This window comes from Colius striatus, chromosome 8 (assembly GCF_028858725.1).
Source record: "Colius striatus isolate bColStr4 chromosome 8, bColStr4.1.hap1, whole genome shotgun sequence".
Lineage (NCBI taxonomy): Eukaryota > Metazoa > Chordata > Aves > Coliiformes > Coliidae > Colius > Colius striatus.
Window position 1 is genome coordinate 24,468,955 of NC_084766.1, and position 437,246 is coordinate 24,906,200.

General features: G+C 51.1%; 12 protein-coding genes across 26 annotated transcripts; 9 read left to right on the plus strand and 3 right to left on the minus strand.

Moving 5' to 3' along the window:
* Positions 1-3,952: 3,952 nt before the first annotated feature.
* Positions 3,953-18,106, minus strand: PPRC1 (PPARG related coactivator 1). The gene is given in 16 exon segments (XM_062000723.1): positions 3,953-4,291; positions 4,564-4,715; positions 5,287-5,408; positions 5,585-5,648; positions 5,816-5,983; positions 7,418-8,210; positions 8,357-8,424; positions 8,778-8,838; positions 9,157-9,210; positions 9,574-12,235; positions 12,604-12,714; positions 13,100-13,255; positions 13,381-13,521; positions 17,149-17,312; positions 17,315-17,500; positions 18,049-18,106. Coding segments are annotated over 16 exon segments (5,064 nt in total). The 3' UTR covers positions 3,953-4,187.
* A 2,610-nt stretch (positions 18,107-20,716) lies between these two features.
* LDB1 (LIM domain binding 1) lies at positions 20,717-46,338 on the plus strand. 2 transcript variants are annotated; one of them, XM_062001317.1, is made up of 11 exons: positions 20,717-20,846; positions 40,171-40,273; positions 40,878-40,922; positions 41,145-41,220; positions 41,539-41,641; positions 41,853-42,025; positions 42,317-42,439; positions 42,607-42,690; positions 42,873-42,996; positions 43,366-43,514; positions 43,875-46,338. In XM_062001317.1, the coding sequence occupies exons 1-11, from the start codon at positions 20,822-20,824 to the stop codon at positions 44,103-44,105; spliced, it is 1,236 nt and encodes a 411-aa protein (XP_061857301.1). In that variant the 5' UTR covers positions 20,717-20,821; the 3' UTR covers positions 44,106-46,338. The 2 variants fall into 2 exon arrangements, with proteins under 2 accessions (XP_061857301.1, XP_061857302.1); XM_062001318.1 differs by having other exon boundaries at positions 43,366-43,508.
* A 1,641-nt stretch (positions 46,339-47,979) lies between these two features.
* LOC104563266 (prominin-1-A) lies at positions 47,980-58,796 on the plus strand. 3 transcript variants are annotated; one of them, XM_062001500.1, is made up of 25 exons: positions 47,980-48,038; positions 48,784-48,934; positions 50,068-50,129; positions 50,352-50,557; positions 50,966-51,086; positions 51,212-51,275; positions 51,661-51,750; positions 51,957-52,147; positions 52,227-52,301; positions 52,585-52,648; positions 52,880-53,039; positions 53,241-53,393; positions 53,864-53,987; positions 54,146-54,237; positions 54,441-54,546; positions 54,658-54,801; positions 54,995-55,066; positions 55,265-55,354; positions 55,493-55,546; positions 55,900-55,980; positions 56,299-56,367; positions 56,457-56,546; positions 56,798-56,910; positions 58,044-58,061; positions 58,438-58,796. In XM_062001500.1, the coding sequence occupies exons 2-25, from the start codon at positions 48,805-48,807 to the stop codon at positions 58,487-58,489; spliced, it is 2,421 nt and encodes an 806-aa protein (XP_061857484.1). In that variant the 5' UTR covers positions 47,980-48,038; positions 48,784-48,804; the 3' UTR covers positions 58,490-58,796. The 3 variants fall into 3 exon arrangements, with proteins under 3 accessions (XP_061857484.1, XP_061857487.1, XP_061857485.1); XM_062001503.1 differs by having other exon boundaries at positions 54,462-54,546; XM_062001501.1 differs by lacking the exon at positions 47,980-48,038 and adding an exon at positions 48,635-48,686.
* A 2,058-nt stretch (positions 58,797-60,854) lies between these two features.
* HPS6 (HPS6 biogenesis of lysosomal organelles complex 2 subunit 3) lies at positions 60,855-64,811 on the minus strand. Its single transcript, XM_062001499.1, has 2 exons — positions 64,705-64,811; positions 60,855-64,429 (listed from the first exon to the last, which is right to left on the minus strand). The coding sequence occupies exon 2, from the start codon at positions 64,412-64,414 to the stop codon at positions 61,955-61,957; it is 2,460 nt and encodes an 819-aa protein (XP_061857483.1). The 5' UTR covers positions 64,415-64,429; positions 64,705-64,811; the 3' UTR covers positions 60,855-61,954.
* A 27-nt stretch (positions 64,812-64,838) lies between these two features.
* Positions 64,839-195,884, plus strand: ARMH3 (armadillo like helical domain containing 3). 7 transcript variants are annotated; one of them, XM_062001505.1, is made up of 27 exons: positions 64,840-65,200; positions 68,970-69,198; positions 72,505-72,616; positions 73,638-73,694; positions 73,831-73,977; positions 76,107-76,214; positions 77,266-77,358; positions 78,222-78,296; positions 78,989-79,075; positions 85,234-85,290; positions 86,317-86,360; positions 87,534-87,594; positions 88,578-88,624; positions 89,289-89,364; positions 91,986-92,079; positions 96,855-96,956; positions 100,848-100,906; positions 102,235-102,300; positions 103,100-103,169; positions 104,650-104,710; positions 107,579-107,667; positions 122,622-122,704; positions 123,210-123,336; positions 125,965-126,040; positions 162,768-162,846; positions 187,228-187,344; positions 193,595-195,884. In XM_062001505.1, exons 3-27 carry the CDS (start codon positions 72,515-72,517, stop codon positions 193,685-193,687), a joined length of 2,070 nt encoding a protein of 689 aa, XP_061857489.1. In that variant the 5' UTR covers positions 64,840-65,200; positions 68,970-69,198; positions 72,505-72,514; the 3' UTR covers positions 193,688-195,884. The 7 variants fall into 7 exon arrangements, with proteins under 7 accessions (XP_061857492.1, XP_061857491.1, XP_061857493.1 ...); XM_062001504.1 differs by lacking the exon at positions 68,970-69,198 and having other exon boundaries at positions 64,841-65,200; XM_062001506.1 differs by lacking the exons at positions 64,840-65,200; positions 68,970-69,198 and adding an exon at positions 66,263-66,428.
* A 9,714-nt stretch (positions 195,885-205,598) lies between these two features.
* Positions 205,599-249,732, plus strand: KCNIP2 (potassium voltage-gated channel interacting protein 2). 4 transcript variants are annotated; one of them, XM_062001022.1, is made up of 9 exons: positions 205,599-205,736; positions 245,077-245,176; positions 246,715-246,886; positions 247,277-247,346; positions 247,443-247,513; positions 248,033-248,140; positions 248,536-248,640; positions 248,887-248,949; positions 249,252-249,732. In XM_062001022.1, exons 1-9 carry the CDS (start codon positions 205,664-205,666, stop codon positions 249,297-249,299), a joined length of 810 nt encoding a protein of 269 aa, XP_061857006.1. In that variant the 5' UTR covers positions 205,599-205,663; the 3' UTR covers positions 249,300-249,732. The 4 variants fall into 4 exon arrangements, with proteins under 4 accessions (XP_061857006.1, XP_061857004.1, XP_061857003.1 ...); XM_010203255.2 differs by lacking the exon at positions 205,599-205,736 and adding an exon at positions 239,202-239,322 and having other exon boundaries at positions 245,077-245,172; positions 246,762-246,886; XM_062001020.1 differs by lacking the exon at positions 245,077-245,176 and having other exon boundaries at positions 246,762-246,886.
* Positions 249,733-254,113: 4,381 nt separating this feature from the next.
* On the plus strand, positions 254,114-278,296 carry OGA (O-GlcNAcase). Its single transcript, XM_062000947.1, has 16 exons — positions 254,114-254,707; positions 258,321-258,372; positions 258,686-258,783; positions 260,472-260,602; positions 261,592-261,763; positions 262,768-262,866; positions 263,055-263,339; positions 263,826-263,984; positions 265,170-265,780; positions 266,176-266,350; positions 269,930-270,015; positions 270,871-270,975; positions 272,593-272,678; positions 273,541-273,733; positions 275,073-275,232; positions 276,004-278,296. Exons 1-16 carry the CDS (start codon positions 254,521-254,523, stop codon positions 276,138-276,140), a joined length of 2,736 nt encoding a protein of 911 aa, XP_061856931.1. The 5' UTR covers positions 254,114-254,520; the 3' UTR covers positions 276,141-278,296.
* A 3,820-nt stretch (positions 278,297-282,116) lies between these two features.
* On the plus strand, positions 282,117-286,970 carry NPM3 (nucleophosmin/nucleoplasmin 3). The gene is made up of 6 exons (XM_062001527.1): positions 282,117-282,234; positions 283,916-284,001; positions 285,256-285,375; positions 285,633-285,726; positions 286,114-286,239; positions 286,360-286,970. Exons 1-5 carry the CDS (start codon positions 282,192-282,194, stop codon positions 286,206-286,208), a joined length of 438 nt encoding a protein of 145 aa, XP_061857511.1. The 5' UTR covers positions 282,117-282,191; the 3' UTR covers positions 286,209-286,239; positions 286,360-286,970.
* A 12,917-nt stretch (positions 286,971-299,887) lies between these two features.
* Positions 299,888-307,957, plus strand: FGF8 (fibroblast growth factor 8). Its single transcript, XM_062001533.1, has 5 exons — positions 299,888-299,919; positions 300,024-300,060; positions 302,150-302,330; positions 306,490-306,596; positions 307,670-307,957. Exons 1-5 carry the CDS (start codon positions 299,888-299,890, stop codon positions 307,955-307,957), a joined length of 645 nt encoding a protein of 214 aa, XP_061857517.1.
* Positions 307,958-334,422: 26,465 nt separating this feature from the next.
* FBXW4 (F-box and WD repeat domain containing 4) lies at positions 334,423-359,749 on the plus strand. The gene is made up of 6 exons (XM_062000922.1): positions 334,423-334,771; positions 345,133-345,228; positions 347,879-348,064; positions 349,226-349,358; positions 351,924-352,018; positions 359,601-359,749. Exons 1-6 carry the CDS (start codon positions 334,506-334,508, stop codon positions 359,602-359,604), a joined length of 780 nt encoding a protein of 259 aa, XP_061856906.1. The 5' UTR covers positions 334,423-334,505; the 3' UTR covers positions 359,605-359,749.
* A 21,861-nt stretch (positions 359,750-381,610) lies between these two features.
* On the plus strand, positions 381,611-419,333 carry POLL (DNA polymerase lambda). Of its 3 annotated transcripts, none has more exons than XM_062000919.1 (12): positions 381,611-381,676; positions 394,723-394,863; positions 394,995-395,136; positions 395,366-395,559; positions 407,259-407,405; positions 407,595-407,892; positions 408,534-408,696; positions 411,495-411,818; positions 412,384-412,557; positions 413,466-413,594; positions 417,082-417,250; positions 417,710-419,333. In XM_062000919.1, exons 2-12 carry the CDS (start codon positions 394,779-394,781, stop codon positions 418,072-418,074), a joined length of 2,190 nt encoding a protein of 729 aa, XP_061856903.1. In that variant the 5' UTR covers positions 381,611-381,676; positions 394,723-394,778; the 3' UTR covers positions 418,075-419,333. The 3 variants fall into 3 exon arrangements, with proteins under 3 accessions (XP_061856903.1, XP_061856904.1, XP_061856905.1); XM_062000920.1 differs by having other exon boundaries at positions 407,598-407,892; XM_062000921.1 differs by lacking the exons at positions 381,611-381,676; positions 394,723-394,863; positions 394,995-395,136; positions 395,366-395,559 and adding an exon at positions 405,877-405,905.
* Positions 398,631-405,809, minus strand: DPCD (deleted in primary ciliary dyskinesia homolog (mouse)). Its single transcript, XM_062000923.1, has 6 exons — positions 405,731-405,809; positions 405,459-405,539; positions 404,764-404,888; positions 403,853-403,986; positions 399,838-399,940; positions 398,631-398,817 (listed from the first exon to the last, which is right to left on the minus strand). The coding sequence occupies exons 1-6, from the start codon at positions 405,792-405,794 to the stop codon at positions 398,713-398,715; spliced, it is 612 nt and encodes a 203-aa protein (XP_061856907.1). The 5' UTR covers positions 405,795-405,809; the 3' UTR covers positions 398,631-398,712.
* Positions 419,334-437,246: the final 17,913 nt, after the last annotated feature.

The window sequence follows — 437,246 nt, forward strand, 5'->3', positions numbered from 1 at the left end:
GTGGAATGTGTGTTAATCTCAAAGACTGTTGGTCCCATGGAAGGGAATGAGTGCAAACAGCCAGAAGCATTGCACCCCCAGGGTGCCTGTTCCTCTCCTCCTGATGGTCCCCAGCAGCTTTCAGCAGGAGCCCACTCGACACCTTAAGCTGGATCTTAAGTGTGAACTTCCTAAGGGTGGAAAAGCACACTCACTTGATGGCAATGCAGGTGCTCTGCACCCAGCAGCATCCAACTTCAAGGTCCCAGAATAACCTTTCCTGAGGATCTGGGGCTCTGCTATTGCTGGGTTAATGTTGAGCTCTGCAAAGCAATGGGAACAAAAGCTGTGCAGCCTCCAGCCACAGGCAGAGGTGTGCAAGGAGTGCTGCTGCCAGACTCCCTGTGGGCAGACTCTCTCTGTAGCTACCAGACTCTCAGTGGGAAGCCCCCACTGCCTTTTGCACATGGGGACCAAACCAGCTTATGCACTGAGTACAAGTCTCTCATCTTTCAGGTTCTACCCACGAAGAAATATGTTTCTGGACGCCCTTCCAGCTGCTTTCTAGCTTGGAGATCACATTCAGGACTTACTAATGCAAGAGGGAATGAGAGGGAAAGGGAAGAGGAAGATGTCAAATCAGCATCAGTCCTTTTGTTCTAGCAGAAGGTCACTGAGAGCAGAGCCTGCTGCAGGGAGGGTTAGGGAGGACAGGAGAGTAGAGTCTTCAGCAGGAACAGAAAGAGAAAGGTTGAAAGTGGCTTGAAAAGAGCGAGCCTGGAAAGTCCATCTCCACTTAAGTGACCTCTCAGAAAATACCTTGTGTAGCCCCCAGCCTTGAGCTGCAGAGCCACTCAGGCCAGCAGCAAAGGTTGCCCAGGGATGCTGTGACTTGTTGGAGGCAGGCTGGCTGTGCTACATGCACCATGTGTCTTGGTTGAAGTGGATTTGCTTCCAGGAGCTGGGGTCTGTACAAAGCCCCATTGCTGTCCCTCACCTCTGGCAGGGGAAATCCCCACAGGTAACACTGATGCCAGTGGGGCAAAGGCTGTTCATGAGTTGCACCTCAGCCTTCCCAAGGGCACCTGCGGGGCAAGGGGGACTGTTCTGGGCCAGAGATGTGGCCACCAGCAGCACTTACCCATCGATGTGTGCAGAGGAGAGCTGAAGTACAGCTCTGGTTTGGCAGCTCTGAGTCCAAACTCCCCAGCTGGCTGTTGGCAGTGCAGCAGGGTGGTCAGCTGGCACACAGGGGGCACCCAGCGCTGCCTGTGCCCAGCACAGGGCCATCCATGCACGTAACAACCTCCAGAGCCTAAAGCCAGGCATGTGCTGCTTGTGCTGGAGGTGAGGGGATGCATCCAGGCTCCCCCGCTGCCCCAACAGCTGCCATCACCCTTACACTTCAGGCTGTGCCCGCTGGCTGCGGGGCTGAGCGAGGGACATGCTCCAAGTGCTGCTCCTCACTGTCCCCAAATCCCCCCCATTACAGCCCCCACCAGTGCCCACACTTGCAAGCCGGCTGTGCCCCTCGTCCCACTCTCCTGCTACCGGAGGGGAGGCAGGAAAACACCTTTCTGCAGCTCCTCAGCCTCTGCAACAGACCCTAAATCAGTAACACCACAACACAGGGGCAGGTTATTGCCAACGGAAACCATTAAGCTGTAACACAGGGGGATAAAGCCAGCCTCTAACACTTGAAAGATTTATAGGGCACGACACTGGGGTGTTAATTCTTTTGGCAACACAAATGCTTTCACACTCCCTGCCTTTCCTCACCTGCAGGGGCAAGGAGAGGGGGCCACGTGCAGCCCAGCCCCAGGAGAGCAGGGACGCAGCCTTGTTGGTGCTGTGGCCAGTGGCATGTGCATTTGGGGTGACATCGTGCCCATGGGGCTGCCCAAACACACATGCCTCAGCTCTACAGCCCATCCCCAGAGGTTGTTCCCCATGCCCAGCTCCAGCTTCCCTAAGACACTCTCAGCTCCCGTCTGCCTCCACAGCTGCAGCACAGGTACAAGGAAAGGCTGTGAAGAAACTTTCAGACCACCTAAAGCAGCTGGAGAACCCAGCCCGGCTTTTGGGCACACGAGCCCTTAGTCAGCTCTCGGCTCTGGGGGTGCTTTGGCAGTCGGTGGCACAGGAGCCATCCCTGCAGACCTCTGTTTTGGATCCCTCCTGCTGCGACAGCTGAGATGGGAAGATGCTTGTCAGCATGGCCCAGCTTGATGATCAGCATGATGCTTGTCGGCATGGCCCAGCTGCCATGGGCAGGAAGGCGGCTGCATGTGTGCTGCAGCAAAAGGGGTTTGCATCGACTCCCACAAAGGGACACTTGCATCCTCCCACTGAGTCCCTGCCGGGGCCTGGCTTCCCCCATTTCCTGCCAGCCAACACCCCTGGGAAGTGCTGCATTACTGATTAACAGCCCCCTGCCCACCTGCCCCTCGCCCCACTCGTACCTTTGCCTGCAGCCACCTCCTTGGACCCTCCCTTGTGCAAAGTCCACAGCCAGGCAGGGGAGGACAGGGTGGGAGCTTACCCAGGGCTCATCCCACAACAGCCTCACCACACCCCACATTCCTGGGGGGCTGAAGAGGCTGAGCTACAGAGCAGCAGGAGTCACCCTGGGTGCAGGGAGCATCCCTCTCCATCCAGAGCAGCAGGAAGGGCACAAGTGAGCTCCAAACCCTCTGCCAGCTCACAGGATAGCTGCAGCACACCCCAGACACATCATATGACCAAAGGGCCTGTGACCGAGGGGCAGCATCAGCCCAGCTGAACCCCAACCCTGCATCACACCCACTGGACACCCCGAGCTTCATTGCAGCTGCCCCTCCCTGCTCTCCTACTAGAGGAGTGGGCACTGCTTCCACCAAGCAAGGGGTATGGAGGGCTCTTGCCCAGCCTCCTCCTGCCCCAGCCTGTCAGGAACCCTGGAGGTCCATCCCCTGCTTGTCCCTTCCCACCATGCTCTCCTGGCTCCGCAGAGCCCAGCTGGATGGCTGCAGCCTCTCCCATCCCAGGGGGTGCTGAGAGGGGACGAGCCAGGCACTGCTGCACCCTGAAGCTGGGGTGCTCAATGCCACCTTGGGGTTGCCAGCCAGCACTGCCAGCTCAGCCCTGCTCTGGTGCTGGGGATCCCTGGCCTGTCCCACAGGAGCCCAAGGCAGGGCTTTTCTCTGGCTGCCAGCACAGAGCAGGGTGCAGGGTCCCAGTGCTGCTGGTTCTGGTGAGGTGCAAGGGAGGTGGTCAGCAGCAAGCCCAGGCACGTTTTTTCTCCTTCCTGAACTGCAGCAAGCTGAGGGGGCTGGTGAGGCATCCTGCAGCCCCTGTCCCTGACCACCCTCCCTCTGGCAAGCAGCATCCCACTGTGCTCTGCCCACTGCAGGTGCCTGGAGCCTCTCTGCAGTCACACCGACACCTCTCCCTCGGGGGACACCTGGAGATGAGATGTCAGACATCCCTCTCCTCCTGGCCAGCGAGCAGGCTCAGAGGGGACAGGCAGCCATTGTAGTTGCACACGCTGCCCTCAGAGCCGGCAGACCCCTCCAAGGGCTTGAGCTCCTCGTAGCCCAGCCCAGAGCCGTGGCAGAGGATCCCGCACTGCCCCTCCGTGGCCACCACGGGAGGTGCAGGCGCCCTCGAAACCTCCCCGGAGGGTGCCTCGGGGCCGGGATGCCGAGTCCTCTCTGCAGCACAGCCGAAGAGATGGTCCGAGGGGTCTGCACCGCCTGTTCACAGAGACAGTCACTCTATGCCAAGCCATTGAAGGCTGCCACACACCTCTCAGAGCAGCTCGGTGACTCCAGTCCCACCCCATTTCCCCCAGACAACCCACTACTGAACCCACTTCCCAACCTGTGCTGCCTCCTGGGGCCAGACCCCCGCTCAGAGCCCCGAGATCCCAGGGGGGCACAGCCCGGGCCCACGTCGGGGGAGGCCCCACACAAAGGAGAGACGAGGCAGCTGCTGTTTGGGCATCCACATTTATTACCCGGCGGGGGCGAGCCTGGGGCTGCCACTCGCCTGGGCCCCTGTGCTCCGAGGCAAACGGCTCGTCCTCCTTAAATACTGGTTATAAAACAAATCTTTTTTTCCTTTTTCTTTTTCTTAAAAACCCCATCTCTCTCTCTCTCTCTCTCTCCCTCCATACTTTTTTGTCTTTTGTATCTGAGTATAAAAGGGGGGCAGCACCGTGCCCGCCGCTACCTGCGCAGGCTGCGCTGGGCCTGCCGCAGCAGCGTGTCGAAGTCCAGCGAGTCGAACTTGCTCTTGACAGGGGCCGGGTCGAAATCCTCCCGGTTGGAGTCTGGAAGACACAGGGAGAGGCTTCCCTGAGCCACAGGGACACTGGCAAGAGTTCCAGCCATCCCCATGGCAACTCCTTCCCATCTTGCTTCGCCTCTAGAGCGGGAGCTGGGCTGATGGAGGACCAGACCTGGCCTCCACCACAGCACTGCAGGGACAGGGGGCCCCATCCAGCCTCAGGGCAGGGTTAGCCCTGGACGTGGCTCCTATAGCTCCGGGAAGCAGAGAGGAGCAAGGCTGCCACCCCTCCAGCCTGGGGGCTGCGCGACTCACCCAAGTCGGCGTAGTTCCTGCGGCAGAACTGCCGGCGGCCGCCGAAGCACAGGTCAAAGGGCTGTTCATCCGGGCGCCGCAGCTTGTGCCCGCTCTCGATGGCAGCAAAGGCCTCCTCGGCGTAGCGGTAGGTGACAAAGCCATAGTTGTCCCTGGAGCACGAGAAGGGGCAGAAGGGAGATGAGCAGTCAGGGAGCATGTTTGTCCCCTCTCAGCCCACACCACCCTATCAGGAGCCATCCCTGGAAAGGGACCGTGCCAAGAGGAGCCGTCCCCAGGCAGAGGCCATGCCCAGAGGACAGGAGTCATCCCATCCCCATGAAGGGACTGTGCCAAGAGGAGCCATCCCCAGGCAGGGGCCGTGCCCAGAGGAGCCATCCCCGGGAAGGGGCAATGCCGAGGGGAGCCATCCCATCCCCGGGCAGGGGCCGTGCCCAGAGGAGCCATCCCCAGGAAGGGGCAATGCCGAGGGGAGCCATCCCATCCCCAGGCAGGGGCCGTGCCAGAGGAGCCATCCCCAGGCAGGGGCCGTGCCCAGAGGAGCCATCCCCAGGCAGGGGCAATGCCGAGGGGAGCCATCCCATCCCCGGGCAGGGGCTGTGCCAGAGGAGCCATCCCCAGGCAGGGGCCGTGCCCAGAGGAGCCATCCCCAGGAAGGGGCAATGCCGAGGGGAGCCATCCCATCCCCGGGCAGGGGCTGCGCCACGCGCCCGCAGCTCTCACCCCTCGGAGCGGAAGTGCAGGGTGCACTCCTCGATGTCCCCAAAGACAGAGAAGCGGTGCCGCAGCTCCGAGCGCGTCATCCTGCTGGGGATCTTGCCAATGAACACGACCCGGCGCTCCTCCTGCGGGCAGGGATGCAGCGGCCCGTCAGACAGCAACGCGGCCCCAGCACCTCACAGCCTGCCCTGCCCAGCACTGCCACCCCCGAGCCTGCGGCCCCACGGCTTTCTGAAGTGCCACAGGGGCTGGGGACCCCCGGACATCTAGAGCCCCAGCTTCCCAGCCCTCCAGCACTCACTATTGCACGTTCCTTCTGGAGGATCCTCTGCCTTTGGTAGTGGTCCTGTGCGTCGTAACTGTATCTGGCGGGGCAGAAACCAGACACGTGAGGTCACGGGGGTGCCAGGAGAGAGAGATCCCAGGCAGAAAGGAAGATTTTTCAAGGAGTGGGTCCATCCCTGCCTGGGACAGCAGTGGTTGGGTGACGGGCTGTGGGGAGCTCACACCCCTGCACAGGGGCCACGCTCACCTTCTCCGCCTGTTACTCCTCCTGTGTGGCGAGGGGGAGTGGGACTGGCTGCGGGACGTGGACCTGGACGAGTAGGAGGATGCTGAGGATGAGGATCTGTCCCGGGACCTGCCACATGACCCACAGCTGGAGCGGGAGGAGGAGCTGTTGGAACATCTTGAGCGGTACCTGGCGGAAGGAGAGACACAGCTCAGTGCCAAGCCCCTCATGCCCAGCACCACGAAGCTCTGGAGGAGATCTCCATCCTCCCCAGGATACCAACACCCAACTCAGGACAGGATCCATGCTCAGGGTGGGCTGGAGCTATGCAAACCTCTGCCCTAAGTTGCCAGGGCAGTAACGACACTACAAAGTTGTCACTCCTCTCGGCTCCAAACACGGCAGTGAAAGGGAGCAGGCTCACAACGGGCACAGCCTCCGAAGAGTGAGAAACAGCCACGGGGGAGCCACGCAGCGCAGACCAGGCATGGGCCCAGGAGGGGCCAGGGCTGCCCTGTTGAGCCACACACAGTACAAAGGGTGGCACTGGAGCCATCACACCCACGTGGCACTCAGCAGCCACACCAATGGAGACTACACGTGCCTCCAGCCACCTCGAGGGCTGCAGCACGCACTGGGACAGGGCTGAGCTGCTGTGCGCACAGCCTCCTGCCCACAAGAGCTTCTCTGGCAGGGCCAGGCAAAGCATAAGGGCAGCAGGACTGAAACTCCTCTGGGATCCAGCAGTGCTGCCTCCAGGCAGCAGCAGGGTCTGTCTCTAAACACGCTGCCCACGGTGGCCCTCGCAACAGGCAAGCCCAGGCTGCGAGCAGGGTGTGCTGCCTGGTACTGCCCAGGGTGCTCCTGGAGGACAGTAAGTCAGGATGGCAGTCTGTGGGGACATTTCCCAGCATTTGCTGGAAAAGTCAAGCCAGGCAGGGCAAGGCCTTGAGCTCCACATCCCTGGGACTATATTTGTACCCTTACCAGCTCCAGCCCCCACACTATTGGCCAGTAACAGAGGGATCTCAGCTGGACAAGCCATTCATGCCCGGTGACCTGGCGTGTCTCCAGAAGTGGCTGAGCATGCAGGGAAGGGGAGATGACGGATCTCTGGCCAGCTCCAGTGCCTCCCAGGCCAGCTGGGACAGGCTGTGTCCAGCAGAGGCTGAGCCGCCCCGCTTTCCCACACGGGCACCTCTGTAAGGAGCACTCAGGCAGCCCAGTCAAACAAGGTTTCCTCTGCTTGCCCCCAGCAGCTCCCTGGAAGGCTCCATTTTATCTCCTCTTGTTTCTACATCTAGAGCTGCACCAGCCCCACAGTACAAACCAACACCCCCAGTAATACATCAGAAAAAGCATCCAAAAGCCAAGGACTTGTACTGTGACGCAGCAGGAGGCAGCGTGGCTCGGCGGTGGCTCTGCAGGCACGCCTGCCCAGGCCCGGGCTGCAGCCACACACCCGTTGCAGGCCGGCGCAGCAGCCCCCCCAGCCCCTGCCAGCCTGGCGCCCCCTCAGAAGGGCCACGGGGACAAAAAGATCAGTTACAGCCATCAAGCAGGTCCTCAGGGAGCTGTCTGGGCACCCAACCAAGGAGCAAGCAGACCTGCCCCACCGCTTACCTTCGCCACCGCTTGTGTGGTGGGGAGAACGAGCGGGAGCGGGAGCGGGAGGACGAGGATGAAGAGGAAGATGAGGAGTCGCTAGCTCCATCCGAACTGGAGCTGAAGGAGCGGCTGGCCCGGCTCCGGCCGGCCCTCCAGCTGCTGGCAGAGGGGCTGGGCGAGTCCCGGGCTCTGCGGTAGCAGCGCAGCGACCTCTTGTCGGCAGCACGGCCGGGCTGGGCACTGGGAGTCCGCATCTCCTGGTCCCGGCAGGGAGACGCAGCTGGAGACAGGAGCACCGAGGTGGGGGGGCTGCTGCAGCCGGCGGCCGCCGGGACAGGGATGCTAGTCCGATAATCCAGGGGGGCTGGGCAGGCCGGGCCCGGGGGCTCCTGGCTGGGCCCCGCGCCGGGGGCCGGCGGGGTGGGCTGGGGCTGGTCCAGCGTCCGTTTGGTTAAGGAGGAGATGGGTTTGATGGTGATGTCCCAGTGGTGTTTGACGTTCCAGCGGGAGCCGCCCGGGGCGGGGGGCTGCGTGCCGGGGCTGCCGCCGCTCTCCGCCCGCGCCGTGCCCGGGATGCAGTAGTCGTGGTCTCCCGAGCAGACATGGCTGGGGGCCGAGGCGGCGGGTGCCGGCACCGGACCCTTCCCCTGGGGCTTGCCGGGGGGCAGCGGCTTGGCTTTTGTCTGCTTGGCTGTCTTCTGAGGCCCTTCCTGGGGCGCGGACCCGGGCGACTGGGCCTTGGCCAGCAGCGAGACGGCAGGCAACGGCTTCCAGAGCTGGTGGGGAGGCGTCGCTGGCGGGGTCAGGCCTGCGAGAGCACCAGAGGGCTTTCAGGAGCAGCCCCTTGCTGCAACCCACACGGCTGCGGCTCCCCTCAAGCCCAAGGGCCTCCCCCAGCTCCATGACAGCCCGTCAGAACACACCAGTCTTCCCCCACCTCACCCTGGGGATTACCTGCCACGTTGGCCAGCTCAGAGGCCTGCAGGCTGTCCGGAGGCTTCCTGTCCTGCTGGGTCTCAGGCCTGAGAGGGGAAAGGAGCTTCGTCAAATGCAGCAGACAAAGCCCAGCCCCAGCCCCCACACCTGGGACACCCATCTGAGCTGCCCCACCAGCCAGCCTGGGGACACAGAGGCTCTGAGAGAGGAAGGACAGAACCCGCACAGCCTAGTCGTGCCCACCACAGTGTCTCTCAACTTTTCCCTCAGTGCCAGGACTGGTCCCTAGCCCAGCAAGAAGCTCAGCGCCTCGTGGGCCAGTGGACACAGTCCTGGTGCAGTTCAGACCTTCCCAGGTCTAAGAGCTGCCCCATGCCCCTGTCCAAGGCTCTGCCCGACTCCAGGTCAGGCCACTGGCTGCAAAGGTCTGGGTACTCACGCAGAGCTCCCTGCCGGCCGCTTGTCCTCAGGGGGCTGCACAGGAGCCTCCTCCTTCTTGGCTGGAAAGAGAGAGGGTGGGTGAGGCTGGGGCTGGAGGGCAGAGGACAGACTCTGCACACAGTGGGGACACAGAGCACCCCAAGCACAGATGGGGAGGGATTTCACAGCACCCCAAATCCAGTACCCTGAAGAGAGGACGTGCACATCCCTTTTCCTTCCGGGGCTCTCCACCACCCCCTCAGCTGCCTTGGAGACTCCCAGCTGCTTTCACAGGCAACAACCCCCGCAGGCAGCAGCCCCCCAGCCCCTGGGCAGCCCAGGGGGACAGCGTGGCACAAGGGGAGCCCCACGGGGCGCGCGGCAGACTGTATTCTCACCTTCAGACTTCTCAAACTGCTCCAGCAGGCTGGACAGGTCGGTGGCTTCAATCCCTGCGCCAGAGAGAGAGAGCACGGCAAGTCAGGTCAGCCAAAACCCTCCCAGCACCATCCTTCCCCCCACATCAGCCTCCCTGGGTGACAGGGCGAGCGCTCGAGTGCTGGGGAGGAGAAGCAGCAGCAGAACCTGCAGCAGCTCTGCATCTCCCGCAGCAAGAACAGGAGCACCCAGCTCTGCAGCCCTAGGACCAGTTTGGGCACAGCCAGCCTAGACCATCCACTCAAGGCAATGTCCTGGCAGAGTGCTGGGAAGAGACTGCAAGCCCACAGGCACAGCTTTGCCACCCTCACCCCTAGAAGTGTCAGGAACCGGTCCCGCCACCCCAGCAGCCCTGCAGCCTACAGCCCCCCGCTCACCGATCTCGCTGATGAAGGCCTGCACGATGTCCTTGCTGCGGTCGCTGGGCTGCGCCGGGGCCTGCAGCGGCTGGTGCCTGCCAGGCCGTGCGGCGGGTGCCTTGCTGGGCATGCTGCTCTCTCTGTCTGTCTTCGGGGCTGCTGCTGCAGCTGGGGAGCTGCATTTCTGGCTGGGTGGCTCCCGCCCAGCGGCTACCTCGGTCTCCAGTGTGGCTTTCTCCTCTGTACCCCTGCCTGGCCCTGCAGCCTCCTTTGTGGGCTGGGTGCTAGAGGACTCCCCAACAGGCCCAGCAGCAGAAGACACCTCAGTGGGGCAACGGAGGGCAGCTGGGGGGGCCTTTGGGAGCTGGGGAAGGGTTGTAGCCTGCGGCTCCTCCAGAGGCTGGGTGGTGGCAGCCGTGAGGGCCGCTGTGTGCTGGGCTGGTGCTGCAGGAGTGACTCTGCTTGGTGGGGCAGCTGCAGGGGCTGGCACCGGAGGGGCCTTGGGGAGAGAGCTCTCCTCCGCCAGCCGTGCCTGCCTCCTGGGGTCTGACACCCTGCTGGCCACGGGCCTGGCTGGGCCACCTGCAGCCCCCATCTCAGTGGCCGGGGCAGTGAGTGGCTGGGCAGGGAAGGCCGGTGGCTCAGGGCAGCTGAGGGCAGGGGTGGCAGGAGGCTGCCCGTGCAGGATGGCCGCCCCGGGGTCCCCGTATGCCAGGGGAGGCACCGGAGGGGGCATGGGGATGCCAGGCCAGTAAGGTGGTGGTGCCCACCCGACGGGGGCATAGGGGCCAGCGGGGCCAAACGGAGGTGGGGGCGGCACAGCTGGTGGGGGCCAGGCCATGGCTGGGGGTGGGAGGCCAGGCACCATGGCTGGCGGCGCGGGCAAACTGTGGCAGCCCATGGGCTGTGGGCCAAAGCAGGGCCAGGAAGGCACTGGTGGGTAAAGGGCATAAGCACCGGCAGAGGCTGGCAGCATCCCGGGGGGGGCCACCCCAGCAGCTGGGGGCACGTTTGGTGCAACAAAAGGCATTGGTGTTGATGGCGGTGCTGGAGCCGTGGTGGGTGCTGGAGCCGTGGCAGGTGCCGGAGCCGTGGCCACAGTGGCAGGAGCTTTGCCAGCAGGAGAAGGGACAGCAGCAGGGCTGGTGGGTTTCTCCGGGCTCTTCTGAGTGCTGGCTGCCTCGGTGGCAGGGCGCAGGGGTGACACCAGGCAAGGGATCTCGGCCAGCTCCGTCGGAGGCTCGGGGACGCTGGGCCACTTGCCGGCCACTTGCTTGTCGCTGTCCCTCCTGGCGCCTGGGCTGGGCTGGCGGTGCAGCATGCGGATGCGGTATTCCCGCAGGCTCAGGGCCTTGGGCTTGGCTTCCCTGGGCAGACCCTCACTCGGCTCCGCTGCCGGCAGGCTCTGGGGGGGATCTGGCCCCACACTTGGCTCTGGGAGCGGAGAGGCAGCCTCCGGGACCCGACTGCCCTGTCCGACAGGCGCCTCTGCATCTGCCCCATCCTCAGCCTGGTCTGCTGGGCTGGGACAAGCAGCTGCTGGCTGCTCCTCCGTGCTCGGTGCGATCTTCTGCAGAGGCTCCGCAGGCTCAGCCTTCTCCGGGAGGTCCACGCTCACCGTTTCTGGCACCGGCTCCTTCTGCGCTCTCTGGGGCAGGGAGGCCCCCGCCGTGCTGCGGGGCCTGCCCCGGGGCTGCGCTGCCCGCTCGGCCTGCAGCTCCATCTGCCCCTCCTTCCGGGCTCGCTCCAGCTGCCGCGCCAGGAAGTCCGAGACCTGTACGGAGGGACAGGCCGCGCGTCGCCGGCCGGGCAGCGGCTGCGCCGGGGGCTGCCCCGGCACGGCCGAGCGGAGCCGGTGCGCCACGCAGTCCCTGCCCGGCCTGGCCTGCTCGCTTTGGTCCTCCCCTGCTTTCTTTTTGCGGCTCTTCCTCGCTCTCTCACGGCCACGGCCCTTCTCAGAGCCCTGGCACTTGCTGCTCACTGCGGCCTCCGCGCTGTGCCGGGAGCTGCAGGCTCTGGGCACTGCTCTCTCCGATGGGGATGTGCTCTCCTGGGCACTTTCTCTTCCCTCCCCGAGCGGTTTCTCTTCCTTCTCCTCCTCCTCCATCCTCTTTTCTTGGGCTGGAGCTCCCAGCAGCTCCTCTTGATCCTCTGGGACTGACTTTCCAGTACCCTCCTCTGCTGCCAGGAGCTGGGGCTCCAGGTCAGGGAAGCTGGGAGCCAAGGGCTGCAGGACCACGGGGATCTCCACACTCTCCCCCTCACCAGGCACAATTTCCAGCAGGACTGGGCCACTCAGGAGCTCCTTGGCCACAGGCTCGGTCTCGGGGTCGAGGCACACGGTGAAGGTGGGCAGGCAGTACGGGTGCATGGACTTGACCAGCTCGCTCAGGGACACGTCACCCGTGTTGATGATACAGGGGTCTTCACGCTCATCCAGCGCCGCCCCAGCCTCGCTAACACAGAACTCCTCAGCCTCCATGCTGTTGTCTAGCTCCGGGCTCAAGGCGACCTCCTCCTCCTCTTCCTCCCCATCGCTGCGCTGCGGCAGGGGCTGCTCTCGGGCCCAGTGCCAGCCCACTTTCCTCTCCACCCTCGGGGTGCTGCAGACTTGCTTCTTGGGCAGCGCCAGGTCCTCGAGGCCGTGAGCAGCACGGTCCCAAGCCAGGTCTGTGTCGGTCTGGGAAAAGGAACCAGAGTGTCTCCTCCTGTGCTTTCACTGGAGCCCCCTAGGCACAGCCAGCTGTGGGTCTGCTGCAATGCTGCAGTGAAGCCCCTGGGCAGACAAAAAGCTGCAACATGTCTGACCCTCCCAGTAAGACACAACAGAGCTGGAAACCCCAACAGGGGCAGCCACGGCATCCCATGTGTCAGAGTAGTCCCATCTCCTGGTACACCCAATGCCAGCAGTGTCCCGCAAAAGTGTCACTGCTGGAAGAGGCCGCTTGTGCTGGGTGTGAAGGCAAGGCCAGGGGCAGCAGCAGGGACACAGTTACCCCAGCACAACCCCATCACCACTCTCTCAGCTTCCCCCATGCAGCTGCTCACCTTCCCAGCCACAGAGATGCTGCTGCCAAGGGGTTTGAGAGCCTTGGGCTGCTCCAAGGCAGGACTTTCACATTCCAGCGATGGGCGAGACAAGCCCAGAAACTTCTGCAACTGGAGAGGAGATGGACAGAGGATGAGGCAGTGATGAGGCTTCTGCTGCTGGAGGGGACAGGCCACCCCCCAGCACCATAGCAGCCACATGTGTCACCCTGCAGACCCCAGGAGCAAACTCAGCCCTGAAGCCTCAGGCACATCTATGGCTCTACACCAAGACCCAAGGCAAAGATATGGACCCCCCTGAGCCCACACCAGAGCCCCAGAGGTGTCCTGGGCTGTCTCAGCCCTTTTCTCACATTGCTGGTCAGAGGGACCACCACAGGGTGCTAGGGACCAGAGTCCTACTGTCTTAAGAGTACTCTCATGCCAGGAATCTGGCACAGCCCTGGGTATCTTCCCACCCACTTTGGGGTCGAGCTGGCTCTGTCCCACAACTCACAGATGGGTTCTCCCGCTCCCGAGTTGAGGTCAGCAGCTCTGCATCCATGATGGTGTCGAAGGGAGACAGGGTCTCATCGTCCGTGCTGTCCAGGATCTCGGTGATGGCAGTCAGCAGGGACAGCTCATTCTGCGCATCCAGGCAGGCCTTGCTCTGCTGCAGGGGCAGGGGCAGGCTCAGAGGGCAGTGGGACACGGCCACACCACGGGAAACGCTGCTGCCATCCCCCCACCCCACGGCACTGCCAGCACCAGCCCCGGCGCCCGCATGTGGGCTCCCACCTCGCTCAGAGAGAGGTCCTCGATGATGGAGATCACAGAGGAGTCGAAATAGTTCTGCATCGTCCCCAGGATCTCTTCGGCCAGGATGGTTTCTGCATCCAGCGACGTTAAGCTCAGGTCATCCTCCTCGAGGGAAAAGCACTGCGAGGAGCAGGGGGGGCAGGTAAACGCCTGCAAAGCCCAGGAGCAGTGCCGGTGCCCCTCACAGCGCACAGGGCTCCCCAGAGCCTGCCAACGGCGGCTGAGCTCGCTGCCGCAGCCCCAGGCACGTCTGGCAGTGCTGGCACATGCGGACGCGCCGCAGGTCAGATGACGGGGGGGACCTTTCCCTACTGCTTCTCAGATGTCGGGGCCAGTGCACCCCGCTGCACAAAGCCCCGGGCTGCTTCCAGCCTGAGACCCTCCGCATGAGCCAGGGCTGCCTCCACACCCAAACCTCGCGCCCGACTCCCTCTGCAGCTGCGCCGGGGGCAAGTCGAGCGAATAAAGGCCCAGCAGCTCCCAGGTCCTGCCCAGCACGGCGAGGGCAGCAGCAGCTCTCCTCACCCCACCAACTGTCACGCACTCCCCTGACAGCGCCCACGCCTCAGATCAGTCCCAAAACATTACAAAATTCATAACAGAAGCACAGGATGGAACCGGCTGCTGCTGCTAGGCACTGCCCCGGTCCCTCTGCTGCGGGCCAAGCAAGGACACGGGCTGCGCTCGCCATCCAGCACCAACACAGCTTTGCTGCTCTTCCATCTGCCGATCCCCAGTCCTACATCCTTCCCAGTCCCCCACGCAGCGCCAGGGATACTCCAGTAACGAGAGATAACTCAGGAGAGGTCCTCACAGCACACTCCATGGTGCCAGGGAGCCCACCAGGAAAAGGCCCGAGGCCAGGCAGGGCAGTGGCCGCAGCCCCCAGCAGCGCGGGGCCGCCGACACGAAGCCTCGGACGCGAGTTGAGCGGGTCACCGGCACGAGACAGGATGGGAGCTCCTGTTTGCAGATGGGCTTAGGCAGAGATAAGGCGGGCAGGGAAGATAAAAGTCCCAAGGACAGAGGTCTGGGAGAGCACACCTCCCTCCCAAAGCTGGCAGGAAGCAGCACGGGGAGAATCAGGCCAAACCCTGGGGGATGCACATCTGACACGGCTCACCCGCCTTTCACGTGGGCACCGCAGCTCGCATGGGCCTGAGCCCACACAGGACAAAATGCTCCCTGGCCCCGTACAAGACCTGCCTGTACTTTGACACACTGTTCTGGCAGAGGCAAAGCTGCACCAGAGGGAGAGCAGGAGTCCAACCAAACGGAGGTTTCTTAAAACACAACAGCACTAAAGCCACGTGTCCAAAGCCCCAGTCCCTGGGCTCTTCAGAGACTTGACCCCATCAGACCGAGAAGGCACCTGGGGCCGCAGGCAGCCAGGAACCCTGTGACACCTGGAGCATGGGCAACCCAGGACCAGATTGGGAATCAAAGTCAAGACCCCACTGCCCTGCAACCACCCATCTCACATCCCTCCAGTCACCCATCCCACATCTCCCCAGCCTGTCACTGCACGCCGCCGGCACAGCAGCCTCCAGGAGCGGGAGCCCGTGATGGTTCAGGGCTCAGCAGGCGGCTGGGCAGCCCAGGCCACCCTCTGCCAGGGCTCTGACCCGGTGACACCAGGACAGCGCTTCCCCCACTGTGCACATCAGGCTCCGGCGCAGTCGTGCTGCTCAGCAGCATCCCCAGTCCCCTCCCTCGGCCAGCGCTGGCTGCCGGTCAGAGCCGCTGGCAGCCACGGCGCAGTCTGGCTGCCGTCCCCAGCCAATCCTCCCGAAGATACTGGGAGGAGCGGGGAAGCACATCCAGGCTCAGCCACCCGGCGCTGCCCTGACTCAGCGGTGCCCAGGGCTGCCCGAGGAGCCAGCGGGAGGAGGGATGCTGGGGAGCAGGGGGCAGCTCAGCCCTGCCTGCTGACAGCAGGGGTCTGGGAGCTGCCCCTGGGCTTGCACAGCCCTGCCCATCTCACCACAGGGCCAGCTCTTCTCACCACAGCAGCAAAGAAGAGGTTTCCAGCTGTGACCGGCGCTGGACATTTTTAAGGAGAGATCTAAAACCCTCCCACTCAATCAGCCTCTTCCCACAGTCCCTGCCCGCAATGGAGGGAGAGAGGGAGGGAGGGAGATGGCCCAAGCCCTCCTTTGACTCAGCGCCTTGCAATGAGGAGTCCTACAGCCATGAGTCACCAGCAAACGAGGCTTCATTCCCCCAGGACTCCCTTTGATCCACCTGGCACCTCCTTCAGCCCTTGTCCCTTCTGCGTCAGGGCGGGGGTACGAACCTGCCCAGCCTGCTCTCACATCCCTGACCACTCTCCTCCCTGCCACAGCCCCCTGTGCCCCTACCTAAGGGGACACCCCTCCACACCCTCCCAGCTCCTCACACTTGCGTTACGCCCAGCAGCACACCAGAGATGAGGCCGTGGGTCACAGGGACGTTCAAGGACAGGCTTGGGCTCAGGCCATGGTGTGCCCAAGCAGCCAGCCCTGACAGGGAGAAGGGAGGATGCCCACAGCCCCACTACAAGCTTCAGGCACACAGGGAGCCGGGATGCGAGCCAACGGCTTGAGATGGTCGAGCACGGGCACCAGCTCCTGCGGCACCCACCCTCAGCAAGGGATGCTGTGCTGACTGCAGCGGGGCCCAGGAAGCACAGCCAAGGCCCCTGTGGGCAGCTGCCCACCCGAGCCACGCTGGCGACAAGGCACACGTGCACCCCGCGTGTCACACCGCGCTACACCCCAAGCCGAGGCTGGCCACGGGCAGGCTGCCAGGGCAGCGAGCACCTGGCCGGAGCCGCCGGGAAGGACACAGGGCTGCTGCGGGCTGGGGCGGGGCGAGCCCGGCAAGTGTGGGGGCTCCAGCCGGCCGCCGCGGCAGAGGATGCTCCCTGCATTACTCAGCTGCTTTTGGGAAGCATCAGGCGGGAACACACCTCTCTCCCTCAAAGGCAGAACCGCTCCCTCCGTGTTAGGGAGATGCAAGAGGGGCTCCTGAGGTAGCCCCCCGAGGCAGTTTCCCAGCCAGGCAGGAGCATCCAGGAAAGGGCTTAAGCGTGAGGCTCCCGAAAATCCCAACTAGCGCACTGAGCAGGTGCCCCTGGGTCACATCCTGGCGTGCTGCACCGCCGCGTTCCTCATCCGCGCACCCAGCGCCCCAGCCCCGTACCGGCAGGGTCCTCCCCGCGAGGGCTGCGCACGGGCGGCAGCACCGCACCCGCTACCTGCCCCGGAGTGGGAGACGCATCCCCCGCGGGACGAGCCTCCGGCGCGGTCGGAGGGAGCTCCCCCAGCCCGGAGCCGGCCGGCGCAGCCCGCGTCCGCCCCCAGAGAGCCTGCCAACGAAACCGGCGGCCGTCGGTGTCCCAAACGGCAGCCCCTCGCCACCGCAGCCGCAGGTGCCAACGGGGATCAGGGCAGAGGGCGAACACTCCGCCTTGTCCCCACTCCCCGAGGGCTGCACGTCAACCCCGCAGACGGCACCGAGACCTCCGCCCCGCCGGGATCCAGGGCCGTCCCGCGGCCCCCCCCGCTCCGCCGCCGCCGCCCCGTGCAGCTGCGAGAGCCCCGGGCGCCCCCGCCGAGCCTGCCGGGCCGTACGCAGCCCCCCGCCCGGCCGCCGCCGACCCCGCGCCGGGCCCGCTCCCGGCACACGTGGTGCCGCCGCCGCCGCGGGAGCCGCCCCGGCCTCCACGTGTCACGGCGCGGGCCGCCGCGCGCCGCCGCCGCCTACCTGCAGGGGGCTGCCGGCGTGGAAGGGCGGCTCGCGCGGAGCCCCGCCGCCCGCCAGCCCGCGCGGAGCAGCCCCGGCGGCGGCGACGCCGCCGATGCCGATCCCGGTCCCGGCCGCGGCGGGCACCACTCCGCCCCGCAGCGCCGCCATCTTGGCGCCTCCGCTCCCGGCGCGGCACGTGACCGCAGCCCCCCCGGCACTACAGCTCCCGGCGGCCCCCGCGACGCCCCGCCCCATCCCGCGCGGGGCAGGCCGGGAGCGCACCCTTCGCTCGCCGGGCGCTCGCGCGGCGGCGGACGTCGGCCCGCGCCGATGCCCGGCCGCGGGGTGCGGGGGAGGGCCGGGCGGCCATCTTGAGAGCGGGCAGGCCCCGGGCCTTCGCCGCCATCTTAGCGACGGGCGAGGGCGAGGAGAGTCGGCCGCGGGGCGGAGCACGAGCTGCTGGCGGGAAGCGAGCGGGCGGGGCGGACGCGTTTTCCCGCGGCGCCGGCGGGGCCGCCCCGCTGCCGGCTCAGCCGCACACGTGGGCGCCGAGCCACGCGGGTCCCTACGGCTGCTGCTTCTGCTGCAGTAGCGCTTCATGGGGGCGAACCCGGCGCGGGGTGCGTGAGGGGACACGTGTGTGCGCCAGGCAAGGGGCAACCAAAGCTCAGGGCTGAAAGGCTGCATGGGCGCCGTGGGCTGCCCGGCAGCCCCATGTCAGAACCGGGCATCGGGGGCTGGCCTGCGCTCCCGCTCCCGACGCTCTCTGGTGCTGGCACGCAGACAGTCGCCTGAGGATGCCAGGGGGTGGGAGGGAGCCACAGCTGCGGCCCAGCCCAGCTGCCCCGGAGAAGCAGGGTATGTGTAGCTCTGGCTCCCTTCAGGGACCCCTGCCCAGGAAGCCCAGGGTCCCTTTACGTGCTGTCAGCTCTGATGACTCTTTCCCCAGCTCCCGGTGCGAGTGCAGGGCAGACATGCTGGTAGGAGCTCTGTGCTGCAGGCTTGGTGGGGTCTGACTGCCCTGGCCTCTCTGTCAGGCCCTGGGGGCACAGACCTGCTCGGGCCAGATTTCCTGGGCTATCCACAGGACTGAGATCCTTTGTTCATCAGTGCATGCCTGGCTAACTGAGCCAGGGCATGTCTGACACGTGAAGCCTCTTCCTGCTGCTCTTTCCTTCCACCCCTGCCACGAGGGACTTTCATCCGTAATCTCTTGTCCCACATCACCTCCTGCCTTCCAGAGGCTGCTTTTCCCTAGCAACAATCAAGCTTTCATCTAAGAGAGCTTCCCCCTCCACCATAGTACCGTCCAAGCTTCTCACTGACCCGCTGTAAGCCCAAGCCCTGGCTGAGCAGCAGCCAAGCAGTGGGTCCTCCTTCAGGCCACAGACCAACGTGTGAACTCAGGGGAGCACTGTGGGGCCATGCACTGGGGTGCTGAGTGCAGAAGGTTGTGTTGAGTGGCACAACAGCCTCCGTGGGCTGGCTGCTCGCTTCTGGCACAGCAGGGGAAGTAGAGAGTCCTGGGCAAGCTCTACAGGTTCTATCTGCAACCCAGGTATTTGCCCCTCCAACAGACACTTTGCTCCTCCTGAGCATAATGTGTCTGAAGCAAAGAAAAGCCCATGTGCCACATTTTCATATAGGCAAAGCTCACGTCTCTGTACCTGCCCGAGAGGAAGCCAGCCATGACCCAGGGATCTGCTTGCAGGTGTGCCATTGCCCTTTGGAGCCCTGCAGCTTTCCTCCTGCTCCCAGCCCTCCTCTCCCTCCATGTCGTCACTCCATCCCTGCGTGTGGCAGGCCAGCGAGGCACAGAGAGGCTGATCCCTCACAGGGCCAGCCTACCTTAGTCACACGTTTGGGACCGCTCCTGCATGTGGGGGCCCTAGGGCACAACCAGGGGGAAATCCGTGTGCAGGTACCTCCCTCCCCCAGCATGACCCAGGGCAGGGGTACTCTCCTGGCACAGGGGCAGTGCCAGGCATTCCTGATGGTTTACAAGAAAAAAACAAACAACAGGCAGAAATAAGTGTGCTTACTGCCCCTCAGCTGCCCCCCCTCCACTCTTCCTCCATGTGCAGTGACAGTGATGCATCCCAACACTGCCCAGTGGCACCCAGGCTCAGCCTGTGCAGCGCCGACCATGAATGGCTTGCTTGGGGCTAACAGAGACAGGCTGCTGACAGGGCCAGCCTGAAAAGCTGAGCTCAGCCCCCTGTGGTGGATTAAAGGGAGAGGAATGCAAATCCCACCTGGGCAGGAGCAGGTGGACTGGCCCCAGCCTGCAGAGCTGCAGGAGGGTCCCTCGTGGGGCTCCTCTTGGAGTGGTGATGCTTGTGGGGCAGATGCCTCCAGGGAGACTGTCTGGGTAGATGGCACTCTGGCCCTTCTACCCCAGCGTGTCTCTGACCCCGGTCCTGAGAGGGTGGAGGGATGCGGCCATAGCCCTGTGTGGCACAGGGCGCAGCACAGATCCAAACAGCTCCCCTGCCTCCCGCCTGGCAGCCCCCACCATCTCTGCACAGAGTGCAGTAAACGCCAGCTGCGACCTCCCTGAGCCTGCAGCATGCAGCTGCAAACACCCCCTTTCCTTCCTGCCCCCCCGCCTGCGGCTGCCTGGCCCCTTCCCCCCGCCTCTCTCAGGGCTAGCAGCCCCCTCGGTGCCCCAGGCTGGGGAACTAGTGGGGTCACCAGCAGCACCAGCCCCGTGCAGTGCCATGCTGGACAGCCACCTCTTGTTCCCCGAGCCTCCTGGGTGGAAATGGGCACGAGCTGCCCTGGGATGCAAGTCCTGTCCCTGTGCCATCAGCCTCCGAGCTCAGACGTGTGGATTCATCTGCTCCCCAGGGCATGGGTGCCCACTCACTCGTCCCTCCACCTTCTCCCCGAGTCCTCCCCCGCCTCAGCTCAGGGCAGCTGGGGCCAGGAGGCCGCTGCTGGCCTCGTGCCGGGAGCCTCGGCAGCAGGGGCCTCCGCAGGGCTCTGGGGAGAGGCACTCGGCTCCCCAGGGAGAAGCCCAGCCCCGTGCCACCTCCCCGGGGAGGACGAGGCCCCACAAGCTCCGCGGCCCTCACAGCCCCCGCCCGCGCGTTTTGGGGCAGCGCTCCCTCGGGGGGTGCCCTGAGCCGACGCGGGGGAAGCGCCAAGGCCCGGCCGCCTCCTCAGGGCTGAGGGGCCCTCGTCCCCGTTCCCCTCCTCTCGCAGGCGCGGCGCGGCGCGGGGGGGACGGGACGACGCCGCCGGCGCGGGGGCGGGCGCCGGTGCCTGACATGGCGGCGCCCACCCGCCCCGGGGCTGACGCGGGGAAGGAGGGGCGCGCGCGCGCGTGCATGCGCAGCGGCGGCGAGCGGGGGAGCGGGAGCGCGCACGCAGGCGGCACGCACGCGCCCGAGGGAAGGAGGGGAAGGGGGGGACCGAGGCCGTCCCGCACACGCGCAGAGGCGCGCCCGCCCGCCCGCCCGCCGCTGCCGCCGCCGCCCCCGCTCCCGCTCCGCCGCCGCGGCCCCCGCCCCGCCCGCCGCTGCCGCCGGTCCGCGGCGCGCCCGCCCGCTCCTGGCCGTGGCCGTGCCCGCGGCCGTGCGGGGCTGCCCGCCGCCCGCCGCGCCGGAGCCCGTGGCGCGCCGCCCATGCGAGACCCCCGCGGCCCAGGCAGCGCGCAGCGACCCCCGGCCGGGCCAGGCATGTGAAGATGTCAGTGGGCTGTGCATGCCCTGGTGAGTGCCGCGGCGGCGGGGTGCGGGCCGGGGCGTGGGGCTGGGGTCCCCGCGGCACAGGGGCTGGCGGTGGGGCGGGGGACGCAATGGCATTGGTGCTGATATCTGACTATGGGGCTGCGGTCCCCCACGGCAGTGAGGTCTGGTTACGGGACAGGGTCTCCGAAGCGTGGGGATTGGGGTCTGGTTACGGGGCTGGGATCCCCACCGCATTGATCCCGGTGTCTGGTTGTGGGGCTGAGTGCTCACGGCGTTGGTGCTGGGGGCTGGCTGTGGGCGCTGAGACGCTATGGCACGCCGGCCGAATCTAGCCATGGTGCCAGGGTCCCCGTGGCATGGCTGCCAGGAACCAACTGTGAGGCTGTGGGTTGGCTATGGGGCTGGATGCCCAGGGTATGGCTGCTGGGAGACAGCTACAAGGCGAAGGACCCTTCAGTGTGAGTACTGTGGTTTGGCCGTGGGGATGGGGTCTTTGTGGCACTGGTGCTGCAGTCCAGCTATGGAGCAAGGGTCAACAAGGTGCAGAGACTGGGGTTCCTGCGCTATGGCATGACCTTTGGGCCCAGCCGTGGGGATGGGGTCCCCACTGTATGGCTGTTCTAGTCCAGCTGTAGGACTGGAGTCCCCAGGGCAAGAGTGCTGGGGTCTGGTCATGGGGCTGGAACCTCACAGCATGAGTGCTGGTTTCCCCATCGCATGGATACTGAGGTCTGTTGATACGGTTGGCACCTAACAAGTGTGAACGCTGGGGCCCCACATTGTGGGTGCCAGTGACAACTTTGGGGTTAAGAACCCCTGGACAGGGCTCTGCAGAGGTGTTGGGCAGGCATGCAGAGGTGGCACTGCCATGGGGGATCCCAAAGCAACCTCCCTGGCTGCTGGAGCAGTAGCTCTGTGGGGTCTCCCTGCTCCCCACGTGGGTGTGGGGCATAGGATCCCTGGAGGGACTTGGCTATGGTGCTGGTGGCAGCTGGGTGCCCGCCCAGCACAGCCATTGTGGGATGTCTACTGAGGGGCTCCTTCCCTGCCCTGCCCCCCCCGGGCTGGCAGGGCTGCCAGAGGTACCCTGAGGGGTGTGATGAGTTGATGAGGTCTTGGCGTGTGGCAGGGCAGTGATGCTCAGCTGGATGCCTGGGGTCTGGGGCAGCCAGCCTGGCTCATCACCTGCTGCTGTGTGCAAGATGTTGTTATGCCGGGCACAAGACAGGGCAGGAGTCCCCGAGGGCTGCCAGAGCCTCCTCTGGCACCAGGTCCCGTTGGTGCTGGGTGGTGAAAGGGGAGAGCCTTGCCCAGAGGCCCTGGGGACAGCACTTAGAGTCGCTGTGGTTGGACAGCGGGGATGCTTCTCAGCCCAGCTCCCATGACAGCTTTCCAATGCCCCAGCCTCCCGTTGGGCCAGGACTCACATGCTGGGGGGCTGCGGGGGGCAACGGGACCCCGTGACAAGCACACGGTCCCCATGTGTCCCCTGCAGCTGCTTCTGCGGAGAGGTTTGCAGCTGTATCCCCGGGGAGAGGAGGGTGCCCCTGTGCACCGGCCTCCCGCCCCTGCGCCTCTCCGCCGTGTTTCCATGAAGGCAGGCGGCCCCTTCCCCCATCCTCCTCCTCCATCTCCCACTGGAAGCTGCCAGAGCGCTGCTTCCTCAAGCAGAAAGTCACGTGAACCTCCCTGCGAGCCAGGCCGAGCAGCCTCAGCACCCGCCCCGGCAAGCACCCCGCGCCCGGGGGCTCGACACCCGCCCCCGACACCCCCCTCGGCCTTGGCGGGGGTCCCGCCGTGGCGGGGGCCCAGGCAGCACGGCGGCTAACGGCGAGGCCCGGCCGCGTCCCCCGGGAGCTGGCCCCGTGCCACCGGGAATGTCATCGCCATGTTGGTGGGCGCACGGAGTGGAGCGGGGTGTCCCCCCCCCCAGCGCGGCGGTGAGGACGCTGCGTGTCGGCGGGAGCACCCCTGCAGATGGCTCCGTGTGAGGATGTGCGTGTCCTCCCTCCCTGCTGCCGCCGCTGCCCGCTCCCCCGCGGCACGGCGGGGAGGACAGGACGCGGCTGCGGGTGCCCCCTGCCTCTCCCCCCGCCGCCTCCCCGCTGGGGCTGGGTGGCACATCCACAGCCTGCGCCCCCCTCCCCCTTCCCCTCCCGGACTGTTTATCGGAATATAGAAAAAACAAGCTCTGCCGCTGGCCTCCCGCCAGCCAGAAACATTTAATGAGCCGCTCTGCCCAGGCTGCTCTTTGAGGCTGCGTTAACTTGGAGGAGTTTCCTGCCTGGGAGCTGCCGTTGGGGGGGGGGCGGGGGGAGGGTCTTGGCTGTCCCTCTTTAAAACTGTGTCCGCCCAGGGGAGTGATGCGCTCTCCACCATTCCCGGGGGCATGTCCTGTCCCCCCGCAGCTCCTCTTGCACTTCCTCGGGGATGTTTCCCTGCTCCTTGCCCCACTCTCTGAGAGGTTTGCAGCATGCAAGGGGCTGTTCATCTGGGAACCTTGCTAATCTGCCATCCTTGTACCTGAGGATGGTGAGGAGCTGCTGGGGTCGGCAGAGGGCGGGGGGAGCTTTGGCCCTCACCTCAGAAATGTAGATGTGAGCAGGGAGTGTGTGCCAGGCTCAGAGCAGAGCTGGCAGAGCCAGGGGTGGCAGCCGCCTGGCACTGGTGCTGCCGTCCGCGGGGCCACTTGGAGCAGCCCTTTGCACTGGGCAGTTCTTGGCATCGCAGCCAGGTCCTGGCTCCCGGGCACATCTCTCCCAGCATGCTCTGCACTTTCTTTTCAAATTATTTTATTATTGTCATTATTTACCCCCCGTAGCGATGGTGTTGGTGCAGAGAGGGGGAGGAGAGGAGCTCTGGCTCCACGGCAGGGAACCGATGTTGCCGAGGTCAGCACCTTCCCTGGGACACCTCACGGGGAGCCTGCCCTGGCAGGATGGAGGATTTCCCAACCCACCCACTTGGAGCGCAGGGATGGATGTTCCCAGCTGGGGAACAGCCTGTTACCGTTTCCCTCCCTTCTGCTGGGCTGGCACCGCGCGTCCCCCGCCGTCACGAGGCCGAGCTGTGCCACGTGCCTCCTGCGACAGATGCGCTGGGAGAGCAGGGAGCGGGCTGAGCATGGTGGTGGGGGGGGGCAGGCAACCCTGATGTGCTCAGGCTCTGGCTCTGAAACACGTCCCAGGGCTGCCTGGTGATCTGGGGTGCACCTGGCCATGCAGGGAGGAGGGAGCAGAGGGGATCCTGTGTTCTCATCTTGCACATCTGTGTGCTCTTGCCCGGGCTCTCTTCACGTTGCTGACAATGCTTGGATGGAAGATGCCATTCACTCTGTCTCCTTCTATGTAGCAAAGCACCCACCTGGTAGATGCCCCATGCGCCACATTGCCAGCCCACACCTGGCACGTTCTGGCCAAGTCAGGATGAGTTTGTGGCTACCTAGTGCTCAGGAGGTTGTTCCTCAGGGTTTTGGGCACTGGCCTGAGGCTGTACACCTCACAGCACTCTGTGGCACTAGTGCAAGCTCACCCTGCTGCTGGCTCGGCTTCACCCTGAGAAACGGGGATGGGTTGTTACTGTACTGGGGGGCTTAGCACTGCTTGTCTATGCCCAGCTCTGAGTTTACTCCAGAGATGATGGTGTCTGCTCAACACAAAGCTGTCCTGAAAGCTGCTCCCCTGGGGAGTGGGTGTGTGCTGGCCCCAGGGCAGGGAGGACTCTCTTTGGGCTGGGAGTGCTTGTGGCCAGCAATGCCCCCAGGCAAGGCAGGAATGGCAGCAGTACAGACTCTGCCCATCCCCTGTGTGTTCAGCTCACCCGATTTCATGCCACCCTCTCCTCCCCCGCTCTGCTGTGGGATTCCCCAGCCACATCCGTGCTGCTCGTACCCACGAGGCTGCCTGGCGTGCCACGCTTGTGTGCCCACGCACGAGGACGGCCGGGCCGTCCTGGGCCACGCCGCGCTGCCGCACAGCTCGTGAGGGCTCCCAGCTCTGTGTGCAGTGACACGGGTCTTGTAGGGCCACCGTTGTGGGTGGTGTGGGTGCACCCCTTCCTGACCTTGTGCCTGGGGAGCAGCGGGTGTCAGGGTGGCTGGGCCGAGTGCCCCCTTCCTGGGGCAATGGGAGGTGCAGACAGGATAGGGCTCGGTGACCGTTATCGGCCCTCCTGCAGGCTGAGGCTGTGGTTTCCTGCCAGTGCTGGGGCAGGGGGGAAGGAGAGTGCTGGGGTGCCTTGGGGGCTGCCAGGCCCCACCTGGAGCAAGGATGGTGGCAGCCATCTGTCCGGGATACCTGGCCCCCTGTCCTGCTGGCTGTGCTGGGCAGGGATGGGGTGATGCCAGTGGGTTTTTAGGAGGTTTGCTGCAGTGTGCTGATGGAAGTGTAGGAGCCTGGGCTGTACACCAGCATGGCGTGTCTCCTGTGGGCAGGAGGTATTGCTGGGCACCAGGAGGCATATGATACCCCCTCCCCTCTCCTCCGAGCTGTCAGACCAGACCCCACTGCTGCTTCACTCCCTTCCCTCCCAGGCAAGGCGCTGGTTGAGGCGAACGTTAGACCCGGGTGTAATCTCTCCTCCTCAGGCACTGGCCTGTGCCTGGCCCGTCCCCACCCTGCCAGTGGGGCAGCTGATAACGCCATGCCCACACCCCTCTGCGGCTGTTTTCATGGGGAGAGGACCCTGTACAGTGCAACTCCCGACCCCCCCGGGCAGGGTCTTGCTCTGCCCCTGGGTTTGCAGGACCCGCAGGCAGGTCCTGGAGGTACCATGGGCCAGGGTGATCATGGCTGCCCCTGGGACAGCCCTGCAGTGTCAGGACGGCAGGCAGGAGCCCCAGCCCCCCTCCTGCACACTGAGGGGCTGGTGCTGGGAGCACAGCCAGATTTCTGCAGCACAGCCCAGGTGGAGCTGCCGCCTGAGCCAGGCTGGGACGGCGGCCATGCCCCGGGGATGGTGCTGGGCAAGGGCTGGCAGGGGGTCAGACTCTCATGGGACTTCATTCCTTCCCAGCTCTCGTGCCCTTCTATTCTGCAGCAGCTGATTGCACCAACCTTGTCTGCCCTGTGCATCCTCCTCTGACCAGGGTCCTGCTCAGCCTCCAGAGTTTTCCCCTGCCCACTACTCACCCTCCCTCCCCTTCTGCAGGGCGGTGGGTAGGAACTCTTGCCTATCCCGGCTCCTGCCTCCCAGCATGCCACATTGAAGGCATGCAGCTCTGCCAGGCACAGGGCAAGCCTGGGCACTCTGACATGCCTGCACCGACCAGCCTGGGGTGAGCCCGGGGCAGCTGTGGGCAGGAGCAGGCAGGAGCAAGGCAACAGGAGCTCTCTCCCCGCCAGGGACGGCAGCAGCATGGGGTCGGGAGCGTGGGTGCCACCTGGGTATGGGGGTACCAGGGTACCAAAAGTCCTTACAGAGGGGCATTTCCCTGCCAAGGCACAGGAGATGCCATCACGCTCCTTCCAGCTTGGCAGCCACTGCCGAACGCTCTGGGCAGCCACGGTGTGCCAAAGCACCGTGCCCGCCAAAGCACCCAGCCTGCGGCCAGCGCGTGTGCGGCAGGACGCTTAGGTCAGCGGCAGCACAGTGGCCCCCCAGGTGCTGTGGGGGCTGTCCCCACACAGCAGGGACAGGGCTGGGTGTCTCCTGCCCATGGGAATGGGGCCTGGAGCCGTGGGAGCTGCCGTTCCCATGCCGCGGTGGCCATGTCCCTGCGTGGCTTAGCTGGTGGCGAGGAGGCGGCCGCTAACAGGAAGGACACGCATGTTAGCAACGAAAACACGGCAGCGAGAGGAAGCAGAAGCGATGCATTATTGATGGAGCTATTTGATGCTGCTATATTCGGAGAGCTGCTTGGCAGCAGCACGCAGGGGGTGGCAGCGGGGTGGGCTCTGCCGATGGAGTCTTACCTGCTTCAATTCAACCACGTGTGGCTGTGGCCCTGGGAGATGTCCCCTCTCTGCCTTCTGCTGCAGGGCATGTGACGTGTGGGTACCAAGAGGGCATGGCAGCCCCGTGCTTATCCCTGAGGGATGGGAATTTTTAGTAGGTGGCAGATACCAGAGGTCCTGCTGCAGCTCAGGAGCAGAGGGGAGGAGTGGAGGGGGAGCGGCAGGTTGAGGACCGGGCTGCACTTCCAGCTGGGGTGAGAGTCCCTGGAGCTGCGGGGCTGGGCGTTGAGGACTGTGCTCTGGTTTCCCTTTTAAGCAGCAGTACCTGTCCCTTGAAGGGGGTGAAGGTCTTCTGGGGGGACAGTGTGCAGAGGCAGAATGCTGGTGCTGTGCAGCCGTGCTGCATGTCACCATGGGATCCCAGGCCCAGCCAGGCTGTGGGGACCAGCCCTGGGCCTGGAAAGGGGCTATAAAACCAATCATTCTTGTAACATGAGAGTATCCACCTGGAGCCTCCGGAGGAGCCTTAAAGCCGGAGGCTCCGGCAGGCTGGCCTCGGGCTGCTGCCAGAGGGGCCAGGGCTCGCTGCTGCGAGTGGCCACACTGGGGCCAAACTCTGGCAGGACACGTGTGCAATGTCTCAAGGACAGCAGGGGAACACTGCAGGGCATTTCTGTGGTGCTGATGCCATGGGGAAAAGCCCCTTGCCAGCAGGATCTGCCAAAGGCTGCTTGCAGACTGCGCCTTCCTCGTGGAGCCTGCAGCCAGCTGGGCAGCACTGCGGACATCCGCTGAGCCGGAGCGAGGCACACAGCGCGGATGGACACCCTGTATGGACCCCGTGCATTTTTGAGTCCTGCATCTCCCTGTAATCCTTCTCTACCTCCTCTTGTTTTGGAGGATATGGGCGCAGATGCATGTACTTGATTGCTGCTTATCCAGTGCTTACGTGCTCGGGTTGACTTCTGCATCCCCCCAGCTCAAGATGTGACCCTGAAACTTCCCACCCTACCCTGGCAGCCGGCTTTTCCCCCAGGCCCTGGGCGTTCCTCCTACCTCTGTGTGTCTGGAAGTGGTTTTGGTTTTGAAGGGTTAATCCCAGGAGCCCCCAGGATCAGCCGGGCATGACTCACACTTTAGTTTCCAGCCTCCTCCAAGCCTCTCCCCAGGGGAGAGATGGAGCCTTACCTTCTGCAGTCAGAAAAAAAAGGGCTGCTCCTGCCCCAGGCCACTCCTTGATCTGGGTGTGCATAGCTTCAAGGGGGAGAGGAGCCCCTCCTTGAGAAACAGGGAAGCAAAACACATTTCTGTTTGAAAGGTGGTAGGATTTGGGAGGGGTGGCTGTTGTATTCCTGAAAGGGGGGGCTCTGGGGCACGTGGCTGCAGGCTGCATCAGATGTGTGCCATGATGCCCTGGTCTTGCTGCTCTTTGGACAAGTCCAGGAGGTTTGGGAGTGCCAGGCCAGCCAGTCCCCCTGTGCAGGCTGTACTGTTTGCAGAGCCAGCAGGTTGTTATGGTTGTTATTTTTTATGTAAGTGTGCATTAGCATCCCTGCTCCCTGTGCCTGCCGGGCCCCCGGCCAGCCCTCAGTGTGAACGTGCCCTGCCTCTGCTGCCCCGCTCGCCTGGGGTCCCTCATGTGTGCTCTGCAGGCACAGCAAGCCCTGACCAGAGGGATCAGAGAGACCTGGGCATCCCCTGGCTGCTATGATCCCTATTGGGCTCTTCTTGTCTGCCTGTCCAGGATGCGCCCCTGTGCTCACTCCTGCTCCTGAGCTGCTGCCACTTCCCTTGCTGAAACCCACACTGCGTGTTGGAGCAGGGCTTTGGGGAATCCAGGCTGGTGCAGGGCCCTTGCTAAGGGGAGAGTGGAGGTTGGGATCCAAGGGAGGCCATGCCTCATCACAAAAACTCAGGGAGCTGGAGTCACCCTCCAGTCCCCCTGCGCTGCTGGTGCAAGCACATCATGAGGAGGGGTCTCCCCAAACCGCCATCGCTGCCACACACACTTCCCAGCTGCATCCCAGCCCTTCTGCTCTCCATCCAGCATCTATTTAATTATTAACTCGGCTATAACCATAAACAGCTGGGGCTGCTGCAGCCACGTGGACCAGTCCAGCACTGTCGTCAGAGCCGAGCAGGGACACGTGAGCGGTCCCGGAGGGCTGCTGAGCCCTGGGATAAATTGCTCGGGGAATGCTTGCTGTGGATGTGCCAGGCTGTGGGGCCTGAGGCCTGGTGAGGGCTCTTTATGTGCCCCTGGCCATGGCACCAGTGCCAGAAGTTGCTGGTACTGGGGCAAGAGCCCCCCTTTCTGCGGTATTTTGCAGTAATAGCACAGTGTTGAGCACTGATGGCTGGCTGTGCCTCACGCATCCTTCAGCCCTGGAGTGGGAACAGGGCTCGCGCAGGCTGTGTGTAATGGCCTGTCTTGAGCAGGAGGGTAGTGCCACTCTGTAACTGTCACAGGCGTTATGGCCAACGTGGTTTATTGGCCTAATCATGGTGAGTGGCACCTGACAGCCCCATCTTACCTGGTGCCATGCAGATGCAAGCTGGCAGGGGGACCAGTGGCAGTGGAGCACTGGCAGCATCCCCTGTGCCCAGTTCCTTCTGTGCTGGCAGTGTGGGTGCCTCCAGCTGTGTGTGCAGAGCAGAGCAGGCTTTCACCTAGGGTTTTTTGGTTTACAGTGAGTTTTCCTGTTTATCTGGGGTTTATAAAGAGTTTTGTTCTGTTTATCCACGTGCCTCTGGGAAGCGCTGGTCGCTGCAGGGCAGCCTTCAAGGGGAGGGGGAAATGAAGCACGATGGTGTGGTGGGGGCCAGTGTGGGGATAGAGCCTTCCTTGCCTTGGCACAGGGGCACGGGGATGCTGCTGCAGAGCCGCATGTCGGGTTGAGGAGCAGGGGGCTGCCCTCAGTCCTTTGGGCTGGGGAGGTGCAAGGGCCCCCGAAATCCCGTGGCTGAAATACCCGCCACGCGTGGGCTGTCGGGAGGACAAGCGTGCTCGGTGGGACGCGACCGGTTGTGCCTGCGTTACCTCCCAGCTGCTGTTTTGGGGAGGGGACGAGGCGTGGGCCTGGCCGTGTGAGCGAGGAGGTGTGGGAAGGAAGGTGTGCGTGCCCCGGGCGCGGGCGCACACCCGGCCGCGGCTGTGCCGGGAGGCGTCTGGGGAGGCGTGCAAACGCATGCGGGCGCATCGGCGTGTGCGTGCCTGCGACAGCCCCGCGGCCCGAGCCCCGCTCTCCCACCCGCAGCCGGGGGCTCCTGGGAGAACGGGACAGCCAAGCTGGGCTGAGAGGTTCCGGCTCACGTCCCCGGTGCCCGTGGGCTCTCTGGCTGGGTTGGGAGCACAGGGTTGTGCGAGCCTGATTTGCCGGGGCAGGGAGCAGGAGCTCGCAGGGGGCAGGTGTGGGGCAAGGGAGGAACGGAAAACCCGGCATTTCTTTTTCTAAGTGGAAATTTTCATGGTGGATTTTTTTTTCTTATAAAAACATGTTAATTTTCGTAGAAACTCCTAATTGGAAGAGGTTGGAGCTTTGTCAGGGAAAGCATCTGCTGGCAACCGCAGACCAGCGCGTTATGGTTTTGATGCCCCTTCCCAAACGAAACGTTTGGACCTTCATTTTGTTTCTCTCCCCTCCTCCCCTCGCCAGAAGCCGGGGGAAAGGGAAAGAACTTTCAGAAAGAAAAATCCGGTTAAAAAACCAAAAAACAACTTCAAAGAAAACCCCAAACCAGACTCGGGAACAGATCTATTTTTATTGAAACTTTCCCAGGGGGAGGAAACCTTTCCCTCGGCTGGTGCCGAGTTCCTATCCTCGGTGGGACGCGGCTCCCGCATCTCCCATCCCGGGGAGCGCTGGTACCGGAGGAGGGGGAGGGTGGGGGAAGGGCAGCTCTCCGGGGACCCCCCCCCCCTTTCCCGTCACCCCCGCTCCGTGCGCACCCGCGGCGGCTGCGGCGAGGGGCCGGGTGCTGCGTGCGGGGGGAGCGGTCTCCGCCGCCGCCGCCGCAGCCATTGTGGTCCCGGCCGCGGCGCAGACAAAGGAAGCGCCCCCGCCCCGCCCCGCGCCCCGCCCGCCCCGCCCCCGCGGCGGCCCCGCGCCCGCCCGCCGCCCGCCCGCCGCCCGCGCCGCCGCCGGACCCCCGCCCGCCGCCCGCGCCGTGAGTCACCCCGCCCCCCCGACACCCACGGCCTCCCCCCCACCCGCGGAAGTTTCCCGGTCCCGGCTTGCTCCCCCCCTCTCCCCCCCCCCCCCCAGCCCCCCGCTCCTTTCCCCGCTCGGTCGGCGGAGGAGGGGAGGGCCGGGGTCCCGCCCGCGCCGCCCTCCGCGCCTGCGAAGTTGTGCGCGGCCGCACCGCGCCGCCGCTCCCCGCCCGGCCCCCTGTACGGCCCGGCATCCCCGCTGCAGCCCCCCGCCTGCACCCTCTGCCTCCCTCTGGCCGCCCGTCCCTTGTCCCCGCGCTCCGGCTCCGTCCCCGGCTCCCCTCTCCATCCCTTCCCAGCTTACCTCTCCAGCCCTCCCCGGCTCTCCTCTCCCTCCCCCACTCCCCTCTGCGTCCGTGGCCCCCCAGCTTATTCTCACCCCACCAACTCCCCTGCCTATTCACACCCCCCCGCATGACTGTCCACCTGGCTCCCATCTCCATCCCTCTGGTCTGGGCTTTCAGAGAGGTACCCCAAGCCCCGCGGGGTGCTACTGGCAGTCCCCGTGTCCCGCTGTGCCCTGCTCCATCCTAGCCCGCAGCTCTCTTTGTTCTTCCCCGACCCCTTCCCCTGCCCAAGCCTCCTGACAGCTGCCCCGTGTCCTCCCGGTCCCCCCACATGTGCTGTCATGGGGGCTGGCACCCACCTCCCCTCACTGCCTGCTGCAACTTTGTCCCTTCTCGCTGCTCAGAGGGTCCCATGGGTGCTTCAAAGGGGATAAAATATCCAAGGAGTGCAAATGCAGGGGATCCGTGTACTTTCTGGCAGGAGCTGCCCCATGGGGGCTCACGTTTGGAGGGCCATGGGTGCAGGGGGCTCATCCTCCCTGGCAGACAAAGCACCGGCTTGGCCTGGGGCAGCGGGAGTGGGGCATAGGGCTGGGGGTGGGTGCAGCATCCTCAGGCTGGGGGAAACTCAGCACCGCAGCTCCAGCTGAAGAACCAGCGTGGATGACAGGGCTACAGAGGGCTGTCTCATCTGGAAGGAGGTGTTACCCCCAGGAGAGCGTGCTGTGGTGGGCTGCCCTGACCTCGGGTGGCTGGCTGGGCTGTGATCCCCAGCAGTTCACGCCAGCCCATGCACTCGGGGCGAGTGATGAGAGAAGCACCCCAGGGCTTCCTCAGCTGGAGCAGCTCCCGATCTCCTGGCCACAGCCCCAGCTGGCAGGGGCAAGGCATCGTGACATGGGGCTGGGGAGCAGCCACCAGCTTCTGCCAAGGCTGGTGCTGCTGCAGGAGCCCGAACAAGAGGTAGTGGCCGGTGTTGGGGTGAGGTGTGAGCAAAGGCGTCGGAGGCTGCGGGGTCCTGTGAGGAATTGCTTTCTGGGGCACAGAGTGATACACCTGTGCCACATCACATGCCCCTGGCTGCTTCCTTCTCACCCCGAGGGTCTGAGCCGGTGAGTCAGGAAGGTGGGAGCAAACACCCCTTCCTGGGGTCTTTCCAGTTCTTCCTGTGCATTTGAGAGCACCTTCTCTTGGCACTTTTTGCAGGGACGCCTCCACACTGCTGGTCAGGTAGGCACATCTGAATGTCCTCATTTGTAGCCTTGGGTTTGGGAGTGTTCTCGTTGTGGGAGAACAGTAGTTTTTCACTGAAGGAAAAGTGAATATGGTCATTGCTTTCCTGATTTTGTAGAAATCCCAGGTCTGTGATCTGAGTGCGCCGTAATGACTGGACTGAGCAGAATGACACAGGTCGTGTTGCTTCAAAAAGGGAAAGATGGGACCTGAGGTGGGACAGGCTGGCGCTGGAAGGTTTGGTCACGCAGAGTTTTCCCTGTCATTTGGTGGGACTTTCGCTCACCCACATCAGGTCACAGTCTGTGTAAAATAGGAAGAGGCTGGTGAAAAGCTATAGAAGTTCACATGGAGCAGAGGTGCCCGGGGCTAGGGACTGGGAGCCTCTTTCAGCTTCTTTCTGGAAAGCAGTGAGAGCTGGCAGCCGTGAGCCTCTTCCAACCTCTTGAGATACAGGAGTGGAAGCAAGATGGGCCAGCCCAGCCCCAGGGTCTCATTCCCTGTCCCGTGGCTGGCAGGGTGGCAGCAGCGCAGACCCTGAGCGGTCTCTCCAGCGTGCTGACCTTCTGCACACTGGCACCTCTGCATCAGTGTGAGCTTGAGGTCTGTGCAACGAACCCAGGCCCCAGGTGCTGCACGGTAGCAGGGCAGCTGCAGCCACACTTCCGTCCCTCTCCCTCTGAGACCTCCTGCCTTCCAAATGCCACGGGGCTAGGCTCTCCACTGTTGGTGTGCCGCGCGCGTGTGCTGTCCTGGTTTGCTGTGCTGAGGTTTGCTGCCACACCATTGGCTGCTGGCTGCTGTTTTGGGTGGACAGATGTTGGGACTGGGGATGCCCGGCCCAGAGGGTTTCCCTGGGGAAACCGTCTATGATGGTGGAGATGGTTTCTACAGCGCTGTGCTGCTGGGGCTGGGTTACTCGTGGCTCAGGAGCACCAGGCGGGTGTGCTCAGCTGTACCCTGTCCCTTTTCTCCCTGGAGATTTGGCCCCATCCTGCGCCGGTTGTCCAAAGTCCTGACGCCAGTGACAGCATGTGCTGCCAGCACAGCAGCGCAGCGTGAGTCCAGCAGCCGCAAGCATTTGCTCTGTCCCCAGCACTGCCAGCAACCCGCCCTGGCCTTAGCTCAGCCGCTGCCACCTCGCGTCTTAAACCAAGTCCTCAAGAGAGGTTCAGCCTGAGCAGGGGGCGCAGAGGCTCACCCTGACAGCTCAAAGAAGCGATGGAGGTACTTTGCAGGCTGTAGCGAGCAGGTTTGCCCCACGCTCACGCTGTCCCTCCCCTCCGCGGGCATCTGTGAGCACTCGGGACGTTGGGGCGAGCGCTGCACCCCAGCACTGAGGTTTGCCCCCAGGCACACGCCGCCCTGGCACAGCCAGCTGGAAGGCGCCAGCTCCCACCGCATCCTTGAAACAGAAGTTACCCAGGTTTTTTTTCCCCCTGGAGCGGGAGCAGAGCGGAGCAGAGCAGGCGGCTGGCCGGCTGCCAGGCCTGCGGGACTCCACCTAGGACGCAACATGGAGCGAGGCGGCTGGCGGCGGTGGGGCCGCCGTCTCCGGAGACTACGCGTCCCAGCGTGCAGCACTCGGCACCGTCGGCAGCGGCCGGGAGCAAGGTGGAGCGTTGCATCCCGGGATCACAAATCTCCATGCGCCACATGGTTGCTGACAGCCTCCCACCCTCCAAGGCAGCGGTGCTCGGGGGTCCTGTGGGCCTGGGGGATCAGCCCAGAGTTCTCCCCCCTCACAACCAGAGGGTCAGACCTCAGCCTCTCGTCAATGCTTCCCTGTCTGACAGCTCTCAGCTCCAGCCCTCCTGGGTGTATCCTGTCCCCACAGAGGGCTGCCCTGAGCAGCAGCCCCACAACACCCGTGTGAAGCTGTGTGCTGTTGCTCCACCACATGCGTGGTAGGCGCAGAGCCGGGAGCGGGAGCAGCGGTGCTGGCTGCAGGCTCTGCAGGGCCATCACCACGGTTGGCTATAGCTGTGAATTTTTCCTTGCTGCTGCAGAGCCTGAAAAACCTTTGAAGATGAAAATCCTAGTTTGTCAGGAGTCTGTTTCTTCATGGGATGCTGACAAGGGCTTATTTTCCAGCCCCATGGGTCCCGCATCGCGGCGTTTGTGTGCTGCCCCAGCATGTGCTGCAGGAGGGACGGGACCCGGTCACTGTGGGAGCCTCGCAGGGGGCCAGGGCCCCAGTGTGCCCTGGGTGAGAGGGAAAGTGGCTGAAAATGTGAAAGGTGCGTTCCTGAGGCTGAAACCGGCAGTGCTTGATGATGGATCGCCTCTGAGATGGTGAGCTGAAAGGAGTAATTAGGGACAGTGGGATATTTCCCCGAGAGTTGCAGGAAATGACTGCCTCGTGGTAAGTTGATAGTAGTGCAGCTGAAACTAGGTTATCTGTGGGATTGCATCTGGGGCTCACGGCCTTGGACGTGATTCAATTTGCAGGCTGTTTTGCAATTGCCAGAGTGTGCTCTTCTCCCGTTTTCCCTCCTGAGAAATCCCTGTCCACGTGTCTGATTCATCTAGGGGCCTGAACAGGAAAGGAGAGACTCCTGCCATCCCTAGGAGTGACGCAGGGCAGTGAGGTCCCCCCTCACCCCGCTGAGTACCCAGGATGCGCTCGTCTGGCAGAGCTGAGGCTGCGGGACTGCTCTGAGCCTCGACCCCCAAATCCATGTTCCGGCCTGGGCGCTCCTCAGTGGGTGCTTTTTGGATAGCACTACCTCACAGCCTGCATCGAGTTAGTCACTTTGTAATAACTAACTGCAGCTAATTATGACTTCTCTGGCCATTCCCCTGAGTTTGCAGGGTGGTCCATAGAGGAGTACCCGCTGGTCCACAGTGCCACGTGTTGCTGCACTCAGGGGCTTTTGCACTAACGTTGCAGGATGTGACCCTGAGCTGGGGCACACCTGGTACACAGCGTGTGGGCAAGGAGGCAGCCAGTCCTCAAGACAAGCTCCGTGGCTGGCTCTGATGTGTGGCTTGAGAGCATCGAGAGGGCAATCCCTGCATGCAGCATGGCAGGCAGTGCTGCAGGTTTCGCCTCCATACGCATTGGGTTCAGACTCTGGATACGGCTGGGTCCCCAGAATCATCCTGTGGTCTCCTCCAGGAGTGGCAGCTCCTCTTGCCTCAACAGCCTGGTCTCCTGGGAGCTTCTGCTGGTTCAATTCTGCGTTTTCAAAGCAAATGGAGTCTCTGCAAGTCAAGATTGTCAATGTCTCTATCAGTTTAATAACAACATTGGGGTTTGCAACTGGCCTCACTCCATCCCCTCCACTCTGAAGAGGAGAAAGAAGTGGTCGAGGCAGACCACAGACTGCTTCATGTGCTTCTGCCCGTCCCAGTTGCTCTGGATATTTCCCTGTGTTTTCTCCCCAGCCCTACCAGCTCTTCCGATACCAGGTATCATCACCGAGAGCAAAGCCTGTTCAATTGTTTCATGCCCCGCACCCAGCTCTGGATAGCACCCTCCCGGGTAGCACCCTCCCAGCAGCCCTGCCAGCGGGGCTGGGCTGGGAAGATGGATTTCCTGGTGCTATCACGGCCTCCACACCCCTGCGAGGCCGCCCTGGGAAACAATGCTGCTATTTACACTTTAAAGCCTCGTTAGGCAGGCAGGAAGCAGCAGGCACAGTGCATGCCGGGAAGCAGCCACAGCCTTTAGGAAGGCTCGCGCCCCTCTTCTTCATCAGCCACCAGGCTGCTGGGAGGAGCGAGATGCTCCCTGGCTGACACGTAACCCCGTGGCCTCTTTCAGGCCTCATTTCTTCATTTATTTTTATGGGGTTTTTTAGCCACTGGAGCCGCTGGCTGGTTGCTGAGCTTTGCTGCTTGCACAGGAGGTGTGCTGGCTGCCCAGCCGGGGACAGCTCCTCTCTGGGATGGGGAGCACCGATGGCTGCTGATGGCTGTGGGTGTGGGAGCGAGCTACTGGAGCTGTGTTGCCTTTGTCCTTGGCACCTCTTTCCTCTTTGCTGGTGAGATGGAGCAAGGGGTGTGCAGGCAGGAGCTGTTTGCCCTGCCAGACACCAGGGAAGGCTCTGCATGTCCCCTGCCTGTGCAGGCAGCTCCCTGGCCAGTGCTGGGCTCAGCTAACAGTGCCTGCCTTACTCTCAGGAAACCCATCATTCCCCAGCTTTAGGGGCTTGGTTCAGGTTTTAACCATTCTTGCACCAGCAAACCCTCTGGGCAGTGCCCCAGAGCAGCTTTCCCCACAGGGCTGGCAGCTCGCGGGCAGGGAAGGCACAGGAGAAGGCAGGCAGAGGGTTGGGCAGTGCCGGGCCGTATGTGAGCTGGTGGCAGAGCACCTGCCTGCCTGGAGCCGCTTCCTTGGCCGAGCTCTCGCAGCAGCTCCCTGTGGTGCCAGCCAGCTCTGTGCAGGGACCCGGCCTTCTCAGAGGATGCTGAGCTGGGGCAACCCTCCACAGAGTTCCCATGTCTCCCTGCCGAGGAGAAGCTGTGGGGCCACCTCCCTGGCTGTGGGCACTGTGCTGTTTGCCAGGACCTGCCTGGGCTGGTAGCTCTCCCGCTGCAGCGTCAGCCTGATTTTTTTCCCTTGCCTGCCACGCAGGTGTTTTTGCTTGGGGATGGCCATGAGAAGCCTCTCCTGTTGTCTTGGGGTCTGCAGGCGCATCTTACACCCAGCTGCCAAGCGGCATCCCTGCTTCCATCGAACCTGCCTGGATCCTGCCCGGATCCTCTGTGCTCAAAGCAGGAGACAGAGCACAGGAGCGTGGGGACACATCCTCTGTGGCCAGGCACCAGGCTTGGCTCAGGAAGGGCTCCATCCTGCAGGTCTGGATCGCTGTAGCCAGTGAGAAAGGGCTCCTAGGAAGCCGGGGCAGCGTGGAGAGGCGGTGATGGAGTTGGGGCTGTCCCGGACTGGGCGGCAGCACCCTTGTGTGGGTAAAAGTTGGTGCTGATGCTGCTGTAAAATACGGTGGTGCTTTGTGAAGCACATGTAGTGAGAGCATCTGCAGTGAATGTAGGATTCAGACAGCCTCTATCAAATGCTAAGGCTATCGTTAGCATTCTTTAAAACCACTAAATCTAGTGACATATTTCATGCTGCATTAAAGATAATATTTGGTCGGGATTCTGGCAGTGCTGAGGTCACATAACAGGCTCCTCTCCACTCCTCTCGTTCCTGAGATAGGTCACTCAATGAAGCCCCCATAGCAGGTCATGTCCATATTACCCTGCTTGGGAAGGCCTAGGATGGAAGCGGAGGCTTGGGTTGGAGTGATGGGCTGGCTTGTCCGCTGTCCCAACTCCAGGAGCAAGGGGTCAAGGAAGATCATGAGAAGCAGAGCAGACAGATGGTGATGTGTCCCCCCGTGATCTCACCAGCCCAGGAGACTTTCCTGCACCACTCTGAGAAGTGAGACTGGCACTGAGGACAGCAAGAAACCTTGGGGGCTTTTTTCCCCCCATCTCTCATTGGTGAATGAAAACAAAGCATCAGGGATGAGATCTCTTGGGTCTGATTTTTTTTCTGCTCCCGTGAGGACGTGGTGACCAGAGTCAAGCAGCGCAGCTCCCCGTCTTCAGCCACCTACATCTCTGCCTAATGAACCGGTTTGTTTTCAACAGAAGACACGTGCTTTTGGGAAGTTTCCTATGCATCAAGCACACTTTGACAGCGTGTCATTTAACAGCAGCATGGAGGAAATGGAAATACTGTGTTTCCAGTGCAATTCCCGTTGATTTATCATTTGTATTAGGCACAAGTTGACAAGGATTAAAGCAGAAAGCAAAAATTCCCTCACACTGGCACCAATCTCCCTGTTAAAAAAACTTTTGTCTCTAAAAATGTTGGGTCAGAGCAAGGGGCCGACGTTGTTAGCAGCTGTGTGAGAAACTGTGCCGTGCCCCACTTAGCCTCGCTGCAGGTGGGCCAGAGCGAGCAGTGGAGAGGCTGGGCTAGCGCCGGGGCTACTGTGTCCTGGGGGTGCTGGGGACAGGCTGCGTTTGCCTACCACGGGGAAGCAAAGTGGAAAGGCACCGGGATCCAAGGAAGATGGGAATCGAGTGAAATGCAGATTTCCACTTTTGCCAGTTGGATTTAGGGCCAGGGAGGTGACTCCCTGGTTTTGGCCAGCCCTTGCTTGCTCAGTTGCGTGTGTGATCCCTGTGGGCTTGGCAGGGTGATGGGGATGCCTTGGTCACTCAGGCTCCTGTGTTGGCTAACAGATGAACTGAACAGTGAACTGAACATCTTGGGTGCCGGCACTGGTAGCACTGCTTTCCATAACCCCAATGCTCTTTGCTGCACTCCTACATCCCTCGGGGCTGAGTGGTTGCTCTGACGCTGTCCCTGGAGCCTGGCTGCGCGGCAGTGCCCAGACAGGCAGCAGCGTGCCCAGTGCCTCCCGGCCGCTTCCCTCTGCTGCTGGGCTCTCTTTCTGCAGGCCTGGGCAGCCATCCTGGCAGCCATCCTGGCAGCTCGTGGGCGTGGGGAAGCGCCCAGCCTGGGGCTGCAGGCAGGTGGGCAGCTGATGGGGATCCCGCCTCGGCTGCGGCTGGCAGCGCAGCCTGGCTGACTTTGGGGCTCGGGCGTGTGGCATGGCGATGGGAGCCATCCCTGTGTGCGGCAGGGCCGGCTGAGCCGGTGGAGCCGGAGCTGCCTGGCATCCCGCCCGCCGCTGCACCCCATCCAGGTCAGCCTGTCTGCTCGGCTGCCCGCCGGGGAGCGGGGAGCCGCGTGCCTCGGCAGCGCCTGGGCACAGCAGCATGCCGGATCCTGCCAGCCGCAGGACGTGCTGGGGCTCCCGCCGGGCTTGGGGAGGGCTATTGGCAGCCAGGAGCCTGCCCCGGCGGTGGGAGGGGGCCGGAGAGCGTGGGAGCCCCCAGCTGCCCCGCAGGAGCCCGGTGGGGCCTGCCGTGCCGGCACGGCTGCATCCCGCGGGCATCCCTGTCTGCCGTTGGCAGGCCCGGCGGGGTCCCCGGGGTGCTTGCAGGGGCGGGTGCTGTGCTGGCTTGCACCCGTTGCACACCCGTCACACGCCCCGTCACACCCGGGGGCTCCTGGCCCTTTGCCCCGGCGCACAGCGAGGCGCGGGGGTGGTTTGATGGCGGCCAGGGGCTGGTGTGTGGGGGGAGCTCTCGGTCCACCTGGAGCCGGGCGGCCGCTGGCCTGCCTGAGCGGCAGATGGTGGCTGCCTGGGGACCCGCCAGCCCGGCCCATCCCGTCCCTCCGGGTGATTATTCACCCGTCGCCATGGCGATAGAAAGGTCAGCGAAAAGAACCCGTGTGATTGCCGGGTTGAGTCGGTGGGATTAGGAGCAGCGAAGGAGGGAGGGCTAGTGGGAGGATAGGGCCCAGCCAACCCCTCCTGCCCCTTGCTCACCAGCTGCACTGTGCCCCTCGGGCACCATTCCCAGAGTCTGGCCACCTGAGAGTGTCAAAGTGCGCACCAGGGGGAAATCCCTGCGATGAGGCCAGGCCTCTCCAGCTGCTGATGCTGAGGGTCCAGCCTTGACCCCGTGGGTCCCATCCTGCACGGGGAAGGCCTGGAGCTGCGTGTGGGGTGAAGAGACTGGAGTAGCATCATGGGGGGGACCCGAGGAGGGATGGGGCTGTGCTGATGGGGATTCAACTGGTCCTGCATCCTTCCTCCTCCTCCTCCTTCTCCTCCTTCTCCTTGAGGCAGGATGTTACTCCTTGCGGGGTGACCCTGGCTGACCCTTTGCCCCACCTCTCTCTCCAGGCTGTTCCTCTAAGTCATTCAAGCTGTACTCGCCAAAGGAGCCCCCGAACGGCAACGCCTTTCCCCCATTCCACCCAGGCACCATGCTGGATCGAGATGTGGGGTGAGCTGGGGCCTGGGGTGGGCTCTGTCAGGTTGGGGATTCCCTGGGCTCTCTACGTGGGCTCTCTCTATTGGGCTGCCCAGCAGCTTACAGGGACTGCAGCACGTGGAGTTGAGATAGCACAAGGGGAGAGAGCAGCTTGGAGCAGGCACGGGTAGGACTGGGTAGAGAAAGGGAAATATTTGGGATGAATGCCGTCTCCAGGTCCCTGATCTCTGTGGGGCCAAACCTCTTGCCAGGCCAATCCCCTGGGATGCCCCAGTGCTCCCAGCTCCTGCCAAAACAGCCCCTTCTCCAGCCTCCATCCTACCTGGCACCAGCCCCAGCTGCAGAGGAGCCGGGCATATTCCCAGAGAGCCGCAGGCTGGGTTGCAGGGGTGGTGGAGCAGCCACTGATGCCAGAGCAGAGCTCAATTTAAGGGGTACTGGTCACCTTCGAGGCCATCGAGCATCGACATCCAGGGTGCAGCCTGCGCCTTGCATGGGATCTCGACCCCGATGACCCCAACTGCTGCTACTGCAGGCAGGGAAGGGAGAGCTGTGGCAGGCAGGGAGGGAGATCTCTACCAGCACTGACCTGCCTGCATCTCTTTGCTCCCTCCAGACCTACTCCCATGTATCCACCAACGTACCTGGAGCCTGGAATCGGGTAAGCATGGGAGGCTGGTGGAGACCCCGCTGAGAGGGGAGCTGATGCTACAGTGGGGATGGCTCAGCAGGGCTGGCATGCTGCCAGCCACAGGGGTTTGCACGGGGGTTGGTCGAATTCTGCCCAGCTCTGGAGGGCCTGTGTATCCCCACACCACGGGCCCAAGACCCCTCCCTGTCCTGTGGCTGTCCCCCTCTGACTGCTTGCTCTGCTCCTGGGCAGGAGGCACACGCCGTACGGGAACCAGACCGACTACAGGATATTTGAGCTCAACAAGCGGCTGCAGAACTGGACAGAGGTGGGGAGTTGGGGGAGAGGGAAGTGGCCAGGGGTGGGGGGATGTTCCCATCTGTGCAATTGTTGGATGGAGTCCTCTGTGTTGCCTGCCCTCACGAGCTGCCTTGGCTCTAGGAGGCATACCCTTGGCAGCAGGGCCCTGCCCCACTGTTCAGGTCCCCAAGTGCCTTGTCCCTCACTTAGTCACAGGACAGGACTCATCATCCTTGTCTCTGGGCGCTCAGATGAGAACCTGGCTGCTGTGCCTGGCAGCCAGCATCTGTCTGTCTGTCTGTCTGTCTCCTCTCCCTGTAACCTGGCATCTCTCCACCGTCCCCAGGAATGTGACAATCTGTGGTGGGATGCCTTCACCACAGAGTTCTTCGAGGATGACGCCATGTTAACAATCACTTTCTGCTTGGAGGATGGACCAAAGAGATACAGTGAGTAGCAACTTGAGCTCTTCTTCCACAGGGCATCACCTCACTGGCAGCAGAGGCAGTGGTTGTGCTGCAGGGAGGGATGTGGACAGGGTGTTTGAGCTCACCTGCCTCAGGCTGTGGGCACCAGGGCCTCTCCCTGCCCGTGCAGCCCCGAGGCACATCTGGATGAAGCAGGTTTACTGACATTATCTTCGTCCTTCTCCCTCTCCAGCCATCGGCCGGACTCTGATTCCCCGTTACTTCCGCAGCATCTTTGAAGGGGGAGCCACGGAGCTCTACTATGTGCTCAAGCACCCCAAGGAGTCCTTCCACAACAACTTTGTCTCGCTGGACTGCGACCAGTGCACCATGGTTACCCAGCACGGCAAGCCCATGTTCACCCAGGTACCTGTGGCACCCTCTGCTTCTCCTGCCCCTCGTGCCTTGGTCTGACGTGCCCTCGCAGCGGCTGCAGTCCCACGGGACTCAGGACACTGATCCCTGTGGCTGTTGAGTGGATACTCTAGTTCCATGTACCTCAGCTCCCCTGGGAACTGTGGGTTTGGCATGTGCCAGCCTCGTGGCAGGCAGGGGGAAGGCGCCAGGAAGGTGTCCCAATGAGCAGCAGAGGGTTCCTGGGGAATGTGGGCGGGGGGAAGGGGCAGCAGGCTGTGCCTGACCCCTCGCCCTGCCCAGGTGTGTGTGGAGGGGCGGCTGTACCTGGAGTTCATGTTTGACGACATGATGAGGATAAAGACGTGGCATTTCAGCATCCGCCAGCATCGAGAGCTCATCCCCCGCAGCATCCTTGCCATGCATGTGAGTACTGCTCCGGGACCCCTCACGGCACGAGCAGCAGGGGGCTGCTGAGCATCTCTCTCAGTCCGGGGGGACCTCGATCCTGTCCCCCCCATTGCAGGGCAAAGCACGGGAGGACTGTCCCCAGGCCCGGATGTGCCTGAGCCCTCTATCCCTCTTGCTCCTAGGCACAGGACCCCCAGATGCTGGACCAGTTATCCAAGAACATCACTCGCTGTGGGCTCTCAAACTCCACACTCAACTACCTCCGAGTAAGTGTGTGGGGAGAGGGAGGGACCCAGCTCCGATCCCGGGGTGGGAAAACCTCAGCCGCCCAGTGCCTGTCTGGGAGGAGGCAACATGGCAGGCTCTGCAAGAGGGGCTGCAGAGAGCTGTGGGGCTGCTGGGGCCTGCAGCATCAGAATCTAACCTCACGTCCCTCTGCTCCCTGCAGCTCTGTGTAATCCTAGAACCAATGCAGGAGCTCATGTCACGGCACAAGACCTACAGCCTCAGTCCCCGGGACTGCCTCAAGACTTGCCTCTTCCAGAAGTGGCAGCGGATGGTGGCTCCGCCTGGTGAGGCTCGCGCTGCTGCTGCCCTGCCCGCGCCTACCCCGGGGCTGCCCGCTCAGGCCCTGCCCTCAGCACCACCGTCTCCTGGCCCCAGAGCCTGTCCCTACCCTTGTGAGGCTGGGGCAAAGTGGGGCTGCAGGCAGGGAGTGCTCCCTGCCCAGGGGCTGCCAGCTGCCTGCAGAACGCAGAGCAGAGATGAAAATCATCCCTACACCCTCTCCTGTCCCTGTGCTGGGGACACGGTGAAGCTGTGGAGGGAAGGAGGGTGGCGGTGCTGCCCTGGGAAGGGTATATAATGGTCCTTGTGGGGAAGGGGCTGGGGGGCACTGGCTCCTCCTTGTCGGGACTGACTATGTCTCCCTCCTCCGGCAGCGGAGCCGGCACGGCAGCAGCCCAGCAAGCGCCGGAAAAGGAAGATGTCAGGGGGCAGCACCATGAGCTCTGGCGGGGGAAACACCAACAACAGCAACAGCAAGAAGAAGAGCCCGGCCAGCACCTTTGCCCTGTCCAGTCAGGTACCTGTAAGCATCCCGTTTCCGTTCTCTCTTCCTCCCCCGGGGTGGAGGGGAGGGCTCCCTGCCCTGGCCCCCGGGAGCGGCTATGGGGAAACCCCTGGGGATTGCCCGTCCGAGTCACCCCAGGCTCTCTCTGGGTGATAGGGAGAAGGAGGGAGAGCTCCAGCTGCCTTCCCTGAGCTGCTTTGCTGCCCTGCGAAGCGATAAGGGTGCGGTGCCCCACGCACTGCCCGAGCCTGGGGTGCTGCGATGCGGAGCAGCAGCTGGCGGTGCGGCTGGAAACGGGCGCTGCAGTGTTGGCGAGGGGATCTGGCGGCCGGGGTTCCCCCCACCTCGATTATGTTTCGGGACCGTCTCCCCTTTCAGGATGTGATGGTGGTAGGCGAGCCCACGCTGATGGGGGGGGAGTTTGGGGACGAAGACGAGCGGCTCATCACCCGGCTGGAGAACACGCAGTTTGACGCCGCCAACGGCATCGACGACGAGGACAGCTTCAACAACTCGCCAGCGCTGGGGGCCAACAGCCCCTGGAACAGCAAACCGCCCTCCAGCCAGGAGAGCAAGTCAGAGAACCCCACGTCGCAGGCGTCGCAGTAACGGCCCCCCCGCCGCCCCGTGGACTCAGTCCCAACCGATCTACCTGTACATTTGCAACGGAGAGTGACCGGGGAGTGGCGAGGGGCCGGGGCCGGACTGCCGGGGCCCAGGGCACGCCGGGTGGGCAGCCCCCAGCCCTCTCCCCGCCGCCTCCCCTCTCCCCCTGCGCCTGCCTCCCTGCTGGAACCCGGGGCAGGGCTGGGTTTCCAGGGCCGTAGCTTCATCGTTCCCTTTTCTCCCTCTTCCTCCCTGCTTCTTCCCCGGAGAGCTTCTCCTCCGGGCCCTGATGTGCCAGGCCCCTGCCTGCTGAGCAGGGGGAGTTAGGAGGGAGGTGTTGGCAGTGGCTGGCGCGGCTGGGGAGCCGGTGGCACGCGTGTGCCGTGTGTTGGGGTCTGGCACAGCCCAGAGATCCTCCTGCTCCTCCTCTACCCTGGGTCCTAGGGCTGGGTTTTGCTGAGCAACCGACTGCAGCAGGGTTGCGCATCCCCTGCCCAACCTGGGGCTGGCCAGGGGCGGGGGGACAGCAGTGGAAAGCCTTCCCCATGCTGCCCACTCTGCCACGGCTCCTCTTTCAGCCAGGGTCGGATCCTGCTGCGCTGGGGCGGTGTCGAGGACAGGGCCCCGTCGCATTTCCCCGCTCTCCTGCACCCTCCTCTCCCAGTTGCTGCCCAGGGGCGAGAGCTCAGGGGCCGTGGGGGGACTGTGTATATAGGATGGGAGGAAGGAGGGGGCCGGGGGGCGTGGACGAGCCGCAACTCTGCCAGTACAGCCGGTGCCCTGGCTCCCTGCCCACAGTCCCCGCGTTCCCCCCGCCCCGCGTGGGTCCACCTGGGGCCCCTTTGCAACCCCCGGCTCCCGGTACCTCCTACTTTTGTCTTTTTTTAAGAAAAAAAATTAATATTATTAAAATATTAAAAAAAAAATGGGACAAGCCCCTTCCCCCCTCCCCACAGCCCCCCCTCGCCGGTTCTCCCCTCCCCACCCCGAGCCCTCCCACCCTGTCCTGACTTTTGTACAGGCTTCTTCTCTTGGGAGTCTCGTTTTATATCCAGTTCGGAGAGCTTCAAACCAAGGAGAGACTTTGCAGACTTCCTTTCTAATCCCTCCAGGGGCCGGGGAGGCAGCCCCCTGCCCCCCTCCTCCATGTAAATCTTGTGTGCTGTTGTCCCCGCTCCCCCCGCCTCGGGTTCGTGTACCTCGTGCTTGTACATTTCCGCGCTGTAGACAGTGTGTACGATACTGTTCTTTCAATGTGTTATCACTAGAGCAGGTGCCTCCATTGATGTTAGGGGAAACCAGAAGAGAAATAATAATTTTTGGGGGTTTTTTTGGTTTTAAAAAAAAAAAGAGAAAAAGAAAAAAAAAAAAACCCTGATAATCCCTTCCAAGGCTTCTTCCGAGGAGAAGAGGGGAGGTGCCAGGGAGGGCGTCTGCGCTCACCAGCTCAGCCCTGCAGCCTCGGAGAGAGCCAGGGGTGGGGGCAGCCCGTGGGCACCCCCCGGTGCAGCCCCAGGTGAGGTGCAGCAGGGGTGGCCCGGGAGGGGGGCATCGCCCTGGGGTGTGGGGGGAGTGTGCGAGAGTGAGTGTGTGAGAGGTTTGTGTCTGTCTGCGTGTGTGTGTAAGGGAGCCCCGGGCAGGGAGCAGCCCTGCGGTTTGGGGCAGGGAGGGACCCCCCACTCTGCACCAGCCTCCCCAGGCAGGGATCCCGCAGCACGTGTCCCGCCGCCCCGTGGGGTGGGGGGCTGCCAGGTGTCTGTCGCCAAGGGACTGCCTCACTCATGGCTGAGACTGCAGTGGGTGGCCAGGCTGGGGGGAGGAGGACACCCTGCGTCCCCCCTCCCGCTGCCCCTGGGGTCGGGTGGGGAGACGGGGGCCTCATGACTCAGTCCTGGCCTCATCTCAAGCCCAGAACTCCCTGGAGCGACCCCTGCGTCAGCTCCTGGGCCCCAGAGGACTCATCCCCACAGGCACGGGGGGCCCACGGCCCCGTTGCAGGTGGGGGGTGGGTGCTGCCCGGGTGGGAGCAGCGAGGGGGGTCTCTGCAGTTAAGGTACGATAGTGGCTGCGCTGCAGGGCTCCCGGGGAGGGTGCGAGCCCCCCTGCCCCTCCCCCAGGCACACTGAAATGCCTTTTGATTTCTTTTTTTTTGTTTCTTTTTTCCCCCCTTCCTCCCCTCCATAGTTTGTGCCATTTATGAGTCATGTATGGTACCAATAAAATGACTTTTCGGTTTGAGGCTGTCCTGAGCGCTTATTTCCAAGGCAAGGGAGAGCTGGGGGGGATCCCCTCGTGCCCCCGGTGCCCAGGCAGCGGGCACAGGGCTCTCTGCTCTGGGGATGCTGCCGGCTCACCTTGGGCTGCTGGTTCCCAGCCAGGCTCCTTGGCAGCGAGGACACAGGGTGCTGAGAAATGGCCCAGTCCCCCAGCCAGAGCAATCAGGAGGCTCAGGGCCCACCTGGACACCATGGCGATGGGCACAGCCCCTGGGAAGCAGCATGATGAGAGAGTGCTGCTGTAGGAGCAGGTGGCAGCAGCTGAGCAGTGTGGAGGTGAGCAGTGTGACCCCTCCAGAGCGGGAGGCACAGCACAAGCCTCCACGGGGGCCCCTCGAATCTTCCAGAAGCTGGCAAGTCCTGTGCCAGTACAGAGGGCAAGATGCTGTTTCCTCTAGAGCAAGGCAGCTCACTGACCTCCAGACAGGGCATTTTGCCACAGTTACTGGCAATGATGGGGAGGAAAAACTGATACGGGAAATCAAGCTTGTAAAATAGGGCTGATGTAGCAGAGGGTGGGGATGGGATGGGCACCTGTCCCCTGAGCAGGGGCAGAGCTTGGGATGTCACCTTGCCATCCTTCCCTCCGACTAGGGGAGACCAGGGGGGCACATGCTACCTGTGCCACAGTGGGAACTCGTGGCTGGGCAGGTGGGCACAGGGTGGCCCTGGTGAGCCCATGGCCAGGTGTCACCCCTGGCTGAAGTGTCAGCACCTGCATTCCTGATGTGCAGAGAGCTCTTGCAGCCTCAGGGAGACGTGCTGGGCTGAAGGGGAGCAGTGCCCTACAGAAGCAGGTCCTTCCTGCAGATGCCCAGACAGATCTTGCCCACACACAGCGCGGGGAGCTGGGGTACACGCTGACTGGGGGAGTGCAGCACCCAGGGCAGCCGGCCACGTCCCAAGCGAGGCCCTGATGCCTGGCCCCATGTGTACCCCTCACCCTGAGAGCTGGTGAAAGGCCTAGAGGTGACACTTTGTGGGTGGGGGCTGAGCTGGAAAGCCCATGGATGCCCATGAAACCCCCAAACCTCCCTCCCCACATCAGCCTCAGTGCTGGGAGAAGCTTCCTAGCTCCTGCTCTATTATTTGTCCTTTTTTTTTTGGGGGGAAAGGGTATATCCGTGTGGTCTACTGCCCTGAGCCAGTCCTGAGCACCGGGGGCGGTGGGCTCTCCCGGGCGGGCCGGGCGGGAGCGGGGATGTCCGAGGCGGGATGGGGCAGGGGCCGAGGAGCCCGGGGGCGGCAGCGCAGCGCTCCCTCCGCGCTCCGGGCAGCGGCGGGGCCGGGGCAGCCGCAGGCTCCGGGCAGACCCCGGGGGGCCGCGGCGGAAGGGGCGGCCCCGCCCGGCCCTGGCCTCCCCCTCCCGGGCCGCCCGCCCCGCCGCGTCGGCGCCGGCCGAGCCCCACGGGCCCGGGACCCTCCGCGCCACCGGCCCCGCGCCCAGCGGGAGCGGCCGCGGCGCGACCGGGACCGACCCCCGCGCCTCCATCGCCACCGGCTGCGGCTCCCGGAGCCCCGGCGGGGTCAGGCGTCGCGGGGCAGAGCCGCGCGTGGGTCCGCGGCCAGGGCAGAGCGCGGCGGGCGGGGAGCGGGCATGGAGCCCCGACCTCGGCAGGCCCCGAAGCTGAACAGAAGCTCTCCCGGCTGCGAGGTCGGGGTGCGTGTGGGAAATGCGGGTTTGCTGCGCTGCCCCGTTGGGGAAGGGTTTTTAAGTGCACAGCCTGTCTTTGTGGCTAGAGCTGGTTTGTGGCCAGCACGGCCCATGCTGCAGGGATGCAGGCGCTGGGGTGGAGCGGGCGGGATGGCTGCCCTCCGCATCATCCTAGGGTCACCCAGCTCCGGGGCTGGGACGGAAGGAACCGGGAAAGGGCACGGGAGCGCTGCGGCAGGCGAGGAGAGGGGCTTGTCGCCGGTGGCTGGGCTGCGGCGGGCTGGCGGTGACCCTGACCCGGGTGGGGAGAGGCAGGCCGGGGTGGCTGGGTGCCAGGAGGTGCTGGGCGGGCTGGGGCGATGCCGCTGCCGACCCCGGTGAGGAGCTTCCCGGTGATCGCAGTGAAACTCAAACGGTAAAGCCTGGGCGCGGGCACCGCAGGGCTGGGCCCTGGGGCATTGCAGGCACACTGAGGCCACAGAGCACAGGGTAAGTGCTTTGTCTCTGCTTCATCCCCCACAGCTCCTCCAGCCTCTCGTGGGCACCTCCTGCCTGGCCCCCACCCTGCCTGGCCCCCACCCTGCTGCTCTTGGGACTCCCCATCACTCCTCGCTATTCTCTCGCAGCTCTTTCCTTCCGGGCAGGAGCTGGCAGGTGCCTTATTTTTTCTCCCTGCATTTCCTGCTTGGAGGCAGGGCAGAGCAGGTGGCTCTGCACCCCAGCAACACCGACAGGCCCTCTCTGTGCCCAGGCGCCTGCCGGAGCTGCCGCGATGGAGCTGGGGAACATCTCACAGCCCGTGTACGGCCCCGGCCTCGAGGCGCCGAGGAGCAGCACGCCGGGCCTGGTGGGGATGGTGCACGGCTTCCTGCGGCTGGTGCAGCCCAACGCCCTGCCCGCAGGTGGGTGCATGGCGGCGGGGAGGGGGCAATGGGGTGGGAGGACCACTTGGAGCCGCGGGGTACCAGTCGAGCCTGAGCCCTCCTGCACTGGTGACTGTCCATAACGGTGTTTAAATGCTGGGGTTTTGGCTTAGGAGGGATATGGGGTGGGGAGGACTGCCAGCTGTGTCCTACCCGTCTTGTCACAACTGTGAGGCAGTGTCAGGCGGGCTTTGGTGGCAGTGCCACGCTGCAGAGTCCCGTCCCCTCCTCCCTCCTGTCCCCAATGAATGGTGCCGAGCAAACCCCACACTGTCTGTGAGTTTGTGGGATCCTTGCTGGGCTTGCAGCCCTCTATGCTTGCAAGGGACAAGGTGTGCTTACGCTTGAGGCCTCTGAGAGCAGCGTGTCCTGCACGGCAAAGCTGCAGGAACCCCCTGTGCACTGTCCTGCATGCCAGCACTTGCCCTCCCTCCTGCACACCCGAGGGAAGTGTCACTGGCACAGCTCTGCCCTGAAGTTGCTGCAGGTCCCCATGGGTGATGCCATGGGCTGGCAGGACCCTGTGCATCCCTGCGCTGATGGCCGTAGGATGACTGCAGCACACCTTGCAGGGAGTTGGGGGATTGCCACTCTGACTGCTCGCATTTGTGCTTCCTCCTTCACTGGGCTCAGCCCCTGCTCGTCATTATCTCGCAGGCAAATGCAATGGCTTTATGGCTTTGTTGGTGTTGCACAGATACCAGGGTACAATCACACAGCACCTTGTGCCGGCACAGCCTGTAATGAGACCGTGGGGCACGGGCAGGGCAAGCCCTGGGTATGAAAGAGGCAGCATGGCAGGGGGACTTTACCCCAATGCTCCATGCTGACAGTGCTGACTAGGCATCTGCCTGGGGCTGGACTGCAGGAGGGCAGCCCAAGGGCAACCCAAGTGGTGGCTGCTGGGGCGAGGACCCCCTTGCTCTGTTTAGAGTGGGACAGCTGGAAGGGAGAAACATGCCATGCACTCACAGCTGCTGTGGGCTGTGGCTCTGGAGGTGATGCACGGGGCTGGGAGCCCCTCTCTGGGATGAGCAGGGTTTGGAGCCCTCCTGCAGAGCCTACCAGGGCCCAGCACCCACTCACAGCCCTCTCTGCTCCTTGTCCCCCAGAGCTGATCACAGGTTTTTGGCAGAACCAGAGTGAGCAGGATGACAAGGAGAAAATCCAGCAGGTGAGCAGGCAGTCAGGTCAGGGAGCCAGCAGCCCCAGACCACCACGGGCCCGGGGATACTGGTACCTGCTGCTCCGAGGCTCAGCCTCAGGTGCTGGGCAGCAGCAAGGGCAGGTGTGCAGCCCTGCCTGGGGACACCCATCGTGCCCCATGGGACCCTCAGAGCTGGGGGAGCCTTCATAGGCAGCAGTGTTACACTCCCTCTCACTCTTCCCCTCCCAGCTGCTGCTCTACGAACTGGGTTTCCTGGTGTGTGTGGCCATCGGGCTCCTCTTCATCATCCTGGTGCCGCTGGTGGGATGCTGCTTCTGCTGCTGCCGCTGCTGCGGGAACTGCGGGGGCCGCATGTACCAGAAGCAGAGCCGGCGGACGGGCTGCCGGCGCCGCGCGCTCTGGGCCTCCGTCCTGCTGCTCTCAGGCCTCCTCCTGTGAGTGCAGCAGCCCCCGGGCTGGGTGGAAACGCCGGCGCTTGGCGGCCGTGCCAGGAAGCTGCCATTGTTCACAGAGCGGAGCCCGGCACGGCGGGACAAAGGAGAGGAAGCAGAGGTGGCGGTGGGGGGCTGGCCCCGGGGGGCTGCGCCTTAGCACGGCACGGGCCCTTCCGCACAGCCCCACGGTGGGGAGAGCGGGCGCAGCGCGCAGTGGGCTGCCCCGCGCCTCATGTGCCCCTGTCCCTCCTCTCCGGTCCCTTGGCTGTGTGCAGGGCCCCGGCTGGAGGCTCCGCGGTGTGCCCCAGTCCCCACAGCCCGGGGCCGCTGCGGGTGGGTCTGTAGGGATCCGGGGCAGTGCTGGGACCGAGCCTCCCATGTGCTGACCCCGCTGTCCTTCCCTCGCAGGGCTGGTGATGTCTGTGCCTTCATCAGCAACACCCGCTTGTCCCAGGCCGTGTGCGGCACCTTCCCCAATGTCAACACCACCCTGCAAAACTTCCAAACCTACGCGGCCTCCATCCCCCAGGCACGCCGGGCTGGGGGGCTGATGCGGGGCAAGGGGCCAAATAGCCCCCTGAGGAAGGGTAATGGCGGGGCTGGGGGCGGGGAAGGGTCCCCACTCACCCTGACCCTCCGTCTCTATCCCTGCAGCAAGTCAATTTCATCATCAGCAGCAGCGACGTCCCGTTGGGCCTCGCCAACCGCAGCCTCCAGGGTGAGGGCGTGTGGCAGCGGGGCAGGAGCACCCCGCGCACCCGTGGCAGGGCATGCCTGGGGAAGGGGGCCGGCTGGGGGGCTGCAGGGGTGCTGCTCGCCTTGGCAGACACTGGGCTGGTTCTCACGGGGGTATCTAAAGGGAGTGGGTTTCAGGGCTCCCCAGGGCTCCCGCTCTGCTCCAGCTGCTCTGCTTTTCACTATTGAGGCCCTTCTCTGGGGGGGGCTGATGCAGGTGGTGGGAGAGTGGGGGTGTCTGCTCTGCCCCCCGCCTGGGAGGTGGGTGTGGAATGGGGTCCTGGGGAGAGTCTGTTTTTGGCAGCTGCCCTGTAAGCCCTGGGACCCCAGAGGTCCCGTCATTGACACTGTTTGTCTCGTTTCTGCAGACATTGGGCCCAATCTGGGCGGCATGATCATCTTGGGCATCAGGAGCAGCGCGGACAAGGCTCTGGGATCCATCAAGAGCCTCCTGCAAGGTAGCAGCCCCTTCCCTGGGGGGCTGGCAGGGTCTCAGAGGGGATTTGAGAGGGGTTACCAGGGCTGAGAGCTGGGGTCATTGTATGGGTAAGGCTCCCAGGGAGAGGGATCTGTCTGGCCTCCCAGACACAACCTGGGGCAAATGCAGGCACTTTGGGGGGTGCCCCTACATTGCATCTTTTGATGGATCCCGTTACCTGCCCAGGGATGGACGTGCTGGCAGCCGCCTTCAGCAGCGTGGCCCAAACTCGCTCACACCTCGAGGAGCTACAGAGCAACTACAGCGAGCGGCTGCAGAGCCTGCGGGACAGCCTCAACCAGAGCCTGCAGGACTGCGGCAGCTCCTGCGCCCACGTCACCCTGGACGGCCTCACCTTCAGCACCAACTTCAGCACGGTGAGGAGGGCAGGGGGTGGGGCCAGGGCCCCCCTGTAGCCCCTTCCCCAGCCCCCTCACCCCTGGTGCTTCCCCACAGATCCCTGGTGTGGAGCAGCAGCTGGAGGCGCTGAGGGAGGTGTCTGGCTCCAACATAACAGCGGATTTAGAGAAGGTAGGTAAGGGGTGCCCTGGGGCTGTGCTGCAAGGGGGTGGCTTGGGGAGAGCCCTGCCAGCAGTTCATTGCTGTTGGGTGGAGGGATGTGCTGGTCCGTCTGCCTCGATTGGAGCCTACCCGCTGTCCCCACTGACCCCAGGCACTGACACGGTCAGGGCTGGGTCCTGGGGGCAGCCCTGCTCTCCTGTGCCACAGGGCTCAGGGGACCAAGGGGATGTGCTGCTCAGCCCTGGGCTGTGGGCAGGGACATGAGCTGTATGCTCTGCCTTCCTGGATGCAGGTTAACACGGCACTGGACTCCATCCCTGACAAAGTGCAAGAGCAGTCCCAGGACGTGGTGACAAGTAAGCAGGGCTTTATTCTCCTTTCCCGGGGCTCCGTATTCCCTTTTTGTCCCATCCCTGCCTGGAGATCCCCCTGCTCCCGCTCCACTGCCTGCAGCCCCATCTGTCCCCAGGTGTTATCATGCTGATCCCATCCTTGACTGAAGCCACCCCCTTCCTATCCTTTCCCAGACTCTGCTGCCCCAGGGAAGCAGGGCCTGGGCAGCACCAACCTGTCCCTGTTCCCTGCAGAGACCCAGAACCAACTGGACCACATCAGGCAGAATATCACGACCTTGCAGATGCAGTTGCCATTCCTGGATGTGGAGGAGAACATTGGGGCTTTTGTGAGCAACGTGATGTCGGGGGTGGAGAGTGGCAGGGGGCTGACCATCAGCTTGGACATGCTCAGGTAGATGAGGGGCTGCAGCTCCCTTGTCTGGAGAGTCTCAGACTCTCGATCTTCCAGTTGCTGGGGCTGGGGGCTTGCTTGGGGTAGCAAGTGCCTTGCAGCCACCCATGCCCCTTCTCTGCCAGGGGTCTGATGGGATGCCGGGCGCAGCTCAGAGCGCCAGGTCCTGCTGCCTGACTTCTGCCCCTCCTCTTGCCCCAGGTGGAGTGTGTGCGTCCTCCTGTGCTGCATGGTGCTGCTGGTGGTCTGCTGCAACGTCTTTGGGCTGTTGCTGGGCCCCCTGGGGCTGAAGGAAAACGTGTTGCCCACGAAACGCAGCGGCCTCTCCAATGCCGGCGGGAACTTCTTCATGGCGTGAGGCTGCCTGGGTTGCCCAGGACATGTGTGGGAGCAGTGGGATGGGTGGGCAGGGCTGGCCTGGGGATGTTCAAGCTCCTAAATAATCAAATCACTGTGCTTTAACGACCTGCCCCATGGCGACTCACTGTGCACATGGTAAATGTGAGGTTAAAACATGGTGCTGGTGAAAGGCATTTGAGCAGAGCCTGTTGCCCTTTGCTGGCAGGAGCCTGGCAGTGGGAGTGTGGTGCCACAGCTCTGTGGGTGGCCTGACAACATGGGGGAGGCTGTGCCAGGCTCCGAGCCCCAGGGTACAGCCCAGCTGTGGCCCAGAGGTGAAGGCAGAGCAAAGACATGCTTGTGGGAATAGTGGCGCCTCCTGGCACTTGTGAGGCAGCAAGGGGTGTGCAGGTTCTGGGCTCTGTGAGCTGGCGTTGATGCCAGGGCACAGGGTTCTGGGTACTGAGGAGTCTCTGTTCCGGCAGAGGGGTTGGCTTCAGCTTCATCTTCTCCTGGCTGCTGATGCTGGTGGTGCTGGTCACCTTCGTGCTCGGGGGCAACGTGTACATGCTCATCTGCGAGCCCTGGCACAGCCAGCAACTCTTCCAGGTGAGCTCCCTGTGTGGGGACACCGCTGTGTGGAGCCACTGCCGCCTTTCTGAGGGCTGCTGATGGAGCAGAGGCAGTGCTGGCTGTTTTGGGATGCTCTTCCCAGATGTCCTGCCCTGCACTGTGTCCAGTTCCTTCATCTCTTCCCTTTCTTTCAGCTCCTGGATACCCCTGGCCTGATCCCTGGCTTCAACCTGTCAGAGCTGTTGGGCCAGGAGGATGGCACAACAAACTTCTCAGAGATATACAGGTGGGTCCCAGCCCTGGCACTGCATCTTTGGGGCAGGATGCAAGTGCTCAGTGCCCTCGGGTGCTCCCCGGGGTGGGGCAGCTTGCCCTCCTTGCCCTGGCTGTGAGCAGGTGCTGATGCCAGGGAAGGAGTGAGGGGCGAGTCGCCTCTGTGGGTAATGACATGCTCCTGGAGGGGGATGGCCTTCACCTGTCCTTTTTCAGCCCTATGCTCCCCTCCTGCAGGCAGTGCCAACAAGATGCTCCCCTATGGCAAACGCTGCACCTGGACCAGAGCCTGTCCCTGGATGAGCTCTTGAACATCAGCCAGGTGAGTATGGGGACACAGGGGCTGGGGGCAGGGCTGGGGGACAGGACTAGCGCTGGGGGGATGGTGAGAGGCCAGCACCATGCCCCATCACGGCTCCCCTTGCTCCGGCAGTACACAGGACAGATCTCCACGGCCTTCAAGACGATGAACATCACCCTGAGCCCCATCTCCCTGCTCAGCCAGAGCCAGAGCAAATTGCTGCTGAACACCAGCCGGGCCGTGCATCCCCCCAACTTCACCCTCACCCTGCAGCAGGTGGGGGCAGTCTGGTATTGGAATGGGGGGTCCAGATGTGCATGGAGGGCGTCCTTTTGCTGCTGTGGGAGTCCCACCACAAGCTCCCAGTGTGTCGCCTGCCACCTCTGTCACCTCTTGGGGCGACCGGGCACCTCTTCCTCCCTGTGAGCCCCCTTCCCCATTCTCATGGCTTCATCTCTGCCTTCTCCAGCTGGATCAGAATGTGACCCAGGGAAGCCTCCTGGATCTGGCTGTAGAGCTGGAGCAGCTGGCAGACAAAGCGGTGAGAGGCCACGGTACCCCAGAGCCACCCTGTCCCCAAAGCCACTGATTGCAGGGGCTCCTGCCTGCGTGCCGAGGGGAGGCGAGGCGAGGCCCTCCAGCCTTGCCCCGCTCCTTTCTCCAGCCCGGCCCCCTGTCAGATGGCTGTGGTGGGGCAAGGCCCCTGTGCTGTGGGCACTACTGACTGCAGCTCCTCCAGGACATAAGTGTGAAAGGGAAGCTGGAGGATGGTGCTCGCAAGCTGAGGGAGCTGGACAAGGAGATGCAGATGAGCTTCTCTGGGCCGCTGGTGAGCGATGCCGGGGTGGGGAAGGTCCTGGGGGTGCTGATCTTGGGCTCCTCCAGAGCTCAGAGCCTGCTGGTGGGGTCTCAGCTGAGCTAGGTGGGGGGATCCTTGCCTCTAACTCCCGCTTCTCTCCATCCCCAGCAAAGCCTGAAGGAGAACATCATCTTGGTGCAGGACGGGGCTGTCCACCTCGAGGTGAGCAGCACAAGACGCCTCCTGAGTGCACCCCAGTTCAGGGCACCCTGCAAAGCACCCTTGCAGTCCTGCAGTGTAGATAGTGGGGGCTGTTCTGCAGTCTAGGGGGCTGCTGGCTGCTGTGGGACTCCCCAGGAACACGCTGTAGGGGCTGGTGATGGGGCAGAGGAAGGGGTCCCACACCACAGGCCCTTCCAGGCACAGGCTCCCTCCACCCGAGATCCTGGGGCACTGCCAGCATGAGGGGGCTGGCACTGCTCAAAAACACTGCACCCCAGGGGCTGCTGCTGGGCTGGGGGGACATGGGCCCCCTGCTTCTCCCATCACACTGCTGACAGCACCTTTTACCCCAGGAAAGGACAGAAGCTGTGCTGGACCAAGCCAACAAAACCCAGGAGTTCCTGGATAGCGAGATGACAAAAATCATCAAGAACGTGAGCTCACCTCACCCTGGTGCTGGGCCACTCGGGGGGATGCAGGGGACACCCCACACCAAGACCTCCCTCTGCACTGGGAAGCCAAGCAATGTCTGGCTGCTTGTCCTGCCCTGTCATCTTCCCTAGGGGGCCTCTGCACTCCTGGGTACCCCCTCCCCTTACAGCATCCCAGGCAAGGGGCTGGGGTGGTCTTGCAGCCCCTTTGCTGCTGGGTTGAGGTGGTCTGACAGCCCTGAGCCTGACACACAGGAGACACGGGGCATGGAGTGGTCCGGGGGACGCAGCATTTTCGCTCTCTGTTTGCCCCCTTCCCAGGAGACATGGGCCTACCTAGAGAAGCTGTTGGACTTGTTTGAGACCTACATCTCCTGGGCCAAAAGCAGGGTGAGTTCAACCTTCATCTGGGGTGGAGGGAAGGATGGCCTGCAGGGTTCTGGGGACACTGATTTATCCTGTCCCCTCTGTGTCCCCAGCTGAGGGGAGAAGTGGCACGTTGCAAACCCATAGCTCAGACCCTGGATAACATGGAGGCCATCACCTGTGACTACACCCTGGACTCTCTGGTGAGTGGGGCAGTAGTGTGTGGGGTGACGTGTGTGCAGTGGCAATGAGGTCCCCTTATCCCTCTTATGCATGAAATGAGAGGTACCCATCTCTGTCCTGAGCAAGCAGGGCTCTGCATCCTCCCAGTAGATTGCCGGAGCAAAGGCCAGGCTGTGAGGAGGGATAGTTGGGTGGCCTTTAGGGGTGCCTAGGAGAGGAAGAGGCTCTCCCAGTCACAATCTGGGCCCTGATGGCTCTCCCCTGCACCCAGAATGCCTTCTGGTTCAGCCTGGGCTGGTGCACCATCTTCCTGCTGCCCAGCATCATCCTGTCTGTCAGGCTCGCCAAGTTCTACCGCCGCATGGACATCGCCGATGAATACAGGTGAGGAGCCACCCGGCCCTGCCACCACGCTGGGTCTAGGGTCCCCTCATGCCCTGCAAACTGCCCCTTCAGGTGCCCTGTGCAACTGCACCTTCAGCCTCTGCAGGGGGAGATGTTTTGAAGAGCCTGGTGCTGCCTGCTCTGCAGCTCTCCTGCCCACAGCTGGAGGTGCCTGTTCCCCCTTGGCAGAGCAGGAAAGGGCAAGGCTGCACCCAAAGCCTAGCATGGGGCTGCACTCCCAGCCTGCCATGGGGCTGTACCCCCAGCCTGGCACAGAACTGTACCCCCAGCCTGGCATGGGACCGTACCCCTAGCCTAACACGGGACTGCAGCCCCACCCTGACACAAAGCTGCACCCCAGCCTGGCATGGAACTGTACCCCCAGCCTGGCACAGGGCTGTGCCCCCAGCTTGGCACAGGGCTGCATCCCCAGCCTGGCACGGGGCTGCGCCACCGACTCGCTCTGCTCAGCCATGTTTTGTGTGGGGCCCTGCCGGGAGCAGAGCGGGCCGCGGTGCGGGGGAAGGCGCTGCCGGGAGGGAGCAGTGCTTGCTCACGCACCCGTGGCCACCGGCACTTCGGGCCCTTTCCCCGTCCCTCCATGGCCCATGGGTCACCTCACCAGCGGTGCAGCTGCTGACCTCTGAGGGTGCTGAGCGTTTTCCAGATGGATTTCCAAGTGCTGAGGGCTCCCTCTTGGCCCTGTGGAGCACAAGCTTTGCTGGGGGTTCCTCAGCCCCAGGCCCCTGCCTGCCACTCCTCTGCTTCAGGGCCTCAGCTGCCTGTGGAGCTGGGGTTTGCACCCCCATGCCCGGTGCAGCCCCTGCCAGCCCTCCTCCCTATCTTTCCCATGAAGAGAAGCCATGGCACTGGGCCAGGCCATGCCTTGCCTGCAGTGTGCCCAGGCTCCACAACAGTGGCCACTGTGCCTTTCACTTCCCCATGCAGCTGCTGAGGCTCTGCTCCAGGGAAACCGGGGGGAACTGAAATTGCAGGGACCATAGCACCCTGCAGCCACCCCCTACGTCCCCCTTGTGTGCCCCAGACCCTGTCCCACTGGGAGATGCTGGGCTGATCCACAAGGCATCTTCTTGCCCCACTGACACTGTCCTCTCTCTTTTTGTCCCCTCCAGGAATGCAGCCTTCGAGATGTAAGTATCAGTGCCAGTCCCTGGTGTAGGGTTGGGGGGCAGCACCTGTGGCATGAGGGGGTGCAGGGCAAGGAGATGGGTGGAACACGGCAAGTGCAGGCCAAGGAGGGTGCTGGTACCAGAGGAGGACTGGGAAAGTGGGATCTGTGCACCACAGACTGTTCTGGGGTCCCCCTGTCATCTTCCCCTACTCCTGAGTTCAGGGATGTTGCTGCTCCCAGCCTCGCCTGAGCTGGTGAGGTGTGTGTGGGTGTCTCCATACCCTCTGCTGGGGAACTGGGCAAGAGGGGTGGGATGACATTTGGCTACCCCAGTGCATCCTGGGCTGTCCCTTGCTGGGACAACCTGGGTGACATAGGTGACCTTGGTTTTGCAGGCCACCCACATTCAACTTGTACAAACTCCCCCGGCCATCTACAAGGCATTAGCCCCTGCTGCTCACAGCACAGGCACGGACACGGCTGCTCTGTCTGCTGCACCTTCTCCCTGGGTGCTGGGGAGCAGGTTGAGACCCCCCCAGCTGAAATCCCCTCCCCAGTTCCCATTATGTGGCAATGCCCTGGTATGTGTGTGTGTGTGGGGTGCCCCTTGCACTGTCCCAGCTGGGATTTTACCCCCCTCCCCCGGACCTCATGGGCTCAGGGCCTGCTGCCCCAGGTCTCTTACTCAAAAAAATGTGACTATTTTTGAAGGAACCTGACTCTTTCCAAGGCTGTGATTTTTGGTGTCAATAAACAGGGTGGTGGTGTGCACTACAGACATGTGGCTGTGGCAGCCATGGAAGGCCATGGGGGCAGGGAGGGTTCCCCATGGCTGGCACAAGCTGGGGCTGTGCCTGTGGCTCTTCCTGGGGTCCCCAAGCATGCCCTGCCCAGGGGCTGATGTAGGACCACTGCTCAGTGTCACCAGCCCCGGTGACACTCTCCTCCCTGGGCAGCTCTTGGTGCTTGTGGCTGACTGGGTGCCAGGGAAAGGCTGCAGCAAGAGCCCCTGTCCAAGAGGTGCCATGCCACACTGTCCCCAGCACAGGCACTGCCCTGCGCTCTCCAGTGACCCCTGTGTGAGTTTCCAATTAGTTTATGAGCTGTCTGCAGCGCCCACCTCCCTCCTTCTACTGGGTATGGTGGCATGGAGACAGTGTCCACTCCTGCATGTCCCATGCTGCTGTGTGGCACAGATGGGCACACGGAGAGCTGCTGCAGATAAAGCAAGGGCAACGCGGAGTGCACGCGTAGTGGCGTGAGCACAGGCGTTGCTTTGTGCTGCTCCTGGGTGCAATCACAGAGACCATCCTGGAAACCGGGTCAGGCAGGGCTGTGTACGTGAGCAGCGTGACTCATTTCCTTTGTTGCAAAGTCCAAGTCTCTCTGGAGCGAGGACGGGCCGAGCAGGCCAGCTCGCCCTCTGCCATGTGCAGCTGCTTTAGCGCTGTCTCCATTTGCCTTCAGCGCTCTTTCCCCCTTCAGGCGTTATCTGAAGCTGCACCGGCCTTACCTCCCGCTATCTGCCCGCAACACCCGTGGTCCTGACTGCAGAGCCCCGGTGCTTGCCTATCGCCCCGCTGAATCTGTCGGGTGCTGGCTCAGCCCCTGCTGCCCCCAGGGATGCCGACCCTCTCTGCTCCCGGCACATACATGTAGCTCGGTTTAGTCTCCCCTTGCCCGGCCTTTGCTTCCCCCCCACCCTAAACCCTGAATCTGCCGAGCTGTGACAGTTCAGTGCGTGGCTGGGGAGCGGGTGTGGAGGTTTCCATCCTGCTTCCTCTTCCCTTGTAGGCGCTGGTGTGCCCGAGGTGCGGCAGGACTGCTGCTGGCTTCAGCTTCCGCTTGCGGGCTCTGTGGGCGCTGCTCCCTCCCTTTCTCTCCTCTGCAGAGCTAGTGCTGGAAGGCAGGGACCCTCCTTGTTTGCTGTGTCACTCTGGCCACCTCCATCCAGATCTGGCCCGGGCAATGCAAATCTCCCCCAAATTATTGCCCGGCGTTTGCCAAGGCGTGGGGGTTGCTCTCAGCAGCTCCCCGGGGCAGCATCCCGGTTCCTGGAGCCCTGTCTGAGAAGGCCCATGGTCCCTCCTGCTCCTCCTCCTGCTGAGCAGCTCTAGGGGGCCAGCGAGAGCAGCGTCAGGGCAGCTGCTGCCAGCAGCCCTTTCAGCCTGGGCGCCCTCTGCTCACGTGAGTGGCAGCTGCCAGAGCCCGTGTCCCTTGTGCGGGAGAGAAGCTCGCAGCACCCCACGGCCACAGCACAAAGCCCACCCTAGGGAAGGTCTCCTCCACAGCCAGCCAGCCCCTAGGGAACCGTTGCAGCAGTTCCTCTTCCCCTGTGGCCAGGCTTTTTTTTCCTCCCCACCGCAGGGACTTTCTGCAGCCGAGCCCTCGTCTGGGAGAGGCACTGCTGCATCTTGACAGTGGTGTGACAAACCAGGATCCCTCCAACAGCAGCTCTGGGGCTCCAGGCTCCTGCCAGGTTTTCCAAGCCAGGGACAAAGAGAAAGGCTGCAGCTCTTGAGAAAAAAAAATACCCTCCCTTCCCTAACTCTTACCTCAGTTTCAGCCACAACCGTGCACTGCCTGGATGGCCCCTGTCTGCCCACGGGTCCCTCCTGCCTCCAGGGCTCCATCAGCATGAGGAGTGCCACAGAGGCACCCAGGCACAGCTCCTTCTCTAAGCCCAGCACCCACTGGCAGTGAGCCGTGCTGGCTGGGTGAGCTGAGCTTCGCCACTTTGCACCAGAAACAAAATGAAAGTGCCCTCCTCCCCTGGGTGTGCATCCTCACAACATCACTGCCACCGCAGCACTGCTTTAGGAACCTTTATTTTTAAAAGGAGTCTGTCTTCCACACTTCAGTCTCAAGAGGCCTAAGTCAGGTGAATCTCCCCTGTCCCAGCCCAGCAAAGCAAGAGACAGCTCCTTCACACCACAGCCCTGAAGGCAAAGCCCCAGCCCAGGTCTCTCTCGGAAGAGAGGGACATGCGGGGAGCACTGGAGAGAGGCTGGAACCTGGATCTTCCTGCATGACTGCTCTCAAGTTACACTGACTTTGCAAACAGAGGCACAATATGAGCCAGACAACCCTGACAAAGCCCCTTTGTGTGCAAAGGGCAAAGGTAGAGGAGATGGGAACAGAGGGCCTGAGTGTCCTGAAGCATAATCTAAGCTTCCACAAAGGCAAGGGAGAAGCAGGGCCAGCCCCAGGCTCACACAGGCAGCTGCCAGCTTCTCAGCTCAGAACAGAGTGGGATACAGAGATAAGGGAACCTGACTGCTCTCTTCAGCTATGGAGCTGCAATCAGTCACAGCTACAGGCCCGGTCCCAGGGGAATCACAGCAAGACAGGGTGCGGCGCTGCAGCTGCCGGCGCGTGTGCGGGGACCCCGGTGCCACGGAGCTGTGCCACACTGGCGCCTGGCAGGGGGCATGGCACAGCACTCGCTGGCCCCACTGCAAGAAACATGCCCAGCTCCTCACAGGCACAGCGTGGAGGCACCACCCAGCCCCCTGAGCACAGAGCCGGGGGAAAGCCTGTGTGTGTGTCCCTGCCCACCGCTCCACCACTGCTGGGGGCTCGGGGAAGCAGAAGGGAAGTTATAGAGGAGCCAAACAAACCAAAACCAAAGTGCTTAAGGCAAAGAGCAGGTCTATAGTCCTGTAGTGCAGCCAGCGCCTTCCATCTGCAAACACACCCTGCGTCTGGACCTCCACTGGGGCACACACAATTGCACTTGTCAGCAACAGCCAGAAAGCCTGCCCTGGCATCAGCCCAGACCCCCAGCCCACCCCATCAGCTTCTCCAGGGGCTGCCCCAGGAAGGCTTCAGCAGGGAGCAGGCTTTGGGGAGTGTACACAGCTTTTCCCTCCCTGTGCTCCCAAGGCTTGGGATCCTGTTGTTTTTCCCCATTCAGGCCGTGTCAACCTGAACCACTGTGGAGGGGGAGGAAGTCCTTGCCGTGAGGGGCTGAGGGGGATCGTCAGCTGCTGCTTTTGAGGGGATCCTGTGCTCTCGGGGAGGGGTGGGAGGGGGGAAAGTGGGGCTCTGTAAGGCATCCGAGTACATCTCGTCCTGGACGCAGGGCCGCTGCACCACCCTTTGCAGCAGCGGCTTGAGCAAGCCTACAGTCAGCTGGCTGGCCTCACTGGAGAAGGGCACTGGGTCCTCCTGGGAGCGAGGCAGGTGCTGCAGGACCATGGTGAGGATGTCAGAGGCGGTCAGCTCAGCGGGGCACAGCGGCCACAGCACGGCCAGGTAAGGGTCCAGTTCCCGGTGCTGAGCAAACTCTGCCAGCAGCATGGTGAAGATCTCCTTGTTAAGCAAGGGGCTGAGCTTGGAGAACTTCTCCGCCACCTCCACCACCCGCTGCCAGCGTTTCAGGCGGATGAGAAGGTGCAGAGCTTGCAGCACGGCCTTAGGCCTCTTGCTGCAGAGCAGCAGCTCAAGTTCCATCTCATCATCTGCCTCGCTGTGCTTGTTCTTCCTGGCCAGTACTCCCAGTGCTCTCTTGTACAGCGGCACCCGGCCCTCTGGGCCCTCTTTGCTGCTGTATGCCCAAGAGATGCTAACATACTGCTGGGTCAGCTCCACGAAACTGGGCAGCCACTTGGGTTTAAACCTCAGGAAGGAGGCACAAATGAGCTCAAAGAGAGGGACCACTCCATTCTGACCCATCTCATCCTGCTGCAGCCCTCCCAGGACCTTCTTCCACACCTCTGGGGTGGCCCTGGCTACCAAGAGGCCATCCCCATTCTGCTGCAGCTGGAGGCAGCTTCTCGTGGCCTTCCAGGCAGCCTTGGGGAAGGAGGCAAAGATAGAATTCAGGTAGGCCAAGCTGTCCTTGTCCATGTCAGAGTGCAGAACGCGGCTGACCTCCTGCTCCACCAGTTCCTCGCAGTAGCTTTCCACCTCACTCTCTGGGGCACACACCACACAGGTCTTGAGAACCTCCAGGCTCACGTAGCTCTGCAGCTCCAGGCTCATTGTGCTTAACAGCTTGGCATAAGTGTCTTGAAGGCCTTGGGCTGGCTTCTGCTTCTGGCAGAGACTGTGCTGCAGAATGGCAGCGAGGGCCACAGGAGCCTGGAACACACCACCTTTCTTCAGCTTCTCCACTGTCAGCTTGGAGCTGCTGAGGCTTCTCCTCTGGTAGTATCTGCAGGCCTCCTCAAACACCATGTCCACCAGGCATGGCTCAGGTCTGCTGCTGTCCTCAGGTTTGGAGAAGCTAAAGCTGTAGATGCCAGTTTGTGTGATGAGCTGGATGCTGTCCTCCTCTCTGGGGGACTCCAGGAAATGCATCTCTTTCATGCTCAGGATTTTCTTTTCTATGAGCCTTCCACTGTTCAGGTTGACAAGGTACAGGACCCCAGCCAGCACACAGGCCAGGATGCTGCCGAAGGTCTTCAGCTGGACAGGACTTCCTCGGGCCAAAGCCGCCTCTTCTAGGTCAAAGATATGCCTCTGTGTCCCATCTGGCTCCACCATGCTCACAGCACCCTTTGTGCTCACCAGCAGCAGACCCCCACTGCTGGACATGGCTGAGGTGTGAATGTCCAGAGGTGCCAAACCTGAGAGAAGACCCACAGAGCCAAGCAGGAGCTTCCTGAAGTCTGACTCACTGCTGGAGCGCAGCACCTTGCTGTGCACGAAGCCTGCAGAGGGGGCTGCGATGGTGAGCTTTGCCTTCTCGGGATGCCAGATGAGGAGGAATTTGGAAGTGGTGGCAAAGCTGGCAGCAGCAGGCACTAGGAAGACATGCTGTGGGGAGGCCAGGACCTGGTACTCAGGGCTGTTGTGCAAGACTATCCTTACAGTGCCCAGCTGCACACCTTGCTCCCCCACCTCCAGAGCCCGGGAGCAGACACAGAACCTGAAGGCACACTTGCTCATGTCCGAGTGGGCATCCAGGGGAGGCCTCTCCTCACACCACACCAGGCTGGCTCCCTGGCTGCACACAGACACGATCCGTGCCCGAGCACCCTGGCAGAGCTCCAGCGTCTGCAGCAGCTGCCAGCCCACGGCCACCGCAAAGTGCCAGACCTCAGTCCGGCCGTGTTCCCACACGATGGCCAGTACCCAGGAGCCCGATGTCACAGGGCTCTGCAGGAAGAGCAGTCCCACAAGTGCTGGCTGAGGCGGCTCCCAGTTCCTCTCCAGGTCGGCTCCACCGATGCCGTGGCGCTGGAAGGCCACCAGCCGGTGCAGGGGAGGTGGACGGCTCTTCTGCAGGACCAAAAGGTGCTGCCCGTCGGGGCTGGAGTGGACGTGGCTGGGCTGTCCTGCCTGGCACAGCAGCTCCTGCAGCCAGTGGCCTCGGCTGAAGTCGCTGAAGTCGGAGACCCGCCGCAGCGTCCCAGCTGGCTTCATCTTGGGGCGGCCACCCTGGTTACCAAGAGCATGCACCAGGGCGAGCAGGGCACAGAGCTCCCGCTGCCACGGCGTGTGTCGGCCCCCCGGGTACCCCCCTCTGCCCCTGGGGCTCTGGAGACCCTCCGCCCCCTGGGATCCCCTCGCGCATCCTCCTTCCCCCGCCAGCCGGTCCCGCGGGCACCCACCCCTCGCGAAGGTTCCCCGGCCACCCACCTCCGCCCGCGGGGCCCGCCCCCGCCCCAGGCACCCGCGGGGCCGCCCTCCCGCCGGGACCCCGCGCGGCCTACCTGCGGCGGCGGCTGCCTCGCCGGGGCCGGTGTCGGCCGGGCTGCGCCGCGCCGGGCAGGACGCCGCGCTGCGCAATCACGCGGCGGAGCGCTTCCGGGCGGGGCCGCGCCGCGCCGGCCCGGGCCGCCCCGCGCTCACTTCCGCCGCCGCTGCGGGGAGGGCGCCGGGGCCGCGGCCCGGGGGCGGTCGGCGAGCTCTCGGAGCCGGAGGGACCATTTTTCACCGGGGGGGGGCCGGGCGCGTCAGTCCCTCCACGTTGGGCTCAGCTCCGTCCGGCCCGAGGAGAAGCCTCCTCTCCTCTCCTCCCGTCCCGCCCGCAGCTGCCGCCCTGCGCCCGCGGCCCCTGGCCAAGCGGCGGCCGGCGAGGCCCGGCACTGACAGCGCCCTGCACGCGGGCGGGCGGCGCTAGGACCGCGCGGCGCGGGGCCCCTGGGGCGCATGCGCGGCTGGGCCGGCGGCGCCTGCGCGCTGGGGAGGGGAGCGGCTCGCCCGCAGGTAAGTGCCGGGGATGGGGGGGGCTGCGGCCCCGCGCCGCCACGCCCCGCCCCGCCGCCCCTCCGCAGCCCCCGCAGCCCCGGCCCCCGCCAGCACGGGGGGCTCTCCGCGGAGCGGGGCTGTCCTCCGCCGCGAGTGGCCACGCCGCAAAGCCCCGCAGGCCCCGCTCGCGGGGCGCCGGGAGCCTCTCCGCCCGCTGAGTAGCCGGGGCTGGCGGCTGCTTGCTGCGGGCGGCGGGGGCCAAGCCCGCCGTGCCGCATCCCCTTCGCCGGGCTGGTGGCCCCAGGCTGTGTCGGGGTCCGTAACGGGCCGCCCTGCCCTGCTTGGGGCCCGCTGCTTCTCGGAACCTTGGGGCGCGCAGGGGTAGTTGTACGCGAGTGTGTAGGTGAAGCGGTTGCGGCCCCTGTCCCCGCCTGCCCGCACCGCTGCCGGTAACGACGCGTTACCCCAGGCAGTGCCGCTGGGTGCCGAGCAGCGACGGTGCCTTGCCCGACCCGAGGGGGCTGGCAGCGGGCAGGGGTTGCCCAGCCCTCGGGCCGTGCTGATGCAGCTGCTGCTGGGCCGCAGCTCAGCTGGCTGCTGAAGCGCTTTGGGCTTAATACAGCTTTAAAAGCCTCACGGGCCTACAAGCGCTTTTATCGGCAAAGCAAAGGGGAGCAGTACACAGTGATAAAGTAGGGGGAACTTGTGATGTTCATTGTGCTGAAGATACAGGCAACTTGCTACATAAGCAAGCTTACAGCATCAGTCGCAACCCTGTCACGTATGTCACTCTAAAGTTTACTCCTAAGCAGAGACTGTAATCTGAATATATGAAGACAGACAATTTGGACTGAGTAGGTGGGTGGAATATGCAAAGCAATAAGGTAATTTGAGTCATCGTGCTAGGTGGTGAGTGCCAGCTGTTTGAGCTCTGGTAGGAAATGTGACAAAATTTTAGGAGCGATTTCGGGGAAGGTGAGGAGGACATCAGTTTGGTTTTCCAGTAATAGAGTTATCACATCTTTGTCACTTAGGATACTGTTTGCTGTGTGCAGAGACTGCAGGCAGTGTGTATATAGTGTAAAAAGGTTAAACAGTTACTGGCTAGCATGCACAAAAGAAACAGAGAGGCTCTAATGAGCTGCTAGGTTAAGCATTCTTCGTCTCACCACCCCTGCTAACAGGCCAGGCAGCAGCTCCTCGGGAGGAGAAGGGTCAGCCTCTGCTGTTCAGAGTTGCCAAGTTGGTATGTTCTGTCTCCTTGGTGGTTTTTTGTTTGGTTGGTTTAGGACTTACACCTTTTTTTTTTAAAAAAAACCTGTTTATATTTTTCCTCCCAAGTGCTTGTGCTACTAATGGTCCATATCTCAAAAATGTTACCTCTCTGCAGCTCTGCCTTTCTTATCTTGGTGTGGCTCTCCTGAGCAGCTACTTAGAACATAGCAGCTTCCTCAGAAGTCAGATCCAAGGTCATGCAGCTGCACTGTATTCAGCATGGGCCTTGGATCTACCCCAGCGGTTGAAGCCATGGGGAAAGGGCAGGGGAAGGTCACAGGGAGAGTTTTTCTTCAGAAGGAAGACATCTGAAAAGGGTTGTGAGTGGCAGGAGCTTTTAGGTGGGAGTGTAAAGGCAGTGCAGAATGTTTCATGGTGAACTAGGTGGGATGGATTCTGAAGAGCTTGAGCCATGAGAACCAAAAGAAACTTTCTGACATGAGAGAGCTGGGCATTGCAGGTGGGAATACCAAAAGGAAGTGTGATGAAAAAGTTAACTTGGAAAAATGGTGTAAGCGAATGGAGATGGAAGCATGGAGCGCTTGTCAAGGTGGACTTGACAGGAAGAAGCTGAACTAGTTGATGATGTGAAGTTGATGTGTTGGGTGTTATTTTAACTGGACAGAGAGAAATGAAAGACAATTGTGGATGAAGTGTTAAGAATGTAGCTTGGATGTTATTCTTTTATATCACTACTGAAGCAGGTGTAGCGGGGATGTAGTCTGTGGCTGCATCTGCATTAGGAAGCTGCTTTTCCTGTTTTTCCAGGCGGGAAATAGGTCAGTAGTGGTGTAACTTTAGACCATACTATATGGAAGCACATGCACTGCTACTGCTCTGAGTGGGATGGAAAGACTTGCCAGTATAAATGCACATGTACTGGGACTGTACTGGGGATTATTTTGGTTGGTACTGCAGAAAAAGAAGATCCATGTGGGACTATGTCATCAGCACACCCTCAGAATATCTTTCTCTTTACACATTGCACAGAAGCACCTGGAAATTCTGCCAGATGAATCCAAGGCTTGTGTGTTATGATTGTTTGTGCTTCCCCTGTTGATGGGTTGGGCACCTTACAGTTTTAAAGAAAGGCACAGTCTGAGCAGTTTCATTCCAATGGATGATGTACAAATCGGGTTGTAAAGAATGAACAAGATATAAAAGCAGCGTGGATATACTAGCACATGTGCTAGCAGATATTCTGCAGAAGGACTTATAGCAGGAATTTGGTCCTGGTGGTAGCTATAGCCTTGGCAAAATCTTGTCTAGTGTGTTCCTCACTAGAGGTCTGGCAGACTGCTGCTGGGCAGTCCCTGGAGGTTTTCATACTGAAGCTTGAACTTGGTTAAGGAACTGTCTATGCATTGGGATTCATAAATTCATGCTGAGTCCAGATTGACTATTGCTTCCAGTGATGGACAAGTGTTGGAGCCTGTGTTTTAATGGCCTGTTGTTCAGATCCAATATTGACTCTGCAGATTGAGGATTACCTGCAAGCTTCTCCTGGAACATCACTGAAGAGTTCAATGACTGGCTTATAACATATTGCTTTAGAAGCTGTAGGTTAACTTTTAGGCAGATATTTCTCCTCATCCCTTGCATGATTTAAAGGATTTTGGAACAACTTTCCTTTACATTTGAGAGACAGACCTGCAAAGTGCCCTGAAAGGCACAGTGTGATCTCACTGGGTCCCAAGTGTGTGCAGCTGAGGGGTTGGGGGGAGGGGGGTGGCGAGGGGCAATTACTGGCCTTGAAATCCTTAAACAAATGGGTCCAACAAATGGTAGCAGTGGCAAGTCAAGGGATATTGAATTCTAAAAGCAAAAATATCTCAGTTCGTATTCTGAGTCTTTATAAGTATTGATTGAGGTCCAGGGCTTTGGCATTAACAAACTAATATTATAGATCACATCCTGTGCACTACGTTTTTCAGGCAGAGATAAACGGTTGCCAAGTAAGTCAGTATGTGAAAATACCATTCTATGTCATCTGTTTGTTTTCTTTCTATTTAGCCAGGAAGTGTTACAGTATGTTTTTTGAAGGATCCACACTGAGAAATATACACTTATTCATGTTTGGTTGCATGTGGGGGTTGTGTACGTGTATCTGTAATCTTGAATCAGGTTTGTTAGCTGAGGCAATTAAATGCAAAATATGGTGCTTGATGGGCTGCATGCAAGATCACAGGAGTTACAAGTGTTAGGTCCTGATGACATTAGAGTGTAGATGTATGTTAGTGTTATGTTCTCTGCAGCAGTATTTTTGTCATTATAAGGTGATCCATGGAATAATAATAACTCTTCTAGGAGCTGAGTGACAATGTTGAGCAGCCACAGTATGCACAAGTCTGAGTAATCCTCAGACCACAATGCCAGGTGTGTTTTTCCTGTGGATACTCTAACAAAAAAGTGAACAGATATCACGTTTGGTTGGAATCTCTGCTGTGGGCTCTTGAATGAAGTGAGAAAGAGGTGGATGGCTGGATGTACCCATCCCTTTCTTCCCTACTAGATCACTGACTGTATCCCAGGACTGATGATAGGTAAAGCAAGAGGCTGCCCAAACTGCTACCTGCCATGATTTTTATCTCCCTGCCTTTGAGCTGCCAAGGTTCCGGCTCTGCTGAGGCATCACAGAATCATGGAATGGTGGGGGATGGAAGAGACCTCTAGAGATCATCCAGCCTAACCCTCTGCTAAAGCAGGTTCCCCTTGATCAGGTGGAACAGGAATGTGTCCAGGTGGGTTTTGAAAACCTCCAGAGGGGATTCCACACCCTCCCTGGGAAGTCTGTTCAGTATTCCATCACCTTTACAGTAAAGTAGTTTAGTAGTTTCTTTTAGTTTCAGGTGAAGCATCTTGGATCTTCTGCTACACAGCAAAGTATTTTGCTGTACACAAAACCCACGTGCTTGTGCTACTCTTGGCCCCAAGGGCTGGTTCTCCTGTACTGCCAGTGACTACAGCAGGATTCACTTAGCAGCATGTGTTAATGGCACTGACCTATTGACAGAATAAATTAACCATTTGAACTTGAAATGGGGCAAAGGCACTGGTGTTTTTAAAAGGTGGTGTGTTTAAAGGGGAGTTGTTAACTGTGCTCGGGGTCATCGTTTTCATAAGCTGTCACTGGGTCCTGGTAATTTGCCACCTCTGCAACTTATTTATAAATGCTTTGTACATTTCACTGTTGTTTTCTGCTGCTGCCTAGAGGGTCCCCATTAGCAAAATGCAGTTTCCTGTTTCTGTCTTTATGACATCTAGAAAATGTAATTGCATAAAGTGAAAAGAAAATGCCATTTGTTCAGCCTGATGATCACAGGTCATGAAACAGGCACAGCCTGATAAAGCCTTGGCATGAAAGCCGACTTTTGCTTTTCTCCCCTCGCTCCTCCATGTGCTCGTTTGTAGAACAGCAAATTCTAAACAAGAGCATGATTAAATCCTTGCTTCTAGCACTCTTCTTTGTATGTGCCCTGTGTAGCTTTGGTTGAGAGAATATGAATCCCATGTCCTATTTTGACAGACTAGAATTTTCACATGATCATGCGATCCCGCTGGTGCTCACTCAGCATCAAGCCTTTGTGTCTTGTGGGATTTAGATTTTTCCATCTTTCCAGAAATGTAGGAGAAGTGTTAAAATGCATCTCTCAAAGTCCAGGGACTCAGCAGAGCATATTGATCCCCTCCCATTGGCTTATACATTTGATGTGAGAACATTGACCTAGAAGCACTGAGAGTTAGTTTATTAGTTTTGACATTGGGATTCGTTAGCTGTAATTCAATTAGAAGCACGCTGATGGATGTGTTTGTATGCTGGGGCTGGCAGCTGCTTTAAGTTCAGAAACTTACAGTTCTCGTTGGGAAATTGTTTTGTACAATGCTGGGTAAGGTTTGTGTTGCCAGACTAAAAGTGACAGCGTTCTTGATTTGGTTTTTAATAGATTTCTCTCTGTTTCCAATTATGTGTCTAATTAGAATAATGTCTGATTTCCCATGACAGTTCAAAAACAATGCAAAGTCTATTCAAGAGTCACTGTCAAGATGATTGGATAATGTTTTGGTTTTTTGTTTAGTAGACTGAAACCTTCTTCCATCTCAATTGGGTATATAGACCTGCTTGGCTACAGGGATAATTCTGGTAGTTACAGAGGGTGATGGTGCAGCCCTTGCTAAGCTTTCTTCTGTCAATGTGTCTTGGGGCTGTTTCCATTCTTACCCCAGCACGTGCATCAGCCCTGAACCAGCCAGGAAAGGCTAGAGGGAAGGCAGGACACCTCTCTGGTTTTCTGTAGAAATTCCAGCTTTTCAGATGTGAGATCTGCTGCTCTTGGTCCTACCCTCTGCTTTCCCATCCAGGCAACGCTTCTTCCCTTCACACCTGGGGACATTGGGTCTTTTGCAGCAACATTGTTTCTCCAGGCCCAAAGATCTTCTGCTACTTGGAACTGAAGTTTACTGCTCAAGGGATGAATGTCTGAATAACCGCCTCCTGTAGCATGAGAGTCCTCGTTGGGAACATAGTTGTCGTTTAAGGCAATCAAAAGCTATCTGCAATGTTAAGAATGTACAAGTGGTGTGGAGCTGGCATTCAGTAATTACTGAAATGTGCTCTTTGAGGGGAAGATAGGTCTAAACATGCTGTGGTTGTGGAAAGGGTTCAGGTGGTTTAAGATGGAGACTAAATCCAAAGCTATCTCCATGGCTGCCAGCTCAGAAAGCTCTGGGGTCTTAGATGCTGACTGCAGTGAACTTACCTCTTTCTGCATAATTTAGCATGGTTGAGTGCAGCTACCACAAGAGCCTGCCTATGTTTTTCTGGAGCATGACTTAAGTCTCTGCCTGAGGTATGCTGCTGCCATGTGTGTAATTAGCTTTGGAGGTACGGGAGAAAGGTTGGGAGCTCAGTGATGGGAGAAGGGATGACATTCTTCATGTACCTCTGACAGTGAAGCAGTGATAGAGCAGGTTAGAATGGTGCTGAAGCTTTAATGCTTGCAGAAAAAATCTGTGATTGCAGATAAATACATATTTGCAAGGTCAGAGCGGTGGTGTGCTTGGAGCATCAGACATGAGGCTGAGAGTACCTGGCAAGTTGTGCGTTCTGACTTAGCCCCTGGAACGGGTTAACTGTCACTGAAGGTTCAGGACCACAGCCCTGACTGTTGCTTTTTGTAACAGCTCATTTTGTACTAATGATACTTCTTCCTTTTTTTAATGGGATAAGCAGTAAGCATGAGACACCAATTAATTATAGTAAAACCCGTCTATGTTTCTGGAACACCCTTTGCTGTCAAATGGATCAGGAAATTCATCAGGCTTTTAAAAAAAAATCCCTGCAAAGCGTCTCCCCTGTATTGCTCTGTCTTCCTCCCAAATCTGAGCTACATGGAATGCTTTTGAGGCTGAGTTCTTCTCTGGCTTGATGTGCAGAGCAGCTGGCAGTGGTGAGGGATGCTGAGATGCAGAGGAAAGGATGAGCAGGAGTAGCAGGAGTGCTTTAGAGAGGCTTTGCAACCAGATGTTTCCCCAGTGTTGGCCACTGCCTCAGCACAAAAGCAGAATTTGAAGTGCTTTGTTAGGAAGCAAGTGAAACAGATACAGAAGACTTTTCCAAAGAGTTTGAGGAGCTTTTTGTCACAAGCTGTGCTTGAGGCTTGGCTAGTGTTGCACAGGACTGGGTATCCCTTTGATAACAAGTATCCCAGTTCACGCAATGACATTTGAAATTAAAACTGCATTGGTCTGGGTCATGAATGAGCTCTTAGCAGAAAAGAATTGAGAAAATTTATCCATAATGAGCTTATGCTGTATCTGTCCCAAGTCTGGACTTCTGCATCTTTCTTTGAAATGGGATATAGGACTAGATGTGACCTTTGATTTGATTTCTTATCTGGTGTAGTTATTAAAGCCCCTACTTTTCAGCTTGAGAGAGACTATTAGTACGTCATTGCAGTGAAAAAGTCTTTCATGGTTCAGGCAGACCAGATATGCCTTGAAGAAAAGTTCAAGTTTCCTTAGCCTTTTTTGTCTGTTCTTACCTTCAGGTTATACAGCATGGCCCAAACAGAGAAGAAAGGTGGGCTGCTCCGGAAATCTTCAGCCTCCAAGAAACCATTGAAGGAGAAAGTTGTGTTGATGTATGATGAGATTTTCACGGTATGGACTTAAGCATTTCTTCTTCCCAAAGTATTGTGTTAAATTTTCTTGATTTAGTTTGTGCTGAGGGTTCTGCATGATGGATTCTTTTCCCAAGGTAAGCACTGCACAGTGGAGACACACGCTTCAGTATCTCCTGCTGTCATGCAGAGCTCCGTATTCTGCTCTAATCTTTGATGTCACCTTGTCCTGCTGTCTACCAGGACTATTTGTGGTCTATGGGAAGTCATAGCTTTTGAAGTGCCTTTGTACTTGATGCTGGTGAGGCTGCATCTCAAATACTGTGTTCAGTTTTGGGCCTCTCACTATAAGAAGGACATGGAAGTGCTGGAGTGTGTCCAGAGACAGGCAACGAAGCTGGTGAAGAGTCTGGAGAACAAGTCTGATGGGGAGTGGCTGAGGGACCTGGGAATATTTAATCTAGAGGAGGCTGAGGGGAGACATGATCACTCTTTGCAACTCCCTCTGTACAACTACCTGAAAGAGAATTGTAGTGATGTGGGGATTGATCTCCCCAGTAATGAATGATAGATCAGGAGAAAATGGCCTCAAGTTGTGCCAGGGAAGATTGAGACTGGAGATTAGGAAGAACTTTTTCACTGAGAGGATGATCAGATACTGGCACAGGCTGCTCAGGGAGGTGGTGAAGTCCCTGTCTCTGGAGATACTTAAAAGATGCATAGCTGAGGTGCTGAGGGACATGGGTTAGTGATAGGCTTGGCAGTGTGAGGTGAGGGCTTGGACTTGATTACCTTAAAGGTCTTTTCCAACTGAAATGATTCCATGATTGTATTCTGTAAATATTTCTCAAAAAATAACCCAGAAAATAAACTGATGCATCTCAATTGAGAGCTGCTTCTGTTTGTGTTTCAAGGAATCTGGGTAGACAGAGTTCTGTCCTGTGAGACCACTGGTTATCCAGTGGGACGATGCTGGTTCTGAGCTACTTATGAATTTCTTTTAAATTCTGACTGACTGGTTTCTTCATGTTTGCTCTCTTAACTGTTCCTTTTCCTTTCAGACAGAGGACCCCAGTAAATGCAACCCTAGGTTTTGGGAGGAACTGTTTCTCATGAAGGTAACAGGAACTGAACATCCTCTGTTTTGTTGCTGCTGTTCTGTCTCTGATGTGGCAGACCATCAGTGCAAATACTTGCGTTTTCGAAGGTGTCAGTGGTTGTATAACATGTGTGAATTGCTTCTTAACCTGACAGGTCAACTTGGAATATCTAGAAGGCAAGCTGGAGGCTCTGGATGGGGAAGAGTTAATGAAGATAAAAGATAACATCAACTGCTTGTTTCAGCACTGCATCCAGGCGCTGGGTGAGGAGCACCCAATCAGAGTGGTCAATGCATTACAGGTACCACACTGAGAGACAGGGAATGATCTCTTTTGCTTCTGATGAGACAATATATTTGCTGCTGGTATCAAACATCTTGTGCTCCTGAGGAGAAGTGATATCTACAGAGCAGTTGCTACTTATTGTCTGTGGAGGTTACAATCATAGTCTCTTTAGTCTTTGAAGAAAATTTGTGTCAGAATTGAAGAGGATCTGGTGATGCAGGATGAAACATGGCAATGGGAGGACAAGAGGGTCACACTACAGACTGTCAGTCTGGGAGCTCAAGAGTACTCTGTGTAGCTTTATCTGTATGCTGCTTTTTCCTCTTGTCCCTTATTTCAGCCTGGTTTTTGAATTTCTGTATGAGTTCAAAATGAAATAAAGCCCTGGAGAAGTTAGTCTGAAATCTATACAAGGGACTGTCCCTGCTGGACACTTCCTAATTGGAGCTGTGAAGATTTATCATCCAGAATTAACAAATATTTTCCTGCAAGTTGCCCCTTTGTCATCCCATGTCTTGTGCCAGAGGCTCCACTCCTCAGTATTGATGTTATTAGTTCACAGTCTGATTGATTTTTACACTTTGGTGAAAGTGTTTGTCTCAGCTTCTCTTAGCTGTAGAAATACAGGATATGAATTTCAGGTTTGGAGAAGTCACATGAAGGAGATATTGGACACACAGTAAGCTGAGGGAAGTGGATTTAAACCAGAATATTTACACTTCTGACATAAAATCTTTCATTGTTTTATCACCATTATTATTAGTTTGAAAAAATGCTATTAAATTTTGTAGTTAGAGCTACACAGACAGACTAGCCCAGCCCTGGATTCCCCAACTTGTGTTCAGATTCTTGGCAAAAAATTAGGCCAGGGCTTCAGTCTAGAATTCTGCTGTGTGAGTGTAAATAGGAACCAGTTAACACATCCTGAGCTTGAGCTGTGAGAGCCTTCCCTTAATCAGACTGTGTTCATGTGGAAAGTGATCCTGAAGCCAAAACTTACTCCGGCAATCTTGTCTTGAGAGTCACCATGGTGACTGAAGGTTTGTTTAGCCCAATATTCTGTCTCTGACAGTTACGAAAGAAAGGATGTCTACCTTGTCCTTTTGCTTCCGTTTGGTTCTAGAGAATTCCTGGTTCCTTGAGGTCAGTTTGTCTCTAGCTTTTGATCTTCTGAAACTAATTACTTCTCACAAGTGAATTAAAGCTGCGTCTAAAACTGAAGTGGTTGTATTCCTGCTCATTCCCTGCTTCACAGACCTGAAAGGTGCCTAAAGCCAAAAATCATCACAGACATTTCCCTCTCTTGGGGCAAATGAGGCATTTGCTGCCCATAAATTTTCCAGAGCGTCTGCTGGAAGCACAGTGTGCTGCTACCTCTGTGTTGCCAGTGATCTCTGAGAACTCAGCGTGAATCGTTAATCCTGTGCCTGCAACAAGTAACATGAAGGAAGCTATGTTTAGTGGGAAGATTCTTGGAGGTAGTTAGGAAAACTTAAGTTGCCTAATAGCCTTGGAGATTTTTTTCCTTTGGTTTTCCTTTTTTTGACACAGAGACAGTTTATTGCTCAGACTTCATATAGCGATGAGGTAACCAAACGGAAGCTTGTGCTCTGTAGCAAAAGCACTTGCTGTGTGAACAGGCATAATGTGATAAACTAGGTTGTATGGATGTTGTATGGTTTGGCATGCAATGATTCTGAAAAGCTGTAAGGCACATCCTAAGGCATTTCTGTCCACATACTGGACACTACTTCTACCTTACAGTTTCCTGATCAATATCTTTTAACTTAGAGACACACTATTAGCTGTTTTCCAAAGATCATGGTCCTGTCTGGCGCAAACTGGGTCTGGACAGAAGAAGCAGTAGGATTGCTTAGCCTCAGAGAGCTGTGAAATAAAGGAACGAACAAACAGGAAAGGTATGGCCAAAGTTTGGGGATTTTTTTTGAGCTTTCAGCATCCAAGATCCTCCTTAGAAACAACAGAGGTAGAAGAGACGTCAGACAAGATGTACAGCTTTGAGGCTGATGGTGTTCATTTAAATATCTGTGCTTTGCCAGTGCTAGGAGAGGGTCTTAGGGAGGGTTTTGCTGTTGAGTTGTAGATGTTGCCTTACATCTTGCCCTCTGATTTTTCCCTTTGCAGACTTTGTGTGCATTGATTCGGGGTGTCCATCAGAAGAACAAATCCACTTCTGGGTTTGACATCATCAACATGCTTGTGGGTTTCGATAAGGCGGAGCTGTGTATGAAGGTGAGGCTCTGGCAACACAGAGAAACGGTTTGCAGAGCAGCTATTTTGCAGGGGCAGGGACATGTGGACAGATGTATCTACCAAGGTGCAGCTTCTGGTGGAAATATTCCAGCCAAATATTGCAAACAGTTGTCTTGAAGTTCTTTATCTGCTACTGGCACAAATAACCTGGGATCCCCATGTTAGTTATATAACAGAGGACTTTTCTTAACCATAGTGACTGCACAGCATAGAACTCAAGGAAAAGAAAGAAATCTTAAGGCCAGAAAAGGCTGCCACAGGCCATTAGTACTTAGTATTGAACCTTGTACCTTGGCTTAATTTTTAACTGGTGGTCATATCCTGTGTTCTCACTGCTGCTTTTCACTCTAAAGTTGTTGAGTTTTGGGAAGTGGCAAAGTAATCAATGATAAAGCTGGATTCCTGATGTAACTTTCTTCTCTCTATGAAAAGTAGGAATTTTTCATCTCTGCAAATACATTTGGGGAAAATATTAAACAGTAACTTGCTTAGCAGAACTACACTTTTCCTTTAAGAGTAACGGTATTACCTGTAACTTAGTATTTGCAAAACAATTATTTATGAGGATCTGTCAAACACCTATACAGGATCTATTTTTAATCATATCAAATATATGTAGTATTAAATTCAAGGTGTGCTCCTTACAAAAAGTCTCCTGGTGTCTGTAAGTGAAATGGAACATTGAAAAGAGAAAACACTGATATTGCTGCCTTGCCATAAGAAAAGGAAGATCATATTTGTCAAACTTAGAATTACTTTGTGAATAAAATCTGTTGTTACATGTATACAAACATCTCTGGTGCATGCAGAGAAAACTCTTGGAAGATGATGGTAACATTATGTCTGGAGTTGTTTGTAGTCATTCAAATGTAGTTAACACAAAACACTGTTGAGGACCAATGGCGTGGCCGTGGCCTGGGTAACAGTAGTAATGGCTCAGTTACTGGTTCTGGGATAATGTGGATTTATGGATTTATATTGGTTCTCTTGTATTTGGGTCTTATTAAAAAATGTGATTGTTGTTCTTTAGAATCTGATGGAGAGCTTGGACTCTCTCCTCTGTGCAGAAGGTTCCGAAAGCCTCAAGAGCTTGTGTCTGAAGCTACTTCTCTGCTTAGTGACGGTAAATAAGTACCAGCTGTATAATAACTTCAAAGCTTACATGAGCAACACCTTGAGGGATGGAACTGTCTCGGAACTTGAGCAGAATGCTGCGGTGTGAAGCTCAAGAAGGGAAAAGGAATTATGAATGAGAACAAAAGCCAGCTCAGTGTGTGCATCATTGCTCTGACCATGATGCCAGTACAGGCTAGCAGACAGTTTTCACCACATAAGATAGGTGCCAACTGGGGTAGAAGGGGAGAGTTACAAGGGGAAGTGTTGATTGGATTCACAAGGTTTCTTTAGGGACAAAATATTTAAGAAATCTCAGATAAATGGAAAGGGACTTAGAGGAGAGGAATTGAGGGAACATGGGAAGTGTGGAGTAGACAAGAGTGATGAGGATGTGAAGAATGAGGAATGGCCTCCCATAATCTCTTGGAGATGGTCAACTGTGAACTATTTTGTCTTCAATAAGAGATAACTGGGTGTGGAGGAGGTCTTGACTGTCCTGTTTGTGATGGGAAAGAGCTCAGGGAAGCATATGCACCTTGTTTTTTTTATCCTCTGCATCCTGTACAGCAGTGTGCTTCAGCTGATACTGGCTGTTACGCAGTTATGCAAATATCAATCTGCAGAGGAAAGGGGGAGCTCTTAGTACATGGATCACAGTTCTTGCCAGAGAGAAGGGTGGGAGGCAGGACAGATTTCTTTTACTTCATGTCTAGCTTTACTGTTAGTCACACCTTGACTTACTAAGTGTGAGATTCTGGAGAAATGTGTCCATCTGGTAGTAGAACTCTTATGTTCCCAGTGTGTGCCAGAGGTAACCACAGTATCACAAGAGGCTTTGGGTGAGATTTTAAAACTTGTGTTTGCACTCAGGTGACAGATAACATTAGCCAGAACACCATCCTGGAGTATGTGATGATTAACAGCATCTTTGAAGCTATTTTACAGGTAAGGGTTCTTCCTTCTACTGCAGAGGCTCCTCTTTCATAGTGAGAGCTTTCAGTGATCCATTTGGTTCTCAGCTTTTGTAGTGCAGCATAGCTGACTGGCACTCAGTGTTTCTTCCATTCATAGCTCACTCAGATTTAGGTTTTTTAGGTATTTTTTAATGCTGTCTCCTCCTTACTTAATCTGCTGTTTTTAGTCACTAACGAGTATTTAAAGCGTTTCTACTTGAGACATTTGTACATAGATAGAAGCTGAGCAGATTTCTGGGCTAATTTCACAGAGAATTCCTGTGTTGGAGGAACTTTTCCAAAAAGCTGTCTGGATATATTGAGGTTTCTTTCTGCTCTTTGATAAATTGTACTTTTTAGAAGTGGAACTGGGCTTGGGGAAACCCAGAAAGCTTGCACAGATAGTGTTGGTGGTGCACTGAGTCACTGTCCAGTGCTATTGAGAAGTATATTTGCCCTTTATGCCCAGATATGCCCAGAAAGCCTGTGTGCATCCTCTCTGTGATAAATAAGATTCTTTGTGTACAGAACTTGTTGGAAACAGACACCCACTCAACCTTAAATGTCCTCTTTCAGTTAGGACGTAATTTGCTGCTAACGCGTGTGTTTCATGGCCACTCACTGAGAGTCACTACAAGTTTCCTGAAGCACAACTCAACAGAACAGTGTCATTATTTATTCTAGATCCTGTCCAGCCCTCTTAGTCGCAGGGAACATGGTTATGATGCTGTTGTACTTCTTGCCTTGCTGGTCAACTACAGGAAATATGAGGTAAGTGTTCTGGATAACAGAAACATCACTTCTCTCTGCATTGTTCATGTATGCTGGGCTCTGGGTTATTAAGGCAGCTTCCTCTGTAATTTTTTAGTAGCACACACTGGAATATTTATCAGGGTATGAGCACAGAGCTACAGAAGTTTTGCAAGACAGTCACATTATGCCAGCTGTATCTGTCTCTGACATCTGATCAAATGTGTGTGACAGTCACACAGCTCGTTTTGTGCAAGCACTGAAGAAACTACCAAGGGAATTTGCATTTCCTTCATGAGAGTTTTCTGAGAAAGGTCCTTTTGGAAGAGTTAGTGTTGTGTTGAACTTGCATGTTTGCCTCTCTGTGTGTGACTGTGTGGTTATACATAATCTCCAAGGTGAAATGAGCTGTCACTCATCTTGGGCTTCAGACTGAATTTACGATTCAGAACCTGATGAGCAGACTGAAAGAGCACAGATCCCCAGAAGAGATGGTGAAGCTGTGACCAAAGAATGAACTGAATCATCACAGCTAGAATTTCCAAGAGAAGTCTGTCTATCTGACTGATTCCTCTCTGAGAAACTTCTTTCATTTTCCTCCTTCTAAACTGACTGTGCTACTCTGTGATGTATTCCTATCTTTTTTTGTATTATTCATCACCTTGAAAAGGAAACATTTGAAATGTCAAAAACCCACCTGATATAGTCTTTTTTTTGCATGAAGCATGATGCTTTGATGATCAATATTTTTTCTTCCCTATAATTAAGATTATCTTAATATATGGAAAGTTCTGGAATGCCCCCTCCTCAATGGAATTACTGGGAGAGGCAGGCTCCAAAACTTACCTGGTTTTATAATAGATCTTGTTGTGATCTGTTGTTAGACCCAGAGAATAAGCAAAGACAGAAGCTACATTTGGTGTCAAAGTAATCCCTGTTAGATTCTCATTCCCATAAATGTTGTCAGAATCATAGAATGGTAGGGGTTGGAAGGGACCTTTAGAGATCATCTAGTCCAACCCCCTGCAGAAGTAGGGTCACCTGGATAAGGTCGCATAGGAACACGTCCAGGTGGGTCTTGAAGACCTCCAAGGAAGGAGACTCCACCAGGTTCACATTCAGCAATCTGTGCCATGGTATCATAGATCAGGAGCGTGCAGTTTGGTTTCAGTGTGTGGTCATGAGGCAAAACTGTTGGAAATGATGTGGATAGGTTTGCTCATGAGATCAGACTGGAAAGACCAGAGGTCTCTTTGCAACATTTAGATCAAGAGGTGGAGAGCTGTGTAGTTCCATCCCTGAGCTGTGGATCCCTGCATGCTATAGTCTGTGTCCTTACTGAGGTAGAGTGCTGTGAGTGCATGAGATTTACCCTCTGCTCTTTGCAGTCGCTTTCTGTAGATTTGGTTGGGATGTAGTGCTTTGGAAAACATTGTCCTAGATGTGCACCCAGAAAAGAATTGTGATGTTGGTTGAATAGTACAATCCAACCTGAGACAGATGTGTATCAAGGGGAATTTCAGCTTGAGTAGTTCCATCTGGAAAGGTTGAAAGCAACTTGAAGAAAGGTTTTATATGATGGCTGCCTGACACTGCCCTTTGTAAGCAACACTACGAGCAAAGCCTGTAGTATTGCGCTCATCATCTTTTTCCTTGAGTAGCTGCTCTCATTTGCTGTTTTTTGGCCCTTAGAGTCAATTTGATGGTTGTCAGTGTATTGTAGCATACTTTCATTCCTCAAATCCTTTAGAGTTCTCCTTTTAGTTAACTTGCTGCAGTTGATAGGCTCTCTTTTGTTCTGAACTTCAGTGGTTGTTAAATTGTGTGTCCAGCTGCTTTAAAAAAAATCTAATTAGGCTGTAAATTCATTAGTTGACTATGATTTTGTGTCTGTCTTTAATGTGAATACCAGTGTGTTTTGCATCAGAATGTTCTTTCAAGTTTTTGGGATGTGGATTTTGTAGTCTCCTCTCATTCCCTGGGGAATATCTGCCCATGTTTTCATTACCAGGGTAGCTGAGATCTTGGCTTGCTCGTTAACTTATTTTCTAGGAGTAAAAATTAATCGTATGTCTTTTATGCAGAACCTGTAAAGAGGTGTCCATGATCTGAAAACTAATAAAAAAAGTTGATCCAAGTATACAGTTATTCAAGTCTTCATCTGTATTATATTGTTTTAATCCTAGTCCTGATTTCAGAGAAAATATTTTTTGCCTTGATACTATATGAAAGAAATGTAAAAGAGTAACTAAATAATTGACTATATCAGGAAAATGGCATAGCTAAGAGTACATAAAAGGCTGCCAAACAGAGAAAATGCTGTGAGGAAGAGTATTTCTTTGCTCGCTTTCTCAATGTTTTAAGGGATGGTTGCTAGGATAGAGAGTTAAAACATAAAATCAGGTAGTGACTTTTCAGTAGTTAGATTCTGTGGTAATGTCTAGGTGGAAATTTCTTTGCCTCACGTTCAACCTCCTAGAATTGTATATTGTGTCTTTTGCTAGGCAGAGCTGAAAGAGATTAGTCAAAATGTGGGGTTTTTGTCTTTGTGTGTTTGTCTGGTAATACACAGTGTATCCAACTTGCCTCTCCTTGACATAATCAACTACAGGTGTAGAGACATTTATTAACATTGAAGAGTCCGAAAATTCCTATGTATATAAAAACAACCAACCCTCACCAATTGAAATATTTTAAATCAATCTCTCTAACAAAAAGAGTCATTTTTCAAGCTCCAATTCCCTGCCTGCAGAGGAGATGGCCTTGTCAGGGCTGGCAGCAAAGCTGCTGAATCATCCCTGGTGAGTGTTCAGGGAAAAGTCACGCGAGGGGTGATCGAGTGGACTCTGGGCTTCCTTCATGTTACAGATGTGAAGAGAGGTTAAACACCTAACTAGGGATTATATGTGTTCAGCTTGGCTTGTTTTCTGCTTTCTTTTCCTACCCCAAAAAATATTTCCTGTTAGTTTGTGTTGAAGGCAGAAGTACGTTTTGGGGGCATGGAGATCTCACTTGCTTTGCCAACCCTGTGTGCTGCTTCACATAACACTCACTTTGTATGACATGTCTCACCTGGGGATTGCTTTAAAAATTGCTCGGTAACCAGCTCCCCTGCAGTTTCCACCTTCATTTGTATGGGATTGTTGGCATCTAATGGTGGGTAGTTCATGGAATACATTACTGAGCATTCCCAAGTCCCAGAAGACAAGAAGACCTTAATGCTCTAGTGTTTGTTACCTGATGGCATATGATAGGAAAAGGCTTGTGTTCTCTGAAGAGCCAAGAATCACGTTTTTGAGTTCTTTCTGGAGGCAGGTAGAGGCAGAAACTATTTCCAAGTTTGTGTAACCACTTCGTTGACACACTTTGAAGATTTCAGAATGCTTATCAACCACTTCCCAAGGCTGTTGCATGTTTCTGCATGTTGTGGAGTGGCAAGTGGAATTTAGATTTCAAAAACTTTTTTTTTCTGTGATTCTCACTGAGAGGGAAACTGAAACAGCAGGATTACAACAGGGAAGCAGTCGGGGAGTATGGAGTGGGCTCAGAGGTGCTTTTACAACTTGCAGGTTGCTGATGTTCCTCCTTGATGTGCAGGCTAATGCTCCAGAACAATAACTGACACATTTCCAGACTGAAAGACACTAGAAACTGCCTTGTCTCATATAGGTTAATATGATGTGTAGATTACACTGTTTAGTCATCTGTCTAAGGAGTTAGGGAAGCCTAGAGCAGGCATGGACTGTGTCAGGGGAATGAAATATTTCAGACAGGAATTGTTAAGCAGACTTCTGCAGATATGGAAATGGCAGTTGGATAGATAGAGAGCAGAGATCTGTAGCAAACTAGGGCATTTTCCTGACCCTGTAGGCTATGCCCTGATGACATGTTGCTGCCAAGCAGCTGGAGACATGGAGCATGTGTGTTGGAAAGTCAGGCTCATCAGGAGCATGAAGAATTGTTCATAGGCTGGAGATAACAATGAACGCACTCTCCCTCTCTTTCTGTGATGGGACAGGGTGTATGGCTAGGTCTCAGGGCAGCTTGGTGGCATTGGTCAGTGTAGCTTATTCCCAGCATTTGGGAATTTGAGTAACCCTGCAGCCTCTAATCCAGGGTGGCTGTACTGCCGGTTGCCTGGGAAAGCCCCACCACTTTTACTGATTGTGAGTCACAGGCTGCCTTCTCTTCTGTGTGAGCTGCAGTGTGGAGAGTTTGTCCTTGTTGTCTGAGGGGAGCAAGAGAAACACTGAAGTCAGCAAAACTAGCATATATTTACAAGGATGGATTTTAATCTCTATTTAATTACAAATTTGTGAAGCTTGCTTCTGCTTTATTGACACCGAGTAAACAATTTCTGAAGAGGAGTGTGACTGTACAGAGACCATATCTTGTTAATCAATAAGAGTCCTGCTCCAGCCTGAAGGAAATGTCTTTGCATGCTTTGTGCACAGCTGGATTCTGTGTGGGTTTTCTGTCTCAGAAAGAGACAGCAGACAGGGCTGTGTGCTGCTGGAGGCAGGCTGACACACCAGCTGAGCTTTGATTTGTTCTGATTAGTTTCTTTTCTGAACCAAAAAAAAAGTCTGATCCTCCCAAAGCAGCAAATAATTGTGAGAGTGGTGTTTTCTGATCAGCCTGATTTTTAACCTGCTGTCAAGCAAATCAGCTGGATAACCATGTAACTTGTAGGGCCCTATCCAATGCATGCTTTGTGGTTTTTTTTTTCCCCATCCACTTTGGACTTACTACATAGATAAAACTTTTTCTCCTCTATCTTTATTCCAGATCATCTTTGTTCATTTTGCACTGACACATAAACCAGGAAAAACAAATGTAAATTGCTAATAAAAAAATACTTCTTAAATTACTAGGACTTACCTTTATAGATGGAGCCATTGTGCTTTGTTCAGCTAAGTTCAAGGAATTTATATTCTCCAGAGCCTTCTAGCTCTCGGTAGTGTAAACTGTTAAAGTGTTGATCTCTAACCCAGCAGCAGATGAGTCTGTAACATTGTCATGCATTCCTGAGTCCCCCTTCAAGCATCTTTGCAAAGTGTTGCAGAAGGGGGATACTGGAATGGTAATGTTCAGCCCCAGCTTCACTGCTTGTTCCTGCTGTGTAGAATCATAGAATGGTAGGGGTTGGAAGGGACCTTTAGAGATCGTCTATTCCAATCCCCCTGCAGAAGCAGGTTCACCTAGATCAAGTCACATAGGAACATGTCCAGGTGGGTCTTGAAGACCTCCAAGGAAGGAGACTCCACAACCCCTCTGGGCAGCCTGTTCCACTGCTCACTCACCCTCATAGTAAAATAGTTTTTCTTATGTTTAAGTGGAACTTTTTGTGTTCCAGCTTCATCCCATTACCCCTTGTCCTGTTTCTATCTACTATAGAAAAAAGGGATGTCCCAACCTCCTGACACTCACCATTTAGATATTTATAAATGTTAATAAGATCACCCCTCAGTCTCCTCTTCTCCAGACTAAACAGCCCCAGTTTCCGAAGCCTTTCCTCATATGAAAGATGTTCCAATCCCCTGATCATCTTGGTGGCCCTGTGCTGGACTCTCTCCAGCAGTTACCTGTCCCTCTTGAGCTGAGGAGCCAGAACTGGACACAGGACTCCAGATGAGGCCTCACCACGGCAGAGTAGAGGGGGAGAAGAACCTCCTTTACCTCCTGGCCACACTCTTCTTGATGCATTCCAGGATGCCATTGGCCTTCTTGGCCACGAGGGCACATTGCTGGCTCATTTTTAGCTTATTATCAATCAGCACTCCCAGGTCTCTCTCTGCAGAGCTGCTCTCCAGCAGTTTGACCCCCAAGCATGTGTGTGTCACAGGTAACAGACTTTCAGGACAACTGCTCCACTTTCAAGACTGACAGATGAGCTAGTAGAGGATCAGAAACTCCATCTCAATAAAATCAGGAGATGTTGTTTTCTCAAAGAAATCAGGAGACTGCCTGGCTGAACCAGTGAAGAGAAGGTGTCTGAGGCATAGCTGCCTTAGTACGTGTTGTGACTCCTGTTTCTTTGTGTGTATTCTGCTTTGTGGGACAGGACAGAGTTTGCTTCCCAAGTTGCTGGGTAAACTGGAAAAGATAATGCTGCTTTTTTCTTGAAGGCTAAACTTAAAATTGATTTTCTTCCTTCCTTCTCCCCTCACCCTGAGCAGTCTGTGAATCCCTACATTGTGAAGCTCTCCATCGTAGATGATGAGGCCACGCTCAATGTGAGTATTTGACTTCATTCCTCTCCACTGCTGGGGAGGCTCTTTAACCTGGGGTGTTAGTGTGATGAATGCAATCATGGTGTCTGGTAGAAAGAAGATCTAAGAATGCTGTTACTGTAAAGACCACCAGTACAGTGGGTTTCTGCCCAAAGTGCACTCATGCAGTAGGCTAGACAGCTCATGATTTGGATGATTTGATCACCAGCTAAATGGTGGGGGTGGTTAGAAAGCTGGGTAGGAAGTAACATTCTGCAGTTGATCTATTATGCATTTATGAACTATCTATACACTATGCTGTCACATGCCAGAGGCACAAGATAGCTTCTGTCAAAGATCTCTCATCCAGTGCAGTGTCATCTGATTTTACTAGTACACAAGTCAATTTTGCTCAGTGGAAGCTTGTACCAGTGTCAGGAGTCTTGCAACATATTTTGGGTTGTAGCCACTGTCTAAGTTTTGTGTCCAGGCCTGGGTAGAAAGTGACAACACACCAGGAAGTATGTGAGGTCTAGACTTAGAAGCAGTTCTTTAGGCATGAAGTAAAAAACAAGCTCCATGCTAACTATAGGGCAAGAATGAGTTAATTAAACGAGCTCGATAGAAAGGATGATCAGTAGCTGTGGAATGGTGGAGGCTGTTTGCAAGGAGTAAAAAGGTTACTAGTGTTTATGCCCTTTATTTTGAAGTCCTGAATGTCTTTCCTCTGACCCCAGCTCCCTTCTGAAGTTCTTGATGCTTTATTGAGGCTTCTTGAGAGAGTAAGCTCTGTCTGGAAGTCCAAGGAGAGTAAATGTTCTTTGCTGAACCTAGCAATTAGATACTCAACTTCAAATGTTGTTGTCTTGACTTTTTAAATGATATTTGTGTTGTATCATAGCGTGTGTCTTAATAGTTCAAACAGCTTCAGGGGAAATTCTTTATAGCATGCTAGGTTATTGTGGGCTGGGGACAGCACTGATATGTGTGTTCAGTGTATTCCTGCATTGAGATTTGCCATGTAAAAATATTGTAATGCCTTTTTTTCAGGGAATGGGACTTGTAATTGCCCAGGCTTTATCAGAATATAACAGGTAAAACCTATTTGTCTCTTGTTTTCCAGTGCATGACAGTTGCTGTACATTTCCACAAACTTTTTTTTTGTGTCAAAGCACTCATTTATCACCTAACAGCCCCAAGGCACCTGGAGACACAGGGAGTAGTCTTGTGCTTTACAGATACTTTGTCTCACTTGTTGCTGTCATTGCAAGTGTAAATGCATCTGTACTAGCTGTGCTGATACAGTTCAGGAGATATCTTGCTGTAGGGGGAGATATCTGTTCTGTATTTTTACTATTGTAAGTTTTACCTCTGTATGAACATTGTGTGAAGTCTTAGTCCCAAAATGAAAAGGTCAGTGATTTGCTGAGTACTTCTCTTTTAGAAAATTGATTTAGCTAAAACATGATCTAAAACAAATGTATCCAGGACTATCCACATGCTGGATCAGAGATGATTAGGGGATGTATGCTCTTGCAAATGATGGGAAGCATTAACTTAGTATGTTTCTAGCCTCTGCTTTATAAGCAGCAGCACAAAATGTGTTAAGTTTTCCTAAGGTATGGTGTGGGATCAGATTCTTCTGTGAAAGAAACAATAAATGACCCTGTGAGCTTGTCCATTCAAATGCCAAATGAAGCAACTTACTTTAAATCTGAGGTACCCAACCTGTTTGTTGACTTCATTTACTCCAGTTTTACAGTTACACTTCACTTACTCTGGGAATGTGGGATCATGCAGGATCAGGCCATGAACCATAATGATCCTCATAATTCCCGCTGGCCATAAAGTGGTCACTTCTGGTTTAGCCTGTAGCAGATGACGACTGAAAAGAAACTGTTCTGTGGTTAATGACTGTGTGTGCTCATGTATTTAACTGCTGTTTTACCAATTCAGGACAAAATGTTTTTTAAGTCATTTGGTCTCTTTCTTTCAGCCTTAGCCCAGGCTGGATGTGTACTCTCTAACAGCACTGGCATTGTTTAATCTTACATCTTTCAGCAATCCCACTTCAACTCCGCACAATTTACAAATATTTTAATACCCTTTGCATCTCTTTTAGTGTGTTCTTGAAAAGCGCTTGTGGATGTTGAAACTTTCTCTATCCCCTATCCTTATCAAATAAGACTGTCTCATAGGGCTTCAGATAAAATAACCCTAGTTCCATTTCTAACCTTGAAGCTTCATCCTTATTCCTTTTTGTTCAGACAATACAAAGATAAGGAAGAGGAGCACCAGAGTGGTTTCTTCTCAGCCCTAACTAATATGGTAAGCAAGGAAACTGTGTTTTTCTGTTCTTAAAGTAGATGCTTTCATGGAAATTCAGCAGAAGGGTGCCTCCAAAAACTCTGAGTTTGGGATGTGGGTTCTGCAGGAGGAGATGCATTGATCCAATCCAAACGCAATGAAAATGGTTGTATTCTGAGGAGTGTATTGTGTGACTGGGAAATCATTTTCAAAGGATGAAATCTCTCTTCTGGTGTTGATAATTGAAACTGATTTTCTTCATCTTCTTTGTTCTAGTTGACTTTATTTCAATAATCACAATTACTTGTTGGACACTTTTAAAGAGCTACTTATTTTAAGAATAACTTGCTGCATTGCAAGCTGAATATTTCTGTGGCAAAGTCTGTCACTAGCTTTAGAGATCTGTTTCTTTCCTGTCTTGTTTCTCAAGCCTGGATATGCTGTATTTACAAAGTAAGCTTGGCTTGTGCAATAAGTGATGTCTGCATTTTCAGAGGGGTACCCTCCAAAGGCAATTGTGAATTTCTTTCTTGTGAAGAGTGCCCACTGTTTTCCTTGTTCAGTTTGGCTTTGGTTTAGTCTGTGATTGAGTTGTAGCCTGTGATCTAACTGGAGAATCTTCCGTAAGTGAAGGATAATACAGTGTTGATAACTGTCTCTCAGGAGTGACTGGATTAAATTGCTACCACTTTGGGGCAAGCTGATAAGAAGTGATCTCTGTTGTCCTCTTACAGAGTCCTAATCCAGGTTGGGATGTAAGATGCAGTCCTTTTTTTTCCCCTCTTTTGCGATTTGTCAGGTGAAACATTGGTCAGTGACAGTAATGCAAAATAAAGTGTGTTTGTAGACCTTCATCATTTTGTATTTCACTAGTATTAGAAAATTGTGTGTGTGCCTTGGATGAGAACACCTCTCCCAGAGCACTTCTGAGTTAAATCTGTGTCTTTGCTGTTGCTTGATAGCTTTCACAAATTCTTCATATGCAATACTCTTTCTTTCCATAGGTGGGCAGCATGTTCATAGCAGATGCTGACGAGAAGATCTCAGTCCAGTAAGTGCACAGAAGTTAGTTCTGCCATGAATGGCAACTCACCATGCTGGTCAACATGATCTGTTCCACTGTGGAGCTGTCCTAATCTAGCAAAGCATATTAGAGAGACGAGTTCTCCTGTAACTAAACTGATACCACATCCCTGCAAGCCATGGATTCTCACTTAAGTGGGAAGGGTGCAGCAGGAGAAGCCACAGCTGAATTGCTTGTAATGAAGTGAATAAAGAAGCACCCTGTGGTTTTTATAAGGCATATTTAACATATGAGGCCTGTTGGAGGTGGCAGATGGGACATGATGGTTTATGCACTCATCCCCAATCAAATTTTTCTAAATCAAGGGACAAGTGATAAATATGAGATTTTGTGGTTTCTGTAGCCTCTGCCCTTAAAAGAAAAGACTTTAAAGGAAAACCACTGTTTGAACAAGAGGGGAAACCTTCATCAGGTAGGGAACAGGTGCTGTATTTGAGCTCTAAAAATGTTTCTGCGTTGTTAAGTACTACTAATAACTGGAAGAATCAGATTGCAGAGACAGAGTTTTATATCAATGAAAAAAACCACCTTTCTCCTTTCAAATTGGCAATGCTTCTGAAAAACTTTGCTTTTGGGATTTTCATCTGATGTCAGCCCTTAGCTAACTGCTTTTGTCTGGTCCTTTCCTCAGAACAAATGAAGCAATCCTTCTGGCCCTCTATGAAGCTGTTCACTTAAACCGGAACTTCATCACCGTTCTGGCACAAGTGAGTTTCAGTGCAATGTTTGCCCATTTCTTTGCAGTGAATGTTTTTGAGATTAGAGTCAGAAAGGAACTGGTGAAAAGATAAGGTTTCTTTTTCTTTCCCTGCATACTTGCTGGAGGTGTAGCTGAGCATGAAAGTTTACAAGCAAGCTAGGGCCTGGATTCATTATACTTTTAGGAAATGCTTGCTGCCTTACCAGAAGATGGGTGACGTTTTGAGGGTGCATCATGGGTTGGAATGAGGCATTTTTCCCACTGAATGGGAAGGGCTGTGTGAAGTGCCTTCTGCACCCTGTTGATACCACCTTTATGAGGAGGATAGAGCCATTGGACTGGTAGGGACGGTTGCTGCAGCTATCAGAGCAATTCGTGTTCCTTTTAAGTTAGAATTGAAGGAAAGAGGCTAATCTGGCTCCAAAGTTGGATGAATTGTCCTGCCTGGGTACTCACAGACTACATGTTTTCTGTTTGAGTATCCCTTGCTCAGGGACTGGCATGTGACTGCTGTTGTTTCAAATACTATTTTCTGTTCATACTTTCTTGGAGAGCCTGACCCCTTTTGATTGGGAGACTGTTACTGGAGCATACCACTCCTCCTTGTGCTGTTTATGGTAAAACAAACAACTTTGGCAGCCTGCTGAGAAGGAATGGGCTACTCCATGCCTCCCACAATCCTCTGGATGCTCTCTGAATGTGCAAAGGTGGTTATGGCTGGGAGATAGATAACTAGTGTGTCTGATACAGTGATCATGCTGTGGCTGGCTGGAAGGACAGCCTGATGTGTTTAAGAAAACCTTCAGGTTTTAGACTTTTTAATTTTGAGTAGTAAGTACTGCTGGCAATCTGAGGAAAAAATACATTAACAAAACAGTTAACACCTTTTCCCAGTTATTTCAGGTCCTTAGTGCAGCCATACTTCACAGGCTGGACACTTGGCATGATGGAGGAGACCTGTGGGGACTCCTGACAGCAGTGGTGATGGGAGAGGTCTGATAGGCAGATGGACTGCCTCTGAAGAAAGCTTCTGTTTCATGATTGGTTAATTTGCTGAGGTTCTCTGCCTCACTTTTCCCAGGTTATTTATTGCTAGCACTTGTGGGTGATTCTCCTCCAACTCAGGCCTTTCTGTGGTCAAGGTATCCCTGAGGAAAGAGAAGTCTTTAGCAGGGAAAAGAGTAGGGCAGGAAAAGAGCAGCTTGAGTGAAAGTTCTTAGATGAAAAATAAAAGGATAAACTAGTTATTTGTGAAAGTGATAGCTGGACTGCCACTGATCAGTGGGTTTAATTGAAGTGGAGGTTTGATGATCTTGGGTGGATTGTCTGTAATCCTTTATTAAAGAGAGGGTAAGGCAGGTCATGCTATCCTTAGAAAAACCACATCAAAGCTGATGAATGCTCTTGTCTAAGCTGATTTCCCTTTCCAGGGACTGCACGAATGGCTACTTGCTGCTGCACAGGCACATAGGAAGTGCAGGGGTTTAGTTTTGTGTTGATGTCTGAAGTGTTAAATGTTTTGATATAGTTCCCAGCTTGCTGGTCCTCAGTTCTTGCTGCTAGGTGGCACCATTATCTCTCAACTGATGGTTAATGTTTGGGGAAAAGAAAGGTAAACACCACAGCAAAATCCATGTAAGCAAACCTGGTTTACATAAGATTTTAAATGGAAAATTGTATTTTAAAGTTTAAATCAGTACCTGTAATGATGTAAAATTGTCTTTGAATCATAGGATGTGTGTCTGTGCTTCCCATAAAGTACATGCATCTATAGTTGCTCATAAAATGAGATATTTTAAGACAAAGTGGAGGATATCCACTTGTGAAAAGCCAACAGAACTAACACCAGTTATATATCCAGCAGTTCTATATCCCTTTTGATTTTGAAATTATGATGATATATTAAAGTGGATGATACATTTATGTAAAACTTGTCCTACGAAATGGACACTTTACTTTGCAGCCAGACTTAAAATAGCATGGCAGATTGCCTACAGCCTCACCAGTGTGGATAGATCCGGAAGCTTACAAAGAATAAAGTCAAAGCAGTAATTAGGCAGGCAACTATTAGCAGAGATGAAGTGGGGAGAGTAAACGACTGATGGAAGCTGAGAGGATCAATAATGATAGTGTTATTTATGTTATGCACTCTTTTCCCACAGTGCCCGGACTTTATAGTAATAAATTGCCATCATCTTTGACTGTGAACAGGTGGAGGACAGGAGGGAGGAGTATTTACTTTTAGAAGGAGAAATAATCTTGAAGGAAGATTTCAAATACACACCCTTGGATTGTTTTGGAGGGAATCAGAAGCTATAAACAGCAGGCTTCTGCATACCTTTTTCCTTTATACACCAGGAAGGGCATGTTATCTGTCTGCTGGGATCAACCACCACTTTCTGATGTATTTTTATGTTTTGTGGAGTAAAGAAGTTGATGTAATTGTTAGATGGCCAAGGTCAGGAAGCATCGCCTTGTTTTATTGGAGGAGAGACTGAAGTTTCTTGTGACTTCATTAGTCATGTGAGTTGTGTGAGATCCTGCGACAGTACACGTAGCAATCAGTATGGCTCGTGCCTAGGGAAGCTATTGACCTGTGTATGTCTGGGCATTTGTGTTTTCTGTTAGAGCCATCCTGAAATGGGGCTGATGACAACACCAACGAGCCCAATTCCAATGACACCTGTCACTCCACTTGGAACCACCCCCCCTTCTTCAGATGGTAAGAAATGTAATGATCTCCTGGAGAAAACACAATTAAAAACCGTAAAATAACTAGCAAAGCATTTTCCCAAGGTGGCAACTAATGAGGTCTGTCTGAAGCAGATGTAACCTGGTAGTGTCTTCCTGGAGTGACTTGCCTTACATGAGCAAGAGTCTTGGACTCAAATTTATTTCTGTTCTGTCTTGTATATTGTTCAATGAAATTATGCTGCTATTACTTCTGGAAACAGCCCTGTCTCAGTATCTGCACCAAGATACACACAGCCCATCAGTTATTCTAGATAGGCTTTTACTTACGAATATTTTTAGTGTCAGATTCTTTGCCTGGGATTATTTGTCATTGGAACAGATTTACAGAGAATCACGGTGGATTCCTGCTTGTCATTAGTGCACTTGTTAACAGCTTTGAATTAATTGGGATTTGAATCCAGCCTGGGTGTGGAGGAATTCCTCCTTCTTGTTGCCTCTTCTCTGACAGGCTTTGCAAATGACCGCTTGCACAGAGATCTTTCTTCTAAATGAGACGTTATGTATCCATGTAAATATTCTTTCAAATAATCTAAAATAAACCCATTTTCCTTTAAGATATGGAGAGATATAGCCCAGTTTAAGAGAAGAAATCAAATGACTATTGTCACATACTTTAATGGCATCCTCTAGGTTGGAAGAAGATGTTTAATGAATGAACAGAGTTCGAATAGAACGTAGTTTAGAAATATTTCTGGGGAAAAGCAGCCTGGGTTACTCAGTTACATCAGCTGTTCAAGTCATTTGATATCCTGGTTAAGGATGATCCTCCTCGTGGATGAATTCTATCTGGTTACCATGGATATTGAAAGCTTCAGTTAAAAAGTCCCCTATGTCTCCAGTCTCCCTGTGCATATAACATAAAATGTGGAGGGATGGGCATTTTTGTAGGCTTCTGTTCAACGTGTTCATTGCAAATGTATCCGCCCACACAACATATTATACAACTGGCAGAATTTGTGCTTACCTACAGCTACAGCTTGCTTGCACTTGCTTTTTTTAATTTACCAAGAAACCCACAAACAAAACAAAAACTCCATTCTGCTTCCAGCAGAGGCAGTGATCTTGTGGAGCTTTGAGGCATCTTGCTGCTTATGAGGTTACTAAGTTTAAGGAGAGGAGCTGATCTCAGTGTGCAGCAATTACACCAGGAAGCATTCTTTATTTCTCTTTGCTGCCACCTTGCTGATCCCTACTTTTAGTTTGGGTTTTTTTGAGGATATCAGCCTGCTTTAGTCTGATGGTGCTTTAGTATTGCTGTTGTTTTAAAGGTATGTCAGAATTTTTCTCATTTTCTAAGGTCTTGTAACTCAGATGTAAAATTTGCCTATGGCTGAAAGTTAGCAAGAGACTTCTTGGCTTTGGAATGAAGAGATTGTTTTTTTCTTCTCTCTGCATTTAAGAAAAGAATGTTTAACTGAGCTATTTTCAAGTTACAGCAACATGTAGAAATCCATCTATGGGTTTCAGATGCTTTTTTTTTAATGCTGAGTAGGATTAAAAATGGATTCATACTCTGGTTTGAAATGTCTCTGGCTGTTAGCCTGTAATGTGAATTAAGACCTTGTAAAGTTCTAAAATGTGTGTTAAAACAATCAAGATCTGTAACAAGAACCAGGATAAGCAGTGATGTGTTCTTGAGAGTGATTTCTTCTTTTTTAAATGAGACTTTTGCTGGAAACTGTTGATCCATAATATGTAAATCAAGTGTGCCTGTCACCATAGTTATCTAAATGTCAGTTTGCTTACTGTTGTTAAATATTCATTCACTGCATTCATTGTAACAGCTCCAGAAGGACCCACTGGGGATATAAATACATTTTTCAGACTTTTAGCTAAATCTTTGAGCTATTCATAATATTGGGGGTGAAAAAGCTTCCAGTCTCATTGCATAGACTTTGCCAATGGACTGGGCATGTTAGCAATGTGTCAGGAGCCCCAGAGCTTCATGATTGAATGGACTACAACAGCTCACGCTTGGTGATGTGCAGCCTTTAGAAGCTAAAAAGCCTCATTATAATTTCTTTGATGTGATTGGAACAACAAGATTATGTTGATCTATTTGGCTTGTTGTTTCTGAGGGCTACAATTTTGTATTCAAGGTGAATGTATAATCCTGAGCTCCATGAGAACCTCTGCTGTGTTCTGGGTCTCTCAGTGCTCAGTTGCAAGAATCCTGTATTTTACAGTTGGTTTGTCTCCTTCATCCTTATATGGTTGTGCTTGCCCCAGTTCCAGGGGTAAATAAGCCTTACTTGCCTCATTACAGGGTTATGAGGTAGAAGGCTTGAATGAAAGGCGTTGTTTTTTAAAGCAGACTTTTCTTTGAAGCAAAATACACTTGCATACAGGATCAAATTACTTCCCCTCAGAGCCCTAAAGTTAGCCATCCAAAAATCAGATGTGAGCAGATCCTTTCTTCTTGCAAGGTCAAAAAGACATCCATGATGAGATTTCTTTCCTCAAGAGCGAGGAAAGCTATGAACGTTTCTGAGGATAAATGGACAAGAGATAACATGGTTCTTAAGATGTGTGTCTTAGTCATCTGCAGAGCAGTTCCCAGTGCAAAGGGAGCCCTATTTTGGGATATCTTTATAACTTGAAAAGGGAGCCTTCTGGCAATCATATTTCAAGCCACCTATGACCTATGTGAAAACTTGTGTGTTTGTTCTGGCTGTCTAGGACAGACACATAGAGCTGGAAAAGATCCCTTTGACTCCTGGAATCCAGTGCCTTGTGCTTGCAGGCATGTCATTGTAGAATCTCTTAAATTAATCAAACTCTGTCATGATTTGTTAGATTTATTCACAACAATTCCCATTGAGAGGTGATTTCAGCATCACGTTCCTTGCAACATAACATTCCACCCTGCATTTCTTGTCCACGTATAGCCATTTATCATGATGTTATCCCTACTTTGGAACACAAGTAGCTCTTTTTCATATGTTGGATTACTCATCTGTATATCTTGCTGTCTCATAAGAAGGGCACTCTTTTCCTCTGATCAACCTATGAGACTTTCTGTAAACTTGCTCAATTATGAGATGATTCTCTTAGAACATCAAGTCAGCATTATTATGCACAGTGTACAAGTCAAGGTCTCACCAGCACCTTGTGTAGGGCATTATCGTGTTCCTGTCTCTGCTGGAAGTGTGCTTCTGGATGTGTTGTAGGACCACATGCACTCTTCAGTGCTTTGTGTTTGGTAGCTTGTCATCTTGTGATCTGATAATGTACCGTGGTATCACAGCGTTTCATTTGCTGCTGGTGAGCTCTCAGTTCCACACGGAAAATAAGTCTCTGAATTCATGACCTTATGGCTTCATGTTGCATGTATTATCTGGGTCTTGTTTTCATCCCATTCTTTAAGCACAGACTGGTCTTTCTCTGTGCTTACACATCCCAACTTTCTGTGATTAGCAGCTGCTTCTTGTGTCCTGGTCACTCAGAAAAAAAGAAAACCTGTCTAAATTAACACTGAAGGTATTCAAGTATGAACTTCTTCCCAGACTAAGAATTTATTCAGTTGTTTCTCCTTTGCCAGATCTTTGATGTATTTAAAATTTCTATATTCTTCAACTCTTGGTTTTCCACACAGGGCTGTATTAGATACTTTACTGAAGTCCTTCTGGATCAGCTCCATCAGTTGTGCTTTGGGCTTTTTCTTTTTTTTTTCTGAGCTAATTTATCTTAAATGATTTCAGACTTATCTGGCAGGATCTGCAGGTGAAAGCATGCTGCATTTTCCCCACTTATCTTCTCCCTTCAATGTTTCTCGTAAAGCCTTTCTGAATGAGGAGGCTGAGAATGGCCTTTGTGGACAGCTCAGGCTCAGTCATCAGTAAAAATGGGGCTCAGTCATGTGATAGAGGTTTGACAGCTCATAAACTCAGTGCTTCAGATGGTACATGGGAAGTGAGCAGGAGGCACATTGTGCAATTAGCTGAGTAATTGAGGTAGCTTCTTGTACAGACTAAGACAGATGATGTCCAGTCTCAAGGTGTCCAAAGTACAGCTGCTGGTAACGAGGAGTGTAGCCTAGAGAAATGCCAGAGAGCTGCTGTTCTGCTGCAGGTATGGAAGGTACATTTCTGCTCCCTGTGGTGTTGTGATTTCTCTAGCACAAGCTGTGATTGGTTCTGCTGCTTGATTTTTCCAAAGCTACTCTTCCTACCTCTCTTTTCTGCCATTTTGTTTGTGCAGTAACTGTTACATTACACGTTACTCTGTGTTGCTTCTGTAAGAGGGTCTGTTGTTGGGAGGGAAGAATGGAATTGATGTCCATCTTCTGGAGCTGAAACTGCAAAATGACCGAAAATGAGAAGGGTCTTTTCTGGGCATGTTTCCTTATAAACTGTGAATGGTGTGAATGTTAGCTGTGTTGGTTGTAAAAATTAATTGGGCATCAGTGAGAATATCTTGAGCTCCCTAGTTTGAGAATGTTGAGTGTTAAAACAGCAGGCTGATCTCCCTTGAAGGGGAAGTGAGGCTGGGAGCAGGACAGAGGAGGATATCACTTTACTGCATACCACAACCTATACTTAGAGAAGCAGAAATGGTCTCTGAGGGAATGGTACCAGTCTTCAAAACAAAATATTTGCTGGGTGGTCATGAAGGAGTAGTAGGTCAAGTGACTCTGCAAATAAACTGATTCTATCCGAGATCTCTGTGTCTGTGACTTGTTTCTCTGTATACTTATCTCTTGCATTCATGGAGGGTAAACGTGTCTTATCTGCTTTGTTCCAGTCATAAGCTCTGCAGAGCTGCCTTTGGATGCTGATGTGCAAACTAGCAACCTGCTGATAACCTTCTTGAAGTACAGCTCGATTGTGATGCAGGACACAAAAGGTAAATAAATTCTGTTGATGCAGCTGTGGATGCTGCAAGCAGGGCTTCTTGAAGTCAGGAGGACATAAGAACGTGTCTAGTGACTCCGGAACTAGAAGTCAACCGTAGTCCCTGCAGGGGACTGAAGATTCCACCTTTTGAGAAAATGAAATTATTTCTTACTGAGAGATAAGAGTTATGAGACTAGGAGAGACCTAATGCTGTCAGGAGAGAAGTAAAATAGGGAAAGGGTATCATAATAGTACCTATTAACCAAGCCTGTCCCTATGCAGGAGGTGTGAGTATCTGATTCCCAGCTTTCTGTCAGAGAGAAGAAGTCATATATAAAGAACTATGTTTTTAAGGACATTTATAAACTGACTTAGGAGGCAAAGCTTGGCATTAGGAGGAAATATTTCCTTTGGTACTTGCTGGTTACATAGGCAGCCCTTTAAGTATAAAGAAAACAACAGTAACTTAAACTGTACTGGCAGTAATTTGCTTGAGAAGCTACATTTCCATGTTGTGCTTTTTGTTTCTCCTGGTAGTTTTTGGAGGGTTAATTTTAGCTTACTGGAGGTGAAGTATTGCTTCATCTCCTGCTCAAGGTACTCAAGGGTGCTGTTTTGCCCAGTGGTTGTATGTGCAGGACCACAGTGTGAACATAACAAGGGATCTTTGTACCATATTTCAACCTATTACTGACAGTCACTATTAAGTTAGATGTAACAACTGAACAAAAATAGGAAGATAGCTGCAGAGCTGTGATACATCAGGTACTGAGCTTCATGAATGCTTGGCAGTGAATAAGAGAGCAGGCAGGAGAGTTTCCTTGTGTGTACTAGCTTGCAGTAAAATTGTCCCTGGCTGTGTAAGTATGCAAGCTAGCTGAGGAAAAAGTGAATAATTAAAATTAGGCCCAAAAGGAACTTTGTGAAAATATGTAGGGCACTCCTCAAAACCAAGGCAGAACCAGATTTACCTTTGTCTTTTCTCAGAGATATTGCTAACAGGTTGGACAAAGATGCTTTGATACCAGAACATCATTTTTAGGCTATCCATTGCAGTGTTTTATGACCCTTACTGTGAGAGAGCTTCATGTGCTTCCTAGAGTCTTTGTTGTGATTGAAATTAATTACGAGTTATCTTCTCTGAGATAGATATTGAGGGTGGATTGTTTCTTTCTTCTTTGTGTCAGCCTCTAAGTATTTGAAGTCTGCTTTCATGTTTCCTCTTGCTTTTGTCTTTAAGCTAAACCATGTCAGTCTTCTCTCAGTCATTTCTTATAGATTGCACATGTGAGGGGGGCTTACCAGCTCTCTAATCATTCTCATTTGTTTTTCTCAGGGTCTCTCCTGCTGATCTGTGTCTCAGATGGAACAATTTTATGTTTTTCAATATAACTTTGGCACTTATTTGTCACTAATATGGAAAGCCTGTGCAAGGCCTCAGGAACTGACAAATGGGATTAGTTTCAGATGGAGTGATATCTGATAGAGGGGATTCCTCACTAAACAAGCCTGCAAGAGATGAGTTTATTCTGACCTGAGACAGGAGTTGATGTTTCTTTCTTTACTTTTGTCCTAGCTTGTGTAACATTTGTGTGGCTGATAGACTTAATCTCCTTGCTGCCATGGCAGTATGTGGCAATGAGCTCCACTGGCTGATCATTTTTTAAAAGCACGCCTTTCAAACCAGTGCTTATTATTTCTAGGGAGTGTATTCCTATCCCGTATACTTTGATGATAGATAAGGCCTGCCTAACTTTTTTTCTTCTTGTAAGAGACCAAGCATTGAAGCAGGCTGCCCAGGAAAGCAGTTGAGTTGCCATCCCTGGAGTTATTTAAAAGCTGTGTAGCCGTGATGCTGAGGGACATGGGTTAGTGGTGACTGTGGCAGTGCTGGGTTAATGATTGGACTGCATCATCTTAAAGGTCTTTTCCAGCCTAAACGATTCTGTGATTCTGTGACATCAGTATAGCTGCAAGAGAAGAAGAATATAAGATACTCCATGTGTCTTGAGAGAGGTGGGAATACTTAGAGGGGAAACTGATTTGTTCTGCATCCAGGACTAGATAGTTGTTTTGGCCCCATCCCAGAAAGCATAATTTAATAGATTGTGTTTGTTAGATCCTTTCTCTTGTTTTCTCTGTTGTATCAGTCAGAGGCAGCTACCTTGGAGGAAACAAAAACTCTGCATCATTTTCCCTTCTGTAAAATAGGGTTCATAGTGATATGCCTTTCCACAGAAAGTGATCTGCTTTGTTCCTTTAATGAGGGATGCTTTGAAAGTATGAAATGCCTGTGTGATTAACTGCTTGCATAGCTGTCCCATAACTTCTAAAAGTGACATGATGTTCACAACACATTGGCTGAAGACCAAGAACTTGGTGTGAAATAGAAGCCTGTACAGCATGATCTCTAGAGAAACAAGTGGTAGCAGCACCTAGGAAAATGTACAGGGAGGCTTTAGAATAGGAAAATAACGAGGCTCCAGTGTATCAGAGTTCATTGAGGTCATTCCTCCTGCTTTGCAGGAGTAGAAAACTTTCACTTAAACATTTTGGCTGAGATAAGGACACATAGCAGAGACTTAACTCTCCCATTCCAAAATTCCTCTTCGTCTTACTCAGTGCAACAAGATGAAATCAACACACTTGAGGGCACATCTTGTTAGTAAATATCTGTCCCTCAGTAGCACAGAAAAGAACACAAAAGAGGTATCAAGCTAGACAGAGCAGCTAGCTAAGCCCATCCCATCTGTTTTTATAGATTACCATATAAACACTAACTAGCAAAGTGTTTATAAAAGTGACCTGCACAGATGCAAGGAGTTTGGCTGGTTTAGATGAAAGTGGTCTGACTGCTTCAGATTTCCCTCTCCTCCAAGTTGGACTCTGAGGTGGATGTCTGTGATGGCATGTTTAGTAGTCTTATGCTTTAGGGAAGCTGTAGGAGATCTCGGGAATGTGCAGCTTTAAGCTTCCTCAGAATTTAGTTGCAAGTTTGTTGTTGTGTGGGGTCTTTTTTCTTTGTTTGTTTTTGTGGTTTTGGGGATGTGTGGTAGCAGTGGTTTGGTTTTTAAAACAGAGTTTAGAATGAGCTTGATTGGACAGTGCCTGGAACAACCTGATCTTAGCTGACCCTGCAAGGATTGAACCAGTGGTTTCTGTCATCCTAAGTTACTCTGTGACTGTATGTATCTTGCTTTCAGTATTTCAAGGTTAAAATTTAGAGAAGTTTTAAATAATCCAAGTAAAAATTGTATTCTTCTGCCTTAGTCCCTCTCTATTTGTGAGTCTTTTAGCTCTCCAATTGTCATTCAGGATAAAAGCTGCTTGGAGCTGTAAGATGAATAACAAGGTGCAGAACATGATCAGGGCGGAACTCTTTTGCCTTCAAATGCTAAGTCTTTGCAGACTTGATTCTTTCATGGTTTTGTACAGAGCAAAGTAGGTCATGTCTCTCTCAGTATTGGGGTTAAAACTCAGGAATTTGAGTGTAATGTGAGGAGTCATTCAGCTACACTGTGCCAAACGTTGCTGCTTGTTTCATAACCTATGGCAAAGGTGATCTTCTTTCCTTCTTGTCTAAGAGAGGGAAAAGTGCATCTCTGCTGTGACAGAAAGACAGGGTCTAACCACAGCTTTTAGAGTATATGTGGAAGTAAAACTGAATGAGACATAAGCCCTACTGATAGTTACAGTGCTGTTGGAGGTTCAAATCAGAAACTTTGCCATTGTTTCAGAGTGGTGACAAATTGGTGGGATTTAGTGGTCAGGCTGGAGCGCTTAGAGTAGTTAGGCTATTGGCTGTCATGGAGGCTGGACTTTCCTCTTGCTGCAGTAGCTATCTTGCTCTTCAGCATTGCTCAGCTTGTGTGGCTCATGGAGGACTTCTTTTCCTTTGCAGATGAGCACCGGCTTCACAGTGGCAAGCTGTGTCTGATTATCCTGACGTGCATAGCAGAGGTAGGTTTCTTGTAACTATTCAGCAGATGGTGTGTTACGGGGCTGTATCTGCACGCACATCCCCTGCCTTCTGTTGAGCAGGAGCTGAAGAGCTGCAGTGGTACTGAGTAGTGAGGACGTCAGGCACTTAACATTTTGCTAATAAACCTGATGCAGTAGAGTTAAAATAGACTTGAGACATGAAAATTAAATCATCTTATTTGGATTAACCAACTGCCAGGGATGATGAGAGGAAAGAGTCAACCTAAGGCTTTTCGCTCGTAGCTGTCGAGTGACCTTGTGGAGTGGCTTTTAGATGAGTAACGTTAATGACTTTCAGCTCTCTGCTGCTCATTATATGGGCAATGCCATATCCCTTCTGATAGAAGTCTGAAATAAAGCCACATGGTTGTAGGTCCCTACAAGCAAGACAGTCTGGTAGTAAGTTGAAAAAGCAGTATCACAGAGCTGTGTCAGCAGTCCTGGCTGAGTGTGGTCCTGTCTTATGGGAATTATGTGCTAATGTTTTGACTTGAGTGATGATGGAGTTGTGTGGCATTTGCGTTTTGCTTGCTTGCAAGTGAAGACCTTTTGTTCTTAGAATAAAAAGCAGTGGTGTTGGTAGCCAGTGTAAGGATTCTGAAGTAATGTTTCTTCAGGGTTCTGCCTGAAAGCTAATAATCTCCATTTCAAATATTTATAATTACATGTTTTTGAGAACTCTGTTTGAATTCTTCAGGTGGATGCATAGATAACACAAGATAAGAAATTCTGTTGCTACACAACAAGGGCATGTTTTGGTTCTGGTATGAAAGAGAGAGTATATTTATTACCCAGCCTGCCTGTGTATTATCTCGAGGGATGATTTCCGTTTAGAGCTGGTCTTGGAATGAACTTTACTTGAGGAGTGGAGCAGCCGATAAACCTACCTGCTGGTACTGCAGTAACTTCAAAAATGTTAATCAAAAATGCCAATGTAAACCTTCATACACGCCGTGACAGAAACTTGTGCTCTGGAAAAGCACCTTGCGTTATACAGCACTTGCTAAACTCTTGACACTGGGATGTGCAGTCCAGAGTCTGGATGGGCAAAGAAAGAGAATAGAGAAGAAATGCTTAACAAAACAAGCAGTAGTGCAGACTGTAAAGTGAAATTGGGATCAGGAGGGATTTACTTTTGTGTGACTGGAGACATGAGTGGGGACAAGAGGAGGTAACAGGTGGCTTTGTACCCTTGTAGCTGTGTGTTGGGAGTCTTAAACTGAAACACTTGTGATTTGAGAGGCAATTGGAGGGTGTTGGGCAGTTGGTTGGCTTTTCATATCTCCTCCTCTTGCCCTTTTCAATAGGATCAGTATGCTAATGCATTTCTTCATGATGACAACATGAATTTTCGAGTAAACCTACACAGGATGGTGAGTCTTTTCCTCCAGATGGTCTGTTTTCTCTTTGGTAAGAGAGCACAGAGGATTTTAGTCCCTGTATGTTGAAAACTATGTCACAGATATCTAACCTAGATTGCTAAGGCACGTGGAAATACTGTGAGAAATGCAGTAGTTGGGGAATGATGTTGAAAACGCTCTCAGAATGTCTCACTCTGTCAAAGAACAAAGAGCTGGTTGCCCTGCTGGTGAATTCAGAGGCCTGTGTAGCTGGGAGGGAGCTGTGTATTATGAGGTCTCTGAGGAAATTAGTGGCGGAGAGAATGTTCTGCCTTAATCTTGAGCAAGCATTAGCCCTCATAGCCATCTGGAGTTAGACAGAGTGCTCAAATTTGGCTTATGCTTCATCCTGGGTGGGATGATTCAAATTCAAGGAAGAAAGTATTTTTTCCTATAGGTGTCTGTGTAGGACATGTCCTTACCTGGGTCATGAAGCTCTGTAGTTAAAGGTAACTTGAGTAGTTATACTAACTTGATGCATTCTGTCTTTGTGGTACTGTCAAGTTCCCCCTCATCTGAGAGTGATGCAGCACTTGAAAGGGGCATTAGTCCAGGAGAGAAACAGTCATCTTTGTAGTGATTAGATAGGGCTGAAAAGCAGACACCTTTTTGCTCCAGCCATGGCCTTTAGGGATATAGGTGAGAAAGCAGTTGGAGAAAAAGACAGAGGAAAGCCTGTGCTGCTTGTATTAACTGCATGAAAAAAACCAGTAATACACAGGATGTCACTTCAGGCTTCTACTGACTTCTTTTTGTCTTCGTATATTTGAAGCCAATGAGACATAGGAAGAAAGCAGCAGACAAGAACCTGCCCTGTCGCCCACTGGTGTGTGCGGTGCTTGGTGAGTATTGTTAAGAGTACATGTCTGCTTCTTTCTGTGGCATTTTTTTGTTCCACACTAGAAATATGAGATTTGTGGATTAAGGTGAGGGGTGGATGGGCTTAAAAGGGGGACAGTTACATACTGCAGATATTGCCAGTGGTGGACTGTCCATCTCTATGACATGACTGCCTCACAGAGAAGTTAAATCCGAGACTGCTGCTCCGTTGCAAGAAAACCTACATGTATTTACAGTAAGTTTTACAGGAGCCTATTGGCCTTTTAAACTCAAATTAGTAGCAGTAGGGAGGGCAGTTGATTAATAAATTCAGTGTTCTAGGTGAATTAGACACAAGTACTTTGTACACGAGGGCAAACCTATGGAAGGACATGCTTGTGAACATGTTTTCTGGGCATTTAGCCTTTTCCGAGGGGAAAAAAACACAATAGAAATGTCAGTAGCTGGGTTTGGTTTTGCCTGTGGATATGGAGGCACAGTTAAAAGCTTTTCGTGCAGCACATGATGAAGTTGTGACACTCAGTGCTGTGGAGGCCAAAAGCACTAATGGGTGCAGAAATGGGCAGAGCCTGGATCCCTGAATGACTCTTAAACCTTATGATATTGAAACAGCCTCAGACTGCAGCATTTTCAAACAGGTGATTGTTGAAGCCAAGACACGACAGCTGCATGAAGAATCTTTCTAGACTTTGATTTAATGCACTCTTTCCTTAGACTGTGTTTAGTCATTATTGAGTCTTATTGCTGGGCTATTAGTACCCTAGGAGGCTGCATCTCGCACTTATTACCGCTGGCATGGGTTAAGCACTTTGTATTAAAATTGTGTTGGGCAGAGAACACACATTCAGTTAGCATTTATTAGCTGAACCATAGTAACTTATCTCTTTCAATTCTGTTTCTATACTCTTCGCCTCTTATCCTCACACTGGGAGTCCTTAAATGTCAGAGACATTGTCTTCTTTTTCTTTTCCCTGAATGAGTCTTAAGCAGAAGCTTAGCCTATGTTGAGATCAAACTAGGTTTGCTTCAGAATTTATTTTAGGGAAAAACAGGTGTCCCCTACAATGTCTTGTCTTGAAGTAAACATTTGGGTTGTGCAGCATTTCTGGTAAGAATCATTTTCTAAATGCACTTTCCAATAGAATTTTCAATTAGTGACAAGACTTGAAGTATGAGAGCAGTTCTAAGCATCAGGATTCATGATGTATTCTTCTTTAACTAATAGTGAGGGAAAGCATATGGGGAAGCACTACCTCAAAGCAAATTACAGTATGTGCTCTCAGTTTCCAGCAGTTCTTTAATTCCAGAGGATATCTAATGCTCTCTAAAACAAACAGACAAAGTGAAATTTCTCTCATCTAAGCAGGGACTACTGTCTGGTAAAGGTAGGAAAGTGGGGCAGTTTGCCTTCTTCATTGTTGCCTACTTAGAAGTTAACCATGGCTAGCTCAATGCTTACTCTGTCGTTTTCTTTTCTCTCAGATTTGATGGTGGAATTCATTGTAACACACATGATGAAAGAATTTCCTATGGATCTCTATGTGTGAGTATCTGTGGGTGACTCATTGTGATTTCATTTGAAGTTTGAATTTGGGTGAAATTCTAGCCCTACAGCAATCTTCCAGCTGAAATAACACTCTGTGGCTACTGGGGAGCAGGATGACTTTTCGTGAACCCTTCCAGCAACTTTTTCTCCTTCTAAAATGCTCTGTGTGCCAGAAAATTGAAAGCAAAATGAAATTTCCACCTTTCAGACTGATTTCCTAATCTACTTGATCAAATGCAAAGAGCTTTGCAATCTGAAAGAAGTTTCATAATACAGAGTCACTGCAAGAATCTCTACTTCCCAGAGATGAATCTTGGTCTAGAAACTGAAAAGACAGTTTTGAAAAAACAAGGATGACTGACGTGTGGCCTTGAAGGCAACGTGGAGAGTGGGAGGCCTGAAATAGCCTGCTGGGCACCAAGGGGTAAAACTTAGCAATGAGGAAAAGGAGAGAAGAGGACAGGGCTACACATGAACACTCCATGTGTCCCTTGAGGCCACTAGAATGCTTTGTTCTATTTTAGCCTGAAGGGAAGAAATAGGATTTAGGCAGATCATTGGCTTTGCTCTGACTGTTTGTACAGTACTGAATTTCCCCAAGGCTTAAACAGCACTATATTCTGTAGAAGAGATAAAGATACATAGGCAGTTTTCCCTTAAGGTAACTTTTCAGCATGTTCTGATTTTACCCAAATAACCCTGCAACTACAGTGCCTTTGCAAGGCTTGTACAGTTCAATTATGAGTTTGTGAGAAATGCGGGTTTTTTAATGTCAAATTACAGAATTAACTGTATGGGTGCAGTACATTGCAATTTCACAAGAAAGGTGTGAAATGCTTGAGCTCTAATGTAAGGTCATGTCAAGAAACCCTGTGAGAATAATAAGTGGTAGCAACTGTCAGTGAGTAACTGTGTCCAACCATTTTGTCATGTTTGTGCAGTCCTTTCACTACATTCCTGTCTGAAACTACCCCATAGCAGACACAGTTATTGCAGGCAAACGGGGAGTTCTGAATGCACAAGTACTGTCATGCTTCTCTGCAATACATATAAAAGGTGACAATATGAAGCTGCCCAAGGAGAGGGCATGTTTAAAAAAGAAATCCAGGTTGCTTTGACCAAAGGTGGTTTTTATCTGATATGTGTGTTATGAATCCCTAGCACAAAGCTAAAAACCAGACACCCCACCGGGATGGATAACTTTGTAACTAAAGCAGTTTCATAATGTAAAGCAGCCTGGTTTGGGAGTCTTGTAGGCTGGGAGCTGCAACTCTGTCTCTTTCGGCAGGAGTATGAGGACTGTTATGTCTCTCCTCATCTCTTTTCATCCATGCCTTGATTTCACCCAGAAAGCTGTGTACTACTGTATATGACCACAAGGATTCAATGCTGAGACATGTCTGCAGAGTATTTTGCATTAACAGCTTTTGTAATTAGAAAGAAGCATTTTAGCCATTGACAGGTTCTTTCTGGTCAGTGCCTTAAGTAGTTTTTCTACAGAGGCCCATTTTGGTCTTACAGCCAAGCAAACACCTAGCTGGAAAGGTACTGGAAGTTATTTGGTATCAGTAACATCAGAAATAGCCAGTCTTCCCCTAGAGTGATTGGTGTTCCTGACTTGAAGACAACTGCCTGTATCCTAGCTGGTTTGTTTCCTTACTTTAGTTTAATTTGTGAGAATCCAATTTGAAATAGAGCAATTAGTGTGATGTTCAGCTATTATACATGATATAACCTTCATGCATCTACAGTCCTTTTCGGTCCTTAAGTCGTGATGGTATTTTTGGGATCATCTAAGAGTCTGAAAAGAATAATGTATACATTCTGCATTTTATTTCTTGAAGCTTTTTAAAGCCTTACTTTGAATTCTTCAACCCATTTTGAGTAACTTCCATGCAAATTAAAAAAACCCTATCTTTCCGTGCTTGTCTGATGTGCATTGTCTTTCAGTAATGTCTGTGCAGAGGGATGCTGGTATTAATGAGATAATGTGGTTTTGAGAAATAAGGATTTGGGCAAAAAGGGGTTTTTTTCCTTCTGAAATCTTTCTTCTGTTTTCTTTCTAAATGTCAATAACTATAAATAGCTTGGGCTAAGGAATTCAAATGTGTATGTATTTTCTGTCTTGTCCTTCATAATAGCTGGTGCTAGAGAATTTAGTCATTATATTGTCTATTTAGTTCTGATGCTACTTGGGAAGTATGTTTGTGCGCCTAAGAGTTGATATGAACTCTGGATGCTATAGAGACCTACAGAATTTAGAGACTTCACTCGTATGTTAGCTGTATGCCGGGGGATTTCAGAGTTTGCAGGTGTATTGCTTGATCATTCTAAAGCTCATACATAAATGGGAGACCAGAAAATCTGTCAGAAACGGTTCTTTTTTAAAAAGCTGTAATTAAAATGTGTGCCTCAGTCAAACTAAAAGTCCTACAGTTTGTCTGAATCTGTCATTTCCCTTAGTCTTCATCATTTGGGCCAAAGAAACTGAAAAGCCCCATTGTGCCCAGATTTTACAAAGTCAGAGCTCAGTGTCTGCAATGTACAGAGCCTGCAAGTTAAGTAACTCCTTTTGTGGAGCTTACGGGGCCCTTAGGTAAAGGGCAGCAAAGAGTGGATAGTATTAATTAAATATAAACAACAACCTTGCATTTGGAGTCGATCCAATCATGTTGAGCTTATACTGGCATACAGGCCCCTCACTCATGTTGCGTCCCTTTAGCAGCCCAAAACCATGAGCCCCATCCTCCTCCATCAAGCTTTGTTTGTCTGTTTCCTTGCTGCAGATTTCAGAGACGTTTCCAGGTTTGATCTAGAATTTCAGGGAAATGGCAGGTAATTAATCCTTTGCCCTCTCTTTTCCAGACGGTGCATTCAGATTGTGCACAAGCTGCTGTGCTACCAGAAGAAATGCAGAGTGAGGCTTCATTACACCTGGAGGGAGCTCTGGTCAGGTACTTTGCAGCTGCAGAGAGGGACAGATATGAAAAGCCCAGAGTGGGTGGCTGTTTGATGGCTGTGACTGCTTGTTCTGTTGTTACAGGGTTAAGCAGCAAGCAACAATTCTGTTAAAGTATCTTTATTTTGCTTCTTAGTTGCTACATGCAAATTACTTCTTTTGGAAAGCTGGGTTGTTATCATAATGGTAGCTAATTTACTTTCTTGTCTGGCCATGATCACCATGGTACCCAAATGTCTTTGTTTTTCATTACCTGGTCCCTCTTCACCTGATTGGAGAAATGGAGTAATGTTTTATGCAGTAGTGTTTCTTTCAGATATTTATGAGTGGAAAGGAGGCAGGCTCTTTACTAAAGGGAGGCAAACCTTACTTCTTACTCTGAGATGTATACATATAGAATAGCCTGTGTAGCTCCTTCTGAAGAGAAGCAACCTAGAAATGTCAATAGGAGGGAAGAGGCTTTTAACTCTGACCTTTTCATTGATGATAGGTAGTCTGGTTTATGCCATTGGTATCCTGAGATAGATAAATGTTACGGGATTTGACTCATAGCTAGTGGACGTAGTTTTGTAGGACTGTGTTTGATGCAGTTATTGTGTGGGAGGTCTGAGGAAGGGGGTAGCAGAATGGATGATGAGACCTACAAGACTTGTTTTGTGGATATAGTGTGTGCTTCTGTTCCTGTCTTGGAAGCAGTGAAGTAGCTCAGCTAGGAAAGTACAGTTAATTCCTTAGCTGCTGTGGCTTAAACAAGAGGTTTATAGAAACATGGTCCTAATTGTGTATTCCCAGAGCTGTGCTTGAGATTCAGGATCAGCAACTTGGCTAGTGTAATACAACTCCTATCAGAAATTTGAGAGAGGATGACTTTTGAACAAGGCAGTGATGAGTGGTTGGTGAAGCTGTTCTCAATTAACACTGAGTACTTCCCTTCAGCTGAGTGTAGATACAGAGAAACGAACCAACAATCTGAGTCACTTTCAGTTATAACATTTTTGCCTTGTGTGACATGTGGCCCATTCAGACTTTCTAAATTATTCCTGTAGAAGGTGAAGTGGGTACCCCTAATTAAAGGATTAGCGATTCTGTTGTTTTCTTCAGAACAGAGCCCCTAGAGGCACAGCTGCAGTGTAGTGCCTGTTCAGGGGAAGAGCGTGTTCAATGTGGATGTCTATTGAGAATAGAAATTGCATCTGACAGCCTGTGTGGTATCTTCTCAGCAGTCAACCAGATCCAATCCTATTTGGCTAGGCTGAGCTGTGTCTTTCCTATACACTGGCAGTATGGAAGTCTCAAATATCATACCTTTTGCTTGAAGGTACTGTTCCACAGTTCAGACAGCACACTCTTAGATGTCTTTCAGCCTTTAGCTTTCCCTGGTTTAGGGAGCTGAAAAATAAAAATCTTTGCTACACACTGAGATTCAGTATCTTGGGATATTCTTGTTAGCTGTCTGTAATTAGCTGGTATTTGTATAATGCTTCTGGAAACATAAAGTGCCCCAGAAGTACTAAATACTGCACGTGCTTTGCAAGCAAAGTAGTAAAATAAAAAGCACTCAGATTGGTCAGGTTTTGGTGAAGGGCCTGGGAGGTCTGCATGGCTGATATAGCTGAGGAGCCCTACACTTACTATAGATTTCTGCATAAATTACAGTAAGAGCACTTTAAAAGTCTTTTTTTCATATAGTATATTGAGGTGAACAGAGAGATTCTTCAGTAGCTCATTCATACGGGCTGGGAGGCCCTGAGCTGAAGGGTATGTGCACCTGTAAAAGGGCACATCATGGATGCTCCAGGTGTGTACTTCTAGAGTGCTATATGTGGCAGACCAATGGCTAATTTCCAGCCCTACCTTGAGATATATTTCATAGTTACCTCTTATTCTTGTCAAGGCTGCTCTTTGATTACCCAGAATACTGCTGCCTTTGATGTGAAAGGATGGCTATTTTTATAGTCTGGATCCATCTGACAGATGATTCCAAGCCAGAGTACAGGGACATCTGAATTCATTATTGTCCTTTCTATGAGCATATCCCCCTTCAGGCTTTTACTTTGGATTGCTATCACTGCTGGATGAACAGCTAAAAGGGAAGCAGCTCTTCCCTGTAAGGTCTGAGGTCTCAGATTGTCCCATCAGGTGTGTTTTACAAAAGGTCTTCAAGCCCACACTCATCTTCTTGAATGACAAGGTGTGTGACTGAAGCAATGCCTCTGTTGTGCAACATGGAAGTGTCTTAACAGACCTGAGTGGAGCAAGGAAGCTGGAGGGAATAAAGTGTAAGGAAGTATTGAAAGAAGGGGAGAGAATTCCACGTGGCACGTAAAAGGAGGAGAGTTGTCTCAGGCAGAAAATTGAGTGGGAGAAGAAGACAAAGGGAGTGCTGTGGGGTAGGTAGCTGGTTACAGGGTGTGGAGGAACTGAGATAAAGGTTGTAGGTGGAAGCAGCAGCAATATATGGAGCCTTCTGTTCACTTGCTGATGCTAATGTCAGCTAGTTTCTAATTAAGGAAAGCCACTCGTGTGTCATCTGATGGATAGATGCTCTTCCTTTGTGGGCGCTTTGTCTTCAGTATGGAAGGCCAGCAGCACTTTGAGAACGTTTCTGCATTTCCTTTTTGATTTTAAATTGCAATGATTGCAGAGAAAAGCAGAGGAGCCAGGTGCTTGGTATCTCTCAGGACACATATCGGGCTGTTTGTGCAGTCTGTTACACTTCATAGTTTTTTGGATGTGCATGTTGCTTACATGTGATGTACTTCTGTTGAACTTGTGTTTTCAACATCAGGGTTTGAGGAAGAGCAATATTGTTACTGAGTCTTTGGTTGTAACCCAGCCTTGTCTTCCCTATGAGATGAATTCTTTTGTATTAAGTCAAGGGACCAGGACCATGATGCTCACTCAGTACAGTATAAATCTCTAGCTGTGCTGGCCAGATGACCAAGAATGTTTAGCTGACAAAGAATGGTGCAGAGATTTGAGAGCTGGGGGCAGGATTGGCAGAAAGGAGGACCTGTGGGTGGCAGAAGTAGTGTATATATAAGCTGGCTCTAGCTAAAAGTAGTGTGAAAACAAATATCAGATCACTAGTGGAGCTAGATTCTAGAATATCCTAAAAGGGTGCTAGAGGGCAAAAAGCGATTGTAATTTGATTAGCCTGTGAAAATGATTACCCAGTGCAGCAACCGACAGGTGGACCAGACATTCAGATCCACAGATGTCTGTTGATCTTAGTTCATAGAATCATAGAATGGTAGGGGTTGGAAGGGACCTTTAGAGATCATCCAGTCCAACCCCCCTGCAGAAGCAGGTTCACCTAGATCAGGTCGCATAGGAACATGTCCAGGCGGGTCTTGTGGAGGCTCCTTCCTTGGAGGTCTTCAACCCCTCTGGACAGCCTGTGCCAGGGCTCCCTCACCTCGACAGTGAAATAGTTTTTTCTTATGTTTAAGTGGAAATTTTTGGGTTCCAGCTTCATCCCATTGCTCCTTGTCCTGTTGTTAGCTGCTCTAGAAAAAAGGGATGTCCCAACCTCCTGACACCCACCCTTTAGATATTTATAAATGTTAATGCAATCTCCTCTCAGTCTCCTCTTCTCTAGACTAAACCTTTTCAGCAGATTATTTGCTTTAGTTCAATCATCTATGGTTGGTGTGTGGCTCTTCCCTTTGATCACTGACAAAATCTTGAGGTTTTCCTTCTGTAACAGTGTACCATTACTGGTGACTGGCCTGGAAGTTTGGCGAAGGTCAGATAGGATTGTGTTGACCTGTTCCTTTAGAGATGTTTTGGCCCATTGGAAATCTCCTGGACTGTTATGCCAGGAACTTTATACTTATTAAACACTGATTTATTGAATGTCAAGTGTGAGGTTCTTGATAGAGCTGATACGGAAACTTGACTTAGTAACAACCATTTCCAGCCTCTCGGGAACAGCATCTTAATGGACAAGTTCTTCAGTTCTGCCCCTTGTGATGTGACAATGAAGTTTATTTTGTTGGTCATGAAGGCAAAGTTTGGGTTTTAGCTGTTGAACTCTAACATCACTTGAGTGATGGAAGGTGCTATATATGTTGTTGTTGTTCAGGCATGTACAAGCTATGCCAAAAGAGTTTTCATGAGTCATTTAATCTTTTTATATAAAAAGACCTCATTTCTTCAACTCCTCCCACCTCAGAATTAGTAATGCTTGAGCAATTCACTCTGAGCTTAGGGAGTGCAGGTAGCTTTGCAGTTGCTATGGTTTGCTTTAAGCAAGGACCATGTTTAAACAAACAGAAAAGCAATTCTAATACAGACTTACAATACCAAGAGTAGATCATAAAAAGATCTTAAATAGAATAATGAATTATGGTGAAATAGCTATTTATTAGGGCAATTGAATGCAAAATAGGATTCAAGATGAGCTTTGCCATTAGTAAACATTGAAGATCAGTTTCCAAATTATTGTAATGTAAGAGCTACAGTTTCTTATCTTGTAGCTTAGTTAATTCAATAGATGCTGAATGTACTGTTAAAATGAAGATGCTTCAGAAGTGTAGCACTGTCAGGAAGTTAATGTTTCTCTGTTTTTATTTTAGGATTATCAAAGCAGACTTTCTGTAGACTCCTTAGGTTGTTTTTTTTGGTCAGTTTGTGTATTTATCACATGAGGATAATCTTGCTTTCAGAATCTTTTTGGGTGACTACTAAAGAGGTGAAAGGTTCCTCTGTGGAATAATTTAAAACAGAGCAGCAATATGAGGGAGGTGGGGAGAAAAACACCCCACTTTCAGTATGTCTAACACACTCGCCCTTATACAGTGTGTGTTTAAAGTGATATTGTTTAGTCACTTGTACTTTACTATGTTATTTCTGAGGCTGAAATATTGGTTACTGATAATATTTATTACCTACAGCATTTCTGGTTCTTCAACTGTTGATCAAGTCTGCTTCAGCCCTCTGATTTGTGTTGCTGAACAGGTTGGAAATCAGATGATGTTGCATCTCCACTTCATCTCTAATCCTGCTGTCACTGTCGCATTCTGCAGCAGCTACCTGGCAAGGGAAGCTTGTCTTGCAGCTCTTGTGGAGGCAGGATTCATGTATTGTTATACCAGACAGTCCAATTGACTGGTACAATGCCTAATCACCAGGTGCCATGAGAGTTTGAAAGACTACAGAGACCTGCTTGGCCAGTTGGCAAATGACTTAAAGGTTTTAGGGAAAAGACTTAAAGATCTAGAATTTGACTGTCTTACAAACTCAGTAAGTGTCTTATGTGGCTTTAAAAAAAACCTGTATGCTTCTGAAGTCTTAAGAGTTCAGAGGAAGCAATCATGGTTGTAGCTTGATGGCATGGCTATAGCTGCTGAGGTAATTTCTGTGCAATGAAGAATTCTATGATACAGTAACAGAGAAGGAAATGTCTTTAAACAGTGAAGTATGTTGTATGCATGAGAGTGGTCTCTGCAGCACAGTGTCTTCGATGGTAACTAATACAGATCATATGTAGGGATAAGGTAGAAGGAACAGGAGCTTGTGTGTTAAGTGTAAAATGCTTTCATAAAATCTAATCTAGGGTGAGTACAAAGAAGGTCTGTTTGCTAAAGGGTTCTACTTGAACTTGCTGTTTTGGGAAGAAGTCATTATGTGACACTTGACCTTTAAAATACCTTCCAGCAGAAATGCTTTCTGACTTCACTGCATTGCTTGTAAACTGTAGGGAACTATGGAACAAATCCTGAAGGGTTTTGATGCCTCTGTAGGCCAACATATGCTCTAGCTAATGCAGGCTTTACCTGGTGCTTAGCCTGATTTCTCAGTGCCTTTTGATAGTGGGAGGCTGGCCCAGCTTTACAGAGCTGAAGGTCAGAGTTTCCATGTTACTGAGAGCTCTCAGCCGTGTGCCTTTGGGCGTGCTGGAGGTTTGGGATCTCATGACTCGTTTGAGTACCCAGTGATACTGGCTTTCTGAAGAGAGTGTGACCTCACTGAGGAATGAGGCTGGAAGTGGGAAGGATGGGCTCTCTCTGCAGTTCCCAGTGGTAGTTCAGTAGGAGAACCAGGAACTGAGGGAGGAAGAGGCAAGAACAGTGTCATGACTGGTTAAAGTTGAGCTGCTGAACAGCTGCAACAGGAATGGGAATTGGATGGGGTAGGTCTTTGGAGCCAGAGGGGGGAATCTTGACCTGAGAGGGTGAAGAGCCTTAGAGATGATAGTATATTATGAGGAATAGGAGGCTTTGAGTATAGGAGGGACTACGTAGGATGAGGTCTGGAGTTAGATGGTTAGGGAGGCTAGGAGGTGTTACCAGAAACAAACTTAAAGTTAGAAAACATTGCATGATCTGGAAAGGGAGCTATTGAGCATTTTTAACTCTCAGAGATGGAACTAAATAGCCTTTTGCTATTCTCTTAATGGAATGCTTTCCTGGCACCATTCTTCAGTGTGGGTAACTGAGGAATGAGAGCTTGTGTCTAACTTAGGTGTATATCCTGGCTATTTTTTTTGTTCCAGTGGTTCTTAATGTATTGTATGCTTGAAAGAGGAAAAAGTGTTTCCTTCTCAGATTGATGTCTGGACTGTTTCAGCCATGCTGATGACTTCCTTCTGTGTCAAGGACGTGAATGTGACTTCACAGGTCTGGTATTAGCACACTGGGGGCAGGAAAACATAGCTTTATGATCACAAAAACCAGCAGTGTCCTTCAGCATTACAGTGAATTGGGTTGTTAAGTTGAAGTTTTGAAATTACTGTTTATTTCTAGGTGTCTCACTAAATCAATTTTAAAACTGATTAACGTCCATGTTATGCAACATCCTTGTCTGGCAGCCTAGCTCACCTTGCTGACAGTAAGGTCAGACAAGTAAGTCAGATGACTGGCAAACTTTTCCTCTGTTCCTTATCTCTGAAATTGAAAGAAAATCAATCATACTGGAAGCTGTTTAGTAGGAAACCCAATAGGTTCACACGCACTTGTGCTCATTGATTCCAGTGAAATTTCTGAGGAGGTGAAGTAGTTCTGAAAATCTGTTGGAAATAATATAGTTTCTCACACAAACTGAAGGCTGTAACTGCTATGTGCCATAGAATAGGTAGTGGGAGTTGGCAACCCTTTGAGTTGCCTATTTTCTTTGCTCATAGGCATGCTGCTGCCTGGTTGGATATGTGGTACTGCATTGGCACAGGTTTGGTACAGGAGTGCAACTATTAGTGCTGTTGGCTATTTCAGTGAATTTAGAAAGGATCGAAATGGAAGGATAGTTTTGTAAAATAAATTTAGATTGTAGCTGTTATGTGTGTTTTGGGTTGGTATTCATGGATTTATTTAATTTGTACTTTTGGTAGCAATTCCATGTTGTCCCAAAGAAAACTCTGAGGGAGCTCACTTATAGGCAGGAGATGTGTGAAGTTCAGAAGGAAGACTGCAAAGGGCTGCTTGTAGTCTCCTGCTGCCATTCTCAACTGGTGGTCCAATTACACGTTAACCTTTCCATGTTACCTCCTTCAACCAAAGCTAAAACACTTGTGTGGTAAGAGCACACAACCATATGATGAAATGTACTGGTATAAATCTCCTAAAAAACATGTGTAAGAAATGCAAAAACTCAGTGGCTTTCTTGTGAAAGAAGATGTTCTAAATTCCCTGTGTGGGGCAGTTTTAGGAGGCTTCTGCTTTTATTTAAATCCTCATTAGTGTTTTATTACTTAATCCTAGGTACCTTCACTTTATCTTAACATATTTTAATACTAATGATAAAGAGCCCTGATTAATGATAGAAAGAAAAAGAACAATACAAGATTTGTGGCTGTTATTGATCACCTGGTAAGATCAGGATGAGAATTCTTCATCAGATAAGCACAAAGGGAATTTAGTCATTTAAGTGGACAAAAGTCTGGTAACCTTTTGGTCATCCTGCCTCAGCCTGGCAGGTCTCATCTGGATATGTAATGCTCTGTCTTGTAATTTGCTTTTTAAATAAAGCTGGCTAACACTGGAGAATTTGATAGTGAATCCCTAACAGTTTGCAGGTCTTGGTGACCTAGAGGAGATAGTGTGATAATTTCTCCTGGGAAACGCTCCTGTTGATGACAGAAGTGTTACAGCTGGAGCTGTTCACAGCCATTTCTTTATCTACGTGGAGGGGCTGCAGTATTCAGAACACAGTGATTTAAACCCATCCCTTTTTTGTTTGCAAGAAGCAGCACTCCAGGGTCCCTTATTTTGCTATCTTTCCACACAGTATCTCTGCCCTTTCTCCAGATGCTCCTTCTTTTCTATTTTAAAACCCTGTGCAAAAATGTGCAACCTTAACTCCCAAGACTACTATTTAATTAACAGTGTGAACCTGTGTTGTCAGACAATAGAATTGAGCTCGATACTTCCCTTTCCTCTAAAGGGGAGTGAGGCTTGTGGGTGTGTGCTTTTTTTCCCCCTTTATTTTCAAGAAAAAAGCATATTGTTCACCTGAGCTTCATGTGAAGTTGGAAAATTTGGTTTTTTACTGCTTGGTGGATTGCTATCAAGCAGCACTGCTCTGGCATCAGCAATCAACATTTCCATTAAGCTTGCGATTTTCACACCACAGGCTGCAGTTGGGTGGGAGCAGCGAGTACCAGGGATCGGGGACTATATGGTGGAAGTAAAGGGTTGGAAGTGAAGTGACCTATTCGACTGATCCTGGGAGCAGTGGGTTATGCCAGCGTGTGCTCCAGCCCTTTGGCAAGCTGTTGTTTCTCATTAAGAATACTGTCTGCTTTCATGCCTGTACCTTGAGAGTCATGGGGAGAAGAGGCAGCAGCTGTAGGGCGTGGAGATGCTGGTGATGGGGAGCCTGCCAACACAGAGCAGGAACAGGAATTGGGCAGTGTCCTTGGCAGCAAGCTGGGAGGCAGCGGTGGCAGGGCTTAGAGGAGCCCTCCAGCCAGGTGAATTGTTACAGCTATGAGCAGAGTGCTCCCTCCTTATCAGAGCAGAGGGAAAGGGCTGAAGCATGTCAAATAGTGATGTTGACAGAACTTTTATTGCTTCTCCTGCTCCCCTGAGAGGGGATTGCAGCAATGGTGCAGCAGTCTTGTCTTCTGGCGCTTTCACTGATTGACAGGAAGCTGCAAGTGCTGTCCCTGAGTAATTGGTTCACTTGTCCAAGGATGCTGGGTTAGTTTGTGCCTCAGGGGGCTCTGGTGCATTAGTTTGTAATAGCAATGTAGCTATTTCTCTGACATGCTTCCTATTCCTACTGCCCTATCTGGGAACTACCTCTGTTGGTTCTTTTCTGTCAAACCCTATCTGTAGATATTCATCTCCTGCTGAGTTTGTTTTGATCCCTGTTCTGCCGAGTATCTGTCTGCCCAAGCCGAATGTGGCCAGATCTGCACCTTCTTAACACTCAGGTTATCTCAGTGTGTCGTATTTGAACCATTTGCTTCCCTACTTCTGGATTTCCCTTTAGGTATAACATTTGTTGCAGGTAATTACTCTGTTCTAGGGTCTCCTCCTCCTCCTAACAGCACAGTGGGGTATATGGTTATCCTAGCTTAGCCCTTGTGACTTCTGTCAGAAAAAGGAGAGTGGACTGGTCCATGGCTATGGTATTGTCATGTTGTGAGACTGTGCCATTGGAGTGTGCTGCAGTTTCCATCATGTAAGAGCATCATGCTGAATTTTGGAATCTGGAAGAGTGTTATGAGCGAGCTTCATTTGGCCTGTTACTTTTCAACAGGCATTTGATGTTGACTAGTTAGAGACAGAATACTGAGTTTGGATGGGCCTTTGGTCTGAACAGCCAGGGCTGTTCTCATTGCTCTATTTATGTTTTCTAGTGCTGTTGCAGACAGAATGATGCTGTTTTCTCTTTTATGTTGAAGGAATTAAAGCACAGTAAGACAAAAGTGCTGTTTCCTGAAGAACTGAATCCAGTTTCTTCTCAGTTTCGGTCTAGTGCGCTAGTCTTTAAGAGATCTGGCTTACCATGTGCTGCAATGAGTGGTATGGACCTTGCCTTGAGAGGATGTGTATGTGAACAGGCTGGCTATAAGAGGACCACGGTGATTACTGTGCTATTGAAGCACTCATAAGCAGAGGATTTCTCTGCAGCATGGAAGTGTTGCCCAGGTGTTATTATCAGCTGTCGCCTTGTGCCATGTGGTTGGGGATCCTCCTAAGGGGGTTGTGAGTTGAAACACTGAAAAGAGGATGGTGAATATACTGTTGGTACAGTGGTAACTTCCAGAGGAGTGGGAAAATCACTGTTCTTCCTGCTGTGCCTTGAGAGTTGGAGGCTAGCAAGTTGGAGGATTATAGTAGAGTACAGGATCCTGTTAACTGATGTACTGCAGCTGAGCAGCCCTCACATCCCTTTTTCTTCCTTGCTCTTTGTCGAGAGCCATTTTATGCACCATTAGAAGGTTTTTGACCTGCAAGCACAGCAGATGTGGTAACAGAGGCCTCCATACTGTGCTCAACGCATCCAGGCTCTCATTGATGTGTGTCTTAGGGCTGTTCTCTTCTGCTCTGTTGTGCAATAACACATCAGAGCCTTCTGATGCTCTTGGCAGAGTCTGTGCTACATTCTGACTTGCTCAAGGGATGATACTACTTCTTTTTTTTTCCCTCGTTTTTGTTACTTAACCTACCTCCATGCTCCTGTTGCATGACACAGACTCCAAACAGTGAACACTGAGACACAAAACAGAGCAAAAACTTTGTGTGAGTCCCAAATGTGCTGGGGCTGAATTTACTTCTATTTGAAACGAGGCTTACAGGGACAGAAGGTAAGTCTTCTGTGTGAGAAAGAATAGGGGAAGGCAGGAGTGAGGGACATCTGTCCATGATGGGAATTCATCTCCTTTCTGTTAGAAGAGAATTGATGCTGGTTGCCCTTAGTCATCTTAGAGAGGATTGGCTTGTAGAAGGGCAGCAAATAACTGAGCAAGAGTACTGTTACTTCTCAGCACAAACTGGCCACAGGAGCTGATAAAGGAAAGTGCCTGTACTCAAAAGCAGCTGTGTGGCAGAAAAGCCAAGAGCCTCTTTCAGTGCAGTCATTTTGGTTTAAAAAGCAAGGAGGGTGTCTGTAAAAGCTGATGATGTGACTTTTCATCCTTTGGCTATAATAATCTTTGGGAGAGAAAATTGCACCCAACCTGTGTGCTTTACAACACTTTCACATACAGCCAGTCCCAGGGCTTCATGTCCACTCATGATGTTTTTCTGCTTGGTTTTGAGACTGTAAATGTAGGTGTTGAAGGCTGCATTGGCTTCTTTCTGAGTTAAGAAGCATAGCCAGGGCACTCAGCTCAGCTCACAAAATGAGGGGCTTACATGCAAATACTGATGGCTGCTGGTGTAGTTCAGTTACAGCCTCCTGCTTTTGTTGGCAGAGAAGTTCTAGTGACGTTACTGTATAGTTAAATTATGGGTGTTTCAAGACTCACTGGAATGAGTGTGTTGTGTCTTGGTAAGGGGTGCCAAAGACAGGCATCTTTAGAAAACAGAAAAGATTCTAGGGACTATTGTAAAAGTGGTGCTGTTTCCAGTTAATGTTGAAATAGATTTCATCCCACACCATCCATCACTCTTGAATCTGGGAGTACAAATTGAGATACTGTGGCTGAGGCCAAGTGAGGGCTACTGTTCTGTCTGCCTGCACAGCTGAGAGATGGAACTGCTCCTCCTTTGGGAAAAAGCATGGATAATTTCCTGGCTAGTGTGAGAGGGCAGCCTGCAGATGGGATATGAGAGGCGAACAGTTGATTGCAGCAGGGGAAAAAGTGACACATCTGCTTTGGCTTCAGGTTGCTCAGGAGTAGTAGCAGCAGTGCCCTGTTGGAGCTCAGGGGCAGAGGGGCGTTCAGCCAGTTGGACCTTTGCTCTAAGGGTTTATTTTGTGTGTGTAATTGTCACTGAAGGGCACTGAACATCTGAAGCTGGATCTAGAAGTTGTTAATCCTGAACACACCAGGGCATATCTGTCCTCATTTTCAGTACAGGGTCTGCCTTACAAACAAACTACAGAGATACAAGTAGCTATAGATTTAAGGGTTCATTTGCTATAGTGTTCCTGTTTCTTAGAGCCACTTGAGCAGAGCCTGGTGCATAATGTGCCATTGTGGAAGAAGATCAATTGCTCTTTGAGCATTGATGTAGTATATATCCTAATTAGGAGCACTGCAACTCTTTTAGGAATGTGTGGTTTCCAAACATTTGGAGATGTTTGTCTGTTTGCTGCATGCAGTGACTGTAAACCTGGTGGATTAGTTCTTCTGGCCAGCTGTCAGCCCAGCACTAAGTTTCTTCACGTGAAGTGTATGCCTCTCCTTTCTGGTTCTTAGGGAAGGAACAGCATAGATTGGCTGTGAGTGGGCCATGATGCAGTGCAATTCAGGTATAAAGATTGATTTCAAGCAATGGTAATCTCCAGTTTTTAACTGGAGCAGGAAAAGTAAACATCAGCAAATTCATCACAACAACTGGGACAAAGGTAGGACCTGTTGTTGGGGTAGAACAGAGCAGCAGCTCTCCTTCAAGTGTTGTCACCACTATAGAGCAGTGCAAGTGCTTCAGGGTGGTGTCTGAGAAATGCTGCAGTTGGAGGGTGTTTGTTCTTGTCAATCAGTGAGTACTGGTTCTTCTAAAAACAGTGTCCCCTGACCACAGCCAGCTTTCAAGTTCACTGTGTTTGGATGGTCAGTGGCTTCTCATCACGCCATGCGACCACCCGCTGGTAAAGGCCTTTCACCAAGGTTCTGGTGGGAGTGTGAGAGGTGATGGGCTGAACAAGAGGCTTCACAGTGCTTGTTATAGGAAATCCAGAGCTCTGCTAACTTGGCTTTCAGAAGCCTCAGTTGCTAGTAGGTGAACATCTGGTTATGAGATGTGGCTATGTGGATTTGTGTGGCTGGGAAGGAGGTAAAGCCACGCTTAGAACTATTCAAGAGACAGCTGGTGGTACAGTGCCGTGACAGAGATGCAGGGCAGCTCTCTTAGGTCCAAGGCACTGACTGCAGGAGACTGTACATTTGTGCTGTGGAGGCTTGGTTACCTTGGCAACTTGTTTTTAGCTGGATCTCTGCTCTGGTAGAGAGCCCATCTGTACCTGCCACTTCTTTGTTTTGAAACATCTGTTTTAAAGAATAAAAAAAATGCCTGACAGGAGTATTTCCAGAGCTGGATTATTGTGGAATCCAGGCTCTGCTTTTGGTCCCAGGAGTTTCAGTCCGATGATGAGGTGATGATGGTCCAGGATGTTCTGTGGCTAGATTGGAAAGGTGTTAATATATCTGCATCACGAGGTACGCTGCTGTCATGGAAGGGAGAGATGCTACTGCTGATTGTGGTATCTTGGAATAGCTCTGATAGATAAATCACTTGCACGTCTGGAGTTTGCAGAGAACTTTGTTAGTTCTGGTTTGCAGTTCAGCATCAAGCCACCAGCTGGTAGATGAAGCTGAGGCAACTTCTGTCTGTGATGAGTAAATATGTACGTCAGGGCTGTAGGCTTCCCTTTTGGGGGACATATTTAACCATTTGATACTCGTGGTGTACTTAGAGCGTTGAAAGGTGGTGGTTGCAGGACTGTATTCAGAATCTGACCATTTAGTTTCATTCCAGATCTCACCAGTCTCTTCACATCTATCTTCTTTTTTTGTAGGTTTTTGGATCTATCTTTTGTGAATTCTTGTAATCCTGCAGGCAGTGGGTGGTGTGCCTAAGTTTTGCCCTTAACTCATTCCTGTTCCTTGTGCTTTATCTCCATTTGTTTCACAGCCTGTACCTTTGGATTGAGATGAATGGTCTGTTCTTTATTTGCTATGGGTTTCCCTCAATTTGATGTTGGTTTTCTCTCAGGTTACTGGGTAGTGTGTAACACCTGTGTACCAGTGGGGGAAAGAACAGACTAACAAATTCTAGTTGTACCTATAAGAAATTGGAGTAAAGCCTGGTGTTACTCTGCAGTTACTTATTAGTAGGTAATTGAGAACCTTTTTAAAAAAGAAGTCTGTGTAGCATTCCAGCTTGATTTTGCAAGCAATCTCATTCAGATGTTTCCAGTCTTGAAATCTGTTGCCTTCAGAGCAGAGAGTACATGATGAATCAGATCTAGTCAGGCATCAGCCTTCAACCCTGAGCAGCTATAATGCAAGAGAAAAGAGCTTGCTTTTTTGTTGGGTTTTTTTTTCCCCCAGAACTAGAAAAAACCCCAAGATAAAGAACTTTCCATTTCATGCAAATGTATGGAATACAATTTACAATTTATTGTAAAGTCTGTTTGATTAAAGCCCTTTTAGGCAACCTTTTTGTTAATTCCCACTATCACTAACTGGTTTTGGGTAGTTACAGCACAAGCTTTTGTTGTTTCTTTTAAGACAAGTGTGAACCAGATCTGTAGTCTTTACTGCACAGCCCTAGATAACTGACACAAGAAAGTACTATATTCTTCTTTGTACCATTGCAGCAGCACAGACATAGAGCTACAGAAAAGCTGTGTTGTGGGGGTTTTTTGTTCCTTTTTCTTTTTTTTTAACTGCATGTATCAACAAGAGTGACAGTTTGGGGCTGACTGTGCATACATCGTGTTGGTGATGTATGAAGCAGAAACGAGACAGTTGGATTCTTCAGCCCCAAAGCTCGCTTCAGGATCTAGCAGATAGAAAAATCTCCTGTGAACTGACTAAGCTAGCAAGAGACTTACCTTGAGCCTGAGCAGATTTGATTAGGAAGTCAGTGAAGGAAAATAAATGTGTGACAGTAAAATAGCTGAGACTTACCTGTCCAGCACAGTATTTTAGCTACAAAAAACCCTCCATCCCAAACGACATGTAAATCAATAGATTTCTGACAGGTGAGCAGATGACATGTAGGTTAGTTTATGCTAGATTATGCAAATGCATCTGTATTTAAGTCACTTGTTTAGAATGGCTTTGCTTTTACTTCTATTTTAATAATGCATGTTATTTTCTCTTAGCTTTGATCAACTTGTTGAAGTTCCTCATGTCTAATGAGACTGCGTTGCTAGCCAAGCACAATATATTCACTCTTGCTCTTATGGTGAGTACAGACAAAGCAAATCCTCTTATTTTAAACACCTTTATCTTGAATGAATCTTAGGAAAGAATGCAGGATTTCTGGCCTATAAAGGAGGTATCAGAACAAGGCCACAAAACAGAGGAATGTTACTGTGGTTTGTTTCGCTAGGTGCTTGGAAAGGGCAATGCTTGGGCTCAACTGTAGGGTTTGCTCATTGAAGTAAACAAGTCTATGTGACTTAATTCAATTTTCCAGATTTGGTAATGTTTTTTCTTGTTCTGTGGCCCTTTGTATAAACTATAATAGAAAACTCTTTTCATGGCCTCAGATATAATAGTATTTAAGCTTCTCATCTGTCTCTTCTGTACTATAAAGAAAGTAATAGAGAAAGCAGTGATGTAATACTGTGTAATGCATCTGAGAGCTATTTCTTTGAAGGTTCTGGACTTAGCTTGTATTGTTTCTGTTGCAGAACAGATTTTGTGTAAATATTCCTGTTGTAACTTCTTTTTACTTCCTTGTGTAGGTCGTGAACCTGTTCAACATGTTCATCACTTACGGAGACACCTTTCTCCCCACGCCCAGCAGCTATGATGAGCTGTATTATGAAATCATTCGGATGCACCAGAATTTTGACAACCTCTATTCCATGGGTGAGTACCTACTGTTTACTGGAGGGTAAAGGTGATGTTGGGGGTATGTTTGTGTCAAGTGTTTTCTGCCCACCTCCTGCTGATGTTGTCTTGGACATGTGTACTAAGATATTTTTGGTAAATTAAGAATTGAGAGAGATAAACTTATTAAAATAGTTTTTTTAAAGAAAAAAATAGGAACAGACTCATTGCCATTTACTGTGGCTGGAAATACAAATTTGTTGACACAGCTGTGGTATTTCACCTGTCTTCCTGTAGTTTGCATCTGTTACATTGGGCAGTTTTATGTCAGAAGGCAGGTACACGCTGCAGAACCAACCAGCACAGAGAAACATTCAATGCAAACAGCAATTTGGAAAAGAATTTGAGGAACTTATATAACAAGAATCCTGCTGTGCTAGACAAATCACATCTACTACACTCATTGCCAAACCAAACCAAGAAAACAGCCCTCTCAAACCTTCTGCAGTAACAAGCAAAGGACTGGACTGAGGAATGTGCCTACTGGCAAAACAGACAGAAACTGCCATGCTTCAAAGAGAGAGGGGCAGGCTGGAATGCCACCAAGTGACACCCAGCAGAGAAAAGAGGAGCAAAGGAGAGCAAGGAATGCGTGGAGGCATAATCAGGCACTGCATACAGGAGCCTGCAGCCAAGGGTAGCTGCAGCAACACTGGTGTAGCGCCTGCAGGCTTGAAACTGTGAAGAAAAGAATATAGCTGAGTTATTTATTTGCTTTGTTGTAGAAGGACTTTTCTTCCTTTCACTGCCTGCTCCTTTCTCAGTGTGATTGCCCAGTGAACAACAGGAGTTAATATAGGCATATAAGGGGAATTAAAGGGCAGTGAAAGACGGACAATTGGCCACAGCACTTTTCTGACATGGGAGAGAACCTTCCTTACCTAAATAAAAGTATCTGAATACTCCCTGGAACTGCAAGCAAAAATGAACTGTCTCTTTGAACAGACTTCTTTCAGTTTTTGTCCATTATATGAGGGATCACTTGGCCATTTTTGTACTCTCTGAGCGCACAAGAATTTTTTGCTAGCCCTTTTCCTACTCACAAGGATTGCAGCTAGTAAGATGAGCTGCTTTTACTAGCCAGTAATTTTTCAAACCTGTCTCATGTGGAAACTGAAAAAAAGGGGAATGGAAGCATAATGCACTCATATAATTACTCAGCTGGGCTGCAATAGGCTCATCTGACCTATTGAAACAATTCATTTGTCACATGAATGTTTTCCATCCTGCTACACAGAGCAAACCCCTTTGAATTAACATTGTAGATGCCTGAATGGAAACACTTCCTGAATACATTACTTCAGATATTCAAGTACAGTACCTAGTGTTTGACAAATAACGTTACTCAGAGCTAACATCTTTTTTTCTGCAGATGACATGTAGTGGTAGCACTAGGAAGTGAGAAGGTAGCACTGGTTTAACCCATGGTTTAACTAGGTGTCCTGACAGCTTCCCTTTGATGTCAGTCCATGTCACTGGGACTACAGTCACTCCTCTGTCCCCGAGCCTTGGGGCATTTGTTAGCACAGATTAAAAAGCTGCTCACTCCTCCAGTTTTCCTGTTAATGTGGTTGAAACTTTCTATGTTTGGAGTGGAGGTGGAATCTAATTGCCTTGCTTTTGTGTTTTGTTTTGTTTTTTTTCTTGTCCTGAGTCTGAACTTTATCCACATCTGCAGGACTGGAAGCAATGACAGGCAACCACTGCGCTTATGGATTCATTTGTAGCATCTATGTTTCTCTGTGATCCTAAATTTGAATGACATGCTGTTCCTTCACATCTAAGGTGAAGGCGAACCTTCCTTGTGGAATGCAACCTCTAGAAAAGCCTGCATATACAAATTCATAGAAAATTTCCTTCTATTCAGGCAATATGGAAATTATTTCTAAGATTTGCTGCAGGACCTATTACTGTTTTAGTACTTAGCAAAAGATGTGCAGGTAACTGCCACCATAGAAACACTACAGATTTTGACCTAAATAAATATTTTTGGTACTCTGGCAGAAAAGAATTGGATTCCCTAGAAGTTCTTCCTATTGCAGAATGTTTTCAGATCTGCTCCCAAGTCTGTCAGAGACCATCTGTGCAACAGAACAACACCCTCGTTCCTATGGGAAGCATTTTTCCTAGGCTGGTGTATAGTTCCTCTCTTCAATTCCAGATAAATGGGAAGGTAAAGCATCCATAACTGCTGGGGTGGGTTTAAATTGCAGGATGTAGTCCAGCTCAGATGGAATCCTGCATAAATAGGAGGAGAACAGCAGTGTGTGAAATAAAAGGTATCGTAGACCTGGGACTTTGCCCTGTTTCTGGAGGAAATGATCTTTAATACACGGTGATGAAAGCAGACAGCAGGATCTAGGCTCTTCTGTTCCCTCTGCTTCCTGTCTCCCTGGCCATTATTTTTTCTGCTCACCTCTTCTGCATTCCTTATGTTTCTTAGATGGGCTTTGAAGAGAACTTCTGCCCTGGATCACGGATCATCTCAAAAATGACCTTTGTTTTGATGTGGTTCATGGACTCCTGTCTCACCAAAGCAGATTTTTTTAATGCTTTTGATTTGGAAATTGCCAGTTTTGTGTCAGCACTGCTGTCTTTTCCTTTCAGTTCTAAGGCTGTCTACCAATGCTGGTCAATGGAAAGAGCCTGCAAGCAAGGTGACCCACGCATTAGTCAATATTAGGTAAGAAGTAGAAGTTAATAACCATTTAAAAAATTCTTGTGTCCTGTGTGCCTGCATTCTTATCACAACATTTTCACATTTGTTGTATTGAATTTGGTTTTCAATTTGTTCTCTTTGTTAGGCTAAACTGCTGGTCTAAACAGGGCCCACTGGGATAGAGAGAGGATCACCAGGGTTTGATTGTCCTCACTCTAATAATTCTCTCAGCTCTTCTGTAGACTGAGTGCTTTTAAAGCATGGCACAAACTGTAATGAATTAATCCTCAGAGCATTCTTGGGAGAAGTTGTACAGTAGGGAATAATGCTGTGCTGGCAGAGCAATTGTGGACCTAATGGATTTCTGTTGCATGATTCTATTGCAATTCTGTGAAGCTATGGAGGGGACTGTAAGCCAGCTGTAATAAGCAGATTCAAGACTGCTTCTAATGTTGCAAGATTTTTGTGAGTGTTTAAAACTGATTATTTAAGGACATTTCAGTATTCTCTTAAACCTCTTCCTCCTGTTCAAGGGCACAAGTTATACTCGTAAAGCTAAGGACTATCTAGGTGTGCTATTGTGCTGTCTTCCTTCACAACAGCAATAATTTCTTTTCCTGGCTTCTGAGGCAGTTAGTACTGACCAAGCTGGGTACTGGGAAAGAGGTTCATAGATCTGATTGATTGGAAACTGGAAGAATGTTGAGAGAGAAAATTTACTGTTTCTCTCTAGCTTGTAAACAACACAGAAAAGGTACAAGTATTTATACAGGAAAAAAACCCTGTCTCTCGCTTTCCCTGGTCACCCTGGACTCTTGGTGTGTATGCAGTGGCAAGTAACTCAGTACTGTTACCTTACTAGTACTTATCATTTTTCTTTCTGCAAACAATATTGTGTAGGAAAAACTCTCTGAGGGCATCTTTCAAGTCAATATACATCTTATGTGTCTATAAACCACCTTAAAGGTTTCCTTAGTAAGTCTGTAATCTTAATGACATCACATGTGTTTCCAGAAGATTTATTTTGCTACTATCCTTATTTTCTTCTTTTTTTTAGTAACTAGACATAAATGCTGTGAGTGGATAATGCACTCAGGGTGAAGCAGCAGAACAGACAGCTGCTGGCAAATCAGTGTCATTTAATGTGACACAGTGACTGCCCTGGGAATTCTCTGTGTACCCAGGGTGAGAAGTCTAAACTAGGAAGAGATAAAAAAGTCAGTGGTCACAGAAGGTTTGTGCTCACTTCTGGTTTGTCTTTGCAAGATTTTGCATTGCTTCATTTCCTGTTGGTTTAACAGCTGCTTTTGTGTCTGCAACAGAGGCAAGATGAAGCCAAAAAACTGGCACTGTGATACTCTCCCTGAGCAGCCTGTATCAGGCATGCAAAGTGCATGGTGCTGTCTGGAACCAGGGAAGCCTCTAACATGTTTCTCTTCTAGGCCTTTCCCTGCTCCATCCAACTGCTTATATATGTTGAGATTTCATGTGGTCTTTCACTAGCCTTAGGAGTTTTCATGAATGACTACTTTTCATTCAGGGAAATGAGAAAAGGTCTGAATTAGAAATTATTCAAGGCCTGGAGAGGGATAAGAATTCAGATAAGTTAGTCTGTTTGACTTACCCCATCTCTCAAAAAATAAAAGGAGGGAGGGCAGGAATTTTGTCTAATGGTTTTCTTCTCATGATAAAAATATTACTTTTGAAGGGTTCTTTAACTGAATAGATTTCAGAGCAGTTGTTGGAAACTGGAGAAATGCAAAGGTGTTGTGCTTTTGTGAAGGTGATTGACAATGTGATGTTTCAAAGTGGTGACCAGGACCTAGTCCTAGACCTTTTTTCCAGAAAGTTCCAAAAGACTTGTCTCTGTGAAGGGAAAATACATTAAGTTGAAGGGTGTGTGATGATGTAATACTCCATTTTGGCCTAAAGACTGAATTTAGGTGTTTGAAAGTTGCAGATCATGCATCAGAAGAACAAGAAGGTAATTTGAATCACAGAATCTTAAGGGTTGGAAGGGAACTTGAGAAATCATCCAGTCCAGCCCCCTGCCAGAGCAGGAGCACCTAGAGTAGGTCACACAGGAACTCGTCCAGGTGGGTTTAAATGTCTCCAGAGAAGGAGACTCCACAAGCCATCTGGGACAGCCTGTTCCAGTGCTCCCTCACAGTGAAGAAATCCTTGTGTCTCTTTGGAACTCCTTGTGTTCCAGTTTATGCCTTGAGCATTCTAAGGTCTGAAGTTTTCGTCAGTCCGTTTGGAAAGACTGTTTTGTTGTGGCTGCCCCTCTTCTGCAGTGATGTCTGTAGGGAAATCTAATACTAGGGCCACATGCTTTCTTCTGGTGTTGGACCAAGAGTGCGAACTGGAGCCTTGTGCACACACACTTGTGGCTTTGTGTTGCAGAGAGATGTTGCAAGCCCAAATCACCAAAGAGAAAAGGGAGAGGGAATGCTTGAGAAGAAAAAACCTTTTAGGCCTGTCAGTAGCTTTATTAGAGAAACACAGGATGTTAATGAATGCCAATATTATAATAATATATAAATCTTTCATGCATTGATAAAGACATGCTGGTTTGAACCTGACACACCTCGTTATCTGGATTGCTTGTTTACACCCCTTTTCCTATTTGGATGCTTCTATAATGAAGGGAATTAACTTAGAGAAATCTACTTCACATTGCCTTTTTCCCCTCAGGTTGTTTCTTCATTCTGGAAAATTTTGATGAGCAGTTGTTACCTGGTTTGTGCTGTAACAGGGCAGTGCAAAGTCATGCTTTGGTTTGTATCTTCATCTCATTACACCAGCTTATTAAACCCAAACAAATAAAAACTGTCATTTCCTTAACCTAAGGCTTTTGGTGGGAAAGATTACAAATGTAAAAACATCTTGTGTGTGAGCACATATGTGGTGGGCTTTGACAAGTGCTGGGCTTTGACAAGTGCCTTAAATCCTAGTGTACAATCTTCTGTGTAGTTCTGCCAGGTGAAGAGTGACATTTTGTTTACAACTTCTGAAGACTGCAGTGCATTAGTGGTACAGGAGTCACTGCTGGGGAGACACGTACAACACTCCTGCTTGTACCTCACTGTGCTGGGGTGGTGGGGTCATCCAGTTAATTGCTTTAACACAGAGTCAGGATGAGGAATACCTAGAGAATATTTAACACACTTTTGTTTGAACTTAGCTGCAGACAGAGAGCCCACTTTGTATATCCTGTTACAATATGAACCGTGCTTTTTGGTTGGACCCTATTCTCCAGTAGGCAGTCTGACTGGGTTTTGTTGTTACTGTCATCTGATTTTTTCCCTGCTCCTTACTCCAGTGAAAAGAGAAGTCATAAATGTTCTTTTTGAGTATTGAGAGACAGGGAAGCTATTCCTCCCTTTTCTCCATACCTCTCCTATTTACAGACAATTCATAATTTCTGTACAACCCCAAGAAAGCAAAACTTTGAAGAAGGAGGATGGAATACTAATAGCATTATCTAGCTGAAATCTCACTACCACACTGGAATGAGTGATCACTATTGCAATGCGATCCCATAATAGTGATTATAACTTCTATCTGTGGATTTCTCTCAGTGGTTTACATAAAAAATTAAGACATGATGGACTACAAGACATAGCTGTAGTGCTGATGGGGTTGAAATAAGAGGCTGCAGCAGTTAGTGGTGTGAAAACTCACAGGAAATAAGCACATTTTGAGACAAGTAATTTTTTTTAAGCTAACGAGCCTCTTTAAGATAACATTGTGCAGGTTTGTGTTTAATGAGGATTTTATTAATGCAGGGTTCAAAGGGGCATCTTCTGATTGCCTATTCAGTGAGGAAGGTGGCAGCTGAATTCCTGTATTCTTTTAATAGAGTTTCTCCCAATCAGGGGTTTTTCAAGGTGAATAAATAGATTAAGTCAGTGATTAATAGACTGAATTTCCCCATTGTCTGAAATTTGGTCCCATCATAATTTTTAAAGTAATTTTATTTTTCTCACTGAAACACTTTTAACAAGCAGAGAGTAAGTTTGTAGTATGGAACTAGGTAATAGGATATATTTTTTTTGTGAAGCCTGCTTTGTGTGCTGTTGTAGCATATGTTGCAATTCTCGCTTGGGTGCTTTCATTCACTCTTCCATCTTGCAGCTACTTTTGTTCCACATGAGCCACCCTGTGTGATAGTCTTTCTTTGTAGAGGAGGTGCTGCATCTCCCAAAGCTACTTTGGGGATTGTTAGGGAGACATTGGGGATTTGAGAGGAGCATCTGAAGCGTTGCATGGATGTGTGTAAAATGGTTCTGCTTGCTGCCAGTCTGAGCAGGAGCACTCTGAAGGAACATTTACAATTTTATTCAGGTAGAAGAAGGGCAAACTGGGCTGTGCTTGTTTATTATGGGATTCCTGGCATCTGTATGAGCTATAGCTTATATTTAAATTACCAGCACTGCATAGAATTTCACTTACTGAAAACCCTGATGAAAGAGGAGGTTCCATTTGGATATTTATTAGAAAGTGGGTGGCTCCAAGCAGTCCACATAGTACCTTCAGCATTTCTCTGCTTTACTGCAAGGAATTTAGCATCTGTTCATGGGGAGAGAAGAGCTAAATGCTGCTGACCTAGTCATGTTGTAATGGATGACTGTAGCTTTTACGCAGGATACATGAAAGGAGCCCTGCTGATAGATAAATGCTTCTGTATAGAGTGGAGCCCTATGAATTACAGTCAACTGAGACTTGTCTACAGCTATGAATTTGTATCTTTTTTTACACATACTTCCCTCTCTGTACAGGCTTCATGGACACACACCCATGTGTTCCTTGACAGTAAGAGAATGAAAAAGGGAGGGCAAGCTTAAAGCCTGTTTATGAAAATAGATGGTCAAGAGAATCTATGGTGTATACATAAAATATGGACATCTGTATATGTGTTGTATGTATATGCACATATATGAATGTATGTGTATTTATGGGTAACTGTGTATCTATAAATACATATACATTCATACACACATGCATATGCTCAAAAATATATGTACTTATATGTAAAGCACGAATACATACACATCTGCCTTTGACAATGGACTAATCCATAGCCATGGTTTCCAAGCTAAAAAAAACAAGACACTTCTCTAGGATGAACCAGGGGTGTTGACTGGGGATACTGGGCTGTTTCTTCTCTGGGCAGCAGCTGCCAGCAGCAGCCTTGTGCTGGGTGGATGTGGAACCTCTGGGACTGATGGATGGTGTGGAACGTTTGACAGGAATGTGCCCTCATAGCTGGGAAGGCTGATAGCATCCTGGGGTGCAGCAAGAAGAGTGTGGCCAGCAGGTGGATGGAGGTTCTCCTCCTGTCCTACTCTGCCTTGGTAAGGCTGCATCTGGAGTCCTGTGTCCAGTTCTGGGCTCCCCAGCTCCAGAGGGACAGGGAACTGCTGGAGAGAGGCCAATGCAGGGACACCAAGATGATCAGGGGACTGGAAAACTTCCCTTATGAGGAGAGACTGAGAGACCTGGGGCTATTTAGCCTGGAGAAGAGAGGACTGAGATGGGACCTTATTAATGCTTATAGATACCTAAAGTGAGGGTAATAGGAGGAGGGTGATGAGATCTGTTTCCTGTAGCACCCAGTGACAGGACAAAGGGTAACAAACACAAGCTGGAACACAAAAAGTTCCACTTAAACACAAGGAGAAACTCTGTTGCTGTTGAGGTGAGGGAGCCCTGGCACAGGCTGCCCAGGGAGAGTGTGGAGGCTCCTTCTCTGGAGGTTTCCAAACCCACCTGGACACATTCCTGTGTGACCTGATTGAGGTGAACCTGCTTTAGGGGAGAGTTGGACTGGACTCTAGAGTTCTCTTCTAAGCCCCACCATTCTGTAATTCTCTGTAACTGCTCAGCTTAGGCCAGCCAGTGCTGGGAGTGCTTGGGCAGGCAGGTCAGCTTGGCATGGTCTGTGCTTCTCTCCCTAGGATTCCTTAACCCACTTCTGAGGCTACAACTGGTGGTATAACAACTCTGTTGAGCTGTTCACTCAGGTGTGTTTAATGGTAATGACCTCTGACATGTTGTCACTACTAATCAGTCTGACTGAGCTCAGATCGTGGGCTTGTACAACACAGTCAACAATTATGATTTTTTTTCAATTAAAAAAAGAACAAAACCCAAAGAGAAATAGATACATTTCATTGGTACTTGAAAATCTTAACATAATTTTGCCAAGGTTGAAGATCAAACTGTTACTAAAATGCTGTAAGAAAACTTCCAATCTTTATGCACATGAGCTATTTGAAGAATTAGTTCATCACAGTTTTCAGGTGATAGCCTGAAAAAATGATGATGTTAAAAAACTGAACATGGATTCTAGATTCTGGCTTGGTTCTCTATCCTTTATAGTGTTACATAATAATCTCAGAGCTCATTGAAGGAGTAAAGTTAGTAGACCTTTCTTGTCATTTCATGTGTTTATTGTTGCATGTTTTTCATGTTTCATAGGGACCCTGGCACAGCAGAACAGTTTCTGAAATACCACAGTGGTTACAGCAGAGCTGCTCCCACTGCTTGTGTTTCACTTGATCTTGCAGTATTCTGGTAGGGAAAGTTCATTTGCTAGGAGCAACAAATTTTGATGTGAACACATTCTGGCATTAGCTGACACCGGAATAGAGGAGACAGGTGGAATGAAAGGGAAAGACCTCACTTCTAGGCCACTGTGTCCAGCAACATCTTAAATGAAAGTTGAAAGAAAGAAGCATTCCCACCTCAGGATGCATTGTTTTATCTTTTCCATGGCCCTCTACCCATGCTTTCAGTATTTTTATCAACATTTAGGATTCCTCTGTAGTCGTGTAACTTCAGCATTTCATTTCCTTTATATTATTTGATTTCTTCTCAAGACAGAAGTGTTAGCTTTCAGTTATTGCTCTTTATTTACTAGCTGATTCATCTTAGTGTGCCTCTCTTACAGAGCCATAGCCAATTTCATTCTGCTATAATTTTCCTTCATTCTTTTTCATTCATGCAGCAGCTTAATTAAATGTTGTCTCTGCCACTGGCCCAAATCCAGAGCGCAAATCTGTTAGTTGAGTGGCATTGTATGGACCAGTTCCACCAGCACAGTGCCGTGGTTCAACAAGTCAGGTGCATCCCAGGTCACCTTCCTTCTTTCTGCCAGTAACTTCCCTTCGCAGGCAGCCACGACTGGAATCCATTCCAAAAAGCCTGTTTTCTCTTTCTCATTATTTACTTTGCAGTGAGCTTTGGGAGGATTCATTTATTTGTTTTTTTTTTAATGATGATTTCAGTTTTCTAGAGCTGATGCTGATTTTGAGCAAAGCTGTTTGTATGGTAAAAAAATGCCTCTATCTGAGATGCCAAACCATGACTTGCTTCAATGCACTTGAAAGCTTTGCTACAGGCATGACTTTCTCTCTAAAATTACATCCTCATAGTAAGCAGTGAATTTTGGATTGGGATAAGCCTGATGTGGAAGTGATTCATACCCAGTATGGCAGCCTTGCTTAACTGTCTGTGGTAGCTGTTTTCCAATGCCTGCAATTGTATCAGCCACTTTCATCTCTCTTTTTTCATGCCACGAAGTCAGCAGGTTGGTCTCTTAAGAGGGAACTTGAAAAAGGATCCAGTTCTCTGGTTCAGCTGCTCTGTGAGGATTGCCGTAGAGGTGAGGCATCAGTTCAAGGGAGGGTTGTTTGCTGGGCAGAAATGAAACCCTTCTGCAGCACAGCTGCTGCTTGGCAGTCTCTTCCCAAGTTCATGTGATTCTTGCAAGGTGAACATCTCACTGCAGCTTGTGAACTGTTGTCTTCCTGGCTGTTTTGTTGGAAACATTTCTTCCTTGAGATCTATTGAATCCTTTTGGAAGGTTAACCAGGATCTGTAGGCTACTTAGCAAAGTTTGCTGAGAAATGTTACCTCCATTACTCAAGTATTGCAACGCAAATTTCAGCTACTGTGTCATATGTGACTGCCCTGTGAGAAGGGGGATTTGTGTCTGCAGATCTCATTTACTAGGTTCATGGCTACAGATTATGGGATTAGAAAATGGAATTAGTTAAGGTGCTAGCAAATTTTTCTTGAAAGCTCTGCATTCAGCTTTGCAAATCAAATGTTGGGCACAGAGTTTTTGCTTTTCTGGTAGTGAATTCAGGGTCTGGCACTTTGGGAGAACAATCAGTAGAGGAGAAAAGGGAGAGTCTTCTCAGTGTGATTGTGCTCTCCTATTTGATTTATGTGGGTGACTTTGTACTGCTTGGTCTAAAGAAGTGTAGCACCAGGCAAGAAAGTCTGTCATGTTTTGCTTGCCAAATACCTTTGTAGGAACATAAAAATTGTGGAGGATATATGTTATTAGGTGTGGGTTTGCTTTATTTCAAAGGTGGACAGAGTATTTATTGGTCTGAAGATTTTTTCTGAGTTATTTGCAGATGTTTTGTCTCGAATCCCCTTGCTGGGCACAGGCAAGTTATGTATTACCTCAGTAAAGCATGTGCTGCAAAACTAGGTGGTGGTCTTGTAAATATCCCAGGCTTTTTGTGCAGCAGAAATTCCAAAAAGGTCTGCTGCTTTCTCACTTTGAATGGTTGTATTGTTTCATCTTGTTTACAAGAACAGTCTTAATTATTTCTCTGATACTGTGGCTGGCCTGAGTTCAATTCCTAATTGATAGATTTCAACCTTGCAGTCAACATCTTTGTTGGTAGCTCTAATGCAGCCAGGAACCTACCACATTCTCTTGGCCCCTAAAACTGGCCCTACTGGAACATGATTGAAGCACAGTGGGAAACAGCTGTTTAAAGCTTGTCAAAACTTTGTCCATGCTGTTTTTATTCTTTGGGTAAACACAAGGGACTCTGATCTCCACTGGTCTCAAATGTAGCTTTCAAGATTTGGTTTAACGGAGAGAGAACATCAAGCAGCTTTCTTCATAACCCAAACAATGTAAAAATCATTGTGAGCTTAAATAACACCTTTATCCCTTGAAAAAGTATAATGCTGTTTCGTTCTTTCTGTTTAAAAGAAATCTGTTGCTCACAGCAGCAGCCAGAATTATTCTTCCCTCTGAAAGTCTGGGCTGTGGGATGTGCATTTGGAGGAAAAAAAACCCCATAAACCCTTTCAAAATCCAGTAACATGTATTTCTTATCTCACACTAGTGGGGGGCCTAAAATTTGGCTTTGCTTTAGAAATGTAAATGCCCTATTCTCTTAATTCTGCCTTTAGGACTAAATTGACAAAGTACCTGCTCATTAAGTACATATGCTCATTAAGGTAATGAAGTGCCTACCTTATCTTGAACTGAAAGCAAGGATAATACATTGTTAGCATAACTGCAGAACTGCAGTCTGTTTGAAGATTGCACCAGAATCTGGAGCTCAGTTCCCAGGGAGCTGTGAGAGGAAAGTATCTTGTTTGTAAGACTTTATTAAAAGGCCTATGAAAGCTAGGATAAGTGTTTAAGATGCTTGGGTTTTAGATGTTCCTCCCACTGAAGGCAGAGAAGGTTGTCTCACCTTACCAGCACAGGGGCTAGCTTCATAACTGTCAGTAAATGGTGGACCTGCTTCTGCAGGGGGGTTGGACTAGATGATCTCTAAAGGTCCCTTCAAACCCCTACCATTCTATGAAATACCAGTTGGTATAGCCAAGACTAAGGTGAAAGCATAATGCTGCCTGGATAAAAAAAAAAAGGAGCTTGAGAGAGAGAGAGTTGTAGGTTTGTTGTTGTTGTTTTTTAATTCCACAGCCTAAAAATATTTTGTGCTCTAATGTCAGTTTATCCAGACAGAGACCATAAGATACATCAGAGCTTCAGGTGGTCTGAATTAAATTGGCTGTTTGGGAATTCCACAATGCAACTTTTTGTTAGTACCTTTATTAGTCTCCAACTTTTTTCCTAACTCTTGTAGCCAGAAGAATAATTCAGTAACTGATGGCATCTGAAGTAACAATTTATCCCTTAGGACTCAGGTTAGGTTTCTGTTGGCTGTCTCAAGGGATGCTAACTGTGAAGGTTCAGCAGGCAGACATGCCCATGTGCTTGGCTGCTTCTCAGCAATCAAAGCCAACCAGAATGAGGTAACAGTGATCTCATGAAGAATTCATCTGTGACAGGTATTGGATTCTGATATCTCATGAGTTTAGTTGAAGGATGTTACTCTGGCAAAACTGCCCCAGTGTGCTTCCTCAGCCTGTGCTTCACTTGGTGCAGGTACAGACTGACAGTGTTGCTGAGCAGGAGGATTCACCTGCCATTCACTCCTAATGTCTTCTGCAGGGAGCAGCCTGCATTGCACAGCTGCATGTGAAGGAGAAGACTGGGGACCAGCCCTGTTTTAACCTGTGTCAGTTTTAGGGCCTTCATCGCATACAGGTCTGCGAGTGGTTGTGTCAGCCCCGCAGAGGGTATTGTGTGCTACCAGCTTGGCCTTGGGAACAACAGGACAGACTCTCATAGTAGCAATGAGCTGTTACACCAGGTTTAGGCTAATATGCTGCAAAGTGGTTTTTAGGTTTATGTGGTCACTGATGCGACTCTGCAAGATTCTAAGCACGTGTTCCCTTGCTTGTGCTGGTATAGTGCAGAGTGGCTTTTGAAAACTGCTCTTACTGTTAAGAGAAGTATCAATGTAACCATTGCCTAAAGCTTCAGTTTGGGTGCTGGCCTTGAGACAATACTGCCATGAGCACAAGAAGTGACAACTTGGGTGCTACGCTGCAGGGAGCCTTAAGTAGGGGATCACTGATATATTGAAGGCATCTCGCTATGGTGGAGTCCTGTTTGATAGGATATAAAAGTATAGTTTCAAGTGGGACTGATTTTCAGGATGGCCAAAAGTAGAGTAATCTTAAAAGTTCCCTGACAATCCTTTTGCCTGACTTTGCTAGAAGACTTTGAAAGCCCAAAAGTTTTTCATGTTGCTGCTTTGGTGATTAATTAGGCCATCACTTTGTGTGTTAATTACAGTGACATTTTTCTTCTCATTAGTTGGATTATGGGAAGTTTTTGAGTCTGTGTGGGATGGGAAGTAATGCAACCTTTGTGGCCAAGGGAAAGATGATTTCAAGCTTTAGAATGCAGAATTTCAGTGACAGCTTTGGACACTGTGGAAAAAATCCTTCTATCCACTATAGAAAATGTAGCTGGTGAGTGTTTTGAGGGGAGGATAAATGCCTCTTATTCTAAACAAACTCGTGATGTTGCCCACACTTTGGATGAGGAATTTTAAACTGGATCCTTCTTCCAGAAGGTTGTGTGTTGTGTTAATTAATGTAAAGCTCTTGCTGCTGACAGAGGGGTGTGAATATGATATGCTTTATATCAGGTCCTTCATGAATTGTCTGAAAAAGCGTAATAGTCCTGCCTCCCAGGCAGGCCTATGTACATGAACAAAAGCCAATTTTCTTAATAATTATTTAATGTCCTCCTTATTATTTTGCAACACTGCTTTGGGATCCGAGCTTGACATTAGCTTTCTATTTGAGGTGAGCTTACCTGAGGCAGCCATTCCCATCTAAACTCAGAAAGCAATAGGTCTGCCGTATGTTATTCTTGCTTCCTTCCTTCATTTGTGTTTGAAAGCTGTGGTTGCTTTGAGACTAGCCCACGTGTGATATCCTGAGCCTTGCTGAAGGCGCCAACTGTGCAATTCTCACTGGGTGGCACCTGTTTCTCTTGGTGACTTCCACTCTCAGCATAAACTGTCAGAAACAAAGAACCACAGAACAGGACTGCTCCAAGATCTGAAGTTTCTTTACGAAGTCAGATTGCAATAAGGGATGTTATTCCCAAATTTTTCTCAACATGGAGGCTGTGCAATCTCCGTCCTTGGAGTTAGTCAGACCTTTCCTGAATGCAGTTATGAGCAAACTGGCCTAAGTGGACCTAAGCTGAGTAGAAAGTTGAACCATGTAACCTCCAAAGGTGTTTTCCAACCTAACGCATTTGATTTTAGAGAGCAATCTCTTCACTGCGTGGTCAAATGGTTAAATCATAGAACCATGGAATCGTTACGGTTGGAAAAGACCTTTGAGATCATCAAGTTCAACCACTCACCTCACACTGCCAAGCCCATCACTAAACTAAACTGTGTCCCTCAGTACTTCATCTACCTGCCTTTTGAATATCTCTAGGGATGGTGACTCCACCACTGCCCTGGGCAGCCTGTTCCAATGCTTAATAACCCTCTCAGCAAGAAAGCTTGTTTCCTCTGAGTGCACTATGCTATAAGTTAACTCTGAGTCCATGTGGTAAAGATGTTGAGTAGAACATTTATTTAAATCAGTGGAAGCTTGTGGTGCTCAGTGTCTGTTTTGTTTCTCTTAAAGATTAGTAAAAAGTTAAAACCATGAGATCCACAGTACCTATTGCTACAGATGCCCATATTGTCTACTGTCTGTGAACTTACCAGTAAATTGGATCCTGCTGATGAGATCCAACTATACAACTCAGCCATTGGTGAGAAGAAACTATTCTCAGTGTGATTAATGCTGTGGTTGATGATGGGGACAGAAAGCACTTCTTTGAGTAATGCCCATAATGGCATATTCCCCTGCGTGTATGTTTAAAGGAAGAGCCTATGGTTATATGAAATTGAGGGCATTTAAGAGGCAGTTAATGACAAGTGAAAATGATTGCTAGGGTAGATTAATTGTTAAATGAATTGTGCCTGCACTTGCTGTCATTTTAGTATGATATTGGTCTAATTCTAAGTATGATGTTATATATAAGGAAGGCATCAGGAAAAAAAACTGGCCACTTAGTTTCAGGCCAGAGGAGTTGAAAGGCTTAACTCAGGAGGTTTTTTCAAGTGCAGCCATCTTTTTTCTGTGTGGGGTTTTTTTGTTGTTGGGGTTGTGGGATTTTTTTCCCTTGTCACACCAAACCCTGTATTTTGATTAATTTTGCTTTCCTAATGCTTTTTTTCCCCATAGTTCAGTAAAGTAATATGTACTCATCATCATCTTCATATGAATTTTGGTTTTTCCTGAGACAATACAAACTGAACATGCTCTGGAACCTAGCTCATGGATTTCTTTATTAAAAGTTATTTTTCCATTGCCCTTTATCTCCAGGACTACTTATTTAACTTTAATTTACCATGGGGTTACTTTACATTTACGATTCCAATCTGAATGGAGCATAAGGGAAATTATCAGGGTGGAAGAGGACTGAAAGCAGCCAGGCATAGGTTTCATCCTGTCATTCCTATGAAGAATTCTGTAGTTTGAATTGACAGTGAGACAGGAAGGCAATGGCAGAAACTGTATGTTTCTAGCAAGCTTTTCTCACACATGCCCCATAGCCTCATGTGAGTTTTGTGAATTTGGTGTGGTTTCTAGATGAAAGGAAATGTTGCCACATACCTTTTGGTAAAGTGTAGTGGTCCCTCTTAAGACTTAGGTGCACTGAATGGTTCTTGGGGCCCTGGTTTTTGGGTTTGGTTTTTCTTTTGTCTGATAACACTTTTTAAATTTTTAGAGCATTTTCTGTGTTTGAAGGGAAATCAATTTGGGCCCAAGGACACCTAGAGGATGTGAGCTTTGATTGCTTTCAGCCTGCTAATCTTCGTGATCCAAACTGTGCAGTCGAGCAGAAGAACAATAATGCCTTCTACACAGTGAGAAAGGAAAATACTCGACAGAAAACCTTTCCTAGGAAGAAAAGGAGGCCTTCAAATTCATCATATATAAAGATAGACTTGGATGGGAACAGATGCAGACATGAGCAACAAGAATTGTGATTTCCTTCTAAAGGATGCTTGAGTGCATGCTTTACCCAATCCAAGCAAGTCAAAACCAGTGGTTACTACTAATGTAGAGAGAAACAGAAGTGATGTAGAACAGCTTCTGAAGCTAAAGGACAGTTTCTAATATGAACAGAGATATGTTCAATATGGGCAGAGAGTACTATGAGTAAATAGAGGTTAGAAGTGAAAGGATTTCTGACATTAAAAGCACTGAGGTCTGGGGCAGTCTGGTGATCAGTTAGAATGATGCAATCTAAGCTGATCTAATTCCATTTTAAAACTAGTCAGAAAAAAAGGATTATCTTGTAGCTTAGAACATGAGAGATGGAGAGAGACAGAGTCCTGGATTTGCACCAGGAGGAACCCAGGTAAGGGATGCCTGCTGAGGTTATCAGTGAGCAAGGGTTGAGTTTTATGTGTTTCATTTTCAGTATCTCCCCTGCCCCCATCAGTAATATTATCAGCTGCGGGGCATTACAGGTGTGGGTCAGATCAGGTTGGTCACTAGATTAAGACATGATTTCAGTAGTTTGGTAAATACTGTAGAAGTGTTTTCTAAAGTGTAAGGCCTGTAGAAACTCATAGCTGTTTTCTTATATAAGCTGTTCAAATTATTTGCTTCCTGCATCTGTGATTCAGAACCCAGTAGTGGTAATAGGCTAGCTGGTTCAAAAAGACTGATGCCACTCGCTCCTGTCAGTCAGGGATCACTTTTCCACTACAGGAAGAAACTAAATGTCTTCTGTAAAATTCAGGGCTGGGTAACAAATTGCAGTTTAGAATACATTACAGATGATGAATGTGATCTCCTTAAAGGGAAATCTATTCGTTTGACTTAGTGCTCTTACGATTAATTGCTTGCCAGATTAAATTGCTCCATAAAATGCATGCTACTTTATTCCATCCCTTCATGATGAGATTAGCTAGGCCATGCTGGTTCTTTGTATGTTAATTACAATGGTATTTTCTTCTTCAATTTAATTATTAAATTGTTTAGCACAGCATGCTTTCTCCTAATCTCAGTAAAGGACTAGTCTTCATCAGGACTAGATGATCTCTAAAGGTCCCTGCCAATCCCTCCCATTCTGTGAAACATGTCTTTGTTTCACTTTTGACCATGGTTTTATAATCTTACTGTCCTTCTCCCAGACCAGAGATATTCTGGGTTTCCTTTACAGAAGTAACACATACTGTAGAGAATACATTCTGAGATTTTGGTGTGTTTTCTGTGGTGTACTGCTGAAACACTGAAATGGTACTAACCTTGCAGAGGTTCACCATGCAGCCTTCCAGAGCTGCCACCCGAGCAGGAAGTCACCCAGGTACTGAAGCTCATCTTTCTGTTACTGTCAAAATGTGCAAAGCTCACCAAGTGGGCAGGATGTTTGCTTTTAGTCTCACCTGAAAAATCAATGCTACAGTAGTTCAGTATTCCCTATGCTGCTGAAATTTCAGGGCAGGTTTGTGAGGAAGAACCACGTGTGCTTGCCTTGTTCTCAGAGGCTTTCTCTGTACTCCCTGACCATGCCCAAGGCTTTTGTTCCCATTTTGTAGGTTTTCAGAAAAAAAAGAAACTGAAAGCACCAGAATTGTAGTAACAGCCTAAAATTATTGAAGAAGGCCAGCAGTAAATAATTTAAGGAAAACTTAACAAAAAGCTATTTTAAGTTCTCATTATAAAACTTGCCCCAGCCTTTAGGATATTATTAGTTCATTCTCCCTTCATCAGTCAGGGACCTGACTAGTATATGCAGCTACACCCCTCTCACCCTCATGCACAAAATAACCCCTATGCTTTTGCAACGCTGCACCTGGGGTTTGCATATAACCTAATGGTCCCACAGCAACATTCCAGTGGCTCTACTGCAAAGCTGTTGGTTTTCTTTATTTTCCTCCTTCTTTTACTGTTTATGCTCTAGATGAAATATTTAATACCCACCAGCTAAACTGTTAGTTGTGATGTTTAAAATCATTAAGTCTCTGGGTCTAAAGTGGAGGTTCTCTCTCACCCAGCTATAGTGTCTTGGGGTTTATCTGCTTCTCAGCTTCAGCCCTTTCCCTCAGTAAATAGTGTATTATCTTCTATTGGAACTAATTCCCAAAGGCAAGTTTTTATATTAATTAACATAGTCTTTAATTTGCTGCGTATCCAGAGCTTAGAAAATTCAAAAATGTGTAGCAGAGCTAGGAAAGTTTCAGAAAGGGGCAGCAAGAATGACTGAAGGTATGGAACCAGAGGTGTTACTATGAGTGTTTATATCCATGACAAGTCTTTAAGCTGGAAGACAGAATATACGAGGCTTTGTAAAAAATATTAAATGGCATAGGGATGATGGAGAGGAGCTGCAAGAGGAGGGTGCATCAGAAGACCAGATAAACTCAGATGAAAGAGATACTGCTTCAAGTGAAACTTAGTTAAGCTGCAGAATAACAGAAAGATTATGTGAATTTAAAGCAATGATTAGACAAATTAATGGAGGAAAAATCCATCATGGGTCAGTGATCATACAGATATCACCTCTGCCTTGTGTGTCATCTTGACCTGCATGTGGCTGGAAGTGAGAGTCTTTTCTGGGGCAGTATCATTTCCTTCTTGTCTGCTTTTATACCGTTATTTGAGCTCCCATTTCTTGATGCTTTTGAAGTTGGGACACTGAGCTGGCCTTTGCTTCCTGACTCAGTATGGCAATTTAAAAGGTTTGCATAAGTTTTGTCTGTCAGCAGCTTCTCAGGAATCAGCTGTTTGCTTCAAAGCCAAGCAACATGCCAACATGCCCATCTAACTGCTTCTAGGATTGAAGGATTATGTTTTACCTGCAATCACCTGTCTAAGTTATATAGGTGATTTGTTAAATCCATCCCCCCTTAAGTCAAGAAGCTTGAATTCCTATGTTAGGTGTCTGTAAGGATTCACAGTTTTATGGAGTCACTTAACTACGTTTTGGCTCACATCAGCTTTGTATGCAGAAAATGAGGCCTCTGAGCCTTTCTGCGTCTGTTTGTGTGTGCACAGGAAACCTTGCTCTTGATAATTTAGAAGAGGGATGTCTAAGGAAAAGAGCTAGTATCTTGTCTAGCAACCCTTTTGCTCATTTCTGTGAGTGACAGAGAAATATGTAATTCTCTGGAGCTCTGGTGGAGAGAAGTGTAGAATAATTAACCAAGGAAGATTTTTCTTCCCTCACGATTTTACTTCAGAATTTACTTTAGAATTGTTTAGATTTTACTTCAGTCATGATGTTCACTCTTCCATTTTTCTCTGGAAAGAACTCATGAAGCGCTGTCAGGATCATGAACTCACACATCTCATGCAGTAAAACCCATGCCAACTGAGCAAGGCATGATTTTAATTAAGACTAACAGGATTTTTGGTTTTCCCTTCTCGCTAGCCTTGGTTCAAATAAAGGTCTTCTTAAGTTCAGTAGCCTGTTGTTTGTCAGCTAAAGCAAACTGTGTTGGTGGGGACCTTTTGAGACTCATTTGAGTTTTTAAAGTAAAAAGTCAAAGCCCCCAGACTATTTGGTTAAGGGGACAAATCTTTTTCTTACATTTTTTACTGAGCTTTTGTAGAGCAAGGAATTGAACAGGAATGTAATCTGCCTTTTCTGTTGCAGAAAAGGCAGAGGAAGTTCTAGAGGAAGTTCTTGTTGGATTATTTGTCATTCATTCATTTTTCCTTCTGGCTACTGCAGATCCCCATGCATTGCTCTATAAATAGATGTTTAAAAGGTTCTTTTGCTGAAATCTCTGAATACAAACTTTGATTTTGCTAAATAAAAAAAACCCCAAACCCACCTCTCTCATCAGTTCTCAGTGCTCAAGTGAGATGGGTTAGGAAAACAAATGAATCAGGGTGGGAGATCTCTACTTTAAATGCCTCAAGTAATTACCTGTTCTTTGTGAAGAGTGTTTATCTTTGAAGACCATCCAAGGTGAATTAATAAGAGCATCATCTAGAAACAGGCAGATGTGAAGCCGTATATCTTACTGTCATCTGCCATCCCATGTTGACCCAGCTGTGGGCTGTATCTGCATGGAGATGGGGAGGGTCGTTCCCTCGTTGAGGAACTAAGCCTTTGTGACTCCAGCTGGTTCTCCTGCCCAGCACTGCTCCAGTTCTGTCCCTCTCTCTGTGCTTCCTACAGCAGACACCAACACAGTGAAGGCTGAGAAGTGTCTCCTTTGGAGTGTGCTGCTGACCTGACTGAGTGCCAAGCTGAGTTTGCCTCCCATCTGTTTCTTCCCCAGTCCATGGTGCCTCTGACAGGGAAAGCTATCTGAGTTACAGCTTTTTTATCTTAGCTTGGGGAGGGAAGTGAAACAGAGCTATTGTGTTGCTTGCAGTCTGGTGTTGTGAAGCACTTCAAGTGACCTGTGGCATGCAAACCTAGCCCTGACTGTTTAGCCTCTAAATGAGGCAGGCACAGAACTCATTGAAAGGCTGGGTGTCAAGGGTGCCTCTAATTCTTGACTTTCCAAGCAAACCTTTCTCTCTCTGTCACCAGTTATTCAGTTGAAAGAGTTTACTCGGTGTGGAACAGTGCTGTTGTGGAACCCTACTAAGGCTCCATCTGCTAAGAGCTTGTATTGATTTGTGCCTTAGTTTATAAAAGCCTTCAATTCTCCTTGTGTAAATGCCATAAATAATGCAGATGTACTAGATGAAATGTGCTGTAGGAACGTCCCAGAAATCATTTTGGTCTGGGTTGAGCTGAGCTAATCTAATCATGGTTAGGAATTTCTCAGTAGCAGTGAAGCAAAAAGTATATTGTCTTATTCTAGCTTCATGTATTAATCAGTACACAGGGGCAGGAAGATAGGTATTTGAAAGTGGTAATCAACTTCATAGAACAAGAGCTTTCAATGTTTAAGTATTACAAAACTTCCATCTGAAGATAGTTGTAAATCATACACATCTACACACAGTGGAAGTACAGTAAAATCCAGTCCTGCGCCTGTGATTTATCTGCATAATCCTCACATTTGTATGCCTTTCTGTCAGAAGGACTGCAGAGGCTATATGTATATATACTAAATAAATCATTTTTCCCACTTGGAGCAAACAGCCATTTCGTGCTAGCAACATTGCAGAATGCATTTTAGTAGGGGACATTGATGAATAATTTGTCCTTTTGAGATTCCGTGGGCTTTAGGGCACCAAAATGTATTTCAGGTTGGACTAGGTCCAGATCTGTATGAGAACTCCTTGGCAGTCTTGTAGAAAGTATATGGGAGTTTTAGAGGTCACCTGTTTTTAGAAATTTAATGGGATTTTTGCTCCATTTTATGGCAGTTATGTGTAAAGAGAGCAAAAAGGTAGAGGGGTGTGGTCTTTGTTAGATTGCTCCATTAGAAATATCCAGCAGATGAAGGCTGATTTTTTTTCTTCAAAGTGTCTATGGTTGTGGCAGCTTGGGTTCTTCTCTGCACTGGAGAGATCAACTGATGGACAGTGCTTCTTGCAGAGGAGAGAATCTATTTGTATACTCATAAATAAATTTGTATACTCATAAATGTTTCCCTGGCAATTACTTGATGATAGCACAGTTGCAAGATGAGGAGTCTGTTTACATGCTATTAACGTTGTTAATTGAGAGGAAACATGGACACGGCGTATTTTCAGAGCTGAGACTTTTCTTCCCATCACTTTTTTGCACTTGATGGTCCCAAAACTGCTGATGTCATCAAATAACACAGCCTGCAGCTGTAAGACAACTGCAGAACTCACTTGTTCAGCTTCAAATAGTTTACAAGCATTTTGTTGTCACTAAAAGAGACAAACCGTACGAGCCAGGTTGCCCATTGGCAGAGAGTTTTTAGGAATTTGGGATTGTATGTCAGTGTTCATCACCAAAGGAACTCTTAGGTGCCCAGAGGAATTTGGAGAGCTCTTGAATATCAGTGCAGGGAGAGACTTCAGAATTCCTTGGGATTGCTGCTGGTCAGACTTGGCTTTAATTTTTCCCCATTGGTACAATTTGCTGACACGCACACATTAGAGCTCATCTGCACAACCAGAAAACTTGTGGCAGCAGAGAAAAGAGGTATTTAAGAACCTTTATGTGTTAGTTTTATAGCAGAGATTATCAAAGTTCTATGGACATGTGTTTCTTATGGAGCTAGCAGTGTGAATCAGTAGCAATGCTGTAGATTGCACAGTAAATGATGTGACAAGGCGCTTGTGGAGCATCCCCAGAAGGGTATCAAGGGTGCATCTCCTTAGGTGACATGTACAAAAATAGCACTATGTGGTAAGTTTTCAGTGATTGGGAAGGACAGAAGAATTCCAGATAAATTTTGCAAGTTGCTTGGAAGACTGGCAGAAGGTTAAATCACAAAGTAGATGAGGCAGTGTGATCTGAATTGCTTTTTAACCCATCAGGCAGTGCAGTTCATGGAAAAGCAAAAGTGCTGGTCTGCAAAAGGGGGCTGTATCTTGAAAAGCAGTGACTCAAGAAGCATTGATTGGCAGTTTTACTCTAAGTCTCTCATGAAATGTACAGCTAAAGAGATTTATTTGACCCCTGAAATATTAGCAGGAGTGGGAAAGTGATTTTATGACCGTATATATTTTTTAATTTTGTCTGGTGTCTGTTTCAAAAAGTGTATTGCAAAACTGGAGAAAGGACAGAGCAGCCTTAGTTATGACAAGCTAGTAAAAATGCCTGCAAGATTTCTGTATCTTAATCTCTTTTAAAACAAAACCTGAGGTATGCTCTTCAGAGTGTTTGAGCATCTTTGAGAAGACAAAATGCCAGAGCAGAAAAAGGAATGTAAGACTAGCTGTTGAAACCAAATTGAAACTGCAAATTAGGTACTTGTTTTTCAGTAAATGACAGGAGGGATCAGTTTTCTTCCCCTCTTTGTGACTGAACAGAATACCTTTGTTAAAGACGCTTTAGCTAGCTACTGGTGTGAGACTACATAGTGCAAGGGTAACGTTGAAAAATGCAGCGGCCTGTGATATACAGAAGTTGAGATAAGCTGATCTACCAGCTTGTAGTTTCATGAATTAGTTAAAGACTGAATCAAAGATCTCATTTTGCATTTAAAACCTAAAAAACTCACTCTGGATTGCTGTGCTTCAGGCTTGTGTTTTTGCATTGAGGGAGTTTTCCTCCTGTACATCAGCCTTAGACCTACTGACATTTACCCATGCAGCAATTAAACAAAAATGCTGTTCTGAGACTTATTTTGAGGAGCTGCTCTTAAGGCCACAGGACAGAGGCAAGATTCAAGAAGATGTCAGTGGGCTATAAGCTTTTCAATTTTCTGCAGATTGCAGTCACCATGATGTCTAGATCAGTGAGTAGAGGCCAGGATAGAGAACTATGCTGCAAGGAAGTATGGAGAAATCGCTTGCTAGCTTAACATCCTGGTACAAATATCACAGAATCTAAAGGATTGGAAGGGACCTTGAGAGATCATCCAGTCCAAACCCCCTGCTAGAGCAGGACCACCTAGAGTAGGTCACATAGGAACTCATCAAATGGATTTTGAATGTTCCCAGAGAAGGAGACTCCACAACCCATCTGGGCAGCCTGTTCCAGTGCTCCCTCACCCTCCATAGTGAAGAAATTCTTCCTTGTATTTCTTAGGAACCTCTTGTGTTCCAGTTTATACCCATTGCCTCTTGTCTTATCACTGAACATCACTCAGAACAGCCTGGATCCATCCTCCTGACACCCACCCTTTACATATTTATAGTGAGATCACCCCTCAGTCTCCTCCAAGCTGAAGAGCCCCAGCTTCCTCAGCCTTTCATCATAAAGGAGATGCTCCACTCCATCATCTTTGTGGCCCTGTGCTGAACTCTCCAGCAGCTCCCTGTCCTTACAGAACTGAGGGGCCCAGAACTGGACACAATATTCCAGATGTGTTCTCACAAGGGCCATCACCACCTTTGTAACTTTTATTTTTGGCCATATATGTTTCAGTTCTTATAAGGGAGCAGGGATTTTGCCCATTGTGTTTCAGAATGACAAGAGTTTTATACTAAGTTGTAATAGCAACAGAAAGCTGGAATGCTTTAAAGAGTCTAACTTATAAGTCAATTTCTTTAATAAAAATGTATTTACTGAATGAGCTTTGCTCAACCTTCCATGTTCAGTCCTGGAATTAATAGATGAGATCAATAAGTCATGCTGGGAATTGACCTCAGACCCAAAGGAGAGTTAAATATGCTGTTTATTTCAGTTAAGGTTTGTTTTGTTTTGTTTTTTTCCAAAAGTGCATTTGTTAAGAGTGTTACTGTACTGTTGCTGTTCTTAAAACACTGTGATCTTGCTGCTACTTGAGTGTTTAGGTCACTTGTCAAGATACTCTTTGACACAAAAGGTCCTGCTTATCAGCTTCAGGGTCTGCAGCCTGGCACTCCTAAGAGGCCTCTGTCTCCATGCGTGCAATTTGAGCACGACTGGCACTTCCTATAGTAATGCCCAATGTGAAAGGTAAGGCAGGAACTGAAGCTTAATGATGCCCACCATAAGGAGAGAGTAAACTCTGCTGAATTCTGACCTTGTTGAGCAGGCTGTGATGAATCCTAACTCCTGTTAAGGCTGGAGGAGAACATGACCTTTAGCAGCTGACTGACTGCAGTTTTCCTGAAAACCACTTAAAAGTGATGGTATGGTTGGTATGTTAAAACTATTTAAGGAAACAGGAAAGGCAGACAATGCTTGATGCTCTGTTACTTGGTCTGGGGTGGGGGGAAACAGCTCAGTGCAGCCTGTTTTGGAGCTTTCATTAGCTGCCCCAACATGTAACTGCAGAGGATCTGCAGGGAGACAGATCTCTCTGCTTTTTATCATGCTGCCTCTTAATTCTGCCTGTTGAGTAATGGCAGAGGTGTTTTGGGGCAGTAAATCGTTAAGATTTGTTGACACTCAGGTTTGCCATTGAGAGTCAGGAGGTTAAGCACTCTGTTTACTCCTGCTCTCCTGTGCCACTTGCATTGAGGGAGTAAGTTCTTTCTTTTTCTGCTGGCTCTCCCTGCTCATCACTGTGCAGAATGAAGCTTTAGAAGTCACTTGAATATTAATTTTTCAGGCTTTCTGAGACCTTTAGGAAGTAAAAGTCAGGAAAATACATTGGCTGCCATTAAGGCAGAATGGGGAACATGCTGAGCAAGAACAGTGCCAGCCCAATACAATATGCCCCAAACTTTGTTCTGTACTTCTGCCAGGGGCCTGTCGCCACATTTGTCCTGCAGTGACTTTTCATACACAGCAGTTGTATGTCTCCTGCAAATGCAGAGATGCAGCATCTGAAGGCTTAGAGCTACGTGGATCTTGAGCTGAGCTGTGCGCTCGGTGGCAAGAGGAGTTCTGCTAGAAAGGAGAGGGGAACTGTTGGTCTCCAGTGCCTGGTGGATCTGCTATTTGTACACATGCACTGTGCAATGAAATCCTCCGTGCTAGAGTCTGTGGCTTTATTTTAGAGATAACTTGGAAGGAACTTGGATGTGACCATTTTCCAGTGGAAGGCTGAAATCAAACCACTATTCAGTATTTGCCAGTTCTTGTTTTGAAATATCCTCATCTCAGTTTTCTGAAGTTGAGTGCTTTCAACAGGAGAGCTTGATGTGTCACAATTTTTCTACCAAATCTTGTATTTCAAAATTAAACTGAAATCTTGAATTTTGTCCAAAGTTTTTGATGAATTCAAATTAAGGATAAATATGACATCTTAGTGAGGAGGTTAAAGATCATACAGTTTCATTCGTAATTTGAAGCAAAGCCAGGCTTCTAAACTTGGAAATCCTTTATAAGAAAGGGATCTTACCTTGGTTCTAATTATGATTTCTTACTGAGTATCACAATGTGGCTTGTCTGTGAAGCCAAATACAGTTCTGCCCTACAGATAGTGTTCAGCTTTCTCTTTTTTTTCCCCTTTTTTTGCATCTGGTGGTTTTTTTAGTGTGTGGGATTTGGGTTTTTTTTTCCTTCTGAAAAGAGATGTATGCAGTTTTCTCTTTTTCATACAGTAAAGCATTTTGCCAAGCCTTGGTGCTCTGAAACTGCTAAGTGTCATTGCTCATCAGCATCAAATGCCACAGCCCATATCACTTTTACTGTGATGCTCAGCTAGCACATGTTGGCTGTTTTATTTGGTTTGCAAGGCAAGGTTTGCTGTCAGGACTTGTGACCCCACAGGGGACCCACAGTGGTGCAGCCTGTTTCTGAAGGACTGCACTCTGGAAGAGACTACACTGGAGCAATTTGTGAAGAACTGCAGCCCGTGGGAAGGACTCGTGTTGCAGAAGTTCATGGAGAACTGTCTCCCGTGGGAGACACCCCCACACTATAGCAGTGAGGAGTCGTTCTGCTGCAGAGGAAGGAGCAGCAGAGACAACATGTGATGAACTGGCCACAACCACTGTTCCCTGTCCCTCTGTGCTGGGGGAAAGGAGGTAGAGACAATTGGGAGTAAAGTTAGGCCCAAGAAGAAAGGAGAGATGGGGAAGGGAGAAATGTTTGAAGATTAGGTTTTATTTCTCATTACCCTTCTCTGATTTGATTCGTACTAAATCAAATGAATTTCCCCACGTAGAGTTTGGTTTGCTTGTGATAGTAATTGCTGAGTGATCTCCCTGTCCTCATCTTGACCCAGGACCCTTTGGTTATATTTTCTCTCCCCCGTCCAGTCCAGGAGGGGAATGATAGAACAGCTTTGGTGGGTACCTGGTCAAGACAGGGTCCACCCACTACAGCTGTTAAAGCAGCAATTAGTCCCTTTTGACACCTGAATGAGCTCTGTACTCATCTGACTTATTTCCAATAATAAACAAAGTTCTCTAGTGACTTACATGGTTTAGTTCCTTTAGACATCTTACAACAGAGCAGGAAACTCTGCCATGCAGGCTTACTTACACAGCACTGGAGAGTTGGTGGCAAAGGATGGTTTTTAAATATAGTCAGGAAAATGATGACTTAAGCAAGTGCAGTGTGGGTGAAGTGAAAATAAGGTTTGGTAGGTGAACAGTGAGCAGCCTGATTGCTTTTAGCTACAAGTTGGTTTTGGAGCAAGATTTTTCCAGTGTTGTATCTGGCAATAAATGCTGTATCAGTTAGGCTAGAGCAGTGTTTGATCTGGGTTAAACTGTCAGAAACATCTCAAGTGTGTGCCTATCAGTAGTAAGTAACTTTGCATATGCTCAGAATGAAGGCTAGCCAAGGCAATAGAAGCCACACCATATTTTTTTCCTCTTTAAATGTGGGGGAATCTGCAGTATCACTCACAGAAGTGTGTAGCAATTATTGACAGTTTAAAACTTTGCAATAGTGACCTGTGTGTGTGCTGAATGCCTTTTGGTGGTAATATGTGCTTGTTCCTCTGTATTTCCCAGCAGCTTTCCCTTTGTAGCACATGGCAGCACTTTTACCTCAGACGTTTCTAGTGCTGATGTTATTGCTAATGCTGGTTCGTGAGAAACGCCAGGAAAACAATCCTGGCTGCTTGTGTGTAGACAGAAGAGTGCTGAGGTGAGGCAGGAGTAGGAATCAGCCTGCTTCAGCAAGAGGACCAGGAAAAAAGTGTTGCCTTCAGTATTTGAATGGAAAAGCTAAAAGGAACTGAGGAAAAATCAAATATCTAAATCCAAGCAGTCAGCACTGCATTTTTGCCAATCCAAGTGCAATAGTAAGATGAGAATCCAAGATTGTAACAGCTTTTTAATGCTTGGAACATTGTGTCATTCGCTAGAGCAAGTCTGAATCACACAGAGTTTGTTGAAACTAATGCAACCAAGGGTGGTGATTTCTTTTTTGGTATTGGTTATGTTGCAAATAAGAAGAGCACATTTGGCTCTTTACATCAAATTCACTTGTTTTTCCTGAATTTTCATTTGATTATGGGTGACATTTTTAATGTGGTCCCGGTTTTGGTTGCTGAACTCGATGTTGTGTGGTCTTCCCCACACAACAACTGCACACACGGGTGTGTGTGTTTACAAAAGAGAAGAGAGGGAGATGATAGAACACAGTCTGGGTTGCACAACTCGAAGGTTGGCCCAAGATCTGGAAAGTTTAATTGGAGATGCTGGTTTTAGAATTGCACAGCTTAAGCTTCACAAAGAAACCAACTTGAACCATCTGCCTTGTTAGAACTGGTACACCTCTCCCATGGGTAGTTAGGTACTTCAAGGGAAAAAAAAGAGGCAAACCTTTAGCTATCTTCCGATAGAGAAAAGTCCTTTCTGCTTGCAAATCCTCTGCCACCTGTCTTATATCACACTAACTGCTTAAAAAACATGTGCCTTTTCATTGCATTGTGGTTTTGTAAGAGACTTGAAAACCACTTGAAAACTTTTAGAGCATAGAAGACTTATCAGTAACAGAACACTGTAGGATTTGAGCTTTTTCTTTGACTTGCTTGATAGGAAAACATCAGCAATTAACTTTGAAATGTTTGGTGCTTCACTGCTTTTCAGATTGGAGAACCCTACTTTACTTTGAAAGAGAAAACGCCCTTCATTGGCCTTGCTTTCAGTAACACTTAATACAAAGAGCAGGGCAGAAAAAAGAAATGTAGGTATAAATTACAAAACCAAAGCTTTGAGGGAGAAGTGAGCACAAGTATATGTCAGGTATGATGGGAGGTGAGAGGGGATGTGGGTATTTGAAAAGAAAATCATTTCCTCCTCCTCTGTATGACATGGGACAATCTGTCTCCAAAGATTTGTCCTTCAACAGCCAATTCAGCTGAATGGGTTTTGTCAGCATCTGATGGAAATTTGGTGCAGGATAAAGATGTGCAAAATAAAAGCAAAAAAATCCCAACACCATTGAAGTGATTCTGACAACCCACGATGTAAGTAGGGGAGGTAAAAAGTTGTCTCTTGTCACTTGGCTGTGATGAGTTGACCCCCAGTTCTTTTCTCCTCACTGTTGTGTAATGAGCTGTGAGTGTGTGTGCCCAAGCTAGCTTCAAGGATGGCATTTTACTCTGCATTCACAATGGATTTGATACTTACCTATTGTCAGTTTCTAACTTGTTCAGCTCTAATAAATCACTTGCTTCTGATCATCACCCCTTAGATATTAAGAGTTAAGATCTCAATAGAGAGTGGATAATTCTGAGGTCTGCAGATATTGGGATGGAGGGAGCTTGACTTTCAGGGAGACAGGTCTGGTTAAGATAATTAAATAGGAAAGTATGCTAGAAATACTTAAAGCAAAGGAATTAGATACCTAGAACGAGATGAAGCTCTCCACTGGCCCACAAACTAGGCACTCTGCCTCAGGAAAACAGGATCTTAAACAACTACAGGTCCTTCAGCCTTTCAGACATGAAGTAAATATAACAAGAGTAAGTAGCATTCATTCAGCTGGAATACTGTTTGGTTCCACAGCTCTAGGTGGCATTGGAAACTAACTTCCTTTTGTCTCAGATGGTATGTGATGACATCTTTATTGAGGTGGTGGTATTCACTCAGGCTGGCGGAGGGGTGTCATCAGAGTTCGTGCTTTACTATTGCTCCTGCATTTTGGAAGGCAAAGCATTGTTGTAGTTGCTTCCATCAGGCATTTCTCAATAAATGTTATTCTCATTTGCCCCCATCTGATGAGCAAATACTGTGAGGTTTGCAACATCTTGTATTTACAGTGGGTCGAACTGTAAATAATGAGTTTCATCATGGTAGATAGTAATGCCTGAAAGGTTAAGATTGTGAACTCTTTCAGATGTACAGGGTGCTGCAGCAACAGCCACAGCTGACACTTGGTGTAATTAAGTTAATTAAATATCATTGTGGCACTCAGAGGAAGCAACCTCATGTTATGCCAGGAGAGATTTAAATTGGTTATCAGGAAAAATTTCTTCGCTGACAGGGTTATCAAGCACTGGCACAGGCTGCCCAGGGAAGTGGTGGAGTCACCATCCCTGGAGGTATTGAAAAGCCACGTGGAAGTCACTTAGGGACACAGTTTAGTGGCAGATTTGGCAGTGGTGGTTGGCCTTGATTTTGAGGGTCTTTTTCAACCTAAATGATTCTCAGATTCTATGATTCCTATCCATTGTGAAGTAGGTTTGGCTGTAGTTGGTTGTTGCTTAGGCAGTGTTCCTTCCCCCTCTCTTAGTGTCATTTAATATTCAGCTACTTCACAACTAGACTGTATTGTTCTTACCCTTTACTCGCTCAGTCTGGACAAATACCGATGCATCAGTACCTTCTTTTCCCTCTGGGATTTTTGTCATGGGCACAGGTTTTACTGTGAGTCAGTAGAATAAGGTTGTGTTACATGACCTAAAGAGGTTTCTGTCTTGCTGTCACAGTCTGCAAACGAGAAGTTGAAGATGTCATGCAATACCTGCTGGCTCACACCTGACAGTAAGGGGCAACACGAGTCATTTCCACACACTCTAGATAATATGGGGTTGATGGCAAATTTTGACAAAGTTAATCAGACTAGCAGTCATACTCATTGCCTTTCTTGGAGAGCTTTCAAAGGCCTCAGTGGCATGATTTATAAACTTGTAAAATGTCACTCTGCTTGGCATGTTTGGAAGCTGGTGTGTGCAGTCTGTGCAGTAGTGCAGTATGGCATTCTGCACTAAATGCAGCATCCAGTCAGACTTTCTTCTTTCCTTGAAGTTAAACATCCTATGATAAAATTAAGATGATAATGGGCACAAAAGGAATTGAAAATATTTCAGGTTCTGATCCAGTTGGAGATTTTGTAATCTCTTGTGTCTCAGGAGGCTTGGATGGCAGCCTGTAACGTGAATTATTAAGAAATGGGTAGATACTGACCCACTTACAGTGTCTGCAGAAAATAAATATTTGCCAGAAGTCCTTTACTTCAGTTGCTAACCAGAGAGGGTGCCTCTGCAAACCTGTATGGTAAACCAGTGTCAAATGCTTGCTTTATTTCTCCCTGTTTTGTGGTTTCCTCACCTTCTGATTTAGCTGTTTCCTTATACCTCGTTTGTTTTAGAGTGTAGGTTGCCTTGTACATGAGGGAGTTATAAGTAGTTGTAGCTGAAGGGCTTTGTTTGGTGTTAAGGTGGTGTTTTATGACATTTAAATGCTCTAAAGCACCTGGCTCCTAGAGAGTATCATGCTGTTTGCATCACATGGTGCTTAAGTGCTAAAAAACCCACAGCCCGTTTGGTCCATGGACTGTATCCTCTGCTTGTTTGGCACATCTTACCAACTTACTGTCTGGACATACAACAATAGATGAGGTGAGAGGACTGGGAAATGTGCTGCAGAAAAGGTTGTCTAGACTCTGAAAACTTGTCTATTCATATTGTTTGTTATGAGTCTGTGCAGATATTGAGGTAGGACCACAGCCTAGAGCAGTAAGCACCTTCTGAAAACATATATTAAGAAACCTTCTAAGAAGGGCTTTGCCACAGGGCAGGCACTGTATCTCTAATGGTTCCGTGTTCTGTCAAACAGCACCAATTCTGTTTGTAGTTGGAGGTGAACAGCTATTAGCTAAGTGCTGCTCAGTGGAATTGAGGTATAATGCTTCCCATACTCTCACCACTAGTAACCAGGTGTTTCAGGGCAATTAAATGTGCCATAAAGTGTGTCATTTGATCTCCCAGAAGTTGCATGATCAAGACATTTATTGCTTATGGAGCCATAGCTTTGTTGTGGAACAGTCAGTGACAGGTTGGTAGAAGAATGGGAACATAGATCAGGTTGGTGCCCTGTGCTTCAGCTATCTTCACACCAGTGCCTAGGCAGCAGTTTCTACTTTGTCATTCATATCAGTTGCAGTAACAGTGCCATTGGGTTTGCATACTTAGAATTTTGATGCCTACTGACTGAGAAAAGGGAACAGAAATACAGCTAGACTAATTTTCCAGGGATACACTGACAGCATGAAAATATGAATGGATAAATTCCCCAAGTTGTAGTCTCCAGTGAGGTTGTACAACTGTCCCAAAAGAATTAACTGCTCTCCCATGAGGACTTCCTTAGTGAAGAAACCAAATAGAACTCATGGAGGTGTTGAGGGTGGAGGTTTGCTTTGCTTGGTTTAAGTCTATGGACATGAACTGTAAAGAGAAAAAATAATCAGCGTATCCTGAAAGTCCAGCAAACAGCAAAGTGGAAAGATGCACTGCAGGTCTGTGTGGTGGGTCAGCAAGCCCATCCTCTGCTTCTGCCCTTGCAGAATGGGGCTTGGTAAAGCAATGCTGAGAATCGTGAGAAGCTCAGTTAGGGGGTGTGTGTATGTACTCTTTGGTCCCTTCCTTATTAAATAAATAGACTCTCTGCCATGGAGCCTGTCATTGCAGTCAGTAGGTTTCACTATGGCAGACTTGAACAGGTATAGTGAGATTATCTCTTCTGCACCATAGCAGCAGTGCTGACTCGGGTATTTTTGGTGAGCTGTAAAGCAAGTGCTTTTGACTAAAACATCCTTTTGTCTTGGATTCTCCCCTGTAGTTTATTATTGTGTCTGCAAGATGCCACCCCCCAGTGAGTTGTGGACTTTCAGCTTAATGTCACTACTTATTAAAGTGGAGGAGCAGAAGAATTTTAACACACTGGAGTTTAACCACAGTAGAAGGAAGAATTTAGTGCACCATTCCAGGGGGGTTGCTTGCTTTTAATTGATGCTCATAGCTTAGGTATGGCAGATATGTGTACTTTATAGCAATGCCTCGTGAACATATGTTGAAACATTCTAAACCCTCTCACCTCCTGCCAGGTGGGGCTGTGCATACGGAGTAACTCAATCTAATTGTTGCAGGCACTGAACAGATGGGTTTTATTGTCTTGAGTGCTGGCAAGTAAGTAGGTAAGAGAGCAATGCCAACAGGATCCTTGCCCCAAACAGCAGCTTGCTGAGCCACAGCTTGCTACAGGAAGGCGGGCTTGTGGCTGGGAGCTTTGCACAGGTCTCCAGCAACCATGATAGCTATGGCATGAGCAGGGGAAGAGGATAGGTGGTTTGTATTCATTTTAACCTCTTCTATATATGTAATTCACTTGCTGCCGTGTGCTTGAGCAGTTTCTGATGTATCACATACTAAAACCCTCTGAGCTCTTTTCACCTTGTTGGTTTAAAACACTTTGTGGAGGTGATTGTTCTTATTCCCATTTTATAAAGAGAGAAGCTAAGGCATGTGACAGGGAGAGGAGGCTGTTGTAGCAAATGAGAGAGAAACTGGACACTGAGTGATTCTTGTTCCTAAACAATAACCACGGTATCTCAGGTCTCCCTTTTGTAGCAAAGCAGCTTTATAAAGAGGATTGTGATAAAAGACAACTACGTTTTTTCCTGCTTCTGCCTGTTCCTGGCCTTCAGCATGGCACTACAAGCTTAGTGTGTGCTGGAGTATTTATCCATCTCAGATACTGTCAGTTTTTATTGCAGAGGGAAAGGGAGCTGCCTGCCTTTGCCATGTGTTCACCTTTACTCCATGAAGACAGAGATTCACTCCTTGCTGCCCATTCAGCTGAGAACATAAATGTGTGTAGTGGGTATAAAGTCACCCCTGATTTCCTGTAAAGGGGTAAATACCAGGCAAGTGTTACTGCTTCTCCATTCCAGTGTAAGGGAATGTAGCAAGAAGTGAGTTTGCAGTACTGCTCTTATTGTACCAGAGATGTTTGAGTACACAAAGAATGTTTTACACCAGGCACCGCATACCAGACCTGCAAAGACCAGGCTCATGTGGTGAATGATGGCTCAGCATTCCCATCTCTATAATAAGCTTTGCAACCTTTCTGCTCTTCTCTTAGCCTACTTTCAGCACCTCTACAGTGCTTAATTTCATTGCTCAGGACAGGAGGACAGTGTTGTCTTATGGGACTCTGGAAATGTAGCTGCTGTCAAGCAGAAGTAGGTATTAGACAGCTCATCTGCAATAACTTGATGGGGAGAGTTTGGAGGTCAGAGAAAACGTGCTGCAGAAGTGCTGCCTGCCTGAGCAGAGTGATTTTGCTTTCCCTGCACATTGGACCCAGACCAGCTTGGTGTAAGGTTAAGGTGGAAAGGGTGGATTATGTGTGGGCTGGAAGGTGGGGAATTAAGGGACTGGTAGCTTAGTGTTGCTGGTGCATTCCACTTCTCATGTATGATGTTATAACTAGTGGCAAATTAAATTGAGGAATCCATTTAATCTTTTATTTCATGCATGCCATATTGATTTTCACAGGAGTCCCTTCCTGTCAGCAAACTGCATCTTCAGAAGTTGTTTTACTCTTGAGCTTCCAGCCCATGTGTTTTGGAGGGGAAAAGGGACTAGTAACAGTCCTTTCAGGACTACCCAGTTGTTGCAGACTCACAAACAGCTGAAATAGGAACTTTCCACCAGTCAGAGCTTTCCAGTTTTCAGGGCAGAGATAATCAGAGCAACAGCAACTGATCCCTGGGCAATCTGTCCTCTGCTTTCTTTTCACCTTTGTTTTTCTTGATCCTATCTACCTTTCTGTATCTCTTTTCCTGTCTCTGTTCTTCTTCCTTCAGTATTCTTTCTCTGTTTTTTGTATTCTTGGTTTCTCTCTAACTGAAGTCTTTCACGACACTCAGTAAGTAACAGCACTGTTACTTTTCCTGTTGCCACCACACTTTGCTGAGCTTTCCCTGTTCTCTTGCATTTGAGATGTTTAGTCCTCTGGAAGAAACACAGCACAATGGTGGAAAGTCTATGTGTACAATACCAGTTACAGTGGGACCCACTTTGCTGTCCAATAACATGACTAATACAGCTACTACAAATACGTGTTTCATTGGCACTTAGGTTCCTAGGTCAGAGTGCAACTTACATTTTTCCTGCCATCATTCCCTTTTTCCCAAAATAAATAAAGGCAAGAAATGCACTAAATATATAGATAGAAGTGTCTCAAGTTATTGATCAGCAAAATACATGTTTGTTTTTGTGTCTTTCCATGGTGTGTGCCCTTGCAGTGTCTAGATGTCTTGCTCTCTGAAGAGTTACATGAGCAAGTGAAGGGATATATGTGCTTTTCTAAGAGCAGTGGCAGGGCTAATGCGTAAATGACTCTTGCTGAGAGAGTGAGGAATAAAGACTGTGGAGGTGGCTGTGGTCTGCCTTAGAGAATGGGGTAGTTCAGGCCAAGCTGGGAACAGAGAACCACGAGCAGCCACTCGCTCAGTCACAGGGGGCCTTTGGAACCCCCTAGAAACAGGGAGGGCTCACTCACCACTTTTAGTCCCAGGGAAAACAGATGAGACTACTCAACTTAGGGAAGAAAATGGAACTTATTTGAATACGTCACCAACCAAAACCAAAACAAGCTGAAGCCGTACTCAACTGAAAGCAATGCAGATGCTGAAGGGTACAACCAGCCCTTTAAGATCCCCCTCCCCTCACCCTTCCTCTCTTTCCGGGCTCACACTCCCTATCCTGATGTCTTTACCTCTTTCCCCTTGAGCAGTGCAAAGGGGCAGGGAATGGGGGTGCAGTCAGTCTATTTCCAGTCTGTCTGACAAGTGGGCTCCTCACCAGTTCTCTCTGTTCTGACCAGCATTCGTCCCAAGGGCTGCAGCTCCTCTCCATGCCCTCTGGTACAGGGTCTGCAACACTCACCTCCTCAGGCACAGGGTCCTCCCAGAGCTTCTGGTTATTACCAGTCCCACCATTTCCCTCCCTGGGCTGCAGGTGCACAGCTGCTCTCTCGCTGCAGGCTGCAGGGGAGTCTCTGCTCCAGCGCTCCTCCTCTCCCTGCTTCACTGACTGTGGGAGCCATGTGGTCACCTCCATCTTGTCTCACTCTTCCACTCCCTGTTCCACACTATAAATTTCCCTTCTTCAGTAGTGATGGCAGAGGTGCCAGATTATCCCAGCAGGCTGGAGATGGGTCCAACTTGGAGACAGGGAAAGTTTCAAGAACTCTTTATGGGGGCAACACTGCAGCCCCCTCCCCCTGTTATCAAGCAAAAAGCTTCCCCATATAAAACCATCACAGAGCACTAAGCATTAACCTCAAGACAAGCCACAGGGAACCAGGGTTTTTTTTGTTCCTGAATCATTATATCTTCTCTGCTTGTTCAGCATCCTTCCCTTGTCCAGTGACAGTCTTCTCTTGCCACACCTCTTATTGACTGTGATCTCTCAGTCTCTAGGGAACTGTGTCCCAAAAGTGCTCTGAAATGTGGATGACAAATGGCAGCTGGCCCCTCTGAGGGACTTTGCAGTGTGGAAATACTGTTGAGAACTCACTATCAAAGGCTGGTTGGGGAACTGCAGTGTTTGTCTTTTGGTTGTCGCTTTACTATTTCCTTGCTTTACAAATGCACTGGAGATGCTGGTGCTTCATGAATACCAAACACAAGGTTTTTCTTTTCCTTTTTTTGTGATCAATATGAAGAGCTCAGTAAAGCACAGCACATCACAAATCTTTTCCAAGCACTTTAACTGTTCCCTTCCCTCAGTACTGGCTGATATCCCAATAATCAGGGCAATCACAGTGTAAAAATCAAACACTGCCAAGGCCCAGCTGGTGTGTGAACTGATGATGGCAAAGCCACTGTTGTATATTGCGTAAGGGGGAGACTGTCCTTAAAAGCTCTGGTCCCTTGGTATCCTCAGGAACAAATGCCTGTGGAATGGCAGTGTTGCAAAGTGAAATTCCAGCTGTTACTCAGTAGCCCAAGAGGCCAGTTGCCTAAAAGTATGCCCCAGGGACAAGATGGATGTTGAGAGGTGAATAGTGGAGGCATATCAGAGCAGCTGGTGCAGAAAGGTGCTGCTATTGCGCAGCAGCTCGGGCTGGGTAGCACTGGAATTCTGTTCAGCAGGTGTGTGAGGAGGAGCTGTGCCATGTGCAGAGCCTGGCCTTGGTACTGTACGATGGGCAGAACGAACCTGGCTGCACAGAGCCAGGACTGAATCCGAGCTCTTCATGCTCCTCTGCCCCAGGCTGCCTGCAGGCTCAGAACAGCTCTGCAGAAAATAGGGTTGGGAAGGAATTCTTCACAGTGAAATAGCTCTCTTAAATTAAACACCTGATCTTCTTCCTCTGGTTGCTGAGGAGCTGCCCATCCACCTTTAGGGAAATGAGGAAGGAGAACTTGAATTCTTTCTGTTCCTTAATGTCTGTTGCTTCTTAGCACAGCGACAGCTGGCTGCTGGGTTTGCTTTCCCTGGGTGAATCCCAGCTGTGATTGCAGGTGCTGCTCCACTAGCTCAGATCCGAGCAGGGACTTGGGAGCAGGCAGCCCATGCTGAAGTGCTTCACAGCAGTGGATACAAATGAATGCTAAATCTGTTCTCTGATAAATGTTGGAACCATGTGAGTGAACTGAACCTCTCAGAGCTGCCAAACCTTCTGTCAAGCCAGAAGTTAAGTTGTTGTAAGTGTGTGTTCCCTTTTTTTTCAATAGCTTGTAGTGTGTCCTGTAGGAGTGTAAATACAACTCCAGCCAGGCATGAAACATGCAGCTTGAAAGCCACAGTGTTTGAGAGGCTGGGTAATGGAGAGTGTGATCATGACTCAGACGAGCTGGTTCTCTGGTCAAATTGAAATGGAAAGAGTCTGGGCACATCACTATCTGCCTGCTTGCCCTTCTCCAGGGTGAGGAGGGTGTGGGAAGCCTGGCAGGGGCGCTGCCGAATTCACTTGACTGACATAACAGTCAAGGCTGGCGAGACTTGCAGAAGCCCCCCTGTGCTAGTACTTAGTGATGCCCCTGTGCATGGACTGCATCTGGTGTATTGATGAGGGGGCTGGGAATGTTGCAGTGAAACCGCAGACTCTGTCTGGGTTTGGTTGGGATTTCTTTCCTTCCACACTGTTTTTCTTTATCTATGTATTTAAAGAAGTAAAGATGCTTCCATGAGGGTTTTCTTTCCACTGGCTGTGATTGGCACCACTGAATACCTCTTATTCCTAGACTCAGGCACCAGCTCTTAGCTGTGATAAAGTCTGGAGAAAGCAGCCAAAAGCCCTTTTGCAGGGGGAGGTGTGGGGAGGAGGGAACCCATTAGAGTGCAACAGAGAGAGCTGGAGTGAATTTTCATGCTGATAAACATAAGAGTGAAAGCCCTGACTGCTGCTGCGGTGTAATTTGGCCAAGCAAATGTTCTCTAGGCACCATCAGCTTGCATCTGTGCCGAGCACTGACGTGGGCTGTTCCCATGATGAGCATTTACCTCAGCAGTGGGTCTCATGAGCAATATCCCAAGTACACCAGTTGCAAACTCTAGCCCAGGGAGACTTTACTGTCTTGCCATTTGTCTTCTCAGCTGCACTCATCAAGCAGAGAAGAGACTGAGGAAATATTCCAGCTGCAGTTTGATTCCCCCCTCCCCCCCCATTATTGTTTTACTTTCAGTTTTAGATTTCTCACACGTGCCTCTAGATTCACCTAGAAGGGAAGGGTGCAGCCAGTGAGAGAAATGAGGCAAAGAAGTAGGAGAAATCCAAGTTTCTGCTGCTGTGTCTGGGACCCTGACATAAGTTATTTCTAAAGATCTAAATTGGGGTTGATGACTAAAGTCATTATGGGAAGAAGTCAAAGGAGTGGCTGCCTACACAATGACTGCAAGAGAACCAGCTGTACCATTTTAAACATAGTGGAGGTCCAAAGCAATAAACTATCAGCTTCAACACATCGGGCAACACAGTTTGATAGAGCAAAATACTGGGCGATAGCGATTTTGGAAGGGAGGAGGAGATGCAGTTCCTGAGCAGGATGAGGCCGCGATTGCCAGGTTTGCTGTCTCCACTGGACTACTGAGCAGTTTGCAGCCTGTTCCCAGGAGGGCAGCCATTCCCTCTGTCAGAGGGCCGAGCACAGTCCTGTATCTGCTGGGACAGATGTACTGACGTGTAGGGCAGTGCCTGTGCTTGCAATTTCCAGTGAGCCTCTGACTGACTCTGCATTGGCCTCTCAGCACTGACCATGCCTTAGACAGGGCAAGGAATATAGACTAGTGAGGGAGGGAGTCCTACTTCTTGCAGGACTGTGGCTCCGTGTGCACTGACTCAGGCTGGCAGGATATTGCTGCTGCATCACTAAGCTGTTCCTGAGATCTCTGAAAAGTTCCATCCTTTGTTTCAGAGCCATCATCAATCACTTCAACCCGAAGATTGAGTCTTATGCTGCGGTGAATCACATATCACAGCTCTCTGAGGATCAGGTAAGCCAGTTATGCCATGCCCTTTCTTCACATTGACCTCTGGAATATAGGTGTTTCAAAGTAGCTCATGCTCTCTGGGACTGATGATGTGGCAGCAATATAGGTGGTAAAGGAAGGACTCTCATATGCTTCTGGTTCAGATGTGAGTGAGAGGAAGAGGAATAAGGCTTGCTTCAGCCAGTTTTGCCATCTTGGTCCAGCAAATGCAGAAGGATAGGTAGGAATGGTGATAATAAACAGCAATGTCAGCAAGTGTGGTTAGAGATTGGGAGGATGCTGGAGTTTAGAATGGAGCGGGAAGGTTGTGGTAGTGAATTTAGTTGTCAAACTGTTGGCCTTAACGTGATTTTCTGTGATAGCAGGGAGGTAGAACTCAGGCAACAGTTGGTGGAGATTTTTTAGGCTAATGGGATTCAGTTGTTTTAATTTTGAAAATAGAAGGTTTTTTTAATAAAGAGGATGATTGGGTTAGGTTTCCCTTCCTTAATTTGGCCTGGTTTGCTCTTATTGTACCCTGCTTGTATTGCATAAATGTGTAAATGTGGCTTTTTGAAAGTAGACTGCTGTGCATGGTCTCGGGAAGGGAAGAGATGGCCTATTTCCCAAAATAAACTACCAGGATTACATGTTAATCACTCTTGGAGAGGTAAATGACTCTGCAGGAGCCTGTGGTGGACAAAATACAGAGCTGCCATGTGAGCTAGGGGGTTCATCCCAGGCACAGCTACATCATTGCCTCTGGACTTTCCAGAGAAGAGATTGCATATGCACTCTAGGACAGACCTCGTTTGAGTCACCTTGGATTGCTCCTTCTACTGGATGCGATCCCATGCTTGTGCCTGTTAAAAGGTCCTGGCCGTATCTTGCTCTGCAGTTCACTTCTCTTTCTGCCCATCATATTTTTACTCATTACTCAATGATACTCTTCTATGCTTCCCACTAACCTTTTCATTTATTATCCTACTTGATTTGTAACATGTAACACCCCGAAGTCTCAGGCTGAATGCTGTTCTGGTGCAGTAGGGGAAAAATGTGGACCTTACTGCTTTTTGTTCTCTTCCTGATATACCTAGATAGAAGAGCACTGCTTTTAATTTACTCAGTTTTTCTGTATTGCTCTGCCTCTGAGAGTCAGTGTACCCACAGCTATGCTTTGTGATGGTTCATGTTATCAATCCTCATTCACTGACAATACCCTGACTGCATCAACCCAGGCCCCTTAAAATGAAAAGTCTTTGACAGCCCAATTTAAAACTGAGGTCTCGGATAGAGGGGAATTTTGCATAGTCTTTGGATTAGTCTGAGAAAGGAAACGAGCTTTTCACTGTCAGCTCTGTGTAGTATTCAGCCCCCAGCAGTTCAGGGAGGTCAGGTTAAATCCTTTCTTCTTTGTGTGTTATTCTTTAAATAAAATGTCTAGCAGCAGGCAGATAATGAAATCAGTGCTGATGCATGGAGCAGTTTGAGGAAGATGATTAGGAAGTTGAAAGACAGTTAGATTTCTCTTTTTTCTTTTCTCCCTTCATGCTTTCTCTCAACATAGGGAGAACATCAAACAAAGCAGAGCAATAATAGGCCCTGGTGAACTGCAGAGGAATAACGGAGATGTCACTGTGGTGAGGGACTGTGTGGTCTCAGTGAGGGTGTTTAGTCAGCACTCTGCAATTTGCTGCACAAGGAGGAGAGGGATGGAGACTTCTTGCCTCCACTTTCAATTAGCCAGTGAGTTCAGATCTCTGTGTTGGACTGTGTTGAGTAGCTGTCCCACATGGTAAGTACATGTGAGCTAATGGTAGAATGCTGAAGTCAAGGCCAGGGTCTGGTTTTTGTGGGGTAACAGAATTTGCTTTCATTCTGTGTTAGCTGTTCAGTGTGAGGTTAGGAGTCCAGCTCACCTTTTGACTGCTGCAGTCTCTTGTTTTTTCCTTCCAGCTGTACCTTCTGTCTTTACATGTGTGTTCACTTAATTCCTCTTATCTCTTCTCTCCATAAATATTTTCTACACAAGATTCACCCTCCTTTATGGGCCTTTTATAAGTGTATCACATAGAAATGTTTAATACTGGCATTTAACTTCTGTATCCACACACAGGTACTACATTTGGGACTGGTCATTCCCTCTTTTGAGTTATTTCAGTAGTTCCAGGACACTGGAATTTCTTTACTAGGAACGTTTGTTTTTATAGTTTTGAGGATCAAGCTTTTAATGAGGATTTCCTCCCCAGATCCTAGCCATTGGCCAGATTCTCATGTGACTGCTCACACTCCTCTGTGGTATCTGAGAATCTCCTCTTAATTAAGCAGGCATGGCTTTGGTATAGCTCTATCTGAAGAGGAATTTCCAGCTGCTCTGAGTTATTTCCAGTTCTCTTGAACCTAACCAACCTGCAGACTCCTGCTTGAGCCTGTGTCAGACTTAGCGTGCTGCTCCCTGCCTGTCCTGGCACCCTCTTCATGTCTTAGTGATATTTTTTCGTAATTATGGGGGTTTTTATTTTTGTATTTTTAATATCCTTGAAAGGAGCTAAGTAATCATCTGGAAGAGATTTTGCTCTATCTTTTCCTAATCCTATTGAAGTCTTTATTACATTGTTAATCGCTAATGGCCGTTTATTACCATTCTCAGTCTGTCAGTTCAGTGCCTTCTCCTTTTTTATTTACAAGCCTTAATGTTAACGTTATTACATGCTGAGGGGATTTGTAGAGCCTTGAAAATGATGGACACGGGATTGTTTTAAGGATAGACTGTTAATACCACTGTACATCTTCAGCCCTAAAGATCTCTGGGAGCCACAGTTTGAACATACAGATCTGTGCTCTGGGCAGGTATAGTTGCAAGATACTGCTTTGCTGGCTGTTCTGGGGCTTATCCAGTGTTCAGATCAGAAGTACTGGGAAGAGGCCCTTTTCTTTCTGTATTCTCGTAAGCAAAGAGTTGAGAGATTCCTGGGGCAAGCAAATGCAAGAGATTTCATGATGAGCCACCCCATTCGATCAGCCCATGTGATCCTTGCCAGTGCCATTCTGCAGTCTCTTTGCCAAAGCGTGCTCATGAGCCTTCCTAGTTGTTAGCTTGTTTTGACCTCGCTGCAGTTCCTCACCATGAAACAGGGAGTGTCTTAGCCAGCTATTGGAGTCTTCCCTCACTTGCTAATGTGTTAAACCTGACTTCAGGATTAATTTGTGTTTTTGTGGTATTCTCCCTCTCAACACGTTTGGCTCCTGCCTGCATGTTCTTTAAGGAATCTGCACAGTCTGGTTGGCCATTAGCTGCCAATGTAGTTTCAGTTCTTCCATGCAAGTGGTTATTCCCAAATCTTCAAGTCCCTTCTCAAGTCAAAGGGCAAAACAACTTTCTGTGAAATGAATTCCTAGGCTTATCTGTACTCTCCAGATGACTGTATGGCCTTGTACTTAGTACATTGGAGGCAGTAGACTTTCTTTGTGCCATATCTGATCTGAGAAGCTCTCAACATGTTTTCTAGCAGAAGCAGTTGCAGAGACCAGAGTCAAGGCAGTGAGAAACAGCAACACAAGAGTAGCTCCAGAAGGGCAAATGCAGACAGACAGGAAGACTGAAAACACAGGCCACAGTTGATCTGGATAGGGTCTCACATCTGCCTTTTCTGGATGTGAAAGAGCAGTTGTTAGTCTACTTGACGGTGACATAGCACGCTTACTCTAGAGAAGCTAAAGTGAGAGGAAGCCAATACTTTTGGAGGAATCTGCTCTGAGCAGGAATGCCTTGTGATGCCTTGCATGCCAAGCAAGTCTCGAGCAAGTTAGCAAAATTGCTCACCAAGGTGTCTTTTTCTTTTTGGTACTCATTGTCTCTGTGATTTTTCTCTGAAGGTCTTAAAATTGAAATGGCAGATATGGAGGACTGATGATGCTTGCTAGTCAGGAATATCTCTGTGCATTTTCAAAGAGAAGCCCCTCTTTATTCCCAGTCACAGCAGGGACACTAAGAACCTCCAGTTTGGAGGTGGCATAAAGTGTGAAAGGCTGTTGTGAGCACCTGGACTGTGTGTATTAGTCTGGTAACTGCAGATGAGAAGTGCTGGGAGCCAGGGCAGATTGTGATGGAGAAACAGGACAACTGTATCACCTGTGAAATTGTGACAAATGAGCATAGTACTTGGGTTGTTCCATGCCACAATACACTTATAGCTCAAGGAGCTGCAATCTGGTTTGATCAGGTAATCTGACAAAGTCTTTTCCCTTTCCTAGAGGTCACACCTCAAACGTTGAATGCTCCTCCCCATCCCCCTAGTCCACCTGGCTTTCTGTTTCCTGGTGGAGCTTCTAGAGACTAACCCAAAGTGCAGCTCAGGGAGGCTCCACCAGTGACTTGCACAGGTCACAAAAGGGTGCAGTTAGTTTTAGATGAGCAAAAGTATTCTAATTCTGAGCCACTGATGTCACAGATTTTCAACTTGTTCTGGTTTCTGTAACTAGCAGCAAAACCACTGGCAGCTACCAAATGCTTTGCTGTTTCTTAGCACTGCTATCAGTGGTGTTAAGAGTTAAAAGCCTGTTGGCATGTGTATGTTTAATATTTTCAAAGTGCTGAGTACCATCAGTGCTAGGTGCTGCTACAACAAATCCCCCTAATCTTTTACATTAATGTAACGTGTTGTGAGGGCTTCAGAAATACTTTAAAATGCTTTTGGCATAATGCTGCTTCACTTCTGAACTGCAGCGAGCTTTGGGATTAGAAACTAGCAAGTTTGCTAATGCCATGTTGCACACAGGAGGAGGAACATGAAACTCCAGCTAAGGGGTCACCAAGGCAAAGCCCTAATTTCAAGTCATCATGTCTTTGCGAATGAGGCAGGGACGTTGGGTTTCATGGTGTCGTTACGGACACCTACTCATGATTAATGGCTTGAAACAGATTGTATCATTTGGATAGAAAAAGATGAGCTGTACCAGGTGAAATTAGAATCCCAGGTTTGAAATGGTCTATATACAAAGTCTTCTGCAGCTGGCAAATTGTCAGTTTGCTTAGCTGATGGGGAGTTCTCTGGTTTACATATCTTTCTCTCTTATTTCTTTTTCTTTTCTTGGGGGGAGGTGTGTGTGTGGAGTGGCATTTAGCAGAGAAATAGCCCTGCAATTTACTCATGCCTCAGCCTGCATTATGCAGTGTGCCAAGCTGAATGGGTCTGAAGAAACTTCAAGGGCTGATTAGCTTTGCTGCAAGGAGATTTGAAGCTGGAGGTGAGCTTTGGAGCGGTGACTTTGTGCCGCGTAGTGCCTTTTATTAATATGCAGAAGGCAATAAACTGCGTCATTGGAGGGGGGGACAACATGTGGTAGGCCGTTAGAGGGACAAAAGAAGGACTTTGTTTTTGAAAACACCTACTGCTGGAGAGATGTAACCCTATTCATAATTCAGTCCCAGAAATCTCAATAAGAAGTGGAAGAAACCTTTCAATTCCCTTCTTTCAGGCTCAACACAAAGGTGCCCGGGCATCCTGCCCATTCCTGCTAGTGGCATTTAGCTGCTCTGTGCTTCTCAGAGGCAGCGTGACCCTGGATCACCTCAACTGCTCCCAAAGAACAGGAGTCTTTCCACCCTTTGTGTGTTGCAAACGCTAAGGCATGTCTTGCTTCCTACCACTTCTGTGAGCTGTCCTCTTGGGCAGATTAGGAGCTGCCTCAAAGTACAAACTGGCAACAAAGTAAGTCCATTAAACTGCAAAGCAAGGCTTGCCTGCAGTTCTCAGGGCTATTTTCGTATCCTTGCCTGACTGTCACTAGTACTATAGGAATGATAAGGGCCTGGAAACTACCGCAGTGTAGGTGACCACTGAATGTTGGGGGGCTTGTTTTAGAAGAGCAGCCCTCTGGAGCTGCTACTTGCTGCTGGCTGCAACAGGGTAAAGTCTCCTGGAGCTGGGTAAGTTTCTGCTGCAGGGGCTACAGAGGCAACACTTGGGGATGTGAGTTATGAGCCCAGCCTGAATCACGACTGGGAGCATACTGAGCAAGAGCCAGCTCCCAGCCCATGCTGTGGAGACAGCTGATGTTGCGCTAGTTCTAAGCTTGTCCTGTACCCCTGGTGAAAATATACTGCAAGCCACTTTCCAGGTGTCTGGTAGGTTTGTGATACTTAGCTAAGCTTGGAAAAGGAGCTGTGGGTAGCTAGAATGAGCTACAGGCTGGGGTCTGAGCTCCTTAGCTTTCACTGTGCTGCCTTGAGCAAAGCTTGATCCCAGTTTCCTCCTAAGTGAGAGGGCCCTTGGTGTGGAGCCTGTGGAGAGCCAGACAGCGTTTGTAGTGCTCTGTGATCAGCTGGGGAAGGCTGCTGTGGCGGGGCTCGGCACCTGCATAGGTCAGGGAAAGCTCCACAGAGGATTGCAAGGGAACAATCAAAAGAGTCTGCGTTTAGGAAGATGAAATTACAAATTTGCACATCTGCGACTGAAGGAGGAGCTGTCAGCGGCTGGCTCGTGAGAACGCACAATTCCATTTGCATTTGGTAAAGCTGCAGATTGAGAAGGTTTTTTTAATCCCTTGTGATATGGGAACAATAGACACTGGCTGTTGCTAGGTGCATAATGCATATAGATACCGTGCAAACTTCTTTCATGGTCGTCTGTAAAGCTGGATTTATAGCACTAGACTTTGTCGCTCTAGTCCTGAGCTCCACCCTAAGCTTTCTTACACTGGGTCATCTCTCTGCTTGGGAGCCCTAAAGCAGACAGGCTGTAGCCTGCTGTGCCAGTTACACAGGACTGTGACTGTAACAAGTTCCTGGAGTCAAATCATCCCTTTTTAAAAGGGGACAGTGACTACCAGCCGTGCATGCTCTGAGGCTTCTTTAGGATAAACCTCCTGCCTTCAGAGACTGCTACTCTTCTTTCTGTCTGGTAGTATCCTGCTGTAACAGAGGATGTTTTTCTGCCTGCCTCCTCTGGATCCTGGAGCTGGAGCTGCAGCTGTTTCCCTAAAGTGACAAATTGGGTCATCTCTCTGATTTCAAAGTGGAAAGCAAATTGAGCTTTGCAGTCTCCTCGCCTCCCAGAGCAGGAGAGTAAATGCTGCTGGGCCAAAAGGTGCCGCATGTGAGCAGAGCTCCACTCAGCTGGAAGATTCAGGGGTTTTTGGCTAATACTTGGCATTTGGATGTTAAGGTAGTAAGTTCAAATTTCTTGTCCACACTAGGGAGTTTGAAGGCAAACCTTTTAATAAAGGAGAAGACAGCATCTCTGATATGTGTCACTCTTCCTGTCTTCATGGCAGATCTGAGGCAGGCGGCCGGATTGCTCAGGGAGCAGAGAAGTGTCATTCAAAGACAGCAAGCTGGAGGTGGTGGGGAGGAGATCTAGAGAGATGGAACTGAGGAAGGTAGTTCTGCATCAGCCAAGTGCCAGGGGCTACAAATCAATTCCACTGCCTTAGTCAGAGGGCGCTTAGATTCCCCCGTGGCTCAGTTAAGGCACAAATAAGCTCCTGGGGAGCTAAGTATTGCTAGCAGTGCATGCTGTTTCAGCAGTAGCATCTGCCTCATAGCTGGCATGAGTATAGGCCTGTGGAGGGGTGTTAATTCATAGCTGTGTTTGCTTTCACCTGAGCACCCATTCACAGGAGTTCTTATTTCACTTTTTCCAAACCATGGATTTATATTGTCCGTCAATAACCTCTTCACAGTAAGTGTTGCTAACAGGGGAAGTGTATTCCAGCATCCCAGACAAGAAGCTGATGAATTGGCCTGGCCCATTGTCTGAAAGTACCTAGGATTTCTATAATAAGCTGATGTGACCAAGCAACCAGCACTTGCATTAATGTTAACTGGTGTAGCACAGTTAGATAAATGTTAGTTTAAGATAGGAAGCCTTTCTCTTCTATCAAAACACAGATTAGCTAGGATGACCTCTGTCAGTAAGAGAATAAGTATTGAAAAATCTGCTGATATATCCTTAATATTTATAAAACAGGGTAGTTTCTTGCAGACTGACATCTAATAATGCTGTTTCCAGTAGCCCCTGCAATATGCTTTAGTCTCCTAGTTGAAAACTCTGCCACTGAGTCTTACCATGTGCAGAACCTCACTAATGAAATATTGTGCTTAAGGCTTATTTGTGCACATAACCCATCTTGGTTTCCCAAGTGTATTTTCCTTAGCACTTGTAATTCAACAGACTGCAGTTGTTTTTGAGTTAGACATGAAAACACACAGAAGGCTGTTGAAATCTTACTCTTGGACTTCCTGATTTTTCAGAAAATGCTGGATTGGGATCCTAGTTAGAAGCCATAGAGGTGGAGGGGTTCTTGTCAGTGTGTCTTCCACTTGCAATGGCACAAGCAACCTCTTAACCTCACTAATGGACCTATTGCATCTCTTGGACAATGGCAGCTGCTTGCAGTGAAAGGTGATGACAGAGAAGGACACTGCATCTTTCTGGCAGCAAGATTTAGAGTCAGAGAGCTGGCATGATATGGTCAGCTAGCAGTTCTTGAGTTGCTTTGGCTTTGGGAAGGTCAGTGCTCTCTTTGCAGACCAAACTGAGCTGCCCTGGAGACCCATGAGTGTTTAACACAGTGGGAAGCCAGAAATAATGGTATCATGGTGATACTATGAAATTTTGTTTCTCTGGGCACTGCTAGCAACTCCCCTCTGGTCCTTTTTCCTGGGCAACATCTGCAGATTTCCTCTTCCTGCAAGTAAGTCACCAGTCTTTTCACTTAAGCATTGCATTGTCAGTTGCAGTCTTCTCTTAGTTCTGTGGAAATGAACGTTTCAGGATGAATCAATCCGTATGTGGACATGGAGGTCACACAGAGCCTACTCTGAGCTGTCTCCTTCTGCCAGCAGTTCGCCTTCCAAGTGGTTAAGAGTGCACTCAGCTGCCTCATGGCTGGGTCTCCCCTTTCAGTCCTCTTCTGCACTAAAAATACAGGTATTCTTCCCAAATCCAGATGCTGGCCTTCACTCAGCTGGGCCACTGCTGACTGACTGGACTCAGGCATGTGTCCATCTCACATGAAGTGTTAGCTGTTACTGTCACCCCAAGGTTTACCAGTGGTTTTATACGTAACAGGATGTAACACAGCACACTGATCTAGATGGAGCTTCAGGGGACAGTATTTGCAGGGCTTTTTGTCTCTTTCATTTCTTGATTAAGGTAGCTGTGAGCTAAAAGTATAGACTTTTTAAGGCTGTGCTTTGTTTGCAAGAAGTACTCTTTTTGCTGAACATCCTGAAACACACCTGCAGGAACAACCTTCCAGCTGATGGAATCAGACATGGATTTGTGAGGGAGCCAAGGCAGTCATGCTGGAACTAAGGCTTCCCAATGGACTTGGGCTTTTTTTGCTGGGTTGGTTGGTGGCTTTGCTGGGAACTTTCTACCCTGTTGTTAATGCTCTTGGAAACCAACAACTTGATGGAAGCATCTCACTACAGACACTTAGTTCTCACCTCAGCTATAAAGATGTGCTTTTCTATTTTAAGTGATGGACCTATTTAATTACAGTACCACCTACAAGTTGCTTTGTAGGCACAGAAAGGGAACTTAGATCTGTTGCTGGGCTGAACTCCCCTTCTCAGAAGAATAAAAGGAAACCTACTGTAATGCCTCATCTCAGCTTTCTTCACAGATACCTGAGCGTGACACACTTTTTGCAGGGGAGAGTATCGACATGAAACCAGAAACTTGTGATCTTGTCAAATACATTATTAGCTTGAGACATGGCCTGGTTCCTCATCCTCACTCAGGAACCCTTCAGCTGAGTGAACCATAGTTTGAAAGTGGAGGTAACTGTTGTGTTGGGAGGCCTGGATTGTTGCTGCCATGCTTTTCATACATGAGATCATAACTCAGTGTGACCTCAGCTTATGTATGTCAGGGAGAGCTTTTTCTGTGATGGATTTGGAAAGATCAGGTTAAAATGCTCGAAGAAAAATGGCCAGTTGGTTTGATCCTGATCTTTGTTTTAAAAAGAATGGTGCAAAATACCTCAGAAGTCAGAGCAGGTGAGTAGGAGGATTTTATTTTTATAATGTTCCCCTTTAAAAAGGTACCTGTCTGTACTGTTACAAAAACACTTTCTACTGTTCAACTAGGCTGTGATTTAAAGGTGAATCCAGACTTGGGAGTGAATGCTGTCTCCAATAATCTTACATAGGCTTACCAAGGTAATCACAGACTGCTGCAAATTCTTCTGCCCTGCCTCTTGTGACTAAGTCAGGAACAGATGCTGTAGAAATATCTACAAAATAGCTAAGATCACACTTCTCTGTCCCTTGCTCTTGGAAAAGGTGATTGGATTGTTCTGATGCTATATGCCCCTCCCTGGCAGAGCTTTTAAAGCCTGCTAGGGTAATGGCGAGTGGCATTTCAGATAAAAGGCTTCTCTTACTCTGTATAGCTCCCACTGTATATTCCCTTCTCTCTGGGTATTGAATTGTTCTTATGGCACAGTATTAGACACGAGTTTTTCCCTGCCCTTGTTTCTTCCGTGGGAGGCTGTGTTCCATCACACTGCTGATAGCACACAGATTTGAGAGGATTCCTTGACGTGTGCCTCTTCTGGCATTTTACGATCTTGACTCTTTCAACATGTGATAGCAGAATATAAAGTAGGTCACTTTATTTCCTTTCTGCTTTTCTCAGTTCTGCAGCTCTAGTGATCTTTGAATTCTTCCTGAATATCAGACAATTTTGGAGACTCGTAACTGGGAGAGTTCAGCAGGCTCCTGACGCCTCAGTAGTCATCTTGGGATTGGGCCCTATGGGGGCACTAGGGACATCTTTCTTCCTGGACTTTCTGTGCCTTGGATACCCTGGTAATTAGTGCACTTGACATGTTTTAGAGGGATGAGAAGGAAGAAGGATGGCAGGTTTCCTAATGCACAAGCATTGTGTGTTGCTATGATGCATCCTGTGGCTGCTGCCAGCCCTGCCCTCCTATTCCCTCAGAGTTGATTGTTGCTGGCAGTTGCTGTCTAGAAGCAGTAAACCAAGTGACCAGCTCTGCTTGTTACCACTGATAAAATGTACCAAACAAAAGCTCTAGGCACAGTCACAAGTCAGTCCTTAAAAAGGCATATGGAAGAAATCTAGTCTTTCCTGAGTCAGGCCAGTTCAGGGTGCTGTAGATTTACAGCAACCCCCAGAGTTTTGGAGCACCTGGATTTTTCAGTCTGCAGACTTGCTTTTGGGTTTGTTCCTGCAGCCCAAGGTGGTAGAAGCACTGGGGTTAATTTACAGCACCATTTTACTGAAACTTCCTCTTGTGAATGATTCTCATAACTGTAAGGTCAGAGCCTTTGCAGAGTAACACAGACGTGTGGTTTCCTTCAAATTCTGTCACTTGGTTTCTCAGCAGGATAAGTGTGGTACCAAATTCTTCTGTGTTAAGTCAGGGTGAGAACTGACCCCTGTGGTTTATCCCACCTTAAAGATGTGCTACTGTGTGGTCAAACATGTGGAGACTGGATTTTGTAGAAAAGATGAGACTGAATTTGGGATGCAGAGATCCCCAGTCCAAAGCTTCCCCCCACACTGCCTTCTGGTGGTGCTGAATTCCTGAGGGGACTGCTCAACTAATATGCCTGGTTAGTTAGAAGAAGTCAAGTAGAGCTTGAACTTGAATGTATTATTATAAGGTGCAATTTCTTAAGAAATCCTCTTAGCAAGCATGACATCAGAAATTGAGACGTGAGAATAATATGAAGAGAGCAATGCAGCAGCATTTTGGGAAGAGCAGAGTTTAAGATTCCCATTAAAACAAAAATAGTTGTGCAAATAAAACTACCAGCTGATGCAGTACAAATTAGTGGGTTTAAAATCTGGAGGAAAAGCAGATGAGTTATTAATCCCTGAACTGAAGCTCTTAAGTCCTTTTAGTGAATGACTTCTGCTTGTCATCTAATCCCTTTGAATCATGGAAAACATAGACCCAGAGTTGTTCTCTGCTGTGTAGTAAGAGGAAATTTAACCAGTGAGCTATATAAATAAATTGATTAGTTGGCAACAATAAGGAGCTGTGTATGCACTGTATCTAATTGCTTTTTCATATTATCTTCCTCTAACTTCTTGAAAGATACAGGTTTGTGAGTTGTACATGCAAAAATAGGCTTAAAAAATCTCACCTCACCAAGGCTTTAAGCCTTTAGCTTCCAAGATCATTGTGTGGATCACCTTATATTGCTTTGGACAGTCTCTAATGGGGACATTGCTCAGCCAAGCTGAATTTATGCAGTAGAAATTCAAGCTGAAATTGAGCACACCTCAGAATCAAGGAGTAAATCAAATCTCATTTCCTTGCTTGCAGAGAACGTGGGCTGTGTGGGCTTTCTGCCTCCTCCTCCTCTTTCTCAGTAATTTTTATTCTACCAGGTCAGAGCTACCTTTTCCTTACGAGAAATACCGAGCAAGTGATTTCCCTGAGCTTTATTCAAAAACCCATCAGAGCTAATAGGTTTGAAAACGTTTGATGTCCAAGAGGCACTTGGGAGCACTAAATCCTCACACAGGATTTTTTAGGCTATAGAACAATGGTGTCCTCCAAGCACTGCAGAAATTACCGTGGAGATGATACTTCCCTTACAGATCCTGCAGGTACTTATCCGGGAATACAGCAAAGGAGAAATTTAGAGGGAAAACATAAGCCTTGGTGTTCAACTTCTTATCTCCAAAACAGAGGTATCATCTTTGGCTAAGTCTTTAGTAGTGCTGTATGTACAAATACATCCCATCTCTATAGCCAGCAGGTTGTGAGCTGTGACAGCAAAGGGTGCATGTTTCTCATTCAGAGGGCAGGCATTGTGGACAAGTAGTTTTCCAGCTTGCTGCTGTGCATGCTGATTAGCTCAGATTGAGGATTCAACACCTAAAGGTGCTTTGGAAAAGAACCATAAGTTTTGTTCTCCTTATCCTTTGGAGAGAATGGGTCCAGTGCCAGCACAAGTCACCTTCCCCTTGAATGTCAATGGCAGGCATACAGCCAACTCAATAATCTTACCTGGTCCATTAGCAACAAACCTCCACTTTGTGTCACATCCTTTCTGTCTATCCAGCATCTGAACTTTGGTGGTGCAGGCAACACCATCACTGTCAGAAGCAAGATGCCTCTTTTCATACACTTCAGGAACTTGTCTCCTGTGGTGCTTTGAGGTTGTTGCTGGGAGTGTCTGAATTGTGAGGAAACTGGTGCTGCAGAGGTAGTAGGGCTGATGTGCTAAGAATCTAAGCGGGGATAAATAGTAAGTTCCCAGGCACATAAGCCCTTGTTATCCTCCAGGTATCTTTGGATTGCAAGATGCCACTCAACTGTGTGAGAAACCCTTCGTAAGGGACATAGCTATTATCTTCGGCCCTGGCTGCTTTTGTTAAGTATAAAGAGAAACAACCAGAAATAGCTGAGTGACAGCAGCTTTTGGTACCTCTGTGTTTATTTCAGAGAGTGCACACAGACTTCTTTCCCTGAGAAGGGCAGTAACAAGCAGCAGACTATTTGATTTCTCAGAAACCTCTCACCTGTTTTCTGTGTGTTGTCCATGCCCAAGTCTCTGCTCCCTCTCAGATTCACCTTGCTGACTGTCTGTTAGCCAGCTATCCTGCACGTCTCCATTTCAGTCAAGAAGTGTCTCGGCCCACTATGTTTAGCATCTCATCAGGCCTGCCCTTGCTAGTGATTATCTTGGATAGTAGCCACTGTATTTCCAGCTGTCCCAGTAGCCATTTCAATATTCCTTTTGAATTAACTTAGCAGTCATCTTTAAGCAGCTCTGTTTTTACAGGCAAAAGACATTTTCTATGCTGGCCATGAATGCTTCTAAGCATAAACGGTCTCGTTCTGTTTCAGCTCTGGTCATTGTCCAGTTGCAGTTCAAAAAGAGTGACACATTCCAACAGCAAAAAGGAGGATAATTTAACAAATTAAAATGTTAACAAACTTCATTCCCTCAGCACACTCCTGCAACATGTCATATTAGAAATTATTTGGTTCTCTTATTTCTGCCTTCATCACAGACTTTGTGCTTTTGTTTTCCTCCAGCTATACAAATGCAGATTAGAGCAGGATCCAAAACTGTGCTGGGGTTTGTGAGGAGTCACTTAGTTGGGGCAGATTTGATCCCAGTGTCTTGGTAGGAATTTCATCACTGTCATCAGTCTTATAAACTTCACTTGCACAGCTGCATTCTCAGTATCTAGGGACAATCATCTCTGCTCCTTCTTACCTTCTCAGTTATTCCTGATGTCAGTACTGTGCCAGGTTGTCAACACCCTTCGTGCTTGTGTCTAGAATGCAAAAACTTCTGAGCTGCACATTAGAATGTCTTGTCTCTGCAATAAGTGCCTCTGAAGGAGGTACTCCAGACTTTGTATTGCAGTGTAGGTGACCTGCACTTAGATAGATTTAAACCACTTTTGGAACTTCAGCCTTAGAGCAGACATTTTGCAACTGATTTTGCAATCCTGTTCACTACAGGATTTTCTATTTATAAGGATCATCCAGCAACTTACAGCTGTCTGTTCCAGCTCCAAATTTGCAAAAGCCTTAATAGCTACAACTTTTATATGGATTGAGTCACACAAACTTCCAAGCACTGCCCACCTTTCTTTATTAGCTAGCTCCTTTAGCATACTGCTACTATGGTTTTTCTAGCTATTTGTAGCTATAGCTATTTGTAGCTAACTAACTGACTATAATATCTTCTGTTTCTTATTGGCTCTATCTTTAGAAGGTCTTTTGGCAGATTTGATTTGTAAGTCTCTTAGTCTTTAATTTGTTGATGCTGCCATGTGGGAAAGGACTCTTGGAATCACTGTGATAAGCCTGGAAATGGTGGCTCAACAGTGGTCAGAAAGGCGAATAATTATAAATTATTAGAGAGAGAACAAACATAAATCAGGAGTATTGTGTTATTGATGTTCATAATCCATGTTTTAAATCTTGTGTATCATTTCCAGTGCCCTTATTTCATTCACTCACCTGATTTCTTCGCTGTTGAGGCTTATTGCTTGTATTCAAAGGTTTTGCTTTCCTTGTCTTAGAATGAACCTGAGTTCATTTTTCACCTGTGCTCAGTTAAGTGGGTGAGCTCTGGACTTCCTTTTTGTTGGCATTGTTACATCTCCTCATGCTGCTGAATTGTTACCTTTTATCACTTTCATTGTGTAATTAATAGCTAGCCGCCTATTGTCACTATTTAATTACTTAATTGTAAGTAGGAGCTACAGAACAGATCTTTCTAAGCTCTGCACCTCCAAATGCATACATTCCTCCTCCAGTCCTTAGCTGGGTGTTTCTCTGGCATGTCCTATATTGTTTTGACTTACTTTAAATACACAGCATCCACTTGGTTTGTGGCCAGGTTTTTTTAGCAGATTGCTACTTAGTTTTGCTTCTTCCTTTAATTAAATTTATTCATGTTGTGCAAACCAAGTTCAACAAGGTTTCTGATCATGTCAAAAAGAAAAGTCATGAGCTAGATGAGCATCTATTTTTTTTTCAGCAAATGTCAGATGCAGGGCTATACTAGAAGCATTCATAGAGGTTGTTTGCTAGTTGCTGTAGAAGAACACACCAAAAAAACCTCAAACCAAATGTGTGGCAAGCTCTGTAGCTTTTTTGAGTGTTTATGTTCTCCTTTCATTTCTCTTGTTCTTCAAATCAGAAGTGAGTTTTGTGGGTTTTTTTTCTAAGTCCATCATTAATCTTTATATTCTGTAGAAGTCTGTGGTGGCTGTGTGAGGAGCACAAGGTGTCTTGGATCTTCCACTGATTCCTGGGAACCCGACCAGGTGATGTAGCTCCAGAAACCTCCCATGATTGCAGGTGTTTGTTAGACTATAACCAGAATAAACCTCCCTGGTTTTTTTGTTGAGTGCAATTAGGTTTGGGTTTCTTCAGACTGGAACAGGCCACTTGCTTTTGGCAGGATCTGATTGAACTGAAAGGTTTTTGTTGCATACCTTGTCTGAATCTGTTCTCTAGGCAGCCTTATTCCTGAGCCAAGTGTCTTCTGGGAAATTTTAATGTCTTTACTGGGAATGAGTTTCCTCTGGTGCACATCAGGTATCCTGTTGTCACTTGGTCAAAGCACTCTGATCTGAAAGTTGTGTATTTGAGTTTCAGTGTTTGCCAGAATGCTTTCTGGCTGCTGGCCCTGGAAAGATTTTATTTCAGACCTTTTCTTAATATCTCCATCTGCCATTTTTAAAGTTCTTGTAGCTGTCTTTGATTTCTGAAACAGCTTTGCGTGCCCTGGCTTCTCATTTCAACTGGAGCAGCAGTTCTCAACCTCAGCTCTTTTATCTTGCTTTGGGCACCAAGGTTACTGGTCAGTTATCTGGTCCTGGAGAGCTGCCACTGACTGATTGGGTTTTTTTTCTCAGTATTCAGGAGGACAAGGTTTCTGTAAGCAGAGAATTGCACCAAAGGTCGCACACAAATCACAGCATTCATTGGTTTCAATTAGGCTGAACGGGTAATGTGAACAGTGAGCATAAGGATGCTCTCGTCCTCTTGTCTGCTGTTTTAGTGGCAGCAGTTGATTTAATGCTGTGGTGGAATGCAGCTGGTAGATGAAAAGCTTCTCCTGGAACAGCCCATCACATTTCAGCACTTAAGGTAATTGTAAGCGCAATGGGGAAATGAAAGAATTACCGTTGCGGCCCGTAGCTGTCTGCAGCGCGTTTCAGGCCTTGTCAGGAGCGCCTGTGCTCTTACCTACCTAATAAATGCCACCAGCTGGAGGTAAGGGTTCACAACTCCAAAATGGGCTGTAACTCCAAAATAGCAAATCTATCCATCTCAGGGTTTTATGCTCCTGCCATCATTCTGGCCTTCTTTGTGCTGCCTGCCTTCCTCACAACACTTCTAACAGGCAGGCTTATTGGACCTCATTCAGTTTCTGGCAGATCTCTCCCATCCAGATCTAAAAGTCTGCTCTGGAGGGTGCTTATTTTATTAATGGATAATTTAAAAGATAATTTGTTTCAGGATCTTTGATTTCTTTTTTCCTGCCTGAGCTTTAGAAGTGCCAACAGTGTGCAATACATGGATGTTTGTTCTCTTGGCAGAAACCCACTGAACCCATTTTCCTCTCTTGAATGACACAGAATTGCCTCCTGCATTTCCTTTTAAGAGCCTATCCTGGCAGTCTGGGAACAAGTGCCCAGGTCTCACAGACCAGTGCCAGGTTTTTTGTGCTGGGTGGGATATGCAGATTTGCATGAAGCCACTGACCATCTTTGAAACTCAGAAAAGCAGATTGGTCTTCAGAAGAAGCAGGGTGAGGCTAAGTGCGTATTTGCTCTTTGTGATCCAAATGCAAATGGATTAAGCAAAGTGCATTTAACATGTATGGGACTGGTCACATGTGTGTAGACATGACTTCTTGAAATTACCCTCGGTTAAAGGGTTCATGGCATAGGCTTTCTGGTGAGGTGAGGTGAGTAGGCTTTCAGCTACCTGAGTCCTGGAGCTCAGGGGGTGTCATACTCCTAGTACAGGACTCCTTAGCTTTGGGACTGTTTCTGAAAGCTCTGTGATTTCTAGATTGCTTGGATCACTGAGCCTTTTCCCACCATAGAGTTGAACACCTTACCTTTCCAATGGATTGTGGTTTTAAAACATTTCTGGAGCAGGTAACTCTTACCCCAAAACAGGATGTCATTTCTGCTAGCAGAGTTCAGAGAATGACAGTTGTTTTCTGAGTGAGCCTTAGAAGAGGTACCTGTGGACAGAGGAGAAAGGCTGTAACCAAACCCTCTCACTCCATAGGTACAAACCATCAACTTTGTAGGCTTCTTCCTTTAAAGATCACAGATCTCTGTGAGATCATTGAACAAACATTTGAGCTACTGCATATCATCTGAGCCCAACAGAATGGCTCTATGCTGAGGGGAGGAAAGTGGGGTGTGAAATGTCCCTCCTTAGTGTTGCTAAGTAAAATAATAATATTTTAGGAATGATCAAAACCTTTTGTCTTAGGTGCAGAAGTGGCAAGGCCTAGATTTCAGTACCACTCAAGAGCAAATGTATAACAGTAGTCTTCAGGAACTGTTTGGGTTATGGAGAGTTATTTTTTCCTCCTGTTTGGCTAGGCACAGAGTAGTGCAGTGAACACAGCAGGACTGCCAGGAATGGCTGGCAGGGATGAAGGACAAACTGATGGGCAAAGACTGTTCAATCCTGGGCTCCTAGACACAGTATGTTCTGGATAATGCTCAGTGAAGCTGAGCAGAGAAGAACTGGCAAACACAAACTAAGAAGTGTCTGAGTAACCTAGTGGGGACTGTGTGCAAGGGGTCCTTACACTCACCTTGGCAGTGGAAAGCAGGGTGAGGCACTTTCTCCCTTTCACCTTGGCTTACTCATTTTTGCTGCATGCTGCTCAGCCTTGTCCATCTGTCCAGCTCCAGGAACTGAACAAGAGACTCCCCTGAGTCCCATCAGCTTTTGTTTCTCCACAGTCAGGACTGGAGCACGTTTTCATAGCCCAGTGCCATCCAGAGATTGATGGGCAACTGTGCCCAGCTGGGCATCTGTGCCCACCTCTGCAGACCTTTCTGCTCCCTCTGACCTGTAAGACTTCTCCTGTCTTACCTGCCCAGCATTGCTGATGTGTTCTGCATCAGTGCAGTCCTGTTTCATACCTCAGAGGAAAAAATTGCCCTTGGTTGCTTTCCTTTAATATTTTGGGTTAGCTGAGGTTTTTACTAATGGGACAATCCATCTTCCAGGACTTTTTCCTGCCCTCAGGGCAGATGGGCTGCTGCTTCCTAGTTTGAGAGTGGCAGTAGTGTGAGCTGGTGGGGACTGTCTCACAGACTTAGTCTGAGCTGCCTCATAATCTCAGCCCACAGCAGGAGAGGGTCATAGGTCCTTCACTTGCATGTAGTACAAGCAGCAGCTGCTTGGTGCAGGAGATCTGGGGCACTGGAACAGGAAGGGCAATGTGCTGCATACCTTTGCCCATCTGTAGTGTGACTACGCTTGCCTCTCAAGCTCAGGTCTTTGTCTTTCCCACCACATGAACCAGAGCCACTCTGCATCCCCTGGATCCATAGATGTGTGCTGCATGTACAGCTTATTTTGGGAATCTCAGTTGTTAGTCTGTCATAGCAACATCCTCCTCCTCTTCCTCTTAGCATTCATGAGTGTGGAATTAATACTCATGGCTTGATCAGCTTGGAGGTGAGGGATGGTGTTGAAGCATCAGCACTGTCTGTGCCAGCTGCAAGGTAAGCTAGTGTAGGGTCAGACAAAAGCTCTGTGCTGCTACTTGTCCTAAGGTGGGTACTTTTCATGAAGCCAGTTGTGAACAAGCTCCCAGCACACGTGTACAGAACTGGATCCTCTCTCTGAACTTGGCCCCTGCAGATAGTGAAAGAAGAAAGAGAGAAGGAGATGAGTACAGCCAGAGTCTGGCAGAGTCTGTTGGGAAATGTGGCAGCTGTGTGCATGTCTGTGTTTTTATTTAACTTCTAATTATTTAATTATGTGCTTTGTCTTTGGCACTTCTGGGGATTAATTCCGGCAAAGACTCCAGGCTGCATCAGCAACTTTTGAGTTGCTCTGTGAGAAATGTGGATGCCATTTGAAAAAAAAAACTAGAAATCATTTTGCAGATAAATTAGAAGATACTACTGTAAAGTTTGTCAGTTATCTGGCACCTTATTACAGAGAGACAATAGCCTCTTTGCAGTCCAGGTGGCAGCAGCCTTTTCATTACAATAAGAAATATTGCTATTCAGTTGAATTCACTGGGAGAAACACTTGGGGTCTATGAGTTGTTTGGGGAGATGGATGAGAGAGAGAAGGGGAAGATTTGCAGTAAACAAGCCAGTCTGAGGACTAGTGTAAAATGTGCATCGGGTCCTGTGAGGCCTTGCTAGGCCTGATCCAGGGAGCCTACCCCCGGCACAGCCTGTGAGCTGCACAAAGTTGATGTGAGGGGCAAATGCATTTTAACCTATGGGTTGTTGGGGTCTGAGTGGGTTTTTTTTACCTTTTTTTTTGATCTGAGATCATTCCATAAGTTCTCTTCCAACTACTGTGCTGTGGTAGCTAATGGCTGACTGACAGGCACGGAGAGGCTTTAGCAGGGCTGACTGATTGCATTTCTGTCCTTCCCTGCACTGATTAAAAAGCCGGTGTAGAGACTTTACTTTCTTCTTGCTTATGTTTTTCTGGGGTTTTTTTCTTTATTTTTTTGTCACTCCCTGTACATACTTCTGAGAACCTACCACCAGAACCTTTCAGAGCCTTCTCAGAATGTTCCATCAGGTTCTTTGCTGGGTCGTGTGAATTAGTGGCACTCTCTAAATGTTCTATTAAGGCAGAGCCTGCAGTTGCAGGCAATGAAAGATTCTACAAGTTATAAGTTCCTAAGCAGTGAAGTATCTGCCAGATAGATGAGCCCTCGTTCTGCCTGTTGCCTGTTAGATTTCACTGCCAGTGCAGCTCCCTCTTTGGCTTTGCTGCCAGCAGTCTTATCCCCTTGTTTCCCCAGGATGAGCTTTTACAGAAGACCTTGTCTTTTCTCGGGCAGCGCAGCAAATCATCTCTCATTGAGGATCAGAGGGAACAGCTCACGTTCAGTAAGGAAGAAGAGACCGATATGGCAAAACATGCTCTGCTTTTAGTTCTGAGGGAACTGGTTTCAGGTCTACTGGCCTTTCAGAGGTTGTCCATCCAGTTTTCAGTGGAGTAAGTAAGCAAGCAAACTGGTGGATGCAGCAACACGAGGAGCCAAAAACTCTGTGGAATAATCTTGTTCCTCTGGGTGTAGAGGCATGGCATGGGATGCTGTGGAGACCTGAGCCCCACATTAACCCTGCCACTTGAAGCCAGCCCTGCTGCTGTTACCCAGGAGTGCCCCTACTTACAATTTGGCAGTGTTACTGGGGGAGAAGAGTTAACAGGCACAAGCAACTGTGGCTACAAGAGGAAGCTGGAATGTGAGTGCTGCAGAAAGTACTTGTTCAGATCAGCTCCTGAGGGGTTGGTTTGGGGGCACTGCAGGGACCTGAATGGCTAACATTTCTCTGGAACTTCTGGAAGGCAGTGAGTGAGTGGTGGGGCAGGGGGTTAATTTGATGGCAGATTAAAATACAGTGGTGCAGCTTCACTGACTTCTCGTTTCTTGCAGTGGAGTAAATGAGTGAATGCTGCAGGTTTGTTGTATTGGCACCTACAAAAAGTTGTGACTCCTCTCTATTTGTTTTTTTTCTGCTCTAAAGATCCAGTAAGGCATTTAAAAAAGTTTGCCCTGCATGTTTATCCTTGCAAAATGAGGAGTGTGTTACATCAAGCTCCTTGGAAATCATCTACGGTCCGTTTTCCTGATGCTAGAAGTGATGTTCTTCCAACTGCTTGTAAAATTCCAAAGAACTGAATGACTATTTAAAAGCTGTGAAGAGGCCAACTAAACTCTTTTAAGTTTATCTTTCTTCACCTTCATGGAATTAATGTCTTCTAAGCCATCCATTGACAATTCTAGACCAAGTTGGACAAGACATTGAAAGATAAATGCTTTAATCTGAAAATTCAATTCCTCTAGTTCTTTTGTATCTGACAGAAAAGTGTAGGTAAAGATCTCGTGTGTTTAACACAAAGGAGTGTTCTTCCTGAGCAAAAGTCAAAGCAGTATGTAAGAAGGGCAAAGGATGCTAACACCCCATCTTCTGTGACACAGAGGATGTGCGTTTTTGTCATCTGTGTAGAAAGCTGATGCCTTTCAAACCTTCATGTTAGATGCTTTTAATGTCTTTTCCTGTTCTTTAACCTCCCCTCTGTCTAGCAACTGCATCTTAAAGAGCAGATGAAATCGTCTCAAGGATGGCAGGTCCTAATCTCAGTAATGGTTCCTATCCATTATAAGGTATGAAGTGAAATGATCTGTGAGTGGGTTTATCTCAGATCCCACAGAGCATTTTTTGTCAGTAGCAGCAAGAAAAGGAAATTATCAGGCAGTGAGGAGAAGCTGTTTATTTTTAACTTACCCTTTCTTTTTAAGTCCTATTTCATAATTAAAGGAGGTAAGGAGTGGAAGCCAATGAAAATACGTAGCTAAAGGGATAAGCTGAGCTCGAGTTCACTGCAGATATTACGATAAGTAGTGGGTGACACAGTAGAGACTTTGGGGCCTCTTGTTCCTTCTCTGTCCTCCTCCTAGGAGAACTCATTAAACTGAGTTCTTAGCTGTCTTTCAAAGGTGATATAGGAGGGCTGATTTAAAGGCTACTGCTTCCAGGGCTCACTGCTACTCTCAGGGTTACTACTTCTCATTGTGGTTTGAGGATGCCTCTGAGTATCTGAAAAGGTCTCTACTCAGAGCTAGCAAGGAGGAATCCGGATTCTTCATGGAGAAGCATGTACTCCATTGTCTGGGCACATCTGTATGACACTACACATGGCTTTGCATAGAGAGGCACCGGGGAGTGAAGAAGAGCTCAAGGGAAGGTTCCTGGAGAGGTGGGGTAACCCTGCATAAAACACCTCTGTTCTGACTTTCTGCTAGAGAAGCCTGTTCTACTCCTTATCTTTCAAACAAGGTTTTTCCCTGCAACTTGCTCATTTTGGTCAACTTTGCTTCTTCAGATAGACAGGAGGATAGCCCTCTGATTCATTCAAGCTGATAGATTCTTTATTGCTCAGAGGAAGGTGCATTATGCTATTACAGTCCATCCCTAGTGGATAGTTGCATCTCAGAGTAAATGATTCCTGTACCCAGATAACTTTCTTTCATCATTGCTCTTGGCTCTGTGATACTTCTCGCAGCTTCTGCACACAGACTGAAGGCCAGACTGAGTTTGGAGACGACTGTCATCACAGGGGGTTCTTCCTCTCTACCAGTGAAGCTGACAAAGGGCATTAGGAAAGGAAGTACTGAAGCACAGATTGCGTGCTCTTGCAGCAGCGGGACACTGACAGGATGTTCTTAAATAACGTTGCAAAATGCTGGTTCCTACCCCCAACTTACCTCTGCAGTGCTGGAGGGTGGCTGAGCTGCAGAGAGACTCTGCTGTGTGACCATCTCACCTGGAAACTACTTCTGAGACCCCAGCCCTCATTTGGATGATGTTCTGTGGCTTCTGCCACAGGCCCTAGCCCACTCCTAAGCATTTGCATGAGTGTCTTTGCTGTGTGCAAAGTTTGGGGGAAACAAGCTTTTGAAGGAACCATAAGCCAGTCCAAGCTTCCTGAAACAAAGGGTATAAGGACACAGTTCAGTTCTGTAAAGGACAGGAGCAAGGAGAGTTGATGGGAGTTTACAGTGTTGGGAGGGCAAGAGAAGTGGAAGTATTCCTTATTGTTCTGGTCACTGTTGTCTTAAATCCTCTGCAATGCTTTTCTTAGGATCTTTTCTGAGTGGTGGTGCCTTGGGGCAGCATCTTCTTCCTTTGCATCTTACACTGTGTAGTCCTCCAGGCAGAGGCTTTTCAGGAGCAGAGGCTACTGTAAGGCAGACCTCAGGTGTTGATGTTTTGTTTAGCTCTCAAATCAAATGGTAACAGCCTAAGAAGTTCACATCTCTAAGAGAATTGTTTCAAGCATATGTTTTGCCCAGGAGTGCTGAGCTATATGGTTCCTGGTAGGAAGATTATCATTACTTACCGTCTCACAACTGCTTTGAGGAACACATTTGTTCATGGATTGCTTTGAAGCTAAAATGCATTGTGGGAGTCTCTCTTGGTGTTCCCTAGTTAGGAAAATGAATAGTTCAACAGGACAGAGATGTGTGGCCATGACTTTGCAACTATAGCCCAGTGCTGGGAGCAGATTAAGGCAGTAATGCAAGCTGGAATGCTTTGGTTGCAGTGAAGGCAGATAAAATGTCTTCTGGACAGGAAGACCAGTTTCCAAAACTGGAGTCCATACCAGGGTTGGTCCTCTCTTAGTACCTATCAGAAGCTTATTCCTGTCAGGAGGGAAGTGCAATGCTCTGTGTGGAAGCTGAGCAGCTGCAGAGGCTGTCAGTTTAGCAGATTGGGAATGGTGCTGAGCAGTCCAGGAGGAAGATGTGCCTGCAGAACTGGCACTGGGAGGTTTGCATGGTACCTGCTGTGTTACATTTGGGTGTGCACGTGGTAATTAGCTGCTTAATTTAATGAGATCACCTCTCCTTCACCTGGTGATATAACAGTGTTTGGAAGACTCCTACCATAGGCTCATCCACTGCCCTGGTGAATGGAGAAGTTCTGTAAGTTTGGAGGCTGTTCCTTTCTGGCATTAGGAAGACTTTAGTGCCCACCTCTGTGGTGTTAGTCACGACACAGATATTCTCTGTTAAAGCCATGTATGGTGCACAAATAGGTGCCAGAACTTGTGATCTCTCTCAGCCTTGCTCCTCCTATGCTGAGCCATCTGTGGGTGCTGACTTCTCTACTGTCTTTGGCTCTCTGGCAGGTTTTGGAGGTGGTACGGTCCAACTACGATACGCTGACCCTGAAACTGCAGGATGGACTGGACCAATATGAACGCTACTCAGAGCAGCATAAAGAGGCAGCCTTCTTCAAAGAGCTGGTAAGCTGCCTTGCTTCTGCAGAATCAACAATCCTCTCCCAAAGCCTTTGCTTATAGCCTGCCCGGTGGCATTTGGGCTGTAGCTGAGCTGCCCTGTTACTCCACTGGACTGCCTCCAAGGATGGAACAGGAATAGGATCTGAACAGTCACCACATGTCTCAACAGATCTGAAAGCTGCCTGGAGCTCCCTGACCTGCAGTGCATGGCTGGGAGGAACCAGCAGACTGCTCAGACCAGCAACCACTCACCCAGTCTCTGTCCCTTCTGCCACGGGGACCCACTGGGCTTTGTGGTGGTAAATTTGGACAGTGGGCAAGCTGACTGCTCCCACCCTGGGTCTATCACACAGAGCAACTTAACCTGTTAGCTATTGTTAAGGGGACTGCAAAATACAGGACTGCGCAGTATCCTGGTGAAACATGTACCTGCTCATTGCTTTTCTCCATCACTCACAAAATAGGGTTCCAAAGCAAAGGCATTCCCTAAAAATGTCTCCTCCTGCCAGAGAAGATGACTATTGGTAGAAAGCCTCACAAAAATAATAGAGCAAAGATAAAGCCAAGTCCAAATTGTTTGGGTTGGTAGTTCTGTTCTACAGCAAGCCAGCTTTCTCACCCTGCTCTGAGCCCTGATGCAACACTGTCTTGTCCGCCGGCTGCCTCACCAGGGAGGCAATGCTTTTGTAGTGGCTGCCTGTTTTTCCTCACTTTTGAATCATTACAACTTCAGAGAAGGGAGATATCTCTAACTCTGGCAGCTTTCTCCACCGGTTTGGGAGCTGATTCTCTCTCCCAGCTCTGTCCTGGCTGATTGATGAGTAATTGATGCCTGCCCACTCCGTCACGAGTCTGCATGAGTTTGGGAATGTTATGCCTCCCTCTGTCTACTCTGCTCCAGAGCAAGCACTCCTGAGTTGGTTTTTCTTCCTTTTATAGAATGCTTTTTAATGGCTTTTTTGAGTCCTTCCACAATGCCATTGGGTATATACAGGCAAACCCACTTGTGCTCTTTTGTGCCTGTGTTTTATCTCTCTGACCTGCTGTTTGTACCTGGAATACACATAAAAGAATGTGGCCATAGCTTTCCTGTGACATGGGCTTCTCCTCCTACTGTACCCTGGAAATACAGTACCTTTCTGTTTCTGTTGTCATCTGCTCTGTCCCAAGGGCTGCTGACCCCTTTCCCAGCCTCTTGGCCACATGACTGCTCTGCTTCCTGCACGTGCCCTGCTTTCCACTTGGCCTGGCAGAAGCTCAGGCTGATCATGCCAATTGATTAAAATGACATTCTCAGTCCTGAGATCATTACAGCCACAAAATATTTCAGACAAAATTCTTTTTTTTTCCAGCCTTTTTTTCCCCCAAAACCATAAATTTGTATCATTTAAGACTCTATTTAGCATAACCAGTCCCTCCTCAACTCCCTTCCAAAAATTGCCCATCCAGGTACCCCTGGGACCCTCTCCTCAAGAGCACATGAAAGCCTGAATAATTACTGACTAAATGTGCTGGTTTGACCCAGTTGTGAATCTGTTTAATCCACATTTCTCTGGATGCCCTGAGAATTGGGACCCTATTAAATGTTCTTTACTCACAGCTACAGAAAAATCCCCTGCATTCCATTAAGCCATTCCCTCAACACAGCGGGAAATCAACCTGATATGTGATGATTTGTGTTCAGCAAACCCAGCTGGCTTCCCGTTCTCTACGCTGGCTTTTTCCTCTAGGTGCACAGTAACTGATGGCTTTATTAATTGTTCAAACAACTCATCAAAAAGGCCCTAGTCTGCCCTGTCCTCCCAATACCCTCTTCAAACCTTGGATTCCTTTTTGTGAAGCTTCTGAGTCATTGCTTGGGTTGATGTTGGATAATATCCCCCTACCCACGGCATTATGTCCAGCTCCTGAGGTTTGCCTCTTGGAGGGGGCAGAATGAAGTTGCTGCAATTTCCGTCCTGGCCTCTGCCAAAGGAGCAGGGCTGATGGTGAACTACAGGTTTCCAGTATGGTTTCCAAACTCATGCTGGTCCCATCAGGTCTTCCTGAACAGGATCTGTTTGCAACTAATTGTTTCCAGGTTCTGCCTGCTTTTCTTATCTCTGTCTGTGGGATTGCATTAAAGCAAGTCTTTCTTGGTGGGGAATGACACACAGGAGCCATTTTCCTTTTCAGCTGCCTTTTCATCGCTCTGTGCTCCCATTAAGTGGGTGAGCAGAAACTTGCCCAAGCCATTCTCTTGGCTCCTTTATGCTTAGAAATCTTATTCTCACTCCTTTGACGTGCTTTCCTAATGCACTGCTTCACTTCTCTGGCTTTACCTCAGTGCTGCTCTTTCTTGCTAATCCCAAAGAAAAATCTGCTTTCTTCTCCTATTCCCTTTTCAAAGCTGCTTTCAAAGGGCTGTGATACTGCAGCCACATTGTGGTGGAAGGTGATGTGCAGAGGGTTTTATCAACTAGGTTTGCTGGCCTGTTGTGCTGCCTTTGAGGGGCTAAAGGAAGGAAGTTAGGAAGTTTTCTAACACTTTTTTTTCCCCCCCTCTCTTTTCCTTTGAACCCCTCAGGGATGTCATTTGAGGTCTGTGCTGCTTTGATAGAATGAATGGTTTGGATGTGAGCTTTTGGACTCTGGCATTGCAGCTGGAGGAATGTGTGGAAAGAGCTTCAGCATCTTTCTAAAACATTCATGGTCTTTGCAGTTGGATAGGTTTCAGCAGAGTCTCAAAATGCTCTGATTAGGGATTGATTTCTGCAGGGGAAATTACGCTCATTTGGCTTTTAATTAGATGTAGTAGTCAGTGTAAACCTTCCTCCCATTGTACAAATTTCTTAAGAGCTGCTTGTTGATTGGAAACAGGTTTAATAGATGTGACTTGCTGCAAAACAGGAGCATTGGTACAGTGTTGTACACATCCAGCTATAATGACACAAAACTAGAACTGAGTAATGTTTTCCTCTGTGGATGAAGCTGTGGCTTTAACCAGGTCTCTCATTTGCCCATTGTACTCCAGGTGATGTCAGCATTTCATGTCTTTCCCATTTCTTCAGAGTCTCTGAGTTAGATGTGATCCAGGCTGCTAGTAGGGAAAAGACAATTTTAAAAGCTCTTCTGGCCCTAGAGTGCTCCAGCATGCTCTATTCAGAAGCAAGAGGGGGCATATGCTCTGCTTTTACTTTCTTGCAGGATGGATCTTAAAGCTTTGAGCTTGTTCTCTGAGGCTGGTTTTGTTCCCTTGTATAAGCCACTCCAGAGTTCTAGTAGCTTCTAGGCAGGCAGCCAGTCGTGGGCTGCCCCCTGCACCATGAGCTGTAGCCTCACAGATGCAGCACCTTAGCTTCTGAAGTTGCTCCTGTTACAGGCTGACACTTCCCTGTGTCGCTGTCTTTTCTTCCAACCCCAAAGAGAAGGGAGATGAGCTCTGGCTCCCTGTGCTGAGCCTTGGTGCTGGAGATAACTTGATTTCATTCTAATTTGAGCTATTCTTACCTTTTGAGCTGGTTGGCTCAGAGCTGCCTATTCTCCCTGAGCAGAAGTGCTGGGCACAGGCTGTAGAAATGTCAGAGTCATCTTGTGTGTTACTATGCCCACTCCTCTGCCCAACTTGTATTAAAGCAGGACTAAATCTCTCTAGACTGCTGTTGTTAAAAAGTTTTTATTTAAGCTCCTCTTGAAACCTAAATCTAAGTGAAAACAGATCCACACTGGCCCCAGGTGATCTACTCCTCTGCTTCACAACCTGTAGGTTTAAAACTGTTTCCTCTTTTCCAGTGTAAATCATCTTTGTCTTAAATTAAGCTGGGTATTTCTTGCCCGCTCCCTGGGGAACCACTGAAATATTACTCACTGTTCTCTTTCTGTCCTCATTCTACATGTTGGTGACTGTTTGCTCTGTTCCTCCTAAACCTTCTCTTTGCAAACTAAACAGGCTTAATTTCTCAGTGCTGTGCCCCATAGCTACAGTTTTTGCTAAGCCATGTGTTTTCATCATGTGTCACTCCAGCCTCCCTTTCTGGGCATGTAGAGACTGCTGCCCCATCCTTCTCAGAGACCTTGACGTGTGTATGAACTGGGCCTCTGCCGCTGCTGGCGCCTGGCCGCAGTCCTCATGGCCAGGAAACCATTGCTGCTGATTCTTTCTGTTGCTGGGACCCACAGATATGCTTCTAGTGAGAATAAGAATGCTGGCTTACACTACCTGTGGCATCTGTCCCTTCTGCAGGCAGTCCTGTTCCCCAGGACAGAGGACTCTGCCTGCTTGTTTAGCCACGTTGTTCCCCTCTTCTCAGAGCGGGTTGGATTGCTGAGGTGGGGAACCCTCAGAAGGACTGGGACCAAATCCTGTCAGTGAGACTCTGTCTCCTGGCAGGGAGACAGCCTAGTCCAAACCAGTGCTCTGGAGACCACTTGCAGTCATGTTTCACAGAGGCTATAACCTGTGCTGATCTTAGAAGACACGATCTCAAACTATTTCAGTAGGGACTAAGTCAAAAGACACCCAGAGAAGAGAGATGACAGGGTGCTCCAAGGGAACAAAGACACATGGAGTCTCTTCCAGGCATCTTGATGAAGGAGAATTTGTGGTTTCTGCAGACACCATAAAACACAGAATATTGCATCTTTAAGTGCAGACATCTTTGCTGCTTGCTCGGGTTGTTAGGGTCTGTGCAGTGGGGCTCACTGGGGGTTGTTTCACAGCTTTCCTTGTAAACCTTCCATGTTCTGATTTGTTTCCCACTCTTACTTTCTGCTTTTTGGGAGCTTTCTGCCCTTCTTTTTTTTCCTCACTAGGGCAGCAAGTGAGACCCTCAGCAGTATAAACACTGCTGACTTGCTCTTCCAGCCCTCAGTGTTGGATTCCTCATTCTGCTTCTGTAGAATTCATCCCTGGGTGCTTTTAGAAAGCACAAAACACTAACCAGGTCAGCAACAACCTTATTATCACAGGCTCCGAGTCTCTGGGAACTGTAATCCCGTTGTTTGGATGAGCTTGTGTCAGTTTTGCTTTCTGTCACTGCTGCACAGTCACTGACACAGATGATGTTTGACTTTGTTTTCCCGTTGCTGAGCGCAGCTGAGACAGAGCCCAGTCTGGGGCCTGCGTGTTTGGCCAAGGAGTCTGCAGGCAGGAGGGGGAAGGGAAGCTGCTGCACAATAGGGCTGCCCAGCTCTTCCTCACAGACTCTGCAGGGGACAAGAAGTCCTGGCATCATGAAGGGATAAAGGTGTCTCTTCCTCAGAGACAACTAATGAGCCAACTTGAAATGTAAGACACTCAGCACTGAAAACACACGGCTGGCTCTGAACCCATGGTTTTCTGCCAGCTTGGGTGATCATTTGTGTTTACAGCGCAGTAGCACGGCCTCTGTCCTTTCTTTAACTCCCTATCTTTGGCTCTGCAGGTTCTGGAGCAGGAGAGAGGCCATGGCACTGCATTCATCCAGGAGAATGCTGGCTGGCACTCCAGTGGGCACTAGTAGAAGCAGCTTTTCCAGCTGCAGCCTGCAAGTGCTCCCTTTCTCCATCACCTTGCCCCAGAATAGGAAACACATCATAGCACATGCATCCAAACAGAAGCATCCTCTCCCATCCCTGCCTCATTTGGAATGTACTGTAGATGTTCCTGTTATCCCATGAAGCAGCTAACTGGCTTGAGAGCTGGGCAGAAAGGAACCTCATGAGGTTCAACATCGGCAAGTGCAGAGTCCTGCACCTAGGGAGAAACAACCCTATGCACCAGTACAGACTGGGAATTGACCTGGTGGAGAGCAGCTCTGCAGAGAGAGACCTGGGAGTCTTGGTGGACAATAAACTAACCATGGGCCAGCAATGTGCCCTCATGGCCAAGAAGGCCAATGGCATCCTGGGATGCATCAAGAAGAGTGTGACCAGCAGGTCTAGGGGGGTTCTGCTCCCCCTCTACTCTGCCCTGGTGAGGCCTCATCTGGAGTCCTGTGTCCAGTCCTGGGCTCCTCAGCTCGACAGGGACAGGGAACTGCTGGAGAGAGTCCAGCACAGGGCCGCCAAGATGATCAGGGAACTGGACCTCATTAGTACTTACCGGTATCTAAAAGGTGTATGTCAAGAGGATGGGGCAACACTTCTTTCTGTAGTGTGCAATGAAGGACTGGTGGTAATGGACACAAGCTGGAACACAGAAAGTTCCACTTAAGGTCAGCAGTGTCAAAGCTGCCGTGCCCACAGGGGCCAGGAAGAGTCCCTTGGCTAAAATATCTTGTTTTGTCTCTACCAGGTTCGGTCCATCAGCATCAATGTGAGGAAGAACCTTGCCTTCAACACGCTGAGCCAGGAGCTGCTGCTGAAGGAGTTCTCTACCATCTCTTGAAGCGGAGCTGCGGCAGCTGCGCAGGGCTGACCAGAGACGGGCCTGTCTGGGCAGGGACACTGCACATCTGCAGCTGCTTGTCCCTTGCCTTCCACCTGCAGAAGGGACTGCATTTCTTTTAGGGGAGAGTCTTGCTGCTGTGTGTTTGATCCCAAAGGCGTGTGTTTCGACAGGACTGGGGCTGAGGAGAGGTGATTGGCATGTGGAGGAGGAAGCAGTTTTGTAAGGTGCCATGGGAGTGGGCAGCCATTCCTGTGACACAGCAACGGGAGGTGCCCTCCACAGCTTCAGGGAAGATGCACTGGAAACCTTTGTAGCAGAGCTGGGGAGAGCTCACAACCAAAACAATAAAACCAGTCCAGCTGTGTGAGACAGTTCTGGGTTGAGATCACTCGCCTGCTCTACAGGGAAAGCTCTGATCCCAGGTGGGGGCTGTTCTCTTCCATCAGCCTGGATCAACCTGTCCTCCCACAATGTAGGTCAAATCCATCTCTTCAGGTTGGGGTATAAAACAGTTTTCTCAAGGAGCAGGTCCTGCTCACGGCTGGCTCCTGATGTCAGAAGGTGTCATTTGAACCAAGCCTTTGAGTTACTGGAGAAGGAGAAACTTTGCCTCTGAGACTGTTGGCTTACAGAGTCCAATCTGAGCCAGTATGCAGCAATATGGGTCATCAAACAGAGCACTCCAACTGGGGACCAGCTCTGCTCAGGATCACTGTTACTTCCGGTAGCTCAGCTCATCTCTGCTGACTCTAAGGTGGAGGGACATTTTTAGGTATTCCACTTCTGTGGGGCAGAGGACGGGCTGTCTCCCTCCCCCACTCCCCTGTTGCCCATCAGCGACTGCATTGTGACAATCCTGCTCTTCCTCACAGGAACATCCGCCTTGCACATGTTTGCAAGTGCCTGGTGATCTTCCTGAGCTAAGGAGTCCCCATTCCTATTTTTCCTGTGTGTTGCCAGCAGTTAAAATGCAGCTGGAGAAGTAGTTACCTCACCTTCTGCCTTGCCCTCCCATCTTCACCCAGCGACTTGCAGCAACCATCTGCTGAGATCTTCCTCAGGCAGCACTCGGGGCTGCTGCTGCTGTTTCTGCTCCAGAGCCAATGTTCCAGGGGCCCAGGTCTGGCCCTGTTCCATGTGCTATGTCCAGCTGCCAGCTCAGGAATACACAGCATAAACACCCTGCTCCTGTGTTTTCAGCTCCCAGCAGTGATCTTAGGATCTGGCCTGACTCTGGACTGCAGCAGGGAAGTGGTTTATAGCCCACATCCACTTTTGTCTTTCTTTTTTCCCTAGAAAACTTTTTTTTTGACAAGAAAGTGCCTAGTTCCACTCTCATCCTCGTAGGTTAGTGTGTGATGTGAATCCAGGCTCATTTACTACCAGTTTTGGGCAAGGCTCATTTGTGTTAACTTGTGTTATTTGCGTTAATGTTTCACCTTTACCTGCCCTGAGCATGGGAAGCCCAAGCTCAGTCCCTGGCCCCCCACTGCTCACAGCACCTCATGAGGACCCTACATTTTCCCTGGGAGCACCAGCTTCTCCCTCCAGAGCACACTTTGCCTCAGCATGGAACTGTCTGGCTTTTGTCAGCTGAGCCAGACACTTACTTGCTTTGCTGCAGTGGCAGTCTGTGGAACTGTATACGTGTCAGAGGGACGGTGCTTGGGGGAGCAAGCAGGCTCCAGAAAATCCCTCTGCAGAAGGAGGCAGCTTCTCCAGTGGCAAATGAGTACAAATGCATCACGTGGCACTGCCTTCTGCAGTGTGGGGAGCTTGGGCTCGAGGAACTCACCTCTGAAGAGGAGGCTTTTCTAAAGGGGGGTGCAGCCCCCACCTCAATGCTGTCAGAGCACTGGATCACTCGGCTGGCCGTGTGCCTCCTGTCTTCTCATTCCACTTAAGCTGAGAGAAAGGCCAGAGAGCTGGGGATGAGTCTGCCTCTACAGCCTCTGGGATTTGGGGCTTTTCTCCCCGGGCTTGACTGTGAAAGGTCTTGCCTCCCTCAGGTTGCTCCCTTACTGGAATGAACTGAGAAGCCCAGGCTATGACTGAGAGCAGCACCTGAGATCAGCACTCGTCAGGGCTGAGCAGGGAATGGCTGACACACGTCCTCTTGTCATGCTGTCACTGAACCAAGCACTGTAAATGGATGTACATACAAACCTAGAGCTCAATAAATAGCAGAGCCCTGCCTGGCCGGAGTGTGCAGCGTTTGTCCCTCGCAGGGGGAGCGCGGGGTTGTGACTGGGATGGCCCTGTCACTGTTGGTGGCATGTTGGCTGCAGGGCACTCACCAGCCCCCTGCCTATGCAGAGAGACGTTGAGACGCCTGACAGTGGAGCTGTGGAGCCTGTGGAGCTGGTGGTGAGCAGCCCTGTGTACCTCCTACATGGCCCTGGGGCTGCCAGTGAGTGAAAGACAAGCGAGACTGAGAGCCCGTGGATGAGCAAGGGATGCAGGGATCTACCAGTGCACAGTGTGATGCTCTCTGCTGCTGGTGTCAGCAAACTCCTGCTCAAAGATTCTGCTGCAGATTTGCCTGTTTTGTTAAACACCCTACTACTGCTAGTGTTTTGAGGCCAGCTTGAACTGAGCAGAAAGTCATTTAACTCTAACATTCAGCCCCAGGATGCGGCTGAAGGTCCCAAACTTTCCTGTATCTGCTCTGAGCAGTTGTGTGTTTTATTATCTCTAATTCACAACCCAGTCTAATATTGGAAGAGCTGTTTCTGAGGCTTGGGAAGTGTGGGGAGAAATCAGATTGCTGCCTTTAAATTAGGCAGTCACTGCAGGGAGACAAATATTTTACAAGAATAATGACCAAAATCTGGAGGAGAAAAATTGAGTTTGAGCTAAACTTTGGAGGGAGTTATTAAAAATTGATTTGTAAGTGTCACTGTGGCTTTTGGTAACGTCTCTCATGCCTTAGACCTTACACATCCCATTTTTTTATGCAGGCTCAAGAGAGAGGCAGCTCCTCAGGAGGTGAGTCTCCCCTGCCTTGGCTGTGGGTTGTCCAAGGAGGCACAGGGTGCTGAGAGGAGGCTGGCAGGGGCAGCCAGCTGTGCCTGATGGTTTGGCTGCTCCTCAGGGATGCAGTTAGTACCAGACCCCTGCATCTCAGTTACCAGAGAGCAGGTTCTTCTCCCTCTCTACTTTGCCCTGGTGAGGCCTCATCTGGAGTCCTGTGTCCAGTTCTGGGCTCCTCAGCTCAAGAGGGACAGGGAACTGCCTGAGAGAGTCCAGCACAGGGCCACCAAGATGATCAGGGGACTGGAACATCTTTCATATGAGGAAAGGCTGCGGGAACTGGGGTTGTTTAGTCTGGAGGAGACTGAGGGGTGATCTTATTAACATTTATAAATATCTAAAGAGTGGATGTCAGGAGGTTGGGACATCCCTTTTTTCTGTAGTAGATAGTAACAGGACAAGGGGTGATGGGATGAAGCTGGAACACAAAAGGTTCCATTTAAACATAAGAAAAAACTATTTCACTGTTTAGGTGAGGGAGCCCTGGCACAGGCTGCCCAGAGGGGTTGTGGAGTCTCCTTCCTTGGAGGTCTTCAAAACCCACCTGGACATGTTCCTATGTGACTTGATCTAGGTGAACCTGTTTCTGCAGGGGGGTTGGACTAGATGATCTCTAAAGGTCCCTTCCAACCCTTACCATTCTATGATTCTAGGATACACCTTTGCCCACCTGCTCTGATTGGTTTGTGAGCCTCTTGATCCTCTTCCTTGTCATGGCTGTTACCTGCTGTGATCCCATCTGTGTGGTGTGGGGGCTATATCTCAGTAGGATTGAGCTACCCTCCATCCTGATGCCTGTTGGGGTGCTTTTCTCTCCCTCCCTGAAGAACAGCACACTGGGAACGGTGCCCTTGGCACTCACAAGCAGCTCTCTGGCTCAGTGTCAGCATCAGTGCCTCCTGGATATTTATTCTTATTGCCTGTTTGCTGTTTTCTTGTTTGGTACTTGCTGGGATGAGCAGGATGGACAGAATGTTGTACTTGTGAAGGTGAGGTTGTTTTGGGAGGTAGAGCTGTTATAACTGAAAAGTTATAACATTCAGCTGCCATAACCTGAAAGGAAAAGGGTGAAGCACAGCTTTGAGAGCTGCAGACACTCAAAGAGGCCAGGCTAAGATAGGCTTTTCCCCTAGTGGAAACTAATTCATACCTTTACTGATGCTTTCAGGGAGAGAGCAGACAGAAATGTGATAGATGAAAGTCTGGGCCAGGAGGCTGGGGAAGGACTGTTGTAAGGCCTCTGGGACCTGGCATTTCCTGAGGCTTCTGGGAGTCCTTTGTGCCAGTCAGAGCCCTGGTTCTCCCCACTGCAGCAGAGTATGGGTGAGCTCAGGGGTGACCCCAAACCTGTGGGACAGGCAGCACCCTTGGGGGAGCATTGCTGGAGCATCTTTAGGCTGCTCTTGGCACGTGCTCAGGGTGCAGACCTTGGATCTGACCCAGAGTGGCTCTCACCTCTCAGGGTTGTGACTGACAGCACTCCCCCCAGCCTCTGCCCTGCATCTGCCCACACATTAGTCAGGACCAGCAGCTTGGGCACAGACAAGCCCTCGCCTCCCCTTGCCAAAACAGGGCTCCCCTGCAGCCTCCATCATCTCAGCGTGTCCCAGAGGGCTGGGACAAGCGTGGGGTGCCAGCCCTGCAGCCCAGGCCACGCTCCCCAGTCCAGCTCAGCCGCTGCCAGGGCTCGGGCCAGGCCGTGCTCCGTGGCCTCTGCTCTCCCGTGCTGTTCCTCCGGGGCTAATTGAATCGTGGCTGGAAATTGAATCCAATTGAATAGATTAAATGAGGTGGGTTTGCCACTGGCTGCAGCGCAGCTCAGAGCCTTGCCAGGCTGCTGCCTGAGGCTGGGAGCTCCTGGGAGTCCCAGAGGGGCTGGGGAGGCTGCAGGGAGATGGACACTCGCTGACCTGGGCTGGTTCTCCAGCTTTGCTTTGCTTTGACAGATGAACCTTCCAGCGTTTCTCTGTGCCGTGCAGCCTGGCTGAGTCCCAGGGCCCACAGGTCACTGCTGCAGGCATGAACAGGTTGGGTTTTTGCTCATTTCCTCTCTGAAGCAATTAATGACTAATTAGCTGCCCCAGGGTTCAACCAAGGCCCTCCCAGGGGTGAGGATGCTCTAATGCCCCATTAATGAGCCAGTTGCTCTCGAAGCCCATAGCAAGTGCTGCTCCAGCAGCAAGGGCTGAAGTACCCTGGCCCCTGCACCCTGCTGTCAGCCTGGCTGTGCCATGGCCAACCCTGGGGGATGGGACGGGCACTGGCGGGCAGTGTGCTTAGGCTGCACTCCCAGCATGGTCTGCCTGGACTTTACTAGCTTTACTAGCCTTCAACAGTCTCCCACAGCATCCTCCTGGAGAAACTGGCTGCCCACAGCTTGGATGGACTTACTCTGAGATGGGTAAAAAACTGTCTGGATGGCTGGGCCCAGAGAGTCATAGTGAATGGAGTTAAATCCAGTTGGTGGCCAGTCACCAGTGCTGTTCCCCAGGGCTCGGTGCTGGGGAGCATTTAACATACTGATCAATGACCTGGGTGAGGGCATCGAGTGCACCCTCAGTAAGTTTGCTGATGACACGAAGCTGGGCAGGTGTGTAGGTCTGCTTGAGGCTCTCAGAGGGCTTGGACAGGCTGGAGCCGTGGACTGAGGCCAATCACATGAAGTTCAACAAGGCCAAGGGCCAGGTGCTGCACTTGGGCCACAACAACCCCAGGCAATGCTACAGACTGGGGCAGAGTGGCTGGAAAGGTGTCCTGCAGAAAGTTACCTGGGGGTGTTAACAGCCAGCTGAACACGAGCCAGCAGTGTGCCCAGGTGGCCAAGAAGGCCAATGGCATCCTGGCTTGTGTCAGAAATAGTGTGGCCAGCAGGGCCACGGGAGTGATTGTCCCCTGTACTTGGTGCTGGTGAGGTCACACATCAAATCCTGTGTTCAGTTTTAGGCACCTCACTACAAGAAGGACAAGGAGGTGCTGGAGCATGTCCAGAGATGGACAATGAAGCTGGGGAAGGGTCTAGACAAAAAGTCTTGTGAGGAGCAGCTGGGGGAGTTGGGTTTATTTAGCCTAGAGGAGACATGATCATTCTCTACAGCTCCGTGAAAGGATGTTGTGAGGTGGGGCTTGGTCTCTTCTCCCCAGTGATGAAAGACATGACAAGAGGAAATGGCCTCAAGTTGCACCAGGGGAGGTTTAGATTGGAGATTAGTAAGAACTTTTTCACTGAGAGGGTTGTTAAGCACTGGCACAGGCTGCCCAGGGAGGTGGTGGAGTCACCATCCCTGGAGATATTTAGAAGACGGGTAGCTGAGGTGCTGAGGGACGTGGGTTAGTGATGGGCTTGGCAGTGTGAGGTGAGGGGTTGGACTTGATGATCTTAAAGGTCTTTTCCAACTGAAATGATCCTATGATTCTGTGGATGTCTCCTCCTTCAGAGGTAAGCTTGGGCACCACAGAGCAGGACACATGGCCACAGCATGGACTCACTACACAGATAACCACCTGCTTTCAGAGCAGACCTGAGCTTCTGAAAGGGCCTCTAGTGTGGCATCCCACATAGTGTAAGTGCAGGCTTGAAATAGCATCTGGGTCCTCTCTAAATTAAAGCTGAGCCTACAAGCACAAGATGCTGAGAGAGCTCATGAGACCTGGGGCACCTGCTGAGTCTGGGACTGCTCCAGTCCAGTCTCTAAAGCTCTCTAAACCAAGTGCTTTTCTTCACCCAGATTTTGCATCTGTTATGCAGAAGTGGCAGAGAAACGTTCAAGGTGGGCACAGAGCCCCCACAGCCCACCCAGCCGTGAAGTCACATCAGGGAGTCCCTCACTGCTGGAGGCGTGAGCAGAGGCAGGTGACAGCTTTTGAGGACACAGAGTGTGATGCAAAGTCCTTTCTCCCTCCTGCACACGCAGATTTCTCCCACCTGCTGCTTTGCATTTGACAAAGGAGGTTCCCTTTCTCCTGCAGCACTCCTGCTTGCGAGGCTCAGCCAGCAGCTTGCAGGCATCTGTTCCTGATCTTAGCTTTGTAAGATTTTCAGCAGCTGAAATCACACACACACACACACACACACACACACATTCCCCCGGGTCTGGATCTCACCGTGGCTCGCAGCTGCCCGTGTGGCACTGCAGAGGGGCTGGCAGAGACGGGAGCCGTCCTCCCTGTGCATGTCCTGGGGAGGCATCACCTCGGCAGGCCCTGCCCATGCTGTAGCTGCTCCCCCAGCACTCAGGACCTCAGCCCTGCAAAGGCCAAGGAGCTCTTCTATAGCTGGTGCCACCCAGACACATTTCCTCTGTGGATGTGGTAAATGTTGTGGTTTATTCCTGTGTGAGGCCCTTAGCCCTGCCTGGAGTTCAACCCCCAGCCACTCGCGTGGCCATGAGCTCCTCTGGGCTGGGGGCTGTGTGGGCCCTGGGAGGGGAATGGCCCCAAGCTGCTAAAGGGCTACCAAGATGATCAAGAGACTTGGAGCATCTTTCTTATGAGGAGAGGCTGTGGGACCTGGGGCTGTTCAGCCTGGGGAGGAAAAGAGTGAGGGAGGAACTCAGCAGCACTAAAGGGTAGGTGTGAGGAGAACGGGGTGACACTTTGTTCTGCAGTGTCCAGTGACAGGACAAGGGGTGATGGACACAAGCTGGAACACAAAAAGTTCCACTTAAACACAAGGAAAAGCTGTTGAGGTGAGGGAGCCCTGGCACAGGCTGCCCAGGGAGGGTGTGGAGGCTCCTTCTCTGGAGGTGTCCAACCCCACCTGGACACGTTCCTGAGTGACCTGATCGATGGGAACCTGCTTTAGCAGGGAGTGGGCTGGATGATCTCTAGAGGTCACTTCCAACCTCCATCATTCTGTGATTCTGTGAAAGCTGCTGTCTGCTGGCATTTTTGCAAGGGGTTAAGCTGGCTTAAAGAGCTCCTGTTTCTGCTCCTGGAACCAGCCCCCAGGTGCTGTGTCCCACCCTGGGAGCCTCTGCTGGGGGAGCAGATCTGTCCCTTGCTGCTGAGTGTAAATCCGAGCCCAGAGACACCAGGCTACCACAGCCAAAATAAGATGAATGGCACCTGCTGTGAGCACATCCCAAGGACTGCTGTTGATGACCATGGCTTTCAAATGCCGTTAACAGTGGATAAAGCACTGTGATTTAGAGCAATTACATCTCTGTTTGAAATTTCCTACAGGCTCGGGCTCCCCAGTCCTGCTCTCTGCTTTTCCAATGGAATTAGTAAGAATGGAGACATGCAATTAGATAACGTGCAGGCTGCTGGGGCTGATCAATGCCTCCTGCTTACCTAATGAAGTGTTAAATTGTGTCTTTCCCTTCCCCTGTCCCCTATAGCAGCCACACTGGGCTGTTTGCAGAGGACTTGCAGGGTTTGTGCCTGGGAGAGAGCTCCTTGTACCCCTGAACCCCAGCCCGGTGAGGTGAAGACACCAGTGCTCCTGCCTCCTTTCCAGGCTCCCCTTGCGTCTGTGGCTGGGAGCAGTTTGGGATCATCTCGGGCTGGAGGTGTGGATGGGACAAAGGGACGGGCTCCATGCTGCGGGGTGAGTGTCCTGGAGAGGAACAGGGATGGCTGTGGAACCGGGGTGTAGAGGAGGCTGGTGGCAGCCTGGCACAGCTCTGCCTGCAGCAGGGCCCTGCATCCAGTGTTCCAGGGGACACTGGGGGTCCCCAGGCTTGTCCCTTTCCCCATTTACTCCTGCCAAGGCTGTGCTGGCCGCACACTGACCTGGGCACAGACAAGCCCCGGGACGGCGTGGCCCTGTGCCCACCTCCCAGCCCCTCTCAAGCTGCTCAGAGCCGTTCCCGCTGCCCGGGGAGCAGCTTTGGTCCCGCCAGGCGTCATTAGCGGAGCATGGCTGAGCTGACAGGTGATAGATGGGCCACTTAAGGAACGTGCCTCACGCCGGGCCCTGCGAATGGGTGATCGCTGATGCGAGTGAGTGATTTCCAGCGCGGTGAGGATAGATGGGTGGTCCTGAGGACACCCTGCCTCCCTCATCTCCCATCCATCCTCCTCTTCTCCATCCCTATCCCACCGTGGCTTGGCTGTGCCAAGCCCTGGGGCTGGTTTACCTAGTGCCCCGTTTCCCCTGTGGCTCTCTGCTGCCGTCTCAGAGGTGAGCTGGGGGATCTGGGTGCTCCCACAGGACCCCTGCCCGCTCCAGCAGGTTGGATCTGCCCACTTGCCCGTCCTTCATGCCTCCCTGGCCCTGGGCATTGGGATATGGGTTTGGCAGTGAGCTGTGCACCATTTGCTGGGGAGCCTGTGCCACTTCTTTGCCAGTTAGGGCATGGCCCAGCTTCCCAGCTACCCCTCGTAAGGGATCTGGTCTTGCAGGAGCTGCTGGAGCTCTTCCTGTCCTCTGGAAACTGTTAATCCAGCGTTGGCCATGGCGGTGCAGACCAACAGCCCTACCTGCAGACAGCTCCTGCCCACCCTGACCCTGCTGATTGCTTTTGTGGTGGCCATGTCCAGCAGCAGTGGGACTGTGCAAGACACCAGAGCCTTGATTAAGGTCTTGGATACCACTTAGGCGATTGTCCTCGGCCTGGCCCGGCCTTTGTGGATCTGCCACAAGTCCTGGTGAGCTGTACTATGAGGGATGTGCTCTCTGTGACTTTATCTCAGGCCAGATGTGATAACTGAGGTGTCTGCACCCAGCACACCCACAGCAGAGCCTCTGACACGTCCAGGTGGGCAGGGACTGGACTTCTTCCTGCAGCAGAAAGGGCTGCTCCCACGCTGGCATCCTGCAGCCCCCCAGCATCCTGCAGCCCCCCGGCTCCCAGTGCCTGGAGGAACATTTAGGGGAAGATGTTGCAGTTTTTTTCCTGAGCAGTGAAAGATTCAAAGGCTGTGAATCCTGGCAGGATGCCCAGCCCTTGTGTCTGCTAAGGAAAGGAGCTGTGACCAGGGAGCAAGTGAGTTGTCCCCCCTGTTTTCTACACTGCTGGGGGATGGGCTGTGTCAGCCTGGCCCTGGGGCTGCCTCATCTGATCCTGTGATACCCACCAACCCACCCAACTTTCCCCCCCTTTCTCCAGCCTGGCAAAGCAACTCTCGCTTGCCTGCAGGAACAGGAGCACTTAGCTGGGATAAAAATAACCATGTTTGCCTCCCGACGGACCAGGGATGGCAGAAGGTGAAAACTTCCCCCGTGCAGCTCTGCTGTGCCCACCACATCCGCAGCAGGATGGACCCACAGCATGCTGGAAATGGGGCAAGGAGCCTGGCCACTGCTCACACAGCCCTCCTGAGCCAGGCTACCTCCCTGGGACACTGCCCATCCCCAGAGGCTGCCAAGGTGATGTGGATAAAAAGGTGATGGAGAGGATGGAGGAAGGATGGGGAGGGTAAGGATGGACAAGCCCAGCAGCACAGGGGTCCCTGGGCTGGCTGGGCTGTGGCTTTGCAAAGGGGACATGGCCAGGGCTGTCCCGGGAGTTCCTCTCCAGCTGGGCTGCACACATGGGCTCCTCAGTGGTGGTCGGGCCACAGGGAGGGCCAGGGGAATGTGTTTAGTGCTCTGAGCATTTCTCCACTGCGTTTTCCTCGCTAAATGGCTCTTATTTTTAGATGCAGGCAGTTGCTAAGCATCGCTGCCTCGCTAAGGCGGCTTCTTTCATGGCTTGACACCAAAGTACGCTGACAACACGCTGCCGCGTGAGCACGGGGCTCCCTCCGCACTGCCCCGCGTTCCCGTTCTGCCCCGCCACTCCCCCCGGCAGGGACCGCGACGGGAAGCTTCACCTCCCCCCAGCCTCCCGACCCCTCTGCTCAGCTGCATGAACCAGTGAAGGGAGCGGAGGTGGGAAAGGCCGGGAGCTGAGCAGCCCCCGAGGTGTGCCCAGCGCCCCTGGCACCGTGCAAACAGGCAGTGCATGGGCAGTGGAGTGACAAAAGCCCCTGGCTTTGCCCATGTCAGGGACTCTCTCCATCATAGTCCACATCCCCTGGGTGGCACTGTGCACAGATGGCAGCAAATAACCAGGGGCGGCAGTGGGACCTCCAGCCCCCAGTGCCAGATGTAGCAGCGTGGCAGTGAGCTCTTCTGGCAGCACCGTGCCCCTGGAAGCCTCCCAAGGTGTGCTGCTGCTTCACCCCTTCCCTGGGGCTGCAGAGATGGGGGGGAAATCCTGCTAAAGGCTCCAACCCTGCACAGGAAACCTGTGCTCGGGATAGGGAGTGGCTGGCGAGGACCTGCTCCTGTGCTTGGCTACAGGCGGGAGGACCGGGGCCACCTTCCCCACTTCTCTTGGTCTCTGCACATCCACTCTGCCTCTGGCCCATTTCCCACTCAGCTTCCACCCTGGGGGCGTGCAGCCGCTGCCCTGGACTGGGCAGGGCTGGGGTCCTCCTTCCTCTGCGGCTCCTGGGGGTCCCGAGGCACGGCACAGCGTGTCCACAGACACACACGGGACTCGAGACACCCTCACTCCCCTGCAGCGAGGTGTGGGTGTCTGCGCTCCTCCTGCCTCACAGCTCCTCCATCCCCGTCCCCTTCTCCGTCCCTGCGCGGCCCTGACACCCCCGGGCTCTCCCAAACCGCCCCCACGTCGGTGCGTGGCGAAGCCGCTGCCTCTTCCCCAGAGCCCCCGGCCCCGGCCGTGCCTCAGTTTCCCCGCGGCGGCGCGGCGCAGGGCGGCGGGGCTGGGCCGGCGGCTCCCGGGAGGAGGCGGGGAAGGACGGGAGGGAGGGGGCGGCCGTGCCCAGCCCCGGCGGCGGCGGGGAACGGGGCGGCTGCGCGCTCCTGCCCGCCGCACCGAGCCGTGCCGAGCCCAGCTCCCCGGCACCGCCGGCCCCTTCTCGGAGCCGCGGTGAGCGCGGGGGGCGGCGGGGCGGGGGGAGGCGGCGGGCGCGGGCCCCCCCTGCCCGGCGGCGGAGCCCGTGCGCCCCGTCGCGGTTCCCCCCGCCGCTCGGCGGGGCGGGAAGATGCGGAGCAAGGGGAGGAAGGAGAGTCTGTCCGACTCCCGCGACCTGGACGGCTCCTACGACCAGCTCACGGGTGAGTACCGCCCGCCGGGGAAGGTGCAGCAGCCGCTCGGGACCACGGCGCGGGGGCGGCCCCGGGCACCCCGCCCCGGCCTCGGGCACCCCGGGCACCCCGGCCCGCCCGCTTCCAGACCCGGCTGAGCCCCAGCTCCCCGCCCACCCCGCTTCGCCGCACGCCTTGCCCGGGGATGGTGGGGGAGGAGGGCGGTGGGGGGCGCGACCCCGGCGCTGGAGCAGGGGGACGGGCCCGGGGCGGGGGAGATGCTCCGAGGGCGGGTTGGAGTCGGTCCCAGGCGGGCGGAGGTTGTCCCGAGGCAAGTTTGCAGGCAAGGGGTCCTCGCCGGGGAGGTGAGATGCTTGATTCGCTTTCGGCCGCCCCCAAGCTCCCCCCGGCCTCACCGCTGCTTCCAGGCCCCTCGGGACACCAGGGCTTGGCGCTGGGCATGGTCCGTGCCTGGGGCCCCCCTGCACCATGAGGTGGCACGGCAGCACCCCAGCAGCAGGTTCCCCTGGGAACGGAGAGGCTCACCCCGCTCAGCAAACCCCAGCAGCTCGGCAGCCTGGTGTCTTCTCTACCTGTCACCTGGTGTCTCCCAAAGCATCACCAGAGATGCTCTGTCGCTGGGATGGGGTGGCCATGGGGCGGGGATGCCAAATATAACCCAGCTGTGACCCTATTGCATCCCCCTCCATCCTTTCCCCCCCAGGGAATTGTCTGGCATCCCACATCCCACCACAGCATCCTTCAGTCCATTGCCCCGCTGTCCTGTAGCGAAGTGGCTGGGCTGGAGCTGGTGACATCTCTCCTTCCCCACGTGCTCTCCACGGATCAGCCCCAATCCTGTCCCCTTTCAGGGCCTCCATCATAGAAGCTGTGAAATAGGGCAGCAGTTCCCATCTGCCCCCCCAGGACCCACGGCGGGGCTGAAGCTGCCTGTGGCTGGTGGGGTTGGGTGCCCTTGTGCCACAGGCACTGGGATGTGTGCACAGGCAGCTCCTCTGAGTTATGATGATGCTTTTTCCTGGAGTGGATTCCAGGCTTTGCTCTGGAGTTTCGAGGAGAGGTGGTAGCAGGGCAGGACCTCTGCTCTGCTCTCCTGAGCAGCCCCATGTGTAGGAAGCATTGCTTGCTGCGTGCCCAAACGTGCTGCAGGCGAGATATTTGTGAGCTGTGTAGGAACTTGGAACCCAGACACAACTTTTGCTTTCTCCAGTAACTTTAAAATGTCCATATGGGTTTAAACCAAACTGAAGTTAAAAATATATTCCAGTCTCTTAGAGCCTGAGACCTTTTACGCCTGGGCTTACCTGTGTGCAGCAGGACCCTGGGCAGAGGGGAGCCGTGCCACTGTGCCAGCCCCTGCCTGTGGGCATGGGGCCACTGGGGAGCCTCTGGGGACTGAGGATGGAAATATCTGCCCTATTTCCCAGTGTGGGAAACAGAGGCCCTGGGAGGGCACGTCACTCATTTGCCAGCACTGTCAGGTCAGTGATCTACCAGGGCAGAGTTGGTATCACTAGGGAGGAGAGGGAGCTGATCCCAGCAGTGCTGATTTCCCCACCCTGGCTGAACGCACTGAAGCTGTCCCTCTGTGTAGAGAGAAAGTTGGTTTTCTCCCAGAAAGTGTGGAAGTGATGCAGGCAGGAGGAGAGGGGATGTGGCCTTAGCTCTAGCGAGGGTTTAATAGCTCAAGTCCCTGCCTGCTCACCTGGCCTGGGCTCTCCCAGTTCCCCAGGGATGTAACAAGGAGACAGGACCTCTGTGGGGCTGGAGCAAAGCCTCGGGGTAGAGCTGGCAGTGATAGCGTGGGCTCAGTCTCTCCCTGCAGATGGGAGGGTCCCTGCCAGTCCCTGGTACCTGGTAGCTCAGCCTTGCTTGGGGGCAGGCATGAGCAGTTTGAGGTGTTCCTGCAGCCTCGGGGACCCCCATCCACCAGGATCTGTCAGGGCCTGGAGGACATCTGCCATGCAAGAGCTATTGACTGAGTGATGATTTGATGTCAGGTGATGCAGCAGCCCCACAGCAGCCCCAGCAATTGCAGGTGTGCATGGGGACAGCAGCTGCTCCTGCTGCCTCCTCATCACTACCCAAAAATAGGCATAGGGGTAGATGAGATCCCCATCTCTGCATGCCCAGAGAAGAGTTAGGGATCCTCCCTGCCAAAGGAGGGAGAGGAGCTAAGAGGAAGCAGACCCCCAGCCGTGTGCAGGGCAGAAACCCCCAAATCTTCCCTGGCAGCATGCTGACTTTTAAATGTAAAGAACTGTAGAAAAAGGGGGTGCAGTGACAGCCACCTCCTCCCCAGGGCATCTCCAGCAGTGCCTGGCCACCCCGGGCCCCAGGCAGAGCGGCTGTGTGGCACGTGGATGTGTGTGTGAGAGGAGAGAGCACCCGAGTGAGGGCAAGCTCTGCAAGCTGCCAGTGAGCGAATGACGTGAGAGCCAGCACCAGCTCCCTGTGCCGGGGCAACACGGGCACGGAGCCTGCCCACGCCACAGGCCTGCTGCGAGGGCACGGGGCATCACCCTGCCTGGCTGCAGAGCCCGGGGCTGGCGCCCACCTGGGTGTTATGAAGTGATTTAAATCCCACCACTCAGAAATTAAAGTGGCCCATTTTGGGGCTATGTGGATGATGCCAGTGAGCAATAAAAGCCGTCCATAAATGCCATTATTGCCCCAGCTCTAATGACCAGAGCCATTAGTGTGCGGGAGAGCCCAGCGCCGGTGTCCTGGGGCTGCTCAGGACATGGCCCTCCGTGCCACAGAGATGGGAGCCTGGTGCCGATTCGCCCTCAGGAGCGCAGGTACCGTGTCCCTGGCCCCAAATCCCCGCAGCCCCAGCTGGGGAGCAGGGGTGGGTGGCCCAGGACCCCGTCTCACCCCGTGGGACAAAGCCAGTCCGAGCCGTGCTGTGTCCTGCGAGCGGGACAGCACACAGCAGCGAGGGGTCAGTACCTGGGCTGTTTGGGGTGGGTCGATCCCCTTAGCTGCATTTTGGAAGGCTGGATTATTCGTCTTTGGGGCTGTTGGTTCCTCAAAAGGCGTTAGGAGGCTCACTTCTCCCAGCCCCCGCCCCCTTCTCACCCCTGCTTTCTCCCCCCCGTTGTCATGTTGCAGGGTCTCGAGCAACGACTTTGCTCCACCCCAAAGGCAGCCGCAGCGTTTGCAGTGGGTGAAGCAATTGCTATAGAGACCATCCGCAGAGCTTTGGGATCCTCCTGCCTCCCGAGGCACGGCTGATGGATGGGGACTCCCTAACTCTTAGCACTTTGAGCAGCCCACCCAGTGCGATGAAAACCACAGGCACCGGTCAGCACAGCACCTGGCTGAGCTCTGCACCTTGAGGGAGGGTGTTTCAGAGGCATTTCTCTCCCGGGGGCAGTAAGAAAGGAGAGACGAGCTGTCTCCTGCAAACACGCCGAGGGGAGGATGGGTCAGTGGGGCTGTCGGGAGCCGGACCAGTCCCTGCCGCGGGGGTAAAGCCGTGTCCCAGCCACGTGTGGGCTGCAGGCGCATCCCAGGTGATTGGCAGATGTGGGGCTGCACCGGGGGTTCGTTCTGCTGCCGACAAATCCGGCGGCTCCGTGGCGGCTGCCCGCAGGAAAACCTCCACAAGCTTACCTTAGAGTAGGACTCCCACCTGTAAAGGGGATAATTGATTTGTCAGGGTGTGGAGGGGATGTCAGTGCTAGCCTGCCCCAGGTAATAGGGTGTGTAGGCACAGAGCTGGGAGCTGCAGCTGGAGGATGCAGGGAGAGGGCCGGTGGGGTGGGAGCAGGGCAGGAGGGAGGCAGGGGCTGGCAGTGTGCTTGGATGTGAGTGTACGAGGTGGGTTGTGTGCTGTGGCTACCTGCTGGAGTGGGTCCTGGGGATGGGGACTGTGCCCAAGACCATGGCAGTGCCTTGCCATGCCCATGCCCAGAAACAATCTCCTTCACTTGCCCAGTTGCTTCCTCGAGCAGCACAGGAGCAGCTCTGGGTGCATGGCCACCTCGCTTTGCTCTGCCCATGCAGGTCTGGCAGGGCTGGCTGCCTGTGGCCTTGTGGCCAGCAGCAGTCCCCTCCTCCTAGAAGCAGCCCTCAGGAGGGGTGATACACACTGATGTCCTTCTCCCAGGGGACCAAAACATGCTGCCTGTCCCCCTGCTCCCCCACTAACCTGCCTCCCTCACACTACTGCTGACCCACACCTTCCCCTCTCGCTTGTCACTTCTGCTCCCGCTGCCCATGGCACAGCAGTGAGGCCGGGCTGGAAGCTGGGCTGACCTTTGAGCCAGGTCTCCAGCCTCCCCAGGAGGCCCCCAGGGTGGAGAAAGGGGTCCCACGTGTGCAGCGGGGTGGGAGGCTCCCATGGGTCCCCTCTGTGCCAAAGCGCCTTGCCCTCTACGGCTGCTGCACCTTCCCAGGGTGATGGGAGCATTGCCTGACTCTGCCTCGTCTCTGCTGTCTTCCTCTGCCATCTCTACCCCTCTGCCTCTTCCCTCTTTGCTGTCCTGGCTTGTCTGCAGCCCTTGGATGCTGATGAATCCCCTCTCAGGGGGTGCTGCGGCCTCTCCTGAGCAGAGGCTGAGATCCTGCCGGATGCTGGGGGGTGGGATGCTGCTCTGAGCAGAGGCAGAGCCGCATGCAGAGCAGGGGCCACAGGGACCGCGCTGCCGGGTGCCACTGCCCACCGGCTGGTTGGGTTTTGCAGGTGGAGAGGCTGGAGCCGAGGTTCTGGCAGCTGCTGCTGCATCCCCTCAGGCACAGGCAGGTGGGAGCCTGCGGGGAACTGGTGGCACAGGGTGAATTGGTGGGTTCGGCTGGGCGGTGGAACGGCTGGTTTCGGCAGGCACCCGTGGATAATTAACTTGGGCTGAGGTGCACAGCTCCTGCCGCACAGCTCCTGCTGCACAGGGCTGGGGATGCACGGGTAGGGAGCGCTCTGCTCTTTCCCCAGGAGTTTTTTCCCCACGCATGGCCATGTCGCAGTTGGAGGTGTCCGTACTCGGTGGTGCTGCTGTGTTCTGTGCTGGGACCAGTTGTCCCCAGAGTTTTGGGAGCCAGGACAGGAGGAGGTTTGGGAGGGTGAGCAGAGCTGGTCTCTGGAGCAGGCTCTGTTTTTCCCTGGGCTATACTGAGTCCATAGGTCCGGGCTGGAGCTGAGCCTCATGCGTTGCCTTCCAGCTGGGGCATCAGGGGCTTGCGCCAGCCCTGAAGCACAGGAGAGACCCCATTAGTGGAGCTGCCCTCCCCCTCTCTCCTGGCTCTGCTCATTAGGGTGTTTTCATTAGGAGAAGTGGTTTGGTTTTGTTTAAGCCAAATTGCTCTGCTTGGGAGATGATAAATCCATCTGCTGGCAAATCACTCTCCTGCCGCCGGGATGGATCCCAGCCCTGGGCTTTAATCGTGTGGCAGACGAATGAGCCGCTAGTGAAATGAATCTCCCTGCCGTGCCGTGCCGTGCCGTGCCGTGGGGGCTGCGCCGGGCAGGCTGCCGCCTCGACACCGTGGGGAGGGGCTCTGCCTCGGGACGGGACATCAAACCCCTCTGCCAAGGGGTTGCCGAGTCCCAGGGTGGTTATTGGTGAGCAAGTGAATTGCTGGGGCTGGTGAGAGCAGCTTCCCTGAGAGCACAGAGGGAGAGGAGCCCCTTCCCATGGGGCAGGGGTGCAGGGGATGGAGGGGATCTGCTCTCAGTGATATCCTACTGAGGGGCTTTACCAAGGGACTTTGCACAGGAAACGTGGCAACAGGATCATGCTGAGTAAGATGCTCTTAGCAAGGTCCTCCTGTCCCCAGGCTACTGTGGCTCTGGCTGCTTATGGCTTTTAAGTAAATTTGTCTTCTGCTTCAAATGAAAATGTGTGGTGCAGGGCCCTGGTGTGAGTAATTAGCTTGTTTGGAAACAGAGCTCTTTGGGAGGGGAGCTGGGGGCAGGATGGCTGCTGCCTTCACAAGGAGCTGATGGGGATGGGGGCATGGGGGCTTGTCACCTGCACCATGAAGCCTTGGAATGTGAATCTGCTTGAACATTTCCTCTCTGGTCCAGACAGGGTGAGTCACCTATGGGCACTTGTGAGCATCCCTGTGCAGGCTCTGGGGTGCATTGGTGTCCCATCTGTGCTGCTCCAACTCACCCCAGCTGGGAACACTGGGGACCTGGGCCTTTTGGGTTCCAAGGGACACACACCAGGTGCTCTAGCTCTGATCATGGCCACTGCAGTGCCCATCTGAATCCTGTGCCAGCTGCAATCCCAGTGAATGTGTGGGGGGCTGAGCCTTGTGCATTGTGTGCTCCTGATCCATGCTCTACTTTAGAGAGCCCTGGGCTGTACCTGGGACTGGCTGCTGGCTTTGGCCTGGATGGTGGGGAGTGGTGTGGGGTCTTGCAGACCCACAGAGAGGTCCAACAAAGGCCATGCTGGAGCAGCAGCAGTGCCCATGGGCTGGCAGGTGATGCTGGGAGCCCAGAGGGCTGGTGCCAGGCTGGCAGCAGATGGATGGCTTCACCTGCAGCCTTTCTCCTGCAAGCAGGTCAGAGACAACGATGGAGTGACTGACTCTGCAGGTGGGCTGCTGGCATGAATCAGCACAAATCCCCTGGCCCAGCTCTGCCATGTGGAGATGGAGGGACTGACTGGGCAGAATGGGATCGCCGTGGGCTGCCCTGTGAGCCACCTCCCACGGCAGTGATGTCCTGGCGGAAAAAAAAGGCTCAACAGCATAAAGCAGAGGGAGGTGCTACTGTGAGAGACTGGCAGGAGCCTGTCATTGGGTCTCTGTGGGGCAGGAAGTGCTGCTGGCTCCATGCACTGACCCCAGCATCAGGGCTGGGACACACTGACTCCCTCAGCTACCTTTTTCCCATTACCAAACCATTTGGCATTTGGATACCAAAAAAGTACTCTTTAGAAATGGAGTGTTGTCGATAGTCTGGCTGGGATCTGAGTCACAGGGAAGACAGTTTCCAGGGTTTTTCCCATGGGAAGGTGCAGCCCTGTGGAGTGCAGAGATCACTGGCAAGCTGTGACACCCATGGGTCACCCTCAGAGCCAGCAGGAGCCAGGGAAGAGCTGCCCGGCTTCTCTCTTCCAGTTACTGTGGCCCACCCAGCCACAGTGGGGTGAAATGAGAGCCAGGCTGCTTGCTAACGAGGTCAGGCAGGCAAGCCCCTGCTCCTGGCCTCTGTGGTTAAACTCTGCTTCCTAGATTGGATTTTTTAAAATTGCATTTCTTATGGAAAGCCCCAGAATGGGTCTAAAGGCAATAACCCACCCAGCTCTCCATCACCCCAAGGGGCCGCTGGCGCTACCTGGCAGTGGCTTGTTGAAGTCCCTGAAGTCTCCCCATGTCTCTGGTGTCCCCAGGAGGTGACTGGCTGGGCTGGCAGGCCCTTGATGGCTCTTGATTTACTCCAGGAGGAAATCCAGATGAATTTTTAACGGTGTGATTTACTGAAGCTTCACAGAGATGAGGGAGAAGGGCGAGGGTCGGGCGCCAGGCTCTGTGCTGCAGCCCGTGTGATGCGTCCTCTTTGCTCCCCGCTTCTGCCCCGAGGCTGCCCACCCTGCCCATCTGCCGTCCCCCTTGGGCCACGCTGCAGCTGGAGGGGTCTGGTGGTTGGGCACAGCACCCCCAGCTCCGGCTGCCCCTGCACGGGGGCTTCCCCTGGTCTGACCCTGGAGCAGGGAGAGCCGGCCACTGTGCCAGGTGTTGGGGTCACAGCACACATTGGCAAAGGGGTGCGGGGCTCAGGCAGCGCGGCGAGGGATGCTGTGGTACACTGCGGTTACGACTGCTCCCGGCATCCCTCGGAGACATCTCAGCCCTCTCCCGGGCGGTGGGATCTGCCCTTAAGTACCTTTTTCTTTCCCTCTGACCCTCCCTCCATAAGCCGCGTCTCCCGAGGCCGGCCCCTGCCCCGTGCGGCCCCTGCTGACCTGCACAAAGCTCCCCGGCGCCCGCCCGCCCCGCTCCGCTCCCCTCCGCCGTGCAAAGTGAGTCACTCCCAGGCACCGGGAATCATTCATGTCATTTCCCCCTTTGCCGCAAAGTCATTAATGCGAGTGGAATAATTTGTTGCGTAACGGAGAGGCTCGGCGGGAGCACGGCTCTGGCAGGTACCGGCTCCCCGTGCCCTGGCTCCCTCGCTGGGGCTGCTGGCTGCCAGCCTCCCGGCTGCTGCTGGGCTTGTGCTCCCACGGCTGCTGGGTCGCTGTGGCACCCTCTGCCCCTCTCCCGTCCCTGACACGTGCTGCTCCAACTCCTCTGGAGCATCTCAAGCTGTAGCATTGCAACTACACCTTACTGGCAACTGAATCCCTCCAGACTTCTTGCTTCAGAGCCAGGGATCCCCGAGGTGCTCCTGGGGGGCGCTGCAGGCTGTGTGGGACTCTGCACAACTCAGGGCCCTGCAGCCCCAAAGGGCAGCTCTGGAGCTGCTGACAGCGAGGTCCCAGCTGGCTGCAGCTGCTGGTGATAGCAAACCTGCACTTAGGGTGCAAAACCAAGCATGGATGGGGCTCTTGGGACACAGCCTCCCAGGAAGGAGTCTGGCTGGAGGTGGGGACTCGTTGCCCTCACTCACCACAGCTCAGAACTGTGGGCACTGGGAGCCCTTGCTGGAGTGATGCTCACTGTGGTTGTGGCAGACCTGGCCTCTCCCCTGTGTCATGAGGGGGCAGAGGGCAGGCAGAGTGCTTGAGGCATTAGGAGGCTTTGTGGATGCTGTTCCCCTGTCCAGGGTTAATTTGCTTCTATCTCATGCATTAATTTAAAGCTGCTGGAATGGGAGAGAGGAAGCCTAAGAGGACTGGGCTGAGAGCAGGAGGATTTAGGGATGGGGAAGGACAGGACTGAGGCTGGGGGCTGTTCAGGGGACAGTGGCACCCCATAGGCAGGTTGGGCATAAAGGAGGAGGTGGCTGTGCACCCTTTGGGACAGAGCCACCTAATGTGTCCCAGCCAGGAGTGTGGTGGTACCCAGTGGCTCCCACCAGCTTCTGGAAGGGGACATAGGGGTGAAGCTCTGCCTGTCCCCAGGAAAAGCATAGCTGCAAGGTGAGTGGGCAAAGAGCAGACGTGGGCTGCTTGCTCAAAGCATAGCTGTGCCCGTGTCCCACCCCTACCCTTGCTGTACATGGGAAACAGAAGTTCCAAACCCAAGCCTGGAGGAACCCAGAGGATGGGCATTGTGGCCATCTGTGGGGAGCAGGCAGGGCCCCTCTGGGGTACCATATCCCTGTGGGGACTGTGTCTCCTCATCCCAGCTGGTCAGTGAGGCCCCTTGGTGCTGGGAGGGAAGACATGGTGTCTGATACTTCAAAGTGAGTCACTGAAAACCTGCTGCTCCCTGGGGCTGCTCCAGCCCCAGCATCACTGGAAGGGGCTGGCATGGGGGCCACCCCAGCCTGATGTGAGCTGGACGTGGATGCTCTTTTGGGGCCCACATCCACTGGGGCAAAGGAGCCTTTCCCTGCTCTGTTACCTACAGACCTGAGGGTCGCAGCTATGCCCTGGTGCAGTGGCAGGGAGGTGGGTCCCAAGGCAGCCCCATGTCACCCCCATCCTCCCTCAGTGCTGTTTGTTTTCTCAGCCTGCCCTGCTGTAATTACAACCCTCTGTCACTCTTTCCTTTTATCACTGCTTAATTAAATAACTGTAGGGAAGTGAGGGGCTGGTAACCCCTTGTTTGCCAGCACGATGGCACTGGGGAGATCTCTCATGGCTGGCAATGGAGCTGGAGAGGGATGGCTGTGCCCCAGCTCAGGAGGCACAGTTGAACATGGGATACCTGTGTGCCCCTGAGAGGGATGGAATGCTGCTTTGGTTGGTCATGAGCACAGCATCTCTGGTTCAGGTGTTCCCTGAGGAGGTGCCCTGGATGCCACTGCTGTTGCCCCGTCTGTAATTCTGCCCTTGGCTTGGAGCTGTGCCCACTGCCAGGCTGGGAGGGTGTCTGCTGCCAGGCCAGTTGCTTCTTCTGCCTGCAATTAGTTGGTGCTAATGAGTGTCCCTGGCAGCTGCTACTGGGTCAGTGAGCTCTGGCTGAGTACCTGCCAGGTGCTCCCTCCACAAGACTAGGCACACGGGTCCTGCTCTCTGCTTTGTGGAGCACCCTTGGTTGTGCTGCTGCTCCTCAGCGCAGACATGGCCTCCTCTGCTCTCTCTCTCCATTGTTCCTCTCATCCCTCTGCTGTCTCTGCACCTTTGTGCCTTCCTCTGCTGCCAGCCTCTCTGCAGCCCCTGGTACGAGGGATGCTGGGAGCCAGTGTGGACATTGGCAGTGCCACCTCCAGCTGCTGCCTTTGTTTTTCTCCCCAGCCCAACCACCCCACAAGGTGCTGTAGTCCCAGGAACTGTGTATGTCATGGCCTCCTCAGGAGCAGGATGTGGCCCTGTCTAAAACATGTGGGCAGGGGTGGTGGGAGCACTCCCCTAGGCACTGCCTGTCCCACCGTGATGGACTGGGGAAAGGTCTGCTCTGATGGGGTTTCCATCTACCCAAGGCAGAGGCTGCACCAAGCTGTGGCAGGGCAGCCTAGCCTGGGGACTGATGAATGGCCCCAAACTGCTGCCAAGCCCCAAGGTTTGTGTTTGCCTGCAGCAAGGAACCAGCACCCTTGGCAGGTGCCACCCCTTGCCTCACAGTGAGTCCCCATGTGCCAAGCACCTGCTGTTCCTTGTGCAAGCAGCACCACAAGCTACTCTTGATGTTGGTCTCATGGAGGGTGGAGGCAGCTCTTTGCAGTGGCCACAGAACCACAGAATGGTAGGGGTTGGAAGGGACCTCTAAAGATCATCTAGTCCAACTCCCTGGCTCAAGCAGGTAAATGATGTACTATGGTAATGAGATGTATAACACATCTGGCTGGGGTACACTGGAAAATGTCTCTCTTGTAGGGATGGCTGTCCAGAGCTGTGGGAAGCCCTGTGTGTTGGGAGCCTGGGGATGGAGAGGCTTTGGGGGTACTCTGGGGCTTCATGGCAGGATGCTGTGGGGAGAGGAGCTCTGCCTGTGTAGGGCTTGTGCACAGGCAGGGGAGTGTGTGGTGACCTGTAGGCTCAGGATGCCTCTCCTGCCTGCCCTGGATTTACAGCTCAGAGTGCTTTGCACAGATCAAAGCCTGGGGACACCTCTCATCTCAGCTTACCTGTGTCCCACCTGCCCCCCAGCTCAGAGTGTAGGGGGATTTAAAGGTAATCCTTGCAGATGGGATGCTGATGGCTAATTATAGTGGAGCTTCTCACTTCATGGCAACCACAGGGACTTGTCCCTCGAGCCCAGGCAGCGATGGTACAAATCTGCTACTAATTAGACTTGAAAGTCCTCTCGTGAGCTCAGGCACAGGGTGGATATTTGATTATTAACATATTTATTTCTCAGCCTCTCAGCAGGTCTGGCACTGGGAGACTATGCTCTCCCCCTGAGTAATTGTCAGGCACATTTACTCCTGCCAAGAGGGTTTGGGGGGCTCCAAGGAGGGCTGTTCAGCTCTGTGTGCTCATTTTTCAGGATGTCTCAGGAAGATGTGTGGAAAAGACATCTCACTGATGCTGGGAAGGTCCCAGGCAGAAGCACAGCCCCCAGGCTCTGCTCTGTGTGTCTCATCAGAGGTCAGGTGGGATGCTCCTAACCCTTGTGCCCAGGTGAGAACCCAGGGATGTCCCTTCCTGCCTGCTCCTGGACCCATTGACTCCAAGCCCAGGATAGTCAGGGGGGAAGGTGAGGATGACTCTGGTGCAGAGCTGGTGCTGAGCACTGCAGCCCAACACAAAGCTGCCTGCCTTGGCCCTTCTAGGGAGAACATCCCTCCCTCCAGCAGAGACACACAAACCACGGTGGAAATGCTGCCTCTGAAACAACCAAAAATAGCTTTCCTGTCCCCAAAATGTCAGTTTAAAAAGGCAATCTCTGGGGGCCCCCTTGGGCTGGTAGTAGGCTGAGTGGCTGCCCTGGAGATATAGGGTGGGTGGCCCTGCTGCCCTGCAGGACAGGGAGCTGGAGGGCTGAGCCATCACTCAGGGCACAAGTAGAGAGTCAGTGCTGGCACAGGGGCTATTTGCCTGGGCTAATAGCATTGAGGCTGTGGGCTGTTGGAGGAGCAACTCTAACCTTGTGTATCCCCTCTGCCCTAAACCCCCCAGGTCCCCTCCAGCCAGATTGTCACCCCTCTAGGGTTTCAGGCTAGTGCTGAGGCTGTTGGCATAGGGGCAGGTGATGAGCTGTGGGTCAGAACCTCAGCCCCAGCTCCCAAACCGCTTTGCTCCCCCTCCCTGCTTTCTGGTTGCATCTCCCCGTGCCCGGAGGGGCTGAGCAGTTATTAATAGCAGCAAACCCTCTCGGTGCCTTCAAGCCAAGTCCGTTTTGGGGGAGATTCCTGCCATTTAAAGTATGCTTTCCCTCTCCGGGATCCCTCGGGCGCCTTATCTCCCTCTCCCAGCTTGCAGCCTGCGCCTGGATAAGCCCTGGTGCTAATAGCCCATGTGCTGCTCACCCGGCAGCGCCTGTCGGGGTGGCGGTGGGTGCCCCGCAGCCCCACACTGCCCGCACCCGTGGGGCCCGAGTCACATCCTGGCCCGACCCCGCCGCGCTGCTGCCGGCCCCGTGCCGAGCCGGAGCTGTGCCCGCGCCGAGCCGAGCCGAGCCGAGCCGAGCCGAGCCGAGCCAAGCCGAGCCGGAGCTGTCGGAGGCCGAGCGAGGGCTGATTGCAAGGAAATTACCCTAATGCCAGCTCCCGTTTATCGGAGCCCAACCTGCGCGTGATTGCACAGGGCTGGTTAATTTGTCGTTGTCGCGGTGGCTGGGCGTGTGGAGGGGCTGGAGGGATGCCGAGGGCTGTGCCCTTCCCTAGAGCAGATTTGGGAGAAGGATTGGCATTGCTTGTGGCCGGGCTGAGATTCTCCCAGCCTTGTGGTTCAGGAGGTCCCAGCGGGGCTTGGAGTGGGAGCTGGGACAGGCCTGGGGACACAGGGTGCTGTGCTGGTACCCGTGGGGTGCCATGGCCATGGAGCAAAGTGGACAGAGAGGGGGAGAAAAAGATGCTGGTTGATGATAAGAAGATGCAGTGGCTGTGTTCTGCCCCAGCACCAGTGTGTTCTGGCCCCACTTGTAAAGACTGTGCTCTTTGGAGCTCCTGGGGGCTGTGCTATCCCGCTGCCTGATGTGTCCCTGGTGCCTGCAGCATTGCTGTGTCTTGCACACCTGACAAGCTCAGAAATGGCCCTGCATGCTCCAGGCAGGCTGTGGTGGCCTCTCTTACTACTGCATCTCCATGTAGCAATCCTATAACCAGGGCTGGGCTCAGCCTCTGTCTCTTTCCCCGTGCCTCAGTTTCCCTCAGATGTCGGTGCTGATCTTTGCATTGTCTTTGCAGGGTGTGGAGGATCTCGGGGTGCACCTTGGAGCCTGGATGAGGGATGATGGACCCGTCCCCTCCTCCTCACCCTGTGTGTGGAAGTGATGAATTATTCATGCCCCAGCAGGTGGGGGGGTGTCTGCAGCCCCTGAGATGCCAGTGGGGCGGACATGCTGCCAAACACAGAGAGCTTTTCTGTGTAAATTCCTGAAATATTTAGCAGAACCGACTTTAAAAATACAGCTTGGGAGGAGTTAGTGCCTCAGTGCAACCTGGGGGGCTGGGGGCTGTCATGGGGGGTGATGGGTGTGATGGATGCACCAGGGTGGTCCTCAGAGCCTCTGGCCACAGTCTTTGCCTTACAGCACCACCCAGACTGGTGCTGGTGGAGCTCATGTCTGTCCATCCAACCAGCCATCCCTCGGGTGTTTCTGGTTGTCTCTGCTGTCAGATGCAGGGGGTGTCCCCATCTTTTCCCTGCATTGCAGCAGTGTTTCAGAGCCCGGTGCTAGGCTCAGGCCACTGCCTCTGGGGCACATCACGGTCCCCTGGCTGATGCCACCAGAGCCAGGGTGCCATCCCCTTGCCTGCTGTGTGCCAGCTGCTGGCAGCACCAGGGCACAGCGCCGGGCTGGGCTCCTTCCCTGGCAGCGCCTTCCCCAGCAGACGGATCACGTCACATGCATTTTTAACAAGATCCATCAGCTGAGAAGGAGCTGAGCTGTCGGCCCAGGTTTGTGATCAAAGCCAGACGTGACCTGGCAGTCTGGGGAAGGGGTGGGCCATGCACATCATCCCTCTCCATCCCTCGGCCCATTTATGGGGCATTTATCCCAAGCTGGGGATCCAGCGGTGTTGCAGGTTGCAGATGTGTTGCTCCTGCATCCCTGGAGGCTCGTGCCTTCCTGCCTGGCATAGTGCAATGGTTCCTGATCTGAGCATCTAAGGATGGGGGCAGCACAGTGCTGCCATTGGGCTTTGTGCACAGCCATATACCCCAAAGTTGCACCTTCTGCTGGAAGTCGGAGCAATCTGTGTTCATTGGCAGCCAGGGTGAGGTAGGAGAGGGTTTGTGCTTGTCCTGGGATGTGTTTTGGACCATTTACACAGGGGAGAAAGAGGAGGTAAGGGATAGGGGAGCTGTAGCCTGCTCTTGATGGGATGTGCATGGAGCTGTGGTGACAGCTCTCCCTTGACCTCTACAAGCTCGTCCTTCATGGATACCCCCTATGCCTGGGCAATGCATGAGCTGTGTGCTGCCTCATGCTCTGGACCTCACAGGGCCAAGCCCTGGGATCTGTGTCTGAAGCTTGGCCAGCTTGGGCTCATGCTACTCCTCCCAGACTGTCTGCCCCGCTCTGAACCTTCCTCCCACCTCCTTGCATGGTTTGCTCCTGTTCCCCCTCACCTCCCCGGCCCAATGGGGCAGTGAGTGTCTGTGGTGGGCCAATGTAAGCACGGCTGTGCTGTGTGTTTCCCTCTGCAAGTACCAGCAGAGCCCTTAGGCTGTGCTTCGAAATGACAGCACATCCCATGTCAGAGACGCTGCAAATCCTGCCTGCTAATAGCTATGCAAATTACCTCATTAGCTGCCTTATTTATTTTCTCTGGCATCACGTTTTCAGCACTTCCCCTAGTCCCGGGGGCTGTGGATTCCCAGGGCTGGGAGGAGGCACGAGCAGTAGCAGGACCTGTGCAGGGCTGACTGTGTTGAGCCACCTTGTGTGGATGGCAGCCACAGAGCTGCCTGCCCTGACATGGGGTGTCTGGGCCCAGGAGCTTGGAGCTCCCACAGTCCCTGCTGCTGAGATATCCCCTTCCTCATCCTGTGGCATGCCCTGGCTCTAGGGTGAGTTGTGCTGAGTCCTCTCTCCAGCCAGGAGCCACCCTGTCCTCCACAAGCAGCTGTGGGTCTGGCATTGCTGGAATATGTGTGCCCTTCATCCCCTCAAAAAAAGTGACTGCTGCATTTAGGTACAGAGAGAACAGAGCATCTGCCTGTGGACTTAGGTGGTGGCTTGAGGCTTGGCATAGGTTTGCAGGGTGCCCTGCATCCTTCCCACACTGACTTCCATTCCTTGATGGTGGAAATGTGCCTCCTTCCCACCCTGATTGCCTCTCCTTCTTGAGGGAGGTGTTGGCAGATGTTGTCACAGGGGTCTGCCCTCTATCAGCCACAGGATGACTCTGGAGAGCCCCCAGATGCCCTGACTGGGGTGGCCCTGCGCTGGTGCCCTGCTCTGGTCCTGTCTCTGGGGGTGTGTGTCCCAGACTGAAGCCCAGGCAGCATCCAGGGCTGGCACGGCCGCTGAGCACCAGCCCAGAGGGTGCCCCTCGGGATGTCCCAGGCTGTCCCTGCCCATGCTGGATGTGCACACGATCTGCGGCTCCCTGCAAGGGAAGGCTGTTCCCTGGTTGCATTTTCCTGGGGACTTCACACGCCCACAACACCCGTGACAGTGGGAAAGGCTTTGCACAGGCACCAGGACACCCATGTACTGAAGCGCCTGTGCTGAGCCGCCTGCAAGCGTTGTGTCCGCTCCACACCTTCTGTTTATCCTTTCTTTCCCCCTTCTCTTTGCGGCTGTGCTGATGAATACTTCATGGGCGGGACGCAGCGTGAATTCCCGCGGCTGCTCCCTGCCCCCAGCGCTCCCGCGGCACGGACCAGCCCGAGTGCCGGTGGCTCTGCCCAAAGCCGCCTCGGGAGGCGAGGAGCTGGGCAGGGAAGGAAGCGGCGGCTCAAATGTGGACAGCGGTGTCGTGTCCCCCTCCCCGGCGCTGCCGTCGCTGTCCCTTCAGACGAGGGAGCGCCAGCGGACCGTGTGGCCGTGCACAGGCGGCCGTCGCGGCTCCCGCGCCTCCTTGCCCACGCGTGCATGGCCTTGCGCGGGTGGCCACGCTCGCGTGTCCCGTCCTGTCCCCCGTGGGCCGCCAGCCGCCACCGCCGTCTGAAAGAGCCGTGTCCCCGGCTCACCTCCCCGAGTCTCCGCCGCTGCCGTGCCGTGCCGTGCCGTGCTGTGCTGTGCAGCGGCTCCTCTTAGCGTCGGGCAGCAGACACAGCACTGTGATACAGACACCGCAGAGCCGTTGCCTGGGCTGTATTGGCCACCCCGGACTGCTGGGTAGCCAAGATGAGGATGTCCCAGCACAGCCCTTAGGTGGGCAGCAGGGATTGGGGGCAGGGAGATGTTGGTCCCCAGTCTCCCTGAATTTGCCCTTTGTGCCCTCCAGTGGGGAGCCGGGCCAGTGCTTGGTGCAGGCTGGGCTTTGGGAGGTGGGGGGCAGCTGCTGCCCTTGCCAGAGCCAGAGCACGTGGCAGGAGCAGACCTGGAGACAGAGCCCGGAGCCATCCCTTTGGGGGCCCAGCAGATGCTCTAGGGGCACAGCCTGCCTCAAAAGATCCCTTTGAGAGATGGAGTCCTTTGCCCTGCGAGGCACCGGGGCTAGAAGAGCCTGCGGGGAGCAGGTTTGGGAGAAGCAGAAGCTGGCAGTGGTGTGGAAGGCTGGCAGGGTGCACTCAGCAGTGACACCTGTAGTGACTGCAACCCAGGGGATATCTTCAGCAAGGAAGGTTGTGTAGGGATGGGCTCAATGGCACGGCACGGCTTTGTAGCTTGCCTTTGATTTCTGCTGGATTCCTGCTTGTCTTGCTGGGGCAGAGGTGGGTCAGCGTCCAAGTGGCTTTGCTGCCCATCTGTGAGGGCAAGATGTGCCATCCCTGGTGCTAGCCTGGGGAGTGTGTGCCCAGAGAGGGCCCTGGGATGGGAGCAATCGTGTTCACATCTCTGTGGTATGCTCCATCCTTGCAAAATAGCTGCTGGGGATTGCTGGGTGCAGGGTGCAAGGGGGAGAGGACACTCCCTTGGTTCACCTCACATGGTCCCTGCAAGCTTCTGTCTTGGTGTCAGTGCACAGGGGCCTCTCTGGGGAGCCAAGGACCATCCCAGGGCAGTGATGCTCCTTTGGAAATTACTCTCCAGTTCTGGACTGGTTGTAGTACCTGGGCATGCTGGTGGGCAGCCAAGCGTGGAGGTGGAGTGGGTGATGCTGGTGCTGGGCTCTCCTTCCTTCTGTGTCCCTGCAGGCTGGCATGGAGTGGTCTACACATGCTGATGGAGGGGAGTAGGAACTGCCCTGTCCTGCATGGCCATCACGACCAGGGTGCACAGGATGGCACTTCAGTCTCCCGCCTGCACGGGGCACGCTGGGACGGAGTAACTTTCCCGGACAGGTGGAATCTGGCTCCCAAGGAGCTGGATGGTGGGTTTTGGGGTGGATCTGCGAACTTTGCTGTTACGTCCTGTGGGCTCTGGCACCCTCCTGTGGCTGTTCTGCAGCCTCTCGTATCCCGCGGGATTTTGGGATGCTGCGGCCGCCTCGGGCAGGGGGTTGTGCTGACGGGTCCCTGCGGTGATGCTGTGGAGCTGCCTCTCTCTCCCGGCGCTGGGGGAAAGGGAGGAAAAGCTCTGCACTTGTAGGATTTGGCCTTGTTACACACAACTCACGGCGCAAGAAACTGTCCCGCTGTGTTTGTGCTGTAGGTTTGAGCCAGGAGCAGGGCTCCTGGATACTGTAGACAAGAGTGAGGCTCCTAAACCTGTCCTTGAAAAGTGGCAGGAGGGGACTGAACACTGCTGTCAACCCAAATTTCTCAGCTTTCATCTCGGTGGTGGTGGTGGTCCACAGGGGGGTTCAGTCAAGACGTTGCATTCACAGACTATCCTTATATCTATGCCTCTGGTCTGCCTAGTCTGGCCAGGGCTGTCATCTTTCCCTGGGGTCCATGTCCTTTGCAGCCCTTCCCTGGCCCCGGGTTTTGCATGTGTATTATTACAGGGTTGCAAGCCCCATTTGTGCTCTGTATTGTGCTTTGCTGTAGGGTGTCCTCAAACCTGGCTCAGCCCTGCGGCATCCCCTGGTGCCTGTCCCCCACCCCAGGACATTGCCCACCATTGGGTGGGAGCTCTCTGTTGAGGGACTGTCCCACTTTGCAGGGGCATGGCTGTCTTGGTTTGGAGGTTTGGGGAGCAGGGGGTGAATTAACCCCGTACTAACCCCTGGAGGGGCTCCTGCTCCTTGCTTTGGGGCTCTCTGTTAAGGCATTGGTGGGGACCAGGCAGTCTGACTGCTCCTGCATCCCCTCTCCCATCCCCGAGAGAGATGAAGCTATAATTTCCATCAGGTCCCTTTCTGTTCACTTCCTTCCCTATTAATAAGAGATGAAGCTTCTGAGATAATAGAGCCTGGATGGATGCAGAGACAAGATCCTGCTGGTGTGAGGTGTGGATGCAGGGTGGAGAGGGAACTGCAGCTGGGAAAGGGGAAGGGTTGTGGTTGCCAGCCTGCACAGAGCATCTCGGGCTGGCTCTGGGAGCAGGGAAATCCCACCGCCGCCACGCGCCAGACTCTCTCCTGGCTCTGACACACTGTGCAAGCCAGCAGCTCGCTGCCAGGCTGAGCTTTGGAGCGAGCAGCTCTCAGCCTGGGCGGTTTGAGGCTTCTCTCCCTCTCATCCTTACACCGATCCTCATCTCCTCCCCTGCGTGGAGCCAATGGGAGCCTATGGATGCGGGATGCTCACGGTGCTGGGGGACTGGTGCTTGGGGATGCAGGATGCTCATGGTGCCAGGGGACTAATGCCTGGGGATGCAGGATGCTGGCAGCACTCGATGGTTGATGCCCTGGGATGCAGGACACTCGCAGCACAGCTGGCCAGAGCACGTGATTGGTGCCCAGGGATTCAGGATGCACACAGCACTTGGTAGCGGAGGGCTGATGTCCAAGGATGTGGAATTCTCCCGGTGGCCGGCTCCCCTCCGGAAGGAGCATCCTTCCGTGCTCTTGGAGAGAGGCGGCCCTGGGATGCAGCAGTGCCTCATTGGTCAGCGGGACCTGTGGAGTCTGCGGGTTGCCATACCAACCTGCCTCTGGTTCCCGGCCAGCCAGGGCGTGAAGTGCCGGGTCGAGCCGGTGGCAAGGGGCGGACCAGGAGCCAGGGGCAACCAGGGGCTAGTCCAGCCAGGGAGGTGTCCATCCGCCTCTCCCGCAGAGCTGGCTGGTACAGCCGGGCTCTCCGGCCCCGAGCATCCCTCTGCCGTTACTCCGCGTCTCTCCCTGCCAACTTTGCCGCGCGGCGGGGGCTGGCACGGCGCGGGACGGGCGCGGTTCGCCTGGTCACTTCGCTCCCTCGCCGACCTTGCGGTCAGCTTTTGCGAGCCCGAGCCCTGGGAGGACCACTGCCCCCGGCCCCTCGGCGCCGTGGCCAGCCTGCACGGGAGCATCCCAGCACAAAACTTGCCGGCCGGCTGCCTGCCGCCTGCCAGAAGAGCGGGGCCTGGGCGCCGGGGCTGCGCGGGGCCGCTCCGCCGATGCCCGCCGGCTCGCTCCGGGCAGCCAAGGCTCCGTCCTCCGCCGGGCACCGCCTGCTGCTCGGAGGGGCCGGGGGGCTGATTGCCGGCTCGGAGCTGGGGGTGCGACTGGCCGGAGCTGTGAGCTGGAGCCATGAGCCACTGCCAGCAGCGCTGCAAGAGGCAGCTGGGCCGGGTGATCCGCTTCTTCTACCAGTTTGTCACCGGGACCCTCTCCCAAGGTAGGTGCCACCCTGGGGGGCACCGGAATTCTGTTGTGAGGGAGGGAGGCTGTATCTGGCGGGCTCTCTGGGATTTTTTGGGGAGGGAGGGAAATGCTGTTTAGGTGCTGGGCGGTGCTGAGCGGTTCAGCCTCAGGCAGAGGGATTGCACTGGGCTCCCTGTGGAGCAAAGCTGAAGGTGCTTACTGGAGGTGATGAGAGTCCCTGAATGTCCCTTGTGGATCTAGGGGGATGGGAATGCTTTATTTGGGGAGGGGACTGCTGCAGAGTGGAGGGTGAAAAAGCTGCCGTGGGAATGACTCGCAGCTGCTCTGACCCTTCCCTGCAGTGCCCACTGGGACCTGGGCTGTGCCCGCCATCCACCCTGCTGGAGAAGCCCCAGCTGTGCCTGTGGGCTGGGGCAGGGATGGTGCCCACATCACCCATGCTCCCCTAATGGGATGCTACCTGGTCCTGAGGACAGAGCTGTGTGCTGTCTGCTCCTAGTTTGCTGTCCAAGCTGTGGTGAGCCCCATGTCCTGCTGCCAGCTGGCCAGGACCCACCTCTCCTGGGTGTGAGTCCAAAGCCACCTCCTGACCCCAATGGGCACATCTCAGGGAGGCTGTCATGTGCCTGTGTGTGCTCAGACCCTAGGTGTCCAGCTCCTGCCCCATCCCTGTGCCTGGTCCCACTGGGGGCCCCCAGGCTGCCAGCACAGGCCACAGTGGTGCTGGGGATGGACACGCCGTGCCAGGAGCATGGGGAACGCCTCGTTGGGCCAATGCAGCAGCGTCACGCCTTGGAGCGGGGCTGGGTCTTGCGCCACCTTTGCTGGGACCCAGCCTGCCTGGAAAAACCCTCCCAGGCTCTGTCCCCTCCTCACCCAGAGGAGTCCCTGGGCCTCCCCAGCTCGTGCTCGTACCCAGGGCTGGGGGATGGTGGGGGCACCCTGGGAGTGCTCTTGGCACAGCACTGGGGCTGGGACACAGGAGTGGTATCCACCTTGTGAGCCGTGCTCAGCTGCCATGCCACCTCCCTGCCCACAGGGACATGACCCCTGGTCATTTCCCATCATTTTACAGCCCCCTGGGCCTTCACCTGACATGGTGATAGGGGAAGAGATGACAGAGTAAGCATGGGTCTGGCTGAGCAGTATGCCAGGCTCCAGAGGCTGAGTGTGCAGGCAATGCCAGGTCCACCCTTGGCTCCAGTGGGCACTGGCCAGCTAGCCCAGGGCAGAGCAGGCACAGAGTGAGTCAGCTGAGTCCAGTGCTGAATGTGAGGGGCAGGAGCTACAGAGCTAGAGTGGGAGGGAGACCTTGGGTGTGCTCCTGTCCCCACCATCTGCAAGGGTGTTCTGCAGGTCCTTGTCCCAGTGTCCTGGCTTTCCAGCTGGGTGCTATGGGGCTGGGTCCTCGAGGGCTCGGCCCTGTGCTGTCCCTGCAGCTCTGCTGGGTGTGCATGGGGCTGGGCTGGGCACAGAGGGCATGGATGACAATGGGATACCCAGCTACCATTGCTCACCTGCTTCTCTGCACCATCCCAAGCTCTGGGACAAGCCAAAGTGGGGTGAAACCCAGAGCTGGGCAGCTCTGTGTCCCCTACAGCTCAGAGATCAGGAGCAGCATGTGGGGCTTGCACAGCCCCATCCTCTCCTCCCCAGCTGCTGCTCTGGCCCGTGTGGCACAGGGGTCACTAGGAAGCTTTCCCCCCTCCAGCTGCTATCCTCCCTCCTTGGCCCCTTTTGGGGGGGCAATGAGCCCCTCTGCCCAACAAAGGATCAAAGGAGGTCCTGTGAAGCTCACCACAGAGGGCATGTGGTGGGCTGCTGGGTGAGCCTGGGGAGTTGGCCAAGGACAGGTCGCTGATGGGGGGAAGAAGAGAAATGACTCAATCAATTAACCAGATTAAAACTGTGACTTCACCTCCCAAAAATAGCGTTTCGCCAATATTTTAATGTGCTTATTAATAATCTGCTCGCGCTCTGATTAGCAGCGAGGTAATAAGGGATCAGCTGTAACCTAAATTTAACTCTCCCTAATGGATGATGGCCCCGAGAACCAAAAAAAAGGAGAGGCTCCTATCCATCAGGCTGGGCCCTCCGGCGGGTCAGCAGCGCCCGAGGGAGCTGGGCACCTCCCGGAGCCTGTGCCTCTGCTGTGGCCCAGCTGCTCCCATGGCAGTAGCAGCCCTCACGCTGTGGCATCGTGTTAGGAGCACCCTGAGGGTAGCCACAGAGGTGGCTCCCAAGCAGGGCAGAGGCTGGCTATGGTCGTGGTCCCTCAGCGATGGGTGGCTGCCTTGTTCTGTTCCACAGCACAGGACTGTCCCCTGTGCCCAGCTGCTGGTGCTGTTGGGAGGATGGGGACAGGGAGCAGCTGCTTGGCTGCCCGATGACTCCCAAGTGTTGCCCTGTGCATGCCTATGGCATGCTGTGTGCACAGAGCTTGCTTGTCCCAGGCAAGGAATCCCACTCCAAGGCACTTCTGTCTATCCACGGCGGGGTGGGTGGTTTTAGCTGGGTGGCAGGGCTGGAGAGCCATGGCAGTGGATGCTGGGTGAGGACACTTCACAGCTGTTATGGGGCTGTTATCACAGCCCAAAGTGGGACAGGCAGCGTGGGCACTGCTGTGTCTGAGGCAGCATTACGGGGCCTGTGGCCGTCCTCAGCACTGAGCTGTGGGCACATGCTGTGGCCACTTTGCCACCCTGCCCTGTTGTCCCCTGCAGATGCTCAGAGCAACTGGTCTTCAGGAGGGATAAGGGAAGGGTGGTTGGATCCAGAACCCTATGTTCTGTGCTTTCAAAGGGGTGATGCCATGGTCATCATTCCACACCTGGGTGCCCACATCCCCTGGCTGTAGCTGCAGTGGTGAGGATATGGGATGTCATGTATCCAAAGAGGTGTCAGGGTGAAACAATTGGGTCCAGCATCTTACCCAGCCACGTGTCCCACAGGGTGGCCAATGGGACCAGGCACACCGGTGGGACTGGAGGGTTCTCAGGTGTGGGTGCAGCTAATCCCATGGGATTCAGACTCTGTGTCTGAGTTTACCCAAAGCCACAGGGGCACTGCCAAGTGCAGCTGGCAGTGCAGAGAAGAAACCAGGCTGGCTGGCTCTGTGAGCTGAGAAAGGTGGCTGCTGTTCCAGGTATCCCTGGGAACATGCTGCTCTGGGATGCAGGGGATGACATGCCAGTGCCTCTCTGCCAGACACAGCTCTGTGGGTTGGCAGGGCTGCAGAAACACCTTCCTTTGTGACCCAGTGTCTTCAGTAAGGACGGGCACAGGCATCCCAGCGGAGATGCCGGCGTTGCCCGATCCTGGGCTGCAGCATCCTTCCTTGGGGAAGCTGTTTCCAGAACTCCCAGCTCCTCTCGCGGGGTGGCAGCGAGGGGCTGAGTCCTGAGGGTCACCAGGTGGTCAGTGAGCTCAGAGCAGCCGTGGTGCTGTGGCATTGCATTGCTGGCCCCGTGACACACAGAGACACAGCCACACGTGGAGCGAGCCCTGTCTGTTCTCTGCCCCCTGCTTCCTTCTCCTGGCTGATGGTGCCACTCTCCCCCCGGGCCAGGAGGGTTATTTTTAACTGTTTGCCATGTGCTGCCTGAGCACAATTAAGGTAATTGGTTTGGGAGCCTGGTTCTTACACAAGGCTCCCAATTACCTGCCTGCCTGCCCGTGCGGCCCCCCGCCTCCCTGCCCGCCGTGGCCGCTCCTCTGGCGGGGGGACTGCCGGGACGGGGCTGCCCCAGATAGCGCGGTGGGGCACGAGCGGGCACGGGGGATGGAGCCATGGAGAGGACATCCCTGCACAACGACAGCCTGCTCTATGCCTCCCTGATTGCCATCCTCCTCCTCATCTCCTATTGGTTCACCACCCGCTGCTTCAAAATCATCAGTGGCATCGAAGGTACAGGCTCGGGGATGGGGGTGACAAGGTGGCACTGGCACGTCCTCTTCCCTTCTACAGGCCGGCTGGTGAGGCGAGACAGGCGCTTGGTGGGGGAGAAAGGGTTTGGGGACCCTCCTCTCTGCCTCTCTGGGGCACCTCAATCTCCTCAGTCATGTCACTTGTTCCTCCTTGTCCTGTTCCATTGTGTGGGAGATCAGCCAGTGGCAGCCACGGCTGAGCCATGGCTGTGCCCAGGGCTGCTCTGGGGGCATCCAGCTCTGCCATGGGGACCAGGGCTGCTCCAGGGCCATCCAGCTCCGTTGTCAGGACCAGGGCTGCTCCGGGGGCATCCAGCTCCGTTGTCAGGACCAGGGCTGCTCCAGGGGCATCCAGCTCTGCCGTGGGGACCAGGGCTGCTCCAGGGCCATCCAGCTCCGTTGTCAGGACCAGGGCTGCTCCGGGGGCATCCAGCTCCATTGTCAGGACCAGGGCTGCTCCGGGGGCATCCAGCTCCGTTGTCAGGACCAGGGCTGCTCTGGGGGCATCCAGCTCCGTTGTCAGGACCAGGGCTGCTCCAGGGGCATCCAGCTCTGCCGTGGGGACCAGGGCTGCTCCGGGGGCATCCAGCTCCATTGTCAGGACCAGGGCTGCTCCAGGGGCATCCAGCTCCGTTGTCAGGACCTGGGCTGCTCCGGGGCATCCAGCTCTGCCGTGGGGACCAGGGCTGCTCCGGGGGCATCCAGCTCCATTGTCAGGACCAGGGCTGCTCCGGGGGCATCCAGCTCCGTTGTCAGGACCAGGGCTGCTCCGGGGGCATCCAGCTCTGCCGTAGGGACTGGGGCTGCTCTGGGGGCATCCAGCTCCACCACAGGACTTGGGATGCTCTGGGGTTACCACTGCCACTCACTGTGAGATGAGGACATAGACAAGATCCCTGGTGCCTCCTGCTGTGTGTGGGGTGCCTGGTGCTGATGCTGGATACCTCAACCTGCATGTTGGGGTCTCAGTCCCTTTGGGCATGACCTACATCTTTGTTCCTCACCTGGTGTGCTGGGGAGCTCTGGGGTGTGGCGGGTATCCCAGTGTCCCTGGTGAAGGGTCTCTCCAACCCCTGCTGCAGTGGGATGTGTGTGCCAAGAGCTTTGCAGGGCCTCTGGGGATGTGCAGGGCCTCTCCTGCCTGGGAGTGTGTTTCTCCATCTATCCATCCATCTGCCCATCCATGTGACCTCTCCCTGCACAGCTCAGCCAGGGCCTCGTGGCTCTTCCCATGGCATGGCTAAACAGTGGCTGTCTGTGGGGGGTGAGGATCCACCCTGGGAGCAATGCTAGGTTGGGAGCAAAGCTTTGTCTCACTTCTGGCAGTGTGTGTAAGTTTTGGATGGCCCTTCAGGTATCCATTGCTGTGGATCTGGCCCCATGGGTGAAGCTCCACATGTGGGCCTGTATGTCTCCTCCATCCTGGGGCATTTCCAGTGGAGCATCCCTAGGGAGCTGGATAGCTAAGGGGGTGATCCCCTAAAGTACCCTCCAACCCATCTGAAGCTGCTCTTGGTGGGAGAGGATGTGCTCTGGGTGGGTTTGGGGGTGCAGAGAGCTGGGCTCTGGCATGGCGTGTGGCACTGGGACGTGGGACTAGCGCTGGGTGCCTGTGCCAGCCCTGGTGGGATCCTGTGTTGTGCTGACAGGGAACAGGGGAGAGCTTTTCTTAATGGCATTAGTGTGGAAATGAGTAATCCTGGATTCATTGCTGCTCCCTGGGGAGGCTGTCTGGCACGGGGTGGGCACCAGGGCAGGCATGGAGGCTGTTGCTGGGTGGCAGATCTGCCGCTGCACCCGTCGGCCCTGGCATCCAAAATGCCAGCAGAGACACAGAGGGGCCAGTGATGGGCTGTGCCTGTGAGCTGAGCAAGTTCACTCGGTACAGGAGCTGCCCCAAACCCTCTTTGCTAGGACAAGTCCCAGCTCAGGCTGGAAGGGCTCCTCTGCTGTTGTTTCCAGACCAAATTAGGTTGCATAAGTAGCTCCATGGTGTGTGGGACAGGATTTGGTGCTGGGCACAGCAGGAGGCTCAGGGAGAGGAAGGGTGTCAGCCAGAGCTCAGTAAGAGAAATGGCTTTAAAAATGCAGTTGGTGTCAGTGGGAAACTTCCTCAAAGTGCAACAGGCCTGCACCATCCTGTCCCCAAAGGGACTTGCTCAGGGCGGGAGAAAAGCCAGGAGGGAAAAGAGCCCAGCCATGTGAAATTCAGGCTCAGTGCCTAGAAACTCACCTCTTTCCAAGAAAAGGAAATGTCAGGTCTGAAAACTTCCAGTCCATGGGATGTTTCCTCAGGGAGGATTTTCACCTCTCTCCCCACGCTGCCGCTGATGCATCATTGGCATCTTCTGCTGGCATCAGAGCCTCGGGAGCACACGCAGGACGGTGGGAGATGCCAAGCTGGGTGGCACGGAGCTACTAGATAGCCCAGCCATGCCGTGACTTGGGACTGAGCCACCAGCCCTCTCTGTCCTCTACCAGGATACAGGCCTGCAACCTCCTGCGCTGGGAATAGGCAGCCTGGAGTGGAGATCTGGGTCTGGGGGGGTTGGTGTGGGGCAGCCCTGCTGGGAGCCCTTGCCAGCATCAGCCTGTACCTCTGCTCTCTCCTTCCCACTCTGGATGTCAGGGTGATGTTTCTTCCCCTGGTGATATATTCCTCTCTCAACACAAAGACAGTGGGGAGGAAAAGGAGCTTTATGCCTCAGTCCCATCTGCAGGATCCTTTATGGGAGCAGGAGGACTAGAGCTGGGCAGGGGGTCTGCTCCATAGCTTGGGGATGGCCACCCCACCAGTACCTGGGGCAGCTGACCTTGGGGGTCTCCTGGGGGTGACAGGGCAGGGTGAGGAGCAGCAGTGACGTGGGGGCAGCCCTGCTCCCTGCCTGCCACACTGGTGCTGGAGCTGGCACTGCTCTTGCTTCACACCCCACGTGGGGCTCATCCACCCCAGGGCTGGGCAGTGCCAGCAGCATCCCCAGGGGAAGCCATGCACCCCGAGAGGTGCTGGGCCCTGCTGATGGGGCAGGGATGGGCAGGTACCTGGCTCTCTGGTGGTCTCTGTGGCCTGTGATGGAGCAGCCAGGCAAGGGCTGGGATGCTGTTAAAAAAACAAGGCGTAGGAGCTAAATATAGCCGTGTTGGCTGTGTGTGGATGTGTGCTCAAAGCAGACGGGTTCACCCTCTGCCTCCTGCTGCTGGGTGACCTTGGCTGGGTCCCTGGGTCCTACTGCTGGATGACCTTGGCTGGGTCCCTGGGTCCCGCCCCCTGTGCCCCCTCCTCTCCTGCCTATTGCTGTGCTGCCTGTGGGTCTGGTGGCTTCTCAGACCTGCTTTCTGGCTCATTCCCTTAGCCCTGCTCCCCATCTCTCCTCAGCTCTTCCAGTGAGCTGGTGCTCACAATGGGGCTGCTGTACCTGTTGCCCCAGACCCTCCCCAGGAGAGGGTTGTGGGGATCTCAGGGTGCTCAGCCATAGTGGTCCCCACAGGAGAGGCACTCGTATGGGATGGGGATACACTCATGTGGGAAGCAGAGGACAAGTCTGAGTCATCTCTATCCTGGATGTTCAGCTACTGCCCAGCGTCCTGTCCCTCCCCGTGTCCCCCCCCCGGGAACTGAGTGCCTTTTAATATCTGTGGCCCGTTTCCTTAGCAACTGCATTAAGCAAATCGATGGAGGTGGTGTCATTGGAATGGGAGGGCATGCCTCCTTCCCCCCCTGGCCCCCCCATCCCCGCCACCCCCCCACGCCTCCCTCCACTTGGCCTCTCTCTGCTGTTACTCACAGGCACAGCCCTGCTCCGCCTGGCTTCTCAGCTCCTCAGCCTGCTGGCCACAGCCCCCTCCTGCCCCCTTGCTCGCCCATAGCCGATGGCTACAGAGGCCCTGGGCATGTGTGGGCCAGTGGCTGCAGCACTGGGGTGAGAGGGCTCCAGGAGTGAGGTGGGGAGGGGCTGGGGGGGCAGGGCCATGAGAGACCCCCACCATGAACCTGGAAGGCCTCGAGATGATCGCGGTGCTGGTGGTCTTGGTCCTCTTCGTCAAGGTGCTGGAGCAATTTGGCCTCTTCGAGCCCGTGTCCTTGGAAGGTAACGGGTGTGGGTGGTGCTGGTGGCTCTGGGGCACGGTGGGCAGGCGCTGGGTGCCCAGAGCTGCCCCCAAGGATGCTGTGGGGCTGACACATCACTGGCACAGTGCAGTGTCCATCTGCTGCTCGTAGGGGTGAGTGGGGGGGTTCCTGGCACAAGTAGCGGGGTGTCCTGCCTGCTCCCTGCAAGGTCCCAGTGCCTGGGGATGTGGGGAAAGGGCAGGGCTGGCAGGATGGTGAGTTTGATGTGTGCTGGGATGCTGTGGGCTGGGACTGCATGTGAGTGTGCAAGTGGGCACTGGGGTGTTTCCCAGCACCTTTAGAGGAGCACAGCGTCCACGGGGTCTGTGAGGACCTGACCGTGACGTGTCAGACCAGGCACCGGCCTGCAGAGCAGCCAGGCCTGGGCAGGATGGGTGCCTGCTGCACCCCTTGCTCCTGCTCTCCCCTTGGGCTGGGTCGGGGGGTACAGGGGGTGCTGCCCGGCTGGAGTCAGGCTGGGATAGGTGCTGAGCACCGTGTACAGGGCATGCTCAGCAGAGCATGTCTGCCTGAAGGACTCTGAGCAAGGTGGGAGGGAGGACAAGACCACTTGGCAAGGTGTTCTCTGGACTCTCAGGGGTGATGGTTGTGGAAAGGCCTGACTGTGCCCGCGGACAGCCATCTGAGGGGTGCGGCAGCCTGCCTGGCGCCGGGCATCGGGGAACACACAGGGTGAGGAAGTGGCATGCAGTTTGTCTGGGCCACTGGTGCCCTGGGCTGCCCTGCTTTGGTTCTGCAGTGTGGGCTCTCACACGGGCTGCCTGTCGTGGCCAGCACCTGCTCCCCTCCACACACTGTGCCAGGGCACCCCTAGGCATCACCCCGGGCTGGATCCACAGGTTGGCCATGCCTGGGGGTGGGAACTGAGAGGGAAAAAGGCCTTCAAACCTGTTTGCAATGCAGAAAAGCTTGTCTTGCTGCTTAACCACTTGCATTGCCCAATGCTGCAGCAGCAGTGCTCCTAGCTGGGTCATACCAAGAGGGAAACTGAGGCAGGGGCTGAGTTAACTCCCAGACATTCTACATGTGAGCCCTGGGAGGTGGAAGGCTGGCTGTGCCCAGATTGGACACTCCCCACCCAGTTCTGATGGTGATTTAGGGAGTGCCTTCCCCAGACCCTGCTTTTGCCCCTCTCCCTGTGCTTTTGCATCCCCACACAGCTGCTCGAAGCTTGGGACGCAAGTCTGTGGCATCAATTGTGGCTGCTCTGCAGAACAACCAGCTGCAAGCTGCGATGGGAAGGAGGAAGGCAAAGCCCTCAGCCCTGGAAGCAGCCCTGCTGGGAGGCACAGGCCAAGGCTGGGGTCACCCCTTGGCTTGTGTGGCTGCTCCTGTCCTGAGCCCTGCCCCTCTGTCCCCTGGGACAGAGTGCTTGTTCTCCTGCAAGTGTCTTTGCCCTGTCCTGGGCCAGGCCAGGAGGTTGGAGATGAGAGTGCCTTGTATCCAGGCTTGCACCCTTCCAGTGGGGACTGGGATGGAGGGTGGCATGCCTGTCTCCTGTGAGGCACAGTCCTCTGTTGTCCTCAGGAGGATGTGGTGTCACCATGACCATGTGGAGGCACAGCCAGCCCTATCCCCCTCCACTTGCAACCCCACGCTGGAGAGCTGTGGATCCCTGTGCCCTGGCTGGACAGTCACCGCAGCTGTGGTGGTGGGACCCAGGTGCCCTGAATTGGCAGCAATCGCTCCCATCATCAAAAGGTGCTCAGAAGTGAGGGAAAGGTGTTGCCTGAGGGGCATAAATCAGCTGAGGTTTGAGTTGAGCCCTGGGAACCTTCTGGGGAGTCCTGTGGGTGAGCAGCTGTGATTTTGGAAAGGGCTGAGATGTTGTTGTGCGAGTCACCTCTGCCTTGGCTTGGGAGGCAGCAGGTAGATGACTTTCCTCTCTGGGGAAGGTGCTGGGCAGTGTCTGGGGCTGGGAGATGCTGTGTCTCCTCCGGGGGTTGTTTACCAGCTGTGCCTGACAGCCCAGTTACCGCAAAGAGCCTGAAACCCGACACTAATGGCTCAGGGCTGCTAATGGACCTGGGGCAACCACCACCCACTCCAGAGCCATTGATACTGCCTGCTGTGTTCTCCCTGCTCCATCCCTGTCCCTTCCCTGCCTCCCCTGTCCCTCAACCCATGCTGTGCCAGTGGTGTCCTGAGAGGGGTTGTGCCACCATGGTGATGGGCTGGGGATGGAGCATCTCCGGAGGACACCAGGAAACATCCACCAGCCTTGGGGGAGGGTTTGGTGGGAGCAGCTTGCAAAGAGACCTGATCTACCCCTGAGGGGACCATGGAGAAGAGGGGGATGACATGGGGAACTCCAGGCTTGGTGGGTTCCCAAACTCAGCTGGATGAGGCTCTGAGCACCCCATCTTCCACTTAGAGCTCCTTTGCCTCTCTGAGCAAGAGCTTGGACGGTGCTGGTTGTCTGCAGGCCCTCAGCCTGGCCCTGGCCCACCTGCAGGCTGGGTGTCAGGGCTGGAGCTGCTGTCTGGCAGGAGCATCTCCTGTGGGGGTGCTGTGCTCTGGGGTGATCGATGCTGGAGCTAGCCTTGTTTACCAGCTGGTTAATCACTGATGGGCCCTGTCACCCCACTGCTGCCATCCCCAGCTGTCTCCCAGCAGAGCCCCCTGAGCACTGCTGAGCTGCCAGGAGCCCACTTTGGGCGAGTGCAGGGGAGGGGGCAGGTGAAGAGAAACGCTATTGATTTTGGCTGCTGAAGTGCAGCATCAATAATTCAGGGCCGAGCAATCGGGCCTGTCTGAGAGGAAGGATGGGCGGGAGGGAAGAGGCGGGAGAGCCGCCTGTGTAGTCGGGCCTCGAATGAATATTAGATGAAGCTGCAGATTGCTACAGGCGGGATAATCGGTGTGTGCCCAGGGCTGTCCCTGCCCCAGCTGGATCAAGGCCCATGTGTGGGGCAGGCAGGATTGGGGGTGCCTTGGGAAGCCCTTGAGATGGGGTATGCTGGCCCCTGCTTTCCCCAGGGGTTGCTGCTGTTGCCCCAGAGCTGAGGGTGCAGAGGAGGAAGTGGGGCTGAGGAAGGTGCCAAACCCCTCCAGAGGCTGGGGGAGAAATGGAAGGGAGCAGCAGCCTGCCAGGGTGCCACTGGCACCTCAAAGGATGCCAGGCAGGTGGGTGATGGCACTGAGCAGTGTGGCTGTTTCCCAGTGCCTGGCTCAGGGTGAGGGTCCCTCTGGAGAGGTGAGAAAATGAGCCTCTCCCTGGTGCTAGCGAGAGCAGAGCCCTGTGCCAAGCCCTGCTGCTTCCCTCCTGCTTTCTAAGAACCCCTTTGGCAGGAGTGTTGGTGTCTTGGCTGCAGGAGGGACTGGCCCTTTGGGGCATGATGCCAGGGGTCCTGGGGCTCAGGGAACCATCCAGTCTGACAGGTTTAAAAGACCTGAGAGGTCAAGGTGACTTGGCTGCTGGTGGTGCAGATCTTGGAGCATTAAAATCCAGCCTACAAGTACTCTAGGTTGAAGTTTAGGGTTCGCTGGACTGGGCTACAGCAGAGGTTTGCCCATGCACTATGGCTTTTAACCCATGCCTTTCATTTCCAAGGGCTGGCTGGCAGGTTTTTCAGCTGGCTGTAAGTCTGGCAGGGTCTGGTGGCTGAATCAGGAGAGAGCTGCTTGCTCATGGTGAGGGCCTGTGAAGCAGAGATGTGTGGTAGCCATGGCTGGGCTCTGAGTTTGGATCCCACCACAGCTTTACACTCTGAGGCACACTGTAGCTGGGCTGCATCCTGCCAGCACAGGGGGCTTGGAGAGGTAGGTCTCCTGGGGACCCTATCTTCTGTGTGCTCTGCACTCAGGGACATCAGCCATCCATGGGGGCACAGGATGGGCTGAGCTGCCTCACCTTACCTGGAGAGATGAAGATGGGGGAGAGGGAGACTCGGCACTGGTTGCTGTGGCTATGAGTCACTGGGAGCAGGGCAGCTCTGCCAGCACCCAAAGGACCTCAGCACCCAGGGCACACACCCTCCAACTTGCTGTGTGGTGTCACGTCCCCACTCAGCCCAGTCAGACCTAATTAGCTTGTTGAATCTCTTCTCCCTCCGGCCTTGTGTTAATCACTTTTCACATTGCTTCCCTCTCAATTCCCTCTGGCCTGGCTCGCTCTTTGCATGGCTGATGTGCCTGGAGAGGGGAGCAGGGGGACCCAGCTGGACATGGAGCAGGGCCCCCACTCTGCTGCATCCTGTCCTGGGCTCTGAGCCAGCAGATAGAGGGTCAGAGAGATCAGTCAGCCACGGGGAGGTGAGAAAATCGCAGCCTGGAGTAAAAGCAATAAAGCTAAAGAGCAAGAGAATGTGTTGGGAGCCTCTCTGTGCAGCCCTGCTCTGCTGGTGGAGGATGAAACCCCAGAGTCCAGTGGGAGAGGATGGCTTGGAGGTGGCCTGGAGCTCACTAGTGCAGGGTTGTGTTGGGCTGCAAGGTGCTGCAAGAGCTCATCAGAGTCTGCTTCACCTCTTCTCTCCAAGGGACAGGATGAGACCCCAGGACTAGGCATGGAGGAATAGAGGTGCCCTGGCCAGGGCTCTGTGGGGTTGTGGTCCCTGGAGCACAAGCACTGTCTGTACTTGGTTGCAGTAACTGCTCCCAGGAACATGGGGAAAAATCTCCTTCCTGGTAGATATCTGCCATGGGGCTAGCTGGGGCTCGCTGTGCTGCTGGAGCTCGGGGTGGCAGGGAAAAACACAGTTTTTAGGTGATAAGTGTGTAGAAAATGGTCTCAAACTTTCCAATAACCTTGCTGCCCTCAAAGCAGGGCTTTGGTGGGCTGGCTGCCCTGCCATGCTGCCCTCCACCTGGGCAGCACCCCACACGGCACTGGGGCACGTTTCTCTCTGGCAGCAAGTAAGGTACCAGGGGTTGGCAGCCCTCAGCTGTGGCTCCTCCACCTGACACAGGTTTTGCATCTGTCTGTGACTGACTTGCTGGTGTGGAAAGGTGTGAGTGTTGCCACCACTGCTGCTGTTGGGGTGGGAGCTGAGGGCTGCCTGTGCAAGGCTGTGGGGTGGGATTTGGGGGCTGCCTGTGCAGGGCTGTGGGGTGGGAGCTGAGGGCTCCCTGTGCAGGGCTGTGGGGTGGGATTTGGGGGCTCCCTGTGCAGGGCTGTGGGATGGGAGCTGAGGGCTGCCTGTGCAGGGCTGTGGGGTGGGATTTCGGGGCTGCCTGTGCAGAGCTGTGGGGTGGCAGCTGAGGGCTGCCTGTGCAGAGCTGTGGGGTGGGAGTTGAGGGATGATTCTGGAGGGCTGTGGGATGCCTATGCCAGGATGCGTATGTGCAGGGTGACAAAGGTGGGGTGCTCCAGGGCATCTGGAGTGAGAACTGGCCTCTAAGTCCCTTGGGCACAGGCACGGGCTCTCCCCTCCCCTGCAGCCTGAGTGCCCTGTGAGACCCTGGAGGGTGCTGGGGTGGGAAGAGGGAGGGCCAAGGCAGGTCTCTCCTCCCCTCTCCTCCCTTGCTGTGTCTGTTGCTGCCAGACCAGCTTTGTATCTGGGGGATGTCGGTTGCTGGGGCATCCTGGGACCCGCAGGGACTGCAAACAGTGGGCATCATCCTGTTGATCTGCTCCAGCCTCAAGCTACTCCATGCCCTGGGCATCATCGACCTGGCCGGGGAAGGTGGGATGGGGATGGGGTTGAAATGGGATGGGGATGTTGTGGTGGAAGTGCCCCTCACCTCCTGTCCCAGGGGCTGCAGGGTGCTTGGGGGAGGTTTGGAAGGATTAATGTGTCTTGGGGCATTGGAGGGGGAGGGGGCCATTAGGGTGTAGGGGGTTTATGTGGCAGCCTTAGGGTGCTGAGAGCTGGGTGGTGAGGATGTCCGGGGCATTAGGGTGTGAGGCTGTTTGGGAATGTTGTGGTGCTTGGGGAGACACTGGGGTGCAGGGGTATCAGGCATGCTGAGGGGGTGTCTGGGGACATAGGGATGTCAAGTGTTGCAGTACAGGATGATAGAGTGGGGAATCTGGCAGTATTAGGGTGGGGGGTATCTGTGTCTGGAGGCTGTGAGGCGATGGCGCACTGGGACTGTCGGGAGGGATTGGGATGCAGAGGACTGGGCTTTGTCAGCTGATGGGGGGAAAAGGGGCTGGGGATAGGGGTAGGACCTGGGATGCATGTGGGGTGCAGCACTATGCAGGGGAAAGCCTTCCCCACTGCCACAGGCATTGGCAGCTATTCGCAGCCCTCCCTGGGGGGCTGTGCCTGGGAGAAAAGGGGCTGCTGTGGGTGCTGAGCTCCCTGGATCAGCAGGTGGGTGCTGAGGACAGGGCTGGATGTGGCCAGGTGAGAGGACCCAGAATATGTCAGAGTGAGATGCAGGACTTGTTGGTGTGCCTGGTGAGGATGGGAGTGCAGAGCTGCATGGGGCTGCTGGCGTGTGTGCCATGGCTACCTTCCTTAGCTGTGCCACAGGCAGTCTCTGCTCAGACCAGAGCTGCCAACAGATTTGACACGGTGCCGTTTGGGAGTTGTTTGCCCCCATCCCCTAAGCCTCCTGGCTGGTGCTGGGGATGCTGTGAGACAAAGGGGCTACAGATCATGTCCTCCTCAGCAGCCAGATCTCTGAGTGGGAGCTGAGGTGAGAGGATGTGTGGGTAGGAGTGATGGAGGAGTAATTTGTGGCTGAGCATAGGGAAAGCGAGAGAGTGCTATCCCTGGGAGATACTTTCAACCTTCTTGTGTCTGAGCTGCCTGGGGTCTGGCTGAGTTATACCCGGGCTTTGTCCCTGTGCCTTACTGGGGAGGGTACAGATGGCATCTGGGTAAGAGAGCACCAGCTCTCTTACAGGACATGCTGCCTGCAGCCAAGAGGAGCTGCTGCCCTGCTGGAGCATTTATTGGGTAGCTCCTCTGACACCTTGGATGTGCTGGTTCCTGCTACCAGACATGTCCCTGCCATGGAAGTTGTGACAGGAACAGGAGAGGATGTGTACCTGTGGATAGGTTTTGCAGTAGGCAAAGCCCAGGGCTGTCCTGATCCTGCAGACTTACCAGCTCCATTTGAGGAGCCCCTGAGATCCGCTGTTCCCTGGCAGCTGTATTGCATCCCATTCCCTGCTTGCAGTGTTTTGCATGTGATGTGGCCTGGGAAATTATTATTCTGTCAGCATCTCCTTTGGGCACAACCAGACTGCCTGGGAGCAGTGTCACAGGCTGGGGATGGGAATAAGGCCAGCCCTGCTTTGCCCTGTGGCCCTTTGGGGCCCACACTGCTTTCTGCCTTTGGGGCCTCCTTGGCACAAGTGTCGTGTGGCTGCTCTTTCCCTTGCTGGCACTGGGAACATCCTGGCCCCGAGTCTCTGCTGTGCCATGAGCTGCCCTCACAGCTTTGCTGCTCCCAGTGTCCACAGCCCAGCTGGCTCTGGGTGTCTGGGCTGAGCCTGCCCCTGTCCCCTTCTTCCTAGAGCAAGGACTCTCTGTCCATCCCCTGTCCTGGGAGATGCCAGCTCTGACTTCATTCCCTTAATGGATGACTGTCTGGCCCCAAGGGCTGCTGCAGGCACTTTGGCCTTGGTTACATGTGGCTCTGTCACCACTGACTGATGAGGGTCATTTGCAGAGCCGCTGCTGGCAGGACCCATCCTGACCCCCCTCCCTCGGGGTGGCTGGGGGAGCTGGCTCGCTTTTCCTCCTTCTGGCCTTCATTGCAGACCCCAGAGAGCTGTGGTCTCCCTGACTGGGAGCTGGCACTGCCCAAGGCTGGGCACTGTGGCAAGGGAGCAGCTGGGGGCTGAGCCCTGCACAGAGGTGATTGTAAGCCACAGGTTGTAGGTGCAGCTGGGCTTGGCATCTCTGGCCAGATGAACGTTGAGCCATGGTCTAGCAGGGGGAGCTGAGGATGTGCCTCTGGCCTCCGAGGAAAAGGTGACACTCTGGGAGGTGATAGAGGCTCTGCTACTGAAAAAGAAGGCATGTTCTGGGAGCTTCTGAGCACTTCCCCTTGCTCCCCTGGGCATGCCCTGTCCCTTCTTCTGGCTTGTGCCCTTACCTTGGCTGGCATTTCCCCTCCTGCTTCCCAGCCAGGCTGTCAGAAAAGGCAGAGGGTCCCCTTGCCTGGCTGCCTTCCATTGCACAAACCATGCTTCTAGGGCAGGGTGCTTGGGCAGTTTTTCCCTGGGTGACCAGTTCCTCCTGACCTCCTGACTCACATGGTGCTGCCCATGGTGGGCTAAGCAGAGACTGGGAGCTGCATGACCCACTCCAGGGCTGCTGGTACTCTGCTCCCTTCCTGGAACTGTGCTGTGCCCAGGCACTGAGCTGGGGACACTGCAGGGGTTTCACTGCTGTAGGATTCACATCTTTTACCCAGCCTGATGATACGTATTACTGACAGGTTACTGAGAGCGATGGAGGAGCTTTGGCACTGTTTGTTGGTTTGTTCTTGTGAGGCTTTACTGGTAGGAGGGTGCTGTGGAAGGGGTGGGTTGGCCTCCCCAGCCAGTTGTCACTGGGACGGTGCTGGTGGCTGTGGCTTTGTGGGGAGGTCAGGGACATGGTTATGCATTGGGCTGACTCCTCATGGACCAGCCCAGGCTTGGGTGCTCCCTGGGAAGGGGAGGTGTCAGCCCAGCACTGTGTAAACCTCCAAGATGGCAGCACCAGCTGGATCCAGCCCCTAAGGATTTATCAGCTGCTGAGGGCCAGTACAAAGTGGTCCATGGCTGTCCTGTCCTGGTGGCAGTCACTGCTGGGATCAGGGGTCTGCCTGCCGTGGGCCCCTTCAGAGCCCGTGTCCAGCAGCCTCAGAGATTGACTTTAACAGTGAGGGGATGAGAAATCCCTTCCTGTCTCAGTGCTGCCCAAGGAGAGAGGCTGGCTTTGTGTGTGCACTTTGCTTTCCAAGTCGCTGGGCTGGGCAGTGATGTATGAGAAGTGAAAAGCCACTTAACCCAGCAGACCTGCTGCTGCAGATAAAGCACTGCCAGCCTTTCCTCTTGGCTCCTTTCGTGCCACTCACTGGATGGCTCTTGCAGAGGGGTGGAGGGCAAAACAACATCTGGAAGAGGAGCTGTGGCTGGCAGGGACAGGGCTTTGTGCTGTGGACATCCTCTGTGCCCAGCAGGGCAGCTCATGGCCAAGCTCTGCTCTGTCTTTGGGCAGAGCTGTTTCCCAGCAAGGGGAGCCCAGGGAGACCCCAGACCTGCTTTCAGATTGCGTGTTGGGACAGTATGTCCATCAGAGCTCTCGGGTGCAACAAAACCAGGACAGCAAAAACCCAGCCCTGGTCAGCCCTCTCGTGTTGTTGAGCTGCATGTGCTGTCCGTGCTCCCTCCCTGCCCTGGGGCCCTGCCATCGGGCCCCTTCGGTTTCCTCCGTCAGAAAATGCCCGTGTTCTTTATTTTATTTTTTCTTTTTCCTTCTTTATAACAAACTAAAGTGTAACTTGCACCTGACCTGACCTACTGCACGTGCCTATACCTGCTGCCCCTGTGAGTCCAACCACAGTTTACTCTCTGTTGCATCTCTCTCGCTGTGTGGTTTCCCTTCTGCCCTCCTACCTCACCTGGTCCATCACCCTGACCTTGGGTGTTGCTGTGCCTGCCCTGTCCCTCCTCCTTGGGTGAAGGTGCTGCTCCTGCCTCCCACAGCTCAGCTCTACCGGAGGGACCTGGCCCCAGAGCATCCATGGAAGGCTGAAAGGTGCAATTTCCCTTTCCTGCTGCAGATAAAAGCCTTGGAAAAGTATCTGGGCCAAAATAATATTTTAGGCACAACTGATGCCCACTTCTAGGAAGGCAAAAGCTTCTTTCCTCACCTGCCTGCAAACCCTGGAGCAGGTAAGAGCCAAGTTGTGCTCTCTTGCCAGTGTCAAGATCCTGGCCCTTGCTTTTGCCTCATCACCTTGGGACAAATTCCAGGAGGTGCATTTGTGCATCCTTATACTGCACATCACTGATACCCTGCTTTGGATGCCACTTACCTGGGGGCAAGTTTGCCCTCTGAGTGGTTTTGTGTGATGTCCTCCTGGGACAGTGACCTCCTGGAGCTTTCTTCAAGTCCCAGAGTGATGGAGCTGTCTGCCTCAGCCTCCTACCTTGGCATGAGCTCAGAGTCCCAGGTCCTGCCTGTGAGCACTTGGGGACTGACCTGCCTAGCAGAGGCTACTGGATGCAGACCTGAGTCCCTGTCCCAGAGGTGGGTACCACTCAGTGCCATTTCCCCAGCACCTGGGGCTCAGCTCGGCCCCACAAGGCTGTGTGAGCTGCTGGGGAAGACCCCTCTGCTAGCCACCTAAAGAAACAACCCCAAACCCAAGGCTCAGGAGATGTAGACATTGTGACCTGCTGCTTGTGGAAGTCCAGGGCGCTTGGGGCAAATGTGGTGCCAGTGAAGCCCCAAAGGGACTTTGCACCTTTCGCCCCATTGGTGTCCCGTGCTGCTGTCTGCCTCTCTTTAGGGGCTGGAGCCCAGCACAGCCTTCATCCCCTCCTCTTCCTCCCCTCCCTGCCTGTGGCATTAGTCCTATGCTGAGTTTGCTGGCTTGAGGCACTGCGGGGCCCTGCGAGAAGGGAGGGAGGGAGCGGGTCAGCGCTTGCGGGGCAGCACCAGCTGGGAGAGATGGGGCTGAGCAAAGCCTTTAGGGTCCAAGAAAGGGGGAAAAAGAGGTGGTGGTGAGGTCTGTTTAGGGAAAGGACCTGCTGTGAATGCAGGGCCACTTGAAAGCAATGGCCGTGGGCCAGGCTGATGCGGGGAGCCTCTCACCCTGCCCCGTAGCCTGGCTGAGGCAAAGCCCTGAGCCCCATTCCCCTCCTGGCTGTCTCAAAGCAGGTCCCTGGGCTGGGATCCCCGTGCTGCACTGGGTCAGGGGTGCATGCTGCAGTGGGAGCTGCATGGCTGGGTTCAGAGCATGCCTCGCCTTCCTCCCTTGGGTGCCAGCAGGATCAAACCCGGCGCTGAGCTCTGGGGAGGATGCAACAGCCCAGCTGTGCCACAGGCTGTTTCTTGGGTTCCATCCTGCCCTGCCTTCCTGCCCAGCCCTGTGGGGAGTATGAGTCCCCAGGGAGCAGGTATTTGGCCTTGAGGCTAAAGGGCAGAGTCCAGCCCTGCCGTCTCCTGGAACCCTGGGTTGCTGAGTGTCTCCAGTGCACCCCAGCACACTCCAGGGTGCTGGCTGTGGGGAGCCCAGCAGGGTTGCCCCTTTGCCACCTCAGTCCTTCCCAAGGAGGGAAGCTGTAGTGCCGGGTTTGTCCTGGGATGAAGCCGAAAGGCCGAGCAGAGCCTGGGCTGGGCTTTGCCTTCCTGCTCCTCTGGCCTCACGCTGCTGCATGCGCCACTCGCCTCACGCCGGGTGCCCAGCCCCGCTGCCTGCCGGGTCCGGGGCCGCCGCTCTGTTAACTCTTCTTCTGCTTGGTGACTCCTTCTTTCTTCCAGGCAACCCGCCAGGCCAAACTAAAAAAGCGCTGAAGCAGCGATTCCTCAAACTGCTGCCCTGCTGCCGGCCCAAATCCATCCCCTCGCTCAGCGAAAGCAAGTGCTTCTTCTTGCCTTTGTGTGTGTGTGTCCCCAGCGGTGCTGCTGCCTGCCCTTTGCCCTGGCCCTGCCCGTGGGAAGGGGATGCCTCTGCTACTCCCCTGCCCTGGGTTTGGGGCTGTCAGGATCAGTTCTGCCCTGGAGGGGTCCGATCTGATGGGCTCTGCACCCACCTCTGTCCTCACCTGCTTCCAGGCTGTTTTTCCTCCTCTCCAGCTCCCTGGAGTGGTTTTCAAAGGATGCAGAGTGGTGAGACCCGCTTTGGAGCTGGCTCGGGGCAGCTGGACCTTCCCGGTGCTGATCCGAGAGCTGGGAGGTTGTTGCTCAAGGCTTGATGCTGGTTTGGATACAGAGAGGTGTGATGTGGAGGGGTGGAAGGGCTGAGCAGGGAGTGAGTGCAGAGCTGCCCAGAGCCCCCTACTCACCCTTGCATTGGGTGTGCCTGGCCCCTTGATAAGCGTGAGCCCCTGGCCGGGGTCTCCCCCACCCCATCGTGTGAGCTGATGCCCCCTGGGAGAACAGGTGAGTATGGAGGAGCAGGGGCTGATCCGCCCCATGGGAACCTGCTGTGGGGCCACAGCCCCTCTCGGATGCAGTGGGGTCTGGGGGTGCTGGCTGCTGAGGGGAGGGGTCATGCAGCTTGCCAGATGGTGGGGAGAAGCCAGCAACGAGGGGGAGGCATGGTGGGCAGGATGGGGTCTAGGCAAGGCCTGGGGGCCGTTTGGGGCTAAGGGTTCTGGCAGGCAACTCTCCTGCTGGATACGAGCCCCGGTGCAGCACAGGCCTGCGGGATGTTCATGGTCTCAGGTCCGTGAGGCTAATTATAGAGTCACAGAATGGAGGGGGTTGGAAGTGACCTTTAGAGATCATCTAGTCCAACCCCCTGCTAAAGCAGGTTCCCATCAATCAGGTCACTCAGGAACGTGTCCAGGTGGGTTTGGAAACCTCCAGAGAAGGAGCCTCCACACCCTCCCTGGGCAGCCTGTGCCAGGGCTCCCTCACCTCAACAGCAAAGAAGTTTTTCCTGATGTTTAAGTGGAACTTTTTGTGTTCCAGCTTGTGCCTGTTACCCCTTGTCCTGTCGCTGGGCACTACAAAAAAAAAAAGGTGTCACCCCATTCTCCTGACACCCACTCTCTAGGTACTTGTAAATGTTAATGAACTCCCCTTTCTCATCTCCAGGCTGAACAGCCCCAGTTCCCACAGCTTTTCCTCATAAGAAAGATGTGCCAGCCCCCTGATCACTTTGGTAGCCCTAGATACCTGTGCTGGAGGGAGGAGAAGGGCAGGCAGGAGGGATCTCAGCACTAGGGGGGTTCACATCTCGTTTCTGTCCAGCCTGGGCTGTACTGGAGGCTGGGGAGCTATTGGCCTGTGTCAGCAGCTCATCTGCCCCCAGGGTGTCTCTGAGTGTCCCCTGCTGCCACAGACCCAACTCCAGCTGAGCAGGGCACCCCAAGGATGTGTCACCTTGGGCGGGTGTGAGAGGATGGGGTGTGCTGTGCAAGGTGCCTCTCCTGCACAGGCAGGACAGGGCAGGATGGTGCTGGCCTCAGCTGCCCTCTCTTCCCCTGGGTTCCTTGCAGACAGTGTTGAGGATGAGTTTGAGCTATCCACCGTCTGCCACCGCCCTGAGGGGCTGGAGCAGCTCCAGGAGCAGACCAAGTTCACCCGCAAAGAGCTGCAGGTCCTGTACCGAGGCTTCAAGAACGTGAGTACCTCTTGACCAGCTTTGCTAGTCCCTCGTCTCCTGCTGTGGCCACCTCAGATGAGTGCTTTGCACCCAACAATGCCCAGGGTTGGCAAAGGCTTTCAGGACCTTGGGGCTGCGGTTTTGTATCAGGCCGCAGCCTGATCCCACTTCAGCAGGGAGACCTGATCCTATGCTCCATCCTTTGGGTGCAGAGAGCCCCCTCCTTGGGTGCCTGAGATGCAGAGCCCCTCCAGCAAAGGGTGCAGCCCACAAAATCAGGGCGATGTTCCAAGCAGCCTTACCAGGCACCACAGGGCTGGGTGGCAAAGAAAGGGAGCTGGAGGCATTGAGGGGGTTGTTCAGCCCCTCTCTGCAACATGGAGGTGACGCTGCGGCTTGCCCTGGCAGGAGTGTCCGAGTGGCATCGTCAATGAAGAAAACTTCAAGCAGATCTACTCACAGTTCTTCCCACAGGGAGGTGAGTGCCCATCCCTGTCCCCTTGCCCATGGGTGCCTCTGTGTGAAGCGGGGAGTGGAGAGGGTGGCACTCCCTCACACTGTTGCTTCCCCCCAGACTCCAGCACGTACGCCACCTTCCTCTTCAACGCCTTCGACACCGACCACGACGGCTCCGTCAGCTTTGAGGTGAGCTGTGGCCAAGGACGGGGTGGCAGTAAGGCAGGGAGGGCACAACCTTTCAGGGCTGGGCTGAGCAGCATTGCTGCTGCAGATGAATGGAGAGCTTTGCAGGGGCTGGTGCAGTTTGCTCAGTTCCCAGGGGCAGTGGACCAACAGTGAAAAGCAACAAAAAAAGGGGCTTTCTGTATTTTCTGGCTAGTATCTTGTAGGTACCCAGACTGACAGGAACAGCCAAGGCTGAGTCTTGTTCAGGCTTTGGCTAAATAGCAGATCCTGATGCACGTTGTCCTCTTGGGTGCTATGACCCAAGGGACTAGTGTGAGACATATTTAAGTTCAAGAAATTGGATTTCCCCAGGCTTTTTTTGACGTTCAGCGTTTCCCTTGTTAGCCCAGCCCTGGGGGCACATCTGCTTTGGGGCCAAGCTCTTCCTCTGCAGGAGAGACAAGCAGGCCTGTGCCCTCTCTGTCCTCAAGATTCTTTGTGGCCTTGACTCCCATCTCCCTGCCTTGTCCATCCTTGCAGGACTTTGTGTCTGGGCTGTCCATCATCCTGCGGGGCACCATTGATGATCGCCTGAACTGGGCTTTCAACCTCTATGACCTGAACAAAGATGGCTGCATCACCAAAGAGGTGTGATGGGGGGTCCAGGCTAGTCCCCAGGGCCAGCACAGGTCTGCAACTGGCAGGGATGAGGGCAAGACTCGGAGGTGTTGGCTGAGCTCTGGAGAAGGGGAGGGGGGAGGGGGGTCAATATTTACTGACCTTAGCTTTGCAAACAGGTCCCTCCAGGTCTCCTGGCACTGGTGTGTCTCTGGGGATGGAGAGTGGATGAGGAGTGTGCTGCTTTGGGGCTCCTTCACCCACGCAGGCACACACAGAGTCCCACACTGCACACAGAGCCATCAGGATCACATCTGAGCACCACACGGGTCCTTCGGGAGCTTCACAAAAAAGGTGTGGGTTGGGGATCAAGACAGAGGCAGAGCCCCCTGCTGACCCTGTAACCCTCATCCCCTTCCCTCCAGGAAATGCTGGACATCATGAAGTCCATCTACGACATGATGGGCAAATACACCTACCCAGCCATGCGGGAGGAAGCACCCCGAGAGCATGTGGAGAACTTCTTCCAGGTGAGCAGAGCACATCCTGGGGAAGCAGAGCTCCAGCACGGAGCCAGTGGCTGCCCAAAAGCTGGCACGGTGCAGGAGAAAACATCCCACGCTGGGGATGAAACAGGGCTGTGCTGGAGCATGAGCAGAGAGAAAAGACCATTCTGACCCTGATGGGTGCTTGGCGATGATGGGACCTGGGCAGGGTGTGCTGGGCTGTTGCTGAGGCTGTCCCTGCCATGCTCCCTGTGCTCTGCTTGTCTGCAGAAAATGGACCGAAACAAGGATGGCGTGGTGACAATTGAGGAGTTCCTGGAGTCCTGCCAAAAGGTAAAGCCACCAGCAGCTCTGCTCTGTGGTGAGCAACGTCACTGTCCCTCGGGGGCCTCTGTCCCCCTGCATCGTCCTCCTGGCAGAGAAGGGGCTGAAGGCAGGGGTCCCAAGGGCAAGGCTGGGGCTCTGCTTTGGGAACCGTATCTGTGCTGTGTGTGCATCACAGTAGGGCTTGGAAACTGCCTGTGATCCCTGGGGCTCTTATCAGAGCTGCCATGAGGGTTAAGCCAGGCTTGGAGGGATCTGCCTAGATTGCTGTTCCGTGCCCAGCCCACCCGCTTCCTCCCTCCTGCCTGCAGGATGAGAACATCATGCGCTCCATGCAGCTCTTTGACAACGTGATTTAGCTCCCAGACCTGCCTCCAGCCGAGCTCTGCTGCCACCGGGCCCAGAACCTGCTTCTCTCTCGACTTCTCCTCGGAGCCTCCCCTCCGCCGGCTGCGCAGGCCCCGCCGTGGGAAGGAGCCTCCCTTCCCCGCGACACGGCCGCTGCCCCCAGGGCCGGCTCTGCTTGCCTCGGGGGAGCCCAAGCAGGTGCTCCCGGACATCGGAGCGTGGGCACGGCTGGCGTGGGGCAAGTGTATGGCCTGGATGGACTGCCCTGAACCCATTCCTGGCGGGGAAGCCTTGGGCTGTGAGAGAGGCTTCCCCCATGCACAGCTCCCCATGCAGCCACAGCTCCTCCACCCTGATACTCCCCAGACCCGGGAACCCCTCAGCACTGGCTCCAGCCAAACCCTCCAGTGATGCTGTCTAGAAACCAATAAAGTCTTGCAATGGGCACCAGCACCTTGGCTTCCTCCTGTGCCCACGTGTGGCAACAGTGAGAGTGTCCAGCATGTCGGCTGTAAGCCACTGGCCACCCTCCTTGCCCAGCCCCTGGGCTGGTGGGTGGGATGAGGGGCTGTTCTTGGAGAAGGCAGCCCCATGGGCACTAAAGAGTTCATTGCTGCATGAGGTGTGAGGAGCAGCCCCTGACCCTGGGGAGCCTGGTTAGACCTCAGAGGTTCATCCTGACATAGGGAAAGGGGAGGCTAAAGGGACTCCAAGCTGCCTTCTTGTGGCACTGGTCCCCCAGGATCGAGGATGCTGGCCTGGGAGAGCTGCAACCTCTGCCCATGTCCCTTGAGTTTGGGCTACTGTTACAGATAGGACCTCAGGGACTCACTTTGAGGCTTCAAGGGAGAGACCCTTTCCACCCCTCTCTGTGGATGTGACAGCCAGGGTATGGGGACATGTGAAGGAGGGAGGTGTGCTGGGCTCCAGTGGCCACACTAGCCCTTGGTCCTCACAGGCATTCTCCCAGCATCGTTTGCTGTTGACAATCCCCTGCTCCTCTGTCCTGTCCCATCCAAGCCCACTCACTGCCTGGGGAGTGAGCAATGGGGCAGAGAGCTGTTCCCACAGGGCTGAGCTGGAAGTTCCTTGGGAAAGAAGGTGAGGCCAGCCAGGAGTCGTTTCTGTGCTACTGGCAGGGTGCAGGGTCACCCTGGGGCAGGGGGCTCCAGCCTGGGGCTGGAGCCAGCACCCTGAGGCTCCCCCCGTCTGTCACCACAAGCTCCTTGGGGCTGTAAATGTGCAGGGAAGCCAGTCCTGCCCACACACCCCTCTGAGTTGTAGTTGCAACAGTGATGCCCGTAGGCCAATGATCTCCTGTGCAATCCTACAAGCCTCTCTGTGCAATCCTACAAGCACTGGGAACATACCCAGCCCTGGCAGTCCCCAGCTCTGTTGCTCCAGCCTCTGCATCCTAAGGAGATGAGGGCAATTTGGGCTGGCCTGAGCTGTGGTGTCTGGGATGAATGGGGAAGGGGTCAGCAAGGCCAGTACCTGTGCAGGGCTGGGCCCCAGACACAGGCTCAGCACCTGGTCTCAGAGCTGTTAGAAACCATCCCTAAGGCCCTGAGCCAAAGCTATGGGGCTGCTCCCCAGTGGGACCATCCCTGGCCCTGCCCTCACAGACGTGGTGTGGGGTTTTTTTAGGTTAATTCAACACATTGTTCATCTCACAGTCCTGCTCCTGGGTTTGCCGTGGGGCTGAGCTCCCACTTGCAGTCTGCTAAGGGTGGGAGGGCAGGTATCCCAACTCCTACCCCTCCTGTCTCCTTCTCCCTCTCCTCCCTGACTCTCTGGGGTACCCCCCGCCACGCGGAGCAGATGCCACCTCCTCCCTCACGCTGCAGGTCGCATGGTGTGACCCCCTTGCCCTGGGGCATGCTGACCCACAACCCGCTTGGCATCTCCAGTCTGTATATTTTGTATTATAACAATAATATGGGTTTAAAAACAAACCAAACCAACAAGACAAAAAAACCCAATAAAATCTAACCACAGTCGCTATGCACAACACTGGTATGTCTGCATCTGTCAGCCATCGGCGGCGAAATAGGGGTGAGGGTCTCTGCAGAGGGCCAGCAGGCTTTTTGGGGTGCTGCAGCTGCAGGATGCTCTGCATGGGTGCTCTGGGGGCTTGCATGGGGGACAGATTCCCAACCAACCTGGCCATGTCATCAATGGTCCCATAAATACACTCTTTCCGCTGCTCAGAGACTTTGAGCCAGCAAGTGTGGCAGATCTCAGAAGTGTGGCTGTCGGGTGTGTTTTCAGCTTGTCATGAGATGCTGCTGGGTAAACCTGAGCTTGGGACCAGGTGGTTCTTGTTGGGATGTGGCATTTAAGGCTGAGATAAGAGGAAGATGGTCAACTGTCACCGTGAATAGGTGGGTGTGGACTGGAAAGGGGGTTTTCTTAGGGATACGAAGTGATGGAAAAAAATCACTGTTCCTCAGACAAGTGCAGCCTTGAGAACTGGGGGAAAATGACTTAAGGCAAAACAAAGAGGAAAAAAGAAGCAGGTAAGTAAGAAACCAGTAAAACAACAGAAAAAGAGACCTTATGTGGGACAATGATACCCTCAAGCAGTATGCTGTCTGTGGTACAGGAACTGAAAGCTCAATGCAAATAGTTGCTTGGAGAGTCAAACTTCTTAAAAGGATGGGCTAATAGTCTGCTCTTTCCAAAACTTGTCTCCCCAGGGATCTTTTTGATGTGGATGTTGTATTGTGGAAAGCAGAATGAATGAGCCCAAGTTTTCCTCTCTCACTCACCCTTCCCAGTATATCCTATCCCCTGTGAGCTTTGCTTAGGTGGTTGCTGTTTTGGGCGATGCCACCCGTGAGCTTGATGTACCCTCTCATGGCACAGAGATGCTGTGAGCCACTGATGGGGTCCCGTGGGTTCCTGTCCCCAGGGTGATAGGCAGGAAAGGAACTGGGGTGACAAAGGGAAGAAGGGTTCTGTAGGGCTCACTCAGCATTCAAATACCGCTGTAACTTTTTTTTCCACAAAATGCAGAATAGGTTTGTGCAAAGATTGTTGTTTATAACAATGGGGATGGGGGGAAAGGGGGCAGCTGGTTTCCTTAAAGCCAAAAAATAATCTCTGCTTAACTCCATGCTGGGGCAAGCCCTGAGGGAAGAGGCTGAGGCCTGGATCTGTCCCTTCAGGTGTGTCATCAGCTTGGTATGGCAAGATGCTGTGTGAGACAAGATGTCCTTTGGTAGGAGGTGGCATTTAAGGGTGGGTAACAGTGAAGCTGTTGAGCCTAAGGCAACCTTGTGTTGTTTCAAGGTATCTTTTTTCTCAGTTTGGGGAGTAAAAAGAATAGCAGTTATGTGAGAAAACAGCTGAGCATCTGTATGGGGCAGCCCATGCAGCCCGGGGCAATGATTAACTCCAGCCCCCTGAATACTGCCTGGAAACACAAACATCTTGTAAAAGGGCGAGATCCCAACACTGAGTGAACTGTTACTACAGGATTATTTCAGCATGATGAAAGCTGTGAGCATGATGACTGCTTTGGGGTACCTTCTGACGTAGTATCAAACTGCCCAGCTCTGCATACAGTGGCATAGGAGTACTGTGTATTTTCCACTCAACTCTGTGCATTTCTCCTCTCTAAGCCTTAAGTAAAGTCTTGTTGCACATTAATGCAATTTAGCTAGTTACTATTTAGGGTAGCAGTACAATTGCTATTTTTGCTCTTTGAAAGCTTTAGACTGGATGCAATGGTAACTAGAGATGCTCCTTGGCCAGGGTCTTTGCTGCAGCTTCCTGAGCACAGGTATAGATGGAGCCAGGAACACAGCTGTCTTGGGTTTCTCATCACACCAAAATGTCATCAGTGGAAACAAGCACAAATAGAAAGAAACAGTCTTCAAAAATGCAAGGGAGGGTTTTGAGAAAGCTGAGTGAGCTGAGTGGGGGCAAAGTCTCCAAATTGGCAGGGCATATTCTCAGTAAGTTTTCACTTCTTTTATTCAGTTTTGGCTGAAACACAACATGGCTACTGTGATGTCCTCAGCCTGTCTCCAGATCTTACGCATAAGCTGGAGTTTCCAGTAGCTTTTTGCTCACCAGTTTCTTGCTGGGTGGCACCTGCTGCAGCCTCCCCAGGGCTGGCAGCTTCTATAGCCTCACAAGGCATTCTTTTCAGCCCTAGGGTCTCTGACACTCTCTAAGGGCCTGCTGCTCCCAGCCCTTCGTTCTCCCAGACAGCTGCAGGATCTCTCTTGAGAGATGCTGTCTAGTCTCAGACCACTTCTCTGATTTCCTGAGGTTATCTCAGCTTTGTAGCCTATCCTCCAGCCGACTAGAAGCCCCTTTCCAGGTGTCAGGGACATCTGGAAGCATAACCTCAGCCGGGCTGTGTTAGGAGGGAAGCTGTGGCTGCAGAAGCTTTTCCCCTCGCACCGCACCCCGCTGCGGGGACCCAGCTATTTGGTCACCCCTCCGCGCCTCAGCCGCAGCAGGCCCTGCTTAGCTTGCAAGGCCCTAGCAAGTAGGTCAAGGCTCAAGGGAGCCCGCGCGGCTCCCGCGCGCTGTCCCGCGCATGCGCACAGCAGACGTAAACACTTCCCAGCCGGCGCCGCTTCCCTACACAAACCCCTCGGCGCATGCGCGTTCCCCCCACCCGCACCTGCGTGTTCCCCTGCTGCCGCCTCTCCCCGCCGCCGGGGCTCCTCCGCGCATGCGCCCTGGGAGCGCGCCGGCTGTCCGCGCAGGCGCCGCGAGCGACCGCGGCCTCGCCCCTCCCCCCGCCGGCCCCCGCGCGCAGGCGCAGCGCGCGCCCTCCCGCGGCCCGCGCGTGCGCCCTGAGCGAGCGCCCCCTCCCTGCGTCCCTGCGCCCGCCCGTTCCCTCAGGGAGCTCCCTCTGCTCAGGCGGCTGTTCCCGCTGCAGCGGCGCGGTCCCGGCGGCGCGCCGAGGGGGTCGCTGGTAGGCCGCGGCACACCGTGTTGTTCCTTTCTCCCCCGCCCCCCCATTCCCCGGCGGCAGAAGCTTCCCCCGGCGGGTCCCTCCGCGCCTCTGCGAGCGGGGCGGCTGCGGGCAGAGCGGTGCGGACCGGTTGCGGCCGGTTCCCCGCGCAGGCGCAGGGCCCCGTAAACAGGAAGCGGCGGCGGCCCGGAGCGGCGGAGACAAAGGGGCCTGTGGAGAGGGGAAAGGAGCGCCTCGGGTTGGCTCGGCTCGGCCCGGCCCAGCGAGCGGGGGTCCTGGCGGCGGGCGGCAGGATGGTGCAGAAGGAGGGGCAGGCGGCGCTGGAGGAGCCCCAAGGCAGCCCCAACCCGGCCGGCGTGTCCGGCGCCGCCTTAGAGCCGCCGGGCGCCGCGGCGGGGCCGGTCCCGGGGGGCGAGGAAACCGACACGGAGACGGAGACCGCGCTCGGCTCCCGCCGCTTTCTCTGCGGCGTCGTCGAAGGTAAGAGCTCTTGAAGGGATGTCTGGTATCCCTGGGCGGCTGTCCCCTGAGGGACGGGTCAGAGTCCGGGGGACTGGGCAGGGAGAACGACGGTGTTGTCGGGAGACTGAGAGTGTTTGCGGGAGGTTAGTATCAGTGGGGGACCGGCGGAGCGGGACTAATCCCTGTCCCCGGCCCGTTGCTGTGGCCAGAGGAGTCCGCGCTGCGAGGCCTGTGGTGCGCAGCCCTTGGCCGGGGCTCCCTTCGCTGGAGAGGGCTGAGGGGCGGGGAGGAGCCGCGTCTCCCGGGCGGGGCTGCCGCCCCCGGCGCTTGTGCTGGGAGCCATGCGCTAGTGGCCTTTGATGGCAGCTGTTTCGGCCCGGCACCCCCAGCGGGCCTCTGCTTCCTAATGGAGACTGAGGCAGCGCTGTGGCTTGCTTCTAGTGCGTGTGTGAAGGGGGGAGATAGAAAGGAGAGAGAGAGAGAGAGATCTCGTGCGGTTGTCCCAGCTGTACATGCTTTTCCTGCGTGCCAGAGGCTCAGATTCAGTTTCCTGGGTAGGGAATAAGGTGATTCTGTAGACATCTGCTCTACAGTTAATCCTAAATGCTCCTTGTTCTCTAAAGCGTTGTAGCTTAGCATTTTAATTGTCCTCTTCTGTATTTTGGTACGGTTGCAGCATTAAAAGGTTTAATTTACTGCAGAAGCTGCAGAATAAAAGGGCTCTTTTTATATTTTGTAATAACTACAGAATTTATCTGCGTTTCTGACAGGTCAGTTAAGGTGGACGATTGAAAGCCAGCAAGAATAAGCATTGGGCTTATTCCCAATGTAACGGTTGATTTGGAATTGTTCTGAATTCCCATGGACTGCTATTTCTGTACCTTTAATGAATCTCTGGTGGAACAAAACAATTAACAGATGGAATAGAGAGGGAAGCAGGCAGTTTATCAAAGTCAGTATCTGCATTGCTTGCAGAATGCCTTTTGTTCATATCTTAAAAGACCATTTGGCTTCTGCAAATGTCACTGTGTGAACTGCACCAGGCCCAGTTCATGCCTTTATTTTTTAGCACTTACTGGGGCTTAAATGCAGTCAACGTGGAGGGAAACATCATTGCTTTGTTAATAGACTTAATTCTGTGAAGATAGATGCTAAAATGAAGGCTTCAGAGACAAATAAAAAACATAGGTTGTAACAGGATTTTCTCATGTTCTTGCTGATGCACCTTGGCTGTGGATTACCTGTTCATCCGGGTTGAGGTGGGAACCGCTGCATATACCTTTGTCATTTTTCTTGTCATCTTAGTTTCATTGTTGATGTTCTCTGCATATATTTTGGCACAGATGTTCTCGACTGTACTGTGTATAAAACAAAGCAAGAAGATGGCCTATGCTCAGTGAAGCAGGCTCATATTAGTTAGGAGTCACCAGTGTGCAGGAAAACAAAAGGAATGGGAGAATGTTTAAAAATAACAACAAAAAACCCCCAAATGCAACCGAAACAAAAACCCCCACACCAGAACCAACCAACCAACAAAAAAAAACCCCGTTGTGATGAATGAGTTAAATGGTGGTAGGTGAAAACATCTGTCTCTTTAATGACTCGGGAAAACCAAGGATTAACTTCAGAAGTGTAGATACATACTTAAACACAGTGCAGCGGTTAACACAGGCTAGGGGTGTGGAGAGATTAAAGCAGTGAGTTGGAGAGTTTGGATCTTTTGTAGAAAAGGGCGGGGGCAAAATTGGCCAAATACAAAAGCACTGAGTGTGCACTGTAAGAGTGTGGAGAGAAAATGACAGATACAACATGCACTGTTTTGGAGAGTAATAAGGTCTAAGATACTACTAGTGCTCTGCCTCCTGGGTATCCTAGGTTTTGGTGATGGAGAACATGGTAACTGGGATGAAATCTTTGGCTTTTGGCTTTGTGTTAACTTGATATACAGTCTTGAGGGAATAGTCCAAGAATGGGTAGATCCAAGAATTGTCGTCAGATGGTGATATTAGTAACCTAAGAAATGTGGTGACAGGTGGAAAAGTATCGCTTTAAATTAGCAGGTTCTCTTCAGTCTTATTTAATTAGGTTTTGTTATCCGATCTCTTGTTGGGGGGGTGAGATTTAGCAAAAGTGTTTTGAAGGACTTATAAGACATGGGTGATGTTTGTTAGGTATTGGAGTATTTTATTCCTTCTGTGGGCTGTTGAGCTTCCCCAGGGCAGAATCAGTCAGAACTGAGGAACTCTAGTGAAAGCTAGAAATTAGCTCTGGGTGACATAAACAGAGAAGTTTTCATGCCTTGCAGCTGCTCTCTTGTTTAACTGTCCCCAGTTTGTCACTTTCCAGGTTGGAAGGAGTGACTCTGCTTTGCCTCTTCAGGGTGGCAGTTAGTCTAGCATCACTCTGAGAGATTAATTCTTAAATCTTGACCCTGCTTTAAGTGCTGTGTTCGCTTGACAGGTAACTGAAATACCTGTTAATATACAGAAAATGCTTTGGTTGTGTCAGTTTTGTGTTTGGAAAGGTCATAGGAGGATGGTTTTGACCTCTGAGACCAAAAATTTACAGATTTACGATGGTGACTAGCTCTGGAAATGAAGATATTTTCTACCTTTTGAACCGGTGTTCTGTGGAGACTTGTGAGCTTTGAACATCATCACTGAGGGGCTGTGCTATTTGAGAATAAGAGCTTATTCAATTTCAGTGTTATTTTAGTCGCTGGTCTTTGCCTGGACTGCTAAGCTGAAGCTTTGTTTTGAAGTGCCCACTTGAGATTGAGCTGTTTGCACATAGGTCTAAGTGAATTTGCTTGATGAAGAGTGCATTGAGAGTGCTTTTTAAAGTATTATGTTTCTGGAATAGAAGGATCGGATTTAAAACCAGAAGCAGTTACAATTTCTGCCGAATTTTGTGACTTTGAAATGTTTGCTGTTCTAAAATCAGTTGAGTGGATGCTTTTCTGTGATTGTTCAAAGCCATAGTCCCAGCTTGTAGGAATGTGAGAATTGTAAGATACTGAGTTGCAAGTTAATTTTGACAAGGAGCCTATTAAGCTGAACAAAAGGAATAAAATCTTAACTATTTTGTTGACTCACTTGCGCTTTTTCTTTTTTAAATTAGGCATCATCTACCACAGTAGATATTTATATGCTCTGTGTATGTATCTGGCATTCTAATCTTTACCACTGGTTAAGAGTTTTTGAGCTGGTAAATGTTTTCAGGTGTCTTCGGTGTTGACATTGCAATCAAATCTCCTTTGTAGGTGTCTGGAGTGATAGTTTAATTAGGTTATGACTGTTCAGTCTGCTCTTATAAGAATGCTGACTTGATTTGTCAAGGGCATGTGCTCAGATATCTGTTTGGATCCTGAAAATTAATTGCTTCAGTGGCCAAAATTATAAGACCTTATATCATAAGAAATTTAATAAGTTATAATTGCATTTTAAATTTAGATCAGTTTAGGTTATTACACTTTCCTAATGCTAAATAGATTTTTTTTCTTCTGCTTTGGGAAGCTTTCTGGTTAATGTAGCAGGAAAAGAGGAGAAAAGTGGTGGGTTTTAATCTAATGTTTCATGGAGCAGGCACAATCTGACATCTAAGTGGATAATTTTAATCTTGTTTCCCATAGGATTTTATGGAAGACCTTGGATTATGGAGCAGAGGAAAGAACTTTTTAGAAGGCAAGTCATGCTTCCTCTTACTGCAGCACATTCCATCACAATATAATTATAATCTTCCACTTAAGCCTGATCAGAATTATTGTGCCAACCTAGAGCAGCTTTTTACCTAATGCTGATATTTTTGAGGCTCCTGCACACCTGTCCTTCTTGCCTAAACCAAATTTGTCCAGTATCAGTTGTATACGAAGTTGTCATGAATTGATAGTGTAGCATGATGCTCAATGAAGAAACAAATAAATTAGATAAGTAAAACAAAGAATTCCCAAATTCATAGACTGTTCTCCTGATTAAGGCTTTTTCCCTGTGTTTCTAGACTTCAGAAGTGGGGACTCAATACATACCTGTATGCTCCAAAGGATGACTACAAGCACAGGATGTTCTGGCGAGAAATGTACTCTGTGGAGGAAGCTGGTAATTGCCTTTATTTCCGCTCTGTCTGTCTATAAATAGACACTTGACTGAAATGGTCATTGCTACATATGCTTGTGTGTGTTCAGTCATGGGAGCCATTCCCAAAGCTGTGGGGAGACCTGTTCTTGATACCTTGCAGATGTGTTTAGTGGAGTTTCAGTAGAAGCGTGGGTTTATTTTTTTTTTTTAGCTCTAACTCTACAGATGATTTCTAAAATTGCTTTTAAGGCTTTATCTTACTTTTTAATCCGTAGAAAGGTTCCTCAGAATTATTCTTCTGGCTTCTGAACATCTGGGCCATATTTTGAAGTAGAAATTAGTTGCTTCAGAAGAGGGAATAGCATCCTCATTTATGTGATTCATTCAGTCCTTGTCTCAACTGAAGACAGTACCAGTCAGAAAAGCAACTTTACAACCATTTAGTCAGAACATAAAAGACCTGTTCAAAATGGTGTGAGGCTTTTTAATCCACTTCTGACATTTATGGGATTTACAGTTTTTTATTAGCCTGTGGACATTCTAATTTTCCTTGGTTGAGGGGAAAAATGATACTTACTTGAAATGAAATAATCCACCTTGGAGGCTATTTTTAATCACTGCGAAAGGATTCTGCAAGATAATTGCCAATAAGAACAAAGATTGTTAAATATTCTGAAAATAATTCTCTTTATTAATTGTATAGAAAATTAAATTTGAAGTTTGTTTATTAAAGCAACTGCTTCTGCACAGTGATTTCAAAAGAAGCCCTACTTTATATGTCCTGAGCTTCAGTCATATGAATCTTTGTCTCCAGTTTGGAGAGATGTGGATTTGATGGGTGGACCACTTGGGAGATAAGGGCCTGACTGGGTGGTTCCATTAAAAGCATTGCAGTCAACAGCTGGAGGGAGCTGGAGTTGTTCAGAGTGGAGAAGAGAGGGCTATAGGCAGAGCTTCTGTCAGCCTCCAGTACCTAAAAGGGCCTACGAGAAAGCCAGAGAGGGACTTTTCAAAAGGGCATGTAGTGATGGGATGAGGGGTAATAGCTTCAAACTGAGAGGAGGTTTAGATTAGATGTAAGGAAGAAACTCTTACCTGTAAGGGTGATAGGACACTGGAACAGATTGCCCAGAGAGACTGGGGTTGCCCCATCCCTGGAAGTGCCCAAGGCCAGATTGGATGGGGCTTGGAGCAACCTGGTCTGGAGGAACGTGTCTCTGCCCACGACAGCAGGGTTGGAACTGGATGAGCTTTAAGGTCTCTTCCAACCCAAACTGTTCTGTGAACAATATGTGAATCAGTGTCATGCAGCATATTACTACATTGAATTGTCTCTTAATATGTGTGACAAAAATGGAAAAAGTGAGTAATAATTCTAGAACCATTGGTGTGGGTACTGTAAAAACAGCCTATGTCCATAATTCTATCATTGAGATAAAGAAGACTTTTTAAGAAATCTGTAAAAATTTTTAACATGCAAAGTAACAGTACAAGGACAGTTGTTACAGTCCCTTTGGTGTAACACATTTCTGAGAACTCTTCCAAATAATTTGGTGCTCTTTGCTGTGTTAGTTTTAAGAAGTTTGAGCAATTTTTTTGTGTTTATGATAGCAGAGGCATCTGCATTTTGTGATTTATTTATAACAACGTCCAAGGTTTTTTTTTTTTAGCTGTTGAAGTTTTCTGAAGTATTTTAATTTTCTTTCCAGAGCAGCTAATGACTCTTATAGCAGCTGCACGAGAACATGAAATAGAATTCATCTATGCAATCTCTCCTGGACTTGACATCACTTTCTCCAATCCCAAAGAGGTATCCACATTGAAACGCAAGCTGGACCAGGTAAGTGTCACACAAACTAACCACAGCTGCAGTGCTACCCAGTTCAGAAGCTTCAGTTCCTTACTCACCTCTGCAGCTTTGCAGTAGCTCAGCACTCATGGTACTTGTCACACCTCTGCACAGTTCCAATGGCTGTGTTCAGGGGCAATCTCATTAGTATTTATAAGTATATAAATGGTGGGTGTCAGGAGATTGGGATGTCCCTTTTTTCTGTTGTATCTAGCAACAAGACGAGGGGTAACGAGATGAAGCTGGAACACAAAAAGTTCCCTTTAAACATAAGAAAAAACTATTTCACTGTTGAGGTGAGCCTGGCACAGGCTGTCCAAGGAGAGTGTGGAGTCTCCTTCCTTGGAGGTCTTCAAAACCCACCTGGACATGTTCCTATGTGACCTGATCTAGGTGAACCTGCTTCTGCAGAGGGATTGGACTAGATGGATCTCTAAGGATCCCTTCCAACCCTTACCACTCTATGATTCTATTAAAGGTTGCATTGTAGAGATGGCCAGTGATCTCCTAGATTTAAAAAATAGAGTCTCATGTTGTATTGGATTCGGAAGACTGTTGTTGGGAGCTTGTCTTCAGAGTATTTTAGGGCCTTAAAGACATGATGCATTTCTAAAGAAAGAACTCATACCAACAGTAAACACCTTTGGAGGCAGACCTAACACACATGTTCTCTTTTGTTCTCATAACTGCCTCCTCTCCTTTGTGCAACCACAGTTAATGATGTTAGTTTTTTTCCACCTCTCTGTCCAGTGAGATCAGTTTTGAATTGTTAAAACTGAAACAAATTATAGGACTTTAGATGCCTAATCTTTGAGCAGAGGAGTCGGAACAGATAGCAAAGTCTGTCTTGCCTCTCTTACATTTTGTCCTCCATTCCTGTAGCTCTCCCTTTTAAAAATTCTACAGCTTTTTTTTTTTTTTTTTTAAAGAAATAAGAATAGTGTGAAACATTAAACCTTTACTTTCATCTCTTGTACCAGGTTTCCCAGTTTGGCTGCAGATCTTTTGCACTGCTGTTTGATGATATCGATCACAACATGTGTGCAGCAGACAAAGAAGTTTTCAGTTCCTTTGCTCACGCTCAAGTCTCTATCACAAATGAGATTTATCAATATCTAGGAGAACCAGACACATTCCTTTTCTGTCCTACAGGTAAAGTGAGATGAATCTTTTAGTGCAGCCTGAACGGAAGGGACTTGAAAAGTTGGTTTAATATTTAATCACTGTTTTAAGGAGTATTTTGGGGTTGTATGAACAAATTGACAAGGTTCAAGTAATGCAAATGTATGTGGAGGTTTGCCAAATCTACACATCTTGGGAAGGCATGTATAGATACCAAACAAAGAAGGCGGCTTGATAGAATGTTTCAAGAAGTTTGAACAGAAAATTAGGTTAAAGGAAGGCTTCTATTTATTTTTGCTTTTTGGTCGGGCAAGCTGCTAGTTTCTTAAAATTGTCTTAAACTAGAGGTAGAGCACAGTCTGTTCTCAGTTTTGTCATTGGTACCTGTTTTGTTTAATAAAATTACCTACTTTAATGAGTCATTCAGTTGCTTTATTTAATAAAAAATAAGATGAGTAGCAATTGAGTCCAGTCATTGGGGTTTTTTTAAATTGCAAGTTTCCTCTTATACCTATAAGAATATAGTAAGAGGGAGATTCACTATGTTCAGAGGAGTGGATTGTTCAAGGAAAATTCAATTTGGTAGCAAAGTTATCATTGTTAATTTGTTTATCCCCTTACACTGTAGTAGTTTGGGTTTGTTGCAGACCTCCTCTTTGACTTCAGAGAGACATATGTTCAGATGTTATTATTTTTAGGTATTTGCACTTCAGTCTTAGGGTTTCTAGGTCTGTTGCATGTTGTCTGCTGTAACCTGCCTTTCTGTTTATAGGCTTTGATGCTTTTTCCTAATTTTGACATTTAAAGGGTTTCTTTTTTTTTAAGATTCTTTGCCTTCTGATCATTATGCTGAGTATCACTCATAACATCCTGTTTATTTATACTTTACACCTCTAGGCCTTTCTTGATTAATTTTATATATGTTTCTCTTCTCAAAGAGCAGTATTCTCTCTACATGCTCATGGGCCAGTCAGGTATTTTGTCACGTGTGTGAATCCTTCTACTAACAGTGCCCATTCCCTTTGCCTGTGCAGAGTATTGTGGAACTTTCTGTTACCCAAATGTTGCCCAGTCACCATATTTGCGGACTGTAGGAGAAAAGCTGCTCCCTGGCATCGAGGTGTTATGGACAGGTACAAATTCTTTGGGGTGTTTTGAGGGGTTGTTGTTATTTGTCTGTTTTGTTGGGTTTTATTTTAATTCAGTGTTGGTGTTAAAAACTGTTTCTCATAATTGTTTAGCAAAATAAACTGTCCAGCAACTTGGGGGTTGAATCTTCCAGTGTACACAAAACCCTTTGATTATCCCGTTTCTCTTTTAGGTCCGAAAGTTGTATCCAAAGACATTCCTGTAGAGTCCATTGAAGAAGTTTCTAAGATCATCAGGAGAGCACCAGTTATCTGGGATAACATTCATGCTAATGATTATGATCAAAAGAGGCTTTTTCTTGGGCCTTATAAAGGTCGGTCAACTGAGCTCATCCCTCGGCTAAAGGGAGTTCTGACCAATCCAAACTGTGAATTTGAAGCCAATTATGTTGCTATTCACACGCTGGCTACCTGGTACAAGTCTAACATGAATGGAGTGAGAAAAGATGTGGTGATGAGTAAGTATGCATAACGGTTTGCTGGAATCTGTGCTTAACCATATCAGTCATCCTGATATTTAAAAAGATTATTCTAGCCATTCCTGACTCACTTTTTAAGGTCCCCTAACACCTTCTGTCCCATAAGTAAGTGGCAGTTACAGCACCTGCTATCAGAGAATTTCTTAGTCTTGAGAGGTATTTGTGATTGTATAGAAGGGACTCTCAGTAGGCAATTTCAGTGCCCAATTTAGAAATAAATGTCCGTGGATTTGATTTTGTTGGAGCAGAAGTGGCTCCAATCAAAAGAGAAACTCTGGATGCCAGAATGTCTAGTTCCTGGGTACTGTTTCTGTGTTGATGGTGACCATAGCTTTCTATTTTGTCTAATTAGGTTCTTCTTGTGTAGTAAGGCTGATGGAGACTTCTTTAATGCCTTGTCTAACGTGACTTCTAAAAAACCTGTTTTTCATGACACTTATGTAACTTTCAAACTTGTCCCTGTAGCTGATACGGAAGACAGTACAGTTTCTATCCAGATTAAATTGGAAAATGAGGGGAGTGATGAAGATATTGAAACAGATGTTCTCTACAGCCCACAAATGGCACTGAAGTTGGCCTTAACAGAATGGTTGCAGGAATTTGGAGTGCCTCAGCAGTACAGCAGTGAGTCTGGTTTAGTATTGTTCTGGGGTTGGTATAAAAATGGGATGTACGTGTTCAGTACTGGCACGTAGATGAAAACTGTTATACGGATCCTGGCAGTTTGCGTACTTTTCAGGTGGAAAAATTTTCTACTTTATCAATTGGGAAAACCTTAATAAAGCAAAATGCTTGAGACTGCAGCGTTCCTGAAGTGCCTTGACTGATCATCATCAGCAGCAGTCTTGATGTATGATCCTTTGGCACTTCTGATAAAAGATACAAGAGAGTCCGTATCGTACTGGTGCTGGTGGTTATTAGAATTCATGGAACAGAGAAAATATAAAGAACAGTCTGTTCTTTGAAGCAAGTGTTAGATTACTGTAAACATTAGTTCTGGCCCAGAAGAGTCCATGTTCTTCCAGTAAATACGGCTTTATTTTTCTGGGTTTCTGTCTACAGAAACCAGCTGGGTTCCTTCCAGCATTGTACACGCTTCTTGTGGCAAGGAGAGCTTGGGATCTGAGGTAACATCTGTGTCTCTCAAATGTGGGTTTGAGGTAGTCAGAGTGTCCTTCTCTGATAACCTCTTCTCCCAGCTCTGCTCTGGTGCAGTTACCCTTTTGAACTGCTGTAGAGTTTCAGATCTTTCTAAAACTCAGCTGCAGCAAAACCAGTGAGGAGTAGTAATTAAGGTGTCATCTCCTTCCGTTTTCACTAGAGGGGATCTCTTGATATGTGCTAGTTGAACCACCTTGCTCAAGCAGGGTGAGTTTGGAGCAGGTTGCCCAAGACTGTGTCCAGTCAGATTTTGAATATCTTATTTTTTCTAGGATAAAGTAATTAAATAATTTTATTTTGAAGTGTGCTGTATAACCAAATAGAACTTTACCAAGTCAGTTCATGCAGAGTAATAGCTTTTTTAATTCAGATGGCACAGTCAGAAATGCTGCAGGCAGCACATAGCATTAACTGATTTTCCTTTTTCCACATCCTATCTTAGCCTAGCAGTTATGTGGAGGGAAACTTGGTAAAAAACCAAAGTCAGTACTTAAAGTTACAACGACAGAAAGAGACAGGCAGAATAGCAAAAGGAAGCCCTGATTTGTTGCTGTGGCAACAGAGTAGTTCATGACTTGCAGAAGTTGCTGATTTGAGTGTTAGTTGTCAGACATTGAAAACTCTAAACTTGTTTCTTCTTATTCTCAGGTAGACAAGTGGCCCACAGTGGTGCTAAAACTACTGTAGGGGATGTAGGGCCTCTGGTGGCACCATCCTCTTTAAATGCAGCAACAGTGGTCACCACAGTTTACCAAGAACCCATCATGAGTCAGGGGGCAGCGCTGAGCGGCGAGTCACCCGCCTTGGCAAAGGAGGAGGAGAAGAAACAGTCTGATGAGGAGCCAATGGACATGGTGGTGGAAAAACAAGATGATGCAGACAAGAATGCTCATCAGATACTGACAGATATCGCCGAGGCCAAGATGGCAGAGGAGCTGAAGCCAATGGACACCGATAAGGAGAGCATAGCTGAATCCAAGTCCCCAGAGATGTCTATGCAGGAAGACTCTGGTAGTGACATTGCCCCTATGCAGACTGATGAGCAAATTAACAAAGAACAGTTTGTGCCCGGGCCAAATGAAAAGCCTCTCTACACAGTAGAACCAGTGACTTTAGAGGACTTGCAGCTTCTGGCTGACTTGTTTTACCTTCCTTACGAACATGGACCCAAAGGTGCACAGATGCTGAGAGAATTCCAGTGGCTCAGAGCAAATAGCAGCGTTGTCAGTGTTAACTGCAAAGGGAAGGATGCTGAAAAAGTGAGTGCCAGTCTCGTTTCTCTTCTTTTAAATCAAAATCCTGAGCACTGTTTCCTGTAAGAGAGACTACTGTTCTACTTCCTAGGACCAGAGGGGTAGTGTATAACTGTCCACAGGTCACAGTCATTTTCATTCCTCCAGTGGAATCTCCTGTTTAAAGTCCTGTAGTGCCATTTAGCTGTGAAGGCAGGCTGGTGTCTGCGTTTGACCACTGAGCCCTGTACTGGCCTCACTTCTAGCAACCATAGAGAATACCTGAGAGTCCTCTCAGAGATGTGGTAGTGCATTCTGGTAAAATGAAGTGATAAACTGTATAGTCTTCCTCCGTGTTTAGAGTACCTCTCCTCCCTAGAAGGCTGTGTTTGATCTTGTGGAACTTTTGCCTCCCTTCATAGATAGAAGAGTGGCGTAATCGAGCAGCCAAGTTTGAAGAGATGTGCAGCTTGGTGATGGGGATGTTCACTCGCCTCTCCAATTGTGCCAACAGGACAATCCTTTATGACATGTACTCCTACGTCTGGGATATCAAGAGTATTATGTCAATGGTGAAATCTTTTGTGCAATGGTTAGGTAGGTGCATTGGGAGCCATCATAATCCCAGCTAGAGTATTTATTTTGTTTTGATTAGCCCACGGGGAAAACAACCTGTTAGGTGAATGTTTTTTCTTGGACGTGGGGTCTCGTTTACCCTGTTTTAAAGGTTTTCCTGTCTCACTATTTAAAGCAATGCTTGCTGTGAATTTGCTTTAGTATTGTAAGTGAAGTCTGCTGGCTGCTTAAGATTGGAGACCTTGATTTTTCTTCTTGGGCTAATGAAACTTGAATCTCATCTGACACGTAAGTGTTGACTTTAACTTACTCTTGACTGAATGCACACTGGACTATGCCATGTAACTCCTTGGATCCCCTGGTATATGATTGGAAATGACACTACAAAATGTGACCACACCAGCCATCTGCTGCTTGCTCTGTCTTGATAACATGATTGCTGTCAACCTTTCAATGGGCCTGGCCAAGAGGAAGTCGATCCTCCCAGCCCTGTGCGCATGCGAGCTTTAGCATAAGGCTATTCTGGTGCAAAAGAGTTTCCTTTTGAACACTTGCCAAATTGCTGATTGGTTTTTTTAATCTTTTTTTATTTTAAATTTTTTGTTTTAGTTGTTAATTTTGGTTTTTGGTAATGGTGGAAATTGTGGAGCTCTCCAGACAAATGTAGTTGGAGACTTGAAACAGGCTTTTTCTTTCTTTTCTTTTTTTAACATACAGCATTTTGTTTTGGGTTTGGTTTTGAGGATTTTTTTTGTGTTTTGTTTTTCCTGAAATATTTTTGGGGGATCCTAAGTTGGCAGATAGCACCAGCATGGCCTGGGTAATTCTAGTGACCTCATTTCACTTTCAGGTTTCAGTCCAACTGTAAGGAATATGCTGTGGACTTGCTTGATATACACAGCAGGCAGCAAAGCTGATGGTCCCATGTCACACTTTTTGTAGCTGTCACAAACCTCACAGTGGTTAACCATTACACAACCTTGGTCTAGTCCTAGTGTTTGGATTGTATTTAAATGATATTCTTAAACGCTGGCAGGTTTAAGCAGGGGCAGAGAAGACCTGTTAAGTCATCAGGATAGTCTGTGCTCAACAACTTTTTGTGGTTTTGTTCTTATTAAATATCTGATCCCTGTATGTGGATCTGATAAACAGGAAGAGCTTTTAAGACTGCATTCTGCAAGGTACAGAGAAGAACTAACTGGGGAGGAAAATTTGGCAGCATTCTAGTATGTTAACATCTCTGCCTAATGCTGTTTAAAGGCTTTACTCTGCATTTTTAAGCCCGGTGTAATGAAACTCCCCCAGTGTTACTATTCTTGCTGTATGTTGACCTTTAGCTAGAAAGAATGCTCTCTTTTTGAGAACTTAATCTGTTGAAAACTCCAGACTGAAGGTCTATAAAGAGAACAATGATTCTTGCAATCTCTAGACAGTGAGACTAGGGCTTTGACTGCCTTTAACATTAGGCTACCTTTCAGAGTTACCAGTCTACCTACTGATTTCAGCTGAAATTGTCTTCTGTTTTCAGTGGCCCTGTAAGGTTGGGTTTAAGTCTTTATAAATGCATCAAGTATTTGTAATAATTCACAATAGAAGCCAACTTTGCAAATAACTGTCTCTGATAACTTTCACAGTGTTCTGTTCCAGTATTCAAACTGGTATTAGATAGTTGAAAAAAACCCGAGTTTTAGCCAGGTGCAGTTTAATACTCTTAAGCTAACTGCTTCACAGAGAGAGGGTGGTTTTGTCTTCAACTTGCATTTTATCACTAATGTAAATACATATAAAGCAAAAGTCTTTGATAAAATACATCATTATCTAAAGCTAAGTCAATTACAAATCCAAACCATTTAGTTTTCCACAACGGTGTGCTCAATGGTCCACTGAACGTTCACTTTCCTCAAGTCTCCTCCCAAGTCCAGCTAGCATTCAGTCCCTTAAATGAGTGTGGCTGTATAGTACTATGGATTACTAATGACTTCTATTGTCTTCTTCCCCATTGTGTACAGATGGGAGAATCCTCAGCACAAGTTTCTGCTGCTATTGGATGGACAGCGCCAGATGTTCACAGCGCGTCGTCATTAATTAATTAAAATGGAAAGGTTTTGTCTGTGAGGCAGCTCAGATAGATTAGCTGTGCACTAGGCATCAACTGAAGTCACATTTGCGCAGCGACTAAGGCATTAACTATGTTTTTCATTTATACAGCTCTTCATTCACGCAGCTCTTTACTGTAATAATTGGAAGTGCTAGTTACGTTGTAGTCTCAAAGGACAGACAGACACTGTCTTCCAAGTTATTGACCAAACGTCCTTGTGAAGGGTATCTTTTTACTGGAGAATTCCAAAGGGGGGGCGGGAGTGTAAATCAAACTCAAATTCTGCTGTTTGGATCGTTTCTGAAATTTGCCATATTTAGGGTAGTTTGTATTTAACATACACCCTAAACTCTTGTCAATGTCAAACTTGGCACACTTTGGGACTCTCTGACTAGCACAACATACTTGTCTGTACTGATCTGAGACTGTTACTTGAACAGGAGGTAGATTGCTGTCCACAAAAGGAAAAGAGTATTTGCGCTGCTCATCTTGTCAGAAAACTAGGTGGGTGATTGAAACCTCCACGCCAGATACCAGGCTTTTTTGGTAGGTTTTTTGCCACCAGAGTTGTCATTTAATGTTGGCTGGTGAAGGCTGTGGCGCCTTGCAGGCAGAACAGTCTTAAAAGTCAAACAGCTAACGGAAGCTTCTTTTATAAAGCAAGTGCTGAACTGTAACTAAGCCTGTCAATGGGCCTGCTGTGACTGGTTCATCAGCAGGATCCTCGGTGCATCTCATGTGCTTGAGGAGGAGAAAAATCAAAATGGTAAAACCCAAAGCTGGGGTTATCTGTTGCCAACAGGGTGTACCAGTGAAATTGAGAGTTGATTCCAGATGATGCCACGTAGCTTTTTAATGTGCCAGTGGTGTTGAGAAGGGATGGCCTGGATTGTGTAAATCTACGTTGTGACAATACTGTTTCATACCATGTCCTGGCTGCCTCACCTGTCTCGGGCTGTTTGCATATATTGCCAGTCCTAGTTTTCTGACAAGATTAGATACAATCATTACTAAAATGTGACTTCAGAAAGGTCCATTTTTTTTTCAGGGGGCTGTGATAATGGCATTGGTTTGACGTAAAATTTACGGTAGCGGCTACTGAGCCACGTTGCTTCCCAGGCGTCATCTTTTGGTAGATGAAATGGATGTTTCTGCCACAAACACAAAACCAAAAAGTACAAAGTGTCCAGGAAGCTGATGTAATTATGCATGGCACTATTTTTGTGCCTTCTGGTCTGGAATGAGGTGTATGTTAGCTGACTCACCTCATCTGTTCTTAGACCAGTCTGTTACAGATAATCAGAAATTCGGAATGTTACCATTAGTGCTCAGGCACAAGGTCTTGTAAAAACCTTACATTATTCCAGCCTCCCCCCAAAGCCCCAGATTCTAGCTCAGTTAGAGAGCTTTTTCCACAAGTGTGTGTTAGCTTTTTGGACATGTTAGACACCCAGGAAATCCCCCTTCTCGTAACATTCTCCGCTTGGATCTGATCTCAACAGGGTGTCGTAGTCAATCTTCAGCACAGTTCTTAAGTGGAGACCAAGAACCCTGGGCCTTTAGAGGTGGTCTAGCAGGAGAGTTCCAGGTATCAATATGACTTCACAACTGAATGACATTTTCTTTGTTTTATGAGAAACCTTTTCGTTGCACATCAGAGGTCTGGAAGGATTGGTCTGCCGAAGGCTTTCTGGTCCAAAGCCCATTAGCCTTACAGCTTGGTTTAAAATAATTTTCCTCCCCTTTCTACAGTAATTTCTCAAGGAGATGCTGGCTGTCCCCCGCGCACGCGACGCGCAGCGGCGTTAGTTGTACATTTCACGTGGTTTCTTTGCAGGTCGCACAGCATTTTTACCTGCGCCCGCAATTGCACAATGTGCGCATGCCTGGCTGCCGATGGGAATTCCATGAGCAAAAGGGATGGCCCTCCCAAATTCTGGTTCCTTCTCGAAACGCGCTCTGAGGCAAAGATTCCGATTGGCCCACGTCCCTGCATCGCTCTTTGCACCATGTTCAGATTTGTTCATGGATTTTTCAGGCGCTAGACTTTTCCCCCCTCACAGGTGCTCTGCGCGCAGCAAATTGAGTCAGCGCATTGCTTTTGGGATAAAGCGTCTCCTCTGGCCAGTTAACCCTCTTCAGACCAAACCTTTCCTCCTGACATTCTATGTTCTTGTACAGAGTAGATTGTCATTGGTAAAAAAGTATTTTAAAGCAGATAAGATTAACAGACTCTCAATGTGCTGTTTCAATCGCATATTTTAAGACACCAATTGGATATTTCCTATTCAAATAAGGTCTGTGCATTTGTAAAGCATAGCAACCCCACCTTCTTCTGGGGTGCCTGCAAGTAGCAAATGTTAATTTGGGAGTCTGCAGTGCACACCCAAGAGCGATGGGCTTTGTTGTTCATACAGTCATATCAAGTCTTTTGTTTCCACAGCGATTGCTGCCTATTGATGGGGCAAACGACCTCTTTTTTCAACCACCTCCATTAACACCCACTTCTAAAGTGTACACCATACGGCCCTACTTTCCTAAAGATGAGGTAACTGCTCTTGACACTCCTCCCTGTCATTGCTAACAGTGCTTTCCCTTTTGTGGTCACACTGATTACTGCTGAGGCCCTTCATCCCATAATGAAGCAGCTGTCCCAGTGCCTTGCATAAGGCACAAATGCCATCTTGCAGGAAAACTGAGGTGAAGCAATTTGCCTGTGGTTCAGCAATGTGCTGTGCAACAGTGCAGGCAGATCCACATCTTGATTCCTGGTCTCCCACCTCACTATCTTTTATTCTGAGTGCCTTCTGTGTTTCTCAGAGGCAAGTTGAGGTTGTTTGCTGCTGGTGGGAGCACATGCAACGGCTTATCCTTAGGGAGAGCCCATATACCTGTTCACTTGGTAGTTAAGGAGATGACTGCTGGTATTCTCAGAGCTGTATGAGCAGAGTGTTGACACTGTCTCTCAAAATGGAGTTACAGAGTGGTGATATTTCAACTGTTCTTACTGGTTTAATTACAAATGTAAAGTTTCTGGTCTGATTTTGAAGGGATTATTGTAAAATCTGCTTCAGAGTGTTTGACACTTTGAAACCAGGAATTTTGTAGTACTCTTTATTGATCAGAGACTGTCACCCCTGGGGTTTTTTTGCTGAGCACATCTGTAGTGTAGTTTTATTCCTACTAGCGTACTTGAAACTAACATATCAACCAACAGTTAGCACTCTTTATGGATACAGTTTAAACAATATAGCTTGAACTTTGCATTGGTAGCCACAGGAGATGAAACATGTTTCCTTTGAAATAGTATTTAGGTGGAGTTTGCAGCAGCTTAAGTGAATCCTGACAGTGAAGCCAGTCAGACAGAGAGGGCATGCCCTTTGCCTGCTGGATTTAAGCTCTGTCCTGTGTTCCTCTCGTGGGCAGTAAAACAGCCTTTTCCATACTTTAGTGCAGGGCTGTACCTAAGCTGCTTTGTTCCTTGGTAGGCAATGCATATGGTATTTCTAAGGTACCTAAGCACTTGGTGATGCAGCTAGGCGTGCAGTCATAGAGAATATTCACCCTCCTTTTTACAAAAGGAGGCTGGACACATGTCCAGTGCAAAGCCTTTTTGTTGAAAAGTGTGTAGGTTCTTATTTAAAGTGTGACTGATCCAAAGAGATTCAGCTGAAAGCTTGTTAAGATGCAGAAAGTTAGAGTGTGCTTGTCCTTCACAGTGGCCAAATGATTGCACTTGAACATCAAAAGCTTTGAACAGAGTCTTTATAGAGTGTTTGGTAACTATCAGGATTCATTTTGGGCTGTTAAAATGTACAGGAGGTTGACCTACAGCCTTTCCTTCCCAGCCATTAAACTTAACTACCGTGTTTTGACAGACAGCTTTAAGAGTTTCTTTTGGGGAGGGGGAGAGAAGATGAATCCTTTCCAGTAGTTCATAGAATCATAGAATTGCAGAGTGGTAGGGTTTGGAAGGTACCTTTAGAGATCATCCATCCAACCCCCATGCCAAAGTAGGGCCACCTAGATCAGATGGGTACACTTGTTCTGTGTAATTAAAATGCCTGTTGGTACTAGTGAAGCCGTTAATGGAATCTCTGTAAACCAAAGTTGTTAGCTTTTGAATGTGACTGATAACTTGAAATCATCTCTTCTTTCCTCTTAGGCATCTGTATATAAGATCTGCAGAGAAATGTACGCTGATGGAGCTGATCAGCCCTTCCATAGTTTACCAGATTTAATTGGAGACAAGTATGTATTAGGGATGTATGACCTGCACAGGTGGTTCTGAAGGATGAGGCCTTGATACTGTATTTAACTGGATTTTTTTAAGGGGGTATTGGAAGCATTTGATTTTTTAAAAATATAATCTACTCTCTGCAGGGCTCAGGAAATGGGGGTTTTGGTTTCTTAAAGATACATCCCAATCTATGCTTCAGTCACCTGTTGTGAGCTGGTAGGGGAAAGACTTAGCTGAAACCTGTGTTATGAAACTTCTGCATCCTAAGTCTGTCTTGAGTGTAGTTTTTCAGATAATTGAAGGTTTTTTAAGGAGCAGTCTCCCATCTGACTGCCTTGGGTGGTTTTTGTCTGGAATACATGTTATAGAGCACCAACTTTTAAAAGGAATAATCAATGACAAATGAGATTGAATTTTTAAAAAGACGTTAAATCTGAGCCACAAAATGAGCTCCTTTGAGTGGGGGTTTTATGTCTCAAGTGTTTAATTATGATAGAACCTTGTAAAGAGGCTGCCTTGTGAGTGACAGGAGTTAAGAAAAGGTATGTAACTGGTATCAAAAAATACGCAAAAGAGAAGATGGAGGAGCAGGGAGGAAATGTCAGCAGAGAAACTGCAGGCAAGAGGTGAAAGAAGTTTGTGTCCCTAGTGAGGCAGAAGAGCAGCATGTGCAGAATTAAATGTGGGATCCTGAGGTGAAGGTTTTGCTTATAGCTGAATATTGACAGCTGATTGGTCTGTTAATGCTTTACTGGAACAAATTCTGTGACAGTTGCTTCTTTGGATGGCCCCAGAGTCTCCTCCAGAACACCTGAGGAGTGATACCTGTTCAAAGGGACCTTGTGACTGAATTCATATGCTTTTTTGCTGCAGGTTGGTAGGAGGTCTGCTCACCCTCAGCCTGGATTACTGCTTTGTTTTAGAAGATGAGGATGGCATCTGTGGCTATGCTTTGGGGACGGTTGATGTGACTCCTTTCATTAAAAAGTGCAAAATGTCCTGGATCCCTTTCATGCAAGAAAAATACACTAAACCAAATAGTGACAAGGAGCTCTCTGAGGCAGAGGTTGGTAGAACCCACGAGATCAGGACTGTGTGCCAAATTCTGTGCAAAGCTGCTCTTTGTTTTTCTTCTACATTTTGAGCTTTTGTGTAATTCAGCTTTTGTACCTTTCTGAAGTCTTTGAGAAGCACAGTGTCTAGCATCTTAGAAGGTGACAGTAAAATGACTCTCTGCCAGTCAGCCTAGAGCTCATTGTACCAGACCCATGAGCTGTGCTTTAGTGGTAGATGATATGGTAAATTAATAGAAGTTGCCTCAATCTGGAGAAGATTCCATTGTGAAAATAAAGGATTGCTTCTGCTCTCTTCTCCTGCAAAAGGAGATCTCAGTTTACCTATGCTGCAGGTTAGGCTAACCCCTGGTAGTCACATCAGCCCAAGGATGAGAAACAAATGAAAGAGCCCTTGGTCTCCATGTTAAAATCTGTGAGCTGTTTGCAAGTGTGGCAGCAGGAAATGGTGCAAAACAACACCTCACCTTTTAGCAAGTGCTGAAAATCAATACCTTGAATTAGTTTTGGAAGAAATGGGAAAGACAATGTCACTGAACTGTCAAAAATAGGGAGAAGTTATATTTGATGCATTTGTGTCTTAGTGTTTAATACTAAGAGCTGCTGATCCACGCCTGCAAGTGTAAGGGGAAGAAAATATTCTTCAGCAAGTTATCTGAATGCAACTGGCTGGTGTCAGACTGTTGGGCCTCCTAAGGGGATCTCCCAGCTGAGAAAGGCAGGGCAAACCAGTGTATGTGACAGTGTGCCCTTGTATGTGATTAGAAATTAAACAAAACCTTACAGAGGGTCGTGGCTATGAGAGCACAGACCTTTCTGGGTGATTGCAGTAGCCTTTAGTGACCAACAACATCCTTTAGTCATCAACAAGGCTTATTGCAAGCTAGACACAAATTTGCCTGTGTTGGGGCAAGCTGTCTGAGATAATTGCACAGGCGCAAGAGTGTTTCCAGGCTGCTGGGAACCACAGAGCTTGTGTGAAAGTATTGGACCCTTGGAGCTAAAATTGCCCACAGAAAATGCAAAGAAAAGGAATATCCATGCACAAACACTTGGTTGTAAGCTGGCTTACAGGTGTTCCCACTGAGAAGCCATGCAAGCAGTGTGGTGCTCCCTGCTTTGACAGTCTGGGAAGCATCTGTAGCCTGCTGCTTTATCTGGAGCACAGAGAGCAGTCAGGCAAGTAAGAGACCAAGCAGCCATCAGAGGGGTAGTTGGCAAGCACGTTGATTTGGAGGTATGCTCCGTGAGCAAAGTGGCCTCCTTCAAACAAGTGAATGAAAATGAAAACCTGGGTCGTGATTAAATGTCTGTTTCTTGTGTTCTTCTCAGAAAATAATGCTAAGCTTCCATGAAGAGCAAGAAGTGTTGCCAGAGTCATTCCTTGCCAACTTCCCATCGTTGATAAAGATCGATATCCACAAAAAAGTGACAGATCCAAGCGTGGCTAAAAGTATGATGGCCTGCCTGCTCTCTTCTCTAAAGGCTAATGGTAAGCTGCTTGTGCTTGGAAATGCTTGTTTCCTAATCACGTTTTAATTGTAGGGCACAAGGAAAACGGGGTGGCTGTATTAATATCCTGTATTTGCATCTCAGCCTGACAGATTCCATTCCCACTGTCCTCTGCATTCCACATTTACCTAAACAGTTATAAAAGCTTTTGGACAACTAACTTTGCTTCTGTCTTAGGTAAAAGGCAGCTTTTCACTTTAGCCATTATGCTGCAAGTTAGGAACAGGAAGAGCTGGGGGGGTGATTTGGCAATGAGAGCGTGCATTTTTTTACATCTTGAACACCACGTAGATGTTTGCGTTTCCCCTGCTGCCATTGGTAATGGTGCTTTTTCTTAAGCGTGGCAGCAAGCAGTGGTGGGTAAGTACCAGCACCCTCAGGATGGGGAAGTGCTTGGCTGTCTGCCTCACTGCACACCTGAGGCTCACGGCTCCTTTGCACGGTGTGGTGCCCTCTTCTAGTGCTGTTTTCTGAGCCAACATATGAGTTTTGGGATGCTCTTACATGCAATAAGGGGTGTGCAGAGGGTTTGTTCAGAATGACAAGATGTCTGCCACATGTAGTCGTTTTAGGGGATGATCTGAATGTGTTACCATAAATACGGTGGCTTATGGGCGCTCTGCTCCATATGGAACTTGGGTTTGAACGTTAAAATAGGTGGGAACATGTAGTAACACTTGATGTCTGTGCTTTTTACCGTTGCACTTCTCCTACAGTGTTTTGTTTCTTTCTTCCTTTCTCCCTCCTTCAGGCTCCCGTGGGGCTTTTTGTGAAGTGAGACCAGATGATAAAAGAATCCTGGAATTTTACAGCAAGCTGGGTTGTTTTGAAATAGCTAAAATGGAAGGATTTCCAAAGGATGTCGTGATCCTTGGAAGAAGCCTCTGAAGTGCTCGATGGCAAGCTGTTCCCGTACTGTAGTCCCTTAACAGCTGGGCAGGTAGTGGTGGGGATCTTCATATGGTCTAGCTGCACAAAGCCAGCAGTAAGCCAGCTTGGTAGAAAGGGCTATGCGAAAATCACCCATCACACATTCAGACTGTAATTTGTTGGAAGAGGATAATGCTGCTGAAAACACTGTTTTAACAAAGAGAAACCTTGTCCTCTCCTGGTCCGGTGTGAAGTGCCAAGGACTCTTGCATGGGCTCCAGCTTCTTGGAGGGATCCCTCTCTGGCGGCGCTGGGGCCGACACCAGTTCTCTGCCTTCGCCTGTCAGCGGGAAAGGGGTCTCTGTCAGGAGTGTGTGTGCAGACACAGGCGTTTTCCCTGTCAGAGAGCGGGGTGTGCAACTGCAAGTTGCAGGAATGGGAGGGATTTGCTTGTGTCCATCAGCAAATTTAAAGATAAGTAGCTACAGTTCTATTTTTTACTATCTTTATGCTTGTTGATAAAGCAATGACCCATTGTCACTTCTAATGACCATTGGTTCGAGCTTTGTTAGGGACAAATGTGCAGTGGTCTGTGGCAGAAGTCACTTGATGACAGACTTGTAAATTCAGTGTATATAAACTCGGCCGTATGCTGACTAACTTTTTGTTTACCAGGTTTTGTAACTTTTTCTTTTGACAAGTGAAACAGTGTAGGTCCAAGATGGCACTTTGGAATAGCCGAAACCCGCAGTGGAGAACGAATCTGTCCTCAGCACTGACCTTTCTGACTGTGCCTCGTGTCCAGGGCTACAAACCGGCCGTCCCGGGAGAGGGGAGTGGATCCCAGAGGCTCCTTCCCTCGGACAGCGGTTTGTCACTGCCTGAGGTTACCACCGTTCTCCTGGGGCTGAAAGGGCCCCTCACAGAGTGTTCTGTCCAGCCCAGCAATCCTGGTAACGTTCACGGGGTTGGGATTGAAGACGGTGAGAGGGAGGGAGCTGGCCAGCAGCTGGGATCGGTCCTTGCAACAGTAACCATGGTTCAAAGCCTGTTCATACTTGTTTGACTAAATCAGGGTCTTCAAGTCCTGCACATTTGTATCGAATAACTTTTCTATAAGAAATGCCACAATAAGCACATTTTTACACATAATTTAAAAGGTTTCCTTCTTTTAGATGTTCCAAGAGTTTAATGTTTTTACCCAGGTCTGACACGTTGGGCTAGGGGATGCAGTCAGCGTGCTCTGTGGGGTCTGGGAGCGAGGTAGTCGCATCATCCACGGAGTTGGTATTTCACAGGAGCCTCAGCGTCCCAGATCCAGCACTCTACACCCCGCAGTACCTCGCTGCTTTCACCTGCTGCCATCAACTGTCTTTACTTTCCTTTTTTTATTTCCCTGGGGCTTTTTCAGTGGTTCCCTTTACAAGCCTCCAGCCACACAGAGGTTGGGTAACCCGGAATGAAGGGCGTTAGGACGGCGGTAGTGTTGTCTGCGCCCTGGAAGGAGATGCAGAGGTTGGCCTCCTGGTGCAGTCACGTGCAGGATGGGAGGTGTGTGGGGTGGGGGTTGTTTTTTCCTTTGCAGAATGTGAACAATTGTTTTTTTTACTGCGGTAGCGAAGTATTTAAGTTGAAACAAGTTCATTTCATTTTTAGAGAGAGGTACGGGGTGACACTATGGGATTTCATGTAAGTCAGAGCTGAATGCCACTAGTTTTTAAACAGCTTTGATTGCATGTTGAGTAGCTGATACCTTGGTTTGTCAGGTGGGGAGAGTTTTGTTTCTTCATGGGTACCAGAGTCGACTTATTTTATCTGGATGCGTTACATTACAGCATAGGATGTTTGTGGCCTTATTTCTTGACTTTTCAGGAGCTGCCACATTTTCTCTTCCTATGACTTTGTTATTATTATAGCAGTTAATTGTACAAGCCTATGGAATGTCAGGCCGAAACCATCGTTCTAGGGTTGTAAAGTGCTACATTGACATATCTTTCATGGTTATGAATTTTCATTAAGGTTGGAATGCCACTTTCATTAATCTGTTTTTAGATCAACAGTATCTGTAGCAGAGAGGAAAAAAAAAAAAGACCTGTAAAACTGTATTTGAAGACCATGCGAGAAATAGAATAAAACTTGAGAAATGAATGTACATAAAAGGTGTGTTTGTGTGAGAGGCCCCAGAGGCAGGAGCGGTTGAGCTGGGCAGGCTGGGTGCCTGTGGGGACAGCTGGCAGAAGAACTTGTGTCCAGGTTTGGTGGCACTAGGTGCTGTGTGGGAGCTGCTTCTCTGTGGTGAAGCGTTTCCCAGGCAGGTGTGGTGATTTAGCCCGATGTCCACCAAGTCATAAAATCACTCCGCCTCCTAAACTGGACAGGAGAGAGAGAGAAATACAACAAATGGCTTGTGAGTTGAGATAAGAACAGAGATACCACTCGGCAGTTAGCGTCACGAGCAAAACAGACTCAGCTTAGGGAAAAGAAGGTTTGATTTATTAAACAGTAAGAGCAGGGAGATGAGAAATAAAACCATCTTAAAAACACCTTCCCCCACCCCTCCTCTTCCCAGGACTCCCTTTCCTTCCCCCCAGTGATGCAGGGGATGCGGGCTGTGGTCAGTTCATTACAGATGGACTTTGCCGCTGCTGCTTCTCAGGGGGAGGCCTCCTCACACTTCCCACTGCTACACTGTGAGGTCCTTCCCATGGGAGACAGTCCCTCATGAACTTCTCCAGTGTGGGTCCTTCCCATGGGCTGCAGCTCCACACGAACTGCTCCAGCGTGGGGCCTCCCACAGGGGCAGCTCCTCACACCCTTCCTGAATGTGGGTTGTCCACTGGGAGAGCAGTCCTTCAGGGACAGACTGCTCCAGCTTGGGTCCCTCACAGGATCACATGTCCTGACAGCAAACCTGCTCTGGCATGGGCACCTCCCCCACGGACTCCCAGGTCCTGCCAGGATGAACTGCCAGGATGAACTTCTTATGGAGTCACAGCCTCCTTCAGGCATCCACCTGCTCTGGCGTGGGCTCCTCCATGGGTTGTCAGTGGGTCTCTGCTTCCCAGTGGCCTCCGTGGACTGCAGGCGGACAACCTGCTTCACCATGGTCTTCACCACAGGTCACAGGGGAGTCTTCCAAGGCCTAAGCATCCTCCTCCCTCTCCTCCTGCACTGACCTTGGTGTCTGTGGAGATGTTTTCACATCCTCCCTCCCTGTTGCTGCTGCAATTCTGCAACTGCACAACAGCTTCTCAAATACCTTATTCACAGAGGTGTTAGCTCCACCCCTAATTGGCCAGGCCTGGGTCAGGTGCAGGGTCCAGCTTGGAATTGACTGGCCCTAGCCCTGTGAGCTACACGGGAAGCTTCTGGCAACTCTTTGTTTAAAAGAAGCCACCTCTGTAGCCCCCTGCTACCAAAAAACCTGACCCAGGCAGAACCACTCCAGCAGGTATTCAGCCACCCTTCAGAAGTGCTCACCCTAAAGATTTCCAGGGTGGCAGTGCCCTTGCTTGTTGGCCCCTGTGCGAGTAGCAGCAGTTGGACTTGACCTGTTGTGCAAAATGTGGTTCTTTCAAAGGTGGGTGCAGCTGTGGGGCATCTTTACCCTCTGTTACTCTTTCTTGCCAGCTGATGGCTTTAGATGTTGCTGCAACCCGAAAGAACCTGCCAGCAGGAGGAAGATGGGAGATGAGATCACTTAAGGGATGTCACACCGTCTGTAAGGGGCAGACATTTTAGTTCCACAGGCCTGCCCTAGCTGTACATCCACAGGCTCTAACTTGGGAAGCTGAACATTTGAGACAGCTAAAGCCAGTGGCTCCCTGCTGGGAACGGCAGCCCAGCCAAGGGCCACAGAGGGGTTGGCACATTCAGAGCATGAGCCTGGCATTTGCCTGTCAGTCTCTCCTAGGGTTGGACTGAAAACAGTTTTGCAAAGTCAAGGGATTGGTTTATGAGCCACAGTTTTGGAAGGTTGGAAAGGTAGGTTATTAAGGTTGTAACATAACAGGTTAGAGAATGCTGTTGCTAAATACACTCACTGTGGTAGTGGTGATACATAAAAGTGCCAGCAGTGCTTGTTCCTGCTGGTCTGTGCCACAGAGAGAAAAAGGGCTGTTCTTATTGAGAAGACATCCCTGTCTGCGTGGAGGATGAGGGCTGCAGCCTGTCTCTTTGAGGGCTTCAGTTGCTCTCTCCCTGCAGCATCCTTTTCCCCTTCAGAGCAAGATGAGGAGTAAAAAAAAAAAGGCAAAATGCTAAAAACCATCTCACTCTGGGGACATTTATACTTCAAACTTCTCTCCCCCCACCCCTCTCCTGGTGGCTGTTTAACGTGATTCAGGTAGAGAGGTGAGGAAGAGAGTCCCATATGTTTAGCATGTACCTCTTTTAGCTCATTATCATACTCAGGGGTGTTAACTTCCCCATATGCATTTTACCTGGCCCTGTGGAAGCTGTTTGCCTGCTTGTTCTTGCAATTTATGGCTAAAACAGGTCCTGCCCTCTGCAAAGCTTTGTCTGCTTCTCATGCTGAGCTCGAGGGGGTCTCTGCCCACAAGGTCTGCAGGAGAGATAAGCAAGCAGCAGCACTTCTGTCCCTGTGGGAACTGCACAGGAAAGGGTTATGAAAAAATGGCCATGTCAGGTGCCAGGACTCAGTGTGTAGAAGTGCTCTGGTGCAGTGCAGAGGTGTGTAGTGTGGAGAAGGTGACCACATGCAACCTAAGCAGGGGAAACCTGCAAATGAAAGATTTTCTCCTCATGCAGTACATGTGCTATGTCAAGCAGTAGTTTTTCTTCTCACAGTCCTAAGGTGTTGCACAGACACCTTTGTCATCTTGAGGCCTGATGGTGCCCAAATGGCTTTACAACCGGCCTATGCCAAACACATCTCCACCTGTGAGGCAGGTTTGGCCTCTGGTGTTGTGCCAGGAACTTGTTCCTTTAAGGGTGGGTGAAGCCAAGTGCGCTCTGCTGCCTCCTCCCTGCTGCTGCTGCCAGGCAGATGGCTTTGCAGGGAAGCAGCTTCAGCCGCAGCCCCCGGGAGTGCTTGTGTAACCAGCCCTGCGCCAGCGCTGCCCTTTCTCCGGGGCCAGGCCTGGCTTGTCACGTCTCTTTGCTCGTGTTTTGTTGAACGGGCTCCAGCTGGAGCTGAGCACAGGGCAGGCTTCTGGAGGGCTCCTCTGCAGCAGGACCAGAGCCAGGTTCTGGCTGAGAAGCGGGAGTGAGCCCATGGGCAGCGGGGTTTGGTTTAATTCAGCTGTGCCAGGCTGTTTCCCGTTGCTGCTTTGGAGGCCTCTCCTGCCCTCTGCTCCCTGCCGTAGATTATAAAGCAGGAAATTGCCTTCTGTGCCCAAAGGTTCCAGCACCACAGGGCTGTGCACATTTAAAGGGGTAGAGATGTACAGGTCTCTGCCTCTGTCCCTGTTGCCCTCCCCACCACCTTTCTGCCCTTGGCCACCTGCTTCTCCTGGCTCCATCGAGTCCCTGCATCTTCTCCCCAGGGTCCGGGAAGGTGTAGGTGGGATAGCCCCTAGTACCAGCCTTTTCCTCTGCTGTGGCCACAAAGTCGCTTGTCCTGGGGAGCTGACTTTGGCTGAAGACCCCGATGGGCAGGAGACCTCCAGTTAGAGGATGCAGTGGTGCCTTTCATCTCCTGGGTGGCTTTTGGGCTTGTCATCATCCCTGCTCCTGCCTACCCCCAGAAAATGTCGGAAGACGCCAGATACAGGGGCAAGTCATGAAGGACCCCGCTGGGGCAATAACTCTCAGGCTTTCATTGCGAGGAAATGCACTTACGTACCCGCTCCTCACGCAGCTGCCAGCCCTGACACAACGAGCTCCCCGACTCTGTGGGTGCCAGCGGAGTTTCCCCCCACCCCCGGCGGCTTGGCAGGACGATGCTGCGGGGCCGTTCCGTTCACCCGGGGGCGGGGCCAGGGACGGGGCCGGGCCGCTCGGCACAGGTCAGCCCAGCTCGGCACAGTTGGGCTCAGCTCGGCGGCTCGGCACAGTTGGGCACGGCTCGGCACGGTTCGGCTCGCCTGGTCCCGCTCCCGCCGCCTGATGGAAACGCCCGGGCCCGGCTGCCCCGGCAGCGTCCTCTTCGGTGAGCGGCACCGGGGGCGGGACGGGGAGCGGGTAACATGCGGTGGGAAGGTGACGGTAGAGGGTCGGAGAGACGTGGGGAGGGAGCAATGGGGAAGTGAGGAGCGAGACAGACGCGTGTGAGGCGAAGAGAGAGGTGGGGGCAGGAGAGAGGCTTTGGGGAGCAACGGGGACGGGGTCGAGAGACACGTGGGTGAGTAATGCGTGGCGGGGGCAAAAGAGAGACCTGGGGGCAGCAGGGACACGTGGGTCTGGAGGGACACGTGGAGGGTATTTCTGAGCCCTGGCGGGTCCTGGACGTGCCAGGGAGGACGGGGGAGGGAGACGCGTGTGCAGCCGGGCCATGCGTGAGGGGAGGGCGACCAGCGAGGCCCCGCGGTTAGAGGAGGGCGGGCGGGGCGCAGGGACACGTGTGTGGCCGCGCTTGGGACGGGGCGGGGGCTGGGGGCGGTTGGGGGAGAGCCGGATGGTGTTTCGGGATCCTTGTGGGTGCAGGGGACCGGGAAGGGCTGGGAGTAATGGCGGGGGGAGGGGGTTGTGTCTCGGCCGGGGGTGCTATGCCTCTCCGCGCTGGTGCGGTTAATCCCCCGCGCTCTCGCGTCAGCGTTTCGTGGCGCTCCGCGGGTGCCTCTGGTGGAGCGCACGGCCGTGCCCCTCCTCGTTGGGAGGGGTTTCGGCGGGGGCCGTTCAGCCCGCACAACACGTGGCCCCGAGCTGCTGCCAAACGTGTGTGCGGGCGGGCGTGCGCGCACACGCGTGTCCGGGGCTGCCCCGGCCCAGAGCGTCCCGAGCATCGCGCTTCAGCACGCTCCTATGGCAAAGTGGGGCAGCAGCCCCTCAGGCCTTTCGGGCACCTGGGTTTCGAGCCTTTCCCCGTGAGCTGGGCTCGGAAGCACGGTCAGGGGGAGGGGCTGCCCTGGGCTCAGTTGGCGGGGGGCTGGTTGCTCTCTCCCCGGGTCAGATGCCGGCTCTGGTATGCAGGGCTCAGCTTTTCCGATCTGCTTCACATGGGTGAATCGCCCTGCAATAAGCAAACACGCCCAGGATGCTCTGCCTTTCCATCCTTCCCGTGGCTGCCTGAAGCCTGACCTGAGAGTCAGTTGCATAATTTTACATCTCTCTTTTTTTTCTAGCTGTTTGGAACAGTGTGTAATAAAACATGTCTCAAAATTTGCCTTGAGGGACTCCAGCTCTCTCCATCCTGGCCCAGCATCCCCCCCTCCCCCACCTTTTTCCTCGTTCCTGGGGTCTCAGGCTCTGTCTCTTTCCTTTCACACTCTCACCACAGCACATGTTTTGCTGATGCTGGGGAGAGCAGAGCTGTCTCTCTGTCTGCTCTCTCTCCTATTGTCCAGAGCAGTGTGTCCTGGCCGTGCTGCTCTCTGCAGGGCCTTGCCCTGCTCCTACATGGGGGGCTTGGGTGGCCCTGGGCACTGCTGCATGGCAGCCTGCACTGGGGACACCAGCCTTTGTCCCTGTATGGTGCTGAGCTGGGTGCATTGTTCTTGGGGATGCTTAATCCTGGAGCCCTGGGTCCCCTGGCATGAGACTGCTCCTGAGCATGAGAAAATGAAGCGGCTTGGGTATGTGTATGTGCCTGGCTGGGGCTTACCCTGGGAACCCTTTACTGTGGTGCATGAGGCTGTGTAGTGGCTGCTACAGCTTTTCTGATCTCTCTACAGGCTGCGAGCTGACTTCCCGTACCAAATCCTACACGTTTCAGGTGGATGAGGAGGATGACTCTGAGCACATTTTGGCCCTGTCTGTGGTAAGTGAAATGAGAATTAACTGTGCTTATCCTGTCACAGCAGCCCACAGCCTCAGCCTCTTTGCCCCCTCCCTGGCTGGGCTGGTCCTGGGGACAGCCTTAGCTGCAGTCCCAGCATGGGCTGCTCCCAGGGAGGGCACAGGGCTGTTGTGTTTATTCATTGTACATATGGAGGTGCTTAAGCAAAGCCAGTGCTGGCAGGAGGCTGCTCACCAGGGGAGTTCTGCAGACATGGGGTGAGGGGAATTTTTTGCCTTGTATTTGACCTTGCTAGAGCCTCCTGTTAGGACATGGCTCCCCTCACCAGTTGAGTCTCTGGCTGGGTGCTCACCAAGCCCAGGTAGATGCAGGGCTTCACTCCTAGCTCTCCCTGGGGTCATTTTCTGTCCTGGGAGCATAGAACCTGACAGTATGGGTCATATCAGCACAAAATGCAGCCCAGGTGCCATCCTTGGAGGCATTTGCAGGAGCAGCTGTCCCAGCTGGTACAAACACAGAGTCCTGCAGGCACTGAGGGGGCAATTGCTGCAGGGAGGGCTCTGAGCTCTCCCTGTTTTCATAGAGTCATAGAATCATTTCAATTGGAAAAGACCTTTAATATCATTGAGTCCAACCCCTCACCTCACACTGCCAAGCCCAGCACTAACCAATGGCCCTCAGCACTTCAGCTACACAGCTCTTTGATATCTCCAGGGGTGGGGACTCCACCACCACCCTGGGCAGCCCGTGCCAGTGCTTAACAACCCTCTCAGTGAAAAAGTTCTTCCTCACCTCCAATGTAATCCCCCCCCTGGTGCAACTTGAGGCCATTTCCTCATGTCCCTTCAGTCATTACTGGAGAGAAGAGACTGAGCCCCACCTTGCTACAATCTCCTTTCAGGTACTTGTGGAGAGTGATCATGTCTCCACTCAGCCTCCTCTTCTCCAGGCTAAACACCTTCAGTTCCCTCAGCTGCTCCCCGTCAGACTTGTTCTGCAGACCCTTCCCCAGTTCCAGTGTCCATCTCTGCACATGTTCCAGCACCTCAATGTCCTTCTTGTAGTGAGGGGCCCAGAACCAGACATAGTACTTGAGGTGCAGCCTCACCAGTGCCAAGCAGAGGGGACAATCAGTGCCCCAGTCCTGCTGGTGGAGCAGCCTTCTCACACATTGCATGGCAGCTGGGCTGGTAGCAATGCTTGTCCTGAGAGCCCTGGCTGTCCCTGCTGTATCCCCTGGGAGAGCAGGAGTTCACCACGTGTGCCCCCACCCAGGTCTGCCTCACGGACGGTGCCAAGGACGAGTGCAATGTGGTGGAGGTTGTGGGACGGAACCACGAGAACCAGGAGATCGCTGTGCCTGTGGCTAATCTGAAGTTGTCGTGCCAGCCCTTGGTAAGAGGTTATTTTAAAGACTCAGATGGGGGTGGCTGCAGGGAACTGGACATCTCTGGATGTTTGTGGGCCTTTCCCCATGGATCCTGACCATGAGCTGGTCTGCAGCTTGCAGGGGAGTGTCCTGGGTAGCCTTGGCCTGGCTGCAGTTGTCCACAGAAACATGTGTTTAACTGGTCCATGTGCCATGCCTAGCACTGCAGGACTTTGTGTTGTGCCTCTGCCCCTAACTCAGCTCCACCTCTGTCTCCTTGCAGCTGAGTCTGGACAACTTCAAGCTGCAGCCTCCAGTGACATTCCGCCTGGCCGCGGGCTCTGGCCCGGTGCACCTCGCCGGCTGGCACCGCATCGGTAAGGACTCGTGTGGGGAAGGCTTTGGGAGGAGGGAGGGGTCTGGAGGGGTGCCTCCACACCAATGCCACCCAGGGAGCCCATGGGGGGCGTGCTGGGTTCTGCCCAGAGCCTCCCTTGTGCTGGTTCCTCAGAGGCTGTCTCTGTGCAGGGATTCCTGCCCTGCATGGGAAGAGGGGTCTGGGTGACCCACTGTCCCCTTTTCCCACGGCTGGCTGTAGCCAGTTCCCCTGGCACCTCCCCGGCTCCGATGCTGCTGTTGCCCACAAGCTGCTGTTCAAACTGCTGGGGTGCTCCCTGAGCTGCTCTGCTTTCAGGGTGCCTGGAGGGTCAGCTGCATCTGCCAAAGACACAGGGTGGTGAGTCACAGTTATTTGTGTGTCCCAGTGCACAGGGAAGACGCCTCCTTTGAGGACGATGATGATGATGACTTGTCTGAGGAGGAAGAGGAGCTTCCTCCCATCATGCCAGCCAAGAAGTAGAGGAGGAAGCAGTAACTTTTCTCCAGGCAAGGTGAGTGGCCAGGCAGCCTTGGAGGAAGGGTCTGGATGGCTGTGACACCAGTGGGGCAAATGTGGGTGGGAGCTGCCCTGCCATGGGAGGCGGCTGGTCCCAGTCTGCTTCTTCCTCCAGGTACTCGCTGGGACCTCTCTTCGGATGGCTTTTACCTCAGCCCCTCTTGCCAGGACCTCAACGTTTGCTGCTTTTGGTTTAGTTTTTAAATGTTAATATTTTTTACTCTGTTGTAGTATTTTGGGGAGCAGGGGCTGCTCCCAGCACTGGGGTGTCTCCTTTCCCACAGCCCTGGGAGGGTGAGCCCAAAACTGGATGGATGCTGCTGGTATATCCCCTCTTCCCCCATCCCTGTGCTGGGAGTCAAGGATGGAGGAGATGATCCTCAGTCTGTGCCTTTTTGCTGACCTGAACCTCTGCTCTGTGCACCCCCTTTCCATGGCTCTGAAATGCCCATCCTGGCCCCTTCCCCAGCAGATGGATGCAAAGCCAGGGGTGGGACAGTCAGTTTCACTGATTTTAGTGCATTTGCTTTTCTTTACTCACAGTTTGCTGGGTTTTTTACACTTGGAAGTGCAGAACTAGAGCCCAGGCTGCATCCTTAACTGCAGTAATGATGGAGTAGGAGCTCACAGCCTATGTGTGATGTGGGGGGAGGTTCTGGGTCAATCTACTTTGTGAAGGACAGTTTTTACACTCTAAATAAAGGTCTCTCAGGCATCAGGTCTGGAAGGTGGTCACTGCTGTCTGGCAGGTTCCTTCCACATGCACTTCAGTGGGAGATGCTCCTCCGTGTCCAGTCCCTTGGTGATGCTGCAGGGCTCCTGAGAGGGACGTGGGGGCTCCTCACTCTCCTCTGTGGGGTTTGCACACCTGTGCCCCATGAGCCAGCTCAGCACTGCATCCACCCCCCTTGTTTGGGCTGTGGTGACTATCCCAGCGAGACCCTCGTTTCTGTCTTGCTCTCAGCGCAGCAGTGTGCTGTGCAGGGGTGCAGTGCCAATGCCTGGCAGCATGTGGGGCAGGTTTAAGCTCTTGACCTTTGCTTAAAGGAGAGTCATGTCGTGTCCTCCCCCTGCCACGTCTGGGTACCTGGAGAGGGTCTGATCCTTCTGTGCCTCAGTCAGGCGGCGCTTCTCACCCCAGGGGACTGCTCCTGTCCCCAAATGCTCGTGGCAGTTTGCCCACACCTGATCTCGCATCCCTGGCTGATGGGTTGCTGCCTGTCCTGGTGAGGAGCAGCACCGCGGCTCGTTGTGCCCTCCCGGCTCTGTGTGTGCCCCGGCAGAGCGAGTTTCTCTGCGGCACGGACGCGGGTGGGAAACCTTCCAGTGTGGCTCCTTGGCACAGGCTCCATCCCCGGGAGCGAGCGGGGCCGTTTCTCTCGAGGCTGTGCAGCTCCTCTCCTCATTCCCCGTTTCCCTCCGGCCCTGTGCAGCAAGGGGGGGCTGTTGCCGGGGCGCGGGCCCCGTCTGCCGGGAGGGCGGCGCGGGGCGGCTGCTGCGGGCTGGCGGCCATGGCGGGCCGGGCCCGGCGCGGGGCGGTGCGGGGCGGCTGCTGCGGGCTGGCGCCCATGGCGGGCCGGGCCCGGCGCGGGGCGGCTGCTGCGGGCTGGCGGCCATGGCGGGCCGGGCCCGGCGCGGGGCGGCTGCTGCGGGCTGGCGGCCATGGCGGGCCGGGCCCGGCGCGGGGCGGCTGCTGCGGACTGGCGGCCATGGCGGGCCGGGCCCGGCGCGGGGCGGTGCGGGGCCGCTAGGGGGCGGGCGGGCATCATGGCGGCCGAGCGCGGGCTGCCGCGCGTCCCGCCGGGGCTGAGGCGGGCGGCCGGCGCCACAGACACCGGCGGCCTCGCTGGCTGCTGCGGCCTCCCAGGCTGAGTCGCAGAGTCCTTTCGGTTGGAAATGGAAGACCTTTTGAGCTCATGGGGTCCAGCCCCTCACACTGCCAAGCCCAGCTAACCCACGTCCCTCAGCACCTCAGCTACACGGCTTCTAAATATCTCCAGGATGGGGACTCCACCACCTCCCTGGGACAGCGCTTCACAGCCCTCAGTGAAAAAGTTCTTCCTACTCTCCAGTCTAATCTTCCCTTGGTGCAACTGGAGGTCTCCAGACTAAACTGAAGCTCCCTCAGCTGCTCCCCATCAGACTTGTTCTGCAGACCCTTCCCCAGCATCAGTGCCCATCTCTGGACACTCTCCAGCACCTCCATGTCCTTCTTGCAGTGACAGGTCCAAAACTGAACACGCTGGCTGAGGTGAAGCAACGTCGGGGCATTCTCCCTGGGGGCTGGGGGAGTGTGGGAAGCGCTAGTGGGGCACAACTCACTCCAGCCCTGTGCTGAGGGCGCAGGAGGGGCGTGCAGGGCAGAGAATGGAGCTGCGGCTGTGCCAGGATGGTGCCCTGCCCCTGCAAGGACTGGTGTAGGCAGGACCTCACTGTAGACGTCCATGGAAGGGGACAGGGATGATTTATCTACTGGTCCTAGGTCTTGCTCTCTGCAAAGGAGCAGCTTGGATAAGGGGAGATAAGAGCTTGGCCATGGCAGAGTGGTATCATTGCTTCTTGTGGGATGGGAGAGACAGCACTGGAGCATTTGGCCTCTTAAAGGGCATAAGGAGATAGTTTCAGGGTGCTGGTCTCCTTGGGGATGTCCAGGTAGCTGGGACAAGGGGCTGGGAGAGGAGGGACAATCCTGCCAAGGGGACAAAGGTAGCACTGTAGGAAACATGATGGTGGTGACAGGAGGCTTGAGGAGACCAAGGCTATCCACCCTGCTGCAGAACCAGCCCAGCCCAAGGCCTTGCCACAAGTGCTGCCTTGTCCGTGGTGCAGCTGCAGAGTGCTGCCAGGTGAGAGGGAACACCCAAATCCCAGAAGGAGCAATGGAGGGGCTAAGGGGCTTTGGCACGGCCAGGCCCCTTTCAAAGTGACTTAGGGAGGTTTGCTTCTCCCCTCCCCATCAGTGTCACAACCTTGATGTACTCAGCTTAAGGAGAGGGAGATAAATGCTGGGATGACAGGGGGCTGGGAGGGGGATGCTCTCACACACAGTGCTTAATGGGGAAGGATGGGATTACAGGGGTCACGCTAGGTGAGCAGCTTCCTTCGCTGAGCTGATGGTATCAAAGCAGGTGCCCCCGGCTGCAAATACCTTGGACAAACAAACAGGGCTGTCTAAGAGCAGGTGAGCTCCGGCACAGCCGGGCTGGGGGTACATGGTGGGGGGGTGGGGGTGCAGGAGGCTCTCTGTGCACGAGGAATGAAGTGTGGGGCTCCTGGTGTAAGGGATGCCTTGTTTTGTGGGGAAGGAAAAAACCTCTATCTACATACGTGGGTTCCCCAGCCTGGAGACACATGTAAGGGTGCAGAGCTGGCCTCTCTCCCATGGGGAGGTGCTGGTACCCAGGGAGTTGAATGATGCCCCAACCCAGGCAATAGCTCTACAGTCACTCTAGCAGGTGGTTGGCTCTTGAGCATCCCTTATCTCTGCTGTGTTTCAGGGCTCCACATGCTGATGTTGCTGGGGATGGATCCCTCCCTGCTGTGGCAGTGCTGGGGAACCCTGACCCTTTTTCAAAGATCGAGGAGCACAATGGGAAGCTGCTCTGCTCAGCAAAGCCAAGCAGCAGTCTGCCTTGTGATGCCCCAGCTGGCCCTTCCCCAGCCGTTTTTTTGCTGGATTTCAACTCTCCCTTGCTGAGAAGTCAGCCCCAGGGCAGCTGCGAGGCGCAGCTGTAACCGTGCTGTAGGTGGGGCTGGTCCCCTGCTCCATGAGCTTTCTGTTGCTGGTTCCCACACTGAACTGGGAGATAACGTTATTCTCTGAAGCTGGGCTGCATGGGCTGCGGAGGAAGGCAGTTGGACAGCCCTGGGGATGCAGCATCCCCTGTTATGCCAGTGTGCAGCAGCCCTGCAAGTTGTGGCAGAGAGCTGTGGGGTATGTGGCACCTCAGTGGTCAGCAGGAGCCAGGAAAAGGACCAACAGAGCCACCTCCAGCCAGGACCTGCCTGCTGGTGAGTGTCCTGAGTGTCCACCTAAAACTGAGGTGTGGAGTCACCTCCTGCTCACTGGTACTTGATCATGTGCCAGGTCCTTCCCAGTTTGTCTTGAACTGGCTGGGAGCCTGGACATAGAATGATAATGGTGGAGGTTGGAAGTGACCTCTAGAGATCATCCAGCCCAACCCACTGCTAAAGCAGGTTCCAGTAGATCAGGTCACACAGGAACGTGTCAAAGTGGGTTTGGAAACCTCCAGAGAAGGAGCCTCCACACCCTCCCTGGGCAGCCTGTGCCAGTGCTCCCTCATCTGGACAGCAAAGAAGGTTTTCCTTGTGTTTAAGTGGAATTATTTGTGTTCCAGCTTGTGTCCATTACCCCTTGTCCTGTCACTGGACACTGCAGAAAAAAGTGTCACCCCATCCTCTTGACATTCACCCTTTAGGTACTTGTAAGTCTTGAGGAGGTTATGTGAGTGCTCATCTCACTGATTGCTCTGCAGGAGGAGCAGAGGCTCCTCCAGCTCTCAGCTCCACAAGAAGTGCCAGCTGCTGATTTCCCACGGCTGCTCCAGGCTGCACATCCCGGCACAGGAGGTTCCTTAGGGCCACGCTCTGCTCTGGGAACTGGCTGGCTGCAGTGGCTGCTCAGGGTGTCTGTTTGCAGTGGGGACATGTGGCCCCAGGCTCCACAGCACTGCCCAGAACACAAGAAGGGGTTATTTCCATGAAGGTGCTGCTGTGATGGCTGTGGCTTTATGGTCTGCAGCGGGGGCACAGCAGAAGGTGCTGGAGCAGCGCAGGGGTGATACCAGAGCAGGGCTTGTACCATGAGTTGGGCTTAAACTCACAAACACATAAAGCAGGGGCTAAAAGTGAACGTGGTAGGGATACCTGTGAGAGAGCCAGGGTGAGAGGCTCCATGGCAGCCATCCCACGCTGTCCCTCCCGCTGGGGATGGCAGCTCTGGGCTCCACAGCCACAGCCCAGATACCCCGAGGTCACAGGTTCCTTGGCCTTCGACCTCTCCCAGGCACGAATCTAATCGCTCTGGGCCAGGCTGTCCCTGACACTGGCAGGGCTGTCACTGCTGACCACGCATCCCTGCCAGGGCTGGTGGCAGCTGGGGAAGAGGATGGAGGGGGGGGAAATGGACAGGGGGTAGGGAACTGCCCAGAGCAGCTGGGCTGTGCTCCAGGGGGATTTAGGAACTCCCAGGGAGGGACTTTGCTGCAAGGAACACAGGGAACTTGCAGTCGTCTGTTCCCAGCCCAGCTAGTGGCAGAGCCCTAGGCTGGGTGGGCAGGATTTGGCCTCTGTGGTGTCCTTGCTGGCGATGGATCTGCACAGGGGCTGTGGGACACACTACACCCTGCCATACCTTCACTCTCTGTTCCCCCAACGGGCTCTCGGGGGAGTGGAAACCCCTAACCATGAGGGTTTTTGGGCTGGATCAGAAGGGTTGTTGCTGATGGGCAAAAGTAGATTAAGAGAGCACAGGGGACAGGGGTCTTGTCTGTGGCAGGTCTGCCCCACTAGACCTTTCAATGCTCTGCTCACTGGAGGGGGCAGTGAGGCCTAGTGGTGGGACTGGACACTTGGAAAATGGGATTTTGTCTCCTGAGGACAAAGTGGGATCAGAACCACTGGAGAACCCTCAAGCCCTATCTGAACTCCCTGGATGCTTGCTCCTGTGCCCAGACCAGCTCTCTGCAGCTCTGGGCCATCCCTGCACACCCTGAAGAGGGTGTCTGCACTGTGATGGGCATTGTGTGCACGCCATGGCCATGCCAGGATGGTGTGAAGTCTCATACCACGGCTGGTGCCTGGGAGAAACCAGTTCCAGGCTGTCTCCAGGCTCTGGCTGTGGCTTTGCCTGGGACCATGGTTTCCTCACCTTCCCAAAACATAGAGGTGTGCAGGGTAACAAGGACATCAGGCGTGACCCTGGGCATGGGAGCTGGAAAGGGACACAGTTCCCATTCCAGCCCCAGTGCCACTGTGGGGTGGGGGCTGTATGGATGGCAGGAGTTGGGGGGCTGGGCTTGGGTAAGGGCTGTCAGGGAGGTTTGAGGCAGGTCCTTGGGGCCGGCCAGCGAGCTGAGGGGCTATGGCCAAGCTGGAGGAACAGCAGGTGCTATGGGGTGCGTTCTCACCTCACTGATGCTTTGGGGGTCCTTCTTACTGCCCCTACCACCTTCCCACGTCTCCACAGCTCTGTTCAGGGCCATGAGGGGTACCCAGTGGATACCTCCCCGGGGCCAGGGTCAGGATGAGCCGTGGCTCTGCCGGGCTGCGATGTCAAAGGGGCCATAACCCTGGTGTTTTGCAAACTCCCGGGGTCAGCAGTTCAGCTGCCACTGACACAGGGGCCCAGAGACACACACGGGCATTTTGGGTGGATGCTGTAAGCAAACAAACGAAGGTAGAGTTACAGCTGATGTTCAGCCCCCTCCAGCCACTGCTGTTAGTTTTAGGCTTAAGTCCCCTGCAGGCTGGGCACAGGAGTCCTCTTCCTAAGAGGACCCAAAGCAAAGCCAATTTGTCTGGCCTGGCTGGCTGGGTCGGCTCCCAGCAAAGGGCCGGCGTTTGCATCTCTGTCTCAGTTCCTTATGGCCCTGAAGGAGCCTCTGAGCCCATCCCATGGAGAGGACAGTGACCCCCAGCATTAAGTGACAGCTCCCACCTTCCTGGGTGGCCAGTGGAGCTCCCTCCCAGGCAGCCTGGCTTCCACCCACCCTTCCCAGCCCTGCCTGATGATGTGTGACTGGACACCCTGAGAAGGAAGATGCTGCTTGGACTGGGTCTATGATGCTGGACAAGTTGTACCAGTTGGGAATGTCTTGGGACCAGGTCCTGGAGATGCCCTGTGCAAGGGATGAAGCAGAGCTGCCTAAATGCCATGGGCACACACATGTCCATGTATGTCACCCCTTCCCCATGCACACATGTCATGGCTGTTCCTGTTCAGGCTGCTTGTTCACTGAGCCCTGTTAGATGCAGAGCAGGTTTGCAGGAAAATGCTCAGCCTTGAGTTTAAACCACATGGGGCTGGTGATGCCACCTTCTCCCTGGGCTGCTCCCACATGAACTGTCCTTACTGGGAGCCTTTTGTCATTGTTTATGGCTTACTTAGCTCAAGCCCAGCTGTGGGACTCTGTATGGACCCCTTCCCAAGTTGGGTGGCCACAGAGGCATCCCAATTGTCTCTCCTTTCAGGTGGATGTGGCCTGGAGTGCATGTCCCCATCACTGCCCTCCACAAGGCTCCTGGCCTGGCTCAGCATGGCTGTGTCTTTACCTGTGTGCCTGGTTCATCTCTGAGCTACCCCTGTGCACCGGTTAGGGATGCTGGAGATGGAAGCAGTGCTGGTGGTGACAGAGCCAAAGGCAGCTGTGACATGGATGGAAACCCCCCCTGTGCATCCAGGGCTTGCCCTGGATGAAGTCCTGCTCTGCCTGGGCACTAGGAATGATGCTGCCACGTTCTGAGCCACCCAAGGCTGCCCCTGCCATGCTGGTGTGGGCAGTGAGATCTTCTGCACATCACCCAGCCTGGATGGAATGCAGAGCCCTGTTTTGACTCTTCTGATCTACAGGAGCATCATTTGCTGCCTGGCAGCCAGCACGTGGGCACCAGAGCATGATTGAGCTGATATTGACACCAGCACTTCCAGGAGTGTAATTATGGAAGCAAAGGGCACATTTCTGGAAAGCTGATGTGCAGGATGGACAGGAGGTGATGAAAGGGCAGAGAAAGGAGCCCAGTTCCTTGAAATGAAAAGACTGATGAAGAGGGACCTGATGAGGCCACATCACCCTGGTTGTTCCTGGCAGGGGTGGGTGCAGCTCCAGGGGACTGAGTTCAGGTCTGGTACCCTGGCTTGATATTCCCACCACCCACAAAATACACCTCAACCCTACTGCTAGTAATTGAATAGAGAAGAGAATTAATTGTGAGTGGGCTGTGTCTCCCCTCCCAATCTGGCCCGAGGCTGCCTCAGCGCTGTGGGTAGAGAAGACAAGGTCATTCCCATGTAACACATCCCGGTGGGGTCCGGCCAAGTTCCTTCCCTTCGGCTGGGGGGGCGGGTTAATGGCGAGCAGAAGGATTGCCCCAGGCTGCTCCGTGCCGCTCAGCCATGGAGAGGAGCTGCTGCCGCCTCCGAAACGCCCCATTAGTGCTGCGGTCCCTTTGTGAAGGATCAGCGGGCAAGGCTGGGAGTGCTGGTGCTGAGGCTGGGAAGGGCCTTCTGGCTCTGCTGGGAAGCCTCCACGTGCTTATTCTGGGATGGCAAAAGCTGGGTTTTTTGCCAAACATCCTCCAGGTACACCTGTAAAGGGTTACAGGACCCTGGTTTCCATGCATTCTGGTTCTCCATCATATGGTGTTAGAAGGGAGGGTGATGCTTGGGTACAGAACAGCACTGCCTGTGCTCTGGTGTCCTTGTCTCTGGAAGCCCCAGCCCCTGGGTAACCGCCAGCCCCACACCAGCGCCCTCACTGCTTGCTCTCTGCCCCGTTTCACAGTCAGCCGCTCCGCACACTCCCGGAGCCCCGTGCCTGCAGAGAGGAGGTGTCGTGGCGCCGGGGCCGGCTCAGCGCTGCCGTGTCGCTGCAGGTGCTGCTCTCCTCCATCGGTCGGGATTAGCGCTGTGGGTCTGTCTATGTCCCTGGGCTGGCAGGAGCAGGGAACTCTGCCTGTTGATTGGCCCCTCTCTGCCAGCGACAGCAATGTTCTGGTTGCTTTTCCACCTGGTAGTTTCCCCTGGTAAAGAGGTGTTCAAGCTAAACCTTTTGCAGGTGTTTGACTGATGATCCTCACCCCAAATTCTCCCAGCCACCTACAGCTGGTGTTTCTTTTCTTAGCTCTGCCTCCGAAATAGGTGGTGCTAGAGGGGAGGCTTTAGGCTGATGGTCAGTGAGCAGCTGCTAACAGCTACACCTTGCTAGCTTTGACCTCTTGCAGGGAGCGGGAGCTTGCTCTGCCCTTCATTGCCCTGTAGCAAGAGAGGGGGTGTCTGTGGACCGCTTCTGACCTGGACTGGGCCAGCCAGAGATGATGCCCTAGAAGAAGCAGGTTGGAAGGTAGACCTGGGACCATGCTGTGTCCTGCAGATGTCTGAGGGGTGTCCTGGGAGAGAGCAGTGATGGTGTTTGGCTGCAGTGCTGAGGGTCCTAGGGGGAGTAGAGAGCACCCATATGCTCTCTTCAGCCTCTGCTGTACAGTGGCACAGACAGTGCCCTCCCAGGGTGTCACAATCCCTCTCCTGCTGCCTCTTCCATCTCCTCAAATCCTCTCCCAGTTCACTCACTGCCAGATCTGAGCCTGGGCTGCTCCGGGAGCTGCCTCCGTGGTTCCCAGCTGCTAGGAGTGGGGTGCAAAGGTGGCAGAGAAGGTCTGGGAGCAGCCTAGACCCCAGTCTGTCTGAGTCAGCTATTTCTGTGTCCTGGCTCCTCTCTCAGCTCCTGCTTCACAGTGTTGTAGCCCTGCAACTGTACCTGGGCACCTTCAGCTTTATGGGAAAAGGGATGAGAGGGCTGCAGATCACATCTCTGGTGTTCAGTGCTTCATCTGCAGTGTTTAACACCCCCAAAGACCATAAAACCCGTGAGCTATTCTCTTAGGGAAACACACTCCTGCAGCTGGGCAGCCTAAATTGACTGGGACTGACTGCAGGCCAGTCCCACTCCTGCAGATCAGGGCGATGGAGCAGTGGGGCAGCAGGATGGGACCTGATGGGACTGTGCCGGTGGCCTTCTCCAGGGATCACAGCCTGAGGGCTGCCTAGGGTGCTGGGGACACAGCAGGTCCACAAGTCTTTCTGCTGGTGAAGAATTTCTTCCAGCAGCACCATGGCAACTTGGCCTGAGGTCCAGCCAGTCTCAGGCACACAGGGCTGGGGTTGGTCTGCTCCACAGGAGAGCCAGACAAGCCTTTGTCCCCTCAGTGCCTGGGGATGGAGGGGACCCTCAGCCAGTAGACCAGGGGTTTAGCTCAGGTGGCTTGTGAAGGAGCTGGTAGGCAGGTTGGACTCCCTTGCGCTGCCTTGCACAGGAGAGAGGCTTTCCAAAAACGTTTGGTTTGAGATGTGTGAATGGGAGTGTCATTCCTGATGCAAACGTGAGGGTGGGCTGGGAGGCACTGAGGGAAGGAGGCAAATACTTCTGTGCAGGTACTCGGCTTCCCTGCAAAGAGCAGATGGTGGCATTGAGCAAGGGCAGCAACAGAGGTGGGCTGAGCCCTGCAGTCCTGAGGCTGCCCAGCCCCAGCTGCCATCACCAACCCGCTCGTGTGTCCCCTGCCCAAAGCTGGGGTAGGATGAGGGCTGTGGAGGCTTTGGCTGTGGACCTAAGGATGAGTAGCAGGAGCATCATCTGTCATCTGCTGTCAGGAGGAGTGTGGCCATCCTTAGGTGATCCCACAGTGGCTGGATTTTACAGCCACGGCTGGTGCTTGAGCCTGTTTGCCCAGGGCAGGGAGCACACGGGGCTGTCAGCCCGTTCCTGCCTCTGACCCCGTACAGGACACCATAAATCGCTCCATTTAAGGCAGCCTGGGCTGTTGTGGACGTGGTGTCATTGAACACAGTGTGAGGTGTGCTGGATAATGTGTGGCCTGACCCTGTGCCCACCGGAGGTAAAGCAGGAGTGGTCACTGGTGAGCAAGAGGGGCATCTGGGAAAGAGGGAGTGCCTAAATACCCTCAGGTTTTCTGTCTATTAAAAAAGCAAGGGCTGCCTGAATTTACAGCATTGGGAACATCTAGTGCTGCCTGTTCTGGTTTTATCTGGTTCTCCTTAGGCAACTAGGAGTGGTGGGCATGGGAAGCCATCTCACCCGTGCCGTGGCACATCAGCTCTTCACACAGCTCCACACAGAGGAGTTTTCTCTTTATCTCCCAAGCATGTGCTGGACTGATGAGCAGAGTGTGTGAGTGTGGAATCACAGAACCACAGAATCTTAAGGGTTGGAAGGGACCTTGAGAGATCATCCAGTCCAGCCCCCTGCCAGAGCAGGACCACCTAGAGTAGGTCACACAGGAACTTGTCCAGGTGGGTTTGGAATGTCCCCAGAGAAGGAGACTCCACAAGCCATCTGGGCAGCCTGTTCCAGTGCTCCCTCACCTGAACAGTGAAGAAATTCTTCCTTGTACTTATCTGGAACCTCTTCTGTTCCAGCTTGTACCCATTGCCCCTTGTCCTCTCATTGGCCATCACTGAGAATAGCCTGGCTCCATTCTCCTGACACCCACCCTTTACCTATTTGTAAACACTAATGAGGTCGCCCCTCAGTTTCCTTTCCAAGCTGAAGAGCCCCAGCTCCCTCAGCCTTTCATCATAAGGGAGATGCTCCTCTCCATGATCTTTATGGCCCTGTGCTGAACTCTCTCCAGCAGCTCCCTGTCCTTGAACTGAGGGGTCCAGAACTGGACACAATATTCCAGATGTGGTCTCACGAGGGCAGAGGAGAGGGGAAGGAGAACCTCTCTTGCTTCAGCTGATCACCTTTACTACCCATCCTGTCTAATCCTGTGCTGCTCCTAAAGTCTTCCAGTTAAATGCAAGCCCAAGACTTATTTCTACATGTATGAAAACCTTTCAGAAACCTCGGCCTTTTGCACCAAAAGAAAGGGAAGGAGAACACGAGGGGCTGTTTTTGCAGGAAATTTTGGCCAGAGCAGGGCACTTGCCCACCCTGCACTGCACAAGGTCTGGTGATAGCTATGCAGGGTCTGTTTTTCTCCTTCAGCCCTGTGGGACCAGCCCAGGGACTGGGCAGTGCCCAGGCTCCCCTGCCCATCTGCAGCTCCTCCAGCAGCGATGGAGCCGGGTGAGAGCCCCGGCACTCCTGGGAGACCCATCCCTGGAGGTGACTGTGGGCAGCGTTTTGGGGTAAAACGCTGAGTGTGTGATGAGGAGAGGTGTGGGGGCACGTGTGTGGAGTTGGTGGGTGCTTGAGCCGGGAGGAAAACGCGCAAGCTGGGTGGCAGCACGAGTGTGTGTGTGTGTGAGGGAGAAAGGGAAGCATCTTGTGACTGCAGCCAGAGTGTGCTCATGTGTAGTTTTGGGGTAGGGGTAAGCAAAGTCGTGTGTCTGTGCTGAGGGGTGCACAGTGGGGTTGCCTGTGCCAAGAGAGTGTTGTGTGAGTGGTGTGAGGGGGAAAGGAGGGGGCTGCATGGGAAAGGCTGTATGAGTGTGTGAGATGTGGGGTCTGCACGGGTGTGAGGGCAGCGTGCACATGTGTGCAGGGGCATTGTGCCTGCATATGTGTGTGTGTGTGCAGGGGAGCTGCGCCCCGGTGTGTGTCTGTTCAGGACTGTGCCCACTCGTGTGTGTGTGTGTGTGTGCGCGCGTGTGCAGGGGGCCGTGCCCGCGTGTGGGGGGTGTGTGTGGCGGTGCAGGCCGCCGCTCTGTCACTCAGAGCCCCGGAGCTGACAGGAGCTGCCTCTCCAGCGGCGGTGGATCGCGCTGATTGCTGATTCGAGGAAACAAAATAGCAATTGTAATTATGGGCTCTGATAAGATAAAGGAGGGAGCGGGGAGCGCGGGGACCGGCAGCGGGGCACGGCCGGCAAATTAGCGGCTGTCACTCAACGCCGAGCAGGCGGTGCCGGCCCCGGCCCCGGCCAGGTACCGGCCCCGGGGGCCGCCCGCCGCAGCCCCGCCGCAGCCCCCGCCCCGGTGCGCAACAGGTGGCGGGGCCGGGAGCGCCGGGGCTCGCCCGAACAATGCAGCCCTCGGTGGCCCTGCCCGGGCTGCGGGGCTGAGCCCCGTCCCGCCGCCGCCGCCCGGCCCCATGGCCCCGCACCGCCGGCCCTGAGGGAGCCCGCCCGCCCCTCCAGGTAAGCTCCGGGCGGGGATGCTCGGGGAAGGCAGGGGAGGGAAGGGGAGGCGGGGGGGTGTCCCTCTGCCCGCTCCCCACCCCGGCTGCGGTATTTGCTCAGCCTCGCTCTCTCCCGAAACTCCGGCCCCCTCCATTCCCCCGGTAATCCTTTTAAACGTCTGGCACGTCCCGGGAGGGCTCGCCCGCCGGTCCCAATCCACAACGCACCCGCGGAGCGGCGAACCCCCAGCGGGGCAACCGCGGCCCCGACGCCCCCTCCCTGCCTTCCAGCCCTTCGCCACCCCCTTTTACTGACAGAGAAACTGAGGCACGGGGCGGGGAGGATGTCTCGCCGGCGGCTGGCCCCGGAGCCCGGCGCTTAGTGCCAGCCCCGAGCTCGGCGACACCTGGCCCGCCGCGGCAGGTACCGCCGGGCCGGGCTGCGGAGGGGAGCTGAGCGGAGCGAGGGGACGGCCGGGCTTCCCCTGCGGCGGCCGCCCCCCGGCATCGCCCGCCCCCGCCGTCGGGGCTGCGGGGCGGCCTCGCCGCCTCCCGGGGCGGCCGCGGGGCCGCGGAGCGGGGCGGGGGGTGCCCCGCGGCGGGGGGCAGCCGGCCGTGCGCCCCGGGGGCTGGGCGGGAGGGCGGGCGGGCCGGTGAGGGCCTTTCCCCTCTGTAGCCGCTTGTGCCCTCCTTTCCTCGGGGCGAGGACGAGCCGGCCGGGCGAGAGGAGGCGAGGAGCCGAGGCAGCGACGCGCCCCCCCGGGCGCTCTCCCCCACCGCCGCCGCCGCCGGGCCCCGGGCTCCTGGCCCCGTACCGGCGCCGCGATGGACCCCTGCTCCTCGCTCTTCAGCTACGTGTGAGTACCGGCAGCCCCTGGCCCTCCCGCCCCGAACCCGCAGCACCTCCCCGCCCCGGTTCACACCTCTCCTGCTTTTTGTCTCTCTCTTTCCCCCCTCCCAGGTTAATGCACTTGTTCGTCCTCTGCCTGCAAGCCCAGGTAAGTGCCCGCTTGGCCGCCCGGCTTTGTTCGCCCCTCAGGGATGGGGGTGGGTTCCCCGCAGCCGCCGCCGAGAGCCTTGGGCTCGGGAGGGAGAGAGAGAGAGGAGAAACAGTTTAAAACCCAGGAGACAAAAGTCTCCCGGCTGCAAAAGAGCCGTGGCCGAGAGGGAAGCCATCCGCTTGGGGAGCAAAGTGAGGTGCAGGGGACTCGGGCTGCGAGGCAGGGAGTACCCGGAGCTTCAAGGAATTGCACAGGGTTATTTTTAAGTAGCTAAGTCCCGTTTCCCCCACTTCTAAATGGCACTCTGTGTACCCTCGATCTTCGTGTCCGGGTGGTTTTTTTTCTTACACTCCGAAAAGCGAAGCGAAATGAAAAAATGATCCCCTCTATTCTCCCCCCCTCCCTCACATAAAACAGTAAATTAAACCTCACTAAAACCCGCAGGTTTTGATTCAGCCTAAATCAGCCAGTCTTTACCGTCGCTGGTTTGTATCGCCGGAGCCAGAAGTGTCAGGGACAGATTAAAGCGCCCGGGCAGAGCCCGTGTGACACCCGCCCGCAGCAGGCACGGCGCTGGGAGCGGTGCGCCCGCAGCCGGGGTGAAGCCCCCCTTTCCCCCTCAGATCGCAGGTGTAGAAGCTTGGCTTAAAATGCCTTTTAAGATACCTTTTTTTCTTTTTTTTTTTTTTTCCCTGGAAGCTTGGGGGAAAAAAAAAAGAGAAAAAAAAAAAACCCAAGAAAAGAGTTTCCAGCCCCAAAGCGACGGGAACAAAGCTCTGGGAATGTGCGGTTGTGTAAAACGGAGCTGTAATATTTTGGAGTATGAGATGGAGACCAAATAGCAGTATGGCTAATGACCTCTCCTCCACATGGTACCCTCATCAGAGCCGGGGAGAGAATCCTGCTGCATTATCCAAAACCCGTCTATAGGAAACACACATGCACAGGCAGAAGCGGAGGGAGAGGGAGATGACATTGTCAAGGGGAGATATCTCTATAAAGGCAGCTTTGCGAGAGCGGCAGCTTTTGCTTTTATTGGGTTTTTCTGTTGTTGTTCAAGACGGGAGGAAATCTTCCCATTTGACGTGGGGGTGGTAGGGGGTAGTCCCAGCCTTCTGATGTTGAAAGGAGCTATCTCCTAACATTTGCTCAGAATACGTCTTTATAAATGTCACGGAGCGGCGAAACTTTCCAGACTTAAAAGAGGGATTTGAGACGAGGAGGAAGGGGGGGCAAAAAAGACTTCTGTGCAAGCTCACGAGGGGGGAGCAGGTTTGGCCACTCGTGAAAAGCATTTAGAGGCCGGGAGCAGCAGTGCCGGGTCTGGAGGGGCCGGGCTCGGCTGAGGCTCACGGTGCGGCGGGGCTGGGGACACCCTCACTGCCGGCAGCAAACAGCCGGCTCCTGCTGAGGGATGGATTTGCTCGGGTAGCACGTTAGTACCCTCGGGTTGTTCTGCCACTAAATAACCTGGGCTGGGGCAGAGTTTTCGTATAGTTCTTATAGCTGACAGCTTTACCTTCTCAGAGGACTTTATTTAAAGAGCTCAGTAAGTGGGGTGTTTGGGAGCAAATAAAGAGCCTGGGATAGGGCAGCAGTTGGGATTCATGTCTGGGGCAGCCTGAGCAGTAGTTTGCTCCTACAGAGGTGAAAGAAGTGTGGGATGAATCTGTCAGCCCCACGGGGGAGGCAACCCAGTGCCATCCCGCGTGCCCTCCTGGATCCCTTCCAGCTCCCAGCCTCCGCATCCATCTCGGGTGCCCCAGTGCCAGCCAACACTTGCTGAGTCCCGGAGAGGCCTCTGGGGTCACCAAGCCCTGTCACACACCCCACTCACCTGCACCTTTCTGCTTGGGGCGCATCTAGAGCGGGCACAGCTCTGTCAAAGGGCTCTGGTGGCTGCATCCCAGAGCTTAATGCCCCTTCTCTTGGGGAGCTTTGCTGGCACAGGAGGTACCACTGCGGTCCCATCTCTGCGCCTCCCCGCAGAGCCCGGCTGGAGGCCAGCGATCTCGGCTCAGCCCATTCTCCCCTCTGAGGAGTAGAGATTATAATGGTGTGTTGTATATTTTTTAATTTCCTAAAGGTAACTGTTCAGTCCCCACCTAATTTTACACAGCATGTGAGGGAGCAGAGCCTGGTGACGGATCAGCTCAGCCGGCGGCTCGTCCGTACCTACCAGCTGTACAGCCGGACCAGTGGGAAACATGTGCAGATCTTGGACAACAAGAAAATCAATGCGATGGCAGAGGATGGGGATGTGCACGGTAAGACCAGCGGGCTGGGGGCGGGGAGGAGCCGGGGAGGTGGCCACAGCCCAGCACGGCGATTGATGGGTTCCATCCTGTTTGTTAGCCGGGAATCGTTACAATCGTTCGGCTTGTAAAGGGAGAACATAGGGGCCAGCGCTCAGTGGCCGTGTGCTTCGAGGTGAGGGCAGGTTTCCCGTGCTGAGGGAGGTGCCTGCAGGATGAGCTCTACTCCTTTTTTCTTCTTTTCCCCCCTCATTCTTGGTTTGCACCTGACTTGTGGGGTTGGGGCTGTGGTGGCTTGCTCAGCAGCATCAGTCATTCCAACCCAGCTCTTTAACAGGGCTGGGTGGCCCTGAAACCTCCTCCTGGAGAAAAATAGACAGGAAAGTTGAAAAGGAGGGGTGGTCAGAGAGGGGAAAGTGAATTGCTGCTTTGGAAGCTTTCCCTAAACTAGAATTGTCCCAAGTGGCGTTTTCCTGACATACCCCCCCACCCCATCCCTCCCTTCCCAAACCAAAGCCTGAGCGGAGGGTCAGTGTGGCAGTTGTCTGTGGGCAAAGATGCAGAGACAAAGTAGGGGAAACTCTGACTGTGAGAGTCTGTGCTGCACCACTACCCCTCTGCCATCACCCTGACCCATTCACCCTCTCCCCAGAATCCTCCCGGATGACAAGTCCCTCTGCCAGGGACACCCGCAGCTGGTCACTTTGGTGGCACGTGTGCTCCTGACACATTGGGACAGTCCAGTGCCATGCAGGGGGCGGTGGGCCCAGCCAGCCCCGGCTATGGGGCCCGATCCTGCCCCCACACTGAGGGACTGCCTTGAATCACAACCGTTTTACTTTGATATTAACTGCAAATTCCCTTTCTTGCTTAGAGAGATTAGTAGAAATGCTTTTCTTCCTTCACCTTCTGGATTTCCTTGGGTTTTTCCTTCCTTTGGTTGAAAATGTCACGCTGGACGTTAGTGGTGCAAGCACAGAGCAGATTCCATCTATATGGGATTCCATACATCCAGTGTTAATCTTCCAAATGAATTATTCCCACCCTGCAGCAGCTCGGGCTCGAAAGGGCATTAGCTAATTTCCCAAGCAAAAAAAACCCACCCCACTCTGTCTTGTTTTAGACCTATAATGCCTGGATTTTAACCAGCAGTTAGTGCATATTTAAGTAACAACCAGGTTTAAATAAGGCCAGGAGGAGGGGACTGGTGATGGCTTGAAAAAAACTCTATTAAAATGTAATAAAGAAAGGCTCAGCATTTGAAGAGCTAAGGAGGAAAATGAGGACTGATCTAAACCAGAAAGAGAACAAGCAGTTTTTCAGATGTAAAGTTTTAAAAGAGTTGCAAGTCTGTAAATGTTAAAATAGAGGTTCAGGATTGTTCTATATGAATCTCTAGGGAGGCCCCCATGTCTGGAAGAACTATTAAAACGCTTCTTACTTTCACCTTTTTTAACATTTCCTGAATACTTTCTCCTCTTTGCAGTCCAGTTGGGGGATCAAGTGTGTCTCGCTGCATTTTTTCAGCATTTACGTAGCCACTTTCCCTTCAAAGTCTGAGCATGAAACATAATTTTACTGGGATAAATCTGTCACTTAAGTGAAAGAATAGAGCTGAAAATGTTAATGTCTCCCCCTCTTCAAAAAAAAAGGGGGGAAAAAAAGGACTCCCCCAAAACGTTATTTAGAAATCTGAAGAAAAGAGCTCCCCTCCCCGAGCCCTTCCTTCTGCTTTTTTTATCTCATTTTTGGGGGTGGGCGTGTAAAGGGGTTGATTTATTTTTGCAGATGACCCCTTTCCCCAACGCTGACGTTTTTACAGCCGGCTTAACATCGAGTCCGGCGTTCTCAGTTATCTGTCTTAATTGTCAATATTTGATTGACTTTTTTTTCCCCCTCCTCCTTCTAAGGGAAGGTGGGCGGCCGGTGCAGCCGGGCTCGTCCCTCCCGGGCCGGGCTCGTCCCTCCCTGCCCCCGGCCGCGCTAAACCCGCCAGCGGCCCCGCGGCGATGCCGGGGCAGCTCCCTGCCGACTCGCCGGTTTCCCCTATGCCCGGGGTTTTCTGCTGGTCTGATCTGGGGTTTGTGGGGTTTAGGGGTCACCTGCATAGGTCCATGGGTGCAAGGACCAGAGGACGGGTTGCCCCCGTCCTTGGTGGCTGTCGGGGCTGGAGCGATGTGCTGGCTGGGCTCGTGTGGGGTGGCAAACCCGGCCGGCGGCTGTAAATCACAGCTGCCCTTTGGGGAGGAGGAGAGAAAAAAAGCCGAAAGAGAAGCAATGTGCATCTTTAACGTGGGGTTTTGTGCTCGCTGGGGCCAAGGCCTCCCTGCTCCCTCCCTCCTCTGTCCCTCCCTCCCTTCTCTTTCTATCTCTCGGGGAGAAAAATCAATTCTCCTCAAACCTTTTACTGCCTCTGAGATCAATTCTCCCCCTTTCCCCAATATAGATAAATAGGGGGTCACTCTCTCAGCATTTTGTTTGCATACTGGTGTCTCCCATGTTTGGTTTAGGGGATGCTGGGTGTGTGGCAAGTTGAGTTGTTGGTGCTGGGGTGGCACAACCTGGAGTTCTCTCTTCCCAAATTTCTTGGCTCTGAGTGCAGTCTGTGCCTGGCTTTGGGTGGGAGGCTGAAGGGACAGTCTGGGGAAGAGAGGTACTGTAAAGTGACATTGGCAGGAGGGAGTTGTGGGGAGGGAATGCCTGGAGCCTGACTGGCCTGACAGCACCAAATTAGTCGTCCCCAGCAAATTTTGGGATGCTCTTTCTGTTGCTTAACTGCCTGCTTGCTCTGCCCCCCTCATTGGTGCCATCAACCTCAGTAGTGCCCATGATGTGAGAGATGTAGGATCAGGACACTGTAGAAACAGAGTGCCATCAGTTTACTCCTAGCCCAGAGTGTGATTTACTTCAGCTTGTGATTCACTTTAGCTTGTGTTTGACAGGAGAAGGCTGTGGGCACATTCAAAGCATCCTCCAGTGTCATGTCTCTGCCCTTGCTGAGGCTTGCTGGTGGCCGAGCATTCTGGGTAGAGGTGTGCATGCCAGGGTGAAGCACAGTCCCTGCGGAACCGAGCAGCCCTTGTGCAGAGATTGGACAGGAGAAATGAGGCATCAGTGGACTTATTTTCATGACAAAGCTACAGCCCTGGAAGCTTTGCAGGCTGTGCTCTGATTACCGTTCCAAATTGTGCTTAGGGCACAGGGGGTGAAGCTGGGCAAGATATGATGATGGTGAGATGGGGCAGTCCAGGCTGACTTTGCAGTGTCACGGGGAAATCCTTGGTGCTTGGCACAGCACAGCCCTTTGGAAATGCAAACAGGTAGCCACCATCCCTGTCAGAGCTCGCCCTGGGGAGAGGAGCTGGCTCTGGGGACAGCAGCTGCAGAGCTGAGGAGAAGGATGTCCTGTCCCCATCCTCCCCCTTCCCTGGGGATGGATGGGCTGCGGGGCTCGGGTTCCCAGGGCAGAGGCAGAGAGGGAAGGTGACAGGTCTATTTATAGGCGGCCCATCGACCCGCCGATTTGCATAGCTCCTTCGGAAGTGGATCGATGCCTCCATTAAAAAACTGAGACCAAATCAATACGCCCTCTCGACTCTTGCAAAGGTGAAAGGCATTAAAAGGATGGCCGTACCCTTCACGCCTCCCCTGCCAGCTGCAAAGTCACTGCTCCTCCTGCAGCCCTGGCCAGGCAGAGAGGGACTGAGCGGTGTCCCCTGGGCTGGGGACAGCTGGCAGCATGCCGAGCGCCTGCACAGGGTCCCTGCCTGCCTCCCGCCTTGCAGATTCACCCAGCCCTGCCTTGGTTTGCTGGGCAGCTGGCTGACACCCGTCAGTGTGTGCCTTGCTCACTGCTCTGCCTCCTTTCGAGAGATCTCTGTGGCACATGGACTGCAGAGTGTCATGGAGCTGAGCAAAGCGGAGCTGCTCCCCTCCAGCACGGCCCAGGCTGGCAAAGACATGCAGGGTCTCAAGGTCATGCAGGGATATAGTGGCAAGGTAGAGAAACCAGGGCTGGCTCTTAACTTTGTGCCTTGATGTTTAGGGCACTGTGGCCCAGCCGCCTCCCTGCTTCAGCACCCAGCATTGGGCGTTGCTGGCATCCCTGTGCCTGCCCCATCCCAGAGCCCCTCTGACCTTCCTTTCTCTTTCCTCCTGCTGCTCTCCCCAGCCAAGCTCATCGTGGAGACAGACACCTTTGGGAGCCGCGTGCGCATCAAAGGGGCAGCCACGGGTTTCTACATCTGCATGAACAAGAAGGGGAAGCTGATTGGCAAGGTAGGGCATGGGAGAGGCAGGGCATCGCTGTGGGTGCTAAGCTGGGCTTACTGGGAGAGGAGTTCTTACCCATGTGAAGCCCATCTGTGGGGACGGGGAGGTGAGATGGAGATTCCTGGGGCTCAGGCAGCACATCAGTTTGGGAGGGCAGGGGGATGGGATGAGCCGTCCCGGGGATGAGTGGTCCCGCAGCCCGGGCGGCAGGAGGGAAGCGGGGAAGGGGCGGGAGGGAGTGAGGGAGGCGGGCGGGTGCCATGTGGGGCACATTCCTTCTATCTCCCCGAACAAATAGGCGAATTGCTGGGCTATTCTCCCTGATTACATGGTACAAGTGCTAGGAATGTTAAGATGCTCCGTGGGGCTGGCCCCAAAGCCAGGCTCCACAGCGTGCTGGTTAGTCACGCTCCCTCCGAGCCTCGACTCTCCGTTCCCGGGGGCGGAGTGGACTGGATGTGCAAAATCCTGCTGGGACAACGATTGTCTGGGAGGATTTTCCATGGCTGCTCCTTCCCTGGGGCTGGCCAATGTGGGTCCCCTCTCTGGTTCTGCTGCTCCTAGTAACGAGGAGGAGCTTGGCCTCCAGCAACCTCCACACTCCCTGTCACCTGCATCTGTGGGCATCATCCTCATGGACTCTTCATCGCCCCTTCTGCTCCTTGATCTCCCCTTCATGGGGGAGTAGGATGGGTGGGTGAATTACCACTGAGGTGGAGAAGTTGCTTATGGCCATGCTGGTGGGAGAACCCGGCCCTGGCGTGGGTGGGAGCAACATGGGAGCAGACAAAAGTCTCCCTGTTGGTGCAGTGGTGGTGAAGGCTGGAAAAAGCCACAGTGGGGGATGCAAGCTGCAGTCAGCAGCACCTGCCCAAGCCACAATACCTGTTTCCCCCAGCTTTTCTAACAAAAAACAGGTTTTGGGCAACTGGGATCTGTAGGGGAGGCAGTAGGAGAAGTGAGCCCTTGGCCATCACAACCCTGCTGCCGCCCCAGCCCACCTGGCTTGGGGTGGCGAGAAACCTCTGTCGGTTGACCAAGTGCCTGGCACTGAAATCCTTGCTCTGTCCCTTCCCCAGAGTAATGGCAAAGGCAAGGACTGCGTCTTCACCGAGATCGTGCTGGAGAACAACTACACGGCGCTGCAGAACGCCAAGTACGAGGGCTGGTACATGGCCTTCACCCGCAAGGGCCGCCCGCGCAAGGGCTCCAAGACCCGGCAGCACCAGCGCGAGGTTCACTTCATGAAGAGGCTGCCCAAGGGCCACCAGACCACGGAGCCCCACAGGCGCTTCGAGTTCCTCAACTACCCCTTCAACCGGAGGAGCAAAAGGACTAGAAACTCCAGCTCCAGGGCAGGCCCGTGATGGGGCAGCCTCAGGCCCGGCCTGCACCTCTCCCGGAGGACGCTCCTCTGAGCTTGGTGGACTATACGTAGAGACTTTCCTATATGGATATTAAAGAGAAACACGAAAAAAGGGAGGGGGGAAGATAAGGAACAATTTACCTGCTCTAGTTGTTGATAATTTTGGGGGGCTGGTTTGGTTTTTACAAAAAAAAAAAAGGAAAAAGGAAAAAAAAAAGAAGAGAGGCTCTATTTTTGTACTCCAACTTTAAAAGAAATGAAACTTTGAAAGACTGGTGAAGGGGAAGAGCCCTTTGCTTAGAAATGTTCTAGTCTCTTTGGGGTCGTGCTTTATTTGGTAATTATTTTTTTTTGTAGCTCTAGAGGGAAAAGAGGGGGAAAAAAATCACTGTTTGAGACAAGCGAAAAGGGAAGAAGGAGGAAATCCAAATCTGGGAGCAATGTGCTACTTACACTGAGTTAATGCTCACTGGAGAAGGGGGGAGCTTGGAAAACACTGCAGGGCACAGGATTTGTTTTGGAGGGGGTTGGAGGCCCCTCAGCCCGGGTGGGTTTTGCAGGCTGGGTGCTGTGGGCAGTGCCCATGGGGGCTGGCTGGGATGCCCAGGGTGAGGATCGCCGGCGCTTTCCTTCCTCGGCTGTGCCTACTCCTTCGGCTGAGCGATGGGTTGCTGGAAGCCGCTTGCATCCTTCCCAAAATGCTGGTGGCTTCACAACTCCCAGCTTACTTTTTTCTCAGGAGGGCGACACAGGGGTGATGGTCACCCCAGAGAAAGTCCTGGACTGACTCGGTAGCTCTTGCCCACGAGAGCGTCTGTGGCATTTGGTCGGTGTTAAGCTCCTGAGGTGACACAGCAGCTGCCGTGGAGCGGGCTGGGAACTGCTATATTTTTTTTTTTCCATGTGGAAAATGTGAACTTCTCACCAAAAACTGCTATATTTTTTTTCCTGTTTATATTTTTTTATCAGATGGAAGCTTTCATCCATGAAATTAAAGAGGTTTACAAATGAGTGTGGAGCCATGGCAGGCTGCTTTTGTCGTAACGTTCACTTTGTGGTTGGCACTTCCCTTGTCCATCGTCTCCTCCGTGTTTGCCCTTTGAGAAATGCCACTGTCCTTGTCCTCCTGGGGAAGGGAAGTTGTTCTTTCAAAATCTCTGTGTTGACAGAAGACCAATTTTCTATTTAGAAGGGAACACCCCCTCCCCTCCCACCCCCAACCAACAAACCACCAAAGGAAACTAACTCTTGAGCGAACATCCCAAGCCAGCCCTGCTCTGCACACGCTGCCCTGGGACTGCATCTCTCTCCAAAGGGTTAAAGCGATTATTCTTGACAGGGGAGGGCAAATAAAGACACTGGATAGGAGCCAGAACCAGGGGTGACTTTTCATCCAATCTTTTTTTGATTGGGGTGGGTTTTTTCTGTTTCCTGGAGGATTTTTGTTTTGTTTTCGTTGTGTACAAATTGAATATGAGATGATGGAAATATTTATTTAACATGTGCATTAAAAGTTTGTATTAGTCTAACTGAGCCTGATGCTTTCCAGGGAGGGGCTGGGGCTGGAGAGGGGTGACAGAAGGAGGTAGAGGTGCAGGATGAGGCTGAGGTTGCCACTTGATGTGAGCTCCTTCACAAGGGAGTAGATGTGGGAAGATGCTCAGGATCTTGGATCCAGAAGAGTCTTTGTGAAATAACGGTTTTCCTTGAAGCAAATACCTGGTTTAAGGGGCAGATGCCACCTCCATGCCCTGTTATGACAAGTTGTTGCAGGCTGAATGGGGACATGGTTTTGCAACCTGATCTAGGTGAACCTACTTCTGCAGGGGGGTTGGACTAGATGATCTCTAAAGGTCCCTTCCAGCCCCTACCATTCTATGATTCTATGGTGCCATGGAGCCTTAACCATGGGTTTTAAGTGGGGGATGAGTCTTTCCAAGACAGAAAGCCACTGTCTGCTCCCCTCTGGTCTGGAGGAGCTTGGTCTCTGTCCAAAATGGGCTGTTACATCGCATCCTTTGGTGGATGCTGAGCACTGCTGAGGTGCTGGGTCCTGCTCCCAGGAGCTGTTGGAGAAGGATTCAAATATGGAGGGGTCTCAGATGTGGAAAGATGCAAGAATAAAATTACAAACACGTTAAAATAACAATAATTGCAGAAATAGAGCATCCTTGCAAGGTGAGAGTCTCATCATGGCCTGTGCCAGCCTCACAGGGCACCTGTGGCACTGCTTAGTGCTCAGGGTGTCCCTGATCTGTGAGGTGTGAGGATGAGCCGTTCCCTGGCTGATGCAATGAGCTGGGATGAGCTGTTAATACAGAGCAGTAATTTCAACTACATACCACAGAATCTTAAGGGCTGGAAGGGAGCTCGAAAGATCATCCAACTCCCCTGCCAGAGCAGGACCACCTAGAGTAGGTCACACAGGAACTTGTCCAGGTGGGTTTGGAATGTCCCCAGAGAAGGAGACTCCACAACTCATCTGGGCAGCCTGTTCCAGTGCTCCCTCAGAAGTCCTTCCTTATGTTTCTGTGGTCAAGCAAGCCAGGCACTCAGGCACACTCCACAGCTGAGCATCGCCCTGTGTCACGGAGGTGGTGGACGGTACCTGGGCTGTAGCACAGTGTTGGGTGCACGGCTGTCCCCGGACCCACTCAACCACTGCAGAGGTGCTGAGGTGAGCCCACATTGTGCTGGCCAGGCTACAGCAACTAAAAGTGGATGGCTCCTGGTCTTTCCCCAGGCACTGATGGTGTGTGACAGTCCTTAGTTAACCTAATTCATTCATTTGTCTAATCGCTTTTCCTAGTGGCTTTGTCAACTTGAGTGAATTGGTGCCAGGATTGCTGCTCCAGGTAGGGGTAGGAGAGGGACAGGATTGGCTCCATGCAGGTCAGCAGACTTCTTCCTTGCTATCTGTCCTCCAGGGACAGTGATGTCAGGGAAGATGTTGGTACTCAGCCTCCAGCAGGGCTGTTCCCCCATCCCTGACATCCTAGGGTGCAGCTGAGGGCTGGAGCAGGAGGAACCCAGCACCTTGGGGGTCTGAGCCAAGGATGGACACCCCAGGTCCTTGCACATCTCTGTACCACGCACCATCCCCAACTCCTGCTGTCTGCTCTGCCACAGCCTGCTTTTGCAAAAGGCACCCAGACCTGGCCCTGGGAAGGGACCCCTAACTTTCCCAGCTCATTTGGTCTGTGGTTAATTAGCCCCTTTAAATTAAAGGGCTTTTGGGTGGCCATGCAGCCCAGGAGCAATACAACTTGGGGCTTTGTTTATTGCTTGAATTTGCCGAGCTTCAGCTTCCAGACAGTAAATGTTGTTTGGCCTTTGCTTGGAAGATTAAAGAGCCCACCACTAGTTAGTTAATAAGTAAGTGAATTAATTAATGGTTCCTCATATTCTGTCTCTGTGCTGAGACCACTTAGTCTGTGGCATGGCAGGAGCAGCTCACGCTCTTCCCAGTGACCTGGGCTCTGCAGGGTCCTGAGCATGTGGTCCTCGAGGGCCGGTAGCTCCCACCAGCTTTGCGGGGAGATGGGGACAATCCCCAGTAGTACAAATTGTTCTCCAGGGGTGCAGAAACCCTGGCTGCTGGTCAAACACACAGGGTCAGTCACTAGCCCAGTTATCTGGGGCTTTTCCCTCCTCCTCCTCCACCAGGCATGAGGACCAAGCTTGAGAATCACAATCATCCAGAGCTGGTGGGATGCTGAGCTGGGGCTGGAGCCAGGAGAATGCTGGGGTCCAGAGGCTTTGGAGGTGGGTGTTCATGGGTGATGTGGGCCCCTTGCTCTGAGCTAGCAAAGTCCTCATGATGGGGACGTGTCTGTCCCTAGTGCCACCACTCTCGGCATCAGCCTGTGGCCCCTCACTGCCACTGACTGCCTGGAGAGAGGTGGCAGATGGAGCAGGATTGAAGCCATGGTTCTGTGGTGCAGAGACAACTGCCCCGTGCCATGCTGCAGGCAGTGATGCACACGTGTCCCTGTCTGTGCAGGGCTGCCATGGGCAATGCCATCCCAGGTGCCATAATAAGGCTGGAGTGGGATGGGGTTTGGGACAGTCTGCCCCACGAGACAAGGCTGTTCCCAGACAACATGGGGCAGAGGTAAACATGAGGCGAATGCATCAGGGCAGCATCAGGCAAGAGCAGCTGTTTTCAGGTTAAATGTGGCTATGGCAGAGAAACAGTAGATGTGTAGGAATAAATGGAAGTGACAAGAAAAGGGGTCTGCACTGTCTGAGCAGGGGCTGCACTAGGGCTGGATCCACCAAGCCCCAGACCTCTCAGTGCATGCTGTCTCCACTTCCACCCTCTCCCTCACTTTGCAAACACTATTGGTCTTCATTGCAGGGCCAACCCATGACAACTGTTTCGCGGGGTCTGCTCTGGGGAGGACGTCCACTGAGCAGGCTGGGCTGCGCGATGCTGTGGCGGGGCTGGGGCTCACCCGGGCCCCCTTGGGTATGCCCTGGCTTGGGGAGGAGGAGCGAGGTGTTTGTTTATTGCATCAGGCTCAGCTTTCAAACATCTCCCTGCTACCCCCTCCCCCTCCTTTAATTAATTCTGGGTAAGAAGTCCTGGCTTTATTGTGCCACCGAACTGAGGGCTCCCTGTGGGAAAAGTCACACCTTCTGAACAGCTTCTGATACCATGCAAATGAAGGACAAGTCCAGGAAACGCTTTCATCTCGGACCTGTCCAGCCCCCTGCCCATTAATTACACACATTTCATTTGTGTGAGAGCAATTCCTCTCGGGGAGGGGGCGGGGGACAGCCCTGGCTTGAGGATCATCTTGGCCCCACTCTCTAAAGATCCCTCCTTGGAAGGGTGTTTATAGCCAGAAACGGGGATGCTCAGGGGCTCAGCAGGAGATCCCATATTTCTGTTCTCACACAGCCATTCCAAATTCAGCTGGCTTGTTGGTGGGCCTCACCCTGCCAGGGGACAGGGCTCAGCGCTGCCCCACACCCAGCTCGGGGCCAACAAGCCATGGCTGTGGACCCAAGTGCTGCAGGAGCAGCATCCTGGAGGGAGGTGCAGGGTGGAGTAGGAACAAGCTCAGTGCTGACCCAAAAGAACCATTGTCCGTGTCCAGGAGCTCATGAGATGGGTAAATTTGGGCAGGGTGGCCACTAAATGAATCTCATTTAGGGGAACTTCTTTCCACACTGCTACTGAATTTCATGTGTTGGGGCACTGCTGCTTCTTGGCCACATGTGGACCAGACCCAACTCTCTTATTGAGCCTTGTTCTCGCTGGGTTCCTCTCCTTTCTGCACAGCCCCTCTGACCATGGTGTCCCCAGCATGGCTGCAGCTAAAGGTGCTTCCAGGCTGACTCCTGTTTTCCTGAGGCTGAGAGAGGGCTCAAGGCTCTGGAGAAGGAGCAGAGGGAGGGGATGTATAGTACAGTGAGTTTGCAGTACAGTGGGTTTTCACAGCCTGTTTCCTGGCCATGATAATAACACTTAGCACTTCGGTAGCACCTGGGATGCTCCAAGCACCTACACATCTGCTCCTCATTACCACTCTGCTTCCCATTTGCAGTGTCTCTGCCCCCTCCTCACTGCCTAGAAATGGGGCCATTCCCAAACTTCCCTTCTGGAAACCTTCAGGGCAGGGTTCTAGGGAGATGTAACCACAATCTGCTTTGAGGTTGGGGGCCAGAGGCTGTTCTCCAGGACTGGGGTAAGCAGTTTGGGTGGCTGCTGTGGCTTTGCTGCAGAAGGCCTTGGGTGGCCACATTTGTTGTTTGCTTCTCTCCTGGAGTGAGGATGTGCAGTCTGTGACTTGTGGGCCTGGGGAGACATGGCAGCTGTAGCTTTGTGCACCAGAGGAGCTCTTGGAAGTTGTTGGGGGGGATATTGAAGACTGGGTTAATAGGAAGCTTCAGCCTTTCTGGCTCAGAGTCAGTATGAGACTGGTGCTGGATTCTAGCAGAGCTGCTCATCCACCCACTGACCCTGTGCTATGTCAGTTAAAGAATGAGAAAGGACTCCTGTGTCGATGAGTTGAGGATTCCAACCATTACTCCAAATGCCTGAGGCTACTCTGTGGTGAAACACACTTCAGGTTTGCTGTATTGGGAGTAGAAGGAATGCTCTTGGGCTTCATGTGTCTGACAGCACCTCTCCTATGTTCATAGCAGCTGTATCAGCAGAAGGTCCTTCCAGGCTGTAGGATGTGAAGGCTGAGATATAATCTGTGGTTGTAAAGTCCTGTCTGAGAGGCTGGGCTGTGATGGGAAGAACCATTCCAGCTGTGCCCAGGTACTACCCCTTTGCTAAGCTTGTGCTGCATATTGTTGTGCCCTGGAAATGGGATGGTGAGGGATGTCAGAGCCTCTGTAGCTCAATGGAGGTCTGATCTGTGCCCCTGCTTTTGTTCCCATCCTCTGTTCAGCCATGAAATAATCCCTTTCAGCCATCATCAGAGTATTGCAAAGGGTCCTTGCTTTTTGGACTGGCCTCTCTTGTCCATCTGGCCAAGAGTATCTTTTAATTTTTCCACTTAAAAGATTCTATAGCAGAAAGAGAAGGAAAACCACAGCATTGCTCTTGCTGTGATTGTTTTGCCAACTCTTTGTGCTGTAGTAGCACATCTTGGTGGCTGGATGTGCTGCTCACAGAGTAAACAGCAGCCCTTGTCCCAAAGACACGCTGGTTTGTATGGCTGGCTGCAGCAGGTGATACAAGCTGGCAAGATAGACCTAACCACAGGGCTGGTTGCTACATCACCAAAAGAGAGTCCTGGGAAAGGGTTTGAAGGAGGACTTGAAGGTGTTCCTGGGGAGGCTCACAGCAAATGTGAGAAGCTCCAATCACAGCATCCAAAAAAGCTTGTGGAAGAGCTAAAGTGTGGGATGAGGAGACCAAAACTGTACATCCATAGCAAAATGTTGGCTGCTGAGATGTGAACTAGGCCCTTGAGTGCTGTCTGTGCCTGCCTGCTCAGGCCCCGTGAGAAGCAGATGCCCAGCTGGGAGCCTGCCCTTTGGTAATGGCCTGCGAATTTCCCTTGGCTCCCTTAATTGCCACCTGGCTGCTAGTTACAGCTCCAAGTCAATTGCTGGGAGTGTTGGGCCCTGCAAAACAACCCCTTGAAATCAGTTGTTAGCCCAATTAACAACCAGTTTGGCTTTGGTTCAGGCTGTTAACCATCAAACAGCTAACTGCTGGTAATGATTGATTTCTCAGCAGTTGGGGCTGTGTTGGAGGAGCCAACCTGTTCCACCAAAAGCCATTAAAGCCAAGACTTTGTGGACACATCTGGCTCAGACAAACACTGGAGCTCTCCCATACTAGTAGAGCAGGCAAGGTGATGACCAGGTTTTCTATCTATTTGCATGAAAACGTGGGTCATTGGGGTGTGTTAGGAGAAGTGGCAGCCAGTTCTGTCACAGCACTGTGCTCCAGGGACGCAGGCAGTGCTGTCTGAAGGGCAACTGCTCATACTCGTGGAGCATCATGGCATTCAAAGTCCCCATGGATGGGAACTTCTCAGTGTCCAGCTCTCTTCCATCTTCCATGGTTACTGTAAAAATTAGTCTAGTTTGGCTGTTTCCACACATCACCTGGGTCACTTCCATCTGCACAACCAGCTGGGAGCTCATACAGGGAGAGCAGTTCCCGCCAGCATAGGCAAGGCTGAGGATGGCCCCAGAGTGGCCTGGGCTACTGGCCTGTGTCAGATGTGAGCATCTCTGTGAAAGCTGTAAAATACTCTTTGAGTGTTGGGATTTAGGCAGAGCTTTGTTTAAGATTGCTGATCAGATCTTCAGTTGTTTTCCTCCCTTGTTCCAGGCCCTGGTTCTCTGCTGTGCACTGGCAGGTTGGTTTGAACAACTGCTGGTGCTGTATCAAGGCCTTCTTTCCCCCTCCCCCTGGATAATGCCTGCTATGATCAAAGTGGTTGATCAAGCTGCAGCATGTACAGGGAGAAAGGAGACAGACACCTGTTAGGGAAAGATTTTGAAAGCACAGAGGATGTGCTGCAGAGGTTGACCTCGAGGAAATGTAAAGTCCAGCAGTGCCAGGCAGCAGAGCAGTGCTGGGAAAGGAGCGAGTGCCTTGGCGTGCAACATCCTTGGTCCTGGTGCTTCTAAGGGCACTTTTGGGGACCTGTGGTCCTGACAGGGCCTTGGCACTGCAGCCTGAGCAACACTCCTGAAGCTCAGTCCTAGTGCCTTTTGGTGGGACATGGGAACCTGAGATCCCTGTAGATGTTTGCAAGTTCTTCCCCCCAGGTCCCTCCAAGTGCAGATCTGGTTCCCCCTTGGGTCATGCCTTTGCTGTCCTTTCATAGGAGGTGTGGCCATCTCGGATTCCCATCAGGACATATCCCAGCATGGTGCATGTTTTCCATAACTAGCTGTATTAGATACTCCTTGTGCAAATGGGACCAAGTTGTTTATTTCATCAGATACCTACTAAAAGTATCTCTGCCGTCTCCCACGTTGGCGTTACCCTGGGGAGGCTGGGCTGCAGCTGGGGCTCTCCCTGTGCTGAGCAGTGCATGACCAGTGTGCTTCTGTGTCCTGGGGACCAGTCAGGGTTTCTGCATCCAGTCTGTACAAGGAGAAACAGAATCTAACAAAGGGAAAGATGAGAAATTTGGGGTAAGTAGGACACCTGAAAACCCAGTTTCCCACTTCTCAGGCCTGTGAGTAAGTAGTTTATTTACAGCTTGTGTATTTAACTGGGCTGAATACAGCTATCCTGGTCTGTGCATTGTCTGAATGTCTCCATCCCCCTCAGCTGTGGGTAAATGCACCCTTCAAGAGGAGGTGATGGGTGCCTCTCACCTGCCAGAGCCAGGTGAGCTCTGGCTGCTCAGGCTTTTTCTGTAAAACACAGAAGGTCAGCTATAAACAGAAACGTTTGGTTTTGTTTGGGGATTTTTTTTAGACATCAAAAATGCTCCATCATCATCAGACTGGCTTAGCTTTCAGTAGCCAGTGCAAATGGAGCCAAACCCTCTTCAGAGAGTCCAGCAAGAGAACAGCATGGACTTTTTGGGACTATTTCACCAAAATCTCACATACTCGTTCCTCCTTATACTTTCTGCCACAGCAGCTGGTGCTGTTGTGGTCTCTGCACAGACATAGGGTGAGCCCTGAGGAGCTCCCAGCTGGAGCAGAAAGCAAGTGGCAAAGCCTCATTTTAGAGAAGGAGTAAAGGGAATCTGCACAGAAAGATTAAGATCTGGCAGAAATCCTGGCAGAGCCACAAATCAGCTGAATCAACCTGCAAGAGGCCAAGAAAAGGTATGGAAGTGGTCCAATGGGGGAAGCAATGTATATATGCAATGATCTGAGCTATAAATGAAGTACAAAACCACAAAACTGATCTTCTTCTAAACCTCATGTCCGACTGCAGCTTTGACTGAAGGTTGGCTTCTGTCCTGTATCCTGACTGGAAGGAACCTGCTTTTGTACATGAGCAGGTTTCAAGGTCATGGGTATTACTCTTAACGCCTTTCCCGGTCTTCTGCAACTCTCAAATGAGAGAGGATCCTGCTTGGCGCTTTCTGAGTGAAAGCCACAGTCCTTGTTTAAGGAAAAGGAAGGAAGGATATCCCACAGAGACTCCATCTTTCATTCAGTATTATTTGATGTTTTTGGTTTAAAACTGCACAACTTCACCTCAGGACACTTGATCCTGCACTCTTTTCTTCCAGCTTACTGCACTATCCAACGCAGCCAAGCTTCTGCAGGCACTGTAAGCAAGTTCCCCAGGTCTCCCCAAGACCTTGCAGGGACTTTTTTTAAGCTGATTCCCATCTTTCAACATCTCTTGTGAAGTGCAGCCAAGCGTTTTTGCTGCAGCAGCTGGTGATGGAGTCGAGCATTGGCTTGCTTGTGCTCAGGTCCTTGGAAAGGGAGATGCTGCAGTGACCATCCACTGGACCGATGTGTCTCTGTTCAGGTCTGTTCTCTTCCAGGAGATTCCTGCAGGGACTTGCACAGGGATTTGAAGCCAACTGTGGAGCTGTAACCCTGATTTGATCGAGCTCACTGTAACTCCAGGCTGTTTTGAAGAAGAGAGGTAGAGATGGTCCCTGCTGGAGGTGCAGCTGGGGCTTGGTTACAGCCTCCTGCCCCTTGTTTTCTGCTGCTAAGGCCGCAGCACATTTTGTAAAACAAAGGTAGCACTTATTTTATAATGAATGCTGAAATCCCCAATCTATCTCATGCTTGCTCAGGAGGGCTCCATCTCTAGTCATCCAAATATTCAGTGGGTGAAATCTGAGCTATTTTTGCTCTCAGTTGTCATGGGTAAAGCCACAGTTGTTCCTCTGACTTCGCTGGAACCACTCTGCATAATTTCAGATGTGAGCAGACATTGGTTTGACCTAATTATCCTCCATGCCCATATCTTCAATTCTCCTACACTAAGCCAGCACAGTGATAGCAGTGAGTGCAGATGTTTTTCGTATAGCAAGAGATTTGGTAGAATCTGTGTTTGAAGAGCTGGTCACTCCCCAGATGCTGAGGTCCCTCAGCTCCTGCTGAGGTGGGACCAAAAGATGGAAGAGGCATGACTGGACAGGGAGAGGAAAGGTGCTGTAGAAATGGCAAATTCCAAAGGCTCTGGCTTGTGGCAGTCTGTGCAGCACCTGCCACACTGACCCAAATCCCCCCGCTACCCCAAACTGGATAACTATAAGAAAAGCTCTACCAGCCAGCGGCACTTAGTAGGGAAAAGGAGCATCCTCAGCCCCTAATGGACTAGGGTGAGTGAGAGGGGAGGGCAGTGGTTGCTGACACATGCTGAGCCCTTGCAGTCTCCATCATGGAGCTTGCAGAAGTGGCCACACTTCACTCCCTCTCAGAGAGATCACTGGGAGGAGCTGAGGGTTTCACCACCTCCCCCCTAGAACTATGCCTTCACCGTGCACTTGACACCAGTGCAGGGATGACTTGCACTTGACAACTGTCTCTGCTGCAGCAGCTGCCTGTCCTCCACCAATGCTTGCTTCCAACCACCTCCCAAGAAAGAGACGTACTTGCTGTTCCTGGCACGAGGCTGAACATGAGTGTGGAGGGGTGCAACATGGAGATGGCCTCCCCATGGGCTATGCTGCCTGCTAGTGTGGTGGGATGTGATGACTGGGGTTCCCCAAATCAAGCCTGAGGTTCTCTAGGGGAGCCAGCTTGCCTTAAGCATCAATGAGGATGAGATACTTCCCTGCAGAGAAAACTGCAGCTGAGATTTTTGCCCTGATGGTGAGGCTGCATCAGCTGGGATTTCAGACAACCCCTCAGTGCTGTGATGTGGGATCACCTTACACATGGAGAGGATGGAGCATTTCTTCTGTATTTGCTACCTACGGTGTGGAAGGCTCTCCTGGTGATGTGAGCAAAGTGACAGATGTCAGAGGGGACAAAGTAGGCAGGAGCATGGGTAAATCTCAGCTGGAATGACAGAGGAAACCCCTCTGCCCCGAGTGAAGAGGGGTTGTGGATCCTGTGCTCCCTAAAATACATTCCCTGGGAATTAATGTCCAGGTGGAGGAGAGAGAAGCTAGAACCAGTCAGTGAAGCACATGGGCTTTCAGTCCTCCTGTCATCTTGAGAAGCGACAAAAGTGGAGTGTCTGCTATTGAGACCAAGTGAACCCCTCATGGGCAGCTTCAGGGGAGAAATGCCAACAAGGCAAACCCCCATTGATGCAGTTTGCTGCCTTCTGCCTCTCTGCTGCCTGCTCCACCCCAGAGCTGGATATAGCCTGTGGCAGGGTGAGCTGCACTGACCTGGCCGTACCCTGTCCTGATGTACAGTTCAGAGAAGCTGCACTGACTACTGGGAGGAGGTGCTGGACATTGAGATCAGCCTCTGCTCCTCTGTTTGGGCAGTGTCACAGGTACTGTGCCCCGAAACCAGTGGCTTGGCCTTCCCAGTTGCTGTCTGTGCAGGAAAGCTTTGAGTATACTGACTTATTCCCAAATGGGTTAAAAACCCTTGCTGGGTTTTATGCATGGGGTACACACTGCCATTGCTGTTCTCTGAAGCAGGTGTGGAACTGTTAATTGAAACTGGTCACCTGGTAACTGGCCATGACACAAAAAGCCACAGCAGCCCCAAGAGTGGTCAGCCAGGCAGAAGGTAGGATGGGTACCAGGGGGACATGAGGAGCTTGTGATGGGAAAGCGGAGAGTTGCCAACATATTACAGAGCCTTCATCCCCAGAAATCTTCCTGTGTTGCTCTGCTTGCTCCTAAAGCTGGTCCCTATGGAGGCAGGAACTCTGAAGCTCTTTGTTGCTTTGTTGTTTTAGGGACAGACGGTGTGCAAATCTTTCCTCATCAAAGCAGTGACTCTATAGCTCTGCCAACAGCCTACATGGAGGAGGCTCAGCCCTAGACAAGACTGGGATGCTACAGGACAGTACTGTGGACTTAGCTGCAAGCTGAGTGTTCAGATCACTGGTGAGAGCTGTCTGCTGTCATGGAAGGCAACAGGTCTCCTTGAGTTATTTGTTCTGCATTGAACTGCTGGGGAAATGCCTGACCTTCCTTGAGGCTTAAGCATCCAGAGCAGGTTGCTTACTCTCAGCAGTGATCTCTGGTCAGGAAGCACAGATGTGAGTGATGAAGGCAGCAGCTTTGCTGAGGAAATGCATTTAATTCGATCTACACTGCAGTTTTTGTTGGAAAAAACGTTGATGCAGTAACATCCTGCACAGTAACTAGGGGTGGGCTGAAGGTCATAGAGATAACGTCGCAGCAGATGGCAAGAGTCATGGACCTACTGGGAAAGTCTCCCTGAAGTGTATTGTTTGCAACTTTGTTCTACTCAAGGACTGGGTTTACTTCTCTTTCGTAGTGGGTTTCACTCATGCCTAGACCCTTTTCCTGAGGTTTAACCCACATTCCCCTTTCCTTGAGTTATCCTAGCAGCCTCAGTTAATGCAGCTCTTTGCTGTGCTAACTGATTCTGCTCAGGGATATTACACCTCTGCACCCTGGGAATGCAGGTCTGCACCTGCATCTTTCCCCCATGCTTTAAATCATGAGGTGGCAGCTTAGCACAGTGCAGGTGGAGCAGGGGACTGCCACCTTCTTGCTCAGACATAACCCCCTCAGAAGTAGCTTTCCACGTGTACAACTGAGTCTTGCTGCAGAGTGTGCTCCTGGATGAGGGGAGGAGAGGATTTTCCCAATCCACTGCAGCTTTTGTGGTCATCTGAGGTTGATGCAGAAAGTCCCCTGTGGTGGACAGTAGGTCTGTGGCAGAAGCACTTCTAAAAGGACTGTTCCCAGAGAAGTTAAATCCAGCATGCTGGTGCAGGCATATATCTGTCTCAACAGACAGGGGAGAAGTCTGAGCACTTCAACTGATGACATGGAACAACTGGCAGACCACCTGAGCCCCTCCTATGTAAAATGGAGCTAGTGCCAAATCATAGCTCACTGGAAGTTTCATGCAAGTTTCCCAGAGGTTTTGGAGCATGCAGTGAAGGATGCTGCAGTGCAAAGCATTGCTGCTTGTTCCGCCGTTATTACCCAGTGGGGAAAAAGGCATGGTTCATCATAACATCTACCGAAATGCCAGGGGGAAAAAAACCCCTTCTGCTCCAAAGCCCAGCGGCGAGATAACCCTGTCTCCCGCACAGCCCCCCCGGTATTTTGTGCTCTGTCCCAGCAGAGGGAGCCCGAGTTTATTAACAAGTGCAGATAGCGGCTATCAAGTTGGTACCAAACCCTGGCAAGAGTGCTTGCCAGCGGAGGAGGGCTGCAGAAAGTGGAGGCTGGGGCTAGTGGTGATGCTGAAAGCAGGGTTGTGTTTCCTACCAGGGAAGCAAGCTAAGGGTTAGTCAGAAGAGCCTGCAAGTAACTATGCTCCTGGGACACTGTAGCCATGTCAAGAGACGGATGGTCTTGCAAGAACCAGGGGTCATACTCATTGCATGTTGCACTGAAACTTGCAGCAGAGCTGTGCTAAGATGGACGAACTGAGTTTAATTTGCTTCAGAGACTTCCCCAGGGCACAGGCAGTGATTGTGATTGGTGTACCTGCATTTGTTCTGGACAGACCAGTTCTAATCATGTCATCTGGACAGTCTTCCCAACAGTACCCAAACCCATCACTCCCTGTGGTGCCAAATCCATAGCTGTTTGCCACCTTGTGCCTGGCTCTGACCCCATTCTAGCTGCAGGGTGATGCTTTTTGCTGCATGTACAGGGCTGTGGGTTTGATCCACAGCTCCTCAAACCTACTGGGAGCTTTTGCACTGATTTCCCTGATGTTTAAAGGCTCTGTGTTAGCACATGGAGGGCTCCATTCAAGGAAGCAGGAGGAGTTTTAGTGAATAGCCTTCTTGGAGCTTGTGGGAATGCCCAAAGTTTTCTCTGCTGATAATGTGAGATGAAATGTCTCTCAGGGACACAGCTGAGTCTCATCTGTGTGCTCCCTCTTAGTAGCCACACATGCCATGGATGCATATGTGGGTACAAGATTATTTGGGAGAGGGAAGGTTGTGAGACTGGGATGCAGGAGGGTCACAGATCATTTTAGGGCACATGCAGAGATCATTTAAACCAATGCAAAGCCCCTTGTTAGCCTGAGCAAGCAGAGAGATCCTTGTTTTAGAAGCTGAGTAACAAACTGGTACATTTCAGGAAATAGGGATGGAAAGGGCTGCCCTCTGAAGAAAGCAGCAGATGGGTATTTTCTGAGGCAACTTTGGAAAGGAAGGTTAAATTTCTCCAAGATAAGGAGAGCTCAGGGAGCTGGAATGCATCACCATCCCCCCCCCCCCCCAGCTCATCCTATGATAACAGCTGTTGTGTTGGAAACCTAATGCTGATGAAAGAGTTAAAGGCTGGTTGATGGGCAATATCGGTGACACACCTCTGAATTGAGCATACTCCTGGAGTGAGACTGTGGACTGGTGTTACTCAATGAATAGAGGCCACTCCAAGGGAGTTTTTCCTTGAATAGAATGGGGTCAGGGAGCCGCTTTGGGGAACAATGGTTGCCACCAGCTAGCTGAATTTCTTACAATCACACACCATACCCCCTGATCAAATAGCTCCTTTGTCAGTCTGATATAAAAACATGTCATACAATGATGATCTGGAAGAATGACAAGAGCTGGCCTTTCAAAGAGATCAGAAGGGCTTGTTTTGCACAAAAAGAGCCCCCATCAGAGTCAAGGCAGAAAAAAAAATGGAGAATAAAAGGGGGTGAATGGAAACAAACAGCAATAACAACAACAACAGAAAAGAGGGCAAGTTGGAGACTTGGGTCTGGCGTGTTTCACAGCATCCCATGGCCGCAGCGGCGCAGCACGGTCGAGTTGAATCTCTGTCGGTATGGACGGGGATGTCAAATTGCGTTGCCATTGGGTTCCCATTGTCATTCTGCACTGGGACAGAAGAAATTGCTGGATGGGAAAAGGTCACTTGGCCCAACGAATCATCTCCCCCCCCTCGGCCCCAAAAGTGTCTCAACACCATCTCTCTGCTTTCTCACTGTAGTTCTCTCCTCTGCCTTTCTAATACAATGTTCATCTGTTGCCTTTATGCTCCTGTACAAAGTTCAGATAGCTCAGGCAGCTATTCTTGTCCATCTGTTCCTATGAGTGGGAAAATGTCTCCATGCCCCCCCCAACCCCCTTGTTAACTTTCTTTTGTTTGTTTCTTGGAGCATGTACTCTGTTTTCAACCCACTTCCTAGGATTTTCTGGGACATAACTGAGAATCTGGATGGAGGGAAGGAGTTTTCTCCCTGATTAATGTTTTAAGATGTGTAGGGAAGTGGATCCCTCTTGGCTACTTCCAGGGGAACCGCATTCCTGCAGTATCTATGGCAGAAGTCCCAAGAGATGGCATTTACACACAATCATGACAATTATTTGCAAGCTAGAAAAGTTGAGAAATCCTAGAAGTGGGCAGCCGGAGCTGCCAGGTTGTTTCAGCACCTACAAGTGCTTGATAAAGCTTACATTCTGATTTTAATCTTGTATGACATAAAATAGGGTGTCAGAACAGTCAGAAGAAATTATAGCACGTAAGAGAATGAGCTCTTGGGAAACCACCCCTGAAAATACACCCACAACAATGACAACACATTGTGACAAAACACAACAGTATTGTTTTTCTCATTAAAGAAAAACCAACAAAACAGAGAGAAAAAACCCCCCAGTGCTAAAGATTCTAGGAGACCGTTATGTTTGTATGATTAAGCACATTAATCAGGAGGCACCTGGCAGCACAGATAACTAACTCTAGCCACTTTCATTTATTCCCTAAGACAAATACCTATTATCATGTAGGATTTCCTCATTGTGCAATATTTTATTTGCCCTTTTCTGCAGTTTTCTGTAGAATCTGTTATGCTGCCCGTTAGTCATTTACTGGGAAAATCCTTGGTGACCTTTATTTACACAATGCACTATTAAATACAGAGAACGTTTATAAACACACATACCCTGCTAACAGCTACAAACCAAATGAAATAACTGCTGACCTGAATGGCTGAGCTCTTCGATTCCTTTAGCTAAAAGTCAGTATTGCACAAAATTAGGGTCATGATTAATCACCTCTCCTCCTGAAACATAGCTCTGAAAAGCTGTGCAGCTGGCTGAAAATAATTAGGCCACATTCTGGGCACAGCCAAACTAAAGATAGTCAGAAGATACTGGTCTCAAATCTTGGGTAGTTGAAGTTGCAAGGCAATTATCAGATAGTAGCAGCGTATTTGAGGTGGCAGAGGAAAACCAGTTCACGACCTGTTGTACTGTTTGGGAAGTAACTTGGAATTGCAGTATCAAAGCTGGTGCTGCAACAAAGTGGCACCACATGTGAGAAGTGAGTCAGAGCGCTCACTGCAGCGTCTGGAGGTGAACACTGAAAACTGTACTCAGGCACCTAAATAAAATGACGTTTGCAGTGGTGTTGAGCACCCAACAATTATGTGTGACCTTCACAAGTACTCAGGTGGCAGTGACAGACAGACAGCTTTGAGTTTGGCAATCTGGAAGGCAGGTTTCAGTGCACTGGCTTGTCTTAGGATTGCTCCAGCCTCCAGATGGAAACTGCAAGTAGCACAGAAGGTGTTAATTTGGTTCTTAAATGGGATGTCCTTGTTCTGGCAGCAGGTGATGACCTGAACTGACCACCTTGTAAATGGCAAGTGGGTTTCTGCAGTGCTGGTTTTGATCCAGCCATCATTAAAGCACATCAAGACCTCACCATTTTGTAGTCAGCTTGGGCTATGTGACAAGAAGCTCTTGGCATGACATTATCTGCTGACTGGACTTCCCAAGTCCAGTTTGACCGAGAGAGCGTCATGCTTTTTAGGCCAGGCTATGAAGACCCCCGTGGGGCTCATGTCCTTTGGGTGATGGGGATAGCCTGGAACTTCACGCCACCTTTGTTTTCCTTACTTAACTGTTTTGCAATGCTGGTGCTTGGCTTTCACTGGACATTTCTGTTTTGTGGTTAGTCTTGGTTGCTGGGTTTTCTTTATTATGTAAGTCGTGGATAGGCCAGGTGGACAATTTCTGTGTAGTCTTTGGGCAATAGCTTATTTCAATCTAAAGCAGCATAATCCTGTTAAATGCAGTGACAGTACTTTACAGCAACCTTATATCCAGCCCTGAGACCCTGGACAACTCAAGGAAAGGAGAAAAAAAATATGTTAAGGGAACACTAATTAACTATTCCAAAGATTGGAAGGCACAACAGTCACGTTGCACACACATCTTAATTCTGTCCTTTTTGTCAACAGGTGGTATGATCAACATTTCAGTGACACTTGTGCCTTCTTGGGGCTGCTGGCTCCGCTGCGCTGAATCTCGCCTCTTCGAATTTCCAGTGAGCCTCCTTGCATTCTCCTCTGGTTCTTACCAGGCAGTTATAACCTCGAGATTGGGAGCAAGCCTGGAAAATTTCAGAATGAAAACCGAAACCTTCCAAAAGGTAGGAGCAAATAAAAGACAGAGGATATTAATACAGCAACAGCTGGACTTCAGCTTTAATAATGTCTATTTTTTTAGAGCACACGGCGATTCAGATCAGATACAGGTATTTCTGTGTGCTTCTGTTGAGTCAGGCCTCTTGCCAAGAACACAATGACAGCCTGGTACACTATATTAAAATATTAGTTACAAAGCCTCTTTCTTTTGATGGGTGTACTAAAGATACTTCACATGGATATGTGAGAATTGATCAAAGATTCTGCAGGTTGTTGCCACTGCTCACTGGGCATTTCAAACCAAAGAAGAACCTGACTCCCATGAAAAAGATACTGTGTTTTTACAAGCAATAAAAAACCACTGGTCACTTGATTGCTATGGGGATAGATGTAACTAAACTGGGCTTTCTTAAGGCAGAGAGCACGATCTAAGAGAAACAAAAAAGGACATGGGAGAGGGAGGGAAAGAGCGAGTGAGAGGGGGCTGAATTGATTTCAGTCTGTTCAGGTCTAGCTGGAAAACACAATGCAGTGAAACGGTCCCTTGGTCGGCAAGCTTCTTTTCCTAGGTTTTTCCCATGGTTTGAAGTGGAGAGGGAGGGATGGCATTAGAAAAAGTGCGCGTGAGAGAGAGAGAGAGAGAGAGAGAAGGCTGCAGGAAAGGCAGAGAGATGAGAGACATCATTTGGAAGGGTCCATTCCTTCTGAGGAGTGGAAAACTTTGATGTCCATGTGTTTGGTTTTAAAGTGGCAGTGTCAGGTTCAGGCTGAAAGGCCCTGGTATTCGAATCTTTGTCTGTGCTTGCGCCGGGGACCCTGCCTGTGCACAACACACCTGCACACCCACACACCTGCCAGGGCACCCACGCAGCAAATGGGCCCTGCACTTCAGGCCAGGTGACAGAAAATAAGCATGTAAACGTCTCCACCGATTCCTCGTACAGAGGTTTGTGCTGGAAACAAAAAAAACCCCACTTTTCTATGTTTGTGTGCACGGAAAGAGATCAGGAATAGGGAAAAGTGCTGTGGGCTTTACCCCTTTTAGAAAGCCATCCTCTGCCTGGTGTTACTAATGCAGTTATAAGGCTGAGTGTGGTACAAGGCTCACAACATTTAAAGAGATGAAGCAGCACAGTCACAGGTAGGGAGAATATTCTGCAAGGAGTGTTGTAATTTGTTAGTCATCACACACTAGTAAATTCGGTTTCAAGAGTCACAACTGATGTCAGTAAGTCAGAAGCCCTTTCTCCTCTGCAGGGTCACGGGTATCTTTTGTTTTGTCATTTGAGCTGCATTTTAATACAGTGCTAATTATAATTCAGACACACTAACAATGATAAGCCCACGGCAAACCTGGAGTGGGAGAGGAAGAACAGGACCAAATTTATCACCTGTGACACTCCAGTGAATTCTGGTAAGAGCTGATCCAAAGTACAAGTGGTCCTTTCTCCTTTCTTTCCTTCCAAGAGCAGAAAGTTTTGCACTCATGGCAGAGCTGTGAGGGCTCATGCTCTGCTGGGTAACAGGCTAATCTCACTGCGCTCTGCACCCAAAAATTGCACCAGACACCGATAGGCTGCAAAAGCAGAAAAAGTGTTTCAGAACTATGCAGCATTTCAGAAGTCACCAACAGATGTAAGTGTTCCTGGGATGGTCTTGGACTGCGGGGTCTCGGTCCCTGGCAAGAATAGAAGCATATGGGGTGTCTTGTGGGTCTTGATGTGAGACAGACAATGGATCAATTTATGTTCAATTGACAGACCTCCCTTACTGGAGGGGGAGATTTTGACTTGAATCCCTGGAATGTCGGCATTTTCCTTCCCAATACTCATTTTCAGTTGAGTGAAAGGCCTACTTTCATGGCAGGTGGGCTAGAGAAGGGAGGTTTTAATGACTCTTTATTCTTGGATTTATAATCTGACATGCTGTACGCACATGTGTTTGTCACGAAACTGTGTGAGGTGCCCACCACCCATCCACGCATTGTCCAGCAGATGTTAAAGCCATCAAGTGTGTTTGCTTCCAGTCCCAAAGAAAAACATTCTCTATTTTGGGATGTGGGATTTTATTATTTTTTTTTTAAACCCATTTAAACAAACAAACAAAAATAGCCTTGGAGAGCCAGATCTTACATGATCATAAGAAACCTGTGTAAATGAGGATCTAAGGCCTGTTCCCTGACCCAGAAAGCGGGTTAGTAATTAGTTGGTCCTGCAGTTTATTGTCACAAAACCCAAGGTTAGGCTGATGACTGCTTAAAATTCATGTGCAGTAGTGATGTGGGCTATCTAGCCAGACACTTACTGCAGTGACAGAGCATCAGTTGCTCCTTATAATAATACCCAAGAGCCTGCAGTCACAGCAGAGGTCATGCCATGGGAGGTACTGCAGCAGAGGAGAAAGCACAGAGCTTTCCCAAAGGGGCTTCCAACTGAAGGCCCCAAACCTACAGATGAATCTGCTAGGTGGGACCCAGCACTCACATGGTGCTCGTAGTTGCAGGACTAGGACACGCAATGTAAAGACAGGGGGATACCTTACTATGCTTTTTTAGTATACACGTGTGCTTCATTAATAAGAGAACAGAGGGTAAAATTTGCCTTATGGCTTGGCATAAGCTGGATTGAATAGAAATAAAGGCTGTTTCCAGCACCAACCAGCTTCCTGTTGCTGCACTTAGCTTCAGATGGATTAATTCAGTGTTTCACTGATGAGATGAAACAGAATTAACTAGCAAAAAATAAAAAATGGCAGCTTCTTCATCGAGAAATCCTACAGTGCAAGAAAGGACTAACAGTGAAAAATTGCCTCTGGCTGTAGGGGGAGAGAGGAGGAAGCTTAGAACTCTAGTCATTCTGCAAATCCGTAATTGCTGCGGCTAATTACGCCCTGTCTTGGTTGCCTGGTTGAGGCAGACCCAAAACTGCTTGTAGGATTAGGTTTGCTCACTTTCCTTGAGCAAATTATTAGCTTGTAAGTCATCTGACAGTGGAGGATTCTCCAGTAGCAAGGCACCGCTCTGTACCCACACAGACACTTGGTGAGCCAGGACACTGCCAGGCTTGGCTCATGGCCGGCTAGGAACTGCATGAAGTAGCCATGGAAGTGGAAGGCAGAGGCAGGCTGAAACGCTGCCACAATCACTGTGACACCGAGGATACTCTTTAACACTCCAAAAAGTTTCAAACAACTTGTGGAATGAATGAAAACTGAGCTGAAAATCTCTAGAAACAACTTTGTAAGTTTTGATCTTGCTCTCAAAGAAGCCAGTGGGTATTTGAATGTTTAGTTCCTCAGGCTCTAAGTATGAAAGGAAAAAGCCCCTAAAATATCTTCATAGGTAGCCCCTATAAAAGAACAAGATTCAAAAGCATTCCTTCAGGAGATCAAGGACGGTCCAGCCTTTGAAGCCCGGAGGATTGGGAAATTTAAAGATCTTTGTGGCAATCATATTGTGCCATTAGAAATCTACCATTTGGAATTGTAAAGCGTTTAAAAGGAATGATTCCAAATTCCACAGCTGTCTGGTGAGTGACAACTTGATGTGGCCTGAGGGGGAGGAAGAAGGTCATTGTTGGGAAAACAGTTAAAATGAACATTTTCTGAACAGATGCTTGAGATAATACTTTGATAAATGAGGTTTAAAAATAAATCAAATATTCTGGGTGACTTGCAGAAAATAACAGGTTAGTAAAACAAACAAACAAACCTCAACACATAAAGACAAGAAATAGGTATATGGCCAGTACTCAGCAAATAACAGAGGATTGTTCAAAACAAAATGAACAATAAACAGGTTCTGAATCAGGGAGATGAGACAATTCTGCTGGCTATGGCAGGCGATACATTTTTTTTTATTGCACTGCAGTTTTGCCAAGCAAGAGAGCTTCTGGAAGGCTCAGCTCTTCAGTCTGATACGCTAAAATGTTTTAGAATCCATTTTTATTGCCTTTTTTCCCAAACCATTCAAGCAGCTCAACTGCTGCTCAAAATACAAAAGCATTGCATGTGCCCAGCAAGTGGATAATGAAAGCAATCCCCTCAGTTTACTATCTTTGTCAGCAGAGTGTAGTGAGAAAAGTAAACAAACAGCATCACTGATGACAAACTGATTTACGGAACTGTTTGGGTTGGGAATTTTCAGCACGATTATGACTAAAAGTCCCGATCCTGTGGCTGGGGAGAACCTTGCAGGGATGGCTGCTGGCTGGGCATCCTCAGCACTTGTTGAAAGCTCCCTGAAGATGTGGTTTGGAAGCACACAGATCAGGGCTGTTGGGATTTTTAAGGGAATTTTCTTCCTCACCCTTTATCAGAACCCACACCAAATAGGTTCTATTCCTGGTTTCTTCTGGCAGACCTTTTATAGGTAAAATAAAATCAATACGTATAATTTGGGATAAAAAGGAGAAAATTTACCCCCAAATTCAGCATTACCTTTTAATTTTATCCTCTTTAATCCCTTGGTAATTTTTTTGTGCTTCTCCTGCAGAAAAGCAATTTTGCTAATCACCTTTGTGCCAATCCCTGCATTCCTGACAATAGCGTGAACAGCTTCCATCAAAGTCTTTGATGTGGGAAAGACACACACACACACATATAATCTGAAAACAATTCAGCTCCTTGGTTCTCAATGGTGAGCACTCTGCTTTAATAGAGTGCAAGTTCCATGGAGGTTTCTAATCCTTTCTGCCAAACAGAAGAGGCGCAGTCAGGTAGCACACCTTATTCAGAAGTTAAAATAACATGTTACTTGCTCTCAGAGAAAATCAAAACAACTCAAGATCAAAAACAGATCCCGCCAACCCTAACAGGATAGACTTTCTACTCAGATAACTCTTGATCTAAGTGTGTAACAAGTAACCTGCTTTAATCCCTCAAAGCGATGGTGTTACAGATAAGTACTGTAGTAGCAGAGGAGGTGTCTTAAGTTTCAGAAATACACAAAAGCATTGGTTGGAAGGAAAAACAAAACAAAGAGCTGTCCACATGATTGTGTCTTTAGCTGTAAAGGTGTATTTGAGGGCACTGCAAATAATAAAACCCCTTGAAGACAGGAAAAAAAAAGAAAAGACAAGACAGGCAGGTATTGAAACAGTGTTTCCTCCAGGCTGGACTGCATTGAGCTACACTGTTAAAGCATAAGCAATACAGGTAGAAGCTCCCAGTTCTTAGCTCAGAAACCCTGCAAGCCATGACGCTGGAATGGTCTGCTACCTCAGCATAGAACCATAGTTCATTTTCTAGAGGTTCAGAGTGGTTGTGGGCCATGAAAGAACTGGGATCTTTGACTAGAAGGTTTGGGAAGGATGCATTATTCACTTTGTACTGCACTGAGTACTTGCACCGAGTCCTTTATTAGAGAATGAACAATGTAATGGAAATAATCATGCTACCCATAGAGGTTCATAATGGTTCAGAATATTCCTTGGCTTTTTCTCCTACAGATACTTACATAGGCACTTGTTTCAGCATTGTTGGGAAGACCAGTGTCGCCGGGGTCTTAGCCTCTGAGGCACAACTGTGACAGTTTCACAGCAAGCCACTGTAGCTGAAAACATGCTGAGAGCAAGAGTATGTAGCTGCAGGTCCATTTCTCTTAAAAAACCCCATAGAAAAGATCAGATTTTGTCTATATTTTCGGCAAGGAATAATTATTGCTGTGTCATTAAGGTGATTTTCCATACTAGAAAAAAAAATGCTGCGCTTAAGAGCAATGTATCGTAATTTTTTCTTCGTTTCCCATGTCTGGAACATATTTGACCCTCTACACAATTACTGCATGCAAGCACGTGCTTCATCTTTCCCAAATATTTCGGAGTTGTTCATACCTTGGGTCACAAACTGGAGAGCACTAAAGCCCCGCTTCTACAGATACACTAGTCCATACCTTGGCCCTGGTACTGCAGAGGGCCAGAGAGGCTCCTTCTGGACTGCACCAAGCAGTTTCCTTGGGAAAGTGGCAAGGCCACAGCCTGAGGCTGCTGCCTGTTGGAATGTCACATGGAGCAGGGAGATGGGCGCTACCCAGATGTAACCTCTGTGGAGTAACAGAGCCCAAGACCAGTAGGGATCCCTTTGAGTGTCTTAGGCTGATACCCTGAGTTAGGACTCGGGTCAGTTGCTGGTTTTGGTTTTAGCAGTTGTGGTCTATCCAGGCTCTCTGTCTCTCTCCAAGGGAAAAAAATCCACCTGGTATTGTTTGTTTAAAAAATCTAGTAATGGTGAATCTACCATAAATCTCAACCAGCTGTTTCAACAGTTCAGTTTCTTCACCACAAAAGCACACTCTATTTGTGAATTTGTTTCCTATCACCTTCTGTCAAGAGATCTTATCTTTTTGTCTGCTAAAGAGAAGATCCTGGAATTATCAGGCTTTTCTTCCTGTTTCAGTGCTCCTAAGGCATGAGCACCTCACACCTTAACCTTCTCTTTAGAAACAGAAAAGCTAAATAGACTGAGCACTTTGGGTCTCACTATAAAACATGTTTGACAGTTCCACAATCATTCTTAGTACTCTTCTTTGAAACACCTCTAGATTTTCAACATCCTTCTTGAAACGTTGGCTGGACAAATTATTTCCAAAGCAGTCACAACAGAGGCAAAAGAACCTCCCGGCCCCTGTTTGTTTCCCAGGACAGCACTAGCCCTTTGGTCACAGCACTGCAGAAGGAGCTCACGTACAGCTGATTATTCATCTTAATGAAGTCTTTACAGAATTGCAGCTTTGCAGGATAGAGTTACATCCTTTCAGTGTGACCTACACTCTTTGTTCCTAGATGTGGGATTTTACATTTGGCTTGATTGAAATACACAGGATTTGGTTATGCCTAAACTCAATGTAGGGTTGTGTAGCCATAAGCTTCCTTTGCCCCTCGCCTGACACTTTTCACTTCCCACAAAGCTTTGCTAATCATGGTTTCAGAATTCTTTTCAGGTCACTGGTAAAAAACACTCAATAATGTGGGGTTCATAAGCTGTCCTACTAGAGAAAGACCAACTTGTCTTTACAATACCAATTTAAGACAGAGAAGTCATTCAGCTTGTAATAATTTTAATGTTTCAGACACTGATGAAGCCTATTACAAAAGAGCCAAGTTTAACATCATCAAAAAGACACTAAGTTGATACAAAACTGTATTTCCATCAAGCTTCCAGAATCTCATGTTAAGCAGAAGTTTTTGTATTACCTCCCCTTCAACTGTCTGCTTAACTCCTGCACCAGATGTGCTGGTAAATCACCTGAGCTCAAACTTAGAGAAATTTTTAATTACTTGGGCTGTCTGATTCACTCACTAAAAATGCTGATAAAGTATTTGCTGCGTTCTGGAACCTCCCTGACTTCCAGGGTATATTGGAAATGGACCAGGCAGCTTCTCAGTCTGCAGTTTTGAACCTCTCAAACACAAGGCTTCCAGAGTTGGTGATTTAGTTGTATGAATATTTGAGTGCTTGAGATTACACAGACAAGATGACCTTCTGGAACAGGATGCAAGTACTGTCTAAAAGCCTGTATGCTATGGTAACCTCATTATATGCTGAAATTTATTTTCCTACTCCAGTGCACAAAAGAAGATGTAGACTCTGGCAGCTAAGTGATATCTGTTCAAAGCATACTAGACAAATGATAAACTTATTATAATTTAGCTACTTTTTACTATGGAGGGAGAAATCTTCTCAAGCATTTCAGGCTTCTCTAGAGTGGAAAGTACACTAAGCAAGAAAAACACAATACCACACTCATATTTTCCCGCTCCACTGTCCGTGGAGGGCTACTTTGCTATTTTGGACCAGGATCCTTCTGTATTGTCAGTACTCCAGGCTCCTGTGGATGGCAACAATGACTCAGTTATTATGAACAGTTCTTTCACGGCGCTGTGCTTGTACATATGCATGCACATGTGTGAAGTATGAGCACTTTTCAGCCCAGCTCTGTGGAGTCCTGGAATGGGGCACGGACTGCACCAAATGGTCTGTGTGAAAAGTGAGCCTTAAATACATCACAGCAGGGCCCACTCGTACATGGAGAAGACTTTCTTTCAGGTGGCCCAGGAATCTGGGAGTGTTGAAAACTGCTGTGCAGCACCAGATTACCCCTGCAGTCACTTTGTGGGTGACAGGTGCTCCTGGCTCTGCTCAAGTATAATTAATGAGCATTAATCACCTTGCAGTTCACCTTCCTGCACGGGGGTGCTGCACCCAGCCAGGATTGCTCCAGGTGGTGAGCAGATGCTCTGGTTACCTGGTATTACCGTCCCCACCACTAATTATTCACGTTATTAACGAATATGTGGATCAGGTGATGTTACTAATCCTAAGCTCAGAAGACAGACCCATGCATCGGGCCGCAGGCTGGCTGCGGGTGGGGGGGGGCGGCGGTTGCGCAGGAAGAGTCCCCGTGGCTTCCATTAATGAATTAATTCGCTAACGAGGGTGGGCTCGACAGCCTCATGCCCCCTCCCGCCCCGGTAGCCGCCTCCTCCCCCGGAGGGGGGGAGTGACAGGCAGCGGCTCCTGCCCCATGTGACTGGGGAGCGGCTGCCCCCGTCCATGGCTTGGCCTCCCCCGGGCAGCAGCAGCTCCGGCTCCCGGGGAGGAGGGGCGGGAGCTGCTGCTCCATGGGGAGGAAGGGCAGCCCCCGATCCCCCCAGGCAGAGGGGGGATCCCGGGCCGCCTCCCCCCCCTCCTCCTCCCCCCCCTCCCCGCTTTGGGCCTTACCCGAGGAGCTGCTGCTCCTCATCTGCTCCTACCTGGACGTGCAGGCCTTGGGCCGCCTGGGCCAAGTCTGCCGCCGCCTGCGCTTCCTCAGTAGCCGCGATCTCCTCTGGAGGGGCATAGCCCGTGGCTGCCTCAACTCCGGCTTCACCCAGCTCGGCACCGACCTGTAAGCGCGGCCTTCCCGGAGGAAGGGCGGGGGGGGGAGGCGGCCGCGGCGGCTAGGAAAGGCCGGGGATGCTGCGGCCTAGCTGGTTGCTAAGGGGCGTTCTGCGCTCCTGGCGTAGTCGCTAAGGGGGGCTTCCCGCCGCCGTCAGGGGGCGGAGGGAAGGGGGTGGCTATTCTCGAAGCGCGGCTGCGCCGTCTTTAGTCTGCGCCACGAGGGGCGGCGAGGGCAGGGGAAGGGCCGTAGCGCCGGGCCCGCGCTGCGGCCGCCCCCGGGAGGGGAGGGACCGCGTGTGGCGGCCCCGGGCCGGGGGGGCCTGACCCCGGCTCTGCCCAGGAGGACTGGGGGGTTGTGGGGAGGCGCTTCTTGTTCCCACGGGGAAGCGGGAGAGCGTGGCGGGGCCTTCCCGGGCCCTGTCGGTGCTTGGTCCGCTGGGAGCGGCCCTCAAATGTTGGGGCTCGACGTTCTCTCCAGATCAGCTCGGTCGCCCTGACAAAACATATAGGGTTTCGAGCTAGGGGAGGTGGGAGCGGGGCGGAGCGGCCGTGTGCGGCTGGGGTGATGCCTGTGCGCCCGCAGTCCGTCCCCACTCCGGAGCTGCGGGCCCTGCCACGGTCTCAGAAGACTCCTCAGCAAGCTGCGAGGCCTGGGCTGGTGTCTCCGGTGAAGTCTGGAGAGCGGCCAGTGGACACTATTATGTGCAAGAACCTTCGTGGCAGAGGAGCCCTAGGAATAGATATCTTGGGTTCTGCTTAGCAGCTTGCTGGTACAGCTGGTGCCTGCTGTCTCAGGGAAGGTGGCTCTTGGTCTCATTGTGATTTCTGGGCTTTTAAGGTTTTGTGGTTAGGGGCTGTTTTTTTCCTTTTTTTCCCCCTCTTCTTTTTACATCCCACAATTCAACAGTACACTGTAGGTTAGGAATAGATGCAAACCCTCTTGCCTTTACTGTGTGTGACACTGACATCTTTACACAGCAATTGGTTTTGGGGCTTTGGCCTTGACAGTTGTTGGTAAGCACCTAAGATTGCCTTTCTTAAATTTATGAGAGTAAGAAACACCACTCAGAGGCAACCACACAGTGTGGGATTTCCTTGCTATTTTAAGGATCCCAAGAGGAAGTTTAGGACCTTAGGATCTGTGAATTCTTTGCTAAGGTTTCCTTTTAGCTGTCAACCCAGGATCTTATTTGCCATCTGATGACTCAGTATTGTTTCTGCAAACACCGTTGACATGAACAAAAAGAAAAGATGTCAGGTTTTGAGGCCTATTTTACTGACTTGTAGTGCTCTCTCATCAATAGCACAGACTTTAGAGAAACAGCTATGGCTCCTGCAGACAGGAGCAGAACTTTGGTGGTGCTGAAAATCCTTGTGTTGGGTTTTCAGGACAGCCCTTCAACCCATTCAGTCTTCACAGCTTACAAGTTAAGTTCCTTGGAAGTCAGCAGGAATAAGCACTGCAGAATGACTGTGTGCTGGACTCTGTCTACTGTGATATACGATTTTGTCTCCTAAGGAAATGAAGTTCTGTATTTTTCATTAAGAATAAGGTGATACTATGCTCCTTCAGTTGCAAGAGGGATCAGGTGTACAGCAGAGCAGGTGCAGTGTATGTAAGGACCACCACTTCCCCCCCACAGAGGAATGCAGGCCTATAAACAGCTACAGAAGAGGTTTGTTGGGTCAGAGGGTTTAAGTGAGGGAAAGGCTGCTTAAGTATCATAAGTTCCCAGGGATTTCAGTGCTGTTAGGTTTGCTATGAACAGAGGGATTTTTTTTACTAATTCTAGGATGTGCTTTTATGCTGAGTCCTATTTTCAAGTTTTCTTTAACTCCTGTACTGGGTGCTGCTTTTGGCATTGGTCAGCACTGCCCTGGTCCTAGGGAGTTCAATCATGGGTAACACACCAAGTGACTATACAAGCTGGTTATGCAGGAACACTGAGATATATTTGGAGGATGAATCCTTTAATTACTTTTAACTTCATGGAAGGCTCAGACAATCTTCAGTTCTTTGAAATAGTGCTATAGATCTTACGGAGAAAGCCAAGCATTTATTTTCCCTGTGTGGAAATCCACCATCTGGGGGCATTTGCAGGAGTTTGGCTCCATCAGAGTAGACAGTTCTGGCAACAGATAAAAGACAAGGACGTATCACAGTACTGGGGAGTCTGGCTATCTATACACCTCCAGAAGAACCAGTGTGAGTGCATGTGTTGAGCTGTAGTACATCTGTAAAACTTCTACTTGGCTGAAGAAGAGTTTGTCTCCCTGGCAGTTTGAGAGTTTTAAATAGTCATGTCTCTTCCATACTGCTTACTCCTCATGCACGTCTCCGAGATCAAGAGCAGTATCCAAGATTCCTTCTCTTACTGGTGAAGGCAGTAAGATTTGCAGAGAGGGATTATATTTTGTTTAACTAACTGATACAAGCTGGGGAGGGAGTTGAGGTAAGCTTCTGGGCATGCAGTCTTTCTCCATGATACTAATTCTAAGTAGGAACCTAGTAGGTTAAATGTGACCCAGATAGGTATTTAAGCTAAAATATCACTGGGTAAATAGAATGGTGATGAAGATGATGGATAGCTGCACCTCCTTGATAACTGTGCTTTCTTAGTGATATGGAGTAAATCTTGAGTTTGTCAAGCTTGGCTTTGACTTGCTGAAGAGCTGAAGCTTCTGTTCCACATCTTGGGTAACATTGCACGAGGTGAACACTGTTTTTTGCTTTTAAGAGGTTTTGGTGCAATACTACCTGCAATTGAGAAAGCAAAAGCTGGAACAGTTTATGGTAAATGTACTTAAAGAAATACCATGCATGGTTCTAACATTAGATCTTAAACTGATGATCCCTGGGAGGCTGGCATAAGTTAAAAACTAGTCTAGGGAATATTTACTGTTTAAAACAGAAAAAACATCTCAGAATAGTTTGATCGTTTCTGCTGTTAAATGACTTTTGATAAGCCATCTGTTAATGCTTTGTAAATAGAGATAAATTTGAGCCTAGAGTGTGAGATAGCTGTGAAACCTATCCCCCTGCCCCCACTTACCCATTTTTTTAAAAGGGTGATTAGCTTGAAAATGACACCATTTCTTTCAAATGTTGTTTCTGTTAGGTATATCTTCAGATAATTGTAATGAGAAGATCAGAGGGAGCAGGCTTTGGGTTGTATGTGAAACAACTGTTTGTGCAGTCATCTTGCTTACAGAGCTTCTTTATGCCAAATAGAGAAGAGAAAAAAATTATAAGGAGCAGTTTGCAAAACCCTAGCTGTTTGCAGCATGGAAATGAGAAATTGTAGCATACCTGAAACAATTTGATTTAACTTTTTAAACTATCTACTTCTCATCCTGACTAAGTACTTTTAAAAATTGCCACCTGTGGTTATCTCAGGACACATACACAGGCTTAAATGATGTTAAACTGAATTACTGATGTCGTCCAAGGAAGATGTGGACTTGATCCCAGACAGTAGCTGTTAACGCTGAAAGGCACAACATTGGCAATTCCTTTTATTTGCCCTCTCTGGTAGGTTCAGGTAATTAGAAACTGCAGATGTAAGGGAAGTGTTTAAGGTATTGATTCAGTTGTGCACTTGAAGAGGGAAGAAGTTTGCTTTGAGCTACGTTTCTCTACACTTCATTCCTTGGCGGGGGAAATAAGGGAATCACCAGGTTCGCGTCAGTGTGAATTACTCTATGTTAGGGACAGCAGGATCTGACTTGGAAGGGTTTTTTAAAGCACATTCTTAATGTTAACTGTTTCTTCTTTGAACTGGCAGTAAGTAAATGTTTGTTGGAGTATTATGTCACTATTGTGGAAGTATAGAGAGATTTTAGGTGGATGTGGTTCTTGACACCTGTCCTGTAAGCTTGTCTGTGTCAGGCTACCACTTTTTCTGCATAGGCATGTTAATTTTACTTACAGACCTGTATCACAACAAGACCTTGTCATAGGAATGGTAAAAAGTTAATCGCAACACTGAAGGTTTTTGCTTCACTCAGTCACAGGAGCAGCTGAAGTAAGAGTTGAGCTGTATCTTCTTGATGTAAGGTGAATGAAGAGTTTTGTCCCAAAACTGCATGGCAGCTTATCACAGAAAAGTTCAGGCTTAAGAACTCTTTCTGCAGCTAAACTGTAGCTGAGCAGTAGCACAAAGCCTTTGGGGGTTTTGGTGCGTGTAGTGATATTACAGTTGTGCCTGGTAGCCTTTCTGTGTTTTACCAGCTGTTGTACAGGCCCAGCAAGAGCAGTCTCTGCCCTGATGAGCTTGCTGCCTAAATAGTCAGGGTAAACAAGGGCTGGGAGGGGAAACAGAGGCAGAGAGATGTCAACCAAGCTGCCCTCTGTGCAGCAGGTCAGTGTCAGAGCCAGGAATAGCAGAGAGTGCTTTAAGCCTTCATCCAATGCCTGCCTGCTGGACCACCTTGGACTGGGGAAATTGGAGAGGCAAAGAGCTCATTGCAAGGTGGTTCTTTAAATAAAGCAAGGAAGAAAAGAATAAAGTTGCAGCTGGGCTAAACTTATTTCCTTTTTGTTACGAAGGAATTTTAGAGGGCAAGTTAAAAGTTGCAACCTAAATAGCTTGACAATGTGCTCTTTGTAATATATTAATAGCTGTTGTCTGAGTATAGAAATGTTCCACTGCGTGTTTTATCTCTCCCTGTCTCTTGTTCTGCCTTGCCCACTAGGACCATGGTATATTCTCTGGTCCAGAGAAACAGATTAATTACTGGATGAATTTATCATCTTTGAATATTTAAGAGCTTGTGTAAGCATTTATATGAGTTAATAAAACCTGTGTTTTCTCCAGATCTTGGAAAAATATATACACCTGCAGGAGCAGGAAATGGCCAATCTCAGCCAGTCAAATCCAAATGCAAACTGCAGCAATCATAGGAGCCCTCTGCCTTCAGTACTGGAGGGGGAGGGAGCATGAGTGCCTGTAAAGCTGCTTCAGTTTCCTTCATCCTTTACAACTTATTTTACCAAAGTTTCATTACTTTAAAGTAAGAAATGAAGTCAGCAATGAACTGGTACACATGATGTAGAGGGCAATACTCCAGGGAGGATATTGCAATAACCGCAGAAGCCTGGAAGAGGGCACACAGCTATTGCTTTTTGCTGGAAAAGTCAGTGGTTTTTAGAAACTCCTGTTAGATTTGTTTCTTATTCTGTCTTAAACTGTTAGTTTTGGACAGGAGGATCTGACAGGACAGCTCCACAACATTGAAACTGCTTCTTGTTCTGGGAATGTGAAATTGTTTGTAAGAGTTCTTTCAGACTTGCCTATCCTTCCCTTAAAATCTTCATGAGTTCAAAGTGAAAGATTAATTGTGGCTCTTTCAGGGCTTAAGAAAAAAAAAAAAAGTGTGCTGTCCTTGTTACTGTTATCTTTGTAATGTGCATAAGTGAACTAGCTATGGGTTATTTCACTATCCAAATACTGCCCCCGTAGGCTACTCTTTCAAATCAAATATACATAACTATTGAGCAGCTGCAGGTTTTCTCAGACCTTTGCAGGGATACGCATGTTTTTGGAAGCAGTCTAGATTTCATCTCCAAAAAGCCTACAGAAGTCCCTGAGAGAGTCCAAACCCTGACTGGAGTTCCTAGCCATGATCCCATTGCAGTCACTCGGAAGGGAGAGAGCATCCGATGGCAGAGTGGTCTGGCTCAGTCTTGGTCATGACTTTTTTTTGGGAAGCCTGTGTAAGGTTTTCTTGCTGTGAGTACAGCAGTGTTCCTGCAGCTCTGGTTCATGTTAGAGTCTCTGATTTCTTCATTCAGATGGATTGTTCATGAGAACTACAAGGTGGAGCAGTAAACCTGCACAGCCTGGTAACATCTGAGATAGCATAGATGTGCCAGAGGAGAGGAGGAAAAGCAAGAGAACAGTCTGCAGAGCTCCCTTCCATCTCAGTTATGGGAGCCCATGTCAAATAAAAAAGAGGGGAGCAGAGAAAACAAGGCTGAACCTGGCAGTAAGCTAAATAAGGGTCATATGCTAAAGGAATTCAGGTGGAATTTTTGTCCTGGAAGAGACGCTTTGCAAGCCAAGCCGACTTGTGGAGGACAGCAACAGGAGCTCCTGACAGAAATAGCTTTTCCCTCTCGGCTGTCTGTTGGTGGCCTGTGACTTGTAACTGCACTGAGGCCCTGCCACTCAACAGGTGGGTGCTGATTACACAAATAAGTGCAGTTGGTCCCTATGTTAGCCATACCTGCTACAGGGCCAAGGTTGAAAGTCAGGCTTAGCCACAGTGACCTATTTGTTCCTCTGTGTGACCCTTCCAGTCAGGCCTGAGGCGGGCTGGTGACAGCTTTTATGCAGACAGCAGATTTTGTCCACAGAAGAGATTTGGGCTCAGCAGGTCTCTGCAGACTTGCATTTCTAGACAAGCTCTTTAGCACTTCAAATGTAGCAAAACGTGAAGGACTTCTGTAGGTTAAGATGCCCCGTGCAGCTGGGAAAATATACAGTATGACATGTTGGTGTTATCTTCTGTAACATGGTATATGTTGTTGCAGGCACCATTGTTTTGGCACATGCTGAAATTGTAGATGGCCAGTACCAATCTCTCCAGGATGCAGTAAAGCACAGAAGCTCTTGCTACTGCAAAAATACTGTTTCTGGTGGCAAAAGACTTTGTCTGGGATGGGAATCATTCAAGGCAAAAACTGTTGGAGGTGAAGCTCTAGGAGGAGATGGATTTAGTCTCTGCCTGACGGATCCTTTGGTTGCATTCTTTTGGGGCCCAGGCCAGCAACTGCCATGGTTTCTGAGGTCACCTGGGTCAATGGCACTGTGGGGGGATAGTCTCAGTCTCTCACTTCAGCAGCTGGGAAGTGGAGTCCAGAAGGAATATTACATTTCTTTTGGTAACTCTGCCAAGAAAGAGAGGAAATCCATAATTTGAGCAAAATACTTCAACTTTTTTTTTTTTTTTGGAAGGTGGGGTGAGGTAGGAAGGGGGAAATGAACAATCCTTTGTAATGGGGTGCTTGGGATGACTTTTATCCTGGAACACTCTCGGGATATAGGACGTGTTCAGCTTCTCTTTTTTTAGCGTGACAAAGTCTTTCTAAAGGGAGCTTCCTTGAGGAGTGCATGCAATTGGAAACATGCATTGGCACAGCTCATGTATTGCACCATATGGCTTGGGATCCTGGTAGAGTGCTTTTTGGATTAATTAGCTAATAATAAAGATAGCCTGGCATGTTCTGGATTGTGTAACTTTATCAACAAAAAACAGCAGTCCTTCCTCAGTGAGTCAGCCTTCAGCAGTTGAAATTCACTGTTGGGTGGGTTCTCTGAGAACGCGAATGCCAGGATCTTGATTTCACAGAGGACTTAAGCATGTACTGAATTTTAAGCATGTGGCTTAGGATTTTGCTGGGTTGCATACTGAGAAAGGTCAGGATATTCATTGGCTGGTGGATGGATAGTGGTCCCTCTGCAGGGTTTGTCTTCATAATGTGGTTTAGCCTCCTGAATCTTTGGGTGTTTAATCCAGTTGCTGAAGTGAGGTACTTGGTTACAGTGTATATGTGTGATGTCTGTTGATTGTCTTGGGTCATGGTGGAACAATTCTTAAAAATTTACATGTATAGAAAGTGTGTTGATGATGACTGAAGCAAAGTAGTCTTTGTAGGGGAGAAAAGGATCTTTTTTTTTAATCAAGTTTATATGGTGATGCCCTTTCTAACTTTAGAAGATTTGAGAACTGCTCTTATGTATTGCAGTGATGCTCATCACCATTTTTTTGATGTATTCTGGGAGTTGCTCTGGGGGAGTGCTGGTGAGGAAGCAAATCAAATTACATCTCAGCACTTGATTTCATCACTGGACTTGATTTAACTTTTGGTATAGGGGATCAAATGTCTGACCAGCACTTGAAAATCATTGCAATTCAGTCTCTGCTACCTTGGTGTTGGCAAAGGTGAAGGATGTACCAGTCCAATTTGTACATCCCTTTTCTCATGGCCTCTGTATATTCTGTCCCCTTTCTTGCCTCTATCATTAATAAATTAAATGTTTGGGAAATAAAAAGGGAGATGCTTCTAAGACATGTGTTGGATCCAGAATTGCTATATGGAGGAAGCAGACTGGATCCATTAATAGTAAAACAAACAAAAAGACAAACCAAAACCAACTTTCTCTCTACCATATGGTTCCTTCCCATCCATCCCTCACCCTTTCCAGACAGGACCTGTTGATTCATGTGAAAGGCCAAGACACCTTGGTCTGTTACAGGAGTAACTGCAGTGGTGAGCTGGTTGCTGTGGGCCAAGGCAACGTGTGACTCTTCTGATATGCCTCTTTCAGCAGCAGGAGGATCAAGGCCTGTCCCCCAACTAGAAAAGTCACCATGAGTGTAAGATGGAGGCTGTTTTTTTGACCTTGGATTCACCTTTTTGAGAGCCTTGGAAATTCCATCTGGCCTTCGCAGGGTGTGTGCGTTGCGCTCAGGATGTCTGGTTGGGCCACTGCTCAATGAGAGGGGGTTGTGGCGTGAGTGCGTTTTCCATCACTCCGCAAGCTGGTGACTTAAAATTTGTACGTGGGGAGAACTTAGCAGAGGTTTTAGTGTGGGGAGGAGAAGTGTTTTGGAGTCATGGATGGAACTGGATGTAGGCGGAGAGCCTGAACTCTGTCTGGGAGAGTAATAAGCGATGAGGAGGCTGCTGGACCTGACCTGACTTTTCAGTGCTGTGCATTCCTCATCTCAGACACTATCTGGCCCCACGAGCTCCTGCAAGTGCTTTCTTTAAAAAAGGAATTCCCCTGCTTGTAGCCTAGGCTAACTCTAGAGTTTTATTATTTATATATATATTTATTTACATATATTTACATATATTTAAATATTTAAAGGGTTAGGAGAAATAAAGAGCTCGTCGCTTCCTAAATTCAGCTTTATTTGGTGTGGCTCTACTGATGATAAACATAGAACTACAAAACTTTCTAGGGGATGTGAAGCCTTTCTGTGTGTTTTCTGTTTTTGTTTAAAATGGTCACATGCCCAGGAATGCAGTCAAATTGTAATGGTGACTAAGTGCCGGAAAGCACAGAAAAGGGGAGGGAAGGGTGAGTAGCCTGAGGCTATGGAAGGAAGGCTGGGAAAATGAGAATGTGGCCAGGCCCCAGGGTTAAGTTAGAGATTCCTACACCCATTAACAACCACAGGAGATGTTTATTTACAGGGAGCTAATCTTTGTTTTAAAAATGACAGAGTACCCAAAAATCCCACTTTTGGGAAGTGAGTTGGCACGGTAGGGATGGGAGGAGAGAGCTGGTTCGATTGAGGACCAGTCACCATCTCTCAAGGATCTTCCTTTCAAACAATGCATCTGGAAATGCTGGCTGTTGAGAAATACATGAGCATGGGATAAACTCATGTAGTCTAGTATGTGATTCACAAGCCCTAGTTACAAAGGGTAACTTGAAGAGATTCTTCTTGTTTGTACTTTTCTAATCTTTTCTACCTAAGCAGCTCCACCAAGGATATTGAATAATTAAGTTTATGAAAAGTGAGAGACGGGAGCTAATGTTCCCTGGTCTCAGTGGTACCTACCTTTTATCACCTCTTGCACTGTGTTAATCTTGGCTTGTTTCAGCTCATCCCAATGACTTTGATTTGTATCCCAGCAACTGTTTATGGACTACAGTATCCCTTTTAGGAACTTCTTTGACTGTAAGTGGAGAATTATCTGGCAATGTGGTGGAATTCTCTGTTATTTGGTGAGCTGCTACAAAAGACAGTCTATCCTGGGGCATGTGTGCATCGAATGATTATAGATGAATTAATGTAATTTTTAGCTTGAACATATCTTGATTTGTAATTAGTGTATCTGGTTAAGTGATACCAGGCAGGCGTGGGGCTGGAGCAGCTTCTTTACTAGCCTTCTGGCTAGGCACACTCTTCTGGCTTCTGATCTCAGTGTTGTCCTGACTAGTGTTTCCTCCATCTGTTCTTGTAGAGTGACTGGCTTGCTTTAGTCTCTATTAGAAGAATGATTTCCTGTTTCTCTGGTTGTTCTGGTAGTTTCTTTCAGTGTCATCTTGTTTTGATTACACTTTGCCTGAACCTGTGTTGCATTCAATGTACTTGATCAGTTCTTCATGAGATTTAAGGCTTGTATACCAGCGATCATCAGGGATGGCTTTCTATGCTGATAAGCACCCACTCTGCTCAGTGTTCCTTTGTCATCAGGTCTCATGAGTGTGCTCATGCACCATCAATGTTTGCTAGTTTATCGTTTGTGGAACCAGAGTGAGAGCCTACCCATGACGAGTTTGAGTGTATTTGTTGTCCATTTAGCTTCAGTCCTGGTTGCTAATCTCTCTCTTCCTCTGTCTGCAGAGCGCCTGGCATTCCTGTGAAGGAAAGGGTGAAAGTATCTCAGAACTGGAGGCACGGACGATGCCGGAGGGAGATCATCCTGAAATGGAAATGCAAGCAAGTGCCTCCTTTCTCTTCTATTTTGTCCTGTGTCAGCTGCTGTGGGGATTTGCATCTGTGTCCTGAAATGATATGATTCCTGTTCCTGGTGATCCACAGTGCCTTACAAGTGGTGTCGCTGATCTATTTTGGGTGGTGGTGCATGTGGGGTAACTGGAGTTGCTGTGTTGCCCAAGGGTTTCACTCTGAGAGCTGAGAGTTCCTTTCTTAGTAAGACTTTGAATTTGTCATTTTTCTGATCTGTGCAGTTCTAGTTGGATTTAGCAATCTTTATGACAGATTTCCAACTATTATGTTCCTGTCTGTTGCTGTGTACTGTGAGCAATTGCCTGTCTTGCTCTCACAGTCACCATACCTTGATCTCAGATGTGGGCTTGTGCCCCCTCAAAACACTTGGTTTGTCTCCCATGATTTATGCTGGCCCCTGATTTGGTTGTGCAAATCTAAAATACTAATTGACATTCTCCTGCCTTATGCTTCTCTCATTCACTAGAAAAAAAGTTATGTTTGACATTAACGAGAGAGATTGTTGTTAAAGTCTTGCTTGGAAAGGTGTATTCAGCGTTCAAAGCAAAGCATAAGATAGGTCTCTTATCTGAACAGCACATCTAAATTTTCAGCCTTCACATCATCAGACAGAAGGAAAAATGAGAAAGACTATGGTTTGTTAACTGCTGAAGAACAGGGACCTGCTACTGAGCTTTCATGCCTTTTTGTGCTGTGTAGATTGAAGTGGTGGATAATGTGCCACTGCTTGTCTAAAGTCCTGGGAACAGCTGTTAATGAGCAGAGTGGTTTTTGGTGCAGGTTGTATACCTGCCTTTGAAGTGCTTGCAACCATCTGTGAAGACGGGCTCTGTGGATGTTAGAGATCATTACTAAACCAGCTTCCCAGGTGAAAAGGCAAGGACTGATTTAATGAGGCTACCATCCAAACTGCATCCTCTAATTTTCATTTATCTTGGTTCAAATTTGTTACTTCTCCTTATGAAAAAGATATAGAAAAAAAGTAAAAAGCTAAAATGCAACAGGAGAGCCACAGAAACTGTCTGTAGTCTAGATAAGCTGGATATTCACTTGCTTTTAGAGGACTGCGTAGGAGTAGAGGAAGGAAGGGGAAATCAAAGCCCACCTAAACCCAAAGTTGTTGCTTGAAAGATGCCTCTTACTTTTTCCATGCATATGATCCAGTCCCAGATGAATATTATAGCCTGTGCTCAACTGCTTTGTCTGTGTGACTGAAAGCCTGTTATTGGAGATGAATGCAGTCATAGAATCGTAGAATGGTTAAGCAGGAACCTTCTGTCTAAAAGAAATCTTGTCCTCTTGCTTGTTCCTGGTTCCTCATTGTGATGTTCCGAGGTGGGGCTGTGCGTAATGGCTCTACTGATACAGAAAACATGACCTCTAAGAACGAATGATCTGCAAAAAAGAGAGACACAAATTTTAATGAGAAATCCCTCTGCTTTTAAAACAGTTTGTTCTTGACCAGTTTGAAAACTGAAAGGCTGCTCTATGGCAAGGCTCTGGTTTTGCTCAGGTTTGCATGGGTGTTGGTGTACTCAGCAATGACTGCAGAGTGGAGATGGTTTCATGCATCCATGCCCTGCAAGATGTAAGCCCCATATTTCTTTGTAACTGGCTTTGCCATGCCCAGAAAGCCTATTTGCAGATTCTCTGGTGCTACACAAAAGCAAGATCACGAGCAAAGAGCTCAATGCCTTGTAGCCTGTCTGGTTTTCTGTGTTTTGGTTTTGTTTCAAGAACAAACGAGCCACTTGTGATGACAGACTTGATTCGGACATTGCTTGAGTGTCTCCTTCTCTTCCTGGTTTCCCAGGAAGTTAAGTATGCTTTCCACTTGTGACTTCAGTCTTCGATACTTTGAAACAACTCCTTTAGCAGTCTCCTGCTCTTGTCCTGCTACCTGTCACTGTCTCTCAGATGGCAAGGGACAGAAGGAGTGTGTGGGCTCTTCTGAAAGACAGGCAGTGGAAGAGGTGTGGATGTAGAAAATTCTCTCCTTTACATGATGAGCACAATTTCTTGGATACCATCAGGCTTACTCTGCTGCTTTTACAGAGCAGCATGCACAGCATGCAGGAGGTGGAGGACCCTCTGTTTGTATGAAGACCCGTGGTGCAGTGTCATCTTTGTAGTCTGTGCTGGGCATGGGTAAACAATGTGCAGAATCAAGTCTGACTGACTGCACCAAGAGCTTCATATTGAAGACTCTGCTAGAAATGCTTGGCATAGCTTGCAACTGCCTGATAGTCTAGTTTCTTTCATGAGCCCTATACTTTTTAAGAGGTGTCAGGGAGCCTTAAGTATTTCCTATCTAAACTCACTAGACTTTTGATCATCTTCTGTTTCAGAGATTCCATGCTTACTTTTCCTTAGCTCTTAGTTAGAAAAAATGCCAGCAATGTGATCTGCTTTGTATGTTGCTGGAGAAGCTTCACTTCCTATCTGTGCTGCTGTGTTAAGCCCCGATGTAATGTGACCAGCAGTGCCAATTTCAGTTTTCCTGAGTGAGCATTTGCTTTTGTTGATGTGTTTACATAAGGAGTCTCTTTTATTCCTTTTTATGTGTGAGGTTTTTGTTCTTTGCACTCCTGCACACCTCCAACCTGCTGTCTGTTTGTAGTTTGATGCCCTGGATAGAGCTGGATGGGGAGCATCTGTACCTGTCTCAAGCAGAGAACATCCAGGCCTACCAGCTGTGTGCAGACGGTGCGGGTTTGCAGCGTCACCCTCAGGCCATCTTCTCTGGCCACCAGGAAGATGTATGTCGCTTTGTTCTTGTCAACTCCCATATCGTCAGTGGAGGGGGGTAAGTTGAATGAATGAAGGAGCCCAAAGAGTGTGGTAGTGAAGCTGGGAAGGTTTTGTGCAACTCCAGCCCGGAGCTGAGGGGTAAACCTTGCTACACAGCATCCACACTGTGTTCAGCTGCTGCTGCATCCTGTCTTATGATTTGTTTCTGTCCTGAAAAAGCTGCTCTAGATCACTGGAGGACCTGAGTCTTCTGTAAGAAGGACCTTATAAAGTGTCCTTTTCTGTTTTGAACTTGTGTAGATGTCCATGGGACTCTTGAATCAGGAGGGACTGGTCAGGCAGTCCTGACCATGTACAGTTTTCTTCTGTTAGAGTCAGAGTAGCTACACTGTTCAGAACTGCTGGTTAACTGGGACTTCAGTAGCGCATAAAGGTTTCTAGAGACAAGTATAGTTTATTAGACCTACTGATATAATTGTGAAGAGGGGGAAAACTGCCAAGCATTCCAGCATACACACACACTTCTCCAGTTAATTGTGCATTAGACTGGCCTTTTTCAATTACAGCAAATGACAGAACTGTTATTTATAAACTTTTAGCTATTAATATACTAAGAACGTAATCACAGAATTGGGAGATGCAATCATGACTATCTGTCCTGGATATCTTAAGGCTCTCCCTTGTGAACTGTAGCCAAAATTCAGGTGAAAATGAAGACATGCATTTTAAATTCCACTAACTGTATTGATTAACAAAAAAATCTTAAGTGTTTGTGTGGTTAATTCAAAGCTCAATACCCTGCACGGTTGCTCTGAAATGAATTAAAAACTGAGGCTTGGACATGGATGAGAATGACCTTTTGCTTGTTCCCTTACTCTAGGCATTCAGCATCTAGCCAGGATTCTGGCAAGCTCAAAGCAGTAGGAGGAGAAATGGCTGCTCTGCTAATTTCTGCAGCTTAACACAAAGTGGAGGTTGGAAAGATAGCCAGGAAAATTTTCATGTGCAACAGATCAGGCTTTGGCTGGCCAGATGTGGGGCTGCAAGGGAACTGGTGATGTGTGAGGAATGGAGGGTTAATAATGCTGCATGAATTTCACCTGCCATGAGATATCAGTCCCGGTCTTTTTTGTGTCACTCCTAAGCACTAATGGAAGGTGCATGCCAAAGGAGATGCAGCTGATGCTGAGTCCCTGCCTGGGGATTTGTTTTTCAGAGATGGGAACATTGTCCTTCACAAGATCCATGGCTCCTACAGCGTCAAGTTCTCTGCGCATGAACAGGAGGTGAACTGCGTGGACTTCCAAGGTGGCCTCATTGTCAGTGGCTCTCGGGACAGGACAGCAAAGGTGAGCAATCATGTTCCAGCACCTGCAGGTAATGCTGCAGAGGTGACCTCGGAGGTCTTGTTCCATGAATGTTTAAGTGTCAGCAGAACTGTTGTGAGCCCTTTCTTGTGTGTCTGCAGGAGGAGTGCTGGGCATCTTGGCATAGGCTCCTGTCTCTGAAAGGTGCTTGCCGTGCCAAGACTTTTTAAGAAAGATTTGACAGTACTTTATGACTTCAATTCCTGGTTTAAACTAGGAAGTGCAGAAGGTGGCAGCTGATGTTTTGCTTCTTTCACTGTACGTCTGTCTAACATGGTAGTGGAGATCCATGCCAATTAGTCTGAGTTTTGCTGTATATCTCAAGCACATCCTTGCTTTGTGATGCAGTGCTGCTTCACCTGGTCTCTGTTGTATATTCATTCCTTTTAAGGGATATCACGATGTCTTTTCTAAACTTGTGGGGTGATGATTTGGGTTGGGAGAGACCTTAAAGATCGTGTAGTTCTGTTGTTTGATTACTTATGGGTTTTGGCGGGCTTTTTTTTGGGGAGAGTGTGGGGGATGTCATTGTTCTGGGGGTTGTTTTTTATGGTTCTTGATTCACAAACCAGGAGGGAAGTTAGACTGTGAATACTACTAGCTCCCATTTTTCCTCTTCCAGTTAGCATCACTGAGTCCTGACATAGAATTTTTTTGAGGCAGGACCTTGTTGATTTTATTTTTTTGTCTCTCATTAACAGTGCTCTTTTCCTACATGGACCTGGACAGTTGTTCTCCCAAACTCTTAACTGTCTCTGGTTTAGTAATTTAGGGAACTCCACATACGTGTTCCCCCCTTGTCCTGATAACATGATGCAGTACCTGTAGCATCTTCACAACCACTTGTTTCATTGTTGGAAGTGGTTGCTGTATGTCAAAAGCTTTGGCTGTTGCTCAGGGTAGGCTTGGTCCCCACTACATATTTTAGAGTGTTAATGGAGATAAGAGGAAAAACTGCTATTTGTGTTTTGCAAGAGAGGAAGTTGGGGCAAAGAAAGGCTTAAATGTCTCTGTCAAGGTTTTATAGCAAGCATGTGGTTATAGGTAACTATCTGACAGGCTGCTTAACTACATGACCCTATCTGTTCTTGTTGATCCCTCCATACGGGTGTAAAATCCTGGGTAAAATCACTGCCAAGCAGAGCAGTGTTTAGATGCAAAGGACATTGTTGGGGATGCTACTTGCCTCCTGGGAGCAAGGCCTTGATGCTGCTCTGTCTCACATTTAAGCAGGGCTGTTCCTCTATGTTCTGTGGAGCTTCTTTGCTGGGAGAATGCCGCCTTCTGCTTCCCTGGCAGCCAGAGGACAAACCTCCCTGACCTTGAGAACAAATTCCTCAAGGCCAAAGGAGGAATTTAAGGTTGTTTTTCTTGCAGCTACTGTGAGATGGTGCCCACCCAGTGCTCTCCACAGCATAGGCTCTGGGATGTTCGCTTCTTATTTCTTTTTATCATCTCTTTTGTAGACTGCCTTGTTTGTGTGAATCAGACTCTTGGAGGGTGGAAGGGAATCCCTACCAACCTTTTAAAGGGGCTCTAAGAGTCTAAGCTATTGAGGGCTCTGCTGAGTGTTGATTAGGACTAAGCCCTGAAGAGCTGCTAATGTACATTCCTGTGTGATAGGCACCAGATAGTGTGCTCTGAGCAATATTTTTAACCTGTAGGAGATAGGGATGCCTTAAAAGAGTTAAGCTTTTCTGCTGCTTTTGCTGACACTAGGTGCTAAATTCCCCGCTGACAAGAATAGCCTGCAATCCTGGGCATTATCAACAAACAAACAAATAGGGCACTCCAGGCTTTGAAGTCTTGAAGTGAAACATTGGGGGCTGGTTACAGAGAACTGAGGGGCTTGAGTCCTGTGGGCCAAGAATGAAGACAGGGTGGAGAAAATGAGGGCCACAAGCAGAGGTCCCCCAAGAATCTGAGGGGGCTTTATTAGGACCCAGAAGCAAAAGAGGGGTGGTGAGCTGGTGGAAGGAGGTGTGCATATATGCATTTGATGGGAGAGGGAAGAGTTTCACCTTTTCAATGAGCCAGGGGTCCTTATTTGACAATAGCCTGAGGGACACTTAAGAAACTTGATCGAAAGGAGGTGGGTTTATAAAACATGTTTTGCAGGATAGTGAATGATTAATTTTATAGCTATTAATGGAAGTTTTTCAGGGATGGTACACAGGCTTCTCACACAGTTCAAAGGAACAGCAGAGATTTGAACAAAACCCACTTCTTGTTGGTTTAACTATAAATGATGAGAAGTGTCTGTGTTGAGTGCTGCCCTAGAGAGCTCGTGCTGATGGGGGAGGCTCTCTCTGTTACCAGTGGGATGAATGGTTGTACTCAGAAGGTGAATCTTTGTAACTTGTGCTTGTTTCTGTCAGCGATTGAAGACTCTGCTCCTAAGAAATAAGTAATGGGATTTCAGGGAGAGGATCTCAGGGAAGGTGAACGTTGCAGTTTTGGCAACTCTTCCTGCACAACGTGAGCAGTGTACATCCTACCTTCTGCACCTTCTGGGTGATGTGGCATAACATGCATCTCTCTCTTTAGGTTTGGTCCCTGTCCGCGGGCAGAGTTGGGCAGTGTCTACATACAGTGCAGACAGAGGATCGAGTGTGGTCCATTGCTATCAGCCCATTATTAAGGTAACAGAGATCTCTTTATTCCCGATTTCAAACAGAGAGAAGTAAAGGAGCTGGATAAGCTATGTGTCCACAGATATCACTCTGATGTACCAGTGTGACAATTCAGGGACTTGATCTGGGTGGAGGCTGACCAGGTGGTTGTGCCTACAGCAGGAGCTTGGGAAAGAGCATGTGGTCTTTGTTTTCCCAGAACAGTGTAGAGATCTGCAGGTAAAGAGGCTGTGAAAATGGCCCTGTATTCCTGGTACTGTCTCAGGTGGGACCTGTTCCTTCTTACTTGCAGAGCAACTTCTGGCTTGCTAATTAGAAACCAGGAGTCAGATTTTCTTGTGGTTTTCTGGAAAGATTGAAACTTATTATCTGGCAGAAGTTATGCCAAGGAAAAAGAACCTTTCCTGGGAGCTGTGTGTAATGATTAGAGCTCAGTTTTCTCTGAGCGTGCTGAACTGGGAAAGAGGTTTTATGTCTTCTGTAGCCCCATGCTTCTAGTGCAGGTGTAATGCTACAACTACAACTTCATTGTGAGAGACAAGGGCAGTACCTACACCAATATCTTCTAGGGTGTTTTTTCAAAGTGCTCCTATTCTTGAGGATGTGAAAAAATCTAAGAAACTCAAAACTCTAACTGTTAAAATCTTACACTGACGAGCAGTGATCTGTCTCTTTGGTTCAATGTCAAGCTTGTTTTCTGCATGCAAGAGAGATTCTTCCTTATCCTTCCTCAAGGAAGGGAGGAAGAAGAGTTGTCATTGCTACCCATGTGATGTCTGCAGCTAGTGAATCTTAGGCTTGTGCAAAACCAAAATACTTTCCACAACTACTGTCCTTATTTGATTTCCAAGTTTGTTTTGCAGGCAGCAGAAACTTAGTGGTACAAAGCTAACGGCATTATCTAGGAAATGAACCTCAAGGCTTGCTAGGATTCTGAGTCTTCATCCCAGTGGTTTTGAAGAAGTGCCAGGGATGTTAATACTGTTGCAAGGTGTCAGATAGAAGCCCTTTGCTCTCTTCTGTGCTGTGAGGGCCCCTTTTCTAGCAGACAGGCCTTGGCTCTAGCACTGTGGCTGGTTAGAGCCCTGTGGCATACTGCTTCCTACTTGTAAGTGATGACCTACTGAGGTGGCCTCTTGTCAGGACAGCGTTCCTCTCTCCAGTGTGCACACTCTCTGTCACAATATTTACCCACAGTCTCCCCATCCACCCTTTCCTCCCTGCAAGGTGATAAATGGGAAGTGGTGGACCAGCTACCCCATGAACAAGGAGGGGTTAAATAATGCACTCATTTTTTTTATGAGACTGTAGACTGTGCAAGGCTCCCTGGCTAACCCACCCTACCACCCCCCACTTACCCCTCTGTATTTTTGGGAGGGGGAGTGTGGAGAATTAGAGCCAATTAGCCACGTCATTAATTCTTCAATTTGACGGCTGATATAGCAGGGCCCGCAACACGCTGCTGCCCTTGTATAATGGGAACCCTGCTCCTTAACATATTGACCATGGGAGAAGTTAATTAAAATTCCACAGAGAGAAGGTGTCGGCTAACCTATAAACCTGTCGCTTCTCAGAACAAATCACAGCCATCCTAGAAGAGAGAGAGGATCAGAGCAGGAGGGCATTTGGTGGGGGAGGGCCAGGGCAAGGGGCAGGGGAGATGAATTTTTCACTAATAGGTTTTATTGCTTGCTGTCTAATGAAGGTGAGTATCAAAAAGATAATATCTGATTTCTAGTAAGGTCTGCTTTGGGGAGCTCTGCGGTTTCTGTTTTATTTGCAAGAGCCCATATTTCACCCATATGCAATCCCCATGCACTTGTGTGTGAAGCTTTTCCTCCCTTGCAGTCCTCATCCTTCTTGCCAGAGCTTGGATGCGTTTGTTCCTCAGTGAGGCTGAACGTGGCCTATAACCTCCACTTCCTCCTAAACGTTTGACATGCCCTCCTGATTCTATCTTCCTGCTTGTGCTGCTGTAACCTGAGAGCTCCTCCACAAGAACAGATAGTTCTGATAGTGTAGAGCTGCTGTAGAATCAGGCTCCAACCACCCGGGTATTTTGGCCTATCGTTGCTGAGAACCTGCCAACTCTCTCCACTATGGACACACGGAGCTCAGGAACAGCTCCAATCAGTTGTGCGTGGTAGGGTAAGAGCAGGGAGAACGCCTCTAGCTCTGGCCACTGCAAAGTGCTTTGGAGAAGCTGCAGTTTCCTGACCTGGAGGTCTGCCAGGACTAAGACTTTCTAAAGTGGTCAGGGTTATGTTCTTACTGAACCTCAGCTGTTAATGGGTAGGACTGAAACTGTTTGTCTTGCTTTTCAGTGGTAGCTCCCTCTGAGTGCAGCTTCCTTAAAAAGTATCCCATGAGCACCTGACCCACAGCTGGGTTGTCTGCTGTGGTCCTGCTCTGCTGGACTGCTGCTCCAGAGGATAGTGTTTGTACACCCAAACTGAACTTCAGAGACTTGTACTTTTAAAGCACAGCTCCACTGGCTTCAGGCATCTTTCTTGAGTATTCTTTGATTTGTCAACATTTTCCATGTGTCACTACAGAGATCTTCCTGCAGATGTGCTGAGCTAGGGAGGAGAGTTCTTTGCTCTTGTGTATTGATGCTGAGCTGTATGCTTGGAGGATCTGCAGAGTGATGCCAGTAAGGAAGATTAAGTAGGGTAAAAGTGTTCTGAAGAGTACTGAATCTTCCCTTCTTACTGTGCAAGGGAAAACTGTGCTTAGTCCTTTTGAGCCATGGAAGTGCCTTCACATCCATGGGTGTTATCAGAGCTTCATTGCTTTGGGGATCCTTACCTGCAGGGCAGTAGGGATGAGGAGAGCATTGTGTTCCTTCTGCATTTTCAGCAGGTCTTCTGCACGCTGTACTGGACAGTGCGCTTGGGATAGCAGGTCTCACATTGGCACTAGAGAAGAGTCTGAGAGTATCCAGCAACTGTTTTAATTGATCTCCAAAGCTATCCTTCTCTGCAGATTAGTGCTTACAGAGAAGCTCTGTACCCTAAACCATGTTTCACAGCTGCTTGTAATCCCCTTCCCCCCAAGTTCATTTGCCTTTTGAACTTTGTGTCACGCAGATGTTAAACTTTCATTTACTGGTGCTTACTGCAGTGACTTATGTGTGCTCAGGGACCAGGGCAAGCCTGAGTGCAGCGGACCAATTCAAATATGCAAAGTGAGGCAAACCCAGGGCTTTCTAGTGGAACAGTGGCACCACCTTCATGCTTTGTGATTCCCTGAGGTGGCAGTAGGCAGGGAAGAAAGGTGGCTCTTGTACACGTTTATTTTGAGGGATAGGTTTAGGGAGAAAATGAGGTCCAATTGCCTGATGTTTATGGCTGCAGAAACATAATGGTGTATATTTTACTACTGAAGTATTCCTTTATTTAGGGGAATATTTGTTGTACATTTTTTTCCTAGTCATGATAAAGCTTGCCAACTGGAGGGAAAGGAAAAAAACGTGGACTTTGTTAAATTTACTATTAACCCTGGATTCAGAAATTCTTCAGTGTTGGATGAAAAAAGTTCCAATCTAAGCTGACTCCTCCTGGATCTGGCCAATGGCATTTGCTTTTTAGATTTTAAAATATTTATTGTGAAAGCTGATGTTCCCATGTTGTACTTGAAATGTGTTGGATTTTAAACCAAGACAGATGATAATGGGGGCATAAAAATGGTTTTCAATGTGCTACTATAGATTGACAGCTGGGCAAGTTTTGGTGCAATTTGGGGCAGTGTTAAGCAACTGTGATGTGTCTCATTGTGGCAGATGTGTGCTTTGGGTGAATATGCCCAAAAGATGGTCTCCGCTTTTCCAACTGTGTCATTGACCTACTGCAGTATGTGACCTCTCCTTGCAAATGTTGCCTTGGTGAAGTGCAAGTTTACTTCAGAGAGGAGGAGAATTTGTACCAAAGCCTAGCCATCTGCATTGAATGTTTAAATTGAAGGAAAATGAGTAATTCTGTGAACAGTCAAATTTAAAAGGCTGGACTTGTTCAATTTCTTATTTGTGCAGTGTTGTAGATCAGACTCAACTCCTCTATTTTAACATACTATTTTGGATCTCTTTTAACCTATTTGCCTCTCCTATGGAATGTTATGGGGAAGTAACATCTGGGGAGACTTCTGCCTCTATGGACAACCTCAGAGAAATTGCAAAACATACCCAAAACTTGTTGGGGAAAGGAAGGAAGAGAAGAGTTACAGACAGGCACCTTCACTGAATGGGCCTCTTCCACTGGGAACAATCAAAATGATTAATTTTAAAGGCTTCTTTTTAATGGCTATCTGGAAACTCTTTGTGAAAGTGAAACAATTTGATCTTGCAGATTGCATTAAACAACCCATCTGAGTCAGAGCAACTTTGCACTAGTTTGAATTGTACAATTGAAGCTGAAACGTGCAGGAGTTAAAATGGTTGATGAGGTTCCTCCCCCCTTCAGTTCTCACTCCACTTTTTTGTCAGCAGATGTCCCCTACTGCGTATCAAGATGAGCTGTTGGCTGCACTGGTGCTCTGGTTTGACCCAGCTTTGTGCGGTTAACCTCTCTGAGTCTGCTAGGACTTGGGACGAGTAACTGGATTTGACTCTAGCTTGTGCATTGCCAGCAAAATAGCAGGCAGCAACAGCTCTGCTGTCCTTTGGGATCTCTGTAGAGCCTGCTTGGTTTGAATAATTCAGCAGGGACTCTGACCTGCAGCCATTTCTTAAGCAGGGGGAGGAAGAACCTGCTCAACTGTGAGCTCCCAGGGCAGCCTGGCAGAGTTGGGGATGGCATTAACTACCATCTCTTGCTGACCTCGGAGAGTGATCTGGATGCAGATTTCTATATGCAATAGTCATAACTGACGTGGTGCTCTTTCACCTTCGAGCTGAAGAGCAGGAAATGAGTATCAATTTCTCCCCTCTGGAGCTAAAATGACACCTGTGCCCTGACTGTTCCCTTGATGTTTGGAGGAAGAAGACTTTGGTTTATCTTCTTTAATTGTGTGATAATGACTCTTATTTGGTGGTCTTCACATGGGTCAACATGCAAGCATATGTGTCCCTTCTCCCTCTCCTCTAGAAACAAACACAGACACAAACATTTCTATAGCTTGAGGAATTGCAATTTATCTCTCTTCGCTTCAGTTTCTTTCCTTTAACCTCTAAAGCTCACAGGGCTGATGATTTGCTCTCTCTTTGGCACTTTTGGCCAATATTTTAATGTATATATTTTCTCTGTGAATTGGCTCACTAGTGCTATGGGCAGGTGAGTAAGTTTTGGGAGGCAGTAGCTATCTGAGAACCCAGACATCTGTTTCTAATCCTGTGGAGCTGTGTTGCATATTGAAGTGGGTTTTTTTTCTCCCCCTGCAGTTTTTTTTTCTCATCTTTCCCTTTGCTTGAGGGGAAAGTCTGTCTCAGAAAGCTTGGAGGAAGCATCTTTCTTTTGCTGCTTGGTTTGCACAGGAGAATCCACGTCTGTTTAATCGATGTGACAGAAAAAACTTAGTTGAGGGGGCTGGCAGCCTTATGGTTTGAGGTTTCTATTTCCAGTTTGCGATCATTTTCTCTTCGGTTTTTAAGTTTACAGGGGGAAGAGGTAACTTCACCAGACCTTGGCTGCTGTTTACCTTCACTCGCTTGTGCAGTGTGCCTTTGTTTTTCCACCTTTGATCAGTGTCCTGCCAACAGATAATTTAGCAATTGCATCCCAGGCTGGAAGTGTGGAGTTAATGTTAAAATTAGGGTTTTTTTTCCTTTCCTAACTTCTCTGGCTGATGGAGCAGAGAAGGGGAGAGGGGAGGTGAAGTGGGCCATAAATTCTAGACCTGGTGATTCTGCTGCTTGTGGAGAAACGAAAGCCTCTGATGTCTCTTAAGCACTTTCATTAACATTTAAATTAAGGGTTTGTTTTTCAGGGACTTCAGTCACAGCCCTTTCATACCCTGACACATGGAGGCTGTTGTCTCTTTTTCTCCCTCTCTTTCCAGCTTGCAAGTCAGTGTACAGTAGTAATCACTGGTGGATTTTTTTTCTGATCTCTCTGGAGGGCAGCGACCTGACAAGCTGTACCAGAGGTTCAAAGAGAATCAGAAATGCAGTGCAAAGGTAGATGAGCAGAGGATACCAGGTTTCACTCCTACAATTAGAGTGGTGTCTGTTCCCTCCCCTGTCTTTCAAAGTGTTGCTTTTAGGGGTGGGGAGGTACAGAGAGGGATGGACCTTTCTTGCACGGTGAGAGCCCCCAGGTGCAGATGCCGAACAGCTTCCACTGTTCCTCCTCCCAGATGAGGCTGAAGGATGTGAGCTCGTGCCCTGAGGTAGGAAGTGGAGCTATAGTATCCTAAGATAGCAGCCTAACCCTTCTAAAGGACCGTTGACTCTCTCTGAAGACAGCGGGGAGGCTGCTCCTCAGCCTGCCATTGGCATTTGAAAGGAGAGTGATAGTGGAGGATATTGCCCTGGTGTAAGAAACTCACCTCTGTCTTCTGTGCTACAGTGCTGAAGTCATGTCTGCTCTGAGCACTGTGCCTTTTCCTAACAGTAGAGGAGACAGCTGGTTTGAAGTGTCCTTTTGAATCTTGTCTTACAACAGCCTTACTGTTGTAGCTAAGTCTGGTAGGAGAGCTCGGTGGTTTGACATCAAGAAGAAAAACTGCTTCAACAATTGTCAGAGCCAAGGATCAAGGGGATAGTTTTAGGAATGGCAACAACTTGCAGTGGAGAAGCAGTGTAGTGGGATTTATATGAAGACACAGGTCTTTGTCCCAAAGCTCTTTTGGGAAAAGCTCTTTTAGAATCTTTCACTTATCTCCCACCCAATTGGTCACCACTGGTAGGGTGTTATCTTCTGTGGACTCTCTGACAGGAGTTAGGGGATGCTGAGTCGCACTGAACTGGTGTCTTTCATGAGCTAAAAGTGGATAAAAGACAGAGGAAAATGAGCCAACACATGAGCAAAGCATTTAGCATAATGAAACCTTGGTTGCTGTGACTGTCACACTGCTCATGTCTTCATGCTACACCACCCCAAATTTTCTTGCCTTTCAATAAGAGCTTGATTCAGATGAGCTTTGAAGGATGCCAACAGGATGACAGCAGTAAGCTGGCAGTTGGATTGGGAAGGATATTCCCTGTGTGGTGGTAGACATGGAACATAGAGTGGTGCCAGAAGTTTCTGTTTCTTCAAGATTAGTCTTTTGTGTGCCAATGGTGGCCATGATTTGTACCATATGGCTCTTCTGGAAGGTGTAACTCAAAATCATGCACTTACAGAAGCTTCTTCTGTATGCTGAAAAAGATTTCTGTTCTGGGATTAGATTTTTTTGCCCTTTTGTGTAAACTACCACACCCTGTAGCCTGTCATTTCATGTGTCACTGTCAGGTTGAAGTATTGTGTCTAACTATTCCATTACTGAGTGATAGCTTTCAGCGGTGAGTGATACAGAACAACTGTTTCAATATGGACAAGGTGATCTCTTTCATATTCCAGGTGCTCTAGAGCTATGTGGTGGGATGTACTTCTCTGATCCCATCTCACCAATATTCTTTCTGTATTGTACCACCCATCTGATTGCTCTGTCCCTGCAGATGAGTCCAAACTCCTTTCTGAGAGATTTTTGCTTAGTTGTAAGAATTACTACCCTTGATGTCCTGGTATCTTCATCGTGCATAATGCAAGGAGGATTCAGAGTGTCTGCTCTGCACTGCTGGCATCCATCCACTCTGAGGTGCTTCAGCTTTTGGAGGGTTTTGGAGGTAAGTTTTGTACCTCAGGACCCCATATTAGATGTTGCTGATCCTGTTTCGTGAAGCCCACAGCCTACATAAACCAAAGCTGTTGGGAAAGGAAAAGAGGATACTTAGTACTTGGCACACAGGGTCCTCGATGGCGACCTCTGAGCCACCTCCAGTGTTGCTCAGTCTGTAAGTTTTCAGTGAAGAGAGCTTTTAACTTCAGCTCTCCCAAGGCTGGATTCCAGCAAGGAGCCCAGCTTGGCTGCCCCAGTGGCTCTTGGGGTGAGTGTGCCGTGGCGCTTACTGGGATAACCCCTACTAAATTCTCTTTGGAAGCCCCACTGTATTTATGGGTGGGGAGGGTGGGGGGATGCTTGCCCTCCCGCCTTTCCTCATGTTGTCTCAAAAGGCCCTGGTGCATCTTTGATTAGGTGCAGGTCAAAAGAATTTCCACATCGTGACCTTAATAACTGGGGTTGATTGGCAGGCGGTCTGCAGAGAGGGAGCAGCCTGTCCCTTTCATCTCCCTTGGTGCCGTGCTGGGACAATGGGCCAGCATATTTTCCTTGTTGTTCCTCATTTGAAAAGGGTCTGGTATCTCTACTAGGTACCTGTGACATGGGGGTCTTGATTGGGGTCTCATAAAGGGCCCTGTCAGTGTGTCCAAAGGCCAAGAATACAAAGGCGATCAGTGGGTGGGGGTCTCAGCTGACCACTGAAGAAGGGAGGGGAGGGTCCTGGAAGCAGTGGAGGGAGAAGCAACCCCTGATGGGAGACCTTAAAGGGGGGAGGGGGGGAGGAGGCGGCCCATTTTTGTCCCGAACTCATCAAGCACATCTGCAGAATTGTCCCGGCCGCTGCCTCCCAGTTTCAAAAGAAAATGATCGTTTGATAAACCGTCCTGATTCACCACTTTCTCACAAGGGAGGGAGACCCACCTTTGACCTCTATGATTTCACATTGGGCCCAGCTCCCCCCCATCCAATTGCTGGAGAAACTTTGAAATGCATCCCTTGCGATCCCTCTCCTTCTCTCTCTTTCCCTTTACTCTCTCCCCTCCACCCCCTTTTTTTTTTTCCCCTCTCCCCTCCTCTTCCCACCACCCCCACCTTCCCCTCTCTCCCGCTTTGTAGAAAAGCAGGCAGACTGCTTTGGAGTTTAGGCAAGTAATTAGTAAAATCTTTTCTGCAGCACAATAAAACGGCAGCGCTTGGCCCCTCATATTCCCACAATTTACATACTCGCGGGCACCCGAGCAAACAGGTGCCATTCCCAGTGCATCGCTGCCCATGAAAATCATTTGGAAGGCAGGGAGGGGAGGCTGCTGGGCCCACTCGCTCCTGTGAGCTATAGGAATGTGCATGAATATATTAAAATGTTTTCACACAATGCTGGTATTTTCCAACGGGAAGAGGCATCCTCTGGATGAAAGGCGTCTGGCCCAGACACAGGCCTCTTCCAAGTGCTCTTTCCCACTCAGGGCTTGTTCGCATGGACCAGATAGAGAGGGGGCCTGGAGGGGAGGAGAGGGTAAGGGAGGAGAGCTGTGTGGGCCTCCTACTCACTCCCTGTTTGTGGTCCCAGAAAGTCGAGTTGGGAGGGAGTTTTGTGTGTGGAGGGGGGATCATCAGGGCTTTCTGCAAAAGCTTTTGGAGGCATTGCAAATGTTGAGAGGAAATAGCTTGTAATGGAGCATATAGCTCTGGGGCTGACGGGATTCGGGGGCTGCAGCAGGAAATGACTGAGAGGGAGCTGGCTATCTTGGGCAGAATTACCAAAGTGCCTATTAATAACAGAAAACACTCTTGCAGTACTTTTCCACTTTCATCTTGTTGTCCAAGAGCAGTCTACTCAATGCTCAGCCTGGGCAAGGTATCCAGATGTTCCTCTCCTTTTTTTGAGTGCATGGTTGTTGCAGGCTGTGCCACAGGTGGAACCCAGCAGTTCCCACTCCATGTCGGTTGGGGACTGCTTAGCTGCCTTGCCTCTAAAGAGGTTCTGTGGGCACTTTCAACTTGCAGGGTGTTGACAACAGCTGTGTGGTAAAACTTGTGTCTAGAGAGTGTAGATCAGGGATTTCCTTTCTAATGAGAAGAATTGAAGAGAGGGAGAGGTTGAACAGAAGTAATGAATGTTTTTGGCTTAGGACCAGGGTGTGCATGTAGGGGAGACCCTAAGTTTAGCTCCAGGGTACTAGTAGGTTTCAGAATACTGGGACAGGCTGCGAAGGGGCCTTATTGGAGGAAACAGAGGTAGGTTGGTGGCTGGGTTTGTTTATTTTTTTTAAAAAGAATAATATTTTGTTGAAAATGCCCTTTGAAATGTCTGTGGTGTGGCACCAGCATCTTGGATGCCTGTCTCGTACATGCTACAGATAAAGTAGTAGTAAAAAGCTCTTCTGGGCAGGCATCCAGTCCAGATGGGTTCTGCCCTAAGGATTTACAAGCCTGCCCACAGCCAGCCAGAACCACAGGATGTACAAATGTATGGATGCCACAAAGCACTATTGCAAAACCCACGTGACTCAGCTCAAGCCCCTGCTCTCCGGAAGGTACTTAGCAAAATGCAGGCTCCCAGAACAAGGCATAACCCATTTAGAGAGGAGTGGGAAGAGTGAGACTTTATCCTCAGCCAAGCCAACTTTCCTTGTCGTTTTGGGCCAAACTCTTTCTGTGACAGGTGGGAGAGAACGCATTCTCCAGACTTGCAAGGAGCTAAACAATTCAGCATCTCAAAACCTCTTGCAAAAGGGCATTCTTGCATGTCAACTGTTCCTAAAATGGGTCTGCAGAAGTAGCAAAGCTCTGTAATGCTGTTTCTCTGAGCTGGCCTGCGCTGGTCATACTGGTGTTCGTCATGGTGCAAAGGTCTCTAACCTTTTGTTTGAAACAACCAACAATCCAACTGGCAAGAGGGCTTAGTTTTTATTTTTAATTATTGTCTTCCCAATTCCCTGCTCCTCCCCTTCATCTTTCTGCATTTCTTAAAGAGGCAGTGGAGGGAAAAAAGCTTTTGGTTTTTGTTTGGGAAGGGGGTTAGGAAGGGCGACGTGGCCCCTGCAACCTCTCATAGGGGTGTCTTGTCAGGGCGCGGCATGAAGGGCACAAACAGATCATAACCTTTAAATGAAAATGCGATGGAGGGGAGAGATGAAAGCAGTGAAACAAATTAGATACATCTAGAGGGGGTGCTCAACTGGAGAAAATTAGCATTTCTTCCTAATTGGAGTGCAGGGCATTCCATTACAGGGTTTCATTACAAGGAGGGAAGCGCTGGGCCTCTTTGGGGGATTCCCCCCTGCCCTCAGTTCTTCTAAAAGTAAAAAAATATATTTGAGAGAGAACTGAGAAAGGACTAAATTTATCAGAGTGAAGGTTTCAGACCCCGCTGCAGGAGGAGGAACGATAGTAAAGCACCAGTTCTCTATTAAGAAAGTAATGATTGTGTGCACATCAAGTCAAGTGTTAGTCATAGCTTAGAGTTAAAAGCTAAAAGGTTTACTAAAAGGAGGCTGGAGGTGATTGCAACTTTTTGATGCCAGTACCTGCAGAATCAAATCTGTAGACTATCCAAAATGCACTTGCAGGGGGATTGGACTAGATGATCTTTCGAGGTCCTTTCCTTAAGATTCTGTGATTCTTGATGGATAGGGGTCTATGTGTTTTATGACTAAGATTGTGAAGTCAATTCAAGTCTGCTTTACATTGCATATCAAGTCCATGCTGTGCAAAACACTTGTTTTGATTCTGCCTCTAACTGGAGCTGTTGTATCCAGCAGGAATTGGGGTATATTCCTGGGAAGACAACAGACAAATTCCAGCACAGAACGTTACATGGCTCCATTGGGGCTTATGTGTAGCTTTGTGGTCCATATAGCTTGTGCCAACTTGAGAACCAGCCACACGTGGATGGTTTTTTATATTGCCATCTTTACATGTAAATGGGTACTAAGAATAGCTTGGAGAGAATTCAAAGGACAAAGTTTTGCATTCATCTCTGGATTAGGAGTAAGGGGAGACAGTTTTGGGTTTTTTTCCTCAAGCAGGGGCTGGATTATTTATCAGTGAATGCCCTCAGGAAAGGGAGGAAAATACATAAAAAAAGAAAAGCACACTTGCTTCAGGTGTGTGATATACAATGTGTGTTGCTCTGACAATCTACAGTTACAAAATTATTTGTTCCAGCTCAGAGGGAATATTTAAACCTAGAAATGTAAAACTCTGACTTAACCCTTGTTGCTGAATTATGGCATTTTGACACAGAGCATAACACTGCCCACAGCAGTATCTTCAGATGTAAAGAAAATTCTCTTAAAAATGAAAGCACAGCTTAGAGATGGGTTTCTTACATATTAAGTCTGGCACACATCAGGATAATGATGATGTCTCCCATCCCAACCCTTTCCAGCCACTTCAGTTCTCTCAAAAGATGCTAGGGAGACTATTGAAAGTGCATCAGTCTGGCTCTAGGCTAGCAAAACAGACTACTTTTGAAACACTGGGGGAGTTAGAGAAGAGATAGAAACACGACCAGAGAGGCTGGAGTTTGGAGAAGAGTGACTGGGAAAAGATAGGCTTGAAGGCATGCTAGTTCCTCTGAAAAATGGGAATTTCTCCTCAGTGTGGTCAGTTGAACATCTGGCCCAGACTGCGTCTTGCCTTGTAGCTAAGCTTCAGCTTTCCTGAATAGCTGGTGTCCTGCATCTCTACTGTGAGTGGAATTAGACACTGGAGGTGTGAACAGAATTGCGTGGTTATGACCGTCTCCTTGGCTCTGTTGCCCCTGGTTTCTTTTCAGTGTGGGAGTGCTCCAGACTGGAAAGCAGACTAGAATCTGTTCCCTCTGTGTAGTGTTGCCTTTAGAGTGTTCTGTGGTACATTATCTAACATTTTTCAGGTGTTCTTTACCTTCACTCCCACCTGCATGGAGCACAGCTGCTGCAACTACTTTCTTGCTCTGAAGAGGTATTGTGGGTTCATCATGCTCCATTCACCACCTCTGCACATGCCTGTGTGTGGGAGGTACTCTTACTGCTTTGTAAGCATCCTGACACTTCACAGATGCAGGGATAATTTGGGACCAGGTATTGAAGCCAGCTTTTAATGTGCATTGCCTTATCTAATTAGTAAATCCTTGTTCTCTCTCCTCCAAGTTTGAGCTACATGTTCATCTAAGTCTAGCCGTCCATCAAAGAGGCTCGAAATGAGGCCCTGCTATGGTTGGTAGACACGAGTATTTCCTTTGAGAAGAGAGACCTGTACCAAGGTGATTGATAGTCCCAGAGATTTATTAGTGTGGGGGCTGGTTAGAGGCTTGCAAACTGGAACCCAACAGCTTGTTTTTTTCAGGGGAAAAAGAAGTCTGGAGGTCAGCTGTGTGTGTACCTTCCCTCCCCACCCAAAAAAAAAAAAGACTAAAGAAAGACGTGAACTGATCAGAGGAAGCAATTACAGACTAAGTTGGGCCAAGCAGCAACTGCTGCTCTTGCTGTGCTTCATCCCTCCCTCCTGGTCCAGCTGTTCTGAGCTTTGCACCTGTGCTTTGTTCAGTGACCTGCTTTGCCTGTGCAGGCTGATGTAAGGAGGTGTGGGGATGGAGCAGGTCTGTCTGATGAAAAGGGTTTTCTCTTGCTTCTTATCAATCCTCTGTGCAACACAGAAAATAAGTGCAAGTGGCCTAGAGCATGTTTTCTTTTTTTAGGTACTACCTCTGGATTTTTCTCTCCTTTGCCAGTAGAGAAGCAAGTGAGCCTGCTCCAGAAATCAGAAGAGCAAGAGTGTTTCTCTAGCATGTGTCCTGTGATAGTCACAGAGCAATCTAGGAATACAGATTGTGTTCAGACCTCTTTGGATATGTAGCCTGGCAGAGCAAGGACTTTATTCTCTTCATATGTGGTGGAAAATATCAAATACTTCAGTAGCACTGAGTGCAGGTGAACACTTCCATTCCCACTGTGCAATGGGTCTGTCCTCTGCTTCCCAGACTGTGGTTTACAAGACCCTGATGGTCCTCAGACCTATCTTGGCTCTCTAACTCTCACAGTGAAGCCAGTGATATGGGTTTCTGCTGGTCAAGGAGTGACTGAGACTGCTTGAAATCTCAAAGTTTGGAGCAATCAATTAATTCTATCCCACCTCAGAAGGGACAATGAACCAATAGGGTCTGAAGAGGAGATGCAGCAAAGGAACACTCCTCTGTACCAAAGAAATGGCTGCATTGCTAGTTTGTATCTTGGTTTTGTGGTCTTTCCTCATATTTTGTCCCAGGTCAAACATCCCTGCAGAAGTGACCCATGTGCTGATATTTGGTTACCTCCCTTAGGCAGTTCTGGTAAAACCAGCCTGAGAAGAAGTACGGAGAGTGAGATGGTCATGGGTAAGCTTGAGTGTGGAAATGTTACTCACAGAATCCTACAACAGTAGAAATAGAGACATTTGAAGTCACTTGGAGTTTGCTTTGAAACAGGTAAAAGATAATATTGCTACTCAGAGTGTGTAATGAGCTTCCTGCTCTGGAAGGTCATGGAGGTGGCTGATACCAGCAGTTTTGAAAAGGAATTTGTCAAATTCATGAGTAGAAGGCCCATAATGAAGGACTGAGTGGGAATACACTCTCTGAAGTCCTCAATGCAGAAATTGTGGGTGCTGGGGCAGTACAGAGAATACTGACAGAAAGTTGCCAAGCTTGAATGTTGTTCTTATACAGCATCTGCTAGTACCACTGCTAGAGACAAATGGTGAGCTGGATGGGCCATGACTTGACCAGGGTGGGCATTTCTCATGTTTTTCTGGCAATGGTGGCTCAGTGTCCATCTACCCCAGCGTCTGGTGTCCAGCGGTGGTTGGCACTAGATGTCTAGAGAGAAGGGTAACAATGTAAGCACAAAAAGATACTTTTCTGCCTGTTCCTTTCCAGTTTCCAGTGATGTGGAGGTTAGGGTTTCCTTGGCTAGAGTTTGCATCCAGACCAGTGTTTATTTGCAGAAGCAGCTCTGTGAGCATCTCATCTCTTCTTTCTGAACCTGTGAATCTTCTGGTTTTCATAGGCACCTTCCCAATTCAGAGTCATGCCCAGAGGAAGGAATGCTTTGTTCTGTTTCTAAAACTTGTGCTATTTTCAACTTTTCTGACCATCTCATGGGTTTGTAAAGGGAAGGATTCCTGTGTCTTGATAGCCTCTGCTCTGATTATGATTTTCATGTTTCTGCCAAACCACCCCAACTGATGGCCTTGTGCAAAGCAGTAGCAAACCACAGCCATTGTGAGTACTTGCTGGCCAGCTGTTATCTGGAGTGGACTTCGTATGTGAGCATCCCTGGGATGTGGTAAGCTCATCACAGAGAAGCAGCCTCACCTGAGTTGATGGTTATGTAATTGGATCTTATGTGCCAGCACGATGAAGATCAGTGACAGCTTTGACTGGGACACTCCTAATTTGCTGCAGAGTTGAATACTGACACTTTAGTAATGTGCTCATTTCAGCAGAGGATGGATGAGCAAGCTTGATTTTAGCATTTCTTCATGTGGGTGTTTAACTTGCTGAGTAAAAATGGTTCTTTTAATAACTGTGGTTTTGGATGAGACTTCCTAAACTCTCAGAGCATGTGGGAATAGGGAAGGCCATGGGAAGGAAAAGAGGAAAGTGGTTTCACACTCCTGCCTGCAAAGCTGCCTGTGCCTCTAAAACTTCCAGCCCCCAGTTCCTTGTGTTGGAGGACTGACTGCCAGCAGGTTGTCCTGCGTCAGCTTGACAGCAGCTTACTGAGGGGCAGGAGGCAATGCAGTCCTCCAGATCCCTGTATCAGATATTTTGTGACATCAAAGGACAGTGTGTTTTAGGTAGTCCTCTGTTCTCAGATGTGGGAGACATGTCCCTAAAGGGGCTTTTTCTCATTCTTTTCCAGTTCAGTCCTTTCCCTCCTACTTCATGTTCTGTGCCTTTTTTTTTTTACCAATATATTGACATTAAACATCATAATAAATGATTCCTTGCTTTCTTGCCTTGTCCTTTCACTGTCTCTACAGCAAGTATTTTGTCTGATTCCTTTCTTATCTTCATCTGGCTAATCTGAATTATCACTGAAATTCAATAGTTCTTGGGCCTGCCTTGCAGCCCAGCCTGATTACAGACACTGAAGATGATAACTTGTGCTGTGAGCTTGTGTTTTATTGTGTGTTGTTATCAAGGTGGTTTGAGCTCTGGCTCCTGCCTAACTTTCTCAGTGGGTTTTTGGGTAGTTCAGGATCTCTGTGCAAGGTGTCCACTGAACATCCTCATGCCTTACATGTGTGGTTTCTGTTTGTTCAATGAAATCTCATGTGCCTTTATCTGCGTACAGGGACGGGGCTTTCTGGGCTGACTGGCAGGTTTTATTTCTCACTCTGGTGCTTGCTCACAACCAAGCATGCCCTGAGCCTGCAGATGGAGAGCAAGGGCTTCATTCAGGATCTTGGTTGCTCGGAGGGGGAAACAGTTGACATGCTCCAAACACTTGGCATGGAAACCCTGAAGCAAATCATATTGCACAGAGTAGAGAGCTGGGGAGGGGGAAGCTGCCCAGAGCTTTTAAAGACAAGTGAATTGAGGTTGTTGCAAGCGTGTCTGTGTCAGGGCTAGAATGATCAGAGCAGGAAAGCTCTAGGAGTCATTTCATGGCTGAGTTAAACACAGATGAGGCTTTGCTTGCCTCCTCCACAGAGCACCTGTGTCTCCATGCCTCAGTGTCCTGGACCCCTCTGTGAGCAGCATGTGCTACATATACGCACTTCTCCCCTTTCACCTTTCCTGGGTTTTAGTTTCTTACTACCCTCTGAGCATTATTTCTTTCTCCCCTACTGAACAACTTCATTTGGAAGTTGTTTGAATATTGCAGATCAGAGGAGGAAGACCAAGCACTCTGTTTTTAACTGTTTGGGCTGCTTTCCCCTGTAAGTGTGAACAAGTACAGCCCCTGCATCTGCATGATGTGAAGAAAGAACTGCTGCCCTTTGGGAAGATGATGAGAATATGTCTGTTTGTTAAGAAGTCCTCTTATTTTACACTCCCCCAATGACTTTTGTTCAAAATTCTCCTAGATTGGGATGTTTGAATTTGGCATATGTGTGTGTCAAAAGGAGTAGCACAAAAATGATTTATGAGTTGTGGTACCAGGAAAACAGATTCTTTCCCATCCCTACTTTTAAACTGAAACATTCTTGGGTTTTAGTTGTTCTGGCAGACCTGAAAGGATTCTCCCCTCCCCCTGACCTCACTGGCATGCATGGATTGCTGACTTATTGAAAAGTCATTTTCTGTCATATGTTCTAATGGAAAAGTTTAGATAAGCTGTCATTATATATGTGCATTTTTAAAAGAATGTTTGTTAACTGAAAACTCTGCCAGTCACGTCTGAAAATACATTGAGATTGGCCTTGGCAGTCCTGGGGCTTAAAAAACAGAAAGGAGATATTTTTTAAATAGGAAAGGTTTTCTTCTTTTGCATCATGAGTCTTTAAGCATTTTCTACATGTGAGCATATATTTAGACTTCAAAGCAATAACAGCTGGAGTGTTTACTTAAATCAATTCTACGTGTCCCCTTCTTGTAGGGTGTGGGGTTATAAGACACTGTAAGGTTTGTGATAAGGCATGAACACAGGCAACACCACTTGTCTTTTCCCTTTGGTACTGAGAGTGTTCACTGTATTTCTCTGTGTAGCCTTGAAACTGGCCTGGTCAATGGAGTCTGCTAAAATTTATTCTTGCTGTCTGCATCTCAGATGCTGATGTTGATTTCATGGCAAGCACTTTAGGCTCAGAAGTGTAAAAGATTGCTTTTAAAGAAAGGCTCCAGCTGAAGGCACACAGTGTCTAGCTCACCTCTGTGGCAAGTACTTAAAGGGGCTTGGGTGAGGCTGCAAAAAATGGGGTTAAAAGTGAAAAATGGGCCTTTCTGTAGGAGGTTTTGGTAAAATGTGAAAAACATATATGACCTGAAGAGAAACCAGGCTATTGTGGTGTGGAATGAAGCAACTTCTCCACTTTGCAACCTGCTGCAACATTGGGTCATAGCTATGTATTTTATGTAGCTCAGAAATTACAAGTCTGTGCCCTGGGGGTTGCGCTGCCTGTCTCCTTGTTACTTACCAAGTTTGGGGATGTCCTTTCCTTGTTGGAAGTTATGATGATTGCGTCATCTCCTAGGGTGTGCTCAGCACTCTTGGGTAACTGCCACTCTGCTGAATGTAACGGGCATCTTTTCAATTGCCTGCCTACCGTTTGGTCTTCACTGCAGAACAAGGATTAAGCTTTTAGATTGTGACAATTTGTGCTTTCCAGTAAAGTCCTGCAGTCATAAGGGATACAAGATGAGGGGTTTTTTTTTTTTTAAATACAACTTAACTTTGTTTTTGTGGTTTAAAATTACCCCATTGTACTGGAGCTGTGATCATCAAGTTGTCTGAGCAGGTTTAACTTGTCTACAGCCCTAGAGCTGACCAGCCAGGACAAGGATTTCTATCTTGAAGGCAATGATGATAGTGTAAAGAAAACATAGTTGTAGGCAATGGTGATAAGAAAATGTACATGCTAACGGGTCCTGAGAATTGACAGAAGCACTGGTTGCTGGTTTCTGGCTTGTGGGATAACTGATGCTGGTCTGGTGTGACACAGGAGCAATACTCTGGGAGCCAAGGGTTTGGTCAAACCATGTGCAGCAGTTTTCCTGGTAAGTTTTGCAGAAAGGGGAATGGAATAAGTGAGGTCCCAAAGCAGTTTTGCTTTGCTAATAGGGAATGTCACAGCAGAAAGAAAACCTAGAGTCTTCATTGCTGTTCTCCTGTTTTGCTTATTGCCTGGCTTTTGGGGCAGATGCTGAAGGAGGTGAATTATTCTTATTGCTGAGAAAAATCAGGGAAGGCTTCTCACTCTGTCCTCACACAGTTCTTGCTATCCTGTAGGACCTGTTCTGCCCAGTTTCCTCTCCCCAAGTCTGGTGCCTTTCTTAAACTCAGTCCAAAGGTACTAGACTGGAAATCCTACCCTGGGTACACCAGGCCTTCAAGAACCTGTCATGCATCACACCTCTTCACATGGTCTTGTGTATTACTGGATCCCTTTTCTCCTTTACCCTTTTTTTGGCATCCTGCAATGCCTTGTTCCATTGGCCAGAGGAAAGATACTTGTCATGAGCTGACCCCCTTGGCCTGTGTGCCACCGCTGCCTGTGCCCCTGCTCTGCCAGGCCCACTGTCCCATCCAGCCCCCTCTCCTGCTCCTCTCAGGGAGGTCTTTGTCTGCCTGTTGAGAGCAGCCCCTGTCCTGCCATTCCCACATGGCACACCCTCCCCAGCAGCCCCCTCCCCATTCTGCAGTTTGGGCTGAAAGAACCTTGGCTAATTACGCTGGGCTGAAAATTACCACTTTGCTGTGTTCTCCTGCTGCTGGGCCCATTTGTGTGGGGCCTGTAGTTAACGGGAACAAAGTCCCCCCCGTGGAGCCAGGCAGGCCCCAAGTGTGAAGCTACAGGTACAAGCAAGAGGGAAATGAAGGGAATAATTACCAGCTTCTCCAGGTGAAAGCCCCGTTAAAACTTACAATAAGCCAATTAGGGCCCAGGGTGTGTGTGTGGGGAGAGTGTCCCCCACCTATAAGTGATTCCCACCAGGCAATTAACAGAAATCATTTCACCAAGGGGAGGATAAGAAATGGGTCTTAGAAATTGTCTTGAGTTGGGGGGCCCTGAAACAGCATGGCTGCTGTCGTGGTCCTCGGGTACTCCAACCACCCAGCTTACTGTGTGGCCTGAAAGTGTTGGTGGGGCAAGGGGGAGAGGGAGGAGGGAGGGAAAATGGCAAAGAAAAAGGAATCGCTGGAGCTTTACACCTGGGCAGGCTTTGAGAAAGCAAGGGCTGGAGTTCAGAGCTTCTTGTAAGGCTGTGTGTGGGCCCAGAGCCCTGAGCTCAAGGGGGCTGCTGGATCTGGGGAAATGGGTGAGAGTCAGACTCGGGGTGTCTGGCCCATCAGAGAAAGGTTGTCAGTGTTGAGCCCATTAGGGAGGGGATAGGTGCTGGGTGTGTGAGCTTAAAGTGAGTGTCCAAGTGGGTAAGAACTGAGTGCTTCAGAGAGCTGCCTGAGATGTGTGGTGGTCTGTAGGGCCCTGTCTTATCCCAGGAGCAGATGATGTCCATGTCTAATACCTTTGCATGTACCTCATCCAGAGACCATGTTTCTCTGCTGCTCTGCCAGCAACTTCACTCTTTTCTTCCTTTCAATTGGTTCTAAAAAGCCAGTGGATTTGCTCAAGGTGGAGACCTTATGAGCTCACCTTGCAGTTCCTTTGTACTGTATTGCAGATGGTACATGCAGCAGTTGGAGGCAGAGCATGCCGTCTGGTGGGTACCTACCAGGAGTCTTGCCTGTCTGTATTTGAATAGCTGCCTGGGGAGTAGAGCAAGACTAGAGTTTAGGATGAAGTTGCTACAGATGGCTGAGATTGCCCTAGTAATGTTAGAAGTGAGAATGTGTACTGTAGTTACTAGCTGTGGCTATTTCATCTACACTGGAAAAAGAAGATGAAACAAAAAAACCCTAAACTGAAAACCCAAGTGTAATCTTAGGGATGACTTTTTGTCTTTTTAATGTTATAGCTTCTGAGGATTGGAAATGCCCTGTGAAAATTTGTTCTAGTTATCAATAAGCTGAAGCTGAAATAACACTGCTGTAGTGGTGCTTGACTGCCACTGGTGTTGGACTGACTTGGAAGTCCCTAGACTTCCTCTTTTTTTATCTTTGCCCTCCCCCCCAAAAAAAAGCTTTCTGTGGTGGAAATAGAGAACTGTATGTCTTTCACAGCCCAGTTTTCAGACTCAAGTGGTTTCTCAGCATATTTGTGCTTATGATTCAGCTTTCAAGATGTAACCCCAGTGGATGCCTGCGAAGAGAGGCCTGGTAAGCATGCACAGACAAAACAGCTTAGGCATGGGCTTCTGGTCCCCTTGATGCTTGGTCTGTGTTATTCAGACCAGTGCCTGAGTTACATACTGGACTACATTTCTTCTATGGTTGAGGAGTCTCTTTTCCTGTAATAACTTGAGCATCAGTTAGGGATTAAATGAGACCTGGGAAGAGCCAAGGATGCAGGAGTTCTTATACAGTCCTGTGTCCTGAATAAATACTCCATGCCTGGCAAACCCAGAGGCTGAAAGGAAGGATGATGAAGAGTGTTGGACATACCATGTGAATAAGTACTTTACACCACTAAATGTAGTGGTGTAGGAGTAGGACTGGCATTAGCTCAGTAGAAATACTTGTGCAGCCACAAAGACAATTCTGTTTGAGGTTCTGAAAAATGACAGCATTGCTGTGAAAAGCACTGTTGAAATATCACTTTTTACAGGAACACCCAGGACCCTCAATCAGCTTTTATAGGGTTAATCTGAGTGTGGTCCTGACATGGACATTTTCTTCTCTTTAAAAGTGTGTGTCATGTGAAGTATTGGGGAGAGGAGGGCATTTAGATGCAAGGAACCCTAAGAACATCAGGACTGTTCTGTGGGTGGACTCACTAGTTTCTAATAAAGGATCTTTTCCTGTTCGGTGCTGCACTGTGGAAGAGGTCCATATTTCTGTCTTAATATCATCAAGACTGGTTTTGCTCCAGAAACTGGGGATTATGTTCCATGTCTGGCAGCCCATTTTCAGCCAGCTTAACCTGCTGCAGGGCTGGTGATAGGGCAGTGAACAAGGTAATGGGATACCTTGGGCAGACAAAACTGCAAAGCAGTGAAAGCAAGATGGAGGTATCTAGGTTGAGTACCTGTTAGACCACCCCTACTCTAGCAAGTTGCTTATCTACCATGCTGGGAATTGAGCCTTTGGGGGTATTAAAAGCTTATTCTATTCTCCAGCCTCTGTGTGTCTGAAGTCTGGAGGAAGACATGAAGTTAGAGGCCAAGGTGGAAGGTTGGGGTCTTTTTGCCCTGAGGCACGTGCTAAACAAATTAGGAGACAATGGCCTGAGCATTTCTTTCATCAAATGTGCTGTCTCAAATGTGAGCCTTTACCCTTTCAACCCAGCATCTTTACAGCGTCCTTCAGTCCAAAATGCAAAAGCTTCTTTCTGGAGACCCCTTTCAAGTGATCTGCTTGAGGCAGTATGTGAGTGAGGTCCCAGTCTATCTGTCGTGCCTGCATCGCTATTGCTCCCTGGCAGAGCAGGGCATCTCCTCTTGGAGCAACAGTGGTGGGGAATGTTGTGGCATTCCTGCAGGCCTCTACACATTTTCTTTTCCCCCTGTGCTGAGTCCACGGTGATGAGCAATAGAGCTCTTCTGTAGCTTCTCTGCATGCAGTTTGACATGTATCAAGACCGCTCTTCTACCCCGAGCTCCCTGATGTCTTGAGAGACACTGCAGGATGCTCATAGGGCTCAAGGAAACAGCAGAAGTGCCAGTGCTTTCCCGTCCCTTTGTGGAACAAGCCTGGTTGGTTGTCTCAAATGGCTGATTGTTGTGTAATAACGCTGCTGAACAAAGATGAGGCTCTGCTGCAGTGGGTCTCTGTTTGCTCAGGTAAGCTCAGTCCTGTTATTGAGTCCAAATATAAAACTATTTTGCATGCCAGCAGGTGTGCCTAAATATAAGCTTGGCTCCAGAGCACTCTAGAAGCTGTTTTCTGTGCTAGGTCTGGAGTAATACAGGGACCTGAGGAGGCTGCCAGAAGACTCTTGAAACCAAGCTTTAACAAAATACAGCTTGAGTACCCTTGAGCCTAGAACAGCAGCCAGCATCACAGATGGAAAAAGTGTTCATGTCAGTTTGGTAGACCTTGTAGTCCTTTCCTTGCACTGAAGGTCTGGAGCTGAAGGACTGAATGGCAAGGATGCAGGAGGAGTGTGGTATGCAGGACTAGTAGGATAAGAAGACTCTTGAGGACTGAGGAGTATGGTAGACAGTCTGGAGACAAAAGCCAGAGGGCTATTGTAGAGCTGTGGTAAACTGAATGCACTAATTTCAGGTTTCAGGCAGTTGTGTGCCATTGGCTTTTTACATTCTAGATGACCTTCCACTCCATGTTTTGGGAAGCTGTAATTTTGGCCTGTTAACAGTGGCTGGACTTTTGTTGCAACTGCCTTACCTGGTGATTTTTGATCAGTTCGTGGTTCCTGAGTTGTTAGCATGTAACCCATCTGTCCTGACTGGCTTCTGGGGTACTGAAGGTGCTTGATTCAGTTCTCTGGTCATCCTGCAAGAGGCACAAAGCAGAGCCAAATGTGATTGGATCTGGAGCAGTGAAGGGGCAACACTAGCCCTACATAGCCATCCAAGTCCTGCCGTTGTCCAGCGTTGCCTGAGTCTAGAAAGTCAGGTGGGACTTGCTGCATGTTTGTGCTGCCTGCTTTCTTATGGAGGAGGAAATAGTAAACTGATGTGCTTTTTTTTTCCTTCCTGCAAATTAAATGCCTCTGGGGAAGGAGCACCTGCTTCCCTCTACTCAGTCTCCCTCCTTTTCTGTGTATCTTTTCCCTTGGAGAAGCCTCGTGCTGCAGGTGCCAAACTTCCCTCACTCTGTTTCTGACCCCCTCCTTTCCCCTTCATAACGTTGTTACTGTTGCATCTGCTCCCCAGCCTCCTGGGCTCTTCAGCAGGGGCTCCAGCAAGTTTGTGTGACCTTAGCACTGTATTCATGCTGGAGGAGTTACCTTCCATAATGATGTCAACTGAGGAGGTTAGCAGGATGGTGGCGGCCGCGATAAGACATGACATGTTCTAATGATTCGCCTTAGCGAGCTGCGTGCGTGTGTCGGGGGGGGCACAGAGGGGCTTGGAGAGGGGAGGTGGGGGCCTCACAGGTGCCGACAAAGACTTTGACCTTTGCTGCTATAATATCAGTGTTTCACAGGCAGGGCGGTTCGGTAACCCACTTTCAGCCCATCAAAAATTGATTTAATTGCAATTTTTTCCCCCAATTAGGAGCACTGGAGCTTAACTAATTGGAGTAATAGAGAGTAATAAGGCTCTGATAAAAAGCCTTCCTCTGCCTCCTTTGTATCTTGTGTCATCGCCTGTCAGAGGTCAGAGAGCTTGCATATTCTATTAGGCAGAGTTGCCTTCATTTGTACAAATTAGTTTACCCAACAGTAATTAAAATGCCAGTGCGGGTCGGGGAGAGCTGAATACAATTGATGGGCACGTTGGTGAAGGATTTGACAGCTCCGGTGGCCTCCCTTGCCAAAGCGTGTCAGTGCTGAATCAAAGGCTACACAAACCCACAGACCCGTGTGCTTAACCCGCGGCGCTGTCGGCACCCACTGCTTTCTCTTCTCCACTCTCCCTTTTGGACTTGCTTTCTCTTCTCCTTCTTGTCTGTTCTCACCTGAGACTTCAATGAAAAAGATGTTTCCCACCATTCAGCTGTTCTTTATGTTGATTGCTGTTATAACTCTGCTACTAGCCTCTCCGTCCTGTCTCTTTGATGCTCCCCCTCCTCTTCCCCCGCTTTCCACATTCCCAGCTGCAGGGCTCTGGCAAGTAATAACTGCTTTGTTTCCCGGTCCAATGAGTCTCCATATATAATAGTCTCCAAAATGGAACAACGATGTCCAGTTCCAGGGGGCAGGGGAGCGCACGAGGAGGAAGGAACGGGCTCTTGCACGTGTCAAACTGATTCTGGATTTGAAATGCCCAAAGAGCAGAATGGGACTTGAGAAGCAATCTGTTTACAGTACAGGAGAAGGGCGCAAGCCTGGGGCATGGAGGATGTTTAGAGAGAAGGGGTTGGAAAGGGTCTGTTTCACCCAGAATCCTTCAATGACTTTGTGCTGCAGGATTCCCAGCTCAGGCAGTGCCTGCTCTGAAGGCTGGGTTGACAGTGGGGAGGATACATATTGCACAATGGGATTTGTGTCTGTTGAGCTGAGACTGTTTCCAAGTCTCACGACAAACAGCATCTTTCCTAAAGGACTGATGGGCTGCTAGCTCTTTGCCTCTGGTTCATCTGCATCTAGTAGTGTTCTGACCAGAGTGGAGATGCTGTAGTTGGCACCTTGGGTGCAGCTGGACTGTAGCCAGAGTGCCACTGCTGTTGGCAGTAATGCCATGGGATCTTCAATAACCACAAATCAGTCAGATGGAGAGAACTTGTGTTTCTTCCAACAGCACTGCCAGGATGTGTGTTCTCTCTCATACACTGGCTCAGCTTCTTTTGGGGGGAAGAGGGATGATACCTAATGAAATGTCCCTTCTGTAACAGAGAGAAGGTCTGACTTTGGGAGAAGCAGTTTTCTTCCCCCCTCCACTGCCTTTACTCTCCTCTGTCTCAGTGGGAAAGTGTCTCAAACAGGAAAGAGAACGTCAAAGTATCAGACAAGTTGGAAAATGCCTTGCTTTGGATAACAGAAACATAGACCCACAGAATTGTTTAGGCTGGAAAAGACTTTTAAGATTGAGTCCAACCATTAGCCCAGCACTGACACAACCACTGCTAAACCGTGTCCCAAAATAGACACCATAGCCTCTGAGGTGATAAAAGCTGCCAATTGTGTAACAACAACACTGGCTGTAAGTCATAAAAACATGATGTGGATAAATTTAAGAACCCCAGTCTCACAGTAAAATGTCCTAGAGAAAAGGAACTGAAAGAATGCGTTGTAGAACGTGGGCATCATGCTTGGATAGAAAGTGATTTTAGAGATACACACTTCATAACAGATAAGTTAATTTCTCTGCAAGGACTAGTGTCATGCTTTGATCCCAAAAAGTCTTTTTTATGAGATATTAAAAATGAGCAAATATTCCTGTTGCTGACTTCTTCACAAAAATGGGTTTGATTCTGAGGAGAAGAATGAGAAATAAGAATGTATGAAAGAATAAGTTGGGTAAGTTTAACTCAGTGTACAAACTACTGAATATATACATGACACTGAAATTCTACAGAAAAATTGAAAAACTCTTTGAAAAGATCAATAAATAGCCAGCAAGTCACCTAATGTCAACACTGAGGTTGTTCAAAATAGTTACAATTGTATTTTACTCCATTCCACTAAAGGAAATATGAATTCCAAGTAAAATCTCTGTAGTCCTGCTTAGGAGCATTGCTCCTTAGACTTACTTGAAAGAACCAGAAGCCTAATCAAAGCCTGATAAATAGAAATGGTTTAGCTGTGACTCTAAGAAGTAAAAGTTTTAATATGCCAATGCCAAAAGCAGATGTGGCTTGTCTTGCACAGGTTTTAGTTTATAGCATCAAAAAGTATAGCCCAGGGGGTCAATAATTCAAGTAGATCTGAAACAGTGATTTGTTGGATTGTAGAGTTGTACACATCACAGGACACACGCTATTACACGAAGCACTGCCACACTTTCCATGTAAACCAGACTTGCATGCTGTGTGTGAAGTATGTGTCAATGAGCTGCAAAATCCTCGCCTCCCTGGTGCATCAGAGGTGGAAATACAACATTGACTTGCTTGGTTTTACCTGCTGGGAGATCTCTGTGAAGACAATGTGCCCCGTTATGGAAGCCCTGCAGCAGTGCTCATTTTCCCACTGGAGGAGCCTTTGGGTGGCAGTTTGTAGTCATGGTACCCAACAGCTTTGGTAAGGCAGAGAAAAGCTTAGTGGGGAAGGGATTTGGCATCTCTGAGGCCGTCTGAAGCTTGGACATATGGTTTTCTGTAGCATGTAGATGCATCTGTTCAATGCCTGCACATCAGGAGTATCATATATACTTCAGAGATGTGGGTCAACCCTATGGTAATATATATAGGGCATCGCCTCTTCCCATTCTGGTCTCTCCTTAGTCTATCTGGCTCCTGAAAGTATTGTAAGTAAAATAAATAACACTGACCTAGTAACTCAGCTTGAGTCGTTTCTCATGGGCAGCTGGCAAGAGCAGTGTGGAGAGGTTGCACTTCTCTGGGTCAGAGGTTTTTGGTGTATGCTTTGTGATTCCTAAGACAAAAAGTCTTGTTGAGTGAGGGTAAGCTGCAAGAAGCAAATCTGATAGAAGACTTTGATTCTGCTGAAGGATGTTTCAGAAGTTTTGGAGCCAAGCTTCACATGCTTAGCTCCGATCTATGTGTTGTTTTAGACCTACTAAAGCTGGCTTGTGTTGCCCTTTTGCTTGGAGTGAAGCTGTCACCTCTGTGAGGTTCCCAGTTATGAGAGGTGTGGGGGTTGGAGATGCATGTCTGCAGATCAGACTCAGGGTGAGAGGCCCCATATCATCCCCTGGAAATCCAGGCTTCCAGGTCCATTTGCTCCCAGGCTTTGGTACCACTTCTTGTGAATGCTGCTCTCTAATCCTGACAGTGAAGGTGCCTTGCTTTTCTGGGAGAAGTCTTATCTTTGCTTGCTAATGGGCTCCAGTCTATTAAAGATAAGGCCTGCAAACCTGATCCTCCTGAAGTATGAGACAAAATTCCTATTGACTGAATGGAGTCAGCTTTACTCAGAGGAGACTTGTTTGTGGCCCTGAGGCCTGTATGTGATATTGGAGAGAAAGCTCCTCATCTAATGCTATTTTTCTTTTTCTTTTTTTTTTTTTTTGTTTTTGAAGGATAGGGGGTAAAGGCTGAGGAGGGAAAGCTGAAGTCCAGAACTGACAGCATGAGCAGGGATTAGACCTTGCTGTTCCTCCCACCTTTTTCTCCCTGTTGGTGTGCCTCCATGCTAATTTAGACCTGTGGCAATCATCAAAGCCTTGTGCATACCTTCTGCACAAAGGGAACTGTCTCCCATGTGAGGGTGTTCTCTGCTGGGGTAGAGTCAGTTTGTCCCCCAAAAGAAAAATCTTAAGCACCCAATTGCCTGCTTGACTGACTCCCTGACTGCTATTATGTTTCTAACCACGGTAATTGGCTTTAGCAGTTATTAATGGATTATGCTTGGGGAGGGAGGGGCAGAACTCAACACCTAGCTTTGTAGCTCAGGGACTCCCTGACCAAAGTGCTGCTTTCCAGACATGAGATTTGACTGGTGAACTGTCAGAATGGGTGCTTTTTGCTTGTTTTCCTCTGAGATGGGAGACATTGGCAAAAGGGAAATGTTCCCTCTTGTCCTGCACTATGGTGGAAAGTAGGCAGGTATTGATCAAAAACCCTGTTTCCTAATATGAAATGCTGCACACTTTCTTAATTGGTCCTTGTGGCTGCTGCACAGCAACAGGAATTGTCTTTTCCTTAGACTCTCAGACTTTGGTGAGTGGTTCTTGTGGAGAAAAATAATTTGCACCCTGCAACATCTGTAGAGAGAGCCCTGTGCTACAGGTGCCTTGGGCAATTGCATGTGCACTGCCTGTGAACCTGGGATCTTGCATTTAAGACAGCCTGGTTGGAGAGACTTGGAAATAGCTCTTGTGCTGCAGGCTTTATCTAGCCCTTAAGGGCATCTAAGGGTCACAGGACTTGTGGACATCTCCAGATACATGAATTTGGGTAGCAGGGATAAAGCCAGGAAAAAAGAGCCTTTGTAGCTGTACCTTTTTCTTGCTTCCTGTAGCTCTTTGAGATGACTTGATGTTAACTGCTTGCCTCTTGCAGTGTATTGGCAGTGCTGCTTTGGCCTTATGGTTTGGAGAGACCAATTGCTCAGAGCTAGGATTTGGAGTTCTAGCCCTGCATCCCCATGACTCTTCTCTGGCTTTGACCCAGGTTCACCACTTTGCTGCTGGGTGCCTTGGAACACCAGCAGTAGTGCCTCACATCCCAGGCAAGGCTGCTGCAAAAATCCCTTCCTGATGCAGCACAGCCTTGAAGACACTTTCTGACTTCCCAAAGAAGAACGTGGTAGAGAGTCAAGGAAATGTTTGAAAACTGCTATCTTTACAGCCATGACATGATTTCCTTATTTTGCTTTGCTCTTTCAGCTGCCAGCTCCGTGTCGTGCTGCAGAAGATGTTCAGGCAAAGCACAGAGCTGACTTGTATTTAAAGCAGTCTCTGTTTCCTGCACTCGTGCTGTCTTGGTTGCAAAGAATTAAACATAGTTTTGGCATTTTATTCTTGGTAGCTGCAATTAATATGGCTTTGTGAGAGGTCATTTACAGCTATCTTAGAGATCTTTGCATGAGCTGCTTTCTCTTCTTTGGACTGAGGAAACTGGCACAAAATGAGGACTGTGATGTGGAGAGCCACAGCGCTCGTGTTCCTGTTGCTTCGTTTTAAGGATTTGTTCCTGTCTTATCAAGTAGTTTGAGGCCAGCAGCCATCAGATGACCTCTGGAGCCAGCGTATACAGCAAGGACATGGCATTGCCAAAGAGGACTTTGGAGTGGACCCTGCTGGAGAGTGAACTGAGCCAAATATTGCTGCAGGAGAACTCTGCTGCCTCTAATAGAGAATGCTTCAACACTGGGGAGGGCAAACCTGATGCAGCTTTGAAATTGGCCCTGCTTTGGGCAGACTGGCCTGGAGATCTCTGTTGTGGGATTTGTCAGGCTTGTGATGGTGCAGCCAATCCATGATTGTGCTCGGAAGTTGCCAGCAAACAGAAGGGAGACACGAAGCAGGGAGTACCAGGGAGTTTTCCATGGGGTCTTTCTGCAGCTGACAGCACTATGTATGAGATGTGCTGAGTACTGTGCTAACTGTTTGGAAAATGTCGTTTTAATTTACAGCTGCTCCTGTTTATAGGCTTTCCCTTTGCAAATACAGCTTTATGTCCTGCCAATTCTCTGTGCTTGTAACCTGCTGCATCTGTAGAGCTCCGGAGCACCTCTTTGCAGCTTGCTGCCTGCCCCTTGTCAAATGCAGTGGAACATGCTGAAATAATCTTGAGCTAGAATTCAAAATCTGTCTTCTAGCCTGTGTTCTCTGACTTGCTCGTGCACTGTTTTGTCAGAATGTGAGGATTAGTAAGAGTATTTTGTGTGCTTGTCTTTTTTAAACAGCTCATTTGTGACGGGAACAGCCTGCTGTGGACATACCTCACCTCTGAGAATCTGGGACCTTGAGAGGTGAGTGAGCATTCAGTTTACACGAAGAGACTTGATGAGGAAAGTGAATAACAATGAGAAATACAACATTGGAGATGCTGTGAAGTCATTCCTTTAGTCTATGTAGGCAAGGGCTGTTTAAACGTGAGATGTGGGATGGAGTTGCGGGTGTAACAAACATGTGGAAAGATGTGTGTGGGGGGGGTGGTTCTGGTTAAATAAGGAGCTGCTTGACTTTTCTTCTCAGCTTTTCTAGTTGATGGCATGACCATCCTGATTTCATCCCGTTACCCATGTACAGTCAGAATATGCTCATTTAATCTTCCTTTTCATCTGCCTCAGTTGATGCTTCAGTCTGAGCCAGAAGGGTGAGGAAGGTACCTGCATCGCCCATTCACCCATCTGTCTGTGGTGCTCAGAAGCCTGAGGGATGGCAGCAGGTTATCTACGGAAGTGACTTAGGCATGTTGTCTTCTCTCTGTCATAATAAGCATTGAGGAGGTTAATTGCTGTGGCCTCTGATTTGGGGAAATGGAGTAGTTCCTGTTTGGTGAAGCTGCTGACCTTAGCAACTGGGGAAATGTTGGGCTCTCAAATCCTGATGTGAGACTCAACTGCTTACAAATTTGAATCTCTCAGCCTGGGGGTCTTTGTGTAGTGATGGACAGATAGCAAATATTTGACAGGATTATTGAACGGCAGCTCAGCTTTCCAGGACTGGTATGCTCAGGGTAGGAGTGGCACAGCACAGATTATCCACAGCATAGCACAGATTATGCTGTCAAGATTGAGGTGAACTGGTGGGCTCTTGAGAGGGGCCTCAGGGGTATCAGCAGAGCTGTATTTGGGGAAAAGAGGTTGAGGAGGATTGGTATGGATACAGGGCTGATGTGAGGCCAGTTGCCTTCCCTGTAGTTTAGATTGTCTGAGACAATTCCATCAAATATGAGTATAAAACGGTTTGTTTTTCTCAAAAAAAAAAGACTTTGCATCTCCCGAAGGACAAGCTAGAGCAGGAAAGGCAACTCCAGTGCATTCAGCTAAGGTGCGTGTTCCTCAGTGACTGAGCTCAGGGATGCCTTTTGGAGTACCCCAGAAGGATGCAGGCTGTGCTGGGATGCCCCTCTGTCCATCAAGTCTTCCAGCTGTTCTTGAATAGAGGCATCTGACAGGGGTGAGGAGATAGGCAACCCTCTCCCCCTGCCCCAGCCTCTCTGACAACCTTTCCCAAGGAAGCCTGAAGAGATAATAAAGCTGTATAGAAAATAGGATTAAGGTAATGAACAGGCACAGCAGAGTTTGATCTTTCAATAACATCAAAGCCTGAGTGACAGGCAAATAAAAAGGCAAGACAACCTAGGCCACTGGGCCTCTCTTGCAACTGGGTCTTTTCCTCTCCAGGAACCTGTGTGTGAGCAGGGAGCATCGTCAGCATGTGCAGGGCAGGAGACTGAGTAAGGAGCATGGCTGTGAAACTAGCATGTGAGGCTTGATGTGATTGTTCATAGTGAGGGAGTACAGAGCTGTCCTTCGAGGTCTTGACTTCTCCATAAACCGGTCTTCTCCTCAGCAGAACTTTGAATTCATTTTCAAAGGCACCAGTAGTTGTCAGAAGTGATCTCACAGGGAAATGCTTTCTTCGTTTGAGTCTTGTGTATGTTGTCTCCCTGGTCAGATTCCAGAAGTTAGAGCATGACATGGAAACTCCAAAATCTTAGAGCTGACCAAGACTGAAAGGTCCTCCTGTGCCTGTTGTCTCCTGGTAACACCTGGCAGGCAGAGACAGGCCTCCCAAGTTTGCTTTGTGGCCATAAAGGACCAGAGTCTGACCTGCAGACACTGGATGTGGCAAGGATGTTATCTCTAAGAGTAGATTCCAGGCAACTTCTCTGTTAAACACAAAGATGCAGGGTAGAGCCATGCTCAAGACATTTTTTTTTTTTACATTGCAGGTTCCTTGACACCACTTCCATGTTTAGTGCTATCCAAGACCAGTTAGTTCAGTTAGCTGGTCTTTCTTTCCTGCATGGGCATGTGTATGAGTGTCACTGGAGCAGTTCCTGTTGTATTCCCTTCCCTTGGGGTAGGTGGTCTTTTCCCCCAACAGCTGAGAGCTGGAACATGCTACAAAAGGATTTAAAGCTTAAATAACCTTTTGTGTACTGATCTTCTTAGTTCCAGGCCAGATAAGTCCTTGGCTGGTGCTTGTAGCTGTTGGTCATGGTATGTTTTCACATTTGTGATCTTTGCTGTTCCCTGACCCTGGGGCAGCCATTCTCATCCCTCTGAGAGGAAGTGGATAATGTTTTCACCTGGAAATATGTTCTGGGCTTTGAAAAGGGCTGGGGTGGGTTTGGCAGGGAGGACAGTGGGGAAAGGCAACGCCTCTTGCTGCATCCCACTCCCCCAACTGTCTTTCATTTCTGACTCTGCTGAGATGATGGCGTTGGATCAAAGCCCAAACAGGCAGCAACAAGCAGTTGTTAAGGGGGGTCTAAAGCAGGGGAATGACCGTGTGATGCCAAGACACTGTCTCTGATGGCTGAAATTCCAGCTGCTGCTACACCTGGCCCTTTCTCCTGTAATAAGCAGGAGGATTTTTTTCTTATGCTTTTGAAGCTGGCTAACTGCACCTCTGGAGGATGTGTCTCATCCCAAAAATGCTACATTGTGCCATCTGATCGCTTTTAGATGCAGGGAAGTTGCTGTGCACTTATTGCCACTGAGGATTGAGGAGGGTGCGTGGCGGGGGAGCTGTGAATAACTTTGCTGGCAGTTGCCTCCTCTTGCAAGTCAGGTATCTCTGTTCCCTTTTGCTTTTCTCTGCTCAGACCTTCCTCTCTTATCTGCCAGTGCTCATGTGTGGCTTGGCAGAAGAGCTGGTTAATGGCAAGCAAGAGAAAAGGAAACTTTCTTCAGATCCTGTTCCTCTTTCCTTTTCTTCCCACCTCCCATCTCCTTTGGGAGTTTAACCATCTTGAGAGATGAGGGTGATGCACCACTGGGAACAGCTCCAAGGCCAGCATTTGTCTTTTGCCTGCAGAGTGCTGTTGCTCCCCAGCCTGTCGTGGTGGGCTGTGTATCTTTAGGTGACAGATGGCCCTGCCTCAAGGATGCTGCTCCATAAGGTAGGATACTTCAGAGGTTGCTTTGCAGCAACTCTTGGAGCAGTTCTGCCAAGCCTGCTGTTTGAAGTGGACCTGTGATTTGTCTGGCATGGTAGTCCTCGTGCTCTAAACACTTTGAATGCACAAGTCCTGTGTTGTCCTTACCTGTGACACAACATGACAGATGCAGGGCACAAGAGCTGTTGTGAAAACAGCCAAAGTTAGCTGTGCCCTGCAAGCCACCCCAGATCCTCTGCCTTTTAAATAGCCAATCTTTGTCCATCTCCTCCCCCATTTTGAAAGCATTTTTGGCAGAATGGGGTTTTTTTGAGTTTTGCTTTTTTTTTTAAGAACCCTCTAATTTCTTGTCGAGTTTTTCTCCCTCTCCTGAGCCCTTTGAAAGTGGCTTTACGCCGTCACTGACACCAAACTGACACTTTGCGTTTCCCCGCTTCTTATCCCTTTATGGCAACAGATGTTGAAATTTTGTATCCCTTTTATCTGTCCCTCTTTGCCCTCTTCCTGTAATTAGGTTTCCCTTGTTAGCAGTACAAAGTGGCCCGGTTTGCTGCCTGGCCTTTTGAGCCATTGTGTCTGAGCACATTTTTTTCCTCCTCTTTCGGAAGAGTTCCTTCCCCCTTAAGTAATAGGCAGGGTGTTGGTCAAAGCTGTGGCTTTTTCTTGTTTCTTTGTTCTCCATTTATCTCTGCCACCTTTTTCAAAGAGATGGGGGGGGGTTAAAAAATAGAGTGCACACAAGAGGAAGATACAGAGTTGCATTTTTTGACTGTCAGGCCCCTCTGCTCTTCAGGTGTTCAAGGCAGGTGCCTTTGATGTCTGCACATTCTGGGGAGGTGGGAGGTAGAGGATTCATGAGTGTGGCTCAGGAGTAGAGGAGAAGGAAGATTCAGGTGTGTGGCTGGTGGTGGGGAGGAGTCATTTGGGGTAGCCAGGCAGCTGCTGAGCAGGTTTGTAATCTATATTTGCCTCTAGTGCTATTGCATTGTGTTTGCCCTGTGAGACTCAGGATGAGTGTTACTGTCACAGGCAGCTGGCTGAAGCTCGCTAACTTGTTGCTGCTTGGTCTCGGGGGTGTGCTTCCCAGGGCCCCTTGGTAGGTTACCCCGTCTGTGTGCTGAGGCAGGCTAACATTAGTTGCCATCTTTCAAATTTCAGCATGTGTTGATCTGCATCCACTTTGGTGGCTCTTGAGTCATTGAGTGAGTGAATGGGAGCAATTGCCAACAAAAAGGGAGACCTTTAAAACTTGGGCTCCCTGTGCTGTTCTTACAGCAAATGTAATTTGACAGCTGCAGTACATGGCACTGAACACCCAGGTTAGCTGATCACTACTGATGCACTCCTGTTTAAACCCAGCCCCTCTTGGCTTTGCATCCTGTCACACTCAGAGTTTTTTATGTGTGGAAGTAGATACATGAAATGAGAATCTGCAGATCTGATTCTTGGTTATAAAGCTTGTTAAATATTTGCAAGAGAAGCTGGTAATGTAGAGGCTTGGCCTGAGATGCAAAAGCAGAGTTCTTAGCCTTGTGTTCTAAAACAAAGTCTCTCGAAATTGTTTTCTCCAAGGCTTAAATAAGGTTGAGACCTTCTAATTTAGTAACAAAAGGAGCTTGTTGGGTGAAGGAAGCAAATGGAGATGCTAGATGGAAAGCAAAATAACTGACTCAAGAAGTGTGGGGAGTCTGTTTCATGCAGGCATTTAAACTGGAGTTACCCAGTCACAGAGGAGTGCGTGGATGTCTCTGGTAACAAAGACAAGCGATTGCAAATATTGTCCTGGTACTGATAATAGTTTTGTGGGATTTGAAAGGCAGAAGAATTACAATACCATGTTGCAGATGTAGAGTCTTCTACCTTTCTTTTCTACAGTTTCATCATGCTAAATATCCCTTCTTTTGCCAAAGAAACACTCCAGGCTTTGTGCGAGAGAGGCTCCCTACTCCATTCAGGCTTGAGCGTCTTTCTCAGCATCTCTGTCTTGGCTAACGTGTTTTAAATTGCAGTAACTAATCCAGAACTTGTCTAACAGTGAGCCAAACAGCTTTCTGGTCTGTGCTTATATTGGGTAAGTGAAAGCAAATGTGTGTCTTCTACTGCTTCCGCTTGTTGCAATGAGATGATCCGTAGGTAGCTGCGCTTCCTCAGGCTGCTCGTTTTCTTTTCATGAGACTCTCCTTGTTTTTTGCTGTGCTATTTGATTGTCCCATCCACCAGTGGCTTTGGTTACTCTTTTTAAAGCATCCCTTCTGGATATTCCCATTGAAATGTCCTTTGGTTCATCAGGAATGCAAATGCCATGGCTTCCTCCTGAAATTCAAAGGAAAAAGGGTTGCTGAAGTGACAGACCGGGGAATTCTTGTCTTCAGGCAAACCCTTTCTTGGCCTGTTCATATTCAATCAGTTTGACACAATATCTGTCTTCAGATTCTTAATTTGGTCCTTGGGAACCATTCCTTCTGCAGTAAGGAAGGAGAACGGAGTAGGATGGAGATGGATGTAAATCCAGGGAAAGGGAAAAGCATTATTTGTGGAGCTGGCAATACCACTTGTGACTTGGGCAGCAAGACTAGATATAAACATAGTAATTCAGGCATGAATGAATCACTTCAAAAGGCTGAAAGGGAATTCCTACTCCCAGTTCTGTAGCTCTTTCTGTGTGAACTGTAGGATTTGATTCCCTTGCTCCAAGGTCTTGGATGTCATTGGAGACAAGACACCAGGCCTATGGCCAACTACTTGAGCCAGTGCTGGAGAAAGCTAGTTGCGGTAGGGAGCGTCTTAAGTGGTGGTCTCTTGTCTGGCTGTTCCTTTTAGGAGACTCTATTATGTTCAGAGCCGTCTCTTGGCTGTAATGGATAGGTTCAGCCTCATCTGTGCAATGTGTTTTCTGTGGTGTGCACGTGTTCTCAAAATCATTTGGGATCTTATGATTCCTTACCTGTTTCTGGTAGGGTTTTTTGGATATTGTCTTTCTGAACCCTCTCACATACACTGAGCATCTTCTGACCTCCTTTTAAGAAGGCTCTGATGCATCTTAACCTAAACTTAAAACAGCTATAAGAGGAAGAACTTACAGGTGCTTATCCTAAACCCTTTCCTCCCCAGGGCAGCCTTGGCAATGTCTCACTGCAGATGAGCATGAAGCCAGCTCCTGCCCCTTGGATGTGTGCATGTCCAGGGCATGCCGTGGCCTTTGCACTCCTGTTCAGGCGTATTTATGACAACTTTACAAGGCCCCAGACAATCAGAAAGTGTGGGTGGGGGGCTGACACTCCAAGCACATCAATCAGTTTCATCCCTCTGAGCCAAAGCAAAAGCAATCTTTATTTTTCCCTGGGTTGAGAGAGAATCAACAGAGGCAAGAGAGAAGAATGGGAAGGAGTGAATGAGGAACCCCCTCTGCCACTGGCTAGCGGTAGCTCATTTAAACAGATGGCTTTGTTTTGATTTGGACTCTCCAATTTTTTTGTCTCCCCACTAAAGGAGACCCGCAGAGCTCTGCCCAGAAAGGGAGCAATGCGGCCGCCTGTTCCCACACAAGCGGGGCGAAAGGCGAGAGGCTTTGAGTATCCCCTGCTTCTTTTCCTCGCCTCCCTCTTTTTCTCTTCCTCCACGAAATCACAGTTTGAGAGAATTCCCCCCTACTCCTCCCATTGGAAAGAAAGACAGAGAAGACATTCTTGACATTCTTTGCAGAGAAAAGGGGTTAAATGTCTGAATTTGGGGGTCACCATGTTATACAAATTGCAATCTAATCGTTTTTACAAGAACACACGTGTGCTAAGAAAAGGAGCCGTGGACAAGAAAGAAAAGAGGACAGACAACTTTTTTTGTCCTATCTTCTTCTTTTTTTCCCTCCTCAAGGTTTTGGACTATTGTCATGTCCTGTCTCTCTCCCCTCCTCACCCCCGAGAGGGAGAACATTGGTTTTATAGTTAAATTGGTTCATAAAGCAGAAGGGCTTGGTGCCATTTCTGTTTGTTTTCCCAAATAAAAGCCCCAGCAGGGTCTCTTTTGCACCGTTGTGGCTTTATTTGAAGAAACTGGCTTTTTCCCATAGCCCAGCGTGTCAGTTTATCCTCTGAACTTAACCTTACGGGAACCCGAACAACAAAAACTCACAGGGTCCCAGAGCTGGAAAGGTAAAGAAACTGTATCTTTTTATTGGACCATTTAAAGCGTGTGTGGGCTGATTCAGAGAAAGCAGAAGAAAAGAAGGCAAAACTCCCTCTTCTGTCTCTTCCCCCCACCACAGTCTCAAACCATCGTTGGTGTCATTCCCCCCTACTGCCTCGAGCCCCTTCAGCTGCGCTGAGGAAGCAGAGGGAGGCATTTCTCCTGACAATCACAACAACATCTCGGAGCCATTTCACTTGGAGGTGATGCCTCAAAATTCCTCAAGCCAATCCCACATCTCCCTGCAGCAATTAGTAGCCTTGGATAAGCAAGGGTAGCCTTGAGGTGGGATAACTCAATGACGAATAACTTTGCCAGGGATCTATGCTTCTCCCCATGTGCATTATAGACGTCGCTTGACCAAACCTTTCCTTTCTTGGCATAAGCTGCTGTGTCCCCTGGGTACCTCAGCTGCTGTTGCAAAGCTCCTGGAAAAGACAACAGCTCAACTCTTCCCTTTGTTTTTTGTGTGCTCTCCACATTGTGCAAATGCAGCACTCTGGGGAATTGTTTTTAAATGAATGTTGTTTCTCTGTTTTGATATTCAGCCCAAATATCCCAGTGTTTTAGACTGAATGGTGCTCTTCCCACTTTTTCTAAGAGAGAAGTATATGCTTCCCACCTGACTTGTTACAAGTAATTACTGGGGCTAAAATACTGGTTTAAAGCCCTGCTCAGTTTCTGAATAGTCACCTGCTTACGTGCAGTGGCTCTCTGATGAATGATCACAGCTCACAGATGAGGTTTCCAGAGCCAATGGGAATGTCCTCAATTTTGGACATCTCTGTTTTCAGCAGATGTTCTGAATTCAGCAGTTTTGTACAATTTGCATATTTTTATAAATCAATTCTAGTGAGTTGGAGTCACCAGAAACCGAGGGTGTGGAGAAAAGTGTGGAACTGTTCCATCCCAGCTTTTGGAGTCTAGTTCATGTGTATTGGCTGGCTAAGACCTACAGCAAATGGGCAGGGTACAGGGAAAAGAAGTGCAGATTCCTTTTTGAACTCCAGCTATCAGCAAAGTGTCAGTGAAATCTATGGCCACACACTGTGGCCATAATCGCTGTGTCTTGGGAGGCTGTGTATGGCTTTAACTTGGTGACAGCAGCATCCCATGGATGATCTGGAAAATAAACATCTGGGCTTTGCCATGACTGATCGTATTTTGTCTTCATGTTGCTGGAGTGAGGAGGAATAGAGCCTTAAGCTGCTTTTGAGAAGAAAGGACTCCACCAAACAACTTGAACCAGCTTGTTTCTCTCATTCCTTGGGCATTCACTTGGCTTCCAGGCTAGAAGACTAGAGACTTTCTGGAGATACCACAGCAGCAGTGCTCGTGGCTAGATTTCCAGCATGGAAGGGAAAAGAATGAAATGTGATAATTGCAAACAAATAGCTTATTTTTAAAGTAATTTGTTTAAGTCTTGTTTCTGAAGAACATAGGATTGATGGAGATGAATCAATTTCAGCCTGTCTATATGTTTAAGAGCAAGTGGGAGGAAGTGGGAGTATCTGTGAGTTTCCTGTTTTGCACCAGAGGCCTACTTGTGTGTCTGTAGCTGCTGTGTTGGCTCACCTGGTTTGTGGTTAAGGTGCTGAAGCTGAGAGCTCTGGCTCTAGACTGATCTTTCTAGGAAACCTGGATGATTGTGATTCACAAACCAGTCACGTTGGTGATTCTGCTTCACAGAGCTCCACTGGTACAGAGTTGTTTCTGCTGGTGCCACCCAGCACTGGGACTGAACCCTGACACTTTATGTGCCAATGACCCAAGCTGTTCAAAGCAGGAAACAGCAAAACTCCTACCATCTGCACAGCTACCTACCTGGCCTGCTGAGGAAGGGGCATGGCGGGGAGGTGATGTGGACTTCCTATGCTTGAACTTGCTCGGTAACCTTCATAGTGCATAACAAGGACCAGCCTCTGAAGTTCTGGGGAATCAGCTGCCTGGGTTTTGGAAGGTATTTGAGTGCAAAGGGTGATAAAGGACCCACAAAGGAAAGGAAAAGGCCGTTTTCTACTGGATTTGGCTGCTGCTGGCAGTCTCTGGAAGCTGGTGAGAAAGAAGGTTCAAGATAAATCACATCTCTTTCTGTCCCTCATTGAATAGGTGTCTTCTGCTGATGGAAGTTACTAGAAAACCATCGTTGAGGTGTATCTGCTGCTTTTCTGTTGCCCCTTGATGAGTTCTCTTGATCCTTTATGGGTTTAGGGATTAGTCTGGGGTTTCGTTCCCTAGGCAGTGGAAGCTGTTTGGCACAGAGTTGAGGGCAGAGACTATTGGAGATGATGAGGACAGGACAATTTACAGGCACTAACTTGTGATTCCAAGCCTGGGAGAGGTGTGGCAAAGAGTTCCCATCTCATCATGGACTCAGCATGACTGTGTATGCTGCAGGGAGTGGAGGTAGCTGGTCCAGAGACACTTTAACCTGCTGAATAACAGGGGAAACTTTATTAGTATCCTGCATCTTTATCAATTTAAGTGTGTCAGTGCCAGAACACTCAGATCTTTTGGTTTGCATGCCCATTGCACAGCACAGTATGGTTTTGCCCTGGTGTCAGACTAGAAGTGCTTCACTGTAGCAACTAATGGGTTGTTTGTGTAAACTGTTGAAGGGCTACTGCTGTCTGCAGGGCTGGACCTTGCTGGTGAAAGCTGCTTTGGCTGACCTGCTCTTGGGGCAGGAAAATGGACCTGATTAACAAACCAGCAAAGCACGGTTTGCTTCACTGCAGTAACTTGCAATTATCTCTGCTCCTTTCCTGCTTTCAGAGAAAAGCTAATCCTTTTCTTTCCTTATTCTATGTTTTCTTTTTTGTTGCATAGGCTGGAAAGGGAAGTGGAGGAAGGAAAATAGGTGTGATTCTGCTGGGGTGCTTGGCTACCACCACTACAGTGAAGTGTGAAGGCACAGGGAAATGCTGGGAACAAGGCACTTGGAGGGTGGTCAGTGTTGCACAGAAAGCTCTGGAAGCAGGGATCCAGACTCTCTTTTCGCTGATCCCTTTGAATTTTTTCACTTGGAGGTATCACCAGGCTACCATTAAAAATTGCTGTCATCTTGCAACAATGCAGACTGAGGTCTGGTCTGGGAGATGGAAGACAAGCTTTAGTGAGGCCAGGCTCACTCTGGGTGTGATGGGTGCTTGTGTAGAGGTGGGAGGTTGTGAGGAGATCTGCTGTACCTGTTTCAGGCACCTGAGAAGAGGAAGAGGGCTGGTCTTGGTGAGTAAAAGATCCATGGATGTGCTTTGCATCCTGCTACCTTCCCTCAGTACAATGCTGCTTTCTCCCTGAGCTCACAGTCCTTTACATATTAAAGGTGTATTAGCAGGGAAAATGGTGGAGGGGAAATAACACAAACAGGCTTCAGCTGGCTAATGGGAGATGTTCACCAGATGTGCTGCTGGCCTACATGGCCCATGTGCAGCTGTCCATCCTGGTTTCCTCTCCTGAAGTGCCATGTGCTCAGAGGCTACCTTGCAAAACAAACAAACCAAGCAGTAGCATGCACAGGTGGGGAGAGAGGAGTCCAAGCTGCTAGGACTTGCTGAGATACCTCATCTCCTGTGAGTAACTCCCTGCTCCTGCCTAAGCAGCTAGCAGAGGACTCTGTGGGTTGGGCAGTCTGGCCCCTTATGCATCTCACATGTAGTCCAAGGACTCTTGTTTCTTCCTCATACCTCCATTGTATGGCTTGCAACTCTGGGCCACACATGTGACTCGTAGGATGGAGAAGGTTTTCTGGAAGCCTGGAGAAGGATTGTGTGCATGTCCATCTGTCATGCTGGCCTGTCAGAATGGCAGATGGAGGGGATCTGTGTGCTTGGAGGGGCAGAGGAGTGCCAGAGCTGGGGTGCCTGTCCATGTCTCACTCCACGGTGGAGCTGAAGACCCATCTGCTGCAGCCAAACCCCACAGCTCTTGCTCCTGGTGCTCAGACTCTGAAGGCTTCAACCTCTCGACCTTCACACAGGTGCAGAGCTGCTACTGGATTGGTTTGCAAGTAACCTTCCAAGGGTTAATGCACTGTGAGAAGGTTGCAAAGGGCTGAAGCTTGGAATCCCCTCGATCTCTTGCCTGGAGAAAAACAAAGTCCAATAAGCCAGCACCCCTGGATTCGTGTTGGGGGGGATTAATTCATGCACTTGATGTTAAAGCTTGTCCGAGAGGTTTGTGCGGGGGGGCCATTGCTAGGGCTGGTTGGCCTCTCTAAATGGTTGCTAGGGCCCTGGCATCAAGGGCCAATGTAGCTGCCCACAGCCACGGTCACGGAGGGAATTACACAGCCACAAAGAAATTGTTATTCTACATAATCTGCTCTTTGGAGAGTGACTGTGGGGAAACAGGCTGGCCTCAGCATGCCGCCAGCTCTGTGATCATAGAAGCGTGCTGGCTGCAGAGATCGGCCAGGGCTCGCCTTCTGATCTGGGGACACCAGGGCTCGAGGCGCTAAGCTGCTTTATCAGCGATTTCTCTCTCCTGACACAAAGGTGTTTACTTGTTTTAACATCTCCCGGGACTCTATTTCTCCTTTTGTGTGGTCTTTATCCCCCGACGAGGGCTTTAGCCCAGATTACAGACAGAATTAAGGCATTTGGCGATGTGCCTCAGAACTGTGTGATGCTGGATCAAGGAGCAGAAAGTAACAAAATAATGGGGGGGAGATGCTGGGAGTGACCCCACGGCAGGGTCCGTGCTGTCGGCTTTCAGGACCACTTCATTGTCCTGAGAACCAAGAGCCTGCTGGAGAGGGGTGGCCATGCAGCAGGGTTTGAAAAGCAGGTGCTTCAAGGTTTATTGTGTCCTGCAGTTTTCATTTAGAGGGTGAGAGGAGGAAGAAGAAAAGAGGAGTTTGCAATAGGTGGCTGTTTTGAGCAGCTAGGGAGATTGTGCCCTCCATTCCTAAGAATCTGCCGTGGCTGGGTGGTGCTGGAGAGGGTGGGGTGATACTAGGGATGGGTTGTGCCTTGTGCTTGATGCAATTTCATGTGGCCCAGGGCGGGGTGGGCCCTCACCAGCCACCATCCACATAGTGAGCTGCTGGTTCTGCACTTGAATAAACAGCAGAGTGATACAGCCACAAAGCACCTGGCTTAGAGCTCCATGGAGATCTGGCTTTTTCTCTTTCACAGCAAGCAAGGAATTAAGGAGGAGGAAGGGGTCAAAAAAAACCCAGCCCCAAAACTGCTCTCTGGAGCAGCCCTGTCATGGCTGCCTTTGACCTGCCATGTTCAGCCCCAGATGCAATGGAACTGGAGGCAGTTGGGGTGAGCAGCCTCGGCAGACTGGGTCAGGAGAGTCTGATTTACCTGTAGATCTGAGACCTGTGTCAGAGCTATGGAAATAGCCCGGTGTGTTTTGTAGGACAGAGTCTGGGCTGGGATTGACTAGCTTAAGTGGCTGTTGCAGATTGAGGTTTGACTGAGTGTTGTCCTCTGTGGAAAGGGAGCCCCATCATTCAGAATACTGGTCACTTCTCCCAAGGAAAGGGATCCTGGCCTGCTGGGAGTCAGTTGTTGACTCTCCTTGGCTCTTCCTCTTGGGTGACCAGCGGGAGTCATCTCTTCCATGACAGATTGTGGCCCAGCCAGTAGCACAAGCTGAGGTAGGCAGAGGAAAACTGTGCAGGCTTTTGCATTCTATTAAATCACAGAAATGAGCTCTAGAAGGCTTGTGTGCCACCATCTCTGCTCCAGCCCGCTGAATTGGAAGGGTGCTGTGCTCCGACTCTCGTGGTGTTGCGTTTCATTGCAGTGGTCAGCTACTCACCTGCTTAGGGACTGACTTCCACCGTGGAGCTGGAGTCCTCGATGTCTTCTACGAAACGCCCTCCCTCCTCCTTTCCTGTGGGTATGACACCTACATCCGCTACTGGGACGTACGGGCCAGCACCAGGTGAGCCCCCGCTGCTGCTGCCCGGGGCTCTCCCGCCCTGCCTGGGCACTCGCCTGCGGCTCCACGGGCCCCTGCAGGCGGGCTGGGCCAGCCGAGCCTCAGCCCCTCTCTGGTTTGTGTTGCCCTCGCAGGAAGTGTGTCCGGGAGTGGGAAGAGCCCCACGACAGTGCCCTGTACTGCATCAGGAGCGACAGGAACCACATGCTGGCCAGCGGCTCCTCTCACTACGGCGTGGTGCGCCTCTGGGACAAGCGGCAGGCGCGCTGCCTGCAGGTAGGGCCGGGCAGCAGCACTGCCACTCACCTGTTCCCTGGCAGCACACTGCCCTGTCTCTCTGGAAGAAGAGAGGGGGTAGGGGGATGTCTTTGGGGTGAGGAGCCTCACCTACACACAACAAAAAGCTGCTTGTCCTCAGGCTTCTCGGCCTTTGTGTCTGTATTGCTGGCTGGGGTCTTTGGGTGGATCTCTTCTTTCAAAGACTGATTCTCCTGTTTTCTTGCAGAGCTTTCACCTGTCCTCACCCACGAGCAGCCCAGTGTACTGCCTCCGTTTCAGTACCACCCACCTGTACGCTGCCCTGGCATCAGCCCTGCACGTCCTGGACTTCACGGTGCCGTGAAGGGCACCGCAGCTGCTTCTGGTCACCCCAGCTCAGCAGAGTTGAGACATGGCTCAGGGAATCACAGGGTAGGAGAGGTGAGAAATGGCCCCCAGAGCTTCTGAAGGGATTTTTTTTTTTGCCTGCCAGAAAGCTACAATGAAGATTGCACAAAGGGCCAGACTTCCTCGGCCTCACCTGCCTGTTAGTGGAAATAAAGGCCAATTGTTCTTTACCCTTCTTATTTTGTGCAAGTCAGGGTTGGTTTTATTAACTTTATTATTATTTCTTTTTCCTTCCCGTGTGTTTTGTTTGTTTTGTTTTGTGTTTTTTTTTCCTGTGGATACAGCAATTGAGGGGCAAGTTGAGCCAGGATGCCCTGTCAGCTGTGTGGGCTGGTCAGGTTGAGATCAGCCAAGCTCTGAGCCATGTGAAGCAAGTCTAGGCTGTGAGTGGGGTGAACTGATGGGTGGAAGGGAAAAGTGCCTGAAGTGGGACCCACCTTTCATCCATGCTTGCTCTCCTGGCAGCTGATTGTGTTGTCCTTCACACCCAAGAGAAAGAATTGAGCTAAAAGTCAGAGCCAGCCCTGTTTTTGGTGTGTGTCCTCCCCAGGCTGGCCATGAGGTCAGGCTGTGCACCTGCCAGGGCTGAAATGGTCTCATTTTGCTTAAATAAAAGTCTGAAGGGAAACAAAAGAAGATTGTATGTTTTGTTTCAAGTTCTGAAGGGGCTGTGATGTTACCTGCTGGTCACAGAGGCTTGGCTGGGCAGAGGAGGCTGAGCCTATTTTCAGGTGCTCTCTGTGTCCAGCAGATCTCTCTCCCTGGCTAAATCCTGTGACACTGCTGCGTTGAAGGCAGTTCCTGTGACTTTGGACCTTGTTTTTTAGACAAGAATTCAAAAAGTAGAATCTGCACCTGTCCTGCTGCCTGCAAAATGAAGCAGCAACCTGGAGTAGTGCAAAAGCCTACTTTTAGCAAAATGAAACAGCAACCTGGAGTAGTGCAACAGGCTGTGGTGCGATTTACTGGGGTGCCCTGTAGGCACATAGAAATGGGCTCTGCTCCTTTCTCTATCAGCCTCTGAGCCCCAGCTGAGTCTCCGAACAGCTGTAGTTTTCAGCATGCTCTGTGCTGTCAGGATCAATGTGATGGCTGTGGGTGAACATAGTGGTGTCTGGGATCTGGATCCTCTCGGAGAAGGAGGTGCATGAACCCTACTTGGCTGAGTTTGGATATCCTGGATAGGCAAAGGAGAGGTTTTACATCACAGACTGGGAGCACTTCCAGGGCAAAGCACCCAGCACAGTGCTTTGTTAGAACTTAATAGGCAATTTCCACTGTGAAGAGGCTGTTCTTCCCTTGTGATGCACAAAAACTGGAAGAGGATGTTTGCTGGAACCTCTGCCTGCTGGAGCCTTCTGCTCTCAGGGGACTAGGCAGCAGCTCAGAGTGCAAAGTCTTTCCAGCACACTTCCCTGTCACAGTTCCTGGGCCACTTGTGTCTGCTGCCAGCTCCCTTGTAGCTACTGTGGTGCTATGTATTCTCCTCTGTGAATGGCAGAGGTCCAAGTGCCACAAGCAATGACCTACTGCTGTAAAAATATGCTGTGACTGTAACAGTCTTCCATCAGCTCAAAGCTGTAGACCCCCAAGAGATCAGTCCGAGAGAGTCATTCTAGGAGGACCTCTGGGTTACTGGTAACTCTCAGTTGTTGCTGAGAAGATGGTGCTTTGCATCAGGGATTGCTGAATAGTGCTGCTGGATTGCTTGGAGCACTTTGGGCTCTGTGTTGGAGGAGACCTTTAGTTAAGTGATTAGGCACCAGGTGGAAGACCAGAGAGAACAAGGTGGCAGACTTTGGAGTCGGGGAGGCATGGCTTTCCTCAGATCCTGGTGTGTTACAGGTCTTTTAATGAAATGGAGATTTTAAATGTCTTTGGCAATGTCCCCAGGGAGAGGCCATGAAGGAACCAGTGCAACTGTGGGCTGGGAGGAGGGAGTCTTTACTGCACCGGGACTTGGGCAAGGCTGAGTAGGAACGAGTCTGTCAGCTGAGCAGATGCCCCAGAGGCCTCAGCCTCCTCCCAAGAGAGGCCTCCTGCAATGCCACTCCTGCCATTTCTTTTCTGCAGCCCGTGTCAGTGGGTTCCATGCTCTTGCAGCTGTTTTTAGGTTCTTCCTGGCTGATGCCTGGAGCAGAGCTGCAGCCCCATGGTGCTGCCAGGACTGAGGGTAGAAGGATGCACCCTCACACCTGGGGTGACACTGGGGAGCGGGGAAGCTGTGAGTGGGGCTGGCACACTGGCTCAGATGAGCTCTGCCAGCCCATGGGAGAACTGTTCAGGTGGCCTCAGCAGTGAGGCTCTAACAGGGGATGCCTCCCAGGCTCAAGGAGTTTTTGTGGTTTGAAAACAGTCCTCTCCAGGGGAGTTACACTTAAAAGTAGAGTTTGTTAGGGTAGGAGTTATTCCAATATGAACTAGTATGGAAAGACATGGAAAGTGATGGCACAAGGATGGCTGGTGCAGGAGGAGAGACAGTCACTGGTTGGAGGGTGAGTTGCTGGGGGTTGGCCAGGCCTGTGCACAGGGCCTTGCCTGTGCCCTCGCCAAGGGCCTGTGCTGCTGCTCTCCCTGTCCCCACTGTCCTCCCATGCCATGCAAATGAAGGCAGCTGCAGTTGGGTTCCTGTGCGTCACCTGGGAGGAATCGGTTGAGTGTCTTCCTCTTCACTCCATATCATAGAGTGTGCCCATACAGGAGCATTGGTGCTGTCTGCAGAGCTGCTGGGGTCACCAGAGCATCCTTCTGACTGCACAGAGGGCCTAGCACAACAGCACAGGAGGGAGGTGCCTCTGAGTACATCCCAGGAAGGTAAGGGGGGGCCATGAAGGAGTTCTCATTTTCCACAGGGGATGGTGGCAGACAAAAGGAGTTCCCAAGAGGAACCACCCAGCTCTTACATCTCTGCTCATGGAGGATGGGGAGAGGGCTGCTGGCTGTGGATGAGAGGCACTTCCTTTACTTGCTGCAGCTTCCCTCATTTCATGGAAGGATCACAAGAGTCTGCATAAATCAGACCAGGCAGTAAAGAGATCAACCACCCTGCTGTCTCCCTGGGCCTACAAAGATTCCTCCACAAGGTTCTGTTAACAACAGGACTATTTTTTATTAGAAAAGGCAAAAGAAATACCATGGAGCCATGCCAGTGAGCTGCCCCCTACCTTGGCCCTTGGCATCCACTGACTACTGTGTCTTGCAGTCTCCATCCCCGCTGTTTGCTGCCTTGATCTTCTTCAACTCCTTCTGCAGCTGCTCTTCTGCAGCCAGGATCTCCTTTGGCTTCTGGTACTGTAGAACAAATGCCTTAGGGCTCCTGCTCTAAGCAGCCCAGCTGGGGCTCTCCTGCCAAGGGAGGCCTTTCTGTTACTAGCTGCCTCCAAAGCCTATTTGGAGAGGTGGTGCCACCACGCTACAGACATGGGGTGAGAGCTGGAGTGTCTTTCACACTGCAAGTAAAACGTTTCAGGCCTATGTGGAGTGCTGGCCCCCACCAGCCCCTCTGAGATATCCTGGTAAGCTGTGGCATGCAGACCCCTGGTGTGTTCTCTGGTTGTATGCTCACACATAAAAGACAGATATATATATATATACTTCTAAATGCCTTTTTAAAAGGCAGAGAGAGAGGGTAAGAGTTGCAGTTCCTCTGTCTTCCCTCCAGCTGCATTTCATGGTGGATGCAGGTGCTGTTTGAGCTCAGGGCTCAAGATGCTCCTCTTGGCCTATTTCCTCTGCACAGGCCCCCCAGCTCTGCTGCCATGCTCTGTGTGAGGCTGGCCTCTGCATGTAAGACAAGCACTTGATGCTCAAAAGCATCAGTCTGCCTCTGACTGCTCCTTGCAACAAGTGTGTGCCTGTTTTGCTGGTCTCTCTCTCCCACTGTGTATGTGGGTGTGTCCTCTCCAACACAAAGCATGTGGGGTTTTTTAATCTTTATCTTTTTTCAAAACTGAGACCTTTAAGTGCAACACTTCCTTGGACTGTACGTGCTCCAAGGCAAGAGAAATTTGCTGTCACTGAGAGCAGAGGCTTGCTTGGGCTTGGGGGAGGGGATACAGGGTATGACAGACATTCTTCCACCTGCAAGTCACTTTGAGCAGCAAGCAGGGCCCCTGCTGTGGCCTGGGCTGTCCTGGCTAGTGTCAGCATGCCCTGTGTCATTTGAGACTCCCACTGTGTGACAGGGAAGGGGGCTCATCAGTGACCCTCAGCAGATCTCCCTGCTCTGCCTGGTTTCCCCACATCTATGAATTTTAACATCTTTGTGGACACAGAAGAGCGAAGTGCAGTTCTGCATGGCTAAAGCCTCACCGTGATGATCAGGGTGTTGTTGGCATGGGTGAAGCTCAGGGCAGCCGCGTCCAAGGGGAGCTGGTATCGGTCCAGGTCAGGAATAGAGAACTTTTTGTAGTACCTACAAATGAGAGAGGAGACACAAATGATGAAAGCTGGGGTCCTCTTCCTCCACTACCAGTGCTGAGCTATGGAGTACTTTCTACAAGGTGGCAATGAGGACAACAGACCTCTCAGGGTTGGCGGGAGGACCTTGTGCCATGTTGTGTGCCTGCTGGTGCCCCCAGGCTGGCAGGAGCACTGGAAACAAATCTCAAAATTGGAAATCAGAGCTGGCCAAGTCCTGAAGGGCTTTGGTGTGTGAAAGCAGACTTGGTGCCCCCAGCTTCCCCTTCAGTAGTGCCAGACATGGTTAGCAACAGACTGCTCAGCCCTACCAAGAGGTGTTCTTGGTCTTTGTCACAGCTCGTGGCCTCTCATTCCCTCTAAGTACCAGCTCTCATTAGCTCTTGTCAAAGCCCCTGTGCTCTGTGACTTACTTTCCTAAGTGATGCACCATTTTGTGTTGCAGTCCTTCCTAAATTCATCCTTTTGACTTCTTGCCGTGTTTCCTTGGTAGCTTCCTGCTTTGGTGGTGCTCAGGCATCCCCAGGGCACAGAGCTCTAGGTATGGCTGCCCACAGTCCCCTGGACCTCTGCTCTGCAGCATCTCCTTGCAGCCCCCATGGTGGCCGTGGTGCTCCTCAGCACTCCCAGCTGCCTCAGCTGTTCTTTCCCTGGTCTCTACCTCAGTCTCTCTATCACCTCTCACATCCAAGTAGAGGATAGAGGAGTTTTTGCAATCTCCCTTTCCAGCCTGTGTCTCTCCACCAACCAAACCATTTCCTTTGCTCACTAGGAAGGAAAGGAGGTCTGTCTCAGAACTGGAGGGGTTCTAAGATGTCTAGGCAGCCAAGAGATTTCCTAAGGCTTTGGGACCAGAACCCTGTAGCTCTCTGCATTTGCCTGAGACCTTTATCACTTGCCACAGCTTGTCCTGCATTTGCTGCTTCTCTCTGGGGCTGAACCACATATGCTGGGCAGTACTCCTGTGCCTGTGTAGCATTCTTACTCTCTTCCAGCACTCCCGTGGGCAACCCTCTCCAAGGAAGTGGCCTGTAGCTGGTACTGAGGTTCCCAGAGCAGAGCAAGAACAGGCTGCGGCTGTTGTCTTGCCATGAGGGATGGTTCTCCCTTCAGCTGGCACTGTGTGAGGCTCAGTCTCTCGAGCTACCTCTGCCCAAATTGCAGTTTGTTTTCCAAGTCAGAGTGGAAACAGCTACAAAGGGCAAATGGCTGTGCGGGTGCAGCGGGAGGAATGCACGCAGCCTGTTACCGCAGGGCTCAAACCCTTCTGTGTTGTCACTGCTGTCGGTATTTGGAAAAGGTGGCAGACATGGATAATAAGGGAGATGTCAAAGGTTAAACAGCAGAGATTAGATGAACACAAAGACATGTTAAGGAAGTGTTAACTTCTTACCGATTAGACAAAAAAAAAAAAGCAATACACAGGAAAAAAAACCCCACCACTGTTTCAAAGGGCCTTGGGAGTCATCAATGAAACAGCAGCGTTCTGCTGCCCCGGGACTAAGGAGAACGGGAGAAGAATGGCTTTGGCTGGCCTCAAACTAAAATCTGTGACAAGATCAAAGGAAACCAGATCTGCCTGGCCACCCCCTCCTCCTCCTAACATTACGCTGCCTCTCGCTGCAATAATTGAATCGGGTTTGGCGTTTGGGGAGGTGTCTTTCTGGGTTTGTTTTTAGAGTTTAGTTTAATGGATTTATTTTACAGCAAGAGGTTTTAAGCAAATCCCACTTGAGCAGCCCTTGCCGTGGCCAGGGGGAGCGGGAGTGACTGGTGGAAGTGAAGAGCTCCTGCCTGTGCTGGGGAGGTAGCTGATGGGTGGTTATCCCCACTGAGGCAGGCAGATTCTCTGCCCTCGCCTCTCACCTCATGGCCAAGGGCAGTATTGCACTCTGAGCCTGAGATCTACAGAGCATATGTGGATCTTATTTTCCTACTGGAAACGCACTTTTTTGTCAGCCTGTAGGGAACACTGCTACTGGTATGCTGAGAATTTAGAGTTGAGCTACTCAGTAGTGACTTGGCAGCCCATCCCGCTGCTTGTGCCTGTGGCTGGCGGTCAGCACAGCTCTTGCTCAGAAGCAGTGTGGCTGACTTCCAAGGGATGGAGAGGCTCCGAGGCTTCCTTTCTCTTCTCTAGTGATGTGTGCTCTCTCTGTGGACTCCATGCCTTTGTTGCTATCTTGGAATTAGTTGCTGAGTGGTGCCTTGCCCTGGCCAAGACCCAGGAGAAATGACATAAGATATCCCGGAGCCTGTAGTTAGTGTTGTGGTGCTGGCGTCTGTCCCTGCTCCCTGCTGACAGCAAAGTCATTCTTGTCCCCAGTGAGGAGACTTCCAGCTTTCATTCCAAAAGCCCTTAACTTCCATGTGCAGGAAGTTTCATATTCAACTTCCACATTCATCTCTCTCTGACACAGGCCTACAGGTGTGGAGGTGTCAACTGCTTGTTGGGGACTGCTGCTTTCCTGAGAGTGGTATGGAACAGGTTGAAGTCAATGGTACCTTATGATTCTACTACAGCTACACAGGCAAGGAACTTCCCACATACACATGCTATTGGTAGGAAGTTCCCACATACACATGCTATTGCTAGGATTGGGAGATAAGCCTGCCTGTGACAGTATGTGGTTGGACTTAGGCTCAGGTACTCCCTTCCTGTCCTACCTCCATGTGTGGCTGATGGCAATCTCATTCATCTTTGCTAGACAGGTCTCCCTGCTAAGGTAGCCCTCTTCCCCCGTTAATCCTTCTGTGTGCATTTGGGCCAGCATCTTTCTGTACTAGACCTGTAATTGCTTGCTCTTTTTATGGGATAGACTCCTGCTTCCTCATGTCTAGCCTCCTCCTGCTTTTCAGCGTCCAGGTGTGCTCATGTGCACGGCCCAAACGCCCCCTCGCCGTGGCCTCCGATGTGGTAAACCTTTACCTGAAGACCTTCTGCAACGGGGAAGGCGCTCAGCAGCCACAGCGGAGCCGTTCTTTGCCGACAGCACCACCTACAGCCAGCTACAAACTGCGGCTTAGAGAGGGCTGACGCCAGCTTGAGAAACACCCGGGTCGGATTTACCCGTGAATCTGATCCGTCTCTGTTCTACAGCACTGTTGGGGAGGGAAGGTGAGCTGAGAGCAGCCTGCCCAGCTTTCCACACTGGTGTGTTATCCCAGTTTGGAAGACAAGTGAAAGCTATTTACAGTATCACCGCTTGTTCTCCCAATACTTGCTCCTTGCTATGTCTCCCCAATATTACTGCTCATCCTGGCTTCTCTCACTGAGGCTGTAAATGCTTTGGGGCACAGGTGCCTTGTACTGACACAGCATAGGATGATGCTTGAAAGCCTTTTCTCTTTTTTTCCTTCCCATCTCAAATCTCTTTTGGCAGAATATTGTGGTGCTTCCTTTGCAGACCCTGTCTGCTACCTCCAGCTTGACACCCTGCTGTTGTGACTACGGGGCAGGTTTACTCGGGGGCATCTGTCTGCCTGGGTGCCCACAGCTTCGCTGCCTGTTGAATCCTGCAGCTCTGTGTGTTCTGAGATACAATGACTAGGTCAAAGTATTGTGTGAGGGGGAGAAGGTGGGATGCTCCACCTTCTGCAAGATCTTCGTTTTTCTACGGGAGTGACATTTGACAGGGAAAGAATGGAGCAAATACCTTGCTAGTGGAACTATGAGGTAAGTTTGCAAAGGGCAGCACAGAGCTTCAGGGGCTCTACCATAACTGTGTCTGGGGCAGTTGGGAGTGAAAACTGGACAGCAGGAGACAGGCAGCTGCAAGGTGAGGCCCCTCAGCCCTTGCACGCTGGGGATAGAAGGGAAGAGAGGCCACCCCTCCGTGCAGTTGGTCGCCAGGCCCGTGTGCCAGCCCACCCCGGGGACCAGCAGCACTGGCAGTGCTGTGCTTACTTCTTGTTGGTGGTCCGGACAACACAGCAGCGCTGCTCCTTCTCCACAGAGACGCTGTAGACCTCCCTGGGGTAGGGCAGGTTACGGATCCGCCACTGGAAGCTGCTCAGGGTGTCCTTCCTCATGAAGACAGGCTACAGCAAACAAGTGCCTTTAGCAAGGCCCCTTCATATGGTTCCTCTCTGCCCTGTCCCCTTCCTCCTGTACTACCTTGAGAGGCTGCACATGTGAGTAGCTCTTCTTTCACACTGGAGCGTTACGGAGTAACTCAAGCAGCTGGCTGAGCATCCGTTTCCTAGCACTGCTCTGCCTTTACTCAGGGCACTGCCTGCCCCGCTTGCAGGGGGCCACAAGTGTTCAGAGAGTCTTTCAGTACAGGATTACAGGGAAACCAGGCCTCTTCCTCACAGGTAACTGAATCCTGAGTTCTGCCTACCCTAGGGACCTGATAGATTCAGTCCCAGGTTGTTGTGCAGGGCTGTGCTTGTGTTTCAGGTCTGTAGAAAAGACAGTGACAGACTAAAACCTACACCTCCTGAGCTGGTGGGATGTGAAGATGAAACAGGCCCTGCTATAATTAAGAAGCAGCCTGCTATGCAGTGCCTGAGCCAGCGTTTCCTTGTTATTGCCCCTGCTTTCTAGCCCCTGACTGTCCGTTTTCAGAAGCCAGAATGTGTTGGCCAACACAGCAGTACAGTTTCTCTACTTAAATGACAAATCTGGGGAAGACCCCAAAACAACCTCAGCTGTTTTCTACCCAGCCCTGCACCTTTGGGATGATTTGTAGCAGAGTGTTGGGCACATTAGGGCCAACTCTTGGGGCTGTGAGTGATCTGTGGTCTACTAACTACTGCTGTAAGTACAAGGCTAGGTAGTTGCAGGTGGAGTGGTGCCTGCAGCCCCTTACATACATTGGAGCTGCTTTCCTTTATGAGGTCTGACTCCAGCACTCCCAGCAGCGGTGAGGTTGGCTCTCCCACTTCAACCTGCCACTTGCCGTAGCCTCCGAGGGTGTTCTTTTCTCGCCATTTTCTGCCTGTGGAAGGGAGAAGAAGGGTTATTATTCTGCTCTGTAAGAACTCCAGTAAACCATTGCCAAAGCTGCCCAGCACACTGAGATGATCTGAAGATATGGGTCTGGATTCCGGTCCTTCCCATTTTGGTGTGAGTGGATCTGGGAGCTGGCATGCTCCTGAAGTCAGAAAGTCAGTGCCTCACTTTTTTTGGCAGTGGGTGCTGGGGTTGCAACAGGTGCCATACCACAGCTGATGTGGTTTTGGACAAGAGCCATAACCGCCACCTTGCTTGCTTGTGGTTGCAGAAGCCACCAAAAGCATCTTCAACCCCAGCATGCGATCCAAACAGCATTCACCTTTAGGCTGTGGTGATAGATGAGCTGTTGGGGAGAGATCCTGGGCTAAAGCAAGGTCTGCTAAGCCATGACTGTCACAGAGCCATCACGCTGTCCCTACAAGCTTCAGCTACAGCTGTCTTTAGGGGTGATGGGTTCCAGGGCCGGTGCTCCCTCTCACCCTCCCAGCCCTGCGAGGGTGGACTCGCTGCCCTGTGCGCTGTCTGCCGGGGGCTGCCTGGGACCACCACTTACTCACTAACTGACTGGTCTTCAGGTCGTACTCTTCGGCCATCTCCTTCCCATCCTCGAACAGGTAGTGGATCTTGCGCTTGCCTAGAGGCGAGGCGGGAGGTGAGGGCAGCCGGGCCCACACGGCTCCCTGCGTGCGCGCTGCCTTGGGGCCGCATTGCCGCCGTGGCGGCCGCTCCGCCCCCCGCCCGCTCGCTCCCGCGTCACCCCAGGACACATCACGGGGCAGACGGGGTGGGAAGGACGGGGCTCCCCGCTCCCCCCCGCCACGTTACCGTCCTGCACCAGCGCGGTCTTGCCGGCGGCCCGCAGCCTGTCCGGCCAGCTCGGCACCGCCATGGCGCCGGGGCCCGCGTTGCCGCGGCAACGGCCACACTTCCAGCGCCACCCGGAAGCGCTTCCCGCGCCCCGGCCCCGCCGCCCCGGCCCCGCCGCCGCCCCGGCCCGAAGGTGAGCGCGGCCCCGCGCCCGGGCCCTGCCCCGGGGACGGTGTCCTTCCCCCGCCGGCGCCCAGGCTCCTCTCCGCCCCGCTCGCCTCAGGCCGGGGAGCTGCGGCAGTTGTGCCCCGTCCCCGAGGTCTCGGGTGCCGCTCGTCCTGGGCCGAGGCGGATGGGTGGGCTGGAGGCCTTCGTGGCCTGAGGATGCTGGCGGGGCGAGTCTGGTACCTCAAGTGCTTGGTTTGGGTTGGTTTACATAGTTAAAGCGCTGCCTAGAAAAACGCCTTACCAAAAGCCTGGTCTGGTTTTTCTTTCTGAAATAGAAAGTACTTACACTTCTGGAGTGGGGAGGTGTTTTGGGCAAAACATCCTGAAAGCAGATAAGTTTCTGTGAAGCTGAGTTTTAATGATGTAACGGGGTTTTTCCTCCGAAGATGAACTCTACCTGGCGTGAACAAGGACTTAAGCCCAGCGCTGGCTTGGTCTTCAGGATGGTTGTGTTTAGCACTTGGTTGAAAAGGTGACTGTAGGGAGAAGACCTGGTCAGGAGGGAACCACTGCCAGCTCTTCCAGGCTCAACATGATAGGTTTTTGTTGGTTGGATGTGTGTGTGTGTGTGAAACCTTAAAGCAAAACATGAAGTGCTGCGCAAAGTGGAAACCTCCAAGTTGGTGTTGGCTTAACACTGCAGCCGGGTGGAAGGGGCTGTGGGACGTATGGTGATTCAGGGGTTTGTTTGGGCTACAGAAAACCAAACTTCTTGGCAGCCTGGGCCAGTAGTTAAAGCTCCAAAGTTCACCTTTACAGTGTTTGTGATGGTAAAGCTACACTTGGAACTGTATTGGATGGGACCGGTTGATCTTTACAAATGTGCCATTTGCAGCTGAAGCTGGGTTGTGACTTTTCCTCCTGTAGCTGTGTGAGACACTTTTATTGATCAGCTGCTTTATCTCTTCTTGTTGATGACTGGATTTCAGCCCTGGCAGAAGAAATGTTTCCTCTTCATGGGAATGTGCTTAAGAAATGCCTGGGAAATAAAATTGCTGCTCTTGGCTGGGTGGGAAGGAGCTCCAAAATGTTAAAGCAGTGAAATACTTTGTATTGTCCTTGGGTTTATTTCTAAGCCACTCAAGCAAGGTCATCTTCTGAAGTGTCTTTTTGGTGGTTTCAAGCTTTAATTTTTCTGAGCTTGTGAGCTGAAGTTCTTGTTCCCAGTTGCCTCCTTCAGGGCAAGCATTTTGGAAGGCAACAACAAAAACTTATCAAACCAACAAAGTCAGCAAGCAAAATGAGTGAGCCTGAAGCTGTTGTTGTTGTGATTGTGTGCTGCTGTTCTAAGCAGCTTCTCTCTGTCTCTTACTGGCAGTCACAGTTGCAGCCAAACCTCCCACCAGGCCCATGGAACCACGGGGGATCGTCAAAGCCTTTCCCAAAAGGAAGAAGGTGAGGGAGGACCCGGGGAACAGCATCCCTCCAAAGATCCCCAAAGAGGAAGGGATGGAGACACCTGATGGTAAGTGCTGCATGCCCATGAGGTGGAGTACCATACTCCTACCCCAGCTTGTTAACTGGAGGGGCCGTTCCCCAAAGGCTGGAAAGCCTGTGCCTCAAGGGGGTTTTGTTTGTGTGGAGGCCATGGCTCGGTTGCTTTGGGACACCGTTTCTCTTGCCCCTGAGCTCCTGCCTCTGTGCTTTACCTCAGCAGAGTGGCTGAAGCCGGTGACTGCCTACGTGTTGCAAGCTGGCGTGGGCCAAGCCCGGGCAGAGATCTTCCACAAGCAGGTAGTGCAGAACGGAGGTGCTGTCTGCCACCGGCTCTCCTCGGACGTCACGCACGTCATCGTGGCTGAGGACATGGACTGTGAGCGGGCCTTTCGGCTCCTTAAACTCACCAAGCTGCCATCAGGGCTGCAGCTGGTGAAGGCGTCCTGGCTGAGTGCTTGCATTAGAGACCAGAAGCTGCTGAGTACTGCTGGCTACCGTGTCTTTGTCCCTCGCAGGTGAGCGAACGCCCTGCTGTCATTCCTCCCTGCAGCACCTCTATCCTAAACTGAACAGCACTCAGCTTTAACCTCTGCTCTAAACCTCAGCCTGTGACCCCTGGCATTTCCTGTGGGTGTGACTCAAACTCACTTTTCCCCATAGAGACTGTGAAATGTAGTAACTTTTGTGACCAGTTGTCGTTCTGTGAGGTAGCAGAACATGGAGTAGAGCGCAGAAGTGCTAACACGAGTCCTGTCACTTGTTACAGGTGTTAAAGGCACTTCTTCCTAATCCACCTGTGATAACAGAGAGACCTCTTTTTAAAATGCTGAGGATTAAATGCTGTTTCTTACTTATTGCAGATGAAAAGCAGAGAGAGCGTTGGTAACTAGGCAAAAGAGGAAATAAGGGATGGAGCAGCAGGCAGCCACAGGTTAGGATCAAAATGTTTTGGCAAAATTCTGGGGAAAGAGACTAAGAGCAAAGTAGGCAGGAGTGGGAGCTGCAGGTCATAAGAAATTGGGGAACTAAGGCAAAACCAGAGTACAATTCATACAAGTTGTTTGTTCTATCCCAAAACATGCAGAAGGATTTCTTGGTGAAGTCTCTAGGGGCTGAGTTCTCCAGCTCCTATACTGAGGCATCTGATCCATGGCAGGTACCTGGAGGAGGGAGAATTGCAGAAGCAGCAGCAGGTCCTGGGCAGTGAAGAGACCCAGCCCCCAGCAGAGGAGAGAGCAGTGAAACCAAATACTGAAGCACAGCTTGGGGATTCCTTGCAGCGAGGCCTGGGCACCCCTGGAGAGCAGCAACTGGCTGAGGTGAGGCTTCCTGAACAAGGCCCTTCTTGTGAACAGATCCTGCATGTGGCTTTTCCTGGCCAAGAGCATCCCTGCAGGGCTACAAGGGTGGATTTTATCAGCAAAGGGAAGGCATCTGAATGTTTCAGTGGGTTGATGCTGGCAGATTCTGGCTGTGGAAATGATCACTGCTTCTTGTCCATTTTAGGGACAAACTCCTGTCCCCATCAGAACATTTCCAGCTGGAGCTGTCCTGGTGCTGTGATCAGGCCAAGGCTCCCTCTGGTGATCATGTTTCCCCCCATGTCCTCCTGAGGAATATTTCCTGGCTGAGAATACCTCCCTTTCAGGAAGCTGTCTCTGATATTTCATCCCGTGTTCCTCACTGAGTCCTTTTTGGGTGTTGGCATTGAAATCTATCTGTAGTAAAGTTACTCCAGACCTCTTAGAGCAGCAGCTGCCTTGTAATGCTGGCATCTGTGTTCTAGCACAGTCCTAAATGTTGTTTCACAAAACCCCTGTAGTTACTCCCTAATTGGCAGCCCACTGAGGGCTCCTTTGTTTTAGGCTTTCTCTTGATATGTATAAGGGGAAAATATTTTCTCACTATACTTCTTAGCCAGTGTGCTGTAGGCAGAGCTGGCTACTTCTGCACTCCATCACCTCTGCAGTTGCCTCTTCTTTGCTGTTTCTCTTAACTCTTAATTCAGTGGTAATTGTTATTAACAAATCCCAATGGGAGAAAGAGGATCTTTTGTGCTGTTAGAGATCCTGGGGTATCTGCCCTGCTTTCTGCTCTCATTTACTTTGGGTGGTCAGACAGCTGCCAGAGCCTGAAGCCTTGTTACCTTTTTTATCTTTTAAATCCCCTCAAGCAATCATATTTCATGTTAGCCTGTGCACAAAAGCTTTGGACTAGGTGAGTTTGGGCAGGATAACTCACTGGATATGCATTAAAGACAGTATGAACCACTTTTTAAGACCCAGCTGCAACAGTAAAGGTGAAGCTTGAAATCTCAGCTTAGGAGTAGCATCCATTTAAGCGCATAGTCTTTTCCACCTTGAGTGGGTGTTTTTCCTCTGGGAGGTGATGAGTGTGCCAAGTTTCATCCTGAACAGGGTCTCTTCTGGCTGTCCTGTGTTTCAATGTAAACTCCTGCCAGGAAGCCCTGTTGCCAGGCAGACTGTAGCAACCTCTTTGTGACTGGCATCTGGAGGCAGTAGTTTTCTGCAAGGCTGCCTTTGCAAGTGATGCCAGTCATTCTCTGGCTGAGCCCTGGGGCTGTTACCCTAGGTTGTCTGCCTCCCTTTCCAGTGGCTTGGGATTCATGTGCTATCCTGGCTCCTGTGCTGTGCTCCAGACAACCCATACACATCTTGGTCTCACCTAGCTCCAGCCAGTCAGCTGCTGTAGGATCCTGGAGTGTCTCAGAAGCTGGTTTTGCACATATGGCTGTAAAGAGTCCATCAGCTTTGTTGGCGAAGTGTAAGAGAGTCCAGGGGTTTATGTGCTGTTTCACCTGTGTGGCTGCTGGCCAAGAGGACAGGGAGTGCATGCTCCAGCTACAGAGTTGTTTGTGTTGTGATTGGATTACATGCTCCTTAAATGCTTTTAAGGGGCTTTTTAACCAATCTAAACACTCGGAGACTTTGCTGCCCTTAGAGGGAACCGTGTCTTAAGGGACTTGTGTTTCAAGGCAAATGGAACTGCTTTAGTCTATCCAATCCCCAGCCTGACCCCATTTTCAGAGTTAGAAAACAAGATTACAAAAGGGAAATAGCCTGCCTCTTCTGCCTAAAGACTTTAGCTCCATATCTTGCAGGAATTGTACCTCCAGACCTCCTTAGCCAGCAGAACCAGAGGTTGTAAGGATATTACCCTGACTTAGGCTGATGCTCTGCAGAACCTCAGAACATGAGCTGTGTGCCACATGCAATTGCTGGACTGATCCCAAACAGCCCTATGCTGTTCAGGGTTACTTTCACAGCAGAGAAGCTCTTGGATCTTGGTGGACTTCTGTGTTGATAGATCAGGAGAGGGTGGGACTCCAGCGAGCAAAGCAGTCTACAAATCCTCTGTGCAGCTTCCCACTTCTATCCCTTTTGTTCGTTACCTGAAGCCAAAGCTCATTGTTTCTTAAGTCTACACAGAGGCATCCTAATGCTGAGGGTATCAGCAAATGTATACATTGGTTCTTTCTTCTGTCACTGAGGAATGTAGAGTCCTTTGTGTCGTTTCTTCCTCCCCCTTTTCTCTTGCAGATAGCCATGGGGAAAATGGGAAGGGGGGGATGTAATTTACTACCCTGTTAAGGTTTTGTGTCTATAACATGAAAACAGAGTTCAGTGCCTATCTCCTGTCATCTGCATCTCGGGGTGGGAGCTACGGAGTCTGAATGTGAGAGATGTGTCTGTGCAGCGAAAGGTTTCTGGGTGGGAGCAGGGACCAGGATCTCCCCCAGCCAGGGTCAGGATTTCCCTCAGCCAGGGATTTCAGCGTTGTTGCACCATACTGCTGCCCAGCAGTTGCTCACTTAACCAGTGTCTTACCTCAGTGAGGTCTCAGGGGGTTGGCCACAGGAGGGATGTGTGTGGAGTCTCTGGTCTCCTGTGCTTTGTGTGGGTGTGCATGTGGATGGGTGTGCATGTGGATGGGTGGCATATTAACCAATCACTTCTAGAGATGGCAGCTCGAGCACTGCATGCCCTGGAGGTTGATTAGCATTGACTTCTGACTTTCAGGAGCAGCCTGTGCCAAGGGGGCATATGTGAGGCATGCACTTATTCTCACATGGCTGCTTTTCTACCTCTCCCTAAAGAAAGTCTCTGATGGTGAAGACAGTGAAGGAGAAGATGCTAGTGTCACCCAAGGAGATCTGGAAGCATTGATTTCTGGCCACTACCCTGTGAAATCATCAGAGGAGACGAGTGACAGCTCTTCCACAGTGGCCCAGCCTGCCAGCAAGTGGGTTTGTGCCCAGTCCTCTGACAGCAAGAAGGAGAATCACAACCAATGCATCACAGAGAAGCTGGAAGTGCTGGCAAAGGCCTACTCTGTCCAGGGAGACAAATGGAGAGCTCTGGGCTACAACAAAGCCATCAATGCACTCAAGAGCTACCACAAGCCTGTCACTTCCTACCAGGTAAAACACCTTCCCAGGGTAGTGGAGCAGGGAGATAGCTCTAGCTGTCTGCCTCTGTTACGAGCCAGATGTCTTTCTGGAGATGGAATAGCTTTGGGAATTCTTTCCTGTGTGGTGACATTGATGGAAGTCGTGTAGGAAGCGTGAGTTGGGATTCACTGACCAACTGCTGCATTTTCAGAACAGCACAAAAGTGGGGTCTGAGCCTTTTAGGGCCAGATCTGAGCAGTCATGAGATAAATGCCTTCCCCAAATGCAAGGCAGGGACGTTTTCACCTGCCTCTTAAGCATCAGCAACTGGCTACCATTCAAGGCAATAAAACTAACTGGATCTGAGCCTGACCATTCAGTGTGGTGATGTTTCAGTCCTGTTCTGCATGCTGGTCCTTTTCCACTTGAATCAATAGCCCCTGTAAGCATGGATAGACAGGAAACCATCAGGCAGAACTAGTCCTTCCACTTATCAATCGGTGCTCAAAATGCCTAAGCAGGCTCTGAGGGGTAGCAGCTCCCCAGCTACTCTGTGATCCTCACTTTTCCAGTAGTGGCTCTGGTTTCTTGCCAGGAGGCCTGTAAAATCCCTGGGATTGGGAAGCGGATGGCAGAGAAGATCCTGGAGATCTTGGAGAGCGGGCACCTGCGCAAGCTGGATCACATCAGTGAGAGCGTGCCTGTGCTGGAGCTGTTCTCCAACATCTGGGGAGCAGGGGCCAAGACAGCTCAGATGTGGTACCAGCAGGTAAGTTAAGTGCCTTGCACACGAGGTTCTTGGGCTATGCAGGTTTGAGGGATGCTGCTGGGTGTAGGAGAATCACTTTCACAAGTAGTTTCCAATCGCTGGTGTCCCTGGATGGGATTTGAATCTGGTTTTATAGGATTGACTCTGAGGCTGGGTCCTATGGTGGATGTGTTTGGGGAGAGTGGAGTACACCCAAATGAGACTTGAGTTTGGGTGGAAGACAAAAATACGTGATGAGAGGAGTGGGCGACACACTGCCTCTTCCCTTAGCTCAGAGTTATCTCACTCTGCTTGTGGCAATGGCACTGTTGGGAGCCTGGCTTGAACCAGGACTTCTTGGCCATGAAAGCTCCTGATCCAGTTTCTGTCCTGTTGGCCCAGCTGGATCCTGTCAGAGCAGCCTCCACTTTGTCTGGAATGAGATTGAGCTAATTGTGCCAACAGGAGCAACCCAGCCCCCTGTGTGGATTCCTCCTTTAAAAGCAGTCTCTCTCCTGAGCACAGAGCTACTGAAGCCTGGTGTCCTGTAGCGTTTGGTTTGTGCCTGGGTTCTTTGCTGCCCTAAAAGTATGGTTGTGTTCATGCTTTAGGCTTTCCCTCATTGGAATATTCTTAGTGTTGTTCCTTCAGCTGCATTATTTGTTTTCCTTCAAGCTGTAAGGACACAGTGCCTTCAGAACAGGGACCTTCTGTCATGTTCAGTTAAGGTTCATTCATCGTGGGGTGGAGATTAGAGGTGTGTGTGTGGGTAGCAGCATTGCCTAAATCTTTCAGCACCTAAAGGACCTCCATGTGTGATGTCAGAAGCTGTGACTGGCCTGACAGGTGAAACAGTCTCCCCAGACCTTGGTTGAAAAGCATTTGAAGGGCAGAGGAGGTATGTGTGTTTGACTGGTGCTCTGTGGCAGGGCTTCCGGACGCTGGATGACATCCGCAGCAGGGCGGCCCTGAGCAGCCAGCAGGCCGTGGGGCTGCGGCACTACGAGGATCTCCTGCAGCGCATGCCCCGCGAGGAAGCTGCAGAGATAGAGCACACCGTGAGTACCTCGGGCCCCTGGGCCTGCAGAGTGCAGGCCCTGCTGGCACCTGGCTGCTTGGTTTAACCCTGGCTGGGTGCCACGTGCCCACCAAGTCGTTCTGTCACTCGCCCTCCTCGACTGGACAGGGGAGAGAGAAATAGAACAAAGGGCTTGGGGTGGAGTTAAGGGCAGGGAGATCACTCAGCAATGACCCTCACAGGCAAAACAGACTCAACTTGGCAAGAAATGGTTTGATTTATTAATGAACAATCAAAACAGAATAAGGGAAATGAGAAATAAAACCTGAATCTTTAGAACACCTCCCCCCACCCCTCCCTTCTTCCCGGGTTTCTACCTCATCTCTCCAGCAGCACAGGGGCTGGGGGATGGTGAGTTCATTACAGATGGACTTTGCCACTGCTTCCTCTCAGGGAGAGGCCTCCTCACACTGCTTCAGTGTGGGGTCCCAGGAAGATAGTTCCTCACAAACTTCTCCAAGATGGGTCCATCCCGTGGGCTACAGTTCTTTACGAACTGCCCCAGCGTGAGTCTCATCCACGGGGGAAACAAGCCTTCAGGAATGAACTCCAGTGCTGATCCCCCACGGGATCACAAGTCCTGACAGCAAACCTGGTCTAGTGTGGGCTGCCTCTCCACAGGTTCCCAGGTCCTGCCAGGAACTTGCTCCAGCTCAGGCTTCCCACACAGTCACAGCCTCCTTCAGGCACCCACTCACTCCAGTGTGGGGTCCTCCCCGGGCTGCAGGTGGGTCTCTGCTCCCCCATGGCCTCCATGGCTGCAGGGGCAGGGCCTCACCAGGGGCTGCTGGGGAATCTCTGCTCCATTGCCTGGGCACCTCCTCCCCTTCCTTCTCCACCAACCTTGGTGTCTGCAGAGATGTTGTTCTCACGTTCTTGCTCCCTTCTGCTGCAGTTTTAACACCAGCACAATAACTTCTTCGCCTCTGTTTCTGCAGGGGGATTGGATTGGATGATCTCTAAAGGTCCCTTCCAACCCTACCATTCTGTGATTCTATGACTCTCAAACACTTTACTCAGAGAGGTGTTACCTCCATCAGTAATTGGCTCAGCCTTGGTCAGCGGCAGGTCCATCTCAGAACCGACTGGCACTGCCCCCCTCAGAGAAAGGGGAAGCTTCTGGCAACTTCTCACAGAAGCCACCCTTGTAGCCCCACATTACCAAAACCTGCCCACACAAAACAGCTACAATGCTGGGGAAATGTCCCTGGCTGCTGTAGCTGAGCTCTTCAGCCTCCTCTCTGAGTGGGGCTGGTGCTCGGGAGGCCCTGTTTGGCCATGGGCACACAAGGCACCTACTGTGCCCTGTGGGAAGGTTCAGTTTGTGTGCCTGGCAAGGAGGAAGATACTTCACAGACATCAGTTCTACACACTGCTTTGGAAAGGCTGCGTGTGGCACAGTGAGGGCAGCAGGGTCTTACCCTCTCTCCTGCCTCTCACCTTCTCCAAGATGTCTGCTTTCAGCTAACCCCCTGTGCTGCTGCTCCAGAGGAAGCCGTGAGCACCCAGTGCTCCGCTTGTCAGTGCGGGCAGAGCGTGGATGTCCTTGCTGGAAGCAAAGGGGATCCAGGTTGCAGATGGATGCTGCTTGCCCCTAGCATGCCCTGGCACTGCAGATGAGGAGATGCTAAGGCAGTGTGCCCTAACGTGAGCAGGGGGCTGGGGGGGACCTGCTGTCATTGCTGCCCCTGTGCTCTCCCATCACCATGGAAGCAGCAGCCAGCGTGACCCTGTCACTCGGCCACAGGGCCTGGCCACAAAGAATACCCTGGCAGGCTCCTGCTGGGGTGTCAGTCCCGGGTGCAGGATTAGCCATTTTGGTGGTGAGGGGTCCCTTTCCCAGGCAGGCTGGGCTGAGGAGCTGGCTCTTGGGGGTGGGTCTATTGTTATCTTGATGGGATTACTGCGCTCCCCTCCATACACACCAACACACCTCTGATCCAGGCCCAGGAGAGAGAATGAGGGATTAGTCACTGTCTGTGCTGCCTGTCACAGTGAGATCTGAGGAGCTTTTGGGCTCACGGGTGGGGCTGGGAGTTTTCTAGAAATCTTCATTTAAAGCCAGAAGGGGGGCAAAGATCCCAGAGGAGGGCTTGCCCCGCATGAGAAAGGCCTGTGGCTTCTTGGAGCACCTTTGGGGCAAAGGTTAATGGGTTTATCTCTTGCTAATGAAGGATGATCCCCAAGAGTGACAAGGGGCTGTGGGCATGGACACTGCCTTCCTGAACCCCAGCCTCTGTGACGGCCTCGTCACTCGGAATTGCTGAGCCCCTAATTATTTGCTGCCAGCAGGGTGATTGGCACAATAAGAGTAGGAATACTTTACTCCTGTCCAAAGACTTGGGAGCATTTATTAAGCGTTTAATGAATGAAGCCATCAAAGTTAGCACTGTCTGCACAAAACAGAAGCTGGGGTCCAGCCTGGAGGTGGCCACATCAGGGGAAGTTCTGATAATGTGTCTGATTGCTGGCAACAGCATGTTGGCGTCCCTTTGGTCTAAAATGCTGGGACATTTGTGTCTTTTCTGGGTCAGGAAGCCCAGCTTTCCTGCAAAGGCAGAGCTCCTGGCAGGAGTGGACTCCAAGGGACACTTGCAGGTTTTCTGCTGTCTCGGGTCCTGCTGGGGAGACTCTCCATGAGCCCATCTGTGCTTTTGAAAGGGGACCTGTGATCATCTTACACTGATCTGATTCTCTTAGTGGGCAGAGCTGGTGAGCTTTGCTCTCTTGACCCAAAAGAGAGCTGAAAAGCCTGTGCTTTTCTGCTGTCTTAGAAACAGAAGGCTCTGTACTTTGCCTCAGCATTGCTGCATCTTCAACGCAGCTCCAGCCCAGTGCCCCCAAGAGCTGCTGACTGATGGGGAATCATTGCATTGTGTGGCACTCTGGTGGGCTTTTGCAGGACTGGGTGAAGGCCACTCCAGCTCATGTGCCTCCTTGGTGAGGCAGTTGGCTGGGTTGGCCACCTCACACTGCCAAGCCCAGCACTAACCCATGTTCCTCAGCACCTCAGCTATATGGCTTTGCAATATCTCCAGGGATGGTGACTCCACCACCTCCCTGGGCAGCCTGTGCCAGTGCTTAACAACCCTCTCAATGAAAAAGTTCTTCCTCGTCTCCAACCTAAACCTCCCCTGGTGCAACTTGAGGCCATTTCCTCTTGTCCTATCATTCATTGCTGGGGAGAGGAGACTGACCCCCTCCTTCCTACAGTCTCCTTTCAGATAGTTGTAGAGCATGATCATGTCTCCTGTCAGCCTCCCTTTGTGCAGGCTGAACACCCCTAGTTCCTTCAACTGCTCATCAGACTTGTTCTACAGACCTTTCCCCAGCTCTGTTGCCTGTCCCTGGACATGAGACAGAGGCAGGGCGATCTGCCAGGCAGGCATGAGATCCTTTGCTGCCTTGATGGAAAGAGCAAGAAGAGACCGGTCTCTGACTCCCGATCCCTTGTTCTCTTCTTGGAGGTGAGACAAGCCGCCCTGGCCCTGAAGCCTGGGCTCGTGTGTGTGGCGTGTGGCTCCTACCGTCGGGGGAAGCCCACGTGTGGGGACGTGGATGTGCTGGTGACTCACCCGGACGGGCAGTCCCACCGGGGGCTCTTCGGCAAGCTGCTCGACAGCCTCCGCGGGAGCGGTAAGGGGCTGGGGGCTGGCACGGGGGGCAGGAGGCTGGCACGGGGGGCTGGGGGCTGACATGGGGAGCTGGGGGCTGGCACGGGGTGCAGGAGGCTGGCACGGGGGGCAGGAGGCTGGCACGGGGGGCTGGCTTGGGGGGCTCCACGCTGCTCTTGGCACGATGAGGCTGAGGAGGCAAGGGGGTGAATGGCATTCACTGAAGGGCAGGTGGTCGCTTTTCCCAAGGACAGCGCTGCTTTGAAGTCCTTAAGAGCACTGGTCCTGCCCCACAGCCAGTGTTAGCTCAGTGTGACTTCACCTGCCTGCCCGAGGCTGTCAGGGCTGAGGCCGGACATCCCACAGCCTGTTTGTGAGCCAACTTGGCTGCCGTCCGGACAGTGAGGAGGTCAGCGTAGGGGTCTCAGTCTCTACCATTCAGCTCCAGTTCAGCACCTCCCTGCCTGTTCTCTCTCCCCAGGCTTCCTCACGGATGACCTGGTGAGCCAGGAGGACAACGGTGAGCAGCAGAAGTACCTGGGAGTGTGCCGGCTGCCCGGGCCGGCGCGGCGCCACCGCCGCCTCGACATCATCGTGGTGCCCTACAGCGAGTTTGCCTGCGCCCTGCTCTACTTCACCGGCTCCGCTCACTTCAACCGCTCCATGCGGGCCCTGGCCAAGAGCAAGGGCATGAGCCTCTCGGAGCATGCGCTCAGCTCGGCCGTGGTGCGGGGCCCGGGGGGCGCCAAGGTGGCCCCTGGGCGCGTGGTGCCCACTGCCACCGAGAGGGATGTGTTCCTGCAGCTGGGGCTGCCGTACCGCGAGCCCTCGCAGCGGGACTGGTGACGCGCGCTTGTCCCCGGGCACGTGCTGCTGCTTGGAAGGGTGATGGTTTTCCCCGGGCTGCAAAGCCCATGCATCCCAGTGAAGGGGCTCCTGCTGCTGACAGAGTTGTGTGGCTTCTCCCAGCAGAGGCCGTGGCCTGGAGGCGAGCTGGAAGTGCTGCCTGATGCTCCTGGCTGCCTGTCAGCTATGCTGGCCTTACTGTCCCCAGGGGAGCTTCAGAAGGCTGGGCTGCAGAGCCCTGTGATCCAGCTCTCCCAGACCTTGGGAACAGGGGAAATGTGATGCATCTTCCTCTGTGAGCACAGACACTTTGAAATCTCTGTCCTGAGCTGTGCCCTGGACCAGGCCTTCCCCCTCTTCCCCACTGCTGGCTGCTGCTACTGCAAGAGTCACAGAGTTCCTCTGTGCTGCTGCTGTGTCCATGCTGTGTCTGAGCTGCCTTTTGTCCTCTGGTGCCAGGTGAGCCTTGCCAGAGGTGCAGGGCCCTGATGTGCTGAGGATCCTTGGGCACATAGAGCTGGAATCCCCTGGGCTGGCCCAGGGGGTTCCTTCCCCCGGGTACAGGAGAGGCACAGGTCTACTGATGCTCAGGAAGGGTTTGAATGTAAGAGCACTGAGGTCACCCTGCAGGGTTGTGTGTGTGGATGGGTGGCACAGAGGCAGAGAGAAACACAAAGATGTGGGTGAGTTCTAATTTGGGCAAAGCAAAGCTTTCTCAGTTCAGCTGTGTGGAAGCCATGGAGGCATCTGGTCTTTGATCAGAGCCAGTGTGTGTGTCTGTGTGCCTGTGTGTGAGAGTGTGTGTGTGTCTGCATGGGTCTGTTGCTGCCCCTGTCAGTTCCATGGGACTGAACTTGATTTCTCAGGAAACCTCAACTCCTTTATATTCTGGAGATGAATTTCACAGACACTTTCAGTGCTGTTTCCATTGAGGGTATTGCAGTGGTTCCTCCTGGCAGAGGTGCCTTGGCTGCCCAAAGGCCGTGCTGGGGGCTGCTGTGCTGGGGCTCCCACTGCCCAGGCAAGGCCTGGCCCCAGCTCCCTTGTCTCATTGGGGACTCTGTGCTGTGTCATGTCTCTGTCACCTGCAGTGACAAGCTGTGTGTTGGCTGCTAGGGCAGGCTCAGGGCCTGAAACCAGCTGGGCTGGCAGTTTCTTGCTGCACATCAGCAGTGGGGCTGGGCTGTTTGCTGGGGAGGCCCTGGCCCCAGCAGTGTCACTTGCCAGCCCAGCCTGAAGGAAATGAATGTCCTCTGGCATGTCCTGATGCTTTGAAATATGAAGTGTAATAAATCCCTTCTCTCATTTTCCTTCGTAGCTCATTTTACTCTCTGCCCATAGCTGTTGGGGCTCTTACCCCTGGCTGACCAGGAGCCCTCCTGTGCTGGCCTGTCTGCCTGGTTTCAGCACAGGCAGGGAGAAGGCAGTGGGGAAGTGCTGTTGGATCACTGCTTCTGGCTGTGAGGGCAGAGCAGCACCTGGCTGTGTCCTGGTGACCATGGCCATGTGGCTGAGCTGAGGCTGCCTATGCCCAGAGAATGGAGCGAGGCCCCAGCTCTGAGCCTTGGGCTGAGCTCTTGCTTCATGTATGGACTCGGGAAGGGATTGCTGTCAGCTTTTCCATAGTTCATCAGAGAGCAGGGTCTCCTGAGCATGGAAATGCTTTGGTTTTCCAAGGGGAATCTGAACAGCCTGGAAGCCAAGGGAGCACGTGGAGGGGAACAGCAAGAGCTCTTGGTTCAAAAGGAGAGGGGCAGGGGCTGGTACAGAGACAGTGAGGGCTGGGTTCTCTGGGGCAAAGGGGAGGCAGCCCCAGAGCAGGGCCTGGAAGGTGCTGGGGCAGTGCCCTCTTGCCAGGGGAGCCCCGAGGAGGAGGGGACCCCCATCTGGGATCAGCCAGGCCTGGCCAGCCAGGGCCACAGCCGCCTCAGCCAGGGCTGGGGCTATAGTCCTGTCCTTGAGACATGTTGGATGGAGGCTGCCTCTCCCTACAGTGCTGCTGGGATGGTCCTGGAGGGCTTGTCCTAGAGCCCTAGGCCTGGCAGCCCTGAGCACGGGCCTTTCTGCCCAGGCCAGGGCAGGGAGCCAGGGCTGGGGCTGCTCACCTTGACCCCTCGGTGAACTCCCCATGTCTCCAGCTCTGGCTTCCAGGCAGAGCTGTTCCCAGAGGGCTGTGGCTGCCCCTAACCAGGGCCACTGGCTGGGGACATTGTGGGGTGAATGTGGCACTCCTGCCTGGCCCCCAGCTCCTTCCCCTTTGTCACCCCCCTCTCCTGGGCCACAAGTGCTGCAGCAGCACAGCAGATCCCTGGCACTGCTGTTTGTGTTACCTTTGCTGACGGGGGGCCAAACACAGGGCTGCGTGGGGTGGAGCCACTTGGGAGCAGGACTGTTTGCCCAAACCCCTCGGGAAATGGCAGTGAGGGTGGCCCTAGTGCAGACAGGTCATGCTGGGGGACACCTGCCAGCCCTCAGCTCTGTGAGGGATGGGGTCTGATATCTGTCTGTGCCCTCCCTTCTCACAGATCCCTGCTCAGGAGCTTTGGAGGGGGCAGAGGGCCCTCCTGTGGACAGAGACCATCACCCCTGAGTGCAGCTGTGGTGGGTGCCAAGGGGCAGGAGCTGAAGGGGCACAGCAAGGAGCTGGTGCAGAGCTGCTGGGAGTGACATTGATGGATACTGGAGGCTCCCACTTCTGTGCCCTGATGCAGTGAGAGGAACATGAGGAGCTGGTCAGTGCTACGTACTGTGAGTCAGCCCTGGGCTGGGCAGTGCCTCCTGCCCTGGGTGGAGGGGACAGAGCTGCCCCACGCACTCTCCTCTTTGTGCCCCTCATCCTGCCCTCCATCCTCCCAGTCACTTGCAAACCTCAAGCCAAGGGCTGACTTCAGCCTGGCATCCCCTGAGGCCACATGCTCCTCTGAGAGCTCTCCTTTGCCCCTGCAGCAGGACAGGAGCTGCCCCTACCCCTTGCCCCAACACACCTTCTGCCTCTTCTAAACCCTGGGATGCCACACAAAGCAAAGGAGCTGCAAGGGATGGGGCTCTTGTGGTGCTGGGGAGGAGAGGGGTGCTGAGCCACCACGATGGGTGCAGGCAGGGGCAAGCAAAGATGGTTTTAGGCATCTATAATTAGGTGATGTCTGGTTCCTACTTCCCAGGAAGGGACTTTGATTATTCCCCCTCCACAGAGCAGACACTTCCCACCCTCCCTGGCTGAGTCTGGGCAGCCTGGACATTGTAAATAAACCCTGATGCAACAGCACTCAGAGGGAAGTCAGGGAGCCAGGATGGGTGCTGAGCTCCTGCTGCACAGCCCCTCGCTCCAGCCCCACACCCCTGCACCCCCAAGGTGCCTCCAGACTGGGGACTCAGCCAATTCCTGTCCCCCCATCAAGCATCTCTCAGCCCTGGGGATAAAGGCAAGAAAAAGCCTGGGCCAAGTTCCTGCAGCACTGTTGGGCAACTTGTCCTGGTCTGGGGGGAGGACACCTGCCTGTCCTGGGGCAGGGCTGGGAGGTGACAGGGCTGGGGGGAAAAGGGGCACAGAGGGGTGGTGTGAGGGTACAGAGGGGTGGTGTGAGGGGGCAAGGGGGTGGTGTGAGGGGACAGAGGGGGTGGTGTGAGGGAGCAGAGGGGTGGTGTGAGGGGCCAGAGGGGATGATGTGAGGGGGCAAAGGGGTGGTGAGTGGCACAGAGGGGATGATGTGAGTTTGCAGAGGGGATGGTGTGAGGGTGCAGAGCAGATGGTGTGAGGGGGCAGAGGGATGATGTGAGGAGGCAGAGAGGATGGTGTGAGGTTGCAAAGAGGTGGTGTGAGGGGCACAGAGGGGATGGTGTGAGGGCACAGAGGGGATGGTGTGAGGGTGCAGAGGGGATGCTCTGTCTCTGTAATGCCAGTGCTTCGTACTCATCAGTAAATACTAGCTAATGGCAGCAGGGCTGGGTGAGTGTAAGGGAGCTGTGCTCCCCCTGCCAGAGCAGGCAGGGAAATGAATATGAATTTATCATGATTAGGTGAAGGCAGCAGGGAGGGCAGCAGGGAGGGAGAGGGGAGGGCTCGGCAGGGAGGGGGCGGCCGAAGATGGATCTGTGCAATAAAATTAAATAAGGACACGGCACAGAGTCACTTCTCAGGCGCCTGCCCTCCCGTGGGGGGGCCTCTCCCACCTCCCCCCTCCTCTGCCTTTGCTGATTTCTCTCTTTCCTCAAATTTATGAGGCCAATTATGAAGATGAGGTTGGAAGTTCTCACAAGTTCACTCGATGCAAAGCGCGGTCCCCGCTGTTCCCGTCTAATTAATTAAGCGAGCGCTATTGATGGCGCTGGCCAGGGCAGGGCTGCTGGGGGGCACAGCTGGGGGCATCTGCCTGGGGGCACAGCACCCCACGGGGCGTCTTCAGGGCCGTGGGTGCACAGGGAGAGCCCTGCCCGGGCGGCAGGAGGGGGTTGCAGCAGGGGATGCGCGGGGCCCCGCAGCTCCACTCCAGTGCTGGTGGGCTCTGGCTGGAGAAGGAACCACCTGGGTGATGGCAGGGCTGTCCTGATGGGAACGTGGCAGGATACTGTGCCACGGTCCCACGGTGGATGTCATGGCAGGGGTGGTGGGCAGCATAAGCCCTTGTCTGGAGGAGCAAAGCCTGGAGCCGATGCCCTCTCGGGCACCCCCTCTGCTGGGCAGGGGGATGCTGGCCCTGATGCTGTGGGGCTGGTCTGCACAGGGCCGCCTGCTTGGTAGACAAGTGATTTTCCCTATGGCTTAGCAGTGATGGTGCAGCCAGGACAGGCTCATTGTCACCTTCCTCTGCTCCCCGAGTCCCCAGCAGCCCTCCCTGCCTTGGTTTCCCACCCTGAGCTATGGGAAACAACCTGCCTGTGGTTTGCAGGTCAGATCTCATGAGTGGAGTGGCCTGACTGGAGAAAGCCCCTTGGCTACCCCTAAGCTTTGGGTGAAGCAGCCCAGCTCTGTGTGTGTCTCAGGGAGAGGGTAGAGGCTCCACGATGGGGCCAGCAACCACCTGCCTAAAGCACACCAGCTCTTATGGGGTAGCTCCTGTGGCTGGGGTAGCCGTGGTATGTCCCCCTCCCTCCCACAGAATGGCTTGTGGGGTGGTGTCCAACATGACCCCCACATCTGCCCTGTGCCATGGTGCTGAGGTGCCTCCTCCATGCTCACCGCACGTGTGAGCAGCTGGGATGCTGCTGCAGGGCTGCTGCACGTGGGAAGCGAATCCCCTGGCCGTTCAGGCTCCTGTCAGACACTGGGCAAACAGCCCTCCCTGTGCCTGCCTCTGGGGGGAAAACACTCAAAGCACTTTACAGGCTGCTCAGATAAGTTTCTCAACACTGGCTGTGCTACAGTTGAGGCTGTAAAAGGGTCCAGCACTGAGGCCGTGGCTTAAACCCTGGACATTTGCACCACCACTCTGTGCCTCGGCTTCCCTCTGTCTTGCATTCCCCGAGGCTGTTTGCTCTTTGGGCAGGGTCTGGTTTTCACTGGGTACAAACAGCTTCCCAGCTCCCAAGGAGCCTTGTTAGTGTTTGGTGGCTGTGAGATATAGCCAAATAGAGTCTCACTGCTCACCCCCAAACCAGCCTTATTTCACACCGAGTAGCTGTGCCACGAGGCTTCCTGCTCGTGCCACCCTGGCACAGGGACCTTCCCCTGTACTGCCATGGAGTGCAGACTGAATCTTTTTTACAATTGCTGTCCAGGTCCAAACAAACCATCTTATCTGAGGGGTGAGAGATGCAGGTTGTGTCCTCAGATCAGGGGTCTCCCAGAGGACACAGAGGTCCTGGTGAAGGCCAGACCCGAGAATCCCTGTGTGTGCTCGGCTCCTGCACAGCTCCAGCTGTATGCCTCTGCCTTTCCTGCTCCTGCTTCTTTTCCCTGGCTTCACTCCTGCCTCAGTGAGCAACGGGCTCTGCTCAGGCTGGAAAACAGCACAGAGGCATCTACAAACCCACTGTCTCTCCAACAAGGCTGTAAGTTGGGCTGCATCACCATGGGGAATGGGATGCAGGAGCTCCTACTCCTGCTCCTACTCTTGCTCCTGCTCTTGTTCCTGCTCTTGTTCCTGCTCTTACTCCTGCTCCTGCTTTTGATCTTACTCCTTTTCCCACTCCTTTTCCTGCTCTTGCTTCATTTCTTGCTGCTATTACTGTTCCTGCTCTGGCTCTTGCTCCCACTCCTTCTTGGGCAGCAGCAGCACCAATGTTTCTCGTCTCAGGGTAAATATAATACTTGGAGATAATTTCACTGCTTATGTCAAGTGTTGTAAAGAACTAGACTGGCTGCTCTGCAGCTTTTAGCACTTGCAGCATGCAACCTTGGACACATGTCTGCCCAGGGAAGGGAAAGAATGACCAAAGCTAAAAGAAAGGCTTTACAAATGCCTGGAGCCGAGCCCATGTGTGGCATGCTGGGTGTCTGATGCTGAGGTCTGTCCTTCCTTGGGGTCTCCAGGGTCTGCAGCCACTGACCAGCCCCGGCAGAGCTGTGCCACTGCACCAGGGGCTGCTCGGGGCTGAGGGCCCCGTGTCCCGGGGAGCACATCCTGGGCATCCCCGGCCCCCGGCAGCGGGACGGGGTGACGGGGGTGGGATGCTGCTGCAGCTGCCTCGTCACCCGTGAGCGAGGGTCTTGGTGCGGAGGCTGCGAGGCTGAGGAGCCCCCGCCAGCCCGTCCAGCGCCGGTGCTCTGCGCTCGGGCAGCCGCACCCTCGCAGGCAGCAGAGGGAGCTGGAGGACCGGGTATGGGCAGCACCGGGCAGGCTGCCGGCAGCTCCGCCGGCCCCACGGCAGGGGAGACACCCCCTGCTCCAGCCACACTGACTGTCCCCCCACACCGGCCCTCTTTACCAGGAAAGGCTGCGAGACCTGGGTTTGTTCAGCCTGGAGAAGACTGAGGGAGGAGCTCATCAATGGTTATAAATCCTAAAGGGTGAGTGTCAAGGGCATGGGGTGAGTCTTTTCAGCTGTGGTGCCCAGGGACGGGACAAGGAGTAACAGGCACGAGCTGGGACACAGGAGCTTCCACTGGAACATGAGGAGAAACTGCTGTGCTGTGAGGGAGCCCTGGCACAGGCTGCCCAGGGAGGGTGTGGAGGCTCCTTCTCTGGAGGTTTCCAACCCCACCTGGACACGTTCCTGAGTGACCTGATCGATGGGAACCTGCTTTAGCAGGGGGTTGGGCTGGGTGATCTCTAGAAGCCCCTTCCAACCCCCACCATTCTGTGGTTCTGTGATTCTCAGCCCTGCAGTGTCACCTCTCTGACCCAGCTCCAGACACATCACCACTGTGGGTGCCCAGCTCTGCTGCAGACACCTCCCAAGCTGGTCCTCTGTCTTCTTGCTGAGCTTTGAAGGAATTCTGCTTCATTCTGAGGGAAGCCAAGCAACTTCTCTCTGGCTGGTGCCCACCTTGTCCCTTGTCATCTTCCCCATACCAACCAGGTGGCACAGTGCTTCCATCACCCTGTGAACCTGCTGGGGGGGCAAGAGGGTCTCTGTGGAGCCCAGCTGGACGTGAGGTAAGGCCTCCATCCCTGGGCAAGGACCCAACAGGAGTCCTGAAGCACGTGGTGGGCTCCTGTCACTGCTGTCCCCCAGTCTCCTTGCCCATAGGGAGCTGATTTATGTCTGGGCCAGACGGTGCTGACCTCATACTTTGGCTCCAGTGTTATAACTAATGGCAGGTCAACAGAGCTACAGAAAAAGTGAAGTGGTTTGCAGGGGGCTGGGGATGCAAGGCAAGTCGAGGCTACTGAGGCTTCAAGTTGCAAAGGCACAGCTGTCCAGAGCCAGGGACAGGGACAGGGTTGGAGCAGATATAGCTCCCAGCCTGTCATCCTTCTCCCTGTCTCTATCCCCCACTCTTGAGGGCTCTTCCTGGCCATACTCTCCTTCTGTGTTAATCACAGGGTATCCTGGGTCATCAACATCAAGCCTGGAGGGGTGGCTCCTCGTTGGAAGGAAGCTGAGGCACCCACAGACTGATGGCTTCATGAACATGAGCAGTGGAGCCAGAGAGGGCACTAGGTGTGTGAGCCCACCCCTGCCCAGGTCCCACTGGGATGAGGGACCAGAAGGACCTGGCACAGGTACAGCAGAGTGTGATGCCACTGTCAGTGGCCTGAAGTGTCCCCCTTGGCCTCTTGGTCCCACCTTCATGGGCTCCAGAAAACTCCTGGGGGGAGATACACTCCTCCTGCCTCGCCATGGGACACGTGTCCCTCCAGGTCCCAGCCCTCCAACCTGGGTGCACACAGGCCCTGTGCCACAGCCCCATCACAGCATACTCTGTGTATTTCACCAATGAGCCCTGTTTGTTTGCCCAGGCAGCAAACGAGAAGCTGGGAACAAACCCCACCACATTCCCATTGCATGGAGGGCTCCCACCCCTTGGCTGCACTGCAGGAGCTCCCTGCTTGCCTCGTCTCCCAGTTCTCCTGATCTGGCTTTACTTTGCCAGTTGAATGTCTCTCTGCAGAGTATTTTCCACACAGCATGTCCCAGTTTGGCTGGAGGCTCACTCACAGGGTGGCAACATGTGATCCCAGATCAGCCCAGGGTCCTGAGGCCAAGAGGCTGTCCCTGGGGTGAAAACTGCATCCTCATAAGATGTCTGAGCAAACCTCTGAAGATCATCTCTGAGAGAGAGCTGGGACTAGGTTTTGGGCAAATGTTTGTACTGGTCTTGACTGGGGTTAAACACCACTGTCTTGCCCAGATTTCAGGCTGATGTTGCCTATGTGACACGGCCTTGCTGCCACCCTGGCTTTGCTCTCTGCTGGGGAGGAATGAGAAGGTAGCAACCTGCACCTGTGTAAGACACTGGGACTTTCCCAGAGAGAGGCAATATCTTGTGCCTGCCTGTGCTGGGAAAAGCTCTTTTTGGGTGGGCTGTATTGCCAAGGGCTGGACTGTGCTGGCTGCCACCTCTCCTGGCACTGCCTGGCTGTGGTCCCACCAGGCTTCCTACTTCTGGCTGCAAACCCCATGGGCCCAGCAAGGGCCAGGCTGACACTTGTGTTTTTCAGCTGGTAACACACACTTCTGCTCCCTGTTTCTCAACTAGGGAGTATTAGCTTTGCAAGGCTGCCTTGGAAACTCACATCCCTGCGAGCAGCCCCTTACCCACAAGTTCCTCAAGCCCTTCCCATGACCCCATTGCAGGCTGTTTTGCTAAATTATGGGAGTTATAGTTTTCTTTCTTCTTTATAGTCCTTCTTAGAGCTAAACCAGATTCAGGCACCAGCAGCTTGTGGCTTGCACCGCCCCTGAGCTCTGGGCACGGACAGGGCTGGGTGCAGCACCCAGAGCCGAGCCCACCTGGGGAAGCACAGCCTCTGGCCTCAGCTTGCTGCAGAAGCAAGAGCTCAGTGCATTCCCAGCCAGCTCTCAGCAAAAGTGATTTGTTTGAAATAATTTCTATGGCCTCTGCACTTATTTTGGCTGCTGACTTTGGGAGAGCAGGTTAAATCTCTGCTGCTAGACAGCGCCAGAGGCTGAGCTTACTTCAGAAGCAGCTGTTGGAGGACGTTGCTCAGCTCTCCCTCTGAACAGGCTTCAAATTAGATCTGGGATGTAAAAGTTGATGAGTACAGGTGAGTCTGGCTCCAGATTAGCAGCTTTTACTGCTGCTCCCACTGAAAATGGTTGCCATTTGGGGTCACTTGTGCTCCAGCAGTTTTTCAAGTTTGTCAAACCCTCTTTGAAGGCCTGGACAGGTGGGAGGGACACGAGGAGCTGTAAATAAGTGGGAGCTTTAAAAAAAACCTCCCTGAAATGACCAATAAATGCCCCAAGACATGACAGGGATCATTCACTGATCTGTCACAAAGAAACCCATCTCTTCACTGGAAAGGAAAAGTACTTCCACAGTTAGAGCAGCACAGTGTTGTGCCCGGGCAGGGAGCAGCCTGCACCCCACCTCCTTCTCCATTGCCCAACGTCAGGAATGTCCCCTGGCAGGTGCCACCCATGCCTTGCTGTGTCCTGCCTAGAGTTGTGGGGATGCACACCTCGAAACAAAAGGAACTGAGACTGTGAGGCTGAGCCCTGCCCAGCATGAGGTAAATAACACACTGGATCCGGCTGTGACCTGCGGCAGGGGACATCTGCAGCCCCCTGGCATCACCCACGTCAGCTCTGGCGAGGGCTAGAGGCTGCCCAGGCATTCTCTGCACACAGGGAAGATGGAAAAACTCCACTGGTGTGGCCTCTCAGCAGGCAGGGCAGCAGCAGGGCCAGACTCAGCCCCACAGGGGGGATGCCAGGGCAGCACAGCCGCTCCTGTCTCGGAACCTGGACTGGAGGCACTGGTGGGGCATCCAGAGCCCACCATGACCCCCTGCAAGTCTGGCCGCCTCTGGGGATGTTCTGGGTCTCTGGGGAGAGAATGGGGAACAAGTTGTTCCTTGCACATCTCCTCCTGCACCTCAGTGAAAACACCCAGGGATGTGAGGTGGGCAGAGATGGGGAGGGCGACTGGACTGACCTCCTTGCAGGGGTGCTGGGAGGGGGTGAAGAGCAGGCAGCTGGTGGGTGGCGCAGGGAAGGTGAGGGTCCTGGGGCCAGGGGGTGCTCATCCTTGCTCAATTTAGGGGGCTCACAGATCCTCTTCCCCAGTGAGTGCTGGATGTGGCCCTGACCATCAGCTGTGGCTGTCTCTTTGCCACCACGGTCACAGCCACCCGTGTGCTGTGACCCGCCCCCTCGGCAAGCTGCCTTCCCTCAGCTCCGTCCCAAAGCAGGTCATTGCTTCCCACCGGCATCCCCGGGCCCCCTCTCGCGCTGTTCAGCCCCCGCCATGGCCACCCCCGCTGTGTCCCCACAGGACGGGGTGCCCGGCATCGCTGTCCCGTCTCGCTGGGCGGCAGCTGAGCCTCCTCCCGGGGTGACGCCGTCCCGGCCCCTCTCCGCCACGCAGCTCCCCCCCCGCGACTCACACGCCGCAGCAGATGGTGGAGGTGACATTTGTCTGCGAGTGACACGCTTGACGGTGGCCGCATCCCCCTCCCGCTCCCTTCGCTCCGGATGGAGCCGCCTCAAGCCCACCCGGCAGAGGCTGGGAGGTCCCCCCTCCAAGCCCCCACCTCCGCCACAACCCCCCGCCACAGACACCCGCACCTCTCGTCTGCCACATCCCCGCCGCCCCCTCTTCCCGAGGACACCGGGGCCACCGCAGGGCATCCTCCCCGAGGGCCAGCGCCCAGCACCGCAGGCTGTTGGAGCGGGGGCTGGGCGGGAGCCCGGCACCAGGGACTCCTGTTCGTTCTCCATTTTCTGCCTTAATTAGAACCCGGAGAGACCGGGCGAAATCGCATTAGCGCGGGGCCCCGGTGCGCTGAGCCATCCATCTTTTTTTATTACAGCGTAATGGGGCTGCTCGCGAGGCGCCGTGCGATTTGTCACAGGCCTCGTTCCCTGATAACGGGCATTTGTCATCACTTTCTTCCCGTGTTAATGTCATCATCGGCGAGCTGACAGGCAGACCCGTTGAGGGAGCACTGGCGACAGACCACATCCGTCAACCTAATATTTCCATGGCTGTGGGGATCAGCCGGGCTGCGAACACACATTAAAGTGCTTATGAGGGGAAGGGGGGGCGGGAAAAAAAGGACCCGGGGAGGGGGTGGGGGGGGAAGAGAAAGAAGAAAAGGGGGAAAAAGCCGTTGTCATTAATTAAGACGTTAGCGCGAGCGTGTGCGGCGGCGGCGGAGCGGAGCGGGGCCGGGCAGGGGCCGCGGGGCTGCGGCGCGGGGGGACGCGGGGCGGCGCGGGTGCGGAGCGGTGGCCTTTTAACGGAGCGCGCATCAGCTCCTGAAACCCATTTAAAAGATATTTGGGACTGGGGAATCGGCGGTGAGCGCGGTGGAAAGGTCATTGTTAATAAGGGAGAGCACGGCGGGCAGAGGACGGTCACCCCGCTGAGGGAGGGGAGGATGTGTGTGTGTGTGTGTGTGTGCGTGCGTGCATGTGTGTGTCCTGACAGCTCTGTTTTAGCCACCCGTGTCACGAAGTGGGCGGCCTCAGCCCTACCTGGCAGCAGGACAAAGCGGCCGGGGGAGGGGGTAACCCCGCAGAGCAGTTGCTCAACGGCAGCAGCGGGATGTGGGGTGGGCTGGGGTCAAGGCAGAGGGCGCTGAGCACTCCCGGAGAATGCTCTGCGGGGCTCTGCAGCTGCAAACGAGGCACGTGGGCAGGAGAGGTCCGGAGGGCCAGCGAGGAGACCTGGCTCAGGCAAGGAAGCTCAGGTCTTCACCCCAGAATGTTTGGCTGTTGCCGTGGAAGCCAGTGGTGGTGATGGGGAGGAGTGTGGGCAGCAGAGGGTAAGTGTCATCCTGGCTTTTCAGAGGAGGGAAATCTGTTTTCTGGGCTTTTCTGGGGTTCCTGCAATCTTACAGAGCAGGGAGCTTTGGGTGGCTTTTTTTTTTTTTTTTAAACGTAACCTTTAGGGTGCTGAGGAGGGTTTTGGGGTGAGTTTGTCAGCCCACTCTACCCACTGCCCTCCCATCTCCCACCGCGTCCTGGGACAACCCCGATTGACACGGCAAAATATAACTCCAAGAGCTCTGATGCAGAACAGAGGGATTCAGAAATCAGGACCAAAACGCTTCTTCCTCTGCCCAGACCCAATCCACAGGTCCCCTAGGAGAAGTCTCCAGTGTTCCTGATCTGTGCCTGGTCGTGTTGCCAGAGGAGCAGGCAGATGTGGGCACCACTCTAACCCTGCTCAGTGCAGAAGGAGGGACACGAGGTTTGAAAATGGAGCTTGAAAATGTGCCCTTCACCCCATGTCTCATCAGGGGCAGGCTCTGAAGAGGACCATGTGATGTCTCATCAGGGGCAGGCTCTGAAGAGGACCGTGTGGGTCTCATCTCCAGGAAGGCTCCAAGCACTTTCTTTCACTGCTTTGCTGTTTTATTTCTTCCTCATTTCTGGCCTTTCTTGTCCCAAACACAGGTCCCGTGCATGGGAGAAGAAAGTGTGAGACCTGGGCCCTTTATGTGTGTGCACCTGGATGCACACACATGCACATGCACACCCCCACTGCTCCCTTCCCCAAGTCATCTCTGTTGGTGCATGCAGAACTTTGGGTCCCTCACCAGCTGCAGTCACCCAGCCTGGGAGCTTGTGGGACGGGGAGAGCTGGGAAGGTTGGTAATTGTCTCCAGGTGCTGACTGATGGGGAAACTGAGGCACGGAGCAGGGACCGGCGGTCCTCACCCGCGCTCTGCTTACAATTCATCGCCGATGGCATCCCACACGTCTGCAGAACCCAGGGAAAAGGTGAAAGGGGAATCTTCTCAAGGTTGCCCGCCGGTGGTGGGGTTCCCAGCCCTGTGACATCCTCAGCCGGCTCCCCAGCCCCCCTCCAGCAGCCAGCCTGCCCCCAAGCCGTCCCCCCTCCCCCACTCCCCGCCGTAAATCGCTGCCCTCCCTTGGCCCAGGACCTTTTAAAAAAGGATTTATTAGGGGGGATTGAAGCACAGGCAGCGATACGGTTTCATAAATCGAAAGGCACTAGCGCTGGTCGTTACCGGGGGGCGGCATCCCGGCTCCCCCCGTGCCCGCGGCCGTGCCCGCGGCCGCCCCCCGCCGCAGCGCCGCCCCCTCCGCCGCTCCCCTTCGCTCCCCTTCGCTCCCCTTCGCTCCCCTTCGCTCCCCTTCGCTCCCCTTCGCTCCCCTTCGCTCCCCGCTCTGTGGAGACCGCGAGCGTGGAAAATCCCCAGACGGCCAGTGTAAATGCTTGTTCTTTGTAAATGAAGAACATAATTAACATTAAATTAAGGTAATACAAATGAAGACAACACAGAGCCTGACAGGATGAGTGTTTGGGGAGGCAGTAGAGAGAAGTGATTCATATTTTTAATTTACTGTACAAATAGAGTAGCAGGGCTGGGGGGAAAAGGGCCAGCCAAGTGGAGTGGGGAGGTTTTTTTCTGGTGGGGTTTTTTTTTCCCCCACTGTTGTTTTGCCGTGCTTTAAGCACACAATGACTATTAAAGTCAACTGCCCATATAATAGGACATCTCCTACATGACTGCTCTCTGAGAGGCAGCTTGCTGTATAAATAAATTCTGGGAGTGCCAGCTGCTGGTGTGAACCCTCCACTGGGCATCCTGACCCCGGGCACCTGCACTCAGACCAGCCCTGGCACCCTGCACCCGCTGCACAGACCTGCCCAGAACTTCCAAGCACTGGCCTGTGGACCTGCTCCTGTTATTCTTTATAGGGTAACAAACACATCCCCAGCCCACCTCAATACACCCTTCAATTGTTCATCTCCCCCTTTTAATTACTTTTTGAAGAGGTTGAGGGGGTCTGGTTGATGCTAAGGAAATGTTTTAGGCTTTTAAAAGAAACAAATCACCGTTGTCCACCCCCTTGAAGTGCTGAGTTTCAGCCGTAGTGCCCGCTACCCAGGACACAGTCAAAGATTCACCCATTTTAGGGTTTTTTCCTGCAGAAATATGCTTGGTCAGAGTCTGTGTGAACAGACTCTTGGCTGGAGCCAGCTCTGCACTTTAAGGAGATGAGAGCTATGGGCTCAGCCCATGGAGATCCCATTGCAGGGTGAGTTCCATCTGCGACTGAGCCAAGTTGGCTGTAGCACCAGGGTGTTCCTGGGGCTGTGGTGCCTGGAATGTGCACACATCCCCTTCCCTAAGGCACTCCTGCCACCACTGGGCAAAGCAAAAGCAAAAGAAGGAGCCAAGGAGACCTGTCCCTGGCTGAAATCACCCTTCCCAGGCAGATGATGTGCTGGGACTGGGCCAAGAGCCTCCTGCTCTGTGGCATTTCAACACCTGGGGTGGGGAGGTGTTCCTAATTTTGGGAGTGAGACCTTTGGTCTCCAGATCACTTGTGTCCTGATAGTTATTACCAAGAGCAGTACCTATGGGTCAAGGGTGGGCTGGCTGGCTGGTAGTGGAAAGAAACTAGTTTGAGCTCCTTACTCCATCATTTGCCACTGTTGCCTCTCTCCTACCATCACCTCTCAACCCATCCCCAGGCTGCCCAGGGACAGCTCCAGCCCATCACTTGAAGCTTTCCCAAATCCAGCGTGCAGCCAAGGCCTCTTTAACCCCCTTCCCAGGGCACTGAGGAGGGCAGCAAGGCTGGTGAGGGAAGAGATTCACCCGGGTTTTGCCCCCTTCACACTTTCACTGACACTGTGTTTGCACACCAGGCTGTGACCGGAGGGACGTGGAGTGCTCCAGTGTGGGCACTGGCAGAGGGGAGGGTCCCATCCCTCAATCCCAGACCCCCTGTGAATATTGATGTTCTGTTTTGGTGGGGGCTCGGCTGCCTGTCAGCCTGGGCAGCTCCCCATGATGTGCCATGGCAGATGCACCATGGCCCTGCAGACAGATCCCCTGATCCTGAGGAGAAACCGGAGAGGGCTGATGACAGAGCCCCACACCACCAGGGCTCCTCTGCTGGCTTTGCACTGCTTTGAAGGGCCCCGAGCAGCTGGGGCCTGTGGGGGAGGAAACCACAGGGTCACAGAATGGATGGGGTTGGAAGGGACCTCTAGAGATCATCCAGCCCAACTCCCTATTAAAACAGGTTCACCTCCAGCAGGTCACTCAGGAACGTGTCCAGGTGGGGTTGGAAACCTCCGGAGAAGGAGCCTCCACACTCTCCCTGGGCAGCCTGTGCCAGGGCTCCCTCACCTCAACAGCAAAGGAGTTTTCCCTTGTGTTTAAGTGGAACTTTTTGTGTTCCAGCTTGTGTCCATCACCCCTTGTCCTGTCACTGGGCACTACAGAAAAGAGTGTCACCCCATCCTGCTGTCATCCACCCTTTAGGTACTTGTGAGTGTTAATGAGATTTCCCCTCAGTCTCCTCTCCTCCAGACTAAACAGCCCCAGTTCCTGCAGCCTTTCCTCATAGAAAGATGCTCCAGTTCCCTGGTCATCTTGTTGGCCCTGTGCTGGGCTCTCTGTAGCAGTTCCCTGTCCCTGTTGAGCTGAGGAGCCAGAACTGGACACAGGACTCCAGATGAGGCCTCACCAGGGCAGAGTAGAGGGGGAGTAGAACCTCCCTAAACCTGCTGGCCACACTCTTCTTGATGCATCCCAGGATGCCATTGGCCTTCTTGGGACGAGGGCACATTGCTGGCCCATGGTTAGTTTATTGTCAACAAGAACTCTCAGATCCCTATCCAGCAGGTGGATCATCCCCTCAAACACCTCAGACGAATCCTGAGCCCAGGGACTGTTTGCAAACCAGCCTCCTCCCAGGCAATGCCCACTATGCCCAGCACCCTCCTCCCATGGCTGCAAGCACAGATAAGGAAAGCACCTGGGATGAAGGGGCACACAGGAACCACATCCCACTCAGAACTGGTCCCTGATGGAGCCCCAGCAGCCAGGTGACATTTTGAGGACACAGGCTTGTCTCTTCTGAGGAACAGCTGAGGGATCTGGGGCTGTTTGGCCTGGAGAAAAGGCGGCTCAGGGGAGACCTTCTCTCTCTCTACAACTACCTGAGAGGAAGCTGTAGCGAGGTGGGGGTCTGTCTGTTCTCACTAGTGACAGGCAATAGAACAAGAGGAAATGGCCTCAAGTTGTGCCAGGGGAGGTTCAGTCTGGATATGAGGAGGAATTTCTTTCCTGAAAGGACTGTCAGGCATTGGAACAGCTTAGGGAAATGGTCTAGTGGTTGGTAGGGCTGGGACGAAGGCTGGACTCGATGAGCTTAAAGGTCTCTTCCAGCTGAAATGATTCTATGACAGGGACAGTTGGCTGTTAGGACACGTGGTGAAACCAGTGCAAGAAGGTTCTGGCCTCACAAGCTTAGCAGGTCCCTGTCATTTGCAGGATCCCTGTCCCAGGAGCCCATCCTCTTTGGAGCAGTCGCTATTGTGGGCACTGGCAGGGTATGAATGGCCCTTGGCTTGTCACGCCATGGCCAAGGGACACTTGCTGCCTTGTGCTGGCTCAGGGATACCAGGATGTGTCCAGCAAGTTTTTGTTAGCTGCCCAGTCAGGCTGTGACCATTCAGCTTGGGCCAGGCACCCTTAAGGAGGGCTTCCCTGCAGGATCTGGAGATATCCAGGGATGGCCAATAACCATTTTTTTGAGAAGCCCATTTCAAAGCATCTGGAGAGTTCAAACCAGAGCCCTCTTTTGCATTCCAGTTTGACTGTGGTGAGCTCCAGCCCTCCACATGGATACCTCAATAACTCACCCACCATTAAGCACTGAGTACATCTCACATTTGGGCAAAGTCACCTTCATCTTCATTTCTGCAAATCTTCAGTGGATCAGGAGCATTTCCAGGCATCAAAGTAATTTCCCAGATTCTTCTTTGCACCTTCTCCAGACTTTCAAGGTCTGTTTGGACAGTGCTAGAAGCTACAGCCTTACCCTGACCAAGCAGAACCAGTTGGTGATTTTAGAGACCTGGATCTGCTCTCTCTGGATCAGAGAGCTGCTTTGGACACAGGGAAGCAGCTCAGAGCTAAACCAGTCGTATCCTTTGTGAGAAGCCTGCAGTGGAGCATCTGGGAATGCCTCCCTGGGCAGTGTAAGCAGAAGGGAAGCCCAAATCCTGCCTTTGAAATCAGTGGCAGGGTGCAGCTTGGGCTGACAGCTTCAGAGATCCCACCCCAATATCATTGGGTTGGAAGGGACCTTTAGAGATCATCCAGTCCAACCCCCCTGCAGAAGCAGAGTCACCTAGATCAGGTCACACAGGAACGTGTCCAAGTGGGCCTTGAAGCCCTCCAAGGAAGGAGCCTCCACACCCTCCCTGGGCAGCCTGTGCCAGGGCTCCCTCACCTCAACAGTGAAAACATCCTAAGGAAAAAAGCTGGTGAGAAGCTGGTGTCCCATGAGTGTGGGATTCCCTGGCTTCCACCCTTCTGGATCCTGATGGAAGGAAGACGGCCCTGTCCCTTGGCGCAGTACACTCAAAATGGTCCCCAGGAGCAAACACACCCAAAAAGCACCGCAGGATTTTGCCACGGACCTCCAGTCCTTGGAAACAGGGCACTTCTGGTTCTGATGGCCTCTGAAGCCCTGGCACAAATGAGTCTTGACCCCACATTTCCTAAATCTGCCCCATCTCATCAGCCAACACAGAGCAATCCTTAGCTATAAAGCAACACCCCATTTCTCAGCTGTGCCGGGACCCCGGGGTGGGGGTGAGGGGGTGCTCCCAGGGGACCCATTGCCTCCCACATGGAGGGCAGAGGGAGCACCTTCCGAGCTGCCCCACATGCTGAGCAGGAGAGATAAATAAATACCAGAATAAATAAATACAAGTGGCAAAGAGGCCTGAAATGATGCTGTCGTTTGCTGGGAATGAGAGACACAAGTGTAATTTAGGTTTTGATATTATGAAAGTCTCGCTGCTCTAAAACAGCAGGGCACTCAGTGCCTCATTAATAAAGGATAAACTTGGAGTCTATTTACAATGCACTTTTTGGGGTTATTTACACTCCATTATACATATGTAATGCTGCACATATTTACCGCTCTGTTCTGCTGCCGAGAGCCGCCGAGGCGGGAGGGACACGGAGCGGCAAGCGGCTGGGGCTGGGGAGCCCTGACCCCTCTGCTTTGACTGATGGCCTTTAAATGGCTCCAGATGAAGCAGAGTCCCAAGGGGGCTGCTGAGGATGGAAGGGCTGGGGCTGGAGAACCAGTATAGCCCGGTCTCTGTTCCCGTAGGCCCGGCACCCACTCATCCCCGGAGGCACCCCGAGGCTTTGCCAAGTCATGCAGAAAGGGTGGTGGAGTCCCCATCCCTGGAGATGCTTAGCTGAGGTGCTGAGGAACATGGGTTAGTGGACTTGGCGGTGTGAGATGAGGGGTTGGACTTGATGATCTTGAAGGTCTTTTCCAACCAAAATGATTCTATGATTCCATGGTGAGCTCCTGGCCAAGTGACCAGCAGCACCAAACCTGCAAGCTGTGGGCCCTCCACAGAGTGGGCAGCTGGACAAAAAGGGGATAAATTGTTTGCTACAAAAGAAGGCTCTGCTGCCATTCAGTGAGGTCTCAATCAGCTGGAGAGCTGGGCAGAGAGGAACCTCATGAGGTTCAATAAAGACAAGTGCAGAGTCCTGCATCTGAGGAGGAACAACCCCATGCACCAGTACAGGCTGGGGATTGACCTGCTGGAGAGCAGCTCTGCAGAGAGACAC

Bases quoted from the DNA above. Each gene is read 5' to 3' on its own strand.
- LDB1 (XM_062001317.1), top strand. From the start codon at position 20,822: ATGTCAGTGGGCTGTGCATGCCCTG. The intron at 20,847-40,170 runs GTGAGTGCCGCG...CTCTCTCTCCAG, and splicing joins AGTGGGCTGTGCATGCCCTG to GCTGTTCCTCTAAGTCATTC. The intron at 43,515-43,874 runs GTAAGCATCCCG...CTCCCCTTTCAG, and splicing joins CCCTGTCCAGTCAGGTACCT to GATGTGATGGTGGTAGGCGA.
- LOC104563266 (XM_062001500.1), top strand. From the start codon at position 48,805: ATGGAGCTGGGGAACATCTCACAGCCCGTGTACGGCCCCGGCCTCGAG. The intron at 51,087-51,211 runs GCACGCCGGGCT...CTATCCCTGCAG, and splicing joins ACGCGGCCTCCATCCCCCAG to CAAGTCAATTTCATCATCAG. The intron at 52,148-52,226 runs GTGAGGAGGGCA...GCTTCCCCACAG, and splicing joins TCAGCACCAACTTCAGCACG to ATCCCTGGTGTGGAGCAGCA.
- HPS6 (XM_062001499.1), bottom strand. From the start codon at position 64,414: ATGAAGCCAGCTGGGACGCTGCGGCGGGTCTCCGACTTCAGCGACTTC.
- ARMH3 (XM_062001505.1), top strand. From the start codon at position 72,515: ATGGCCCAAACAGAGAAGAAAGGTGGGCTGCTCCGGAAATCTTCAGCC. The intron at 86,361-87,533 runs GTAAAACCTATT...CTTTTTGTTCAG, and splicing joins GCTTTATCAGAATATAACAG to ACAATACAAAGATAAGGAAG. The intron at 87,595-88,577 runs GTAAGCAAGGAA...TTCTTTCCATAG, and splicing joins TCTCAGCCCTAACTAATATG to GTGGGCAGCATGTTCATAGC.
- KCNIP2 (XM_062001022.1), top strand. From the start codon at position 205,664: ATGCGGAGCAAGGGGAGGAAGGAGAGTCTGTCCGACTCCCGCGACCTG. The intron at 205,737-245,076 runs GTGAGTACCGCC...TCTTTCTTCCAG, and splicing joins CTCCTACGACCAGCTCACGG to GCAACCCGCCAGGCCAAACT. The intron at 248,641-248,886 runs GTGAGCAGAGCA...GCTTGTCTGCAG, and splicing joins ATGTGGAGAACTTCTTCCAG to AAAATGGACCGAAACAAGGA.
- OGA (XM_062000947.1), top strand. From the start codon at position 254,521: ATGGTGCAGAAGGAGGGGCAGGCGGCGCTGGAGGAGCCCCAAGGCAGC. The intron at 254,708-258,320 runs GTAAGAGCTCTT...TGTTTCCCATAG, and splicing joins TCTCTGCGGCGTCGTCGAAG to GATTTTATGGAAGACCTTGG. The intron at 270,016-270,870 runs GTATCAATATGA...TTGTTTCCACAG, and splicing joins GTCTAGCAGGAGAGTTCCAG to CGATTGCTGCCTATTGATGG.
- NPM3 (XM_062001527.1), top strand. From the start codon at position 282,192: ATGGAAACGCCCGGGCCCGGCTGCCCCGGCAGCGTCCTCTTCG. The intron at 285,376-285,632 runs GTAAGAGGTTAT...GTCTCCTTGCAG, and splicing joins AGTTGTCGTGCCAGCCCTTG to CTGAGTCTGGACAACTTCAA. The intron at 285,727-286,113 runs GTAAGGACTCGT...TGTGTGTCCCAG, and splicing joins CGCCGGCTGGCACCGCATCG to TGCACAGGGAAGACGCCTCC.
- FGF8 (XM_062001533.1), top strand. From the start codon at position 299,888: ATGGACCCCTGCTCCTCGCTCTTCAGCTACGT. The intron at 299,920-300,023 runs GTGAGTACCGGC...CCCCCCTCCCAG, and splicing joins TCCTCGCTCTTCAGCTACGT to GTTAATGCACTTGTTCGTCC. The intron at 302,331-306,489 runs GTAAGACCAGCG...TGCTCTCCCCAG, and splicing joins AGAGGATGGGGATGTGCACG to CCAAGCTCATCGTGGAGACA.
- FBXW4 (XM_062000922.1), top strand. From the start codon at position 334,506: ATGGGGAGGAAGGGCAGCCCCCGATCCCCCCAGGCAGAGGGGGGATCC. The intron at 345,229-347,878 runs GCAAGTGCCTCC...GTCTGTTTGTAG, and splicing joins ATCCTGAAATGGAAATGCAA to TTTGATGCCCTGGATAGAGC. The intron at 348,065-349,225 runs GTAAGTTGAATG...TTTGTTTTTCAG, and splicing joins CATATCGTCAGTGGAGGGGG to AGATGGGAACATTGTCCTTC.
- POLL (XM_062000919.1), top strand. From the start codon at position 394,779: ATGTCTTCTACGAAACGCCCTCCCTCCTCCTTTCCTGTGGGTATGACA. The intron at 412,558-413,465 runs GTAAGTTAAGTG...GCTCTGTGGCAG, and splicing joins CTCAGATGTGGTACCAGCAG to GGCTTCCGGACGCTGGATGA. The intron at 413,595-417,081 runs GTGAGTACCTCG...CTCTTCTTGGAG, and splicing joins CTGCAGAGATAGAGCACACC to GTGAGACAAGCCGCCCTGGC.
- DPCD (XM_062000923.1), bottom strand. From the start codon at position 405,794: ATGGCGGTGCCGAGCTGGCCGGACAGGCTGCGGGCCGCCGGCAAGACC. The intron at 405,540-405,730 runs GTAACGTGGCGG...CCTCGCCTCTAG, and splicing joins GACCGCGCTGGTGCAGGACG to GCAAGCGCAAGATCCACTAC. The intron at 403,987-404,763 runs GTATGTAAGGGG...TGTTTGCTGTAG, and splicing joins TAAAGGAAAGCAGCTCCAAT to CCTGTCTTCATGAGGAAGGA.